Source organism: Sus scrofa, chromosome 1 (assembly GCF_054392235.1).
Source record: "Sus scrofa isolate SSC_HxYL_T2T_F1_AM1 chromosome 1, Sscrofa_HxYL_maternal_Yorkshire_Landrace_v2.0, whole genome shotgun sequence".
In the NCBI taxonomy this organism is placed as follows: Eukaryota; Metazoa; Chordata; class Mammalia; order Artiodactyla; family Suidae; genus Sus; species Sus scrofa.
The window spans coordinates 37,234,513-37,808,269 of record NC_139383.1 but is presented as its reverse complement, the minus strand read 5'-3'; the positions used below and the strand labels follow the sequence as shown (position 1 = coordinate 37,808,269).

Genomic DNA, 573,757 nt, shown 5'->3' with positions numbered 1-573,757 from the left:
TAAATGTAATAAAATTCATTGAGTCAAAAAAATTTAAAAAACAGTAAAGTAGTTAAGTATATTGTGGAATATTTATACCATGAATATTATAGAGCAATAACAATGGAAAGTAGTAATTTTTAAAATCTACAGAGCAATGAACAAAAATATGATTGAATCTCACATTGTTGAGCAAATGAAGCCAGATACAAAAGAGGATATACTTATATGATGATCAAAATAGACAAAACTATACAAGAATATTACACAGCCATCAAAAAGAATGAAATAGTGTCATTTGCAGCAACATGGCTGGAACTAGAGATTATCATACTAAGAAAAGTCAGAAAGAGAAAGAAAAATACCATATGATATCACTTTTATGTGGAATCTAGGATACAATACAAACCAGTTTATCTATGAAACAAGAACAGACTCACAAATACAGAGACTTGTGGTTGCCAAAGTGGAGGGGGGTAGGGAAGGGAAGGATTGGGAGTTTGGGATTAGCAGAGGCAAACTATTATATATAGGGTGGATAAACAGCAAGGTCCTACTGTATAGCTCAGGGAACTCTATTCCAATATCCGTGACAAACCATAATGAAAAAGAATAGGAATAGTGTATATGAATAAGTATATATAACTGAATCATTTTGCTGTATAGAAGAAATTAACATGGCAAATGAACCATACTTCAATAAAATTATTTAAAAACACAAAACAAATTTTTGTAAAATTATTACAAAACAATGTCATGTAATAGAAGTCACAACACTGGTTACTTTAGGGGTGGGATTTATTGACTAGGAAGGGATAATAAAAACATTATATTATTTCGTCTACGTGTTAGACAAAGTACTAGTAGGAACTTAATAGAAAATAATTAGATTATTAGAAATGAAACTTACAATAGGCCAGATTTTAATCCTCAGATCCCATTGAGGTAGGTTTGCAAAGAGGTTAAAACCACAGCTGGGTGGCTAGGCTGCTGTACTCAAATCCCAGCTCTGCCTCTTGCAGGCTGTGTAACCTCAGGCAAGTTACTTAACCTCTCTGTGGCTCAGTTTTCTCTTCTGTAATGGGGATAGGAGTACATGCCTGCAAATGAGCTGTGAGAGTTAACTGAGTTTCAAAACAAGTAAAGCACTTAAAACTGCCTTGCTCTTAACAAGCTTTCAATAAATGTTAGCTCTTCTTCTGTTAGTGATTGTTTCATTACGAACATGCTGGCCCATACAAAATAATTTATTGATATCAGTCACAAGTGCTAGAAGGTGCTAGCTTAGTATCATTCCTAGACATCGTTTTGCCAAAAGGCAAATTATTTTAATGGGTAATGCTTGACATGCACCTGCTACGTGTTCACATAGTATGTCCACACATGGTTCCATAGTGTAGCAGTTATCAAGTCTGCTTTACATATAGTATGTCCACATGTATTCTTTATAATCCTTACAACCACCCTGCGGTGTTGTATTATCCTCGTTTTACCCAAATAACAAAATTCCAGGATTTGTTTGAAGTCACCCTGCAAAGGTTTAATTCTAACTCAGGGCTGCTGCCTGCCAGTAGGAAGTTCCTTCCCCTGGGAAAATTCTTAAATCTTTTGAGAAGAAAGAAAGAAAGGAAGAAAAGGAGGGAGGAAAGGAAGAAGAAAGGGAAAGAAGGAAAGGAAAGGAAAGGAAGGGAAGGGAAGGGAAGGGAAGGGAAGGGAAGGGAAAGGAAAGGAAAGGAAAGGAAAGAAAAGGAAAGGAAAGGAAAGGAAAGGAAAGGAAAGGAAAGGAAAGGAAAGGAAAGGAAAAGAGAGGGCGGGAAGGAGGGAATGAAGGGAGAGAGGAAAGAAGAAAAGGAGATACGCTTTCGCAATTTCAACATCCTCCCCAGTGCTCGTCACAAACAAATCAAGATTGCCTTTGTCCACAGCACAGGAGGCATAGAGGGCATCTCTGAGCAGGTGCCTCCAAAGAGACCTGTACCGCGCACCCTCTACCAGCGCGCGCGGCGGGCGAGCCAGGCACACCCGATTGAGTGGGAGGGGCCCCAAGGCCACAATAGTCCTGAAATCCTGGAGTATCAAAGCTTTCCTTCCAGGGAGGCGGAGCCGGTGCTCGCCAACGTCTTGGTTCCCCGCGACCCGTACCAGGCCGCCCGCTGCCCTGATCACAGGCAGTCTGGCTGTGTGAGGGCGGCGACCGCCCTGCCGCTGGATGTTGGGCTGGGAGAGGGGTGGGGCGCTGCCCGCCGCCTCTGTCCCCCTTCCCCCGCCCACCTGCGCTGTTGCCCCCTGGCCTGGATAAGGGTCCTGGGGAAACCCGGGTCTCCTCCGCGTGCACACGAGGATCGACCCTCAGGCGGCGAAACCTGAGTGTTTAAGGAAGGAAGTCGTTGTATTTGTTTGTTTTTAAGTTGAGGAGGTGAATTATTTAAATTGAACTAATTTTATGCGGAGGCTAGAAGACAGCTGCCTGAAGTGTCCTGGTTGCATCTTCCATTTGCCAGATCACTTATAAAACTGGCTGAAACACTTTCTACATCTCTTTAAAAACGTTACCCAAAAGGAAAGGAACCTAAGGAGAACGGGATGAAAGGAAGAAGGGAAAGGAAATAGAAAAGAAAGGGAAATGTGAGAGCTAAAATAGGAAAGAGGAGCCAAGAATTACCAGGAAAAGCCTGAATCTGGATGGGGATGAAGTGAAGTCAGGACAGTGGATTTCAATCCCAAACACAATTTTCATTCCAATACATCAGCGTGTCCTGTTTTCCCCAAATCATCAGAATTACCATTGTTAAATTATTTGTTGGCATTGACTGAGTCTGAATAACTTACCCAGTCATACAGCCTGTCAGGGACAGAGCAGAGACCTGAGCCCAGGCTGGTACCCGTGAGCCCCAGCACCGAGTAGCTTTTCCATCTCCTCTTACTAACCCGGGGACCTGAGGTAAGTTACCCAAAGAATGAAAGAATACTTTCCCCTCTCCCCTATATGGAATTCTCTGGAAGAGTGGAACAGTTTCCAGCCATATCTAAGACAGAACCTTGGATACACCACAGAGCAATTTAGGGAGCACCCCCAGCTTCCACCGAAACCCCCCACACACACCCTCTGTTTCCTCAAATAACCTGCCTTTGAGATGCCTGGCAATTCTGCCTAAGATGCACCACCAGTGCAACAGGAACTGTTTTCCTTCTAGAAAATCTGTGATTAATCCTTACAGTACAAAAGAAGCAACATCTTCCATTAAAATTGGAAAGCCACCTAACCTTTCATGACCTGCTTCTTTGAGTGTTGCATTGAAATTAAAAACACCCCACACTTTGAAAATGATCCTTACTAATTTAAATGAATCTAAACAGTTGTTAAACTGTAAATAGGCAAGCCCCTTTTCATTAGGAAATCTTTGGCGTGGCACATTTATTTAGACCAGGGATCATATTTTTCTGCAATATGCAGTTTTGGATAATCAATTGAGAACAGTGAATACACTAAAAAGTGTATCACTTATGGATATAAATTTCTTTTCAGAAATAAAATTCATCATAAAAGAGAAGATGTTTTTTCTTTTGTTCCTCTCTCTCTCTCTCTCCTTTTTTTTTTTTTTTTTTTTTTTTTGTCTTTTGTCCTTTTAGGGCCACACCTGCGGCTTATGAAGATCCCCCGTCTAGGGGTCTAATTGGAGCTGTTGCTGCCGGCCTATGCCACAGCCACAGCAACACCAGATCCGAGTCACATCTGCAAACCACGCCACAGCTTGTGGCAATGCTGAATTTTTTTTTTTGTCTTTTTGCCATTTCTTGGGCCTCTCCCTCGGCATATGGAGGTTCCCAGGCTAGGGGTCCAATTGGAACTGTAGCCACCAGCCTACGCCAGGGCCACAGCTATGCAGGATCCAAGCCGCATCTGCGACCTACACCACAGCTCACGTCAATGCCGGATCCTTAACCCACTGAGCAAGGCCAGGGATCAAACCCTCAACCTCATGGTTCCTAGTCGGATTCGTTAACCACTGAGTCACAATGGGAGCTCCAGCAATGCTGAATTCTTAACCCACTGAGCAAGACCAGGGGTTGGCCCACCATGGGAACTCCTAGCTTGCATTCTTAAGCAAGAAACTTAGATCACATGAATAAGGAGGTCTAGGGGTTGAAAAGAGGCTGATTTGAGTCCAGAGGCCTGGCTTGTACTGCCTGCTCCTGGGTGCTGTGTCCCTGGAGCAGGTGTTCAATCTCAGTAGCCAAGTTTCTGTCCTTGAATTTGGGGGAAGCAGAATGCTAACAAACTAACATGTATTATATGAGCAGTGCTATGTAGTAAAATCAAACTACAACAATTAAAAACCTCTTTCACAAGTGTATAAAGTTAAATTTCGCTTTAACAACTATACAGTGGGAATAAATATACTGTAGATACTATTCCTACAGGAGGCTCAAAGTAGTATTCAATGAATGGAAACTCTCTTCTCTCTTCCCTCAAGTAAATCACTCTTGACCCAGAGAATGATCTTAACAATCACTAGGCTGGGATAGTGACACCAAATTAATATGCTCCTTATCCTGGTCATTAATTCAACATTGAATTACACATCTTGACTTGCCAAATTAGAATTTTGATTTACTAAGTCAGACATGATGGCACACTTATTTTTTCTTTTTTTTTTTTTCCCCCGGTCTTTTTAGGGCCGTACCCTCAGCATATGGAAGTTCCTAGGATAGAGGCTGAACTGGAGCTACAGCTGCCAGCCTATACTACAGCCACAGCAATGCCAGATCCCAGTGGCATATGCGACCTACACTGCAGCTCACGCAATGCCAGATCCTTAACCCATGAGTGCGGCCAGGGATCAAACTGCATCTTCATGAATACTAGTTGGGTTGTGTTTGTTACCACTGAGCCATGATGGGAACTCCGATTGCACACTTTAAGATAGCTTAAGACTTGTTTCTCTTCGCAGAGCTACTATTTAAATCGGGTGGAGGAAGGGCCCACAGGAGGACAGCCCAAGAAATCAGGCAGGCATTCAATGAGGGAGGTTGGATGATTTTCCCCTCAACCAACAGCACAGAGGCTCTTTCAACATCTAGAAATAGATCCCCCATGGAGCCTCCGTTTATCTCCTCTGACCATAAAAGCAGCTGGCCCTGCAGGAAAGACGGGCGGCTGCAATTAACGCCAGGAGGCCATAAGCCTGCATCCTGAGCTACATGAATAAAAGCTGCTAAAAAACTTTTGGAGTCGTGTTGCTACTCATTGCTAGACCCACTGGGTTCTCATAGGAGGAAATCAGTGAGCTAAATACCACATACCTCATTGCAACATTTCCTGCAACTACCAGAGACACTTAGAATCATTCCATGATTCTCAGAGTTGCTTCACAGTGATGATCAGATATCTACAATGTGGCTCAAGGCTTATGGGGTTTTTTAAATGAAAAGCATCCAGAAAAGGATTGATTGATCCAGTTGTTCTCATCTTCCGTGATTTTGTTTTCAAACTTTATTTGTGTTAGACTAACAGTATTTGTGAAAAAAAGAAAGCTGAATTAGATTTTTAAGGCCACAGGAGGCAATAAGAAGTTTGTACTGGAACACTCCACACGTCGTTGCTAAACAATTACCAGCTCATTAGGAAACAGCGTCAGACATCTCTCTTATCTTTGCTAAGAGCCCTTAAGAGCGCTATTCTTGTTGCTTATTTTCTATACAAGTGAATTAATAAAGGCCTGGAAAATTGCAATAACCTAATTCATTAGGCATGTGTCCAGGAGCAGAACTGGCAAGTAACAAGTGCAACCAAATGACCATCTGAAACTTATTTCAACTATGTGAATTTGGTACTATTACTAGTAAAAAGCTCCCCCCCCAAAAAAAAAATAGCTCCCAAGTCTTTATCCCCAAAATTTCTTTGGGGCTGAACAAATGTGTTTAAAGATTCAGGTAGACATTTTTTAATATTGTAAAATTCTAGCTCTTTGCTTTCATTTCAATTAAAATTTGTTTTATAAAACAAAAGCAAATGTTTCTGAGGAGTGCTGGGTCTGCAGTGATGGTGAGAATAACAAAAATAAAAAACAGCTACCTGAAAATGTTAGAATAAACACAACCAGGCAGGTCGTGGTGGGGAATCAAAATATGGAGAAACAACCCCCATGGTGGTGAGGGGCTCAGTTATTTCGCTCTGATATTTTGCCCCAAAGGCAGAGTGAAAGAGGACACAACTGCTAAAATTCCAATAGAACCCCCCTCTGCCATCTTTACCTGCCTTCAGAACCACTGAAAAAAGACTGAATGGGAGGAGAGATCTGAAGGGGAGAGATCAAAGGAGAAATGAAGGAAAAGAGGAAAACTCAGCAAAGAAATAGAAACTATTTTAAGAAGAATCACATGAAATTTTTAGAATTGAAAAATGCAAGGTCTGGAAAAATTCACTGGAGGAGTTCAAAAGTATAATGGAGAGAGCAGAGTAAAGAGTCTTGAACTTGAAGCTAGATCATTAAAAATTAATCTATCTGAAGAAAAAAAGAAAAAAGATTGAAGAAAAATAAATAGACTCTTAAGAATCAAACGTTCTCATGTGTGTGCACTTGGACTCCCAGATAGAGGGAAGGAAGAGATTAGGGGGTAGATTACAACTGGACATGAGAAAACTTTCTGGAAAATGTCCATTAACTTGATTTTGGTAAGGATTTATACATATGTGGAAACACATTCAGTTGTATACTTTAAATTTAAAAGAATAATGTCAATTTACTTCAGTGAAATTGTTTTAAAGATTTAAAATTACATGCACAGGCAAAAAAAGAAAAATCTCTTACACCCAAATAAGATTAGAGTGACTTTTGTTTTCTTTTATATTCTTTTTCATGTTTTCTAAATTTTCATTGCATACATGTCTTTCTTTTATGTTCCAGACCTCTGCTTTAAAATTGGGGAAAAGATAAAAATAAAATTGGGGACAATTAAAATTATTTGTATGTTAAATATAGTATTACTCATCTGTTTATGTATCTGGGTAGTTTAAAGTTTTAAAGAAGATTCAGATTTTATATTTGTCTAATCTATTGGATATATTGTGAGTTTAGAGTGTTTCTTGTTTTATTTTATTGGAATTAATCTGCTTCTGCATTAAGTTTTGAGAAGAAGAAAAATGCAAAAATGCATAAATAAAACATAGTTGTCTAACCACACTTAAAAGGTTTAAACCTAAGCCAAAAATCAGTCTATAACCCAGAACGCTTATGGGTAAAAACTACCTTCTGAGTTTATTAATTTTTTTTTAGTTACTAATATCATAATCAGCACAATAATCATATTTTGCTATTATAATATTATAACAATTGGAGTTCCCTTTGTGGGGCAGAAACGAATCCGACTAGGAACCATGAGGTTGTGGATTCAATCACTGACCTCGCTTAGTGGGTTAAGGATCCGGCATTGCCGTGAGCTGTGGTGTAGGTCGCAGACGCAGCTCAGATCCTGTGTTGCTGTGGCTCTGGAGTAGGTTCCCCTAGCCTGGGAACCTCCATATGCCAAGAGTTCTGCCCTAAAAAGAAAAAAATAACAGCAAAAATAATAATAATAAATATAATATTATGACAATTGATTCCATAACCATTTTAAATTCTGCACAAGAATTTTGTGTGTTAAACATATTACTTTTGGTATGTGACTATAAGAACTCCTATTTTGTGAATGTGGACAGGAGAAATAGAAGAAAAATACTGAGGAAATTATGTTTCTTTGTCTTTGATTGTTTGCTAGTATATAAACCTTAAGCAGAAGAAGTGCAAGGCCATTGATTTTATAAACTATTGCAAGTATTTTCTCTGTTTTATAGGGCCATTTAGATATTATCACATAGCTATCTTTTCCTTTATTAGAAGTTAGAAGTTTAATCTAACCTAAATGGTCATAATTTTCAGCTAAACTAAAGAGAAAAAAAAATAAGTGTTTTGTAGACAAAAATTTACCTAATTACCTATTCAGTGTTGCTGGTGGCGATTACGTTTCATCAACTCGCTATCATCATATAGCCTTAGCAGTAAGCCTAGAGTCTCAGGTCACACGCTCCAAAAAAGCAGAGCCCAAGATTAGATCTTGCTTGAAGGTAATAATTTATTTTGGGATGTGAATCCAGGAAACAGAAGTGAACGGCTAGAAGAATCGAATAGGAGAGGAGGGCAGACTTGTGTAAGGCTCTGTATTACCAAGCCACCATGGCTTATGTGAGCACCATGCCTCTAACAGTTCTATAGGACCCTCTGAAGAGTCATACAGAACCTGCCTCAGAATCTCCCACCCTCCAGACAGAAGAGGAGATGTTTATCCACCTGCTCTGATTCCTATCAGCTGAGGGTTGCTCATGGAACAATTCCTTCATCCTTCTGTGTACAGGAACCACGAGGGACCAGCAATCTCTGCAGGAGTCCAGTGATGTAGAGACAAAAGAACTCCCCAGATGGACATCTGAGGAAGGAGCTGCCAGGTTTCCATTGCCAGCAGCTGATGGCCTCTGTGTGGCTGACACAGAAGGATAAGCTGAGAAGACATGAGAATCTAAGAGGCATCAACACAGCATTGTAGGGATAAATACACAAGCAAAGAAGAAAAATAACTTATGAGGCATTTTAAACAAGAAAAATCACATTACCCTCTGATACACAAGCACACACACACAACACACACACACACACACACACACACACACACACACACACACACACACACACATATGCCTGTGTGCATGTCCTGATGCTGGCTTCTTTGACAGTCAGCTATGTTCATCTCTTTCAGACTCTATGTTCAGTAATATCAAGTTAGTAGGTTTCAAAGCAACAACGATGAGAGTGTTAACACTCCGAAAGTTGGTAGTCTCTATACACTAGAGTATTTTTGCTGGTTTGCTTGGTGGGAGTGGGGCAGAGAGCTGGTTTACTAGTACAGCATGGCTATGTGTATGTATAGATGTGTTTGTGCACATACGCAGACACACACAATAAAATTATTACTTATTTCAAATTGTATTTTGATGTGAAAATAAAAATAAATTTTAAAAATAGGACTATCTGGGTTCCAAAATAGTAACTCATAAGAGCCTTTCTGTGAAGGAAAAAAACTTGAAAGCATGAGTAAGATGTTGATACCACCACCTACCAACCCACAGATTTAATAGAGAAGAAATAAAGGACCCCAGCTGAGGCAACAGCCATATGACATCTGCTATGGCCTGACTATCAGACATTCAAGGATGCAGCCACATAGGGCAAGCAGCCCCCAGTCCATTCAGAGTTCTTGATTGAAAAGCAAGTGTGTTTTAAAAGTCAAACATAGCCATTTGAGCCCTAAATGCAAACTGCTGAACACATGATATTGCTTATAACTTCTGGCAGTTCGAAAGATCTACGTATAACTTAGAATCGACAAACTTCAATCACTTTAGAGCCCAATCTGGTGACCAAAAGTAGGAGGGCTTGTCAAAGAAGAGCATCAGTTCAAAGGGCCAAACCACATAATCTCTGAGCCAGACCACATAATCTCTATTACTATCTCCATTTTAAAGATGAGATTATTTCTGAACGTACGAAAGGGGAAAACCTCTGCCAAAGCCAATGCTTCTGCTATGATTATCTTTGCTGTCAGAAACCAGGACTATTCTATTTATGTTTTTAAGAGATGATTTATTAGTAAAGTAAATATTCTAATGTAAGACTACCACTGTATTTTAAAATTCTTTCATGATTTTCCAATTTAGAATAAAATTAAAATGGAAGCTTCGTATGGGGAATACTCCGGCTTTTCCTGAATTGCTGTTGGTAGCAGTAACATACATATTAACTGGACCAAGGCACGGTTATTAAAGCCATACTAATTATAGTGATTACCCTGGAATCTCTCTTTGGGTCCCTCTCTATCTCTTTTTTAATAGATCCTTCTCTTGGTCCTGATACAAAGGTGTCTAATCTTTGCATTTCTAAAATAACCCAGAGTCACAGAGCCAATCAAACCTAGCTTTAGGTTTGAGTTCCTTTTTGCCTTGTTGCCTGTCACTTTATTACATCATGAAATGCTCTAGTGTACAATGGTGAATTTATTTAAGTTACTCATTCTCTTCATTTTTTTCTAATAATTGTACATAAGAATATTATAATAACCTTCCAACACTTGTATCAACATTGTTATGGCTTGTGTGGTGATTGCTTTTAACAATCTAACTTAATATCCCACTGCTATAGGCCAGCTATGATGAATATGCTAAATGCTATGTATTTAATGCTCATGAAGCCAGAAGAGATGAAGGGAAAAGACGTGCTGTGAGACCCTTGAGAAGCTGTTTGACTTAGCGAAATTGGAGGCTTTAGCTTCGGACAGACTTGTCTCACCAAGAACTGCCTTACTAGGTAGTTTTGGGCAAATTAATTAATCACTCTAAGCCTCACTTTCTTCGTTTATAAACAAGAAATGCAATATAACATAACTCACCGTGTTCCTGTAAATTATACCTAAGCTGATCTGTATCAAAGACTCAGCACAGCGCATGGAACAATGTTAAATTCAAAAGATCAAAACAAAATGTTATTACCAGAAATAATTTCATCTTTAAAATGGAGATAATAATAGAGATTATCAAGGAATATTGTGAGGAATAAATGAGTTTATATATGTAAATTGCCCAGGAAAATGCTTAAAACTAAATAGATCATCAAGAAATGACAGCTATTATCATCACTGGATTTGTTGCCACTGAAATAAGGTCGTCTTTTACATGCTTATGTTTTAAAGTGCTTATGATTTGGAGCCATCTGGTGTTCATATTTGGCACTGTAATTTTGAATCAGTTGTTAAGTGTTTCGCCAACTTAGAATCAGTATTTCCTCAAAGTATCTTTAAATACCATTTTGCCAATCCAAAAGAGCTGTTTCTTATTTAATATTTTTATTTAAGCTGACCTGTCTCAAAGGTAAATCAATTTATTTGTAAACCCAGTTTTCTATCATTATAATAAATGGAAAACCATATGTTTTCAACATTTGTTAAAATAATCACATAGTTGTTCATACAGGAAATTGTAGTTTGGGTACCAACCAGAATTATATCTCATACACCTGAGAAAACTTATTTTATATCAATAGATTTTTATCATATGAAAGGTTGGGAGAGGCTTCAAAGAGGAAGCAATTTTTAAAAATTGGATCTTAAGGAATTATGAGACATCAATTTGATGGAAAACAGAACAAAGGACTTTCCCATCAGAGATGAAAGTACATGTAAATGCAGAGTTCTGGAAGCACATGCCTCATTGTGCAAACTACAGGAGATTTCAAGCGGGTGGGGCCCCAGAGTGAAAATGAGTAATTGGCTGGTACAGGAAGAGAGGTGGGCGTGGCCACATCAGGGAGGGCCTCCTGTGTCATGCGGAAGATCGTGGGCTAGTTTCATGTAAGGTCATCATTTTCGCAAGAATTGAGTGTCATGAGATTTTAGTAAATACTTCTCCTCACCACCCCTCAAAAATATGTGTGTATGTGTGCGTGGGTGGGGTGTGTGTGTCAAATTTGGGAAATGCTGAGTTAAACCGAGTTCCAGAGTTTTTTTTTTTTTTTTTAATTGCAGAAGTTGTCACAGCACTGTAAAACCCTAAGAGGAAACTATAATATGCAGATTTCCTAATATGTTTGATCTTGGAGTAGTTTACTTTTTAAAGTGTGTGTGTGTGTGTGTGTGTGTTCATGGCCATACCCACAGCATGCAGAACTTCCCCAGGCTAGGAACTGAATCCCGGCTGCAGCTGCTGCACTGCCCTGTCCTTTCACCACTGCACCAGGCCAGGGATCAAACCCCAGCTTCCACATTGAGATGCAAGCCACTGCAGTCAGATTCCTAATCCACTGCACCGTAGCAAGAACTCCAATTTTCTTAATGTTGTCTAACTTGTTTACATCTATAAACATAAACATATATATACATGTATATGGTAGAATAAATTTTGAGAAATGCCCTTGGGTTATGGAGAGTTCCTATTTATAAAAACAGTAATAACATGATTACATTTGTGTTTTAGAAAAATCATTGGTAACAGTATGGTGGCTGACGAAAGAAAAGAAACTAGAACCTGCCAAATGAGTTAGATTATGGCTGAATCACCCATAGTACCTGTAGAAAACATGCTATAATCGCTGTAAATGTCATGAGTTTTAAACTGTAAGAGCTAAAAATGGTTTTAGAGCAATACACATTTGAAAGCAATTTATGCCTTAAAAAAAGAGACATTACATAAAGTAACAGACCTTATTGGAAGGAATGACAGAACCTAAAAGTGCTAAAAAAAAAAAAAAAAAAAAAACTGACAGAAGACAGACTTGTTAGAATGATAAAGAAATATCCCATGCCAGGTAGAAATTAGTACAATAGCAAGAAAATCTGAGTAACAGAAAAGAGAGAATCATGATGAAAGAATAAAAGGTATAATAAATGCTCAACAATGACACATAAACTATAGAAAAATTATTTCCTTTTTATTCAAATAATTATACTGTGTCCTTCAAAAGTCTTTTGCTGCTTTTATTAGAAATGACAGGTGTAGGTGGAACACTTTAGCTTATGAAACAGTAGAAATCAATTGTGACTTTTATCGTTATGAGTTATTAGAACCAGAGTGTGTGTGAGTGTGTGTATGTTAGTGCAGGGTAATGTTTCAGCAAAAGTGAGTTGGGCATAAAGAGAGGTCGAATCTTTTAAAACATAACTCATAAGGTAGAAAGTAAAACTCCTTGAATATTTAAAAGGAGCAAAAAGGGAGGAAAATCTTTTTTTCCAGAGGATATTGAATTATTCAAACAGTTTGATGGATCTTGTTTGCTCTCAAATTGATTTTATTAACTAGCATTTAGAGTGGCTGTTCCACTCATTTGACATTTATGGGGAATAATTACACATTTTCCTTACTGAACTGGTTTGAAATGTCACTTTGCTTGAGAGTTCCTGCAGCTTGTCAGAGTGTGTTAATTCTCTTCATTTTTCTAGTGAATGTTTTAAATTGTAGACCCAGCTCATGAATAGAGCAGGCTTTTTCTTCCTCTTCTGAAAAAGACAGCTGATTGGTTAACAGATGTCATTGGCTATGCATAAAGCGAAACATCCTGGTACAGACCTAAGTCAATATCTTTAAGAAAAAGCCAACATATTTTTTCCTTCTTTCAAATTCTTCCATTGGTATTATGCAACATTTATTGAATGAAGTCAACCTAGTCAATTAAATTTGGTTATTACTTTATATTTTCACTAAATATTCCCTAATACTATTGCAGAATGAACTGTGGTTTTAATTTTTTTTTTAGCTGTTCCCAGGAATGGAGGGAAAGAAAATTATAAGTTGGGGGCAGTCTGGCATCTGTATGAACACTGGCTAAAGAATTTAATCTGGGTTCACAGTCCAGCTCCACTCTTATCAGCTGTCTGACCTAAGCTAGTTAAACAATCTAAGACTCAGTTTCTTTGTCTGTAAGATGGATAGAAATAATACCTCTATCCAAGGAGATCTGATGTGTGTGTATGATTTATTTCATTATTTTGGCCATCTAAAATCAAATTGTTAATGTTTACTTAAATCACTATTATTATTTTATGGTTTTTTTTTTTCAAAATAAAAATTTGAAGGAGTGTCCATCATGGATCAGTGGCAATGAATCCAACTAGGATCCATGAGGACCTGGGTTTGATCCCTGGCCTCACTCAGTGAGTTTAGGATCCGGTGTTGCCAGGAGCTGTGGTGTAGATCAAAGATGCGGCTCAGTTCTGATGTTGTTATGGCTATGGTGCAGGCTTGCAGCTGCAGCTCCAATTCAACCCCTAGCCTGGGAACTTCCATATGCCGTGGGTGCAGCCCTAAAAAGACAAAAAAGAAAAAAAAATTTGAATGTGACCCCTAATGGTATAGATATGAACCGTTTGGCATTCCAGATTTTCCTTGGGTTCCATTTCCTTATCCAACCTTATCTGTAGCTAACTCCCAGAATTAACCCTCCATTTCAATGCGACTGTTCTTACTGACGAGTCTTCCTCCACCTGTACTACCTTTACACCTGTGCCCATGCTTTTCTCCTCCCATCACCCCACCAACTACTTCACCACAGAGAGCGATTGTGCCAGTGATCTGCCTACTTGTCCTTGGATGCTGGCCTGACTTTGCTAGTAAACTTGACTGATTCTGAAATTTTCTGATCCCAATCATAATATATAACCTTTCTATATTTCTTGGCAAATACTACTACCATGTTGTAGATGATGAAAGATAGCTCAATAAGTTTGCTTTTAATATTCCTCCAGCATTTTTTGGAACAAGCTTTCTTGCTTTAGATAACTTCCACTTCCAGATTCCAGCTGGATCTTCACTTTGAGACGGCTTATCTTCCATTTCCCAGTCACAACTTGTCAAACACAGGTCCCTAATTCTCTTTTAAGGTATTTGTATATGTATATATGTATATGAATTAGTAGATTACCCATTTGTAAGAACATGTTTGCTTTTTTGTTTGGTTTTTGTTTTCGTGTGTGTGTGTGTGTGTCTTTTTTTTGCCTTTCCTAGGGCCACTCCCACAGCATGTGGAGGTTCCCAGGCTAGGGGTCGAATCGGAGCTGTAGCCACTGGCCTACGCCACAGTCACAGTAACGCAGGATCCGAGCCTCGTCTGCAGCCTACACCACAGCCAGGGCAACACCAGATCCTTAACCCACTGAGCAAGGCCAGGGATCGAACCCGCAACCTCATGGTTCCTAGTCTGATTCATTAACCACTGCACCACAACAGGAACTCCAGAACATGGTTGCTTTTTAATAACTGCTTTCAAGTTGTCTAGAAAACTGCCTCGTAGGAAATTTTTAAGCATGAAGATTCAGGAGTAATTTTTGGCAAAGAGCTGTGTTGACGACTCATAAAATTCTCCAGGTAGTTGCCTGTCCACTCTACCCATATATAAGTTGATCCTACCTCAATAGGATAACACTTAAATGTGAGGTCTATTGCTTCTTCAAAGATTAGCAAATAAGGAAAACTAGGAATGAGAAAAACTTGCTTTAATAAATTTACATTTGGCAAATGAAAACTTCAGCTCTCTCATTCTCATAATATGATAGACCAGAGAACCTGATACCATCTCGTTAGATAAAAATATAAGCACTCTTAATGTATATTGACAGTGGGAAATACATTTTAAAAATTGTAATTTTAAATACATTTTTAAACTTTGAGAACGAGGTAAAGCCTCTCTTAGTTCTTTTTTGGACAATGGCATCTGTTCAGGCAGCAGACAAGAAATGACTGATGACAACAGAAGGAGACAGGAAAATTCCAGAGCAGCTGTGCGTGCAAACGATGGGTAAGTACGTCTCCCTGGCCAGGCTCAGAGGGCCTCCCTGTTCCCTGGACCTCACTAGGCCACACAGGGCAAGCGTTTCTATTCATAAAGACCTTAGAGGAAGAGTTAATAGTCATGATTCTCATCTGGGGGAAACTTTGCTCTCCAGAAGACGTTTGGCAATGTCCGGAGACATTTTTGATTGCCACAGTTGAGGAGCTCCTGCTGGCGTCTAGTGAGAAAAGGCCAAGGATGCTTCTACACATCCTAAGGCACAGCAAAGAATCAGCAAGTGAGAAATGACAACAGTGCCAAGGTTGAGAAGCCCTGCTTTAAGACTTCAGAAGATTAATACATTTAAAATGTATTTTAGAAATTGCTATTGAAAAATGATTCTACTGAAAAAGAATGGATACATAGGTATATGTATGGCTGATTCACTTTTCTGTACAACTGAAATTAATACAACATTGTCAGTCACTTATACGCTAATAAAATTTATTTAAAAAGTGATTCTGTATCTGCTCTAAGATCTAGAGGAGTAAGCTTTAGTGTCTGTACATACCAGACCCTCAAGGTACAGTTAAATAATATATCTCTTTGTAACTGAAAAAAAAATCACCTTTTATCCTCTAAATTCTCTGAACATCCATGGATAATTTATGATCCAGAGAATAGGCCTAGAAATTTTGGAGGAACTTAGAAAAAACAAAATCTGTAGACTAAGAGTTTTTTTTGGTAAAACATCTTATATGGTAATTTATTGAGAAGTTTGGGGGATAAACATGAACTATTTGTATTTTTTCAATATCAGTTCCCCAACTGGCTGGAAAATGGCTTCCTTACAGGCAGCTGGTCCAGATTCATTAATTTTAGCATTTTTGGTTAGTAGAACAGCCTTATGTTGGTATATGATCAAATCTCTGCTTCAATCTCAAAGTGTAATCTCTCTTCTCCCCTCTCTTAGCACTGCTTAGAAAATCTCTCTTTCTCTCCCCCCACCCCCTGTGTTAGTTGGAGAGTTACAAAGAAAAAACTAGTCTGATTTTTTTGCCCCTCTCTCTTTGAGCTGCCTTCTTTTAGAAGGGCGTAGACTATGCTATGGGAATAAAACCGAATGACTCTGTATTTAACTGGATGAGGTTGTGAGATAACATCAGGCTCCCCTGGGCCCTGGTGGATCCCAGCTGATGGCCTCATGCTGCACTGCTCTGATGCTCACTCACCTCTTGGCTTTCTACTGCAGCAGTGCTGGCAGGACTTCCATCCACTAACCTCCCCTGGCCTCCACAGCCAACTCTCTGGCTGGTGGGCTTGAACAGGAGCCACGCTCCAGTCCTCCTGAGGACTGGAAGTTTTTAGAGATGGGCAAAGACAGTCCTGGCTCCTTCTCAGAGCAGGACCTCACCAAACGCTCCTCACTTCCTTCTTACTCTGCTCAGTGGTGAGATGCAGGTAACGCCAGCAAGCCCCTGGCTTCACAGGGGTCCCACAGAGACACTAACTGCCTCTCCCTTTGGATGAGCATTCTATGAGCAATTCTGCTGCACCCCTGCCCTCATGAGCAATTCTGCTGCACCCCTCATGAGCGATTCCACTGCACCTCTTCCTTCTCTTCTGGAGCCTCCTGGGAGCGTGGGCTCCCTAGCTGGTTCTCTCTCCCCTAACTTCCACACCTTACATGGGGCTCAAGGGTATGCCTAGATGTTTGCCTGCATCACCGGAAAGGGTGGAAGACTCAAGGTGACACTCATTCTGTCCTAACATTTCTCCAAACCACCTGGCCATCAACGCTCCCCATGGAGTTGTCAAGGCCAAGTCCTCTTTGCTCTGATGGGAGGAGGGAAAGGCAGGGTTAGACACTCAGACAGACCCATGTCTAAGCTCTCCTTGAAACCTCTCTTCCTTCTTCAACTCCCCTGGTAGAGGCAGAAAGTCCTTTCTTTGCCTGCTCACATTCTTTTTCATTTTTTTCTGTTTGGGTGGCAACTTTTTAATTCAAAAGCTGAAAACTTAGTAACTTTCATCTTTGCTGTGGATCATTTTTAAAACAGTCATTCTCAATGTTGGAAGCACATCAGTATTACCTAGTGAGGTTTCAAAGGTAGATCATCCAAATATCTGGAGAGTGGGGCCCAGGTGTCAGAAAGGTTTAAAAGTCCCCCGTGCGATGTGGATACACATGGGCTGGGAAATACTGCTCTAACCCCTTGAGACAGGAGGGAAAGAACACATTCATTAATAACTCACAGAGCATCCTGCCACAGAATGCAGAAACTTGGGCACAGAGAGGCAAAGAAACTTACCTTGGGTTACACAGCTAGTAATTTACAGAACAGGCATCAAATGGAGCCCCAAAGGCCATGTTCTCCTTCAGCATATTAAGTAAAGGTCATGGTCAGAGCAGCATATTTTACCTCTCCTTTTCTATTCCTTCCTCAAATTTCTGTGCCCTGTCCATCTCCCTAGGGAACTCTCAGCACCTAAAGTTACAAGAGACCCAGAACTGGAAGGATCAAGACAGTGGAAGATTAAGATATTGTGCTCACCTTCTCCCAAAAACACATCAAAAAACACAACTCTATGTAGAACGATTCACACGTAACATCTACTGAATGCTGGCAGAAGAACCTAAACCTCCAAAAAGGGCAAGAAACCCTCCACAGAACTGGGTTGAACAAAGAAAAACAAGAAATTCAGAACTGTTTTAGGCAAGAGAGCTGGATTCACCTTCCCTCTGGATATTTAAGATTTCCACTGCATCCCCACCTCTGCAGAAAGATCACACTGGAGGAGTGAACCAGGTTTTCATGGGCTTAACCAAACACCCACCCACTGATTTCCATATGGAGTATCTACAGAAACAAAGAAAAAGAGGGTGAAGAAGACTGTTTTCCTAAGCTTTGAAGAAGTGAGGTGATTCCCCATCCTAAGTGGTAAGGAAAAGAAAAGCCATAAGCAGAGTCACCCTGGGCTAAGCCCTGATTTGGAGACTAACCCAGCATACCTGGCTCATTGCTTCATCCTTTAAGACTCAGCATCCTCAGAGAAACCTTCCTTTATCTCCTTCCCCATTAGACTGAGATCTCCTTCATCACTCACATGCACACTCAGCTTAACCGTGGCACAGACTTATCATACCGAACTGCCTTCTGAAGCATCTACCTATCCCTCCTTCTCACCAGACCATGAGCTCCCTGGGGGAAAAGGACCTTGCTGCTACCTGTATCCTCAGCATCTAGCACAGACCCCAGAACATAAAAGATATTCAGGAGTTATTTATTCTGAACTATCAATATTTCATTATTTATAAGCAATGATAAAAGACATGAAGAAGGCAATACCATAGAATTTTATAAATCAGAAAAATGAGTCAGAGTTTAGAAGAAGTTTAGGTGACTCAATCTGGAAAGTCATTAACTATTTTTAGCTCCTTTTAACAGCTAGGAGTCAACTCTAACCTGGTGTTTCATTTCCAGGATGGAGAGAACTATGACAATGAAATAGACTCTAAAATTGATTTAATCGCTGATTCTGATTCCTCACTTGGCGCATCCGTGGTCACCATCACCAAGAGCCACTTAAAAGCCCTTTGTTTGATGTTCTGTAGAGCAATTTTAATAGCAATGGTTGCAAATCAGGAGCATGGTCTACAAATAACAAATGCTGGAGGGGGTGTGAAGAAAAGGGAACCCTCCTGCACTGTTGGTGGGAATGTAAGCTAGTATAACCACTATGGAGATCAGTGTGGAGATACCTTTGAAATCTATACATAGAACTATCATATGACCCAGCAATCCCACTCTTGGGCATGCATCAGGACAAAACTTTCCTTAAAAATGACACATGCACCCACATATTCATTGCTGCACTATTCACAATAGCCAAGACATGGAAACAACCCAAATGTCCATCAACAGACAATTGGATTAGGAAGATGTGGTATAAATACACAATGGAATACTACTCAGCCATAAAAAATAATGAAATAATGCCATTTGCAGTAACATGGATGGAACTAGAGACTCTCCTACTGAGTGAAGTAAGTCAGAAAGAGAAAGACAAATACCATATGATATCACTTATATCTGGAATCTAATATAAGGCACAAATGAACCTTTCCACAGAAAAGAAAACCATGGACTTGGAGAATAGACTTGAGGTTGCCAAGGGGGAGGGGGAGGGAGTGGGTGGTTGGGGAGCTTGGGGTTAATAGATACAACCTATTGCCTTTGGAATGGATTAGCACTGAGATCCTGCTGTGTAGCACTGGGAACTATGTTTAGTCACTTATGATGGAGCGTGATAATGTGCAAAAATAGAATGCATACATGTATGTGTAGCTGGGTCACCATGCTGTACAGTAGAAAAAAATTGTATTGGGGGAGTTCCCGTCGTGGCGCAGTGGTTAACGAATCCGACTAGGAACCATGAGGTTGCGGGTTCGGTCCCTGCCCTTGCTCAGTGGGTTAACAATCTGGTGTTGCCATGAGCTGTGGTGTAGGTTGCAGACACGGCTCGGATCCCGTGTTGCTGTGGCTCTGGCATAGGCCAGTGGCTACAGCTCCGATTCAACCCCTAGCCTGGGAACCTCCATATGCCGTGGGAGCGGCCCAAGAAATAGCAACAACAACAACAACAAAAAAAGACAAAAAAAAATTGTATTGGGGAAATAACTATGAAAAATAATGTAAAAAAATCAGGAACATCTTCAACATAATGAAAACCACTGCCATGTTTATACATGTGCCAGGAAATCATGAATGTTCCTTCTTTCAAGCAAAAATGTAAGACTCCATTAGTATTTGTTAGTCTGTACTCTGAGAATAACTGCACTTTGAGAGAGAAAATAGAACCTCGTGGTTAGTTAATTCTTTGTTCCATAAGTCTTTTTTGAGCTATGAATAGGGCTCTTTGGCAGGAAATATGGGATGTTCAACATAAGACCCCTACTCGACCCTGAGACTTGACCATCCAAGAAAGAAAGAAAGAAACCCTGAGAAATATAGCAAATCATTCAAGTCCAAGGTAAATAAATACCACGTTGTATTTTGCAGGTGAAGATTGTGTAGCTGGGAAGAAGAGGGGGAGATCTATGACAGCTAAAGACCTGAGAATGTGACACAGAAGCTGGTATTTCTTACTCCCTGCCATGTTTTCTAGTCACATTGCCAGGCCAGGAACAGAACTGTTAGTTTCTAGTCTCATCTCTGAAAATGTGACTGCTGCATCAACCTACAGGTTCGGCCCATGGGTTTCAAATTAGGAAATACATAGTTGATTCTTTTACTTGCAGATTCTATATTTGTCAGTTTGCCTCCCCGATAAAATTTATTTGTGACACCAAAATCAATATAGTGCTTTCATGGTCCCTCCCAGACATGGGCAGAGCCCTGAAAAGTTGGGTGGAGAGGCACTTACCTCCCAGCTAAGGTCAAAAACAGCTAAGCTCCAACTACTCGTTTCAACTCTCTTAGACTATAAATTAAGTGCCCTTCTCACAGACTACAAATAAACCATTTTTGTATGTTTCGGAAGGTGATTTTGCCATTTAAAATGGCCTCAAGCCTAGTGCTAAATGTTGTCTGGTATCCTCAGTGCCAGTAGGCAGTACCTGCCTTAGGAAGAAATGCATACATTAAATAAGCTTAATGATGCTGTTGATCCCCAGGAGCTTGACGTTAATGAATTAACAGCATGTATTAAATAACGTATCTTTAAACAGAAACACACATGAAACAAAGTTATGTACTGATCGGTGCACAATAATATTGGGTCCAGAGGGTCAGAGGAACCTGAAACTGTTATTTCTACCAGGAGCAATGATTATTAGCTATTGTAAATCCACCCTCCTTCCTCTCCCCCAGGGCACTGGCTCTCTCTGCAGCAGTGTATGAGTCTTGCCATTGGCCTAGCCAGATCATTCATTATAAACGTTCCCATTAAAAAGAAAAAGAAAACCACGAAACTTCCTCTCCAGGATTCCGACACCAGGTGTCAACTGTGGTACTTTCTTTGCCTAGGACGGTAATTCGTATTTGTTGATAATTGATACCCTTTCCCTTGATTTAAAGGTATGCATTACTTTTACTCCACATGCCCCAGTAGTCACAGATTCCAAAGCCACTGGACCACTTGAGTACATAAGTGCCACTGTTTAATGAAATATGTATACTCAGGGCTGTAAATCTAAATGTGTGACTTAGTGCTAGTTGCAGATGATTATGGCCGTTGAGTATCTACACGGATCATGGTGATATCCAAAGGAAAATTGCTTTTATACATTTGGATTACTTCATTGAATAATATAAAATGAATATCAATAAATATATTCTCAAAACAGAGAGACAGAGACAGAGAAGGCACAACCAACTTCAGGCCTGCTTCAGGCATCGTTGGGTGGAGCACGCGCCCTGAGGTCCCCAGCGGGCGCCCCTCGCCAGAGGCGTGGAGCGGCCGGCAGGTGGCGCGCAGCAGTGGGGCTCGGTCGCAGCGAGGTCCCGGCCAGGTGGACTGGAAGGGGCGGGGGAAACCAGAAGCGGCCAGCCGAGGCAGCCCCGCGGGCCCCACCCCCTCCACGCGGCGCTGCGACACGCGTGCGGGGAGAGGAGGCGCCAGCTGCATTCCGAGCTCGGGCACCGCTGCTGTTTCTCCGCCGAGCGTCCCAGTCTATCAATCCGAAGTCCGGCTACCATGGAGGCTCAGGCACGAGGTGAGTGGTGGCCAATCGCCCTGAGGGTCAGGCCCTAGGGCGCACAAAAGCCCTTGCCTTGCATCACCCAACTTTGCTCCCGGACAGAGCGGCTGGGTGACCTCTCCACAGGTCCGCAACTCCGCTTCTCCCTGCGCTTGCCAAATAATTCCTGCTCCCCAAACTCTGGATTTGCGGTGGGGTTGGGGACTGGTGAAGGAGACCTTAAGTGGAGGGGACCCTCCGCGGGAAACGCGCCCGCGGAATGCTCTCTTTGCCAGCTAGCCGCCCTCACGCTTGCCCATCCTCGCGGGCGCGCAAAGGACCTGGGGCAGGGTCCAGCGCCCGCGCTTCGTTCCCTTTTCCGCCGGGTGCAGGGAGGGTGCGCGGCTTCTCCTGCTCTGAGCGGTGGCTTTGCGTCCAGCAGCTCCCAAGTTCAGGGCTGAGGTGATGGCTCCACGGAGACCTGGGTCTCCCGGCTACGCTAGGGGTTTGCAGCGCGGAGATATGCCTTCCTAGGCCGCGAGAGCATTACCCGCCTGCTGGTCTCCAGCAGCGTGTGTCCCTGTTTCCCACGGTCAGGGAGCGACCTCTCCCTCCCCAGGCGCGTGGAGCCGCCGGCCGCTGTCTGGCCTGGCCGCCGCGCTCCCAGCTGCTGGGGTCGCCCACTGGAGGAGCCTGAGGCGGTTTCACCGAGCGCAGCCTCGTGTTTTAGGGTCACTCTCGGACTAGGGTTAGGGAATCCCGATGGAATCGTACAAGAAAGGAAGTAAATGGTCGGTGGAAAGAAGCAGAGGTGGGCGGATGTGGAGCAAAAGACTCGTAACATTGACTTTGGAGTCTCTCTTGGGAGCCACGCCAAGAAGGGATGGGACGCGGAGTTCAGCCTTTTTCAGCCTTTAAAGCAATCATTGCCACCCTTCTTCCACACTGCAGTAAATTCCATGATAGCTTTTAAAATAAATAAAAACCTGTTTTTTGGGGGGGAGGCGGGGGAACGACGGAGGAAGAAGAGGTTCATGACCCTGTGTGATCACCCTTTAGGGGCCCAAGTGTTCGGCCTGAGAGCTGCTTGGCGGGTGCCTGGGCCTCAAGCCACCCAACAGGTTTGCTGCCAGGATTACAATGGTCTGATCAGTACGAACCATCCTGGTTTGTTACCTCAGCCAAGATCCTGTCCACAAAGCTGCCATTTCCAGTACTTCCCTCCCACCCCATTTTCTAATTAGGAAAGGAGAATTCAACCAAGGATGGGGGATTGTTGGTCGGATTCAAAAGCAGAGGTCAGATGGGAGGCCTTCACTCTATGCTGAAGCAGGTGGGGACAACGCTGGAGCTTTCTAACCTTCTTTGCAGATTAGAATTATTAGAATTATTATTAGAATTATTTGCAGACCTTAAGTATTGGCTGATCTCAAACCAGTCAAATAGGAATCTCTGGGGCCTGAGCCTGGGCCTGGGTATATCGGAAAGCTTCCCAGGTGACTCTGTTACTCAGTGAGGTGGAAGAAAAACTACAGCAGACAGGAAACAGTCATCAGATTTCTAAAACTACCGATTGGACCCGCTGGTGTTATTGATTTGCTTTACTTGTGAAATTTACGTCACAAAGATTCCAGTGCTTTCCTTTGCCAAGCCCTGTGCTAGGAAGAACAAACACAGCCTTGATTTCTGCTTTGTGAAGTTTACAGTAGAGGAAGAGACACATATTCATTTGCTAGTTATTTGATAGGCCTTGAATGTAGGTGATAATCAAACTAGCGGAGTTGGTTTACTGTGTCCCTGTTTCCATTGTTAGTGCTTTGCATGTGTCAACTCGTTTCTTCTTCACAAGTCTTATGAGGTAGGTAGTGTGGTTCCCTCCATTCTCCAGAAAGGAAAGCAAAAGATGTAACGTGTTTGTGACATCAAGAGCGTAATGAGTAGCAGAGGTGATGCTGTGAGAGCCCGATCCCCATTCAAGGCTTCCCACTTTCAGAAGAAAGGTAAAACTTAAGTCCCCACCTATCTCTCTCTTGCCTCTTCTGCTCCTCCTCTCCCTCATAGGAAGCCATCCTCGGGAGACTTGCCTTAGGGTGATGGTTAGCCAGGAGGAGAGAAGTGAACAGATGTAAGAAAGACTCAGGAAGAAAAATCAGAATAACTTGATTGGCTATGAAGGGTTGGAAGGGGTATCAAGGATACCTCGACTTAAGACTTTTACAAGTGGATGGATGATGCCTCTTAAATTCTCACCTGCCCAGTACTTTAAATTCTTCACTTTCAGACTTTTTTGTCATTTAAGCAACAGACATATCAAGTTCTTTTAAGAGTAAAATTTATCACAAAATGTTTATAGTTTATATTAAAGGAAAAATTTTTCTGCTTGGCACAATTTTTCTGGCTAAAAGAATTGTCTCTCTTAGATTCTAAGCCAGTCCTGTGGTTTCCTAAGTGCAAGTTTCTGTCACTAGCCCAGTTTATTTTAGAATTATCTAGAGTGGGGATGGCATATCTTTCTGCCTCTTGATATGGAGAAAAGCAGAAATGAGTGAGGTTAAGTGGGCAGCTGCTGATAAGGTGCCCCCATGCACTTTACAGCCGCCTCCCCTGAATGCCGTGGACATGACTTGCACACATTGCTCAGTAAATGCAGCCTAGAAACTTTTCTGTAAGTAAAAGCTGTAGCTATATTCTTTGACTTTGTAAAAGAATGGATTATTTCCAGTAAAACAAGAAGATGTTCTGGGAAGTTGGTAGAAGGGAAAACACAAGTGGGATTAGGAGCAGAGTGATTCCATGAAGAGGGGCTGGAGAACAGTGTGCAGTGAGGGGCCCACAGGAGACCAACCCAGCTGGTTGTTTTTCTGGTACGAGAGGATTTTGCTTTAATAAAATTAATGTATTACAGAGAAACTCTTGTTTAGGAATGTAGCATTTTCCTGAAACATATGGCAGTCCTCTAAAATAAGATATTCTTGGAGTTCCCATTGTGGTTCAGTGGGTTAAGAACTTGGCATGATGTCCGAGGGATGCAGGTTCGATTCCTGGTCTCGCTCAGTGGGTTAAGGATTGGGTGTTGCCACAAGCTGTGGCATAGGTCACAGATGTGGCTTGGATCTGGCATTGCCGTGTTTGTGGCGTAGGCCTGCAGCTCTAGCTCCGATTTGACCCTTAGCTCGGGAACTTCCGTGTGCCACAGGTGTGGCCTTAAAAAGAAATAAAATAAGAAGTTCTTGAACTTTTTAAACTACCTTTCAGTATTTCACTACTCTAGGAAATAATTTTCTGTCTTTCTCAGTGTCTTTAACATTAAAAGGAAAAATTACTCTTAATGCATATCTATTCAGATTAATAATTGTATTAGTGTCCTATGATTGCCGTAACAGATTACTACAAATGTGGTGGCTTAAAACAACAGAAAGGCATTCCCTCACAGCTTTGGAGGCTGCAAGTCCAAAATCACTATCGCTGGACCAGAAGTAAGATGACGCCAAGGCTTCGACCCCTCTGGATGTCCTAGGAAATAATTTGTCCTTGCCTCGTACAGCTGCTATGGTGGCTGGTGGTGTTTGGCTGCATCTCTCCCATTTCTGCCTTTGTGGTCACACTGCCTTCTCTTCTGTCCATCAGATCTCCCTCTGTCTCTCCTATAAAAATGCTTGTGATTGCATTTCTAGCTTACCTGCATACTCTAAGATAACCTTCCCATCCCAGATCCTTCACTTTATCATATCCGTGAAGATTGTTTTCCCATATAAGGTAACATTTACAGATTCCAGGGATTAGGACCTGAGATCTTTGGAGGCTGTTATTTAGCCAATTACACTAACTATTTTTTATATTCAGACATTCTACCCAGGAGGATTCTCAGAAATCCATGCATGACATACAAGTAATAAATGTTGGATTAATCCTATTTGCAGATTCCATTAAAGAGAAAATGTCATATTTACCTTACTTTATACTTTGCTCCCAAGACATTTATTTGCACTCATCTTGTTCCAGGGAGAACTTAGGGCAGTTTATACAGCTAGATGAAACACAGCAAGATAATGGAAATTAGAAATAGATGAAAGAAAACAAATAAGGATTAGAATAGAAAATAAAGCAAGGAGTGAGCTCTAGAAAAATGAATACAGTTATATTCTTTTTATTAATATTCTATGAAAATAAATTCTTGCTTTGTGAACAAAGCTTTTTTTAATAAAACAGTAAAATAATCCCTTCTGCCCCAAATAGCAAGAGGTCAAGTCTTATATTGTAGGGATCAGATTACTCAAGGAAAAAATTGTTTTCCACATATCAGGCCATGTAATCATAAACTCAAACTATGGGAGCTAGGTGTATTATATATTTTGATTTATGATTTTTAAAAATATTGTGAAGAGCATTCTTACTGTCTTCAAAGCTACCTTATGTTTTCTTTCTAAATGAAAGTTTTAAAGTACATAGTGGTATATATATTATATATATGATAAGGTCAGTCATTTGTAACAAATCATGTATTATTGTTGCAATTAAAATTCCTATAAAATCAAGTTATACAAATCATAAATATTATAGCATATTAGAACCTATTTTGAATTCCCTCTTCTAATAAATACTTTGTTTTTTTTAATACTCTTGGGAGACAGAATCTGAGAAGTTGCTTCAACAAACTTTTAAGCAAAACAATCCATTTTTCTGGCCACTCGTAAGACTTGGTACTTAGGAAGTGACAGTAAATAATAAGTAAGTACTTCGGCAAATATTGTTTGTTAAATATTTCAACAAATATTTATTGTTTACTGTAGTGCTAGCAAATGTTCAGTGAACACTTACTATTGAGAGGCAGCGGGGATAGTCAAACTGCCTGGATTTTAATCCTGCTGTTGTCACTTGTCATTAACATGACCCTGAACAACTTATTTGATTTCTCTGGGCCTTGGTTTCCCCATATATAAAGTGAAGATAATAATAACACCTGTCACATAGGTTGTAATGAGGATTTAACCAGTTAATGTATGCAAAGTGCTTAAAATGGTGCCCAGCACTTGATGAGTGCTCTAGAAACGTTTGCTGTTGCTTTTAATAGCTTATGTCAAGACCTTGACATGCATGATCTTACTGAACCCTTTACCGACACCATGGAATAGATATTATTACTTTTAACTCATTTTACAGACAGGGAAAACTGAAGGTCTGAAGAATTCAGTGAGGAAGGCAGATTTCAACTCCAAGTCCATCTGAGTCCAGAGTCTGAGCTCCACCACTATACCACATGGCTTCTCAGTACGTGCTGGGCAGCATATGCCAACAGGAAACAGGATGTGTTTGACGTGGGTCGTTTTTCCAGGGAGGGCAACAAAGAGTCACCCCTATAGGTAAGGGCACCTTCAACTAGTTAGATGGTTTATTTCCATGTCACTGGGATATTTTTTTAAGTGTTAAAAAGTACTGATTAGAACTAATTCACAATGAAGGTGAGAAAAAAACAATAATATTTGAATAGATATTGTGTGTGTGTGTGTGTGTGTGTGTGTGTGTGTGTGTGCCAGATACCATGTTGTTATGCACTTAAATCCTGTTATTGGAGCTCCCGTCGTGGCTCAGTGGTTAACGAATCTGACTAGGAACCATGAGGTTGCAGGTTCGATCCCTGGCCTTGCTCAGTGGGTTAAAGATCTGGCATTGCTGTGAGCTGTGGTGTAGGTTGCAGACGTGGCTCGGATCCCCCATTGCTGTGGCTCTGGTGTAGGCCGGCGGCTGCAGCTCCACTTCGACCCCTAGCCTAGGAACCTCCATATGCCGCGGGAGCGGCCCTGAAAAGGCAAAAAAAAAGACAAAAAAAAAAATCCTGTTATTTAATAAATACAACAAAGTCACAAGGGAAGTTATGTTATTTGCATTTTACAGATGAAGAAACCGAGTGACAGAGTAGCTAGACAGCTTTCTTCAGTTCATAGATCTTGGATGTGTTAGAGCCCAGATTTGCAATCAGAGAGTCTGACTCTATACCTTGGGATTTTATTACTATTCTATACTATCTCTTTAAGTTGGTGTGTATAAGTAGTGCACAAAAGTAAAAGTAATGGCTCTGCATTACATTCTGTATCATCCTAGGGGGGTTAAAAGTGCAGAATTAAATCGCAGTGTCCAATATATGGGTGGCATCTAGGTCTGGGAATATGATCCAGTAGCTGAGGTCTAGAAGAATAAGCCCCATATTATAGCAGTTTGCTCGCGATGGGGGAGGGGGCTTATGGAACAATAGCTTGCTGTTTTAGTTCTGTTTTCAAGAGGGCAAATTCTAAGGAGTTCCCGTCGTGGCTCAGCGGAAACGAATCCGACTAGGAACCATGAGGTTGCGGTTTCGACCCCTGGCCTTGCTCAGTGGGTTAAGGATCTGGTGTTGCTGTGAGCTGTGGTGTAGGTTGCAGATGTGGTTCAGATCTGGTGTTGCTGTGGCATAGGCCGGTGGCTACAGCTCCTATTAGACCTCTAGCCTGGGAACCTCCATAGGTTCCTAAAAAAGGACAAAAGACCAAAAAAAAAAAAAAAAAAAAAAAAAAAGAAGAAGAAGAAAGAAAGAAAAAGAAAAAAAGAGGGGGCAACTTCTATAAAATCACACATGTAATTCTTAGACCCAGTATAGAATTTTATCAGTAGCTGCAAGGAAAAGCCAGCTAAAAAGTGGAATATGGTTCACATATGTTATTCTCGTTCATGTTCATCTATATTGCCTAATTTCAGGACTTTGAAATAAGTAAAAGGCATAGGATCTGCATGCTTGTTTCCAGAAGGTAAGACCTGGACTCTCTAGATGCTGGCTAAAAGGCCACTTCTCATTGAATACCCCCCAAAGAAAGATTTTTAGAATCTCATGTGTTTATAATTACTTGTTTGTATGGATATGTTTCACTTTAACCATATCCCAAGCATGTTAGTTCAATACCTACTGTCACTTTGCTGTACAGTAGAAAATTGACAAAACACTGTAAACCAGCTATAATGGAAAAAATAAAAATCATTTTTAAAAAATTCAAAAAAAGAAGGTTCCTAGTGGGAAAAAAACGGTCAGAGGATATGTGCTTAAGCTACTGTAGCAACCTCTGTGTTTCATTGTTGTGCTCTAAAATGGCTGTCGAAGAAGAGGGTGGCAGCCTTGGGCATCAGCCTGGCTTGCTCCCTGTGTATGCGGACCTTCCCCATTACTGCAGTTCTGGAATGTTACTGCAAAGACAGTTCTGGAACACTTTGAAACCACCTCTTGAACTTACTGAGTTAGGATGCTGTTAAGAACACATAAAGATGACCCCAAACTGTGGATATTCAAGCCTGTGGATATTCAAACCTGCCATTCTACATTTCATTGACTATTTAAGAAATGAAGTGTACTTTATTTAAAATATATGCATTAAATTAAGAATCACCATTAATGCACCAGAGAAGGCAGCAGAATATTTTAGTGAATTTGAGTTGGCTAAAAGAAAGCTTTAGGTCCTCAAGGAAAGATGAATTTTAAATAATTTCACACAGCGTGTCTCATTTATAAGTGTTGCATTTTGATGGGGAGGGAGTGAGAGTCCCAGAATAAAACCACAAATCTCCAAGAATACCTTTTCATCACTGACATACTGCTTCTTTTTCGAAAGACAAAGATCTGGCACTTTTCTATTTGTGCTGTAGCCAGATATTGTATCACACATGGAAAGAGTGTCTATATGTTACTCCCCATGGCTAGACTTATCCATGGTTGTTTGGACCTTATTACACAAATTACAAGCTAGAGACGTTGTATCTAAAATAGAGACTCCTCCAATTCTTTGAAAATCGAAAAATGTGCTTTTCTCATAATTAGACATTTCTGTCAATCAATAGCAAGAGCACCTTGTCAAGAATGCTGGAAGTAGAATTAATTCATTCAAAAGAAAAAGATAACTAGGGATTTGGGGGTGGGGTGTGGGAGGGAATATCTTCACATCTCTCAATTTATAATCTCTGGCTATTGGACATTTGTTTGTTTTTCCCTGATTTTTTTCTCCCTGCATATGAATAGTAGCAACAATGAGAGCTGGAAAGAAAATTGTGTAGAAATATTTCTAATGTTTTGGGTTTCAAAATGGATTCATTTCTACATGAAGACATCAAGGAAAGATGATTCCTTTACCTAAGAGGACAGGTCAGTAGGTCCTCATTATTCCTCTTTTGATACCCCAGGGCTCTATCTGGACATTTCAAGACATTCGGGCTTCCTGCAAAGTTTATTTCAAATGATTGGAAGGTTCTTATAAGCACTCGCCTCCTCCTATTTTCCCCAACCCATGAAAGACATTCCCTATGAGGAAAATATCTATTTCTTGTAGGCCTACTGTGTGCCAGGCATGTTTCCAGTTGCTTATGGGATGTTCCATCCGGTTCCCATTGCCCACTCTCCATGCCACTGTCCCTGAAAGAAGGAAGCATACTCTGAGAATTAGGACTTGCTTTTTTTTTTTTCACTGTGACAGTTGAGAGAAGGTGTAGAGGTAAGCACACATACAGAAATTTCTCGCTAGTTTGGTAGAATCTGCCTGTGCAGATGTGAGAGGGGTACCCACCAGCCAGAAGGTAGGAGCTTGCTTCATGGCAGTGCTGAACACGTGCTTTGCAGATTCTCTTACATGCAGGACAGGAACTGAGCTGGAGACCCTGACTCCTCCCTTCCAGGAATGATTTTGTCACCCACAGAGCAGAAAGGTCTTTGTATTTACAAATAAAACATCTAATACATTTTAAAAGCAAATCTTGTATTGGGAAAGAAAGGAAGGTGATTTTAATAAATGCAAACAGAGGTGAAACACACATCTGAAAAGAGATTCAGATGAACACTTGGAAAGAATTGGAATCCCAATTTCTCCTACCATACCCCCATTGACTTAAATTATTTAATTATGTATGTATGACTTCCTTCATGAAGAATGGGCAAATAATAATGGGTTTATCACTAACTTTTTATAGTTTACCATCCCAATTTTTACAGTTAGACAGAATTAGAGCCTCTCATGACCTTTGCTATTGGAAGGAGGAAAAACATTTATATTTAGCGTCATCCTACACGTTGTGTCCTGACAGGTAAATATGCTTGTTTGCAACTCACAACATGTAAAAAAGTATAGAAACTACTGCCAATGGGGATCGGATCTCAGGATGAAAAGAACTTGACGCCAGTGTTCTGTTTGGCCCTCCAGTCCCCAGTGATGCCCTGTGCCTGCCTCTGAAAAGCTGCCCTCCTCAGACTTTTGTCTGCTTTTCTTATCCTTTCCTTAAGGCTAAGGGAAAATAAATGTGTTGGATTTATGCAGTGGGACCTTTTATCTGTGGTGGAGTTATAATGGTCTCATGTAATAGCTTTGAATCTGGAGGAAAGAGAAAATTAGTTCTTTCTCTTTAAAAACAAAAATTTCCAGCAGGCAGGCCTCTGTCCTCATCTTAGTTGACCTACCAGCATCGCTTGGCACAGTTGCTCCCTCCCTCCTCCCTGGAGCACTTTGTTCTCTTGGTTTCCCAGATGCCAAGTACATTTCCCCATCTTTCTTCACAGGTCCCCCCCCGCCCCCCCCCACCCCCCCCCCGCCCCAGTCTCCTTTGCTTGCTATTTGCACACTCTTGCATGACTCCTGCTTTTATTTTATTTTATTTTATTTTATTTTTTGCTTGTTTGTTTTTGACTCCTGCTTTTAAATTCCATCCATATACCAACAACTCCCAAATGTGTTTTTCCAGCCTGGACCTGGCCCCTCAACGTCAGTCTGCTCACTGGCTATGTCTGCATGAAGGACTAATAAGCAGCTTGAACTTTACATGTCTAACACTGAATTTCTGATCTTCTTCCTCCAAAATAACTCTAGCATCCCACTATGTCCCAAAGCTCTCCCCATCTCAGTTAATGGAAGCTCCATTCCAAACACAGAAGCCCCAAACCTATCCCAGGAAAGATTGTTGCACGGAGGTTCCTCCTATCATAACCTGTTTCCAGTCCGTCGTACCAGTTCTGCTTGCAAGTTGTATCTAGAGTCGGACAGCTTCCCACCCTCTCTCCTGATAGTGCCTTGGTCCAGGCCACCATCATCTCTCACCTGAGTTTCTGTAGGAGTTTCCTAGCTGGTCTCCCTGGTTTGGCCCTGGCCTGTCTTCAGTCTGTTTTCAGCATAGTAGTGAGAATGCTCCTCTTGAAACCTGTAGCATTTTGCTACTCCGCCCTTCTGACTCTGCAGTAACTCCTCATTTCACTCAGAATAAAGGGTGGGGTCACTACTGTGGCCACAAGGGTGCTACACGATCTGTCCCCCTTCCCGTTACTTCCCTGACCTCATCGCCCTTTGCTGCTCCTCCGGAGCCTTTCAGTTTACTAATCCTTCTGCCTCAGAAACACGTCCTCAGCTACCTTCCTGGCTTGCGTCCTCATCCTCCATTCTGGGCCAGTGTCACCCTTAGTCCTGGCAATTGGACCCTGTTGTCACGGGACAGTTCTCTGTTGGTCTCTCAAGTTTCTGTGCAACTGGTCTTGTGAGCAAAGGCATTCACAGCTAATTTTCCCTTGACTGCCTTTTCAAGGAAAGCTTTGCATAGCAGGCAGCCTTGGAAGACCAAGACTGTCTCCCTTAGGGGCTGATAGATTTACTGTCTGAGATAATAAAGATCAGGTCTCCCTCTGGACCAGAGGTCTAGCAGATTTGCTAGCAGCCCCTGTATAAAAGCAGAGCATCCTAATCTCAGTGTTACTCTGGGAAACACATCCCTCTGTGTAAACAGACAGCACCTGGCCCTCAGCATGTCACCCTCGTGGAATTAGGGCTCAGGGCGATGCGATGATGTTACTATGGCTACGGCTATTGCTGTGATAATAAAATGTCTTTTTTCTGTGACCCGGGAGTCTTGTGTCTTCTGCCAGCATCTGTGCAACTGGCAGGCTAATTTGTTTGCTTGCAAGTGGAGCAAAATCCAACCACCCAACCCCTCAAAATTCTTGACACTTATCCTGAGCTATTAACTTTAGAGGGCCTCATTTCAGCTTTCTTTTGTCCGAGCCTTGTCCAGAATAAGTAGTCTGTGGGCCCACTTAGAACCTATGTCTCCTCTTCTAGACTATGCTCCGGGTACCTGGGACTCTAGTGTTCTCTGTCCCAACAGCCCCCGGTGGGTTACCAGGCTGGCATGTGCCTTCCACAGATGGACCTGCTGCCAGCATGAACATTCCTCATCCTGAGATGATGGAGCTGCCTGTCCCTGGAGGTGGCCATGGGCATAGCTTGGATGTATGGGCTGGGGTACTGGTTGTCAAAGTGTGATCCCGGGACCAGCATCATCGGCTTCACCTGGGAACTTGTTAGAAATGCACATTCTTAAGCCCCACTCTTAAACCCTACTAGAATCAGAGACTTTGGAGGCGAGCCATCTGTGTTTTAAAATGCCCTCCCAATGATTCTGATGCACACCAAGTCTGAGATGTAAACTCACGGGGCTAGGCTTCCCCACACACATGCACAGAACCCCTGTTTGTGCTTGTGGTGGACAGACTCCTAGGTGACCCCCCCCATGGTTAATGACTTTTGGTTTTCACACCCTTGTGTGATCCCTCCCCCTCAGTTTCAGGCAGGACCTGTGATTCGCTTCTAACTGAGAGCGTATGCCAGACATGGTGGGACGTTACTCCCTTGATTATGTTACTTTAATAAGACTCCTGTCTTAGCAGACTGGAGCCGAGACTCTCCTGGTGGGTTGATGAAGGAAGTAGCCGAGTTGGAGGAGCACGCGTGGCCAGGAACTCCGGGCAGCTTCTAGAAACTGTGGGTGTTTCCTGGGACTTGAGGGAAGCAGCAAAACCTGAGGCTGTTCTGTAGATGCCAGGAAATTGTTCTGTCGAGAACCTGAGTGAGCCATGGAGTGCATTCTCTCCAGCTGAACTTCTAGATGAGAATGCAGCCCGGCCGACACCTGGGTTACAGCTTACCGTTCTGTGAGACCCTGAAAGAGGACCCAGATCTCTGACCCACAGAAACTCAGAGATAATATGCATGTGTTGTTTGAAGCAGCAGAATTGTGGTAACATGCAGCGTGGCAGCTGGCAACTAACACGGTGCAGGATGTGTATGGGACGAGAGGACAGGCTGTGTGCCTCCTTGGAGCTCTTGCGAGGGCCTCTGTTAGTGATGATTGTGTCCTGGCAGCTCTACACAGCAGTTCACCGTACACACTCAACATACACACACACACACACACACACACACACACACTTAACTATTTCCCTTCCTTGCTTTCTTTCTTTCTAGTCTTTATCCCCCTCTCATATGTTATATCTTTTACCCAATGTATTTTTTCCCTTGGTTCTTCCCACCCCTCCTAAAAGTAAGTTCCATGAGGCCAAAATACTTTACTGTGTTGGTCGCTGCTCAGTCTTTAACACTTACAGCTTGACACATAGTAGGAGTTCAACTAATTTTTATTAAATGAATGAAGCAAGCTACTGTCTTTCTGAAAGTCTCCTGGCTCCCATTTAGTGCTCCACTGAAGTCACTTGGTTCTTTCTACTGACTTAGTTCACTATTGGATAGTTGCATGAAAGGTAAAAATAAATGTGAAGGAAATTGTTTGAAGCAGAGTAGCTAAATAAATGAAAACTGTTTTCCATTCCCCCCCGAGCCAGGGATCAGGCCCATTCCACAGCTGTGACCTGAGGCATAGCGGTGACAACACCAAATCCTTAATCTGCTGCACCAGCAGGGAACCCCCAGGGCTTGCCGTTTGTATAAGACCAGGGTCCATCTACCAGTATCCACATGAAAGGTAAGCCGTACTTTCTCTGAGCAGACCTCTCCTTATTCCAGGGCCGCTGGTGGCCATGCAGTCGGTGTGTAGATGTGAGTACAGGCTCACAGAAGGAATCCAGAAGGAAGAGAAAGTCTAACTTCCTCACTAGTCTGTACCCCATCCTCCTCTCTCTCTGCTTAATTATAAGGCTTTGCCCACTGGGTCATCTGCCCCAGACGACTCTCCATCTTGAGTCAGGCTCGTGGTTCAAGGGCATCTATACAGGGCTCTGGCTGTTCTGTCCAACGTGAAACGACGTTTGTCCCTGGGTAGATGCTTTCTGTTGTTTCTGTCATTTGTCTCTTGATCAAACTCTTCTGGGAGGCACCCTGATGTAGAGAGAGGACGCTGGCCTGGGAGCCCAGAGACCTGTGTCTGGTCTTGGCTTTGCCATCACTGTGTCATGCACCTCTCAGGTCTGTTCATTCACCTCTTACCTGAGAGGCTTGCATCAGATGCCCTTTGAGGTCATCACTAGCTAGTTCTTGAGAGGCGCATTCAAATTCCTTTATCACGTGTTGCTCTTTAAAAATAGAAAATGTGTATATATGTATGTGCATATATATACACACACATACATACAACTGTATATATATAAAAACATATATATATATATATATATATATATATATATATAAAGCTGTGGTTCCTGTATATATAAAGCAGCCACAATGGAACTGTGCTTGCTGCCATTCCTATATGGAAAGTTTGCAGCCAAATTAGATATTTTCATTTTTTAATGTAATTCCTATAATTTTATTCTGGGATGCTGGTTCTTCTCATTTAGAGAATGACTATATACCCACGTAAGCTATTTCTCCAGGCTGGGGAGTGGGGAGAAGTGAGGAAGAAGAAAAAAAAAAAAAAAAAGATACGGGTTTTCTCATATAAAGGGACCTTGGGCTAGTCATGGGGAGCAGAGACATTGTTACAAAGATTTGGATTCCTGTCCCAGTTCACTTACTTTTCGGCCTGGTGACCTTTAACTTACCCCACATCTCAGTTTGTTCATCTGCAAAATGGAGAGAGTTGTGGCCTTTGGTGACAACTGAGATGAGATGTATGAAGTCCTTAGGGTGGTGCTTGGGGACTAGTGCGGTCGTGAAAAGGAAGGGTGAGATTTATTTATTAATTTCTCATGAAATATGCATCTAGCACCCCCTGGCTGGGCTTCGCACAGGGTGTTAGGGAAACAGAGGTGAATGAACCAAAGTCCTTACTTGGTGAGCTTCCTACCCTATGTTTGTTGTAGCACTTAGGTGTCAAGCTACTATCTTTAATGCATTCTTTTATCAGAAAATTCTTGGATTTTGTACACCACCTACCACACAATTAAAAATAGCTTTCTGGCGCTAAGGAAAGATGAGTAGGTTGAAGATAGAAATAAATATATAAGTTGACGGAATCTGGACATCTGGCCTGCATGCAAAGTTCTTTTCTGAAGTGTAAATCTTACCTACTAAAGCACACTGAAATAGCTAACAAGAAGCTATTTTAAATGATTGCTCTTTTGGTCTTTCTTTATTTACTGGGATCAAAGCTTAGAGATATGCAGACATACAAAGCAGTGTTCATTGTTTGGACACATTTTGAGGATGAACAGGTTAAATTTTTTGTTTTCATTTCCATTGCTTCTCTCATTATAATTCAAAAAGTCTTTGGAGGGGAAGTGCTGGCAGTGCTTATCTTTTCAGTTGGCAGGCCTGATTTCTGGTCTTTTGTGGCTTGGATGTTGATTATTACAGCACAGCCTTGCTGCAGGAATGCAGAGCCAGTGGAGCAAGGTGTGTGTTCTGGATGGCAGGCCTTTGAAGATCCCTGTGTCTGTTGCTTAGCAGCATGTTTGAGAATTCTGAGTTTTCTGAAAAGCTCCTAATGACAAATGTAGATTTCTGCTCTTGCTATTTCAGATTCAAAAAATAAATAAGGCACCAATAACATATATATATATATGTTAACCCCATCATAATCTATTCTCTTTACTCTGCCTTGTTTTTCTTAAACACACTATGGCATTTCATATTATGCATAACTATTTGTTTTCATTTTCTCCCAACTAGCATTTATACTCCTTGAGGACAAGGCCTTTGTCGTCTTTATTGCCGTATCCCCAGTGTCTAGATCAATGACTGGTTAATGGAAAGCACGATGTGCTTACCTTTGGAGGAAACAATGAATGAATGAATGAATGGATAGTGCTGAGTGGATAACATTTTATATAACCCTGCAGGGTATAACAGGGGAATGAATGAACATTTCATCTTTTATCAGAAACGAATAGTTTAAACTTTTTAAATTATAACTTCTCATAAAAGCTCTCCAGATTAAAGGAGTGCTAGAGTCATAGTAAGAATTCTCAGTGCTCTTTCATTGTCAGGAAATGTTTCCAACATTGAAATGCTAAAGATGATATTAAGCTTATGAGCTGGAGAATGTGGACATAAAAATAGAAGCTGGGGTAGAACTAAGTTGCTTTCTTAAGAAAAGGAGAGTGAGAGGGTTGTGGAGAGGGTAAGGGAGAAATACGGGATGTGGGGAGGGAAAGACCCACACAGGGTGAGCCTTGGTGGGAGAAAAAGAAATATAGCGAGGAGTTCCTGTCGTGGCTCAGGGGAAACGAATCTGACTAGCATCCATGCGGACACAGGTTCCATCCCTGTCCTCACTCAGTGGGTTAAGGATCTGGCGTTGCCGTGAGCTGTGGTGTGGGTCACAGATGTGGTGACTCAGATCTGGCGTGGCTGTGGCTGTGGCATAGGCCAGCAGCTACAGCTCTGATTGGACCCCTAGCCTGGGAACCTCCATATGCTGCAGGTGTGGCCCTTAAAAAAAAAGGAAAAGAAAAAAGAAAAAGAAATACACTGGGAGAGGGAAAGAGATGCCTGGAGACTGAGGAGAGAAATTTAGGATAAAACAGGCTTCTCATGATACTTTCCCAGGAAATGCTATAAATCCCCTTCTAGTTTCCTCCTGTGATATCTTTATTTAATTTCACTTTTTTTTTGGAGTGGAGTTTTGGTTTTGAGACAGCTCAAAGGAAAAAAGATCACTGGACACCTGTTGTGTATTTCACAAAGAGATAGATATTCAGTTTCTCCTAATCCCCATTAAGTGAGTATCTCGCAAATACTTACGGACTTCAGTATGAGATGTGCAAATGAACTGCATGCTTTGGGTGCCCAGATTTTCCTGGCGGTGCTGGTGTGGAGGGTCCAACAGGACAGAGGTGGGATGATAAGGGGACTGGGCCCACTCCCGTGGGGATGCTTTGCCTGGCTAATGACTTTCAGTGCCATTGAGAAGCTTGGCTCGGCAACCCCTGTTCAAATGAAAGCCTCATTTATAGAAAAAAAAGCTACAATAACTTGGTAGCATTTTCTTTATGTACACGTGGCAAGCTCTACTTGTTTTATAGAAATTTATGAGGAAAAAAATCTATATTCTTGTGTTCTTAAACGTATTATTTTGCATGTTGCAAGAAGTTATTGAACTAAACTTGAAAAACATTTATTTCCTTCCCCTTCCTTGAATGTGCCACCTCCCCCAAGTCTTTGTTGATAGCCTGTGAGGGTTTGAAATATTGATGAATATGAATTCATTTATCTCCAGATTTCACTGACCTTTCACTGGGAAGTATTTTTAGCTTTGCTGAGAATTTAGAGCAGAGGAAATCTACAGAAATATCAGGTTATACGGCTCTTCTTTCAGTTTAATAGAACTCAAGATGAATTCTGTAAATTGAATACTTGAGTCGTGATTAGGCTTTATACTAACAAAGAAGCACTGTATAAGGTCATTTTACATTAAGCTCCCCAGAAATCACTGTGTAATGTGAAAACATATCCTGTTTGCAAAAATCTAATCTTAATACAAATAGATGTAATAATTTTGATAATCAAATGTTTGTTGAGGTCCTATGTAAATATTGTCATCATGCATTAAAATATCTCTGACATCCAAGCAGATGCGATACAGACAGCTACTAACACATGAACTTTTGTTGTTGTTGTTGTTGTTGTCTTTTTTGTCTTTTTAGGGCCACACTCGCAGCATGTGGAGGTTCCTAGGCTAGGAGTCCAGTCGGAGCTGCAGCTGCGGGCCTATGCCAGAGCCACAGCAATGCAGGATCTGAGCCACGTCTGTGACCTACATCACAGCTCACAGCAACACTGGATCCTTAACCCACCGAGCGATGCCGGGGAGCAAACCCGCAATGTCATGGTTCCTAGTCAGATTCGTTTCCGCTGCGCCACAACAGGAACTCCTCATAAAGTGCTTTCTTGAGCAGACTGGATGGCTAGCTCATCACTGGATATCTTCCTGTCTCTCCATTTTCCAAGCCTGCTTTCTACTTTCCCGTGTTAGAGCATTTGCTCAGGTGGTTTTGTCCACCTGGAATGCTGGTTCCTCTCATTTTGACTTGTCAGATCCCATCCAACCACTAATGAACTTCTAGTTTTCTCCCTGAAAGCAATCCACTTCTTTTGTCAACACCCGCGACATCTTGCATCTGTTTTACGGCCTGAAGGAGCAGCATCATAATTTAGGGTTGGGGAAGAGTAATAAGTGGTCTCATACAGTCTCCTCATTTTGTAGATGAAAGCACCCCCAGAGAACTGTGGTGGGGGGCTGACCCAGGCTGTTTTCTTATAAGCAGAGACACTTGAACAGAATGTGGGTTTTCTTCCTGCCTGGCAGTCCTGTGATCCTGTCATGTACCGCCTTCCACTTTCTGCAGCACATTGCAGTGATTTGTTCCTATGTCTTATTGAAAAGACTATGTATAGCTTATTTTTCATTTAAAAGTTAACATTTTATTCATTATGGTCAAATTCAGGAAACTTACACCCTTAAAATCAGCTTTCAGTTCTTACTCGATTTGTAAAAGTAGCAAATGCTAATACTTACTCTTAAAGGAACTTTGAATAGTATGATATTCAAATAGTATATTAACTGATATATAAATTTAGTTGATATAGTCAGTTTCACATTTGAGTGCTCTAATTTTCTAATTGGCTGTCCTTCCCAATTACTTACGTCTTCTAAATCTAAAAATTAAATATATAAAAAGAGTAAATCTGGAGTTCTCGTTGTGGCTCAGTAGTAACGAACTTGACTGGTATCCATGAAGATGTGGATTCAATCCTTGGCCTTGTTCAGTGGGTTAAGGGATCCAGTGTTGCCATGAGCTCTGGTGTAGGTCTCAGACGCGGCTTGGATCTGGCGTTGCTGTTACTGTGGCATTGGCTGGCAGCTACAGCTCTGATTCACCCGCTAGCCTGGGAACTTCTATATGCCACAGGTGTGGCCTCCAAAAAAGCAAAAAATAAAAAATAAAAATAAAAAAAATAGAGTAAACCTAAAATTCTCTTAAATATTCTAATATTACTTACTAATTTAGTAGGATTTTTGCTTAAAAGTTACATTTAAGTCAGTTACCTAATTAAACACTTAAAATTGTAATTTTACCCTATGTACTCTACCTAGTATTCTGTGTTAATCTGTAGGGGAAGATAATCTGAAAAAGAATGGATATGTGTACATGTATAACCGAATAACTTTGCTGTACAGCAGAAATTATCACAACAGGAATTCCCGTAGTGGCTCAGTGGTTAACGAATCCGACTGGGAACCATGAGGTTGCAGGTTCGAGCCCTGGCCTTGCTCAGTGGGTTAAGGATCCAGCGTGGCCATGAGCTGTGGTGTAGGTCCCAGACGAGGCTCGGATCCCATCCTGCATTGCTGTGGCTCTGGTGTAGGCTGGCGGCTACAGCTCCGATTCAACCCCTAGCCTGGGAACCTCCATATATGCCAAGGGAGTGGTCCTAGGAAAGGCAAAAAGACAAAAAAAGTAAATAAATAAAGAAAAGAAAAATAAATTATCTCAACATTGTCAATCAACTATACTTCAATAATACTTTAAAAAATGAAAAAAAAATGTAATTTTAGGATTTCTTGCTGTGGTGCAGCAGGTTAAGATGGAGAAGCAAATTTAATCATCTCTATACTACTCTTGATCTATGTTGGCATAATTTCTCAGTTTAGACTGTAACTCTTAACGTGACATAACATAACTTTCCTCTTCTGGAGAACAGTATTCCTGCAATGGTGGGGTAGGTTGCAGCTGTGACTCAGATTTGATCCCTGGCCTGAGAACTTCCATATACCACATGTGCGGCCAAAAAAAAAAAAAAAAAAAATTATAATTTTAAACCTGATAATCTCTCAGTAGACAAAATTCTCTCAAACATAATATAAAATCCAAATATTTAGATGCCTTCCCATCAGCACCCCAGTTCTGCTATTTGGGTTTCATTCATTTCTTTGTGCAATAATTATCTAAAATATCTGTGTGCCAAGGCGTTATTCTAGGCTCCAGAAAAACACAGGCAAACAAAATGAAAATTTCTGCCCTCAGGAAGTTCATATTCTAGGGAAGAGTCAAATTGTAAACAACATACATTAATTTAAGATGTAATTCACTAGATGTTGGTCAATGCTAAGGAAAACACTATACTGATGAAGGGGGGGATGTGGATTGGGGGTGGGGAGCAGTAGTTGTAGATGATCCTGTATCTCTGGGATTGATGCTCTGCACAGAGACTTTATGGGTTAACTGAGCTTACTTTCTTAAAGAGAGACGTGGCTTTCTGAGTACACTTGAGGTTGCACAAGGACCAGAGATTTGAGTTGGGGCGTTGCCTGCATTCTTTCTGGTGACCCTGGTAAATACTCTGAACTTAAAATTGCTGTGTCCACAACTTCATGATTTCTAAAGGAAAATCTGCAAACCATCCCCCGCCCCCATTACTTGACAGGGTTTTGTATTTCTTTGCCTCTTACAAAATATAATCACACTCTCCACCCAACTGTAAAGACCTGTGATGTATTCCTTCTTATTCTTCAGACCACTCAATCTTAACAGACATGTGTGACTGAATTCTGGGCATATCCCTCAATTTGGACACAACTTCCTCTGTCACTTTCCTGATCAACTTTTGTTCTCCAGGCAACAGTGAACTTCAAGAGGGAAACCGCTGTGCCTTAGCTTTGTTCTGTTTTCCCTTAATCATTGTGTTTTGTAGACCACAATGAATTACCCCAGTAGACCCTCAGGACGTGTTGTTTAAGACAGTAAGTATAGTGCTGCTGCTTCCCACTCATCTCCTGGTTGCAGGCAACCGCGCAGAGCCTGGACTCCCTCAAGTGTGACTAGGAATTATAATAATCCCCACATGCCTCAAAGCCCTTTGTTAATTCAGAAGCACTTACAGGAATGCTAGTTTTCCATAGTATTAGTAGTTGAATGTTTAGTTCAAAAATTGCCCAGAGCGTTTTACAAGCAAATCATCTTTTTTCCCTTTGATTTAGGCTTTAGGATAATGTGAGTTGTACTACTGCTTTGTTTTTACAATGCTGATAATTTTATTGTATCCAGTATGTATTTAAGGCACAAATTCTTTTCCAGAGGATAGCTTCAGTGTAACAAGATGATCTTCCATTTCTTCTCAGCGGTACTAACTTTTTTTTTCTGTTCCTTCAATTGACTTACTCTGAATGCCAGCCATCTTTTTACGAATGGAAATGCTGAGAAGGCAGCTCTTATTTGAAGTGAATCCCTTCTGCTCTCATGCATGATAGCATTGTTTAAGCATTCGAAGAAAAATTCAGAAATAGTTTTTAAACGGCTGTGTTGCTCTGGTTAAGGGAGAGCGTTTGAAAGCTGTTCCAACAATGAAAGTCTACTTCCCACCTGGATTTGGAGTGCACCTGAATCCACCATCAGTCAGAACTCTGATACCAACTGATGTTACCTTTTCATTGCCTCTGATCCATAGTTCTGATTTTTGCTGTTATTCTGTTGATCCTCTGTCATATGAGTAATTGTTCCACTTAGAGTCTTTGGGAATCATCAGATGTCTCAGTTTCCCTCTGTCTTTTAATAACTGCTGTACAAACCCTATTTTATTTTTATGTAATTCTTATTTCAGCATATGTGATGTTGTAAGCCAATTTGACTCTGTTATGGAGGGAAGGTGGAAGGGAGGGATGGGAAGAAAAGAAAGGCAGGTTTGTATTATTATGTTTTCAAAGACAGATTTATTTGAAAGTGAGCCTTTTCCCATAGTTACCAACCACCTGCTATGGTTAATTGGACAGTTAGTGCCAAGCATGGTTTATGACTTTTTTAAGTTGAGCAAAATTTCACCTTAATGTTGAAGGTCCTAAAATGACTGACAAGTAAGAATGTGCAAATTAAATGTGGTACATAATTTTAAATAAATAAATTCAGCATATATATTCATATGTGGGTATTCACACATACACGCATATATACATTCAGCTTTTCTTTATCAGGGAATGTGAAAGAGTGTTAATTACCCCATTCTGTAGAATTCAACTTATAATTGAAAACATGAGTGGGACTGTTTAACATCTATATAAAACATTTGTTTCCCAGTTTTTCTAATGATACATTCGGGTATCAAAAATGTTTTCTATTTACTTGCTCAAAGTTCTTTAAAATAAAGAAACAGAATCACACCGGCCTCCAGCTCTGCAGATCCACAGAATGGCAGCCAACTGACTTGCTATTACCATAGCCCTTTATACTTGCTGAATGCTATTCAATACGTTTCTGATGGTGTGAAGGAGGCTGGCATTGCTCTTTTGCAGATTACAAAGCTAGAACCAGAAGAGGGGGGAAAATGATGGCTTAGAGTAATCTTAGAAGTTGGGTTGAAGCCTGCAGTTTGTTTTTGAAAGGCGAAGAATCAGATGGCAGGGAACCAAGCAATGGCTCTGATATCTAATTAATTAATTAATTAATGTCCTGTCATGATTAACCTGATAATACCTGATCTAAATGGTTAGCATGAGTAATGATGCCAAGACCAAAATTCATAAAAACTAGGAGGTCCTATGTAAGATACTTCTTTAGGAGGATTTAGGAATAACCAAGAGAACCACATGATAAGCTTATTTAAGAGATGCAAGAAACATATTGGTCATAGTACAAAAAAAGAATGAAGGCTGTTGAGGAGTTAAGCAATAGCATTGAGGCCGACCAGTTATTTTACCTGATTATGTGCATGCTGGATATTTTCTAGAGAAAAAGGCAGAGTGAGGAAACCAAACTGAGATTTAACCAGCCTCATGGGATTTAAATATCCCACTATGAATAGCAATGGAATTGGGGTGTTTTACAGTAGCACTGAGATGGAACTAGATAGAAGTATATGTATTGTTTTATGATAACATATATTTCATGAACATCTTCTGCATGCTGAGCAATGTATGGATTCTGGGAATGTAGTGATGAACCAGAACAGATGCTAAAATGTGTCAGGCTCGACCCATTTACCTTGGTGTGGAGTGAGCCATAGATCACTGGACAAATTCTCTCTTCTCTTAGGTTGTCAAAGGCCAAGATTTTCCAGGAGAAACAGAGCAAGTCTGATATTGGATGGAGCACTGATTGCAGGACCTGAGGAATCTCTAGGATGTTAGAGTGATTCTGGTGCACTTGGCTTTCATTGGGGAGGTTGACTTCGGACTGCCCCTCTCCTGGTGGATCCCTTCTAGATCACCTATTCAAACAAGTTCTTATGGGCAAGGCTTCCTCTAGGACACTTCTGGCTTTAGGGAGGCACTGCTATGCTGCTCTGTGGTTGTGCTTTCTAGAAACCAGTTAAGCAGATAATGACCAAGAGTCCCTAGGAAGACAGGTAGGCATAGAGGTTGTGTCACGGCCGGGGGACCCTTATTAAACCAGTACTTGTAAATATGTGTTACTTGGTTGGGTATTGTACAGATCAGTTTAAACAGCAACTGTGCCTTCTCTAAGGCAGATGTGCAAACATCAAAAGCACATAGAGGCACTGGGAAGTGGGCAAACCCTGAACAAACACACATTGCTGTGTCATTTTTGACCACGTAGAGGCACAAGGTGTCTTTTTGGGATTCGTGAGCTGAAGTCGTGAGCAGCGCATTGTAGGAGTTGCATTTTTAGAGCATGAGGTGGAGAGCAGCGGCTGCCTCTGTGCTGACAGTCAGGGGAGGAGGGCTGAGGGGGTGGTTTTGAGAGTTGGGTGAGGGTAGGAAGGGAGGGAACCTACCATTGGGACAGATGATGACATTCCAGGCACTGGGTACAGCTTCTTAAAAGAGCCTTTGCTGGTAGAAGGTAGAAGACATTAAATTAATTTGTCTGAGAACAGCCTGGAGAGTCAGGATGTTAGGAGCGCTGGCTTGGCTGGCAGACGTATCACCCTTACCATTTCCTGACATTTCACCCTCCAGTGGATGCCTTTACCCATTTCTCCCTCCCCCTCCCTCTACCCCTCTGGTAACCGCTACTCTGTTCTCTGTATCTACGTGTTTGTTGTTGTCTGGTTTGGTTTATTCATTTGTTTTTTATATGTGAACTTTTTCTATAAAGGGACATATAGTAAATATTTTAGGTTTTGCTGGTCATATGGTCTCTGTGACTGTAGCACAAAAGGAACCATAGGTATTATGAAAACTGTGACTGTGATCCATTAAGACTTTATTTACAAAAATGGAAGTGGGCCAGATTTGGCCTGAAGCCATAGATTTCTGACTCTTGAACCAGACGAAGTAGCAAAATATAAACTACCAAAATTGATCCCAGGAAAATTGAAAACTTCAGTAGGTTAATTTATAATTGTATTTAGGGAGTTCCCATTGTGGCACAGCAGAAACGAATCTGACTAGTATCCATGAGGATGCAGGTTTGATCCCTGGCCTCACTCAGTGGGTTAAGGATCCGGCGTTGCCGTGAGCTGTGGTATAGGTCATAGATGCAACTCGGATCTGGTGTTGCTGTGGCTGTGGTGAAGGCCGGCAGCTGTAGCTCCAATTAGACCCCTAGCCTGGGAACCTCCATATGCTGCGGGTGTGGCCCTAAAAAAAAAGAAAGAAAGCACAGGTGGTAAAAAAGAAAAATAATAGATATTTTATCCTACATAAAACTTAAAAATGTTTGCATTGCAAAAAGTGTTATAAAATTCAATGAGCAAATAGTAGATGGGAGCAAAGATTTCATCACACGTAACAGTTAATGGATTAATGTAAATAAAGTATTAAAAATCAAATACTTTGATGTATCAATAGAAAACAAGCAAATTATTTGAATAGACAATTTGAAAAAAAGCAGTTGCAGTTGGCCAACAGCATACGAAAGGATGCTTAAATTAATTATGCTTGCTATGGATATTCAGATTTCAGTAATGATGTGATACTGTGTTATAGACCTGGGACAAGCAAAAAGTTAAAAGTATAACTCCAGTAACTGAGGAGAATGGAGAAAATGAATACTTTCTCATGTTGCTGGTTGAGGTGTGAATGGCTCCAGACTTTTGGAATATAATCGTGCAACATCTATTAAAGTTTAAATTCTTCTCTTAGAATTTTTTGAAGTTAAAACTACCTTATCTAATGATACATGCACAAGTTATTCATCACAGCACTGATTATAGTAGGCACTGCCCCATTCAGAGAAAAGATGTCCATCAAAGGGGCTATGTTTGAATACATGCAGTATTTGCTTATCATGAAATATTCCCCTGTCATTTAAAACAATGAATTATAACTGTACCATTTAGCATGTATATTCACTATGAATTGTTAAGAATAGCAAGCTATGAGGTGTATATAAATGTGGTGCTATTTTTGTCAAACAGTGGCCAAAAGTGCATTTGTAATTAGATACTTGTACACGCACACACGATGTACGCACATTGCCAAAGAATAAACAGTCTCGGAGTTCCTGTTGTGGCGCAGTGGTTAACGAATCCAACTAGAAACCATGAGGTTGTGGGTTCGATCCCTGCCCTTGCTCAGTGGGTTAAGGCTCTGGCGTTGCCGTGAGCTGTGGTGTAGGTCGCAGATGTGGCTTGGATCCCGCGTTGCTGTGGCTCTGGTGTAGGCTGGTGGCTACTGCTCTGATTGGACCCCTAGCCTGGGAACCTCCATATTCTGTGGGAGCGGCCCTAGAAAAGGCAAAAAGACCAAAAAAAAAAAAACACGGAATAAACAATCTCGAGTTATCTTAAATCCAGAAACTGTCAGATGCACTCTTATTTTTATACTTCCTCATCTACCAAGGTTTTTTATGTTATTGAAGCATAAAGGGTTTTAGCTGGCGTTCAGATGGAGGACTAAGGAAGGCATTTCACCTTGAAGAATAATTAATAGAGATCTTGTTTTGGAAGTTTCTATTGAGAAGGTGACCAGGTTTTACGATATTGCCTTTTGAATGAGATAACCCATAGTTACCCAAGCATATTGTACATTGCGCCAAAGCTTTCACAGCTGGTTAAGTTTCAGAACCAGTTACCATAGCTGAGGAAACTAATGACTCCAGTGGAAACTTTATAGTGCCTCTCTCTGCTGTTAAGATCTCCGCGTCATCAACTTGTTCTCTAAGTGGAAAGGCACTTTTTTATCCTTCAGTGGATCCGTCTTCTTCCTGTAATAAGTGTTGATTCTTCCTCCCACAGCTATGCTCTAAGTATAGCTAAAAGTGGCCTCACTCATCCTGGTTTACTCCCACCCTTACCTAGTTGGAAAGAGGGAATTTTATGGATAGTGTGTGAGAATTTAGATATTGTATCAAACAAAATTAAATATCCTTCTTAGATGTGTGTTTTGAACTTTTCTGACCTTGAGAAAGAGTAACAAATACATTTAGTGTTACATTATGTTATATTGGTGTGTGTGTTGCATGTATGTGTAGATGTCTGTGTATGTTTAAACCTATAGAAAATAATGTGTGTAACTGAAACAAACTTTCATGAAGTATTACCTGCCCTTACTATGTGCATTTCTAATACTTTCTACTCTAGTCTACTTTATTTTATTTTATTTTTAAAAAGCTGGTTACAGTCCATTAAATTGACTTGGTAATTCACTAAATGGAGGGGTGACCTGCAGTTTGAAAAAAAAATACCACATCAGAAGACTCCCATCAAGCTGTGTGCATAGTATTCCACAGTGAGAAGATTTAACCTGGGCTGGCAAAGCAGTTACTTAGTAAAGTCAAATCTAGGCATGCCTCGCTTCATTGAGTATACGTCAATAAGGCTAGCTTATGTGGAAAACATTCCGGCAGCAAGTTCTTTAAGATAGTTTTCAGTTTTAGGCAAAGCACTGGGATTCTTTTAGAGACTAGCTTAAACTGGGAGCAGACACCTTTTTACCACTGTGGTAGTTGCCTTAGGTAATGATTTTTCTCCAGCTGTTGGGCCTGTCATGAGAAGGTTGGTCATCTTGGTATAAATAGAAAGCATCTCAGTTGATTTCACTGCTGCCCTAAGCATTCTTGGATTAATCTTTCTTACTTCGACTTTGAAATTATAGGCTCAAAAGGGAAAGAAAAGAATTTCCATACAAAACTTAACAACCATTAAGTATGTTCTTTTAGTAATTATCCCAGTTGGGCAAACTGCTAAATTAATTCTTCTTAGACCAGTAGAGATCAATGGTGCCTTTTGTTCCAAATACAGGATTTGTATGTGCCGTAATCACTGAGGTGGCTAATGCAGGCATTTAAAGTGGGAGTGTTTAAAAACCTGACTCATACTTTAACCACAAAGGAAAATGATGTGTGCTATATCTAACTGGGTTAAGGACCAACAAATTTCAAAATGAAGATGGAAAATGGACTCTGCCCACGGCATCCTTTATGGTATATACCTAGTTTAAGCTGTGTAGGTTCAAATCCATTGTCAGTGAGAAAAATAAAAGATGTGTGTAACCAACATTTTTAGATATTCATTGGGAAAGAAAGATTGTTATATCCTGCCATCAGCTTATTTTTTTAATCTAATATGTTTTTCCTAGTGATTAATATTGATCCCTTTGATTTAGTGGGTGTTGCCAACAGATCATTCATTATATGGGGAAAGAGCAGAGATGGGAATCGGCAACCTTCTCTTCTTGGTACTTTTTTTTTTCTTTTTTTTTAGGGCTACACCCATGGCATATGGAAGTTCCAGCTCAGGGTCAAATTAGAGTGGCAGCTGCTGGCCGAGACCACAGCCACAGCCACGTGAGGTCTTCAACCTACATCACAGCTCACAGCGATACCAGATCCTTAACCCACTGAGTGAGGCCAGGGATCAAACCCAAGTCTTCATGGATACTCACTGGATTTGTTACTGCCGAGCCACAATGGGAACTCCCTTCTTGGTACTTTTCCATAAGATTTCTTTCAACAACCTTGTTGTTCTTCCATTTTCACTCTGAGGTAGTTCCATATCTAATATTGTAGGAACTTGACTTTGTTTCCTTATTACATATTTGGAATACATTGACCATTTTTGTTGTCAAGTTATTAGCAAGCATCATAGAAAGAAGTATCTAAAGTAAAAGTCATAGCAATAATCCTTACCGTTGACAAAACATAACAAAAAGGATATGTTGAGATAGTGCAAGTCAAATCATAGGTACTCCTAAAATGTCCCTTTCCATTTTCCTCCCCTTCTTAGAATTTTCTACCCACATTGAAGTATTAGAGGTTAGGATAGAAAGGAAGTATGGGTAGAGCTTGCTGCTCCTAAGTCATTGCCAACATCTTTCTGAAGATGAAGACAACCTCCAGTGCCAGGGTGGAAGTAGGTTTTGTGAACTATATTGGTCATAATTTGAACGATGTCTATGGCTGTGACTTAGTGACTGGCAAGAATTAATATTATTTTTTCGGTTCATAGGATTGTCAGAAAATGTTACTAATCTTGTGCCTGGTCCCAAGTGAAAAAGACTATTGTCCCTGGTGCTCCATTTTTCAGGATGAATCTTCTGAAAACAGTTCTGAAGGAGGTGGCTTTTGGGAGTCACTGCAAAAACCAAATTAATGATAGAAAATCAATGAGGCTGAATGCTCTCAGCATTACATCAGCATGCTTTAGAGTTCTTATGATGTACTCAATATATTCTCTTTTGCTATACCAGGGAAACAATACGGAGCCATTCACTTATACTTATCGATTACAGGGGTTTGTATTATATATCATATGATGGAATCATAACATGATTTTAAATTCACTTGTCCTCCAAAATACAACTAATGTTTTCTCTAAACTCAAATAATTCCTTGGTGATCTTGGGATTTTTGTTGTTGTTCTCAGTGTGTGTGTTTGGGTATTTTCAAATTATGTTTTCTCCACTCTTGGAGTTCCCATCGTGGCACAACAGAAACAAATCCGACTAGGAACCATGAGGTTTTGGGTTCAATCCCTGGCCTTGCTCAGTGGGTTAAGGACCCGGTGTTGCCATGAGTTGTGGTGTATGTCACAGACACAGCTCGGATCCCGCAGTGGCTGTTGCCGGCAGCAACAGCTCCAATTCGACCCCTAGCCTGGGAACCTCCATACATCGCGGGTGCAGCCCTAAAAAGACAAAAGACAAAAAATATATATATTTCTCCACTCTTTTATTCTCAATAATATTCCTAGGCTTATTTCCTAGTGGGTGATTTTACAGGAGAACAAGTTGTCCTTTGACACTCCTTTGACACTTGGATTTCACCCACTTGCTTTGATATGTGTCCATGGGCACAGGCATGTCTAAATGAAGAAAACAGAGACTAAATATCCTTTTCCATGTTCCATCAAAATATGCATTTAATTATTTTTCTTTAATTTCAGAAGGAAATGGTGAAGAGATAATGATGTATTCAAAATTGGGTGAATAGTATTATTTCTTCTAACTGAAACAGTATAGAGGAACCTACCCACTATGAAATATCACTGGTGCAGCACTGGCGATGCCCCCAAACAGCAGTATTTTCCATTTGGCTGGCTATTCTCACATGGGACTTGTCATAGAGATGCAGGGTGCAGATATGCTAAGTATAAAGCGAAACATGCTCTGAGCACGTCTCTCTCCTTGACATCTGAGGCGAGAGAGAGCTCTGAGCAAAGGAAGAAATAAATGACTGTGGGTCATCACGGTCTTCACTGGCCTTTAGATACTTGATTTTTCTCTCTCCTCCTTTTCACAGGACACCAACACATAGTGAGCCATTACTATTTTTTTTTTTAATCTTTTTGCCTTTTCTAGGGCCGCTCCCACGGCACATGGAGGTTCCCAGACTAGGGGTCTAATCGGAGCTGTAGCCACCGGCCTATACCAGCCACAGTAATGCAGGATCCGAGCCATGTCTGCGACCTACACTACTGCACACAGCAACGCCAGATCCTTAACCCACTGAGCAAGGGCAGGGATTGAACCGCAATCTCATGGTTCCTAGTCGGATTCGTTAACCACTGAGCCACGACAGGAACTCCAGTGAGCCATTACTAGTTTTTTAAACAAGGTAGGTTCAAGAAAAAAAATTAAAAACCAGTATTCACACATGTAATAACATATGGAACTGGTATTTTAAGGCACGATCAAAGTAGAATTATAAAAGATTTGGACAGAATTATGAGTGAAGGACCTGAAGTAGCTATTCTACAGCCACCAGGCTTTCCTGGTCCTGCTGTTGGGAAAAAACTGTCCTCCTTCAGGGCTTTGTTGTAGGATAATAGGAGGGGTTGAGGATAGCTTTGACTCCAAGTGGAAAGTTTTGTTTTCCTGATAAACCTGGCTAGTACTCAGGACACCAGACATTTAGTGCTGGGCAGATGGCTATCACCCAGCCATATGGACACCCTACCCTTAATGCCAAGAGTTTCAGAACCAGCATCATGAAGTTCTTTGGGGTTGATCCATAGCAATAAAAATTTAGAGGAAAAAATCTTCCCTTTCCTTAGTCGAAAGTGCCTCTGGAGAACCCAAAAATGTCCATCTTGGAACTTGAATCATAATCTACTAAGGGGAGGAGAGATGGACATGCAGATAGGACTCATGCACACTGTCCCTTTAATGGAAGATCACCTGCTATGACAGCGCCTGGCCACCAGGGGACATGATACTAGCAGCTCATGGGAAAGAATGTGTTGGGTTTGGGGATTTGTTTTGATGCTGTAGTGCAGCAGCATCTCACAGTGAGTCTTCCTCCTGCCCATCTTCAGATCTAAGGAAATAAGCATTTTTCCCCCTTTGTCCACTTGCCAGGTAGGGCTAAGTCCACTTTTCTGAGAGTTAATAAGAACTTGGATAGAAAAGAGAATGTTGGCCGTGTTTCCAAACACCAACTGAGTGTTTTGCCAAGGTGGTCTGCTTTGGGGAGCGACGGGCTGGGGCTGAGTCTGCAGTGACCCTTGTGGGACTTGCCTCCCCGTGCTCTGCCCGTGACTCGCACACATCTCTTACTGATAAAATCAGGCCCACGTGTGGCCACTCCAGTGAGAACAGGTTCTATCACAAGTGTCCCATCTGATTTTTTGCAAGATGTTATTAGCATTCTTGTCCTCTCTGGCAAGCATTTAACTATAGGGGCACTATGGTGTGGTTCACCTCTGCCTGGCTGGTTGTTTGTCACAATCGTTGCTAACATCTATTCATTATCTTTATGTGTTAGACATTGTACCCAAGAGTTTCTATAATTTAATCTCATTTAATCCTCCAAACAACTTTTTGAGATAGTTACTTTTATTTTCTCTATTTTACAGATGAGGACAGTGAAACTTAAAAGAAGCTAAGTGAGATGGCCAGGATTGCTCAGCTAATAATTGTGGTCCTAAAACTAGATTCAGGCCCATCTTATTCCAGAAGAGTTATTCTTAAGTTATACTGTGATTCTTAGTATAGAGGGCAGAACCCGGGGCGAGGTCCTGTCTGCAGTGGAGTAGGGCTAAAGGACCTAGGGAACATTTTTTCAAGCTGCTTATGTTGTATTCGCCTTTCCCATGGCCCTCCTTTTTCCTATTCTGATAATGCTGTCCTGGGTAGGCAGGGTGGGTAGGGCCTGTGCTCACCATTGATGCTCCCTGCGGCACCCTGTCACTGTTCCTGAAGGGTGTGCCACAGCCCTTAGGGGGCCATGATGGGAAGTAGCTGAGAACCAGTGGGCTGAAGGAAGGCTGACAAGTCCCCAGGCAATTGTTCTGTGACTTCCTGTGTGAGGTGTTCACTGTGTGCTGGCTTAGCTTCAGGGAGAACTCAAAGCAAGAGTGCTAAGGAAGGCTGGAAAACAGCCTCCGTGAACATGAGCAATGGATGTATATGAAAAGCAGGGGACATGTATTAAAATGCATATATACATGGAAAACATACATATGCAAAATATACATGAAAACATATGAGGAAAATATATGTAACATATATTTTATATGTGCATCTATATATCCATAGGTAGAGATGTGTATGTGTTAGACTGTGCTTGTGTTTCCTCCTCTCCCAATTCCAGCATTAACACTAGTAAAGGTGCAAAGCTATTATATGTTTATTATGTAGCAGTTCTCCTTTGAGACTCGCAGGGCTGAGCTGGGGAGGTGGTGGGGGTGAAGGCCATGCCTAGGCTTTCAAGAAGCTCACAACCCAAAGGACTTTTGTTTTTCTTGAGGATAATACTGACAGTTCAATTTAGAGATCACTTCTTTTTAGATCGCCATGATTTAGCGAGCCAGAGGGTTCTGGAGAAAAGTTTTCTGAAAGTAAGAAACAAAACAAACACACAAATGAAACGAATAAAAGGTCCCATGCCTTTTAGTTCCTAAGAGCTGACTGGGACTACTATCTTTGGAGTTCAAGTTTATTTACTCAATTATATGATTAGTATTGAGTGTGACTTTTTTGGTTTCCCTTGGCAATGTCTAGTTTACAATTAGAAATGGCAGTTGACAGCGGGTTATAATCTGCAGAAAGGACCAACCCTACGTTCTCAGCTTTTCTGAACGTTTTGTTTAAGGATGAGAGGGCCATTTATAACTCACCAGCCCCTGAGGCCATCCATGAATAATCCATGAAAATCCAACAACTTTCTTTCTTTCTTTCTTCCTTTCTTTCTTTCTTCCTTCCTTCCTTCCTTCCTTCCTTCCTTCCTTCCTTCCTTCCTTTCTTTCTTTCTCTCTTTCTCTCTTTCTTTCTCTCTTCCTTTCTCTCTTTCTTTCTCTCTTTCTGACCAACAACATTATTTCTGTGAGGACCTTCAAGATTAACTTTTGGTGTGAAACATTTCTTATTTGGGCTAATAGTACACTATTTAGACTTTGGTTAAAGAATTAATATAGTCTTTCTTGATTTATTGTTAGCTGGGTACACTGAAGATCTCTGTTCTTTGAGGGTAAGAAGCATAGCATGCATTTTTTAATGAGAGAAAGATTCTATATAACATGAGTAATTTTATACGTCATAGCATCAGGAAAGTCATGTTTTCTTCCTTAACCACATCTCCTATCCTGTCATCCCCCTGCTCAAAAACCTGTGCTTCTCTTTTCCATCTCCTGCCTCCAGTGTCCTTTCCTTCTTTTTTTTTCCAATTCAAGGTCCTCTATGATCTGGACCAAACATCCTTTTTGGTGTATTTCTCACCACCCTCCTCTAAAAGCCCAACTTCGCATAGTCAAGCAACTCTTCATTCTTGTACTATGCCTGAGCATTCTTGGTTCTGATACTTTGCCAGTACTCTTCCTACAAGACCTCCCTCCCCATCTCTGTGAAAATTCTATTTTGTAAGACTTGAATCAAACAACATTATTTCTCTCTCTCTCTCTTTTTTTTTTTTTTTGTCTTTTTGCCTTTTCTAGGGCTGCTTCCTGCGGCATATGGAGGTTCCCAGGCTAGGGGTCCAATCGGAGCAGCAGCTACCGGCCTACGCCAGAGCCACAGCAACACGGGATCTGAGCCGCGTCTGCAACCCACACCACAGCTCACAGCAACGCCGGATCCTTAGCCCACTGAGCAAGGGCAGGGACAGAACCCGCAACCTCATGGTTCCTAGTTGGATTCATTAACCACTGCGCCACGACGGGAACTCCCCAAACAACATTATTTCTATGAGGACCTTCAAGATTAACTTTTGGTGCGAAACATTTCTTATTTGTGCTGATAATACATTATTTAGACTTTGGTTAAAGTATTAATTAATATATTCTTTTCTTGACTTATAGTTAGCTGGGTACATTGAGGATCTCTGTTCTTTGAGGATAAGAAGCATGGCATACATTTTTTGTATCACCCTTTAATGAGAGAAAGATTTTGTATAATATGAGTAATTTTAAATTTTATCAGTAGGTAAAATTTAGATCTATGGAAAAGGGACTGATGTGAAATTCCCTGATAATACTGGACAAATCGGCATTGTCATTTGAGTTCCTCTGGTCAATACTTGCGTCTTTTGATTCTTAGACGTACTAAGCAGGTTTAAACCATAGGGCTTTTGAACTAGCTCTTACCTCTCCCTGGATATCTCTTTTCTTTTGAAACGGTAAACTTCAGCTCCTTCTTGGGACCAGCACAACTGAGTCATCTTAGAGGGGCTTCCTTTGACTTCTCAAACCATTATTGGTCGTATGTTGAGACAGAAATCCTGTCTCCAGTCGCTCTGTCACAGTGCCCGGTTGTACCACAGCACTACCACAACCAGGTGAGTTGTATTGTATCTGCTCATTGTGTTTCTCTTTCTCTCTCTTTTTTAAACAGGAAGTAGTTTTTTTGGAAACAGGAAGTTAATTATTGTGTTCCTCTTAAGCTTCATGAGAACAGAGGCTTTGTCTGCTCTGATAACCATTTTATTTCTAGGACCTGGACCAGGGCCAGTCTCACAGTGGCACCGCTTGGATCACCTTATATTATTTAAAATTAGTGGTTCTCAACATTGGCTGCCCATCTGTATCCCCTGCAGGGCTTAAAAAAATACAAGTGTGCAAGGTTAACCTCAAAGATTCCAATTCAGGTGGCCTGGAATGATGCCCTTAAATTTGGTTCTAAATGTATGAATCATCAAAGGCAGGAAGCAAGTAGAGATAAACTTTCCATAACTTCCAAAGTTGTGGTTGTTTTTAAGACTTTTTGTATTTTAAGTCATCTTCTCATATCCTTAATCCTTGTGACTGTCACAGAGAGGTAATAATCAAACATGAACTTACATTAGCCACAGAAATATCTGGGGCCAAAGTTTTAATTACTGGTTTAGTAATGGTAGAGCTTAATGATAGTTTGAAGGGTGAAACAAGTTTGGGTATGTTGCCCTACAAATAAAGGAAGTGTAAATAATTATCATCCAAGGCTTCTGTTTTAATGCAAGACCAACAGTCACCAAATGATTTTTAAGAAACATATATACGGCACAAAAGAACCTTTCCGCAGGAAAGAAATTCATGGACTTGGAGAATAGACTTGTGGTTGCCAAGGGGGAAGGGGAGGGAGGGGGACGGACTGGGAACTTGGGGTTAATAGACTGAAACTATAGCCTTTGGAATGGATAAGCAATGAGATCCTGCTGTGTAGCACTGGCAACTATATCTAGTTACTTATGAGAGAGCATGATAATGTGAGAAAAAAGAATGTATACATGTATGTGTGACTGGGTCACCTTGCTGTCCGGTAGAAAATTGACAGAACACTGTGAACCAGCTATAATGGAAAAATTAAAAATCATTATAAAAAAGAAAAAGAAAAAAAAAAACATGGTACATGTTCAATGGTTATTTTTCTGTTAGCTTTTAAAAAAATGCATGACATTGAGTAATGGACTTGAATCAATGTGTACTTTAGTATTTATCGATTTCATTAAAATCATACAACATATTTCAGTGGAAATAGAGCTTTCCCTTTTTTCTCACATTTGTGTTTTTGATGTCCGACTTTATTCTTAGCCGCTCCACCTCCCTCATCACCATAGTATCTAAACAGGTTTATGAGTATGACACACTGTCCCCTTACTTTACACATGAGGCACAGAGGTGAGTGAGGAAGATTCGTGCCCAGAGCCAGTTCCCCAGTGAGTGGCAGATCCAGCATCAAATTCCTCCCCCTTGGTAGCAAAGGTGTAGTCATACTCCTAAATCATGAGGCAGGAAAATAAAAACCACAGCCTTAAAACTGTTCCTTGGAAATATCTGGCCAAGCTGTGCTTTTAATCTGATCAGTCATGTGGCGACCTTCCCACCAAAGATTTCCAGAAAAGATTTCCCCAACCTTTTCTGGACCATGCAGAAGCTACATTTAATTTATAATCTGAAATATTTCCAAAAACAGACACTTGGTGAAATTGCATCTCCTCTTTCTTGTTCCTTGTTGAAAAAAAGAGCCTCTGCCCTTTTCCTTTTAACAGACCTTCCTGTATGAATAGTTTCTAGAGATTTCCTTGCTCCAGACAGAAATCTCTTTTTATGTGTTATCACTTTGACCTTCTCAACCTTGAATCATTTCACTTTTTCATCTTGGTCAGTCTCTTCTCTCTCCAATCCCTAATTAAATAGTTGTAAACAGCACATTACCTAGCACTCCGTCCAGTTCAATATAGAGAGATAGGAATCAAGTCCACATGCTCAGACATGCAGGAAATGTAACTTGCCTTATTTTTCTGTATTCTCATTTTCATGTCTCTTTTCGAGTTCTTTTTCTACCAAGGAGAATTTTAGAGAAATGTTTGTCCCCCAAATCAGGAGATATACCCCTCTTTCTCCTGACCAGGCCCCAAAGTAAAGATTTTTTGAGTGTAAGTGTACAATTCAGAACTCTAGGAGGCAGAATGGTTGAAAAGATTTTTTGAAGCAAAGTCTAATTTTCTACCCACAGTAAACTATAATGTTCTAATCAGATGTGCAAACTTGTTATTTCCAAAATAACGTATAATTTCATATTTTCTTAAAGTTAGGCCACACTTGGGAAACAAGAGTGGCTTTCCCAGTGATTACTTTCAACTGAGTTGTACTGCAAAAGATTATAATAACTTGCCAGGTTGCTTTGCCTTTCATTTTAGTGCTGAGGCTTCAGGTGGGTGGCAGGGACTAAGTAAGCAAAAGCGTACATAATTGGTCCCAAGAGAATCTAGTGGAAGAGTCCCAAGGGAACCTAAGCCCACTAAGCCTCCAAAGTGAGGGCTTGCACCATCCAATTTTCAAAGAGGATTCAAAAAATGTTTGTCCTTTACTGGAGAAAGAAGTCACTAGGGTCTCCTAAAAAGGAGAGGAAGGGATGTCACAACAGAGCGTGGCTAGTGGCAGTCACTCCTGGTGTCCACATGGGTGAGGCTGGCCAGCCTCTCTGCAGCTCTGGGTCAGCATGAACCCAGCCAAGGGATCAGGTAGCCTAGCGCCCTCTGAGTGAGTCTGTCGCTCCAGTTAAACAAGTAGGGACTGTGATCTGGGAAAGTCAGCACTGTCAAAGCCCTACCAGGAACTAGGATTGCGTCCAGGGCTTCAAGCCAAGACCCTGGCCCTCTGCCTGATCTGCATGTGATCTTGAACTCTGCTTCCCTATAGCAGGAGCTCAAGGTCTGTCTGCCTTTAGGGACAGAAGATCTGTGGTTGATTTCCCGCGGATCCTGATTACAGCAGAGCTTTCAGCCACTTTGAGGCTCTTACAGTACTTTCAACCGTTGAAGGCAGTTTGTGTAGTTTTTGAAATGGGTAATGGCCAGGTTGATAAGTAATTTTTCACTTAATCACTGAGAATGGAAAAATCACAACGTTTTTCTTTATTTTACCTCTCTACTCACTTGCAGTGGCTGCCCTAATGCTATCCCTGTACGCACATGCTTGGACGCATGGGGTAAGAAACATCTGTTTACAAACACATGGCCAGCTTCCAAAGCTGGGAACTGGAGGGACATGCTGAGATGACAAGTTGCCTGAATATAGAAAAAGCAAGGGAACTCAGCTCAGTCATTTTCTCTCTGTGAATACCAATTTTCTCATCTATAAGTAGGGATAGTGATTCCTAGCTGTACGAATTACTGAGCGTCAACCCCCAGGACCTGGTGCTTAAGACATTGAGAACACAGGTGTCAGCTCCATCCCAGCGTCATCATTGTGGCCCTGGGGCTGCCTCTGTTCCCCAACAGAGCTTCCTCCATGGTCCTCAACTGGTTGTGGCTCTGCCCTGCAGGGGACACTGGGCAGTGTCTGGAGATAGTTTTGATAGGCCCAGCTGGGTGAAAGGTACAACTACTGTCTGTCTGGCAGAGGCCATGTGCACTTTCTGAGCATCCTGCAGTGCACAGGATAGCCTCCCCCAGCAAAGAATCTTCAGGCCCAAAATGTCAAATAGTGCTGGGGTCGAGAAACCCATCCGGCTGAAAAGTCATAGCAAAAGAAGATGAGGGTGGCTTATTTCCCTTCATCTTTAGGAAAAAAGAACATGTTAAACTAACATTACGTTAATATAACATTACCGACCTCTTCTGGTACTTAAAGAGACAAAGAGCCTGTAGAATGTAGACATTGCTATAAAACTAACTCTAATTCTGGTGAAAGAAAACTTGTCCTTAAGAGTAAAGGTGTTTTTGTACCTCTGCTTCAATTTAAACAAGCAATCCTATCTACTCAACTTGTTTCTTGAATTATGGATTGAAGGATCTAAGGCTGGATTTTATTGATTTTGTTTGTTTGTTTTTGTGTTTTTAGGGCTGCACCGGTGAATAATGGAAGTTTCCAGGCTAAGGGTTGAATCTGAGCTGCAGCTGCCGGTCTGTGCTACAACCACAGCAATGCCAGATCTGAGCTGCATCTGCAGCCTACACCACAGCTCCTGGCAAGGCCAGATCCTTAACCCACAGAGGAACGCCAGGGATGGAACTTACATAGTCATGGGTACTAGTTGGATTCTTAACCCACTGAGCCACATCAGAAACTCCTGGATTTTATTGATTTTAACTTTTACCAATAATACAGACTAAAAAATGTTTTTGGATTTGTATGACTTACTAAATAATCATAAATATTTGCATGATACATAAAACCAAGAAAAAGTCAAGTGTTAAATTCTGTGTTTAGACACTTATTTTGAATTCAAATGAAACTCAAAAGGAAAAGAATTTTTTTTTAGCTTTCCTTAATATACAAGTAAAATGTGCTTGAATTGAGAGCTCATATCGCAAAATATTGGAAATCAAATGTTGATGAAAATTTTAAAATGACAGTGCACAAAAACACTTTGGAGTCACAGGGCAGTTTTTAAAGCTCAACTTTGCTCGTGTTTCTACATTGTTCCATTGCTAGACGCCGTCTCCTCAGTGAGTGATGACCACCTGATCACCTGGGTTGGGTTGCCTGGGCCACAAAGGACAGCCTGCAGTCACAGCCACGATTTAAGCTGCTAGTCTCTGTTGAGCTCCTGCAGTGGAACCTTTTAAAAAGAACATACATTTCAAAGCCACTGATTATCATTTAAACCCTTCTTTTTCACTTTAGTTGAAGACTAAAGACTAGGATGCTTCCTGCTTTTGTGTTTAGCAACTCCCAAATTCCATGATAAATTCTTAAGCAGGAGTTCCTGTCATGGCTCAGTGGTTATCAAACCCAATTGGCATCCATAGGGATGCGGGTTCAATCCCTGGCCTTGCTCAGTGGGTTGAGGATCCGGCGTTGCTGTGAGTTGTGATGTGTGTCACAGACACGGCTCAGCCCTAAGAAGACAAAAAAAAAAAAAAAAAAAAAAAAAAATCCTAAAGCAAGTTTGACCTTTAAAAAAAAAAATAGCTCTATATTTAGTCATTTGTTTAAAATGTGTGGAAAATTGATGACGTGTACACAATTTTACTAGCCATGAACAGATTTAAATACATTTGTTTATAAAGTTTGCATTCAGAATATTAGAAATGCTTTCACAAAATAGAGACAAATGATATACAGTTTCTCAATATTTCAACGTGACCTAATTTTTTTTTGTCTTTTTAGGGCTACACCCACAACATATGGAGGTTCCCAGGCTAGGGGTCAGTGGCAGGTATGGCTGCAGCCTACACCACAGCTACAGCAATGTGGGATCCCCGAGCTGCGTCTGTGACCTACACCACAGCTCAAGGCAATGCCGGATCCTTAAACCACTGAACAAGGCTAGGGATCGAACCTGCATATTCATAGATGGTGGTCAGATTCATTTCCACTGAGCCACAACCGGAACTCCACAACATGACCTAATTTTTAAATGTTCTTCAGGAGTCATTTATCCCCAGAGTAAGCAGAGCCTTGTGTGTCTGTTTCTGGTGACAGTCAACCAGCTTCTGGTGACTTCTGATTGCAGTGCAGATGAGAGCACTTCTGAAGGACACAGGGGATGGGTACTTTGGGACCATGTGTTCTCCCTGTCCCTCCCCTGCTGGTCTCCAAAGACACTGTCCCCTCAGCCACCTTGTAAAGTCTGAACCACTTGGCCTGAGTCTGTTTTGCTTGGGTTGCATAAGTTAGGATTTCTTCATGCATGTTCCTTCACCTCTGTATTTGAAATAAAATCACCATTCATAACTTAGAAGTGTGCATTGCTTCCCGTGATTCCAAAACTGTAAAGTGAAATGAATTATTTAATGGTTTATATATTGTCTTTTGGTGATAACATTGATGCATTTGAAAAGACTCATCTATTCTTTCTACTCTAACATATGTAAAAATCCATCTTCCCTAGGTATATATATTTTGGAGATTAAGCCCTTGGGTGTTGCATCATTTGCAACTACTTTTACCATTCCAGAGATTGTCTTTTCATTGTTTTTATGGCTTCCTTTGCTTGCAAAACCTTCTAAGTTTGATTAGGTCCGTTTTGTTTATTTTTGTTTTCAGTTCTATTGCCTTGGGAGACTGATTTAAGAAAACATTTGTATGGTTTAAGTCAGAGAATGTTTTCCCTATGTTCTTTTCTAGTAATTTTAAAGTGTCTCATCTTATGTTTAAGTCTTTAAGCCATTTTGAGTTTATTTTTGTGCATGGCGTGAGGGTGTGTTCTAGTTTCATCGATTTACATGCATCTGTCCAGTTTTCCCAGCACCAGTTGCTGAAGAGACTGTCTTTTTCTGATTTTATATTCTTGCCTCCTTTGTCAAAGATTAATTGACCATAGGTGTCTGGGTTTATTTCTGGATTCTCTCTTCTGTTCTATTGGTCTGTAGGTCTGTTTTTGTACCAGTACTACACCGCCTTGATTACTGTAGCTTTGTAGTATTGTTTGAAAGTCTTGGAGAATTATGCTTCCTGCTTTTTTTCCCCTCAGGATTGCTTTGGCAAGTCTCTGTGTTTCGTGGTTCCATATAATAGACATTTCTCCAAAGAAGACATACAGATGGCCAGTAGGCACATGAAAAGATGCTCAACATTGCTAATTATTAGAGAAATGCAAATCAAAACTACAGTAAGGTATCACTTCACACAAGTCAGAATGGCCATTATTAACATCTACCAAAAAAAACCAAATGCTGGAAAGGATGTAGAGAATCTGGAACCCTTCTTTACTGTTGATGGGAATGTAAATTGGTACAACCACTATGGGAAACAGTATGGAGTAATCTCAGAAAACTAAATATAGAACTACCATATCATCCAGCAATCCCATTCTTGAGCATATATCTGGACAAAACTATAATTCAAAAAGATACGTGCACCTGTATGTTCATTGCAGCACTATTCACAATAGCCAAGATGTGGAAACAACTTAAATGTCCATAGACGGATGATTGGACTAAGATGTGGTACATGTACACAATGGAATACTATTCAGCCATAAAAAGGAATGAAATAATGTCATCCACAGCAACATGGATGCAACCAGAGATTCTCATACTAAGTGAAGTAAATCATAAAGAGAAGGACAAATACCATATGATATCACTTATATGTGGAATCTAAAATATGGCACAAATGAACCTATCTACAAAACAGAGATAGACTCACAGACACAGAGAACAGATTTGTAGTTGCCAAGGGGGAGGAAAGAGGGAGTGGGATGAACTGGGATTTGGGGTTAGTAGATGCAAACTATTATATTTAGAACAGATAGAAAATAAGGTCCTACTGAATAGCACAGGGAACTATAGCCAGTCTCCTGGGGTAGATCACCATGGAAAATAATATTTAAAAAAACAATGTGGAGTTCCCATTGTGGATCAATAGTAATGAACCTGACCAGTATCCATGAGGACAGTGGTTTGATTCCTTGCCCCTCTTGGTGGGTTAAGGACCTGGCGTTGCTGTGAGCTGCAGTGTAGCTTGCAGATGCAGCTTGGACATGGTGTTAATGTGGCTGTGGCGCAGGCTGGCAGCTGTAGCTCTGATTTGGTCCCTAGCCTGCGAACTTCCATATGCTGCGGCCCTAAAAAGACAAAAACAAAAACAAAATAAAGAATGTGTATAATAACATATATATATATATGTAAAACACACATGCACACACATATATAATTGAGTCACTTTGCTATACAGCAGAAATCAGAACATGTAAATCAACTATACTTTTTTAAACTATAATGACTTCATTATTGTTATTGTTATAAATCAACTATACTTAAATAAAAGATAAAAAAAATATCTATCTTCCCCAAGTGTGGCTTTTAGAAAAAGGGTCTTAATTTAGATTTTTTTTTTTTTTTGTCTTTTTGTGTTTTTGAAGCCCACACCTGTGGCATATGGAGGTTCCCAGGCTAGGTCTAATCATCGGAGCTGTAGCTGCCGGCCTATGCCACAGCCACAGCAATGCCAGATCTGAGCCGTGTCTGCTACCTACACCACAGCTCATAGCAATTTTGATTTTTGATTGTAATTTTTAAGATGATTTCTCTTCCAAAAAGCTCTAGTTCAGAAAGAACTCCCTGGTCCAGTGATCCTTCTTGTTTTTTCTATTTTTCTTGGGGATTTTTGGCCAGAGGTTCCAATAATTCTATTATGTGCCACAACTGTGCTAAGTCCTGGAGATTCAGACGTGATGAAGACAGTGTCTCTATTCTTGAAGAGTTCATGGGTGAGGGTAAGAAGCCCTACATTCAATGTGATGAGCACTGGAACAGAACCAGTGAGGATGAGGAAGCAGTTAATTCAGAGAAAAACTTTACAGCGTTAAGTACTATTTGACCTGGGCTTTGAGGATGAAGCAGTGTTAGACACATGAAGATGGTAGGAAAGGGCAAAATTTTGCCAAAGAGTAGCGTGAGGTGCGGGATGGGAGTAGAGATTACCCACTGCTCTATGAATGCCTGGTGAGCTGGTGTGGAGAATAGGCTGCCTGATGGAGAAACGCTGAAGTGCCAGTGTAGAGGGCTCTATCCAGGCTTGATACTCTGCTAAGGGGGTTATATTTTATTGTGTATCCAGTAAAGAGCCATCAAAAGCTGTACTTCAGTGTTATAGATCAGCTTAGAAGTATAAATATACTTCTTATATAGATATAGAATATCTTATATAGATAAGTATATAGTATATCTTATATAGATATCTTTTATAGATATAAGACTACCTATCCTAGTCAATTCAGGTAAGAAAGATTGTACTTAAATCTTGGCTGTTTATTTTTAAAATATCCAGAAAATGAGACTTAGCTGGGGTAGGTATAATGTAGTGGTCCCAAGGAACCCAACTAGAAAGATCTATACTTTTTTCTTAACATGTATTTTTTTAAGAAAATTTTGAAGAATACAGGAAAGGGGAAGTAAATGAAAAAAAATCACCTATAAATCCACTTCCCAGTAAAATTCATTTTTAAGATTTTGTGGATTTCCTCCTGATATTTTCCTATGCATAAAAATAAAAATTTTATGTAATGTTTGATATAAAATTTAAAAATATAGTTTTATGTGTTTTAAAATTAACATGGTATGTTGAACTTTCAATATTATCACTAATTATTTTTCTGAAAAATGATTTTTTGTGATACAAAGTGTTCCTTTTTATGAATTTACCATAAAGTATATAAACTATCCTCCATTTTGGGGGCATTTAACATATTTCACCTTCTTTGTTGTTGTTAATCTTCAATATTCGTCTTTAAGATAGTTTGCTGGACATACCAGTTAATACTGTTAAAAATACCTCATCAGTGATACTGTGTATTTGTTCACTAATTCCATTGAAAAGGGATAATAATAAATAAATGTTGATTGTCCTGAATGGAAACGAAGCATTTGCTTTTCTGGTAGTGGGAGTAATTTGAGTTTGACATTAGGTGTATTTGGCAACCATGGCACTCCTGAACCTATAGTCTCATTTTTCTGGATATTTTAAAAATAAGCAGCCAAGAATTTAAGTACTATCTTTCCTATCTGAATTGACTAGGAGAGGTAATATCTTATATCTATCTTTATACCTCTGTAATCCTTTTAAATTTTACTTATATTTAAAATTGAATTTTTAAAGTACAAATTTTGAAAAAAAATTTCTAGCAGTTTATCAGTTATATGCTATATTGGTCCATTCAGGTTGCCATAGCACAAAAATACCATAGGTTGGGTGGCTTAAACAGTAGAAAATTATCACAGTTCTGGAGGCTGGGAGACCCAAGACCAAGGTGCCTACAAATTCTGTGTCTGGTGAACACCACTTTCTGGTTCATAGATGGCCATCTTTTTGCTCTGTCCTTACAGGGTGAAAAGGGCAAGAGAGCTCTCTGAGGTCTCTTTTAAAGGGCACTAATCCCATTTGCGAGGGCTCCACCCTCAAGACCTAATCACCTTCTACTGCCCCACCTACTAATATCATAAGATTGGATACTATGATTTTAGCATATTAATTTGGGGAGCCATAAACATTCAGTCCATTACACATGCTTATTGTAACCATCCAGGTTAATACAGAGGTGTGTAAAACAGAGTTAATCTTTTCCTTATCCAATCTTGCCCTTTTGCAATAGCCAGCATTAACAATTGGTATGAGCAGTCACCTTTCTGAGTGCTTTTACAAACACACAGACATTCATGGTCACATATAAAAGGTATTTTTGTGGAGCCAAGTACTCTCTGCTGGTTATTATTTCCAAGGATGCAGAACACTGTGTACCAATCCTAGAAGACTCTAAACACTTCTGTCCATTGTATCTTGAGATTGAATTTGCCAAGGAAAACACAACAATGCAGTCAAGCACTACATGGTTTACTTAGGAAAGAGAGAAAGATCCACTTCAACAGTATGCCTAGTCCCTCATGGCTTCAGGTACCCTCCCTCATCCAGCAGCTGACTCGGGCAACTGGCCTTACTTATCCTTCTCCTTTCTACCACCATCAGCCATGGGGAGGAATGATCCCAACCCCACCCCTATGGAGTCTGGAAGCTGGGATGTGCCTGATGGCCAATGACATACCAGCTTAAGCAGAGCAGAAGAGCTCCCAGCGAACTTGAGGTAGGAAAAGAGATGCCCTGACAAGGTGATACGCCCAGCACAGGCTGTGTGGGCTCAGTGTCTTTTTTTTTTTTTTTTTTTTTTTTGGTCTTTTTGCCTTTTCTAGGGCCACTCCCGCGGAGTATGGAGGTTCCCAGGCTAGGGGTCTAATCGGAGCTGTAGCTGCCGGCCTACACCACAGCCACAACAACTCGAGGATCCGAGCCGCATCTGCGGCCTACACCACAGCTCACGGCAAAGCCGGATCCTTTAACCCACTGAGCAAGGCCAGGGACCGAACCCGAAACCTCATGGTTCCTAGTCGGATTCGTTAACCACTGCGCCATGAGGGGAACTCCCGGGCTCAGTGTCTTTTAGTAAGGAAGTATTCCATGCCCAAGGCCCTGAATTCTCACTCAGCCAAATGAGGGTCTGCCAGCGTCCTGCTCCAGTTGGACCAGGGCCTCCTGAAGGATGAGCAGTGTCAGTGTAAGAATGGACACAGACCTAATGCTTCTGCAGGACTGCTCATTTATTGTTTGAATCAACCAAGCTTACATACAATTTTTATTTTCCTATGGCATACGTCATGCATCATACATCTGGTGATATTTTTTTAACTTTCCACTCCATCAAATGTTACCTTATGACCCGGAACATGACCAGGTACATTTGGGAACACAAACAAAGCTCTTTTTTGTACCTTCCACTTGACTTTTTAGAATTAAATGTACTCATGTTAATGATCTAATTTTGTGGGTAGCAAAAGCATGAACTTATTAACTTTATAATTAAAAATATTATATGTGTCCAAAACCTAAGGCCAAACTATATTCTGTTAGTAAAGGTTAATCATATATATCAAAGGTTATTTTAATTCTTATAGAACTAGAAATCATAGCATTGACACTCCTTAGGGTTGGGCCAATAGGCCTGGCATAGAAATATACAATTGACTGATAGTAGGTAATTTCCTGACCTGTATTCACTTATGTGGTGCAAACCGCACAAGTATTTCTATAACTAAGGCCTAATATCTACCCTATTCATCACCTAGTCCCTAACAAAGAAAAGAGCTACCTGCTGGAGCATGGAGAGACCTGTGCCTCAAGCCTCTCTTTTGTCTCCAGGGTTTTCCACAGGTTAAACAGTAACAGTCTAAATATGAAAGCATTCTATTAGGGTCTGTATAGAAAAGAGAGAGGAAACTCAAAAGTGGATGATGATCACAGAACAGGGGGATAGTAGGAATTTGTGGGTAAACACTAGGCCCTGATGTTTACCCCCCCTGGGGTCTTTTTTCGGGGAACTTTATTTATCAGCAATTTCCCAGCTCCCGTAGTTTTTATTAGCAGCATAAACAGGCAGAGAAGAAGCAGCAGGACCGTCACTTTCCCAGACATGCTGTGCGGTCTGGGGTCCTCAGTCTCCTGGACTTTGTCAGCAGGCAGACCTTCACGAATGGCTCCCAGCAAGAGTCCGAAGATGGCACGCTTGAGACTGCAAAGGGAATGGTTTTACTGTTCATCCTGAACTCACCTGAAGAATGGCCCAGCCCTTTACAAAACCCACAAGCGTTCAAGGAATGACCGAGGATGGGAATATCTCTTGTGCAGCAAAGCTGACCACATGCAAGCTTGTGTCTGTCTCACTCCCTCAGGGGTTGGAGTAGCTGAGAAACTGGTCCCAGGGTCCTCGGCTGTAGCTCAGGTATCTTGGGGGGGACTCACCAAATAAAGGAATGGAAAATCCAATTCTTGGTCTGTTTCTGATGGTATAAGAAGAAAGAGAGGAGAGGAAGGGAGAATAGAAGAAGGCATTTCTTTTTTAAAAAATTTGTTTAGAGTGTAGTTGATTTACAGTGTTGTATCAATTTCTGCTGTGCAGCATAGTGACCCAGATATGTATATATATACACATTTTTTTCTTATACCGTCTTCTGTCATGAGTGTTGCTTTTTGTTGATGAGTGTGAATCCAGGATGACTTATACCCTAGGCTTTTCTTATAGTATAATGAGATCATCTTCCTTCCTGCTCAAGGCAAAAATCTAGGGTCGTGTGTTAAATGTGGAGGGTTTATCTTTTGTCAGGTTTGGCTTCCTTTCTCAAGTTCCATGAGAGGTAAATTTGAAAATGTATATATAGGACTGGGGATTGTGAACAGAGGATGGGGATGCAGGAAAAAAAAGATGATTTAAAGGTTATTTTCAGTTTGTCTATACACATTTCCTCCTGCAATGGAGGAGTTTATTCAGAGAAGGAAGTTCCTAGAGTCTGTGCATCAGGAAGATGAGCTATTTTTTTGTTTTTCTGTGACTCTTTGTTTTTTTATTCATAAACTTGTGGCTGCTGTGTTTTTATGACTTTGTTTTTGGGTTGTTTTCTTCAGGGTTGCAGATTTACCCAGCATGCACCTATTTTGTGTGTATCAAACTTTGCCTTTTCAAGAGTAGCAAATAATGGTTTGAAATGGGAAGTATATCCAAAAGCCTCAATCTTGTACTTGAAATGTGGGCAAGTGGAGAAGCCGAGAAGATTCATGGTAAACATTTTACATCTTTTAATTGAAAATTGACGTCCCGTTTTCCTCTGTGGTCTTGAGTGTGCTCACCAGAAGGCTCGTAACCCACCGAAGCCATTGGTGTGGGTAAGGCCATGTGACCTCCTGTGAGGAATAAAAGCTTAGGTCTGAGCGGCTCACGCTTTGCTTGTGATTCCTGTTGGCCCCATGGGAGCGGAGTTCAGAAGCAGCTGCTGGAGGGACACGTCTATCGCACCAACTGTAAGGAACTTAAGTTTCTCTACTTCTGGCTTTCATTTCAGAACACCCAGAGTCTTCAATGCTTGTTCCCTGGATCCACTTTCAAACATGTCCTTTTTCGTTTTCTAAAACTCACCGTTAACTAAAATCTTCTTTTGTTGATTTATTCTAAACACCGTAAAAGAACATGGAAGCTGGAAAGCAGAGCATAACTATGTCATGGATGACATGAAGATGCCTTTCTACTGCAAATGGTCTCAGGGAAATGTCTGTTTTCAGCTCGTTGGGATGCTGTGTAAGATCCTGCTGTGGGTGCTTTCTCTCACCAAACAGAATTAACCCTCTAAGGGTCACCCGTCCTACCCTGAGGATCCTAACTCATCTCGATCTTTCTCACTTTATTTACTTGTATCTTTTTCAAAGAAGTAGAAGCTTAGACTTGTTTTATCTGGGAATATAAAGGTGTAAACTCAGGCAGAACATTGATAGAATAAAAGCCTCTGGCTTAATGTAGTTTCTTGGAGGAAGTAGATGCAGTAGCAAAAATGGAGTGATGGTACTTAGTTCAGCTGATATGTGTGCTGATTGCTGCTTCTCTGCCATGTAATTTAGTACTTCTGTCAGTGGCCATTGCATTGGTTGTAAGTCCTGGTTGTTTTGTCCTCAATCCTACAAAAGGGTAGATGCTCCCCTGACTGAACATCAGATCTAGCTTATAGGCATTTAAATAGTACATATGTAAGGTCATGATAACTAATTAAATGATTCCACAAATATTTATGAAACACCTAGTATTAAGAGTAAATAAAATGGAGTTCCTTTCGTTGCTCAGCGGTTAACGAACCTGACGAGGATCTGTGAGGATGCGGGTTCGATCTCTGGCCTCATTCAGTGGGTTAAAGATCCTGCATGGCTGTGAGCTGTGGTGTAGGTCGCAGATGTGGCTCAGATCCTGCATTGCTGTGGCTACAGCTCCGATTCAACCCCTAGCCTGAGAACTTCCATGTGCCGTGGGTATGGCCCTAAAAAGAAAACAAAAAGTGAACAAATTACACCATAATCTAAAAGAGGAGAAAGAAAATGAATCATGCAGTTAAAATATAGTATAAATGCTATAATCTCTTGAAGTCTTCTAATTCTCCTTATTCTTCCCAGTGCTTATCAAATAATCTTTTGCTGTTCATTTGGTTTCTTAAGTAGATTTTATTCTGAGAAAGTAAAGAGCACAGAATTTCCCATAAGAAATTTGATGTCTTTGGCAAATTAGTCTCCCAGAAGATTTGTTAGTAGAACTATCATCTAAGAAGCTGATTACCACAATGTGAAGTAGTGAAATGAAATATTTGGACCTAACAAACCACAGATGATAGCCTGGAATAGGACATCTCTCAAATATGCAGCCAGTCTGGGGATCTCAGCCTGAGTGACTGGCTGGTCTTACATAATAATTGAAGTTGTGTTGTAATACAATGATATTTTCTGTAGTTAGCCCAGTAAAATGATACCATGAAGCAAGCTACTCCCATGCCATGGGCAGTGCCACTGTAGCCATAGTGAGCGGGGCCTCTCCATCCTTCAATATCCCACAGCTTTCAATGCCTTCAGGAGCACCCTTAAAGGCATGGGTTGAGCATGGGACCAGGGAAGCCTTGGTTGGGTTAATGGGACCTGTTCAGGCCGTCTGGGATTCTATCCCTGGAGTGAGTAAGAGTCCTGGTCAGACCTTAGTTGCAGAGATGGTCATTTATGTTTATGTGCATCCCTGATGGATCTGAGCTCCTTGAAGATAGCCTGCCCTTCAGGGCCAGGCAGTACTTAACTATTGGGTGCCATATACTTTCTGCTAACTTTACTATTCTATTGCATTTTTGGTGACCTCATCAATACACTGTACACCTAAATTAAAAAAATTTTTTTACATTTTATTAAAGTATAGTTGATTTACAGGGTTGTGCCAATTTCTGCTGTGTAGCATGGTGACCCAGTCATACATATGTATATACATTCTTTTGCTCATACTATCTTCCATCATGTTATATCCCAAGAAACTGAATATAGTTCTCTGTGCCATATGGCAGGACCTCATTGCCTATCCATTCTAAATGTAACAGTTTGCACCTACCAACCCCAAACTCCCAGTTCATCCCACTCCCTCCCCCATCCCTCCCTGGCAGTCAAGTCTGTTCTGTATGTCTGTGAGTCTATTTCTGTTTTGTAGATAGGTTCGTTTGCACCATGATATCATATGGTAATTTATATCATAGGTATGCTCCTATAGTCAGAAGACAGTCACCTTGTACATGCGGATGAATGAGAAATGGAAGGAAATATTTCCATATATTTGTTGATCTTTATGGCTAATAGCAGGTCAATCCCACCTTTAGCCAAAGTTAAGTTTTAGTCAGTCACAGATTTGTCTTTAGAGATTAGACTCTGTTTTAACCAGCATCTAACTCTGTAGATTATCACCTAAACAGTGTATTTTTTTTAAGTGGAAAGATGGAGTATAAGAATTTAATTCCATCTTCTACAACCTCAGAAGCATTTTTAGATAAAATTAGTAAAAAGCATAAAGTCTTTCTTTATTTATTCAAATACTCTCAGACTGAGTATTACAGAGATGACATTTTAAAGCTACAGTATTAAATGACACCAAAGCTTCAGAAAACAATGCTATTAATGATGGTGACTCATGTGTTCTTCGTATTTCAAGAAGGACAGTAAATTTTTATACGACAGTGTCTGAAATATTTTCTCCATAAACTCATTTCACTATAACTATAGTCACAGATAGCATTATGTGTTTTAATGCAATTTATAATCCAAGTTGTAATGTAGCTTTTACTATATATAATATTTAGTAGTAGTATGTAGAGTGATATGTATTGTAATATAGAGAGAAACAAAAAATCCAAATTTTAGATCAGTTTAAGGCACACTACATGTTATTCTGGTGTCGTTGGCAACTTGGTAGAATTCCTAGAAGAGAAATTGAGGAGGAAGGGGAGAGAGGCTTTTGGGAAAGATGGAGTGGCATGAAAACACAAGAATGAATAGAGCATGATTGATGGACTGTGACAGCCTGGTGGTTTTGAGGCCTTGGTGGGCGGAAAAATCAGAGCAGACTAGTTGAAATCCTCACTTGTAGCCAGCCATGGAAGGTTTTGAATGCTAATATAAGAATTTTCTAATTTAGGCTAGAAGCAATTCCATTCATTTAATGTTTTTTAAACTGAGTTTTGACATTATGAAAGTAATGTCTTCAGAATATTAATGTGACTATTGTGTAGATTGGGCGGTGGAGAAAAAGACTGCAAACAAGGAGATAAAATTTAGCTAAGATTTAAATAGTCTGAGTCTATAGTTGTAAAAGCCTACATCACTGTCAGTGCAATGAAAATTGAAAGGGATAGACAGATACGATAGATAATGAAAGTACAGGAAAGGCATCGAGAAGGCTTGGTAGCTTGATTTTTTGTCCTAGGGGATTAACTCAATGAACACTAGTTGAGCAACTCCTATAGCAGAAGGTTTGGGAGATGAAAGCCCTTCCTGGGCTCTTGCAAGAGCTCAGCACCAGGGAGGCTGCATGTATTAGAACTTCAAGCTGCATACGTGGCAGGCGGAGTTTCTGTGTCGCCCACCCTCTCAAAAACTGGAAACAGGTCATCCCAGCCCTGGCAGAATGAGTTATAAAATCATTGGCATGTCTTGCATTAGGGTTCAAACCTTGATTTTAGGATGTGGGAGTGTAAAGGTCTCATTTTATTGTTCTTAGCATTTGGAGCCTCTGACAAAACTCCAGGATAATAGGAAACACATTTAAAGCCCTATCTCCTATATAAGTGATTCAGTAAAGGCTAGATACAAGTTATTGGTAAATGAATGAAAAGCAGTCCAATACAGGAGATGCATAAGAAATAATGTATGGGTTTTTTTGTGGTAAATTTAGTAAACATGCAAGAAGGAATTCTAAGAAATAACCTTGTTTTATAGCTTTAATTTCCACCCTCCTCAAAGTAACATGTGTTATTTTTTTTGTGCTCTTAGAGATAATCATAAATCCAGCAGTAATGAGATTAGCTCAATAGTTTTTCCCTTAGGGAATAAATGGAAATATTTTGACGTTTCATGTTAAAAGACTGCCTGAAGTTATTTTTACCAAACGTCATGAAGGAAATATAGTTAAGTAATAAATACTACAGTCTTAAATTTGTTACTTAAAACATGGTAAATTTTCATTGAAGCTACTTAATTGAATTCGTTTTTTTTTAATTATATTTTTTTCATGAGTCCTGGAATAACCTTGTATTCTTTTCAGAAACATACTCTTTTCTTCCTTCACTTGGTTACAGAGCCGGATTTATTAATTCCTGAATATGGTGCATGCACACATACATGCAAGATTATTTTGCTATTTAAAAGAAATTCTGAAACTTTTGTATATTTGTCAACAGTGCAAGCTATGGTCACTCTTTAGCAATCACAGTTCATAATCATTTTCACTTGTAGCTGTCTGTACTGTTTTAATCATGTACAAGAAGCCACGACCTAATCCACTGGAAGGCTTGGCAAGATGCATTACTAGTATGTTGATGCTACACACATTGTAAATTAACTATATATCTCAGTAACAATAATTTTCAAAGTATGTCGATGTCAATGGATGACTTCATTTCAAGGTTGGAGAGGAGGAAGTTTAATCCAAAGCTCACTTTTGATTTGTACTTAACAACCTCTTGTTTAGTAGTTTTAAAATGATTGTAAATTGAGGAAAGGCATCAGCTTTGGAGTCAGACTGTCGTAAGTTAGAGCCCAACAACTTGTGACTGAGCCAGACCCTGAACCTAGGTCCCACGAGTGAGGGTTCCCATTAGCAAAGTCTGGGACCCGCCCACTGTGACTTCTCTGTTGGATCTGGTTGAATTTGTTTTATCATTCAACCCCTCATGTGGGACTTAAATGAGTCATCACTGGCTGATTGTAGGTGTAGTGAAAGCAAGTATATGGTAGCATTGGACGAGTGCTTGAAGACATACCCGCTTCCTTAGGATGTCACCTGGCCAATGCATAAGCACAGTTCCTGCATTAGAGTCAGATCTGTGGCTATTTGTTAACCTTTATTAAAGCAAGTCTAGTTTTCTTCCATGTAAATGAAAGAAAAATGGCTGCCTTTTGGCTCAAAGTACTCCAACAGCAGGATTACAAAATTTATTCACATTTCATCTTGGTGTACATACATGTGCTCTATTTTGGTTTTTAAAATCTATACCAGAGCTATACCTATAGCCCTACTACCCTTAGGTTTTGGTTAGTAGAAAAGAAAAAAATAAGGTTAGTCCATTCAAATACAGTCATTTTAGGAGTTCCCTTCGTGGCTCAACAGTCAATGAACCTGACGAGGAACCATGAGGATGCAGGTTCGGTCCCTGGCCTCACTCAGTGGGTTAAGAATCTGGGGTTGCTGTGGCTGTGGTGGAGGTTACAGATGCAGCTTGGATCCCATGTTGCTGTGGCTGTGGTGTAGGTCTGCAGCTGTAGCTCCAATTCGAGCCCTAGCCTGGGAACTTCCATATGCTGCAGGTGTGGCCCTAAAAAGAAAAAAAAAAAAAATGCAGTCATTTTAAAACCCCTTTAAGTAGTACTCAGTTCCTCAGTAAAATTACCCTCTAGCTCAGATTTCTCCTTTTTCAACTCCTCTTTCCCTTGTCCCAGCCAAGGGGGTGTCTGGTGTAGGGAAGCAGGAAAGATCCGTGTAGTGCCTTGTATTCTTCCCTGGGTTTTTGAGCAGGGAAGTGCAGAATATCTCACTTCATAAAGTTTATGTACCTTCCGCTTGAAAAGTAGATACTACCTGATGGATACAGGAAGGTCTGTCCTTCCCTAAATTCACTGGAAGTTACCCAATTCATGTATCAATGAAAATGGACTTTGAACTTTTTTCCTTCCTAGAATAAAGGAAGATACTACAGATATTTGCTGTCCTGAAAAGTCTTAAGTGCCTGGAACTATTGTGTGTTCCCTGGCACACATCATCTCACACTGTCAGGAGAGGATAAGATGGAGAGTTTGGATTCTTGCTAGATTTGATCAGTATCGGTTCCTGGGCCGGACTAAGTTGGGGAGAAGACCAGAATATCTTAAGGTTCCTACTGTGGCTCTTCCCTAGCCCCCGGTCCAGGCAGGCAGCTTACCTTCTGGACCCATCTCTTAAAATTGTGCATAGAGTTGCTGCTGATTCCTTATCTAGACAGTTATCCTAGAACCTTGACCAAAGCTATATCAGCCACATGTAAACATGCATATTTACTCGTAGACATAAATGGCAGTGTTTAAAACCTTTTAAATGACCTACTTAACATGGTTGTACCAAGAATATAGAGATATTCTCATAAGTTGTTGATGTTTGCATAGATCTAGCACCACCTTTCTAGGTAATAATAAGGCAGGAAGTTTCAAAATGTCCATGGCCTTTGCCTCTGTGATCCAATGTATAGGAAATCATCAAGATTTTGCCTGGTGACTTGGCAAGGAGATGTTTGTTGCAGTTCCCCAATAAACAGGATAAATTGTCAGTCATACTTGAGACAAAATACTGTGAACCGTCAAAAATAAATATAGGTAGATATGGTTTTTTTTTGGCCATGCCATGGCATGTGGAAGTTCCCGGGCCAGGGATCAAATCCACGCCATAGCTGCAACCTGAGCCACAGCAGTGACAATGCTGGGTATTAGATATAAAGGATATTCATGTAATCCTGTTGAAAAGGTAAATCAAATTCCCAACAGTAAATGTATAAAAATATGTACAAGAAAAGGTCTATGTTTACATAGACGAACTACCCAAAAGGATGAACCAAAATGATAATTATTTCTGGATAGCGTATTAGTAATTTTAATGAAAAATAGATAATTTTATTATCTTCTACAATGAACAGGTATTACTTACGAAAAATAAAATGATTTGGCACTGAAACTGGTCTCCCCACTCCTCAGAGGAAGCTGAGATCCTGAATTTATCATAGCCTTCTTTTCTTTGTAATTTTATTACTAAAACAGTATTTTATTTAGTTGTATGTGCTTTAGGGCATCACATAAGTGGAATTATACTCTTTATTCTTCTGCAACTTGTGTTTTTCACACAGTATCTTGTTTCTGAGTTTCATCTATGTGGTGTATATGGCTGAATTCATTCATTTCACTGTTTTCAAGTCTTTCTGGTGTAAATGCACCACGATGTACTTATATATTTTCTTGTTGATGGACTTTTGCTGACTTACAGTTTTTTGCTACCATAAAAATCCTTATTAATGACGTCAAGTGCTCCTATATGAGTGTCTTAAGTATATCCATAAATGCGGAATACTGGATTGTAGGGTGTGAGAATGTTCAACTTTACTAGATAATGATAAATTATTTTTTCAAGTTATTTGTATCTATTTATGTTCTTTCCAATGGTGTGTGAAAGTTTCCATCCTCTACTTAGTCATCAACTTCCAGTAACTTCAGATTTTTAACTTTTTGCTAATCTGGTAGGTTTGAAATGATTTAGTTTGTATTTCCTGGAACATCAGTGAGACTGAGTATGTTATTCAGGGTTTATTAACCTTTCGTGATTTCTCCTGTAAAGAATGTCTTTGAGTCTTTTGGCCCATGTTCCTATTGAGTCTTTTTGACAGTGGCCATTCCAACATGAGTGAGGTGATAACTCATTCTTAATCTTAAGCATTCTTTCATGATTTGCCCTTTTTTGTGTCTTAAGAAATCTCTTCTTACTCAGAGGTTCGTAAAGCTCTCTCTTGTCTTCTAAAATGTTTATAATTTAATCTCTGTGAATGGTGTGAAGAGGTCCAGTTTTATTTTTTCTATGTGATAACTTTGTGTTCCAGGACAATTTATTAAAAGACCTTCCTTTCTCCAGAGACGTACACATGCCAGCCCTGTCATAACTTATGTTGTAAATGAAGCTTCCATACGTGTATGCACCTGTTTCCTGGGTTTTCCAGAGAACATGCATTTGAGTTGTCCAGACACTTCGATTTCTACTAGGGAACCTCTTTATTTATTTATTTATTTACTAATAAAGCATTTTTCTCACATGACAAGCCAGAAGCTCAGGGTCAATCTGCAGCACAATGGTGTCATCAAGAGCCCAGGTGCTCCCATGTCCCTCTGCCAGAGGCAGTGTGGCTGTGCTATTTCCTCATGGCTGCAGCTGCTCCAGGGTCCATAGCTGCATATTTCCACGTAGAAGTGGAAACTAGTTTTAATATCCTCTTATCTCAAGGTTCTTTTGGGAGAATCTGGGAGTTTGTGAATTTTCAGGGGAAGCACTTTTGGGCCTGGCCATTGTGTCAAGGCAGGCGATTTGCCTTGCCGATCCCTGTGGGGAGCAAAGGTATTTATTTCCAGTTCATCTTATTCTCTGGGTGCAGCCCTTTGAGGATGCAGATTTATGTAAGGGTCTCACCATAAATGCCCCTACTGGCATGGCCCTGGGCTTTGTCTTCTGCCCCCTGCACCCCATGGGACAGTGAAGATCGAGGTGGGATTCATCTGGGTGGCATATGTAGAACTAATGGAAACTTTTGTTTACATCTCTAACTTCTCACTTTCAGTTGGTTTTTGGGACTCTCAGTATTCTTGGCCACCCTCATGGCATATGGATGTTCCCGGGCCAAGGATCAGATCTGAGCCAGAGCTTCAGCCTGCACCAGAGCTGCAGCAATGCTGGATGCTTAACCCACTGTGCCCGGCTGGGGATCAAACCAGTGCCTCCACTCAGACAAGCCAATTGTTAATCCACTACACCACAGGGAAAACTCCAGATTCTTAGTATTCTTTATTTTTCTTGACAGCTCATCACACATTTAGAAACTTGTTTTTTTTTTTCTGGAATTTTTAGTTGTATTTTGGTGGGAGGGTTGGTCAGAGTATCTATTCCTCCAGACTGTGGAACTTCAAGTTGGCTGAATTCACTTTTAAAATCGCATTACGTTTTACCCATCTTGCCTAAAGGTTTGTTGGAGACGGAACCACTGCAAGGAAGAGATGAAGACACAGTAGCCAGTGCTGACTTCTCTAGCATGCTCTCTGAGGAGGAAAAAGAGGAGCTAAAGGCAGAACTAGTTCAGGTAGGTTTAGTAATCTTACTGTTGCTATGTCTATCTCCGGATCCTGACAGTTATTAGAAGTTTGATGTAAGTTCCATATTACAGTTATGTTGTCTTTGATTTAATAAAATGTAATAAGTAATGGAGGGCAAGGTGATTAATTTTTCCATGGAATTTTGCAATGCTAATAGGCTCTTTTCCATTGGTTGCCATAGGAAAGCAAATGGTTATGTTGCTTAGGCAACAATAATTGTTGTAAATATGCACCTCTTGTTCTTTTAGTATCACAAAGCTAGGGGGGACCATAAATCACTTACAAACCCAATGGAATTCCTTCAAGACCTTGGTACAGGTACAAGCTGCTTTTTTAAGAGCAGTTTTTGTTTTAGGTCAGCAACTCAGTTCAACAAATACTTTGAAATGAGTTATTCTTATAATGAAAAACTCAATCATAGAAGCAACTAATTTATGAAGTTGACGTGCTCTTTTTCAGAAGAACAAAGCTCTGGGGTAGAAGGGATGGCTATGATGACTGTAGGCTTCATTAGGTCTTGCGTAGTTGCCGTGGACCTAGAGATGAGGCGGGTGCCTGGCTCGTTGTGAAGACAATTCTTTGTTCAAGCCATTTGTTTTAGGAGCCATTCATCCTTAAATCCTTGGCTCAGGAGCATTTACATTGTAGGAAGAAAGGGCAAGAGAAAGGGAGCTTCTCAAGTTGAATAAGCAGTGGTGTAAGAGGGGAAGAATTTCTGGCTCAGAAGGCAGGAAGCTCCTGGTCCAGTTAGAAAGAAGCAAGGCTTTGGCCTCCCTGCTCTGGCCTCTTCTACAGGCTGGAAACACAGTTTTTTTTGGCTTTTTGCCTTTTCTAGGGCCACACCTGCGGCATATGGAGGTTCCTAGGCTAGGGGTCTAATCGGAGCTGTAGCCACCAGCCTACACCAGAGCCCCAGCAACTCAGGATCCGAGCCACATCTGCGATCTACACCACAGTGCACAGCAACGCCGGATCCTTAACCCACTGAGCAGGCCAGAGATCGAACGCACAACCTCATGGTTCCTAGTCGGATTTGTTAACCACTGAGCCACAACAGAAACTCCATGGAAACACAGCTTTAAATTAAGCTTCACTTGACCCTCACCCTGCTTTGTCCACTCCAGACTCTCCAAGCTCTAAGGTTTGGATAGTATCTTAATAATAGTAAAGACATTTCGGGTGCTTTCATAAGACACACTCTAAAATAACTTTCCTGATAAAATAAAAGAGCAGCTTGTTCTTCTAGACCAGCAGAAATTATTTTAATAAGGACAGTGCCTCAGATCAAAGAGTCTAGTTCTTTAGCTGGGTCTATCTGTGGCCAGTGATCCAGAACCATCTCATTTACTTCAGATTGGCCACCCCTGCCTCAGTGCACAGACCAAAATCAGCCTCAACTGAGAATGTGCTAGCTCCACATTTTCTTAAGGCCTGGAATCCTAGATCATGACTTGGTCATGTCAGTTGTGGTGTCCAAAGTTATGCTCTGCAGACTGGTGTCAGTAACTGATGCTAAATTGAAATTTAACTCCATCCCTGTTATTGTCCAAGTTGAAGTTCACATGCATCTCTGCAACAGACCAAGTTTTATAAAATGTCTTGATTTTTCTGGGTTCTGGGATTATTGTGCTCTCTCTCTCTCTATGTGTGTGTGTGTGTGTGTGTGTGTGCGCGCGCGCGTGTGTGCGTATAGATATGTATACATACATCCATGTTTTTTGTATGTGTGCAGTCTATATTTTCTAAATTTTCAACAAGGAGCTGTATTACTTTTATAATCAGGAAAACAGTAAGCCTTGGTTCTCAGTGGATGCCGCATGAATATTAAAAAGAAACAGTGTTTTCGGAAATTTTTGTCTCACTTGGCCACATTAATAATCATCCAGCATGTCTCATTCCTAAGGCTTTCTGAGCCAGACTTCTGAAAATAATGCCAAACTCCTTGTTGCTGTGTTTCACATTATAAGGATTGATGTTTTCATCCTTTAGGGTGCATTAGCCTCCATTCCTCCTACATCTTATTCCTCTACGATGAAGAGGCACCCTGTCTTGCCAAAGGTGACAGCATGACCTCCGGGGACACTGGGCTCAGCTGTGGGCCTCAGGCCCAGCGAAAAGCAAAGGAAGGGTATCCTAGCTACTTCCCCTCTTCACATTTCTTCTCCCTCCACCTCAGGCCACTTCTGCTTTATGCTCATTCTATTTTTAAATCCATTTTTTCTGTCCTTTTACAAGTGTGCACACTTGTGCACACGCATGCATATACACACATATCAAATCAGGTTCTTTCAGATCACATATGCATTCAGATCACCTCGGACGCTAGGGCTCTCTTGTATTGAGGGCACTCAGAGCCCCACCTCAGTGGTCCCTTAGTTGCCCTGTAAAGAACTGGGACATCTTGGGATAGCTCAGCCTCTCTGCCTCAGTTCTCCACAGATATTCTTCCTGAACCACTGGGCACAAGCAACCCCTCTCTGTTTGAGCGACAATCCTATAGGGTCTATTAGTTGCTTGGATCATAGGACACCTACCTCACAGGCCCGCCAATTAGATTGCTTCTGAGTCAGGCAGTCAGTTGTGGCCAAGATCCAAAGCAAAAGCTTTGTGTAGGAGGGCTTCTCACATCTGCCTGCTTTGCTTAAAGGGATCTTGGGGTGTGCCCTGCACCCGTTTCCTCTTCTGTACACCCTTCTCCCTGGTTTCCTCAGATTCCCCTATAGTCTGCTGGCTGTGCTGGATGTCCCCTCGACATCACTTTACCCTGCCCTGTTTTGTGGTTTACTCTTCCATGAGGATGCCCTTTGACTTCAGGAGAGCCTCTAACTCCATTCACCCACACAGCCAGCATGTTGTTGTGCTTACCAAGTACTAGCAGTAGGAAGACCTGTCCTTATGGAGAGAGAGAGAGACATAAAATAAGCCCATGTTTTCCAAGAGACTACATCTTAGACAATGTCTGCATTTTAACAAGGAATCTGTCATGAACACAGCTCAGTTTTGGGTTTGTTATTGCAGTCATGCAGCAGCAGTATGTGTATTTTGAAAAGTTTCATCCGCGCAAGGCCAGTCTCACTTCTGATCTGCTGCCGTGGTTTGTGCACAGAAAGTGTCCAGTTATGATTCAGAATTAACTTGAATCCCTTTATAGCGCCAGCAAATATTTATATTTGTAAATATCATAAGTAGAATATAGTTTTTTGTTTCATTTTATTTTAACAAGTCTTGTCAATATATAAAGAAATATTTTGTTTCAGATATTTGTTCTCATTGGTCTTATTACCAGCTGCTCCTAACATCTTTTCTGAGGTGTTTACACATAGATTCTGTCCGGGGGGGGGGGGGGTTCCACTCTCTCCCTTTTAATAGACTTACTGGGTGTTTCTATGTTACTAAATCCAACTCCCACTTTCATTTCGCTAAGCTGCATCTTATGCTTGGTATTCCATAAGGTGGCTTGTCTTTTGAAAAGGATGAAGTGTTTGCATTAGTGCGGCAAATGTACAATAATATAACCATCAAGTATGGCCAGTGTTCCCTAGACAAAGTGACTCAAGAGAGTGGCTATTAATAGGAGTAGGAAAAATAACAGGCAGAGTTGTCAAGCCTCTTTTGGCTATTCCCTCTTCTTTTGGTGTGTGGCTCCTCAAGAAAACAGAGTGCCCTCAGCCACCCGTCTCTGAGACTTACAAAGATGTGCCCTAGGCTCTTCCTTCTCCTCTCAGTTTTTTCCTTCAAGATTTCCTTTCTTTTTGCACTGAGCTTAGTGACCAACTAAAGCCTTCATAATGAGTAGGGTCTTATTGTAACATCCCTCCCTGTTAATCAGCGTCTCCAAAGAAACAGAACCAATGGGAAGTTTATAGGTAGCTAGAAAGAGGTTTACTACTAGGACTTGACTGATGTGATTCTGAAGTCTGGCAAGTCCCAAGAACCACAGTCACCAAGCTGGAGACTCTGGGGAGCCAGTGGCATAGCTCCAGTTTGAAGACCCAGCAAGAGCTGGTGTTGCAGTTTGAATCTGAAGGCAGGGGAGAAGAAGAAGAAAAAAAAAAAAAAAAAAAAAAAAGGCAATGTCCAAGCTCAAAAGAAAGCAGTCAGGCAGATAACTTTTACTTAAGGGAGGGGTAGCTTTTTTGTTCCGTTCAGGCCTTTGATTGATGGAATGAGGAGGCCCACCGCTTTGGGAGAGCAGTCTGCTTTACTCAGTCTGCCAATTAAATGGTCACCTCACACATAGTCACCCTCAAACACACATCCAGAAAAATGTTTGACCAAATGTCTGGACACCTCATGGCCTATCACACCCTCTTAGATATTATCTGCATTTTAATCTTAATTCTTCTGTACTCTTAGCCAAGACAGGCATAGCTGAGAGAAGAGACAAGACTTGAGGTAGTGTGTGCAAGAGACCATGCTCTTACTCTTAAACATCATAGTGATAATTAATAGTTCATAAAAGTATTTCTTTTTCTGCATTTAAGTTAGGTATTTTATGTAACAGAGCAGATTACATAGAAAAGTAAGTTTTTAGTCTTTCTAATATAAATTTCATATTGAAGCTAATTCATTAATTTACATATTTTTGCATTTTTATTGCGATAAATTGATATAAAATTGACTATTTTAAATTAAACCATTCCGTGGCATTTAGTACACTTACAGTGTTGTGTAACCACCGCCTCTATCTGGCTCCAAAACATTTCGCTAAGCAGTTGCTTCCCATTTTCTCTTCTTCTCTGCAGCCATCAGCCTGTATTCTCTCTCTGTGGATTTAGCTATTCTGGTTATTTCATATAAATGGAGTCTTGCAATAGGTGATCTTTTGTGTCTGGCTTCTTTCACTAAACCTGGTGTGTGAGGGTCATCTGTGTTATAGCATATATCACTACTTCATTCCTTTCGAGGACTGAAAAAGACTCCATTTTATGTATATATTGAGATTTGTTTATCTCTCCATGCTTTGATGAGAATTTGGGTTGCTTCTACCTTTTGGTTATTGTAAATTGTGCTGTTATGAACATGCACGTACGTGTATTTGTTTGAGCACCTGTTCTCAGTTCCCTGGGGAAGACACTAGGAATAAAAGTGTTGGGGCATATGGTAATTCCATGTTTAACTTTTTGAGAAACTGCCAGACTGTTTCCACAGTGGCTGAACTGTTTTTCACTCCCACCAGCGATGTACGAAGGATTCTATTTCTCCACATCTTCACCAACACTTATATTTCTGTTCATTCGTATTTAAGTAATTAAAGTTAAGTATCTAATCTTGTGCATAAATCTTTATCTTACAAGGAGATCTTCTAGGGGATCAAGAAACCAAAGAACCAGACTATTAGTTTCCAATGAAGACATGATTAATTTAAAATTAAAGGGGAAAGGAAATCTTAAATACTTTAAGTAATGATGTACCTGCACTTAATACTTTAATTAATGATTTACGTGCACTTCAGCTCATTCCAAAATGAATTTGATGTGGATTAGAGAGGTACTTACAATGTAGAATTTGGGTACTACCTGCATCCGACTATCTGGGGGTACTTGTTAAATATTTTGTGTAGATCGTCCTCACCAAATTTGAGACATCAGAATCTCAGGCCATTAAAAAGGGCCTCCTTCTGGAATCTGCATTTTAAATATGTTCTCTCAGTGACTTTTATATAAATTGAAGTTGAGAACCACTGGTGTAACTAGGACAAAAATTCTCATCAGTCAAATAAGACATTGAGTCTCACTAGCGTCGTCACATGAAGTGTTTGTGATTCAAGGCCTTTCTGCTGTGGCAGAATTCCCTGCTCTGCAGAAAGAGATGAGATTGGTCATTTTCTTTTCTTTTTTTTTTTTTTGTCTTTTGTCTTTTTGTCGTTGTTGTTGTTGTTGTTGCTATTTCTTGGGCCGCTCCCTCGGCATATGGAGGTTCCCAGGCTCGGGGTTGAATCAGAGCTGTAGCCGCTGGCCTACGCCAGAGCCACAGCAACACAGGATCCGAGCCGCGTCTGCAACCTACACCACAGCTCACGGCAACGCCGGATCATTAACCCACTGAGCAAGGGCAGGGACCGAACCCGCAACCTCATGGTTCCTAGTCGGATTCGTTAACCACTGCGCCACGACGGGAACTCCCTGAGATTGGTCATTTTCAACCATGCAAGTTAATGTAATTTAAGATTATCTGTTTTTTTCACCTTCTGGGATTTGCTTAATAGCTATTTTGGCCTATATTTAGATCACTGATAAATAAATGAAAGCTTTACGAACTAAGTCTTAAACATTTTATTGTAATGATGAGAGTTCCATCATAGAACGTGAGAATAGACCCAAATGAATAACTGAGTTCATGTTTCCATCATTACAAGTCTTTTCTCTACAAATGCCTTCTAATATGTGCTTCAATTTTTAAGTTATTAAGTGTAGGATTATATATTTCTTTAGGGTGATGCTTGGTAAATTGATCACTTTGATGTTTCCCTTTTTTTGGGATCATGGGATTCATTAGAAAACTATGAATTCTTTACCCGTTCCTCCCACTCCCAAATAACCAATGAATATCCTACTGTCCTCCCTAATTTTTTTTAGGCTACTTATGAAAGTTCTCAGGCTAGGGGTTGAATCAGAGCTACAAGCTGCAAGCCTACATCACAGCCATAGCAATGCTGGATCCGAGCCGCGTCTGCAACCTACACCACAGCTCATAGCAACGCTGGATCCTTAACCCACTGAGCAAGGGCAGGGATTGAACCTGCATCCTTATGGATACTAGTCAGGTTCCACTGAGCCACAAGAGGAACTCCCTGTTCCCCCAATTTTGAATAAATTTCTAAAGTTCCATAGATATGAGGTTGAGAATATCAAGATGTTTAAAACTTTACATCTTTATTTTCTTTTTGCAAGTTAAAATCCACCCCCCCCTTTTTTTCACACATTGGAAACTACAACAATACCTGATATATCCACAAAACCAGATTCCCAGTAATTTCAGTCACTCTAACACACTGTTTATCCAAAAGAAAGCAGAAAAAGTCATTTCTAATGTAGAATAAAAGGCTTGCATAAAGCCCAAATATTTTCTGTGGTAAGTGAGCTAGAGATACAACCTTAAGAAATCTTGGGCAGCAGATTAAATGCAGAACACATTGACAAAGATGAAAGAGTGGAATATAACATGAGAGGAAAGGGATAGAACAATTTGATTTTTAATGATGGTGTGCTCTCATTTGATGGAGAGACTAAAAACCTGGTCCCTGTTGATAACCCTTGAGTATACATTCCTTTTGCAGCAATGAGTGTATGTCTGCATACTGAAGACTCTTGCTCATCAAGAAAAGATAGCAGGAGTTCCCGTCGTGGCGCAGTGGTTAACGAATCCGACTAGGAACCATGAGGTTGCGGGTTCGGTCCCTGCCCTTGCTCAGTGGGTTAACGATCCGGCGTTGCCGTGAGCTGTGGTGTAGGTTGCAGACGCGGCTCGGATCCCGCGTTGCTGTGGCTCTGGTGTAGGCTGGTGGCTACAGCTCCGATTCAACCCCTAGCCTGGGAACCTCCATATGCCGCAGGAGCGGCGCAAGAAATAGCAACAATAATAACAACAACAACAACAACAAAAGAGACAAAAGACAAAAAAAAAAAAAAAAAAGAAAAGATAGCAATATAATGCTATTGATTATAGCATGTTTATGGAATGTGAGAGCCATCTTAGAAAGACTTTAGAAAGATTTCCATGAGCATACAAAAAGCCTCCATAACTGTAAAAAATGGATAATGTTAGATTGCTAGTACATTTTGATGATACTAAAAGCTCTGAGATGTTGTTGTTTTCTACTAGAATATTTTTCATTCAGTATTTCTGCCTGCTTTGCTTATTTGATTTTCTGTAAATATGAAGGTTTTCAGTGCTGTTCCTGTCTGTTCACCATTGAGGTAAAATCATCCTTGCACTAGTAAGAAAAGACTAATTTTTGCAAAAGTAGATGTTGAGATGTTTTTCTAGCAGCTATGTCTCTGGTGACCCAAGGAGTACATTTGCAAGATGATTGACAGGATTTATAATGTGATTTTGTGGTTAGAAGTAGTTAGAATGTAAATGAGACATAGATGCTCCCTAAAAAAAAAAGTAATCTAGGTAAGTGTCAGGCTTATTTTTTTTACCTCCATGCATGTGGACCAGTGATTATGTACTAATGATTCTCTTCTGGCTTCGGAAAGAAAGTCACAAATATTTCTTTTCAGAAAAGAAAGATGTAAATTTAAGCCATATTACCAGGGCAATATGTTAAAAATGTGACAATGGAATAAAATACGATAACTGGAATTAAACAGTTTGAGAAGGTTCAAAATTGTTTTCACAAAATATAACAACACTGTCTAAAGTCTGGGTATTTTATAGAACTCCTTTGTTAGAATTTAGATTCACAAGAGCAATTTTTTCATGACTTATTTATTTTTTAACTGGAAGTTTATACCTTTTGATCACCTTCACCTATTTCATTCACCTCCCACCCCTTGCCTCTGGCAACCACTAGTCTGTTCTCTTTATCTATGAGCTTGGTTGTTTTTTAAGATTCTACATACAAATGAGATTGTACCACCATATGGTATTTGTCTTTATCTGACTTCTTTTTAGCAAAACATCCTCAAGGCACCCATGTTGTAAATGGCAAGATTTGCTTCGTGGGGTTTTTTGGGTTTTTTTGTTTGTTTTTTTTTTTTGGTCTTTTTTTTAGGGCCACACCCACGGCACATGGATGTTCCCAGGCTAGGGGTCCAATCAGAGCTGTAGCCGCCGGCCTACACCACAGCCACAGCAACACTGGATCTGTGACCTACACCACAGCTCACAGGCAACACCAATCCTTAACCTACTGAGCGAGGCCAGGGATCGAGCCCGCAACCTCATGGGTCCTAGTCGGATTTGTTTCTGCTGAGCCACGACAGGAACTCCGAGATTTGCTTCATTTTAATGGCTAATATTCTTCTGTGGTGTGTGTGTGTAATATTTTCCTTATCCATTCGTCAATGAATGGACATTTAGGTTGCTTCTATATCTTGGCAATTGTTAATGCTGCAGTGAACATAGGGGTGCATGTATCTTTTTGAATTTGGGTTTTTATTTTCTTTGGCTAAATACTCAGAAGTGGAATTGCTGGGTCATATGATAGTTCTATTTTTAATTGTTAAAAGAATCTCCATACTGTTTTCCAAGAGCAGGTTTTTTTTGTGTTTTTTGTTTTTTTTTTCTTCAGGGCCGCACCTGTGGCATATGGACGTTCCTAGGCTAGGGGTTGAATCAGAGCTGCAGCTGTTGGTCTGTACCACAGCCACAGCAATGCAGGTTCTGATCAATGTCTGCAACCTGCACCACAGCTCATGGCAACACTGGGTCGCCAACCCACTGATCAAGGCCAAGGATCAAACCTGCACCCTCATGGATACGAGTCAGATTTATTTCTACTACACCACAACAATAACTTCTCAAGAGCAACTTTATAATGCTGAAGAGATTTGCTTTTCTGCTAACACAGGGGAAAGAAGAAATATGTCAGTACAAAGCCTTGTACATGAATGTTCATAACAGCTTTAGTTACATTAGCCAAACCCAAATGTCCTCGAATAGATGAATAGATAACAAACTGTGGTATATCCATGCAATGGAATACTACTCTGCGTAAAAAGGAAGAACTGTTTATGATGATGCAGCAACATGGATGAATCAAATCATTTCAGATTATTAGGTTGAGTCAACAAAGTCAGGCAAGAATGAATATATACTATGTAATTCAATTTATATAAAATTCCAGAAAGCACAAACTAAACTCTAGTGAAAGAAAAATCAGGAGTTCCCATCGTGGTGCAGCAGAAACGAATCCAACTAGGAACCCTGAGGTTGTGGGTTCTATCCCTGGCCTCACTCAGTGAGTTAAGGATCTGGCATTGCCGCGAGCTGTGTAGGCTGCAGACACAGCTCAGATCCTGCATCACTGTGGCTGTGGCGTAGGCCGGCAGCTACAGCTCCGATTTGACCCCTAGCCTGGGAACTTCTATATGCCAGGGGTGCGGTCCTAAAAAGACAAAATAAAAATGTTAAAAAGAAGAATCAGCACCAATCACTCACTTACACACATCCTCTTCTCCCTTGTTCATTCCCTCCTGAAGCACCAGCTTGGCAAAACCACAATGTGTGCTAGGCAAAAAATAAACACACACCCCTGACTAGTGACCCTTGAAAAGACATTGTTTATAAAATTAGGCATACAGTACAAAATTCATTTTTTGTTCAAAAATTAGACCTGTGTATAATTTTAGAAAAATGTTTGGAAGATGAAAAACCAACTAATTAAGCACTGGCTATTTCCTAGTAGATTCCACATGACTTTCCTTTCCTTTCCTTTCCTTTCCTTTCCTTTCCTTTCCTTTCCTTTCCTTTCCTTTCCTTTCCTTTTCTTGCTTTTTAAGGCCACACAGACAACATCTGGAGGTTCCCAGGCTAGGGGTCGAATCGGAGCTACAGCTGCCAGCCTACACCACAGCCACAGCAACTCGAGGATCCGAACTGCATCTGCGGCCTACACCAGAGCTCACGGCAATGCTGGATCCTTAATCCACTGAGCAGGGCTAGGGATCAAATCTGCAACCTCATGGTTACTAGTTGGATTTGTTTCCACTGTGCCACAACGGGAACTCCTCAGATTTTTATTTTCTTTGTGTTTTGCTATTTGAGTGAATTTTTTGCAAGGAGCAGTGATTACTTTTAGAATCATTAAAACTAAAAATACCTAAATATTAGACTATCTTCTCAAAAATACCTAAATGTTAGACTGTCTTCTCCACAGGATGTGTTTGCTAAGGCCATACACAGGCCTGTGTACATAAAAGGTGTCCTGAGGGCTTTAGCTGGTATGTATTTCAGCTCCTCTGACCTCTTTCCCCATGATTTTCCCTCCTACCTGTAGCTGGAAGACGAAATTACAACATTACGACAAGTTTTATCAGCTAAAGAAAGGCATCTGGTTGAGATAAAACAAAAACTCGGCATGAACCTGATGAATGAATTAAAACAGAACTTCAGCAGGAGCTGGCATGATGTGCAGACTACTACTGCGTAAGTATATGAGCCGATTTCTAAAGAATCACGCAGCCTGCTGTCTTGCCTCTTCTGTTTTTTTTCTACAAGGCTGATTTGGTACTGGTGACTAGGAAAAAAAATTTTCTCTAGAAGTAAAATAAATATGAATAATAATATGCTGCATGGTGCAGACTCTATAAAGTAACTGCATGAAATACAGCTTCGTTCACCAAAACCCGAGTTTTCACTCAGAGTACTTTTATGGAGTTGTATAGTTTAAAGTGCTTTCTCTTTATTATATATATATGTATATATATTTCTCTTCTCTCTATCTATCTATCTATATATATATATATATATTTCTGTGTGTGTATGTTAGGGCCACACCTGTGGCATATGGAGGTTCCCCAGCTAGGGGTCTACTCAGAGCTACAGCTACCAGCCAATGTCTCAGCCACAGCAACGCCAGATCTGAGTCTCGTCTGGGACCTACCCCACAGCTCATGGCAACACGGGATCATTAACCCACTGAGTGAGCCCAGGGATTGAACCAGCATCCTCATGGATCCTAGTCGGGTTCATTAACAACTGAGCCACGACGGGAACTCCATTATATATTTTTTAATATTGGTTAAATACATACTTTTTCCTTACGTTTTCTCGTAAATTTCTAAATTCCTCCAAATACTTGGCATTCACTATATATTGTGAGTTGCTACCAAAAATGGCTGACAGTTTTGGTACAGACTTGTTGGCCATTAGCATAAAAAGAAAAGCTTGTTCCTCTCATATTTGGGGGATGTGTTTTTTATCCCCACTACTCTAGAGAATATTAGAATGGGGTTAAAGCCATGTGATAGAATACAATAGAGACAGAGAAAGTGATAGAGCTAGAGAAAGCAATCTCTGACTCCAGTTCCTGGCGCAGAGCTCCTAAAACCTTTATAATTTCCTCAGTGATAAGAGCAGTAGGAGCATCTTTTGTTGTGATGTTTGCACTTTGACCCTGGTTCCTGATACAGAGTTCCAAAATCCCTTACAATTTCCTGAATGACAGCAGTATCCTTGCTTCTAATGTGGTAACTCTTGGTGAGTGGTTGGTTGGGGGTGGTCACCAGAAAGTCCAAGCTATGATTAAAAGCTTGGAACCATCAGCCCCACACTCCATTTTCCAGAGAGGAGAAAAATGCTGGAAATAGAGTTAGTGATCTATCACTCCTACATGATGAAGGAAAAAACAAAACAAAACAAAACAAAAAACCTCAGACATATGGGGTTTGGAGAATTTCTAGGTTGCTGAACCCATGGAGGTGCAGGAAGGATAGTGAACCAGGAGAGAGCATGGAATCTTGCATCCCTTCCCACATCTCTTGCCCTATGCATCTCTTCCATCTGGCTTGTTCATCTGAATATCTTTTTACAATAAATCGGTGCGCTAGCTAATAAGCTGTTTTCCTGAGTTCTGTGAGCTGCTCTAGCAAATGAAGTGAACTTAGGGAGGAGATTGTGGGAATCTCTGATTTATGGCCCAGGTCAGAAGCACTGGTGATAACCTAAACTTTCAATTGGCACCTGAAGTAGGGTGACTAGGGAGTGGTCTTAGCCTTAACTGAGCCCTTGACTGTGGGATTTCATGCTATCTCCAGGTAGATAGTATCAGAATTGAGATAAACTGTAGGACACCCAGCTGGTATTGTAGAAGTGTTTGGTGTGAGAAAACCCCGACTTACCCAGTCTCAGAAGTGTTGTGTGTGTGGTAGCAGTGTGAGTGTACAGGGGAAACACAGGAGAAGCAGATTCTTCCTACTCAGACCAGTGTTTTCAGCCTTGCCATTATCTTCTTGTCTGGTATCAGGCAAGGTACAGAATAACTTTGGGTATTTGATAATCATGCTTTTATAGGGTTACTTTTTAAATGATGTGAAATGAAATATCTGACCATCGTGGCACTTTTCTAATGATTGAAAATATTTTGCTTGCCAGGTGGTCTTGTACCAGAGAAAAGAAGATGCTCACATCATGATGTGATTTTTCTTGTTGTGTGTTGAGGGCTAGGGGTTGATGGAGAAATCACAGAGGCTTCCCATCCCAAGCCCTTGCTTTACCCTAGATCCCACCATCAAGAAATTTGTGTCTTTGTGTTATGCATTTTCTTCCCTAGTATTACCCCTTGGAAGGTAAATCTCTTGCATTCCTAATATCTAAATGGAAATTTTAAGGTACCCACGATGGACAGCAATCATTGCAGTTTGGATGGGGGCCAGCTTTGCCTCTGGCTCCTGAGAACTAGAATCAAAGGCCTTAATAATGATGCCCTTTGTATGAGTAGTTTGACCTATGAAGAGTCTGATGTCTCCCCTTAGATTCCATGTAAAGGAGAATATTCTCCCCACCAATAAGAGCCTAGCAGTTGTACCTGCTTCTGTGCTTATGCATTCCCAAGACTGACCCAGAGGTTAACCAACCTTCCCCAACCCGATGGTGGCAATCGCAGAAATAGATAAGAAAAACTTGGGTGTTTATCACTTTAAAATATATATTTGCAACACCATATGAACAATCTGTCGAAAACTCAGGAGAGATGATTTTAGGCACTAAATTAATGAGTTTATCTGTCAGTAGTTTTGGTGTTTGTCTTTGCACTTTGGTGACCTATACCAGTTAATGGCCCCGATAGCGTAAGGCTGAGCCACTTTTAATTCTTGGGATATGGGGACCTCTGTGTTTAATCTAAGTCTTGAGGCTTCTTATCACAATAATCTGAACTTCCTTCTGGGGTGTCAGAATCAGGCAGGACCTTTCTGCTTGCCTCCATAACCACACTGCAGGGATAAAAGAAACCAATGAAAGCAGAGCAATTCTGGCTCTTCTGCAACTGAAGGGAGCGAGGGGGAGAGCAGGAAATATCTGGGCAGAGGATGTGGCCAGCTTGCCCTGGGCCTGACAGGGCAGTGGGGAGGAGGGCAGTGAGGGGAATGATACATAGCCTTCATAGCTGTCCTAAGACATGGAATTGAAGTGGCAACTTCTCTTCACACATAAGAGAACGGGTAGTTTCCGGTTTTCCCATGTTTGAAAAAATAAATTGGTTTTATAGTCAAGCAGTATATTTCATACCAAGCTTTTTGTTGAATGAATAGAACAGATTTGTTTGTTTGTTTTGATTTGTTTTGTTTTGTTTTATGGCATATAGAAGTTCCCAGGCTAGGGGTCAAATCAGAGCTGCAGCTGCCAACCTACGCCAGAGCCACAGCAACTCAGGATCCGAGCCATGTCTGAAGCCTACACCACAGCTCACAGCAATGCCAGATCCTTAACCCACTGAGTAGGGCCAGGGATCAAACCTGTATCCTCATGGATACTAATTGGGTTTGTTACTGCTGAGCCACAATGGGAACTCCTCTGTTTTTTGTTTATTTGTTTGCTTCTTTTATAGTTGATTTACAGTGTTCTTCCAATTTCTGCTGTATAGCAAAGTGACCCATATATATATATTCTTTTTCTCACATTATCCTCCATCATGTTCCATCACATGTGGTTAGATATAGTTCCCAGGGCTGTACAGCAGGATCTCCTTGTTTATCCACTACAAATGTTTTGTTTTTGAATAAAAGACATTTATTCCTAGAGTTATCAAGTTTCAGATCTAATCAGGAAAACAGAGTTTTGTTTTTGTTTATTCTACAAGTTATTACGAAGAGCCAGTTAAGTGATCAGTGTGAAAAGTGGTGTGAAGGAAAACACAGGGAGTTGTAGGGTGTAAAGTAGAGGCTGGAACCTTGCCTGGGGTCTTAGGGAAGCTTTCCCAAGGAAGAGATGTTGAGGCAGAACTCTTAAGGAGGATTTGGAGTTTAATCAGCCTCATGGGGGAGGTGCAACCTCATTGAGGCTGGAGGAGGTTTCTTCTCTGAGAAAAAGCCGTTCAGTTACTTAGTGCTCTTGAGATGGTGGGGAGAAGGGGTAGGGGCTGGTGATGTCTTTATAACAGAGTTAATTCTTTATCCACAAGCACTCCAGGGGGTTGTGACAGTCCATTTACCCAACAAGTGTTAGGGAGTATCTGATTATTAGGCATTACTACCCAGAGGCTAAGCTAAGCCCTCAAGATATAGGATTCAACAAGACAGAACAAGTATTGAATCTCCTTGAGTGCCGAAAGGGAAAAGAGCAATGAGCAAGCAGCAGGAGTTCCCCTTGTGGCTCAGCAGATTAAGGACCTGATGTTGTCTCTGGGAAGATGTGGGTTCAATCCCTGGTCTTGCTCAGTGGGTTAAGAACCTAGTGTTGCCACAAGGTATGGCGTAGCCTCCAGCGGCAGCTCCAATTTGATCCCTAGCCCAGGAAGTTCCATATGCCACAGGTGTAGCCTAAGAAGAAAAAAGAAAGGAAGAAAGGAAGGGGGGAAGGAAGGAAATGAAGACCTGTCAGGAAGTGCTATGCTGAAAATGTCCTAGGGTGAGATCCTAAAGAATGACTTGGGACAGAGTGTAGAAGCTGCTTTGATGAAATCCTGTCCCAGGAGATTCCTTTGCGATGAGACTGAATGACAGAAAGATCTAGTCTTGTGATGATCAAGGAAAGAGCTTTCAGGCTGAGAAAGAAGTTACTGCAAAGACCCTGAGACAAGACCTAGTTCTGCAGGTGTCTGGAGGCTGAGGAGAGCGCTGTGTCTGGAGAGTAGTGTGAGGAGCTGAGGTCAGAGCCTCTGGTGCCTCCCAGCCCAAAAGGAGGAAGGAGGATTTTATTCCAGGACTTTTGGATGCCATTGGAGAATTTGCAGCAGGCAGTGACTTGTCCTGATTTGCCTTTTAGAAAGAACCTTCTGGTTAGTGTAATATAGATGGTGGAGAGGCAGGAATGGAAAGCAGAACATCATTTATGAGACTGTTGCAGTAGCCTAGGTGGGTGGTGATGGAGTCATGAACAGAGAGGGGTCAGGATCTGGACATTGAACCACTGGGGCTTCCCAGTGGTTTTGAGGTGGGAGTGAGGGAAATAAAGGGGTCGAATGTGACTCTTAGGTCTTTGACTTGAGCTACTGGGTGAGTATTGGGGCTGTTTACAGCAGTGAAGATACAGCATTTTGGTTAAGCCCATGGGCTATGGACTCCAATAGCTTGGTTAGAAATCTAGTCCCCTGCATCTGGGAAATGAGATAATATTAGCACCTATCATAGGTAGTGAGGATTGAATGAGTGCAAAACAGTGTCTGAGAATTTGTAGGCTCATTTGCTGTTCTAGGAGACAGGTCTGGTGGAGAGACCCAAGAATTCTGTTTTAGTCATGTGCAATCTGAGATGCCCAATGGACAAACAAGTTTATATAGTAAGAGGGCAACTCAGAGGAAAAGTCAGGGATGGAGATGGACATTTGGGAGTCATCTACATATTGATGCAATGAAAGCTACGGGACTGGGGCACTCCATTGTGGCTCAGTGGTTACAAATCCGACATAGTATCCATGAGGATGAGGGTTCAATCCCTGGCCTTGCAAAGTGGGTTAAGGTTCCGCCGTTGCTGCAAGTTGCAGTGTAGGTTACAGATGTGACTCTGATCTGGTGTTGCTGTGGCTGCGGCGGAGGCCTGCAGCTACAGTTCCAATTCCATCCCTAGTCTGAGAACTTATATATGCCTCAGGTGCAGCCATTAAAAAAATAATAATAATAAATAAATAAATAAATAAATAAAAGCTATAGGACTAGATGAGATTTCTTCAAAAATTATTTAATAAATACAGCTGATCACAGACTCACTAACCTTTAGAAGTGATGTGAACTTTCCTTTGTAAAGAAGAATAAATCTCGGAGTTTCCATTGTGGTTCAGCAGTAACAACCCAACTAGTATCCATGAAGACTTGACTTTGATCCCTGGCTTCGCTCATTGGGTTAGGGATCTGGTGTTGCTGTGAGTTCTGGTGTAGGTCACAGACATGGCTCAGATCTGGTGTTGCCATGGCTGCCGGCTTTTGGAACTTCCATATGCTGCAGGTGCAGCCCCAAAAAGCCAAAAAAAAAGAAGAAGAAGAAGAAATCTCTTTCTCTCAAGAGGGAGGTGTGCATCTATCAGCACCATAATTTCGGGAGAGCATCTTTCTTCCATTCTTTTTTCTTGGCTCCTGGGGGAAGGGGAAAAGTCTGAATCATATGATAATTGGGGGGTGAGGGAGTTGGACAGTGATAACAGAATCTATTTTCCCCCGAATATTTAAATCCCTGTTATTGGTGTCCATGTTGCCCATTCTAGAAAAAGATCTACACTTCATATGATGAAATTTTTGATGTGAGGGAATGATGAGCTGGGGTAGGACAGACTGGGATAGAATTAGATTTCAAAGTACTAAAAAAGAATTTGAGCTGTCAGAGTATTGCAGGTATCCCAGAGGCAATACTTTGCATACTGATTAAGCAATCATGACCTATTTAGTTTGATTTATAATGAAAAGAAAATCTGTGATATGTTAATGAAAGATCTTGGCATATTTTATTCTGTGGTAGGATTCAAATTGGAATAGGACCAGATGAGTAGGAATGACTGCACAGCAGACTAAAATTATCTCCTTTATAGAAAGATACTCATATAGTAGTAGGTCAAGAGATCATCTGTGTTCTGGGGTTTGGCATTGCTGTTGTTTTTGTCATCGTTTTTTATCTGCCTTGATTTCCAAGAATCCAAGAACATGCACAACACCCCCCCCCTTCTTTTTTCTTCTCTGCTGATTTTTAATGTTTCTAGGCTTCAGAGAGGCACAGGGAGGTGGGTGGCTTTGAGGTGAAGAGGTGAGAAGCAATTGAATCTCTTCTGTAGGTAGAAAGGAATAGGAATTTGGAAATGCACTGTTGAGGTGGGCTATTCAAACTGACTGCTTCATTGTAATAAGTGTTCAGCCTTTGCTAACCCATGAAATTGCCCCTCTGATGAGCCCCTGTGAGTTGTATCACACACCAAATGGCAGGTCTACAAAGGAGAGAAGTTCGTGGAATGGACTTTAAACCATTCCATCTTTTTGGAAAGCTTACTAACTTCATCCTATACACAGAGGAATAAAACTCTAACATTCAGCATTTAAAAAATGCAGTGCTTGAAAAGTGAAGCTTAGTTTATGATTTATTTACTCTTTGATTTTGTGCTTCTAAGCCTTCCAGCCCATTATGGTCCATAAAGATTATTATCTCTTTTTATGAGGAGCCTACTGTGGCACCATTTTGGGTTCAGAAGTGCCAGTGAACATTAAAGACCACGTAGCCAGTCTCTCACACGGCCATTCATTCTTCTTCCCTTTTGGCTTTCATCTCATCACACAAGACAAGAAGTAGGTTTTCCCTTTCTAGATTCACGTGGGAAATCTGTTGTGATACCGCTTTAGGGAAACTTTGAAAAGAAAGAAGTCTTGGGTGAAGTGCTGTATCTGCAACTGTTAAAGCAGTGTTCTCTTTTAAACCCTTTAATAGAAAATAGATTTGGGCTGTAAAATACCTTCTTGTAGAAAGGTTTTTTTGGGTTTTTTTTTTTGTCTTTTTAGGGCCACCCCCATGGCATATGGAGGTTCCCAGGCTAGGGGTTGAATTGGAGCTGTAGCTGCTGGCTCATGCTACAGTCACAGCAACACCAGATCCAAGCCATGTCTTCGACCTATATCATAGCTCATGGCAATGCCAGATCTTTAACCCACTGAGCAAGGCCAGGGATTGAACCTGCATCCTCACGGATACTAGCCAGATTCGTTTCCACTGAGCCCTGATGGAAACCACAGAGTGGGGGATGGGGGGGGGGGGAAAGATCCATTCTAGCCAAACTAAATCTCTGAAAAGCAAAGCCTCTTTTCCTGTTGACTTGTATTGGAAAATAGGAGGGGTGACCCTGAGGTGGGTGAGGCGAATTCGTTCCGATGTGCTCTGCCGCAATTCAGCAAATACCAGCTTTGGAGGAACCTATGCCTCCCAACAAGACGTGAATCTGGTCCAGACATGAATCTGATCCTTACTTTGGCAGAAGTTTAACTGTGATAAGCAAATAGCAGCTCACATTTATATGTGTTAATTCATTGAAGACTTCATACTGGGAGATTTTGTTTTGTTTTGAGTACAAGGAAACTTCCTATTTTCCAGTGCAAGTCAATAGAAAAAGAGGCTTTGCTTTTCAGAGATTTAGTTTGGCTGGAATGGATCTTTGCCCCCACCCCACAGACAGAAACTCGAGGCTGCAAAGCCCTGGCTCTGCACCTGTATCTGAAGCCTGTGAATCCAGCTGGACTCTGTCCTCCCTTTGGCTTCATGTGGCTCTTGCTCCAGTTCATTCAGACACTGGAGATACAGTGGTGATGAACAAGATCTCAGGAAGTTGAGGCAGGTCACAGAGAAAGATTCAAAAACCATAATCGCAGCGCAGGAATAGCTGGACAGAGCTGTGCAGAAGGGATTATGCGAGCACCATGGAGAGGCACACGGCACAGACTTCTCGAAGCAAGCACTCCCAGTTTTTCTGCCTCCAGGGGCACAACTGACAGCCACCTGAGGATATCTTTGCATTTCAACTTTTTATCTAAGGAAAATACATTATTCTCCTGCTTTATCAATTACGAACTCAGCGATGGTGCAATTTATATTTAGCTTAACATAACAGATGTTAGTAATCTAAAATGCTAAATACCATTTCCATTTAAATTACAACATTGTCAGGTCAATCAGAAGGTTAGTATTTAAAGTGTTTTTCATTATTTGAATGCCATGGAACATAATTTTATGTAACAGAGATGAAAAAGTTTTAAGTATAAGTTGTATAGACTATGTACAGAATTTCATGGCACAGTAAAGGAAGTAAAATGCAAATATACCAACTTCCTTGGGGTTATCAGTGGCCTGACAGAAAGGTCCTTTTTCAAGATGCAGGCTCCTAGCCTCTGGATGGGGACAATTTTAAGATCTTATTCAGTTTTAAGGTCAAGCCCAATTAGGATGCACCATAAGGTACAGGGACTGGCGTGCACAGGTCCAGAGGGACCCTTCACTTCGACTGTGATGGACTCCCTGCAGCTTTTAAATGCTCCAAGCCTGCTGGCCTGTCTCCCAAGGAGTCCCTGGCTACTTTGTCGTGGAGCTCAGTTCCTCACGTGTAACACTATCTCATTACCTAGCCCCTCGAAATCTCTTTTTATAGATTATTGGTCTCTGAGTAATGTATATCAAATGACTACTAATTGTTTTGAAGAAATGTGGTGGTTAGCCTCAGAAAGAGGTGTAAAAATGTGGGGAGAAAACATGCATTTTAAAATTCTTGAAATATAGTAGTATGATTTCTCTCCACAAAACCTGGAGCTATAGACAGCTGACCCAACTCGTCCTCAGATGTTTTTTGCCTCCTGGCAATAAGACATTCTGATGGAAGGCAGACACACTGCCCATTCCTAGCCCTACTTCTGTCATTAAAGAATCACTCAAAGTTTCTGGGCCTCGGTGCCATCATCTGTAGTCTTAAGGGATTGGGCCCTAGTCCCTTTCAGATTTAATATTATGTAATTCTCAGAAATAGAGAGTTAGCAGTCCTGAAAATCTTTAACATTCCATGGAGCTATCCATATGGCTGAATTTTAACTTTGAAATTTCACATAGAGAGATGCATCTTTCTTGGTGAGGACGTAAATGTCACTAATACCTCATTAAAGCAATCAGATGACTCTCTACACCCAGGTGACATTTTGATAAAGAAGTATGTTTATTATTGCTTATTATATGTATAGTCTGTCCTTGTTATCTGCAGGGGATTTGACCCAGGACCCATGCAGATACCAAAATCCATGGATGTTCAGATCCTTTATATAAAATGGTGTAGTATTTGCGTAAGACCTGTATGCATCCTTCCATATTCTTTAAATCATCTCTAGCTTACCTGGAATACCCAATACAATGTAAGTTGTAAATACAATGTAAATTTTATAGAAATAGTTGCCCATGCATGGCAAATTCAAGTTTAGCATTTTGGAACTTCCTAGGATATTTTTGCCAAATATTTTCCAATTTTGGTTGGTCAAATCCATAGTTATAGACTCTGTAGATGCAGCAGGCCAACTATGCTTTTCTACCTGGCTAGCTGTTTTTAATTGAGCCATCAAATTCATAATGTCTCAGGGTTCCTATTGCGTATCCATGAGGATGTGGGTTTGATCCCTGGCCGCACTCAGTGGGTCGGGGAACCCAGCGTTACTGTGAGCTGTGGTGTAGATTGCAGTCGTGGCTTGGATCCCACATTGCTGTGGCTGTGGTGTAGGCCAGCAGCTGCAGCTGTGATTCCACTTGGGAACTTCCATATGCAATATGCAGTGGGTGTGGTCCCCCGCCAAAAAAAAACCCCTAAAATCCTGTAGTAAAATATAAAAACAAAATTATAATTTGGATAACTTATTTTTGTGTGACTTGGCAGGGAACAAAATTAGGCAAACATCCTAAAGCCAGTCCTTCCTTTCATCGTTTCACCTCTCATATGCTACTTGACCCAAAGCTGTCTAGGGTCTGCCTTCCCCCTTCTACTACTCACACACATCTTCCCAGAGATACAGGTCCCCTCCTGTTCACCAGACTCTTCTTTGACCCTCTTCCTCTTGGTCTTCCCTCCCTAGGAAAGGTCTGTTGAGTAAATGAATATTCAGTTTGGTTTTATCACCTAGATAATACATGCTTTTTACAGTTCCTGAAAAACAGACATTGTGTAAGTAAATAACATATGGTGCTGATAATACTATAGACCCAGTGCTTCCTCCTCACAGAAGAAGAATAGGATACCGTATATATAAAGTGATTTCAGTCCTGAGGAGGACCCAGGGGCATGTGTTAAAGCATTTGCTTAGGGTCTGATTGTATACTTAGGACTGCATGACTTGTGGGAGACAGAAGGGGTGGAGGGATAAGGGAAGCTCCCATACATGGATTTCCTAGGAATAAAGTCTTCTCAGAGGCGCCATGCATATGCACGCAAGTGTTCTAGGCAAATTAAGCAGACAATCTGGGGGGAACTTACCCAGAAGCAGTATATATTGGAAGAAGATGGTATGTGCATTATAAGAATTAAATTTTTTTTTAATCTGTAGAAAAACCTTTCTGTTTTGGTTTGTTTCAGTTTTATTGGGATATAATTGACATGTAGCACAGAATCCGTTTAGAGCATAATGATATACAGATGTTGTGAAATGGTGCATAAAACTTTTTGCTTATTTCTTTTTATTCTTTCAGGTTAAGTGCCTTTTTCCCCCCATACTTTATTAATTCTTAGAAATTTCCCCGCCCAATACATATTCCAGCTGTCACCATGCTCAAAACTTTAAGCCCATCTTTTCATCTTGTTCTCTTGGTCACTTCTACCCTCCTGTCAAGTCTGTCCACTCTCTCTCTCTAATCCTTCTCATCTCTCTGTTCTTACTGCCACAATTCCCAGTTCAGAGCCACAGAGAAGCATCCTATTTGATCATCCATTCATTCATCTAGTATTTATTTAATTTCTCCTATATCCCTTTGCCAGATACTGGAGACACAAAGTAAATGACCGCCTTGCCTTTAGGGAGTCAACCTAGTGGGCACTTAGGCTTATGAACAGATCACTCCAGTACTATATTCCTAAAACTATTTTTAAATAAGTTACTATATTGTCTTAAAATTATGAGCCCTTCCTATTCCCAGCTCTAAGTATTAGAAAAATAAGTACTAGTTCTATGTTGTCTTTTAATGGTTACTTTGATCCAAGAAAACAAGAGCTTAAATTTCACTTTGAAATACGCATTTTCTAATTTGTATTAATTACCTTTGATGGCTAGAGCTTTCATCATCTCCTCATAGAGTTAATACACCTCTTTAAGAATAACTCTGTACTCAGAGTAGTTCTGCTATTTGTAATTAAAGATCTGCACATTCAGATCTGGACTTGTGTATATATATTTTTCCTGAATTCAGATTTAATGATCTGATTTTCTCCCTGAGCAGCTGCCAACCCATCCTCCCCAAGCAATGAATAGAAAAAATTACTTCCAGGGATGGTCTTCCCAAACCTGTTTCAGAAAGGGGATTTTCAAAGTCAGGAGAGAGAAGGAGGATGAGTGTTTAATGGGTGATCATGATATATCAACTGTGTTACTTTCTGTTTTATTTCCAGCTACAAGAAAACACAGGAAACCCTGAGTCACGCAGGGCAGAAGGCAACTGCAGCTTTCAGCAATGTGGGGACGGCCATCAGCAAGAAGTTTGGAGACATGAGGTACTGGGGGACAGAACCATAGGAATGCAGCTAAGCCCTGGCTTGTGAGAAAGGGGAGCAGTATCTCTGGCTGGTCTTCCTAACATATTCTTTTCTGTCGTTGGATTAGCATTTTATGTGGCTGACAGTATTGGTGAATGAGATACATTTTTACATTGGGACAGTTTCTCTGAAGGTCAGCTTAGTGGACCTGGTCCCAGAGATGCCTTTTCCACTAGGACCCAACCTAGTAAAAATAGAAGATAGAGGTGCCTCTCATCACCAGTAGTAAGGGGAGATTTCAGAAGAATGCAGTACACATTGAATTTTAATCATTGCAGTTTAACAATAAGTTAAAACATGCATTCAGTGGAATATGCTTCAATAAACTTTTCTTGGTTCCATTTTTGTATACATCCATCTAGTATATATATATATATTTTTCTATGCTAAATGCATAGATATTTATTCTTCTAAAAAGGTATCATACGATGTATGCTTCTGGTAGGTTTCTTTCTCCACTTTAGCAATATATTGTGAATATGTTAATAAATGTTTATCACCTCTTTATTATATTTTTTGGCCGCATCCTTGGCGTGTGGAAGTTCCTGGGCCAGAGACTGAACTTGAACCACAGCAGCAACCTGAGCCAATGCAGTGACAATGCTGGATCCTTAACCCACCATGCCACAAGGGAAGTCCTTTATTTTCATTTTTCATGGCTGTGCATTTTCCAGTGCATAGCTGTAGCAAAACTTTTAAACCAGTTCCACTTGCACATGTCAGTTTTTTTTATGTTTATTATATAAAATTAGGGTGAACATCAGGATTTTTAATTGAGAACCAAAAGACCTTGTTTTAGGCACCAGAGAAACAATGTACATAAACAAAAATAGTCATATTTTAATTTTTTATGTTATATTCTAGGAAGTTATGTCGAGCTGCTACTCTCATATTTTTTGCTTTTTTATATACCTATCATAGTTGATTTTGAATTTGGCTGATATATCAGCTTTGGATATTTTTCTTAATAAATCAGTTTCTCTCTAGAAATCAAATTCATCTTGTCAAGTACACTTTACATTTTTTCTTTAAAAAGATATGTGCAAATTGTTTCACTGGATTTGTGAACTATCGCTCTCTTTATTACCCTGCAGCCTTGATACCTAGAAGCAAATATTTATATCTTTAAGTTATTTTTTGACTTCAGAAATTGCTGGATTATGCCAAATATTCATAAATCATCTTAATAACTTGGTGTTCATGAGGCTAGAGTTAAGTAAGTACATGTGCATGAATTCGAGTACATTGTTTTATCTTCATTTTTGCTAATAAAGCAATAGCAATTAAAATTCTTCAGAGGCAATGTGTGATGAACAGGTAAAATATTCTGGATTATTAATTAACCCAAACTTTATTACAGATAAAATTTACAGTCATTTCAATGGCATTAAAACATTTATCTAAAGTAATTAAATTGTACCTTAAAACAGGAAAGACCTTATCACTAGTTATATCCAAGAAAACGTATTTTGCCATGTTTATAAAATTTTTTCTCCACATTCTGAGTTGAAACGTTTCATTTGAACACTGGGATCGCAGTATAACTAGAACAGTATTTCTCCAACTTTAGGGGACCTTACAGACACCTCTAAAACTTGTTTAAATGCATATGCCCAGATTCCACTTCTCTCTGAGGTTTCAACAAGCTTGGGAATTTGTTTGGAGCAAGCTCCCAGGTGATCTGACTTGAGGTGATCACATTATAAGGATGTCTAGTGTCGCTTAGCTCACCTCTGCCTGGGTGGTCTCAGTTATAGACCGGGATAAGAGTACCAGCCTCGTCAGGTTATTATACAAGTAGCAGAAGAGAGCCTGCCATGTATTAAACACCAATAAATGTTACTTTTACCTTTACTAGGTAGCTGTCTCTGTTACAAGGGTGCCTCACAGGACAGAAATTAGAGCGAGTCCATGAACAGGAGCACTCTGTGTTTCATCAAGGCTCTAAGTTGTAAAGAACGAAGACTGTGTTTCACACCTGCAGCATGTTGACACATACTTGTGTTCTTACAAGAACTGGGTGTAACATCGAGTTTGTGTTGACTGCCTTTCCTCCTGTTTCAGTGCGGCTCTGTTTTAGCATAATGAATAACCTATTTCTCAGGAGTTCCAAACTTCTCCTTAATTATTGCTCTGTATAGAGCATACACAACTTTCATTATAAACTGTGACAAAAAAATATTAGGGAATAATGGCCTTCATTACTAAAGATTCAAATGTGGTCCTGTAATATTTTGTAGACCTATGTTTTCGGACCTATGTTTTTCTCAAACTATAATATCTAACATTTCTAAGTAAGGATAAGTCCCTGTGAAAGCAACAAGTTTTACAAAGAATTTTTAGTTTTAATTATACTGTAACAAGTAATAGATGTGAAAGTCATATTTGAAAATTACTTAAGTTTAATATAATAATCTTTTTTGTTGTTGTTGTTCTTTTTGCCTTTTCTTGGGCCGCTCCTGCGGTGTATGGAGGTTCCCAGGCTAGGGGTCTAATCGGAGCCGTAGCTGCCAGCCTACACCAGAGCCACAGCAATGCGGGATCTGAGCTGCGTCTGCAACCTACACGACGGTTCACGGCAACGCCAGATCCCTAACCCACTGAGCAAGGCCAGGAATTGAACCCTCAACCTCATGGTTCCTAGTCGGATTCGTTAACCACTGTGCTACAATAGTAACTCCAGTATTCTTTTTCTTAAATAGGGCTCAGAAAACTGTGTAAGCTTTAGAGCTCATAAAGTAATTGTCCATTTTTATTTCTCATAATCTGCTTTTTTTTTTTTTCACTTTTGGACTTTGAGTTCTCTTTTTTTTTTTTAATTTTTCTTAAAGTACAGTCGATTTACAATATTTCTTCCATTTCCGCTGTATAATAAAGTGATCCATTCGCCCATGCCCCACCCTTTTTTTTTTCCATTTTCCATCAGGTTCTTACCCAAGAGACTGAATACAGTTCCCTGGAGGTTCCCAGGCTAGGGGTCGAATCAGAGCTGTAGCCACCGGCCTACGCCAGAGCCACAGCAACAAAGCGGAATCCGAGAAGCATCTGCAACCTACACCACAACTCATGGCAATGCTGGATCCTTAACCCACTGAGCAGGGCCAGGGATCAAACCCACAACCTCATGGTTCCTAGTCGGATTTGTTAACCACTGTGTCACGATGGAACTCCATAATATAATAATAATTCTTAAATGAGAAAAGTTAGTTTTAAATTTTTCATTTAAATTTATTTTCACACTATAAAATTTAAAAAGTTTATCACAGGCATTTTACTTTGAACCCCTTTTAATTTAAAAATGTCATATTATTTTATATTTTGTTAGTTATACCATAAAATTCTTTTATGAAGTCTGGGAACAAATTTCTGAATTTGTTCAAAAATATTGCCAACAAAATTTGGATACTTAAGAAAAACAGCACCCCTCAGTTTTTCTTTAAAATAATTATAGGTTAATATTTATTGATTTTAAAACCTAGAATTTGGGCTTTTTAATAACTGGGTGAAAAGCACTACATGAGGATTTAATTTAGATTTTTATAAAAATAAATAATATTTCCTGGGCTAAGGTTCTCATTTTATCCTGATAGCCGCTAAGTGAAGCTCCTTCAGCCCAGTCACAGAATTGCTCCGCCTCCTTCTCCTTCTGGCAGATAACACTGTTAAGAGCTACCAACTGAGTTGTGTTCTTGGAAGTTAGAATGAGGTCACATTTATGACAGTACTCTGAAGAAACACAAGCTATTAGAATCATTTTTATAATAATAGTGTTGCCATCTTCTTGGAACTTCTCGGTGAATTTGTTCAAACTGCCTGTGATCTAGTGGCGAGGAAACCTTTGGAGGAAGCATCTAACTTCATTAGACTGTCCAACCATCTATCTCTATGTATCCATGAGTAAAATAGTGAGAAGCACAATATATAGCGGGTTGCCAGAGTAATTGTGAAGACATTGAAAAGTCAGGGTACTTACCAGTAGAGAGCAGAGTGGCCTCATTTTTCCTTGGGGCTCTTGAAAGAGGGGACAGAGGGCGGTGCGGTCCTTTCTTGCATCCTGTTGTGCTAATCCCGTTCCTCTCTTCTCTCCTGTGCTGCCCTGGCTGGATAAAGGTCTCACTCCATTGGGTAAGCTCTGTCCCCAGGGCCCTGCTGGCTCCCTCAAAGCTCCCTTCCTCCACTGAGCCCATTGTTCCCTTCACACTGTGGCTGTGCCCCAGCCAAAGGACCACACCTCTTTTCCTAAGAGTGTTCACTGCTGGGGAGTTACAGAGTATGGGGCACTGAATGCATTTGAATCTATTTAAGCCCATGTTCCTCTCACTTCCGGATCATTTACACCACTTTCACTTGCCAAGCCATCCCTCGGGGGTCTTTTTCTGCATCACTCCTTCCTACATTGGCCGAAAGCCTTAGCATTGAAACAAGATAAAGAAAGTAGAAATTGAGAGTCGTGTATGTTTATGAAACTTTTCGAAAGTCAAGTTGTGAAATAAGAAAATTATTTTCTCTCAATTGTTGTGTTTTTCTGAACTTCCTGTAACTGTTACTTAAGCAGATGGTTCACCTTCAACTTTCTGTACCTTCTGAGCTTGAAGAGGAGAAGGGTCACTAGAGAGCTCAATTGTTGGCACCTGTGCAATTGTCAGCCCCAGGTCTCTGAATTAAGCCTCCTTTGAGTGGAATCTTATCATAACATTAATCTTTTTTCCCTAAGAGAACTGTATTTAAAGAGATGAAGAGATTGAACGTTGTTGATGAATTTCTTTTAGTAATTCTTAATGTAATTTATGAGGAAATATTTTGCCTGTATTTCCTTAAGGGAGTGTCTAGGGTAAGCCTGTAAGTATCCCCTGCATTTCTTCATCCTTTTCTGAGTTCTAGGAAAGCGCTGCTCCTGCTAATGACCTCAGTGGATATTGTCAGGAGAGGTGATGAGTTTGATCCCTTCCCTCTCAGCTTCTTGGGAGAAGGGAAGGCAGGGACAGTGTTGGGAAGTGGATGAGGGAATGCTAGCCTGGGAAATGGACCCCCATTTGCTCCCTTCCTCAGCCCAGCCTGATTTCTAAGTGGAGCTCACGGAGAACTAGCAGGCAGGCAGTCAGTGCGAAGGCGCATTAGCCGCTGTAGGAGTAACAGGGGGAGAAGGCTGATGCTCTGAGAGTTCTCAGAAGAGTGGATCTTTGGAGTTCCTGTTGTGATTCAGTGGAAACGAACCTGACTAATATCCATGAAGATGCAGTTTTGGTCCCTGGCCCCACTCAGTGCATTAAAGGATCCTGCATTGCTGTGAGCTGTGGTGTAGGTCACAGACACGGCTTGGGTCCTGCATTGCTGTGACTGTGTCTGTGGCTGGCAGCTGCAGCTCTGACCCCTGGCCTGGGAATCTCTAAATGTTGCACCTGTAGCCCTAAAAAAGAAAAAGAAAAGTGGATCTTTGTACCAGATGTCCTAGGATGGATGCACAAGTCCTTGCTCCCATGTCAGACTCTGTAACTTGGGTTTATGTGGCGTGCTTCCCTGACGGACTCATGTTAACTAGGTTCAGTCCTCGGGAGAGCTTCTCTTGAATGCAATGCTTAGCTCTGAGTTGCCTGGCTCTACTTGCTTGCCCCTTGCCCCTTGCTCTCTTCCTGAACAGAAGAGAGTTGGACCAGGAGAGCATGGCCATGGGTGACTGGGCAGACGCGGGGGAAACCACATAGTCTCATATTTCTTGACCTCAGGGGAACCTACAGAAAATAAAAAGAATATGCAGCCATGGACCTTCTGCTCTTCCTTCACACCCTTGGAAGTGACTGTGGACCCTCCTGCCCGATAAAAACAAATATCTTGGTGGGGAGGGCAATGAAGACTTGAGATAGTTGAAACTGCTGTTTTAAAACTGAATAGGAAGTTTCTCATGTACTTATATTGTTCTATCTTCTTTTTTCTTTCTTTTTCTTCCCCTTTAATCTGCTTTTGCCCTGAAGCTACTCCATCCGCCATTCCATAAGTATGCCTGCTATGAGGTAATGTGTGTAATTTATTTTACATAATATCAATATACAATGTGTATGAAGGGTCACTTTATTGATACTCTGTGGTTTGCTTTTCCTTTATATGAAAGAAAGCACTATGACCTGTCTTATTCTTTCCTGATGGCCCTCAGGAAAAAAGGCTGACAATCCTGCAGAAGTATTATAGGCATAATGAGCTTGGGGTGTTGAATAGACAGTGTTAATTCACCCTCTCCTGTTTTGTGTGACCTGAAACAAGTTATTTAAGCTATCTCCAGATCTAGAACCATTCTCTTATCCATATACTGGGAGAAATAAGACCTACCTCATATGGTTGTTGTGAGATGTATAACCTGTGTAAAGCACTTAGAACAGGGCCTGGAACATTCCAGGCACACATACAAAGGTAGAAATCCATTTATTTCCACAGAATTAAATGTAAGCCTGAGAGCAAGTTTAAATGAAGAGATAAAGAGATTACGAGGGCTACAGTTCTAGAAATGATACCATTAGGATTTTTTAAAGGGAAATACTAAGGTGAGGTGTCTGTTGAATAATAAAAATATTAAAATTACTGGTCAGATGAAAATTCCTGAGAAAGATGTTCCCTGCTGCCAGTTGGCATGACTTAGTGGTACAATCAGATGAAATCAAAGTATTATCAATAAGGTATAGAGGAATGAATGTTAGATTGGGATTCAGAAGATGCAGGTTGTAGTCTGGTTCTGCTGAGAATGAACTTGGCAGCCTGAGGAAGGTCACCTCAGTGACAATAATTTCATCATGTTTAAAATAAGAGACTAGAACTAGTTTTACTGCTCCTCCCACGGCGCCCGATAAAAACAGGAGTCCTTGCGATGTCTTGGGCTGCCTTGGTAGGGGGCTCAGTGCGAGGGGATTCAGCCTTCAGGACCCTCTTTCGCTGCTTCAGAATTGTGTCTCTTCTTCCTGCTTTATATGAATACATCTTAGAGGGAGTTTAGTCACTCTAAATAGTTTGAACCCACTGAAGCCGATTTTTTTCTAAGATCATTTGCAGTGCTATAAGTCTGTAATTTATGATACGATTAAATCTGAACAGTATCTGAACAGTTTCTCCCTGTTCTCCAGCACACACTCTAGTGTAATTTAATTAGAGAAGCTTCTGTTTTATTATATTTGATGACATCTCTTCCACACTGGGGTTGTTTGGTTACTTTGGAAATTTAACCACAGCATTTGATCTCCCTAATTTGGTGATACACAGAGAGTACAGATTTAAGATTGCTTCGTGCATATTTGAATGACTTGCTCCCCTTAGCATAAGAAAACTGAGCAGTGCAGTTTATGGCTCTGAGCTCCTTTACTAGTCAGATTTTTAAAGTCTAGGTGTCCAAAGAGAGCTTAAAAAAATTAATACGGTTCTCTTCTGTGAACCAGGAATCCATCTAGTGACCTGTCAGTCAAAGGCGTTCCTCATGACCTTGACTGAAATTAACTTTAAAAAAAATGATTTTACTCAACTAACATATAACCATGAACCACTAGGCTGAACTGTCTGCCCACTGTGGTCCTGTGTAGCTTGGCCAAATAAAACTTGCAGTGGAAGTAAGGTGCTCTAAGTATATACTTTTGAGGCATTCATGTGTAATTTCACTGATATTTCATCATGAGACAGGTACTGTAGAAGATGACCCCTAGGAGTTTGACTCATGTTTGAGTCATGTACAAGATGTAATGCCACGTGCTCGGGCCCTCTGAACTCACCATTGTTAGTTCCTATAGCCTGGATGCAAATGCATTTGACCATCTGGAGCATCAGAGTTTTAGGAGACAATCCCTAACAAAGCCAAATTCATTCAAAAACATAATCTCTGCATTAGTTTCCTTTTGATAGTATGAGAGCCATGCCACATCCCCTGCCATACAATGAAACCCATATTTTATAACCATTCTCTAAGAGAGAAATGTTTCTTTAGGCCATTCCTCTTATTTTATTTCTTCTGCACTTGAGAGAGAGTAGCAAGTGGCTTATCAAATATAGTGAATTATTTGACTTGAAAATGATGGCAGTCATGTTGCTGAAAGGTGACATGCATACAAGTTTTAAGATACATTTTGAATTCAGTTCCTTTTTCCTCCATTGGACTTGATGATATCATTTTTAATGGTAATGATGTCAATAAATCATAATGTCATGAGGCCAAATTCAGTATGGGAAACCAGAAAGCACCAAATGAAGGATCTAAATCTTAATATAACAAAATGATATGTAGATTATTTACCACAGTGAATGAACGAGTCACAAATAAAATGTTGATAGACTGCAAAGGTTCTGTCTGGTAAGAACAAATGAGTATATTTTCTTTGGAAGGAACTATAACATGTGCTAATAATACCATTTTGATCAAGTATTAGACAAGTAATGAATATATTTCAACTTAAAATAATGAACACATTGTCTTTCAGAAACACTACTTCCTGAACATTGACAGAATACTTTTAAAACTTTAAAGTTTAAAAACATATAAACTTTTTTTTTCCTTGAGCTATTTCTGTCTTGTCTCACATTCACTAAAATAAATGACTTTTAAAATTCCAAGTGGGAAAACTCGAACATGACATTCTTCAGAAGTGGGATTTTCCATAGCCTACAGAACAACTGAGTTGGGAAAAGGAATGTTGTGATAGAACCAGTTCATTAGTAAATGAAAAATTAAGCTATCCCTCCTTTAACTCATTGGAAATGATTTCTGGTACACCATAGGATAATTTACAGTTGTATCATTGCCAAATGCTATGTTAGTTATTCTTTAGTTGAATGTCTCTTTTACTTAGAACAATTCCATGTCACCTTATGGTTCCTGGATCCCACCTAGCAGAAGCAAAATGTATTTCAAACCTGGTTGGTGTAGGTAGCAAACCAACAACTAGCTCTGGGGCAGAGGTGATATTTGCATGTAAGAGCAGAAATCAGACAGCATGGTTGCTAAAACAGCTAGGTCTTTGGAGCTGACCTCTCTTTTTCTTGTTATTTTAGGAATTCTCCTACTTTCAAATCATTTGAGGAGAGGGTTGAAACAACTGTCACAAGCCTTAAGGTACAGACGAAGTGAATTGTGTGTCATTGGGATCATTGACTCAGGACAGCTTAGTCATTGCTGCTGCTGGTTCCAAAGGTGGGGCTACCAGCGTTTGGTGCAGCCAAGAAGGCAGCCTTGCACAGAGTCACTTTTCTTCACATATAAATCTATAAATAAAACCAGTATTGAATGGTATTACTATATCCTTACAGAGTTGTTCACATAAACCATTCAGAAGTGAATTATTCATTAAATGAATTGGGGTTTGTGTTCATCTCCTCAATGGTTAGAACTCAATGCAGATATGTGATAGATAATTATGAATAGGACGAAGGACATGTGAACTCTGCATTTGGAGTGTAAGTGAAAGTTTAGCAATAGCTCAGAGCTCCTCTGCTGTGGACCTGGACCAGTAAAAAAGAACTTGGCTCCATCCTGCCATCCTCCACCCGTCAACCATCTAGACTTGTTTATTCCATTCACATACTTAGCACAGCCCAGTTTTCATGGAGGGAAAATAAAGCTGAGTTACAAAATGCTTTATTTTCTATCAGCGTGTTTGTTCCCTTAGTATAAACTGAAAGTATGCCTGTTCTACAGTAGGTGCCAAAAAATTCATTGAATTTATTGTTTCAACATAGATCAGTTAATGTACAGAGGGAAAAGGAGAAAAAATATAATCAGTGTAGTCTTAAAATATATAGAACTTTTAAAACAGGGCATATCATTGATAGTACAAGATTTTTTTAAGATATCACCTGAACTTTATATCTTGCTATCATTATCACTATTTTGCATACAATCCTTTTTTTTTTTTTTTTTTGGTCTTTTTGCCTTTTCTAGGGTTGCTTCCATGGCATATGAGGTTTTCATGCTAGGGGGTCTAATCAGAGCTGTAGCCACCCGCCTACACCAGAGCCACAGCAATGCAGGATCTGAGCCACGTCTGCGACCTACACCACAGCTCACGGCAACACCAGATCCTTAAGCCACTGAGCAAGTCCAGGGATCGAACCCGCAACTTCATGGCTCCTAGTTGGATTCATTAACCACTGAGCCACTACAGGAACTCCTACAATCCATTTCTGTATTACCCTATTAGTGGGAAAATTAGGACTGTATGATCTTTAACCAGATCAGAAGCAGATATGGGCATGTGCTGGTTACCCAGCTGCTTCTGCATCATACCACCCTCACATGTGCTGCCTGATAAGAGTCTGTGAGGAGTAAGTTATTCCTTACTCGAGGTCTTAGATAGATGCTCTTACTGATTTTTGGCCCAGAGGGTCTTTCCCCTTAGAGGAGGGTTTTCACATAATCTTCTCTTTTCCAGGCATCTAATTAGGTGTTTAAGGCCCAAGAATGAAAATATTACTCAGCAGTCACCACACCTTTGTGGGTCTCATTTACTGGCAATTTCTAGTTGTGTATTTTTACTACTCTGTTTGTCAACATCATCATTTATTTAGTGGATAAGGACCAGGAGGAGGCATTACATTGCCCCTATTTGTAGGGAAAACTTTTTATAGGGAAGGACATGCAGTATCACAGACATTTCTCTTGCCACATGATCTAATTTCAAAACAAAAGATTCAAAAAAACTCTAGGAGCTAATCTCTCAGTGTTTGGTTCTGAGCCTTAGACGGTCCAAGGAGGTTGGATTCTATTGTTTGTTAGACAAGTTCTGATGTAGGAGAAGTTGTACTTTTTAGGTTTTCTTTAGAAGAAGGAGATATGAAGAAGCAAAAGAAGAATAAAGGACAACCTATTTTCATTTGCTTTTAGGAAACTCTGGTAAGCTCACACTCTCAGCTTCTCACTTTTCTTACCTCATCTGGTTGGAAGGTAGAGAGCCTGCCTCCTCCTTTAGACACTTACAAAACTAACTCAGCCAACCAGATACCAGCCTGTGTCGAGACTTCCTGAAAGCAGATTCTCTATTGCACAACTGTCCATGTGTCTCACAAGACTCACATTCCACCCACTTCCTGGGTCACGGTCAATGCCTAGCTTCTCTTATTCTGCCCACACAGGCAATGGAGAATAGCGAATAATCAAGCTTTGTGTTAGATCTCCCACTTAATAATTACAAATATCTTATTCCTTTTTTTACTTCAGACTAAACAATAGATGCTTAACCTTTCTTCGTAGAGTTTATTTTCTTCATAATTTACTTTTGTGTTCTCAATCTTCTCCAAAACTTCTCTAACTTTCTTCAACTATGGATCCCGAGGCTGTTTCCTGCTGAAGGAATGACTCATGAATCAGTAAGGATGAGTGAAATTCCTTGCAGGTCTGTGTGCTGTATTTCTGCTCCCACATACTGCTTTGAGCCTGATTTTTCAAACACCGCTTTAAGGGAGTCGTGTTCATATTTGTGTTCTATTAGAAATAATGTTCTGTGCAGTGAGGTCCTTTCCTGCCACCTTCTCACACAATCTGTCCCCCCATCTGGCATTTTCACCCAGTGGATGGTTCTTATACCCAATTGTGTAGATTGATTTTCTGTGAAAAACTTGCCAATTCATCATAATCATATAAAATGTAACGCCTTTCTGCCTACATCTTGACTGATGTCACCTGTACACTCAATGAGCACAATTTCTATTTCATCTAAAACAAGCAAATAGGAAACAGACCCAGAATTAGCTCACTCCCGTGAAAGCATATTTGGAATGTTCTGCCATGTTCCAATGAATCACGGGCAACTACCTCCCTTCCAGTCATTCTGCACCCATATCAAACAGGACATGGTTTCAATGCACCTACCTTTTTTTTTTTTTTTTTTTTTTTGTTTTTTTACCTTTTAGGGCCGCACCTGTGGCATATGGAGGTTCCCAGGCTAGGGGTCAAATCAGAACTACAGCTGCCGGGCTATGCCACAGGCACAGCAATTTGGGATCCAAGCTGTATCTGCAACCTAAACCACAAGTCACTGCAACGCCAAATCCTTAACCCACTGAACAAGGCCAGGGATTGAACCTGCATCCTCATGGATGCCAGTTGGGTTCGCTAACCGCTGAGCCACAACTGGAACAACACAGTGCACCTACTTTTTGATGAGTATATTGTGTGGCTTGAATTAAAACCTTAAAAAAAAGCAAGATGTTATACATATTGTTTCTTTGTGTCCTTTCAATCAGATATTTTATTCTGAGAGATTAGGAAGCCCAATTTAATAATCCAAATAAAACTTGTTTGCCAAGAACAATTATAATGTTGGGGACAAAGTGACAAATTCTAGGATGAAAAAACATTTTCAAGGGACAGATCCAGGACAGGCTTATTGTTCACATCTTTGCTCAAGCAGGTCCTTGGCTAAAGTATTGTAGAATCCAGTCATGAAACCCACATGGTTAGGAAACCCCTTTAGTCTACTCCTTTCTCTGTCAAATTTCTTTGTGGTTTCCTTCATCTTTACTTGTTCTATTTTGACTTAAGAAATCAAGAAATAGAAGAGAAGAATAAAACAAAGCCCAGAAAAAAACATCTATAATTGGTATTTGCCTGATTCAACACTGTGTGTGACCTTTATCACAAAAGAGAATGCAAATAAAGAAGATGTGACTATTAATAGTCAATTACATTGAATTAACATTCTCTCTCAGAAAAGAAATAAGCATAGCGAAACCAAGCATGCTTCTTCCCAGTGCTGAGATAACACAGAGTAGAGGAGGAATCCATGCTCTGTGCCTAAGCTCTACAAACTAAGGCTTATGGGCCAAATCCAGCTGGTTGCCTATTTTTAAAGAGTCTATACATTAATAGTGGTTTTCACTTTTTTTTTGATAGTGGGAAAAAAATCAAAGGAAAAATAATATTTTGTGATGTGAAAATTGAACTAAATGAAATTAACATCTCAGTGTCCAGATATACAGCCTTTATGGAACACAGCCATGCTCATTCACTTATGTGTTGTCTTGGCTGCTTTATACAATGGCTGATTTGGGTATTTGTGACAGAGACTAAAATATTTATAATCTGTCACTTTCCAGAATGAGTTTTCCAATCCCAAGCAGAGTGGAAAAATTCAACTTAGTAACTGAATTTACAGAGGCAGAGAAAGATTTTAGTGACAGTGTGAGAAAGGTGTGTTTGTGATTTGCGATGACTGAACTGCTTTTAAACCCTGCTTAAGGTTTTAAAAGGGCAAGTCAGGCAATAAACATACATTCTCCAGTGTGGCTTATGTTCCTTGTGTGTGATGATAAGTGACAGTGAGATGTAGACAGCATTTGGGGAATAGCAACATTATCTATTCTCTGCCTTTCTTTTCTTCAGAATGTTTTTCCCTTTTGTTAATTGTTGAAGGAAGGCCGATGTGACCATTAGTCAGACTTGCACTTAGCATTTTGGACCATTAAATATTCTTTTGAAAAACTTTAGTAAGGAATTTTTTCAAAATAGTAAATCATATTTCTTAATTATATTTTTTTCTTGATCATATTCTTATTAGCCAATAACAGGAACGCAAAAAGGGAGCCTCACACAGCTTCATAATTTTGCATTTTAAGGGATATTCCTCCAGTAAAGACAACTGCCTGGAAAGACGTGAGGCGTCCAGTGCTGAAGCCGTGATTGGTTTCCAACTCTCAAAGTGGAGACCAGAAATCATGTTCTGTTGAGCCACTCTGCCTTTCAGGAAACATTTGTCAGAAATCCGGATTGCCTTGCTAATGCTGAAGTCACTTGAAGGCATCCACGTATTTGTAAAATTGGGGGAGTTTAATATCCAGTTCCATTTGCATTCATTCGGTTCTCTGGGTGACTGAGTAGACGGTGCAGAGCCATAGATTTGGACATGCGCCTAAATGGACTGAGAATGCTAGATGTAGAAGACATAAAGCGAGCGTTGCTGAAGTGGTACAAAATTTAAGTTTCGAATCCAAACCCAGAACCCAAATATGAATGACATCCTAGCCCTCTGCCAAAGGAAACTAACTTCACAACCTTTACTTCCCTTTTGCCTCCCCTCTCAAAAAAGAGTTTCTGAATTTGAAAGTAATTCATCTTATAAAGAGATTACAGAAGTAACGAGCTAACTGCCTATTTGCGTCTCTGCCCATTGCAGACGAAAGTAGGCGGAACGAATCACGGTGGAGGCAGCTTTGAGGAGGTGCTCAGCTCCACCGCCCACGCCAGCGCGCAGAGCTCGGCCGGCGGCCCCCGGCGGGCGGAGGAGGAGGAGGAGCTGCAGTGCTAGAGCCGCCCGGACCCCCGGCAGCCTCTAGCCGCCTCCAGGACCCTTCCCTGCCGCCCCCTCCCCCGCTGCACCCCCAACCTCCCTGCGCATCCAGACCTGAAGACCAAAATCCCACCCACCCAGGCCTTGACCTTGTTCTTCAAATGGCTTCTCCTCAAAGTCTAATTAAGTAATTTCCATTGTATTTGTGTTGATGATGGACCACTTGACAGTCACACTTAAGTATTCATAGATCGTCATCTTTTTAAAATTGTCTTGATGTCAACGGGTACACAGCGGGTCATGGCCATTGTTTTGTGTAATTCAACATACTTTCCGAACAAGCTGCTATTAATTATTTGCTTTGATTTTTGCTTGGCCTCCTGTCCGAAGTGCATGTCTTTGAAAGCTGACTGAGCGCCCCCTTTCCGTTCTGTCCACTGGATGGGCTTTCTGACCATCTCCAGCAATGAATGGGATAACACCGCAAATTTCATGAAAATGCTTGTGATCTCCCTCATCTACTTTAATTCTATATGTTTATTTAAGCAATTAAAATAATTAATTTTAATGATGACTGAGTTCTTAATTTTTTTACATTTGTGTCAGATCTGTTGATGGCCTTAAAAGGTAGTAGCTATGATTCTGCAAATGCTATTTTAAATCAACTTCTACTGCTAATTTGGTGAAGGAGAGGATATGTAAGTCATTATAACCTCATCTTCCTTAGGATGCTAAAACAATCTCCTCTAAGATTCTCTCTAACCTACCTAGAGTAGTAGTGAACTCAGATAACTACTGAGAAGGCAGACAAGGGATAGCTGAAAAGGAATTGCTAGAAAATGGGAGAAGCAGTCTCCTTTCCAGTTTGCAAATTGCTTTCATGAATGACAACAGTGGCATATAAAACTAGCAGATTTCTGCATTAACTATTTACCTCCACATCATACACTTCTCTTTTCTTCTACAGGATGTATCTACGTTATTTAAATGCACACAGAATAGACCTTCTAGGAGTTCCCGTCGTGGCGCAGTGGTTAACGAATCCGACTAGGAACCATGAGGTTGCGGGTTCGATCCCTGCCCTTGCTCAGTGGGTTAACGATCCGGCGTTGCCGTGAGCTGTGGTGTAGGTTACAGACGCGGCTCGGATCCAGCGTTGCTGTGGCTCTGGCGTAGGCCGGTGGCTACAGCTCCGATTCAACCCCTAGCCTGGGAACCTCCATATGCCGTGGGAGCGGCCCAAGAAATAGCAACAATAACAACAACAACAACAACAAAGACAAAAGACAAAAAAAAAAGAATAGACCTTCCAACTAAAAAAATCACAATTTAAATGTATGTAGTAATAATACATATACTATATAACTATACATTTAAATGTATATAGTAATAATGCGTAGTGTATAATTATATATAAGTAATAATATACTATCTATACTATGTATAATATATATTGTTAGTATGTTCATTGTTCATATTTAACTAATTACATAGAAGCAGATATATGTGACATAATGAAATAAAGCCAACCTAAAAAATTCTATTCAAATTAGTGAAGCATCCACCTAATTGAAAATCAAACTGGTTCAGGGCCAGGTAATCACTGAGGTCTCAAATCTTAGGAGCATGGAGTTCCCGTCATGGCTCAGTGGTTAACAAATCCGACTAGAAACCATGAGGTTTCGGGTTCCATCCCTGGCCTTACTCAGTGGGTTAAGGATCCAGCGTTGCCATGATCTGTAGTGTAGGTCACAGACACGGCTCAGATCCCCCATTGCTGTGGCTCTGGAGTAGGCTGGCAGCTGTAGCTCCAATTCGACCACTAGCCTGAGAACCTCCATATGCTGCAGGAGCGGCCCTAGAAAAGGAAAAAAAAAAAAAAAAAAAAAAAAGAGCAAAAGGTATGGTGCTGTAAACTTGACCTGGAGTTCACAAGAGTGGACAAAGAAGCCCTGCCAGTGGGAGCATTGGCATGCTCCCTCACCTACACTTCTAGCCTGCTGGTTGAAGCCAAACCCCCTCCAGCTGGCTTGTGACTGCGTTGCTCACCCACTGCTGCTGTTTGTCCTCATGTCTCTGCCAATCTGCAGTTGCCTGGTCATCTTTTATAAACTCACTGCCACCTTTTTGACTGCATTCAGCACGCTGCATTGTATTAGAAAATGCAAAGAGTTCTCATTGTGGCTCAGTGGTTAATGACCCCAACTAGTATCCATGAGGACACAGGTTCGATCCCTGGCCTCGCTCAGTGAGTTAAGGATCCAGTGGCACCGGCCAGCAGCTGTAGCTCCTATTCGACCCCTAGCCTGTGGTCGAACCTCCATGTGCCATGGGTGTGGCCCTAAAAAGACAAAAAAAAAAAAAAAAAAAAAAGAGAGAGAGAGAGAAAAGAAAATGCAGTTATAGTGCTATAACCAATATCTTCATTCAGCAACCCATATCCACACATAATAATCTTAGCTTTACAATCTGAAAACAGTATTAAAACTGGATAGAAAAACAAAGTAAATTAGTGCTAATGCCTCAAAGCTAAAATAAAGATCTAGTTTACCTTTTTATTTTAAACTATTCTTCAAAAATTCTAATTTCTTCAGTTTGTTAAAACTATATTAATATCACTTTTTTTTTTTTTTGCCTTTTCTAGGGCCGCTCCCGCGGTGTATGGAGGTTCCCAGGCTAGGGGTCTAATTGGAGCTGTAGCCACTGGCCTACACCAGAGCCACAGCAACGCGGGATCTGAGCCGTGTCTGTGACCTACACCACAGCTCACAGCAACGCTGGATCCTTAACCCACTGAGTGAGGCCAGGGATCGAACCCACAACCTCATGGTTCCTAGTTGGATTCGTTAACCACTGAGCCACGATGGGAACTCCTCACATCACTTCTATTAATTGAAAGATTTTTTAAAATTATTCCCTGTGATCTGGGATTGATATAATAGTCATGACCTGAGTCGTCTTTTGTCATTTTGTTTTGAGATGGGTGCGAAGAAGCCACATCCTCAGTAAAATAATTAAATCAGTTGTTTGTAGGTCTCATCTTATTACTGAGGAGCTGCCATGTCTTCCTGACTGCATGGGCCAGTGTATCCCAACTTGACTGGCTGCTGAATTGCCCTATTTTTGTCCATCTGGGCTCAGTTCACATGCAGTAGTTTAAAGGTTCCACAAGTATTAAACAGTATTTGCATACAATAGACATAACCTTTTACTATCAAATCAAAATGACTTCAGGTCAGGTCAGCATCATGTGTACAAAATGATACCACAACATGTATGAGATCAAAAATGCTTCTCTATAACTGAAAATTCCAATGTGAATTGTGATTACAAAATAAACTAATATTTTTAAAAAGTAAGCCATTCTGTAATTTAACCATTATCATCCTTTTAAATCCTGTTGCTCTGATAAAATTTTTTTCATTTTATTGTTTTCACATATTTTTATTGAAGTATAGTTGATTTACAATGCCGTGCCAATTTCTGCTATATAGCAAAGTGACTTAGTCATATATGCGTGTGTGTGTGTGTGTATGTATCTATACATAGAATATATATATGTATCTATATATATATCCCCTTTCTTATACTATCTTCCATCATGTCTATCTCAGGAGATTCGTATAGTTCCCTGTGCTATGTCTTAAATTCCAGTCTCATAGACTGTGACTACTGTTAAGTCATGTCAGCAGAGCCATCTGTATCTTTCCCTAAATTATGCATTTACTTAATACATCTGCTCTTGAACCATATAAAACAGAACAAACTATTCCATAGTGTGCATGACTATGGATGGTCCTGAGAAGCCGTGCCAGACACAGTGGTCAACGTGAAGAAAACACTGGGAATCTAAGCAGCAATGCTGCCACTGTACTGTTCCAAAATTACCTGTCAGCTTGAACGATGTAGAACTTCACTGTAAAATGGTGTATATGCTTGTGAACCGTAACCTCAACCCTCCGCTCTCACTTTTTGTCAAAATGGAGTGTGGGTGGGTGCAATAAAGGAAGATGGTGATAAGGTTAAAGTGATTTAAATCTGAAATGAAAAAAGCACTTCTTCAAACCTGTTCTGGTGTTCAAATCTAATTTCAGACTATTATATTTGGCCAAATCGTATGGTTACTTTGATCATCTTATTTAAGAATTATAAAATTCTTCATTCTACCTTTCTACTTGACTTTCAGTTTATACCGTAGAGTGTCTATCAAAGCAGATCACAAAGAACATAACCTTAAGTCTCCCACAGAAATCATCCCTGATCTCACTTGACTATAAAGATTGGCAAATTACTTAAATAAAAATGCTGGGTCCAGTGGCTGCTTTTTCCCAAGGCACTTCGTCAGTCATTTATCCCAGAGCAGCTATTACAAGACTTTGAGATAAATAGGTTGGACATTCTGTTAGAATTAATATTTTTCAAATACAAGAGCACTGAGAATTATGTAACAGCTAGGGGAATGGCATCCCACAAACAAAGGTAAAACAAGGAATTGTTTTGGGGGGAGCCACCACCCTCCCCAGGTCAGCTCCAGGAACAGGCCAGAGAAAACCAGGCCTGAGGTGCCCCCTGCAGCCCTGCCTTCCACTACTTCTTCTTGATAGTGGAGTGGTCCCTTCCTCATTACAAGGTGACAAGGAATTCCTTTTTTACCTTGAGTTTGTGTTGGAGGAGGTCATTGAGAGGATGTGACCACCAGTTGACCAGAGAGCTGGGCCCAGGCAACTGTAGGCTTCTCACCCCCATCCGTCCTTGGAATGTCTGTTCCACCTGCCATTCTTGCACTAGTTGTTTCAGGAATGCAGTCCTGAGACAGTGATGGTTGAGACTGTTACCATCCAGGGTTCTTGGACTGCTTCACAGAAACTAAGGCCAGACAAGAAATTTAGGCATGGCTTTATTGGGATTCATGCTGCAGCAGGAGGGAGGAAAAACAAGTAACAGGTTCCTGGAGTTCTCTTGCAATAAGGATTTGGCATTGTCACTGCAGTGCAGGTTTGTTCCCTGGTCTGGGAACTTCCACATGCCATAGGTGTGGCAAAAAGAAAAAAAAGGAAAATCAAAAAACACACCCTAAACCCAAAACAAAAACAAGTAACAGTTTCCCTTGCTCACTTCCTGGGGTGAGGAGGGGAGGCAACCTTGTCCCTTAAGTGGGGTGTGGGTAGGGTGGATCCATGGGGTGGGCTAGAGGGGTAGCCTAAGTGGTCTGCCTACCTCCTCAGTGATGCTGTGTGCAGGGATCGTGCACATACCGTGCTTTTGCTCCAGCACCTCAGAACTGGCAGTTGGGTTTTTGGTCTTTTTGTATCTTGTCGTTCATAATTTGCCCCAGCTGTGCATGTACACAGTTATTCTTAGTCTCTTATAGTTCCTTTTGTGTTCTGCTGCTGGAGATTTGTCCAGTGTAAGCACTGCAGCCAAAGTCCAGGTCCCAGCCTGTCTCAAAACCATCCGGGCAGTACATATGATGGATTGAAGCCAGTTAAGGACTCCATATAAACTTAAGATTCTGGCAGGTGGATGCAGAAATCCTGATTTGTGGTAGCCCAAGATAAGCCTCATATGTGGAAGTTCCCTTGTTTATAAGCCTGCCACCTACCAATCTGGAGTGGTCGGCCTCTTCTTCAGTCTCTCCTTTGCCCTCTGTGTAGAGGAGCCAGTTTGTAAACCACAGTTCAACCCAAGAATAATTATTTACTTTGCATCATAGTTCTAGGGTGTGTTATTCAGAAGACCAATTCAGACAAGTAGCACAACTTTCTTACTAAAAAAAACCCCACTAAAGTGATAATGCTTAAACATGTGTAGACATTGGCTGATGAATAGCTATCTTCTTTTATCGATCTTCATTTTGTCCTTGTTAAAGGATATTTTATAATACCATGAAATTTTCTGTTTTAAAATATATTACCTCAATAAGGAAGGTCTAGGATTGAGTGTGAACCCTCGCTTGGTAGGTAACGTGAGACTGAGATAATGATTGTAACTAGTATTAACTCTGACCCAGTAAGGACTTCCAAAGTCTCTGAATGGCTTTATGAAAATTACAGCAGGCAAACATCCCAAATAAAACTGCAGGGCCACCAAAAATCTTCTGGTTATAAATACTTAAACTTTATCTGGGACTATTTTCTATGCATGTTTTCATGCTACGAAAAAAACAAAACTCCAAAATACTGATAGGATGTAGTTCTGTTTTCCTCCTAACCATGTCTTCAACAATAACCAGACTTTGACTGTCAGCCATTTATGATTTTCCCATACTGTTGCTATGATGCAACAGCATTTCGGTGCAGAGCAGCACTGCTCTTTTCAGTGCAGATCAGCTCAATGTACATGTGTGTGTTGCTGCTGAAGAGATCATGCACCTTGCTTCCGGCAGATTGGGTATCCATGGATACTGCAAAGTTTCCAAAGAAACGCTGCCTAGAATTCTCACCATGCCAGCCTGAAAGGCCTTCTTCAAATGCAAAGTGACATTTGAATTAAAGGGACAGGCATCATGCTCCCACCAAACTACAGAGCAGGTTTGCATGGGTGGCCTTCCTTTCCTCACCATTCAGTGGCTGGGCATCATTTAAAGGCAAGCAGGCAGATTACTTATCCTATGAAAGGGAAATGAGGGGAAGAACCAGGTTCGATGTATTCTCTCCATAAGGTGCAGTAGCCCAGTAAAAACTCTTATTAAACAGTTCTCACCTGGTGACAAATAGTCTTATAATCAAGGCCTGAAGGTTTTTTGTTTTGTTTTGTTTTTTCCCTAGGGCTGCATCCACAGCACATGGAGATTCCCAGGCTAGGGGTCTAATCGGAGCTGTAGCCACCGGCATACACCAGGGCCACAGCAACGCAGGATCCGAGCCGAGTTTGCAATGCCAGATCCTTAACCCACTGAGCAAGGCCAGGGGTCGAACCCGCAACCTCATGGTTCCTAGTCGGATTTGTTAACCACTGAGCCATGATGGGAACTCCATGGCCTGAAGGTATTCAATCAGCCATGGAAAAACAGAGGAAGACAAATGCCATTTGAAACTGCATGCCCAGATTTATATTCCCAAATGACAAAAAAGTTCGAGGAAAGGGGCAGAACCAGTTAGCAGGTTTACAAGTCTATGACCGGGGGCCTAAAGCAGATCAAAGGGATATTTAAAATCTGGCTACAGAATTTGAATAAGGCATCATTTCATCTAACAGGAGAATGCGTTTGTTTGTCCTGGCTCCTTATCACTAAGCCAGCTGAGGAATCTTCTTAAAAGCAATCATAATGAAATTTTCTATTGCTCAATGAATCTGGCCTTCAGGGACAGAGATTATTAACTCAGAATAAGATGACTTAAAATCTCCAATATATATTCCAAAGTTTAAGGGTTTTAAAATGTATTTATTTAGTTCATAAAAGCCCTCCACCCTCCAAGTCTTCATCCATGGGACTTTCATGCCCACATCCTGTTCTGTAGCTTTTTCTATTGCCCCAGTGGTATGTATAACATTTCTTGCTGGAGTCCAGGCAATTGAAAATAAACAGACGTACATCTGTGGAAATCAAGAGACCAACAGTGGCAAAACACAATACCATGAAACGGAAAAACTAAAACGTTTGTAACAGGAGCGCAGCAATGTAGAGAACATCTCAGGAGCTTGGTTTACTGGCAGCGGCGGAGGCAGCAGCAGCTATGTTAGCGTTTCGTTCTTCCTCAAGTTCAGAAACAAGCTGGACTATCTCTGGGTGACTGAATTTTCCTTCAAGACAAGAAGATGGAGGAAAGGATAATGACATCGATGTCTCCAGTCTGATCCTGGGGCTTGCCAGGGCTGGTTCTGTGATCTGACCCAAACTTCACTCTGACACAGAAGATACCACTGCAGGTCCTGGAAAGGGGACCACTTGGAGCTGATTCTTCATCACCCCACATGCTCCTGGGCATAAGGATGAGAATCAGGCAAAGGACAGCTATCCAGGCAGAGCTGGGGGAAACCTCACCAGGCAGCTTCTGAATAGCTCTACCAGGAACTCCAGGGAAACTCAGGGAGGACAGAGGCCAGAAAACTGAAAATAACCTCTGTCCATTCTGAATCTGCAGTTAATTGAGGGGAACAAAGCATCTACGTATAAAAGATGAGCAGGAAGAACAGGAGGTCTAGGCTCTCCCTGGTGCAAATGAGAATGGAAACATCTACACTGCACCCACTAATCTGTGCCCTCTTCCCTGCTCCTTGGCCCTCCCTGGATATCTGCCCAGGGCAACAACCAAGCCCAAAGCTCTCCTGCTGTGCTATATGCACACGGGAAGTGTGAAGCTCCCATCACTTCTTCTCTTGTCAGCTCCTTTTATTGCTTACTGTTCATTCCACATTTAACTCTACTCCATTGCTTGCGTGTGCCCAGTCTCTTCTCAGAAGTTTCCTTCATTTTCTAGCCCTGACACCTGGCTTGTCCTAAGGACACAGGCTTCCCTGCCGCCCTTCCCGCAGTGGCTGTTGTTCTCTCTCTCACAGCCCTTCCCACCCTGCCTGGGGCCTATCCTCCATGCTCCATGTTGCTTCCAGGCCACCCCCTGCCCCACTGTGTAAGATCACACAGTCAAACTATTACCACCATTCCACCAAACTGCTCTTCCTGAGGACACAGGTCAGCTCCATGGTGCTACATCTGATGGCTACTTCTGCCCTCTTGAAACACTTTCTTCCCTGGGCTGCTGGAGCCCCTGTTTTCTTCCCCCATCTTTCCTGTCTAGTGGACGGTCCAAAATTCTTGGACTCCTCTTATAACCCCCGCCCCCAAACCCTGTTGACCCCGTACTGAAAAGCACATCAGAATCTGACTACTTCTTACGTTTTCTACCATTACCACCCTGGTGCAAACCAGGGCGAGAAATGGTAAGAAACCATTTCTTCCATCAGTTACACATTGTTCATATTTAATATTTTTTTAATTACTTTTCTATTAAAGAATAAGTTGACTTACAATTTTGTGCCAGTTTCTGCTGTACAGCAAAGTAACTCAGTCAAACAACAAGGTCCTGCTGTATAGCACATGGAACTATATCCAAGCGCCCGGAATAGACCATGACGGAAATGAATATAAAAAAGAATGTACATATGTGTATATAGCTGTATTTAATGAGAAGCAGTGCACCAGAATGGAAAGGGCAAGTGAAAAATTTGTGTGGGCATGTCACCCTCTTTCTAGACTCAAGTTTCTTCCTCAATAAAGTGTGGATTTATACTAGACAACCTTTTCAACTCCCACATTTTTCCCTTCTACTAGTAGTCTCATGTTTCATTTTCTATTTTTCATTGTGAATGTATCAAAATAGAAGATAAAATGTTAAAATGCAAAGCACTGCATAAACATGACTTGTGTGTTTGTTACCTTACTGATGAAATGCGCTATCAGGGAACACAATCCTTTCTTACAAGACAGCGAGAAACCTTTTTTTTTTTCTCTTTTTTAAATTACAGTTGATTCATAACGTGCCAATTTCTGCTGTACAGCAAAGTGACCCATTCCCTTTCTCATACTATCTTCCGTCATGGTCTATCCCAAGAAACTGGGTATGGTTCCCTGTGCTACTTCAGCAGGACCTCAATACTTATCCATTCTAAATGTAAGAGTTAAAAGAGTCAGAAAATAACTATTTTAGCTTTCGTGAACTATTTGGTCTTTGTTACTATTTACCTCTGCTGCTATAGCATGAAAGCAGTATAGACAATACATAAAGAGTGTGACTGTTTCAATAAAACTGTACACAAATAAGCAACAGGCCAATTTGGTCCAAGGGCTATGGTTGGCTACCCTCTGGTTTAGGTTATTCTATTTAACCAAAGTCAAATACCATTACCACTCTGGCCCAAAAGAGGGCAAGAAATGGTAAGAACCATTTGAGCATCACTTATGTGAAGGACAGGTGAGACAAAGCTGGTCTTTGCCCTCAAATAGCTTATTATAGGGTGGAGGGAGCAAACAGGGGTGTGGAAAGAAACCCAACGAGGAACATCATTACGGAGATGCAAGTCGGACTATAACAACACCAAGGCAAGCTCTAGACCATGAGCAGACTGAACAAAAGAAGGCAATACTTGGTTCGGACAGGGAGGATTAGAAAGAAAACCAGAGTTGAGTGACCCTAGATTGCAAGCTGTTTAGACCACTTAAAAGGTGTCAAGATTTTATTTTTAAAGAAGAGGAAAGCCAGACATCTGAAAAACAAAGGTATGATGATCCCTACATATGCAAAGGAGGAAAACACTGAGACATGCGGGATGAACCGGTGAGCCTGGCAGATTAGATTAGGTGGTTATGACAAGAGTCCATTACAGAAATAATGATGGCCTTGTCTCAGGCAAAGGAAAAGAGAGAAGGAAAATCGAATCAACTTCATTACAATGCAAATCATATTTGAGAGCATATTATGGAGCTGGGACTTTCCTCCACCTGGTGAGGTCACATGAGGGTCCTGAGAGGTCCCCAAAAGGCCGCCTCTACCAGTACTCCTAGAGAAATGGAGGCTGAGCTGAGCCTGAAGAGCTCCCCAGGAAGAGAGGGAGCAACATGAATGTCTGCTGTCACAGTGCAGCACATGGGCTCCTCACCCGAGAAACTGTTTCAAAATGAAGGGGCCTAAGGCTTCATGCCAGCGCTCCCATATGTCCTCGAATAACCCTATAAAGTAGATCCTGTAATTATCCTTCATTTAAAAATAAGGAAACAAAGGCCCAGAGCCAGGTTAAGTAATTTATTGGAGGTTCTGTAATTTGTATGTGGCTGAGCCAGGATCCAAACCCAAGCAGTCTGACTGCAGGGCTGTGCTCTGAAGGGCTATAATGATGGGTGATGTGGCCACGCCTGACGCCTTTGGAAGTACTCAGGCCAGGGATTAAACCTGTGCCATAGCAGTGACCTGAGACACTGGTTAAGGATCCAGCAGTGACAACGCTGGATCCTTAACCCACTGAGCCACGGGAGAACTCTAAAGAGTTATCTCTTTTTAAATTTCTATTTCTACCTCTACCATATATGACCTCACAGGTATGAAGCACTTACAGATTATAATGCACCATGCGCTTTCCCATACGTATCTCTCTTGAATCTCAAAATCAACCAATGACTTAAGTAGGGAGTTATGACTTCCATTTTTCAGAGGACAGAGAAAGGCCAGGAGACTGCCCGGGGCGCACAGCTAGTATGTATGACATGAACCTGGCCCTCAGACTCCAGGGTGGTAATGCCCCCACGCCCTAGGTCGCCTCACACCATAAATCCCATGTTTTCCTCTTAGGTGCTCCATATGAAAAGGGTGGAAGAGTTAGCATCACTGACGTAATGCTAGTCATTTCACTGGGTGTGATTAAGCAAAACGAAAGTGACGCTGACTGAAAAGAGTACTGCGTACCTGTCGTGGAATCGTAGAAGTCCTGCAGTCGCCCGGGTTTGTTCTCAAGGTCTTCATATTCAGACGCCTGAAGAATCATCTCACATTGGTCCAGCTGCTTCACATATCTGGCTTCTGCACTAGATTGGGTCTCATATTCCTAAGTAAAGGGACAATTGAAGCAGCATGGTTAGGGCTGCATGACAGGTTATTCCAGGAAAATTCTGCTTCTGGTACCTGAAATTGGAGTCACAGTTAAAGGCACATTCTGTACTGGCCTCATTTCTCCACTGTATACAGCCAGCCCCGTCACAGACACTTCACTGGCAACTCCACAGCGCATACCTGCATTCCACGTGGGAAGGCCATGCTCCCAGGTCTGTGGGTTCCACCCACGCCTGCAAAGTCTCATTTGTTCACATGTATGCTGCCAAGCATTCTTCCTCCTTTTGTAACTTGTCTTCAGGATCATTCTTTTTTTTTTTTTTTTTTGCTTTTTATGGCTATACTTGTGGCATATGGAAGTTCCCAGGCTAGGGGTTGAATTGGAGCTGCAGCTTCCACCCTGCACCACAGCCACAGCAATGCAGGATTCGAGCCATGTCTGCAATCTACACCACAGCTCATGGCAACACCAGATCCTTAGCCCACTGAGCAGGGCCAGGAATCAAACCTGCACCCTCACAGATACTAGTCGGGTTCACAGATACTAGTGGCTGAGCCACAACGGGAACTCTAGGATCATTACTACTATTTAATCCCCCAAGTGGTGTCTGTCTTTTAAGCTTCAAGCTGACATTCCATCTTATGCTTCTCGAATTATCTCCCTCTCCATTAAATGTCCAGTTTCCTTTTCCTTTTGAAGTGAATTTCTAGCTTGCTCATTTAATTTTCGTTACCACTCTACACTGGGAATCTCTGTCCTTACTTTCCAAATAGAGAGAAGTAATCAAGTCCTCCTGGATTTTGACCCTTGAGGATACAGCCAGGGTCTGGGGATTCTTCACGCAACGTGTATGCACGTGTGCTGGTGGTGGGGAGGCGGCAAAGGTAGCGGACGGTAGATGGGGCAGCTTTTTTACCTTCTTCCCACTGGTCCCTCCCTCCTCAGTGCAGACCTAAAAGAGGAAGCTTTAGGCAGTCTGCTTCTTAGAGCATGACACCTGTCACAGAACCACAAGCCCCAATTAATACAATATACAGCCATTCTTCTATTAAGACTAAAGTGTTCCCAACTGATTTCCCTGCAAAGGCTCATTTGTAATTCCACCCCAGATGTGCTCTGATAATGAACTGTCATGCTTTCTCGGCAGGGTGATGTGACGTGAATCACTGAAGATTTCTTGGTTTTTATTAGATGCAGCTCAGACTAGGGTTTCCAGAGCAGCAGAGGGATAACGATTTCAAGCAGGAAAGAAACACAAGTTCTAGGTCTGAAGGGAAGAGAGAGGAGAAAACAGAGTCTGAAGGGAGGAGAGTAGAGAGGAGAGGAAGATTGAAGGTTTCCTCCCTCTCCCTCGGGGAAAGGTTGGCCCAGACTAAAGTGTTGACACATACGGAAAGTTTATCTTTTGCATGTTCCACTTTCCTACCTCCTAGTGACTCTCCCTCTGGGACCCAGGACCTTCATGTTGCATACATCAAATTCCCCACCAAAATATGCTCCTGTACTTCAAAGGAGAGAAGAGGGAGACATTTTTAAGGGGCACTTGTTAACCCAACTGTATCTTCAACTGTAGGTTGGGAAACAATCCAGGGCAGGCAGGTGTGCCAGGCATTTGGCAGGAGACAGGAGCAGCTGCTGCTCTGCCTTGGGATTCAAAGGGATATTTCCTTAAAGTGAAATGCAGGGGGTAGGATGGACATCCTCCTTTGAAAACTTGAGAAAAAAAAAAAAAATGAAAATGTTTTCTCCTGATTTGCTGAAATTAGGTTTCATACTTCTATGGCAAAAGATAAATTATAGTCAAGGGTATTTAATTGCTTTCACTAGACGTGACCCTCTGTGCTGAGAGCTATTTATAGTGGTGAATAGCAGTGATTAACATTTCAGAAACCAATCAACTGGCATTTTCTATGTAACTAGTATTATTCTGAGTTCCCTTGGTACAGAAGGACCCTATTTTCTTAAGTCAAAATCAGAACACATGGACTGGAGTCAGAAAAAAACAGAGCGTACTTTGTGTCAGACAATATTCTAACTGCTTTACATATATTAATTTAATTACCATTCAACCCTATAAAACAGGTATATTATTATTAACGCCATTTTATAGATGAGGCCATTGAGACACAGAGAGGTTCAGTAAGTTGCCCAAGACTACAAAGCTAGTAAACAGAGGAGCCAGTATTTGAACCCTGTAAATCAGAAGCCAATGTACTGATACGGAATTTAAAAAATGTTAAAGTTAACATGAGAGTCTGTGTCCTCTATTGAATAGTAGTGCCACAAAATTCATGTCTACCTGTAACCTATGAATGTAACCTTATTTGGAAATCGGATCTTTGCAGATGTAATCAAATTAAGACAAAGTCACAATGGATTAGGATGGACCCTAATCCAATGACTGGTATCCTTACAAGAGGGAAACCTGGGCACAGATACAGACGGAGGGAGAACACCAGCTGCCTATGGAGGCAGAGCCGGGAGCAACATGTCTATGAGGCAAGGATGTCAGGACTAGAAGAGGAATCCAGCAGAAGCTGGGAGAGGGAAGGAAAGGGCCTCCTGTAGAGCCTTCAGGGAGCATGGCCCTGCCAGCTCCTTGATCTGGACTTGTAGCCTCCAGAAAGTGTGAAACAACACATTTTCTGTTGTTTTAAGCCAGCCAGGCTAGCAGTGATTTGTTACTGCAGCCCCCAGAAATGAGGAGTCTCTTCCTACTACTAATCAGTAACTGACACAGTACCATGAACAGAACTATAAATGCTTGTTCAATTAATTAACATGGAGCATAATGACATAAAGAAAATGCTGAATGAAGAGGCAGGCTTGTGGCCTGGCTTTGTCACCCACTAGCTAAGAGACCTTGGGCAAGGCCAAGCTCTTTAGCCCGTAGTCTTAGCCATAAAATAAGGGAGTCAGAAATAGGTTTTCAGTTTTAACCATACAAAAAGGACAAAGAGCCAAAAAGACAGACTATAGAGACAATGAAAAAATATGTAAGACTATAATAAAGTAGTCACTGAATAGTATCAGAAAGCGAGGAAGAGACAGAGAATTAGGTTTCTAAGGCTAACATCAAAAGAAGCACAAACTGGTGGCTTAAGCGACAGAAATTTATTGCCCTCTAGTTCTGGAGGCTGGGAACTAGAAATCAAGGTGCTGGCAGGGTTGGTTCCTTCTGAGGGCTAAGAGGAAAGGAACTGCCCCGGGGCCTCTGACCTGGGCTCAAAGAAGGCCTTTTTCATGCTCATGGGGCATTCTTCCAATATATGTGTCTCTACATCCAAATTCCCCTTTTTATAAGGAGAGCAGTTATACTGGACTAGGACCCACCCTAATGACTCATTTGAACTCATTTCATTACCTCTGTAAAAATCCTACACCTGAACTTTAGGGGGACAAAACTCAACCCATATCAGAGAGAGAGAGAACATTATCTTCTTCTCAGACACCACCTAGAGCTGGGCTTTTTTGTCACAAGATTCTGTAGGCTGTGAAAAACATGTTTTGTGTATAGAGAGTGATACCCTAGCTCTTGAAAATAACAGGGTTGTTTCCCTCCAGTTTTACTGAGATATAATTGACAGACAGCACTGTATGAGTCTAAGGTGTGCAGCATAATGATTTCTCTGACATACATCATGAAACGATTACCGTAATAAGTTTAGTGAACATCATCCATACCAGATACAAATTTAAAGAAACAGAAAAAAGAATTTTTTTTCCTTGTGATGAAAAGATCCTCAGGATTTACTCTCTTAACAGCTTTCATATATAACATACAAGAGTGTTAATTATATTTGAAATAACAGGTTTTAGTAAGTATGGGATGGGGAGAAATGATCAAAGAAAGTAGGGACAATTCTAATGTCCAAAAACCCTCTTCACAAAATATTAGATGTTACAGATATACATTTTCTTTCTTTAGTTTAGTGATTCCCCCAATAAGCTTAAATGTACACACACCCATTAGTATATGTGCATGTGTGCACACACGCGCACACACACGCACACACACTTCTCTTGAGAATAAACATGGACATGAATCTGTGCTCAGTCTGCACCTTTGCAGTCCCTCCTCATCTCCCCCTATGGACCCAGAAGTAGCTACTTCACTCACAGGGGTGTGCAAACTGACTAAGGAGAGTTTAAAATCCATGGATAATATTTCTATGAACAAATTTCATAGTCCTGTCTGAAAAATGTATTGCTGCTTATTCATATGGTCCTCAATTTTCCCCTCTGACGCTTAATAGAAAAACAAAACGGAGTTCCTTGATCCTTTCACAGCATGCCATGATGAGGTTCATGCCAGAAGGTTAAAAAAGCTCATGATTTTTCTCCTCTACACCCGTCAGACACATCCCACAGTGCCAACGATCCAGCACATTAGCCCACTGCCCTCTTCTCTCAAGCTGCTGGTTGGCCTGGCAGGAACAATTCTAAAGGAGCACAGCCACACCCCAGGGTGGCCACTGTGTGCAGTGCTGAGATCTTCTTAAACAAGCTTAGAATTCAACCAGTGACTTTAACAAGATCATAAAACTGTTGTCTGCTTGGGATGTGTCAAGTCATTTCATGCCTGTGTTTTATATTTTTCTACATCCAAAGTCTTTCTAAGTGACTGTTGTGTTTTCATTTGGAAAATACCATAGTAATTAAAAGGAAACTGCAGTAAACTTTATCAGCCAGTTGTTAACGGGTAACTAAGAAAATAATTCAGTAGGTAAACTGCCACCATGTTTACATAAGCAGGAGGCACAGAGTACAAATTCTCATAAAATGTTTTCAAATTATAAGGGTCTTTCCTCCTTAGGAGGTAACACACGGGATTAGTGTTTTAAGTGCAGAGGACAGTTTTTTTCTTTTTTTTTTTCAAGCAAATGAATTTTAATGATTTTTTTTTTTTTTTTGGTCTTTTTGCCTTTTCTAGGGCCGCTCCCACGTCATATGGAGGTTCCCAGGCTAGGGATCGAATCGGAGCTGTTGCCACCAGCCTGTGCCAGAGCCATAGCAATGCAGGATCCGAACTGCGTCTGTGACCTACACCACAGCTCACCACAACGTCAGATTGTTAACCCACTGAGCAAGGCCAGGGATTAAACCCGCAACCTTATGGTTCCTAGTCAGATTCGTTAACCACTGTGCTACGACGGGAACTCCCAGTTTTTTTCTTTTTAAAACTGCAACCCAACCCACTCCCATTATTCCCCAATTCACAGTGTTCCAACACTTCACTGGCAAGTACAGACTTTGGAACCAGGGATTCTTTCCCCTGAAGAAACTCTGTTACATCCAATAACAGACACCACCTGGGCCAGGCTCTGCTTACACACCACACTTTGCCAGATTTAATTATCACCAATTATTTGACAAATATTAAAGGTCCACAATCTCTCATCTTATATCCTGAGCCGGAACCGTTACAGGTTTCAGCATTTTTTAGTTTTAGCTCTGAAGACAAGAGGGAGCAGGGCCTTGGAGGAAAGTGAAAAGTGAGAGTGGGAGGCAGGGCTAGTCCAGAGTAAGCAGTAGAGGAGCGAAGCAAGAGGACTCCGTTAGGTTCATCTGCTGCTGCTCTCCCTTCAGACATGGAAACCAGCACAAGAAGGCGGAGTGATGGGGGTGCCAGGGCTTTCCATGCTCTTTCAGCCCTTTCCCTGCAGCCACCCTGCCAGGCAGGCCTTGCTGCCAGCAGCACTGGGGAGGGGCCAGCACTGACAGGGCCCACCTCTATGCTGGGCTTCATGGCAGCACTTCCCCTGGACCACACTCAGCCCTAACAACCTTGAGCGGTTTCACAGACGGGCAACCAACTCAGGGAGGGGAATGAGCCCAAGGTCACTGGCAGGAAGTGGTGAGGTGGGAACCCAGTTCTGAACTACCAGGACCAGAGGCGGATAAGAGGGTGTGAGTGCAGCAGGGTGGGGGATGCGAGCAATGCATCAGGAAATCCAGGGACTGTGAGTCAGTATCTATACAGGCATCATGATGATGAGGGAAATGGGGATATTGGAGGGAAGAAAAATTTCTTATTAGCTCTGAGAAATTCCTACAGCAGCTGGAGAGTGAGAAACAGATACAGCCCAGAAGGCAAGTTAGAGACAGCTTGTTAAGACATCTAAATCAACTAAAACACTGACGAGCCATTTATATTCAGTTACGATAAAGAGCAAACCATCCAATATACTTACTTCCCAAAGTTCGTAGAGCTCCTTTCTCAGATCCTCTGGAAGGAGCTGGGTTAGCTGCTTCATAGCTTCCTGAAATATCAAATCATTCTTTTAATCATGTTCACAATGACCTAAGTTAACAACTCATCTAAAGATACCAAATAATGGATTCAAACTCTTACACATAACTCCCAAAGGGGCAGCAGAACATTGGAAAATATTTAGGCTTACAAGAAAGGCAGTGGTATACATCAAATAAATAAGTATATGTATTCATATGCACCTATTTTGTGACCTGCAGCACACCAGACACAAAAAAGGACAAGAGGAGGGTACGAGACCATGATAGAAACATTGGAAGTGAGGCCAAGGATTTTACATCTTGTGGATGAATTGCAAGATGGCCACGTGAATTTCAATGATAAGCATACTGGAGTTCAAAACAAACCTGAGTGGGGAGAATAGGAAAGTACACTGAATTGCACAGCTCAAGGACATTTTTTTGTATAGCATTTGTTCATTTTCTATTAATACGTTTTTACTGCAAAATGTAAAGCACTACACAAATGGGCAGCCATTGTCATTAACATAAAAGAAATTACAAGGTGGCATTCAGTCAGCTCGCAGATTCACAGGGCTGAAAAGAGGCATGATGAGCCAAACCACTCGTGTAGTATCCAAACCCTCCAGCAGCATCACTGAGCACTGCTTGTCCTCCTTCCACACGCACATCCTGTGGTGGGAACCTAGCACCTCAAGAGGCTGCCCACAGGGGTGTCGGGCACACGGATAGAAAGGACGTTGTTATATCAAGCTGAAAATCATCCCTGTGGTCCCTCCACTATACCGAACCCCACCTCTCCGGCCTTCCTCCCTCCCTCACAAAAACATAATGCCAAACAGGTGGGCATTGACCAGCTGGGCCAGAATCTCTGCAGCCAGCGACTGGTCTAAGGGATAGTCATGTAACTCAAAGCAGCCACTCGGGGACCCTCTGCATGATGAGCCCAGAGGAGGCTGAGTCAGAGGAGCCACAAATGGGGCCTACGAGAGCCAAGACCCACAGAAAAGCGGAGATGAGTGAGTAAAGGCATGGAGGAGGTTTGGTTCATATTTCTACTCTCCAAAGTTCCAGAAGCCCCTCTCATTTCCACCTCTTCCTTCATTTCGATGCTGCTTCGGTATCCTGAAATATCACATTTTGTGGGGTTGGGGTGTGCATGAGGTCTTCAACCTGCTCTCCAATGGCTTCCAATTCCTTCACCATCCTCATCCCATCCCTTTTAATCTGCTACAGTTCTTCTAACCAGAGCCTATGCTCCTTGAAAGTAATATGGTTTTAAGAATCACTTCGGCAAAGTGGTTATTTATATAAAAGTGGCAAAGGTCTTACATAAACTCAAATGGCAAGATGGGAAAAAGTAATAAAAATAAAAATGAATATTTGCATTTATAATTATTTATTACAGGGAGGAAAAAAAATGTAACAGGATACAACCACTTCCAGAGCAAACCATCCTGGCCAGGGTCAAAGATGTGCTTCCAGCATCAAACAACTCTTAGTGGAATGAGATTTAGGGTATTTTGTATCTGCGTTCTCCTTTGTTTCTTTTTCATAAATCTCAACAAAATACTTGAGAAAGTACGGTGCATTTTCAAGAATTAAAAATGTCTTTCTAGGAGTTCCCGTCGTGGCGCAGTGGTTAACGAATCCGACTAGGAACCATGAGGTTGCGGGTTCGATCCCTGCCCTTGCTCAGTGGGTTAACGATCCGGCGTTGCCGTGAGCTGTGGTGTAGGTTGCAGACACGGCTCGGATCCCGCGTTGCTGTGGCTCTGGAGTAGGCCGGTGGCTACAGCTCCGATTCAACCCCTAGCCTGGGAACCTCCATATGCCGCGGGAGCGGCCCAAGAAATAGCAACAATAACAACAACAACAACAAAAAAGACAAAAGACAAAAAAAATAAAAAAATAAAAAATAAAAAAAATAAAAATGTCTTTCTAAATACATCACTTTTCTCTATACTATTCCAGAAACACAAGTGTTCCCATTGCTTCTGTTTGAAAAGAATGAACTGAATAACATATGCAGGGAGACATGTCAAAATCTAAACTTTTAGAATACGAATATAAAAGTCCTGCTTTGACAAGGGATTACTTTATTTCCTTTAAAGCAATGCAGCCAGAACTGAATACAGCAATTGATGTGTGGTCTGACCCAGGCAGAACACAGTGGAATCAGAGCTTCCATCATACTAAATGTTCTACTTCTATAAATGCAGCTCAGGGCTGAAGTGTTTTTTGGAACCCACATATGAATACTGACTTATTAATAAGCTTCCTATTGATTAAAATCACCATGTCCTTTAAAAAAACAAAACATAACCAACAAACAAATGTTTTTGCTCCCCTCCTGAAACTGAGAATGATATTCTGGATCTAAACTCATTGATGTCATTTGTTATTATATAATGAGAACTGCATTTTGAGACCCCTTGGTTGTTATTCCTTGTCTGGCAGCATATGCCACAGAATGATGCCTACCTTTTTTAATGAGCCCTCTGAAATCGACTTTGCTAACATCTAGGATACATGGCTGAAGACGCTAAACTTTCCCTTCCTGATGGTCAGCCCTGTCCCTGTTCACACACAGCTTTAGAGTGGTAATTTCCTAGCCTCTTCCTGTTAGCAAAGCATGTCCAGAATGAGCCTGAAGTTCTGAGCAGAATGAAGCTTTCAGCAAATGTCAGTGTCAGTTTTGTGACAAGTGCCCAGAAAGCAGTCTTCATAATTCCCACATCATTGGTGAGGCTGGGCAGTGCGATAGTTGATGACAATATAGATTCAGATGGGATTTGAAACCCTCCTTACCATTTATTTACTGCTCTGGAACCTGAGTAAGTTACTTCACCTCTCTCTCCTTCAGTTTTTCATCTGTAAAATGGGCCTAAGTGGTACCTACCTGAAAGGCTTATCGTGAGGATTAAAGAGTTAACATATACAAAGTGCTCACAATCTGGCACAGAATAAGCACTTTATAAAATGTTCACTATATTTTTCACTTTCTCCATTTTACCATGTTCACCCCCTATAATAATCTCTTTCTTTTAACCTCTAGCTCTTTGGCAACTTCAACCCTCACATACCTATATATATATAAAATCAGACCACAAGTATTACTTTTGGCCCCTCAAAATTTGTTCTTGTACACCCAGATTCTCCCTTTCATCTTAGTACCTAGTCTCCTCCAAGACAATCAGCCTTCCAGGTTCAAGCATTTTCCCTCCCTCCCACTCCAGTTTAAAGCCTTCCAGATGCAGCTGGCTAGCCTTGGGGCAAATGATACTTCCTGGTTCTCATTATGTGCATTCCACCTCGAGGAGCCAAGAACCTCTCATTTAATTATCTTAAGGCATGGTTCAGACATCCAAATCTTGTGCAAAAACACCATCTGCATAAAGAAATGTTCACCTCCCAGATCTTTCTCTCTGTTCCTGAATCCCAACTAGCAGCAGGAAGAGGCAATGAAGGACCAGTGCTCCCCAACCTTTGGTTTCTTGTCCAAGAACTTGCGGTTCTTTATGTTTCCCCTGTCCCTTCTGAAGATGCTATTTATTCTCCTGTGGCTCAGGAGTGGGCAGCAGCCGGGAGGTTTAATAAGGCCGGGAAGGCTCTGCATTATTGACATATCCACAGGATAAGCTAAGAGTCCAAGAAGATGCAGCATTCTGAGTGTGGTTCCCTTCATGCTCCTCCAGGGGGCGTCACTAGCCAGGACTCAGTGTCTGTCACGACAGAGAAAGGAGATCCTTCCTATAGACCATCTTCCCTTCAGAAGGTTATGAACTGCTTCTCTCTGGGGTGGACCTCACATTCGTTGTGTGCCTGCATGGGGCTGTGTGTCTTCTTCCTCGGCGTGTCATCGATCACCCTCTGATACTTGGGTGTGTGATTTTTCCTCCACAATGTCTAGACTTACCCTTGAATGATACCATCATACGTTCTGAAATGTGCTCTGTAATTGAGGAGTCTTTTCCTCCTCTTTTCCCCTGTCAAATGTCATTAGTCAACACCCTCTGGTTCGGGGCTAATTCCTTTCTGCAGCTCAGTATCTTGAGCTAATTGGTTCCTTTTTGTATTAATAATGCCAGTCAACCTAGGGATTCTTTATTTACCACAATCCAGACTCCCATAGAGAAACGTTTCCTTAGCTCCTCCCTTTTTACAGACTGTCAGGATGCTCTCGTGTTCTGGACCTGCGCTTACAGGAAGAACACATTCCTTACGCTGTCTCCTCTGCTCCCATATTTAGGGTGTGTTGGTGCCTAGACTGACTCCTTGTGGATCTTCTTGCCTCTGGGGGAGCAAAAATGCTGTTGGCTGCTGAGCTCTAGCCCCAGCTCCGAGAATAGCTATTAATGCCTACCTACTCTGTTAAACCATCTTGCTGAAGGATCTGTTGATTTAAACATTTAGGAGCAATCTCTCTGGCCTACAATAAAAGCAGCTTGCAGCAACCCCTGAACCGGGAACCAGCCATTCAGCATTTAAAAAAAAAAAAAAAGCCTCCCTGGATTTTCCAGTCTCTGCTTCCAATACGTCTTCCTCTAAGTTTCTGGGCTCCGGGTTTAGACTCCACATCAACAACATTTTATTTATGTTATTTCTTAATAATAAAACTTTTTCTTTACTCTTAAGTACTAAATTAAAACTTAATTTAAAATTTACAACATTATTATAATAATGATTTTTTCTTGGGGTTTATAGAGCTTCTCTCTAAAAAGCTTAATTAGCATGGAGCAGTCCTTCGAGTTCCAGCTAGTTCCATTGTTCTAATGAAAGCCATACTATCAGTGTCCTGTGTTCAGGTCTCTCTTTGCCCCTCCATGAACTGAAGGCAACATAATGTCCTGATCCTATGTTCAACAAGGCTTAGAACAAGCAAAAGCCAATTCACTGCTTATTCCAAGAAATCCTTACTTCTGGAAGATAAGATTGTAAACCATCCAAAATAGAGTAAGCACTAACAGCTTACTCTTCAAGACCCTTGTTAGACCTTGCCTCACCAGCCCTAGCAACCCAAAGCTATTATGTCCTACGCTCTGTGCAATCCCATCTTGTAAGGCAGTATCCTTTCTTGTAAGATCCATCCAAACATCCTCCAGCCCAGGCCCTAAAAATCTATAAACACCCTCCCCTAACCTTCCCTCTGAGGCACCACTAAGACTCTGCCAAGGAGGTACTCTCCCTGACTACACTAAGTCTGATAAACTTAGTTTTGTTTCAGCAAAGGTTTTTTCTGGTGGTCTTTTGTGGAGTCAATAGTCAACACTGACCTCTTCTCGCCTATGTTTTTCTTCTTTGGGTATGTTATCTGCAGGTGCTATGTCCCCAACGATGCATTCTGCCATATCATGAACGAGGGCTAGGCGTACACATCTGACCAGGCAAGAAATAGTGAATAATTACACAGAATTATATTCACTACAGATTCCTTCTCTATACTATTTTGAAGTCACACAATACAGTTTTCTCTCTCCAGACTCACAGTATTTTCTAAAGTAATTATGTCAGCCTCCAACAGTTCTGAATCAAAACTGCTAGTTAATATTCAGCCAATTCATGAGAGCACAAGGGAAGTTGTTAGCATGAATTTTTTTTTTTAAGATAGGTGGCTTCTCAAACATCACTTTAAAAGGTTGAGAACTTTAGATTAAAAAGCCAGGAGGTGATCTGGTTATAGCATTTACTTACTGATACAAAATTCAAAAACAATCATTCTGCCAATTAGATGTCAAAATGAGGCCCTTGAGAAATGAGTTGAGTTGGACAGATCTGAGTTCAAATCCAGCAACCAACATCTATTAGCTGTGTGACTTTTGCCGAGTTAATTTTTTTAAATGCTAAGTTTTGCAGCCTTCGTTTTATCATCTGTAAAAAAAAGGTAATAGCACTTCTTAAGTTTGGTGTGAAAATTAAATTGGATAATTTATCTTCCTGGAAACATGTTGGTTATTCAACAAATGACTATATTTATTAGTGATAATGTTTAGTGATTAGGATCAACATCATCAAAATAATAAAAGCAGCTCAAGAGATAAATGCCCTGGAGGGCCACCGTTATGTCCCCCTATCTCCACGGGAGAACAAGGCCTCATACGTGCATACGTGGCCCTGTCTGCACTTGCTCTCTAATCTAGTTCAAATCTCAGATTATCCTTAAGTTCATCTGCACTTGACACCATGTTCATCTTGTACTATTTACAAAAAAAATCTTCTAAGTTCTACACCATCTATAGAATAACAGGACCCTGAAATGCCTCAGGAAACTTTGCTGCAACCAAATTGATTTACTTACCATTTTCAAAGTATACCTTTACTTTCCTACCATCAGAACTTTGGTTTCTACACCCTTCTCTTTAAATGCTGTGCCTTCTACTTCGCTACCTGATGAACCCTTTAGAGGTTACCTCAGATTCTGCCCCCTACCCCCACCAAGATCACCCAAGAAGAGGTGACCACTCCTGTTAGAGTAACTTTCTAACATACTTTATTGTGTGCTTTGTGTAGAAGCCACTTTGGGCCCGTATAAATCTGGGTTTTATTTACTATCTTATATTGTATTGCCAGGAAACTTTGACCAATGCTCAAAAAAGCATTTTAACCACGTGTTGACTGAATGAAGGGGAAGAGGCTATCTCTTTCTCAGCTCTTTCCTGTACATGCCACTCCAAAGTCACTTCACAAAGAAGTGCTACTATTCAAAAAGGGGCTGGATAAAAGTATATAGCGTATGGAGTTCCCATCGTGATGCAGCAGAAATGAATCTGACTAGGAACCATGAGGTTGCAGATTCAATCCCTTGACCTCGCTCAGTGGGTAAAGGATCCAGTGTTGCCATGAGCTGTGATGTAAGTCACAGATGCGGCTTGGATCCTGTGTGGCTATGCCTGTGGTGTAGGCCAGCAGCTGTAGCTCTGATTGGACCCCTAACCTGGGAACATCCATATGCCACGGGTATGGCCCTGAAAGAAAGAAAGAAAGAAAGAAAGAAAGAAAGAAAGAAAGAAAGAAAGAAAGGAAGAAAGGAAAAAAAAAAGTATATAGTGTACGAATACTCTTTTAGATATAAGACACTTACCTTCAAGGCCCAGGAAACCCTTATATCACACTTACATTTCCTTGAGACCAAGGCAGGCTCTTTCACTTGCCAAGAGAAAATACAGAGTGCAGTTTACAGCAAATGAAGCAATCAGCATAAAGCTCCCCTTCCTACATCTTGAAACTGTATCATTTGTGGTTTGACTCAAATAATTTTTTTTTTAAACATATAAACTAGCCTACAAGAACTGGACATTGGACACACAGGTCTTAGTCATGAAGAGTCATGCATACTCACAGACCCTAACAGCACCAAAGTTCACAGCTTACCGGTCTTTGTTAAGATGTTCATCTTTGGTCACCAGAGCCATAACTGCCATCCTGTACATGTGATCTGATACACTCTCTGGCTTCTGGACATTTCTGTATACCCAGCCAGTCCGTGGGACCCTCTGACAAAAACAGAAAGAAATGTATAAAAATCGGTATTTTAACCACCTGCCATGCTCTTCAGTAGAAGTCCAGGGACTAGGGCACAGAGGCAGGGTCATGCTTTCAGCACATATCAAAACATGCTTAACTGACCTAAATGATAACATCTGGAATTAAGCAAACCAGTGAGGTCACAGAATGATAAAGAGAGAGAGAAGAAAGAATAATTCACAAGTATAACACAGAAGTCCAACAGTCGAGCTATTTTGTGTTAGGGATGCACTGAAGTACAGAATATACACAAGTCCTTAGACATAAAAACAAAACTGTAAAGTATCTTATTTTTTCAAACTACAAGAATTGGTTAAGTTTTGCTTCAGACAACCATTGGACACAAGTAGAAAACACTGCGGTGAAAGCTCAGATTTTGAACAAGTGACAGACTTCCAAATTCTGAAGCAGAAAGAATAAGGTATTTCTAACTACTACCGCCAGTCATGACGCTTCCTTTCGCTCAGCTCCCAATATGATCCTGTGAGACTGTATTTTCTCCTCAGGAGTTTATATTTCTAAAGAATTTTGTAAGCTATAGTAATAGTAGCATGAAACAAAACGCTTTGAACTTGGAGAAGTTCGGCAAAATCATTAACTGGCTGTGGCGGGACGTGGCGGGTGGGGAGGACCCCTGTGATGTAACTCTAGTGTGTACTACTTAAAATCCTCTGCTTAAAAACAAACGAAAAAAAAAGCTCCTGTGGCGTGGGTTCGACCCCTGGCCGCGGGAACTTCCACGTGCCGGCAGGCGCCGGAAGGAAGAAGGAAGAAAGAGAGGGAGGGAGGGAGGAAGGAAGGAGGAAAAAGTCTTGTTATTTCTGTGGTTGTGTGACAGGTTTTAGGCATTCCACTTAAATTCTGCAAGACCAGTGGGTCCCGTTCTTCCCACTCGCCCAGTTGTGGGGTCGCTGAGCCCCAAACGTACTCGGGGCAAACAGGGGCCAGGACCGAGGTACCCGCACATCACCGCGCCGGCTCCCCTTCAGAAACCTCTCGAAAGGCCTCCTGGGCCGGCCCAGTCCGAGCACCAGGCCGACGCAGGGCACCAGGCCGACGCAGGGCACAGCGCGGTTCAAACTCGCCAGCCCGGGGTGGGCCCCAGCAACCCGGCCGCGCCAGCTCCTTGGACTCGCTTCCTTCGCCCCCCAACCAGACGCACGACCGCATCCAGCTCGAGGGGCTCCCTCTGCCGACTACCAGAGGCGGGGAAAACGGAGGAAAGTGGCAGGCGCCGCGCCAGGCGGGGAGGGTAGTCTGGTTGTCCCAAGGCCCGCCCCTGCCTCTCCCCGCACGGCTGCAATCCGAGCCCCAGACCGTCCTCCCGGCGTTCGCTCACCTTGAGCTGCCCCACCAGCCGCAGGAACTGCAACAGGTTCCGGGCCCCGCGGCCCGAAAGGGCCGCAGCGGAGGAAGCAGAAGCCATGCGGCCTCCTATCCGGACAGGTTGGAGCCGGCCGCGATGGTAGCCGCTTGAAGCTCCACCCACCGAAGCCCCTCCCTCTGAAGCTCCTCCCCGCCCCCGCCCCCGCCCCGCCCCCTTCCTTCTCTGCCTTTGCTTCCACCTTGCTTTCCTCCCTCTGGTTTTCCTTGACCCTTGTATCCAGTCCTCTCCGTTCCTGGCCTTGGGGGCTGCCGCTGGGCATTGCACCATCCATGGCAGACATTGTACGTGAGCATCTAGGTGTACTTTACTTGTTTCCTAGCTCTGCTCAACTCCATAAAACTTTTAAAGGGATTGCAGTTCTTTGGGGAGGGGCAGAGGGGATGGAGGAGTGTGGCGGGGGTGGGGGGGGAGGGAGCGTTATGCCAAAATGCACCAAAAGCTTGCCTTTTGGCAACTCCTTGTTTGACTGGGGTGAGAGATAAGGAACTCTGCTTCAAGGCATTTAATCTATAAACATTTTAAGAGTCACAGGAAAAGTACTTTGGGAGGAAAACATTAATTAGGCGTCACAAAAGTACTGGGAGGAGTTGGGGGCTCGCCACAGCCAGAGGTCTTTGGAGATAACCATAAATCGGATAGAGAGTGACACCAACCCCATGATGAACTCACAACCTCCCTAACACTTAAGTGCTGAAGAATCGCTACCCCAAAAGTTGGTCAGGGCCTGTCTCAACCATCCGTGTTAATTCCATCAACAACCAAGGGCACCAGCTTTTAAAGGCGCTTAGTGGGCCTGCGTACTGAAGGGCAGGGAGAGAGGGTAACACTGAAAAGGGATGATATAGGGAGGAAAGAAGTAGGGAAACACATTATGAGTCTATTAGAGGAATTCTTCGGGGAGATAATTTTGATTTGGTCCAGGGTGGTCTAGTGGTGGTGGTGAGATGTTGAACTGAGAGTATAATTTGAAGGTAGGACTAACAAGATTTGTGACAGATCGAACATGGGGTATAAGGGTAAGAGAAGAGTGAAGGATGACTCCACACATTTTGGCCTGACCAACTGAAAGGATGGAGTTGATATTTACTCAGCTGGGGAAAACTGCAGGAAGAATAGGTTGTGGGTAGGAATCAGAAGTTTAGTTTAGGCCATGTTGAGATACCTATTAGATATAAATGTGGAGGTCAAGGAAAATGTAACAATTTTGTGTCATCAGTGTATGAGATGGTTTGTAAAACCAAGAAACTGGATGAGACCACCTTGTGAGAAAGTGTGGATGAGGAAGAAGATGTCTGCAGCCTTAGCTGTCAGGCCAGACAACATTTAGAGTTTGGGAGACCAGGAAGAAGTAGCCAGTGATGTTGGTAGAGGACTAAGAGATAGTTGTGTCTCAAAGGCCAAGTGAAAATATTTCAAGAAAGGAGTGTGATCAACAAAGTCAATGTTATATAAGGACCAAGCAAATTCAGTGTCACTGCTGACCTTGATAAGAACAGATTCAGTCTGTTGGGCAAGCAGAATCCTACCTGGAGATGGTTGTAGAGAGAACAGGAGTAAATATTGCAATTCATTTAAAATGGATGGGACTAGTACAGGAGAGGTTGTTTGTTTGTTTTGTTGTTGGTGGTGGTCTTTTTAGGAAAGATATATGGAAGTTAAGGTCGAATTGGAGCTGCATCTGCTGGCCTATGCCACAGCCACAGCCACGTGGGATCTGAGCTGTGTCTGCAACCTACACCACAGCTCTGGGCAATGCCAGATCCTTAACCCACTGGCCAAGACCAGGGATTGAACCTGCATCCTCATGAATACTAGTTGGTTTCATTACCACTGAGCCACAACAGGAACTCTGAGGGGTTTTTATTTATTTATTTACTTTTTATTTTTGTCTTTTTGGCATTTCTAGTGCAACACTTGCCACATATGGAGTTTCCCAGGCTAGGGCTCTAATCGGAGCCGTAGCCACCAGCCTATACCAGAGCCACAGCAATGTGGGATCCAAGCCGCATCTGCAACCTACACCACAGCTCACAGCAACGCCGGATCCTTAATCCACTGAGCAAGGCCAGGGATGGAACCCGCAACCTCATGGTTTCTAGTCAGATTTGTTAACCACTGAGCCATGATGGGAACTCCTTTTTGTTTTTTGTTTTTTTTAAGGCAGGAGGTAATATAGTATTTTTATTTACTGACGGAGGTGAGCTAGTAGAGAGGGAAAAATTGATGATGTAAGAGACAAAGGAGAAAAATGCTGAAATGAAGAGGGTACAATCTAGGGACCAAGGTGAAAGATTGGCCTTAGCCATATGGAGCATTCATCTGTAACATAGGAGGAAGGGGGAATATATGATGACTAATTAATGGCCATATATAATATTATTTATGACCATATAAAGTTGTGTTCATGGGAGATTAAAGAGTTGTCTTCTAATTGCTTCTATTTTCTCACTGACGTAGGAAGCAAGGTCTAGACTGGGTTATGTTGTAATATCGTGCAACGTCTGTATCTGAGGGATTTAACACATCAAAGATTTATTTCTTTCTCATGCTAAGTATCTATTGTTGGTCAGCTCGACAATGCTATTCCAACCTCATCCAGGGAACTACTTGGCTCTCTGTGCGCCTCTGTTGCTGAGACTGAAAGCAGCAAGAGTGGCATCTTGCCTCTTAAAGCCTGTCCCTGAAGTTATATAAGACCCTTATTCTGCATATCATTTGCCACAGTAAGCAGCACTGCCACGTCTAACCTCAAAGGAGAAGGCCTGTGAAATGCGATCTTACCATCCTGAGAAGAGAGGGAGACCGGCATGTTTGTGAATGGAGGAGGAGGCATTGGAGGGTTAAGAAGAGAGAAGATGGCGTAAAATAGTTGTTTTGAAGAGTGGGACAGTATCAGGATTAAATACAACTAAGTACCAAATGGATGCCAAGGACCGTGAGGCATGTAATAAAAATGGTTAGGATGATGGACTGAGAGCTATTTTTATGGTGGCAGGTAGTGCTCAAGAAAGGGGGAAAAAAGACAAAGCAGCCAGATTCCCCGGAGGAAAGCAAAAGTAAACCAAGAAAAAGGTCCAGTAGAATAAGAAAAGTGAAGATGTTTGATTTGCAGAAAGATATAAAGAGGAACATTCTAAAGATGGGTGCGAAGTAATAGTATTGTAAGCTAGGGGGTGAATGCACAGTGCAATCTGTTAGGTTTCCTACTGAGTGACCTTGTCCGCCTCTTGTGCTAACAGTGCCCTGATTTCCTTTGAGCTCTTCATTACTCTCGCAGGTTGATTTAGCCTTCATGGGCATCCCTATTTGTATTTGCAACTTTCTTTACAAAATACATGTGTGTTCTCTTTACTTTGTGTAGTGAGCTATAAAGGATTTCTCCACGAGTTCCCATTGTAGCTCGACAGGTTAAGAACCCAACTAGTATCCATGAGGATGCGGGTTCAATCCTTGGTCTCACTCAGTGGGTTATCCAGCATTGCCATAGGTCTCAGATGTGTCTTGGATCCTATGTTACTGTGGCTGTGGCGTAGGCCAGCAGCTGCAGCTCTGATTTGACCACTAGCCTGGGAATTCCGTATGCTGCAGGTACAGCCCTAGAAAGAAAAGAAAAAAGAATTTCTCCTGTTGCCTAAGTTATCAGGATTTAGAAGACATTAAGTTGCTGGGAAATTAGGAGCTGAGCATATGTAGTTTTTGAGAATCCCTATTTTAAAGATGATACAGACTTAAAAAAAAATTACTGTTAAAGTACAGTTGATTTACAATGTTTCATCAAGTTCTGTTGTACAACAGAGTGACCCAATCACACACATTTCCCTGTGCTGTACTGTGGGATATATAGACTTTTTGAGGGGGTATTATTATCCCCAAATAAATTGTTATTATGACCATTCAAAAAATACTGCCAACTTGCTGCTTTTTTAAGCTGCAAATATTCATCAAGGCTTGTAACAGAGCATAGTCCTACTTTGCCATAAAAAATACCAAGAAGAAAGTGATTGTAGTAGGTAGAATAATGGCCTCTCAGGGATGTCCGTACACTAATCTTCAGAGTGTGTGAATATATGGCTAAAGGGAATGGTAGCATATGGAATTAAATTTGCTAATCACCAGAAGTTAAAGTAGGATTTTCTTGGATTATCCAGACAGGCCAAATGTAATCATTCGGATTCTTAAAGGTGGAAGAGGGAGACAGAAGCGTAAGTATCAGATTGATGCCATATGAGACTCCATTGGCAATTGCTGGCCTTGGAGATATCAGAGAGCCATGAGCCAAAGAACATCAGTGGTCTCTACAAGGTAGAAAAGGCAAGAAACTTAGATTAAGCCTCCAGAAAGGAATGTAGTCTGGCCAAACCTTGATTTTGAGTCTTGGCTTTCTGCCTTCCAGAACTGTGAGATAGTAAATTTGTGCTGGATTAAGCTACTAAGCTTGAGGTAATGTGTTACAGCAGCAATAGGAAACCAATAGATTGCCTAACCATATTGAGTGACTTTGATTCCTTTTCACTAACTACCCTTCCTTACCATTGTTTTTTTTTTTGTTTGTTTTTCCCCAAAGAAGAAAAATGGCCAGCCTGTTTGCACTCTACCAAACTATTGACTTAGTCCAAGGCCATGCTGGCCAGCCACTAGCATCAGGGGAATGGGAACCAATTTGGTACCACAGAAGGGGGTGCCAATGTAAAGCAATGGGCAAGGAAAATAATTTGTACCACTCACTGAGTCAACTGGAAGAAAAGGTGAAACTCGAAAGTTCTCCTTGGAAGGGTTCATCACTTGGGCTCAATATACATACACTTCAGGGGAATCTGTGATTATCCTGAAATTGTGTTGTGTTTGAGGATATTTCCATTCATCAGATCCTAGAAGTGGTCTGTGACTAGAATGGGGTCAAAATCTGCTGCTATTGACAAGGCCGCTTCAGCATGTAGTCCACAAAGCTCTGGTGTTCTAATCTTAAAAAAGGTATTGCTGATTGAGCCTCTGCTAGTGAGATGAATTGTTACACATCTCACCTCTTTATATATATGTCTTTTTAGGGCTGCACCTGCAGCATATGAAAGTTCCCAGGCTAGGGGTTAAATCTGAACTGCAGCTGCCGGCCTACACCACAGCCACAGCAACTTGGGATCTGTGCTGTGTCTATGATCTACACCACAGCTCATGGCAATGCTGGATCCTTAACCCACTGGGTGAGGCCAGGGATTGCACCTCCATTCTCATGGATACTAGTCAGTTTTGTTACCGCTGAGCTACAATGGGAACTTCACATCTTACCTCTTTTTAATTTGCCTAAAATTTCTTTAAAAAATGTTAATAATGCCATGTTTCAGTTGAGAAGACTGAGTAGCACAGAAGCTGAAGAACTGGCCTAAGATTTCCTAGCCAGTGAAGAATGCTGCCAGCATGGAATTTCTGGCCTGTCTTCCTCCAAATCTTTCTTTCTCTGACACCCTGCTGCTTCCCAGCCAACTGGCCATTAGTATTATGTCTTATCATTATGGAAATTAAACGATATTCTTTGTATAAGATAGATTTTTGTGTACTGTTATTTATGTAACTCATGGGCAAGAGAACAGATAGCAATGAATTGAGCTGAGAAAATTTGCCCAGAAAACATTCAGAAATCAGTTTAATAACTGACGAAAGAGCAGAGACCAAGTCTGACAAAATCCCAAGTTCTTTTTTTTTTTTCTCTTAAGACACCCAAGGAAGAAATAATGCTCCTACCTGCTATGTATTAAAATTGCACATTGATTAAAAAGTTAATATTGGAGTTTCCATCGTGGCTCAGCAATAACAAAACTGACTTGTATCCATGGTGACACGGGTTCGATCCCTGGCCTCACTCAGTGGGTTAAAGATCTGACGTTGCTGTGAGCTGTGGTGGATCCACTCGGCTTGGATCCCAGTATTGATTGCTGTGTCTGGGTGTAGGCTGTCAGCTGCCACTCCGATTCAACCCCTAGCCTGGGAACTTCTATATGCCACAAGTGCAGCCCTAAACTAAAAAGCCAAAAAAAAAAGGTTAATAGTTTGTCTGTGTCAGTGGTTTTCAGTCTCTGGGTGATTTTGCCCCAAAGGAACATTTGCTAATGTTTGGTTGTCACAAAGCAAGGTGGGGCATGTGCATTTAGTAGGCAAAGGTAAGGGCTGCTTACTAAACTTCCTACAAAGCACACCATGGCCACCTCTCACAGCAGAGAATTAACTGACACAAATGTCACTAATGCTAAGGTCAAGAGGCTACAATCCATGGGTCCAAAATGAAAATGCTTACAATTAAATTCCTTATATTGTCAATGAATTGTAATTGGCAGAAAATGAATGTTATGTTTATGTTAAAATGAGTAAGGAAATAAAATAAACAGACAATTTTCACATGTATCCCCCTTTTAAAGCAGTGTGGAAAGGCTCCGGAGCTTGGCAGCAGAGACTGTGCCAATTAGAGGAAGGCTTTGATCATTTATGTAACTAGGTGAAAGCAGAGCAGTTCAGCTCACAGAAGATAAATGTAGGATATTAAATCTGGGAGCAGGGGAATATTACAAAAGGAATACTTGTTCAAGGAAAAGGGATTGGACTTTGTTCTATTTGGCCCCTTTCTTGCCTGTTTGTGCAGTATTGCAGTGCAGCAAAAAAGTCAAGGTGTACGCCATTCCTGCCATTAACTAAAGAGCTAAGAGAGGGCTTTCTGCTCAAGTGAGCAGCAGTGGAGTGAACCCTGTCTGCAGTGGCTGAGGGTGATGGCCAGGGCATTGCCAAGAGAGATGAGCCTTCTTTCCAGTTACCCTTAAGCGGAGCAAGAACAAGCCAGTTGCCATTAATAGGGGTGGTAAAGTCACCCCTGGACACATCTGGATTACAGAGTGGACAGGTTCTGCTTGCGTAAAGACAATGTTATGTTATGTTATGTTTTGTTTCGGTTTTTGTTTTAAATTATCTGAGTAAATCATCCCTTACACCAGTTTTATGGCAAGCCCCCGGATTTTCTCCACAGATGATCGTCGTCAGTGAATAGCGGTTTTCATAATTGCACAAGAATCTTCAGCTAGTCTGTCACTCATCTTCATTATGTGGAACAGACTTGAACTTTTATCCCTCTAGAGTGACCAAAGCTCCAGCTGTCCCCTCTTCAGCAGCATGCATCATCCGGAATAGGGCAAGGTGCCAGGTGAATGTCACAGAGGACTTGGATGCCTGCCACTGTTTTGGTAACTGCTACATGGTGACCCATCAGGTGACTTAGACCTGGTGGCAGAGTCCTTCTCTAAACACAGGGAAGGAAATGAAATTATCACATGTACCCAGCAGTAGCATTTTCCTTTTAAGTAAAGAAAAATAGTTAACTTCTATAAAACAGCAGCCAAATAATATGTAGAATAAATTACAAGAGAACCAGGAATAAATTCTGATAATATGCGCTTCCAATAATTAGGATTTTTTTTTCTTTACCTCTAAAAGAAATGTTGTGGGAGTTCCCATCGTGGCTCAGTGATTACCAACCTGACTAGTATCCATGAGGATGCAAGTTTGATTCTTGGCCTTGCTCAGCAGATTAGGGATTTGGCATTGCCATGAGCTGTGGTTAGGTTGCAGACGAGGCTCGGATCCCACCTTGCTGTGGCTGTCATGTAGGCCAACAGTTGTAGCTCTGATCTGACCCCCAGCCTGGGAAGTTCCACCTGCTGCAGGTGCAGCCCTAAAAAGCTGGAAGAAAGAAAGAACGAAAGTGGAGTGGGGGGAGAAAAAGAAAGAAAGAAAGAAAGAAAGAGAGAGAGAGAGAGAGAGAGAAAGAGAGAGAAAGAAAGAAAGAAAGAAAGAAAGAAAGAAAGAAAGAAAGAAAGAAAGAAAGAAAGAAAGAAAGAAAGAAAGAAAGGGAAAAAAAGGAAAGAAAGAAGAAAGGAAAAAAGAAAAAAAAAAAAGAAAAGAAAAGAAAAGAAAAAAACGAAGAAAGGAAGAAATAAATAAATGTAGGCTGTTGTCCGAGCACATTCTTAACTAAGAAAACCTGTATGTTTTGTAGCAATACTTCCGTTATACTAGAGTCCAGGATTCCAATAATCTTATATTTCCAGAGTGGCGGGAACCTCAAAGATAAAAGGGGGAAACATTTCCAAGTGTGTATAACAGGGGAAAAAAAAAGCTGGCCCAGAGCATATTCAGCATTAAAGACATCAAACCAAATCCTAACCAGATTTGGCCCAAGATGGCATTTGACAATGGTCTTTTGGTTTGATGTTTAGGAGAAATAGAGACACTTCAGTGCCTTTTAAGAGTCATAACAGACAAACCACATCAATATTCAAGACAGGAAGTGTAGAAGAAGGTTGATGTAAGAGGGAAGAAAACAAGCAAGAGATTGGCAAACAAAAAAAGCAGCAAAGTGGTGAGATTGCAAGTGGTGGCAACAGACGTTGACTCTAGGAAAACAGACATGAGGCCAGATAGACGGCAGCATTTGGCCTCACTGAAAGCTCAGGACAGCTGGGCATTCTCGCAGGAGGTGGGGGTTTTGAGAGGGGATCAGGGAATGAGTATAAGGAGTGTTTAGATGGTTTCTTTAAAGAACACCTCATTTGTGCCTGACACTTTACTAGGCGCTCTACCATATTTTTCAAATTTGTACCATCCTTGGGAATTCCTGCTGTGGCATTAAAGGACCTGTAGCATTCAGTCTTTGGCCTGGTAACTTCCATATGCCTTGGGTGCAGCATTAAAAAAAATTTTTTGTACCATCCTTCAGAGTATAAATATCTCCTTTCTGCAGGTGAGGAAACAGGATCAGAAATGTTAAATAATTTTGGCAAGATCCTACACCTATTAACTTGCTGTCAGAATTGAAACTTTGTAGCACCATATCTCATGCATCTTTTAGTTCTCACACGGTCTCCTATGACTTTCTAGAATGACAGTGTTGGATTCTTGGCAATCATGGAGCTCTTCTATGTGGGGAGAGCATTTCACACAGAGAGAGGCTATGTCGGAATATGTCATAACTATGTAATACTGAGTAAATCTGAAGTGGCTATATTGCCAAGGAATCGTATTTTCAGAGCTTGGAAGGGGATATGGAGCAGAAAGGTTCTTCTACGTAAAGCGTATCTCAAGCTTTCTTTAGGGATAATTCTGGTTCTGCTTGCGTCTTTGTTTCAATGTAATTGAAATGGTGATATTTCGCTTGCAAGTTAGATGAAGTTTCCTTTCTGTTAGTTGCCCATGTCATTTCAAAGTGGGACTTGACGTCAGAAGGTGGGAAAATCAAATGGCAAACCATGAAGCAGCAGAAAGAATTCTTCAACTTTTTGGAAGTATTTCTCAGGCAGTTTTATCATGATGGAGATACTAGACAGAAAGATTCCTGGGGTAGACACGTGTCTGAGCCATCTTTTTTTTTTTTTTCTTTTCCCTTACAACCAGTCACACCTGTGGCATGTGGAAGTTCCCAGGCTAAGGGTCAAGTTGGAGCTGCAGCTGCTGGCCTATACCACGGCCTCAGCAACACCAGATCTGAGCTATATCTGGGACCAACATCACTGCTTGTGGTAACAGCAACACTGGATCCTTAACTCACTGAGTGAGGCCAGGGATTGAACCACATCCTCATGGAGACAGGGTCGGGTCCTTAACCCTATGAGCCACAAAAGGAATTCCTAATACATCTTTTATCCTTGGAACGTAGAACCTAGCATGACATTCCCCTAGACCTGGAGACAATAACATGGTGGCGGTAGTGGTGGGTGGTGGTAGATATGTAAAGAGGAGATGCATTTCAGAGGTGGAATCACCTTGCCCAAAGGCCCCAAAGCCATTGAGATATTTGTAGAGTAGCACAAATCAAGAGCTCAGAAGTGCTAATTTAGTGGGGGGGGGGGAGTCCGTATGAGAGATGTTTTCTAGCTTCTACCAGAAGAGATTCCATTGGTCCCAAGGCCATAGCATTTCTATAAAGCAAGGGAATCAGGATTGGGGCACACCTGTTCCCTAATTCTTCCCCACCCAGGTGAGTCTGGGTGGCAGGAAGAGGAGGTGTATCAAACTGCCAGGATGGTCCTTCCTGTCTCCAAGACCAGGGACTGTCTATTGCCAGAGCAACAGCAGCAGCAACATCTTTTCTGCTCCAACTTTCTGTTTCTTTCTGTTCCCTCTTCATCTGAGCTTTTAAACCATCTTTAAAACAGGAGCAGCAATGGGCTTGTATGTGCCTTCAGCTGTTTCTAATTCTCTCCCAGGCCTACTTTCTCCAAATAAATACCTTCTATAAAGAAGGTATTTTACAGCGTGACTTGTTAATAGATCCACACTGTTCTGTAATAGAACCTAACATGGCAATCAAGATTAAAAGACACAATTACAACAATGTGAGCCAGATAAACAGTGTCATCTGTAAAAGAAGGAGCTGGACCATCTAATTTTTAAAGTGCCTTCTAAGTCTAAGAGTCTAAACTCTAAAACAGGATTTTCTTACAGCTGAAGGATATACTACCTTATACTTGGGCTATTGGATTTTTCCTTTATTGTCATGCACAAGCCAGGCATCCCCACCTTCTCAGTAAAGCCAAGAGGGATTAACCACTTGACGTTGCTGCTTGTACTATTAGGAAATCACCACTAAGTGGCGCTATCTCACCAGCATTCTCTTTCATCAGCACGATGAAACCGGCTAGGCTTTCACCTTTGGGTGTTGGAATATAGTTATCCTCCTGTGTTTACTGATTTGGTTTAGCAAGTTTTCTGCTCTTATGTTTCCCTGGCTTTTTCTATCTTCTTCTGCTTTTCTTTAGTTCTTGGGAACCTGGGCCAATGATAGGCATAGAAATGGTGGCCATCGTGGTAATAAGATTATTTTATTATTATTATTATCAGACAACTTATACTAGACAAATACTGATCATGACCTTTTATTGTAGACTTATTATGTCTTAAGGGATTTCCAGGTATCACTTCCAAGACTCATGGGAACTCTGCAAGATTGCCTTCCTTTTATAAGCTAAGAAACTGAGGTTCAGAGAATTAAAGCAACTTTCCCAAGGATGCACAAGTAGATAAATAGAAGCACAAAATGAATCCAAGCTTATGTAATGTCAATGATCTTTGGATTGTTCATGAAACTTGGGTATAGTGAGAAAAAACAGGAAGAATCTAGACTTCACAGAGTTCATAATCTAACAGAGGAACTAGGGTAAATGAACCAAATTATTTGTAATATAATTTTTCTTAAAAAATGACTTATTTATAAGTTCCTAAAGTTTGTAAAGGGTCTAAGATCACTGGGGACACTTACTAGAAACAGTCAAGAAGACATCCTGAAATCCACTCTTGTTTTGGGATTGAATTTTTTCATAAGGGGCATAGTTCTGAAGATGAAAAGGGAGGGCAGAATAAAAAAAGGAGGGATTCTTGGGTTTATCCTTCAAACTCAGGAATCCTTACTGTTGACAATTTTATTTCACAACACTTTCATTTGCTCTCTGTCCTTTCAGGTGATTATCTCAGCTAGAACTCTATGCATAGGGGAGGGAGTGAGACTGAAATAAAATATTTTAAAGGCTAAGAGGCTCAATTTTCCTGGATTATTTATCCCACAGAAACATATGAACAGAAAGAGCCAGGAATCTCAGAGTACTAAAACAAAGTAATGTTTCTCAGCTGTGGGTTGGACATGCCACTTAACACCTTGCATGCATCACTGTACTCTATCTTTTATTTATTTATCTATTTATTGAAGTATAGTTGATTTAAAATGTTGTGTTAGTTTCAGATGTACAGCAAAGTGATTCAGTTATACATTTATATATGCATGTGTATTTATAACTGAATCAGTTTACTGTACACCAGAAACTAACATTGTAAATACATATATATTCTTTTTCATATTCTTTTCCATTGTGGCTTATTATAGGATATTGAATATAGTTTCCTGTGTTATACAGTAGGACTTTGTTGTTTGTATATTTTGTATATAGAAGTTTTTATCTGCTAATCCCAAACTCTTAATTTGTCCCTTCCCCACCCCTCCCCCCCTTTGGTAACCATAAGTTTGTGCTTTCATGTCTGTGAGTCTGTTTCTGTTTTGTAAATAAGTACATTTGTATCATATTTTATATTCTATGTATAAGAGATAACATGATATTTGTCTTTTTCTGACTTACTTCACATAGCATGATAATCTCTAGGTCTATCCATGTTGCAGCAAAGGGCATTATTTAATTCTTTCTTATGGCTGAGTAATATTCCATTGTATATATGTACTATATCTTCTTTATCCATTCATTTGTCAATGGGCATTTATGTTGCTTCCATGTCTTGGCAATTATAAACAGTGCTGCCATAAACACTGGGGTGCATGTATCTTTTTGAATTATAGCTTTCTCCAGATATGTGCCCGGTAGTGGGACTGCTATAACACCTATATTTTTAGTTTTTTGAGGAACCTCTATACTGTTTTCCATAGTGACTGCACTAATTTACATTCCCACCAATACTGTACTCTATCTTAACACAATTCAATAAGATGTGGTATTCCCTCAGGATGTCAAGATTAGGTAGGTTCAGTAACTCACCAGAGGGCACACAGCTAGTAAGCAGTGAAGCTGGGACTCCGTCCAAATTGACAGGTCAAAGAGCCCAGCTTTTAACCTCCTAAACACTTGACTTCCATTTAACATACAAATGGTTTGGTCATTATAATACTATCTTAAATTTGATTTTTGAGTGTCAAAGAATTTTCAAGTATATTATTGGACTTGATGCCATCAACATTCCAATGAGAAAGGCAGCATAGATTTTCTTACCACTCCTTCCCTTCCAGCCCCCGTCCCTGTGAGCAATATACACTTTCCACCAGGAGAGTTTAAGTGACTTGAATTAAATCATAGAATCACTAAGTGTCAGACATCGACTTGGACCCAAAGTTCTCAACCTTAGCTCATTTCCTTTCTCGTGGAGTAGCAACACCCCTTCATAATAAATCATATATTATAAGGCAAATTTCCCTCCATTGGCACTCAGCATATACTAGCTCCAAAAATCTCCATCAAAAGTCAGGCATGCTATTTAGGCAAAACTGTATTAATGTCATATAAATACATGCAGGTATATATTTTAAATCACAACTCCCTACAAAGGAAGAAGAACTTAAAATGTTTTTCAGAAATTTTATGTGAATGATTTTAGAGGCATAGGCAGTGATTCATATAATTCTATTTAGAATCAACATCTGTGTTTGTGTGTGTGTGTGTTACAAGTGGAGAGATTTGTACTTCATTAACACAAGCAGAATATAATAAAGATAAAAATGCAAATACAGCATTAAGATATCACAATTAGTTTCAACACAGTCCCAATCTTTCCAGGACCCCCTAAACTGAAAAATTCTGGGAACCCAAGTTGGGGGGAGAGTGACCCAAAGGACAGGGCCTGAGGGTATTAGTCAGCAGATGTGGGGCCAACAGGAGAGGTACGTGCCATCACTACCCTGCTCCAGACCCCACCTTCTACACCTGTAACAGGAGGAGCCTAGAAGACTTGTGAGATCCCCAAATGCTAAACAATAATTCTTTAAATTAAAAAAAAAAAAAAATTGGCTGTGCCCTCTGCATGCAAAAGTTCCCAGGCCAGGGATCAAACCCTTGTCACAGTGATGACTCAAGCCATAGCAGTGATCCTCAACCACTGGGCCACCAGGGAACTCCAGTAATTCTTAATCTGAATAAAGTCTGGAGACTTGTTTTAGTCACTAGAAAATCCAAAATTTTAAAGAATATTCCAGACTGAGAAATAGATGAAGAATTTTCTACTACTCTCTTTTAAAAGTAAATTCATAGATGGTGAAGAATAATTTTAGAGCCCAGAGTCACTTCCACTAAAACAGCCATGAAGTACAATTTCAGGTACTTTGCCATTGTTGGGAGGAAAGGTAGTTGAATGCTATGCAAAGAGAAAATGGTAGTGATCGCTGATTCCCTCTTCTGGCTGACGGTTCCTCGACTCTGGCCCACTGAACGGCCACCTTGGTTTGCTGATGAGAGGTGGCACTCTTCACCAAAGGATCATCACAGAAAATCTGGTGCTTGGGCAGGAGGCTTGCACACTTACCTTACTTCCCTTTACCAGCCACAGTTGTTCAGCATAAATCAGCTTGGAACGCATGGATATCAAAGAGGAGATTATCAAGGTTCCCTGTTGCCTTAGATGATACACTTCATTCAGAATTAAAAAAAGAGAGAGAAGAGGAAGGAGGAGAAGGACGAGGAGGAGGGGGAGAAGGGAGAAAAAATCTTCAAAGACTTTCAACGTTTCAAGAAATGTTGGAATTCTCTGGTGGGCCACTCTTAAGTTACTTTGGAAATTTGCGTTCCAAATGAGTGTGACAAAGAAATGGGTTTAGAGGCCTCTAGTGCTGCAAGACAAAGAAATTGGATTTTTAGGACCTAAGCCACAACTGGGTTAACATGTATCAGCATTCAAATGGTGCTCTAGAGAAGAACGTGTCCTTGGAGACCTTCAGAGGTACAGGTATTATTCTTAGTAAACAAACAAACAAACGAAAAACCCCTGAAGTATTATGAATAGAAATTAAAAACTTAGGATTTAATAAACTGGTTCGAATTTAACACAGAACTCCCAGAAAGCCCGGCACAAGGATTTGGCCCTGGGCTTAAACTGATGGGGGTGCAGGATGCATCTTTTTATATCCTTTGAATAATGAATCTCTTCATGGTCGTGAAGTAGAAAGTGTTGGAATTTTTCCTTGGCCTGGAGCTAAGTGGGTTGCCACTCTTTTAGCCTTAAACTGGGTCAACTCCCCAGCTTGTGTAACAGCACCCCCAGTTTATATTTGAACCTCTCCAAAAATGGAGTGCTCACTGTCTCATCCAACTTGGAGTGTCCTTCTAATTAGATCATTCCACTTTCATTAATGTGAAATCTGCTTCCCTGAAGTTTTCTTGTTTTGTTTTGCTTTTGTCTTTTTAGGGCCACACCCATGGCATATGGAAGTTCCCAGACTAGCGGTTGAATCAGAGTTGCACCTGCTGGCCTATACCACAGCTCACAGCAATGCTGGATCCTTAACCCACTGAGCAAGGCCAGGGAACAAACCCGCATCCTCATGGATACTGGTCAGGTTCTTAACCCACTGAGCCACAACGGGAACTCCAAGTTTTTTTTTTTAATACATCAACAAAACAATACTTCAAAAAGCATTTTTGAGCTTCTGCCACATGTCAGGCCCTGTTTGGGCTTTAGGAGTAAAGAGATGAAGAGATTACATATAGTTCAACTGATTTGGTGAAATTTATAGTTCAATCTGATACATCTCAGTTTTTTTCATACTAGCACTCCTAAGAAATAGGCCAAACTCTCAGTAGAAGCATTCTTTGCAGGCACATTGGCATCTCAGCAGAGATGTAATTTGAAGTCCCTAAGTGATTCTACTCACCATCACACCCCCACGTAAGAATCACTCCTGGGTGGCTCTTATGTCTATAGAAGTCCAATCTATGTCAACAGGATGGCAAGTTATATATCTGAAGGCAACTATCACCACCCTTCTCTCTACCCCAATCAATTCTTCTTTAGGCTAGACACGCCACAGAATTCATACTGTATTATTATCAGTTATAATTATTATCATTATTATCTTTTTGAAGTAAAGATTGTATCCAAAAAAAAAAAAAAGAGGTTGGTAGTAGCTGTGAATGCAACCATCTCTGTGGTAAGTGGAACTGAACCGTCAGGCCAAACGCATTAGCTGAACGTTGTGAGCTGCGTTGTGGATAAGGCTTTTCTAATAAAACATAGTCTACAGAGACCGGCCCAGAGGGAGAAGGACATGGAGTAGGGAATGGAGAGATGAATAATGCACTTATTCCCCCATCCTCTTGTCTTCCTTGGTTCTAAAGCACAACAGATTGTCCCTTGATGAGGATTAGAAAGGAGAAAGAGAAAGTATATTCTGTACTGATTGGCAAAACCTAAAATTTAAAGAGAGGGGAAAAGAAGAAGAAAAAACAAGCTAAGATAAAAATCATTCCTGCTTATATATCTGGAATGTTTATAATGTAAAGAGACAGCTGCATTAAAGGATTTAGCCCCACTGCCTGATTAACATCATTTGATCTTTTGCTATTGAAAAGACCCTGTGTATTTTCAAAGGCAATGAACTTCTTAAATAGAACCAGGAGTCTGGGTTAGCAGAAAGCTGTTAGGAAACCACTCATTTTTTGTGCAGTAATCGTTTTGTCCTACCTGCTTCATAATCTTCCGTTTCCTTCTCTATCATTGGGGGATGCATCTAAATCTGAAAATTGGGGCTCTGAGACATGCGACTTGTCAAAAGCTAACATAAAAATTATTATGACCTAAATTGGTCAGATTGGATTTTCCCTGTGAGTATCATCATAGTGGAGCTTCTTTTTGTTTTGTTCTGAGTTCATTTTTTTAATCCTTTACTCTCCATCCCCCCAAATCCCCATGCAATTTCAGTGGGAGAGATTAGCACATCATTACAGCATAGCATTTTCAGGATTTACTTTCTATCTTGTTTATCTACTTTCTTTTTGCAAGTTTCCAGCGAGATTGGTACCGCCACTGAATTAGATCACCAGGGAGCCAACATTTTCCATTCGCTGACTTGGTGCAGTGCTGATGGGAGGAAGAGGAACATCCCATGTCCACACTGTCAGCCCAGGGCGGCCAGGCCATAGAGTGGGGAGGGCCTCTGGTCTTTTGGGAGGACCCGGCAGTCGTCATAACTAGTTCAGTCTCTGTGGCCCATTCAGCTCTTGGTATCGCTGCCAAGCCGGCCAACAAAGGAGCATTGTAATCCTGACAGTTTCCCAGCATTGACTGGACAGACACAGACCACCAACCAGCTCCTTTGGCTTCTAACAGTTCACAAGTGAGACCATGAATAGAGAAAAGTCAGTGGCAAAAATCCCACATCCTGCTGAAGTTGGTGTGGTGATGCTTTTCTAGCCAGTGAGTCTCCCTTCAAGCTGGTCATCCTCATACCTGTTTACTTTTGCTTTTTTGTTTGTTTCCAAATGCAGTTAGCTTGAATGGTAAGGCATAATCCTCATCGACGCCACCAAGAAATAAGGCTTGAGTTTTGAAAAATAATCATACGGCATGCAGTACTTGGGAGAATGGAAAGTATAATAAAAATGAAAGTTCATGATAAGCTTCTAAGAAGCAATAATTCCAGCTAGTGCTAGAGGTCACTGTGATTCTTAAGTTGAATTTGGGGGTAATAGACAAGGGAGTTCAGGAAGAAAATGGAATTGTTTTAACTCATTGTGGTATTATTTATTTATTTATTTATTTATTTTGCTTTTTAGGGCTGCACCCATGGCATATGGAGGTTCCCAGGCTAGAGGTCAAATCAGAGCTACAGTTGCCGGCCTACACTACAGCAAGACCAGATCCAAGCCACATCTGCAACCTATGCCACAGCTCATGGCAAGGCTGGATCTTTGACCCACTGAGCGAGACCAAGGATAGAACTGCAACCTCATGGTTCCTGCTTGGATTAGTTTCCCCTGAGCCACAACAGGAACTCCTCCTTTCGGTTTTTAGGCATGCACCCCAAAGCCTGCCTTTTCTATAGACCAGGCCAAGGACACCTACAACTCTGATTTTAAGAGTAACAGTAAAGGAGTTCCGGTTGTGGTGCATCAGAAACAAATCCGACTAGTATCTATGAGGATGCGGGTTTGATCCCTGGCTTCCCTCAGTGGGTTAAAGATCCAGTGATGCCGTAAACTATGGTGTAGGTTGCAGATGCAGTTTGGATCCCTAGCTGCTGTGGCTATGGTGTAAGCTGGCAGCTGTAGCTCCGATTCGAACCCCAGCCTGGGAAGTTCCATATGCTGCAAGTGCAGCCCTTAAAAAGCAAAAGCAAAAAAAAAAAAAAAAAAGTGTAACAATAAAATATTTAAGAACAAAGTAAAAATTTCAGAGGTTTGGTTTGGTTTGGTTTAGTTTTTGTCTTTTGTCTTTTTAAGGCCTCACCCTCAGCATATGGAGGTTCCCAGCCTAAGGGCTAAATCAGAGCTGTCAGCCTATGCCACAGCCATAGCAATGTGGAATCCAAGCCTCGACTGAGAGATCTACACCACAGCTCACAGCAACCCTGGATCCTTAACCCACTGAGTGAGGCCAGGGATCAAACCCACGTTCTTATGGATGCTAGTCCGGTCTATTAACCACTGAGCCATGATGGGAACTCCATAAATTCAGAGATATTTATTATGACTTTATCACTTATTGAAAGTCAGGAAGTATTTTTGTCAATCAGATAAAATGACCTTTTAAAACATTTTAATAGTAAATTTGGTATAATTCTGTTTATTGAAATTTCTTTCTTTATAAGTACAAATTACAATAATGGGATGCCATATTTACTTACTAGTCATCAAATATTCAGACAAATGGTAGTGCGTCACACTGGTAGGAGAGGTGGGATAAGAACCAGGGTATAAACTGAATCCCTTGATCTAGCAGAACTTAAATAATAATTTGACCTTTGACCCAGTTACTCTACTTGTTCAAATGTATTTTGTGTTTAAATATTCGATAGATTCACACGTTATCATGTTAAAGCCAAAATAAGAAAATATGATATTATTCATCAAAACCAAAATAAAAGCTAAAACAAATAACAGGAAAAAATAAAGCTCCTAAATAACATGAGACTGACAGAGTTAATTAAGTAAATAGTTAACCCTAAATAAATCTATACGAGGGGATACTATATAGCTATTAAAATTAATGTATCTAAAGATTCTTAGTGATGTAGGAGAATGCTTGCTTAAACATTAAGTGAAAAGAGAAGCTGTAATTAAGTAACTGTTAATGATTTTGGATTGTAAAAGTGTAATAAAATACTAATGGCCATTGTTTGATCAGAGGGGATATGATTGATTTTTCATGGCATAGTTCTACATTTTCAAAATTATTCACCAAGAGTGTATGTTGGTTTTTTTGTAATCATAAGAGAAAAAATATATTTTCTAAAAAAACTTTTTCTTCTGTTGTATGGACTAATAAAGAATCTAAATCTCCACTTCCCTTACTCTTAGAGTTTTTTTAATGAAACAAATACAAATGAACAACACCTTAACCTGTTACCAGGAGGCTGTCCTGCGACAGTTTTGATGCTGATGAGATTGACTTTCCATTCCTTTATTTTCTTCTTGGTCTACCCCTAAAAGCATCACAAGGTTAAGCTACATAACCCAGCACTGCCTCTGGGCTGCTTAAGATGAATTGTCGTGTGCAGAATGCTGGGTCCTGAACTGTGGTGGAGCCTGTGCCCTGGGAAACGTGTCTTTCCTGACAGCTAAGCTGGCACGGCTGCCTCAAGGAGAACTGTGCAGATGTCACAGGCATGAAAACTGCTGATGACCAGAGCTTTTTGGTGCCTTCAGCCCAACATCTTTTTTTGTTTTTGTCCACAGGTAAAATACAAGTCTTTTTCTAATAAACTTCAAAAGGATAGGTCCCCATTCTCATGCAACCACTCCCCCAGGTAGCAATCCTTGAATACCAGTTGTGTCCTGTGAAGCCGTTTGCCCCAGGGTTAAGGGTATAAGCTGCGTTAGGCCTAGGTTGGTAGTACCAGCCTTAGACCAAGGCAGGAGGTGGAAAGGCCGCTGGGGCTCTGCATAGGTTTCACATCTTAGAAATAAATGCCTGTCCTGGAGTTCCTGTTGTGGCACAGCAGAAATGAATCTGATGAGGAACCATGAGGTTGCAGGTTCGATCCCTGGCCTCAGTCAGTGGGTTAGGGATCCGGCATTGCCATGAGCCATGGTGTAGGTCGCAGACGTGGCTCGGATCCAGCGTTGCTGTGGTTCTTGTGCAGGCCAGCGGCTACAGTTCTGATTAGACCCCTAGCCTGGGAACCTCCATATGCCACAGGTGCGGCCCTAAAAGGACAAAAGTCCAAAAAAAAAAAAAAAAAAAAAAAAAAAAAAGAAAGAAAAAAAAAGAAATGCCTGTCCTGGCCTCTGGGCATTGGATTGAGGAGGGTGCAGGTCAAGGGCGCCCCTACCCTGCCTCTTAGCCATCATCCGGAACCCTAGAATTTCCTCCTCAATGGCTCAAGCTGATTTCCAATCTGTTCAGTGGTCTCTTTCTGGGTCTATTTTTCTGAAAGTGCATTGCACCACTGGGGATCACCTGTAGGCTGAAGAGGGGGTCAAGGGACAGGCATTTTTGGGGGTTGTGGAGGGAAGTCAGTTGTACAGACCAGCACAGAGCAATGGAGAACACTGAGAACGTTTAGCACAGGGCCAGGCATGCAATGCAGCCTCTGCAAATGTTATTTGTGACATAGTCCTTTAGTACCTTTTTACATATTTCTCCTTTGACAGAGGAAAAAATAGCCACTAAAATATAAGCTTCTACAAGGAGACACTTTTTAATTTTTGGTGTCCAAAATGGAATTTTTTTTCATTAACTTGGCTATTGTCCTGGCCCAATTTCAATCTTCTGTATTCAAGCTAATTCCATTCCTCCCCCACTTGATAAATTATTCTTCACTTCCCCCATAAAAACCATCATGTTATACTTGTGAAACAAATGAGCTTCTGTGTTCGAGCGAACAAGCAAAAAAAAAAAAAAAAAGATTGTATTCAATACATAGTGTATTTCTCTGTGTGACTAACTTGAGGGCTGTGTTGGAATTTATGACAATGAGATGTGAGTTTAAGTCCCTGATGCTTCTGAATAATGATAGGTTTTCTGTCAAATGGAGCAATATCATAAGAGACATTCTACTGATGACTTAATATGAGACAAATTTTGAAAGTATTGTTGGGGTTGAGACTCAGCAGATGGGAGCTATTGCGCTTACCCCTAAATCACTGCATTCCCAAGCAAACCCCTTTACCTCATCACTTTGAATGGCCAGAAGCCTGAGCATTCATGAAACGGCTCCCCCAGTGTTCTGCATTCATCCTGAATAATGGAGAGATGGGCTATGAAGAGAAAACTGTTAAAACTAGAGGGAAAAATACTGAAGGTTGTTAAAAGTCACTCTCCTTTTTCTCTCCCTTTCTCTGAGTTCAGCATCACTGAGGTCTGACATCTCTTTTCCGGTGATCAATTTAGGGAAGCTGAGTTTCATCTCTTGAGATGACAGAGCATGGTATGGGTGGGAATGACCAGGAAAAAGTGGCATATTTTCATAAGGAAACAGCAGCTTAGGGCCCAAGGTGTGGCTGGGAGCACAGCCGGCACCCCTTTGAGGAATATGCCAAGAGATGTCATCCCTAGATATAAACTCTACTTCAAATGACTTCAAGTAAGAGACAACTCTTGCCAGGAGGGCTACCCTCCTGCACTGTACCTGTTTGGAAGAGACGTTGTTATTAGGAGTGGTTTGTGCTGCCGCTGTGTGCTGCTGTGCTGTCTTGCCCCTGTGCACCGGCTACGTGGAGAAGGCTGTCAGCAGACTCTCCTGAGCTGGAGACTTACTGAATTATTTTTCCGGTTCAGACTGAGGGAAGCCAGGTCTGTGACTTTTCCCTTCTGACATTACTTTCTAAACTTTCAGTCTAAAATATTTTCCTCATTCTAAGTCTTTGCCGCTAGAACAAAGGAGATAATTAAAATAATTACATGGGTTGTTCAGGCCCAAATAACTATTTGGGAAAGGAAGGACCTGACTCAGTGTAAAGTAGCTATTTTATCTGATTGATTCTGAAAAATAACTTCAATTATTTGTCTTCGGTTCGTATCTCTAGAAATATAGTTTTAATTTTTGGACATGCGTTTTTTCATTCATCCTTAAAAATATGTATTATTTAATTACGTATTTTTTATGTTTTAAATTTATTATTGGAATATGGTTGACTCACAGTGTCATATAAGTTTCAGGTGTACAGCAAAGTGAATCAGTCATACATATAAATACATCCATTTTTTTTCCCCCATAGGTTATTACAAACTATCGAGTAGATTTTCCTGTATTATATAGTAGGTTCTCATGAATTATTATTTTCTACAGGATTGTGTGTGTATATGTTATTGAAGCCTTGTTGACTTACTATAGTTTTAATTTTTTTTTTTTTTAAAGTTTTCCTCGGAGTTCCCGTCGTGGCTCAGTGGTTAACAAATCCGACTAGGAACCATGAGGTTGCGGGTTCGATCCCTGGCCTTGCTCAGTGGGTTAAGGATCCGGCATTGCCGTGAGCTGTGGTGTAGGTTGCAGACGCGTCTCGGATCCTGCGTTGCTGTGGCTCTGGCGTAGGCCGGGGGCTACAGCTCCGATTAGACCCCTAGCCTGGGAACCTCCATATGCCGCGGGAGTGTCCCTAGAAATGGCAAGAAGACAAAAAAAAAGTTGTTCCTCATAGTTATAGAGAACAGACTGGAGGTTGCCAGAGATGGAAGGGTAGGGGGTGAGAGAAATGGAGGAAGGGGGTCAAAATGTAAAAAGAAAAGAATTAAATACGGATGAGAAAAAAAAAAGTTATTGCCTTTTTACTGTCTCTTTTCAAGAACTGGCGGTAGGGTTTACATTAGATTATCATCCCAATTATTGTTGACTCTTTTGCATGCTGCCTGTAGCCTTTCTCTAAACTAGACTCAAAGGGTGACACCAGAATAGAATTCTGGACTAGAGCGAGGGTCTAACTGGCCTGCTGCTTTGTGATGTTCTGCATGGTTTTGGAATGCTGTACTTTAGTTCTCAAGGTGTGTCTCTCTGCCGATGGTTAACTATAGACATGGAAGGAAAGTCTGTTTTCAGTTTCCCCAGCAGGTTGATGTGCTTGGCACAAGGTAGACATTCATTTGACTTCATGCTTTAATAAATAAGGAAGGAATTAAGAGTGCTGACTAAACTGATTGATTAACAATTCAGTTAAATCACCAGTGAGTTGCGCTCTAGTCAAAAGAACACCTGTTAATTCAGTAGTCACCACCTGAGCAACACTTGTTGGTTGGAGAGATACTAGAAAAATGAAACCAGAGGCAATTTGAACACCATTTGTTACCTTAGATAAGCTGTTAAAGTCAGATCTAGGTTTACAGCATGAATTTGGCCACTTACTAGCCATGTGTCTTGGGACAAATTTCTAAACATTTTATTTTAAAAATTAAATTTTTATTTATTTATTTTATTTCATTTATTATTTATTTATTTATTTTGCTTTTTTAGGACTGCACCTGCAGCTCCCAAGCTAGGGGTCAAATCTGAGCTGCAGCTGCCAGCCTACGCCACAGCCACAGCCACAGCAACAGCAACGCACAATATGACCCTCGTCTGCAACTGAGGCCACAGCTTGCAGCAATGCAGGATCCTTAACTCACTGAGTAAGGCCAGAGATTGAACACGCATCCTCATGGATACTAGTCAGGTCATAATGGGAACTCCCTCTAAACATTTTAAACTCCTCAGTGCCTAAATTTCCTCATCAGCAAAATGAGAGGTGAGCATTATTCCTGTAATGTGTACAAAGTGGTTAGTGTAATGCTTGGAACAAAATCAGTACTCAAAAGATAGAAATATTATTTTTATTAAGAAATCATGATCATTTTCTGTTCTGCCTCATAAAAAGAAGTGTGAGAATCTTATATGTACACTCCCTTAAAAAGATGTGTGAGAATCCTATACGTACACTCCCTTAAAAGAAAACAAAATTCTTCAAATTAAAAACAAAAACCAAACACGAACATATAGGGCTTATGTATTGAATCACCAGCCTTTTCTGAAGCCTTCGAGATGGTGCAGCAGGAATGTGAAGTTTTGTGAATCACCAGCCTTTTCTGAAGCCTTCGAGATGGTGCAGCAGGAATGTGAAGTTTTGTGTAAGTTATGTGTGTTTGCTAGACTGTGATGCCTAAAAGGGGGGAAGAATCATAGTCTACACGGAGCAAGCATCTCTTTCTGGTCCTCGGAGTTCTCTCAGTACCATTATTCTCATTATTTTGGCTCAGAACTCTCATTGTTGATAGCTCCACTCTTTCAACCATTGTGATCTCTTGTTGAGTCCTTCCTTTCCGCTCCCATATCCACCACCATAATCGGTGTTAGATCATTACCCTCTGACTATTGCAGAGGTGGCTAGAAGCCCTTCTCTCTCCAACCCCTGTCCAACATGGGTAGCATGACCTGATCCCCAGGGCTGGGACTGTAGCAGAGGTGGGGTGTTGGGTCCATTTCAAAACATACTCTGGTCCCTCTTGATCTTGGAGACGCTTGCTCTCACCTCTGAGCTGCCTTTCTCAGTCTACTCCTGCCTTATTCACGATGAGAACGATAGGCTGAGAGAGTTGAATTATGAGACTTCTTGAATCTTTTTGGTCTAGGTTCTAGTCCTGCCTCCAGTTAGACAGAGTTATCCACACTATCTATCCATCTGGCTTCAAGTAAGAGATGTCATTTATTAGGAGTCAAGACTCCACAGTATTAAAGGACATGTTTTTGCTGGGCCTGGTCCTCCGTACACAGTTTCCCTTGGGAACCACTCAGTATTGTGGTCAAAAATAGTATTTGAGGATTTTGGCTCCTGGTTCAAAGTCATGTCTTTTAACCTCATCTATTCCTCCCTCCCCCAAAGTCTCCGAATAGATTTTTCTGTCTTCATTTAGTTCTTTCATCAACTTTCCAGCTCAATTTATTACTACCATTTCTCAGACATGATTTCCAGCTTATAACTTGCTTGCTCAAAAATGTTCAATACCTGCCACTGATTAGAGGATAAAGACCAGCACTTTTGCATGGCATTCAAGGCATTTTCAACTCTGGCCCCAATTTAGCCTTCTGACTAATCTCAAAAGTTTTCCTAGTGAATAGCTGGCATGACTCCAAACTTTCACACACCATCACTACTACTTCCACAACCATCTCTACCATAACCTCCACCACCTTCACCTCCACTACCATCACCACCACCACCACCACTACCTCCTCTGTCACCATCACCACTACCCCTATCACCACCATCACCTCCACCACCACCACCACCACCACTACCTCCTCTGTCACCATCACCACTACCCCTATCACCACCATCACCTCCACCACCATCACCACCACCACCACCACCACTACCTCCTCTGTCACCATCACCACTACCCCATCACCACCATCACCTCCACCACCATCACCACCACCACCACCACCACTACCTCCTCTGTCACCATCACCACTACCCCTATCACCACCATCACCTCCACCACCACCACCACCACCACTACCTCCTCTGTCACCATCACCACTACCCCTATCACCACCATCACCTCCACCACCACCACCACCACCACTACCTCCTCTGTCACCATCACCACTACCCCTATCACCACCATCACCTCCACTACCATCACCACCACCACCACTATCACCACTAACCCCCTCCACTACCATCACCACCACCACCACCATCACCACTAACCCCCTCCATCACCATCACCACCACCACCTCCACCTCTATGACCACCTTCACCACCATCACCACCACCAAAGAGTGGAACACTGCAAATGAAGAGTATGGACTCTAAAGGTAGGCTGCCTGGATTCAGATTCCCTCTCTGTCACCAGCTCGCTATGTAAACCTTAGACAAATTACTTGGCCTTAGGTTTCTCCCCTGTCAAATGGGGAAAATAGTGATGCCTCCCTCGTAAGGTTGTTTAGAGGATCAAACTAATTAATGAACATAAAATATTTTAGATAGCATGGTTGTGTATAAGAGCTCAGCAATTGTTAAGATATTACTCTATTACTCAACTTAAAACCTCACACCCTCACTGCAGGATAATTTCCCCCACCCCCCACCCCATGTCTATGTTCTTTATTAGGCACTTATTAGATGCTATCTTATAGTACTAGTCAATTTAATTGCTTTTAGTAAACAGTGAACACACTCAGAATAGAATATCTCCAGAACACATAAGGAGTATAAAGATGAACAATGAAATAAACATCTGTATCTCCATGACCAAGTTTTGTAGATAGACTATTACTCATTTCTAGGAAGGCCCTTGATTATTCCTTCCAAATCACATCTACTTTCGTCCTCTTCCCAAAGGCAGTCTCCATTCAGACATTTTTCTTTAAATCAATGGTAATTACCAGTGTTCAAAATGGTGATTCAAAATGTTGTTTCAAGTTTCTTTTTCTCCGGAAAGCATTCCTGAATTATAGATTTTTGTATAGTAGGAAAGGTAGGGGTCCAATTTCATTCTTTTGCAGTGTAAACATCCAATTATCCGAGCATCACTTATTGAAAAGCCTATTCTTTTCTCCATTGAATTGTCTTGGTACCTTATTATAGATTAATTGACTATGAGTAGGTTTATACCTGGGATTCTTTATTCTATTCTATTGATTGATATTATTACGATTCTATAGCGATTCTTATGCCATTACCACACTATCATGATAACTGTAACTTTAAGCTTCGAAAGCAGGAAATGTGAGTCTTCCATATTTGTTCTTCTTCAATATATGTATTTTTTGTCCATTCTGGTCTCCTTGAATTTCGTTATGGATTTTAGAATCAGCTTATCAATTTCTGCAATAAAGCCAGCTGAGATTTTGATTTACACATTCTTTCATTTCTTTGATCAATATTTGGTTGTTCTCAGAGTATGCAACTTGGACTTCTCTTGTTAAATTTATTCCCAAGAATATTATTCTTTTCATGCTATTGTAAATGGAGTTGTTTTCTTAATTTCATTTCCAAATTGTCCATTGCAAGTGTATACAAATGCAATTGTGGAGTTCCTGTTGTGGCTTAGCAGTATCAAATCCAACCAGTAATCATAAGGGTGAGGGTTCAATCCCTGGCCTCACTCAGAGGGTTAAGGATCCCGCATGGCTGTGAGCTGCGGTATAGTGCTGTGCGTTGCTGTGCTGCAGGTCCGATTGGACCTCTAGCCTGGGAACTTCCATATGCTGCATGTGTGGCCCTAAAAAAAGAAAAGAAAAGAAAAGAAAGAAATACAATTGATTTTTGTATATTGAGTTATAGCGTGCAAACTTACTCCACTCATTAGTTCTAATGGTTTTTAAACAAATTCCTTAGGATCTTCTGTATATAAGATCATATCAGGGGTTCCCTGGTGGCCTAGTGGGTTGAACATCTGGCATTGTCACTGCTGTGGCTTAGGTCACTGCTGTGGCTTAGGTCACTGCTGTGGCATGTGTTTGACTCCTGGCCCAGGAACCTCTTCATATTGCAAGGGTGGCAAAAAAAAAAAAAAAAAAAAAAAAAAAAAAAGGAAAAAGATCATCAGCAGCCATAAAAATAGCTTTACTTGATTTACCATCTAGATGCCTTTTAGTTCATTTTCCTGGCTAGCCCCTCCACTGCAGTGTTGAATAGAGGTGGTGGGAACAGATATTCTTGTCTTGTTTCTCATTTGAGAAAGAAAATCTTTCAGAATTTCACCATTAAATATGGTATTAGCTGTGAGTTTTTCATAGACACCCTAACCAAGTTGAGGAAATTCCCTTTATTGAGTCATCTAATTCTTGACAGGTATCTGTTATGTTTACTTGCTCTTGCGTTCCTTCTAGCTTAATCTCTGAATCATTTTTTTCTTTTACTTCTAATTATTTGGTAAGTTCTGTCACCTTTCTTTCCAAATTTTCCTTTTCTCCATTTCAAGTTTTTCCTAATCTTCTTTCTTATTCTTTATACATATTTATATTTGGTTTGTTCTAAATATTAGATTTTACATCTTGTTGTGGTCACAACTTTTGACACATATATCTATTGTTTGTAGAGATGTGGTCTTGCTCCTGTGGCTGTCTCTCTCGTTTTTAACAGCTTTATATGGGATTCTCCGGTGTTTTTCTGCTGCTGATTTTTACAGGAAATGAATTTTCTGGTCCTTTAGAGTGGTGGTTGTTTTAGACATCTTTCTAATTTGATGGCTCAGCTCTTGCACTCTTCCTTCTGTTGTTTTCATGGTGCTTATCTTCACCTTCTCCTTCTTTTGTTTCTGCTGCTCCTGCCTGCCCCAGTTGAATTCTAGTATAGCGATTTCTTCTCATTGCAGGGCTTTGTCTTGGGAGGGAGCTTTGATGAAACCCGCTGGCCTAACCAGACTCTCAGAGGGCTGTGAAGCATCCGGCAAGAGCTTGCTGGGCTTCTCCCGCTCTCAGGGCTGCCAGATGTCTGCTGGCTTCCTTCTGCTTCCTCCTGTGCTAAGCTTGACCACACACAGATCTTGTAGCTGTGGGTGCTCTGGCTCCGTGTATTTTGAGGTTTGTGGAGGATACTTTGTCACTTAGTTTGCTGCACATGTTGCCCGAGGGTTTGGTGGATTTGGGGGTTTTGGTATCATAGTTGCTCTGTCTGTTCTTTATGAGGGGATTCAAGGATATTTAAATACCATGCCTTCACCACTCCATTTTCCCAGAATCCTAGGCAGCCATTTACAATCCTTCCTTCTTTTCTTTCTCTTTCTTTCTTTCTTTCTTTCTTTCTTTCTTTCTTTCTTTCTTTCTTTCTTTCTTTCTTTCTCTCTTTCTTTCTTTCTTTCTTTCTTTCTTTCTTTCTTTCTTTCTTTCTTTCTTTCTTTCTTTCCTTCCTTCCTTCCTTCCTTCCTTCCTTCCTTCCTCTCTCCTCACCCGCAGTATGTGGAAGTTCTCAGGCCAAGGGTTGAATCCGAGCACAGCTGTGACCGATGCTGCATGCTGCAGCTTGGGCAACACCTGATCCTTAACCCACTGAGCCAGGCGGGGGGGATTGAATTGCACCTCCAAAGCAACCTAAGCTGCTGCAGTAAAAAGATACAATTTTTATTTTCAATGACTTTTGATTATTAAGATTATAGACACACAGTCAAATCTTATGATACAGTGGTTTATTATCACATGGATATAGCCAAAGGAGAATTTTATTTGACAAATTGATTTAAAAATTTAGGAAGTTTTTTTCTACCCCCAACATGAACATCCTGAGAGGGTTCCAAAAATATATGTGGGTCTGTCTTCAGGTCTTTCAAAATGAAGAGTTTAAATGTAATCTTGCAGATTTTCAACTTAATATTATAACATTCATTGCCCAGTTCTCTTGTCACATGATTTAATCACTGAGCTTTCAGTTCTATTTAGCAAACTAAACATTCAGCTCTATGGGCTTCTTTACCAAATGTGGTGAACCTACAGTGTTTTAGACTATGTTCGGTACTGCAGATGACCAATCTCTGGGTTTCCAGTGCAACTGCACACCTCTCCATCACAGCTCCTCTCACATTGTGCTGGAAATGTGGCTACCAATTTGCCTCTTGTCCCTTTGGAGCCAGTGACTAGTTTCTTCATTTCCATGTCTCTTATACCTAGGACTATTCCTGGCAGAGAGAAGATGCTCAATAAACATTTATCAAATAAACTCTAATTTATACTTCATGGGACATACTGGAACTCTTCTCAGTAATGACTTCTGTCCTCATGATTATATAAAATATGAAGTGTATTCGCTCTCTCCTGAAGAGTTGAAGGTGCTAAATTATAACCACAGATGGGAAAGAGCATTTCGTGGCTCTGGGTGGACACATTATTTGATGGTCTGTGTCCAGTTACTCTTTGCAAACTGACATGCAGCATTTTTCATTAGTGTGCATCTTGTGTATGGATAAGTCACTGTGATGGCATTAGGAATACGATAGGGCCAGAGGAATGACTCAATGATAAAACAGACATTGCTCTAGTGGGTATTTATTGAGTAACACAGAGAAAGTCACAATTGGGTGAAATGGTTGCTTTTCTCAGGCAGAGATTACAATGGTATAATAATATGCTAGACTTGGATTAGAGTATACTTTGTAGTCATAAAACAGGATGACCAAATTCACATCTTATCTTCTGGGTACTTTTTGTTAGGTTATATGTGATGGTATAGCTGAAATTTTTTTTTCTTTTATGCCTGTATTACTATCATTTTCATTGTGAAACCTGGCTGTAGACACTTGAAGAGTGAGAAATAATTTAAGTAACCACCTTCACAAGCACAGTTGCCCATGACTGTGATGGATTTGTTGTGTAATATGAATATGCACTCCTCAAACACTGACCAATGATCTGGTCATGAGTATGGAGAAACAGATTGGACTTTAAAGTTTTCTATTAATTAAATGTTAGTAATGCTTTACCAGTTCTATGCATTTTTTCTCTCTTCTTAGGAGTAACCAAAAAAAGGTGATATATGCTTTTTGACCCAGAAATTCCACCCTAGGGGATCCCTTCTACAGATATAAAGGTGCCTATGTATAAGGGCTCATGATTAAGGAAGTTACCTGGATCACTCACTGCTTGGCGTAGAAACAAACTGCAAATATTCCGACTGTCCCTCTGTAGGGCAATGTTTGAGTAAAATATGATACTTCTTTGCAACAAATCTATACATTCATAGATAAAATTTAAAATAAAAAAGCCATACTATATACTGTATCCTTATCCTTATTTTTTATTTAGGAATCTCTTAAGGTTAGTACATATAGCTGTTTCTTGTTCTTTAGTGTGGATATACCATATTTTATTCATTCATGAAGAGGATAGAGTTCATTATTTTTTTCCTTATAAGTATCTTTGACTTGTTATAGTAAATGTATACTACATTTGTTATTGAAAATATCTAATAAGGTTAAAAATATGATGGAAAATGTTTGTTTAAAGAGGCTGGCTTAAAGACAAGATATTTGGAACTAACTCTCTGAATATAATAAGTTTTCAAGAAAAATTTTTTTTTTTTGCCTTTTCTAGGGCCGCTTCCGCGGCATATGGAGGTTCCCAGGCTAGGGGTCTAATCGGAGCTGTGGCCACCGGCCTATACGTCACAGCCATAGCAACGCAGGATCCGAGCTGGCATCTGCGACCTACACCACAGCTCACGGCAATGCCGGATCCTTAACCCACTGAGCGAGGCCAGGGATCGAACCCACAACCTCGTGGTTCTTGGATTCATTAACCACTGCGCCACAATGGGAACTCCAGTTTTCAAGATAATTAGACAGTTTGAGGACATATTTAAGATGTGAATACAAAGTAATGAGTGCACTTTCTGCTTTTAGTTTTCACAAACTAAATTCAAAGGTGTTTCTAAAAGAACAGTTTCATGGACTTTTAGGTAAATACAGTTGAATTGGAATAACACTATGTTGCCGGGGTTAAGGAAAATAATAATTTGGATATTTAAGCTCTGACATTTTTTTAAAGTCAGTCTCAAAACTTTACGGTCAGATTTACTATGTATTTGTCTGTATGGATGGATGTAGAGAGTGGTCTTAGTAAACGTGAATTGAACATCAGAAAAGGGAGAATGAATCTAAGCTTGGAATATCAACCCATAACACCCATCACTAAACAGCTAAAATTTATTCTAACTTATATTTTTCTCTTCCCTTCTTTATTCATTTTGTTAATACCTCTTTTCACAGCCATTGTTTTTTTTATCACGTTAGCTAGATAGTCTTGTGATTTTTCACTGTTCAGATGTCATTTTAAAAATCATATTTACATATTTTCCCTTGTCATGCTGCCCTTGTGAGACAAGCATTTTAAGTGTTACAAGGAGGTGCTGTTACTGTTACAAAGGTTATTATAGGAAGGATAAAAGGACTTGGTTGGGAACAGTAGCCCCATACATGAGGGAAAAAATGTCACACGGTTCCAGAAGCATTGTAACAGGAGTGGAGGGTGCAGAAATGATCTCAGGTCACCAGATTAGTGCAGATAATAGCAGGGAGCATGTGAACCCAGCTCCTTCCCTGGATATAAACTGGAAAATACAGAGGAATCCACGCCATGGTGTGCTACGAGCAGACAGGGTGCAAACGTAGCCTGTGACCTGGTTATCTACAGAACACTGGGACCAGGTCCAGCTGCTTTGATCCTCTGGAGAAGCAGGACGGCTTCCTCGTGTAAAGCTAATTTGGTAGAGTTCATGGAGAGTCCAGGGTTGGGTCCTCAGGCAGGCGCCTGAGTGACCTCACTGCAGGGCACACAAGGGCTGGGGTGCCTGCCATTCTCCTAGTCAGAAATCCTTGATATCGCTCGCGTGCTGTTGTTTCTCCCCGACGTGCAGTTTGGTCACTCCCAGAACAATTCTAAGGCAAATAATATTAATAACACTAATAATACACTGTGTTCTGATAATTTAGGGGGTTCAGTTGCTGCCTCTGATTTCAGGATATAAGCAGTCGTCCTCGTTCAAACAGTAGTCCTCTGTCCCTCCCAGCAGATGGGACTGTGGTTGGAAATCTTTACGGCATTCCAGCGGAACTATTGTGCCTTTGATGCGTCACGATGCCAAGGCCCAGGAGCCATGGAACATATTACCTTACCAAGAAAGGCCTGCCTAAGCTGCCTTGGCACTTGCAAAAATGGTCTTCACGCTGAGAGTCCCAGAGTGTGCTTAACAAAGTAATAAATTACATTACTAACAACCGTTATGACCTCAGTGAGAGATTCCTGCAGCCAAGAGCAGCTACATGTTACTGTCAGTTAATTAGTGTTGGTATTCATTAAAAGTGGGAGTGAGAGCCCGGAAACGATCCATTACTCATTGTGAATGGAGTCATGGGACAGCATAAAACTCTCCAAGGAACCACCGAAAGCAAGAACCAGGAATCAGAAGAGAGACTGAACCAATTGGTTACTTGGTTACAGTTCTTTAGGAGAACTGCACACTTGCACAAAAACAGACACACTCCTACACTAAGCCCTCCCTTGCCCATTCATATGTGTATTTCCATCAGCTCCCGCAGTTCATGCTATGGCTTGAACTGTGTTCCCCCCAGAAAAAGATGCATTGAAATCTTAGCTTCCAATACTTGTGAATGTGAACCTATTTGGAAACAGCATCTTGGCAGATGTAATAAGTTAAAATGAGGTCACATTCAATTGAGTGAGTCTTGATCCAGTATGACTGGTGTCCTTATAAGAAAAGAAAACAGGAGTTTCTGTTGTGGCTCAGCAGTAATGAACTCGACTAGTATCCATGAGGATGGGGGTTTCCACTAGGATCCACTCTCTCAGTGTGTTAAGGATCCAGCACTGCTGTGAGCTGTAGTGTAGGTCATAGACATGGCTCGAATCCTGCATTGCTGTGGCTGTGGGGTGGGCCAGCAGCTGTAGCTCTGATGCCTGGGAACTTCCATATGACAGACGTGTGACCCTAAAAAGCAAAAAAAAAAAAAAAAAAAAAAAAAGAGAGAGAGAGAGAGAGAGAGAAAACAAAGACCCAGGGAGGAAAGTGTCATGAAGACACACAGACACACAGACACAGAGGGAAGAGGACCATGTGATGATGGAAGCAGAGACTGGAGTCAGGCTGCCACAAGCCAAGGAGTGCCTAGGGCAACAAGGGACAAGGAAGGAGGCTCCCCTGGAGGACTGGGAGGGGTCATGGCCCTGCCAACACCTTGATTTCAGACTTCTAGGGTCTGGGATTATGAGACACATTTCTGTTGTTTTAAGTCACCAGTTTGTGGTACTTTGTGATGATAACCCTAGGAAACTAGTATGGTTCACTTCTATAAAACAGACAGCCTCACACTTCTGACACTTCGTGTGTACTTCTTCTGGCACACGTTCACACTTACCTTATGTCTTGCTTAAAACAATTTAAACTGAAACACAATAAATTTAGGCACTCCACTCTGGTCAATTCACATCAAGCCATCCTATTTTGAATTAAATGAGAGATGAGCCAGAATTGCAAGGTGGGTAACTGATACTTTATGCCCTGCCTTGGAAGTAGGGAAAATATCCTTCTTTCTTTATATCACTCTGCAACCCAGAAAACAGTTGTGATATTATTACAGTAAAAATATTTATTTAGGATATATGGGTCCCATTACCAACCTAGTTTTGGAAGCCCAATAAACTTACCCAAGGGAAGTGGTCATTTGGGAAGTTTTTAGTGGGGTAATTGTTAATGAATTTGAAATTCTGGCAGAAAAATTTGTGAGTATTTACATTGAACTTAAAATATATGATTTTACTGTCATTCACTGTTTTTATTTACTATCTTAAGTGAAAAACTTTCCAAATGAACATTTATTTGGCTTCTTTAAAATAATCTGTGCAGCTTGCCTTCATACATACGTATTACTTTCAATGGTCACAGTAGCTTAGATTTGTGTATTAGATTCTATGGCAAGTATAAACAATGCAAAGTGGTCCTTGACAGCAGAGTGTTTGTAGGCTGTAACAGTGTTCCCCAATTTACACCCCCAGTGACCATACTTTTTCTTTGAGCTCCCTGACTGTCTACATCCACATCTGCACTTGCAGATCTTAAAGACATTCAGACTCAACATACAGAAAACCAAGTGTTTGCTTTTTTTTTTTTGTCACTCTAATTCCCTTTCTCAATAGATGGTGTCACCATCCATTCAAGTACGCATGCAAGTCAGAAACCTGAGCTTCAGGCCTAATGTCAGCATCTCTCCCCGCCCTCCATCACTCTACCTTTATTTAATTGAACAGCACTCTTCATTTATTTTACCTCCCAACTGTCTCTGGAGTCTGTCCCAACTTCTCATTTGTCTCCACTTCTTGTTTAGACTGTGCTCCCATGATTTTTCCTCGACATGACTGCAGCAGCACCCTGATGGCAGGAAGGATAAAGGCCATAAGCAAGGCCATACTGCCCGCACCCCAGCCTCTTCTTTACACTGCCAACCAAAGGATATTTTTGAAAGCAAGTCTTAAGATGTCATCTGCTTGCTTAAATGCACAATGGTTTCCCAAAGCCTTCCCAATAAAGGTGGGAATCCTTAACCTGGTCTGGGAGCCCTGCATGCCTCTCTCTGTCTCTGTTTACACATCTGCCTTGCACCCTGAACAGGGTCCCCTCTTAGGTGGTAACAAATGAACGGTGCTTCTCCCAACTCCAGGTACTTCTGTCTAGAATGCTTTTCTCACCTCTTCTGTACCCAAATTCTTCCTGCAGTTACCATTCATCATTCAGGATTCTGCTCAAACAGCACTTCTTCACAAAAGTCTTTCCTGACATCACAGAACAGATCAGGGCCCCTGATACTATGTTTATTGATTCTCTCATTTGTTCAATGGTTATCAAGCTTCAGGGCATGCCAGGCCCTCTTCTAGGTACACAGACTGTGTCACTGGACATGAGACAAGGCCTCTGTCCACAAGAGCTTATGGTACAGTTAGAGGAAGAGATACTATACAAATACACAAACAAGGGGCCACCCGACAGTGATAAGCTCAATGATAGAAATAATGAGTGCAGTGTTAGACCTCTCTGAGAAGGCAACCTTTAAATTTGGATGTGAGTGTCAAGAAGGAGCCCATGGTATGAAATTCCAGGGAAAAACATTTCCAGCAGAGGTTCTGTTGGGGGAAGGAAGGCTCTAGAGAAGAGAAAGATGGTGGAGTGCAGAAATGAAGGGGATTAGTTATTGTAGACGAGCTAACCAGGGACAGAATTTTGCAGGTCAGGGTATAAAGCGTCTGAATTTTTTTCAAAGCATAATGAACCGTATGTACTAGAGGCACTAAGGTGCTTGAAGCAAAGAAATGAATTGCTCTCATGTACCTATTGGAAAGAGTACTCTGGCGGCTGTGTGAGAAAGACGTTAGACATACGAGTGTCTAAGTACAGCTATCAGGTGGGGGCTACTGCAGTCGGCCAGGTGGCTTGGCCTAGGAGAGCAGCCATGGGGTTGGAGGAAGACACGAAAATAGAGGATATTAGTTGGAAGTCGAGATAAGGGCAATGGCTAGCAGGTTAGGTTGGATATGGGAGATAAAAGGAAGAGGAGACTCGGGGATGGTTTCCTGACTGAGCAACTAGGTGAATGCTGGTAGCAGTTATTAAGATGGGGAATGTTGAGTGAGAGCAGGTTTGGAGATGGGGAAAACAAGAGCTCTGTTTTAGGCATGTCCAATTGGAGATGTATATTAGATGGTCGTATATTAGGAAGGCTGTGGCTTCTAAGAATCTGGAATCCCAGTGACAGGTGGTGCCTGGAGTCACAAATTGGAAAGTCATCCGTATATGGATATTATTAATGCCGTAAGCCCAGAAGGAACAGTGAAGAGGGACTGAGCATTGGGATGTTTTGAGGGTGGAGCTGAGGACAAGGCACTAGAGGACAAGGGACTAGGAAAGAATGTGAAGAGGAGCAGCCAGTGAAAGAGGACAACCACAGGGTGTGCTGGCAAGATAGCCAAGAGGAAAAAGGATCCCATTAACTTAGTTCTACTTTGGGTGTTCTGTTACTCTTGCAAGTTTGGGAAAAAAAAAAAAATTTAACACCCTTTCTTAATATACATGACAAAAATATGAATCCTGCTTTGACTATCAAATTTATTTCTCCTCCTAACAGGAGAAAAACCACTCCCTTTGATTTGCAAATCCCATTCTCATCAGTAAATGGACATAGGAGTAGATTTTCCTCTGACTCCCAGCCTGAGTTCTGGTTAATTTCTTCCTCTTTTTCAGATTTCAAACACCTATCAGGTAAAAGATGACTATGAAACATCTAAAAATAAAAAATTTGTTTTTGAGGATCAAGGTCAAATATATTCCCAACAACATGTGGACACATCAAATGTTGAAAGCAGGAGGCAGGCTATTCAGTATGTAATTTTATACTTTTTCATTGAAAATATACAGATAGGTCTATAGTTTAAAAAGCCCAGGAATCTTGAAAAGTTTGAGCGAGCAAGAAGCAAGGGGGGATCGTTAAAAGATAAATATAAATACTTTGTGTTATCAAGGAGTTTTCAACCCTGGAGTGTGTGTTTGCATGAACTAGCGTGTGTGTCAAGCTCCAGCATGCTTACCTGGGGTAGCAGAGGTTTGCATCAAAACACTCATCAAAACACAGGCTGCATTCCATTTCCATAGCCCAATATCAAGAATGCCCAGAATTACATCTTTATGCCATTAGACATCTAATGCAAAGCCATCAAGGCTTTCAGCTCTCCCCAGGGACCCCTTGGGAGGAATTTCTGCCGAGAGCCGGCAACTCAGACCCGCTGCCTGTCAGGAATGAACCGTGGTACGAGCTTCAGGGAGGGCTTCCGTTGTCAAAACAATAATAGCTGTAATTTTCTCTCCCTCTATTTACAGGAAACAAACTCTTCCTTCCTGTCCTCTGCCTGTAGCAGAAAATAGACAAGCCTAGCAGATGTCCAGGGATGGCGGAGGAGTACGTCGGGCTGCAGCTTCCTTGGAGAGAAAACAAGTGCTCAAGGAAGCCTTTGGGGGTGGAGATGGGGGGTGGGGGGGTGGGGCCGAGTTGCATCCTGATTCCCCAAGCAGGCAGCACCCTTGCCTTCTTTCTCTCCCTCCCTCTCCTTATATCTCTTTCCATCTCTTTCCTACCGCTGTGAGACATGTGAACTAAATATGGCCAGGGAAATCTCCAGCAGTCTTCGTATTTCAATTTCCATTTAATTTTTTTTTTTTTTCAGTCACAGTATTTTTAAACTCCTGTGGCCTGTTTGCAGACTCATGTGACGGAGATGAACTGAATCCAGAGAGTTTCTCATGGGAATCCAAGATGATTTGCTGTAACTGCCGGCTAAGGTTGTCTGGGGTTTGGGCCCTTGTTAATACAGCCCTTGGGGTTTCACTTCACATCTTCCAAACTTGGGAAACAGCAGCCCTGTGGATGCACCAGGAATGCGCCAGGGAGGCTGTCTTCACAATGCCCGCAAGGATGGCCAGCCTGGGCTTCTGAGGACTTGCTGGCTGTGTGGGTGGATCCGCATAAGTCAAGCGCTGAACTGCTGGGCATCTTCAAATGCAAACCTGGGCACTAGCAAGAGAGATTTAGTTCTCACAATTTTTAAGGGCCCATTAATGTGGAGGCCCTTGTTGTTGTCGTGTTGTGTTCTGTTGTCCTTGTGTATTAGTCACCTCTAATCAAGATTTCTATTAATCTGTGCCCCACCCTTCCCCTTCAGCATTGCGGCTCCCCATAACTGTTGATTTCTCTCTCTCTTTTTTTTTTTTTTTTTTTGTCTTTTTGCTATTTCTTTGGGCCGCTCCCGCGGCATATGGAGGTTCCCAGGTTAGGGGTCTAATCGGAGCTGTAGCCCCCCGCCTACGCCAGAGCCACAGCAATGCAGGATCCGAGACGCGTCTGCAACCTACACCACAGCTCAGGGCAATGCCGGATCCTTAACCCACTGAGCAAGGCCAGGGATCGAACCCGCAACCTCATGGTTCCTAGTCGGATTTGTTAACCACTGCACCACGACGGGAACTCCTGATTTCTCTTTCTGATGCTCTTGCTGAGGGTCTTTCTCCACTGAAAAGATGTTCCAAAATGTCCTGAGAAAGAAAATATTTTTTATCTGAGAAATATCTTTATTTTCAAGCAATTTCTTTGGAAGAATTAAAGTATATTTGAGGTTAAAATGAAAATAGGGGAAACACATATTTACTGAGGATAATTACCTTTAAAACAGTAATAGAAAAATGAAATCATCACTGAGTGTAGTTTCTCACAGGAATGCTAAGTGTAGTTAGTTGTCTAAGTTGTGCCTTATGTAACTCTAGGTGTCACCATCCACACTTCAGATTTAATTTAATATGATGATTTCCTGGCAGCTGTCAATGACGTGTGTTGAAGAAGGGGTGTTGTTTATTTGTTTGTTTTGTAAAAAGGGACCATAATGGACCAACAGTATTCACTTTTTTTTTTCATATTACACTTTACCTATTTTAATCACTACTGTTTCCCAAAGGCTAGCAGACATTAGTATAAGTATTATGCTGGTAATTCAGCTCTTAAAAAAAAAAAAAAAAAAAAAAAAAACCCTGAATTGTAGTGTTTGTTCTTTTCTATGGTGTACATATTCCCTCCACATAGGTGAAACTACCAAAATTCTTGCAAGTGAATACGAAATCGAGATGAAATGATCACGACTAGCTTTCCTGAGCCAGTACAAGTCAGTTCCAGGAACCAGTGGTAATAAGTATTAACTGGTACCAACTGCTTTAAGTATTAAAGAATGTTCGTTACTCTATTGAGTGATACTGTTATTACTCACTCTCATACAGATAAAGAAAACGAGGCATGGGGAAGTTATGTTCCATTGCCAAAAGTGACAGAACTGGTAAACAGTAGAGCCAGCCTCTGAAGCCAGGGAGCCTAATACCAGAGCCCAAACACTTAATCCCTGTTCCACACTGCAGGCTGTAGTGCTGGTGTTCAGTAAATGTTTTCTGAATAGAGAAATATTGATTTCAAGAAATCTATACTCCTTTAGGTAATGTAGCAGTTAGAGTTTGACCAGAGAAAGAACCAGTACTCTGTGTGTACAGGCATACATTAAGAGATTTATTGCAAAGAATTGGCTTACGTGATAGTGAGGGTTGGAGAGGCAAGTCAGAAATCAGTAGGGCTGTCATCAGAAAGTGCAGGCTGGAAACTGTTCCACGTTCTTTTCTTTTCTTTTTTTTTCTTTTTTTTGTCTTTTTGCCATTTCTAGGGCTGCTCCCACAGCATATGGAGGTTCCCAGGCTAGGGGTCTAATCGGAGTTGTAGCTGCCAGCCTACGCCACAGCCACAGCAGCACGGGATCCGAGCCACGTCTGTGACCTACACCACAGCTCACGGCAATGCCAGATCCTTAACCCACTGAGCAAGGGCAGGGATCGAACCCGCAACCTCATGGTTCCTAGTCGGATTCGTTAACCACTGCGCCACGACGGGAACTCCCTCCAAGTTCTTTTTTTATTTGGCTGTGTCTGCAGCATGTGGAAGTTCCCCAACCAGGGATCGAACCCATATCACAGCACTGGCCCAAGGTGGTGTCATGACAACCCCAGATCCTTAACCCACTGCGCTTCAGGAGAACTTCGGGCTAGAAACTCTGCAGCAGGAGCTGACATTATAGTCCACAGATGGAATTTCTTCCTTGGAGAAACACCAACTCTGCTCTTAAGGTCTTGCAACTGGTTGAATCAGGACCACTCAGAGTATCCAGGAGAAATCTTCCTTACATAAAACAAAATGATTATAGACTTCAATCACACCAACAAAATACTTTCACAGTAAGGCCTATGCATTTGCTTGAATAACTGGTGACTAGAGCCTAGCTAAACTGACATATAAGATACTATGAATTGAATTGTGTTCCCCCCAAAGTAATGTTGAAGTCCTAACCCACGGTGTCTGCGAATGTGACCTTATTTGGAAATAGCATCTTTGCAGATGTGATGGAATTAAGATGAGCTCATACTAGAGTAGGGTGGCTGTTAATTGAATATGACTGGTGTCCTTATAAGAAGGGGATGGGAATTTGTACACAGACATGCAGGGAGAATGCCATATGACAATGGAGGCAGGGATTGGCGTGATGAATCGACAAGCCAGGGAACAGCAGGGTTTACTGGGAACCAGCAGAGTTTTGGAAGTAGCAAGGAAGGATCCTTTGTTAAAGCCACCAGCAAAAGTGTGGCCCTGCCAACACCTTGATTTTGGACTTATCACCTCCAGAACTGTGAGACAATGAATTTCTGTTGTTTTAAGCCAGTTGTGATTTTTTTTTTTTAATGGAAGCCCTAGGAAACTAAACAAAGAATCTTAAAAGTAACACTAAAAGATAATAAATTTAAATAATGTCTACTTCCCCAACATTTAAACTTCATTTCCATTTAAAAAGTAGTACAATTTTCCTGTGGTCTCCTCAGCATCTTTGTGTGTCCTTTCAAGTTTCGTTGTGTGTCTATAAACTAATGTGAATAGCATTTATTTAATTAAATACTGGCTAGAATTTATACACCTTGCTATCAAAACAATCACTTAAAATATTTTACTTAAACCAGGGCAATTTATATTGTAAAAGCATCTTTAGCAATGTGCTGAAGCAAATATTTATGGATGAATGAGTAATAAATTCATTCATTGCTTTCAGGGCCAGTTATTCTTTGTTTATATTTCTAATAGTGTTAACAATTCTTTTTAAGGCTAAATAGGATTTCAGAGAATAGTTACGGTCAGTGTCAGATGTGATGGGAAACTAAAATAAATGAGATTAATATTTGCCTGTAGCCTAACTGTCTCTCCAAACAGAAGAGCCAAGAATATTTTCAGCAATCAGAGTAGCATTAGAATAAATTTATAGAGATGGCTCACAAGGTGACAGCTTTGAAGGTCAGCTGTTCTTTTGATATATAAATTTGGCATAGACGTTTGTGGGGCTTTTTAAAAATTTTTCAATTTGTCCTGTGATTTTATAATCACTTTTGTAATGTCATTGCAGCAGGCCAAATAAATTACCAGACTATTTGATGTGATCCAGTTAAGGACATTTTACCTAGAAAGTTCTATGTGATGGTGCATGACTGAATTAGAATAATTCCAAAGCTCCAGGATTCATTCATACACAGATGTTAACTGTGACATTGAAATTCCATGGGTAGAGCAATTGGATTTCCATCCTACATACCTTGAAATACATATAATTACTATAGATAATCTTGTTTATTGATTATCATCCCCATTTAGTAGATTATGACAAAATAAGTATGGCTAGGTGAAGTAACTGCCCTGGATCACACATCTACTAAGTGGAAGATCTAGGATTTGATTCTAGGAAATCTGACTACAGAGCCTGTTTTTTTAACCTTCTTGGTATGTGAAGAGTATGTAAATCACATTCAGCAAAATTTAAAACAATTCATCTGTTTGTCTAAAATAGTTTTCAGTCGGAGTTCCCATCGTGGCATAGCAGAAACGAATCCACATAGGAACCATGAGGTTGTGGGTTTGATCCCTGGCCTCGCTCAGTGAGTTAAGGATCTGGCGTTACCATGAGCTGTGGTGTAGGTTGCAGACATGGCTCGGATCCTGAGTTGCTGTGGTGTAGGCCAGCAGCTGTAGCTCTGATTAGACCCCTAGCCTGGGAATGGCCCTAAAAAGCAAAAAAAAAAAAAAAAAAAAAAAAGTTTTCAGTCATTAGCATTAAACCAGTACTGGTTTATGGTGACATTAGTGAACATATGGTTTGAAAATAGTAGAAACAATTTCACATACCCTTCAATGTTTCATCTTCACTGAGTGCCTAGTAGGTGCTGTCTCCAGCTACAGTAACATGTTGGATCAAGGCCAAGTACAGCAGCAGATTGCTAGGCCATGTTCCTAGGAAGTCCTGCCTCCTAGTGAGGCTCCTGGATGGGATGACTTTGGGACCCTGGGCACTGCTTATAGACTACAGTGCAGGGCAGTGCAGGCTTAGTCTGTGTGGATGGTGAGCCAGATCCCCTTTCTCCAGCTAGGACTCCATGGGCTCAAGACTCATTTACTGTGTCTGGAGGGAAGTTAGGCTGCAGAACCACTCAAGAAATGGCTATTTTGTGGATTGAGATATGTTGAGGTCTCCAACATGATCCAATAACCATTTTTGTTTGTTATGTTTCTTTGATTCAGGAGACTAGGTCATCAAACATTTTATTTCAGAAAAGGAGGGATAAAAGAAAGCCATGGCAAAAATTTAGCAGTGGCCATTTTTAGGATATTAGACATTCAGTTGACTTCTCCATATTTGATTCCTTATTATCATACCACCCAGTGCAGGGATGATACTAGAAACACTTGGTCATATTTCAAATTGAATTATCGTCATTCCTTTTATTTGAATGCACCATGAGAAAACTGAGCTCCCAAATGCTCCTCTTGGGTATGCCTTGACAAAGAGCATTCTTGTTTCCCTGCAGCCAAGAGGACTGTGAGAAAGGGCAAGAAGCGCCTGCTCTATTTTCAGGAGGACTCCACTGCAGGAGTGGGTTTTCTCATGGCTGTCAGTTGACAAGGGAATTCCATGGGTCAAGCCTATAGTTAAATCAATTGCATGCCTATATGGGAAAAACTCCAGCTTATCAAACTTTCCAGTGTAAATGCAGAAGTCTGGACTCTTTCACATGCTGCAGGTATTCAAATTATTTGAAAATATATTTTAAGATCATGTCCACTAAATCTTTTGAGCCTGCTAAGAATAAATCAATAGCACGCTTTTCTAAGATACTAAAAAATTAGTTACCACCCAGACTGCATCTCTACTAGCTGTGGGCTCTGCCTTTCTGATCCAAGATGCTTCTTCCAGACATTACTTTTCGCTCCCATACTTAGAATGAATGCACCCAGACTGCTCCTGTGTGATATAATCCTGGGGTGTTGAAATGTCCTGTCTTGTGACCAGATGTCCATGTGGTCTTAGAATTATCAACTTGGAATTTAAAACTTATTTGAAAGAAGATAACTCCTTGGACTGAACCAACTTGCCTATTTGGTCCAGTCATCTTTTTGGATAATCTAGGGTAGATTTAATCCAGTCACTTACCCCCTCAAAAATTAACTGCTGAATAATCACATCTTAGTCTGATAAACTCCCATGTTTTTCTCTACTGGAGCCCATTACTGTAGATAAACCCTGTAATCGATGGGCATCAGGCATGATGCTGGTCATTCGGTCTCTGTGCTTTACCCAAATCTGTACTGCTGTTGGTCCCCCATTTCCCCCATGGAGTGAGTGAGTTAGAGAACCAACGGCTCCAACTCTCCAGCACTGAGGTGTGCCAACTTTTGTAAAGAAGTTTTATTTCAGGATGTGGGTAGATTAGGATTAAGTTCCGCTAATATCTGAGCACCATCTAGAATGAATTAAACAGATTAAGGGTCTATTATTTTACATTTAAAGAATCCAACAGTATGGGTACTTGGTGCGGGGCTGTTGTGGTTACTCTATAAATATATCCAGGGGCCAGACTCCTTCTCTTCTGCTCTTTTTCTATCCATTCTCAAGGTCATGAGACAGCTAATAGAGCTACAGACATTCAATTTACCTTCGAGGCACCAATAAGGAGAGAAGGGCTGCCCTCCCTTCTAAAAAGCCCTCTTTAAGTACTATGGAGACTTCTACCTCCATCTCATTACCCTGCACATGGCCACCAGGTCACACCAAGGAGGCTGGGAAATGCAGAATTTCAGCTGAACATGATTCTGTTATAAATGAAAAGAGAAAACAGACATTAGAGGCAAAGAGCCTGAGCCATTCCTGGCACAGTTAGTATTAAAACTGAGTTATAGAAGAAAATTTTCTCACGCATTCAAGATTCAGTAAGCCAGTATTTATTGATTAAATACTGACCTAGGCATTGAGGACCCAAAGACCAAAGTGATGCAGTTCCTGCTCTCAAGGATGCCATAGTCTGATGGAGTTATTCCTGTTCATGTCTATAGGTGACCACATGACAGAGTAGGCATAGCTTTCAATGAGAAAAACTAGGCTAAGCTGCCCACTCAGGCAAGGGGATGGGGAAGGGAGAAGGAAGTCATGAAAAAAAAAACAACTTTTGGAAAGGAAGAAGTCTTTAGTAACGCTATGTTGGGCCTAGTTCAAATAAGATAAAGACAGAAACTATGTTTATTAGGATTATTAATAAAGGAGGTCTTTAGTGAGCTTGGGGAATGCTGTTTCAGAGGAGTTGAGAGAAGAAAATCCAGGAGGGTAGGGAAGTGTTAATGATGAATAGGGAGAGAAAATATAGAAAACTCTTTAAGAAATTTAGCTATAAAGGGGGAAAAGAGAGAAAATGGCCAGGAAGTCTAAAGTATGAGGGTATATCAGTACTACCAAGAAAGTACAGAGAGAGAGAAGGGGGATTGGGGTAGAGAAATGGTGGAAAGTGAAATCTAGCCAAGGCAGGTGATATATAAGGAAAGGGGAGGAACATGAAAACATGTCTGGAGATGATCTTTATATTTTCTGTGGCACAGAGTTCACAGTGCTGAGATACAGGCTGACAGTCAAGAAGAGTGGTACCTTTTAAAATAACTATTATGAGCAATGAGAAAGACTGGAATGGGGGAAGGAAAGTGAAGGAGGAAGAGTGGGACGTGCAGAAGGACCTACTGTGAAGATCCCTTCTCCAACCCATCACAGCCATCCAGATCCCCACCACAGAGGCAAGTACTGCCATTCCTTTCCTAGGTACTTTTCCAGAATACTCTATACCAATATAAGCAAATACCCATATTTATCTCCCCCTTTTTACACTAAGGCATACCTATATGCAATATTCACCTTGCTTTGGATAATTTAAATATACATAGGTGTCCTACAATCCCCAAATCTTTGATCCATCATTCATTCTTCTTCATCTGCCTGCAAACAAGGTGACCGCATTTCAGAGATGATAACTGTCTTGCTCAAGATTCATAGCTCATAAGTAACAAAACAGAAAAAAAAATGTATTTCAGAATCCAATACAGATCTGGTATGAAATTTGCAACTCTTCTCCCAGCCAGAAATTAAACCCAAGAAAAAAATACACTTAGAACTTTAACATCAAAATGAGTAGCACGAATGTTCCAATCATCACAAAATGTCCTATTTCAATTTTGAAATTGTATCAAAGACCAATTGATAGATAGCACAACCAGAAGATTCCAGTTATGCATGGCTTTCAAAGCTACTTAGCTTTGTTCTTTAGGAAGGTAGCTTTCTTATGCTTCTTTCAGAATGTTTCCCTCCAGTTTAGTCTGAGGCACAATGGCCCTGCGTGCCCATTTTTGGTTACTCTCTCCCTCTAATTTATATTTTAACCTTACTTAATTACCTACTCAAGGACCAATGACCTTTGTCAATCAGCTCTAGGCTTTTCTGTACACATAGAACTGCTTGTAATCCTGTCTCACTTAAATTATTTCTTTATCTTTTTTTTTTTTTTTTTTGGTTTGTCTTTTCAGGGCACATCTGCGGCATATGGAAGTTGAGCTGCATTGTCCTAGGCAAGTTCCCTTTCTTTGTCTCTTCATTTCCATCTGTAAAATGGAGATAATTGTGGTACCTACTATATAATATTGACTGTGAGGATTATATGAAACGATTCATATAAAGAGTTTACAGCAACACCTGGGGCATAGTAGATGCCCAGTACCTATTACCTACCAGTATTGAATAAACCAGACTCCACCAGGCTAGGGGTCGAATCAGAGCTACAGCTGCCAGCCTGCACCTTGGCCACAGCAATGCAAGATACAAGCTACGTCTGTGACCTACACCACAGCTCACTGCAACACTGGATCCGCAATCCACCGAGTGAGGCCAGGGATCAAACCTGAGTCCTCATGGATAGTAGTTAGGTTTGTCATCGCTGAGCCACAATGGGAACTCCCCTTCTTTATCTTTTAAGACTCAGAGGTAAAACTCAGATTAATTCATTGGAGCACTTACGAGTACATACAAAGTGCCTGTTACAACACAGAAAGTATCAGCCCAGAAGATATGATGGAACACAAGATGGGCAAGGGGTCTGTCCTTGGGAATCTATAGTCTAGGGTAGAAAATAGATAGTAAATAAATATATTAACTCGGCATTGTTTTGAATTCTATGAAATAAATAACCTAGGTTCTGGAATGGACCATTACAAAAGCAACCTGTTTTAGACTGTTAGAGAAAGATGGTATTTATGTGGAAACCTCAGGGATAAGAAGGGGCCAATCCTGTGAAGAGCAAGGGAAGGAAAAGTAAATATTACATCCCTGCAGCAGGAAAGAGGCTAGGCCTTTCTGGGAACTGACGAAAGGCCATTGTTGGTGGTAGGTGATGAGCAAGGGGACAGGTAAGAAGCACAAAATGAAGATGATGTTTCCTGGACCTTGGAAGGCATTGTAGGCTGAGGTAACTGAACTCAATTCTAAGGATAATGAGGTATGAATTTAAAAGTTTATGCAGGGTAAAGGGAGATGTTTTAAAATGTTTGTTTAAGATGTTTATTTGTTGTTTTGACCACGCCTGCAGCATGCAGAAGTTCCTGGGCCAGGAATGCACCACAGCAGTGGCAACTCCAGATCTTTAACCACTAGGCCACTGGGGTACTCCTGATTTTGTTTTTGATCAATATATTTGGCTACCTTGTAAAGAATGCATCAAAAGAGACAAGTATGAAAAAAATGGGCAATCTGATTGAGGTTGGGGTTGTCTGCCTAATAGACGATGGTGGTGTGGATGGGGGTGGTGGCCATGGGCATGAGGAGGAATCAATAGGACTTGATGGTGAATTTGGCAGGTGTCATTCTTGGTTACTGGTTTTCTTTTTTGGTAACTGGGCAGATAGCAGGAACATAGTTCACCTACACGCATCCTTTGTAAGGGTAAAAATGATGCCTTTTGAGGCAGACACAACCCCTTGGTGCGCAGCTTATTCAACAGATACCACCTTGGATAAAGAAAGACAGCAGCCTCTTTCACCTAGGCAGATATAACCAGATGCATACAGTGTTTTAAGAAGAAGGTAGGGCTCAACTTTGTCAAATGCTGTGAAAAAGTTGAGTTAGATGAGGCCAAAATAGCATCCACTGGTTTTGACACCAGGGAGGTGACCAGTGACTTTTATCAGAGCAGATTCAGGAGGTTGGCTTAGGATAAAAGGCAGATAGAGGGAAGTGGAGAAATAAATAGGTGAGGAAAGGAGCTATCATGGATGAATTACTCTAGAAATTTTTCTCCCTCTGCAGATCAGAGAAATGGGTAGAAGCTGAAAGATGTGTAGAGCGAATGAGTGTGTTTCCTTCTAAAGATGAGAGTTAGGAGTTCCCGCTGTGGCACAATGGGTTAAGGATCTGAGTTGTCTCTGCAGCAGCTCAGGTTGCTGCTACAGCTTGGACTGATCCCTGGGAAATTCCATATGCCTGTGGGTATGGTGGAAAAAAAAAAAAGACAGGAGTTACCTCAGTAGTCTCCATATAGTGGGAGTTATCTCACACTCTTCCCCCCGGGGAAGGCTGACATGACCCTCTATGCCCAGGTAAAGCCCATGTTCTGGGTGCTCCAGATACAACTTGAGTGTACTTCTCTCTGGGACGTGCCACACTAGGCTGCGGTTGTTCTGAGTGTACCAGCATTCAAAGGCTTCTGATGATTATCTGGGAGCAGTCGTCTGCTAGGAGTAGACTATGCATCCTCACTTATTTCCTCCTGAGCTCCCACATTCCTAGAGCATCCATATATGATGCATCTTTAGAGAGACCTCTATATTTAAAGGATAAGAAGGTAAACAGCCATTTATTTAGAAATAGACTAACAGCCTCCCCATTCAGCTCTCCAAACACACTCCGTGCGATATTGGACTTGTTGTAAAAAAGAAAAACATCCTCTTGGAAATTGTTCTTCAAAATAGAAAACACTGCTCTGGCTGGAAGGTAACATTGTTGGCACACACCCTGCACTACATTCTACTGGAGGTTTTCAATGTGCACAGGATGTGGTTAAGAAGAGCCAGCCTGTCCCTGTATAGACTTGAACAAGTGTGTGTTTTTAACTTCAAGGACATCCAGAATTTTCACCTATTTCTTTACTGGGTTTATTCACTCTGAGAATGGGTCCATGTTCTGACTTCCCAGATGCTTGGTGCATTCCCCTTCCTCCCAGCAGCCGCAGAAGCAGCATCTCGGCAGGACTCTGTGAGGTTCTCCCTGCCAGGAAGCAAAGCACCCCCACAGTCCTAAGACAACATTCAGTAAGGACATAAGTCAAGTCCAGCTTCTGGCTAGGTGTGTATACTCAAGGTCAGCGGATCAAGGTGGCAGAGGAGTAAGATGTGGCGCTCACTTTCTCCCACAAACACATCAATAAAACAAAACAAAACAAAAAAAATGACCATCTACACTCAAGGTCAGAATATGCTGGTGGCCCAGGAGGGATCTCAGAGGGAAGGACTGCCGAAAAGGTCTGAGAAACTGGCATCAAACAAATACACTGCTCCTGGGCCTCTGGGTCAGCCCATTGTACTGAGTCACCACTCCAACAGCTAATTCTTTGGTCCTCTCTTACTAGAAGCAGGTAAGAGAATACATAGCCATAGAGGGGGGCTGCATGCTGACAAGGAAGGTGTGAGAGAGCTCCAAGTACCTTTCCATCCTCATGGCTTGAACTGAATGACTTCCTTCTCTGGGGCTACAGACAGGTCATGAGGGATAAAATTATCAACTCAGGAAGGAGAAGATGTTTATAGCTTCTGCTACTTTTACAAAAATAGATGAAGGGAAGGATTGTTTTTTCCACCTTTTGCATCCTGTAAACTTCCTTAGCACCATGCATGACTTGCTCCTTCTTCCAGAAATAGGGGAATCTAGTTGGAGGGTATGTGTTGAGGCCATTGTGCTTGATGCTTACAAGGGAAAGCTCTCCAACTTACAGGTTATTCCACTGCATGAGCTTCTTCCTTTTTTCCTTCCTTGCTCCCTCCCTCCACCTCTCCCTTCCTTCCTTTTTTCTTCCTTCTTTCCTTTTTCTTCCTTCCTTCCTTTTTCTTTCTTTATTCCTTCTTCCTTTCTTTCTTTCTTTCTTTTTCTTTCTTTCTCCTTCCTTCCTTCTCCTTCATGACTTATAACTTATATTCCATAATTATCCTACTTTAAGTATAATTTAAAATGCTTAGTTGTGCAACCAGAACTGCAATTGGATTTTAGAACATTTCCATCATCCCCCAAACAGCCCTCTTATTTATTAGCAACCACTCCCCATTCCCAGCCCCAGGCCACCACCACTAATCTTCTTTCTTTCTCATGGCTTTGCCTTTATTGAACATTTCATCTAAATAGAATCATACATACACTTTTGCTTTTGTTTGTGTCTTTCACTTAAGTATTCTTTTGAAAGTTTTATCTACATTGTAGCATATGTGAGTACTATTTATTTTCATTGTTGAATACTATTCCTTTGTACGGGCATACCACATTTTGTTTATCCACTCATCAATTAATCAATTGATATTTGGATTGATTCCACTCTAACTAATATGAATAGTGTTGCTATACACATTTGTGTACAAATATTTAGGTGGAAATATGTTTTCATTTTTCTGGAGTCCATATTTACTGGGAATTACTGGGTCATATGGTACATTTGTGTCTAGCATTTTAGAAAGTGCCAAGTAGTTGTTTGTGTTTGTCTGTGGCTCCAAGTAAATAGTTTGAAAACTCACTTTAAAAATGAAGCTTTCTCAACATTAGTTCATACATTCTTGAATACTTGTGTATCCTAGAATGATTTTTACTATTTTTAACCAAATTTCCCCAAGCTAATTGGCTTTAAAAAATTATAAATTTGTCTATGGCTATGGATGTTTTCTTTGCCTGTTTAGCTATTCTCTCAATTGTTTTTCAAATATACATATTTTAAATTTTTTATTCTTTTATTCATAAATGGAAAGTAAAACCTCTAATAGGGATGAAGACCTGAGCATGTTTATTGTGGTTCTTAATGAATATTACTGAAAACAGCATACAAATTGTAAATATTTTCCTAATGTTGAAAGAAAACAAAAGCTAAAAAGTACAGTCTTAATGTGCAATTAAATGAATTATGGTACATTCATGCAATAGAATGTCTTTCCATCATTTTTTTTTATAAGAGCAAAATTGTTCTGTGTAAACATATAAAATTGTCCCCAATATTTTAAAAGTATAAAAGCAAGTTACAGGGCAGTATGTGTAGCTTGCTTCTCTTTGCATGTGGATGGTGTATACATACGCGTCTTTGCTTACGCAGAGGAAGTATTTGGAAATATACCCACTCATTAATGGTAGCAACCATGGGGCACAGAATGAGTTATTTCATGCAAAACTGCTACTTTTTTGTAATTTATAGTTTTATTTTAAAATAAGCTTGAGGAGTTCCCATCGTGGCGCAGTGGTTAACGAATCCAACTAGGAACCATGAGGTTGCGGGTTCGGTCCCTGCCCTTGCTCAGTGGGTTAACAATCCGGCGTTGCCGTGAGCTGTGGTGTAGGTTGCAGACGCGGCTCGGATCCCACGTTGCTGTGGCTCTGGCGTAGGCCGGTGGCTACAGCTCTGATTCGACCCCTAGCCTGGGAACCTCCATATGCCGCGGGAGTGGCCCAAAGAAATAGCAAAAAAAAAAAAAAAAAAAAAAAAAAAAAAAAAAAAAAGCTTGATATTTCTGAAATTTATGCTGATGAAAGAAGACGTCAACAAATTCACTCACTGCTGTACATAAAGTTAAGTTTCTTAAACTAAATCTTTTTAGCATGAGATCAAATACAGTCTGCTCTTAGAAGGTCCCCAAATGCTATCTATTCTAACTCTTTAAAAGCCTGCTTCTGTTTCTTCAAGAAACGAAACACACCCAATATTGCGTAAAAGCACCATAGTGTCTGAAATGCAAAATAACCAGCTAGCTATTCTTCTCCACAGAATTAGCTGGGGCATCTATCACCTGTGTCTTAGATCGTCTATTTCTCTGTTTCCTTTTTTTCACTGACGGGACTGCCCAGAACCTCTATCTTGCCTTTTCCAGTTTCTGAATGAGGAAGTTTAATGTTACAGATAGTGATTTCACCCTCAGAGGAGGTGCTGTCATCTTTGTCCTCAGATGGTGAACTGTCCTCTGAACTGTCCTCTTTTGAGTCAGGCAGATTCATCTCAAAGGAGGCCACATCCATTTATTTAGCTTTTCCAAGAATCTCATCAGTATTTTCAATATTGAAACGACCAGGTGGTGGGTGCAGCTGCCATTTCTTTTCTCAGCTGTTCATGCCTGACTATCTGTGAGAGAAAGGTCTGTCCTTGGTCCAAGAAGGGACTCCTCTCCATCGGAAATGTTTAAAGAGTGGAATTCCTCCTGGAAGTAGTCTTGGAGTTGATGAGCAACCTGTCCCATTTCCCTCCTTGGCCGCTGCTCTCTGCCATCAGCAACTCCTTGGACACCAAGACCCCGGAGCAGTCCCCGGAAGATGATGAACTGGTGGGGCCAAACTGGGGCTCAGGCTGGACCTCCATGCTGCTTGCTGGTTGTCAGAGCCCAACACTGCTATTTGATTTTACTGAAATGGGAATGCTTTTCAATAATTGAAACTTCAAACAAAATCTCACATTTCAAAAGAACTAGGGCATCTGCTTAAACGTTGGCGTATCTGTTCGGTTCATATAACTCCATACACTTGTGTTAATGTGATTTTGTCTTTTCTCAAAAGGCTTATTAGCACTTATTGCTCAGTGAAATTAAAGATATCCATTCTAATGCTTTCCTTCGACTTGACTGCCTCATTTCTCTTACCTCTTCTTATACCCTGAGCCATACTCTCTTCTCTGGCAATGCGCACCTACTTCATGTGCCCTCTGAGCATACTTCTCTATTTCTTTGGTCAAAACTACTGCCTCCTCTCTTCTGCTGTCTTGCTCATAGCCACTTCTCTGTGGAGCATTTGCACAGCACTTGGTTCTGGGATCATGGTCATCACTGTGGCCCACTGGGCTGCCTTGGTTCCTTCTCTAACAGAGCATCACTCATCCTTGACCTTCTAGCTCATGCGGCCTAAAGGTACACTGACAGCCTAAACTTAGAAAGAACATTATTTAGGACCAGCAACGTTGTGACTTAGAAGAAATACATTTCGTCATTCTCATATATATTCGGTCTTTGTCCACAGTTCCTGGCTCACAGCTCCCCAATCTGTTGGAATTTCCTAAATGAGAACTTAAAGGTATTTCTTACATTATGTTAATAAGATGACTTTTGAAACCCATCTAAAGAGTGGTTGCTGGGAGAACAACCATGCGGTGAGAGAGTTTTTCAGTTCCATTCTTCTTCCTGGGAAGGAAGAGGAACTAGAGATTGAATCAACTGCCAATGGCCAATGATTTAACACACACCTATGTAATAAAGTCTCCACAAAAATCCAAACACTGATACAAAGAAGTGCTAGGTTTCTTGAGGAAGGATTTTTTTTTTTTCATCTGAAAAGTTGGGGAAGTACTTACAGTAAAAGGAATACTTGGCCTGGACTTTGAAGAGATGAGAGGTGTCTTGGATAGGGCACAGAGTACAGGGGCGGTGGGGGAAGAGGTATTTTTAGGGAATTTTTGATGGATTATTTTGACTGAAGTGAAGAGTTTGAATAGACGGGAAGAAAACAACGTTGGTAATTAAAGATCTTGAATGTCTCACAAGGAGTTGCCCATTTTGCTATAGCAAATAGAGTCATCATTGAGATGGTCAGTATATAACAATATGGCAGGTATTTATGCCCTGGAAGCAGGGTGGTGACAGGAGAACTGGAGAGTGAAAGATTACAAATCCAGGCAGAAGATACGGTCCAGGATAGGAAGAGAGATCATTGCCTGAGTTAGAACCATGTCCGTGAAAACACCAAGGAAAAGACTGATTATGAAAGATGGTGCAAAGGAAGAAGGAAAAGGATTTCATAGCTGGTAGGATGTGCCAGGTAGGGTAGAGGGCAGTCAAGAGGACTTCAGATCTGCAAACCTAAATGAGATGGCAATTTGTTTAATATAAAAATAAGTTGAGCAGAGAAATGAGCGACAGGAGAGAAAATAACCGAGGTCGGTTTTTGATATGTATTATCTTAAGGGACAGGAAGAGGAAATATCGGCCAGCATTTGGAAATGCATTATAAATGGATACAAATTAAGCATCCTCTTTTTTTTTAGGTTAATTAAATTTCCTTCGCTCAGCGCCCTTCCCTTCCTGCTCAGGAGAAGCGAGCATGAGTCACGCTCTGAAAGACTCCTGCCAGGAGGAAACTCTGCAGATTCCACTTTTGTGGGACCAACTGCTTCCTCGCAGTAGGAAAACGAGGACATTCAAAACTTCCAAAGGCAATGCAGTTGTCTTTGCCTCCACACGCCAGGTAGGAGGAAGAGGGCCAGGCGTGAAGCGGTGAAGTGTCTCCAGGGGTGGGGCGCTTGCTCGCTTTCCCACCCCAGCGCTTGTGGGTCCATCCCAAGGAACAGATACAAGACTTCGCCCTCGGGGCAATAAATATAAAAGCCTCCCACCCCAGCCCCCGCACGTATAGCCAGCTTCATTCATGCCGCCAACAGACACTCTTGCAGCAGGTGGTGGTAAAAGTTCGGGGAGCGCCAACCCCCGGGGCGGGAGAGGCTGTGCAGGGTGGGCGGGCTGAGATGCGCAGCGGCGCGCGGGCTGCAGGAAGAAGGGGGCGGGGGCCAGCCCGTCCAGCTGCCCGCCTCTCCCGCAGAACAATGCATCTGTCACCCAGTGAGTGATAGGGCAGCGGCGGCTGAAAGAGAGGCGCACGTCTGGCCAGTCTTCCCACCGGGCTGGCTTGTGCGCCTCCCACTGCTCTTGGGCAAAGAGCCAGCAACAGGGGCCTTGGAAGGTTCTTGACAAGGACGTACCCAGGCGAGGAGGACCCGCAGAAGGAAGAGGAACAGACAAGGCTGCTTTCTGCCCTGACTTGAGCACAGCTATTGCCTTCATCCTTCCAGGCTTTGTGGCTCCTGCCTGCCTCGAGCTGCCCACAGAACCGCTTTTTAGAGAGGATGGAGAGCTTGAGGATCAATAAACCCTCTAGCTGCTATCCGGGAAGACTGCCCCGGGGTCAAGATCCCGGATTAATCGTGCAGGAATCCTGCTACAGGCTATTCCTGGCTCTGGCCCTACCCCAGCTCCAGCCTCAGGCGGTCCAGTCGCTCTAGTTCCCCTTTTCATCAACACTCAGATGCTTTCTAGGACCCAAGCCAGAGCCGGTCAGCAAAATATCAGTGACTCCCACTACCTGGCAGAAGGCTCGTGTCCTGACTGATCAATTTTAAAGACCAAAATCCTGATCATTGCTTTCAAATGTGGATATGAGCACACATACCGTACACACATTCATGCTCTAATATGATTATTTCACAAATATATATATTTACTAACAAACTATAGCCAGTCCTTCAGGAGCTGATCAAATGAATAAAAAACAAGACAATTAAGTTGATCAGCAGCAATTCATTTAGTGATAGTCTTAAGATTATTTATGCTTTAAAACAAGGTCCCTCTAATCTTGTTTCCGCTTTTATTTTGTCTAAGAATCATCCCCAGTTGTACTTCATTTCTTTTGAACCCAGGTCAACACCACAAATCCTTTGTTACCGGGCTGGTGATTAGGTTACCCCGAAGAAGCTAACCTTTACCAAGGCCACAAAATTGAGTTAGGAACCCAACTGGAATGGTCCCCAGAGATCTGGATTTCCAATTAGTATTCTACTTAGGACATCTCTTGACTTATTCGTGACCTGATTCCACAACTAGATTATAATTTTCTAGAAGGCAAGACTATGCATTATGCCTCTACTTCTCAAAACTGAAAACTATGCCTGGCAAACAGTAAGTGCTACATAACCACAGTTACTGGGCTTTCTCTAAAATCTCAGAAAGAAAAGGAGATGAACAAAAAGAAATAAGGATCTAGTTAGTGTTACAAAGGGGGAAAGAACTTCTATTTCTCTATAAAATACAAATGGGGCTGGAGTTCCCTTCGTGGCTCAGTAGTTAACGAGCCTGACTGTGAGGATGCGGGTTCGATCCCTGGCCTCTTTCAGTGGGTTAAGGATCTGGCATTGCCATGAGCTGTGGCATAGGCAGAGGCTGCAGCTCCGATTAGACCTCTAGCCTGGGAACCTCCATATGCCTCGAGTGCGGCCTTAAAATGCAAAAAAAACCCAACACCCCCCCCAAAAAAAAACAAAAACAAAAACAAATGGGGCTGAAAAAAGACTCAGGGAACACCTACATATGGATAGTAAGTTGTACTCTCTGGTTGTACTGGCACCTGGTTTGATTCTGAAAGATGTGTCCATGGCCCGAAAAAAGAAGTCATGAGTGTGTACATAGGAGGTGAGTCTTAAGAGAAGGATGGTAGATGATGATTTGGGGGAAAAAAAATTCTGGAAAAGAAAAAGAACTCCTGGCTTGATTTTGCAGTACTATTATTATAAGCAGGTGACAGGAAAAAAAAAAAAAAAAAAAAGTCCCATGTCCAGAGTATCCAGAAATCAAATGGCTGCCAGAAGAGGTGAATGAAAAGTTGCAACCTTGTAAATCAGAAGAGTGAAACTCTTGATTGTTTTAGTCAGGAAAACATAACCGAAGGAAACGTGTATTAGAAGAAGCCAGAAGAGATATTTTGCCCAAGATCTTTTTTTGGAGGGGAGAGGGCAAATGTATCAAGTTTCTGCGGATGAGAAGGAAGCAAATATCTTGGTATAGGGTGAACAGTCACCAAAAAAATCCATCCTGTCTGGTCTGAGAGGACGGAGTCAGCATAAGGAACTAGGGAATGAAGAAGGGCGTTAAACGGAAGCCATGTTAAAGTGTCCCCCCAATGACCACTGGAGACACAAGAGGGAGAAACCTCAAAGTCAGTTACAGTGACGAGGGAGGGCAGGAAGAAACTGGCGCACTCACTGCACTCCCCTCGGCTGTCTGTCCCGAAGACGCTTCTGAACAGGGACTCCCCAAGCACAACCTCATAATCTGGAGAGACCGAAATTAGGGAGATATGAATACCCCTTTCCTTTGTCTTTTATTTTCACTAGAGAATAGATGGAATTGAGTGGGGATACTGAGTAGGGCTGAAGGAGGCGATTCTCATCTATTTTGAGCCTGAACTAATATGATGTTGCTGCAAAGCCCCCATGCGTGTGTCAGCCAGAATTGGGACAGTATAAAGCCTGCAGCCTTTCAGTGAGCCCAGATTGCTTAATTTTTGGAGTTGGGGCCTAAGGCAGCAATGTTAAGTGGCCATGGGCTGCTGAAGGGTCCTGTGCAAAACTACAGAATATGCAGAATTGTGGGGGTTTTTTTGGCCTCTTAAGGCCAAACCCACAGCGTATAGATGTTCCCAGGCTAGGGGTCAAATCAGAGCTACACATGCCAGCTATGCTGCAGCTACAGCAACACCAGATCCAAGCCATGTCTGCAGCCGACACCACAGCTCATGGCAATATCAGATCCTTAACCTACTGAGCGAGGCCAGGGAACAAACCCGCATCCTCATGGATACTAGGCAGGTTCTTTACCGCTGAGCCATGTTGAGAACTCTCAGAATTGGTTTTTGTGCCCCCTTCATCTCCTTTTTTGAATCTCTCTCCCATCTCATACTCCTTCCCTCATTTCCCAGATACTCAGCATCCCCTGCTGCATCTCTGAAACTAAGTCTTTAGCTCACCTCACAAAGCCGCACTAAGTCCATCCATGTAAATTAGTTCATTTGAGCCGCACAGTAAAAAGGAATTTAAAATGTATGCTATTAGCACTCCTATGTTACAAGAAGGTTAAGTTATTTGCTGTAAGTTCCTTCAGGAAGAGGTTGTCAGAGCTGAAACGTGAACGCAGTATTCCCTCGGATGCAGTTTGCATGGGGAATTCTCAATCTTACTTTACACTGCTCCCCACAGCCAAGGCCATCAGCTACTAAAGACAGATCAGCATGCCTGTGACATCCACTCTCCCCTGTCTGCTCATGTTGGCAAGATGCTCTCCATCCCTCCAGGGCTCAGTACAAGCACTCATTGGCTTCATGCCCCAAGAAGAGAGTGTGAGAAACTGTGAATTACAAATTGAACAGGGAGGATGTCCTGAAGTGAGGAAGACAGCCTGGCAGAGTGGAAAAGATAATGAAAAGCAGTGGTGCTGATTCCTTGGTGAGAAGGATTCTGCTTGAGGGTGAGTTCAAAGTCCTATCAAGCTTTGAAAGGGGGGGACAGTGAGATGAAATGCAGACTTCCTCAGCCCAGAACCTGGAGGAAAGAAGAGAGGAAGGCTGAGCTGAGGTGATGCATATGTGGATGGTGATTTCTGGACTTGAGAGGAGGAATGATTCCTTGTTCGGATCAGCAGCCTTGGTACCCAGCACATCATCAAATGCAGCAGATGCTGAGTAAACATTTGTGGACCAAACTTTAACACACTTCCCAAGCAAAAACTAATGCCTGGAGAAGAAATGAAATAAAGTGAAGAGGAATCTGTAATATGAGTTAGAGATGAATAGTTATAGACAAAAATATAATTGAGGCTGGTGGTAAAATTATTGCTATCAAAAGATCAACATGGGTGGTTTTACATCTGAGACTCTGAGAGGCAGAGGGAAGAGAGACCATTGAGAAACACCTGCTAATTTTATGAGGGAAGAAAGAGGTTAAGTATTCTTGCAAAGCATAAACAGCTGGTTTAGTAGCAAAGAAACGGCTTTACATCTGGGACTCCTTATTTAAAACTTGAACATGAACTGAGAAGCTAGCATCTTACTCTAGTCACAGAGTAAAGAGAGCTGTGACTTTTTTTTGGTAGCAGACCACATTGGATCTCCAGCTGTCACCTACTTTGTGACACTGGATGAGCCATGTAGCATTTGAACTTCTTGTATTATCTAGTGCTGGGAGGATGATAATACCTACTGTTAATCCATTCACATAAGTTGTTGGGAAAAACCTACGAGATAAGGATTGTATCAAATAATTTGGCAAGGTCAAGGCATTTTCAATATCTTTTAGTATATGGGCAAAAATGCCTCATTTATATAGTATAAGTTGCCTTAATTGTCATCCAAAATCTGTGTCAGAACATGGAGACATTTTTAAAGATATGATATTAAATCTCATGTGATAAAGAAAAGCTATGTGGTCTACATACATTTATGCTTTAAGAAAACCTCACTGAAGAAATATTCTGCCTGCCAACCACATGGCAAGTCTTGTTTATATGATATTTAAAATTTTCTTCATTTTTATATTTAAATTACTTCACATTTATCTATATATTTATAGTTATACATACTTTTTTTTTCTTTTTTTTAACAGCTGTACCTGTGGCACATGGAAGTTCCTGGGCCAGGGGTGGAATCAGAGCTGCAGCTGGGGCCTATGCCACAGCCACAGCCATACCAGATCCTTAACCTACTGAGCAAGGCCAGGGATTGAACCAACATCCTCACAGAGACAATATTGGGTGCTTAACCTGCTGATCCACAATGGGAACTCCAGTATACATACAAATTTATCTTTAAATAACTATGTGTGTGGCTTCTTAAGAATTTTATTGCCTTCTAGAATGATAGAGTAAATAAATTGTAAAGGGTCCTCGTGATTTTTTCTTCCAAGGGAAGCAAAAGACTAGGGATAATGATTTTAGAGCCTCCCTTTACAGTGACTTTTATTTTTTGTTGTTGCCACCATTTGAATAAGAGGGAAAGTACGCAGCGACAGGAAGTGTTTTAACCTTTCCACTCAAAGTCATGATGAGGAGTTGATTCTTCTGAAAGAGAAAGAAGTGAGAAAGGGGCAAGATAGTCAAATAACATCAATGGGTAATAAATAGATGGCAGTTGCATCCCCAAAGTGGGAAATAACTCCTGTAGCTACTTTGAGGGAAACTTCTGCAAATAAACTTGAATTCAAAAGAGAACAATGCAAACATATGTGGAGGAATCTTAAGATACAAATAGAGGAATCAATGGATGTACAGTTGGAAATGAGTGGTTAAGAGATAAGAAAAGAAAAAAGGTGATGGTTGTGGATTTGCTCTATTTTTTTGAAGGGAAAGAATGCCCAATGGTTACAAATAGAAGGATAAATCACAGGGACCCTGAGAATAGCAGAGCAATGTTAAGAGTTTGGAAGAGCAAAATATGAGGAATTCAGAAATGTCTGAATGGAATGGGTGAGGGAATAGGTTATATGACAGTGTAATGAAAAGGTGCTGTGCTAGAATGTCATTCTTAGAACACTATAAACAATGGAATCAAAACAATATTATTAAGAGAAAAGAGAAGACAGCCAATAAGTCATATGAATTAGAGAATGGAGGAATGAGAAAAGAAACTGTATAAGGAAAACCATCCATTATGGATTATTGTTTGGTTTCATTTGGTAGTATGTTTGCAGGTTGGACATTTCGTACATTGAAAAAAAAAAAAGTAGGTAGCTAATTACAACAAAGATGGGAGGAAATTACAATAATAAAGCCAAGTTTAATTTAAAGATTTACAAGAATTTTTTAAAATGGATTTAAAGAATCAAGAAGTTTTTACAAAACCTGTGGGGAGACTCTTCTTGTAACTCTACACACATCTGTGAAAAAAGGAGAGGGAAAGCCCACTTTGTATTATTAAGTACAGGCATTTTCCTAGTTTAAAACTATAAGGAAATTCAGATGACCACAAACTATTGGTTTTTTAAATGGCCAGGAGGAAAAGGGAGGAGTACAAAGCAACTTATGAGTGATGGTTTTAATATCTAATACTTTCCACATGGGAAGTGCATCTCTGTTGCAAGGAGTTTTAAAAATATTCAAATATTTTACATCATATAGAATTGTTCTTTTAAGATCTGTGTTTCTAGTTAAATATTTGTGTTTCTTTCAATATCAATATTTAAGCTATCAAATATTGACTTTTTGTATCACAGGAGAAGTGTCACAGGAAACTCAGAAAGTTGTTTTATGAAACTTTTCAGAGGTTTATTAAACTATCAAGGTAAATAATAATAAATTTTAAAAATTATGCCTGGTTTTCATTTGGGCTGAAAATCCTAGGTCAAAGTGGCAATTGATGCATTCCTGTCAGCTTATTTATTTTATAGATCAATGATGAAATTTATTTGAGTCTTGTTTTCCTAGAGTAACACGGATTTTTGGGGACATCCGGTGAGTATTAAGCCTACAGGTGTCCCCTCCCTGGTGCTCTGAAAAACGTGCCCCATTTCTCTGTGTGACAGGATCACACCACAGCTCGTAGCCACTCTGTGTAATAATCTGCAAGTGATAAAGACTTTACAAGGCCGGCCCTCATGTGTACTTGCAGAAAGGTCCCTGTCAGACACTGCAGGTGCCTGTGACATATCAGAGTGGTTTGCCAGACCTGACGTGTTCACTCAGGAAGCCAATTTATAGATGCAGAAGCAGGGCCCTCTGTGTGCGGCTTTGATGGGACAGTAGTCCTTGAAGCTTCCTCAAGCAAATGGCACTGAATAAAAAAGAAGGCAATTTACCCCCTGAAACTGCTACATGGCAGAGAAATGCCAAATATGGACTGTAATCCCCCATAACAGAAATTCCTGGGCAAGAAGCAAGCCATTTCAAAACCAGCAGTGAAAGCATCTCGAGACCACTGGGAAACCGTTCAGCTTGGAATAAAACAAAATGAACTTGGCAAATAAGGTTGGAGGGTGGGGTGTTAATGACTCTTCCTGAGCAGGGTTCTTAGAGCCTCATACACACGTGGTTAACCTCACAAACATGGAACAAGAGGAAAGGCGCTCTCTTAGCTGGAATAAATGGCACTAGTCTTTACAGAAGGAAGTTTTTTCAGCCTGAGACCTGATTTGGACAAAATCATTAAAGAAAATCTGTGATAAACCTAGCCCTGGGCCATTTATATGGGTAAATATTTTCTCACTTTAAACACTTTTAAATTTTAGTGTTGGATAAAGAGAGAATTTAAGGAGCAAACCTCAGAAAGGCTAAAGAACATAATCAAGAGACAACCTGAATCCAAATGCTGTGATTCCCAGGAAACTTGGGATTTCATAAATATACTTTCTTGATATTGTTATGTAAAAAGAGAGATAATATATGACATTCTATGTTTGATTAAAATGATATAAAACCAATAAGTTCACCTTTGTCTTTATATTTATATACCTATTAACATTTTGACTCTAAGGAGTTGCCCTTTTCAAATAAAAAGTATGAGCTCTTCAAGAAAACTAACTCCATTAATTGGGAGATTTATTTTAATCAAGCACAAAACTGAGGGCAGGGGAAGGGTTATGGGGTCTTTTTTGTGATTATTTGTATTTTGTATTGTTTTATAATACTTATACCTCAATTAATTTAAATTTCTTAATCATTAGTTGTGTTTCTAATAATTTGAGGCCTATGAAAAAAATCACAATAAAATTTGATTATCTATCACCATTAAGGACATTTAAATTGGAGGCTTTAGGAAAAGACAAGTGAGAAGGAAAAGAAAAAACAACAGGTGTTTCAGCAATAGAAACAACCTTGGTAGAAACGTGATATCAGAATTTCTTTATAGTTAAACCTTGTGACTATTCCCAAACCATATATGAATGGATACATGTATGGCTGCAAATAAGCTTAGAATCAAGAGATGCAATGAGTTCCCATCCTACGTGGTCTACATTTCCATCTGTCCCTTTTTAGTTGATCACGTTGCTTCCAATGTAGCTGGACTCCATCCCAAAGATAAGTTACTACTCAAGTTGAGGATAATATGAATAAGAACAATAGCTAATATTTATTGAGCACTTACTGCATTCTAATATGTGCTAACCATTTACATGCATTCATTCATTTAATCCTCATAATTCTACAGTTACATAGCTTTGCTGCATTTCAAAAATTCCAACAAGTACTCTCTCTACCTTCCCCAACATTCTAGTAACTCTGAAATTAGGATGCACCTTAGAAAGAAAAAATCCTTAATTGGGCTTTGTTAGTTGCATACTAATTATTAATAATAAAAATGGTGCATCTTATGATCGATGATATCTTAGAATCGAAGACACACAGTACTTTCCTAACTTAACAGAATTTAAGATTAAGGTTAGAGAAGTTGTGAAACTTATCCAGGGTCACATGACCAGAGGAGTATGTGCAGTCAGAAGCCATTCTTGTCTCCCAAGTTCTTTGTCTCTATCAGTTCGTGTGCCCACCTTTGGGGGATTTCACTCAGAAGCATAGTTCTCCCTCAGGAATGAGAAAGTTCATACATTCTGTATTTGAACTTACTTCTGATTTATATGAAAATCACTAACTATAAAAATCCAGGATTAGGAAAGACCAATTGAAACTAATTTTTTTTAAAGGAAGGAAAAAGGAAAAAAAAATCCTATAGTCAAAGAATCACTCCTGACTATAATTTCATCCTGATTCAAACTTTCAACTTGAAGGACTCAAATTTTAGACTAGAAAAGGTTTGCTAGGCAAAAAAAGGACATTTATTTTTTAAATCAAGCTCCAAATGCAAATCGATGTTGGACATTGCGCTGAATATTCAAAAGCAGAGGAGAATATGGATTATTTTTTCCTCCTTTTAACTGTAAATTTAAACTGATGATGAAGAATTTTCTGTGCCTTTGAGTTGAATTTAGAGTAATAACATTGAGAGCATGGTCACTACATTGGTAGAAACTTGATATCAGAATTTCTTTATAGTTAAACCTTGTGACCATTCCCAAACTCCTGGCATTTTCTCTGGGGCTTTTTTATCTTTACATTATTGTTAACCCACTTCATTAAGTAACTCAAATATTTTGTAAAGTGATATCGCTAACAAATAAATGCCAAAATTTTTACATTTTTACCTTTAGTATTTATGAAATTTAAATCAAAGAGCTCATTGAATGTACCACTTTTTTCCCCGCCAGTTCTTGTTAAAATCATTTGCAGGGTTTTATCTGTATATTTGTATTCTATAGTAAACTACTGCTATCTTCAATTTATTAATATCTTTGTTGACTGATCTGCCCTCACCGAGCTAGAGCTCCATGGGAAAGAAATTTAAAGCTTCTTAAAACAACAACAATTAAAGAAAAAAACCACACCACCGCCACCAACAAAAATGTGACATGTACAAACCCCAATAAAAATGACAATGTATTAATCATAACGTAAGAAAAAAGTTCAATCCTATATTCATGCTTTACAAAGCATTGGACTAAACACTACTGCCCATTTCCAGCTCCTCCAGAGGAAGGAGGGAAGTCTGGCAATCTTCTCACATTTATATTAGAACAAGTAATATATTCATTTGGTTTCAAAATTTCAAAAGGCACTAAAATTTTCAAACTATTAAGAAGGTACAAAAGTACATTCCCCAGCTTCCAGCTGCTATCCTGGGAGATGAGGCTTCTAGAGTAATTTTAAGCATATACCAGTAAATGTTATTCTTTCTCCACTCCCTCCTCTTTCCTTCCCTTCTTCCTTTTTCCCCTCCTTTCCCCTCCATTTCTCTCTTACTTCCCTTCTGTCCCCTTTTCTCCCTCTCTCTCGTCATTCCTCTCTTCCAAAATAAAACTATCTTCACTGTTATTGCCCTTGAATTTTTTTTCATTTGACAATATACTTTGGAGATCTTTCCATATCAATATATGATGAACACTGCCCTTTTTAACAGCCATATACTATTTCCTTGAATAGATGTTTCAGAATAGATTTACTAGTTCTAAATTGTGAGTAATCTTAAACATATGCCGTTTCACTAATGAAAAAATATAATTTAGGGACAGACTTTTAAAGTGAAAATACTGAGTTGAAGGCTACATCCGACTGGAACTATAACAGATATTTCCAAACAACCAAAGATTGTTTACTTGGATTGGCCATTAAAGAGTGCCTTGGGAATCCAGTTAAAATATCCAACAATGACAATACAGGGATGATTCGTATGGGAAGAGGAGCATCTGGTTTTTGGTTTTGTCATTTTCAAGTTGTTCACGTTTTGGTCTCTTCTCTGCAGACATGATCAAGGGTTATCTGCTGAGTACAAAGCAAACTGAAATTCAGAAATATAGGACGATCTCACAACAACAGTTTAATTTTAAAGATATATTATTTGTAGACAGAAATTTCTGATTGTATTCCACTTTTGTCTTCTCTCATCTCCTTGATCATTTTGGCCACTTGATGTTCAAAGCAAATCTGTCTTTAATATAGTTACTAAAGTCTTCAGGATTTGGATAATCTTTTTGCATGCTTTTATAAGCGGGAATTAGAGACAGCAACATAATTCAGTCTCTTGCTGAGGAAACCACAACCTTCTAAAGGGCATCCTGCCTGGACATCACTTCATAGAGCACAAACTTTGTCCCTTGGGCGCCTTGAAGACTGCCCGCACGACTTGTTGCATCATGTGACCTTTGGCAGTAAACTTAAATTTAAACCAGAGACAAAACAGGGCATTTTGCCTTTTAACAATTGAAATCCCTCCAGTTTTTGTGACAGTGCTCTTCCCATTATACTCATCGCCCTGGTTTATCATCTAAGCACCCCTAGTTTGAAAACCCATGTGAAAGGAGTCAAGTTATCCCAGAAGACCATTCAGTATGGGCCAAGTGGCCTGGAGAGTAACAATTTTTGCCTTAAAGAAGTTGGTGGAGGAATACTGGTCTCTCAAAATTTGACCTCATATTCAGGATCATGGGAATGACCTGTTTACCTTGTGGTGACTAATCAGTGAAGACCCCAAAGAAGATGGTTTTGTGGTGTTCTGTGTTGTGTGGTGAAAATGTTCCCCAGGAATTTCATGCCTTGAGGAAGTGGGGGAACGAGTGAATTTCTGAAGTAAATGGATCATCCTTCTTTCTCCAACATGGCAGTGCACTCAGTAACCCCTTGAGGAGAGACATTAACACGGGAATTTTCACCTTCCATCTTCCAGGACACCTCTGTGTTTCTTGACCAGCCAGGAAAGACCTCTTTCAGGGAGATAGCTAATCTGGAAATATTATGACAGCAAAACAGCTAAAAAACTCAAATCGTTTTAAATAATAGGAGGACACTGGATGATGGCACGTTGCTTAGTCAACATTTTATGAACTTGATCGTGCAGCCGCTTTGGCTTTGGGACCATGAGAGTAAGGGTCAACCTGGCCTTCAAGTGCCACTGGTGACAAAGGAGCCAAGGCTCCTTTGAATGGCCATTGGAGGGCTTTTGTTGGGGGGCCTAAGAAAGGTGGAGACCATTGTCTCCAATCAGCATGGACTATGCAGACAAAGAGGAAGGGTGAGTAATGACTGTGGTCATGAGAACCCCTGTACAGCACAGAGAAGCAGAACATCACTCAAAAGAACCATGGAAATGAAAATAGTGGGAAGACACAAAAAAGAAGGGGTGATGACTCTAAAACACTTTAACAGGAGAGAGAATTGAAGGAAGTGGCTACGATTTGGTCAGGTGCTGAGACTAACCATTAGCGATTCTTGAAAGTAGCTAAGGAGTTCCCGTTGTGGCTTAGCGGTAACAAATTGGACTAGTCTCCAGGAGGATAAAGTTCATCCCTTTAGTGGGTTAAAAGATCTGGAGGTGCCCTGAGATGTGGATGTGGTTTGGATACAGTGTTGCTCTGGGTAGGCGGGCAGCTCTGATTTGATCCCTAGGAAAGTCCTAGGCTACAGGTGTAAAAACCAGGGGGAAAAAAAAAGTAGCTCAAAGCGTAAGGGGGCCTGTTGAGATGAGCCTGAGACAGGACAATATTTATTTATTTAAGTTTTTAAAACAGATCAGTGTGCAGAGCGCTTTGGCACGCAGTCTTTAAAGAGTAAAAGAATAAATGGAATCACATTGGGCCTTACTGTAACCCAGACCTCAGTCTCTCCCATGCAGATGTTGTTCACTGTACTGTAAACTCTACAGCCTCTCTGGAAGCTCTGGCCATCAGTAGAGCCTCACAGCTGGTCAGGTTAAATGACAACAACAACTACAATCGGCAAACAATTGAGGAAGATGGACACACAATAGTTACCCTGGAGTAGAAATATTTTGCCATCCACACAACGTGGCTCTACGCTCTCCCTTCTTCTTGGGCAAGGCAGAGAGGGATCTGAGTTTTAACTCTTACTCTTCTTCTCCTGAGCAGTACATGGACGAGCGTCTCCATGGGCTGGCATCTCATGTGAGAGGCACTGACTCTGACTCATTAGAAAACCACATATGGTTTCACTTCCAATGACATCTGGAAAGCAAGGGGTCAAATTGCGTCTCGTAGAGAGATGTCCTGGTGAACACAGGGAAGGAGACAGCTCTGTTCTCTTTGGGAGATTAGTAGGGAGTGAAATAGTCAGGGCTTGATGTGGATGGAATTTTAGTGAGGAATTAGAATAATGTTTCTTTTCCTTTACACCCCTTCTCAAATTACCTCTAAGAGGAGAGGTAAGGGCAGAAGGGGGTGGGGGGAGGAAAGGAGGGTAGGAGGAGCTACTGGAGCAATCACAAGAATTCAAATAAAATCACAACCTTCTAAAAAGAACTGCGAGTTTTTTCAACACCACCCGCCTCGTGTCTTGGCACTAAGTGGATTGAATTCCTATTTATATTTAAAGAACTTAGAAATAATGTCTATACCTTCACAGCATTTTGTTTCTCAAGGCATAATAGTTTTCATTTAATTTTACATGGTCCTTATCACATTTACACAAATAAAAATCAAATCAGCAATAAAGAAAACATATTCTTGTTTTAATAGAAGTGCTCTACAGCTAATCCCTCCCCTCCCAGAATCGGCACTGGGAAATGTGATAGCACAATGGAAAGACAAGCCAAACACACACGCTCTCCTCCTCCCTAAACATATAACAAGTTCCCTCAAGTCTGATCCCCCCAGCAAGGGATCCCACATTTTTCATTAATATAATATGAAAACATATGGTTAAGAAAAGAAGAGGAACATAAAGAAATGAGTAGAAGAGCTACAGAATTCAAAGAAAACACATTCCCTAGTTCATACCCACATCTAACTGCCTAAGAAATTTCAATGAAAATCAGATGTGATTTTCAACATATATTCTGCCTAAATAAAATGTGAGGGAAATACAAGGAATTCTCTGTGTAGTGGTAAACAAAATTTTCTTTCCTGGTATTGAGTTATAATTGTATAGGGTTACTCTCAGGATTAAAATTAGATAACATTTGTAGACAGTTAAAGAACTATATAAATTTATATTCCCAAATATTGCAAATTAATTCTTACTCAGGAGACGTAGCTATGGTTACAGAAGAAAAGATAGATTTTTGTCCGAAATGTGTTGTTTTTAAGAGATTTTAAAAAGTCCTATCAGCCTTTTCTTTTCTTTTTAAAATTTGTTCTTTTTTCCCTAAAAGAAAATTCTAGAAAAAAATAATCCCATCCTCACTGCATGTGTGTGTGGGTGGGTGGGTGTGTGGGTGTGTGCGCGTGTGTTAGTGCATGCCACAATGGAATACGAGTGCAAAGAAATACAGTGGGAAGAAAAGCCTTGAAAGGAAGGAAGGAGATGGAGGGGAGGGGAGGGGAGGGAAGAAACAAAGGAGAGAAAGCCAAGGTAAGACCCAACAAGGAAACGAATCTCAGCTTATCAAGACTCACTTGCTCTTCTCCTGCTGTACACATTGCAGCCAGTGCCCCTATTTGGTTGTTAGCTCGTTCTCTAATCTGAGGCTTTGACTTCCTTTCATCTTTCAGAATCTGATCTAGTTTATCTTTAGAAGGTGCTTAAGGGACTGAAGACCGTGAAGGCTTACTCTAAAAAAGATTAAGATAAATAATAGGTTGGGGAAGGGTTTTTTTCTTTCCTTCAACTTCAGGCTTTTGAGAATGTCTTCATGTTTATTTCTGTTTAAAGCAAAATATAGTTTCTTCCCTGGAGTTAAAAGCTAGAGTCAATAATATCAGCAGGAAAGAACATCTATTCAATGTTCATCTACATGTGATGCAAGACAAGTAAGAGTAAGAATGCCAACAAACCCCTAACCCTCCTCTTTCGAAGCGACTGTTCTTTCAAGCAGTACACTTATTGAACCGCTATTCTATGCCATGCATTCACTTTCTCAGGCACTGGGGATACCGCAATGGACAAAACTCATAAAAAAACCTTGCTCTCAAGAAACTTAGCATCTTGGGGGTGGGAGGTTGGATAGCAAATCAGAAATGCCCTAAAACATCATTTCTTTATCAGAGATGATTTGCTTGAAATACTCTCAAATATATCTGTCCAGATTAAACCAAGAGTAAGATATAAAACTTGTTGAGATCCTAGAACCATGAAATGTTTTAAAAATCCTCAAACATTTGAGAAAACTGGAATATATACAAAACCTAAGTTTTAGCAGTTTTAAAACAACCCTCAGATTATTTTGTTAGTTTGTAGTCTGAAGACCAAAAATACATTATATGCAGTCTTTTTTTTCCAAAAATTTTAAATTTTTTATATTCAGTGATCAAAGGCTCAAGCGAAACATGAGTAAGAAAGAAAAATATTTTTTCAAACTATTTCACAAGAGAGTGGAGAAATGGAGGGAAAAGTTCTCAAAAATATCTTCCCCCAGCTTTTCTAGTTTCATTTTTATGTTCCTATAAATCCTAGCCCAGTGTCTTACATTTCATGGCTTTTCAGTGAATGTATGTATGTTGCATGATTATTTTGTGAGTCGAATAAGGCAACTTCTTGATTTACAGAGCACCTCAAACCCATTCTAGAAAAAAAAAAATTTTTTTTTGGATCTGAGTTGAAAAATAACAATTTTATTGTATGGCTTAAAATTAATTCTAACCTTTGAATCCTCAAGAACCCCCAATTTCCTTTAGAATGCTTATACCCTATTTTTTGTTCAACATTTGTTGGAAATAATGGCCCTGTTTTATTTTATAACCCATTAGAAAAAGATAGTCATTATAAAATTGTTTTATTATTTTATAACTCTGGAAATTCTGCATTATTAAATTACTTCCAACATGACTTGATTTTACTTAGCATAGTTTCAGGAATAAATGGTTTGCTTCATCCATAGGTATAGGATAGAGAGCTCTGAAGGCATGATGAAAGTCTGGACGGAGCCAAACCAAAGGGTAAACATAGTCTTGAAGAAGCTATGATCAGAAGATTGGGTTTATTTTGTGGTCCAGGAGGTGGAGTGTTAGGGGTGAGCCAAGGTTGATTGCTAGAAGCCAAGTGGGGGAAGTGCCAGAGGCATGGCTGGGAGATGGAGCAGAAAATCTGCAACTTGTCAGACTACACCAGAAACTGAGGGCAGGAACACAGAAAACCAAAGAAGTCAAATGGCTCTTCCTTAGGCTAGTAGTGTGTTTAAGGACCTTGCCCTGTCCTTCCAGGAATCATCTTCAAGGCACTGCTAAACACCAGATACTGGGACACTAGGATAGTTTGGGAAGGAATTAGACATTTCCCCAAAGAATTGCCAGGGGATTCAATGAGATTAGTGACTATGTTGGTATTAATTATCTGTTGTTATGTGACAAAGTATCCCCAAATTTAGCAGTTTAAAATAACAAACCTTTATTATCTCATCATTTCTGTGGGTCGGGAACTCAAGAATAGCTTAGCTGAGTGTCTCTGGCTCTGGGTCTTTCACAAGGTTGCAGTTAAGGAGTCAGCTGGAGCTGCAGTCGTCTCAAGGTGGGAAGAGGAAGGGATCCACTTTCAAGGTCAGACTCCTGGCTGTTGGCAGGCCTTTAGTTCTTGCTGGCTGGTGACTGAAGATTTTAGTTCCTTGCCCCATGGGCTTTTTTTTTTTTTGGTCCTTTTAGGGCTGCACTCATGGCATATGGAAGTTCCCAGGCTAGGGCTGAATTGGATTTATAGCTGCTAGCCTCACCACAGCCACAGCAATGCAGGATCTGTAACCCACTGAGGAAGGCCAGGGATGGAACCTGTGTCCTCATGGATACTAGTCAGGTTCATTTCTGCTGACCCACAATGGGAACTCCCCCCACAGGCCTTTTAATAAAGTAGCTGACAGCATGGTAGCCAGACTTCCCTTGGGACAAGTGAGCTAGAGAATGAAAGAAAGTAAGAGAGAGTGAGTGAGCAAGATGGCAGTGACAGTCTTTCTAACCTAATCTCAGAAGTGACATCACATCAGATTTGCACTATCCTATATGTCAAGCAGAGTCATTGCAGAGGATATGCAAAGGCACAAATGTTAGGAGGCAAGGATCCCTGGGGCTGTTTTCCACAGCATCTTGCTGAGAAATTTATATTAGTAGATATTTTAGAACAGAATAGACAACACTTGGTCATGCAAGGAACAAGCATTCACCTACCTGAATGTAGACACTGATGTTATCTCACACGTTCCTTTCACTCCTGTGATTATATTCTCTGTAATGAAATGGGTTCTTTCTGTTTTCTCAGACAATTCTATGGTACACTGTGGCAGTTCAACCATTAGCTTCTCTATTGTTACATGGCCAAAGTCTGGCTAAAATTTATCTAAGCAGTACCACACAATGGTTAAGAGACAGACTGCTAAGCTTTGAATCCCAGACCTTGACTTACTACCTGCTTAATGTTGTGACTCAGTTTTCTCATCTGAAAAATGGTGACAATAGTTCTATCTAGCTTGTAGCATTGTTGTAAGGATCAAATGAGTTAAGATCTTAGCACAGACTTGTATAGTGCTATATGATCAATAAATGTGAACTAATGAAAGATTTTAACCTGTCTTCTAACTATTGATAACTTTGGGAGGAAAAGGAAATTAATCTTTTTTCACATGATTTCCTATATATCAGCCACATAGATCCTTTCTCTTTCCCAACTTCATAAAGTGACTTCCCCAGACTAGGCCTACCTCTAATATTATGACTCAAACTCCTAAACACAGTGACAAGGTACTGTATTTGACTATAGTCCAGCCAAGGAGATGGGGACTTCTTCTATTGTCATATTCTAAGACTATTTCAAGCACGTCCCTTGTTTATAACAGAATTTATATTTCAGAAATCATTTCTCAGATAATCATCTTTTCAATTTCCATAAAACAGAATTAAATTTTTAAAAAATCCTTTGAGGCGTTCCTGCTGTGGCACAGAATCTGACTGCAGTGGCTCAGGTTGTTGTGGAGGCATGGGTTCAGTCCCCTGCCGGGCACAGTGGATTAAAGGATCCAGAGTTGCCACAGGTGCTCAGGGGTTGCAGCCACGGCTTGGATTCAATCACTGGCCAGGAAACTTCCATACGTTGTGGATGTGGCCATAAAAACAAAACAAAAAAAATTCTTTTGATGTCTTCTTAATTGATTATTTATAACCTTTGATATTTTTATTTTAAAAAATCATGTCTATTCTAGAAGAAAATAGAGACTAGAGATAAGTAAAAAATACAGAAATAGGAGTTCCTGTTGTGGCGCAGTGGAAACGAATCTGACTAGGAACCATGAGGTTGTGGGTTCCATCCCTGGCCTCGCTCAGTGGGTTAAGGATCCGACATTGCCGTGAGCTGTGATGTAGGACACAGATGTGGCTTGGATCATGTATGGCTGTGGCTGTGGCGTAGGCAGGCAGCTGCTGCTCTGATTTGACCCCTGGCCTGGGAACCTCCATGTGCCGAGTATGGCCCTAAAATGACAAAAAAGACAAAAAAAAAAAAAAAAAAAAAACCAGAAATAAAAATTTACAAAAAACAAATACACTGATAATCCCAATATTACTGATTTCTTCTTAGTTTATTTTTAGAGGTTTTGGGTTTAAATTTTTAAAAATTATGCTTATTTTAGAAAAATAAATCTGTCACTGATTTTCAAGCTGACTGGATCTCTTGAATCCAAGTTGAAGAGTGAGCTGTTCCAAGCATCTGCACTTTTTATAGGAAGTAAGAGTTAAATTCAGCATTTCCTGGGTAAAAAAAGAACACACTCTCTTTGCTTCTCTAAACTTCTTTTTCTCAGACTTATTATTTTCCCTGCCTCCCCATTCTCTCTTAATTGATTCACTTTCTTCATTTTCATGTTGTAGAAAAATTTTTTGTCTTATGTTTACTTCTTTTTGGAGAAATCAACTTGCTCACAATGTGCTTTTGAGTATAAAAAAAAAAAGGACAGATTACAAAAAAGACTGTATATTAATATTACTATTATTTTCTATACACATATATAGAAAAATGCCCAGAATAGATGCATATATGTTAGTCATTGTTCCTATGGATATAGGATTATCAGTGTGTTTTCTTTCCTTTTTCTTTTTTTAAAATTTTTGGCTATACCTGCAGCATGTGGAAATTGCCAGGCCAGGGATTGAATCTCCATCACAGCAGCAACCTGAGCCACAGCAGTGACAATGCCAGATCCTTAACCTGCTGAGCCACATGAGAACTCCTTAAAGACCTTCTTTATATACTTCTTGTAGTCCAGGTTTCCTGGCAATGAAATTGCTCAGAATTAGTTGGTCTAATAATTTCTTCACTTCAAATTCATTCGAATGATGCTTTATCTGTTTGTAGCACTCTAGGTTCACAGTCCTTTTTTCTTTTAGTAATTTAAAAAATGATGATTCTCAAATATGGGAGGCTGATCCAAACTCAGAAAAGAGTATGACAATTTACCAAAGCATAGAAAAATGCTCATGATGGACCTAGAGATTATCATACTCAGGGAAGTAAGTCAGAGAGAGAAAGACAAATATCATATGATACCACCTACATGTGGAATCTACTTTTTAAAAGGATAAAATGAACTTATTTACAAAACAGAATCAGACTCATAGATTTTGAAATCAAATTTATGGTTACCAAAGGAGAAAGGTGGAGTGGGGAGGGATAAATTAGGACTTTGGGATTAACATACATACTAATATATACAAAATATATAACTAACAAAGACCTACTGCATAGCAGAGGGAAATCTACTCAGTCTTCTGTAACAGCTTGTATGAGAAAAAAAATTATATATATAATATATCTGATACATCTGAAACTAACACAACATTATAAATCAACTACACTCCAATAAAATAAACATAAAATAAAAATGATGATCCATTTTCTTTTTTCCATTATAACTAATTAGGAGGCAACAAGCATTTTTATTATCATTCCCCTGAAGGTAATGTGCTGTTTTCTCTCTCTACTTTTAAGATTATGTATCTTAGAACAATTATGGAACACACTTTACTTTTCTTCCTTTCTTGGGGTTCAAATGTTCAAACGTTTGAAATAGTTATTTCATTTAATTTTCTTTCCAGCTGTAGAGTCATTTATGCCTTAGAGTGTTTAGTACTAGTCCCAACATCAGGGCTAGAAACAGCAGTTTGATAGGGTAGATTTTAAAAGCAAATAAGTAGTGAGCAACCTAGAAATGGTGAGTTCCCCAGGTTGAATTGTTCTTTTACTTAACACTCAATAGCTGTTGGTGATTTTGAAGCAGGGTTGTAACTTAGTGATATGATTTAGAAAGTTTTGGCTTACACTTGTAGCAAGACTATACTGAAATGAGGAAAAACAAAGAGAAGTCAGGTGAGCTAGGGGTTGAATTGGAGCTGCAGCCACTGGCCTACACCAGAGCCACAGCAACGCAGGATCCGAGCCACGTCTGTGACCTACACCACAGCTCACAGAAACATGGGATCCTTAACCCACTGAGCAAGGCCAGGGATCGAACCCGCAACCTCATGGTTCCTAGTTGGATTCGTTAACCACTGCGCATGATGGGAACTCCAGGTGACCTTTTAAGATGCTGTTTCAATTGTAAAGGAGAGACATAATAAAATTCTACACCAAAATTGAGGAATAGAGAAGGGATAATAAAAAGATAGATTTTATAGCTATAGATAAGGCGGAAGTAACCCAAGCTGGAGAAGCTGAAGGGTATGGATTCTAACCAAATAGGTAAGTGCATAGACATGAGAAGACTTACATCTTTTAGAAAAGAAGAAAGTAAAGGGGAGAGAGGAAGACTAAAAAAGCTCAGGGACAACTGAAAAATTTCATTTTGAATGACTTCTCACTAAATTAAACAATGGATCATTGGCCTGGAATAAAACAGGAAGTACAATAGGGATACAAGGAAAACAGGACTTATTTTTCTAATGGTTAATAGATGTCCTTTAATGGAAAACTGATTGTTGAGATTAAAAAAAAAAAAAAAGCAAAAGAGGCACCTTTACATAATCCTTATAGGATTAAAAAGGAACCTTTACATAATCCTTATAGGATTAAAGAGGCAGAAGTTCTCATCATAACTGGATCAGGAAAACCTCATTCATTGTTAGATCTTTACCAGTGATATGTAGCAACATCCTTCATGACGACTGGCATCTAAGCAACACAGTATCATGTCATTTGCAGCCTGCTTATTTTTCTGCTAAAACACTGTAGTTAGAAGTTTGGCTTTTATACTCCTATTCTTCCGAAATGATTTCTTTTTTGTTTTGTTTTGTTTTGTTTTGTTTTGTTTTGTTTTCTGAATACTTATTTGTTTGTTTGTTTGTTTGTTTGTTTTTTATTTTCCCACTGTACAGCAAGGGGGTCAGGTTATCCTTACATGTATACATTACAATTACAGTTTTTCCCCCACCCTTTCTTCTGTTGCAACATGAGTATCTAGACATAGTTCTCAATGCTATTCAGCAGGATCTCCTTGTAAATCTATTCTCAGTTGTGTCTGATAAGCCCAAGCTCCCGATCCCTCCCACTCCCTCCCCCTCCCATCAGGCAACCACAAGTCTCTTTTCCAAGTTCTTTTCTGAGGAGATGTTCATTTGTGCTGGACATTAGATTCCAGTTATAAGTGATATCATATGGTATTTGTCTTTGTCTTTCTGGCTCATTTCACTCAGTATGAGATTCTCTAGTTCCATCCATGTTGCTGCAAATGGCATTATGTCATCCTTTTTTATGGCTGAGTAGTATTCCATTGTGTATATATACCACCTCTTCCGAATCCAATCCTCTGTCGATGGACATTTGGATTGTTTCCATGTCCTGGCTATTGTGAATAGGGCTGCAATGAACATGCGGGTGCATGTGTCTCTTTTAAGTAGAGTTTTGTCCGGATAGATGCCCAAGAGTGGGATTGCAGGGTCATATGGAAGTTCTATGTATAGATTTCTAAGGTATCTCCAAACTGTTCTCCATAGTGGCTGTACCAGTTTACATTCCCACCAACAGTGCAGGAGGGTTCCCTTTTCTCCACAGCCCCTCCAGCACTTGTTGTTTGTGGATTTATTAATGATGGCCATTCTGACTGGTGTGAGGTGGTATCTCATGGTAGTTTTGATTTGCATTTCTCTTATAATCAGCGATGTTGAGCATTTTTTCATGTGTTTGTCAAAATGATTTCTAAAGAGTTTTTACAAACAAGGCAGTTTGTTAAAGAAATCAGTGTCTGGATGATAAAGAAAAACAAAGACCGTATTTTTCACAAATCTAGCTAAAATGCACAATTCTATTACCTGGTTCCAATATCCCTAAATTCCTAGTGGCAGTGTATATTAATTAATGAAATCTAAAGCTGGGAAGCACATTACCCATCTCATTCAAGTCCCTTATGATACAGATGAGAAAGTCACATGGCTTTTCTCTTCTCACAGATGTTAAGTGTGGTACAATGTCACATAATTTATTAGTGACAGAGCCATGCTTTAAAAAATCACATCATATATTATTATATTAAGCATATACTAAGCATATATTATTATATTAAGAATCCTGTACCCAGTATTATGCTTAGCATTTAGTGTCACATGAAACTCTGATGAGAAAACAGCGTCAGAGAGGTTAAGCAAATTGTCAAGATAACAAACTAATAAACGGCAGGGCCAGAATTTGATTCAAAGCCTGCTTGACTCCATAGTCTATGCTTTTATCCAGTACTTCAAAGTCTTCTGTTTTTCCCTCATTGGTAGTATGCTTTTTGTCATTTTCATTGGTAAAAATGAAAGCCCGAACTGATAGTCCTATAAAAACTTGACTGATAGATGTGTAGAAAAACAAATGGGTAAGACCAATGTAATAGACCACATGGTTGCACCCCAGCTTCTGCCTCCAGGAAATCTAATGCCAGCAAAAAAAAAAAAAAAAAAAAAAAAAAAAAAAAAAAGTAGGTTTTCCTCCTTGGTGGCCCTGCAACCCTATACTTCCTTTTTCTCAGGCCATTCTGCTTTAAAAAAATCATGCATCTGGGATACTCACAGGCTCAATGCACCAGATCTAAATCTTTTCCCACTCATAAGTGGGCTCCTGTAAGACCAGTGTTTTTCCAATGGAGGATTTTGACCCATTAGTGCACCATGAAATCAATTCAGTGGGTCATAACTAATATATTTTTTTAATTAAATAAGATGGAGTACATTCTCTCCTTTACCATTTGACCTCACTAATATATTAAGCTTGAAGGGAATTTTCTTTGATTCAAATTGGGTGGCCTTCGGTAGGGGTAGTTTCTTTTAATTTTGATTTTGCTTGAGTTAACATTCATTCCAAATGTCCTGAAATTAGCATAAACCCTGACCCCCCCCCCCAAAAAAAATCCTTTGCAGTGGGTCCTTAAAAGAAGAGGTCCTGTTTCCCTATGAACTATTTATATAATAATTAACTTAGGGTGCTCCAGTGGGCTTTCCAACTTTCTTTCTCCTTACTAGGGGGCCTGGAATCTATGGGCTTCTTGGGTTAATTGCACCCAATCTAATTCCTGCCTCCTCTGTGCAAGTCCGAGTCTTTGGAGCCTTGAGGGCTCTTTGAAGCATCAGCTGCCAAATAACATGGGGCTGAGAGGATGAGAATCAGCTGGAGTTCAAGTGTTAGTCCCACTCCCTCCCCAAATGAAAAACCACATTGAAATATTTGTCCTCTGTGCTTTGTTCCTAAAGCAAACAGTATTTAGCTAAGTATGGTGTAAAGGGTTACCATTTGCCACAACTGGTAAATAAACTGGTAACCACAATGATGAGGGAGAAGTGGGGGTATTTTGTGGTCTTGAGAGGAATTGAAAGCTCTCTTTCAGTGGAGACAGGCTATGAAAGACTAAAATCATCAAAACAAGGAAATCAGTCTTTTCCTTAGAACACAAGCTTTGTTGCCTGCAGTGGGTAAGTGTGTTTTTATTTTTAGATGACTGCTCATTAGCAGGTAGAAGAATTTGTAGCATTATTTTTCTGACAAAGAGATTAAGGGTACAGGTAAAGAGCAAATATCATTCTCTTTCTTTTTATTTAAAAATTTGGGGCCCTAGTAAAAACAGAAAAGTTGGATGACTAGATTTTCCTGATCAAAGCAAATTTAATAGAAACAAAACACAAAAACGCAGTACTAAATAAGTGGTACAATGGCTTTCGATAAATTTAAAGTTTAGTTGTGTGTAATTGTTCAGGTTAATCCAGAAGAACCCATTTTTCTATCTGTATATTGCAAGGCTTTTCTATTTATACAGGCTTTTTGATTTTACAGTGATTTGGTGAAATTTACTTTGTTTAGAAGTAGCAGGTGTGGGCAAGATATCTGAGTAGAAAGGCCCTGAGCTCACCTTCTCCCACAGGCACATCAAAATTACAACAATTTACAGGGCAACAATCCATGAGAATGACCTGAAGACTAGCAGAAAAGATTTTCCACAACTAAAGCTATAAAGAATGAACCACAATGAGATGGGTCGGAAGGGCAGAGACTGGCATAGTCAAGACCTACACTCCTGAGGTAAGCAACACACAAAGAGAGGATAATCATGATTGCAAAATTTTTTCCCCAAAGAGTAAGGGGTTCAAGCCCCACCTTGAGCTCCTCAGCCTGTGGGTCCTGCATCTGGAAGACAAGCCCACGGAACATCTGGCTATGAAGGCCAGTGGGGCTTGCATATGGGAGAGCTGTAGGAAACAGACTCTACACTTAAAGGACACACACCAAATCTCACATTCCAAGACCCAGCTCATAGGCAATAATTTGAAAGGAACCTGGGTCAGGTCTGATCTTGGAGAGCCTCCATGAGAGTCAGGAAGCAACTGGCACATCTCTGTGAATGGAGACATTGGCAGCAGCTATTTTGGGGAATTTGTTCTACTGCAATGACACTGGGACTGATGAGTGCTATTTTGGAGTCGTCCCTCCAGCCTCTCTCAACAACAGGGTACAGAGATAACATAATTTAGCATAGTAAGACTATATGACAAACTTATAGTCAACATCATACTAAATGATGAAAATCTGAAAGCATTTCCTTTATAATCAGAAATAAGATAAGAATGCTCACTCTGGCTCTTTTATTCAACATAGTATTGGAAGTACTAGCCAAGGTAAACAGAGAAGGAAAGGAAATCGAAGTCATCAAAGTTGGAAAGAAAAAAGTAGAATTATCACTGTTTGCAGATGACATGATAATATATAGAGAAAATCCCTATTGTACCACCCGAAATTATTTTAACTAATAAATTAGTTCAGTAAAGTTGCAGGATGTGAAATTAATGTAGAGAAATCTGGTGCATTTCTATACAGTAATAACAAACTACCACAAAGAGTAATTAAGAAAACAATCCCATTTACAACTGCATCCCCCCCCCCAAAAAAAAATACTAGGAATAAACCTAACCAAGCAGTAAAAGGTTTGTACTCAGCATACTGTTAAGACACAGATGAAAGAAAGTGAATACGACACAAATAGAAAGAAATACTATGCTTATGGATTAGAAGAATTAATGTTGTTAAAATGACAATAGTATACAAAGCAATCTACAGATTCCATGGAATCCCTATTAAAATACCAATGGCATTCTTTTCACGGAACTACAAAAAAAAAGAACCTTCAAAATATGTATGAAATGGCAGAAGATCCCAAATAGCCACAACAATCTAGAGAAAGAAGTACTAATCTAGAGTTACATAAGCCCCAATTTTAAACTATACTACTGAGAGACAGTCATCAAAACAGTATGGTCCTGGCACAAAAACAGAAACATAGATCCATGGAACAGACTAGAGAGCCCAGGAACAAACCCACACATATGTGATCAATTAATCTATCACAAGGGAGTAGAGTTTACAAGACTATACATTTGGGAAAAGATAGCCTCTTCAAATAGTGTTGGGAATATTGGATGGCTACATGCAGAGAATCCAACAGAACTACTTTCTCATACCACATAGAAAAATAAATTCAAAATGGATCAAAGTATTTAATGTAAGACTTGAAACCATCCTAGAAGAAAACATAGGCATTACACTCTCTGACATCAATCTTAGCAATATTTTTTTGGGATCTGTTTCCTCAGGCAAGGGAAACAAAAGCAAAAATAAACAAAAAAAATTGTATCAAACTAAAAAGCTTTGTGCAGTGAAGGAAATCATGAAGAAAACGAAAAGGCAGTCTACTGAATGGAAGAAATTATTTGCAAATGATATATCCTAATAAGGGATGAGTAAGCAATATATACAATGAACTTATACAACTCAACATCCAAAAAGCAAACAACACAATTAAAAAAATGAGTAGAGGACCCAATTAGTCATTTTTCCAAAGGAGACTTGTGAGTGGCCAATAGATACAAGGGAACTGCAAATCAAAACCACAATGAGATACCACCTTATACGTATCAGAAAGGCAATCATCAAAAAGACAACAAAACAAGTGTTGGCAAGGATGTGGAGAAAACAGAACATCCATGCACTATTGGTGGGATTGTAAATTGGTATAGTCACTTTGGAAAATAGTACCGAGCTTCCTCAAAAAATTAAAAATAGAATTGCTATGTGATCCTGCCATTTCACTTCTGGGTATTTGTTCTAAGGAAAAAAAAAACTAATTCAAAAAGATAATATGTACCCCAATATTCATAGCAGCATTATTTACAATATCCAAAATACAGAAGCAAAAATGGATAAAGACTATGTGGTATATATACAATGGAATATTATTCAGCCATAAAAAAGGAAATCTTGCCATTTGAGACAACATGGATGGGTTGTCTAGAGGGTATTATTCTTTTTTTAAAATTATTATTATTATTATTATTATTTGTCTTTGTGTCTTTTTAGGGCCTCACCTGTGGCATATGGAGGTTCCCAGGCTAGGGGTCGAATCGGAGCTGTAGCCACCAGCCTATGCCAGAGCCACAGCAGCATGGGATCCGAGCCGTGTCTGCGACCTACACCACAGCTCACGGCAATCCAGATCCTTAACCCACTGAGCAAGGCCAGGAATCGAACCCGCAACCTCATGGTTCCTAGTCAGATTCACTAACAACTGAGCCACGACGGGAACTCCTAGAGGGTATTATTCTAAATGAAATAAGTCAGACAGAGAAAGACAAATAATGTATGTTCTCAGTTATATATAGAATCTAAAAAATGAAACAAATGAAACAAAATGAAAGCAGGTTCATAGGCATAGTGAACAAATAAATAGTTGTTAAAAGGAAGAGGAGGTTGGGAGGTGGCACAAAATAAGTGAGGAGGAAAGAGGTACAAACTTCTAAATACATACTAAATAAGTCATGGAGATGTAATTTATTGCATAAGGAATATGGTCATTAACATAGTAATATTGTATAGGATTGTATAGGGATAGATAGCTACTAGACTTATAGCGGTGATCATTTTATAAAGCATACAAATGCCAAATCATTTTGCAGTACACCTGAAAGTAACCTAATATTGCACATTCACTATATTAAAAAATAACTAGAAACATACAAATTAATGCTAAAAAATTACACCAAATAATTTTCCATAGCATCTACTAATCAGAGGCATATCTAAATTTGCATTTAGTTGTCCAAAAACAAAAATATAATCTTGGCGATATTTTTAAATCTTATGTACATGTACTAGATGTGTTCAAAAAGAAAAATGAACTAGAAAGAAAAAGCTCTTAAAGTTCCACTTACATGAAAAACTTTTTGAGTTTTGAGTTTTTTCTGTAATTGAAATATAATTGTGACGTGTGATTGTAACAATATTGAGTGGCATGATTATCAAAAATGACTGGACATTACCTATAATGACACAATATCATAATTTAAAGTGGTCTTGAATTTTTTTTCTAGGTGTAAAATAGTTATCATTCAAAGAGGAAAAGTTAGTGTTCACTTTGTCCATATATGCCATTATTAATTTTATGGATTCACATAGTTGCTCCTTTGAGTCATTTTTAATTGATAGATTTAAATATCTCATATTTTTGTCCTTTTATAAAAATAAATATATAACATTACACATATATCCTTTCAGTCTTTTTATACACATACTATTTAGATATGAATTATATATATTTATGGTCATGCATGATTTAGAGTTTCTAAAATTAAATCATAATTTTTTACCCCTATCAGTGAAAATTATCAGCAATGTAATTTTAAGGGCTATATAATATTTCATATATGTACGTGCCTTAGTTTATTTAAACATCCGGCTGCATTAGAGGGCAATTAGTTGTTTCCACCTTCTTGTTATTTTAAATAATGTGTGAGGAATGTGTTTTTCATGAATTGTTGACTTTCTCTTATTAATTCCTTGGAATGAATTCCAGATGGTGAAAATACTGGGACAATGATATCTTCCCCATTGACTTAAGACGCTTCATTCATTGTATACTAGATTCTTATATACAATGGTCAGCATCAGGTCTATATATTCTGTTACATTGATCTATCCACTGATTTCATCAGTATATTAAATTTTTACATAATTGCACCTTAGCTACCCTTTCCATTTTTTTTTTTTTAACCCCCAGATATTCTTGGCTAAGTTTGTCTCTTTAGTCTTCCTAAAATGTTTAGAGTAGTTTTTTTTGTCTTTTTAGGGCTGCACCCAAGGCATATGGAGGTTACCAGGCTAGGGGTTGAATTGGAGCTTCAGCCTCTGGCCTACTCCACAGCCACAGCAATGTCAGATCTGAGCCGCATCTGTGACCTACACCACAGCTCATGGCAACATGGGATCCTTAACCTACTGAGAGAGGCTGGGGATTGAACTTGCGTCTTCACGGATACTAGTCAGATTCATTTGCACTGTGCCAAGATGGAAACTCCATAGAGTAGTTTTTAATGTCCCAAAACCACACAATTTTTTAGGCAGTGGATTTTTTTTATTCTAATCTTTATAAACATGTAAATTAATTTAGAATAATTAATATATTTGTCAGATTCCATCTTTCATGAAATATGGTATATTTCTTAGCAAAACTTTATTTACATCTTAGTACTGTATTTATGGTTTTCTTTCTTTCTTTTTTTTCCCTTTTTTTTGCTTATGTGTCATATGGAAGTTCCCAGACTAGGGGTTGAACTGGAGCTACAGCTGCTGGCCTACACTGTAGCCACTCGGGATTAGAACTGCGTCTGTGACCTATACCACAGCTCATGGCAACACTGAATCCTTAACCCACTGAGTGAGACCAGGGATCTAACCCTCATCCTCATGGATACTAGTCAGGTTTGTTACCCCCGAGCCACAACGGGAACTCCTATTTATGGTTTTCTTAAAATAAGTCTCACATTTCTTGATAAGGTAGTACTAGATTATTTTACTGTTAGACTATTAGATGTTTTGTTGTGCTTTATAAGTTTATTATGCTTTATAACTGCTTATTGACATAGTTTTATTAATTATTAGACTGATTACCTTGGGTTTTCTCAAAAGCAAGTCATATAATCTATAAATTATGATTTATTCACTCAATGACAAATGTTCATTAAGCATTTACTATATGCTAGCCAAATGTTCTAAGCACTGGGAACATGAAACTCCGAGGGTGGTGGTGAGGACTATGGTATATTTCTAGCCAAGAGAAGAAAAACAATACAAATTTTCACAAAAACAACATAAATTAGTATAGATAATGCTTAGAACAAAGGAAAAACAATTGAGCAAAGAGTCATATAAAGTGACCAGGGTGGGAGTTCCCATTGTGGTGCAGTGGAAATGAACCTGACTAGAAACCATGAGGTTGTGGGTTTGATCCCTGGCCTCGCTCAATGGGTTAAGGATCTGACATTGCCATGAGCTGTGGTGTAGGTTGCAGACGCGGCTCAGATTCTGCATTGCTGTGGAATAGCCCGGCAGCCGTAGTCCCATTTGACCCCTAGCCTGGGAACTTCCATGTGCCACGGGTGCAGTCCTTAAAAAAATAAAATAAAAAATAAATAAATAAATAAATAAAAAGTAACCCAGGGTGGATACTGAAATTTTAGATAGAGTAAAAAAGACCACACCCCTAAAGTATCTTCTGAGTAAAGAAGTTGGAGTAATTCAGGAAGATAGTAACGATATATGAGATTTTTAAAATATATAATGAAGGCCTAGATCATGGAAGACTTTGTGGGTCATAGTAAGACTTTGGAGGCTTTATTTGAAATGAGTTGGGAAAACAATAGAAGATTTTGAGCTTAAAAAAGGATTATGAACTGATTTAGACTTCTGGCATTCTGGTAGCTGTGTTAAGAACAGATTTAAGAGCATGGAAGCAAGAAGACCAGTTTGGAAGTAGAACAGAAGTTGTCCCTATAGCCTTGGTTTGCCCCCAACAGGCACCTATAGACAGTACTCATACATACTGACTGCTTCCTCTTTCTCAGCCTGAGGACAGCAGCAGGAGCAAAAGTGCCAAGAGCTACACCTAGAATGACTCTCAACAAGTGGGGAAGGGAGTTTGTGCATCAAGACTGCAATTTCTCTCAGTGGGATAATTGCTAGGTGTGTTCCTACAGTCTCTGGGAGGTTCCCCAGCAGAACTGAGCTCCTATGTTCCAAACAATACCTTGTTCATTTGTGCATCTTCAGCTTACTGAGTTTCATTCTCCATCTACCTCACCTTTCTTCCTGGGATCACCCTCTTAGACAGTTTCCAGAGGCTCCCAAAGTAAGGTAGGAGACTATGGTAGTAATCCAGGCCAGACAGGATAATAACGTGGGCCAAAGCATTGACTTAAAGTGAAGATAATTGATTTAATGCTGAATATGCTTTAAAGAGGAGCTGAAAGAATTTACTGATGCATTTAATGTGAAGTGTAAGAGAAACAGAGGAGTCAGGATATCTCCAAAATTTTTGATCTCAGCAACTGGAAAGAAAATGTCCATTTGCTGAAATGGGAAAGAGCCTTAAGTATATATACTTAAAAAAAAAAAAATCCAGTTGATCCAGCACCATTTACTGAAGACTCTTCTTCAGACACTGTAGGGCCCTGTGGCTTTGTCAAAAATCAAGTGACCATAAATGTGTGGGTATTTGTCTGTATTTTCTATTCTGTTTCATTTGCCTGTTTGTTTATTTTTATGCAAATACTCCACCTTCTTATTTTCTGTAAATTATAAAGTCATAATAATTGGCAGCGTAATTCCTTCAGCTCTGTTCTTCTTGGGAACCACTCCTTATAACATTATAATGAGTCTGGCAACTTCATAATAAATCTTAATATCCAGGATGCAATGCCTTTCTACTCTGTTCTTCCTGAAGCTAAAAGACTCTTACAATGCTACAATAAAATTTTAGTAATCAGCGGTGTAATTCCTCCAATTCTGTACTTTTTTCTTCAATGTTTTTCCAATTCTGTGCTTGTTGAGGTTACTCTTAGTCCTACTTAATTTTGTAAATATTTAGAAGCAGCTTATCGCTTCACACATACATACACACACAGAGCAAATATTTTTATTGGAATTACGTTGAATCTTTAAATCAATTTGAAGAGAATTAACATCTTTATAATTTTGAGCTTTCAAATAAAGAGAATGTTTTAATAGAGAAAATGACAGCATATTTCTGTACTCGTTAGAATAATAAACAGGAAACTATCATGATGCAATTGGGAAGAATTGCTGGAGCGATATTCTGGAGTGGGCAAGGGTAGGTGGCATCTAGGGCCCAAGTGGCAAGACTGACTGTAGTTAGGAACATGGCAGTTCATGAATAACAATAGTACACAAGAAAGAGTAAATAGTCACATGTGCAGGTAGGTGAGCAAACTGGTGGTGGGACCTTGTGGATATTCTTTTTTAATTGCTTTAACTCTGTGAAACAGTGGCTTGATAGGATGGTTAGGATGGTTATAATGCTGGTTTTTAATGAGAATGTCTCTGGTGGGGCATCATTAAAGATAAAGGTGGCTGCTGATTTAAGATAATTATTTTGTCACCTTTTAAAAGTTATCAGGAAAATGTGCCCTCTTCACCTATGTCTTTTGAGATTGATGTCCATTTATTTTAAATATTTTTACTTTCTCTTATCATGAAAAGCTCCTTCCATAGATAGAATTTTCTACCTTCCTTTGGGTCTCTTCTAGATCGTTATGTATCTTCTTAATTGAAATGTATCAATCAAGACAGCATACTCCAGTGTCAATTCGCCAGGTTTTATGCAGGGTTTTATTATGAAGGAGGTGATATTGTTTTATGTATCTCATTTACACCAAACAATGTTGTTTAGCCTTTTTGGTCATGGCAGGATGTTGGAGTATTTGGCAACGACTATTTTCTTTGGTAGTTCAAAGGCAATAATCATAAGTAACTTTTTGATTTTTTTTCCTCTAAAATGCATTACCTTACAATTATTCACACTGAAATTTATTTGCCACGTTTCTACTAATGACATACTTCTATGAATTTTTCTTGTGATTTTTTCCTCAAACGTGGACATTAATTTCCAAGAAGAATTTAATTTACCTACATGTTTTACTAGACTCCCCATTCTCTAACACATCATTAATAAAGGTCAAAAGAGTCTGAATACTGATTCCTAATGAATATATGTTTTGCGTACGTTATTCAGAAAATGCAACTATTTATGCCTATACTATCCTTCTGCTTATAATCCAATTCCAAATTCAAAAAATTTTTTTCTCCAATTCTGGTGAGAGAGATAAATAAAAGTTAAAATTTGAAGAGTTAAGTCCAGGCTGCCAGGGTCTTTATAAGTATCATTGTAGCAAGTGTTGGTAACTGGGTGGCTTAAGTAAAGCACTGCTGGGGTGTTAGGCTCACAAGCACTTAAGAGGCAAGAAAACTATTGTGTCAATCATTAGACAAAAGTGGGATGATTGTGGTGGGAATCACAGGTATGGATGGGGTAAAGGGAGTGAGGGATGAGAATCGATGCCAAAAAACTGGGAGTGGGAATGAGTAACTAGTTTAAACAGAGAAAAATGGGAAAAGAATGGGAAGCAGAGATGAATCCAGGAACCAGAGAATAGATGAGGGAATACTGAGAATGAAACTGATTTGTCAAATGAGAAGCATAACCAGTTAGATACAGGACCCATGAAAAATACTGGGGCCAAGTTTGTCAGAAGAATCATAGAGAAATGGAGATCTTCCTCATGCATTTATCTGAATCTTGGTCCATGAGGCTTGAGCCCTTTGGGGAATAAGCCTGACCTGCAAAGCTAGCCAGTCCTCATAAGGTTTATGAGAAGTTGGAATGATTCCGGTTTTATCAGTCATGAATATATCCAGATGTTTTCCTGCTTCTAACAGGTCACCAAAATACTGCTCAGTTTCCAGAGACTCTAAAGTTTTTCTTCCATGAAATAAACTCTTTCTCTTTAGGATGGTCCTTTCTCCAATCACAGGCCATCCAAACGAACGCATGCTGTTAGTTTACATTTTTCACCATATTATTCCTTGAAATATGAGGGAATATTTAGTGGGAAGTGAGAAAATTAAAGCTCCCTCATAGTCTACTCTTGGAATGTATTATTTTTATAAACAATGAGAACAATTTTCCCACCCTAACTGTAAGTATTTCAATAAGCAAATTTTTTTGCCTCTCATTTTTCAAAGTCTTTATAGTGCAGGCTGTGTTGTGTCATGGACCAGAAGCAGTTCTGAGCCAGACACTAGTTTGGCGCTCATAGTCTTCAGCTGTCAACTTGTCCACAAGGAGCTCGGGCACTGCTTGCTCCTATTCCAGTCTGGGTGCTACACTAGCTCCTTCCCCTTATTGGAGAGCAAGCTTGGATGAAGCATCAGTCCTAAACATCAGCCCTAAACTCAGTCACAGGAGATGTGGGATGAGTGGTTAGGTTGGACTCTCATTATAGCTTTCTCTCACCCAGCTCAAGACTTGAAGAATCCAGAGAGTAAATCCTACTTCAACATAGGCACATGTTGCATATGAGGCCACACACATATAAATTCCCAGGTACATGTGATGTTTCACATTCCTTAATTTGATAGAATACTTACAAAATAATTGTAAAAACTTGTTCTAAAAAGCAGTAATAATTAAGACATCAGTCTTGTTAAAGCCGTTGGAATTTAAAGGAAATAAATCACTCTTTTATCACTGTTCCTAAAAAGAATTGATTTTTTTAAACTTACACTATAGTTTTACTATTTCAACTGCATTAATGTGAAAGGTCTCATGGAAGTAAAATGTAATGTGGTGTTGATAGTAAAATTAATATGTCATGTGTTTGCCAGATAAACCTTCATACATTGTTGGGACAATTTACTATAAAAGAAGAGGAAGTTTGTAAGATACAACCAATTACTATATGAACTCAAATACAGTTCAGGTTATATCATATTTCTAAAAAAGAGCATCCTTGCCCAGTAGAAATCTGAAATAACACAATTTACCTGGGAAGTGGCTGTATTTCTGGCATTCATCACACCCATCAGTTGTGTGCTAAAGATCTTTCACTGCATTAGAACTAGCCATGACAGAGGCTGAACAGATGGTTGTCCATGAAATTTGTCCCAATAGCCTCTTCAAATTCCCATCTCCTCTAAGTCACCTCTCTATCATATACCAAGTACTGAAATTCTTACCCCTAGAATGTTTTGTATGCATGAAGGCATCATCTCCAGACTCTTAAAAAATTACAGAATGATGATAGCAGAAAGTATTGTCAAAACTGTGAAGGATCTCAGATTTTATCCTACCTGCATGCTAACAGGTGAGCAAGTCATATTTTCTTGGATGCTGGCAGAAGACAGGAGAGCATTGGACCATAGACAGGGAACAGCTCATTACTCACAGCCATAGTAGTAGCCAAAGTATCAGTATTTGCTCTGGCTCCCTGAGCCCTAATTCCCACATGGTATTGCAAAGACAGCCAGTTAATACCTGTGCCTGCAGTGGATGCATTTGTGAAAAGGAACCCTGAACTTAGGGAAGCCTAATGTTTTAGGATGGGAAATCACCTTGCCTGCCCTTTGCTTTGTTACTGATCAGTAAACAAGCCTACTCTCTTGCTCTGGAGAGCAAGAGAGTTGTATCTAACTTCCTAGTCTGATTTCTGTATAAACAAACTTGAAAAAGTAGTTCTGAATAAAAGCAAGCTGTAGCAACTGTGTTTTATAGTGTATGTAACAATGCTTTAACACTTCAAGATGGATGTCAGTTACCTTAAGTAAACAATTGGGGACCTGAGTTAACCATTTGGCCTCCTAATACTCTTCGCCCAGTAGGTGCATCACTTTTAACTGATCCCAGAGCATCCTTCCCTGCCTCACAGCCTCTTCCCTGTGGAAACCACAATAAAGTTGTTTGCCTATGTTCTACTCTTTTTTCCTCTCTGCCTATGACTGACCCTGGCATTTCTCCATGTGGCCCTGCATGGTCTGCTGAATTTTCCCCTGGGGAGCTATGAGTATTATAAATTTCCATGATTGCAAGGCCCATTTCTCTTTGACCTGTGTATGACCTCACCTTGCCTTAATTAAGATTAAATTATGAGGAGTTCCCCTTGTGGCTCATCAGTTAGCAAACCTAACTAGGATCCATGAAGATGCAGGTTCAATCCCTGGCCTCGCTCAGTGGGTTAAGGATGTAGCATTGCTGTGAGCTGTGGTATAGGTCGCAGATGTGGCTCAGATCCTGCATTGCTGTGGCTCTGGTGTAGGCTGGTGGCTACAGTTCTGATTGGTCCCCTAGCCTGGGAACCTCCATATGCCGCAGGTACAGCCCTGAAAGACAAAAAGACAGGAAAAAAAAGATTAAAGATTAAATTATGATTAAAACACAATCAGTAAGTCTGCTCATAAAACATGCAAATACATAAGAGATTCATGGAGAATTTTCTCTCAACAGATATGATCTCTTTTTTTGTTTGTTTTTTTTTTTGTCCTTTAGGGCCATGCCAGCACCATATGGAGGTTCCCAGGCTAGGGATCTAATTGGAACTGTTGCTGCCGGCCTATGCCAGAGCCACAGCAATCCAGAGCCACAGCAATCCAGAGCCACAGCAGCACGGGATCCTTCTGCGACCTACACCACACCTCACCGCCACGCCGGATCCTTAACCCACTGAGCAAGGCCAGGGATCAAACCCACAACCTCACAGTTCCTAGTCAGATTCATTTCTTCTGCGCCACGCTGAGAACTCCCCAACAGATATGATCTTAAAGGCCTTGGATTCAAATACCACTAAAACCTAAATCCTTTCCAAGAAGAAACTTCTTCTTCCTACAAAAAACTCAGTCTCTATATATGTTGCTCTGTTCTATGACTTGTCCTGAAGGAATGATATACAGAAGAATTTTATTAGAAAAAGAAATTCCAGAGAGCATTTAAACACTGGAGACAACTAGGCCAATTAGTGTCAACAGAAGGAAAGGCACCAGTAAGAGGAACTTGCCAAAGTGGAGAGAAGACATTGAGGAAGAACATACTGCATTTAATGTTTTTAATTCAAATCTAACCTATCTTTGAAGAACTACATCTTTATAACTATTTTCTAGCCACATTACTCTCTCTGAAAGAAACTCCCTACTACCATTTGCATCCTCAATCTGAATTAGTCTATTGTTTCTCTTGTGGGTGTCTTGTTTGGTACATAATCCTGAAAGGCAGGGACCATATTTAATTCTTTAGTATTTTGACTCCCTGTAGCTCCAGGACATAATTGGCTCATCCTAGGAACTCAATAATTTTGGAGTTAAAATTTTCAATTTTGAGGGAACTATAAAACAGAGAATTTTAAAGCTGAAAGGAATCTTGGATACTGAGAATTGGAAAGATTCAATGACCTGACTGCAATCACATAAGTCTCCATGCATTCATTCATAACAGTGATTCTCCATAGCCTCATTTCTAGGATTTTCTTTCTTGGATATCTAAAATTGCCCTAAAATCTCTGTATGGGCTGCTTACAAGGCAGCAAAGCCTATTATGAGTGTTTGGCTTTGTAGACTGGTTTACATATTAAGAAAGGTACACTTTGATCACCGAGTGCCTGATAATTCCTTCTAAGCCATGTGTAGGTTCTTACATAGACAGAGACATAAACAAATTCATCCCAGAGAGCCATTGGGAGTGTTTCTCAGATACTGGTATATATTTAGGACATGACGGTACATATTTAGAAGGGTCTCTTTCCTAATTCTTTTTATTAGCAATTGGGATAATGCCAGGAATCACAAACTGAAAGTCAGCATTTCATTAAAATAACCCAAAGAGCAAATCGCATTTTTCTATGGCCCCAGCAAGAACTAGCTGTGATATATTTATAAACAGAGTCAACCAGAAGGCACAGCTTCTTTGACGATAGTGCTGGTCTAAGCTTTCTAATATGACTCATGGAAATAACCAGCAATTGCGGCCATGGCTTCACCAGCTGGGCTGAAAAGGTCCCAAACCTTTTATACGTCAACCAGACTGCAATCTTTCCCTGTCTTGCTACTTAATGGTCATCCAGACCCAGTGCCTTCTGCATGCACACCTCAACTTGATTTATTTTAAAAATCATTCCTTATAAATCATTGGGATGTTTTTATTAGTTTATATATTTTTAGAAATTCTTGAGGGAACAGGAATATTATGACATTTATCCTTTGCCCATATCCCATTAGAAATTCTGGAAGTAAACTCTTGACTACCCTGTAATATGCCTTCTTTCTTTATGTTTAATATCCCAATTTTTAATTTGTATGAGGTATAAGACACAGAAGGTATACTTTTCCAGTCATTTTGTAATAGGGTGTAATGTAGAGAAAAATATTCAAAAGTCTCTGAACAGTTCTATTCTCTCATGAGAATCCCTGGAGAGAGTCTTTTTCTGGAATTTTTCCTATTTGTAAACTTAATATTTGCCATCTATCTTTCCAAGAGCTATGCAAACAAGAAGGTTTTTAAAATACATTTTAGGCTCTTTGGAGAAAATGATGCTGGACAAGTATGTCATTTTGGAATTGACTTTCCTCTCAAGAGGAAGGGAGAAGCCTAGCAGTTGCAAGTATTTAAAAAAAAAAAGTGGGGCAACTTATGTTTTCTCCTCAAGTTTTGCAAAAGAGCCAACTAAATCTTACTTAACATATAAGAAAACACCCAGGACCATGGGATGACCTTTTATATTCTAAGACAAAGCATGAAGCGCATCTTTTAAACCATATTATAAAACTCAGAAACTCTAAGTACATAATGACAATGAGATCGCTGGGGAATTAGTGAGTATCTAAAAAATAATACAATGGTTAACATTCATGAATTTATTTGAATGGATTAAAATAGAAAAATACCAGGAAAACATATCCGTTGAACCTGGTTAAATTTTTCTAAATCTTAGAAAATACTTTTTCATCTACTCTTAGGAGCTTTTTCAACTTTTATTTATGTAGTTTACTAATCTCTGAAGTGTTGCATTGTAAGCAAACCATTTAGCTTTTGGATAATTTCCATAATTTGGAATTCAATCCTTGGGGTCATTCATCCCTTGTTGACATGAAAGGTTGTCCTCGAGTGGTATATCAAAGGACAAAGCATGAAGGCTCCTCTACTCATCATCCAGAAACTAGGCTGCTTCTTTGCATGATAAGCAGAGTCAGTAACAATAGCAATGCAGAGAGGCAATCTCCACTGGCTTATAAATTCTACAGCCTTACACCAAGCCTGTCCTAACTGTTGACATAGCTTTGGCAACTCTGAATTCAATTATTAAATTCAACTATAAATATTTACCAATTCTAACTATCATTAAATATAATTCATACTTAGCTATTGTATTATTTTTCAGTTTATACATTTCTTTCATTTGCAAATTTAATTTGAACCCCACAAAATCTTTTTGAAGTGTATTAATTCACATGTACTAGTTTGTGTGAGTTGCCATAACAAAATACCAGACTGAGTTGCTTAAACAGAAATTAACTTTCTTACAGCTCTGGAGACTAGACATCAAAGGGCCAGCAGGGCTGGTTCCTCTTGAGAACTCTCCTCCTGGCATGCAGGTGGCTGCCTTCTCTCTGTGTTCTCACATATAGCCTTTGCTCAGAGTACATGTGAGAGAGATAGTACTCCACTGTCTCACTCTTCTTGTCAGCCCAATCAGATTAGGGCTCCAACATTATGACTTTAATTTTCCTTAATTACCTTCTTAAAGACCCTATTTCCAAATACAGTCACACTGGAATTAGGGCTTCAACATAGGAGTTTGGGGTGGGAAAAAAAATTCAAGTTTGTGAATTTGTTGTCGTATTTTGCAGATACAACAACAGATTAAAGGCTATAGCTGGAAGAAGAATTAAAGCATCAGAGTTGGTGCTCACTTTCAAAGTTTGGTCTTTGGTTTTGCTACAATTTGGCTTGTAGTGAAAAATAATAATTTTATGTATGTTTGTAAAGAGTTCATGGCTTGTCAGACCCTACAAAAATTCTCCATAAAAAACTAAAATCAACATGATGTAAAATAATATGTGAAAAAGAATGTAGGAGTTCCTATTGTGGAGTAGCAGAAACGAATCCAACTAGTATCCATGAAGATGCAGGTTCAATCCCTCGCCTCACTCAGTGAGTTAAGGATCTGGCATTGCTGTGCCTGTGGCATAGGCTGGCAGCTGCAGCTCCAATTAGACCTGTAGCCTGGGAACTTCCATATGCTGCAGCTATGGCCCTAAAAAACAAATACTGTATATATATGTATGACTGAGTCACTTTGCTGTATAGCAGAAATTGGTACAACATCTTAAATCAACTATAATTTAAAAATGAAAAAAAAGTAGAAAAAATAAAAACTAAGACCACAAAAACATGAAGTTAAAAAAATTATACTTAATATGATTTGATAATTTTAAAATTGTTATTTATAATATGTTATTTAATAATTATTATTATTTTTAATACTATACTGAGATGTAGTGGAAGTAATGCTGCACTGCTCTGAGCCTTGGTGTTTTCATTCCTCAGCAAGCATGCCAGCTCACCACAGATGCATAAATGAACCTATGGAGACCAGATGAACCATAGAGCTGAATCCAGCCCAAATTGCCAACCTACAGAATTGTGAACTAAAAAGTGGTTGTTATTCAAGCCCCAAGGTTTTGGGGTTGTTTGCTATACATTAATAGATAATTGATGCCCTAATTCATAAAACAGGGTTAAAAACAAAAGTACAAAGAAGTCAATGGCTGTCTTAATATTTTGGATCTCATTGTCTTTTCTAGCCTAATGCTCAGGAACTTGATAAATATTTATTTTATTTATTTTATTGTAAAATAAGAATTGTATATACCTAAGGTTTATAATATGACTCTTTAATATATATACATAGTAAAATGATTACAATAGTTAAAGCTAATTTTTTTCAAAATATGCAAATGCTTAGGTTTTTTAATTTGATTTCATTTTATGTTGGAGTATAATTGATTTATTTTAAAAACAAATGAATAATAGGATGAAAATTGGTAGCTTTGTCCTCAAAAACCTATATTCCTTAGCATGTAAATAAAACATCAATATTGTCAAAATGACTATACTACCCGGGGCAATCTATAGATTCAATGCAATCCCTTTCAAAATACCAGTGATATTCCTCATGGAACTAGAACAAAATATTTTAAAATTTGTATGGAAACAAATTAGCCAAAGCAATAGCCACAGCAATATTGAAAAAGAAAAATGAAATTAGAGGAATCAAGCTTCCTGACTTTAGACTATACTATAAAGCTACAGTAGTAATCAAAAAAGTATGCTACTGGCACAAAAACAGAAAGAAAGATCAGTGAAACAGGATAGAAAACCCAGAAATAAACCTAAGCACCTATGGTCAACTAGTCTATGACAAAGGAGGCAAGAACATACAGTGGAGGAAAGACAATGTCTTTAATAAGTGGTGCTGGGAAAACTGGACAGCTACATGTTAAAAAAATGAAATTAGAACACTCTCTACCACCATACACAAAAATTAACTCAAAATGGACTAAAGACCTAGACTAAGGCCAGATACTATAAAACTCCCAGAGGAAAACACAGGCAGAATGCTTTTTGACATAAATCACAGCAATGTCTTGTTTGATCCACCTCCTACAGTAATGACAATAAAAACAAAAATAAACCAATAAGACCTAATTATACTCAAAAGCTTTTGCACAGCAAAGGACACCATTAAAAACGAAGACAAAAACTAAAACTAAAAGATGACCCACGGAATGGGAGAAAATCTTTGCAGACTATGCTGCTGACAGGGACTTAATCTCCAAAATATACAAACAACTCATAAACTCAACAACGAAAAAACGAACAACCCAATAGAAAAATGGGCAGAAGACCAAAATAGACATTTCTCCAAAGAAGACATACAGATGGCCAACAGGTACATGAAAAGAAGCTCAACATCACTAATTATTAGTGAAATGCAAATCAAACTGCAATGAGGTACATTCTCACACCAGTCAGAATGGTCATCATTAATAAATCTACAAATAACAAATGTTAGAGAGGGTGTGGAGAAAAAGGAACACTCTTTCACTGCTGGTGGGAATGTAAGCTGGTACAACCAATATGGAAAAAAGTATGGAGGTTCCTCAGAAAACTAAATATAGAACTACCAGCAGTCCCACTCCTGGGTATATATCTGGACAAAACTGTAATTCAAAAATATACATGCACCCCTATAGTCATAGCAGCATTATTCACAATAGCCAAGACATGGAAACAACCTAAATGTCCATTGACAGAAGGATGGATTAAGAAGATTTGGTACAAATATACAATGGAATAATAAATACTCAGCCATAAAAAAAAGCAAAACAATGCCATTTGCAGCAACACAGATACAGCTAAAGATTTTCATACTGAGGTAAGCCAAAAAGACAGACAAATACCACATGATATCACTCACATGTGGAATCTAAAATATGGCACAAATGAACAGATCTGCAAAACAGAAGCAGACACACAGACATGGAGAATAGACTTGTGGTTACCAAGGGGAAGGAGTAGTGATACAGACTGGGAGTTTGGAGTTTGGGAGTTTAGGGCTAGTAGATGCAAAATATTACCTTTAGAATGGATAAGCAATGAGGTCCTACTATATAGCACAGATATTTAATCTCTTGTGATAGAACATGATGGATGATATTATGAGAAAAGGAATGTATATATATGTATGACTGGGTCACTTTGCTGTATAGCAGAAATTGGCACGACACTGTAAATCAACTATACTTTAATTAAAAAACAAAAACATAAACAAAAACAATATAAATCACAACTATGTTAACCGGACTCCTCTTTCACAGTCATATTAATAGCTACGGATATTCCTGAAACATTCTCATTATTCTTGAAAGGAATTATCTGAGATTGAAAATGTAGACAGCTTAGTCAGTAACATTTATTCAAAAATGGGAATCATAGGAGTTCCCATCGTGGCTCAGTGGTTAACGAATCCAACTAGGAACCATGAGGTTTCGGGTTCAATCCCTGGCCTCTCTCAGTGGGTTAAGGATCTGGTGTTGCCGTGAGGTGAGGTGTAGGTCACAGATGAGGCTCGGATCCCACATTGCTATGGCTCTGGCATAGGCTGGTGGCTACAGCTCTGATTAGACCCCTAGCCTGGGAACCTCCATATGCCACAGGAGCGACCCTAGAAAGGCAAAAAGACCCAAAAAAAAAAAAAAAAAAAAAAAAAGGGAATCATAGAGTAACCCAGGAGAGAAGGAAAGAAAATACTTTAGATATAAAGGTTGCCTTCAAAATTCTAAAGAGACAGTAGGAATATCTAAACCAACTCTGAAACACATATATGGATAGATGGTACATAGGAATATAACAATGTATAGCAAAATTAAAGTGTATGGAGTGATGTGCATGAGAGCCACCATGGGGAGAGGAGGTGTGATTAGAGGGACTGTATGTACTTATTTTCTGACCAAAGTAAAGTTCTGAATGAACCTCAGGGTGTGCCTACATTTAATGACATCTCCTCTACCTCTTCACCCCCATTTAATCATATTCCACTTGCCTTTTGGAGACCCAGATTTCTTGATTGAAAAAAATGTATTTCTACTAAGCAGAGAATTTTCCCACAAACAAAAAGATAATAAGGTATAATTCGTGTTTCCTCAGGCTACTTTTTTTTTCAGGCAAGGCTTTATTGGGGCCCCTTCTGTATCAGGGAGGGAGGTGAAAACAAGTAATACTTTTCCCTTCCTCTCTCCTCAAGGGGAGGGTGAGCTGGTTTCTTATATGGGATGAGAATAGGGGCTGCTCTGTGGTGTCAGGCCAGAGGGGTTGCTAAGGTGGTGTGCCCACCCCTTTGGTGGTGTGTGCAGGGGGCATGCGTAGTATCCTTTTGCTCCTGGCTCTTCAGTAGTGGCAGGTGGGGGTTTTTTGGTATTTTTTTCTTTCAGTTTTGGGTTTTATTTTATTTTTTTAATTTTAAAGTTAAAAGTATAATTGATTTACAACAGGCTATTATTTATATCTCGTTGAGCCTCCTGCCAGACTACTCTGTTCTACATCTAAGCAATGAGGATCAGACGTGAGTTTGTGTTCTTGGCTGCCAAATATGTCATTCTCCTCTGTGTCCTTTTTATAAGCCATCACATTTTCCCATAATGGTGGCCATTTTGGGCAAATAGGGCATGCTGAAGAGGAGATTACTATTGATTACAAACATGGCTTTTTTTTTTTTTTTGTCTTTTTTTGCTATTTCTTTGGCTGCTCCCGCAGCATATGGGGGTTCCCAGGCTAGGGGTCTAATCGGAGCTGTAGCCGCCAGCCTATGCCAGGGCCACAGCAACTCGGGGATCCGAGCTGTGTCTGCAACCTACACCATAGCTCACGGCAACACCGGATCGGCAACGCCGGATCGTTAACCCACTGAGCAAGGGCAGGGATCGAACCCGAAACCTCATGGTTCCTAGTCAGATTCGTTAACCACTGCGCCATGACGGGAACTCCCAAACATGGCATTTTGACTTTGTCCTAGAGGGGAAAAAAAAAAAAAAAAAGATGCAAGACGACTATGATAATTAGGTCCAGGCTAGATCTTAAGTTGCAAAAGATTTGATGGCTGCCCTTTTGGGAGGTGGTTGCTTTCAGAAGAAACTTCTGTGAGACCTATCAGATGATTTTATTCAGCACCATTAGCCTTTCTGTTGTTGTCACCGGCATCTCAGAGCCCTGAGGTGAAGCAGTTGTGGGAATAACGTGCTCACTAAGAAAGAATTTTTCCGGCAGAACACAAGACTTGTGTAGTCAACGACTACACAGGAGGAGTTGGTATTGTGACATTTCTATTCTGAACCTAGAGTTAGTGAACTTTCCCTGGGAAGAAGTTAGACTTTTGAAAATTTTACCATTTTTTAATCTTCCTTTTTCCCCACCCCCAATTTCCCACATATTTATACATTAAAAAAGATACCTCCAGAGTCAATCTGAACATCTCAAAATGTTGCAGTCTCTAAATTTTTTTGAGCTCATTCTGTTTTATGTATGTATATATGTATGTATGTGTGTGTATATATTTGTTCCTTTTTTGGTGGCACAGGGATCAGATCCAAGCCACAGTTGCTATCTATGCCAAATCTGCGGCAATGCCAGATCCTTAACCCACTGTGCCAGGCCAGGGAAGGAACCTGTGTCCCAGTGCTCCAGAGATGTCACTGATCCCATTGCAGCACAGCGAGCACTCCTACTTACTTATTATTAATTGAAGTATAGTTGATTTACAACGTTGTGTTAGTTTCTAGTGTGTAGCAAAATGATTCAGTTACACATATATATATATATATATATTCTTTCTCATATTCTTTTACCATATAAGTTATTACAGAATATTGAGTAGCGTTCCCTGTGCTATTCAATAGGGCATTGTTGGTTATATATTTATGTAGTAGTTTGTACCTGCTAATCCCAAACTCCTAATTTATAAACTTTCTTTTAAACACAAAAATGCGATGCTATATTCTGGAATAAACTTCAGAGAATGCTCATCAAACTAGAATTTCCCTTAGGATATAATTTCTTTATTCTTCTCTCAACAATTCCTTTATATTGAATTTTCTCACACATTTATCTTTTGATATGAAGTTGTTGTTTGCCATTAAGGTCTTCCCATAGCCTTTTCATCTATTCCCATCCTAGTCTATTTCTCTAGTTTCCTGCTTCTCTTCCCAGTTTATTTTTAAGAAAGAGATTTCTTCAGAACAGCTTAAATCAAAATTGTATTACTGATACTTGGGATAACTCCAAATCTTTGGATTAAGAAACTAGTCCATAAATTGGCAACGGTACTGCATCAACATAAATTAGACATCTAACTTGCATTGTTGAATGGCTCAGAAGTAAAATATAAAGAGACAAGAAAAAAACCCTACTTTTTATCTGTGAAAGTGGTTTACCTTTTTAACCTGAAAAACAAAGGCAAAGAAGTTGTTTTTTAAAACATGAGTTTGCTGGAAGGAATTCTAAGAGTTCTCTAATTTATTCTTTTTCAATTAAGACCTGGTCTTGATATCACTAAATAACAGGGAACTTTTTACCATTTCTTTTTTTTTTGTTTGTTGTTGCTGTTAATTTTATTCAGCAAAAAGATTGGGAGACATCGATTAAGCGGCAGGTATGCTACTAGAACTAAGGCTAACAAGAGGCAAACATCATGATCTCTCTCCCCCTTGAGGAGATCATTTAGTTAGAAAAGACTGACATGGGTACCCGAATTCCTTAACTGGTAGAGGTAGGAAAAAAGAGAGGATGTACAGGTTTGAAAGAGAAGGAAACAAGCTGTTTTAACAATATCGAGTTTGAAGTGCCCATGAAGGGGCCAGCAGGCAGCCGGGTATGTGGGTCTGGAGAAATTCTAATCTATGAGTATGGATGGATATTGGAGTCATTGTCATAGAGGTTATTGAAGCTGTGAGGATAGGAAAACCAGACAAGACCATGATAAGTGAAAACCAGGCTTAGGACAGATGCCAATTAAAAACCCAGCTAAACATTGTTACTGTTCTGATGGTCCTGGTTATCTACCATAATTAACAGCACTCTTCTAGTTTAAGAACCCTCTTATACAAACTTGAAGTAAAAACACAAATTTATAAGTTCATCATTTGAAAAGCCCAGGGTAGACAACCCAGAAACTTGGCTGGATCCACCATAGTCAGGACTTGGCTCCTTTGGATCTTTCTGTTCTGCTGTCCTCTATTCATTCCATTTCCTCTAAGTGCAAGAATGTAAGAATATAAGATGAATAAAAAATAGCCTGTGGGGAGTTCCCATTGTGGCTCAGGGGAAACAAACCCGACTAGTATCCATGCAGATGCAGGTTTGATCCCTGGCCTCAGCCAAGGGGTTAAGGATCTGGTGTTGCTTTGAGCTGCATTGTAGGTCACAGACAAGGCTTGGAGCCCACGTTGCTATGGCTGTGGTATGGACTGGCAGTTTCAGCTTCGATTGGACCCCAAGCCTGGGAACTTCCATATGCCACAGGTGCAGTCCTACAAAAAAAAAAAAAATAGCCTGTGGAAGTAAGAGAGGAAGATGGCTGATAAGACTGGGAGAAACTTGTGAGTACCCCAGGAAAAGTACCTGTAAAGTACGAGGGAGGGAAAGGCACAGTTACATGTATGCCCACTTCTCTTATATTTTGCAGTCTTTAGTGGAAGTAGTAAGCCACTCATATTTGTCTAATTTATTGTATTTAATACTCTTGGAGGCCCTCATTCACTCAGAGTTGTGGAGTTGTATTCTATAGGCCAAATAATCCCAACTGCTTTAATCTAATTTCCAGGTTCATTTTTTTTTAAATCATTTTAAACATTTCTAGACTCTACTCTGATTTGTCTCTAAAGTCCTTAGGTGTTTAAACTTTATATTCTAGAGCTAGAATTTTTGCTTTGGTAAAGCTATGACCAATAATAATAAATGCATTATTCGAATTGTACACCGTAGCCTTCTAAAAATGCTTTCAATAATAATTACCGTGCTGAATTGTACACTACTCAATCTGTTCTCCTCTTGCATACTCTTCTAGCTTATTTTCACACCTCTACTTTGGAAGTTAAAGGAGAAAAAAAATAAGAGGTAGCAATATCTCCTAGTATCCAGAAGATTGATTTTTTTTAACTAAACCTCTGCTGTGGTGAAATTACTTCTGGTTTACCTATTTTGGTTTTTAGTTTTGTACCTAATAGCTATTACAAAGTTTCAAAATAGGGAGTCGCTATTGTGGCTCAGCAAGTTAAGAACCCAGCATAGTCACTGTGGGGATTCAGGTGCGATCCGTGGCCCCACTCAGTGGGTTGAGGATCCAGAGTTGCCACAAGCAGCAGTGTAGGTTGCAGATGTGGCTCAGATCCAGTGTTGCTGTGGCTGTGTTATAGGTCGGCAGCTGCAGCTCCGATTTGACAGCTAGTCTGGGAACTTCCATATGCTGCAGGTGTGGTCATTTAAAAAAAAAAAAAAAAAGAAGAAGGGTTCAAAATATTTAAATTACTTAGTACATAAGTTAAAGACTATTGCTTGCTATGCAAACAGGCATCTCCCTGTAAATTCAGAACCTCTAGGAAAAAACTGTTTTTAAATGCTATGACTAACTGAAAATTTCAGTTGAATTTGAAACTATAACCTGAAACTTTGGAACTTGTCCTCCAGTCTGTATGTGCTACTGTTTTAGATATTTGAGCTGGATTTATCAGTGAACACAAAAACTGATTTAATAATTACAATGTATGGAGTAAACAGTGGAGTGCTGGACCAGGGGTCTGGAGATCAGCTTTGAGACCTAGCACTGCTGCCCAGGTGGCCTTGGAGAACTCAGTCACCCTCTCTGAAATTCACTCTGTCCTTCTGTAAAATGGAGTCTATGGCCATTACCTGGGATTGTGTCAGAAACCCAATGACAGAAAGGAAAAGATCTGGCCCATAGTATTGGCTCAGCCAAGGAGACTTTTCCTTTATACTTTCTAAAGGTATTGGGCCAAATGCAGAAGTATCAGAAAATATAATCCCTTTCCTCAAGCAATTTATTATCCAGTTAGAAAGATTGTATGTAAACTTTCAATGGTATTTTATAAGATTTTAGAAAGAGGGTTATCGGGAACAAACCTAACTGAAGAAGATTGCATGTAGAATATGGAATGTGAGATAGGCTGGAAGTGGGAAGGGTCTGAATCATCGGAGTAGAGGATGGAGCATCCTAGCCAAGTGAAATAAGTTAAAGGAAAGCAGAGGTGCAGAGAATCTTTAGCGGATAGCTTAATAAATAACAATAAAAATGGTCTTGCTATTTCCTTGCACAACAAGTCATAGTTCAGGAGGAACAAACTCATTTTCTCAAAAACCATTCTTTTCTTCTGTGATTCAGCAAAGGTGAATTATCAGAGAAGGCATTTCCCTTTGAAGCACAACGTGGAGAAATTTAGGTGGATGTCCTGAGCTCACGGTGGTAATGAGAGATTTTATGAGAGATCTTTGAAACATGGGGATCATCTAGTAAAAACTTACTAGTTTTTAGCTTGAGAAAAATGGTATTAGATATGGTGAGTGACTTTTCCAAAGCCTTAGATACTTAAATTCCTATGTCAGATACATAAGGACTTAAGGCAAAGACCTGGGTCTTCTTGGCTCCTGAATTTTCCGTTCAGGAAAACTGAACTATAATCCAGTAAAGGATTGATGTATATTCTTCCATTCATTCAATTAATCTTGTCATGTGCTATCCCTTATATGTGGAAGCTAGAAAAAGGATATAATGAATTTCTTCACAGAACAGAAACTGACTCATAGGCTTTGAAAAGCTTATGGTTACCAAAGGAGACAGGTTGCAGGGGGAGGGATGAGCTGAGGATTTGGGATGGAAATGTTGTAAAATTAGGTTGTGATGATGGTTGTATGAATATAAATATAACAAAATTCATTGAGTTAAAAAAAATAATCTTGAGTGCCTGCTATGTGCCAGACACTACCCTGAGGACAAGGTTATAGTGGGGAAATAAATGAAGACAATTCAAATGAGACCAAACAGGCCATTCATTCAGAGTTCACTCTAGCAAGGGAGTCAGCAAGCATTACTTATGTTTAGTAGACTCCAAGGCAGGCAGGGGAATGAGACGGCATTATAGTGAAAAGAGGGAAGGCTGTAGGCCTGGGGGAAGCTGGAGGTGGGCAGACTGGGAGTGGGGCATCATAGGTGATAGGTTTGGGGAGTAGATTTTTCTTTCCCTGGTTGGTCCTAATTTGGATATAGGGATGAAATTAGAGAAGCTTGTAGTCACCACCAAGCCCTGTCCATTCTCCTGATCATTCTGGACCAAGAGGTTGTAGTTTGACTTCCCGAACTGGTTGCTGCAGAGGCTGAAGGTAGGAATTCTACTGTCCTATGTGCTCTGGCCATTGGCCATGCATATATGTATTTCCTTCTGTAGAGAACCAGAGAAGCTGTGCCTCCTCTGTGAAACTTACAGGCTACTCAAGAAGGCAGATGGTAAATAATGATAATGGTTTAATCAGGCTTGGACATGCTAAAAAGGAAACCTTCTGGGTGTGGAAAGAGATCCCTACTAGAGGACTTGGCATATCTGGGGTGGGGAGGTGGGGGGGGGGGGCGGGTCAGAGAGTTAACATGAACCACTGATGTCAAGCTGGGCCCTGAATGTTAATTGGAAGAAGTTGTTCAGAGATAGGTGTCAAAATGTCTTTACTAGTAGTATTTCTGAAGCTTTGCAAACATATCAATAGTAGACTATATTCTCACCAGTGGGTCAGTTCCCTCTCCATCTCTGATGGAGACAAAAATATCAAAAGACCCAAGGCTTTTGCTATTTTTGTCTCTCACACCACAGCAACAAAATCAGAAGGTCCTCCTTGCCAGCACCTATTGTGTCTTAAAACAAAACAAAACAGAACCTGAAAGAGTAGCATTTAACATGAAAATAGCATTCTGACCCTCCTTGGACTAAACGTTGTTAATCAAGTTTAAATTTAGCTCCCACACAGTCTCAAAAGAACTGGAGACAGCCTGGCTCAGAGAGGAAAAACTTTGGAGGCCTCGGAGGCAAGGAAAACAAGCATCAAGTCTACACTGGCGGCCTGTAAAAACAAACGGTGCTGATGAGAAGGCGCGGCCACCAGAAGACTCATTAGCAATCAGACGCAGCCACCAGGCTGTCTCCCGGGGTCGGGTCCAGAGCCAGCGCCACCACCACCGAGCCAGTGACTCCGTGGCCCGCCTGCTGCCCCGCCCCTGAGAAGTGCCCTAGAGGGGCTTAGACAGGGAAGGGAAGGGCCAGGAAGCCAGCAAATGCGACCAACCGGCAGCGTGAAGAAAAGCCAGGCTAGTGTCCTTACTTACCCGCTGATAACCATGAAGAGGGATATGCAGAGGCCGCGACCAGAGGGAGCAAAGTCAACAGGATTAAAACCAGGACCAGAGCATTGAGGCCCCCCCTTTTGCTCCATCCCAAAGCTGAGCCCATTTTTTAGAAGTCGAAGGATCTCTTAATAGCAACCGATTTTGTGGCCTTTTACATAAGTGCGGTTGCATTTTATTTTTAAAATAAATTTAAAAATACGTTAAAGGCGACTTTGAATTTGGTAAACACTTTAAATGAATTTATATTTATTTTGCTCCAGGGCAGCTGCATACATGGGAAAACACTGGATGTAGTTTATAAATAGTGGCACAGCCCTCCCCCATTTCCCCGTCATCCTTGCAGGCTCCCAGAAGGGAAACACTGTGCCACACACTGGAAAAGGAGAGAGTGAAAAGGGGAAACTAACATTTATTGAGTACTGACCGCACACTGTTCTTGGGTAAGAGAGATGTTATTTATTTTCCTTCTTTTATAGAATAGAAAACAGCGAACTTGGAGAAATTAAGATACCGACCTCAGGTCCTACTCTTGAAGCCGGGGAGCGAGGACTGAACATGGCAGCCCTGGCCACCTCCCCATATTCCTGCTTGTTAAATTAATTAAGCAAAGAGCCCATTAGACATAAGAGGTTCTAAAGCTTTAGCAGCCTTTGTAAGCAAATAATACCTAAGCCCTAATGCCTCAAGATTAAGAAATTAAAACCTAATTGACAACCAATCACACACACCAACGAGTCTCTTTCAAATAAGGTAAATACTTAAGCTACAGCCAATCAAATCATCTCCTTTCCTGGCTTCCACCTTTTCTGTATAAAAGACTTTCCCCTAGCTCCTGTTAACACTTCCAAACAGCTCGGTTTGGTGCTGCTTGGTTTGAATGATTGTTGCTCAAATAAACTCTTCAAATTTTTGATATGCCCCATTTAATCTTTAATATACTTAAATCAGTCCAGCCTCACTGGGGGTATATTAGGAGCTGGTTGGTCATCTGTTATGCATATTGTGAAGAAGTCTTATGCCTGGTGGGACTTTATGTCCCAAATGCTATTGGTAGGATGCAGCAGTGATGAGTGATTGAAAGGGGATGGGGCTTCTTGGAGAGAGAAGTTTCAGAAGAGCTACGTGAACAGTAAATTGTAGGAACTTTGACTAAAAAGGCACATAGAGTATTAAAACTATAAAGAGTTTATATATAATTCATAACACCATCCAAACATCTTATAGGAGAAAAAAAAATGAGGAATTAACATTTGGGCTACCATCCCAAGTATTTTTTTTTTTAAATCTATTTTCTATCAGTATCTGAAGATTATCAAATATATTTACCCAAGGCACTAGTTTTTAAATGCCCTCAATACTTCCAAACCCTTCAGGGATCCCCTTGGAAAGCAATGGCCAATCTAAGAGTCCCATCCCAGACCTGAGACCCCTGTATCTGCTTTTTCAAAAAGTTGGTCTATTTTTCATATTGGATTGACTTGATGGTTTTTTTTGTTTTTGTTTTTGTTTTTTTTGAGAAAACTGTCTCTACCTTTAAAAAAAAGTTTAAAACCACTGTACTAAATACATTTAATGCCTGGCTAGTGATAAGCCTGCAAAAAAAAAACAAAACAAAACAAAAAAAACTTGTTGGCCAAGGATAGACTACTTAAACTACAAATAGTTCTTCTGGAAGAGTCGTATTTAATTCTTACTTAAAATAACAACATGAGATAGTATTAGAAACATTCCTGTATTTTCACAGAAGATGAACCATGACATTATTAATTTGGTTCAGGCTGGAAGATTAGGAAAACCACACTGCTGTTGCCTGACCTATAGTGGGATTAAGGAGATCTCCTAGGGGTCGGTGGGGTGTTTGAGTTGTCAGTCTACCAAAGATACCTACTCAACCCACATTTTCAACTTAGAGTTACTATTAAACTCGTGGAATTTTTTTCAACTGAGAACTAATGATTCTTGTGGTCCTTTATTCTGAGAACAGCAATGTTGTAAGGCCTCTGGGAAGCCACCTTTCCTGCACACCCATCCTCCACGAGTTCCCGTACCACACAGTGCTGCAGAAGTAGCTTTCTCAGGCTTGTTAGTTGACTGTGACACAATGAGATACAGGACAGGTGAGATACTCTATGGGAAGAATACGGCACTGATGAGCAAACAGTGATAAAGTGGGCAGTGTTTTTCTCATCTAAGAAAAAAATAGCAATAGCTTCCATTTATTGAACTCTCACTAAGATCCAAGCACTCTATGAAGTGAACTCACTCCCTACCACTTTACCAGGAGAAGTTGCAGTTTGCTTAAAATGTTCCAATGGCTCTCCATTCTAATTAGAAAAGAATCTGGGAGTTCCCATTGTGGCACAGCAGAAATGAATCTAACTAGTAACCATGAGGTTGCAGGGTTCGATCCCTAGCCTTGCTCACTGGGTTAAGGATCCGGCATTGCTGTGAGCTGTGGTGTAGGTCACAGATGCGGCTCGGATCTGACAATGCTGTGGCTGTGGTGTAGGCCAGCACTGTAGCTCCGATTTGACCCCTAGCTTGGGAACCTCCACATGCTGTGAGTGTGGCCCTGAAAAAAAAGAAAGAAAGAAAGAAAAGAATTTAAACATTTGACCTTGGTTTCAAGGCTCTAGGTAATCTGGTTCATCCTTCTCTTTGACCTGATCTTTCTCTTTCCACTCTCCCATTTGGTAGCCCTGCTCCTTTCTTAGTGATCTTCCCATCCTTTGGCTGTCCAAGCTTGTTTGGGGGCTTGCTGTCCATATATATATACATGTATGTTAATTACTTGCCCTGGGCGGGCACCTATTTCTCAGGGCTACTCAGTCTTTCAGAGCAGTGACAAGACAATCGTCTCTTGGGTTGGGATCAGAGCCCTTCATCTGTCATGTAGTCTCCTCTTTTATAACCTCTACCCTCTTGCCTTTGCTAATCAGAGATAAATGCGTTTACCTCTCTCTTCTGCAGATCAGCATGGAAACCTGTCCTCTTAGGACTAGGAATCTGGTTAATAGAAGAATAATTTCAATTCAGAGACTTTAAAGGCCTGAATGACCTTTCGGAAAAATTGTTATTCGAGATTCCTTTATTACAAACTTGAGACGATATAGGACCCTAATAAGCCAAATAAGAGACAAGCCATTTTTATTCCTTAGTAGACCAAATCAGAAGTCTGTGAACTCTGTAAATAATGACTGCATTTAAACTATCTAAAAGGAGTACCCTAAAGGCTTGCTTGGGTAACTTAATCCTGAGATCCTTTTGCCTTAAACTTTCTTAGCTTTGGATGAGTTACCTGATCTGTTTTGTTACTTTCAAGTTTAGTTTACAAACAATAACTAAGCAAAGCCCTTTTGTCTGTGGAGAATCATGGCCACCAACTGAAATGATCTGAAGAAAAGAACCTTTTTCTATGCAGCTCGATGCTTAGACTACAGAGTTGGAAAATCCTGTATCTGAATTCCTGTCAGTTGACCTCAATAACTTTCACTCTGAATGGACTCGAAACATTTATTTTTGCCTAACTTGAAACCAAGGGGGAAAAAGGAGTTTCACCTGAAACTTGGCCCAGAATTCTTTGTGGTTTATAAATCCTGTACACATACTTGGGTTGGGTTAGCATTTAGACCAAAAATCAGAAAAGGAAAACTTTTGCTCAGGTTTCCAAGAAACTTTACAGTCTTGCCCAGCCCACTATGTGTTATAGATATCAGAATGCACTCCTGGACGTTTGAGTGAATCGGAATATTTTAGGGCAGAAAACCAGATGGGAATTTTAGCTATCGCATTTGAATACACCAGATTTGTTTGAAGGGTTATGCTAGAGACCTTTTAAAGGAGTTTTTAAAATCCTCTACAGTGTACTTCACTATCCACTGTATAATATTACTGTCTCTCTGTGACTTCTCACTCTTTTTTTCCTTTTGTGGCCACCCCACGGCATATGGAGTTCTGGATCCTTAACCTACTGTGCCAGGCTGGGGATCGAACCTCCAACCCAGCATTCCAGAGATGCCACTGATCCCATTGCACCACAGCAGGCGCTCCCAATTTCTTACTTCTTGAAAGAGGTGATTACATCTTTACCACATCCCTTCCCGTGATAGTCTCCTGGTGATGTAGGACTAGTCCTTTGAATGATGCATTCATTAGGCTGTTTTGGATGGCAAGTACCAAAACCCAAACCAAGGTGACTTAAAAGTTCCAAGGCTTTGACATCTTCTCAGCTCTGCCCTCACATCCTCTTAGTTCTCACACCAGCTTTCCTCATGATGGAAAAATGTCTTCCCATGGTACCTGGAAAATGTGCTCCTCGACTTATATCCAGAGTCAATAATATATGAATATATAAATTGCTTCTCCCCTTGCTTTTTTCACCTAAAATCTCCTAATTTTACATTGAATGCTACCTTGCTCTTTTTTAAAAGACTGTCTGGTATTCCAATATATGGATATATTTTAATTTATGTAAACAGTACCTTAATGACGGACATTTAGACACTCTCTAATCTTTTGATACTGCAGCACTGCTGCAATGAATATTCACGTATGCATGCTGTTCAGCACAAATGCAAGTATATCTCCAAGACAAAATTCCTACAAATACAATTCTTAAGAGAAAAGGTACATGGATTTTAAGTTTTCTTACTCTGTCATTATGAAAAACTTCAAACACACAAAAATAGGGAGATTACAAAATTTAGAGAGTGACACCCCATGAACCCATCTTCCACCATTAACGGTTATCAGCACAATGCATTTCCATAGTGTAGTGGTTATCACGTTCGCCTAACAATTATCAGCACATGTCCAACCTTGTTTCATACTTACTCCTCCACTTTTAAAAATACAACCAAATAACATGATCAAATTAATCAAAAATAGTGACATTTCTCTGATAGTTTCATAATATTTGGTACAGTTGGTTTGTTCAAATCGGGATCAGGCAAGGTTCACACACTCATTTGGTTGATGTTTGGTAAGTTTCTCTTTTTTTTTTTTTTGTTATTTCTTGGGCCGCTCCAGCGGCATATGGAGGTTCCCAGGCTAGGGGTCTAATCGGAGTTGTAGCCACAGGCCTACGCCACAGCCACATCAACGCGGGATCCGAGCTGCGTCTGCAATCTACACCACAGCTCATGGCAACGCCAGATCCTTAACCCACTGAGCAAGGCCAGGGATCAAACCCGCAACCTCATGGTTCCTAGTCGGATTCGTTAACCACTGCGCCATGACGGGAACTCCTGGTAAGTTTCTCTTAGTCTATGAGTTCCTTCTCCCTTCCTTTTTAGTCCTTTGAAAACAGGTTGTGGAATCGTGCCCCTGTTATGTCATTTAACATGTTCTATTGTCTCCAGCATATCAGCAGATCTAATTGGTAGTTAGATTCAGAGGCTTAATCTGGTTCCAGTTTTATTTTTTTTTGACAAGGACATTTAATCGGTGATGCTTTGTCCTTCCTGTTACACCCTGTCAGAAGGCACATACTTTATGATTTTCTCTTTTGTTTAACATTGTAATTGACCCATAGATCGATGATTGATATTGTCAGCTTGATCCATCTATTATAAATTGTTCATCAACTTTCTACTTAACCATTTTAGCAGCCATGGATTATAATTGTCTAACTCATTAGCGTTTGCAAAATGGTAATATTCTAGTTCTGCCATTCTTTCTGTATTTATTCGTTGGCAAGTCTCATAAAGAAGAGTGTTCACTTACTTGAGCACAAATTGTTCATGAAAAGCAATATAGATGTTTGCTCCTTTTTCATCATTTCCCAGTTTTTAGAATAATGGATTGAGTTCCCTAATATTGTTAATGTTATTCTGAATTCTTCAAATCCATAGACTGTGATTTAAATACTATTTTAAATACTATTTTCCTCCTAAACAAATCAGGGCTCGAAGAAATGGCCTGGGGTAGGATGTACAAGATGAACCTGGAATATGCCATATTGAAAAGCATAAGAGTTTTTTGATACAGGAATTGTATCAAAAGGATGCAGGAGCTAACTTGAAAAAAATGCTACTGGCCAGTATGGTCAAGTTCTGGTGACAGCTGTCTTCCTGGCTTGCGGATGGCTGCCTTCTTTTGTGTCCTCACATGGTAAGAAGAGAGAGTGATCTCTGAAATCTCTTGCTCTTTTATAACAACACCCGTTCTATCAAATCAAAGCTTTACTCTTTAGTCCTTTTTTAACTTTAATTACCTCCTTAAAGGCCCTATCTTCAAATAGTCAATGTGAAGGATTAGGGCTTTAACATTTGCATTTGGGTGGGAATTGGGGGTGGGGTAGGGAAGACACAAACTATCATTTAAACCGTTTGTAACATCTTACCTGGTTCCCTCATTAATTAATGAGTTAAATCTTTGACATGTGTTTGTTTTATACGTGCATATGTCATAATGATATCTTTTTTAGAATTTATCTTTTAACAAGAAGAGTAGACTTCATTCTTAGATGGCAGCTCCTGAACTTACTGAAAAGAGAGGGAGATTTTAAAACCCCTTTATTCCCCAATACAATGGAGTCACTTTCCTTGGTTGAGAAAATTCACGCTGGCTTTCTTTTGATAGTTTATGGATCAATTATTAATTAAAAAGCAGCTGGATAAAAACATCAAGAAGTAGACACCCTTAGGCCTATTCACAGGTGGACTCCTACAAGTTAAACAATTTGGCTAAAGTCACCCAAATTCTTGGCCTCAGTTCCTCCATCAATATAATGAAGGAATTGGGGTAAATATTCTCTAATGTCCCTTCCAAATTTTAAAATATGTTGCTTCCATGATATGCACATATAACGAGTGGACTAGAGAGATGAAACTTTCCTACTCATCTGGAAGAAAAATATTTTAATAAAACATCCACATTTCAGTGATGTCTGCCCTCTCCACACCCTGCCAGGTAAGACTAGGTTTCAGAAGATTTTCTTTCTCTTCTCTTCCCCCATTCCTTTATACAGCTGCTTCCTGCCCCTTAAGAAGTCACCAGCTCCCTTTGTGTTCAGGTTTCTCCATCTGTGAAATGCGAGGCTGAGTGCCCATCGGCCTCCCAGGGGACTCCATCACAGAGCATTCACTATGCTGGGCATTATCTACAAGTGAAGTTTGGCATTTCCTTCCTTTCCTTTCTTGATCATAATTTGATCCTAACTTCCTTGGGAGCCTCTTGTCTTTACAATTTGTCAGTAGTTCTAATCCTGTTTTAACATAATTTAGAGCTATGGTGATGCTAATGATGTCATTGATAACGGGCTGGGGACTGGCAGAAAGCCTTTTAAAAAGTGTGTTCGAATAGCGAAGAAAAGAGACCAAAAACAAAAAAAAGAAACAAACAACAACAACAACAAAAAAAAAAACCCCACACAGTGGTAACATAGGAAAAAGGTTCAATCTAAATAAAATAATTTACACAAGACAGGCTTGCCAAATAAAATACAGCACACTCAGTTAAATTTGAATTTCAGATAAACAGAGAATAAATTTGTAGTGTCCCATGCAACGGATATATGCCTCATCCATAATAAAAACATTTTTTGTTGTTTGCCTGAAATTCAAACTTAACTGGGTGTCCTGTATTTTTATTTGTTAAATCTGGTAACCCTAGGACATTAAAAACAGAGCTTCTGTTCAGCAACTTCTGCCTGAGATAAACTGAGGTTCCAGTATGGGGCTGGGTTTTTTTTAGTTCTTCCAATGTTAAACATAGAAATATTCCAAAGTTGACAAGAGGAAGAGGTTGAAACTTCCCCATAGTTTTACTGTTAAAAACTATGTGGGAAAATTGTAGATATAATCACTATCAACTTTTAGAGCCCCTGATTATTTGGTTCTGGGGAAAAAAAAAAAACTTCGGCAATTCCTTGAGACATTGCTGTTCTCATATGTTTAGTAGAAACAAAGCTAAAGTTTTCTAATGGCTGTAAAAATGGTAGTGTTTGAGGGGTTCTGAGGGTTGTATTGATAAACAGTGAGAAGATGCAGGTATTTTCAGGAAGTTTTTGGTTTTAAAGCACTCAGTGTCAAGGATAAGACTGCACAATAGTGGGAGTTCCCGTCGTGGCTCAGTGGTTAAGGAATCCGACTAGGAACCATGAGGTTGCGGGTTTGATCCCTGGCCTTGCTCAGTGGGTTAAAGATCTGGCGTTGCCGTGAGCTGTGGTGGAGGTTGCAGAGGTGGCTTTGATCCTGCATTGCTGTCACTCTGGGGTAGGCCGGCGGCCACAGCTCTGATTGGACCCCTAGCCTGGGAACCTCCATATGCCGCGGGAGCGGCCCAAGAAATGGCAAAAAGACAAAAAAAAAAAAAAAAGACTGCACAATAGTGGACACTGACTCAGTGGTCACTCCGTGGAGGATCATGTAATAAATCCACAGCTAAAGGCTTGGACAGGCTCCACAGCACACAAGCACGCTGATGCTCCCCACATCTCAGAGGCCCATCATGACATCTGAACACTCTACAACCACTTGAACTATGAGGGACACTCCATTCACTAACCAATGTGACAATTAGAGAATCGGCTCCTTATTTGCTTTGCAAAGACAAAAAGGACTCTCTAATGTTCCTTGGGAAAGAAAATGACCAGGGAAAGATACAAAACAGATGAGAGGTGTGACTAGCTCTGTCATCCCATCCAGGGCTACTCAAAGTATGGTCAGCTCTCTAGGGCTCCTTTGTGAGCTGTCACTATTCAACACCAGGTAAACTGCAAACATTTCAAGTAAGCATTTAGAAGCATTTATAGTTAGCGTCAAGGCTGTTGAATCTAATAATGAAAACTTTGGGCTTGCAATTTGTATGTCTTTGGTAATTATTGCTGGCTTTATTTTTCTAGTAATTTGTTTTAATAGTATTTCACCAAAGTATAAGTCATTAGAGGAAGATCATATTGTAAAAGATGAAATGCACACTAAATTTGGCATCCTTTAGAACAAATATCTCTTACAATGGCGTCCATGAAAATCATTAAATTTATCCATTCAAACTTTCAACAAATTCTAATGACAAACCAGGTACTTTGCTAGATACTGTGAGTAAGGTGGTGAATAAGACAGGGGTTCCTGCCCTTGCAGAGTTCCTTTCAGGGAAAAAGACAGAATAAAATCATAACAAACACAGTGATACAGGAGCACACTATAAGGGGCCCTAAGCCAGTTGAAAATCATAAGAAACAGTCCTAGAGGAAATTACACGAGCTCTGTTAGACATGCTAGTGTGAAATTTAGAGAAGAGATCTGAGCCAGAGGTATCAATATAGAATAGCCCTCTGAAGATTTTTTTTCTATTGTCTTTTTTTAGGGCCACACTCGCGGTATATGGAGGTTCCCAAGCTAGGGGGTGAATCAAAGCAGTAGCAGCTGGCCTCTACCACAGCCACGGCAATGCCAGATCGGGGCCATGTCTGAAACCTACACCAGAGCTCATGGCAATGCTGGATCCTTAATTCACTGAGTGAGGCTAGGGATCAAAGCTGCCTCCTCATGGATACTAGTCAGATTCATTTCCGCTGAGCCATGTCGGGAACTCCTGAAGATGTTAATTTAGGGCTTTAGGAATGGATGAAAGTGCCTACGCAGAAGACATTCCATGAAAAGAGGGGAGAACTGCACCTTACAGGTCTAACAGTTGAAAAGAACCTCCAAAGAAGATGGAAATAGAGAAGCAAGAGAGGTGAGAGGAATTAAGGAGATTGTGGAGTGCCTGCAGCCAAACAAAGAGGGTTTGGAGAAACAGGGGATGATAAGGAATGTCAAACATTGTCGCAAGGTCATATAAGAACTGAAAACTACACACTGGATTCACAACATGAAAGTCATTGTTTTCGGCAGGAGAGGCTCCTGGGATCTAGTGGTGGAGGTGAGAAGTATTTCAGAAGCCAAGTTGCAGGGGGATGTAAAAAAAGGAATACAGTGCAACTCTTTCTAGAAGTTTTGCTAGGGAATGGAAGACAATGTAGGACTATATTTAGGGGGAAATACGCACAAAAGTATTTTTATTTTATTTTTAAGATGAGACAGCAAATATAAATGCTGATGTGGGGATACTATAAAAAGCAAGAGCTTGGAAATAAAGAAGTTGATAGGGGCTGGTCGATGGGAGTTTCCAGGAAGACAGGAAGAGAGAGAGAATCCCTGTGTGACCTAATATTCATCCTATTGGTGACAATGAATATGAATACCTGCTCTGTACTAGGCTCTCACCTCCTGAGGCAGGAGCCGTGTTTGTGTGGCTCATCACCCTCTCCTCCGCACCTGGACTAGTGCTAGACCATCAGGATGCTTAGGAAATAAGGAAGAGAACCGGACATCAGTAGAGGATGTATGTCTTTGACACATGGAACGGTACTTCTTCCTCCTTGATAAGAAGATGCGAAGAAAGAAAGACTTTGAGGAGGGAGAAATGTGAGAGATTTTTCAACTGATATGTTTTATTTTCTCTGTGAAATGAGAGCCAAGAAAGAATGCGGAATTGACAGGGTAGAAGACTTGCAGAGAATGATAAGGTTTTGACACTACTGCTGTGTAAGAAGATTTACAGATTGAGAACTATTGAAGAGAACTAGATGGGAACCCGCGATAAAGATGAAACTAAGTTGTGTCAAATGCTCATATGTGGCACACACTTCTTGGGGTCACAACTGTCAAGGAAGTCATGAAGGAGAAAAACTTCTGGTTGATCCTGAATTGTGTAGACTGAGAAGAAAAAGTTGCACTTTGGCATTGGGAAAGCAGCGTGGGCAGAGCCTCAATGACAGAATTTGGCCCTTTGGGATCTACAGGAATAGCAGCTAAACTGAGTTGAAGTTCCCCTCAGGTACTGAAAGGAAGGGCAGGGGCAGAAAAGGCAATAGAGGACCATGAGCACCCTTGGCCATTTCACAAAATGCCCACATTGTCTTAAGCTCTCCCAACCTCACGCTAACTCTGTGTTTTTGATTCTGCCATCATCCTTCTTGCCTCTTTCCTACCGTCCACCACTCTCCAATCATTCTCTCGTTTATTGAGGACTTTGGCTGTGGTTATCATTCCCATCCAGGGCCTAAATTTGCCCTGGTGACTTGTGTGCTGGAACCTAAATCACAATCAGACCTAGCTTCAAGGGCATCTGGGAAATGTCACTGTTTAGTTTTCAAGCCATTTTAGTACAGGAACAAAGAATAGAAGGAGATTGGAATAGATATTGAAGAAGAAAATATCCACCATTATATCCACCACAGTGGACAGAGAAAGTTATCTTAGAATGAGATTATGAGGCAAAAAAAAAATTACCAAAGTTTAAAAAAAAGTCTTCTGATATAATACTAAGTGACAAAGAATAATTTAAAGAACTCTATTGATATTATTATTGTAAATATGCAAAAATTGATGGACATATAGACAAGTAGTAGATGGTATCATAGACAGATTAGGTAACGTGAAATGGGGCAACTATTGTCTTGGATTTCAATTATGTTAATTGGTTTGCATTAAGGTAAGACTAACAATGTGGGATACTGAAATGTAAAAGTTCAGTTGGCAGGGCTAAAAGGTGTAAGAATTAGTATGGACCATCGAAGACAGGTGATGGTAAAAGTCCCTGGAGTTGAGGAGATCAAAGGACTCATTGGGTTTAGTTGGGTGAAGCTTGATTCAAAGTTGAGTTGGAAGAGAAGCAGGACAGTGGGCATCTGTTTTGCTGGTGCGCATTAAAACAAATAACATGATGGTTCTAGTAACTTCCAGAATCTCACAGTTTTTGTGCCTGAAGCAACTCCCTTGGCAGCTCAGTTCTGTTGTGACACTTGGAATTACTACTGGAAGTTTAGCCTAGAATCTGATTCTTTTGCCCTTCTAAACATTCTGCAAGTCATTTATACTTTGCCTGTTTTTTAAAATCCCTTCTTGCTTAACCTGGCCAGAGTGGATTTTATCCTCTGCGACTAAACCCTGATAGATACAGCTACAAAATCACACGGGTGTTTGTTGCTAAATATATGGTAAATTGGTTCATAATTATCTGTTACCTTAGTTCAGACCCTTGCCAAGTTGCCTGGGTTATGGCAGTGACCTTTTTTTTTTAATTGGAAGAACAAATCATATCCTCCTAAGTACTGCAATTTTTTCAAAGACACTTTATACATTGGGATTAAACCCCAGGGTCTTTATTATGGTGGGAAAATTCTTTATTTCTCAGTTCCTGTCCATCTGTCCAGTCTCATTTCCCACCAAGCTTCAAAACTCTTTTCATGCCCTAACCCTCAGGCTCCAAATACAACTTCTTGGGATGTGTCTGTATAATACCTCCTCTGTGTTCCAGCTTGCAGATACCTAAGTTGCCTTCAGGGTCCAACTCCAATGTTTCCTTTTGTGTTAACCCTTCCTTGACTCCTAACAGAGGTACTCCTTCTTGTCTGTGCACTGCACTCTTAGTTATCTGCTTCCATCTGTCTTCTTTAGGCTTCATTTAATTCAGGAACCATGTATATTCATCTATGTGTTCCAGTGCCCAACCAGGAACTAGTCCACATGTAGATATGCCCTCAATAAACATTTAAGCAATGAAAATGTCAGTCACAGGAAATGGAAGAAAGCAGGAGAGTACAAGTTTAGTCTTTACTATCAACCAATAATTATCAAGTGTCTACCAACTTAAATTCTAGGGATATGATGGTGGAAAAGACATTATGTTCTTAGAGCTTACAATCTAGGTGGGGAAACAGAAAAGAAATAAAGAAAACATAAATAAAATAATAACACTTGGTAATATGCACCCTGAAAGAAACAAACAACATAAAAAAGCTGAAGCCCCGGGTTTACTACAGAGAATTTCAGCCTAGAAGGGACAAAATTAAACTTGTATGTACCATGTTCCAAAGGGAAAGCTTACTGGAAATTAAATTCTTCATAGTTTCTTGCCTTATTCCTCCAATCCTAGATTCTCTGTCTTCACAGAGCATGTGCTTCCTCCAGAACATCATCCCTTTTTGAATCAAGTTCCTTCCCTGTTCCCTAAGCTTGAATTGCTCAGTCTAGAATCATGCCTTTTAGGCGTCTGTAGGCATACCTGCTTGAGGACATGGCCCTTTTGAGATCTGCATATCAGTGTAGACCAGTCATACTTGTGCCTCTTCACTTTCTGGTTGCTTAAGTGGATGCTGTTAGATGGCTCTCTCATCTCTCTTTATGTCATACAGATATATATACACACTCACACATACAAGGGTAAATATTAACTCTTAGAGTTTAAACCATAATAAGGAAAAAAATTGCTTCTCAATGTCCTACAATTTGCAAGATGGTCTCTCTCACAGCAGAGTTAATAGTTCCCATTGTTTCTGAGCATTTTCTCTCTCCCAGGTATGTGCTTCAGGCTGCGGATACAGAAGCAAGTATTGAATTGTCCCAATTTTCAAATACCAGGAGTCTCTTGCATCTCTAGCCTTTTCTCTCCATCTCCATTCCTTTGTCTGTCTTCATTGCTTACTATGGCTGCCCCAAGCTCATGGTTCTATCTCAACTTATGTTCTAGCATGAGTTACAACAGACCTTATTTGATTTTTAAAGTCTATTTCCCCATCTAGACCATAAACTCTTTGAGGGAAAGGATCCAGTTTTGCTCAATTTTCCATTACTAACACAACACTTAACAAAAAATACATGCTCAAAAAATATTTTTTGAATGAACTCTTTAGTTCAGAAAAGGCTGTCCAAGTGACATTGAGAGACTTTCCAAACTCCTGTTAAATACTTGAGACAGCTACAAGCCATCATTTTTTACTGGTGGGAAAACTGAAATTCTAAGATGGGAAGCATAGTAATCACTTGCTATTGTACAGTTCTTTTCCTTTCAAAGCTCTTTTGTGTATTTTTTTTTTTTTTTTACAAAAAGGAATTTTGCAAACAGTAAGGAATGATCTCTATGTAAATGACTATCATTAGTGTTATCCCTAAGACCTAGCTTCAAGAATAACATATGTTTTAAGTATCCCCATTTCACAATGCAGACGCTGAGATATACAGGGCAATAGAGAGTGATCTAGGACCTAACAGCCACTCGAGATCAAGGCTCAGTTTTTCAGATGCAAGCAAGCACTGAAAGAACATAGTATGTTGTTTTTAAATCACCAGTGATTCTCCCTAGGCTCCTTACCAATGGCTAAAAGAGCGAAGAGGAGAAGTCAAATGACTTGGGTTAAGATTTGACTCAACTTCTGACTGGCTCTGGGTCAGCTCCCAAAAGTCATGGTGCCTGCTTTGCCAGTTTCTGGATCAAGTGAAATATACAGGCCCAAGTGATATGGTCTGTAAGAACTCTGTATTTGGCATCATTTTTTCCCTAATGCCTTTTATATCACTGAAGATGATCACTGTATCTTCAGGATTTGTAACACTGAGTTGAAATGATAAATGTAGTGCAAAGCACCATATGAGTGCTAAATGCATACTATGTATGTGTGTGTCTATAAAATGAGGAGTTCCTGTCATGGCTCAGCTGAAACAAATCTGACTGCTATCCATGAGGATGCAGGTCCGATCCCTGGCCTCACTCAGTGGGTTAAGGATCCGGCATTGCCCTGAAGCTTTGATGTAGGTCTCAGATGTGGCTTAGATTTGGTGTTGCTGTGGCTGTGGGGTAGGCCAGTGGCTACAGCTCCAATTCGACCCCTATCCTTGGAACCTCCATACGCCTTGGGTGTGGCCCTAGAAAGACAAAAAATTAAAATAAATAAATAAATAAAATGAAAAAGTATTTGAAAGTAAAAATACACAAAAGTAGAGTCATCCATTCCAAATCTCCTAGTAGCAGAAAAAGAACTTAGCATTTTTTAAATAATGGAAGTATAACTTACTTACAATATTACATCAGTTTCAGTGATTGTGATAGTGATACAAACAGTGATTCAGTATTTTTGCAGATTACACTCCATTGTAGGTTATTACAAAACAATGGCTATAGTTCCCTGAGCTATACAGTATATCCTTATTGCCTATAAATTTTATATATAGTAGTATGTATTTGTTAATCCCATAACTCTCATTTGTGTCCCCCCGCCCTGCTTTGATAACCACAAGTTTGTTTTCTACATAAGAAACCAGCATGTTTTAAGCTGGTTTCCTCTTCATCACTACAAACATTAAATAAATATAGAGATCTAAACACATGGCTAAAGAAAGGCCATTAAAACTTGACTCAAGTACATTTGTACCAAAAATAACCAAACCTTTTGCCTTTCTGTTGTACCCAGGACAGTTAGTCCTTCCCTAAAACAAGAACTGGACATAAAGTTGATGACTTTGGTAGCTGGAGCTGATTCGGAATTTCATACCATTTCCTGTTATAATCCTTAATTATGTCTTAATAAACTAAAAACATCAGATTAATGCTTTCTTGGAGATTTGAGAAACCCCAGGCACTCCAGTCTTTAAGAAAAATCTCTTTAACCTGGTGTATCAATTCCCATCCAGTCAGTGATGTTGACAGTCTTGGCCTAACTCAGAACCTCTTCTCCGCAACTGTCCACGGAAGAGATTATACTGAGGATAAGTTTTTAGGCCAAATGCGACTGAATAGATTTGGGTAAAAACCCAAGGAACTTTGTCGAAAGGGTAGTTACACACTCTGCTCTCCCATTTGCTACCATGATCATGCATAACCCAGTGAGTTCCCCAAGCGTTAGGGCCAGCCAAGAGTCCCAGTGCCCTGACACACCACCAACTCAGGGCACGTCCCGAGGCAATGCTTGTGTCCTTTCAGGATGATAGCTTTATTTGTCTTCAGTTCCACAGACACCCCAGAGACAGAGCTGCTTTGACCACCCCCGACTCTCCCAGGGGGGTGTCACCTGTTGCCTCACCCAGGTCAAGGGAGGTCAGCTTCTCAAGGCGGATTTTCTAAAAGGAAGCAGGCATGGTCTGTCCATAAAAGGATCTCTTTGAGGTTGGTGAAAAAAAAAAAAAAAGAACTCTGCATTCTGTGTTCCAGTTAGAGCCTCTGGAAAGAGGCTGCTTGAGAACAGGCCTGTGAATGGTCCTTGTTGGAGGACAGCCAGCAGAGGCGGCCCAGATGATTTTCACAGGACCTCTCGCTGCCACTGCTCACCCAGAGCAGCCTAACTTGGAGTCAGGGCGGCCTGACTCCTGGCCCTACCCCGGGCGGCTGCCGAGCAGCACCCCGCCACTGAAGCAGCTGCCTTCTGACAGGATCAAGTCATTCAGGGTCAAGGCCAGGAAACCAGATTTACACAGACAGACCAGATGAAACACTGACATTTGCTGAGGACCAGATGGAGCTTCCACTCTTCTTTGCTTCCTTCCCTGGCAGTGAAAAAGTCAGGAAATCCAGCCACCACCATCCCCGCCCCTTTCCCACAATAGGACCCTCTAGCTCCATATACCTGCCAATGAGAATTCAGTCACATGGTGACATAAGTGGTGGCCGGCCGTGTACAGTTCCTGGGACTGTTGTTTACCTCCTTTTGCCTCCGTCCCTCCCCTCTGGAGACCTGAGGCACATTCCAGAGAACAGCCCAGTGTGCTGGGCTTGCACAGCGTGGGAAATCAGGGCCAAGGGCCAGGCGTGGGCAGCGCTGGCAGAAGCTGGGGCCAGAGCTGTGGGCACAGCAAGCTCTTTCCTGGAGCAGAAAGGCCAATGCTCCCCTCCTCCCTCCCTCAGCTCTGAACAGCCAACACCTGCCTTGCAACTGCTTTGGGTCCCCAGCACTTCCTCTCTGCTCTCTCTGGCCTCCTCCTACTCCATGATGACAATTTCACATTAAAAAAAAAAAAAAAATTTGAGAGAATCTGAGAGTTCAAAAACCCAAAGTGTAAGGAAATGTGAAATTATGAGGTTCCCATCATGGCTCAGCGGGTTAAGAGCCTGACTAGTATTCATGAGGAAATGGGTTCAATCCCTGGCCTTGCTCGGTGGGTTAAGGATCCTGTGTTGCTGTGAGCTGTGGTGTGGGTTGCAGACGTGGCTCAGATCTGGAGTTGCTGTGGCTGTGGTGTAGGCCGGGGGCTATGGCTCCAATTCTCCCCCTAACTAGGGTACTTCCATATGGTGTGGCCCGAAAGTAGGAAGGAAGGTAGGAAGGAAGGAAGAAAGAAAAGAAAGAAAGAAGAAAATGTGAAATGAGAAAGAGCTTTGGGCCAGACTTGTGGGACCGAACTGCTCCTCTTGTTCCCAAACAGCTAAACTTTCCCTTCCCTCCCAGTGTCGCCTGGAAAAGAATTTTCTTTACTGCACTGTTTGAAATTGGCCATTGAGTCTCCACTTTTATGAAAAAATAAAAGTTAATCCCTCTGGAAAACCTGAATACACAGCAGGGTTTCATGGCTCATGCCTTATCTCTGACTCCACAGGACAGCTGTGTCATCTTGCTTCTGTCCAGATCTAGCTGAAATATCTCCTTCCCTATGAGGCCTCCTGGATGCCCTCAGATGTTCACTCCCCTCCAAACTCTGTCTGCACAACTACTCCATACCCTGCATGACTAAATCCAACTGCATACAACTACTATTCAAATTTATGAAGTCCTTTGCTACTACCAGTGAAGCAATGATATTAAGGTTCTTCTCTTGGCACAGTGGCATGGAAAGTTCGTCAACGCCCTTAACCCAAAGCCCCTGTGGCCAATCCCAGGCCTTTGTGGGCAACTGGAGGAACTGAACCCAGTGATTCTGTGGGCTGGAGCTCACGCTTTGGCTCCATTGGAGCAGTACTTGAACAATCCCCTTACTTGTCTGGCTCTGGCTCTTAGCTACTGAGAGGCAGCATGCTCAAAGCTGAACCAACTCCCTGTAACGGGGGTTATAGATTTGGGACCTCGGCTTCCAGAGACAAACTGATACAAGAAAATCCAGGAGGAAAAGAACGCCAGCATCATCCACTAACACAGCCTCTTGAGGCACCAAGTCTTTATTAGATTTGGTGTGTGTTCTTTTGGAATCTGCACATATTCTCATTGTTGTTTGTTTAAGCCTGAAGCGGTCTTGTCTCTCAGCTCCCTCGCTCATCAGAGGCTGATGGATGCCAGTTACTGTTTAGTTGCTGGTACGATGCTATTTGAGGGAACCACATCTGAGGATGCTGGTGCTGGTAAAGCATCTTTTTTGTTGAATAATGCAAGACAGCACATTTGGGGAGGTGGAAGGCATGCGGTGGTAGTTCAGAAGGAAGACAAAGAGGAAACAGACCGCTGACTCTGGTGGGAACCAGGGTGGTATGTGGCATCCCTCACATGGAGACAAAGATCCCAGCAAATTACCACAATGCCAAACAGAGGGCCCTGACAGACATAATGGAACCACATCCCTCCTTTGTCCAACAATTAAGAGAAAAATCACAGTACATGCATTGGTTGTTTTCAGACAAGAGAATTAAAAGATTTCTTTGGTTTTCCGTTAAAAGGCACATCAAAAGCTCCTCAGGTGAAGAGATGGAGGATGCATACTTCCACTGAGCTGCAGCCATGATCTCAAGCTGCCAAACGATTTCTGGGGGGACTTAGTTATTTCCCATCACACACTTACTAGTTAATTCCTCCAGCTCCCAAAAGGCCACCTGGAAATCTCCAAGTTGCTCCTCCACCTCTTCCCCTTTAAATTTCAATTTTCCTCTCTGCAAACCTCTCTCTAGCACAAAAGGAACTCCATGCAGCCCTTTGGAGCTTGCCAACTCCGCTTCTGGATGGTTGCTAACGGGGCGAATTGCAGCCCTCCCTCTTCTGATTCACTGGGTCACACGTAGTTGCAGGACATCAGCAAAGGAAGTGAGCACTTTAGGTGCATGATTTTCTGCATATTTCCTTCTTTGTTGCTTTCTGTTCTAATGGAGAAATAGGGACAGAGGGTAAGGTATATCTGGATTTTTCTGTGCTGCAAAGTTCTCAGATACTTCACAAAACCACACTGCAGATGCTGAGGACATTTTAGGCTATTGACTAAACTGTAAGAATCTCCTGAGCATGTTCTAAGTCCCCCTGTCCTCTTCTCCTTGTGCTTCCTCAGTTCTGAACTTGAGATCAGGCTGAAGAAAGATCAGGAAGCTTCAAAGGTTACTTAGACAAAACATATACAAGGTGCTTAGGCTGTGCTGTAGGAAACAGAGTTCTTTTAAACTTGTCAAGACTTGTGAAATGTTTTATGAATGGAAGGATGTCTTTTATTATAATATCTTATAATAATGAGAAATCACCTTTGGAAAAATTCAAGTCATGGCTTTGACCATAAAGCACAATCCACAGGAGCGGGGAGGAAGCAGGAAGGTCCACATGGATCAGGGCTCCTCTCAAATGCTGGAGGTGGAAAACTACACAAGATTTCTCAAAACAAAGACTTGTGTTGTAAAAAACTCTGGGGTGGTCTTCCTCAAAACAGTCCCCCAAAGGCCCAGTATGACTTTGGGACACAGTAAAACCTAAAAGAAAGGAAACCAAATAAAATCTGCAGAATCATTACATGGTGGGAAGCCAGTTTAAGGCTGGGAATTTAAGAGCCATGACCTCTGGCCATCCCTGACTCTATCCTCTGCCCTCAAGGCTTGTTCTACATAACTGCCATTTCTGAGGTGCCAGGAAGAGACTCATTCATTCATTTATGCATTAAATTTATTCAACAACTATCTGCTTGGACACCGCTATTTGAGTGCACTTTGCATCACTGGATCTTCAAAGGATAATAGTCATAGTTGAGATTTATTGGTTTGCTACTGATCATTGTGGTGTTTTACATGCATTTCTTGCTTATTCCTTACAATCCCACCCTACAAAGTAGCTATCATCATTACTATTGTTGTTGTTGCTACTATTATTGTTTCAACTTATGGACGAAAATACTGAGACTCACATTGGCTGACTTGCCCAAGGATACACATCTACGAAGGATTTTGTTAGGGATACAAGTCCAAAGACCCCAGAGCCCACATTTTAATCACCACATAATACTAAACAGGGGCATAACTGTCCTTAGGAACTTATGCTCTAGTCGAGGAGATAAAACAGGTGTAGCTATGCTACAAGGCATTGTGCTGTTGGAAAAAAGAAGCTTATAACTGATTGAGTACAAAATAAATGTCAGCTAGTCCTATGATAACAATTCCAAAGCAATTAAAAATAGTCATATTTGTTGGAGATTATTTTAATACATAGTCTTGAACTATTTTTAACATTTAAACCATCTTTCTGAAAAAAATTAATTGTATTGGAAGAGTCCCTAGGAATTCATCCTGCTATTATTTGGTAACATCCACATTAATGGAGTAAGAGTTTTTGGGGGGGTTCAGGCAACTGGGCTCTGAGCGTGAAATCACCAGTGGCTGAGGGAACTGTAGGTAGCCTGAGACAGACGTGAGATTTGAGTTGTGCCTTCACAATAGGCAGGATTTTATAACTGTATCATTTCCTCAATCAGGTCTGAATAAAACGGAATAACTTATGAGTGCCCTGCTTGTCCTCATGTCCCAGTTGTGGAGTTTTTCAGCTCAATACTGCCCTTCACTAACTATTTGGCCAAAATATTTCAGAAGACTCCTTCATTCATCTTCTTGTCTGTTCCTACAACTGCCAAGTTGACACTTATCTGGAAAGCGACTATGCTAGAATGTGCCTCCTCCTCCCTCTCAGGACTAAGCCTGCTTCCAACCCAGGCCTGGGCTCCAAGGATTGGAGGCGTGCCTGCCAGGCCAATAGATATGAAGCCGTGTGATGTGACAAGCATGTATGTTATGAGCACACACTGTCACATGGGCCTCACCTGGATAAGCGAAGGAAATAAAAGTGGCAGTCTGGGTCATGGACTCTCAAGCCAGTATTTGGGGCCTAAGACGTATTCAGAGCAGAAAAAAGGACCCAGATAACACCTTCACATGACCGTATTATCACCCGAGCCAAAGCCTAGTCTATGGTGAAACGAGGGCTAGAGCCTCTGAGTGACACATGCTATAACTGGAATAGTCATTCTAAAGAGAGAGCTGCCACCCACAGCTTAGACAGCCCATTCCCAGAAATCTGGGTTTTAGAAAAAACTTGAAAATGATCAGAATTTAAACAAGAGGAAAGAAGTATTTTAAGGAAGAGATTAATATTTATTCCAGTGTTTTTCAGGATGATGTCTAAAGCATGACATCTAAAAAAGTGATAGAATGAGTTTAAGTGTTCAAGGGATTATACTCAAAAGTGAATCAATATCCTCCCCACAGGACTGCTTAGAAATACTATATGATAATGTGTCCAGTGGGGGAGAAATAGTATGCAATGCTTCTGTGCCTTGGAAACTAATGTTACATTAAATGTCCTGTTCCTGTTATATGTGATATATGGTAAATAATAACAATAACTAAAGTGTATATCACATTTAACATAAAGTCCAGAAGGAGAGACTGGGCTTTAGGACCAGTTGATTCAGGGACTCAACATTATTGTGGAAGACAGAGGCTCCTCCCATTTCCCCACTCTGGTGTCCACAGCATTGAGTCCAGCCTCCCTCATAAACTGACCATAAGCATCAACTGGGACCAATACTTCCCTGTCCATACCCAATAGAATGGAAAGAAATTTGGTTCTTTTGCCCATATGGCTCAAGTAAGCCTCATCTGTGTCTCACTGTCTAACTGGCTCAGATCTGCTCATGGCCACATTGATCACTGGCAAGGGAAGGGATAAGCAGACTTGGCCAGGCAACGTGCAATTCTCACACTTTGGAAAGAAAGACCTTCATTTATTCATTTCTTTCCATCTTTCATCTCTCCTTCCAAAATGTATTTACTGAGTACCAACTATAGTTCCCAGGTTATTAATCCCTTCCCTTAGGAAGCTCACCATCTGGCAAGAAAGGAAGATAACATGCATTGCAATTAGTGTGCAGAGGGCATCAGGGGACACAGACAAGGGGGTCTGTTGAGGACTTCATGGAAAGGGACCCTAACTCCACCTGGAAGAGAGAAGCAAATGGGAGAGTTTGCCAAGGAGAAGTCGTATTTTGGCAGTTGTGAAAGGTGATAAAAAGAGGAGACGTTAAGGCAGAATTCTACAGGAGTAGGAGTAAAAAGAAAATAATGTAGTGCTGAGCAGATAAAAAGGAAAATGTTTTAAGAAAGAAGTGCAGGGTCTAATATAGCAGAAAGGTAAATACAAACAAAGGCAATGACAACCTTTAAAATGTCTAGCACAGTACTTTTTAAACCTCTAAATGGATGAGGAAATGGAGATTCAGGAAACTTCTTCCAGGTTAGGGTTGGCTAACTACTAAGGACTATTAGGAATGGCATGCTTCAGCCATTAAAAAGAACGAAATACTAGCATTTTTTGCAACATGGATGGACCTAGAAACTATCATGCTAAGTGAAGTCAGCCATACAATGAGACACCAACATCAAATGCTTTCACTGACATGTGGAATCTGAAAAAAGGACAGACTGAACTTCTTTGCAGAATAGATGCTGACTCATAGACATTGAAAAACTTATGGTCTCTGGAGGAGACAGTTTGGGGGTGGGGGGATGTGCCTGGGCTGTGGGATGGAAATCCTACGAAATCAGATTGTTATGATCATTATACAACTACAGATGTGATAAATTCATTTGAGTAATTAAAAAAAATGGAAAAAAAAAGGAATGGCATGCTTGTGTCAAAGTGCATATCTTGAAATTTTAAAAATTCTTATGTTGACATAAGCTTGGGATATGGTAGGACTTGGGGGTGGGACCCTTGGGAAGTAATTAATTCATGAAGGTAGAGCCCTCGTGATGAGATAAACTCCCTTGTAAGAAGAGACAAATGTGAGAAAATGTACTTTCTTCCTCTCTGGTCTTCAGCATGTGAGGGTACAACAGGAAGCTGACCATCTGCAAACCAGTAAAATTGCCCTCCCCAGATCCCAACCCTGTTGGTACCCTGAACTCGAACTTTCCAGCCTCCAGAGCTGTGAGAAATTAACTTTTATTGTTGAATCCACCCAGTCTCTGGTGTCTTGTGATAGCAGCCCAGACTAAGACAGGAACTGAGTCAGGATTCGCACCTGGGGAAGGCTAGCTCCCAAACACCGGCTCTTTGAACATATTACCCAATCTTCCAGTAAAAATGGTGACTGGAGTTTGAAAACAAGAAATGCAGTGTCAGTGAAGAAGGAGGTGAAAGGCAGAGTGAGCGGTGAGGTGGGACGACCATAACTGCCAACCTCTGGGCCGAGGAACTAGACGCATGGTGACGCAGGTAATACGCACTCCCACGGCACCAGCTCTGTTGGTAGTCTAATATTCATCACCACTGTCTTTAAAATATCGTCGAGTTCCTGTCATAGCTCAGTGGTTAACGAATGTGACTAGGAACCATGAGGTTGAGGGTTTGATCCCTGGCCTTGCTCAGTGGGTTAGGGATCCGGCATTGCCGTGAGCTGTGGTGTAGGTCGCAGATGCGGCTTGGATCCCAGGTTGCTGTGGCTCTGGTGTGGGCCGGCGGCTACAACTCTGATTAGACCCCTAGCCTGGGAACCTCCATAAGCCACGGGTACGGCCCTAGAAAAGGCAAAAAGACAAAAAATAAAATATTGTCAGCAAACGTTTCTGAGGATCTTTCCTCTTTTACTGAGACAAGTTGCACACCTTTCCTGCAACTCCTCAGCTAATCTTGAGCTTGCTTATTGGTGCTTCTTTCTTCTTTAACCACACCCTCTTCAGACTAGCCATCTTGCTCCAACTCTAAGTATCCTCACACTCACACACCTACACATCATGCCTTTTGCTCCTTATTGTTTTATTCCATGGACTTTTGGAGACAGAGTCAACAATCTAGCAGGAGACATTTAATCACTGAGTTCAGAATCTGTGGCTTCTTGCCCAGTGGGTTATAACTCTGACTGCACATTTGAACCAGTGAGAAGTCTTTAAAAATTTTCACATTCCTGGTTCCCACCCCAAACCTACTGAATGGGAATCTCTGGAGATGGAGTCCAGATATTCCAATTTCTTAAAGTTGCCAAGGTAAACCCATGCAGCCAGCTTGGCCCCTGTCCAGGGCCAGCTACTGGGAACCATAGCTCTAATTTCTGAGTCTCTCTTCAATTATTTAGTCTCTGATGTTTTCTGAGTTTGGGAGCAAAGCATAATCACTCTTGACCATGGGTATTCTATTACTGTATCTCTCTTGTACCTCCCATAGCTTGAGGACATTGTGGGAAATTATCCTAGGTTGACCCTACATTTACTGCAATTTTAAAATAATATCATAATTATATCCTATCTGTCTCCTACACTTCCCTTGTCTGGAACCCAAATCTTTTTTCACTAAACTGTTTGCATCTTGTCCTAATCCAGAAAGGAGTCATTTAAGACTTGTAGTCATTTAAATCCAAAGTCATCTATCTTTGCCTTTATTCACTTAATCTTTACCATCCTTCTTGTATTCCAAATTCACATTCTTGACCCAACTAGCTGTCATAACCCACTGTTTATCTCTAAATTCGTATCTTTTCCTCATCTGAGCTATATCTCACCTCTACCAGGGATATATGCTGAGGGCCTACAGGGTGTGGGCATGAGAGTGAACATCAGGATAGGAGAAATCTGGTAGATGAGAATGGAAATCAGAATCACCACTTGACACTGGGAGCCTAGAACCTTTCATGACTTTCTAGTGAGAGTTTATAGTTCATGCAAATGATGCTTTGTGGGTGAGGGGTTGGACCTCTCCTGAGGATCTCTGGTGGGGATTTAGAGCCTGGGGTAGTTTTCTGGGGGCTAAACTGGAGCCCTGGGAGCCTCAGCATGATTGATGTTCCTGGGGAATGGAGATTGGACTGAATTCTGTGACTTCTGGGCCTCAAGGAAGGATCAATAAAACGATTAGAACAGGGAGTGCTGAGGAAGGAGGGAAGAGGCATTGGAGGGGACACTGTGCTCTGATAAAGGGATCCAGGTAAATATTTAGATGCCATTGGCACTTCTAGAAAACCCAAATCTCAATTTCCAGTGAATGTGGTACTGGAGGAGCTTAGCATTTGTGTAGCTCTTGTGTGTTGAGGGGATGTGATGGTGGGAAGGGACCAAAAGGAGGACAGTGACATCCTAGGGAAAAGCCTGCAGAGGGTCTTCGGTTTTCAACGTTATCACTCATCAGTTCTTAGTGTTTATGAAAATGACAGTTGATTAGACTCTGTTACTCTGCTACTAATCCCCAGTCAAGAATTTCTTTTTCAACAGTTGTGATCTCTGTCTGCCTTTTTGAATTTACAGAAGAATCTTATATGAACCCTTTTGGGTACGAAAACTATAGAACACTTACCTCTCCCATGTTTTCACGTTATATATTATCCCTTTATGGAAACTCCTTGGTGACCACTCCACACACAACAGATAAAATTTTATCATCATTTTCACATCCAGAATTATTTTCTCACTCCCCTTGATTTAGTATAATACTAATTTCAATGTACAAGATGTGCAATGTCATCCAACCAAAAGAATATTAATAAAGGGTGATGGTATTTGCTTGATAATGAGAAAAGATTATCATGTGCTAGATCAGAATTTATGCACAAATAAAATATCCTTTAAAATAAATTCACAAACTCCCACCTCCAAATTCATGAGACCGGACTCTAGAAAAGCTTCTTAGTTTTAGCACATCCAGTGGTCCTAAGATCAAATAAAATGTGATTGAAAAATTGAAAAGTTAAACATCTCAAATGAAAATGTTTCCCATTTCCCTTTTAAGAAAATACTTTATTTAATTCATTCAAATGGGACAGAGAATGGCTGTACTCAACCACCACAATGCTCCAAATTTGTTAAAGATGTTTTTCCTTATGATGGGGAATCATCAGATCCAAGAAAGTCAAAACTAACCTACGGCTTATTACAAAAATAAGAATTGCCCAACGATCTCCCCACTTCCTCTCCTTTTGGTTTCTTTATGAATGAACTCTTTGGGGAGGAATGTTACAATGATGCTCTCAGATCTGTTGATAATATGGAACCAAACCACAGAATTAAAGAATTCTCCAGTTCATCATAATTTTCCTCTTGGAATGGTAAAAGTTTAGATCAAAACAATGGATCTTTTGCACTCATTTAATAAAGGACAAAAAGTCTTAACAGTTTACAATTTACTATGAGAATTTCATTTTTATAAAGGATTTTTTTTTTTTTTTAGCTATGGCAAAAGTTAGTCATTTTCAATCAAGGAGAAAAATAGATTCAACACAACCTTATGCAGAGTTAGCAATTTGGGCAACTCAGTAGTTCAAACATAATGTAAATCAATGCAAATGAAGATGAAACTTTTCTGGGGGACCTCAGGGATAAAGTCAAGGTTCCCATCATCACAGACACAATTTCTGAAGAGAAGTATTTGTGTACATAAAATGAATTTTATGACATTCACTAAGCCCTCCTTCCCCTCTAGATAGTCAATTTCTAGCAAGCTTTCAAGTGGATATTAATAACCTGTATCAATAGCAAGGACCTCACAGCAGTGAATAATTACAGCAAATTTTTTGATCAACCACATATTCAGTCATTTGAATATAGGTGTTTTAATTAAATGATTAAATCAACACTAGTATAACAAGTAAATGGTTCTAGTATTATCAGTGGATGGTTTAATTACTATTGGTTCAGTTCCATTTAGTGTCTAAAAATATCAGATAAAACTGTTCTGTTTTGGGTCTCGTGAAAAAGAGGACATGAGCAAAGGATAAAAATACACCCATCTAGTCAGAAATATAAGCATTAATATGGCAAACTTCTTGTTGTTGATTTTTTTATGCCAATACGAAGATTTATGTTGAAAGAATTGGCTCTTGCTAATTAGCATTTCCTTCAGTTTCCTGCAGAAGTTCTTCAGTGTTGACATAAATTTATGCCTATTTGTTTCTGGGACAACAGTAATTTGATATTTAGGGACATATTTAACAGCAATGACTATACCACCCCTTACATATGCATGGTGACTTTCCCTTCTCCTGTAGCCTTCTTCAGCACTCTTCTTGTCTCATTACATTTCCATGAGATAAGCATCTATGCATATAATAGTATACTCTATCTTAGCATGCCGGTGAGAGTAACAAAAGATGTTACAGAGAATATTTCTAAAATGAAGCTGAAATTCCATTCCACTAGGTTAAGAACACACCACATGCCCAGCACTAATACGGCTGCTGAGGAAACTAGGAAGGATAATACAGAGCTCCTGACCTCAAGTGGTTCCCTGAATGGAAGTGCAGAGTCTTACAGAGCGGTGAGAGGTCTTAGTTTTATGAGAAGTTAATAGAAAAGACTGTTTGTTCCATTTATCAAGAGCATTAAGAGTATCCAGATAAGTTTCACAGAGGAAAGACATCTCTTTGCATCTGAATATTGAAAGCAAGGTCATCTGACATGGGGTGTCCATGGACCCAATTTCATAGAACCAAAATGTTTTCTTTAAAAAGCAGGAGACATACTTCAGGTTATCTTTTTTTTTTTTTTTCTTTTTTGACAAGAGTGGATATTAGAACAAATAATCAGGCAGCTGGCTAGGATCTGTTGTCACTATCTGCTTTCATTATCTATTGCTATATAACAGACTACCCCAAAACTTAATGGCTCACAACAATAGCTATTTATTTATTTATTTATTTGCTTATTTATTTATTTATTTATCTTTTTAGGGCTGCAGTCTCAGTATATGGATGTTCCCAGGCAAAGGGTCAAATTGGAGCTGTAGTTGCTGGCCTACACCACAGCCACAGCAATGTGAGATCTGAGCCACGTCTGTGACCTTACAACACAGCTCACAGTAACACAGGATCCTTAACCCACTGATGGAGGCCAGGATCGAATTTGCAACCTCATGGATTTGTTTCTGCTGAGCCATGATGGGAACTCCAACAACAGCAATTTATTATTTCTCACAATTTGGTAAGTTGTCTGAGAATGTGTGCCTCACATGGTTTCAGCTGGGATGGCTGGAAAAGCAGTCTCACTCACATGTCGGCTTTGCAATTAGCTGGGGCTGTCAGGTAAGGGCTTGGCTTCTCTTCCACATGGACCTTTCCACCTGGTTACTCGGGTTTCCTCACTAGATAGTAGCTGAGTTCCAAGAAGAAGCATTCTATGAAATGAGAGTAAAAGCTACAAATCTCTTAAATCCAAGTCTCAGAATTAAACAGCATCACTTGTGCTGTGTTCCGTTACTGACTGTAAGTCATGGGGCCAGTCCAGATTCAAGGGGAGGGAAAATAGATTCCACCTTTCGATGGAAGAGTGACAAAATCACACTGCAAAAGGTCATGTGGAAAGGGCCAATATTGCTGTGGCCATGTTTGGAGATACTATTCACCACCCCTCATTTAAAGAAATAGGACATTTTGACACTGATATATTTAGAAGGACAAAATCTCAGACTAAAGGATGACCATTTAAATAAAAAATCTAGCTTAATGAAAAACCTACCACATTGCTTATATTTTCCCTTATTCACTAAATACCAGAGATAACTTTATCAAGAACTAACATTCTTGACCAACATTAACATTCTTGATTCAAAGACCAGCCAAGGTTTGGAGACCAATTATTTAGGTCAGCAGCTTTCCTACCTACTTAATAACTCACAGGAAATGCATTTGCACAATCCAATGAGCACAAATCAAAATTCCACATATGCTGTGCCTCAGATAATTTCTTTTCTACTTTTTTAATTTAATTTTTTAAATTATACTGTTAATATCCTATTAAATTAATTTCAACATCTAATAATTGGGAAATACTCATGGTTTGGGAAAAAAAAACATTCCCTCCACATTCTCTCTTTTGAACACCTTTTTTTTCTTTGCCTTTTTTTAGGGCCACATCTGTGGCATATGGGAGTTCCCAGGCTAAGGGACATAATTATCACTGATCAAAATCAGGAAGTTTAACATCAATACCATGTACTAACTAACTGTAGTTACTTTTTTTCTTTTCTGGTTTTTTTTTTTTTTTTTTTTTTTTTCTTTTTAGGGCCACACCCACATATGGAAATTCCCGGGCTAGGGGCTGAATCAAAGCTAGAGCTGCTGGCCTATGCCACAGCCACAGAAACACTGCCAGATCCAAGCTGTGTCTGCAATCTACACCACAGCTCATGGCAACACTGGATCCCTAACCCACTGAACGAGGCCAGAGGTCAAACCTTCATCCTCATGGATGGATACTAGTGGGGTTTGTAACCCACTGAGCCACAACGGGAACTCTAGCATGAGCAGTTCTTTTTGTTAGAAAATCATTCTTTTAATTTAGGTAAAACTTGCCTCCCTTTCTTCTTTGGGCCCAAGTTTAACCCTTACATCTGAGAGACCTTCCAGTATCTGGGGACAGCTATCATATCTCTCAAGTCAGCTGGTCCTTGAGCCAGTTTACTCCTTGTTATTTCATCTTATCTTCAAAGAACAGCATCCTAAGTTCCACAGGGAAGTAGATGAGAGAGTGGGCTTTCAGTCAGTCCACCTAGATTTTAATCTTGGCTTCATATTTTACTAGTTGTGTGGCTTTGTGTACATTACTCAACTTTCCAGAGGCTTGATCTCCTCATATGTAAACTGAAGGACAGTTATAATGCCCAGATCCTAAGTGACTAGGAAGGTTAAATGAAACAATATAAGTAAAATGCTTAGCATACTTGGCATGCATTAAATATTCAAAGATTATTAGATTATTTTTTATATTTATTACTCTTTCATTTGTCTATTCCATTCAAGGTGAGGCATTCAAAATAGAATACCATAGAGAGTTCCCGTCATGGCTCAGTGGTTAACAAATCCAACTAGGAACCATGAGGTTGCGGGTTCGATCCCTGGCCTTGCTCAGTGGGTTAAGGATCTGGCGATGCCATGAGCTGTGGTGTAGGTTGCAGATACAGCTTGGAGCCCGCATTGCTATGGCTCTGGTGTAGGCTGGCAGCTATAGCTCCGATTAGACCCCTAGCCTGGGAACCTCCATATGCTGTGGGAGCAGCCTTAGAAATGGCAAAAAGACAAAAAAAAAAAAAAAAAAGAGCACCATATACCATTATACCATGCATTTACATTATATATCCTATATATATATGAAATATATAATGGATACATAGAATTCACTGCTTCCAGCATCATCTGTTAAATGCACCATGAAAAAAAGAATATCCCTTTCCTGAATAAGCATACTATGCTTCTGTAAGAGCAAATTAAAGCAGCATAACTTTTAAGGTAGCCACTTTTTGTTTTCACTCAAATTGAATCAGTTGGTGTCTATAGTCCCTTAATTGTTTTTCACACATATTTCTACTAAGGTTCCACCCTCCTATATTTGAACATTTGTCTTTTGAGGCCCTGTACAAGTTTATCTTGTTAGATTCAGACTACTTCTGACATTTGTTAAATCATATTCTAACCCTGCTGCCCAGTGAATTTCAAAACTTTTTGTCTCCCTGTCATTAGTGGAGATTGTGAGGTTATCCTCTGCATTGACCACCAAGACATGGATAACTATGTTAAGAGGATCGGGATCCATCCAGAGGTCCCACACCATGGCACCAGAAACACCCATCAAAATACAAATCATCAGTCAGGATTCTTTATATCCAGTATTTTGACCATTTGCTGACTTCTAAATGACCAGGCAATCAAACCACATATCACTTTTTCTCCCATTGTATAGGCTCTAATGATAAGATTTTGTTACATGCAAAGTTTTAGAGCTCAGCTATACTACATCTTCCACATTTCCCTGAAATAACTGTCTGGTAATAACCCCATCAACAACAACAACAAAAAAATAGAAGCATCTATGGTATGGTTAGATGGTGTGATTCTGTCATCTCCTGGCTTGACACTTTGGGCAAAGTCCAATAGAGTGCCCTTTTTTTTCAATGACTGTTCATCGAGCACCTAACACTGTATCTAAATGCCAGCTTGACACTTCCACATTTATGTCAAAGGGGTATCTCGATGTTTTTATTTTTGTATTAGTTAGGTTAATTCCAGGTGGAAGAGGAATAGTAGAAGAGAAGAATAAGAAGAAACCCAAAACATAAGTGATTTAACACAATAGAATTTTATGACTGATTCAAGTAACCATTCCTGGATTGTTGGGGAGCTTTCTTCCTTGTGGTGATTCAGGGAACCAAGTTCATTACTCCTTGTGGCTCAGTATTCTCTGCATCCAACTGAGAAAATGGAAAGAGAGATGGAGAAGGCATATCTATTCCTTTCTTAAAAGCTTTAGCCAATAAGAGAGACAATCGTTTCTACTTGCATGGTATTGGTGAGATTGGTCACGTGGCTATATTGAGATGCACAGGGGACTGTAAAAACTGGACTCTGGCTGGGTAGCTGCTTTCCTAATACAACTCTACTCTATGGAAGGAGGACAGATTTTGTGGACAACAAGCTGTCTCTGCCCCAGTGTTAAAGCAGACAGTTATGCCGCTCAAACCTACTCTTTCTCCATTGTTCTCATCTCAGTAAATGGTACCTCCATTTCACCCAGTTGTTCTGGAAAAATCCCTTGGAAATATCCTTGATGCCATGCTCCCTCTCACTCTGAAGATAAAATCTATCATCAAATCCTGCCGACCATATCCTTAAACCCAGAACCTGAGCACCTTTCACTCTGTCGTTAAACTCCTACTCTCAACTCATATGGACACATTAGTAATTAAGCTCCCTACTTTATTTGCATTTTGTTAATTTTCACCGAATGCTATTTTTCTGTTCAGGAATCCCAACCATAAGACCACATTACCTTTAGTCATTATGCTTCTTTAAGTGCTCCCGAACTGTGACAATTTCTCAGACTCTCCTTGCTTGTAAGACCTTGATAGTCTGAGGAGCACTGGTCATGTATTTTGAGGAATATCCCTCAACTGAGATTTGTCAGGTGTTTTTCTCATGATTAGACTGGGGTTATTGATTTTGGAGAAAGACCAGAGAGGGAAGATGCCATTCTCCATAAATCATCTTAAGAACTCATGCTATCAACATGACTTAACACTGACGATGCTAATCTTGATAACCTGGCTAAAGTGGCATTTACCAGGTTTCTCTTTACAGTAATCTTTAGAACCAAGTCACTAAGTATAGGCCATGTTTAAAAAAATATATGCGACCATGTGTACACACATTTCTATAATGATTTATTTCTATACAGATGCATCTGTATTTATATTAAGCCAACCTTGAGTTCATAATCATGTCTCCAACTTTAATCCAGTACCTCACAGTTCATTCAAGCCTTAAATGTTCTTTGTTTCATGTGTCATGTTCTTTGTTTTCCCTGAGAACAAGGGGAAAGACTTCAATTGTAACAAAAAGATTTAGATTTTGGCATATCTAGTGATAAGGGATGCTAAATGTTGGTGCACTTTACTAAAGAGAAGTATTTTTAAACTTTCAACTGTTATAACTGTGTGAGATTGTTTGTTAAGAGAAAAACTAGAGGCTAGTTATGGGCCTCACATGCCCAGGTGAGGGACTTTGGAGTAGTATTTTGAGCAATCTCTGGAGATGCAATGAAGGGAGTTGATGAAAAAACAGGGTGGCTTACTGACTGCATTTAGCATGGCAGTGGCAGACATTCAATGCCCACTGTATGCACTGGCATTAAGCAAAGAACTAGGATAGATCCAATATTAAAGACCTTCCCTTCCCTCTCACATGTATTGAACAAATACCTGTTGACAGCCCACTATGGAGCTGGGACAGAACTGTGCTGTGGGCACACAATGGTGAACAAAACAGACATGTTCCTTGCCCTCAGGGTACTAGACCATAAATGAGGACAGAGAGAGACAGTAAACAAATAAGTATATGTATAAGCATGTGGTTGCAAACTATGCTGTGGGCTATGAAGGAAGAGAATATGAGTGAGATTAAAGGAGGAACCTAATGTGGACCTGCAATCTGGTTTCGTGTTCTTTGTTTCCCCTGAGAACGGGGGAGAAAGGCTTCAGTTTCAACAAAGAGATTTAGATGGCCATTTCTAATGATGAAGGATGCTAAATGTTGGCCTGCTTTCCTAAAGTGAAGTAGGATACTCTCCTTTCCGAGGAGGGCTAATTGGCAGAGATGTGCTCCTCCATTAATCCTTGTACTAAAAGTCCTTTTCAGCTCTGCATTTCTAGGATGGGGGAGGGTCCCAGATGCCACTCTGGTGCCTGGGTTCTTCATGTGGTTTGTCTCAAGGAAACAGGAAAACAAGTTCTTTATCCCCAGCGTTTACAGGAATCTCAAAATGGGTTACATAAAAGGATCGAGTTATTTACACGCAGCAACACAGGAATAGAAATGGCAGTCCTATTTGCTGACAGGAAAACTTTGCCTAATGTCACTTATTACAAACAAAATGCCTTTTGTAAACTCCCCAACACAGTTATTAAATATATATCTCTGTGTTTTGAGAAAGACTGGGAAGTGGTTTGGTAATTACAGCCCAGAGCTAAGAGAGTTTACCCCTGCCTCCTCAGTTCTAGTTTTCAGATTCCCACTGCTTTGCTGGGACCCCTGAGGACCCTCCTGACCACATCTTTGCCTTCATGATACTTATCTTTCCAACCTGGCAATTATCAACCAAATCTCCACTGCCACCATAGTGGTCAGAACCTTCTGGCCTTAAGGACTTGCCAGGACTCAGCATTAAAGAGCCCCTGGTTCCTCTTACCCTGCTGCTGACAGCTGTGTCCTCCACATTAGGACTGTGCCAACCATATTCCAAAGAATGCTCTCTCCCAAGCTGTATGCAGCATGTACTTATTCATAGTTTATTTAATTATCCTGTCCTCTGTATTGCCCTTTTCTTTTCTTCCTTGTCCTACATCAAACTCCTAATCTTGGACTCACTTTGCCTTTCCAAAGCATGTTCTCTGGAGTTCCCGTAGTGGCGCAATGGTTAACGAATCCGACTAGGAACCATGAGGTTGCGGGTTCGGTCCCTGCCCTTGCTCAGTGTGTTAACGATCCGGCGTTGCCGTGAGCTGTGGTGTGGGTTGCAGACGCGGCTCGGATCCTGCATTGCTGTGGCTCTGGTGTAGGCCAGTGGGTGCAGCTCTGATTCGACCCCTAGCCTGGGAACCTCCATATGCCTTGGGAATGGCCCAAGGAAATAGCAAAAAAAAAAAAAAAAAAAAAAAAAAAAAAAAAAGCCAAAGCATGTTCTCTGCACTGTTTCTAAGCACTTTATTAATTTTTTGGTGATCAGATTTGGGACGCCATTCCCTCCCTTGCCTGTGCTGGATCTCAATTCTCAGAGTTATTCCTTCTCTTATTTTGCTGGGAGACAGTTTGGTGTAGCAGTTAAGGGCATGAGTTTTGGTTGCAGACTTCCTTAGATGGAATCCTGACCTGCACTTAGCAGCTGTGAAACCTGGGCAAGCTTTACTTTTTCTGAGCCTCAGTGTTCTTTCCTGTGGAATGGCAATAACAACAGTACCTACTTCAAGGTCATAGTAAGAATCTGATAAGTTAATATATGTAAAGTGCTTAGAACAATATTAGGCATATAGTAACCTCTATAGAGATGTTAGCAATGACGCACTTCTTAGGAACAATGCTAAGAAAGCTCATTCTTTTTTTTTTTTTTGTCTTTTTGCCACTCCCACAGCATATGGAGGTTCCCAGGCTAGGGGTCCAATCGGAGCTGTAGTCACTGGCCTACCCCAGAGCCACAGCAACGCGGGATCCAAGCCTCATCTGCAACCTACACCACAGCTCATGGCAACCCCGGATCCTTAACCCACTGAGCAAGGCCAGGGATTGAACACACAACCTCATGGTTCCTTAACCACTGTGCCACAACGGGAACTCCAGAAAGCTCATTCTTAATCAGACTTCCTGGACTTGAATTCCAGTATCATCAATCCACTGGGCATTTTCATCTCTCTCTGAGCTTCTGTTATCCTTCTCTGAAAATACAGGTACTAACAGTCCTTTCCTCATAGGGTATTCATGAGGGTTCAAATGAAATAATGAATATAAGGCACATAGCATAGAGCATAACACATGGTTAAAAAAAAAGATTCAAATGAAAATTCTACAAGTGAACAATAAAAACTAAGAACTCACTGGACAGGTTCAACAGAAGATTAGATACAGAAGAAAAGAAGTTTTTTTGAGCTGGAGTGTGAGTCTTTAGAATATATCCAGATTGGAACACACTGAGAAAGAAGGATGGTACATCTAGAAAAGAGAATTAAAGGCAGATGGGACATAGAGAAAAGATCAAATATACATGCCATTAGACTCTAACTTGGGGGGAAAGAAGATAAGGCAGATGTAATATACATAATATCTTGCATATTTAAATATTCATCACTTCCAAAAACTGATAAAAGGCCTTTATCCAGAACTTCCAAGAAAGGTAAATCCTAAGAAATCCATACCTGGGCATCAGAGTTAAACCGTGTAACATCAAAGAGAAAGAGAGAGAGAAATTCCAGTGAGTATTCAGAAAAACAGACACATTCCCTCTAAAGCAGTAAAAGTAAAATTTCTGCTTGCCTTTTCAACAGAAATTATAAAAGCCAAGAGAAAGTCATTGCATTTTTAGAATGAAATGCCAACCCAGTGTTCTATATTTGGAAAAATACTTATCAAAATTGAAGAGAAAATAAAGTTGTTTACAGAGAATTTGTTACCAGCATACCTACACCAAACATACAGTAATGGGAATTCTTCAGGTAGAAAGAAAGTTATCCCACATAGGAAATTCAAGATAGACGATATGAAGATTTATTTTAAAGTTACAGTAACACATGGAGTTCCCATCGTGGCTCAGTGGTTAACAAATTCAACTAGGAACCGTTAGATTGCAGGTTCAATCCCTGGCCTTGCTCATTGGGTTAAGGATCCTACGTTGCCGTGAGCTGTGGTGGAGGTTGCAGATGTGGCTCGGATCCCGCGTTGCTGTGGTGTAGGCTGGCGGCTACAGCTCTGATTAGACCCCTAACCTGGGAACCTCCATATGCCATGGGACCGGCCTTAGAAAAGTCAGAGACAAAAAATTAAAATAAACATAAAAAATAAAGTTACAGTAATACAGACACTGTAGTTATGATATAAGCATGGACTAATAGTCCCATGGACAAAATATAGAAAGCCCAGGAAATAAATAGAAAGTCCTAAACAGGCACATATATTTACAGCCACTTGATTTATGACAAAAATTCCTGTTTTGGGTTGAATTATGTCTTCCCCTTGCCACCCCACCCCATCAAAGCCCTAACTCCTGGTACCTCAGAGTGTGATCTGATTTGGAAAGGGGGAGATGGTAGATGTAATTAGTTAGGATGAAGGCTTATAGGAGTCAGATGGGCCCTTAATCTAGTATTACTGGTGTCCTTATAAGAAGAGGGACATTTGAGCACAGACATGAACACTTGGTAGGAGAGAACTGTGCATTGATGAGGCAAAGATGAACACTGAGGAATATCAAAGATTGTCAGCTACCACCAGAATCTAGAAAGAGGCAGAGAAATATTCTCAACTACAGGTTTCAGAAGGAATGTGGCCCTGCTGACAACTTGATTTTGCACTTGCAGTCTCCAGAACTGTGAGACAATAAACTTCTGTTATAAGCCACGTAGATATGGTACTTTGTTAGGACAGGCCTAGCAAACATGCAAGATCACTGCAATGAAGTAGGAATAATGATTTTTCAACAAATCATGCTAGGTATATTGAATACCCATATTTTAAAAAATATATCTTAGTATCACTTTAAAGAGGATAAAAATATATCGATATTTTATGAATGAAAACATTCGTTTCAATAAATAGGAAAAAGTACTTAACATCATTAATTTTTCAAAAAATATAGACTAAACTGCAATGAGATGCTATTGTATTCCCTTGAGATTGGCTAAAATTCAAAATAAACTTGGGAATATCATGCATGGATAAGGATAAGTAGTGTTTCAAACATTCGTACACTGCTGGCAGCATTGTAATTGGTACATCCACCTTGGAAAATAATTAGGTAGTGTCTGCTAGGGCTGAGCAAATACATACCCATTGATCTACAAATTCCTCTCCCATTGAAATCCAAAATATATGTATCAAAAGACATGCATAAGGATATTCATAGCAGCATTACTTCTAATAAGCAGTAATAAAATAAAATAAAAAACAAAACCCAACTGCCCATCAAAAGTAGAAAGGATTTTTAAAAGTTATGATATATGGCAATAAACATAAATACTGTTACCTGAAGCAAAGGATGACTATCAAAAAACATAATGATTAGAGGCGGGAAAAAGGCAGATACAAAAAAGTATATAATAATGCTTAATTCCAAACAAGCATAAAACCTAAGAAGAGGCAAATTAACCTATAATGATAGAAATCAAAACAATGATTATCTTAGGAAAGGGTACAGAGGGTACAGAGAGGCTTTTTTGGGACACTGGCAATGTTCTATTTTATTATTTGGATGATAATTATATGTGTGTTCCCTATATAAAAATTCATTGACCTGTGCCCTAATGATTTGTGTACTTTTCTATATATGTTCAAAGATAGTATTTACAAAAATAATGCATGTATAATAGTTATCAATTGCACTGTAAGAAATTATCTCAAAACAACTGCTTAAGATACATTTATTATCTCACAGTTTCTATGAGTCAAGAATCCAGGTAGGGCATCGCTGGGTCTTTGGTCTCTCTCTGGGTCCCTCACAAGGCTACCGTCATCTCAAGGTTCAACTAGGAAGCATCTGTATCTAGGTCACTCCTGGAGTTGGTGGCAGGATTCAGGTCCCTGCAGGTTATTGGCTGGAGTCCATGCCTTCGGAGCTACTGGCCGGAAGTCTCCGTTCATTCTTTACCCCAGAGGCCTCTCCATAGAGCATCTCACAGCCTAACAACATGAGAGAATTCTGGCAAGATGGGATTCACAGCCCTTTGTAACCTGATCATGGAAGGGATATCCCATTACTTTGCCCATGTCTGTTCATTAGGAGCCAGTCATTTGGTTCAGCTCACACGCAAGGGGAGGGAATTCCCCAAGGGCATGAATTCAAGGAGGCAGGGATCACTGGAGCCTTTTCAGGAGTGCGACTGCCACAGCCTGGTACTAGTTGCGGCAAACAACAACAAAATATATACAATCATTTATGCCGCAACATGTCCCTATGCATTTCTTAGTACCCAGGATAAGGTCAACCTAACAGAGCTCTGGGTTAAATGGAAAGTCTCCATCCCTGTCTCACTTTGGTTGTGGGGATGGAATGATTGTGACTTTTAACTGACCACTGGTCTTCTCCCTAAAGAAATTAAATTAAATTTTATAGAGAAAAAAAAAATCCCCACAAAAGGGAAAGGCAGAATACTTTGTTTTAATAAGTTTTGAAGAGACTCTGCCCCAGTAACAAATGTTCTTAGTTATCCCACCACCCACTTGAAAAGCAACCGGCATTAGAGGGAAGAGCAGAGTTGCCTGGCCGATTGCAGGAAAACTCATTTTATTGGAATGCAAGAATTACTGCAAAAGAAGGGAGAAGGGAAAGAAAATGGGAAAATGGGTTCAACAACTGCTTTTAATGGAAATGGCATGATGGCCCCTCACCCTCATCTTCATGGTTTTAAGTCAATGATCCCCAGAGAACATATCTGAGGCTGCAAATGAAAAGATTTCATTTGAGAAAGTCTGTATGCAAGTTCTCTCTTCTTTGATGCCCCAGTGAGAGGGAATGTTTCCATTGTGTGTGGGTTTTTGATATGTAGCTTTGAAAAGAATACTAAATCCTTCCATGAAAAGGTTGAATATTGTGCTCTTCGCTGAGTAAAGGGAGTTGTTGTTTTTGAGTAAGACTGAAATCCCACTCAAAGTTGCCCTTGTCATGATCTGCTGTTTTCTCAGGAGGCACATCAATGTACCTTTTCTTTTATTTATTTACTTTTCCTTTTCGATGGAGGATGCAGCCTTTCTATTCTTCTTTGAAAATTGAAGTATACTTGATTTACAATGTTGTATTAGTTTCAGGTGTACAGCAAAGTGATTCAGTCAGATATATAATATATATGTATTATTTATCAGATTCTTTTCCATTATACACTATTATCAGATACTAAATATAGTTCCCTCTGCTATACAGTAGGCCCTTGTTTATTTGTTTTATATGCAGTGGTATGTATCTGTTAATCCCTCATTCCTAATGTATCCCTTCTCACCCCCTTCTATTCTTAATGCAAAGAGAAATATCAAACTGAAAAAGGAAAAAAATCATGAAAAGGCAGGTCACTTTTTTTGAAGGTTGAGAAAAAAAGATGAGGCAGCATTGTGCCCTCTCACTAGACTATGATACGCTGAAGCTATAGATGCTAGAGGCTGGACACTGCAAAGACAAATACACTCCGAGGGGGAAAAAATCCAGTGGAAAGTTCAGAACCACGTTAACACACGGAAATCCAGTTAACTGGACTTTCCAAATAAGTGCAACATTTTTCTGCTCAACCGGCTAGGAAAATAATAAGAAAGCAAATGAGAGCTGGAGTTTTTTAAAACATCACACTGCATACCACCCCAGGCAGTGGACACTATGGTTTTGTGCATCCCTAAGTTAGCTTAAAATCAAAATTACCCTGCAAGCTCTTTCCCACCTAGATTTCTATAGCCTCATCCAAGTCTACTAAATCAGAATCTTTAGAGGTAAGGTATGAGCATCTTTATGAAAAAAGACACTCAGGTGAGAGGAGTTTGGACCAAGATTTTGTTTTGTTTTGTTTTTTCAGTACAAACATACTGTCATATGGTTCTATTTACCCATGTAAGCAAACAGAGACTTATAGATTTTGGTGATGGTCTAGGTTCAGAAATCTTCTACCTGAGAACTCCAGGAATAGAGGTGAAGTAGAAAATTTCAATTGTACAGGTAATTGCCTAAATCCTTCATTAATTGTACGTGGGCAAGGTCCAGAGAAAATAGGTTCCTCCTCATTACCAATCTTTTGCTAGTAATTTCTTTGAAAAAAAACTTTTTTTTCCTTTTACGGCTGTACCTATGGCACATGGAAGTCCAGGGGTAGAATTGGGGAGCTGCAGCCATGACCTACGCCACAGTTTATGGCAATGCTGGATCCTTAACCCACTGAGAGAGGGCAGGGATTGAACCCACATCCTCACAGAGACAACGTCAGGTCCTTAACATACCAAGCCACAAAGGGAACTCCTGAAAAATATTTCTATGACAATGAATGATATACTGTTATGTTAAAAGCTCCCTGTTTTCTATTTTTTACAGAATATATGTTAGTTTTTGAACTGTCAATTGTAGGGAAAATTAAACTCTGCCTAATTATAGTTTCCATGCCTTTGTCCTCTCTCATACTCCCATTTTCCACATGAAGCCAATCTGTCTCTCTCAGCTGTCTTCATGTGCCAGGCAACTGGAAACAGGGGAAATCTTAACTTTCCCAGAAACACTGATTTTTTAGCCTTTAGACTTCAGTCTCCAGTCCTCCCAGTAATAATACTTGGCTGTATCCAGGCTACTATCTGTGGGCTGAGCTGGAGGACACTCACTCCTTTTCTCCTCTCTCTCAGGGGGTTGGAGAGCTACAGTTACTCTAGGAAACCTATCCAGGAGGTCCTCTTTAATACACCTCAGAAAGATCTTCCTTCTCTAACCAAGACCACGACTGCATTAAGGAAAACACATCTCCTCTGGATCCACCAAATGATGCTTTTGCTCAAGAAGTGCGCACAAATGATGTAAACATTATACAGCAGTGTTGCACCTGTTGATACAGAAACTTCCTCAAAGTCCTCATCCATATTCACTCACTGCCAGATTTCTTTCTACCAGCAGAATGTATCCTTCAATCAGTCTGAACAAAGTCATGTTCTAAGTCACTCCTAATCCAAACACAGTGATTTCACACATCAGGCATGGATGTAGAAGATGCTGCCACACCAAGCACACCCTACAAATTCCAGGTCAGTTTCTCTTGAATTCAGCAGCTGTGCCAACCCAAAAGTTACTGGTTACTTTGGTACAGCTGTTCAACTATGGGAAACAAAGAGAGTGTGTTAAGTAATGAGCTACATTCTGACTATGCATTTAGTGTCCATGCATGTGGTGGGATGGGAAAAGGCTAAGAACTGGGAGTTTCTCAGATGCATCTGAGGTCCTCCTCACGTGCCACCTTCTTGCCCTGTGACCAAGTGAAGTAACTTTATCTCGCTAAACGTTGTGTTCCTCGTTTTAAAAAATGAGGACAATGCACCCAACTGATTTCTGGTGTTATTGTGAGGATATGCTTAGAAGATGAATGTGAAAAGCTATGTAATCTGCCAGGGGTTAACAAGGTGGAAGTGTAATTGGCCACCTGCTTGATCTCCAAACCATGCTATTCTACATCTAGAGCTGGTAAATGTCTTGCTTCATGTGGTATACATACTTTTCACGATTTCCTTGCAGATTTTTCATGGATTGAGTGATAGAGTGAAGATCCAGACTTACGGAAGTGAAAAATCATCTACCATTTTTCTACATATTTCTTTATTTTACATTATGTGCTTATTCTGAATCTGCCCTTGATTGATTATATTCATTCAACAAATATTGAACTTGTACTACATACCAGGCACTGCCCTAATTCATGGGAAGGGTCAATAATTTTTTTCAGATATATGTATTATGTGGTATATGGTGATAAATGCAAATAAAAATGAGAGAGTGTCCAGTGTTATTTCACACGGTGCAGTTATAGAAGTCCTCTTTGATAATGTGGTATTTGAGCAGAACACAGAAGAAAGTTGCTTGTGAAAGAACCACAAAACTATCAGCAAAAAGAGTGTTTAGAGTAGAGGGAAGAGAGAAATGCAAATGTCTGAGGCAGAAATGTGCTTGGGATGTTTGAAGAACAGCAAAGATGCCCAAAGCTGGAGCACAGTGAGTGAGGAAGAGCAGTGTGTGGGGGGGCGGGGGTAGGGGGAATGTTGAATAAGTAGGTGAGGTCAAACTGTGTGGCACCAAATAGGACTTTGTTGTTTTTTTCTTTTTCTTTTTTTTCTTCTGATGAGATAAGAAGCCACTAGAGGATTTTGAACAGAGTTGTGGTATGATTCGACTTGACTGGTTGTGAAAACAATCTGGTTGCTGTGTGGAGAATGTTTGGAAGCTAGACGGTTAATTAGGAGCCCCTGTGGTAATCTGGGCAAAAGATGATCGTGGCTGAGGGTGGGGTAGCAGTGGAGGAGGTAATGAGAAGGTATCTGGATGTCTTTTGAAGAATATACAGCATTAGCTGACTGTTAATATGCATGTAAGAGAAAGAGAAGAGTCAAGGATAACACTGTTATCTTTAGCCTGAGAACAAAAGGTTTGAATCTACAATTGTACTAAGATGGGAAGACCGTGAGGAGGTATATAAGGAGGAAGGAAATCAGGAGTTCCAGTTTGGACATGTTTAGTGAGAGATGTCTATCTATGTTTCTATCACGTGGAACAGGCAGTTGGATATATAAATAACAGACTCAGAAGAGGGCTCTGGGTTGATATAGGAATGTGGGGTCTTGTGCATTTGGATGGTAGGAGTTAAATTCCTGGGGAGTGAGCCTAGAGAAAGATGTCCAGGCATTTTTCCATTTCTAAAATTCTGTTTAATTTTTAATCCAAAACCTGGAGTTCCCATTATGGCCCAATGGTAATGAACCTGAATAGTATCCATGAGGATATGGGTTCAATCGCTGGCCTCACTCAGTGGGTTAAGGATCTGGTGTTGCTGCGGCTATGGTGTAGGCCGGCAGCTACAGCTCTAATTCAACCCCTGGCCTAAGAACTTTCATATGCTGCAGATGCAGCCCTGACAAGGAAAAAGAAAACAAACAAACAAAAACCCTTTAGGGCACCCTTATCATGTACTTGGAGACTCTTCCTACCAAAGTAAGACTATCATTACATTGGCGCATCCCAAGTTCCCAACATTACAAGTCTCCTTCCTTGCTAGAGTCTGCTCCAAAGGACTATCTCCATCTTACCCCACACTTTCTTGCCTCTGAAAAGAAGACACCTTTGCTTGTCTTATTTTTACCACCATGACTGGCCACCCACATATCTTCCTCTTGAGATACCACCATTCTCCCAAGGCCTGGTTCAAACCCTATGTCCACCATTGATGGAGCAATTCCCATCATCCCACAATTGAGTCTGACCACTTATTCTTTCCTTGAAACCACTGTGTTCATTTGGACCCATGGCAGATATGGCAGATTAGATCATGTGGCACTGATCTTAGCCCTCGTGGACTGCATTTTTATCTGAAGAAGCTGGAAAACTAAAGAGCTATTGACCCCAGACTCCTTCCCAGCTAAGGCTTTTCTCTATGATCTAAGTTCCCCAAGTAAATGATTGGGTTCCCATGATTCTTGGGAGGCAGAAGTCATTAATGTAAGGAAACTGCTGCACTCAGGGAGGTATTTCATTCTTCTGAGGTAGGCGTATAGAGTCTCCAAGGGTCAAAAAGTGCTGAGTAGAAGATAGCAAAGGCCACATCAATGAGATCTACTTAAACAATTTTGGAGAATGGTTGAACAATTCTCTTGGCTGTGTAGCATCTAACTTTGCTTCCTTGACCTTTCTAGAAATTCCATGCACAACCTAATACTCTTTAATAATCCCTTTGTACTCAAAGTATGTTGGATGGATTCTGTTCTCTGCAATTAAACATCTTTAAAAAAAAAAAAATTGGCCATAAAATTTAAGAAAAAAATTCCATATGCCCTCACAGCATATGGAAGTTCCCGGCCAGGGATTGAATCCGAGCTGCAACTTCCAGCAATGCAGGATCCTTTAACCCATTGCTCTGGGTGGGGAATTGAATCTGTAAACTCTTCAGCAACCTGAGCCACTGCAGTTGTATTCTTAACCCACACTGCTGTGGTGGAAACTCTTGCAAGTAAACATCTTAACCGATAAAATATCTTTCTTACTGTAACATAAAATGTCTTTCCTACTGTAAACAGTAGCTTTGCCCTACAACACATTTACTTTTATTTTTTTTTCTCTGCTAGATTGTTTAGATAGATGTAATCCTGTCAAACTCCTTCTTGTGCATAGTACAGCACCCAGTAGTGCTGTGAGGAGCTCCTGGGTGCCTTGTTAGCAAACTCACAAGGGGCGAGGCAAGGTATTTTCATACGGTGACATGTTCATGTTGGTCACTGAGTAACCCACTACTATCAAGTTGTTTGAATACTTCTACTTATTAAATGCGGAGGTTTTTTTTTTTAACATCTTTAAAAAAAGTTGCAAAGACACTAAGGAGATCGTGAACCACGACAGTTCAATAACCTCTGCACTAGGTACTGAATAGAAATGGATATCGTGTCTCATCTGTGTTTGGACAAGACTTTTTCAATTCAGGAAGGAAAGGAAATCTTGTCTGTATGGGAACCAGTCAAGTAGGGGGGATGGAAAAATAGGACTTAGGTCGCATCTCAACTACAGTTCTTTAGTTTTGATTGAAAATTGTGGGAAACTCAAATTGACAGAACAATGTAAATCAACTATAATAAACAATTTTTAAAAAAAGAAAATTTGGGAAAATACTCCAACGTTTACAGCAAGCAGAGAACCCACTGCTAATCTGTGCATCACTGAGGCTATTACGGGAGCTCTCCTGGAGTCCCCTCGTCAGCTCGCTCTTCATCTCTAGCGCTGTAGTGCTCTTGATGTCTATGATGCAGTAGCATGCTTACTGGCCAAAATGAAGCCTAAGAGCCCAGGAAGGAGGTCAAATATAGGCAGACAGCCTAGCTGAGACCATGATGAGATGAAAGGCTGTATTTTCATTGTTGGCATGCTGGCTCATATCTTTTGCCAAATGATATTTATACAGCTGAGAGAAGTATGTTCATTTCATGTTCCTTTTGCACAGGAGTCAGAGCCATTCTCAAGAGAAGGGTCTTAAATGGAATGCACATGTTTTACAACATCCAAATGAGCTTCCCACCCTCAGATCTCTGAGTCCCTAAATACCACTACTTTGGCTAAGCTGGTAGGCTCCTTTCTGGCCAGAGCTCTGAAAAGAACCTAAACTTTAGATGATTATACTCCAGAAGCAGAACTGAACGAGGTTAGGGTTTTGCAGTGTGTGAATTCAATTCATTATGGTTACTGAGGTTTAGGATTCATCTGAAGAAGCTGGTATTAGTGTAAGGAGATATTTTATCAGACCGTTTTCAACTCAGCCAGATTTTCCTGAGAGCTCAGAAACTGTGGTCCAAAGCTGGGATCTCAGCCACCCAAAGCAGAACTAAGTGGCTGAAAGGCAACCCACCAAGTCCACTTGGATGTGCCTAATGGAAATGTGAGTCAGCATTCTCCAGGAAGCAGTAGCCAGGCCTGTGAGCCAAGGAGTATGTAGACTGAGGATGTACAGCATTGACAAGCGTCTTCTATGTTATGGAAAGAAATAAAATTACAAGGAAGCCATTCCCCTCTTTAGGGGACCGTAAAGGTAAGAATATGGCAACTCTTAAATCAATCATTATAGGACCTCCTCCCCCCCGCCTCTATGTATAATATCTTAACATTTTTCAACACGTAATGTAACATCCATTTAAAATTGAGACTAGTGCCTGGAAATAGAGCCACAGAGAAGATACGAGGATGGGGAACACTGGAAACAGATTCTTAGTTATTTGGAAAGAAATATACTCTTTCCGATATCTGAACGCTGCTCCCTGTCTTCATCAACTATGGAGCATGGAAGAGTGAGGATGGCTGAAAACACCGTAGAGGTTGGTAAAACAAATGCTGGCTTTTTTCTCCCCTTTGAGAACCAAACTGGGGGTTGCTCTTGGAGAAAGAAAATATTCTACTTAATGTCTATGCTTGTCTGCAGGAGAGGAGAAACATTGGTGACTCTTGATACTCTCTTTATCAGTTCTTTTCAGCTAAGAATGTGACCAGGACAGAATCCCAAAACAAAGCAGAACCAAAACATGTAAATATTTACTTGGCATTTTTTTGTTGTTGTTGCCAAGATGGACATAGCATTTGTAGTGGTGATAGCTGCTACTTCACCAGTGTGTTTCTCCTTACCTTGAAACACTGTGAGAAGCCTGACCTAAAATCATAAATTAAAAATTGGATGTACCCCTCCAAGACCTTTGAAAGGTCAATGATGTCACTAACTTAAACGATTTGGCACTTATTTTAATTTGGGGTCTTTTTTCAGGCCTTTATTTTCTCTCCTGGGGGATCACCCACGTGTTAGAGCAGGTTGTTTGAGGATGAAGAGAATTCTAGATGAGGTGTCATTAGGCAGGTGGCCTCTCTGGTTCTGTCATTCATCAGGCTGTGCCCATGGGCAGCTCATTCAACTCTCTGGGGCACAGTTTACTCATCAGCAATGGAACAGGGCAGAATGAAAATGTTTTCTAAGATCTTTTCCAACATGAGCAACTTCTAATTTTAAGAATTCAGTCTGTTGGCCTTTATGCCAGATTCTTTCCATCTATCTTCCCACCTTTTAGCATCGTTCCCTCAATGCACAGCCTCTCCGTGCAGACAGCTTACATCTGAGTGCAAGGGGCGGAAGAGGAGGCCATGGGGGGGGGGGGGGCAGGTGTGCATCTCCATTGCTGTTTAGCAACTGTATTTAGCAGCTTTATAAGCTTGTGGAAGTTTTACAGCATCACCTAGCTGCAGTTTCTTCACCTCTAAGACAAAGATGATATTACATAACTTACAAAGCTACTTAAATGAAATGATGTGTATCAAGTACCTGGCACAGTGCCATTTCCTTTCTCACTCTTATCTTCCACCAGGCTAAGAGCTCCTTGTCCAGCAACCCTGGCAAGTAGGTATGGACCTTAGGAACTTTTAGGAAAATTTCTGTCAGTGTAGGAGAGCTCATTCAAAGAGAAACTGCCAGATAAAGCTTAACCCCCCCCGCCCCCCCCAAAAAGACAAAAAATAGCCTTCATTTGGATTCAACATAGCAGTTTTAAAAATGTTAGGATAAATAGATGTCTGTAATCATAAACAAACAAACAAAACCCTTCAGTTCAGCAGTTCATCTCATTTCAACCATGAAAATTTAGAAAAAAATGTATATTTAAAATATACATAAAATATGTATAAATTTAGAAAAAAATATACAAAACAGACATTCTTCTCTTTTATATCTATGGGATCTGTCAATCAACATACTTCCAGAAACAAAGAACTCGGTACTTTCCAATAAAGCTCTTCCACATTTAGAGAGCCTTAGTCAAGATCAACACTCAAGTCTTGCTCATTTCTAATCTCCCCTTGATGTCTTAACTCTTCTCTTTGGAGCAATTTAGAATGCTTATCCCTTAACCACATGCAGCCCATCACATACTTGAAGAAGAATGTCAAGGCTTCCAGAACCCATTCTTTCCCCAAATAAAAATTACCTTAACTCTCCTTATAGACACTGAAATCTACCCTTTCCTGGGAGAGTGGAGAGTCTTTGAGTAAATGTGACAGATTTGTGTAAAGGGAAAAGTGGCTCCTGGGAGAAGTTCAACATATGTTACAGTAGGCTCATTTGCCTTTAAAAACATTCAGGTTTAACTAAAAATAAATAAAACAGTTCAATCGTTTCTTAATTTATTCATCCAAATCTGACGATAGATTTTCACACATACCTTTAATCTTGTGGTGCACACATACTTAATCAAGTATTGGAAACTGATTTGGAGCCCTTTTACTAGAGACAAAAATCTTGAACTCTTTCAGACCAAAACAGTAACATGCAATCAAATGTCCACTGCACTCATTTCTCTGGCAGCAGATTTTAAGTCGCACTCAAAGATCAATTATAAAGAAGAGAAAACATCTCTTAGCAAAGTGTTATCAAGATAGAGGGCCCTAGATACAAATAATTGCACAAATTTGTAAATGCTGCAGGTTGGCTGAAAGCCTTTCAGAAGATACTCGGCCTAAAACCTAAAGTCCAGATGTATTTGCCTTACACATAGTGACACTGGGGTGATCGGTAAGGAGAGATGGGACAGCTATTCTGAATGCCACCACCCCCCACCCCCAGCAGGAAAGCAGGGCCTGTCTGGTCAGCGGGTGTCTGACTCTAGAGCTTGCTTGCTGTCTGGCATTTTATCTAGAGACAAAGCAGCAAACTTGCAGATTCCCCAGATACCCTTGGAAACACCCTTGAGGGAATGAGGAGCAGCAATGCCACTGGTCAGGGGAGGGAGCCCCTCAGTGTTCCCACCATTCCAGCACAGGGTCTCCATTCTGCCCCATCCCAGCCTGTCCTCTTCACCTCTGCAGAAACACCCCCCTGGCAGTTTTTATTCTGAGTGCATGCCATTTTGTGGCCACATTCACTGATGCTCAATTTTTTTGCTTTTATTAAAGTACAGTTTCAAAAACAGAGTGACGGTTCACTTCAAAAAAAACTAAAAAAAAAAAAAAAAAAAAAAATCCAGTGTAATTTGCATCTTGGAATACACAGTTCTTGATGCTGACACCATTGTGTTGAAATCTCCTCCTTCTGCCCTCTCACCCATCTAAGAATCTGACGAAAGGCTTTCTAAGAGAGCAAAGCCTCCAAGTCACCATCTAAGAAGAGCCACCCACAATTACAAAGTATAATCAGGGGTGTTCCCGTTGTGGCGCAGTGGTAACAAATCTGACTAGTATCCATGAGGTTGCAGGTTCAATCCCTGGCCTTACTCAGTGGGTTAAGGATCGGGCATTTCCGAGAGCTGTGGTGAATGTCACAGCAAAGGCTTGGATCCCAAGTTGCTGTGGCTGTGGCATAGGCCAGCATCTGTAGCCTCCAATTTGACCCGTAGCCTGGGACTCTCCATATGCCGTGGGTGCAGACCTAAAAATCAAAAACAAAATAAAACGAACAAACAAAACCAAATTGTAGTCAGGAAACATAATCTCTTCCCTCTCCCTTTTTCCTCCCACCCTCAGATCATAATAAATTTCCAAAGTCTCCGCCTGAAAATAATGTTCTGAATGTCAGCCAAAAGAAAAATCATGCTTCTTCTCCTCCAGAAAGTAGTGATTTAAAATATCCAATAGTCTATAAAAGTTGATTGTGATGATTGTTGTACAACTATAAATGTAATAAAATTCATTGAGTAATTAAAAAAAAACCAAAAAACAAAACTCTTAGTAAACAGAAAATATATATATATATATATATATATATATATATAATAAAATATCCAATAATAATTCCGCAAATATTTACTGAGCATCTCTTAGGTGCCAAGCATGGCTCTAAGTGCTAAGGATATAGCAGTGAAGAGTGGGATGGTCCGTACTGAGGAAGAAAGGGATGGGGGGTATGAAGTGCCGATGGAGGGTGAAACTTAATCAGGGAATCTGCACCAAGAAGATAGCTTTGGAAGAAAGATCTGAAGGGTGTGAGTGATCTACCCAAGAGGGCAAGAGATCTGAAGCACAGGAACAGCAAGTGTAAAGGGTTTGCGGCAGCCATGTACCTAGAGGCCAGAGGAATGGAGAGGGGAAGGCTGTTACAGCAGGAGTAGAGTAAGCCAGGAAGGTGGGCAGAAATGTGGTCCAAGGGGGCCAGATGATGCGGGGCTTGGGGCTCATAGGCAAGATTTTGGCTTTTACTCTGAATGAGATGCATCACGTCGGAGGGTTGTAAGCAGGGGAGCAACGGGAGCTGACGTGTTTTAACAAGATTACTCTGGGTACTGTGTCAAAAACACACTGAAGCTGGGCAGTTACGGGACTCTGGATAGAAGGCAAATGGAATGACCCAGCCGAGATAGGGTGGTGGCTTGGAGCAAAGAAGGTAGCTGTAGGGTGGGAGGGAAGCGACTGGATCCCAAATAGGGGATCCGAAGATGACAGCAAGGATTTTGACCTGAGTGATTAATAGAATAGAGTTGCCATTAACTGAGGCAGGGAAAAGGGCAAGAGGTTTGGCACTGAAAGGTACTAGGATTTCAGTTTGGGACATGTTATCAGTTCACTAAATCTATAACTTTTTCCCTTGCTCTCTGACATGTAAGATAAGCTCCCTTTCTTAACACACACACACACACAGACACCACACACACAGACACACGGACATACACACACACAGACACATGCTATTTTCTACCACCCAGGCTCCAACCTTTAATTCCTGAAAAAATTACACCCCGGTTGAATGGATCAATTCCAGAAGGTTCAATTGTAGTAGTACCGTTGTCCTCGAGCATGGAGATTTTTAGAAAGTCTCAAGCCCAAGTAAGAATGAGCTGAGATTTCTTTAATGCTTTGCAGAAACATTTCCTAGTTGCTTTTTTTTTTTTTTTCTTTTACTTACTAGTGGGCAAAGAACTCTGGTGTCAAACCACAGAAAGCCCTGGAGATAATGATAAATTTCTGACCATCAATTCGGGGCTGTTTGTGATTCCCTAAAACCTGCAGCAGTATCACAAATGGAAGGGTTGGAGACAGTCTAGGAAATAGCTATTGATGACAGTTACTGGCAGGGAATCATCACCTATTATTGTAAGTGAACATCATTTTTAATCCCCTTCTGCCTTTACTCACCTAATCAACCATTTAGTCAACATACACCTTTGGAGAACTACCTAAGTGCCCGGTGCTGGGATACAAAATGAATACTGTGGCTGGATCTTTCTTTCAAGGAGCTTAAGCGAGTTGGGAAGATAGGATGCAACATAACTGCGAGGTGTGGTCCGAGAAGGATGTGAAACAATGATGGCGATAGAGAGGCAAGAAGGACAGCTCTGCCTGGACTGAGAGAGGAAGCGATGTTTGAACTGAGTTGTAAAGAAAGAGTGGAGGGTCCCTGGGCAGACAGAGGGGAGAGGAAGCAAGGGCCAGTGTGGTTCAGGTGGAAAGCCTTGAACGAAGAGTGAAGCTACGGGCACATTCACAAGTCTACAAGCTAATCCACAGGAATGTGGCATAGGGGGCAACAAGGAAAATGGGGGGTTATGAGGCAGTTCTCAAAGGTGCAAACTGGCTGCACATCATTTGGATTTATTCTATATGCAAAGAGGGACCATTAAGTAGGGAAATGGCATGATTAGATTTGCCATTTAGAAAAATCACTCTGGGGGAGGGACAGGAAAATGCATAGGAAACTTGAACATGTGCAAGACCTCCAGAACTTTTGGAAGAATTCCACAGATGTTAAAGTAAAAACAATTTCAAAAGGTGTTATTTTTTATAATATTACTTATAAGTGGAATCTAAAATATGACACACATCAACACATCTATGAAAGAGAAACAGATTCACAGACATAGAGAACAGACCTGTGGTTGTCAAGGAGGAGGGAAGGTGGGGAAAGGAAGGGTTGGGGGTTGGGATTAGCAGATTAGCACAAGGGCCTACTGTATAGCACAGGGAACTCTATGCAATACCCTGTGATAAACCATAATGGAAAAGAATATGAAAAAGAATATGAATATGTATAAGTGAGTCACTGCTGTACAGTAGAAATTAACACACCATTATAAATCAACTATACTTCAATAACATTTTTTAAAAGTTTTGTTTATGTGTAGTAAATATACTGTAGGTTAATTAAGATAGTTCTCCTTAGCTAATTGACCCATGTGGACATTTACATGGTTGCATTTGCATTTGCCTAAGGGGACTTGGTTGTGGTTTGCTTTCTCTGTCACTGTGCCAAACTTGAATGAAAAATGTTTACATGTTGTCTATCCTCTAAGTAAAATGAATATGAAAGGCAAAGAAATATTTTATAAGTCCAGTCTCTCAGAACACTTCTTTGATTCTAGAAGCGATTCAATATAACTCATCTACTCCCACCATGCCTAAATTCATTTCAGGGAATTTATATTTAGAAAAGGCTTATATTATTAATGAAAACAAAAATGAAATCCACATTCTCATTAATGTCACATGTATATTTGAGATGCAGAAAAGTCATTAAGAAGCCTCTGTGTTAGAATAACTGTTGTGGAAAAGTACCAGGCAAATGTACAGTACAACATTGCAGAGAAATGGGGGGGAAGAAAGCAATTCACTTATCCTAAAGGTCATTGAAAGATTTTATAGGAGTTCCCTGATGACTCAGCAGGTTAAGGATCCATCATCATCACTGCTGTGGCATGGGTTCGATCCCTGGCCAGGGAACTTCCACATGCCACCAGCACAGTCAAAAAAAAAAAGAAAAGATTTTATATGTGTCAGAAATTTTGATAAAAAATAGTAATAAACTTTACTATAAGAGTATTATAACATAAATAAATAAATAAATAAGTAAAGCTATTTTGATGCAGGATATCTTCCAGAGTCTCTGAATTAATGGCTTTCTCACAAATAAAAGCACCAAGCCCGCAAAGGCGTTTGTGGTGCTGGGCTCTGCCCTCCATTGGTCCCATCAGCTACCGGTAGTGGGATTTAAGTAACTGTGAGAAAGTTGCCTCAGTGGAAAAATGAGAAAACTAATCCAGCCATCAGGCATCATCGCTTTTTAATGGGTGAGCACTGAATCCAACTTGTTCTCCCAACTGGTAAATCCTAAACCTTTTGAAACAAGCTCCCCAACCCCTCCTTACCAACACAGAAATGCTCATGAAATCCTCAGGCATCTTACAGACCTTTTCCACAACTCCCTATTAAACAAACACTCATGACAAAGCTGCTGCAGCCTTGTACAGTGTCTGCTCTGACATACTGCTCATTTGCATTTTGACACTGTTGGCCGGAGAGTGAGTTTCAAGCCCCACATCTTATCTCTATCCAGCAAGTTGCCTCCACAGTGTCATCATTCCCACTTGTACAAAAATTTCGAGACAGCGTGTGGGCAAAGTTGGACTAGAAAAGGAGAGAAGGACTCCTGGCAGGAAGACTTCAATTGTTTGCTTTGTTTTGTTTTATTTTTTAATCTTTTTCACTGAATCGGAGACATATGAAAGTTCCTGGGCCAGGGATCAAATATGAGCTGCAGCTGTAACTGACACCATAACTGCAGCAACATTGGATCCTTAACCCATTGCACCACAGCAGGAACTCCAAGGTTTCAATTCTGAGTGTCACTGTGAACCATGATGTGCAAGGGAGAGGCTATCATGGCTCCCACTTCCTGCCTCTCTAATACCCTGCTCACACAAATCACATCTGAGGAGAGATGCAGGGGGGTGAGGAAGCAGAGAAAAAGTTCTCTCATCTGTATTCCACCTAGCTCATGTGAATTACATTTTTTACTTTTTTTTTTTTGCCTTGCCCATGGCATGTGGAAGTTTCCAGGCCAGGGATTGAACCTGAGCCACAGCAGTGACCCAAGTCACAGTAGTGACAATTTTTGATCCTTAACTACTGGGCCACCAGGGAACTCCTGAAATCTCCTAAGGAAAATGTACAGATCATTCAGACAAAACACTGGGAAGAAAGAGTTTGGGGAGTAAAGTATACATATAGTCGGGATTATAGGGAAAAAGAAAGGAAGTATGTTTGAAGCACCTTTTTAGAAAGCAAGTTAAAATAGTAATATTAGTTAATGTTTTGAATATTTATATCATTTGTTCAACACACACATTAAGTGCTTTGTTTACAGTATCTCAGTGAATCCTCACTATTGATTTGGGAGAAGACATGCACAGGCTGAAGGGTGAAGGACTTGTCCAGGAACATAAAGTTTTTACGTGGCAAATTGGGATTCAAATGTAGGTCTTTCTGCATTTGATGTAATATATGGCCTCCTGACTCTAATGGTAATATTGTAGGTCTCACTGAACAAATATTGTTAATACTTTATAAATGATTCATATCATTATACATTCTTGAAAGTGATACAACTGTTCTCATTTTTAGATGAATGCAATCTGGCATTTTCACCCCTTCAGCCTATTCTATTTAATTATTTAGAATCTGTATGACTCTACCATAAAATTCACATGTGCTAGCCAAAACCCAGAAAGAAAAATAAATGAATTCCTTACAAGCAGTCCAAAAATTAGTATTATCTTGTTTTGCTTTAAATTGTATTCCATTGGTTCTAATAGTCAAATGGGATTCAATTGCCTAGATACACACAGTGCAGCTTAAAACATTTCAACAGGAAGCAAAGTAGACAGGGTTCCTGCTCCCTGGAAGTTTAAAATCAAAAATTCAACATGGTCATACCACAACGTGAGGTATGCAACCACACACTCTATGGTGCAAGGAGCAGGTGCATAGGACCATCCATACAGCAGCATGAACCCAAGTGATCCCTAAGTTTAACATCTTCTCTCAGGTTTTCATTGCCAGGAACAGCAAGCCCAAAAAGAGAGAGCAGTTATCAATCAGATCAGGGAGGAGCTAAGGAAAGACGTTTCCCAATAGAGAGACGGCGGGATGAAACCTGGGAATGGCTTAGATGAAAGAGTGGGGTCTGTTCGGTCAAACAAGATGAAGTGAATGCTGAGGAGATAGGTTTGGGCAAAGTGACGGGAGCATGAGGAAGGGAAGAGATTCATTACAGACCCCAGGGACCAGATAAAGAGCCCCATAAAAGGGCCCCGAGCAGCCCGGCCTATATAGAGGGAACAAAGGAAAGTGCAGCAGATTTCAAAGGGTGAGGTAACTTGGTGCAAGAGATGAAGGCACTGGCCTCACTCCATCATCTGGATCGCCTGGGCCCAGAGGTGGAGGTAAGTGGGCCAGTGAGAAGGAAGTGGCCACCGTCAAGTCTGGAAGCTGGTTACTCGGAAAATAAATCCCTTTATCCACATAACACCACTTCTTCAGATAAAAAGGACAGAATCCAAGTCTACACTAAAAGCCCATTCCCATTTCTTTCAGGTTTTCAGGCAATAACTCAGCACAGAATAGGGCAAAATAGGGAGGGGGAAGGGCAGCATGGTTAGGGAGGAAGATAGATTAAAAAGGGACAAGGTTTAGTGGTAGAAACTCCATAAAATATACAGTCCTAGTCCCTCAGCGTCCTTGGGGGATTGGTTCCAGGATACATAGGGGATACCCAAATCCCCACATACTCACATCCCATAGTCAGCCCTCTGCATTGTGGTTCTGCATTCAGGGATTCAATCAACCACCCATCATGCATTACGTTGTAATCCTTGATTGGCTGAATTTTCAGATGCAGACCTGCATGGATACAGAGCACCAACTGTATATTTTGATAAAAATCCACTTATGAGTGGACCCATGCCATTCAAACCCCTGTTGTTTAAGGATTGACGTACGCACCACTATATTCCAGTCTCCACACTGTGTTCTTTGGTAAGATTTTATGTTCATTATGATAAATGAAAAATATTCAAATTTCATCCCCAAAGCATCATTATTAACAAACTCTCTTTCTTTATTCTGTGTCTCCATAAAAGCTCACGGAGTCGTCTGTACCACATTTGCCCTTGTTTCCATATTTTTTGGTAGAGAGTTTTAACATCTCTTGCAGTGGCTAGGAGTTAAGGATGTGGGGCTAGGCATACTTCAGTTCAAATTCCAGCTCTGCTATTTCCTAGCTATGGGATGCTGGGAAGGTCTTTTATGTCCCTAAGTCTCAACTGCAATAATGATAACATTTACCTATATGGTTGTTTTAAGGATTAACTAAATGCATGTAAAACACTTAATACAGTGCTGGAAAACAGCAAATGCTCAAAGACTATTAAACATTATAGTTATTTTCTGTGTTCTTTCCAGAAAATTTTCCCATTTTTTAGAAGTTCAAAATTTAGGTTACATCAGATCGAAATACTAAGGCCTGTCTTCCACAAATAAAGGTGGAGAAAAAAATACATTAAGCCTGTGACTATAAGTATACATCCCAACAATATCCAGGTTGAAAGTGGAAAATTCTGGTCATTTTCCATACAAACACCTAGCTTTTTTTTCTCTCTAGGGCCCCACCGAAGGCATATGGAAGTTCCCTGGCTAGGGGTCAAATGGGAGCTACAGCTGCTGGCCTACCCCACACCATATCAAAGCCATGTCTGTGACCTCCACCACCGCTGAGGGCAAGGCTGGATCCCTAACCCTCTGAGCAAGGCCAGGGATCGAACCCATGTCCTCATTGATACTAGTCGGATTCCTTACCGCTAAGCCACGATGGACACTCCCCCCAGGTACATTTCTGACTGAATGGGTTGTTGGCTTCTGAAAGAAGAGATATAGAAACAGCTAGGAATGAAAACGTCTACAGAAACAGTGTCTCTGAAACTCTGCTGAGGTGTGGTGTCTGATGTTTAGTTATCCAGCACGGAGGGTCTTTCCTTCTTCCTGCCCTTCACGGTAGCAACAGTCTGTTTTACCATCTGAGGGCATGACCTGCTGATAAATTGCAGCATTTTCATCTCAACATATTCAATTTTTAACGACAGTGTCCTCTTTTGAATATATATCCTCGGAATCTCACTCCTGGCACATAATGAACCCCTCTCTGTGTCCGGCTCCGGATTCTATTACATCTTTGTGAGCCTCACCACAATGGTTGGTTCAGTATCCCTCCACCATGGAATACATTAACACCAAGACAAAACGTTGTCATACATGGAAGAGGTCATAAAATCCAGCCTGTGAAAAACAGTCGGCGATCTGTCCAAATCACGTCCTGGACTTTTTGTTTTACAGACTTTCCCAGAATATTGGCTCAAGGTTAACAGAGAAACTGTACATAAGACTCACAAGGGAAGGGTTCGGTTGGTCTATGGGAGACAAGGCCCTAGAACGCTGCCCACACCTCTGCGAAACACCCAGCCTTCTAAATCTGCTTTTGTCAGCTAGCGATGGCTGATAAAAAATCACAGGACTCTAAAGTATGCATACTCAGCCCTTTGGGGTTATTTCTAAATAGGCCTATAAAGGTACTTTTTTGCTTTTTCTATGAACTACGAATGCAAGGGCACCAGAAAACGGTTATTTGCAAACACGTATTATTTTTCTCTCAGTCCATGCATTTTTTTGAAACGAGAATGTCAGAATTTGATGTTCTGTGTAAGAATAGTTATCCTCATTTGCCCTGCTTTTTTTAAGAGATAATTTTTTTCATATTCAGTGTTATCAAATAAATTTTTGATGGAAATGATATAGGTTTAGAACTAAAAAATTCTTAATAAAGAAAAGTGATACTCAGAGAATTTGAATTATTCTGCTTCAAGTCTCACAGCCAGGGAGAGGTGGTTCTGGGATTAGGGCCCTGGTCTCCCATTTCCAAATACACTGTTTCCACCCTGCCAAGCAGCCCGACTTCAAAGAGCAGACGAATTAGAATTTCCCACATGCTCTGGCCTCTCAGATACCCCAAACCTGGAAAAACTCCCCTTGCCCTTCTTTTAAGTATTTCCTACCTTTGGTCTGAACACCTAAGATTTTACGGTAATCAGATAGAATTCAAGCATTGTCAGCACATTTCATCAATAAGCTAAAAACAGGACTTCTACACAACTGCAGTCTAAAAACACAGATCTCCTAAAGGCAAAAAATATTCACAATATGTCATGTCATGATGGTCACGAGTCCCACTCGCCAGCTCAGGCCCAAGCCAGAAGCAAGAGATGAGCAGCAGGTATAAGGGAAAGCCCCGCAGTGATGCTGTGGCGAGGGCCATGCAGGTGGAGACACAGGCGCCATAGAAAGCTTGTGCAATAGAGGACGCTAATCTAGAGGATGAGTGAGAGTTTGGCTGGGCTGGGGGAGACACCCTGTCACAATAACCAGATTTGATTTTGATTCTACCACGAACAAGCTATAAGCCCTTGGCAAGTTATACAATCCCCTGAGCTTTAATGTCCTTATCAGAAAACGACATATCCATCCATAGTGTCTACCCACAAAGTGCTGTCAGGTTTAAATGAACACAGATGTGTAGTATTCTTAGGAAAGCATCAGGCACATAGTAGAGGCTCCATAAAGGTTAGCTATGATGTTGATGATGATGGAACAGTATGTTCAAAGAATCGGAGGTAAAAAAATTACATAGCATATTCCTGAATGTTCCAGGAAAAGCAAATAGTTCAAACTGGTGGGAGCATAGAGGATAAATGTAATTAAAATGAACTGTGCTCACTTCTTCCAGCTGCCGTGTAGGCCAGGAATTGTACATCACACCAAACTATGTAATACAGTAGACTACCCATTAAAACTGGTTTGCCTTCCAAAGGGTTGATGGTGGGTGTTTATGGCATTAGAAGGCACTATGAATTTAGAGTAGTCAACCTTATCAGAGGGAAAAGATTTAAGTGCTAGGAGAAAGGTAAGGTGGAGCCCAGGAAGTGGCAGGGATGAGCAGTCAGGGCTGGATTTAAGATAACTGGCCCCGTAGCTGGGAGTCCTATAGTAGGTCTGTGGTCCCCAAAGTTCCAGGAGCACTGATGCACAGAACTTCCTCCAGGGCACCATTTAAATGATCTAAAGTTGCAGGGTCAGAAAACTCACTGCATCCTTTGGCCTGGGGATGACCCTCCTGGATCGACTGTCCACCAAGTGAATGAAACTTTTAGTCTTGCCTGTGTCTCAGGACTGGGAGAGTCATGCTATGTGTGGGATCTTTGGTCCAGGGGGGATTCAAGTCTAGGAATGCCAGTAAAGGGACAATAAAATGGAACTGATAATAATTACCTGTGGCACAGGTCTATTAACACAGTTTATTAACAAGAGCTGGTTTTGCTTCTAACACAGAGAAGTTGTTTCTTTCTTTCTTTCTTTCTTTCTTTCTTTCTTTCTTTTTTTTTTTTTTTGTCTTTTTGCCTTTTCTAGGGTCGCTTCCTACGGCATATGGAGGTTCCCAGGCTAGGGGTCTAATCAGAGCTATAGCCGATGGCCTACACCACAGCCACAGCAACACCAGATCCTTAACCCACTGAGCAAGGCCAGGGATCGAACCCGTGACCTCATGGTTCCTAGTTGGATTCATTAACCACTGCACCACAATAGGAACTCCCGAGAAGTAGTTTCTTAATGAAGGTAAAATGACTTTTTCCAGGTGTCAGGGCAGAGACCTCAGGCAGAATTCAGCTGGAAGGCAAACATTTTTACCCTCAAAGCTCTCAGAGTCATGAGGATTATCCTTTGGCAAGAGAGAATGGCCAATCCATATTACCTACGTAAGCATCTTCTCTTTTCAAATCAGCAAGATTCCTAAATTTTGAAAAAGCTACCTACTAGACACTGAATGGTGTGTCTCCCTCCCCAAAATTCATATGCTGGAACCTAATCCCGGATGTGATGGTATTTGGACATTAGTCTTTGGGGAGGTGATTCGGTTATGAGGGTGAGGCCCTCAGGAATCTGCTTTGTACCCCTATAAAAGAGACCTCAGAGAGCTTTCTTACCCTTTTCAGCCATGGGAGGATACAGGGAGAAGAGGGCCATCTGTAAAGCAGGAAGCAGGCTCTCATCAAACACCAAATCTGCTTCATTCTTGAACTTGGACCTCTCAGCCTCGAGAACTGTGAGAAATAAACATTTGCTGTTTAAGCTACTTCAGTATATAGTATTTTTGGTACAGTGACCCGAACCGATTAAAACACTGTGTTAGAAACAACCAAATAAAATGTGACTGGATTGCTCTTGCATCCTTTCTGAATGCATCTGAGCTGCTCAGGAATCTGACGGGTGGCGGGCAGAGCACCTCCACTGAGCCCTACCTCTGCTCTCAGTCCAGGCAGATGGGAACTGAAAAGCACCCTTCCCTCTTCTGCTCATCCCTCATCCCTTCCACAGCTCACATAAAGTTGTCTGTACTTTCCGATCTTGCTTTCACTTAAATCTTGCTTTAGACTCCCCACCTCTGCTTACCCCTGTAGAAGAATTCTGTGCTCACTGGCCTATAGGTATTGCATTGAGCCATTTTCATTTAACGAGCAGGATGTGTTCACAAAGTGATCCAGTGCATTATATAAAAGCTTGTATTAATCATTCTATGGTGCCATAAAATGACAGGCATTTGGTTCCCAAAAGCAAATGCTGCAAACCAAGAACCTTAATATAGAGGTGGATTTAAATTATAATAGCCAAGTGGCAAGTCCGCGGTGCATTTAGAGGATCACAAGAGGATAAAAAGAGCTTCTGGTGCCTCTCTAATTGTTTTTAAATTTTTATTTATGGTCATATTAAGCAGTTCTCTGAGAGCTTGAGCCATTTAAATTATGGTGATTCTTTCTGAAGGCTTTTAACTGTAAGGAAATTGGGAATTAGTCCCTTTTCTGAGGAGACACAGGTGCCTGAGTATTTCTTAACAACGTTCTTTCAAACTTGCTGAGTGGATGAGTTTTCTGTGCCTCCAAACCTTCAGAATTTCCTGACGAACTTAATAAATTCAGATTGCTTGCTGAGCCCCAATCCTAGCATCCCTGATTCAGTAGGTCCAGGGCGGGGCCTGGATATCTGCATTTCTAACATGTTGCCAGGCAATGCTGTAGCCTTGGGGACCAGCGTTTGAGAACCACTGATATAAAACAGACTTTGAGCTAAATGTACTGAGCCATCTGTATTTGTTGGGCAGGGTTTAAAAGGACATGGTCTTACAACAAGCATCCTGTCCCTCCATTTTCTTGATCCCAGTAAGAAGGGACCACTCCAGTTCTCACACTATGCAGTTCCAATTGCCTATATATTAGGTACTGTTTACGGTTAAAGAAAAAATATATTGAGTGTCCATTCCCATAGTCATTTCTATGGAGAAATATACCACATACATGGGGCTGGGCCAAGTAATTGCACGATGTGAATCCAGCAGTATTTTTCCTAGGTCACTCAGGAAAGTTAGAAAGTAATTACATTTAATTTTCAAGCATATCTAGTGACTATTTTGTCCAGTAAGTCAACACCTCAGTATATTTTATTTTAGAATGGGTAAGGAAAAACCATATATAATTTCAGCAGTGAAGTTGCAAAAGCTCTGACACCTCTTGATTTCATTTCAGCTTATTTTTCTTTATCAGTAGATTGTGATTCTTCCCCAAATAATTTTTTTATTAAGTCTGAGCGTTTTTAATTTATCGCCTTAGAGTGTTCTCCCAGGATAATTTCTACTACACTTGTTAATTCTTAGTTTTAGGTAAATGATTTAAGTTAATTTCCTATGTCATTTGTACTGAAATGTATTAATTTTTTAATCTTTTCTTTTGAAATAATTTCAAACATACAAAAAAGTTGCAAGAATGGTACAAAGAACTCCTATGTAACCTACAGGCAGATTGGCCAGCTGTTCACATTTTATCACATTTTTTCTCTCTCTTGCTCTCTCTATATATACATGTATATCATATGTCACATTTAAATAAAATATGTACACTTATATCTAATATCACACTAATTATTCTACATAATATAGATAATTTTTCTGAACTATTCAAGAGTAAGTAGCATACATAATGTTCCATTACCCCTCATGATTTTTATAATAATACCGTTATCAATTGAGGATCTAATCTAGGATTACTTTTTGTGTTTAGCTGCTAAGTCTCTCTAGTTCTTTAACTTAGAAAAATTCTTCAATCTTTCCTTGGGTTTTATGTATTTCATATACTTTTTTCTTTCTTTTTTGGCCACCCTGCGGCACATAAAGTTCCCAGGCCAGGGATCAGATCCAAGCCGCATCCATGACCCACACTGAGGCTTGAAGCAACACTGGATCCTTAACCCACTGAGCAAGGCCAGGGATTGAACCCAAATCCTCAAGGAGCTTATGTCAGGTTCTTAACCTGCTGAGCCACAACGGGAAATCCATACTTGATGTTTTTAAGAATATAGGAACATTTGGGGCAGTGTTCTTCAACCTGAAGATTTTGATTTTTCCTCATGGTCAGATTCAGGGTATGCTTTATGACAGGAATATCACAGCAGCGATGCTGTGTTTTTGGAGTGTCACATGAGGAAGCACATTGATGTCCATTTGTCCGTGATGGACACTATCAACTTTTATCACATGGCTACATTGATACCTGCCAGGTTTTGGTCCTGTTTATTAATAAGTGGTAAACAAATATTTTGGTAAGATATATATTAACACTGTGAATATCTTGATGCTCATCAAATTATCACTAGCTAGTTTGGCATCCAGCAATGATTTTTTTTTTTTTTTTGCCTGAATTGATTAGTATAATTGTACTTTCTGAGTGGTAATTTTCTAATTCTATCATTCTTTCTGCTTTAAGGTAAAGTTCTCCCTCTGGTCTTTTTATCTACCTATTATCTATCTATCTACAGAGATATAAATAGAAGATGGTTTTCTATTTTATTCAGTGAATTAAAATCCATTATTTTTGTTACTTATTTTAATACTTAAATTATCCCATATTTGGCAAGTGGAAGAGCATTCCAACTGTCTTTATATCATCATTTGAACACTTTCTTACTATCTGACTCAGTAAGATATTCTAGACACATGTCAAATTTTATTTGTCCTACCCCTAGAATCAGCCATTTCTCTAAGGAGTCCTGATTCTTTTTAGTGAACCAGGATTTGGATTCTGGGTATGTTTATTGATAAATACATATATATTGATGTTAAGGCTGAACTCTGTGTCCACCCCCAAATTCCTATGTTAAACCCAATCTCCCTTTGCAGCCATATTTGGAGATAGGGCTTAGAAGGAGATAATAAAGGCTAAATTAGGTTATAAGGGTGATACCTTGACCCAACAGGATTAGTGTCCTTACAAAAAGAGATATCAGAGGAGTTCCCATCATGGCACAGTGGTAATGAACCCAACTAGTATCCATGAGGATGTGGGTTCGATCCCTGGCCTTGCTCAGTGGGTTAAGGATCTGGCATTGCTGTGAGTTGTGGTGTAGGTTGCAGACATAGCTTGGATCTGGTGTGGCTGTGGCTGTGGCATATGCTGGCAGCTGCAGCTCCAGTTTGACCCCTAGCCTGGGAACTTTCACATGCCACAGATGAGGCCATAAAAAAGCAAGCACAGAGGAAAGGCCATGTGAGGATATATGAAGAGGCAGTTGTTTACAAGCCAGGAAGAGAGCTCTCTCCCCTGAATCTGACCATTGATGGCACCCTGAGCTTGGACTTCCAGCCTTCAGAACTATAAGAAAATAAGTTTATGTTGTTTAAGCTACTCAGTTTGTGGTATTTTGTTATGGTAGCCCAAGCAGACTAATGTAATTGTATCTCACCTAGGTCTATGTCCGTACTTCTAGCTATACCTATATCTATATCTGCTTCTATTTATATCAAAGAAAACAACTCATGAGTTTCCACTGATACTGCAGATTCCAATCCAGGGTTTATTCTGGCCTTCCCCCGTTCCATATTTGTAACTTCAGTCTCCAACAGTGAGAAGCCTGGCTCTCATTATGCTCCATATATTTAGTTACTTATTCAGGCCCCTGTGCATAACCAATCCCCTAACCACATGGGCTAAATCCTCAGTGCTTGGCTCTTCCAACCGCAGTGAAGGAGCTTACCTCCTTGTCCCTGGGCTAGCCAACAATGCTAGCTGAGTTCTCAGTCCCAGAAGGAGTCCTCATTAAAGATTTAAAAATTTAAAGAATTTAAAGAATTTGGCTAGTTTTGTATTTTAAGTTAATTAAAAATTTTTTCTAATCCTCCCAATTTAGTATAGTACAACAATTTCAGTAGTCATGTTTTTTTGTCCAATATGAAATAATTCATCACTGTTTTTCATTGTGAGAACTTATGCTAAAAGATCAGTTTGAGGAAATCACAGTGACGATGGGAACTACATTGGAAATATTTTAAATCTTTTGTAAAATATCTACATTTAATAATTTTAGTCTGACATTGAACATTTACTTTTAAAAACAGAGTAAATTTGAATATATGAAGACAGGAACATACCTATAGTCAGAAGAAATGGCAAATGGTGAAAGAAACGGGGGATCAAATGATAAAAAAATAACAATACTTTCTTTCAAGGCAATTAGCGAAACTCTCTTCCTGTGCACAGAAAAATTAGGCTTTCTTGTTAAGAGTGGTGCAATTGTGAAATCTTGTAAAATCTCACTCTGAACAAGTGGCATATTAGGTCAACAGGGATGTAAAAAACCCATTTCACACGGCACATGATATAATTAGTTTATTCTATGAACCTGGGAATATATAGTATAAAACAACGTGAATTTAAATTGCACATGTTGGAACATATTGGATTTTTCCTAATGGTCATTTTGTCCATCTCCAAGGTTTTCTATTCCATATATGTAATTAAATATATAAGTGCCATTATATATACTGCCCCATTTAGACTTGGTCCCAAGATCCAAAATACATAATAATATAAATATACATTTTACAGTTCAGTTTGACATTCTTTTTTTTTTTTTTTTGTCTTTTTAGTTATTTCTTGGGCCGATCCCACGGCATATGGAGGTTCCCAGGCTAGGGGTCAAATCGGAGCTTTAGCCTCCGGCCTACTCCAGGCGTACACACACACACGACGCCAGAGCCACAGCAACGCGGAATCTGAGCCGCGTCTGCGACCTACACCACAGCTCATGGCAACGCCGGATCGTTAACCCACTGAGCAAGGGCAGGGACCGAACCCGCAACCTCATGGTTCCTAATCGGATTCGTTAACCACTGCGCCATGACGGGAACTCCCCAGTTTGACATTCTGAGCAAACTTCAGTTTCTTTTTTAATATTTGCTCCCATATAGACTGTTACTTAATTAACCACTACAAATATATTTTAAAAAATACTTTTTCATCTTAGAGAACCAAGATATTCTCGGAAAAACATAATTTGAAAATGTGTGGGTATGACAATTCATTTAAATAAAATCCATGAATTTTATGGAAAATAAGAGCTAGAAAATGAATCTAAAACAATGATCAGCACAGTTCCTGTGTGGCTCAGTGGATTAAGAACCTAACTATTATCCATGAGGATGCAAGTTCAATCCCTGGCCCCACTCAGTAGGTTGAGGATCCGGTGTTGCTATGAGCTGCTACATAGGTCACAGACAGGGCTCAGATCTGGCATTGCTGTGGCTGTGGCACAGGCCAGCAGCTGCAGCTTCAATTTGACCCCTAACCTGGGAATTTCCATATGCTGCAGGTAAGGCCCTAAAAAGAAAAAAACAAAACCAAAAAAAACCTGATTGACCCTTGAGTTTATAGTCTATTGGGAAAGCAAGAAATAGATATGAAGTAGAAAATGAACCGTATGATAAAGTATCAGGCTGGTGGTGAACTGAAGCCCTATACCTGTTGAGAGAAGTGTGACTTGGGGTACTTTGGATTTCAAGCTAGCTGAAACATGAGGAAGATTTAGACTTGGAAAGCTGGGGCAACAGAATTAAACCCACTCACCTACAGTCAACCAATCTATGACAAAGGAAGCAAGAATATACAATGGAGAAAAGACAGCCCGTTCAATAAGTGGTGCTAGGAAAACTGGACAGCCACATGCAAAAGAATGAAATTAGGAGTTCCCGTCATGGTGCAGTGATTAACGAATCCAACTAGGAACCATGAGGTTGCGGGTTCGGTCCCTGCCCTTGCTCAGTGGGTTAACGATCCGGCGTTGCCATGAGCTGTGGTGTAGGTTGCAGACGTGGCTCGGATCCAGCGTTGCTGTGGCTCTGGCCCAGGCCGGTGGCTACAGCTCCGATTGGACCCCTAGCCTGGGAACTTCCATATGCCGCGGGAGCGGCTCAAGAAATAGCAAAAAAAAGACCAAAAAAAAAAAAAAAAAAAAAAGAAATTAGATCACTTCCCCACACCATACACAAAAATACTAAAAATGGATTAAAGTCCTCAATATAAGACCAGATACTATAAAACTCTTAGAGGAAAGCATAGGCCAAACACTCTCTGACATAAACAACAGCAACATCTTCTCAGATCCACCTCTTAGAGTAATGACAATAAAAACAAAAATAAACAAATGGGACTTAATTAAACTTAAAGGTTTCAGCACAGCAAAGGAAACCCTAAAAAGACAACCCACAGAATGGGAGAAGACATTTGCAAAGGAACCGACTGACAAGGGGTTCATCTCCAAAATTTATAAACACCTCCTACCACTCAATACCAAAAAAACAAACAACCCCATCGAAAAATGGACAGAAGATCTAAACAGACAAGTCTCCGAAGAAGACATATGGATAGCCAAAAAACCCATGAAAAGATGTTCAGTATCACTCATCATTGGAGAAATGCAAATCAGAACATCTATGAGGTACCAGCTTACACCAGCCAGAATGGCCATCATCAAAAAGCCTACAAACAGTAAGTGCTGGAGAGGGTGTGGAGAAAAAGGAACCCTCTTGCACTGTTGGTGGCAATGTAAATTTGTGCAACCACTGTGGAAAACAGTATGGAGATTCCTCAGAAAACTGAAAATAGAATTACCATTTGACCCAGCAATCCCACTCTTGGGCATCTATCCAGAGAAAACCATGACTTGAAAAGACACATGTATTCCAGTGTTCATTGCAGCACTATATACAATAGCCAAGACATGGAAACAACCTAAATGTCCAGACAATGAGACATCAACATCAAATGCTATCACTTGCATGTGGAATCTAAAAGGACACAATGAACTTCTTTGCAGAAGAGACACTGACTCACAGAATTTGAAAAACTTACAGTTTCCAAATGAGACAGGTTGGGGGTGGAAGGATGCACTGAGGGTATGGGATGGAAATGCTACAAAATTTGGTTGTGATGATTGTTGTACAACTATAAATGTAATAAAATTCATTGAGTAATTGAAAAAAAAAGAGAGAGAGGGAGAAAGGCTGGGGCAAAAACCAAGCACTATCAGGGCAGAGGTTTTTGTTAGGGAGTCAAAATTTAGAAAATTGAAAATCCATTTCACATATTTTTTAAGAACATGTGCTTTTGACAGGTGATTAAAATCAAATAGGAAAGAGTGTTGGAAAATTTTAAGTCCTACAATCATTTTTAATCTTTTAATAATCAAGAATCCACTTTATCATCTCTTTTGCAAATTTCCTTAATGTTATGGCTGACCATAACTTCTCATCTGCATGAAAACTAATATTATTATTCTAAAGTGATTTTTTAAAATCCTGACAACGAAAAGAATTTTGACAGTTTAGTATGTCCGAGCACCTTTATCATAATACAAAATCTGATTTTATTGATCTTTTTGAAACATTAAAAGCAGTTTGAGAATTCTCACTACTCATGGGCTCTTAGAAGTTGGAAACACCTGATGTACTTTAATAATTGCATTTCATGGCTAAGGAAATGAGAGGCTCTGAGAGGTTAAGTAATTTGCCCAAGGTCATATAGTCCATCCCAGAGCTAGACCACAGTCTTGACATTAATCCAGAATCCCTTTATCTTTCTTCTTAGTTGAGGGCTTTATTATATTCTAACTTGTATTATTTTTTGGCATCAACCCTTACCTTCAAATGATTATAAATCTTTGAGAAAAGGGAATGCCCTCTTTTTTTGAATAACAATAATAACAGCTGCAATATGTGTGAATTATCCCTCACCAACAGACTCAGCAAGCTTTGCAGACTGTGCTCATTTAATCCTTCCAACAACTCTGTGAGACAGATATTATCAGTCTCACTGTATAGATATGGAATCTGAGCCTGATTAAGTTTAAGTGATTTGCCTAAAATCACATAGCTCATAAAGAACAGAACATTGGTTCAACCCCAGGTCTGTTTTTCTCCAAAACCTTTGTTCTGTCCAGCCGGCAAAGCTGCCTCTGAGGGCAGTCACTAAACAATTTCTATATTCCCTAACTTAGCCAGAGAGCTGAGTCCAGTGATTTTTTTTTTTTTTTTTTTTTTTTTTTTTTTTTTTTTTTTTAGGTTTCTTACTATTCTCAGGTTTTAAAAAAGACATGATAAATGAAAAAAGCATGGGCATTTATTTTTTCAAATCAATGAGGTACTACTAGATATAGTAAATTCATCAAGAGAACCCATGGAAATCTTCTCTTTATTTTTACAAGAAAGTTGCAAATATATTAAATCAGAATTTTCACACTTCCTACAATGTTCAATATTCATTTTATTACTTTTTCGTAATGATTTTGTCCTTTATGGGGAATATTTCCAGCAGGAATAATATCCCTACTCACTTGGAATGTTTCTGTTCATCTGCAGAACCTGAGGGGTAATCCAGGACATTTTTAATAAACACAACTTCTCCTGAGGTTTTGAATGGTCACCAGTCAGGAGCAAGGGGCCCAGGGCTGAGACCTGGGAGACCACAGGGAGAGTAGAAAATCTCGAAGAGATGCCTGACCCTCACTACTAGGCAGCTTTGTAACCTTAGTTGTCACCAAAGATTGTACTTGACAGGAGGAATGACGCCAAAGCCATTAGCAAATGCAGGATTGTTTGGCCAGAGGAACACCCATTGAGAAATTAACAGAACCCACAGGTATTTAATTGAATGCAGGAAATTTAGTCCCGAGACATCTTGAGTCAGAGCTCACTCTCCTGTCTCCTGCAGCATTTGGCAGTGCCTTGTTCTATTACTGAGATGTGCCCTGGGAAGGGAGTATTTCAGGGTAAGGGGCACTTGAGCCCTCATGTTCAGAAATTGCCATGAGCAAGATAGAGGTTGGACCACCTGATTCCAAAAGACTTTCTAACAGTTACTGATGCATCTTCCAAGGCAGGCTTTTTCCTTTTTCCCCTTTCCTTTCTATTGTTTACTTTTGTTTTGTTTTTAACATTTGCTTTAGATATGCTACACTGTGTAGTGGTTTTAACCCTAGTCATGCATTAAAATCACTCTTCAGCATTGTTGGACTTTTTAACCACATGAATTTATTAGTTAAAAAAAAATTACTCCAGGGCCCAGAAAAATTTTAGTTTCATTGGTCAGGAATGGGATCTGGGCAACAGTATTTTTAATCTCCCTCATTGGTCCAATGTGCGATGTAATGTAATTCTCAGCCTGGGACCTGCAGCCATCCATAGGAGCTACTTTGAATATTTAAAATAGCCTAAGGCCAGTCATATATTTCACTCATGATAAACTTCCTCAGGGTTCACACAGAGTATCTTTGCTCTTGGCTGGAAATAAATCGACACTTTATGGTAACAGCTTATCATTTTCTGTGGAGAAACTCTGATAAGCAAAGTTTCTAAAATAAAATAAAAATGAAAAATTAAATACTAGTTTATAAATACCATTTTAAAATAGATAAAATCTTTTAAAACCTAGTTGATCAGGTGAAAAATTGGGAAGCAATATAAGGTTATCTTTCAAGCTGGTATGAAATCAGCCTTCAAACACACAACAACAAATGAATGGAAGGCATACCAGACAGGTGCTTGGTGGCAGGCAGAAGCCAGTTAGGGGATTTTATTTTGTCCTGGATAATGTGCATTCAGATACATGCTAGGGATGACTTGAGTGATTTTGCCCCTGAATTCTCTTGTATTCTCTGGCTGTAGACAGTAGCATGGCATCTCCCCATCACCCCATCTTGCATCTATCAATCCCATTAGGACCAGACCCTTCAAGACCTGTCGGAGAAGAATCACAGAGGGAAGTACTAGAGATTATTTCTATTGTCTGCCAAGTTGGTCTCTTGCTATCATCCGGAAATGTTTAACATAAGTGAATCTTTAATTAACTTCAAAAAGTGCCTCTACTTGGTCTCAGGTATGTAAACATGGCAGGACAAAAGTCACTAATGTTTGGCAAGGGGAGTTTGCAAAACATCAATTAGAAAGAGTTGGTATGCCCGATGAACACCCACCTCGACAGCAGAAAAGAAATTAGTGCTAATTATCAGTATCTCTCTTACTTCACCAAGCATTTGTTCATGACTATACACCAGGGAGGTCAAACCAAGCACACTTTTTTTTTTTCTGCTGTATTTTATTTATTTATACACCCAATAAACGTTTCAAGGGACTATACTACATGCCAAAGACTGCTCTAGGCACTAGAAATAGAGAAGCGAGCAAAATAACTAAAATTTATGATCCCAACGAAGCTTAGGTTCTAAAAGAACTGTAGAGCTTGGAAGTCACTGCTAGGCAAAGAAAGTACATGGCAAAACAGCTGTCACTTGAAACTGTATTAAGACATTTGTAGTTCAAACTGCTAAAATAAACATGTCTCCTTTGAATATAGAACACTAAGGGACTTCTCTCAACCCTTCCAAAGAATGTTTTTAACTCACAGCTTCCCAGTCTCTGAATTGATTAAATCCAAACCTAATTAAAAGAGGGAAACATAGTTTTACAGTCTGTGTTCTCCATCCTCAAAGGCTTACAATTCAGCATTTGCTAGCTAGGAACTTGGGTCATTCAGGTAGAATGTACTTCTTTAGAGAGGATAAGCAAGACAATGCATGGTGTTTATGGACTTAGGGGTGTGAGGAGAACAAAAAGCAATCTTGGGAAATCTGAAAAGGAGTTTGGAGACCAATAAGGTACTTTACAGGACATTGGCATTCAAATCAGATAGTTCCATGTAATAAATATTTGCTGAATATTTCGTTGGGCAGCTAGATTCCATAGATATGGTGACATTGTGCTCTTAAGACGTTAGTACTTTGTACGTACAATTGTACTGTATAGGATACATTTCAGCTCTCATTTCCAATTGGTAACCCCTTGAAAAAAATCGTATAATGTGTCTGTGGGTGAGTGTAAAATTATCTCAGGTAGAGCTTCTGTGAGAGTATTGAAGCAAATGCTAATTGTGCCACCTTCTTGGCTTGAGTGTTTTTTAAGGAACAGTTACAAAGCCTTTAAAGCAGAGAAAGTGGCTAAGAGTCACAAAGTATTCTAGCAGCTGAAACCCTACTCTTGAGATAAGAGGCGGCTTACCTAAAATTCAGTGAATGGCAGCCTTGGGACAAAGAATTAATGTGAAGACGTGCCATCAACACATCTTCTGAAAACCCTATGCCATTGCCACATTGTTCTGAGTATTTACAAAAAGTAGTTCTCCAGGAGTATGAACATTTCAAGGAAAGTTAAGTGTTTACCTGATAGTGGAGGTTCTGTGAAGAATTATTAAGGAATTGAAAACACTTTTTCTTAAACAAGACTCCCTCCATTTAAAATTTTAGGATTTTTTTTCTGTTTCTTTCTTTATGTTTAAATTTTACTGGAGGTATTCCAGTGGTAGTTCAGTGGGATAAGAACACACCGTAGGATGTGGGTTCAATCCCTGGCTCACTCAGTGGGTTAAGGATCCAGCATTGCCACAAACTGCAGCACAGATCACAGATGTGGCTCGGATCCAGTGTTGCTGTAGCTGTGGCGTAGGCCTCAGCTGAAACTCTGATTCAGCCCCTAGCCCGGGAACTTCCATATGCCACAGATGTAGCCATAAAAATTTAAAGGAATAAATAAATACATTTTATGGAGTATAATTGACTTACAGTGCTGTATTAGTTTCAGATGTACAGCAAAGTGAATCAGTTATGCATATAATACATACATACATTCTTTTTCAGATTCTTTCCCCCACAGCTTATTACAGAATATCACATAGATTTCCCTGTGCTGTACAGTAGGTCCTTGTTAGTTATCTATTTTATATATAGGAGTGTAATATTTTATGTTAAAGTGAAGAAAAATATATGTTTTGATGATTTAGGAACCGATGATTAATTAACAAAGTTTTCCAGTCAAATAATAATAAAGGCTTACACATTAGGTTGAAAAAGATAGAGGGAGAGAGAGAAAAATACCTTTTCTTTTAAGTGTTTACCCTCAGAAATGTCTGTCACGTGTATCAATAAATTTTACCTGGATACTTAAAAATACTTAATCTCACTGCTAACATGTCAGTTCAATAAACACTTAATATAGGTGTCCTGAAGAATAACAAATACATAATATATAATCCCTTACTGGACAAAAAAGTACCATTGGTCATATTACAGCACAAAGGATAGGATTGCCAGAGAAAATACACAACACCAAATAGTGTGTGGGACATACTAAATGGTTTTTTTGTTTGTTTGTTTGTTGTTTATCTGAAATTCAAATGCATCTGGACATTCTGGATTTTTATTTGCTAAATCTAGCAGCCCTAAAGGGCACATCCAAATTCAAAATAAAATCAGTAAAACCTTTAAATTTTTTAACCACTTGAAGAAAATATTCAACTAGACTCTCTCCTAATATTCTGTGGACTGAATTGGGTCCCCTACCCTCAAATTCATGTATTGATGCCCTAACCCCCAATGTGACTGTATTTGAATATAAGCTTTTTAGGAGATAACTAAGGTTAGATGAGGTCATGATGGTGGGGTCCTAACCCAATAGAATTGGTGGCCTTGTAGTAGGAGGAAGAGAGGGAGATGTCTTTCTTTTTTCTTTTTTGTTTTTGTTTTTTTGTTTTGTTTTTTTTTTTTACTTTTAGGCCTGCACCCACAGCATATGGAGGTTCCCAGGCTAGGGGTCAAATCAGAGCTATAGCCGCCAGCCTATGCCACAGCCACAGCAACCCTAGATCCGAGCCAAATCTGCAACCTACACCACAGCTAAAGGTAATGCCGGATCCTTAACCCACTGAGCAAGGCCAGGAATCAAACCTGTGTCCTCATTAATACTAGTTGGGTTCATTAACTGCTGAGCCACGATGGGAACTCCGGGAGATGTCTTTCTTTAAGCATGTGTACCAAGGCACAGATGAGACATAACTTCTCAATAAGAAGGGATCGCCTGCAAGCCATAAAGAAATCACTCACCAGAACCGACCATACTGGCATCCTGATGTTGGACTCCCAGCCTCTAGACTGAGAAAATAATGTTGTTTAAGCCACCTAGTCTAAGCTATTTTGTTATGACAGCTGAGCTAACACACAATACCCATTGCACGCTCCCTCTGTAATAGTCATCACACTTGTAACTGCAATTACTTCAGGATTTTCTTTCCTGGCAGATCAAAATCTTCATGATGGCAGAAAGGGCAGAGAGTGGACTGGCTTGTCTTTTGCTGTATGCTTAATTGGTTGCACTGTGCCTTTGACTTGTAATAGAGACTAATTAAGTATCTTTTGACTAAATGAATACTGAATAAATGAAGTGACTAGGACAGTAGACCAAAAACTGTTCACTATGGTACTATTGATAATAACACTATAATATTAACAAAAATCTAGATGTCCAAAACTGGGGAACTTTTAAATAAATTAATAATAGTACAATCGTATGACAATGTATAGTATAGTCATTTAAGAGGGTCTTATGGAGTTCCTGTCATGGCTCAGTGGTTAGTGAATCCAACTAGGAACCATGAGGTTGCAGGTTCAATCCCCAGCCTTGCTCAATGGGTTAAGGATCCGGTGTTGCTGTGAGCTATGGTGTAGATTGCAGACATGGCTCCGATGCCACGTTGCTGTGGCCCTGGCGTAGGCCGGCGTCTACAGCTCCGATTGGACCCCTAGCCTGGGAATCTCCATATGCCACGAGAGCGGCCCTAGAAATGGCAAAAAAAAAAAAAAAGAAGTCTTACAAATATTATTTTTAATGGCATGATAAAATTCAAAAAATAATGTTAAGTAAAAAATAAGATATATATATATATATATATATATATATATATATATATGCACACACACACAGGGGAATGATTGGAAGTCAGTGCAATTATTAATATTGGTTGTCTTCAGGTAGTATAGTTCAATTATTTTTCCTTTATGTTTTTCTTTACTTTTCAAATTTGCTACAAGAATCATGGATGCTTTTTAACCAGAAAGAAAATTAACAGTCATTTGTCATGAGCTGTATGAATTGGAAAGATAATCTTTGCAAAAGTTGTATAGCAAGGAAAACAAAGTTGATCAAAGCCATGATTAGCACAGGGCTCAGGGAAAACATACAGACTCCATTACGAAAGCACTTCAGTGTTGAGATTAAACCTACACCATAAAAGAAGCCTTGAGTATACAGAATAATTTCCTTTTCTGAAGTTTCAAGTTTCCCAAAGTCTTTCTGTCAGTATCACACATACACATTAGGACCTACTTTGTCTTTGGGTTTACCTGGGTGGCTGGATCACCACCCCCTCACTCTTCCACCAAGCGATACTCTCCTATTTCATGTGTCTTTCAAAAGAATAATTTACAGAATCTGTGGCTTGAGGGGGACTTGTTCAAGGATTAAACCCTGAATGTACCCTAGAGCTTACAGAATTGCTGATTTTACTTTCAGAATGTTAATACCTTTGAGAAACTTGGAAAGAATCGAGAGATGTTAGAACCATTGATGAATTTCTATCATATTAAAACTTTTATTTGGAGGATATCATTTGATAAGAGTCTTAGAATTGTACTTATATTTATTAGAGTGAAAGGATTTGTAATTATGTAAAAATTACTTTCTCCAATAGCAAATAGCTTTGCACCTTAATTTCATGTGCAGTTTGCTTTCTTTTTTTGTTTGGGGAATTGTCACTGTTTTGTAGGGATTGTATTGTCTTTCAGCCCCCAAAAGATAAAGTAATCTACACATACATATATTCTTACCTCACTCATTATTGTATTGCTATATTATTATTGGTGACAGTTCAAATCAACAAGTATTTATTGAATACCTACTACCTAAAAGACATTATCCTAAGTTTGGAGGATAGAAAGATAAATAGAGATGAACGTCTTTAGTTGATTTGAAAAGATCTTTGCCCTAGTGAGGGATACAGTCATGTAAACAAATAATATCACTATGTTAAAGACTAAGATAAAGCCACATAGCAGGGATCTGAGGCAGGAAGGAAAGACCTGGTAGTGGATGCTGTTGCTTTGCCCTGTCAAGTGTCCCTTTTTCAGCCTGGTAGAGAAAGAGCTATTACAGTAGGAAGACACCAACCGAATAAACCTGAGACTTCCAAGATACTGTATCTAAAATAATATCACATCCCAGAGGGAAGTGGAGAGATTGGTACCACAAACTTAAACGATGGCTGGATCATGATTTCCCTCAGCGCCACTGAATTCCCTAGTCATGAAACGACTGTGGACACAATGACTCAGCCAGTTGATGTTGGTCAACTAGACACCACCCCATTGGCTAACCAGGTCTTGGAAAATATGTTCCTGAATGGAGAGAATTTCATTTGAGAAACCACCGGATATGAGTGGCACAAGGAATAGCGTGTCATAGATGCTGCTGGTGCCTTGCCAAGATCCCTTTTTCCCAGACCACTGCACTTATCCGGTAGCTACAGTTTGTCTGCTAATGACTCAGAGATGCTCTCTTATCCGGAAAATTGCACTTGATCAAATGGGAATACCTCTCCTGAGAGGTAATATAGGCCTCCCCCTAACCAGAGCAACCTGCAGTCAATGACTGGCGTGATGTATTCAAGTATAAATCTGACCCAAGTACACGGTGTAATGCTCCAGAGCTCCCCATGGGATGAGGCTGAAGATAGCTCCAACTGAGCTTACCTTCCTGTTTAGCCCCTTCCCTGCCCTATCTGGCTTCCCTCACTCCCTTTCTCCTGAGAGGACTCTCAATAAATCACATGCATCAACATTCTTGTCTCAGGCTCTGCTGCCAGTGAACATAGCCCAAGATAGACCCTTCTCTAGTTCTGGTGGTCAAGAACTTTTTGGAGGAAACAGTGGCTGATATGAGACTAGAAGTATTAAAGAGTAAATTAATAGTCAGCAATGGTCATTACTGAATATCTTGGTTTTAATATTTTTGGCTTAAGCTTCTTCCAATGAGTAAGAGACTTTACATACATGATAAAGTTTCAGTTGGTACTCGTAATAATGTGGAATTTACTTTTCAGTTAATTGCAGCAAAATCCATTTTGTTGAGTCATCTCTCAGCATGCAAAAAAAAAGGTTACTTTTTTTTTTGGCTTCACCAGTGGCATTTGGAAGATCCCAGGCCAGGGATCAAACCCTTACCACAACAGCGACCCAAGACCCTGCAGTGACAATGCTGGATCCTTAACTAGCTACACCTCAAGAGAACTCCAAATGGTTACCTCTTATGGTCTTTTTCAGAGTTTACACTCTGGGTCGTATTTGAGTCTCCTTCAGTTTGTCTAGAAAGACGACAGCAGGATTTTCTTCTGCACAGAGAAGTGAGGGAGGAGGATAGGGGTAGTTTTCCCAAGTACGGGCAACAAGAGGATGCACTGTCTCCAGAGAACTTAAAACAATGACAAAAATCAACTAAAAGTCAGCGTGTTTTTTATTATCACCGTGTGCTGGCAATCCTAAAAACAAATTGGTAGTATTAATGTTCCCTTCGCCCCTACCCCCACGTGTCACTGAAGAGATTTCCAATATTATCCCTTTGGGAAATCTCTGGATAAACAGTCCTTCTGGAAAGCTTGGGGTCACAGCACTTCCATCACCACTTAAGAAGTGATTGGAAGGAGGGGTTTAGAGCAACTTGTTCTAAAATAACCTTAGACGTCTCCATCCCTGAGTGTCCCCAGCAAAACTTGGGCAGTTAGTTATGCTCAAACGCTTGCTTTTGTGTGGGGCTGGAGCAGATGTGGCAGGTGAATTGGGCCAACACACAATGGATTTGCCTTCTTATAAGCTTGTATGTTTTACACAGAATGAAAATGCTTGGGGGAAAGTAGAAGGAAATGAATGAAAAGGAGGACAAAATCAAACACTTTTTACAAGTCAGGAGTCTGGCTTCTATGGGCACTGAGAGAAAAGTTGATCTCTTAACCTGTGCTGGCAAAGATTTAAAGTCACTGATTCTGGCAGAGAAAGTCAAAAGAGCAACTGTTCATTCCTAAAGATTTGGCGGTAGTAAGTAGCTTGCTTAGATTTTGTCAGTGAAAAGAGATAATTAAGGTTGCTAAACAACTACAGACCTCTTCCTATTCAACAAGCTTACAAAACAAAGCTATGAGTTTTAAAACTTTGCAATTTACCTGAAGAATGAAAATTCTCCCATCTTCATTAGTCAGTAGAATGGGATAGAAAATGAAGAATGAATAAATGCATTACTTGTCAAGTCTTAAGTTTTATTATGCTCTACTTTGGAACAGTACTGTACTTGATTGAGAGATACTGAAACAATATGGATTATACTTTATGTTTTAGGTTAATTTTTTCTTTCTTTCTTTTTGTGTCTTTTTGCTATTTCTTGGGCCGCTCCCGCGGCATATGGAGGTTTTCAGGCTAGGGGTTGAATCGGAGCTGTAGCCACTGGCCCAGGCCAGAGCCACAGCAACGTGGGATCCGAGCCGCGTCTGCAACCTACACCACAGCTCACGGCAATGCCGGATCGTCAACCCACTGAGCAAGGGCAGGGACCGAACCCTCAACCTCATGGTTCCTAGTCGGATTCGTTAACCACTGCGCCATGACGGGAATGTGAAACTTTTCTTCAGGAGCTTAGGAGTAAGAACAAAGGGAAATGAAAAAAAAGCTGCTTGGCAGAACCTAGTATTTTTTTACTTGAAGCATAGTTGATTTACAGTAGTATATTGTCTTAGGTATATAACATAGTGTTTCAGTAATTTTACAGATTATACTCAATTAAAAGTTATTACAAAAGAATGGCTATAATTCCCTGTGCTATTATACAATATATCCTTGTTGCTTATATATTTTAATACATAGTAGTTTTTATCTCTTAATCTCATACCCTTAACTTGCCCCTCTTCCCTTCCCTTTCCCCTCTGGTAACTACCAGTTTGTTTTCTATATCTGTAAGTCTGTTTCTAATGTGCATATACATTTCTTTGTATCATTTTTAGATTCTATATGTAAGTGAGATCATATAGTATCTCTTTCTAATTTATTTCACTAAGCATAATATTCTCTAAGTTCACCCACATTGCTGCAAATAGCAGAAATTCATTCTTTTTTACAGCTGAGTAATATTTTGTTGTATAAATATATCACATCTTCTTTATCCATTCATCTGTTCATGAACACTTAGGTTGCTTTTATATCATGATATTATAAATAGTGCTGCTATGAACATTGAGGTGTATGTATCTTTTTGAATTAATATTTTCATTTTTTCTGGATATATGCCCAGAAGTGGAATTTCCGGATCATATGGTAGTTCTATTTTTAGTTTCTTAAGGAACCTCCATACTATTTTCCTCATGGGCTGCACCAATTTACATTTCCAACAATTGTGTACAAAAGTCCCCTTTTCTTCATATCCTCACCAACATTTGTTATTTGTAGAAATTTTGATGATAGCCACTGTGACAGTTATGAGATGATACCTCATTGTTATTTTGATTTGCATTTCTCTAGTAATTAGTGATACTGAGCATCTTTTCATGTATTTATTACTCATATGCATATCTTCTTTGGCAAAATGTCTATTCAGGTCTTCTGCACATTTTTTGATGGGGTTATTTGGGGTTTTTTTGATATTGAGTAGTATGAGCTATTGATGTATTTTGAATATTAACCATTTGTTAGTCATATAATTTCAAAATATTTTCTCCCATTTTATAGGTTGTCTTTTCATTTTGTCAGTGGTTTATTTTGCTGTGGAAAATCTTTTAAGTTTAATTAGGTCCCCTTTGTTTATTTTTGCTTTCATTTCTTTTGCCTTAGGAGATAGACCAAAATATATATATATATATATATTGCTATGAGTTATGTCAGCATGTACTGCCTATGTTCTCTCCTAAGACTTTTATGATTTCAGGTCTTTAAATCTTTAATCCACTTTGAGTTTATTTTTTGTATGTGGTATGAGTAATTCTAATCTCATTATTTACATGTAGCTGTCCAGTTTTCCAAGCACCACTTGTTGAAGAGACTATGTTTTTTTTCATTGTATATTCTTGCCTTCTTTGTTGTCCGTTAATAGACCATGTGTGCTTGGGTTTATTTCTAGGTTCTACTCTCCTCCATGAATCCATGTGTCTGTTTTTGTGCCAGTACCATGCTACTTTGATTAATGCAGCTTTGTAGTATAGTCTAAAGCCTGGGAGCATGATACCTCCAGCTTTGTTCTTTTTTCTCAAGATCACTTTAGCAGTTTGGGGTTTTCTGTGGTTCCACAGAAATTTTAGATTCTAATTCTGTGAAAAATGCACTTTGTATTTTGATAGGGATTGTATTAAATCTGTAGATTGCTTTGAGTAGTGTGAGCATTTTAACAATTTTAATTCTTCCAATCTGAGAGCATAGATAGCTTTCCATTTCTTTGAATCATCTTTGATTTCCATCATCAATGTTTTATATTTTTCAGAGTATATGGCTTATTTAAGCAGATGATCCTCAGTCCTTATTCTATGTATATTATTCACACACACACACACACACACACATTTTCTTTTTTTTTTTTTTTTTGGCCACACTCGTAGCTTATGGAAGTTTCCAGGCCAGAGATTGAATCCAAGCCACAGCTGCCAACTTATTCTACAGTTGCAGCAAATGCCTGATCCTTAACCCACTGCACCAGGCCAGGGATTGAACCCATGCCACCACAGAGACAATACTGGATCCTTAACCCACTGCACCACAGCAGGAACTTCCATATATTTGCCTTTCCTAGTGGGATTTTCTTTTGCCTATAGCTTCTTACTTCTTTTTCACTTCGAGAAAGACTCTTCAGTATTTCTTCTAGGATAGGTTTAGTACTGATGAATTCATTTAGTTTTCATTTGTCTGTTCTTTATCTCCCCTATTCTAAATGATAAGCTTGCTGGATAGATTATCTTAGATTTTAGGTTTCTCCCTTTCAGTACTTTGAATATATCATGTCACTCCTTTCTGGCCTGCAAAATTTCTACAGAGAAATCAGTTGATAGTCTTATGGGGATTCCTTTGTATATGACTCTTTGTTTTTCTTTTATTGCCTTTAGAATTCTCTCTTTATCTTTTGCCATTTTAATTATGATATTTCTTTGTGTGAGTTCCTCTTGTTTGGGAACTTCAGGGCTACCCGTATCTGGAAATCTATTTCTTTATCAGATTTGGGAAGTTTTTAGCCATAATTTCCTTATTTCCTTCCTTCCTTCTTCTTTGCCTTCTCCTTTTTTTTTTTTTTTTTTTTTTTTTTTTTTTTTTGCTTTTCAGAGCTGCACATGTGGCATATGGAAGTGCCCAGGCTATGGGTCAAATTAGAGCTGCAGCTGCCAGCCTACACCACAGCTATAGCAATGTGGGTTCCAAGCCACATCTGCAATCTACACCAGAGCCCACAGCAATGCCTGATACTTTACCCCCCCCAAATGAGGCTAAGGATCAAACCCACATCCTCATGGATACAAGTCAGGTTCATTACCCCTGAGTCACAATGGGAACTCCTCAAAAACATTTTCAATCTCCTTCTCTCTCTTCTTATTCTGAGACCCCTATAATACAAATATTAGTATGCTTAATGTTATCCTTGAGATCTCTTAAATTGTTTTCATTTTTAAAATTTGGGTTTTTTTTTGCTGCTCTGACTGGGTGATTTCCATTATTCCATCTTCCAAATCACTTATGCATTCTTTTGTATCACTTTGTTTGCTATTAATTCCTTCAAGTGTGTTTTTAATTTTCAGCTATTGATTTATTCATTTCTGATATGATCTTTTTTATATTTTCTAGTTTCTTATTAAAATGTTCTCTGTTTACATCAATTCTTTTCCCCAATTTAGTTAATATTTTTATCACCAATGTTTTGAATTATTTTATCTGGTAAATCATTTATTTCTGTGTAGTTATTTTTTTCAGAGTTTTGCTCTTTAAGTTGAGACTAGTTACTCTGCCTTTTTATTTTGCTTAACTTTCTCTGCTTCTATGAATTTAAGTCAAACAGTTACTTATGAGGTCTAGATGGGGTGATCTCATGTGGGAGCATCCCTCTATACTCTGTGTGTGGCCAGTGTCTTTGGTGGGAGGGTTGGATTTGACATGAATGCAAGTCCTGTCTTTCTTCAGGGTGTGCTGATAGCTGTCACCTTGGGGGGTTGAGTAAGTGCCAACAATGGCTGCCACTACCCCACCCAGGCTCCACCTCAGGACTAGGTCACCTATGGATCCCATGGTTGAGTCTTTTCCTTGGCGATGAGCAGCCCAGATCCAGTGCTGCACTATGGCATGGAGTGTGTGGGGCTAGTGTGTTTGTTCAGCTCTGGCTGGGACACAGGCAAGGCCATGGCAAGACATCTGCAGCAGATGTCTCTCCACTCTGCCTTGAGGGCAAGTCTCTCACAGCTGATCACTATCCCCAGCCTCTGCAGCTCCCACCCTGCTGTGGAACCACTCTGAGGGGCAGGTGGGGCCTGCATGTTCTCCCTACAGGTATGGGGGTAGGGGTGAGCTGTGGTGGAGGGGCAGCTGTCAAAGATCCTGATGACTTCTGGGGTGCTACCTGAGTAGGCTTTTATTATGCAGCGTAATTCCCTGGAAATCCATCAAGTTGTTGATGTATCAATAGTTCGGGGTTTGTTTGTTTTAATCCTTGAGTAATATTCCACTGTATAGATGTCTTAGTCCCTTCTGGCTGCTGTACTAGCATGCTATAGATTGGGGTCTTATAGAAAACAGAAATTTATTTCTCATAGGAACTCTCAGTTACTAGATCCTTGTTCCTGCCCAGGCCATGATGAAGATACATCTCACTGTTCTTCTGGTCACCGAGGAAGAAACCTTGTTGATTCCTTCCCTTGTCCATCCTTTAGTTTGTGGATGAAAGGGAGAGAACCCAGAAGCATATCAAATTATAGGGATCTAGTACAGAACCAAAGGAAATTCATAGCCCCAGGCTATAGGGGAAGAGATAAACTTTAGGCAGGAAGCTAAAACCAGAGATCTGAGAAGTAGAGAAAGAGGTAACTAGAAGGCAGAGGAGAGGGTGGATTAATGAAGTGAATGCTGAGACACTAGTAAGTGTGGAAGCAGTTAGGGACTAGTTTCACAAGGTAAAGCTCCTTTCTAGAGACTTTCTGGATGCAGACATTGAGGGGTACAAATACTTGGGGGGCAAAAACTGCTTTCTTCAGAGCAATCCAGATTCCCAGAACTACAGTTTTCCATTCCTAGTATACAACTCAGAAAAAATTTTCTGAAACAGGAGTTCCCATTGTGACTCAGTGGTTAACGAATCCAACTAGGAACCATGAGTTTGCGGGGTTGATCCCAGGCCTTGCTCAGTGGGTTAAGGACCCAGCATTGCCATGAGCTGTGGTGTAGGTTGCAGACACTGCTCGGATCCCACGTTGTTGTGGCTGTGGCGTAGGCCTGTGGCTACAACTCCGATTAGACCCCTAGCCTGGGAACCTCCATATGCCGAGGGAGTAGGCCTAGAGATGGCAAAAAGACAAAAAGACACACACACACAAAAAATTCTGAAACAAAACAGGGTTTTATTTTCATATATTTTATGCAAGAATTTCTCTAAAATCCTCAAATTTCATCTCTCCACCCTAATCATTAGGGCACAAGGGACACACCGAACATTACACTCTAAATGTGTACATTTCCACTACCAACATCATATTTAACATAGAGTTCAATCTAATTATTCAAAAAAACCCACACACAAAAAAAACAGATTTTCAATCCATATACGATTTAGGAAAAGGGAATATGGCCTCACAGAATAAAAGACACATTAGGCCAAGATGAAAACTAATAGTATTATTTTAGTGTGCTTGTTACCAAGTCATAATAAGAAAACTAACCATGGTTTTGAGGATCAACAGAGTTTTTTTTCTTCAAATGGTACCAGGGTACGGGATAAGGAGTTAGACTGAGAGTTGTATGAAACCAGGTAGGAATTCTTGTTCTATCATTTAGTAGTTCCATTACCCTAAAAAAAGAACTTAGCTCTCAGCTTCAACAAAATGGAAGCCATCATAATATCTATCTTGTAAAGTCATTATTTGGATGAGATGAGATAGTGCACGTTAGGTGCTCAGCATGTTGCCAGCCACAAACTTGGCCCACACTGCAGGTCGCCTTTCTTTCTTTTCCCCTCTAACCTGTGATACCATCACTTCTGTGGGACCTCCTCCACCCATTCTGCTGTCCTTCATCCATGCTGCCGGCCAGGTGCACTCTTCTCTTCTGGGCTCCCTCTCCTCCGACCTAAAACACGGTTACTACAATCACCATGTGTTCTGTAACTGGGCTTGTTTCTATTAATTAAAATGATGTATTTACACAAAATGCCCACTGAAACAATGGATCGGGTTCATCACCAGCTTTCAACTATTGTAGTTTCCTCATTTGTCCATTAGGTTCACCAGTGAATGATTGATTCCAATTTACTTTATTGGACTCAGCGTTCATGTTTATTTCACAGTGTTTATCTTTATTCCCAATTATTCTAACCCACAGAAAGAAAGCAAGGCCCTTAATAAAATGGAGCATGAAGTTTCAATTTTCACATGAGTCACACTTGCGAATAGTGTGTTCTTTTGTCTTGGGCTCAGCGCATGCCACACATCAGAAAAGGATGGGAAGAGCTGTGTGCCTGTACACAGCTGGAGTATACTGTTAAGCTGATGGTATGGAAGAATCTCAAGACTTTTTTTTTTTGGTCTGTGTAAGGGATCAAACTAGGAAGAATCAAGAATCATTTTACACCCATGGGAAGGATTTACTGGTTTATAAATATGATAAACCTTTCTTAATACTGGTGCTTTGAACTTGCTGAGTGCCTTTCAGCAGTGGATTCCAAAGCACTTCACTAACAGTAAACCCCAGGACCCTCGGGATGGAGGCATTATTTCCACTTCATGGTTTAGGGAAATAGATGCAAGGAGTGACTTGCTAGAGGACACAGAATAAGTCCCAATCAAGCTTATATCTCAAAGACTCAGACCAAAGCTAACCTCTAGGCTACTCTTGCCCCCACACATTTATTGTAAAAAGGAAAACAATGATTTTAAATGTATACCCCACTAAGCATAAGGATATATCCCTTCCCACCTGTTTTAACACGTTTTTGAAGTTTTGCCTGTTTTTACATTGGCAGGATTTTCAGATGATTAGCTCTGAGTGTCTTTTGTTTAAAGCGTCTCGTGTAGGGGATGAGAGAGATCGGATGATCAAGAATCTTTCCACTGCCTAGTCACGGTTCCTGTTCAGTCTAGTTGGGTGGTGATCCCAGGGACTCTTCCAATCCTGAGAGCCTTAAACGTACTGATCATCTTAACCTGGCCTTGGGGTGGGGAGAGCAGTTCCCAAATGAAAAAATGGCAGAATTTAGGTCAGGTCATTTGGGTTCTATGCAAGAGAATTCCATAAATACCTCTGAACAATGGCAGAAGAGTACAGAAGAGAATAATCATAGAAAGAGAAAATAATGTTCCTTTCAGAAAAACAAACAAAATATAGGGCAAGTCCACAAGAAGAAGGGGCAAGAGAGGAAGGGAGAGACTGAGAAATAAAAAGATGCTAATGCTAATTTGCAAACAGATTTCAGGAGTGGTATGTAACCTCTCTGGACCAGGAGGATCAAAGGGAAAAGGCAACCAGGTGATGAAAGCAATTTTGTTGCACCAATGTTCTAGAGAAGAAGGTAAAATAAAATATATTCTAGCTTATAAATGGAAATTTGCATCTATTTAATTGCCTAGTACAGGAGCCACAGATCAAAAAGTAACTGTAAATCATCACCAATATAAAGGCCAACATTTAAACTCTCAAGACTATACATGGAGTAATGAACGAACACCGCTACTCACACAGGGCACTGCATTAATAAAGGGTCTTCTAACACGTCTCCCCCACCCCACCCCCAAATGCACAAACACTTTTGAGACAATTCATGGCTTCCAACCGATCTTCATCATCTAAGGGAAGCATGAGCTTCAGACGCCGACAGGTGGTTCCCTATTTCTTCTTTCCTTCCTTGCAGTTTTTAAGATCTGGGAACAGGAAGCGGTATTTAGAACAGTGATGATGTACTCAACTCTAAATGTTGACCACAGCAAGGGCAAACATTCCCACAGGGACACTGACAAAGCAGTACTTTTGTTTTTAAACATCTAAATGATTTTACTTGTGATCTTTAAAGAATCAGGGATAAACCGGTGTGTGGGTTAAAGGAGAAATAAGCCCCACAGAACCAGAAGCGTCCACAAGACCCTTATCCAGATACACACAGGGTATTGAGCTTGAAGGAAGGCGGCGGGGGGGGGGGGGGGGACAATTTGATAATGCTTTTACAAAAGGACCCTCATGCATAAAATGAGGAAAACATGATTGTATCAAGATGATCTCACTCACAATTCTATATGACATCTAGTTGTGTTGTAAAACGCCCATGCTGCTGTTACTATACAACCTACATGTTTGGAGTTTAAGTTTCCATTTTATCCAGAAGAAAGGAAAACAGCCCTGTCTTAGAGCTTCTGTAACAGGTTAGCTGCTCTCTTCCACACAACCCTCCTTTTAGAGAAAGTCATACATGGAGCCACGGTTTATATGCTTACTGAATAGCACTTTATGCCCCAGGATATAAGCAGACAAAACATTATTTTATTAGTGTACTTCTTTTATATAATTAATTTATAATATTGAGTTACCATGAAATAAATTATAGGGCACAACCAGTATTTTGGTTTAGAAAATAATTTGAACTTGGCCCCAGCGACTTCTTCTTTGCTGTATTGGTTTCACTTGCAATTCCTAATCCAACCCTACATGTCTTTACAAATGATGAAACTTGTGCATGGCTTCTCTTGCCACATTAACATATTCCTCAAGAAAAATGAAGAGCATTTCATTTTAAAAACTGAATCATCAACAATATGAAATAACTCTTCATTCCTTCTCATAAATATAAAAGTCAGAAGAGAAGCATCCAATATTTACAGTAGGTGTTTGCATTGTGGCTCAGTAAGGTTAAGAACCCAACAATATCCATGAAGATGCAGGTTCTATCCCTGGCCTCACTCAGTGGGTTAAGGATCCATCCGGCATGGCTGCAAGCTGGTCGGATCTGGTGTTGCCGGGGCTGTGGTGTAGGCCAGCAGCTGCAGCTCCCTTTCGACCCCTAGTCTGGGAACATCCATATGCTGTGGATGCAGCCATAAAAAGAAAAAAAAAATAGAGAGAGAGTCTCAAATTGTATCGAACAAAATAGTCTTATTTTTGCACAATTGTGCAGTTATCCTGGAAACAGCACGTTCTGAGCAGATAGCCAGGCCTGACTTATAATTTAATTCAGCCCAACATTCATATAACACTGTCAATTACTTTTACAGTTTTACATGAGTACTCTTGAGCAAGCCTGACATTTTAAAGGAATATTTAAGCTCGTAATTCCTGATCAATGGCACATTTAGGAAAAGGAAAACTATTTTCAGAGAAGTCAGGAGAAGCTGTATTTTGTTTTTTGTTTTGTTTTTTAAAATGAGCAATTATACATGCTTTATTATACACTATATCATTAATGACCAGAAATGAGTTTATAATGGGATTATGATACACAGATACTATTATACAAACATGAATATTCAGCTGAACCTGAAGAGCAACTGCTCTAAAATTAGAGATGTAATTATTCTTTTATTCCATAAAAAGAATCTAGTGTTTCATCAACTTCATGAATCTTTTTGCATGAGAATCCTTTACTGAAAGCCTAATTTACCGTCAAACCATTGTAATTAGATGAAGTATGCTACATAATGTTTGGGGACCAACCTCCCTTTTTTTATTGGGGTATAGTTGATTTACAATGTTGCATTAGCTTCAGGTTTATAGCAAAGTGAAAGAGCTTTGCATATACATATATCCATTCTTTTTTCCCATATAGGTTATTGCAGAACATTGAGTAGACTTCCCTGTGCTAACAGTAGGTCCTTGTTAGTTATCTATTTCATATATACTAGTGTATACATCTTATTATATGTGGGATCTAATAAAAAATGATACAAAGGAACTTATTTATAAAAAAGAAACAGATTTTGAAATCAAATTTAGGGCTACAAAAGGGGAAACTGTGAGAGGGGAGGGAGAAGCTGTATTTTGAATCGACACAAAAATGAGTTAACCTGAGGACACAAGTTAAGGCAGCAGTGATGTCGAGAGTTAAAATTTAGTGTATAGCATATTGAAATACAGGCCATTTCTATTCTTTTTCAAATCATTAAAATATGTGCATAGAATAAAATTCAAAACAAACGTTTGCGGCTCCTTGAAGCATACTTCAAAATCTCTCTGGTACCTGGCACAATGCCTGGCATAGAACTGGCAGTACATATTTGTTGACTGGATAATGGATGCTAGTTTGACAATTCAGTGGCTTAATGTAGCAAAGGCGTCTCAAAACTCCCTCTGCCTCTCAAGGGGACGTGGAATAGAAAGCGAAGTCATTCCAAAGTTATCTACCTTTTGGTACATAACCACCTTTAAAGCTTATTTTTTATGATGACTTTACAATGGAAGTTTTTATAAGTGTAACTGTAAATCCATAAGGGAGATATTCTTATCCCATTATTATAGCTCAAAAATCAAAATAATACTTATTAGGGTCTATTAATGAGTAGGGTGTGGAATTAAGATACAGAACATGGACCATGAAGCCCCCAAGCCCCATGCTTTTCTTCCTCCATCTCTCTGTCTCTGGCACTCTCCACCTCTCATGCCATCCCCTACATCCCCCACAACCTGAATGCATTACACATAATTTAAAACATATTTGGACTTGAGGGTTAGTCAGAAAAAAACCATCATGTCTAGAACATGCCCTTGTTCACATACAAAAGAATTAAAATCATGATGTATATTATACAGTAATATACACTATATAATAAAAATACAGATATATAATATTTTATCTACACCTCGTGTATAGAATAAGTTTCTTAAGGCTTGACATAAAGTTTATTTCTTATCACATCAGAGCATTTCACAAAGAGAGGACTTCCCTATGCGGAAGTGAACGTTATAATTTTCCCCCTGTAAATTTTGTTTAAAGAAAGTTGCTTGAAGGTTTGCTTTCCCTAGAAAATAGAGAATGTGCTAAGCAAATAAACACAGAGTATTAAAACCGCCTGCTGATAACTTTGCTAAACCTCTGAAAAATCATCTCTGTTGCATAAGCAGGAGGGAGACAATAGGCAAGGATCAGGGTTTCTCAGCACACAAAGTGGGCTTTGTCTAGTGGATGTTTTCTTTGGTTTTTTTTACCTCCTCGATAGAGTGGTAACAAAAGTATAGCTTTCCCACTTTGTCCCGGAGATGGGGGTTTGAAGTCTATTGAGGGCAAATTTGTGCCTTATCTAAGCCTCTCACGATGGGTCACTGAGGAGGGAAAGCCCCGCTTCATTGGTCCCTGGACAGGAAAGAGGGGGCCACCGTGAGGACAAGGAGCAGTTCCCTGCTTAAAGGGATCTGGCGGCTTTGCATAAAGGAAGATGTTTATCCCTGTTTATGGCATATCCCTTCTGCCTTTATAATTCCCATGGCTGATGTTACTTTTTATAGCACGTCTGACTGTCTGGGAAGGAGCCATGCTGCTCCGCGCCTTAGAAAGCAAAAGGGAAAGACGAGAAACTTTTAGTAATATCATCTACAGAAGGGTTTCTGGCTTTCAGAATGTATAAAGCAGATACACTCTGTGTGTATATATGAGTGTGTGTCCACTCAAACACATATATGCAGTATATAGGATGCACAAATTTTTCAAATGGATAATATAATGGAAAGAATCCAAAGTTTTTCCTTTATCTACTCCCTAACTTCTCTGATCTATGGGGTACATTGCCAAATGAATATTTATTGTTAATAATCAGTTGATTCAAAATTATATTCTAATGCCATTTTTGTGGTATAATTAATGGGTAGGATCCCACTGTCTTTGAGTTTAAAAAATACCTATAGAAAACCAAGATTCCTATGATCTACTTTTATTTTTAATCATTGAGACTATGATTGTAGTAAGAAAAGAAAGCAACTTCCAAGCAGAGTTTAATATTAAAGAGGATGCAGGGTATCTTTTAGAAAGATTTTCTTAATCATGTGGATTAATCCTGACTTTCAACTCTAGATAAGAAATAGGATATCCCATAAGGAGGATTTGCAGCACGCAGGGAACTTTTTTGCCAACCAGGAAAGGCTCCCAGGGTCTAAGTTATTAAAGTTAAATTTATTGGTGATTATGTCTATTTCCTGTATAAAATGAAACTTCAAAACAAACACTCGAAAAAGCCAAGAGAAGTCAACTCAATGGCATGGTCTTTATAAATGTAAAAGAAATGACCATTTTCAAAGGACCTCTTTGCTTAGCAGATTGAATAAAATGAATGTGAGAGCTTAAGGTTAACCCCTGACGAATGCTGACACAGTTGTACACACACACACACACACACACACACACACATACACACAGAGACACTGTTCACAAGAAATAATAGACAAACTGCCTGGAGATACACAGCTTTAATCCCATCAAGGGCTCTTGTGACATTGTAAACCAAGTAACTAGAGTTTGAGTAGTTGAGGCTGTCCCTAGGCCTTCTGGATGGGATTAATTCCATGTAATTCTCTACAGCCCTTTCTAATTGGTTAAGATGTGTGAGACGCCATGCATAACGGAATCACTTAGCCATCTGCATCTCACAGGCCATTTCAATGGAAAAAAAAAAAATCTCTTAAAAGAAGCCAGCAATCAGCTCCACCTTGCAGGAGTATATTACTTACCCCTCCTCCAGACACTGTGACAAATCAAAACAGTGAACGTCAACACTGCTACATCAGCAATCCCACCTCCAGCCTAAAAGGCCATTTTACTGTAAATAAACCAGGATATGGTGAAGCTGGGCACCTCAATCCGTATGTGGAGTTTAAAGTTTTTGTAAAAGTAAGTACCAAGCCTCATGCAAGTGCACCCACACGACTTACAAAATCGATCTTTATGAAGATAAGCTGTAACAAAAATAACGTGCGCCAGATGGAATACTTAATACAAATCTGTACCTGCAAGCAACCAAAAGACTTACTCGTTCTGTTAAAGTTAGAAATCGTTGGTGTGACAAGAAGGTAGGTAGCATCATCAGCCAGTCTGCTAAATTTTTTTCACTTTTAAATTTGTTTGTCATGGTGCTATATAAACACAATTTGAAACCCAAATCATTACAATAGCAAAATTCAAACAAAAGGATGCCCATGGTACACACTTAATGCTCTTTTATTCAAATGAATGAACACTAGGCACCGACAAGCAACTGAGATCAGGCGTGTATCCTCTCATATCAAATCAGTGAACTTGCACATGTTGGTAGCACTCAGAGACTGCGGCACAATCCTGGCAGCTTAGGGGACATAGTCACAGAAGTTTATGTTTCTGAGGAATCTAAGTAAATTTAATGATCTGGGTGCTTGGGGGTGTTGCTTGTTTGTTTGCTTAATGTAATGATTGGAAAATGTATTTCTTGGTAAATAGGCTTGGAGATCACACACACAAAAATATAGGAACACGTAATAAGACAGATGCAGGGTGATAAAGTCAGCTGACTTTTTTATTTTATTTTATTTTATTTTATTTTATTTTATTTTATTTTATTTCATTTTTAGTTCGTTATAAGAGAGCCATGTTATAAAAATTAAGACCCCTGGAATGAATGTATTTGAGAGCAGTGTTGTTTTCAAGTATGTTCCTTTCAGAACCTTCATCTGAATCCTCTAGTGTCCTTATTAAAAATGATCCCCACCCTCAAAGCATTTTCCGTCCTCCATCCTTCTTGCCTGATTGACTCCAAGAATCCTTGGAGCAATCCTTGTCTGTTACATGCTAAGGTTTCTTCTAAACTCAGAACTGCTTTAACATAGGGACTGTACTTCATTGACATTTCCAGAACTTAGCAGGGACTAGCCAACCTTCATGTTGAATGAATTAATGCTGATTTAAGAAAGTAGAATTTCAAATGATTTCACAACTATTTCTGAAATAGTTACTATTGTGTGTTCATATGTCAGGTGGGGCTGAGAACAGAGTATGGCTCTATAGTCACAGCACCTGAGCTTAGGCCTGTTCATAGATAAGGGAGGGGGGATCCACAGGCATCAGGTAAGGCACTCTGTGCTATTAATGATAATGGTGCCTCACAGAGTGTCTCATTTAAGCCTCCCAGTACCACTGGAAGGAAGAAACTGCTACCCATTATTGAGCCATAGTAGACGCTCAAGGAAGTTGTTACCTACCCAATTTCTCAGACCTAAGAAGTAGCTGAAGAAAGATGCATTACACCTTAAAAAGAGGTCTTCCCAGTATGAGCACATTTAAAGCAGTGTCATTACAAGAAACAAAAAACAAAACAAAACAAAAAGAAGAGAAGGAAAGAATGGAAAGAATAAAGTTCTGATATTCCTTTAAAATTACAATTTTCTCTTATTTTATGAAACTGAGATAAAAATATTTTTAAAAGGCTGATACTAGCTGTAAGAGGAATCACTCTCAACCTTAATTGATATTGACAATGGCTCTTGAATTAGGTCTAAATTTTTCTTAAAAAATAAGGATTAGTTTAGCCCTCAGGAAATGAGTACACCCATGGTTCAACTTTCTCATTTTCAGGAGCACATCATATACCACTCTTCCTTTATCACACATGCTTTTTTGGACTCTTCTAACTATATTTACATAGGTTTGGGAAAGCAACAGGCAATTGTAGGGCAGGGAGAAATATACCAAACTTTGCAGTGTTTCAAATTTCTTTGGCAATTTCACTTGCCAAAGAAAACTCTGACATTCATGAATCCTTTACTGATGGGTGGCTGGCTCTCAAGCAGGCAAGAGAGATGTCATCAGCCTTTATACCTCAAAGGAGAAACCTTTTTTGGATTCATGAGGAGCTGACTTATAGGAAGGGCCTTTCCCACCCCCAACATTCAACACCCTTTTAAAATTTCATAGTCTCCTTCCAAATCCACCTTCAGTGTCACGGAAGGATTCTAAACCACGTTTTCCTAATCCAAGACTACCCACCCACATCAGGGCCTATGAAGGTATTTTGGGTAAAGCGTGTTTGCCTCCATCCTAAGAAGGTTCTGAGTGTTTTGTTTAGAGGAACACAAAATTATTCTCAGAAACTGAGGTATCTTAGCCAATTTTTCTATTTAACACAGGTTCACTGTGGGAATTATCAACATTTCACTAGCCAATAGCATACAGGGTAAAGTCTCTTAATAACCTGGTGAAATAACAGACACCACACCAATGAGCGATTAATGGCACTACCATTTCAGGCAGGGAGAGATGAAAGAATCAAGCCCAAATTGAATTTGAGGTGTACCTTTAGATAAGTTGAGGAAAACAAAAGCCCCTTTTGCTAGAACACGTTGCTAGGGAACGAGGGTACTGGACTGGCAGGATGACCTTCCTACAGTCAGGGTTTGGCTTTCGCCACGGCCAGTCAAAGAATAGCCTTTAACAAGGCAGGAGCTGATGTCCCAAGGTCTTCCAAGAGGTATTTAGATCAGCAAAGGGTGCCCATTCCCAGACTGAACATTCTCCAAGAGTCCTCACAAACTCTGGGTATTTGTAAACTGGTCCCAGGGCCACAGTTACTTCTTTCTATGTCCTTATTGATAAGCTTCAGCAGCTGACTATGGAGTTCTTATCAGCAGCCACAGAGGTGCATGATGACATCCTGACACACAATCTCACTTTAGTATCAAAAGAATAACTTCACTCTGAAAACCACTTTCCTCTTAAAAACAACTTCATTTTTCTCGCAAACAAGTGGATCTGAAATCCTACCAAACCACTATACACTAAGCAACATAGGCTTGGTCACCACGGGGCAAAGTTCCCAAAGGCAGTGTGATCATTTCCAGGTCAAGTACATGACATGGCCTTTGCCTCACCTGTCTCCTCACGTCTGGAGGGGTGATGCGTGTATCTAAGGGAATTTGGCAAGGTCCCTCTTGCTTACAGCGGCAATAGAATGAATCAAGATCCTTTGCCTGGAATGCTTTTCCCTCACTTCAGTCATGTTGCTGCCCAAATATCACTCTGTTACCAGAGAGGCCTCCCTGACCACCCTACATAAACTAACCCACCAACACCATCTCTAATGTCTTACCTGCTGTTCTTCTTCCTCATAACCCTGACTTGCTACATCTGTTTGTTGGCTGCTTATCTCTAGTTAGAATGTCAACTCCTTGGGGGGTAGGATTTTGTATTTCTCGGCTGGAACCATGCCAGGACATTATTCAATTGTAAATTTTGAAATTAAAAATTTTAATCCAGTTATGCATTATACATTATGCTTTAATTATAAACTATGAGTTAAAATAGGACACCTCTGAGAGATTTGTTTTTTTGGAATCACTGAATGGTAAGAGGCCTCTGTCTAGGATTTCTGAAAAGGCTTAGGTCATTTATTGAACTTTTTATGGTGTGTGGCCCTCAGATTTTGTGTGTGGCCCAGAGGCAAGGCATTATACCGCAGGGTCTGGGGGACTTCCTTCAGGCCGTGGGAACGTCTAGGGTTGGTACATGATGGATAAGAGGATAAAACTCCCACTCACTGTGGCCTGATCCCAGGTTCACAGTTCTTAGTCTGCCTCTGAAACACTCCAGAGAATGGCTCCACTCTTACTTGCCAGCCTTCTCTCTCCTGGGGTAAAGCTATACATTCTAAGCCAAAGGGAGCTATTTTCTACTAGTGTGCTCCCCCTAGCCGTGATGCTCTATTTATGATATTTCGTTTGCCCCTCCCCCCCCACCCCAAGTGTTCTTTCTTCCCATTCTTCCTGGCACCCCTTGTCCATCCCCACCTCCTCATCCTTCATGGCTTCTCCAGGAGTCGCCCTTCCATGAAGCTCTTCTTCCCAAGCCCACCATTACAATCACCACCACCACCCTGGCTGGAAGGGACCTCTCCTCTTCCTTCTCACTGCTTAAGATCTCCTCGCAAGAACACTCTTTACTGTGTATTTGGAGGTTTGAGTTGTTTGTTTGGGTTCTTATGGTTTATTTGCTTTTGTATAAACTTTAACTTCTCTATTAGACCCAGCAGCAGTTTCCATTGTTTTTACTAATCAGCTTCCATCCAGTTCACATGCCCAGAGCGTTCCTAGTTCACAGTGATTCGCAACTGAAGGGCACACATCCCAAGGTGGGAAGGGGTGAGAATGGGGGTGGGGAATGTCTGAGTCTATGGTGGGGAAGAATGTATATAGGCTGAAAGGGTACCCCATCCCAGAGTTCCTGTTGTGGCGCAGTGTAACAACCCAACCAGTATCCATGAGGTTGGGGCCAAGGGGACCTCTGGTCCTGCTTGGTGGGTTAAGCATCTGGCATTGCTGTGAGCTGTGGTGTAGGTCACAGACGCAACTCGGATCCAGCATTGCTCTGGCTGTGGTGTAGGCCAGCAGCTGCAGCTCTGATTTAATCCCTAGCCTAGAAACTTCCATATGCCACAGGTGAGGCCCTTAAAAAAAAAAAAAAAAAAAAAAAGAGTACCTCATCTCTTGCTACCCAACCCTCCAATTTCTGACATCCCAAATAGCCTTCGCATGCTTAAGATTTTCCATATTAGACTAGAAACAGCGTGTCTATTATTCACCATTGCATCCCCTACAATGTCTAGCATAGAGCCTTGAACTTACTGGGTGTAAAAAAAAAAATGTTTGATGAATGAATGAATGTATCCATGGCAAACCTTTCTGTGCCCTTGCACCTAAAGTACCTCCCTGATCCCAGATTTGAAATACACATCCTTAAGGCAGGCTGTAAGCCACCTTCATCATGAACCCTTATCCCCTTCCATAGCCACCCACACCCTCTGACCAGGCATTTATCTCAGGGCACAAAATGCCACTTGCCTGCTGATCAAAGGCTGTGGGAATGGGCGGCAGGAGCAGAATGGCAGCTGCACTCAGATCCTGCCCACACCCTTCCTGTTTGCAGCAGCCCACCCCAGGAGCTATTATGTTTTCAGCAGGCTAAGCAGAGCCCCTCCTCCACCACCTCCTTCCCTGGTCCTTGCAGACACTCTACTATGGTCTGAAGTGGCAGCCCCTCGCCCTTGGAGCCGGCTTTCAGCGATTCATTGTCCCCAGGCAAGGCGCAGATAGCAGGCCAGACGCTCCTTTCCCCTTTCCTGGGACACTGATAAGGCAATGAAAATAGTTCTCTATTTTCCTGCACAAAAGCTGACTTAGAAGAATGGGGTGGAGCCTAAGTGATAACCAGCCAGAATTTGTTGCTTTTTGAAACAAAATGCGGTGGGAAGGGGGTGAGGGAAGACTGAAAGCTTTTGAGTTTTTGCTAGGGGTTGTAAAAGTCAGCAATGTCCCAATGACAATGCCCCCTTTCCAGCCCTGGGGCCACATTTCACTTCTGTAATGGAAAACGCTGCCCTCAGTCAGCAGGGCCCCAATGTCTCCTCCCTAGGTTGACTGGGCCACCTGGGAGCCGCTTGGGTGACCCACTTAACCAGACTGAAGAGTACTGGTCAAAATTCAGGGAGAGGCAAAGACAGGAAGGCCCTCCTTGCCTTTAACCCATTCTGATCAGGTTTCTTACCCTTCTGAACCCCTCAAATGTTCAGTTTGTTTTCAAGATGCATGTCCGTTAACATGGGGAACTTGTTTTATCCAAAATGTCCCTGGTCAGAGACCCTTTATCTTTTATTTTATTTATTTTCATGGCCGCACCCATAGCATGAGGAAGTTCCCAGGCCAGACCAGGGATCAAACCTAAGCCACAGTAGTGACCTGAGTCTGGATCCTTAATTTGCTGAGCCACCAGGGAACTCCAGGGGCCCTTTAAATAAGCAAAACTGTCTGGAGTTTCTAAGTTATTTGCAAGAGGAATTCTTCAAAGATGCTGCTGGTGTTTGGTGACTGCAGAGGTGACAAAATGGGGTGACAAAAATGGAGGATCAACATTTCTACTTGGAACTAGAAAAATGAGATAGAAGAGAAAAATAGGACTTTAAAAAAAGTGTTTTCTAGTGGGATCATCCTACCCCGAGGCTAGCAGTGTTGTCCCCACTCTGCCACCACTTACTCTGGAAACTGCTGCATTAACAGAACCTGCAGGCCTTTTTTTTTTTTTTTTTTTTTTTTTGTCAGAAAAAAACAGATGATTCCATGAAGCCAAATCAAGGACAAAGGAATTAATCTTTTGGGGTGACAGCGCACTATAGGTATTGTTTTTTAAAGCAAACAAAATGGTTCTAATGTATAGTCAAGGTGAAGAATCAGTGAGTAAGATAATCTCTAAGACAGCTGGTTCTAAGATCTTAATGTTTAGTAGTTTAGGATCCCATTTTCTTTTTTTAAATTTAGATCTATCCGACATATAACAGAATATTAGTTTTGGGCGTGTGACATGATGATTTGCTCTTTGAATGTATTGCAAAATCATCACCACAAGAAGTCTAGTTAACATCCATCACCACCAAGTTTCTCAGTTAATCCTTCTCTCATTTACCTAAAGACTTGATTCACAGCTCCTTACTGCCCCCACATCTTTCCAAAATGGTAGAAAAAGAAATCCAGCAACTGGCCACTGCTGCTGATTCTCCCACTCTGAGACAGAAAAGCAAGTGGTTGAGTATCTGCTCAATTACCCAGGGACACAATTTCATAAGACCTGTATCCTTGGAGAGCTCTGGGAGAATAAAAGCAGGGCCATATACAGGAACTGAACCAACCCAAGAAAAACAGAGAACTTCACTGAAATAGCAGCAGGGAGAAGACATTGCAGTGATAGAACAACCCTATTAGGCAGTTAGGACCCCAATACATTTTTTTTGTTATGAACAAGGCTGCACTGAATAAATACAACTCTGCTGGTCACCAGCTGAGATGTGCTTCCTCTACTTACCTTGAGAAAAACCTCGATAATCTCTACAAATCTCACTATCTTAGTTTTTGGCGTCTGAATAGGAATCTAAATCATCTCTCTGTTCCCTTTCTGCCTTCCTGCATCCAGCTCCCTACACCAACTTTCTAGAGTCCTAGTTCCATTATTCTGGACTTGCTCATCTTCCCCTTGGGAGCTCTTCCACTGGAGAATAGTCTTGGGAGGCACTCTTTGTGACAACTGCCTAAGGCATAACCAACAATTCTCAAGTGGTTTTAAAATCAAGTATGCATATAACTGAATCACTTTGCTATACACCTGAAAATGATACAACATTGCAAATCAGCTATACTTTAGTATAAAATAAAAATTACATTAAATTGAAAAAAATTATAAATTTGAGTATGCAGCTGTGATTAAAAAACTTCCAACAAACAAAAGTCCAGGACCAGATGGCTTCACAGGTGAATTCTATTAAACATTTAGAGAAGAGCTAACACCTATCCTTCTGAAACTATTCCCAAAAATCACAGAGGATGGGACACTCCCAAACTCATTCTATGAAGCCACCATCACCCTTATACCAAAACCAGACAAAGATACCACAAAAAAAAAAAGAAAAGTACAGGTCAATTTCACTGATGAACATAGATGCAAAAATCCTCAACAGAATACTAGCAAACTGTATCCAACAATACATTAAAAGGGCTGTACATCATGACCAGGTGGGATTTATCCCAGGGATACAAGGTTCTTTAATATCCACAAATCCGTCAATGTGATATACCACATTAACAAACTGAAGAATAAAAACCATATGATCCCCTCAATAGATGCAGAAAAAGCCTTTGACAAAATCCAACACCCATTTCTGATAAAAACCCTTCAGAAAGTGGGAGTAGAGGGAAGCTTCCTCAACATAATAAAGGCCATATATGACAAACCCAGAGCTAACATAATTCACAATGGGGAAAAGCTGAAAAAATTCCCAATGAGATCAGGAACAAGACAAGCATGTCTGCTCTCCCCACTACCATTCAACATAGTTTTGGAAGTCCTAGCCGCAGCAATCAGAGAAGATAAAGAAATAAAAGGAATCCAAATTGGAAAGGAAGAGGAAAATTATCACTATTTGCAGATGACATGATACTATACCTAGAGAATCCTAACGACTCTACCAGAAAACTGTTAGAGCTCATCCATGAATTTGGCAAAGTCACAGGATACAAAATTAATACACAGAAATCAACTGCATTTCTCTATACTAACAATGAAAGATCAGAAAGAGAAATTAGGGAAGCAATCCTATTTACCATTGCATCCAAAAGAATAAAATACCTAGGAGTAAATCTACCAAAAGAGACAAAAGACCTGTACTCTGAAAACTATAAGACACTGATGAAAGAAATCAAAGATGACACAAATAGATGGAAAGACACACCATGCTCTTGGATTGGAAGAGTCAATATTATCAAAATGACTATTCCACCCAAGGCAGTCTACAGATTCAAGGCAATCCCTATCAAATTACCAAGGACATTTGTCACAGAACTCAAACAAACATAGTTTAAAGTTTATTTGGAAGAAAAAAAGACCCCACATAGCCAAAGATATCCTGAAAAAGAAAAATGGAGCTGAAGGAATCAGGCTCCCTGACTTCAGACTATACCACAAAGCAACAGTCATCAAAACCATGTGGTACTGGCACAAAGATAGACATATAGATCAGTGGAACAGGATAGAAAGCCCAGAATTAAACCCACGCTCCTACAGTCAACTCATCTATGATAAAGGAGGCAAGAATATACAATGGAGAAAAGACAGCCTAAAAGCTGGACAGCCACATGTAAAAGAATGAAATTAGAACACTCCCTAACACCATACACAAAAATAAACTCAAAATGGATGAAAGACCCAGATATAAGACCAGATACTACAAAACTCTTAGAGGAAAACATAGACCAAACACTCTCCAACATAAACAACAGCAACATCTTCTCAGATCCACCTCTTAGAGTAATGACAATAAAAACAAAAATAAACAAATGGGACTTAATTAAACTTAAAGGTTTCAGCACAGCAAAGGAAACCCTAAACAAAATGAAAAGACAACCCACAGAATGGGAGAAGACATTTGCAAAGGAACCGACTGAAAAGGGGTTCATCTCCAAAATTTATAAACACCTCCTACCACTCAATACCAAAAAAACAAACAACCCCATCGAAAAATGGACAGAAGATCTAAACAGACAAGTCTCCGAAGAAGACATATGGATAGCCAAAAAACCCATGAAAAGATGTTCAGTATCACTCATTATTGGAGAAATGCAAATCAGAACTTCTATGAGGTACCAGCTTACACCAGCCAGAATGGCCATCATCAAAAAGCCTACAAACAGTAAGTGCTAGAGAGGGTGTGGAGAAAAAGGAACCTTATTGCACTGTTGGTGGGAATGTAAATTTGTGCAACCACTGTGGAAAACAGTATGGAGATTCCTCAGAAAACTGAAAATAGAATTACCATTTGACCCAGCAATCCCACTCTTGGGCATCTATCCAGAGAAAACCATGACTTGAAAAGACACATGTATTCCAGTGTTCATTGCAGCACTCTTTTCAATAGCCAAGACACGTAAACAACCTAAATGTCCATCAATGGAGGAGTGGATCAAGAAGACATGGTACAGGAGTTCCCATCGTGGCACAGGGGTTAACGAATCCAACTAGGAACCATGAGGTTGCAGGTTCGATCCCTGCCCTTGCTCAGTGGGTTAAGTATCCGGCATTGCTGTGAGCTGTGGTGTAGGTTGCAGACACGGCTTGGATCCCTTGTTGCTGTGGCTCCGGCATAGGCCAGTGGCTACAGCTCCGATTAGACCCCTGGCCTGGTAACCTCCATATGCCATGGGAGCAGCCCTAGAAAAGGCAAAAAAAAAAAAAAAAAAAAAAAAAAAAAAAGATGTGGTATATATATATATATACACACACACATATATATGTATATATATATACATACACAATGGAATATTACTCAGCCATTAAAAGGAATGAAATACTGGCATTTTTAGCAACATGGATGGACCTAGAAATTATTATGCTACATGAAGTCAGTCAGACAATTGAGACACTATCCTCAAATGCTATCACTGACATGTGGAGTCTGAAAAAAGGACACAGTGAACTTAGCAGAACAGATACCGACTGACAGACTTTGAAAAACTTATGGTTTCCAAAGGAGACAGTTCAGGGGTTGGGGGATGTGCTGGGGTTGTGAAGTCGTATAAAATTGGATTATGATGCTCATTGTACAACTATAAATGTAATAAATTCATTGAATAATAAAAAGAAGTATGCAGTTGTATAAATAGAAAAAGAACCGGCAGCGTAAAATTAAGTAAAATGCCAAATATCTCATAAAATTGGAACAGGTAGACAATAAGAGTGAAAAATAAATGTGACAATGTTAATTTGGATCTATAGAACAACATCCCAGGAATTGGCAATGATTCTAGTCACCATATCCCAAAGGAAGTTCTCTTCAGCTTCCAAACCATACAGCCATCCAGGAGTTGACTAAACATCCAAGGATGGCATTCACTCTCTCAGAGGGCATCTCAACTCAGTTCTGATCTATTTTAATTAAAATGCAATCGAAGTCAAATGCCAAATTAGAAGCTTGAGTAATAGTGCAGCCCCAAAGAAACATCAGCCCTGACGCAAGAAGAGGAAAAGCACAAATTGGAGAAGTTTATAAAATGGCTAATAGTGGTCTGAGATTTTTATAAGTTTCCCTTAGAATCACTTTTTTTCTCTTTTTTTATTTTTTGGCTGCACCCACAGCATATGGACATTCCCAATCCAAGCCTCAGCTGCAACCTTCACCACAGCTGAGGCAATGCTGAATTTTTTAACCCACTGCATGAGGGACGAAACCCGCACCACTGCAGCAACCCGAGCTGCTGCAGTAGGATTCTTAACCCACTGCACCATGGCGGGAACTCCTAGAATCACCTTTAAAACTACACATTCACATGGTCTTTGCATGTCTCCACTTAAAGAACAAATATTCCTACTCACCAGCTTGTGTACTTAGATTAAAAAATTGATGCAAACCTCTTCCAAAAGTGAGATTTAAAATAAATAAATAAATAAGGAACTTATTCTTTGAAGCTCCAATTACTTGGCAAAGATTACCTCACCTTTGTGTTCCCAGTTATTTAAATGGTACAGAAAAGCTAGGAGTATTGTGATTATCCATACTCCCCCGAAATTCTGGACTTGTAGGAACACTTACAGAAATACATACCCTATTATACCCAAACCATTGGAGTCATAGAATATCATTTTAAATCTGATCCTTCAGAACAAAGATTTCACCCAAGATACTTTAGGTAAATAATACAGACAAAGAAATATAAGAACTTACTGAGGGATGAAATAAAAGGAATTTGCTCTCTGGAATTAATTCCAATTCTTTTTATGGCAGCACCTGGGGCATATAGAAGTTCCCTAGGCTAGGGGTTGAATTGGACCTGCAGCTGCTGGCCTGTGCCACAGCCATGAAGGATTCAAGCCACATTTGTGACCTACATTGCAGCATACCTAATCCACTGACCCACTGAGCAAGGCCAGGGATTGAACTTGCATCTTCAAGGACAATATGTCGGTTCTTAACTTGCTGAGCCACAACAGGAACTCCTAATTCCAATTCTAATGCATGCATTTTATTCCTTCAGCATGAAAATATTGCTTTTGAACATGTTGTGGCAGTCAAAATAAAGATATTCCATGCACATACTGACTTTTCAGTATAAACCAAGATAGGTTTATTTTTGAGTATAATTGGTAGTGCTCTGAACCGACTATATTTTTCAGGATGGGAAAGAAAGGAATAGCAAATATTTATTGAGCAGCCACAATAGGCCTGAGACTACACTAAGAGCTTTACATATATTATCTTATTTAAAGAAATAGGCTTGATTAGCTTTATCTGAAACCCCTTCGCAGGTACTGAAAAATAGAATCATGCCCCACCTAAATTTTCAGAGGCATTACATAAACGTGGCGCTTTAAATCTCTTTGAGTTCTTCCATATCTATAATCTCTTTAAGATATGTGGTAGATAAGGCATATACTGATAAAACCAAGATGTTAGGGTGGAATTGTCAGAGGACAACCAAATAAGGAGTAGCAGAGCTAAAAATAGAAGTTAAGTCCCACTCTGTCTTCTCTTTTTATTTATAAAATGAGGAAACCTGCAGGTTCTTTTCAGATTTCTTTCTGGTTTCAAAATCCACACCCTATATGTCTTTGCCCAAGACTTAGAGATAATCAACTTTCTCATTTCCCACCATTTAGAAAATAGTGTTGTGTTTATTATCTCACAGTCAGATCTAGTAAGCTCATCTCCTCACCACCTTCACAGGAATGGAGATGGGTCCAAATTTTAGAAATGCACTTTATTTTTTTATTTATTTTTTTATTACTCAAATGAATTTATCACATCTGTAGTTATATAATGATCATAACAATCCAATTTCACAGGATTTCCATCCTATAACCCAAGAATCTCCCCCCACCCCCCCAAACTGTCTCCTCCGGAGATCGTAAGTTTTTCAATGTCTGTGAGTCAGCATCTATCTGTTCTGCAAAGAAGTTCAGTCTGTCCTTTTTTCAGATTCCACATGTCAGTGAAAGCATTTGATGTTGGTGTCTCATTGCATGCCTGACTTCACTTAGCATGATAGTTTCTAGGTCCAACCATGTTGCTAAAAATGCTGGTATTTCGTTCAGAACGAAATAGAAATGCACTTTAATCCAACCCACCTGGCACAGGTGTCCATGCCTCAGGAGTTTGTGAGAGAAAGGAGCTCAAGTTCCTGAGAATCCTAATTGACCTTTAGAAAGATAAAGGAGGAGTTCCCGTCCTGGTGCAGTGGTTAAAGAACCCGACTAGGAACCAAGAGGTTGCGGGTTCGGTCCCTGCCCTTGCTCAGTGGGTTGACGATCTGGCGTTGCCGTGAGCTGTGGTGTAGGTTGCAGACGCAGCTCGGATCCCGAGTTGCTGTGGCTCTGGCGTAGGCCGGTGGCTACAGCTCCGATTGGACCCCTAGTCTGGGAACCTCCATATGCCATGGGAGCAGCCCTAGAAAAGGAAAAAAAGAAAAATGAAGGAGTGAGATAATTCCAACTGGGAGAAACAGGGAAGTCATCGACAAATCCAGTAAATAGGAGCCACATATGCAGGGGCTGGTTTCCAGCAGGATAAAGACAAGTAATTTTTGCCGGGCTGAAATCTATGGGCAAGCTCTATGAGTCTGGGGACTCCTAGCAGAGAAGCACATCCTAGTGGGGCAATTTCATTTATTTGTTTGCTCTACACTATTCTTAGTGTCTCTCTAGTGTTCAACCCAGAGATGAAAGTCAATGTGCTTTTGTGGGGTTTTTTGTTTGTTTCTTTGTTATTTTTTAATTTTTATTTCTGGCTGCCCAGTGGCATGCAAAACATCCCAGGCCAGGGACTGAACCTTCACTACAGCTGTAACCAGAGCCACAGCAGTGACAATGCCAAATCCTTAACACTAGGCCACCAGGGAACTCCATGATTTTGTGGGGTTTTTTTTAAAATGATTAAATGAACAAGTAAATAAGAAACTATTAAGTTGGTAGTGTAATAAATGTATCTATTCACCTGCTCAACAAATATTTATTGAATGTGACCCTGGAAATAGTCACTACCCAGATAGAATTTATAATTTAATGAAAGGGGCTTGTAATTTAATACATTAAAGAGCTATTCACACATTTAACTTGTGATTCCAGTGGTGGTTTTTTTCCATCCACCCTGGCATCAGCTTCCTCTCTCTCACACCTGCTTACAAAGCATCCAGTTGTCCATTTCTCCTTGAGCTGAAGGCTCCTTCCTGTGCCACCATGGGCCACCTGGCTGATGCTACTTATCCAGGACTCTGCGAAATTCTGCTTCCTCCTCAAGGGCAGGAGAAGAAAGGTCTCACTTCCATTTGCTGGCCCATCTCTTCCTTCCTCCAGAACCTCACCACACAAAGGTGTATGGACATGTAAATGTCACTGAACAGGAGTGCAAAATTAAGGGGAATCACAAAATATGAAGGAGGAAATGTCAAACTGTACACTAGGAAGTTCCTGTCGTGGCCTGATTAGTATCCATGAGGATGCGGGCTAGCTTTGCTCAATGGGTTAAGGATCCAGAGTAGCCTTGAGCTGTGGTGTAGGTTACAGACGCGGCTTGGATCCCACATTGCTGTGTCTGTGGTGTAGGCCAGCAGCTGCAGCTGCAATTCAACCCCCAGCCTGGGAACTTCATATGCTGCACATGCAGCCCTAAAAAGCAAAAACAAACAACCGGCCCCCCCCCCCCACAAATAACCAAAAAAGAACCCCGTATGCTAAATATGACATCAGAGCTTAAGGCGAGATTACCCCCAGAATGAAACTCTCTGTAAGGGAGTAAATTTGTTCTGAACAACATCCTCTGGGCTCAGAGAGTCTTCCGTTTCACTTTGAAAGCCCCTTCTTTAAGTTTCCAGCTGCCTTTTGGAAACTCCAGCTTAGATTGGTAAAATGCTTTTTATTAATATCACACTTAAAAACAGCAATAGTCACCCGCCCCCATCCCCCCACCCCTAGCCGGCCTTGGATCTGCCCCAGGATGTATCATTTCCTCTGGGGTGGGGGAGAGGGAAAACCTTTCAAGACTAATTCCGCGGAGGAATATTAGAGATGGCAGGAATGTCTAGATAGTAGTCTTACCGGTTAGCAGGCTACCCTCAAAGTAGGGAGTGGGCAGAAGGATTTCCTATGGCCCCGTTATGAAAGAAAAGGTAAGTGAATGTTACAATTGGCCAAGAGGGGTCACCAGGGAGCCATGAGGGGTCACCAGGGAGGGGCTAGCCTCAGAAACCCAAGGTTCTACTTTGGAAGCAAGAGTGAAGGCAGCAAGTTCAATGAACTTCATGTCAGCAAGCCTTCCCTGAGCACCTACTAAGTGCAGCCCTGTGCTGAGGTCCTGGATTCCAGAGGGGAGTGAGCAAGAAGCAATGACAAGAGGGCATGCAGGCTCTGAGAGAATTTATGGGAATGCAGATATAGGAGCAACTGAGGCAGGGCTCCATCCCAGGGAAACCAGCAAGGATGGAGCAATGGTGCAGCATCAATTAGAGAGGCTAGAAACGCCAGCTTTTGCAAGAAGAGAATTATCATGCAGGCAGTTCCAGAGGTCTGTCCCAACCATGGCCCAGAGGTCTGTTCAAACCATGGCGCAGGAGCTGTGCAAGACAGTGCTTATGCCCTGCTGCTACATGGGGAGGCAGGAGGGGCGGCAGCTTGCCCCTAGCTCCCTCAGGGGTGGAGTGAGCCCTTCACAGAGGCTCCGGACCCTGGGGATAAGTATGTTCTTAGGTTTCCTGCTTGACCTCTCAGCTGCCTCAGATCTCAGGAGCCCCTGAAGGCTTGGTCACTGAAGTGCCACAGGCGCCGGGTCCCTGGCTCCACTGCTTGGGGGACCCTGGCCTTGACCACATTCTCCCCGGGGCTCTGTTGCTGCTTTCTCTAGCTTTACCTTTGTTTTCCTAGTCTGATTCCTCCTGGGCTTGTTTGTGTAAGAAAACCTCTCTCCCTGTTTCCTGTGTCTCTGTCATTTCCTCTCATTGCCATTCTACACTGCGGCACTGAGGGCCATTGTTTTTCTTTCTAACCATATTCTGGTCTCTGGGAATTGGCCAGTAGGTGCACGACAATGTGGAGGAAGGCAGGTCTGCCGGCGCTATTTCAGAACCACTCTCAAGCACCAGAATATCACAGTAACCCGGGGGGAGTGGTGTTTGCTTGTCAGCTAGGGAAGGAAGAAACTCAATATCAGGAGACAGCTTCTTGCCAATTAATCGTCAGACACTATCTACACGAAGGCTTGTTCCCAGGAGTGAAGACTGGAGATGTCTGATAGTGCTGATAACCATCTTTGGGAAAGGAAGCTGTGACTGTCCCATTTGCTTTCTGGTTTTTCAACATGCTCTCACTGCTTTTAAATTAACTAAACAAATCAACTGAGCTGAATTTAAAGGGAGCTCAACAGAGATCTGAAACCAAGCACAGGACGCAGGGATACCGAGTGAAACCCGCTTAGGAATGGATTTCCTTGTGGTTCTATTCAGAGCTCCAGCCTGTTATCCTTTTTGATCAGCCTGCTATTCAGCCAACCTGTATTGTAGTGTAAGGTAAACCACTTCATGTTTTCCTGGCAGAGTTTGAATCAGGCAGGTTCTCACAGGCGCTCAAATCCTGGGTTGTTTTCTTGAGCCCGAGGAGAGGGAAATGGGAAAGTAGCTGGCCCAGGGAAAGAGAAATGTGATGCTTTTTTATTTACCATGGAAATGTCGACGCCAGGTTTATGTGTTGATTTCCAAAAATAAGTGGGAGGAACACTGTGGTCCATATGACATTGAAGGACTAAGCCACACAATGGCTAACTTTTGTAATCCAAGGCATTTTTTTTTTTTTAAAGCATGATTCCAATAAAGTGAACCGAGCGAGAGCTGACAAAGGACTTCAGCTTGGTGTCCCTAAGTGATGTATCGAAAATCACACTTATTTCGTTGACTGTCACCCAGCAGAGGTACATGGCTCTATTTTGGTAGCATTTGTTCCATAAAATTTTTATGGTTTTTTCAAGCTCCTTTCATTACTCTTTTCCCACCAGTTATGACACTAAGGGTCACTCATCAAAGAGATTTTGTTTATTTCAAGTTTTAAAGGGCAATGTGGCTGCTAGGGACGTTTAAACTTCCAGGTTTCTGTTAGTAGAGTAGAAAGTTTTAAAGGACAAATGTAATAGAAACATATCAAATTCCCCTATTTCAAATAAAGTTGTGTTTTTCATTAAAGGATTAAGGCATGGCCTGTGCCACCCCCATGCTATAAAGCTGCTGATCTTGGTACACATTTTAAGTATGGAACCAGTCTCTGTTTAGAAGTCAAGAAAACAGTGGTCCCTACCACTTAGGACCAGGAGCAAACTTAAGTTGTACAAGCCTTTTCAGGGACCCTTCCCCATCCCCACAAAAATAAGATTAATAAAAGTCATTTTAGAGGAGACATTCTGTTAAACATAGAGGGCCATTTCTCTTTCAAAAGAGGATTTTTTTTTTCACAGATTCTTTTATAGCTGGGGTAAAGTCATTGTTCTATATTTGGATTTAAAAAACCTCTAAAATATTCTGAAATATTTAAGGATTAAATGAAATGACTTTTGAGCTGTGCTTCAACATAAAGAGAGGTGCGTTATGGAGGTTTATATGAAACAAGACTGATGATGAGCTACTGATGTCTGGGGGTGTGGTGGGTAAAGAAGTGTTCCTTATAGTAATCTGCCGACTTGTCATGTTTCAACCAATCTATAATAATGTATAAAATCAAAAAGAGCAATGAAGGCAAAGAGACATATTTTCCAGTATAGGAAATTAACTAGTATTATCTCTTTATTTAGTTTCTCTAATTAAGTAAACTTTACTAGCATGTCACTCTGATGCTGTTGCCTCAAAGAGGTCAGACATGTTAGAACTGCTAGAAATCCAGACAGCCGAGCAGGTACATCGTTTTTCAGCTGTCCAATGAAAGAAATGCAAATTGCATAATTGCTTGCAAATGACTTGACATCATTAACTCAGTTAATAATAATTTTCAGTCTGAACAATTTCTTTCTTTTTTTTTCCTTCAGTCTAAACAATTTCCAATTCCGAGCCTCTGCTTGCTCCTTCTCAGGTCTGAGATGGCCAATTCCTTCCAAAGTATTCCTTGGAGGTCTCTGGTGACGCTATGTGAATCACCATATTAATAAGGAGTCAATTATTTTCATTACTTGACATATTTCTAGATTGAATGAGATTTATAAGGAAACTTTGGGAAAAATCAGTATGAGTAAATAAATCTGAGCAATGGGTTTTTCCATCTCTGGCTCTTGAACAAGTAAATACACTGAAGCTTAGCTAGAAGTATTCCAGAATTAGCTTCATTGGGAAGAGGGAGTCATCATGAAAAGAGAAAGCTTCCTCAGCATGTGAAAGAGAAAGAGCCGTTTTACTTCCACTGATAATAATTCTTTTTTTTTCCCCTTTATACTTATATCCATCTTTTTCTAGATTCTTTTCCTGTATAATTATTTCACAATACTGAGTAGAGTTCCCTGGCTATACAGTAAGTCCTTCTTGATTGCCTATGTTATATATAGTAGTGTGTCAATAACAGTTCTTGATCCATGTAAATCCATGTTCTCTAGGACCACATCTTACACTCATGTCCTTGCTCCTTCTCTGGACTTCTCAGGATGGAGTCAGTCTCCTGTATCAGGATTTTTCCATGACAGTTTTGCCACTCAGTTATTACAACATCTCCTTCCTGAGATATTTCATTTTTCTCAGGTTATCTATTTTATCCAAATTACAATTTTAGACACATATGCAATGAAAGCATTAAATAATGAGTCACTGAGATAATTTTTTCATTGTCGAAGTGTCCTATGATGAGGTCCTCCGCAGCCAGCGAATAGGCTACACATGAAAGGAAGGTAGGATTCTGGCCCAGAGGCAGTTAATTCATTTCATTATGTGGCCCAGATGAGGAGCAGATAACAGAGCCCAGTATTTTTGTAACCAAACATTTATGGTATTTAGAGGAGATTCAAAAACCAGCCTTCGGCATTACATGGGGAAATACCTCGCTTTGGTGTGCAGAGTATTTATATTTCAGGCCATGAAAGAGCTGGGCTGTCCGCTAAACTGAGCCAAAATAGAAAAGAATCCCTACCTCTTCTACATCTACATGAGTTAAATAAAGATCACAAGTTACAATCCTCGGCCTCAAAGCACTGAATGGACCTCTCCCCAGACACTCCTTCTACTTATCTGGGGTCTTAATCCCAGTCTGCACCTTTTGATCAGGCAGCCTCCAGACCACGGACGACTTATCAAAGGGGCTGGAATTTGCACGGTGCCCCATGCACCCCATCTTACTGGCCACTTGTAGGCTGGATTATGGGACTAACACTTCAACACTCACAAGTGGAGGCCTGGGGGTGGTTCATGGTGTCCATCACAGGCAAGGTGCCACAGTCAAGTGGGAGGTCAAGCAGAACATGCCAGAAGGCCTCCCACAGCCTCGGTGGCTTTTCCCAGCTCTCCGTGCTAACAGAAACATCCTTCCTCACTCCACAGCAGCAGGCTTCATTTTCCTTTTGAATGTAGGCTCAAAACCCAGGTCCTGAGTCTTCCTTCCCTTCTGCACATCCTTTCCTTTTCAGGGTGGTCTCGTCCTGCTGTCTCACTGGCTTCCCATTTCACCCCAGGAGGCGGCTCCCACCTGTGTGACCAGCCGGCAGAATCTTTCTAATCTTCCCGTCTGCCTCATTTCTGTTATCAGCCTCCAGGCCTGCTGTCTCCCAGGGCCTGATTTTAGGGATGGCAATAGCCTCAAGATCTTCAGCTCATTTCCAAGGTAAACTGGATGATAACTAAGATTAACTGGTACTCTGCTCCCAATCAAATTTCTCCATCCCATGTGCCCCGAACTCTAATTCAGAGCCAGCCTTGGCTAAGAATTAAAAAACAAGGAGGTACATACCCCTTGGTGGCCCCTCTCCCCACCCTGGAACTAACTCTTAGATTAGCAGAAGTCATTCACTGCAATCCCCCACCTTATCCTGACATTCTTGCATAGTTTCTCCCCCAAAACTTTCTTTTCCACCTTCCAGAGTATCATAATTTAGTTCCTTTGCATTGCATTTTCCCTTTACCATTCCCGGGAATTGTCTTCTGGAGAACAAGTTAATTAGTATTAATTACCACAAAGATGTTAACAAACAGGGCTGCATTGTGACATTTTCTGAAAATATTTTAAACATGACAAACAAAAGAAACGTTTTCAGTGCCAGAATTTTCAAGTACCCAGGGTGATGACTGGCCCAAGAAATATTTATTTAAGGCGAAAGGGTCGTTGCTTATCTTTTCTCGTAAAACACCGCAGCCCTTCTCTATAAGGTTGATCGTGATTCATTTCCTATCGACTTTCCCCAAGCTGGGACTCACTCTTCCAGATCTAGATGGCTGTCCTTAATGCTGCTGCTCATCACTCAGGGTGACAGATGTAAGGGAAAGAGCCTCAGCTTTGGAATCAGACAGACTTGGCTTCTAGGCCAGATTCACTACCTGCTAGGCTAGTGACCTTAACAAATTATTAACTACTTTGAGTCCTCAGTTTCCGCATCCATAAAATGGGAATTTGTCACCTACTTCCAAGTTGCTGCACAAGCTGAATGAGACAACAAGTGTAGTTGTTTAATGCAGTAAATTGTCTTTAAAGCTCGTTATCGGTAGTTCTTTGAATCATGGTTTTTGAACATAAATGCAATCCAACTGCAGTAAATATGCATTAATTTCCTCATGATTTAATTTCTAATTTTTCACTAACAACTATTTCATTAAATCCTATGGAACTAGCATAACAGCTTACCTGCTGACTTTCAATGCTAGAAAACTCCGGAAGATATTAAGATCATTTGAAATCCATTTTTTGGCTAATTCTAGACTACTTAGTGACATATCATGGGGAACTTTAAAAAAAGAACAAGATGTGGAAAGTGAAAAAATATTGAATGTCTAAATTCTTCCTGCTGAGGACAGGAATTGCCTTCACATTCAAATTTTGAATATAAAGGCTAGTAGAGCTTCTAAATGATATAAACATTGGACTTTGCAATTTTATCGAGAATCGTCACCATAAAATAAGACTCACAGTGAAAAAGTCTTCTCAAATAACAAACCTAAAATCTCCATGCTTCTTAACAATTCCAGAGGATCTTAGAATATCTATAAAAGCTTGATCTAATAAAATATCCTATTTCTATATAAAAAGTTACCTAAGCACATATTAGAAAAAGATAACATTTATTGATTCTTTAACTCACTCAAGACATCAAGCAACACTTCCTTTCAAAGATTTTCACAACTCACTTCTTCATTTCTATTCCTGCTACCTTCACCCTGGTCCTGTGTTTCACAGTTTCATATCTGAGTTCTTGCAACAAGCTCTGAACTGCTTCTCTAGTTTTCAGAAGCCCTCTACCACCACCTCCAACACAGAGATAAACTCATGAACACACTGCTAGTCTACTTCCTATGGCCTTTCCAGACTTCTGAGCTTAAAGTCCTGTTGACGTGGTGGAAAGACCTGGTTCTACTACTGGGTCTACAACTGACCATTCGTCGACTTTGGCTGAGTTATAGACAAGTTTGATTTGAAAGGCTGAACTAGATTAAGTGGTAAATCAAACAAAGCAGGGGTCCAAGGTTCCTATTGGAATGGCCCAATCTGCTATTTACTTTCCTTTAGCTCCACTACCTCAGTCCATTCTCGGCCCAGCTCTGCGTCCCTGGAGGCTGACCCCCATGCATGGTATCATTGTTGTGAGCCACGACGGAAGTCAGACGTGTGGCATCATTGGATTCCCCTCGAGATGTCTTCCTCTTGGCCGATGGGAGGTAGGAAGAGATGGGAGCAAGGGAGGAGACAGAAACTGGTGTATTTATTTCCTGCTGTCATCCTCTGTCAGGCAGAGTCTCCTTTGAGACTCCCGTGCTCGCTGGACTCCAGTTCCATGATTTTCTTCCCTTGCTTGTTCAGACCTAAGGGAGCACTAATTCTTAGAGAGACGCAGTTCTCCCATGTGGTCCCCAGACTGGCCACATCAGCATCACCTGGGAACTTGTGAGATATGCTCATTTATGGGCTCCAACCCAGTGAGAAATTCAGAGGATGGGCCTAAGCATCTGTGATTTTAACAAACTCTCCAATGATTTTGATACTGGATAAAGTTTGAGAGCCACGGCCTTAGAGGAGATCACTGGGCCTGACCCGAAGAGTCTCCAATTGGGTAGGTCAGGGGGTGTGGTCCAAAAATGTGCATTTCTAACATTTACCGGGTGAGGCCCTAACTGCTGGACCCAAAGCTACAATTTGAGAACCACAGTTCTAGATCTACTACAAAGTAGCCACCCCTCCAGCTAAGTAAAAGCAAGCCTTCCCTCACTTTCAGTGAGTTCATCTGGAGCAGATGTTGCCTAAGGTGATACCCATGCTTCTCGAGACCTAGTTCTATCCCCACAAAGACCCTGCACACCACACATGCACACATACACACCACACACACAGCCTACAACCTTATGAGGAGAGTTAAATGTCAGTGTGGTTTAGAAGAATAATTGCATTAATAAAAATAATTTTTTTTTAAAAAGAGCCTGCTGTATAACACTGGGAACCATAGCTAGTCACTTATGATGAAGCATGATAATGTGAGAAAAAAGAATGTATATATGTATGTGTGACTGGGTCACCTGGCTGTATAGTAGAAAACTGACAGAACACTGTAAACCAGCTATAATGGAAAAAAATAAAAATCATTAAAATTAAAAAAAAGAGCAACATGAGGGATCCCTATGGTGATGGAAATATTTTTACATTGACTGCATCAAGGTCAATGTCCTCATTGTGATATGGTACAGTAGTTTTGCAAGATTCTGTCATTGGAGGAAACTAGGTAAAGGGTAAATGAGATCACTCTGTATTATTTCTTACAACTACATGTGAATACAATTATCTCAAAATAAATTTCAATTAAAAAAAAAAGAATAAGAAGAATTGCAAGGTTTGCTCCTGAGGAGACCCAGCTTGTTCACTAAAGGAGTTATGAGATCATGCAAATACTTATTAACAGTGTATTCCTTTGCTATGGCTACCATAACAAATACCACAGAGTCGTGGCTTAAACAAGAGAATTTTTTTTTTTTTTCTCACAGTGCTGGAGGCTACAAATCTGAGGTCAAGGTGTGGGCAGAGTTGATTACATTCTGAGGTACCTAAGGGTTAGGACTTCAATATATGAATTTAGGATTGACACAATTCAGCCTTTAATAAGTAGGATCTTGGGAAATGTGGATATAAATAGATTGGACCAAGGAACAGAAAACAAAAAGTTGGGTGGAACTGAATGTATTGACCTGGGTATGCTCACCTAAGCCTATCACAGTGGTTCTCAACCTTGGTAGCACACTCTACTGAAAAATACTAATGATGCTTGGGTCCATCCCCAGAGATCCTGATTGAATTTTCTGGGATATAGCCTGTGCACCAGCAATTTTCAAGCTGCCCCAGATATTCCTAACAGGCATAAGGTTGAGAACCTCTGCAGAACGATTTCCTTAGCTGGTTAATTTTGAACCAGTAAATGAGGCTGAAATATCACAATTGCCCTTGGAAGAACCAGGACGCCAATGTTTAGAGAGCTGGGATTATTGAAGTAGATCTATTATATGCAATCTGCCCAAATCTCACTCCCACTTCTGTCCTGCCTCACTCTCACTTTGGAGAAACCCATATGATGTTATATGTACAATAAGTTTTAAAAAGCAAAATGACATTTTGGAATCAAGTGTGAATCAATTTAGACTCCAAAATACAAAAGTTCTATAATAATATGAGCAAAAAAATAACAAACTGATGCTACTCCTAGATCCATCATATGCTAGATTTTACTCAGTTAAAATAAATTCAATAAATTTACTTAAGTATATATGTCCCAGATATTAGGGAATCAAATATGTATGAGAGGTCCAGTCTCTGTGCTCAAATAGTTCAAACTGAGTCATCTAAATAAATAGAAGCAGACATCTAAATAAATAAGTACAACAAAGATGTTTTAGGAACAATGTATTTTGTCTATTTGCTTATATTCCCTAAACATCAAGCTCCTAGAGGTCAGGGACCCTGCCTTTTTTGCATTCTCAGAACTAATCACAGAATCTGGAATAGAGTAGATTCTCCATAAATACTTAGAAAATAAATAAATTAATGAATTCATGAAAAAAAAAGATAAGTGTAATGGAAACAGTTGAAAAAGAATATTTTGATTTCTATAATAAGAAAAGGTAGATTTTGGCCAATGGTAGGAAGGATTTTTTAAGAATCCGTGAAAGTAACTTAAATGCAGGCTGGAGTTTGCTGCGTATGTGAGCATTCTTTGTCCTGCTCATGACTGGAAAGGCCTGAGCATAATCAGCAAAAAATTCTTTGTCCTGTAAAGAGTACTTTTCCACTGTTATGTTGAAACAAACAGTTTCTGTTCCAATGGATATTCCAAAAAGTAGACTTAGTTTAGTTTCTTTAAGAACTTCTTTTTTAAAAATTTTTATTTTTTTTATTGTTACTAGAGACTCTCATACTGAGTGAAGTAAGTCAGAAAGAGAAAGACAAATACCTTATGATATCATTCATATCTGGTACCTGATATACAGCACAAATGAATCTTTCCACAGAAAAAAAAATCATGGACTTGGAGAATAGACTTGTGATTGCTCCGGGGGGAGGGGGAGGGAGTGGGAGGGATTGGGAGTTTGGGGTTAACAGATGCAAACTATTGCTTTTGGAATGGACTAACAATGAGATCCTGCTGTGTAGCACTGAGAACTTTGTCTAGATACTTACAACGAAGTAAGACCTTCTTCTACTCTCCTCACAACTGCTGTGTTGGCCCCCCACCGCCACCCATACATACATGGCATGTGGAAGTTCCTGGGCTAGGGATCAAACTTGCACCACAGCAGCAACCCAAGTTGCTGCAGTGACAACACTGAATCCTGAACCCACTGGGTCACAGAGAAACTCCACAACTGCTGCATTTAAATCTAAACTCACTCCAACCATTTTTACAGTCTTAATTTTCACCATGTATCATTTTGTACCATGTAAACTGTCCATCCAGGACATTGTTTTATTACTGTCTTTCTCATGTAATGTACATTTACTCATTTATTCAATAATCTACTAAACACAGAGCCATCTACTGGGTTCATTCTGGGATTCTGGGATGTACATTCCTTCAACTCAAATGTGAAAACCTCCATCACTTCTCCCTAAGCTCATTCCTGCCCCCTGGAACCAACACATTGTTCATCAGACATTCAGCAAAATGTTGGCCATATGACAAACTCAACTGAAAGCATCTCCTCACCCAGAAGATGTTAGAATGAGGAAAACTGTTGTCTTGGCTCAAGTCTAACATGGACCCCAAATAATACATCCAGTCTAACGCACTTCAGGTGTCAAAGGGACAAAATCCAGGGAACTTACATGATGAATGAGAATCATTTGAAATACTGTCAGATCAAGAGTTGGAAAAAAGAATTCTTGAAATACCTGGATCTGGAAAGCTTAGGGGTCCTGCCTATGGGACCCAAAAAGATGCCACACAAAATTAGGCTGCCATTTTGGACCCACTTTGAAGGAAAGCATTTTTGATGGCTAATTCAAATGTTTGTCTTCCATTTACAGTTTGTAATTGATCCTAGCCCTAAATCTATATCCCAAATTGCAAACAAAGCTATTAAAATACCCAGGATGGCCACGGTGGGGTAGTCTTCAGAAACAGCTCCAAAGGTACATGTACAAGCAAAGTGGTCCATGGCCACCTTACAAAACCTTTAAAGTATCCACATCGACTGGAAACATATGGCATCTCAGCATAAGAAAAGAAGTCTTTCACTTCCTGGAGAGATGCTAGTCTTCTATCGGTAATACTGGAGAGGCAGATGGGAAAGATGCAGTGGATAGTGTGAAATACCCTGGTAGTCTGTCTCTTTTTCCATTGTTTCATGTATCAATGGTGCAAACTGGCCCTTCAGTTGTCATGAGCTGGTATTTTACATTGCCTAAAGAAACTTGGAATGCTTTATTCTCATCATTCAGATGTAGACTTTCTCATGTGGGAGACTGTTTGGGGTGAAGTCAGATCCACTAATTAAAAAATTATTAATATAAATGTAATTCCTTAAGTGAATAAAACTGCAGCCACAAGATTGTAAGCCCCAGATATCCATAAAGATGAGAGAACACAGTGTTCTATTAATTGGATCTTCCACTTACAGTTGTGTAGATCTCATACATAGGCCATTAATTTCAAAAAATTAGAGGACAATATGCTCACCTCATATGAAAACCATAGTGAGTAAAACCAGTCTTGATTCAGAGCGGCTCAGAATGCAATGAGCCTCAGGGTCACCATTAAACATGTCATTTTTAAGAGTAGTGGAAGAATAAATCCACTCCCCACAGACCTACCCTGGGATGTGCAGTTTTAAACCAATTCTTCACATTAATTAGTTACTTTTGATTTGTTTCTTTCTCATAAAATGGAGCTCAGCATATGAAAAAAAAAAGGAAATTATATTGGTTCAAATGTGGGAATCTGGATGTAGGAATGCAGATTCCCACGTCCAGATATAACCAGCTTTTTTCTGTACATATTTTTACATAGTTGAGGTTACACTGCATAGAAAAATTAAATTCTTTTCCCATTTAACAATCCCTCTATCATGAGCATCTTTACATGTCATTGAAATCCTTTATTAACAAATAACAATTGCAATATCATATTATCTCAAATAAATCAGTTGTAATATACTACTTTCCAGTTTGGGACATTTGTTTAAATTACCTATGATTTAGTTATTATAAATACTGTGATAACTTTAATGTGTTAAACTTTATCTGACCACTTGCTTAAAATAATTCCCTAGAAGTGAAATTATATCAAAGTGTTTGGTACTTGAGTGTTAATTAAACTTACCTTAGTAGTTATATATATATATATATCAAGACATTATGTTGTACTCTTTAAACTTACATAGTAAGATACATCAATTAGATCTCAATAAAACTGGCAAAAAATCAATGTTTGGTTCTTGGTGTATGTATCTATATCTATATATCTATCTACCTATCTATAGACTTTGATATATATAATCTCCCCTGATTTATTCTCTATATTCATTATATATAATATATCATATAAATAAATATATGGCTTGCATAAATAATTTATATATAAATAAATGTACATTAAAGATATACATAAAAAATTTCTCCACAGGTTTACCAACTTATTCTCCATTAGCAGGATTTTTCAGTACCTATTTTATCACCATTAACAGCACTGATGAATCATTTTAATTGGCTTTTATTTTATTTTATGTTGTAGTCATTCCCATCACATGTCTCTCCTGGTAGGTTGTCTTATCCAATCACTCATATGGTTGCCCAGCAAGTTCAAAGCAAACATTTTTTTAAAAGCATGTTGTAAATCTACAACATATTCCAAGCTTACTCTGTCCTCCTGCAATAAACTGGGCTACTCTTATAATTCTATATGATTAGGGAAAGAGGTTGTCACATAGATAGAACACAAAACCTTTCAGCTATTCTCTGATAAGTTTAACATGACAAGCAGAGGCTCACATTTCAGTATTTTCTACAGAGGGATGTATCTGGGTTTTCATGATGCTTAGCAAGTTTACCTGAAAATCCACATTCCTTTTCAAGTTACTAATATTCAAATATTATAAGACAGAAAGAGGACATGAAAAGCCTGAGAAAAGAAACTAAAGCACTTATGTTTTCTCGTTGTATTTGAATAGGCATTTCAAGAAAAGTCTCTCTCCACCAGAAAAGAACATGGCTCTGAATCTGTTTTGCTCCCTTCTCAATCACCAGGCTCCCCTAAAATGGGGCAGGACTGGCTCAAAATGCAGTGGAAGAAAAGTTCTGGAGATGAGTGATAGTGATGACTGCACAACAATGCGAATGTACTTAATATAGAACGATTCACTTAAAAGTGGTTAAAATGGTAAATTTCATGCTGTGTATATTTTACCCACTCTCCCCACCCACCCACCCCAAAAAAGCGGGGGAAGCTCCTTTGCTCTTTTCTTCGTCTCTGTGAGCCTGCTGCTGTCTATGAATCTGCCACAGTCCCCTAGCTGCTGCCAGGAGCTTCAAATCATCCAAGAAAGCTAATTGACTCAGAAACACTTTCCCAGCCCTTCTTCCAAATTAGCATCAATGTGAAAACACCTATAAACATAATATATTTGTAAAAAGAATACTGGAAGGGTAGCAGCTGCTGCTTCCCTACTGCTTGGTGACTGAAGGACAAAGTTCAGGACTGTTATCAGAGACCCTGACTACAGGAACGTCATTTATAAGGCTGCCTTGCATTCCATAACGGACAGGTTTCTGGAAACACAGTGTGTAAACTGAAATGAATTAAATGAATCATTTTACACAGAGATGAAAATGGTAACTATATTACAGTTATATGAATAAAGCAAATGGTGCGAAAGAGCCTAAAATAGTGCATCCAACTTTTTAGAAATATCTTTTTTTTTTTTTTTTTTTTTTTTTTGTCTTTTTGCCATTTCTTGGGCCACTCCCGTGGCATATGGAGGTTCCCAGGCTAGGGATTGAATGGGAGCTGTAGCCATTGGCCTACGCCAGAGCCACAGCAACGTGGGATCCAAGCCGCATCTGCAACCTACACCACAGCTCACAGCAACGCCGGATCGTTAACCCACTGAGCAAGGGCAGGGCTCGAACCCGCAACCTCATGGTTCCTAGTCGGATTCGTTAACCACTGCGCCACGACGGGAACTCCAGAAATATCTTTTAAACATAAAATTTTCTTTTGTTTATGCAATGAATGTTTCTAAGAAGCCCATAAAATTTACCTCTCGGCAGAAATTAAGTGAAAACACAAGCAAGTGTAAATAAAATGTTATAACAACTGTAAGAATATGTCAAAGAATTAGAGAAACCATTTTAAATGGTATAAAGAATTAAAATAGTAAAAAAAAAAAAAATATTGTTGTTGTTGCTTAAGATCCAAGAGCACCTAAAACATATGGAGCACCTACTCTGAGCCAGGCACTGTTCCAAGTTCTTAACCCTTCATTCTTCCAATGACCCCACTAGCTAGAGTACTACTACTGTCCCATTTTGCAGGTAAGGAAACCAAGAACCCGAGCATTCAGCAACTTGCCCAAGGCTTGCAATTAGCAGCAATGCTCTTTACCTATATCCAGTATGGCTCTTCCAGATTGTAATTGTACCTAGAAGCTTAGCCTGTGTATTAGGTGGCCACAACTGGAAAGAATAAAAAAGCTGAAAACAAAAGCATCTACTGGTTTTTGTAAGCCCTACAAGCACCTCTTTGAAAATATGATCATAACTCATTTCGAAAGAACAACTAGTTATCTTCTCCTGACTCACATTTAGGCAGTTAATTAAACTACTGCTAAGCCTTCAGATTTTCCTCATGATTCAAATAGTTTCCTAGAGGCATCAGTTAGGGCCTGATGGAGGACTAGTGGAGGAGAGCATACTTGTTGAAAGGTCCAGAATGGCATCTTGCCCTGCACGCTGGAATTTTTTTTCTTTTTAGGGCACCTGCAGCATACAGAAGTTTCCCAGCTAGGAGTTGAATTGGAGGCACCACAGCACCTGATCCGAGCTACATCTGAGACCTACACCCCAGCTTGCAGCAACGCCCACTCTTGAACCCACTGAGCAAGGCCAGGGATCAAACCAGCATCCTCACAGATACTATATTAGGTTCTTAACCCCTTGAGCCACAACAGGAACTCCATTGCACACTGGTATCTTGACACAGTTACTTTCCCTCACAGCAGTCTGCTGCTGGGATGATAGTGGGGATTAGCGTTGCCCAAACAGAAACTCTTGCTCTTCAGACTCTGCTCATTAAGTAGTCCAGAGCCCTTTACAGGGCTTTCCTGTCTTAAAAGCCTTTGCTACTTGCTCCTACCCAACCCCTAACTCCCACAAGCAGCCCAGCCCCAGGTTCCCTGCCCCAATATGGATCTAGAGCGGAATCAGTGAAGTCTTAAAACTTCTACCTACTGAATTCAACAATGGTAACCCAGTATTTGAGGCAGGAGAAAAACTTCAAACTGGACCTATCTGAAATGGTGTGGAGGTTCTTATTACATCTGGCTGGGGGTGGGGAAGTGGAGGGTTGGGTGTTGATAACTAATCAGCACTCTTGGCTGCTCAATAAACCAGTGAGCACCCTCTGGGAGAGTAGCCTAAATTGACTCACCTCGCTTGGGCAGAAAGGCACAGTCAAATCCATCCTCCACAAAACTGGTGACTCAAGGGTTTCCGTTAGCGACCAACATATTCACTTACTTCCTGAGTTTTCATCTTTAGGATGACTTCCATATTCATAACACAAAGAGTCATTATGCTATATTTACTTTCAAGAAAGTGTTCCAGTGCTACCATGGAAATTATGACTACAGCAGAGGATGGAGTATGGCCATCTACTTTGGATTCAGGTTGTTTCTAAGAAGGAGAAGCATTAGCACCAGAAAGAGCATGGGAGACTTTCACATTATATGATTCACTTAGAAATGGATCACATAATGCTTAATGATGCCATGTATTATTATTTGTCTCTCTGTTTTAATGTTATTTCGTACACTCTAATATATATCTCATCTCTCCAGCTAGGCTATAAATTGCTTCAGGACTATTTAAAGAACTTGCTGTGCATGTTTAAAGAGACGATATATATCAAGGACCTAGATGTGTAGCCTTGGCCAAATTACATCATTCTGTCAACTCGAAATGAGAATGATGATACCTGTTCCAGCATTGTGATAAGAATTAAAGGAACCAGCGTATGTGAATAACTGACACAGAATCAAATGATATTAGTTACTCTTTTTTGAAGAGTCCAGAAATTTTGGGTTCTAGGACTGAGTATAGGAAAAAGATTTAATGAGTCCATAGAAAGAGAGAAATGAGAGCTAGGTCTGAAAATCTCCAGTCTGCCAACCCAACCTTCACACTTTGAGAATTAGTAAAATAGAGAGCATATTTATGAATTCGTTCCATGCATACATTTTTCTGGAAAAAAATTTGAAATTCTAGAAATGTATTTTAGTTGTTGAAAACATGCCTTTCTGGTTTAGACTAAGATTGGATTAGCAGCCATCAGTGAAATGCAAGTCAAGACCATGGTAAAATACCACTGCATACACACTGGGAAGACTGTGACCAAAAAGACAAAGACAACAACAAATGTTGGTGAGAATACAGAGGAAATTTTAGAACACTTGTACACCATGGCTGGGAACGTAAAAGGGAGCGGGCACATTGGAAAAGAGACTAGCAGGTCCTCAAAGTTGTGAGAGTTACCATTAGAGTTAGCATCAAAGTTACCATGTAACCCAGCAATTCTACTATTAGAAATACACCCAAAAGAAATAAAAACATATGTTCACATAACAATTTGCACACTGATGTTCATGGCAGCAGGATTAACAATAGCTGAAAAGTGGAAACAACTCCAACATCTATCAACTGATGAGCGGCTAAACAAAATGTGATATATCTACACAGTAATTATTCTATAGTGAAAAGGAATGAAGTACTGATGAAATGCTACAGCATGGGTGAATCTTGAAATATTATGCCAGATGAAAGAAGCCAGTCACAAAAGGGCACATACGACATGATTCCATTTATAAGAAATGTTCAGAATGGATAAATTCTAAGGCAGAAAGTAAGTTATTGCCGAGGCCTAGATAGAATGAGGGGAAACGGGGAGAGATTATTAATAGGTACAGGTTCCTTTTGGAGTGATGAAAATGTTTCAAAATTGATTGTGGCGGTGGTGGCCCAACTCTGTGAATATACTTAAACCACTGAATTGTACACTTTATTATTATTATTATTATTATTATTATTATTATTATTATTATTTTTGGCCATGACCTTGGAATGCAGAAGTTCCCAGGCCAGGGATCGAACCCAGAGCCATAGCAGTAACAACGCTGAATTGTTAACCACTAGACCACCAGGGAACTCTGAATTGCACACATTAAATGGATGAATTGCATGGTTTTTGAATTATTTCTCAATAACATCGTTAATTTTAAAAGATTGAATTAGTGCTATATTAACTACAAAGAGCTCATTAGCTCACAGAAAGTAAAAAAAAAAAAAAAAAAAAAGCAAACCAAAAAACAAAAACAGGATGTCCGATTGTGGCGCAGTGGTAATGAATCTGACTAGCATCCATGAGGATGCAAGTTTGATCCCTAGCCTGGTATTTGAGGATCCAGTGTTGCCATGTACCTTGCAGATGCAGCTCAGATCCTGAGTTGCTGTGGCTGTGGCTGTGGCTGGCAGCTGCAGCTCCAATTCAACCCCTAGCCTGGGAACTTGTATATGCTGGAGTGCAGTCCTAAAAAAGCAAAAAAAATAAAAAATAAAAATAAACCAATCCTACTTAAAAACAAAACACTAACAAAACAGTAAAGATTATTTAAAGGGTTTTTAAAATATATAACTATATCACTAAAATGTAATTATGTTTGACAGTTGAATTTTTAAATGTGCTAAAATATACTCAAACCACTTTAAATGAAAGGTAATTAATTTATATTGCATTTTGTTTCCAATTCTTAGTTTAGGTTGTCCCTGACATAAATATTTAGTTAACATAAATATTTGTATTTATAGAATTTTAGACTTTTCTAATCAATCAATAGAAATTGTATAAAAATAATGGCAAATAAAGGGCTCCTAATACATGTAGTTAAGAAACCAAAAAGATAAAGCATGTATGCCAACTATAACTTGTTACATGATATGTTCAACGAATTGCAATTGGCTATTCAGTAATGAAGTGATCAGGGCGTCTTTTTAATTTAGGGTTGAAAATACTAGCGACTTTATGAAATTTCATTTCAGAAGGGGATTCTAACACATGCTTTCATTAATTATGTATTGGCAATTATATTCAGGCTTCATAGCATCAATATTTGACATTTTGGTTTGCGAATGGTTTTCCTTCTTAAGCTACCTTAAAGAATCCTGTATTTCACAATTAAACATTTACAAATAGATAAAATATTATTTCTCAGAATACATTCATTCAGTAAACATACTTATTATGCAAACAAAATATTTTCCTATGATTTCTAAAGTGCCAGATTCTATTTTTATTTTTTCCTTATTTTTTTTAGGGCTGCACCTACAGCATATGGAAGTTCCCAGGTTAGGTGTCCAATCTGAGTTGCAGCTGCCAGCCTACAGCACAGTCACAGCAATGTAGGATCCCAGCCACATCTGCGACCTATACTACAGTTTGTGGCAAAGCTGGATCCTAACCCACTGAGCAAGGCCAGGGATCGAACCCACAGCCTCATGGATACTAGTCGGATTCTTAACCTGCTGAGCCACAATGGGAACTCTCTAAAGTGCAAAATTTTAGAAAATTATTTTGCAAAACAAATAGATGTTAATAGATAATGCTGTTTAATTCTAATGTAAAAATAACTTAACTTGCCGTAATTTAAAATTTTCAGAAAGGTGTATCTGTAGGTCTTTGCTTAAGAGAAACTAATGTATAATTAACGAAGTATAGTTGACATATGATATTAAATTAGTTTCAAGTATACAACATAGTGATTTGACAATCAAATATATTACAAAACAATAACCTCAGTATGTCTAGCCTATCACTATGCAAAATTATTGTGGTATTATTAACAATATCCTTATGCTGAATATTCCATCACTGTCATTTATTTATTTATGTATTGCTTTTTAGGGTTGCACCTGTGGGATACGGAAGTTCCCAGGATATGGGGTCAAATCGGAGCTACAGCTGCTGGCCTGTACCACAGCCACCGCAACACCAGATCCTTAACCCACTGAGCAAGGCCAGGGATCAAACCAGCTTCTTCATGGATACTAGTTGGGCTCATTTCTGCTGAGCCACAATGGGAATTCCTGACATCTATTTTATACCTGAAAATTTATCCCTCTTAATCCCCTTCACCTTTTTCACTCAGCCTCTCCTCCTCCCCTCTGGCAACCACCAATTTGTTCTCAGTATCTGTGAGTCTGTTTCTGTTTTGTTTTGTTTGTTCATTTGTTTTATTTTTTACACTCCACATAAAGATAAGATCATACATATGGTATGAACTTTTTTCTAAGTTCATTTAGATAATATTCTCCAGGCCCATCCACAGTGTGCCAATTGGCAGGATGTCATTTTTTTTTAATGATGGAATATTCCACTATATATACCTCACCTTCTTTATTCATCTATCAGTGGATACTATGTTGCTACCTTATCTTGGCTCTTGTAAATAATGCTGCAATGAACATAGGATGCATATATCTTTTTGAATTAGTGCTTTTGTTTTCTTCAAGTAAATATCCAGAAGTAGAATTGCTTGATTTTATGGTAGTTCTATTTTTATGTTTTTGAAGAACCTTCAAAGTTTTCCAGGTTTGAAGGTTCCAAAGCCTTTCAGGTTTTTCACAGTGGCTGTAGCAATTTACATTCCCACCAATAGTACACAAGGATCTCCTTTTCTCCATATCCTCATCAGCATTTATTCTCTCTTGTCTTTTTGATGATAGCCATTCTAACAAGCATGAGGTGGTGATATTTCATCATGGTGTTGATTTGCATTACCCTGATGATTAGTGATGTTGAGCATCTTTTCATGTGTCTATTGGCCATTCGTATGTCTTCTTTGGAGAAATGTCTATTCAGGTCCTCTGTCCATTTTTTATTTAGATTGTTTGGGTTTTTATATTGAGTCATATGATTTTTTTATATAATTTTGATTTTAATCCCTTCTTGGAGATATCATTTAAAAATGTCCTCTTTCAATCAGTAGGTTGCCTTTTTGTTTGGTGGATGTTGCCCTTCACTGTGCAAAAGCTTTTGGTTTGGTGTTGTCCCATTTGTTTATTTTTGCTTCTGTTGCCCTTGCCTGAGAAGACAGAGTCCTCCAAAATATTGCTAAGATGATGTCTCTATGTGTTCTACGAGGAGTTTTAGGGTTTCAGGTATATTTAAGCCTTTAATCCATTTTGAATTTATTTTTGTATATGATGCAAGAAAAACACTCATTTGATTATTTTGTGTGTAACTGTTGTATTCTCAACACTAATTACTAAGGATGCTATCTTTCCCCATCATATATTCATGCCTCCTTTGTTGTAGATTAATTAACCATATAAGCATGGGTTTATTTCTGGATGGATGGATACATAGATAGATAGATAGATATCATATATAAAGTTGATCTGGTTTGATGTGTCCTTTATTACCAGTGTTTCCTTATTGATTTTCTGTCTGGATGATCTATTCATTGATGTAATAGGAAAGCTCCCTACTATTATTGTTTTACTGTCAATTCCTCCCTTTACATCTATTAATATTTGCTCTATGTATTTATGTACTCTGACACTGAGTACCTATATATTTACAAGTATTTTTGTTTGTATTACTTTCTCTTTATTTTTTGTGTATCTAGTAGCAGTTTTTGGCTTATGATTACCAGAAACATGTATATTTTAATTGCTATTAAAATCTCTTCCAGATTAATTTTATTTAACTCACAGTGCCCTTGTTTAATTTTTTTCTCGCTTAAATTTATATTTGTCATCACTACCTTATCTTTATAAACATGACTAGAAAGTACTTTGCAGCAGTTGAAACTACATCTAAACTACATTTCACTGTACAGCACAGGGAACTGGGTCCAGCCTCTTGGGTTAGAACATGATGGAAGACAGTATGAAAAAAAAGTACACATGTATACTGGGTCACTTCATTGTACAACAGAAATTGTAAGTCAACTATACTTTAATAAAAAATTAAAAAAAAATAAAGTTGAAGGCAGATTTAAGATCAAAATAGTATGTCAATCGTACTGCAATAAAGTGTTTTTTATTTATTTTTTTTGTCTTTTTTTTAGGGCTGCACCTGTGGCATATGGAAGTTAGCAGGCTAGGGGTCGAATAAGAACTATAGCTGCTGGCCTACATCACAACCACAGTAACTCGAGATCCTTAACCCACTGAGTGAGGCCAGAGATCAAACCCATGTCCTCATAGACACTAGTCGGGTTCGTTAACTGCTGAGCCACAACAGGAATTCCCAATAAAGTGGGGTTTTTTAAATTTTTTTATTACTCAATGAATTATTACATTTATAGTTGTACAGTGAAATCCTATAAAATTGGATTGTGATGATCATTGTACAACCAATAAAGTGTTTTTTAAAAATAAAATTAAAATAATTGAATTAAAATAATTTTATTTATTTATTTTATTATTTATTTATTTATTTATTTGTCTTTTGAGGGCTGTACTAGAGGCATATGGAGGTTCCCAGGCTAGCGGTCTAATCGGAGCTGTAGCTGCCGGCCTACGCCAGAGCCACAGCAGCGCCAGATCTGAGCCGCGAATGTAACCTACATCACACTCACAGCAAGGCCGGATCCTTAACCCACTGAAAGATACCAGGGATCGGACCCGAAACCTCATGGTTCCTGGTCGGATTCATTTCCACTGCGCCAAGGCGGGAACTATAAAATAATTCTAAAAACATGTTATTACAATGTCTTTACAATAAAGAAAGGACACTTCAAATTTAAAACTTTTACTGTAATGCAATATTTGTTTCAATGACTCCAAATTAATTTTATTTCAAATTGCTTCAGATTTCTTCCACCATTCTGGTGTTTAAAAAACAAATTAGGAGTTCCCGTCGTGGTGCAGTGGTTAACGAATCCGACTAGGAACCATGTGGTTGCGGGTTCGGTCCCTGCCCTTGCTCAGTGGGTTAACGATCCGGCGTTGCCGTGAGCTGTGGTGTAGGTTGCAGACGCGGCTCGGATCCCATGTTGCTGTGGCTCTGGCGTAGGCCGGTGGCTACAGCTCCGATTCGACCCCTAGCCTGGAAACCTCCATACGCCGTGGCAGCGGCCCAAGAAATAGCAAAAAAGACCAAAAAAAAAAAAAAAAAAAAAAACAAATTAGAGAAAATACACAATTCAAGCATAGAGTCACACAATTAATATTAGGTACTATATGTCTCTTATTCTATAACTTCATGAAAAATAAAGGATTCTATTTTAAAGATTGCCTAAGAATTGTATGAATTGAACAATGCTTATGCATTAATTGTGTATTATTTTCTCACCTTATTTAGAAAGTTGGGTTGGTAAAGGGAAAATTCACATTTATATAGGAGGAATTCTCCTAACACACTTTTCTGATTAAAGACCATAGACCACAGTGAATAAGCTAACATGGATTTACACATTAGCTTTAGAAAATAACTTGACTTTTAAAAAAGTAATACTTTCTTAGATGAATCATAAAGAAAGCCTTTAAAAGTCAATAAAAAGATAGAAATTTCAAATATTTTCCCACCACAATAATTTGACATATTTAAAGTATTTTCATAGTCAGAGTACTATAGCAATCTGGAAGTAATTCTAATTTTAAAAGGCAACATTTTCAGCAGCTTAAAGTTTCCTTTAAAGTGAAAATTAAAAGCCATGTTTAATGTCTCATTTTAGTTGGATCTGTTACCCTGAACACCAATAAGGCAATTATAATGGGAAGTAACAAAACACATACTAGATATAACTTAATTTCAGCTTACTGAATATGCATTGCATATAATAAAGATGCATTAAATATATGCAACATATTTAAAAATTAATGCTATCCACACATTTTTCAAAGGCAGAAAACCAACTTTTCAAAAATCTAGCTGACACCTTCTTTTATACATGTTATTAAGAAAAACCTAATTGGAGTTCTCAAATTATTTAAATAAACTGATTTATAATTGCCCAATGGAAATAAATGAGTTTAGATGAATTTATTTTAAAGGTGTAGAAAAACCCCATGTGTGTGCACGTGTGTGTGTGTGCGCGCGCGTGTGTGTGTGTGTGTGTGTGTGTTTGTGTGTGGGTGTGCATTACTAGCAATAAATCTAGGCCAAGCAATGTCACTGGAATGAATTCCTTTAACAGATGTAAAGGTCTCGATGACAGTTATTTTCCAGGTCTAGCATCCCACAATCACATCTCCGAAAGACTTTCTACATGAAGTGTTTGAAGAAGTGGTGGACGTGTTGCTGATCTCTGAGGTCCATTCTGGGTCTCCTTTAAGGTGGAGGTGGGGCAAAGAGGAGAGAAAAAAAAAGGTAATGCTGATAAGGGAATCTGAACCAAATGTTGTCGCATGCTAGAAATGATTAGATGCCCTTGTCAAGGAGCTGTTACAGAGGTCCAGGGTGAAAGAGGGGGACAAGAGGTCAAGTGTGGGCACATGAGCAAAAAAAAGTTTGTGCTGTATGGTGGATGGAAAATGAATCCTTAATCTACTCCTAAATCTTCTCTCCTTTTCCTTTCTAAATGTTCTAAGGTCCTGGGATGGAAAGAATGGAGGTGTATCTTGTTGCTATGTATTAACACATATCAGGTTTAGCTGCTCAATATGTTTGTAATTAAAATAAAAGCTTTAGCAAGAATATTTTGTTCCCTTCCTCTGAGGTTCCCAGAGCATTGGCTTGGGGCACTGCTACTGAACTGACATTCATTATGCAATGCCTATTTTTAAATGTTGAGGTCTTATCACTGCAGTTACTTTTTGGCGGGAGACAGGCCTTGCACATTCATTCAATAACTTTGCATTGAGGACCTGCTAGAGACCAGACCCTCTTCCAGACAATGAACAAACTCACCAAAGTCCTTTCTTTCATGGAGTTTACACAATAGTATGCTTTTTTTCCCCCTTTCTTTTTTTTTAGGACCACACTTGTGGCATATGGAAGTTCCCAGGCTAAGGGTTGAATCAGAGCCACAGCTGCTGGCCTTTGCCACAGCCACAGCAATGATGGATCCAAGCCACGGCATGTGGCAATGCTGGATCCTTAACCCTGTGAGCGAGGCCAGACATCAAACCCACATCCTCATGGATATTCGTTGGGTCTTAACCAACCGAGCCACAGTGGGAACTCCAATAGTATGCATTTTAAAATGATAGTGAGTCATATTTTATTTGGTGATTTTTTTTCTTTATGGTGGGCTATAAAATAATAATACAAAACTGTAGGGGTAGCATTTAGGGTTCAACAAAATACAGTAACTATTAGAGAGTAATAAATACTTTCAGGGAATAGAGAGTAAGAGAGTTCCTATTGTGGCTCTGTGGGTTAAGAACCTGAGTATCCATGAGGATGCGGGTTCAATCCCTGGCCTCACTCAGTGGGTTAAGGATCTGGCATTTCCTCAAGCTGTGGCATAGGTTGCAGATGCAGCTCAGATTCCACATTACTGTGGTTCTTGCATAGGCCGGCTGTGGCTCCGATTCGATCCTTAGCCTGTGAACTTCTATTTGCTGTGGGTGCATCCCTAAAAATACCAAAAAAAAAAAAAAAAAAAGGACAGAGTGAAGTATTATAAATTTTAATAATGTGGTCAGGGACAAACAGTTTTACTAAGAAGGTACCACTGGAGACTTAAAAAAGATGAGGGAACAAGCCACATGGAGCATTCTAGGCAGAGGAAACTACAGACACCAATACCCTGAGACAGGAAGGCGCCCAGTCATGCTTTGGGGATTCAAGGCCAATGGAGCTGGAACAGGATGAAGGTGAGGACAACAGTAGTAAAAGGTGAAATCAGAGAAGAAATAAGGACCTCAGACTGTGAAGGGCCTTACACACCATTGTAAGGACTTCTACGCTTCATGAGATGGGGACCCACAGAAGAGTTTGGAGCAGATAATATGAATTATGCATAAAAGTTAAAAAAAATATCCTTAGTTATTGCGTTGAGAATGGTGAGAATGGCTGGACCAAAAGAGAGCAGATTTTCCCAAAGGGGAACAAAGAGACCACTTAGGAAACTATTGCATTATTCCAAGTAAAAGACGATAGTGGCTGTTGCCAGAGTGTTAGCAGCAAAGGCGATGAGAGGTGGTCAGATTCTGAATAGATCTGGAAGGTAAAACCAACAAGATTTGTTAATTTTGGATGTGGGATTTGAGAGAGAGTTAAATCATGGATGACCCCAAGGTTTTTGGCCTGAAAAACTGCAACTAAGGGGTTCCTATTAATTATTCTGATTGTAAACCAGAGATTCTTCATACCAAATCAAGTTTCTAACAGAATGGGAACTTAGGTTTTCAATACAGAAAATTTCAAGTAGTAATGACCATAAGAGTTCTAGACGATAACACACAAGTGCTGTTCAATCAAGGGAGGGGAAGATGGAAAAAAGGCAAGGGAGAAGGAGAATTAACTTTATTGTACCAAGTAGCTCTGGCACATTGTCTCATTTAATCCCAAAGACCACCACACAGGGTCAATATCACTCTCCCCATTTTATGAGTAAGGAGTTTGGCCTTTGGTTGGTTAGGTAACTTACCAAGGTCACACAGCTATGGTTGTCCTTAAGAACCAGTTGCAGTCCTTTAACTAAGCTTTCAAATCAGGTGTTCCACTCACAGTTTTCTTACCTTTTCCATCTCTGTTTTACTTACTTCCTCCAAACAATATGAGGAAATTTATTTTTCTGCTTATCAATGCAAGAATATTTCAGTAGGTACCACACAGTGTTAATTCTAAAATGCATCTTTTGGCCAATGTGCTTTAGTGTTCCAGAAGTGTCTTATATTTTTAATCAGCAGAACTCCCTGCCCACCCAAGGTACCAGCCTTTATCTAATACTCAACTTTCCTTTACAAACCCCTTCACGTCTTTTTCTAAGCCTCTTCATCCTGGGAGTCAAACCTCAGAACCTATAGATTGTCTAACTACCTTTGCTCACATTATCATCAGAGCCTCACACCTACATGATACCATGTTCCCTGGAACAGTGGTTTCACAAGAGAAACACATGCGATGATGTTTTGCCCTTCAATGGTGAGCCTTCACCAAACAGATTTACAGAGTCTAGTGCAACATGAAGAGTGAGGGCTTTCTTTTCTTTTCTTTATCTTTCTTTCTTTCTTTTCTTCCTTCCTTCCTTCCTTCCTTCCTTCTTTCCTTCCTTTCTGCCTTTTCTTGAGCCGCTCCCAGCATATGGAGGTTCCCAGGCTAGGGGTTGAATCGGAGCTATAGACGCCGGCCTAGGCCACAGCCACAGCAACACCGGATCCAAGCTGCGTCTTCGACCCACACCACAGCTCACGGCAATGCCGGATCGTTAACCCACTGAGCAAGGCCAGGGATCCAACCACAACCTCATGGTTCCTAGTCGGATTCATTAACCACTGCATCACGATGGGAACTCCAGAGTGAGGGTTTTCGTACCAGCTAAAACTTGGTTCAGATCTGAGTTTCTGACACTTTCCGCCTCCATGACCTGTGACGAGATACCCAACCTTTTGAGCTTCAACGTCTTCTATCATAAAAAGCAGAAAATGTAAATATGTTGTGAGAGTTGATTCTCTGGTCTCTCTCACTGTTGTTTTACATGTGATATGACAGTGTTCGCAGAGCTCCCAGTGTAAGGTTTGATGCTAGCAAATGCTTCCTAAATATACACTATCACTATTTCCCGGTTCCTGTCCCAAGTAATGCAATAATGGAGGGTGGACACCATGCCCCTGGGAGCTCCTGAGTTGTGATGGGAGCTTTGCATTCAGAATCTCACATTAATTCTTCTAATACTGCTTTTTCTCCTAAAAAGTCAAGGCTGCATGGTGTTCACTATATTATATGGCCGCTCAGCCCAGCTGGTGAACTAAAACAAAGATGAGGAGGCAGAATCAGGAATGAGCAAAACAGCAGGCAGTGTCAGAGAAACTGTTACTGCTGGAAAATAGAAGAAAAGCCCACACAGGGGCTGTCCACACAACCTCTTCTTTGTTGTCAGTCCTTTAACTCATGGCTTGGAAGAAATTTTTGAGAAGTGACAGTAAGACTCTCTGTTGCTTCCAAAAACTATCACCAGTAACATGAGCATCTACATTGTTGTTAGATTTAAAAAAAAAAAATTGATTCTCTGGTCTCTCTCAATGTTGTTTTACATGTGATTGATACATTGTTGTTGATGTTGTTGCATGAAAGTGTCATTTTTGGAGTCATTTCTTTTATTCCCTGCTTCCTGGGTAATTGGTACTAAACTAAGGTCATGTATGGGAGTCCTCCTCTCTGTTGAGTCTGTGTTGGCCCCCAGAATGAGCAGTAATTACCATCTCTTTCTGCTGGAGGTCTTAGTTAACACGTTGGTCTCAACTTGTCTAAAACAAACATCCCTCTTATGCCAGCCTGCTCCTACTCCAGTGTTGCTAGCATCAGTTGGAAATATGCTCTTACCAGAACCCTACGCCATCACCACAACAAATCAGTCTCTGAATCTTGTGGATTCCCATGATTCTCTCTCTGAAGTATCCCTCCAAACTACTCTTGTCTTCACTGCCTAACTACCTCTCATCTGGAATATTGTAAAGGCCTGGTCCAAGTCTCCCCAGGTCCAACCACCCCAGTGACACAGGAATTATGATTCTATCTCTGATTTAAGCCTGAAATTTCAACATCCATCACTCCACTAAGATCTGTTATACTGTAGAACTGTGCTATTCAATATGGCAGCCACTAATTGATATGACTATCAAGCAATTGAAACATGACTAGTCCAAACCAAGATGCCCTAGAAGTATAAAAGACACATTGGATTTCAAAGACTTGGTATGAAAAACAAGAATATAGACTATTTTATTAACTTTTTGTGTGGATCACATGTTAAAATGATAATATCTGTAGATATTTGAGGTTAAATAGAATGTATGTCTCATTAATATTAACCTCATTTTGGAATTCCCCAGTGACCTAGTGGTTAAGGATCCAGCATTGTTACTGCTGTGGCATGGCTTCCAATCCCTGGGCCCAGAAATTCCACATGCTCTGTGTGTGGCCCCTCCCCCCAAAATAAGATTAACTTCATTTGTTCCCTTTTACTTTTTTATTGTGACTACTAGAAAATTTTACATTATATGGTATGTTGCTTGTATCTTAGTTCTATTTGACAATGTTGCTCTGATGCCAAGCCCTTCCTAATTCATGATCTTTGCAGCAACTATTCTTTCCTTCTCCCTGAAACATCCTCCGAGAAGTCAACTGCAAATGACACAATATATACCGAAATAGCGTTTTCTCTATGAAGACTTCTCTACTCTTCCCTTTGTACACATTTTAAATATTTAGAAATGTATTTAATTATTATCTAACTCTTAGACTGTAAATTCCACAAAGCAAGAGATCCAACTTTGTCTTTATTCCTTACTGATCTTATGCATCTTCTTTAATCTCTGGGAAACATAATAAATGTTCAATAAATTCTACTTAAATAAATGAATGAATGGGACATACAATTTCTTGCCAGAAAGTATTGGTTGGGCTGAGTCATAAGCTAATCTCTCATTCACTACCTGGCACCAACGAGTCAGAATGAAAAAGTGCAAAGTAAGTCTGATCCATACTCTGGTTCCTCATTTCCCGCTCCATCAGTAGGATTCAGTGAAGAGTTGATCTCCACCCCCAATCACCACCAAGGAGGTGGTAAGAGTTGTCAGGAGGCACTGGAGCAGAGGATGCAGGGGTAGCAAGAAGGAGGAAGTAGAATCCAAGCAGAATCCTTCCCCAACCCCCACGCCTACATCTTTTTCTCCAGTGTCAACAGGGCCCAGGAGAGATGAGTTTATATCTAGACTCAGAAACAATAAGGCCACTAAGAAAAGTATACGAAGCTATTTACTCCACAAGGCTATAAATCAGTCAAGATGGAATGAGGGAATGAATGAATGGAAATTGGTTCTTAGGAATAGCTAATTTTTTTAAATCTTGCTTTCAACAAAAAAATTATTGCATATAATTTTTTAAACAACCACATTTATATGTGACCATGATAAAAGATTTTTATGAAGTATTGAATTAAGTAATTAAAATGTTTAATCATGAAAAAGGATAAAATCAGTGTAAATGAAAGATGCAATTGGCTTAACTATGGCAAAAGCAGAAAGTGTGGTCATTTCATCCTTAAAATCATGTCCTGATCCCATCATTTCATTGATGTTACTTTTGTCTTTTAATTTACTGCTTCTAACTTGATCCAAAGCAGCTGTTTTCCCACAAAAGAATCTTATCTTTTTCAGCATGGAGAATAAAATAGGGTTAAAAATGCAACCAGACACAGCCCCATTCCTATGAAGCTTCAGAAGCCCATAAAGTTGGTTTGAAGGTGGGATTATCTTGTTCAAGACAGAAGTCATTAGAACAAGGCAGAGGGCTGAGGATCCCAGACAACTCCACAGCCAGCAAACACCAGACCCCTTTCCTTGTCCTTGGCTGCAGTGAACTCTTCAAAGAGGGAGACATGTGGGCCCTGGGGCCGAGGTCAGCTCTGTGGCTCCTCACCCAGTGACCTCTGGCCCAAGTGGACAGAGAAAGACACACTGCCTTTTGGGAGATCAAAGTCCTGGATTTCCTCACTGCTCCCCTTGACGCTCCTCTGAGGAGGCTGAAGGGCAGTTAATGAAGGAGGGGGTGGGAGAAAAAGGAAGGCCATTTTGGTACAATGTAAATCATTGCTGGGTCCACAAGAAACACTTTGTGGATGCATCACTGGCCAGGTGATTGAAAATGTAACCGTAACCAATCAATCTGTTGCCTCTGTCACAGCTGCTTTTAGAGACACCAACAGCTGAGGGGTGCCACAAGGAATGAGATGAGCAGAAATGAAGTCTGGAGCATGGCTCTGATAGACAGAACTGCTCTAAGGTCTCTCCTTCCAGCAGAAGCCTCCGATTTACTCATCCCAGCTGCCAAAGCCTCCGACTTACTCATCACGGGTCAGACGGAGAAGAGGAACCTCAGGGCCAATCCACCTTTCCTCAGAGTTTTTTTTTGCCTTCTCCTGAATTGGCATTGGGCAACAGTGACTTCCAAGATTCCAGGATGGGGATGTTGGTCACACAGGCACTTTGTTCCGTTCTAAGGTGACCAACCATCCCAGTTTACCCGGATGCTCCTTCCTCTGGTTTAGCGCTGAAAGCTCCGCTGCCAGGAAGTTTCGTTTGGGGAAAACCAGGACAGTGGGTCAGCCTCACGAGTCTGCGCAGCTGACTGTACTGTTTGTGGAAAGGTGATTTTAGTGGGTTGGATGGTGTCCTCCCTGGAAGCTATGTCCACACCCTAAGCCCCCCAACCTATGAATGTGACCTTATCTGGAAAAAAAGGTCTTTGCAGATGTAAATGAAGATCTTGAGATCATCCTGGGTTTAGGGTGGGCCCTGAATGCAGTGTCAGCCACCACAGAAGAGGAGAGGACACAGAGACACATTGGACAAGTGATATAAGAGCAGAGGCAAGAGTTCCATTGCGGCTCAGAGGGTTAAGAACCCAACATAGTCTCCGTAAGGATTCAGGTTCAATCCCTGGCCTGATCAGTGGGTTAAAGATCTGGCATTGCTGCAAGCTGCAGCATAGGTCACAAATGCAGCTCAGATCCCATGTAGCTGCGGCTGTGGTGTGGGCTGGCAGCTACAGCTTTAATTCAGCCCCTGACCTGGGAACTTCCATATGCCACAGGTGCAGCCCTAAAAAGAAAGAAAAATAAAAAAACAAAACAAGAGGTACAGATTGGAGTGATGGTAATACTCACCAGAAGCTGAGAGACAAAAGGAACAGAATCTACCCAGGAGCCTCTGGAGGGAGCACAGCCCTGCCAACACCTTGACTTTCAGACTTCTGGTCTCCAGAACTATGGGAATAAATTGCTGTTGTCTTCAGCCACCCAGTTTGCAGTAATCTGTTATGGCAACCGAGGAAACTAATACAGAGAGCCTAGTGCTTGGGTGTCCCCCCTGAGGCTACAACAAATTAAGACTTTTCTGTGAAGACACTGGATGGCCACAGATAGAATAGAGAAAAGTATGCCGTCACTTAGACCAAGAAAGAGCTTTAAAAAGAATCCTGAGGAATAACCAATGAGTTTAGCAGATTGACTTTTTTCATTAACAATGGTTACACACAAATGTGCCTCGGAGAAAAAAAATACTGACCTCCCTCAGATATGTATATATATCTACCCTCAGAACAGCAACACAACCACAGGTTTTCCTATTTTTGCCAGGTATAGCTATAGATTGACTTTTCATTTTTAAATGTTCACTCATGAATTCAATTTCCTGAGATAATCTCCCCAAATTAGAAATTCTTTTTGTGTCTGTTATGAGAAGATTACAGCCTTCTAATAAGGCGGAACTTTTTTTTTTATTACTCAATGAATTTATTACATTTATAGTTCTACAATGATCATCACAATCCAATTTTATAAGATTTCCATCCCACAACCCAAGCACATCCCCCCACCCCCCGAACTATCTCCTTTGGAAGCCATAAGTTTTTCAAAGTCTGTGAATCAGCATCTCTTCTGCAAAGAAGTTTGTTGTGTCCTTTTTCCAGATTCCACATGTCAGTGATAGCATGTGAGGTTGGTGTCTCATTGACTGACTTCACTTAGCATGATAACTTCTAGGTCCATCCATGTTGCTAAAAATGCCGGTACTGCGTTCATTTTAATGGCTAATATTCCATTGTGTGTGTGTGTGTATATATATATACCACATTTTTTGATCCACTTCTCTGTCAATGGACATTTAGGTTGTTTCCATGTCTTGGCTATTGTATATAGTGCTGCAATGAACACTGGAATACATGTGTCTTTTCAAGTCATGGTTTTCTCTGGATAGATGCCCAAGAGTGGGATTGCTGGGTCAAATGGTAATTCTATTTTCAGTTTTCTGAGGAATCTCCATACTGTTTTCCACAGTGGCTGCACCAATTTACATTCCCACCAACAGTGCAAGAGGGTTCCTTTTTCTCCACACCCTCTCTAGCACTTATTGTTTGTAGACTTTTTGATGATGGCCATTCTGGCTGGTGTAAGCTGGTACCTCATAGAAGTTCTGATTTGCATTTCTCCAATAATGAGTGATACTGAACATCTTTTCATGGGTTTTTTGGCTATCCATATGTCTTCTTCGGAGACTTGTCTGTTTAGATCTTCTGTCCGTTTTTCGATGGGGTTGTTTGTTTTTTTGGTATTGAGTGGTAGGAGGTGTTTATAAATTTTGGAGATGAACCCCTTGTCAGTCGGTTCCTTTGCAAATGTCTTCTCCCATTCTGTGGGTTGTCTTTTCATTTTGTTTAGGGTTTCCTTTGCTGTGCAGAAACCTTTAAGTTTAATTAAGTCCCATTTGTTCATTTTTGTTTTTATTGTCATTACTTTAAGAGGTGGATCTAGAAGATGTTGCTGTTGTTTATGTTGGAGAGTGCTTGGCCTATGTTTTCCTCTAAGAGTTTTGTAGTATCTGGTCTTATATCTGGGTCTTTCATCCATTTTGAGTTTATTTTTGTGTATGGTGTTAGGGAGTGTTCTAATTTCATTCTTTTACATGTGGCTGTCCAGCTTTTAGGCTGTCTTTTCTCCATTGTATATTCTTGCCTCCTTTATCATGGATGAGTTGACTGTAGGAGCGTGGGTTTAATTCTGGGCTTTCTATCCTGTTCCACTGATCTATATGTCTATCTTTGTGCCAGTACCACATGGTTTTGATGACTGTTGCTTTGTGGTATAGTCTGAAGTCAGGGAACCTGATTCCTCCAGCTCCATTTTTCTTTTTCAGGATGTCTTTGGCTATGTGGGGTATTTTTTTCTTCCAAATAAACTTTAAACTATTTTGTTTGAGTCCTGTGACAAATGTCCTTGGTAATTTGATAGGGATTGCATTGAATCTGTAGATTGCCTTGAATCTGTAGATTGCCTTGGGTAGTATAGTCATTTGGATAATATTGACTCTTCCAATCCAAGAGCATGGTATGTCTTTCCATCTATTTGTATCATCTTTGATTTCTTTCATCAGTGTCATAGTTTTCAGAGTACAGGTCTTTTGTCTCTAGGTAATTTAGAAATTGCTTCCCTAATTTCTCTTTCTGATCTTTCATTGTTAGTGTAGAGAAATGCAGTTGATTTCTGTGTATTAATTTTGTATCCTGTGACTTTGCCAAATTCGTGGATGAGCTCTAACAATTTTCTTCTGGTAGAGTCTTTAGGATTCTCTAGGTATAGCATCATGTCACCTGCAAATAGTGATAGTTTTACTTCTTCCTTTCCAGTTTGGATTCCTTTTATTTCTTTATCTTCTCTGATTGCTGTGGCTAGGACTTCCGAACTATGTTGAATAATAGTGGGGAGAGAGGACATCCATGTCTTGTTCCTGATCTCAGTGGGAATTCTTTCAACTTTTCACCATTGAGCATGTTGTTAGCTCTGGGTTTGTCATATATGGCCTTTATTATGTTGAGGTAGGTTCCCTCTATTCCCACTTTCTGAAGGGTTTTTATCAGAAATGGGTGTTGGATTTTGTCAAAGGCTTTTTCTGCATCTATTGAGGGGATCATATGGTTTTTATTCTTCAGTTTGTTAATGTGGTATATCACACTGATTGATTTGCGGATATTGAAGAAACTTGTGTCCCTGGGATAAATCCCACGTGATCATGATGTACAATCTTTTTAATGCATTGTTGAAAGTGGTTTACTAGTATTTTGTTGAGGATATTTGCATCTATGTTCATCAGTAAAATTAGCCTGTAGTTTTCTTTTTTTGTGGTATCTTTGTCTGGTTTTGGTATAAGGGTGATGGTGGCTTCATAGAATGAGTTTGGGAGTGTCCCTTCCTCTGCAATTTTTGGGAATAGTTTCAGAAGGATAGGTGTTAGCTCTTCTCTAAATGTTTGATAGACTTACCATGTGAAGCCATCTGGTCCTGGACTTTTTTGTTTGTTGAAGTTTTTTAATCACAGTTTCAATTTCAGTTCTGTGATTGGTCTGTTCATCTTTTCTATTTTCTTGGTTTAGTCTTGGAAGATTGTATTTTTCTAAGAATTTGTCCATTTCTTCTAGGTTTTCCATTTTGTTGGCATACAGTTGCATAGAGTAGTTTCTTATGATCCTTTGTATTTCTGTGGTGTTCGTTGTTACTTCTCCTTTTTCATTTCTAATTTTATTGATTTGAGTCCTCTCTTTTTTTCTTGATAAGTCTGGCTAAGGGTTTATCAATTTTGTTGATCTTTTCAAAGAATCAGTTTTTCATTTCATTGATCTTTTCTATGGTTTTCTTCATTTCTATTTCATTGATTTCTGCTCTGATCTTTATGATTTCTTTCCTTCTACTAACCTTAGGTATTGTCTGTTATTCTCTCTCGAGCTGCTTTAGATGTAAAGTTAGCTTGTTTATTTGAGCTTTTTCTTGTTTCCTGAGGTGGGCTTATATTGCTATAAACTTTCCTCTTAGAACAGCTTTTATTGCATCCCATATGTTTTGGAGTGCCATATCTTTGTTATCATTTGCTTCTAGGTATTTTTTAATGTCCTCTTTGACTTCTTCAGTGATCCATTTGCTGTTTAGTAGCATATTTTTGAGTCTCCACGTGTTTGTGTTTTTTTCAGTTTTTTTCTTGTTGTTGATTTCCAGTCATGTAGCATTGTGGTCAGAAAAGATGCTTGATATGATTTCAATTTTCTTAAAGTTACCGAGGTTGGATTTGTAGCCCAGGATGTGATCAATCTTAGAGAATGTTCCATGTGCACTTGAGAAGAATGTGTATTCTGTTGCTTTGGGATGGAATGTCCTATGAATATGTATTAAGTCCATCTGGTCTAATGCTTCATTCAGGGCCTGTTTTTCTTTACTGATTTTCTTTCTGGGTGATCTGTCCATTGCTGCAAGTGGGATGTTAAAGTCCCCCACTATTATTGTGTTATTGTCGATTTGTCCTTTTAAGGTTGTTAGCAGTTGCCTTATATATTGTGGTGAACCTATGTTGGGTGCGTAGATACTTAAAATTGTTTTATCTTCTTCTTGGATTGATCCTTTGATCATTAGGTAGTGACCTTCCTTGTCCCTTAAAATATTCTTCATTTTAAAGTCTATTTTGTCTGATATGAGTATTGCTACTCCAGCTTTCTTTTGATTCCTGTTCACATGGAATATTTTCTACCATTCTCTCGCTTTCAATTTGTATGTGTCCCTAGAAGTGAAGTGGGTCTCTTGAAGACAGCATATATATGGGTCTTGTTTTTGTATCCATTCAGCCAGTTTTGTCTTTTGGTTGGGGCGTTTAGTCCATTAACATGTAAGATAATTATTGGTATGTATGTTCTTACTGCTATTTTATTAATTGCTTTGGATTTGTGTTTGTTGCTCTTTTTTCTTCCCTTCTCTTCTTCTCTTGTTTTCTTCCCTTCTCTTGTTCTCTCTTCTTTTGGTTTGATGACTATCTTTAGTGTTGTATTTGATTTTTCGTATTTGTTTGTATATCAATTGTAGATTTTTGGTTTGCATTTATTCTGAAGTTTTTATAGAAGAGTCTATATATATATAAGAGATTGTTTTAAGTTGTTGGTGTCTTAATTGCAAGTGCAACTCCAGTGTCCTGCATTTGTACCCACCTCTTCTCATGATTTCTGATTTTGGTGGCATAATTGTGCATGGATGATTTCATATCTTTACTGTAGATATACCTTTACTGGTGAGCCTTGTCATTTGTGATATTTTTGTTTCTTGTTGCGGCTTTTTCTTTTCTGCCTAGGGAAGTTCCTTTAGTATTTGCTGTAAGGCTGGTTTAGTGTTGGCTGAACTCTCTTTAGCTTTTGCTTATCTGTGAAGCTTTTGATTTCTCCTTCAAATCTGAATGAGAGCCTTGCTGGGTAAAGTAGTCTTGGTTGGAGGTTTTTTCCTTTCATCATGTTAAGTATATCATGCCACTTACTTCTGGCCTGCAGAGTTTCTGCTGAGAAATATGCTGATAACCTTATTGGGGTTCCCTTGTATGTTATTTATTTCTTTTCCCTAGGTGCTTTCAATATTTTCTCTTTGTCTTTAATTTTGGTCAGTTTGATTAATATGTGTCTTGGGGTGTTCCTCCTTGGGTTTATTTTGTATGGTACTCGTTGCACTTCCTGGATTTGAGTGAGTTGTTCCTTTCCCATGTTAGGGGAAGTTTTCAGCTATCTCTTCAAATATTTTTTCTGTTCCCTTCTCCCTCTCTTCTCCTTCTGGCACCCCTATAATATGGATGGTGGTGTGTTTAACGTTGTCCCAGAGTTCTCTGAGACTCTCTTCGTTTGTTTTCAATCTTTTTTCTCTTTTCTGTTCTGCATTTGTAGTCTCCACTAATCTGTCCTCCACCTCGCTTATTCGTTCTTTTGCCTCCTGTATTCTGCTGTTGGCTGCTTCTAATGAATTTTTTATTGCAGTTATCGTATTTTGCATCTCTTCTTAAGTTTTATGTCTTGTATCTCTGCTCAGTGTTTCCTGTAAATTATCCATCTTTGCCTCCAGTTTATTTCCAATGTCTTGCATCATCTTCAGCATCAACAATCTAAAGTCTTTTTCCTGGAGGCTGAGAATCTCCTGATCACTTAGATGTTTTTCTGGGTTTTTTTTTTTTTTTTCTCCCTCATCTGAGTTATAGTCCTCTGTCTTTTCATTTTTATAGGTTTTTGGCGTGGTGACCTTTTTACAGATTATAATAGAGTTATAGCCTCTCTTACTTCTGGTGTCTGCCCCCCTTGTGGCTGAAGTTTGTATGGGGGGCTTGTTGTAGGCTTTTGATGGGAGGGACTGATCTCTGCCCACTGGTAGGTGGAGCTGATTCTTATCCCTCTGGTGGGTGGGGATTTGTCTCTGGGTGAGATTAGAGGTGGCTATGTGCCTGGGGGGTCTTTAGGCAGCCTGTTTACTGATGGATGGGGCTGGATTTTCCCAAAACAGCTGCCTCCAGACAAAGGCCCACTGATGAATATTCCTGAGAGCTTTGTTTCCAATGTCCTTCCCCCACAACAAGCCACATTCACCCCATTTTCCCAGGAGGTCCTCCAAGAACTGCAGTCAGGTTTGACCCAGATTCCTATGGAGACTGCTTTGCCCTGGGACCCAGTGCATGTGAAAGTCTGTGTGTGTCTTTTAAGAATGGGGTCTCTGCTTCCCCCAGTCCTGTGGAGCTCCTGTGCACAAGCCCCCCTGGCCTTCAATGCCAGATGCTCCAGGGGCACTTTCTCCCAGTGCCAGATCCCCACATGTGGGAGTTTGATGTGGGGCTCAGAACTCTCACTCCTGTAGGTGAGTCTCTGTGAAACAATTACTTTCCAGTCTGTGGGGCTTCCCACCCGTGAGGTATGGGGTTGCTTATATCGTGTAATCGCCCCTCCTACCTCTTGATGTGGCCTCCTCTTTATCTTCTTGAGTAGGATATCTTTTTGAGGGTTTACGGTCCCTTTGGTTGAAGATTGCTCAGCCTCAAATCATTCATGAGGTTCTTCAAGGGCCTGCTTAAATATGTATATAGTTGTTCTCTTCTCTTGAGAACACTGAGAGATGAATGATGAGTGTCTTCAGAAAAGTATTTTTCAACAAGGGGGATTAAGGACTCAGAATAGATACCTCTACTCGGAAATTTCTAAACTCAACACTATTGATATTTGGGGGCCGGATAATTTTTCATTGTGCAGATCTGTCCTCTGCTGTAGAATGTTTAGCATCATCTCTGGCCTCGAACCACTCAATGTCAATGCCAGTAGTGACCTCCAAGAGTAACAATGGAAAATGACCTTGAATATTGTCAAATGTCCCATGGGGGGCAAAACCATCCCAGGTTGAGAATCCCTACTCTCATCTTTTCTCATTAACACATTGGAGAAGGAGAAAAAATAGTTTATGAATGTATTGTCACGTTAAAAGTTACCAAGAGCCCTCTCTGAAGTGAGTAGGTTTCAGTGAGACCAAGGTGAGCGAAAGATACATACCAGGTCAAAAACCCCAAGTGTTTCTCAAGTTCAGCTAGGTCCACCCTCCCAGCATGTCTCCCATCTCCCCCCCCCTCCACGCACACACCACCCAACCCATGTTCCCCCACCCCCATTCCCAGCTTCCAGGATGCAATGCAGCAGGGCAGAACTGACCGGCCCACCTCCATGGTCTGAGTTTCCTCTGATGGGACAGAGTTTTCTGCCACATCAAAGTGATGTTTCCAACAGAAATAGCATGTTATGTGAGTGGTAAGGTTTATTCCCAGCCCGAGTTGGTTCATTTTCCATTCTGGATGCCCAACTACAGATTCTCAGTAGTGGCAACTACCTTATATAAAGGAAACAATCCCAAATTAGATTGTGAAGCATTCTCAATACACCATTATAAACCCACTGCTCCCACCAAACTGTATTTATTTGAAATAACAGACAATAGATCATTGAACTCCACAACTAAAAGTAAAATCTAACTTTAGTCCTAAATTCCAGCACTGTCTCCTACTACCATTAACCAGAGCAATAAGCAAACACAACATGCAACTGCTTTTCCTTTTATCATTTTTCTTCCTATGTGCCTTATTCTGATAATTGCCAGAGTTCATCTATGAAAGGGAAAAACACAAGTAGATAAATAAAAACTTAAAAGGAAATAGAAGATGAGGAAGAAGACAAAGTAGCTGGATAATTTACAAAGTAATTAGTCCCTGAATAATCAAGATCTAAAGCTGCAGAAAGCACGATAATGATGATGGAAGGAGGAAAAATGAGCCAGTCACAGTGGAACTGCAGAGGCCAACAGGTCCTCTGTAGGGGACCTTCTCAGAGCCTCAGAGTACCTGCCCTGGTTTGATGCCTACTGTGTGTCGTGGGGTCTGAGAAACAAAGTTCACATAAAGTAAGCAAATGGAGGACCAAGAAAAAGTCCTTTCCTCAGGTAACTGGCTATCCACAATTACAGACATCACTAAAGAGTGGAAATAAAACTGAAAAGTACCACATAAGTTGCCAAAACCCCAGCCAGAAGAAAACAACGTCAGATGGCATGGAAGTCTTACATGCCTGAATGAAAAATGACTAAATAAAAGCAAATTTTGTCCCACAAGAAAAATGGGTAAAACTTTTACCCAATTAGGGAAACACCAACATGATCAAATACGAGCCACATAATTATTACATGGAACAGTAAACATTTTAATTACATAATTAGATACAAATGCAAGGTTTTTTGTTTTCTTCTTTTGTGTGCTTGTGTTTTTCTGCTTTCATGGTCAGCAGCCTAATGTAGTGATTTAATTACCTCAGAGTCAGTCAGTTAAGCTCGCTGTCTGAAAACTGCCTTTTCACAATGCCCTGAACTGACCTGAAGTGAAACTCAAACTCACCCTTTGTGTCCAGGGCTTTCCTGACAACAAAAGAGGTATTGGTTCTCCTTTCCCCAGATACCAGCCCTGGGCTCACTTCCCAGTCCCTTCTCCTCCTCCCCAGGTCTCCTTCCTCTCCCGCTCCTTGCCCTCACTCCACCCTCCAGCTCATTCCCCACCCTCAAGCCCCAACAATGAAAGGAATGCTCCATCTGCCATCTTGTTTCTCTGGGTTATCACAGAAACAAGACAGTAGGGATTGTCCTGTGTTCTAGACACATAAAATCCCTCAGACCCTAGCAGCTCTGACCTTGGGTACCACATCCATGCAAGTATTTCGGGAGAAGATTCACATTTTGGAGTCACATATAAGAAGAAGTCTCAGAAACACCGCCTGGTAAGATAAGCTGGGCTATCACATGGCTGTGAGAAGAGCCAGAATTAAGCCAGAAACCCTTCTGATTCTACTCTTCTGATTCAGATCCTACTAAACCAAGGAGAAATATCCTGTAGAAAAGAGCGCCAGTGGATAGAGGTGGATGCTTTCCCGTGTCTTCATTAGTTTTTTCCTCTGCAAACCACAACGCATATGACACACCAAGATTAGAGCACATTTGAGAGATGCCTGGTCCTTTGAGGGTGAGAATAATGCTCAGGATCTCCTGCCTCCGTTTTCCACACAAGACACATCCCCTTGCTCTTGCCTTTCTCTCAATCACTACACTGGTACATTCAAATCTCTATTAGGAGTTCTGGGTACAAATCTTGGGTCATTATCCTAATCAAAAGTAGCCTTATATCATAATACTGAAAAACTAGTGAGAATGAGTACCACGGGGCTCTGGTATAGGATGGGGGAAAGACAGCATCAAGACTTGCTCTTGCATTATTCAAGTGTGCTACCAGATATGGGTTATTCCTCCGAATGCTTTTTTTCAATTCAATATATTTTCCATTCCTATTGCCTAGAGTCTAAGGAAATATCTAATGTAAAGGGACTCTTGATCCTTCCACATTAAAAAATGAATAAACTACAGAGTGGTTTAAGGGTATCATTTGAGAACCCTGAAACATGACCCCACAAATAGAAGCTTTACTACAAATAATATCCTGGGAACAAATTCTTTAGCAAGTAGGCCCTGTGGTAGGTTTTTAACTTCATTAATTACTTAAAGTATAGTTGATTTACAGCATTGTGTCTATTTCTGCTGTATAGCATAGTGACCCAGTCATACATATATATACATTTTTTTTCTCATACTTTCTTCCATCATGTTCTATCCTAAGAGATTGGATACAGTTCCCTGTGCTGTACAGTAGGACATCTTTGTTTATACATCCTAAGTTTAACAGTTTGAATTTACTAACCCCAAACTCCCCACCCATCCCAGTCCCTCTTCCCTCCTTCTTGGCAACCACAAGTCTGTTCTCTATGTCCAGGAATCTATTTCAATTTTGTACATAGGTTCATTTGTGCCATATTTTAGATTCCACATCTGGTTAATAGCATATGATATTTATCTTTGTCTTTCTGACTTGACTTGGTATTAGAATCTCTAGTTGAATCCATGTTGCTGCAAATGGCATTATTTTGTTCTTTTTAATGGCTGAGTAGTATTCCATTTTGTATGTGTACCCTATCTTCTTTTTTTTTTTTTTTTTTTTTTTATTTTCCCGCTGTACAGCAAGGGGTCAGGTTATCCTTAGATGTATACATTGGAGTTACAGTTTTTTCCCCCACCCTTTCTTCTGTTGCGACATGAGTATCTAGACATAGTTCTCAATGCTATTCAGCAGGATCTCCTTGTAAATCTATTCTAGGTTGTGTCTGATAAGCCCAAGCTCCCAATCCCTCCCACTCCCTCCCCCTCCCATCAGACAACCACAAGTCTCTTCTCCAAGTCCATGATTTTCTTTTCTGAGGAGATGTTCATTTGTACTGGATATTAGATTCCAGTTATAAGTGATGTCATATGGTATTTGTCTTTGTCTTTCTGGCTCATTTCACTCAGTATGAGATTCTCTAGTTCCATCCATGTTGCTGCAAATGGCATTATGTCATCCTTTTTTATGGCTGAGTAGTATTCCATTGAGTATATATACCACCTCTTCCGAATCCAATCATCTGTCGATGGACATTTGGATTGTTTCCATGTCCTGGCTATTGTGAATAGTGCTGCAATGAACATGCGGGTACATGTGTCTCTTTTAAGTAGAGCTTTGTCCGGATAGATGCCCAAGAGTGGGATTGGGGGTCATATGGAAGTTCTATGTATAGATTTCTAAGGTATCTTCAAACTGTTCTCCATAGTGGCTGTACCAGTTTACATTCCCACCAGCAGTGCAGGAGGGTTCCCTTTTCTCCACAGCCCCTCCAGCACTTGCCATTTGTGGATTTATTAATGATGGCCATTCTGACTGGTGTGAGGTGGTATCTCATGGTAGTTTTGATTTGCATTTCTCTTATAATCAGCGATGTTGAGCATTTTTTCATGCGTTTGTTGGCCATCTGTATATCTTCTTTGGAGAAATGTCTATTCAGGTCTTTTGCCCATTTTTCCATTGATTGATTGGTTTTTTTGCTGTTGAGTTGTATCAGTTGCTTATATATTCTAGAGATTAAGCCCTTGTCCGTTGCATCATTTGAAACTATTTTCTCCCATTCTGTAAGTTGTCTTTTTGTTTTCTTTTTGGTTTCCTTTGCTGTGCAAAAGCTTTTCAGTTTGATGAGGTCCCATGGGTTTATTTTTGCTCTTATTTCTATTGCTTTGGGAGACTGACCTGAGAAAATATTCATGATGTTGATGTCAGAGAGTGTTTTGCCTATGTTTTCTTCTAGGAGTTTGATGGTGTCCTGTCGTATATTTAAGTCTTTCAGCCATTTTGAGTTTATTTTTGTGCATGGTGTGAGGGTGTGTTCTAGTTTCATTGCTTTGCATACAGCTGTCCAGGTTTCCCAGCAATGCTTGCTGAATAGACTTTCCTTTTCCCATTTTATGTTCTTGCCTCCCTTGTCAAAGATTAATTGACCATAGGTGTCAGGGTTTATTTCCAGGTTCTCTATTCTGTTCCATTGGTCTGTCTGTCTGTTTTGATACCAGTACCACACTGTTTTGATGACTATGGCTTTGTAGTATTTCTTGAAGTCTGGGAGAGTTATGCCTCCTGCTTGGTTTTTGTTTCTCAGGATTGCTTTGGCAATTCTGGGTCTTTTGTGGTTCCATATAAATGTTTGGATTGTTTGTTCTAGTTCTGTGAAAAATGTCATGGGTAATTTGATAGGGATTGCATTGAATCTGTAGATTGCTTTGGGTAGTATGGCCATTTTCACAATATTGATTTTCCCAATCCAGGAACATGGAATATCTTTCCATTTCTTTACATCTTCTTTGATTTCTTTGATTAAAGTTTTATAGTTCTCGGCATATAGGTCCTTTACCTCCTTGGTCAGGTGTATTCCGAGGTATTTGATTTTGTGAGGTACAATTTAAAAGGTATCATATTTTTGTATTCCTTTTCTAATGTTTCATTGCTGGTATAAAGAAATGCAACTGACTTCTGAATGTTAATCTTATATCCTGCCACTTTGCTGAATTTATTAATCAGTTCAAGGAGTTTTGGGGTTGAGTCCTTAGGGTTTTCTAGGTATAGTATCATATCATCTGCATACAGTGACAGTTTGATCTCTTCTCTTCCTATATGGATGCCTTTTATTTCTTTGGTTTGTCTAATTGCTGTGGCTAGGACTTCCAAAACGATGTTGAAGAGCAGTGGTGAGAGTGGGCATCCCTGTCTTGTTCCAGATTTGAGTGAGAAGGCTTTCAGTTTTTCCCCATTGAGGATTATATTTGCTGTGGGTTTATCATAAATGGCTTTGATTATATTCAGGAATGTTCCCTCTATACTCACTTTGGCGAGGGTCTTGATCATGAATGGATGTTGAACTTTGTCAAATGCTTTTTCTGCGTCTATTGAGATGATCATATGATTTTTGACCTTTTTTTTGTTAATGTGGTGTATGATGCTGATTGATTTGCGTATGTTGAACCATCCTTGTGAACCTGGGATGAACCCAACCTGGTCATGGTGTATAATTTTTTTGATATGTTGTTGGATTCGGTTGGCTAAGATTTTGTTGAGAATTTTTGCATCTATATTCATCAATGATATTGGCCGATAGTTTTCTTTTTTGGTGGTATCTCTGTCTGGTTTTGGAATGAGGGTGATGGTGGCCTCATAGAATGTCTTTGGGAGTATTCCTTCTTCTTCAACCTTTTGAAAGAGTTTAAGGAGGATGGGCACCAATTCCTCTTTATATGTTTGATAGAATTCACCTGTGAAGCCATCTGGTCCTGGACTTTTATTTGTAGGGAGTGATTTTATGACCTCTTCAATTTCATTTCTAGTGATCGGTCTGTTCAGTTGGTCTGTTTCTGCTTGATTCAGTTTTGGCAGGCTGTAAGATTCTAGAAAATTGTCCATTTCTTCCAGATTGTCAAACTTGTTGCCATACAGTTGTTCATAGTATTGTACCCTATCTTCTTAATCCATTCATCTGTCAATGGACATTTATGTTGTTTCCATGTCTTGGCTATTTTGAAAAGTGCTGCAATGAAAATAGAGGTGCATGTGTTTCTTTGAATTAGTTTTTGTCCACATATATGCCCAGGAGTGGGATTACTGGATTATATGGTAGTTCTATATTTAGTTTTCTGAAGAACCTCCATACTGTTTTCCATAGTGGTTGTTCCAATTTACATTCCCGCCAACAGTGAAGGAGGGTTCCCTTTTCTCCATTTCCTCTCCAGCGTTTGTTATTTGTAGACTTGTTAATGATGTCCATTCTTTCTAGTTTGTCAGTTGTATAATCTATTTCTCTGTGCTTTTTAATGGATTCTTACTCCATTAATGTGGATGTTACCAAATAATAGCAGGATGAATTCTTAGGGATTCTTCCAACACAATTCTTTTTTTCAAAAAGATGGTTTAAATGTTAAAAATAGTTCAAGGCTATGTATTAAAATAATCTCAAACAAATATGATTGTTTCCAATTGCTTTGGAATTGTTATTGCAGTACTAGAGAACACTTAATTTGTATGCAATTGGTCATAAGATGCTGTTTAACTGCTTTATTGGTTATTCGAGGCCATGCAGTGTGGCTCTCTGATAAGAACTTATTTGTACACACTTGCTAGCTCCAAATATTCAAATATATGGCAAGCCTTTTCTATCAAAAGCTGCTCAGCTTTCATTTGTTGTCTACTATATCAGTTAAAGGAGGTGTTACAAGGATTTCTATGGCCAGTACATGATGGATATACTTCTGTGTTAAACCAACTGAAGTCAGGCACTGCAGTGGCCTAAGGAAATGAATAGGACAGTGAATTTTAACCTTTTGGTCTTTAGCTACTTCTACCTTACAAAAAAAATATGCTTAAAAGAGATACGGATTTTTACAACTAGCATGCACTCTTCTGTAAAAATCAAGGAATAAGAAATAAATGTGGAAACAATAAATTCAAGTAGTACTGAAATGATCAGCAAGCAGACTCTACTGGTTCATCTACCTTTCCATTTCACTTCCTTCTCTTCCACCTACACATACCCTCCCAACCATTCTGGTCTTGCTGGCCTTCCCAGGTCACCCCAGGTACCTCAAACCTGCTGGACATTGCTCACCTGACCCCTCTGCCTAGAAGCCTGTCTCATCCTTTTCCCAATGAAGTTACATTCATCCTCCAACACCCAGCTTAGCATCATGTTCTCTATAAAGGTGCCCTTGCCCTTTCCTGCAGCCAGCCAACCTAAGACCATTAAGACACATCACCTCTATCTTGTGCCCCCAGCTTCTGGGATTCAGTTTCTTTTATACTGTTCTTACCATGCCAGATTCCTTAAAGCTAAGTCCATTTCTCATTTTGATCTGTTTTCCAGGAGCTCCCTAGAGGCTAGGACATGAGAGATCTCAAAAATATGGTTGAGATGACTACAGTTAATACTGCTTTGTGATACATAGGAAAGTTGTTAAGACAGTGTATCCAAAGAGTTCGCATCACAAGGAGATGTTTCCCCTTTTTTCCCCCTTCTTTCTTTTCATTGTATCTATATGAGAAGATGGGTAGCTGAAGCTATTGTAATAATTTCACAATATATGTAAATTAAACCATTATTCAGTATGCTTTAAATATATATTTATTATTATTTTATTTATTTTAAATATATATTTAGATATAGTTGTTTATTTTTATTTGTTCATTTATTTTTATTTCTATATATATTATATACATGTGATAAAAAGCAGCTAGCTTTCCTTTTTTAGTCATTACCCAGAAAAATATTGTTTTTCACTTTGTGGCCATAACAATCAAAGCATTACTGCTGTTACTAAAATTTTTATGTTCTCTAATAATTAGAAATGCCATAAGTAAATAGTTGAGTAGTAAACACAATTCTTTGATAACATTGGAAATAAAAACAAACACAACTTTGAAAAAAACAAAATACAGAAACAAGAATGAGCAGTTAAACTGGCCTGTAAGAAGTAAATAAAAATTTCACCCTTTAGGTCAAGCTGGCTAGACCATGATATCCTGAAGTTTGATCAAATACCAATCTAGATGTCCCTATGAAGATTTTTTAGACGAGATTAACATCTAAATGTCTAGACTTTGGATAAAGCAGATTGCCCTCTACAATGTGGGTGGGCCTCACCCAATCAGCTGAAGACCTTAAGGGCTAAAATGTAACTTCCAAGGAAAAGGGAATCCTGCCTTCCAATGGCCCCCAGACTTGAGCTGTAACATCAGCTCTTTCCTGGCTTTCCATCCTGCTTGCCTGCCCTTCAGGTTTTGAACTTGCCAACCATTACAATTGTGTGACCCAATTCTTTAATAAAAGCCAATAAATTAATCTCTCTCCCTCGCTCTCTCTCTCTCACACACACACAAACACACACACACACACATACACACGAAAGAGTGTATGTGTGCGTGTGTATATATATATTTTTTCTATTTGTCTCGAGACCTTGACCCTGACTAATACACCTTAAAAACTCTACATTTTTATTTTTTTACTAAGCTAGTCTTAATATCTGGCATTATAATTATGGGTGTGACCAATAGTGCTTGCATGCGGTGGATTCTCAAATATGCAAGTTAAGTTGAATTTAGTAGAATGGAAATAAGTCATATAGATTTGGTCATTTGATAACCTGATATTTCTGTTTTATTGTATCCTCAGGGGTACAAACACAATAAAATAAACTCGGCATTCAGACTGATGCTATGGAAATCTCTAATATCTGTGGTCTTCAAATATTTCTCTTTAAAATGAAAGCATTGGAATAGATTAATGGTTCTCAATCTGTGCATAACTAGAATGGCCCTTACAGAGGGAAGATAATTAGAGCCTGACCCAATCTTTCCAGACCCCTTGCTGCTAGGGTATTCTTATTTTAATGTTGTTCTTATACAGTATCTTTTTGCCTTAATAAAACATAGACTCACAAGCTTTGTTATTTTAATCCTACAAATCTTCCTTAACAATTGAACAGTGACTATCACTACTATGACACTTGGGGACCAAATTTTAATAGGAATTGAATCCAAAGATGGAAAATAAACTGTAGAACCATCTGAAACCATGTCATGTAATTTGAGAACTGAAAGAAGTAAAGACGTATCATTTGGAAAAAAAATGAGCTGAGGAATTTTTATATATAATAGAATTTTGTCTTTATCTCTCCCAACCAGAGGATTGCGTTATTAATTTTTCACATGTTTCTAGAAGGCAAAACAAAACAGCAGAATGGAATTACTTGGAGGCATTTAAACATGAGGATGAATTATCCAACACCGTTGGGGCTGTTTTAACTGGAGTGGGCTTTTTAGTAAGATTCAAAGTTCCTTGTCTCCAGATGGTTTAAGAGACTGGATAAGACCATTTCAAGTATGTATAGATGGTACTATCACCTTTCATTTTGCGATTACACATGATAATTTCTGCATTCCCTCTCAATGCTAATACCTTAAAATGCCAAGATTTTTGTGAGTATGGACAAGAAGGGTCCCTATTACAACGGCATCAAGATTCATTAACTTTATTCATGGTCCCTTTAAAAAACCTTCCTCTTCCATATATCTGAATCCGTTATACACTGTGTATGCTACACATCCCTTCCCACTTCTCAGCAAAAGCGAGTGCCTAAGTTTCAACTTCAAGTTTTAAAAGAAAATCAAAGCCTTATTTGCTGACAGATTTCCCTGTGGCTAAAAAAAGAAAGCAAAAAGGGAAACCATAGCTAAGAACTAGCACTACCTCTGAGCTGGCCATCAATAACTGGAATGATGCATCCAGGAAACAAACGTTAACTGAAGAGTATTGGGCACATGCCAGGGGCATAAGGAGAGACACTAAGGTGGTTGCCAGAAAAACTCATCTCTGTACTTCAAGCATCCAGGGCCCCAGGGCAACAGCTCGATTCTGTGAGGAGCACATCAGGAGGAGGTAGCCCCTTGGCACAGACAGAGGTTCAAAAGCAGACAACTGTGCTGCAGTGAGTAAGCGAACCTCCTCCCCAGCGCCACGGTCTGAGCTGCTGTTGCTGGGGCGGCAGGGGCAGGAGACCAGTCTGAGAACAGCCAGCAGTTGGAGGATCCAGAGCTTTCCAGGATGGTGGGTGGAGAAGCAAACAGCAACCAGAGTCTGAGTCACCTGGAACTGGGAACATTTTGAAATGTTGATTCCGAAGGAGAGGCCAGAGGGGAGGATAGGACCTAACCTAAGGTCAGGTTGGAAAGGGTAAAGCCACCTTTTTACTGCAGCTCCCCCGGGGCCAGTGGCCACGGGAGGGAGGGCAGGCAGGACCCAGCAGCCAATGCCCCTGTTCCCACTCCCATGGCAATACAGGACAAAGTCTTGGGCTTTTCTCCTCAAAACAACTTCTGCATAAAATACAATCTGTCCAATAGGTTTCCATTTCATCCCAAAAGGTAGCCTCTTGTTTAGGCAAGTATTTGAAAAGCCTCTCTGCCTAAGCCTCCTGTGCAGGTACTTTGTCTTTAAAGGAAGCCTGGGAAGAAACCTGCATTCCCCCCACCCCTTGGCTCAGGCCTCACAATCCGTCGTGGTTTAACACTTAATAAATTACCCAAAAGGAACACTTTCCTCATCTCATTTAAAGCAGTGAGGTGTATATAGCTTTAACAGATCCAGGACACTTATCTCAAGCTGAGAGTGTAATTTCATGGTAATAATTTGTTTAATGTGTCGCTGATTGCTTCCTATTTCTCCCCTGTTAATGACTTTTGCACCTTTCCACTGTTTCTTTTATATGGGCTGCTATGGCAATTACTCCCCAGGAGGCTGTTTGGACAACACAGGCCTGTCAACAGGCTGCTGGGACACTCCCAAAATCTGAAAGTCTCTTTCATAGAGATTCTTCATTTTTTGGAAGAAAAATATTTTTTCCTTCTGTCAATCCCTTGGTCCCTCACGATGCCTGCTACTCTGGTAGTGTACAGATATTCAGGAGGCAACTGAGCAAGGCGCATTTGCTGTTCATAAATTTCCTGGTGACTGAAACCAGCTTGAGAAAGGTGGAGTGCAGCGGCTCGATTTGGATGTAAAACAAATCTTGGTTAGGCTGCAAGGCCAATGCAGAATATCTTGGAAATTGTGTTAGTGGTCCGAGGGTCATTTGAGAGTCTTTTAATCATTACATTTTTAAAGCAGCCTGCTGGAAGACTTTGGCAAAGGATTTTCTTCCCTATTGGCAAAGGTTTCCAAGCTGAATGATGAAGTAGCTTTTTCCCTGTTTTGTGGGAAAAAATAAAATAGCGTGGTTCTTGTGTCACCAGGGAGCATAATGTGTGAAAATGCCAGGAAGGCAGGGGCACACGCAGAAAATGAACAACTCTGCGCTCCCCCACCTCTCAGCCGGCCTTCTCCTCTCCCAGTTTCAATGCATCTGTTCTTTCCATTTATTCGCCTCCTTCCAGCCACTGCTTTTCCCTGTTCCCTGCCCTTCCCACCGCACTTTAATTCTGGCAGAGGCAGACCAGTCCTGGGATCAGAGGACAGACAGCAAAAAATCCCGGCCACGCAGGTTCAGGCATTTTGTTCCACTGACCAAGTTCACCGTTTGAGCCCACAGGTGAGTGTGAATGAGGAAGGGAATAGAAATCCCAGATACTGCACATGTGTCAGCATCCCTGGGACAGCCCAGGCTCTGCACCACATGAAGCTTTAATCCCTCAATGGCAAACCCACCTAAGGGAAGGGATACCTGAAACCAGACCAGGAAATATTTGCGCAGGAGGCAGGGAACTCGATCCACACCACTTTTCTCAGTCACTCAGATTCTAATTAAAAATAAGGACAAGTCCTAACTCCAAAAACAGAGCGTTCTCCACCCCCAAGTCAATCCTCCTGAAACATAACACGGGAAGAGTTTACCAGGCCTGTCATTTCAAGATTCCTTTCTTTACTTTTTGGTTCACTTTCAGGAAAGTCTTCTCCTCAGGGTCCAATTCTTTCCTGCCACCACATCCCTCTTGTTAAGAAAGTGCCTTCTGCAGCCTCAGTCTTCAGAGAGGTTGATCACCCAAGTCTGTTTCATAGGCATCAAAGAATCAACCTCATCATGTACAGATGTCATTCATTCTTCCAGCAAACATACATAAAATGCTTACTATGTGCTATACATTGTTCTAGGTGCTCAAGGTACATCAATGGTTCCTGCCTCCATGGGGCTTCTATTCTAGTACTAAGTGGGAGGGACAAGAAACACAGTAAGTGAATTACCTCATATGCTTGAAGGCAATAAGTTTTATCAAACAATTAAACAATTAAAATGGATGGGGACGTGGCAATAAAAATGGGGTTTTCTTAGAGGACCTTACTGAAGAGGAGACATTGGAGTAAGTCTTGAGGAAAAAAAAAAAGTTATCCAAGCAGACATCAAAGAGAAAGTATTAAGGAGCAAATAGCATATAACAAGAGCATAATGTGATCCTGGAGCAACAAGGCAGTCCCTGGGGCAGGATCTGAGTAAGAAGAAGAAAGGAATAGATAGTGAGGTCAGAAAGGTAACAAGAGCTTTACAGGCCCCTGTATGGGCTTGGGATTTTATTCACAGCAAAGTGAAGAGTCATCTGAAAGTTTCTGAACAGAGAACTTGAACGACCTGGCTTCCAATTTAAAAGAATCTCTCTGGCTGCCCTGTGGAGACGACTCTGTGTGTGTGTGCGTGTGAGTGTGTGTGTGTTGGAGGGTGGGTGGGATACTAAGGGCGAGGAATCAGGAGGTCACTTCATCCAAGCAAGAGATGCTGGCGGCTCCACCAGAGTAGTAGGAGTGGAGGTGGGGCAAAGGAATCAGATTATGGACCAATTCTGAAAGTAGAACTGGCAGGATTTCCTAATGGACTGGATGTGAGATGAGAATGAAAGCAGAGTTAAGGACAACAGAATTTTTTTTTTTTTCTTTTGTAAGGCTGTACCATGGCATATAGAAATTCAGGTCTAACAGGAGCTACAGCTGCCGGCCTACACCACAGCCACAGCAACGTGGGATCGGAGCCGTGTCTGTGACCTACACCACAGCTTGTGGCAATGCCAGATCCTTAACCCACTGAGCGAGACTAGGGATCAAACCCACGTCCTCATGGATACTAGTTGGGATCGTTACCACTGAGCCACAATGGGAATTCCAGATGACAGAATTTTTTGACCTAAGCAACCATAAAGATGAAATTATCATTACCAGAGATGGGGAGACAACAGGTAGGAGAAGTCAGATCACAGAGATCAGAAATTTAGTTTAAAATACATTAAGTTTAATAGATTTCTACCAGTAAATAGTGATTGGGAAATAGTACCATAGTATTATAGGCTAGCTTATTATTTGACAGATTGTGAACATTGAGATTTGCACTTTGTGTATGTCTAAAAGAGCTCCAAAGTCACAGGAAGAATACAACCGAAAGGCAGCCTAGGTCTGCAGACAGTGATTCTGTGTACTAATCTTATCTTTAAGTTAAGAAAGTACACTATCTTTTTTGGAGGAAACCACTGGATGTTAGACAAACTCCTTACTTGAGGAAACTGACCAGCTTGTTCTGATGAATGCGATCTCTTCATTCCCTCTGTCCCCCTGCCAGCCTTACACAGGATTTCCTGTGCCCAGAGCATGGCACAGATAATGACACAGGGCCATGGCTCACAGCTGTGGCTGTTTGGGAAAACCTACAGAAGCTTCCAAATCCAGAACACAGATCAGAGAAATAGGGGTTTTCCCCTAAAACTCATAGTTTCCATACCAAAATGGACATGCTTGTGCTCGAAGTGGTAGGAGCAAAGTCTTCATGGTCGGATGACACAGACTTTCTCATGGTAAACATATGGGAAGTTTTGGGAGTTCCCATTGTGGCTTAACAGTAAAGAGTCCAACTAGTATCCATGATGACGTGGGTTCCATCCCTGGCCTTGCTCAGTGGGTTAAGGATCCAGCATTGCTGTGAGCTAGGGTGTAGACTGGCAGCTCCAGCTTGGATTCGATCCCTAGTCTGGGAATTCCCATATGTCGCAGGTACGTCCCTTAACCAAAACAACAACAATGACAAAACTCTCTCATTTAAACTGATGTTTTAAAAAATCATAGTAGAACACATAATATAAAATTCACCATCTTAGCCATTTTTATTGTATTTATTTGTTTATTTGTTTTGCTTTTTAGGGTAGCATCTGCAGCATATGGAAGTTCCCAGGCTAGGGGTTGAATCCAAGCTGGAGCTGCCGGCCTGTACCACAGCTCACAGCAATGCCGGATCCTTAACCCACTGAGTGAGGCCAGGGATCGAACCCTCATGGATACTAGTCGGGTTGGTTACCACTGAGCCACAGCGAGAACTCCTCTTAGCCATTTTTAAATGTACCATTCAGTAGTGTGAAATATAATCACATTGGGCAGAATTCTTTATCTTGCAGAATTGAAACTCCATACTCATGAAACAACTTTGCATTCTCCTTCCCCAGACCCTGCCAGTCACCTTTCTACTCTCTATCTCTGTGAACCAGACTATTCTCTGTGCCCCACCTGAGTAATCATACGGTCTTTGTCCTTTTGTGACTGGCTTATTTCACTGAGAATAATGTCCTCAAGATTCATCCATGTTGTATCATGGGTCAGAATTTCCTTCCTTTTTAAGACTGAGCAATATCCCATTGTGTGTATACCACATTTGGTTTTATCCATTCATTTGTCAATCCGTGCTAGCATCGCTACCACTTTCGGCTACTGCGAATAATGTTGCTATGACCACGGACATAAAAATATCTCTTGGAGGCCTTGATTTCAACTCTTTTGGGTATACAACCAGAAATAGAATTGCTGGTCACATGATAATTCTATTTTTAATTTTTTGAGAAACTTCCAATCCTGTCTTCCATAGCATTACATTTTACATTCCCACCAAGAGTTCACAAGGGTTCCAATTTCTCCCCATCATCACCAATGCTTGTTGTTATTTCTGGTTTTGTTGATAGGAGCTACCCTAATGAGTGTGAAATAGTATCTCGCTGTAGTTTTTATTTACATTTCCCTAGTGATTAATGAGGTTTAAGATTCTTCTCATGTGCTTGTTGGCCATTTGCATATCTTCTTCAAAGAAATGTCTGCTCAAGACCTTTGTCCATTTCTAAATCAGATTGCTTGAGTTTCTTCTGTTGTTGAGTCATAGTTCTTTGTATATTTCTGATTCAAACTTATCAGATATATGGTTTGCAAATATTTTCTCCCACTCTGTGGATTGCCTTTCCACTCTGTTGATTGTGTCCTTTAATTCAAAGAGTTTTTAATTTTGATGTAGTTCAGTTTATCTATTTTCTTCTTTTGTTGCATGAGCTTTTAGTGGCATACCCATGTATAAACTGATATTTTGTGCATCGGACTAATAAGGCAAGAATCACTATCTCTTTACAGACTTTCTGGGAATCCAAACCCTTTGGTTCAAATACTCCTAAGGGAGCCTTGTGAGTATATAAACAGAGCAAATTCTACTGCAGAAACACCACTGAGGCTACTAGGTTCAATAAAATTGGAACCCCTTGTTTGTTTATTCAGCAGCCTGTGTGTGGAAGCCAGAGGGCACTGAGATGCCAGGCTCGTGCTTGAGAAGCCTGCTGTTCAGCCCTGCCTGCTGTCACAAGAGAGACAGGCAGTGTGGAGGGTCATGTGTCAGTGAGTAATCACTAAGAAAAGCAACGCTCTGAAGGGCCGATCAACACATCAGGGTCAGGACGCATCACGTGGACCTGTGGATGCCTTTGCGTGCGTGTGCACATTTTAAGTACCTATTGAGACCTGTCAAACATGATCAAATGTCTTTAATTAAGTGCCTGGGCCAGTCTGTATGCATACACATGCAACTCTCCATGTTTATCCACTGTTAACTTGATAAACATTTTCTATGGAATTTCACATTAACTGATTTACCTAAGCAAGTAAATGCAATACACACTGAAAGAATTTTGACTCTTTTGCCCACTCTTGGTTTTCCGGTAAACATCTTTATATTTCATACACACAAGAACTTCTCCAACTAGGTTTGCAGCCAAAACATGATTTAGAATCTATACGTGGGTGCACAGGCGCTTCATTTTCAAATATCTCTAGTGAATTTTGTTTCAAGTGTTCTGGCTAGCATTTGAAACAGTGCAATGTGTCTAGCACTACTTCTCAATTTTTAATCTGGGTGTATTTCAAGGAGAATTTAATCCATCTGGTTCTGATTCACTTACTCTTAACTCATCAAAGTGGTACTTGGTAATTGATGTTTGATGTGCAGAACGACTTGTGGGGTTTTAGGTCATTATCACAATTCCCCCACCCCCAGCCTATCTGCCCCTCCACAGCACTGGCCATAATCAAGAAGTTGTGTTTTTATTTACCTGCCGTACTTTCAAATGACCAAATGTCAGAGCTTTCAGCCCTCCATTGTCATGATTTTGGAGTGGGATAAAATACAAGGCCTGGGGCGGCAGGTTGCTGGGGGCTATGCATGCTCCAAGGGCCTCAACTGCTCAGGAGGCATGACCACACACTCTGCACTGTCCCCTCGCCTGAGGTCTGTGTCCACAGTGGATGTCCCTAGGCGCTGGGAGCAGAGCTCTGAAACTTCTTTCATCTAGCATTCACACATGACACCACAGCCACTCCCATGCCTGTAGCACAAGCAGACATAAACGGGCCCCCAGACCAGCGTTCTCATCATGCATGCAGTCTCTTTATGATTCCTTCCAAACAAGCTCTCAATTCGGTAAGCCCCATGTATCAGGACAGTGACACCATCCACTGCTCAGGCCCTTGCAAATCCTACCAGTAGAGAACTTTCTACCATCTTCTCAAGTCCTTCAAAAGAAGATCTCAGAATGCTTACTTAAATATCCACAATGAGAAGAAAATTCAGTCTATTATTTCCAAAAAAAAAGCATTTCAGATTTAGCACTGGAATTGGTCTTGAAGATCATGTAATCTCGACTCCCCTTACATCTGCAAGTGTAAACTGTTTTATTTCTGTATTTGTTCTTTCTTTGTAATGTTAGTGACATATGGCCTTAGTCGGCTTCTCCACTCATCAGTCTCTCAGTAAACTTTGCTGATCATCTTGCTTGTGTCAGACACCCTGCTAGACCCTGGGGCTTTCAAAGGCAAGCCTGTCCTTGCAAGAGCTACACATGTATTCCCTGCCCACTGAAAGCTGACAGCTCAGGGTCCTCTCACTACTGGCACTGTGCCCTTGTGAAACAACAAATGATGTCAATGGCAAATAAGCAGAGCTGCAGAGGTCAACAGATTGCAAAGTCACAGATGACTTTGGGGAACCCAGTTTCATCCCCAAGGCATCTATCAATAAATTTTGCTGACGGCCCTCTTGTTTTGATTTGTGGACTGTAGTTCTGTTAGTTTTCCTATTGACCTTTGGATGGCATTTTGGAATTCAGAGGAGACAAAGAAAACTTATACTGATCTATGTCTGTCAATGAACTCTGTTTAGTTAATAAAAGAGCATCTGCCAGCTAGCACAGAGCCCCACCCTGCAGAGAACTGCAGAGAAACATCCTGGAGAGATGGAGGAGGGTGATGAGAGGTCAACATTAAAAGAGGTCAACTAACCAGAAAAATTCTTTTTTTTTTTTTTTTGTCATTTTGCCTTTTCTAGGGCCACTCCCTTGGCATATGGAAGTTCCCAGGCTAGGGGTCTGATCGGAGCTGAAGCCGCCGGCCTATGCCAGAGCCACAGCAATGCAGGATCCGAGCTGTGTCTGTGACCTACATACACCACAGCTCACAGCAACGCCAGATCCTTAACCCTCTGAGCAAGGCCAGGGACTGAACCCGCAACCTCATCGTTCCTAGTCGGATTCTTTAACCACTGTGCCACGACAGGAACTCCCTTCTTTTTTTTTTTTTAAGGGTTCTATATTTAAGCTTCTGAAAACTTCAATGCTAACATACCAAAAAAAAAAAAAAAAAAAAAAAATGCACATGGAGGCAAAGCAGAGAGGAGGTAAAGGGCTCCCCAAGCCTGAGTCACAAGTACTTCTTGCTTTTTCTTAAAAACGTTTCCTCAGCTTAAAATCATTCCTCTTTGCAACATCGAAGATCAAATGTATGACCATTTATATAAACTCTAGTACTGCAAGTATCACAGTGAAGAATTACCTCACAACGTTCTGCATGTTGAATATTTTACTGATGCTTTTAGGTCTTAATGTGAGAAGGTAGTAATCCATTTCTGGCAACTTCGCCTTTGTGATATTTACTTTTATCAGCTGATAGAAAGAGAAAGCTTCCTTTCTTACTTTTGCTAGCTTTTCCATGTCTCTTTAACAACTGCATTTTACTATCATACCTTAAAGGAAACGTTTTCAGGCTACCGAGACCTATGGCAATGAGGTCATCTGAAGTTTTAGGACCTAAAGTAGGAATCGTACTCTGAATAGAATGAGCCTAGCTCATACCAGACGAGCTGAGAGCTTATCTTACCAGGACATAGGCTCCCCGTGGGTGGAGGAGATGGCGATTGCTGCCTTTCTTTCCTTCTCCGTTAGAGTTAAGCAGATGTGGTCAATCACCACGTCAGAGAGCGTGTGGAAATGTATTTGAGTTCATGTGTGGTTTCCAAGTCTAAATCGGCCAGGCCATCATTTCTCTGGGAGCCTAATGTAGGCAGTAAATTTTGCACTCACCCACTAAATGGGTACACTTGCCCCTTAATCTGTCTTCCTGCAGGAGGGTGGCCCTGGCATCATCCAGCCTAAACTTGGGGCCAGCCTTTCCCTGGAGTCCTGTCCCATGAGTTACAGCCTGCAGTACGGGGGCTGAATAGAAATCAGCCTCCAGAAACTCAACTGGAAGGGCTGACCGGAATTCAACCCAATGTGGAGAATGGCAGGAAAGCTTCTATTATTCTACTTCTTTCTATCTGCTGTGAGGCAGCACGGCGCCTGGAGTCTGACTGAGCTTAACTCATTTCCCTGGATTTCCGAGTCACAGCCACAATGCCTACTAAAGCCAAATATCTCACTCCTGAGGCTCACTACACTTCCTGATATAGGATGCACTTGCCTGTCTCCTGGTGACCTTCAACACTAATAAAGGAGTCATAATATGACCTAGACAAGACTTGGAAGCCAACCAAAATGCAAATGATTGACGGGAGTGCTTTCTGTTATCTACTGTTTGTCCTGACATTTTGGTGTGGTTCTTTTTATTATGGTTGTGGGAGTAGGAAGCTTAAAAATACATTACAGGCCTTGCTCTCAGCACTGGGGAAGGTTAATCCTAAAGCAGGGCAAAAGAAACTTTGTTATAGACTGGAAACCCACAGGCCCCACCTACAATTTTTGTTCTCTCTTCCCCTGGCTTGCTGGAAGGATGGCAATGGCACTTTGGAAACAATTTTTAATGAGAAATCTCTCCAGTTCTGGGTACAGGGTTAAAGGAGCAAATTCTCGAGCTGACTTTTTGTGTTGCTGATTATCTCTCATTATCTCGGCTTGCTCTTTCTCAAATGTTATTCAAGTGATTAGCATTTCTGCAGAAAGATCATGAATTTGCTGTCCCATCCTTTCTTTTTTAAATCTTTTTTTTTTTCTTCCAAAATAAGATAGATGTTTGGTCTGATGCATAATGCAGATCCAAAAATATCTACTTGAATGACAAATCAGAACTGGGGAAATTATTGGAGTCATCTCTTAGGTTTGCTAGTTTTCATGTTTTCAGTGTCTTTAAGTTCAAATACTTTTTTTTTTTTTTTGAGGCAGGCTTTTTGTATTTCTACTATTCCTGTCCCTTCTACTTAATACATTTAGATTCAGAAGGTCAGTTTATATCCAGCTGGACAGAGAGGCAGGCTGCCCAAATGTTAGTTGCCCTTTTGTATTGGGAAAGTATCCACTCAGTTGCTAATGTGCAAGGAGTTCTTGGGAAACCCACCCTGGAAGTTCATTCTGCCATCCTCAGAGACCAATGGCCTCAGGTGATCTATCAAGCCATGACTAGGAATGCTCATAGTTCCTATATGAGCAAAAACAAATGAACTCGGATTCCTCCATGCTATGCACCAGACTGGACGGGCGCATTAGTCTCCATGATAACAGCCCCCAGCAGGTGAGAGTATGCTATGAGCATTATTTCTAAAACATTCCTTTTAATACTTGTATTTCTGTGTTGAGGAACCCCTCTATTTCTTTTTAATCTGTTTATTAGATTTAGATTTAACTAATACTTTTGAGTTCCTACTATGTGCTGGGCATTGTGTTAGATTCCTTCTTAAATGATAACAACAACAACAAAAATACCCAATATTTATTATGAGCTTACTGAATGCAAGGCAATCCTGAAATACTTTACATGAATTAACTCATTTAATTCTTGCAGCAATCCTATCAGAAGCTTTATTTCATTAGCCAAGAATAACATCACAGATTTATATGGTGATTCTTATGACACAGATGATAATTCTAAGATACAGAGAATTTTAAACACCTTGCCCAAGGCCAAGGGCCAGGAACCAAGATTCACTCTTAGACCCTTACATACATACAGCATCCTCCATCCATCTTGGCTGTATTGCATAAAACTAATTTTTTTTTTTTTTTTGTCTTTTTGCCATTTTCTTGGGCCGCTCTCGCGGCATGTGGAGGTTCCCAGGCTAGGGGTCGAATCGGAGCTGTAGCCACCGGCCTACGCCAGAGCCACAGCCACGCGGGATCCGAGCCGCGTCTGCAACCTACACCACAGCTCACGGCAACGCCGGATCGTTAACCCACTGAGCAAGGGCAGGGATCGAACCCGCAACCTCATGGTTCCTAGTCGGGTTCGTTAACCACTGCACCACAACGGGAACTCCCGCATAAAACTAATTTTAATTCTATTGGATACTTGCTTCATCAAACTAATTCTTAGAGCTGAGCTGTTTCTCAACATGTCATAAAGATTTTTTGGAAAGTAAATTTCTGAATTATTCTTCTACTGGTCTGTTGTAGATCAGTACTAACACATAGAGAAGTTAACCCGACAGAGTATCTGAACATAACATACCTGTAGAAGAGCAGACCCAACAATCAAACAGATACCGTAGTATAAACATACTTTAACTACAAGGTTGCAAATTCCACATTCTACACAAATAACTAATACACAACCATAGTTAGTACCTCTGGAACTAACTTTAATTCATTTTCTGTGTTTGGTTACTCACACTTTGGTTATGGAAATATTGTAACACATTAGTGATCTTCTATTGAATAGAAATTCTCCATGAAATAATCTGGACCAAAAAGCTAAATGAGTTCTTTAAAATTATTTAAATACGTTCATGTTCAAAGGGCTTTTCCTTTCATTTTCCTTTAAATTCATGCCCATTCCTTAATCCTTTCTTCCAAAGATTTATTTTCCATCCTTTAAATCACCTTTGAAGACCCTCCAAGTTTTATTTCTCTCAAGTTGTGAAGCCCAGAAATAGTCGCAATGTGCCCACACTAAGACATGAAGACTATTTAAAGACTCTTACCTTCCCTTCTTATATTCTAAATTCCACATACTGCACGCAAAAAAAGCACATACTCTAACACATTGCCTTTTTAGCACAGAAGATAATCTCAAGATTTTTATTTATGTATTTATTTTTTTGCATACCCAGATTATAATTTAGAAATGCATGGTCTGTTTTTCTTGAATTGACCACTTTGTCTCTCCCTCTTAATCTCAGACCTGGGTGGGCTTTGTTTTTGCCTGTCCCTCACTTTGGAGGCATCTGCATCCTTTGCATTTGCTCTGTTCCCCTGCCCGAAGCTTTGAACATGATTCCAGGATCACAACCTGTAGAATAAAATATTTCCCTAGGATACCACAGTGACCTGAAAATAATGCTGGAGCCCAGTCCCCAAGTGTAGCTGGTGCAAAATTTCATATAAAAATATCATCTATAAAGTGCTAGGCCAGTTGTTTTTTAAATCAAGCTCCTGACATAAATTTGATGTCATTTGCAGATGAGAAAACTGAGCTGGATGAAATTAATTGCTTCAGTGACGGAACCAGCCTTGCCTCAATGCTGCTCTATCTAGAGGGAGGAAAGCAGAGATTCCATAAACACACAAGATTCCCACAACTTGAAAGTGTGGAGCCAGAGCCTAGGGCCCTGGGTTTTAAGCAGGGCTGCTGTCCACTGCAGCATCAGGGATGCTCACCCTTGAATCTCCCAGAGCTGTCTTCTTCCAAGAGGCCGATTCAGACCCAGAGTCTACAGTCTTGTTTATTTTTTCTTTTTAAAAAATACGCATCAGAAAGAAAGCCCTAAGGTCTCTTGTAAAAATGTCACTGAATGTTTTCTAATGATTCCTCAGCAGCTATTTTTCCCTGAAAGCGATTTTTTCCACTAGCATTTTACCAGATATTAATGGAATGCTAAACTAGGTTTTTAGCTATTCTTACATGCATTGATAACTAGTAAACTGACTTCCACTTTCAACTTTATAAATCTATATATTTCTGGTCTTGGTTATATGAATTATAGTGATAAGGGACTATCAAACCATGATAAAGTACAATTTTTTTTTCAATTTTGGCATAAAGGTTACTCCAAGGATGGAAATTCTTACAAATAAAAAAATTTTTTTAGGACCCCACCTGCAGCATATGCAGGTTCCCAGGCTAGGGGTCCAATCAGAGTTGTAGCTGCCAGCCTACACCACAGCCACAGCAATGCTGGATCCAAGTTGTGTTTACAACCTACACCACAGCTCACGGCAACACCAGATTCTTAACCCACTGACTGAGGCCAGGGATCAAGCCTGCGTCCTCATGGATGCTAGTCAGATTTGTTTCTGCTGAGCCATGACGGGAACTCCTCTTATGAGTTTTTAACCATTTATACCTAATGAAATAAAAATATCCTTTTTGATTTTCAAATTAAGCCAAAACTGGATCTGCCATTTCTAGTTTTTGCACATGCTAGATTTTTTTTTGTATCTGTTTCAGACGTGGTTCATGAAAAGGGTCAAGTTTTTTTCAAGCCGAGAGGGGATATGATTACATTTATTTCCTCCAAAGCTTATTAGTCCGGGGAATAAGAATTTAATATTTTCCCAGAAAAATCTAAGATGTTTGACCTAAAAGAAGTTTTAGAGATTACTGATATCAGTATTGCTCAGAGGAGCCAAAGGAGTTCCTCAGACATATCTGAAGAGAGGGGCAAGGAAAAAAGTCAGTGCAGACTGAGATGGGGGAAGGTGGAGAGATGGCTAGTGGAGCCCCCAGATGCTCAACCAGAGGAGCTCCACCTCTTTTTTTTTTAGGGCCTCACCTGTGGCTTGGAAGTTCCCAGGCTAGAGGTCAAATTAGAGCTTCAGCTGCCAGCCTGCACCACAGCCACAGCAGTGTGGGATCCAAGCCTCATTTGTGACCTATGCTGCAGCTCATGGCAACGCTGGATCCTTAACCCACTGAGCGAGGCCAGGGATCAAACCCACATCCTCATGAATACTAGTCAAGTTCATAAGCTGCTGAGCCACAATGACAACTCCTGAGAAGCTCCACTTTTGACCTGTTTTACATACTGGACTTTTGTGTAAGGTTTCATTTGAGAAGGTGTCATGTGATACTGGGAATGTTAATAATATTGCTAACAATTAAAAAAAAAAAAAAAAAACCTTGAAATCTAATAGTCAAAGGCCTAACTTTTATAGGTGAGGAAAATGAAGTTCAGAGAGAATAAATGATTTGCTCAAAGCAATGCAGCTGGTAAAAAGATGGATGACTTAATTCCTAAAAATTAAAAGGCTATGTTCAACTTAATCAACATGTATCAAAAGCCTCCTCAGTGTAAGGTACTATGCTAGGCCTCTAAGGAGTAAGAAAACAGCATACAGCCTTGGTATAGAAACCTAACATAAAATGCTAAAAAAAAAAAAATACTTAATATTTCATCTAACCTATTTGTTTTAGATTCGGTAGCTTTCTCAAAGCCACACTTCAAGAGAATGGCAGAATCAGGCCATGAATCTACCTTTTTAAACCCTAATTATGGAGTTCCCACTGTGGTGCGTGGGTTAAGGATCTAGTGTTGCCACTGCTGTGGTAAGGTCGCAGCTGCGGCTTGAATTTGATCCCTAGCCCAGGAACTTCCATATGCTGTGAGTGCAGCCATAAATTAAAAAAAAAATTATAATGCACGTTCCATCATACGATCATGCTCCCAAATCTGGTTCATGAATACCTGGCCTCTCAGGATGATCTTCCACTTGAAAAATTCAACCCAACAACTGCATTTTAAAGGTTCTGCAGAGTCCTATGGTAATGAACTGTGCTTAGACTACAGTTCCAAATCCTACGCCATAGAACACTATTTATATGTATTTATATCCCAAAGAACACAATTGAGAGATTCTGCACTGTATTTTTCCTCCTCTAGATTTTACTATATACAAAACTGAATTCTAGTAGATTCTTCTTTTAATAACCACATTTCTGGAGTTCCTGTTCCGGCTCAGGGGTAACCAATCTGACTAGTAACCACGAGGATGCAGGTTGGAACCGTGGCCTCACTCAGTGGGTTTAGAGTCCAGTGTTGCCCCTGTAGAGTAAGTAGCAAATGTGGCTCGGATCCTGTGTTGCTGTGTCTGTGGTGTGGGCCAGCAGCTGTAGCTCTGATTGGACCCCTAGCCTAGGAATTTCCATATGCTACAGGTGCAGCTCTAAAAAATAAATAAATAGAAGCAAAAAAATAAATAAAAACCACATTTCTACAGTTTACTTACAAATGAGCATTGGGAAATGCACTCTCAGTGATGTGTTAGACTGGATGTGCTCTTTACATACACATATTGTATTTAAATGTTACAGAGGATATTATGTACATATGTCCAAAAAGTGTGAATTAAATGCAATATAAAAATGCTAACAATGTGTGGTTTTAGCCTTAATATCAACTCACATCTGTTCATATCCACCATGAGAAGCTCAGTGTTATTTATTTTCTTCCTAAATATAATGTGCGTGTTACAATTTACCAGAGATGTGGAATTAACTTTAATAAGAATTGGCAAGGGAGTTTCCATTGTGGCTCAGCGGAAACGAATCCGACTAGTATCCATGAGGATGTGGGTTCAATCCCTGGCCTCGCTTTGTGGGTCAGGATCCAAATTGGTCTGAGCTGTGGTGTAGGTTACAGACGTGGGCTCAGATCCCGAGTTGCTATGGCCATGGTACAGTCTGGCGGCTACAGCTCGGATGCAACCCTTAGCCTGGGAACTTCATATGCCATGGGTGCACCCCTAAAAAACAAAAACAAAACAAACAAAAAAGAATTGGTGAATAGCTTCTTGCTCAATTTTGAGAGATAAAATTATTCTTTTGCTAAGTAAAAATCAATCTGTTTTTCTTATAAAACACATATATCTTGGTGCATTTTGTTTTGGTCAGAATACTAAATATAGAAAGGAATAAATACCAAAATTTCTCCAAAAAATACCATGTAAGGTACACCAAACCAAAATAATACTGTAAGCCTTGAGAGGGAACCTGTTCTTGCAAGATTTGCTGACCAATTTTTCAAGATCAAAAGTGTTTATATAAGCTCACAAAACCTTGGATCTCTTCCCAGACTAAACCTCCATCACTTCTGAGGTTGGCCCATCACTAATATTTACAATATTTTGACATTTCATAGGATGGACTCCTAGGCCTTTGTGATAGGCAGGCTTCCTACTAGGATGGAGCGCTGGAACAGTTTGCTGTGTATGCAAGGCAGTCAGACGGCACTGGCATTTTGCAACAGGAAGGAAATGATTTGTAGGTACCACAAGCCTGTTGTATCTTGTCAGCTTTGTTAGTTGTGAAACACCACTGGGGACCCATTAGTATATAAAGAGCCATGCTGCCCACCTGACAGACACTCCCTGACAAGCAATTTGAGGCCTGTGTTTAGGTGATGTTCCTTCCTGTAGTATTACATTTTCATACAGAAAATTTTTAGAAACAGGTCCTCAAGTGTGCTGATTCTCTTAACCCTTTTATTTAGCTATTTATTTGGCTGCACCCATGGCATGTGGAAGTGCCCGGGCCAGGGACCAAACCTGCAATACCACAGCAAGCTGAGCCGCAGAGGTGACAATGCTGGATCCTCAGCCCACTGAGCCACCAGGAAACTCCTGGGGTTCTCTTCTTCTAATTGGTGACTGTGTCTATCAATGCACTTGATAATTTACAACTTGCAGTCCTGTAACATGGGCTTAGTCTATTTGCAAGTCAGCTGCCAGGCAACCTGGGGGCAGTCCTCAGCAGTGAAACATTTAAGGTGGCCAGCAAAAGTGCCTGTGTGGGAATCTAGCCCTAGTAGAATTTATCCTATGAGGCAAGGCTGCCAGTGGAAGGGAATAATTTCAAGAAACTGTCTAACTGCCATGGCAATAGAAACTTAACCCAACTGTTTTTCAGGTAACTGCCAGCCCTGGGCCTGGCTCCCTTCCATGGGCCCCCTAGCACATCAGCCCTGTGTGAAGTGGGTGTTTTACAGCAAGTTATAGCAACACAGCTGTTTGCACTAGAACTTAACCTAGGTATGCCAGACAGCTGTGCCAAAGCACGTCCTACTGTTTCATTAATTCAAAAGCAACCCACATAAAAAAAAAAAAAAGCTATTTGACCCTGACTGCTGGTTTCAGTTCTTTGTCAAGAACTGGTTATTTAATTCAATTAATAAAACATTTTTGGGGAGTTCCCTTTGCGGCTCATTGAGTTATGAACCTGACTTGTATCTATAAAGCTGTGGGTTTGATCCCTGGTCTGGCTTAGTGGGTTAAGGATCTGGCATTGTAAGTCACAGATGCAGCTCAGATCCCATGTTGCTGGGCTGTGGCATAGGCTGGCAGCTGCAGCTCTGATTTGACCCCTAACCTGGGAACTTCCATATGCTGCAGGTGTGGCCCTAAAAGCAAAAAAATAAAAGTGAAGATAAAACATTTTTGTGTACCAAATATGTGTTTGACACCTGGAAATTAAGAAGGCACATGCCCTGATCCAAAGACAAAAACATCACCCTAACTGGTAAGCAACATCCTACCTAGCAGGAACACATACACACATTAATTCAACAATAGGTGCAAAAAAGGAAATAAATATGAACTACATCGTGAAACAGAAAAAAGAAGTTACCTCTGATTACTCCTGGTAGTGAGGAATGGCTTCCCCAAAATTTGAACTGGAATTTGTAGGATAAATAAAAACTCTCTAGGCAGAAAAGAGAGGGGAAAGGCCTAACAGAGGGAATATAATGCACCAAAATATGAAGTGCAAAATGCAGTGGGAGAAAAATGTGTAGATTAGATTTATTGAGGTTAATTCTTGAACAAATGCATCTGGGTGAGCAGTTACTATTTACAGAGCCCTGAGTGTCATGCTTGGCATTGTAACCCATACAGCACACATGGGAGCCTTTAAAGGGTGTCATGCAGGGTGTGATGTGACAAGGTTTGTTTCTAAAAGCTCATTCTGGCAGCCCCAGATAGGTAGGAGGAAGAGATTCAAGGCAGCTGAGAGACTATTGCAACAGTCCAGGCATGAGAAAGTGAGGGATTGGAGTGAGATGTTCACTGTGATGACACCGAAGAAAGGAAAATTCTGCTGGATGGGCTCAGAGAAACTGCATTCCTTCTATGGCTGGACTTGGTGTGTAACAAGTACCATCATGGTTGGAAAGAAGTATTAGTGGAAGAATACTAAAATGATAGGATTTTAGAAATTAAAATTGAAAACTATCCAAAGAGGTCTATTCCAACTCCTTCATTTACCTATAACTTAGTTAACAAATTAATGGGAAATTTCAGCCTGGCAGCCAGGTCCCCAGCCAGTGAGAAAGCAGATTATTTTCTGAGGAATTATTATGGGTTGAACTAGGTACCCCTAAAAGAGATACTGAAAAAGTCTTAACCCCTGGTCACTATGAATGTGACCTTATTTGGAAATTGCATCTTTGCAGATGGAATCATGATAACATCAATAGAGTGGGCCTTAATCCAGCAGGATTGGTGTCCCTATAGGAAGAGATAGTCATGTGAAGACACAGCGACACAGGAGAACAACACGTGAAGATGGAAGCAGAGATAGGAGTTACTCAGCTGCAAGCCAATGAAGGCCAAGGATCACGGCCACCACCAGAAGCTAGGAAGAAGCAAGGAAGATTCCACCAAGAATCCCAGAGGGAGCATGCCTTGACAACACCTTGACTTTAGACTTTTAGCCTTAACAACTATGAGAGCATAAATTTCTGTTGTTTTAAGCTACCTGTTTGTAGTCACTTAAAACAGCCCTAGGAAACTAGGCAGCCTTAGGAAAAGGATACTATTAAGGTTTAAATGGGGTGTGTGTGTGTGTGTGTGTGTGTGTGTGTAAGCTTAAATAGCCTCAAAAATAATGCCTAATGCAAAGCTGCATTTAAAAAAATAAGACTATAAATTTTACATACTATAAACCAATTTGGTTCAACAGTAAATCTCATTTTCACAGTTTTCACACAACGAAAAGATTTTAGCAACTAATATTTGAGTATACTTTATAAGGCATTTTTATCCATTATCTCATACAACCCTCACACCAGTTCTGGGAGGTGGGAATCATGAGAAGAGTGTTGATTGTCCCAAAGTTACCCAGTGATAGAGTAAAAGTCAAATCAGAGACTTCCGACTCTAAATCCTGCACTGTTGCCTGCATTCCGCCCCATTGGTAACTCTAACAGCTCATGTCTGCTGAGACGCATTCAGGATAAATTGAGGTTATAGATGAGAACGATCTCTGCACTGAAATTGCTTATGTGTGTGCTCAAGAAAAATGGATGTGAGCTATTAGTGCAAGTGCCAGCAAGTAGTTCTACTTCCAGGAAAGAAATATTAGTGATATAATGCGTAATGTAAACAGTCTAATTCATTCCAACAAATATTTATATTCAGAGATTTGGGGAGTAGAAAAAAAGAGCCTATAAAATGATATGCTGTTGCATCTCCTCCTGAGCTGTCTCCCGAGTCTGAAAAAATAAGCTTTCTTTGAAAAAAGGGATATTTACAGCCTTGGAAACCAGAACCAACTCAGCTTCTCTTAAACAAGCTGGGTCTCCTCTTACCTCACGCACCATCCTATATTTTACTATCTCAATTCTTATTGTGGGATTTTTATGGTTGGTAAGAAAAATCATGCCTCAGGCAAGTGACACAATTCAGTTTTTGTTGTTTTTGGTTTGGAGTGTTTGTTTTTGTCTTTTTTTTTTTTTTCCTGAAGCACTGTAAAGCTCATGTAGGTAGTTGCAGGGAGACAAATAGCTGAGCAACAAGCAGAAGAATAGGAATCAACTTCTTGAAATAATGTGGTATATGGTCAAAAATGCCATTTATCAAAAATCAGCTAATGTCATAATTTTAATTACAACTGTACCATGCTTCTAGCCTGTGTGGAAAAAGTGGAGTGAGGGGGTGGTTGGGAAGGAGGAAGAGGAAGAAAGGCTCTCCACTTGTACAGATCAACAGACAATGGGGGTTTCCTACTAGCAAGCTTACGGATCTTTTTGGGGGGGGGGGCATGTCTGTGGCATATGGAAGTTCCCAGGCTAGGGGTTGAATTAGAGCTGTAGCTGCCAGCCTATACCACATCCACAACAATGCCAAATCCAAGCCGTATCTGCAACCTACACTACAGCTTGCAGCAACACTGGATCCCTAACCCACTGAGCGAGGCCAGGGATCAAACCCACATCATCATAGATGGCAGTCAGGTACTTAACCCATTGAGCCACAACAGGAACTCCCCATATGAATCTTTATTAAAGTGGCAGGAGTTCCCTGGTGACTCAGCAGGTTAAGGATCCAGTATTGTCACTGCTGTGGCACAGGTTCAACCCTTGAAAGTGGAACTTATGCATGCCGTGGTACAGCCAAAAGAGGTAAATAAATAAAGCAGCAGGAGAGTAATATCCAGTCTCAACCAGGAAGAGTCAGTCCTTGGCACAGAAGCAGTGAAGTACTGTGTTTCTAAGAACTAACAAAGCTTAGGGTTATTTGCTATCAGCTTCATCTCCTAAAAGTCCTTAAAAGTCAAGGATAGTGACTCAAAGAGGAACCTCAGCCTTTCATCTTTCTGACTGGGCTGAAGGCAAATTCATGACCAATCCTCCATCCAGACCATAAATGCATGTCATATTTGGTCTCAGGACAGACACCAGAAACACGGCAGATCATGTCTGTCTCCACATCTGCATTAAAGACCTTCTCCATTAGAGCTGTGACTCTGAGCATGTGGGCGAGTTCTCCAGACCCATGACATTTGTGCAGCTGAGGAAGAGTTTGAGTTATTGCTTTGAATGTACTGACACACGCTCAACGTAGTCCTGAGCACCCATCAGCCGCCCATACCCTTAAATAAAAAATCAGTTATGTTACAATATAATCCAGAGGCACATCCAGATTTTTCACTGGAATGTCATATATCCTCCATTATTTTAAATGTCATGAGTTGTGTGTTGGAATTTTTTTCTTTCTTTCTTTTTTATTCAGATTTGGGGAAAGGTAACATCTTTTATTTTAATATTTATTGTAAAAGGACTTGGATTTGCCCCACCCTATAGTTTTTGAAGTAAAAATGGCCACCTTCTCCCAATATCCCCACATACTTGCAAATGTTTACAAAGATTTTATTCAAAAGTTCCAAAAAAGGTTGAGAATCATTTCCTATGGATAATTGCGACCCAACAGATTTAATGCAGATAGATTTTTGTGGTTTTAAGAATTAAAACACCAGGATCCCTACTCACCTCTCTACATCTGTCCCCACATTGAGAAATGAGCTCCCAGCCAATCCGAGGCTGCGAAGGGCCATCCTGCAATAGGAGCCCATAGCCAGTCAACCTGGGGCACCACACACAGCTTTTGACTTTTTGCCTGTTAGTTAGTTACTCTGCCCAGATTTCCAGGAGAAGGACAAGCCTGCCCTCTCCCCCACTGCCCCAGAGCTGTGAGTGACCTCCCAGAAGCACAAAGGAGGTGGTGGGGCAGTTGCTGTGAGGTCTGGGGCTCCCCCAGCACTGAAGCAGTTAACTTGTAGGAAGACCCAGAGAAAGAAAAACAGACTAAGAACTGCCCTGTGCTGGGAGGAGGGCTAGAAAACGAGGCTGTTGCTGTTGTTTTCATTGTGTGCGCTCTAATCAGGGAGAGTAAGAACAATGATGCATGTAATGCTGATTTTGGAACGTGTCCATGCAGCTTTTCCCAGGCTAGACAGCCTTGGGAACCACTGATAGAGTGGCACACCAGGAGCACAGCCTCAATCACCAAGCCCAGGGCAGGGCAGCCTTTTCTGTGGATAAAATATGTGAGGGATGACAAGAATCTTCTCAGCATGGGAAGTGGCAGTAACAAAAAATACACAACAGGGGAAAACTGTGAGGGCTCTGCATCTCCCAGCCCGGCCACGGGGGATGTGATATTTGAAAGATAGGAGGCTTCTCCCTCTCCCCACCCATCCCATTTTTCTTTTTTGTTTGTTTGTTTCCCTCTTTGCATTCAACTTGCCCTCCCTTTCTTCCCCACTCCCATCCCCCAAACTCCCTCCACCGCCGCACTTTGAAGCCCAGATGAAAGCCCTGTGTTGTGGCTGCTGGCACCAAGCAAGCAGGGGGACCACTGAAGTGTGCTTTAGTTTAAGATGCTGTACTTTTCTCCCAAGGAAAAGGGGGGAAAAATCAGCTTGAAACAATACATCGCATTTTGCTGGAGAGCATACTTTATGAATCTGCGACTCAAACATGGTCCTAATTTTTCAAAGCTTTTGTCTCCAAGAAAAAGGAGAGAGCTTAAAACGTGGAGTCCTCCCTCAAAGCGAATGCTTGCAACTGCGAGGGTTTGGGAGTGCAATTGTTTAATGAAATAAAACAAGAAAGAGGCAAAAATGAGGCACATGAGCTTTTTGGTATTGACACAGCAGCAGATCAGAACTTTCTCAAGTGTTGTGAGACAGCTCCCTTATTTTGAAAGAGCACATTCAAGCTATGAGGTACTAAATGATTCTGAAAGAATGACTGACTGAATTATTACTTAATTACTTGGTTACCAGGTTTAGCAAATAAAAATTCAGAATGCCCAGTTAAATCTGGATTTCAGCCAAACAGTAATAAATCTTTTGTATAAGTATGTGCCACGCAATATTTGGGATAAACTTATGCTTAACATTTATTGGCTATTTGTCTGAAATTCCAAATTTAACTAGATGCCCTATAATATGTCTGGCAACTGTGCTAGTTAAGATAGTTTTTAAATCAACTTATCTTTTAAAAAAATTATGTTAAAACATTTTTAAAGCCTTGTTATAACATGAACTTATTTGAGATTTGTCAAATTTGAATGTAGGAATATTCAACATATTGTTCTTACAACAACACAGACTGCCTTTAGTAAGGCCTCTCTGGGGGCCTGGCAACCCATCCCTTAAACATACACATATAGATACAGCACCCTACACTACCCCACCTCCAGCCCCCCATCTCCCCAGCACTCATATCCCATAGGGGTTTTGAAAGGATTCTATGTATGTATTTTTTCCATCAAAGAAGGGGCTGGCTAATGTGTTGCTTTGAGCAATATGTCAATATTTATAATCAACTCCTACCATGGAAAGTGGATATATAGCTCCCACTTGGCCATTTCTTAAAACTGCAGTTGCTTTGTCAAATAGCAATAGCTCATGAGATCTAAATGAAGCATAATTATTCTGGGTTAAAAAATTTTCCCCAATTTATCTACTTAATGCCCTAAAACCTAGTTTTATTATTTTACATTTGCTTTTTAAAAAAATTAAAAAAAAAAAAACCGTGCACTTATACACACAAAATCAATCCAAAGAATTACTTGGAAAGCTTAGCTGATTTGGTTCTGGATGCTGCAAACCTCTCATGTCCACTCTCATTCATGGGATCTTGTGTTCACTTGAACTTGGACAAAGGTGAAGGCCTGGTATTTTTGCCCCTCACAGCTGCCAATCATGAGGACTGAAGAAAGAGGACTAAAAGAAAAACTAAGAATGGAGGAGGAGATTTCCAAGAAGTTTTGAAGTCTCAATGTAGGTGGAATTCAGATGATGCTTAGATAAGTAGTGATAGGGTTACTTAAACTTGTAGCTGGGGAGTTCCCATTGTGGCTTAGCAGTAACAAACCTGACAAGTATCCTTGAGGACTCAGGCTTGATCCCTGGTCTCACTCAGTGGGTTAAGGATCCAGCGTTTCCACGAGCTGTGGCATAGGTCACAGACGTGGCTCAGATTCCACGTTGCTGTGGCTATGGTATAGGCTGGCAGCTGCAGCTCAGATTCAACCCCTAGCCTGGGAACCTCCATATGCCACAGTGTGGCCCTAAAAAAAAAGCAATAAATAAATAAATAAACAAATAAACAAACAAACAAATAAACTTGAACCTGGAAGACTGTTGAGTGTCATCTCAAGAGTCATGTCTCCCTTGGACTACCATTTTCCTCACTTGTAATATTATTTCTTTTGATGAAGCAAAAGATGACCATGTTAGAAAAGTGGCTCTTATTAATCAAATAATCAGTATAAGTTCACTCTGCTGCTTTTTTAATCTGTACCAGAAAAGGAATTATTAGAAAGTTTCTTGAACATCAGTATACTTTTCAGGAAAACTAACAGCATTTCAACTTGAGGATAGATTTGAACCTAGATGGATTTTACACAAGCTTAGATAATGTTACATCATCTTAAATCATCTAATTTTCCTATAGTCAAGACAACCTCCTTAAGTGAGTTCAAAAATTTATTTATTTGTAAAAAGCAGATGGAAGAAATATAATTATTTACCCTCTTGTGCAACTACTCAAACACTCACCTATACTCATCTCCATCTCCATGTGTCTGCTTATACAGAAGGACAGCATGTTTACCTAATAAATTAATGTATGTGTTCAGCTGGTGAAGGAGCATGATGACTGAGTCTGGAGAGTTTGGTCCATTTTCAACTCAGATGCTAATAACTATATAAATTTGGACAAGTCTATTTTTCATTCCTAGCCCATAGGGTGAGCACTAACAAAATACTTCAATTCTTTGAAAAATGAAGAATGCATGACCAGATGCTCAAAAATTCTTTCTCCTTCTGAAATTCTGATTCTACATCAATTTCTATCAGTAGGTCTTCTTCCTACTCTAAGTATCAAAAAGCAATACTGTATCAATTAATTTCACTTAATTAAACATTTTTTATGGTAATGGCTTATTTGGGGGGAAACTTACACCCAAAGAGAATTACAAAGAAGTACACATAGAAGGGTGAAACTGTCAACTTACTGGGTTTATAAATCCTCTCCTTAGGGAAATTAGAATTTGTAAATATTGCATGTTGGCCATGAATTTTCAAAGGAGAACTCATGGATGTAAATGAGTATCTATTCGTTCAGATAGTGTGCCCATTGTGGGCATCACAAATTCAAGGATCTTAGCTGCACTGGAATACAGACAGACACCTGAGGAAAACAGACAATTTTTTTAAGAGAGCAAAAGACACTATCATAGCTTTCAGCAGTATAATCAAATATAAAAGGACTTGGATCAATTATAGGATTGATATGGCATATGGCAAATGCTGTTCTTTTAGGAAAAAATGCAAAATATGGAGACTGGGAACCAGGAACCAATCAAGGGAATGTCTCAAAAATGAAACAAGCATCTAGTTTGCTGATCAGAACCAGAACCCGAGGATTATTGCGGAGAAATCATTGAACTCATCAATTGGGTCTAGGGAGAGTAAAAATGACAACCTGGATAAAGGGATAGAGGGAGAAACTCCACAACAAAAGTATCATGAGGGAGCTGTTAGAGTCCAGAAGTCCTTTCTTCAGAACTACAAGCCTCTGGGGTCAGCTTTCTGTGCAGCTCCCTGGCAAATGGAATAAGCCAGGTTCCATTCACTCGTCCCAGATTCAGACTTCAGCAATCTGGAGGCAGAGTATGCTCCAAAGAAGGAATTCATTGCTTTCTCTGTTCTTGTAGAGCTCCTCTTTTCTTTGTCATGTCATCCCAAAGGCCTTTTAATAATGAGATCACTTAAAAGAGAAATCACATATCAAGTTATAATGTATGCCTTTACTGCTGCTACAACTTCATTGTGACTAAAGCTTTTACCTACCTATGTATTTTTATTTTCTTTTTTTCTTATCCTCTTTAGGGCCACACCTGTGGCATATGGAAGTTTCCGGGCTAGTGGTCAAATCAGAGCTGCAGTTCAGACCTACCCCACAGCCACAGCAACACTGGATCCGAGCAGCATCTTTGACCTACGCTGCAGCTTGTGGCAATACTGGATATTTAACCCACTGAACGAGGCCGGGGATCAAACCCACATTCTCACAGATACTAGTTGGATTCTTAACCCACTGAGCCACAAGGGGAACTCCAATGCCTATGTATTTAGGAGAAAAAAAACAGGGTTTTTCTATAGCTCGTGTGGTTTATTTTACGTTTGTTTCATTATTTTGTTCATTATTCTAAGAATTAATCATGTCTTTTAAAATAGAAATACAAACCAACATAAACAGTGTCTCTCTACAACACAAAGTTTTCTATATTGAAAGCAAAGGCTTATTTTCTCATATCCTTCTTTAATTAGGCTGAAATCTATTCAAGTTGAATTCTTGTTGCCAACCACTGTCCCTCAATATATGCGCTCAATATTTCACCAATATGGCTACAAAAAGTCCATATGTAGAGTCCACTTCCATACTGATTTCTATGCTCAACCTAGAACTCTGTCTCCTTTTTTTTTTTTAGGGCTGCATCCACAGCACATAGAAGTTCCCAGGCCAGGGGTCGAATCAGAGCTGCAGCTGCTGGCCACAGCAACAGCAACACGGGATCCAAGCTGTGTCTGCGACCTACACCACAGCTCATGTCAATGCCAGATCCTTAACCCACTAAGCAAGGCCAGGTATCGAACCCACGTCCTCGTGGATACTAGTCTTAACCACTGAGCCATAACAGGAGCTCCTGTTTCCTCTCTTTTAAAGGAAGTGAAAAGGGGGATCCTTAACAGCTTGCCCAGCACTGACCTTAGCTGGACAGGAGGACAGCAGAAGAGAGGTGGCCCCACAGGACTTTATGAGGGGAGTCCTGTCTCTCCTAAAAAGGGTACTGAACACCCTGGGCCTGGGACATTGACCCCCACACAGATGAGAAAGTTCCCCTTTTCTCCAAGGGACTGAAAGTCACTTTTCTTCACTCTGACCACAATATGGATATTCCTGATGCTCTAACCCACCCTCCTTCCACTTGCTGGCAAGAATTGAAAGGGATGTGGAGCTGCTTGGGGGCACACAAGCCACCAGCATGTCCTCATCCCCTTTTGGGAGGCCGAGAGTTATAGAGGTGTCCTGTCGGCTAGCCTCCTTCTCAAACTATAGTCCCAGGAGAAAAGGGATTTGCCCCTCATTTAACAGTTATTTAACAAGTAGTATGTGAATGAGCAGAGGTGATGTGCCAGAAACCATGTCAGGCAGATACAATGATAAGCAAAATAAATGTGGTTCAGGCCATCAAGAAGCTCGAAGTCCAGTGAGAAAGCTGATCCTTGGTTGACTGATCTCAAATAACTGAATAACTTTAGTATTGTGTAAGTATTGTGAAGAGGAGTTATAGTATGTCATGAGGACATAAGGATTTCTAAATGCATCTCTCAGAAGTGCCCTTATATGGAGCCATAGCACTGATTTCGGGGGTAGGGGGCTGGGGATGGTGGAGGAGGGCATAACTTGAAGGGTTAATGTACATCAAAGAGTTGAATAAAGCTTCCCCAAAACTGTGCCCGTCTTGAATTTAGTAACACTTATATACTCAGTTCATAAACTTCAATCACAACTCAATAACATGATATTAATTCCCTTCATTTCTTCATATAAGAAATATATGATAAGTTTTGTAAGTTATCAGTTTCTAACGAATCTGACCTTGCCAGCTCCTGCAAACAACATCCACCTTATAACAGCTTTGTTCCCAACTTCTGAATATACTTCACTAGAAGGTTACCTTCTGCTTTAAAAATCTGCCCTCTTTATTTGTATCTAAAGTGAATGATAAATGTTCTAAGTGGCCATTTTCCAAGACCTCTACCTGAAATAACATACACTTGTGAAATGTGCAAAATAGCAAATTTTTTAAAAATTAATTTTAAAACATAAAAGAATTTTATTTTCAACCCCCCAAATAAAAGATCCAAAATAACAAACTTTGTATACCTGTGTATGTAAATAAGCAAACCTTTTCTTTCTTTACCAAGTGGAAAAATTGGTGATAATAGATGTCAAAATGCTTGATTCTTTGAGATTTGTAGAGGTTTTCAGGAGCCTTAAAGCCCTTAATTTCCATTTCATGTCTTTGAAATCATGCAAATGATTTCAGTTACAACCATCTTCTCCAGTGTATGATAAACTTTTTTCAAAACGTATTAATAATGATAGCAGTGCTTTCACCATTATTTTTTCCAAATTCTAGGACAAAACTTTAACAACCCCCCCAAAAAAAAGACTGCTGCTACTGGTAATAAAAATAATAAACTTTGCCACTTGTTGTCTGTATAATCTGGGGCAAGTAATTTATTTTTCTCATCTGAAAAATCAGTGGCTTATGATCTATCTTATGAAATTATTGTCAAGATTAGCGATAACATGTGAAAAGTGTCTGGGACTTACAAACACTTTATGAATTTTCATGGGATGGTGGTGATTATTTTAAGATTCTAGTTTAATTCAGCCTCCAAATAATAGAAAGCAAGCCTATAGCTTCATATATAAATAATATTATGAAAATAAGAAAGTTTCGACAAACTAATTCCTTTTCATAAAGTAGGTTGAGTATTCAATCATGTAGCTGGCAAATTAGCAAGTCCCTACATGATGCTATGCTGTGCAGGCAGAATGAAATAGCTGGACTCTGAGAATGAGATTTAAAAAAAAGACCTAAACTTGCAACCAGAAAGATTTCTGGTTATAAGACATCAGAGTCAGAGGATAAAACAAAACTGGCATCCCCTTGGGTGGTTCAGTGAGTGGAAATTCTGGGTTTGGTTAGCCGACAGCACACCAGAAGAGTGAGGAAGAACCAGGAAATCCATCAAGGTGACAATGTCCGACTGGAAATTGTTCATTATGCCTAAAAATGAAATCAAACTCAAATTATAAGGACCGGTGTTGTATGCCACAATGTGGCATGGGGCATCATTGATCTAATAGAATAATTTTTTCTCACAGCTTATGGAGATTGCTGCTACCAACCTGTACATGACTGAGTCAATTGGAGAAGAAGGCAGAGCTGTTACACCCAGTTTAATACACTATTCTTACTCACTTTTCAAATGGCATTTATCCCAAACGACTTTATGCTCTGTAAGAGAGTTCAGTTTGGGTTGCCAATGGTCTGAACTTCTTAAAGTTATTTTCAGAAACCATGATTCTACCCTTTGGCAATACAACCAAGTAGCACATTCTACATTTGGTAAACAGACACTAGTTCCTGTAAAATTGTTTATTTATTACTTAAAATTATCTACAAAGACAGTCTACTGGAAATATTAAACTAGGACTCCAAGTAGATTGCTAATAATTTAGAAGCAAATGCTTCCTAATTTAACCACTTGGGGGAAACTACCAAATTTTCATTCTCTAAAAATTAAAAGTACTTCTGCTGCAATTGGTATAACATGCTATGCGTACAGAGTTTTTTAAATTGGATTAGACTAATCTTCAGTCTTAATGTTCAAAAGTGTTTGACTGTGTAGCATGGCCTCCAAATGCGTGAGAGAGACATGCGGAATGGTCCTCACCACCATGAAATGCTTAGGAAGAATCCATCAAGCCCTTAAATCTCAACTGGATGCCATGAATTTACATATTATAATGCGTTTTCTGTTCTTAAGGAACTCTCTTGCTGGAGGGAATTTACAAGTTGGCAAGAAGATATAAAAACTCAAATGCGTGTGTGTGTGTGTGTGTATGCGTAAAATGTATATGTACACAGAAGGTATAAACATCTATGCATGTCTGTCTCAAAACTCAAAATTAAGAAAACAAACAACCCAATTTAAAGAGTGGGAAAAAGACGGGAACAGACCCTTCACCAAAAATTAAGAGTAGCAAATAAGCACGTGAAAAGATGTTTAACATCACTAGCTATTAGGGAAATGTGAGTTAAAACCACTGTGAGATACCACTACACACCTATTAGAAGGGCTAAAATCGCAGAAACTGGCCATTCCAAGTGTTGGTGAGAACCTGCAGGAAGGGAAACTCACATGCATCAGTGCTGGTGATTATGGCAAATGGTACAACCACTTTGGAAAACAGTATCTCTTGATAAATCTATAATAATGAGGCTGGGGGGCATACTAAAGGCTATGGTTACAAAACAGTGCACAGCAAACTTCCAGGAAGCACTACTTACATCCTAGCCTAAGTGTAGACTTTACCCTCCAAAATAAAAAGTATAATTTGGGCGGCCTTATGTGGCAAATCTTACTAAAGAAGTTGGTTTGGGGGAAGGAATAGGATGTGGCTGGGGGGTGGGGGGGTCGAGCAAGACAATATATCTGAAAGCTGAAAAAGGAAAGCCATTCTTGAAGGCAAGGAATCAGTTTTATCTGCTGACTGTTGTATAAAATTACTTGAAATGAAAAGGAGGGCATATGTGATTCAGTAGGCAGGTCCCAGTGATATGGGTTCCCAAAGCTGGTGATATGGAATAGAAAAACTCACTCCATGCAAACCAATATTGGGTTTTAGAGGAAAACAAGGTCAATTAAGTGAAAGATTTTCTATTAAGCGACACTGACTTTCAGAAGAAACCAAGAGCCATGTAAGAAAACGGCAAAAAATTGCATAGGTTTGGGATCAGGGTTGGTGCGCATGGAGAGATATTGTTTCAAGTTTCTTAAAGAGAACTCAGGCCAGGAGGAGGACTAGGAAAAAGTAAGATTGTTGGGCATCTGTCTGCTGTATGTTGACTTACTGCAGTGGGAAAACTAAGAACTAATAAAGAGTAATAATAGCTGCTACTTCTTGATACTTCATTAAATGCAACGCTCCTTACTCAGTGTTAAACACTCTTTATTCATAATCTGGTTTAATCTTCATAACAACCAAATGAGATAATTGTTATTGTCCCCATTTTCAGGCAAAGATATCAAAGACTAGAGATTTAGGGAAACTACTCACTGACCATACAGCATGGAAGAGGAAAAGTGGGGACAGAAACTCGGGTTTTATGTAATCTTTCACTTATCCAAAACTAAGACCAAGAATATAAAACTCCATTCTAAAGAAATAGTAAATAATATGATAACAGAAGCTTCTGCCTAGTAATTAATGTCACTAGTTAACAGAGAGAGACAAAGGGAAGAGGAAAAATTGGGGGACACTTTGTTAGCAGTCACCACTTCATGACTCGTTCCACCTGCAAGTTCTCCAGGGTCACACTAAGACAGCAGGGTGAATTATGACCTGTTTGAATCTGCCCTCCAAAAAGATTTGCAGTTCTTTCTAAATATGAAGGCAGTTTGTTTTCTTTTTAAACAAACTGCATTTCTAAAATGAAGTTTGATGTTCCTAGAAATCCTGGAAATTTAGTGTGGACAAGGAGGGATAACAAACATATATTTTTACTTTACAAAAAAAAAAAAAAAAGTGTTTACTTTCCAGTGCTTCTTGACTTGGGTCTCACGTTAGAATCCCCTAAGATCCCAATGCCCAGGGTTTCACCTCAGATCTGTGAACTCAGAATGTCTGTGGGGTAGGCCTGGGCAACACCATAGTCTTCTAATCAACTCCTCCATCAGGTATTTCTAACATGACAAGTTTGAGAGTTTGGAAACTTCCTGGTCACAGCTAGTTCATTTAGCTCGTATCCTGCAAGTCACATGACTTTAAAAGCTTTGTATTTGAACTTGGAACTGCCTCATCCTCTGTGCCTTGGGGTCTCACTCAAGAGGACATAAAACTCTCCCGTTCTTTTACAACCTGAAGGTGAGATGAGGCCCTGGATTCCAGTTCAAGTTCCCCATCTTGGGCAGAGGTCACAGGGGTTTGGGGAAGTCGTGAGAGTGGGTAGGCTCTGCCAAGAGCAGGCCGAGGGACAATTTCTCAGCTGTCTGGTTTTTCCATCAGTGATTTCTGGAAAAGCTTGGGAAGGAAACACACATGTGTAATATCTACACCAAAATAATATCCAGAAAATTTCAACTTTCCAGAGGTAAAATCAAAGCACCGTAAGGTCCTTCCACTTAGAGTTTATCAAAAAGGAAAAAATATATATCAGAAAATTCCTGCTATCACACAACTGTGGAATGATTTGAGGCTTTGTTTTCTCCATATCTCGCACCCCCAAGTACCCACATTGTGTGTGCTTCGAAGGCAATGTCTAGGTACAAGGGGATTAGACAGCAATAAGAAAACTTGGGATCAACTCCAGGCTCAACCCATTTTATATGGAAGCCCTATATATATAAATTGCTTTCATTATTTTTTCATTTGCATTACATGAGTTTTAGCATCCTGCCTCAAGGCAAGAATGAAACTAAACCTCTTGCTAACCTCTGACTAATTGGAACCAACATTTGACAGCTTCCCATTGGGCTGCTTCCATGTGCTTGGAGTCCTCAGACTTGCATCCTCAGACCTCAGGCCAGTGGAATGGCTAAAATAAAGTGTGGGTGATTTTGTCTTCCGCTTGGTACACGGGACTGACTCAGCATTTGCAATTATTGGGAAGCATCCCGTCCTTGATGACGGGGGCTCCCAACTCATTGTATTTATCAAAATCATAACCATAAACTATTTTTAAAAGAACTATTGCTTCTCCCTTGCATTCTGCAGGCAAGCATTCACAACGCTTGCATACCCATACCCTCAGCACTGTTTGCAGGCCCCTTCATTATTATTCACATTGTTAAGCTCTTGAGGAGTGTATTTCTACCTACTGGACAAAAATGGGAGAATTCAGACGATAACAGAGAGAAATCCACACTTTCTCCAGAATTAATGAGATCACTAGTTAAATGAGCTGACAAAAGCAGCCCATCTTCTGTGCTATCAACATGGTAACTACTACCCACATGTGGATACTGAGCATTTGAAAAGTGGCCAGAGCACATTGAGATCCACTGTATAACAGATTTCTAAGAGCTAGTTTCAAAAAGGACAACCAAATGGCTCAATAATTTTTTATTGATTACCTACTGAAATGGTAATATTTTGGATTATCAGAGTAAATGAAATAATTATTAAAATGAATTTCACCATTTTCTTTTTACTTTTTTTGAGTGTGCCTACTAGAAATTTTTAAATGATTTATGTGGCTTGCATTGTCTTCCTACTGTACAGAACTGACCTAGATTCTTTTTTTTAATAGTTTTTTATGAATAGTTTCATATTTTTATGAATAGTTTTCTTGTTGTCTCTATAATGTCCACCTGGATAGAGGTGACACTCTTAAGGACACAGCCATAAAGAATACAAGTAAATAGGGAAATGCACATTAAGTAGTCTCCGTGGTGGGAGGGAGGGCTGGGGGGCAAGTAGGACCAGGAAGAAAAGTTTGCCTCAACCATCCTTGGTAGCTCAAAATAAAAGCTACTCAACTTCCACAGCAGTAGAGTGGGATCACCAGCAGCAGCAGCAGCATCTGGTAACATGTTAGCAATGCCAAGTCTGCAGACCCACCCCAGACCTTAATGAAGCAGAAACTGGGTGAGGGAGGTGGAAGACAAGGGCTTTGACGAGGCCTCTAGAGCTTCCAATGCATGCTGCAGTTAGAGAACCACTGTCCTAGACAGACTGAGGCTAGGGACAAGGATTTCACAAATCCGCATGCTTAATGTTTCCAAAGCACACCGGCTTTTTCTAATGTTGGACATTGACAGCAGCCCAGACAGACCAACTGATAACTTCAAATGAGATCATTAACTTTTATCAGTTTAGCAAATGATAGTCATGTTGCTACTAAGTAGAGAGGTCATGGGGGAGAGATCAATTAAAATCATATCTTACACATAATAGAGATTCACGATTTGATCATTTATTGACTTTCAGAATTTTCAGATACTTCACAGTAGAATTGTATTCCAGATAGAAGGAAGATGATATTGGTGACTCTCCCAGGTCCCCTTTACCAGCCGGTGCACCCACTGCCCCAGCTGCTGCCAGTGCTGCACTAAAGGCTTACACCTGTTACATTTTCCAGAGACTTGTCTTGGGCTGACTGGAACCACTTCATGGGGATGGGGCTGAGGTGGGGCTTAGGAGTTTACACCACAACCACCATCCCCACTATCACATGTGTACCCGACTCCCCACCCCCAGCAGGTGGCCAATGAGTGATGGGAAGATACAAAGCCTGACCCCTTAGGATCAAGGTGGAGCAGCTTTGCAGTGAGATTTAAACTTCCCACAATCAGATCAAGGATCACACCCTTGCCCTGCTCCTTCTCCTTTCTTATCTTCCTTCCCTGCCTCCCTTACCGGGGTTTCCTGAGAAATGCCCATCGATGAAGTCACACACAACTGAAACCTTGTCTGAGGATCGCCTTTGGGCAACCTCACTAAGACAACTGTATTAGAGTTACCTGCTTTATGTCCTGTCTACAGAACATTTTAAAATAGAGTTTTCACCTTACTACCCCACATGCAAAATGCTTCTCCCTGTTATCTAGCTACTGATTAGAAAGGAATGCCAAATAATTTAATACATCTCAAACAAAACATACATCACAGGGTAAATCTGCACATAGTCAGCATTCCTCAAACAGTTGTCAGTGTTAGGTAAGTAGCCAGAGAGAAGGGGCTAACATCAAATCTTCCAAAGAACCGGAAGAGAGGTATGTCCATCCACTGAGGTTAGAACAATGGCTCTTAATCACTTGGAATCCTTGACGCTTTTAGGAATTTGATGAAACTTAGGGATCCTCTCGCTGAAATAGGCACAAAACTCATATGTACAATATTTTGCATGAATTTTAAGAAATTTTGTTAGATGCTGAAGTAAATTCTAGATCCCAAGTAAAGAATTTCTGGCTTAGGAGTTCCCATCTGGCCCAGTGGTTAACGAATCCAACTAGGAACCATGAGGTTGCGGGTTCCATCCCTGGCCTTGCTCAGTGGGTTGAGGATCCGGCGTTGCCCTGAGCTGTGGTGTAGGTTGCAGACATGTCTCTGATCCCACGTTGTTGTGGCTCTGGCGTAGGCTGGTGTCTACAGCTCTGATTAGATCCCTAGCCTGGGAACCTCCATGTGCCATGGGAGCAGCCCTAGAAAATACAAAAAGACAAAAAAAAAGAAAAAAAAGAAAAAAATGAATTTCTGGCTTATACTAATATAACCCACCATTCAAAGGATTGAAAATCACTTGTATTTAGTGTTGCTAAGTTAGGGCTAAGAGAGAGTTCCCATTGTGGCTCAGCAGTAACAAACCCGACTAGTATCCATGAGGACGCAGGTTAGATCCCTGGCCTTGCTCAGTGGGTTAAGGATGGTGCATTACCATGAGCTGTGGGGTAGGTCGCAGATGCAGCTCAGATCTGGCATGGCTGTGGCTGTGGCGTAGGCTGGAAGCCGTAGCTCCAATTCAACCCACAGCCTGGGAACTTCCACATGCTGCAGGTACAGCCCTAAAAAGACAAAAAAAAAAAAAAAAAAAAAAAAAAGAGAGAAAGTTAGCGCTAACAATATTTTTAATTCTTGTCATCCTCCATATTTAATATGTGGAGCAAAATCTACTAACACTTTACCCAAATGCAGGTTTCTCCATCCCTCCAGGCATTGTGGGCCCACCTTTCCCCTGTCCTTGAAGCTGCAAGGTTGATGCCAGGAAGCTACAATCTCTTGTTTACAGCCATTCAGCTCACCCTAGCCTGGAACAAGGCTGACTCAAAAGCAAGGGAGGCCCAGATTTAATCCCATGTAGAATTAGTAGCATCCCCTCCCTGTCATGGCTTGTTACCACCTAAAATGTAACACCCTCCAGAAGTCTCTTCTCCTCAAACTCTCCTCTCTGTGCTGTTCTGCTTCCCCTCCTCTCCTCCACCTTCTCTCCGAACTTCTAAACCTTTCCACTTTTCCCTCTAGATCCTCCATGCAAAGCTAAACAAAAATCTCCATACCCTCTACCTCTTTATTGCATGTTCATTTCCTTCACTCCTTTGCCTTAATTATAACTGGGCTTTTCCTCCAGATGCAGCTGCAGCAGAGGCTTCTATTCAGTCTTCCATGTTCCATGGGCCAGGAAAAAGCATTGAAAAGAGAATTGGAATACTGGAACATTTTGTTTGCCTAGATCGGCACCACCCTCATCTGCTGGCATACTCCTCCCCCACCAGACCCCCAAACTTATTGTTCAAAAATGGCTTTATCTTCCTTGTTTGTTTTAGGTAATTTTAATATGTACCAATTTATGGAGGAGAAGACTTTATTTAAAGATTATCAGCAAATCATACATACAAAAAAACAGGTAACTTTAATAGAGATGTATCAAGTTGGATGTTCTGGAAGCAGATCCTGAATAGGGACTCAGTTATACTGAATTTATTGTGGGGACATTCTCAGAAACTCTTGCAAGGGAGGGAGGGAAGCAGGACAGGGAAGAGGGTGAAGCTGGACAAGGATGTGGTCCTTGCCTGACTGCAGGCAGAGGGGCTCTACAGTCTATATGACTGACGTTCTTCCACCTTGAGGCAGAGGGGGCCAGGCACCATCCAAAGTGCTGAACATACAGCACTACACCAAACAGACAACACCCCTACTCCCATGGGGCTGCCCTTCTCTTGGGGGAGACAAGATCAATGAATATACAATATGTCAGGAGGTAACCAATATTATGAGGAAACAGGCAGGGGAGGCTAGAGATTAGACAGTTGGTAGTGTTGCTTGGAACAGAGCAGTAAGAGAAGATCTCTCTGGGAGGGGACCTGTGGGTAGAGCCCTGAACGAAGTAAAGAACTGAATCACACAGGCATCTTGAGGGAAAGCATTTCTGTGGAACAGCAGAGGCAGAAATCCTGATCCACAAGCACATGTGATGCATTCAAGGAAGGGCAGGGAGAACTGTATGGCAGGAATGTGGAGGTAGTGGAAGAGCTGGCAGGGAATCTGATGGGACATGGCATGGCCTATAAGACATGGTAAGACCTTGAACTTTTATTCTGAAAACAGTTCTACAGATCTTGCCTCCCTAAGCACCGTGATTGGTCTACAGTCGGAATCTTTTTTCTTTTCTTTTCTTTTTTTTTTAAGGGCCACACCCAGGGTATATGGAGGTTCCCAGACTAGAGGTCAAATCAGAGCCATAGCTGCCAGCCTATGCCACAGCCACAGCAACACCAGATCTGAGCCAGCAGTCTGTGACCTACACCACAGGTCAGGGCAACACTGGATCCTTAACCCACTGAGCGGGGCCAGGGATGAAACCCACATCCTCGTGGATACTAGTCAGGATCGTTACTGCTGAGCCACAGTGGGAACTCCTACAGCTGGACTCTTGATCCTAACTGGACGAATCATAGCCTCCCCACATAACTGGCCACAGTATTAGACCCAACAACAGGCACCTAACTGGGCTATGCCTGTTTTCTCACTCCCCAAATTTTCACACTAGAGCTAAAAGAAGAGGGAAAGTTCTTGTGTAGCAAAGCTGGAAAATATGAACATAGAAGCCAAAAGGAGAAGAGATGCAAAAAGAGTGGTAGAGAAAGATAGTGCCATTGGTGGGGGCATTCTTGATTCTGATCACCCAGGAGCAACTCCATCTATTCACACCCTCTCAGCTGGGCCACATTTATCCATAAATTCTCCTTAATCTAAATGAATTAGACTTGGATTTCTATCACTCGGAAGTCAGCATTCTCTAACTCCTACTGCTCCTTCAAACATGATCCTTTTTCCTTTTTGGAAGAAAAAACCACCCACTTGTGCCATCTGTTTATGGCATGTACCATTCTTTCTTGTTACGGTCATCTAGCAATTTCTCAGTCACTCCTTTTCATTCATAGAAAATTGGCATGTATTTCAAAGCGGTCCTTCTTACCCCAACTCCACTGTCATTCTGAATGTGTCCTTGGGAGAAATGCTGACCCTAACCTTGTACTTCCTCAGCTCACACTACTTCTACCTCTACTTTACTTGAAATAACTCTTTGCAAGGCCAGACTCTGCAATATGTCACCCTGAATAGTGTTCCATATCGCAAATCTTACCTCTAGCATCTCAAACTCAATCTTATCCTTCCAAGTAGAGTGAAAGTCTGGATCTGCTGCTACCACAAAGGATCACCTGCTTTACCATTAGGAAAACTCAGAGCCTGAAAATTCCTGTGGACACTGTTTGATGTCTAATCATGTAGGCCAATATATATTCGTTTCTGTTTTTATTTTAAGACTTGGTTTACTTTTTCATCACAGCAGAAAGACACTGCAAATGGCTAATTCAAGGCCTTTTGCCTGTGCTGGGTCAGTTGTCTATTATTTCCTTGAGCAAATATTCCATATATGTTTTACTCATATCAATATATATTTACTGCTCACGATTCTCAAGCTTTCTCATATTTCAAGCGTGTTCATATTTATAGTTGTTGACCAACCACATTGTCTACCACTTCTTGAGAAAATTAAACGCCTCAACACTCATACGTACATATGCATCTATCTTAAAATTCTTCTTCTCTCTCATCTTCTTCCCTCCAGTCTCAGAGGATGTGCTCTCTCTCGAACAGGGCAAGACTCCACCTAGTCTAGACCCACACTGTTTCTATCATTTTTCCCTGAGAAATCCCACTTCAACCCTAACTCTTCAGACTCTCCATTCTCTCAGCAGGTTCCGTTTCCTCGGCTTAAAAACATGCATATATTTCCATCACCCAGAAAAGCCCCTTTTCTTTATGCCATGTCCTCCCCCATCCCTCCTCTATCTCCTCAATTGCAGACTTGGTCTGCTAATCTTCACAGGTAAGCTCATCCACCTCTCACCTACGACTACCCAGCTATAAGCTGGTAACTGACAAATTTCTATCTAGCCCAGATCTCCCCTCATAGCTTCAGAATCCTGAGTCTAATACCTCATTACATTTCAGTATTTCAGTGTACATGTCTGTAATGGAGTTGGCCATCTCTCTCTCATCCTAAACCCACTCCTCTTCCTATATTCCTCACCTCACTTATCACTGCCACCCACCTACTCACCCAAGCTAACCCATCATTCTCCAGTCCTGGCAACTGACTTTCTAAATATCCCTGGAATCTCTGCCTGTCTTTCCACTTCATCACCTCATCACCTAGACCACTGCATCTAAATCAGGCAGCCCTCAGATCCATCCTCTACTGCTGGAACAACTTCCTACCAAAATGCAAACATGACCGTGCCACTCTCTGCCAAAAAGCTGTCATTATTTTATGGGTCTAACTGAAAGTAAACAAATGTTTCTGGGAATGAGAAGTTTCATCATTTAATAGAGATACTAGTTATTCTCAAACCAAATGAATTTTTTTTTTCCTTTTGGTCAATTTGAATTATCCATGGATCCTTTATTCATAATTAGAATATTATTATGTTCAGCTTTTGTCCATCAAGTTTCAATTATTTGCCCCTCTCTCCATAACGTTTAACAGGTGACATCGATTTAGAAATAAAGAAATGGGTTGGCCAAGTAATTTAGCTCATATGAATATAAGATATGGGATTTAGCTCAATATGAAATATTTGGAGGGTAAGCAGTTTCAGTATCCAGTACATTTGGTCTTAGCCAAACACAGCTTCCTAGGAAAACTCCCAAAATGCTTGAAAAGTTTCCATAAGATGGATTGAAAAGGCTCTGCAGACTTCAAAGAGCTGTTTAAAATGTTTTGATGAGTTACGTGTAAATGAACATGCAGATTAAATTTCCATCTAAGTCCACATGCTCTTAAAACATTGAGGGAAAGTGCTTTGCCAGACATGCTTTGCGTTGTTCTGAACTCAAAGCAGTTTGCAATACAGAATGAACCTAAATATGGCAGGGCTCACCCATCTCTTCATCAGTCTCCTTTCTACTTCAAAGCATAGTCACTAACCAGTAAGTGTCAATAAGAAAGGAAAAATGCAGATGATTAAGCTAAATGGAAACTGATTTTCTGCTCACCTAAAGGAGAGGATGACAATCTTTGAGCTATGACAGCTAATTTCTTTCTCCAGATTTTATTTGTTCAAAATCTGATTTAATCAATAAGTGTGTGTTTGAGCACCTGCTACCCGCCAGGAACCATAAGGGAATCAAAGAGTTATATGAATCTTCCCTTGACTTTCCTGGGAGATAGAAAATTTCTTTGCTTTGCTAACCTAAATGCATCACTACTACCTGGAAGACAGTGTCCAAGGGCACATAAGCCATGGGAAAGATGAAGTAGCAGGTGTATAAAATGTTCACATACATACATCCTCCAGTCTTTAGAATTAAAAAAAAAATGGTCACGATGTGGTTTGTATGTATAGTCCTGAGATAGCTGAAGGGCTGGAAACCATATCCTGAACCTCATGCGCTACTCAGCACCGATATGTTTTGGATATTAGTACCCTAGCTTCCTCCCTGGAGCATCCAGCTTGTCTCTGGAGTTGTGGAAAGTCCAGATTGCTAAACATTGTTGACTGCTCCAAACGGAGAACATCTACTTTAGAAATCCACTTTGTCAGCATACAGCCTGGTGACAAAACCAAAGGATGCTTCATTTGGGTGTTTTGGGTTTTTTTTTTTAAGCTTAAAAAAAGTTACCAGCTCCCCCCCTTGTTGACCAAGCTGGCCAAAATTCCTTGTTATCCAAGCTCTCAGTCCCAAGGTTGTAGGAATGAGATTCTGCCTGACTCAAACATGGCTACTGCTAATTAATATCTTTAAACTTTCTGAGTTATTCCACAGCTTCCTGATGAAAAATAAAATGTGATCATCTTACTGTGATAAAGGAGGAAGATAGTTGAGTGACATTCCTTAAATTTTTCAAATCAGAAAGGAAAAAGATTATAGGATATGGACCCCTTTGGTTACAGGCATTCTCTGAGAAGGGACCTCACTTTTTTTTTTTTTTTTTTCATGCTTCCATAGAATGTCTAACTCAAAAACACCACCCATTAACTAACAACGACAACAACAAAAGCCCAACACTAAAATCAAGGCTAAAAGACGGAAGGGCAGGGTTGTAGAAAAGATTACAGGAGAAGGGATCCCAGAGAGACGACTTCCTGGTGACAAACTACAACCTTTTCATCTTCTCCAGGCATGTGCTTTGTCATCTTTGGCGAGGTAAGAAATGAGAACATTTGCCACCTAAGTGACGACACACGCCTAACTCCAAATCTCTAAGATTCCCTGGACACACTGAAAACAAACAAGACAAGAGAATAACTGAAAGGAAAGGGCCCATACTCCAGAATTAAAAGAGGGTTTTGGTGTGAGTCATTGCTATGTTTTTTCTTCAGCAACTGTCACACAGTGATTTGAGTTGCATTAGATACTGTGGGAATGAATTGTCATGCTGGCAGCAGCCTCTCGTCAGAGAAACTCTTCCCTAGAGCAAGGGTTGCAAAATTGAGCAAGAAAAATGCATGCCCCCCGCCGCCCCCAAAAAAGATCTCTTCCAGAATGTGGAGGATTTATTATTTTCATTTTGAGTGGTGCTGCATCCTTGCCACAAATTCCAAGGTCATGTTGTGAATTCTCAATTTTGACCTGTTTCTGAGTGACACAAAACAAAGACTCACCAAATCAGATTTTTCCCAGTACATAAATTACATTCAGGGAGTAAATCAGGCACCTCTGGAAGCAGCATTGACTTTTTTAGGCCACCAGGACAACTATAACTGAATTACTGCTTCTGTGAAATAAGTAGACCCTTGTTTTGATCTGAAAGAGCTAATTCAGTTTCTTAAAGGGCCAAATCTAGTAAGTTGTATATATGTGGGAAGACTGTGGGTTCAACAGCATGGGTCAAAGTGCTAGACCTAGGATTACATAGGTTCACATCGGATCAAAGCTGGGTAGTCTGGTAGTCATGGAATGTGAGAAAGACCTATGGCGGAGAGTAAATAGCTTCATTGATGGATATATTCCTGAAAGATTAGTCCTGTCTCTCTCCTCATGGCCATTTACTTGTCTCTTAAACACAGTGGTCCTGGATGGGACAAGAGGAGGACAAGTCAGCTGGCAGTGGCCCCAAACCTCCAGCCATTACATAGTAAGGCCACTACCTGTGGTAAGAATGGCACAAGGAGACTGCTAATCTCTGAGCCCAGGGCTAAGAGCTGTACCTTCCTGTCATAGCCCCACCTTGATCACAGATATGTTGTATGGTTAACTTCTTGGTGAATTAAGATTGCTAAATACGGGAGTTCCCATTGTGGCTCAGTGGGTTAAGACCCAAACTAGTATCCATGAGGATTTGAGTTTGATCCCTGATCTCACTCAGTTGGTTGAGGATCCAGCATTGCTGCAAGCTGCAGCATGTAGGTCAGCTTGGATCTGGCATTGCGTGCATGGCTGTGGTGTAGGCCAGCAGCTGCAGCTCCTATTTGACCCCTAGCCTGGGACCTGCCATGTGCCAAACGTGCGGCCATTAAAAAAAAAAAAAAAAAAAAAAAAAAAAGATTGCTAAATAGTATACATGTGCTCAGCCAAATACTAAATAAATCAAGAAAGAAATGATTTATATAAGTTACATTTAAGTATTAAATAGCTAGAGTAGTTAGAGAAAAGTTTCAGTTTCACTAATGCTCTTAAATTAATGAACATCTTCAAACATCATCATAATGAAAAAGAACATGAGAAGCAAAAGGATACACTAAATGATACAATTAACTTTGGGGCTAAGACTTACATGTTACAAATGCTTAAACTTTTCCAGGAATTATTTTAAGCACTTTATATTTTAAAATTTTTATTTGTTCCTCATATGGAAATGCATATTCTCAGAAAAATAAAACTTACAAAAGTATCTAGAAAATATTTAATCTGATCCCTTTATTGTTACCAGCTGGCTTCATATTATACTATATTTGTAAATTTTTTTACTTGAAAATATGAAAAACTAAAAAGATATTCATAATTTCACAACTCAATCACTATCACGAAAAACTTTATACAGTAAGTTATTAAAGCATGCTGCCTCTCCCACTCCACTGCTCACAAGCAGCTTGGAGCCTTCTCTTTCTTTTTCCTCTGTTGAGATATCTCTATATTGAGAGAGAGAGAAGAAAGGAGAGGAAGCATGGAAGCATTTTTTTTTAATCCTCTTCCACCTTTTGATTTAGGAAGTAGGTTTTTTTGTTTTGTTTTGTTTTGTTTGTTTGTTTGTTTTGCTGCACCCATGGCATTTGAAAGTTCTGGGGCCAGGGATTTAACTTGTACCACAGCAGTGACAATGCCAGAACCTTAACCCACTGAGCCACCAGGAAACTCCTAGAAAGTGTTTTTTCAATTTCAATAAACTATTGACAATATTAGAGATAAGCACAATAATAAGCATAATAATGAGAGACTTCTTTTTTTAAAGGTTGCATGGTATTTTTTTTTCCTTTTTTTTTTAGGGCTGCACCCACGGCAGGTTGCATGGTATTTTATTTTATTAGGGACCTTAACCTAATTCACCCTTCCTGTGTTGATGGACAGTTAAATTCTTTTCAACTTTTTTCTACTATAACCTGAGCTAAAATGAAGAATCATACACACACACACACATATATATACATATATTTAATTTTTCTAGGCTGTGGGTGGGATGTTAAAAGGGGAAATGCTAGATCAAAGTCTTCCTATTTTGCTCACAAAGGAACCGATGCCCCAGCACAGGCCATGGAGGTTAGCTTGATATAAACCGGAGGGCTCAGCACCCACAGAAATGGCAAAAGAAAAGTGAACAGAGATCATCAAGGGAAGAATTAGAACTTCAGGACTCCTGGGAGTTCCCATTGTGGCTCAGTGGTAACAAACCCAAATAGTACCCGTGAGGAGATGGGTTTGATCCCTGGCCTTGCTCAGTGGGTTAAGGATTCGGTGTTGCCTCAAGCTGTGGTGTAGGCTGCAGACACAGCTTGGTTCCTGTGTTGCTGTGGCTGTGGTGCAGGCCAGCAGTTGCAACTCCAATTCAACCCCTAGCCTGGGAACTTCCATATGCCGTGGGTGAGGCCCTAAAAAGCAAACAAAAAAACAAAAGACAAAAAACAAAACACTCAAAGGACTCCTGTTTCACCCTGAGATTGAGGAACCTGCTTGGGGCAACATGGTAACAAATGAGGGTATCAGAGCCTCATTACAAGAGGGACTTTGGCAGAGCGAAGGGGCGAATCGGAGAGCCCTAATCCAAAAGAAGCCTGGCCACAGCGGAACCAGAGAACCTGGGCCTGCGGTTTGACAGCAGCCCCCGAGGATAGAGGGAGGAGGGACTGCAATTGGAACCAGGAACAGAAAGAAGAAGAGAATATGCCAAGAGGTCAGAGAAGAGGAGGCCCAGCCCCACAGCCACTGGTGAAGACTGGAGGCAAGAACACGCTCTGAGAAGCTTCAAGCCATCGCCTGTTCTGTGATCACTCTTGTTTGTCCCCAGGCCTTCACTGAAAGCTGCTTTACACCAAAGCCTTGGAGTAGCAGTACCTTGGGGAACAAAGCAAGAGCAAGACTGTCTGAAGTTCCAGGAGTGGCAGAGGCAGCAGAGGCTGGGGTTACATGGGGAGATGGACACAACAGCAGAGAAGAAAGCTGGTGCCCGGCCTAACTCAGCAGAAGACACCAGACTTTTATGCAATTGTCTGAGGGAGAAGGTGGCCTGGGAGGGGGAGGCAGACTCCAGATCCTTCTGTTTTACTAAGAAAGCATCTGTTCCTACAGCAGACACAAGGGCCACAAACGTACAGCCCTGTAACCTTAAACCTTTTTCATTTCAGCAACTGTACCAGAAACACACATTCGCCTCAAATCCAACAGAAGCTTCAAGAGGATTTTTCAGTGTCTCATTCCTTGTCATACAGACCTTAAACTATAGCTGCCAAATCTCTGTGCTAGATCCAACAATTTTCCTCCAGTCCTTCCAACCTCTGCCAGCCCCTCACCCATGCTCAGTGCCCATCTGCCATGCAGCCCACCACCCGCTGGCCCCAAGCCACAGCTCTCTTACTGCTGTCACTGACTGTGACCGTCTGTCTGCCAAATGCTCCTGGGGGCAGCACAGACCTATTGGGCATGAGAGGGAGAAGGCAAGGACTTATTTTTCCCTTCACTCAGTCTCTTTTGCTCTCCTCAGCCCTTCCCAGCCTTTCCCTCGCCTCCACTGCTCTCTTTCTCGTTTCTCTGCTCTTGTCTCTCTGTTTCTCTCTGTGGTTCCCCACCTGCTACAAGTCACGAACCAAAACACATTCCTTGGGAGTTCCCGTCATGGCGCAGTGGAAACAAATTTGACTAGGAACCATAAGGTTGCAGGTTCGATCCCTGGCCTTGCTCCATTGCCGTGAGCTGTGGTGTGGGTCATAGACGCAGCTTGGATCTGGAGTGACTGTGGCTGTGGCATAGGCCAGCAGCAACAGCTCCAATTGGACCCTTAGTCTGGGAACCTCCATATGCCACAGGTGTGGCCCTAAAAAGACAAAAAGACAAAACAAAAAACAAACCACAACCCATTTCTCTCTAGATCCTCCAATAGCTATCCAGATATGTATTACTCAGGGGAATATGGCCCATCAGACTTTGATGTAATGAAAAAACAGAGAAAGAAACTGCGGTGAGTCCTATAGGGAAGACCACGTCCAAAACTAAGATTCTTGCAGTTAATCCTTCCATATGCCCTTGCTAACAAATATTGCAAGAAGTAATTATACCATTCCTGCTAAGCCAAATAACCCAGAGAGTATTCACTCCACCCGCATCTGCCCCCCAGCACCACCAAAAAAAGTTTGACTTTCTGTCACCAGGATTGTTTTTATTAGAGTTTGAGTTTAGAAGAACAGCTCACTCTCTGGATTTTTTTTTTTTTTTGGTCTTTTTAAATTTTATAATGATTTTTATTTTTTCCAGTATAGCTGGTTTACAGCATTCTGTTGATTTTCTACTGTACAGCAAGGTGACCCAGTTACACATACATGTATACATTCTTTTTTCTCACATTATCATGCTCCATCATAAGTGACTAGATATAGTTCCCAGTGCTATACAGCAGGATCTCATTGCTTATCCATTCCGAAGGCAATAGTTTGCATCTATTAACCCCAAATTCCCAGTCCATCCCAGTCCTTTCCCCTCCCCCTTGGCAACCACAAGTCTGTTCTCCATATCCATGGTTTTCTTTTCTGTGCAAAGGTTCATTTGTGCCATATATTAGATTCCAGATATAAGTGAAATCATATGGTATTTGTCTTTCTCTTTCTGACTTACTTCACTTAGTATGAGAGTCTCTAGTTCCATCCATGTTGCTGCAAATGACATTATGCTATTCTTTTTTATGGCTGAGTAGTATTCCATTGTGTATATATACCACATCTTCTTGATCTATTCATCTGTCGATTGACATTTAGGTTGTTCCCATGTCTTGGCTATTGTGAATAGTGCTGCAATGAACATTATACCTTGAGAGTTCAGATTTAGGGTGCAATACTGTACACCTCCTCTTTCAGATCACTATGCACTACAGCCCAGAAAATCTGAACTGCTTGCTGTAAGGAGTGATTTACTGGGTAATGACCTGCTGCCAAGAAAACACAATTACTTGTGAAATGAGAGGGCTTTGTGGAAGCAATATGGCATTCTAGAAAGTGGACAGATTCCATGTGAGAAGAATCATACCCACCTCAGAAGATTAAAGAGGTGATGTATACAACCTGAGTAGTAAAATACCTGACCCAGGAAGGGTGCTCAGGACTAGGGCTGTTCTTTGCTTTGGCTATAAGGCTCTCGGATTTGTGACAATTACATTCTCATCCTTCTCTCTTACCAGGATCCATTATATGATGACTATTGGACAAATGTTTATGAGATTGCAGACTGGGGCTGTGGTTTCAAGTAAGAAATAAGTATAGAGGAAGAGATGAGTCTGACACTGGATGTCTCCCATGTCCCAGCACAGTGTTGTGAGCTTTATATATTAACTCCACTTGGGTTCCTTGGTAATAGACCTTGAGATGGAGAACAGCATACGAAAAACTTATTGGACAGTATTCTTGGGAGATACACCTGTAAGGAAGAAGGGAGGCTTGGATCATGCAGAGAGAGAAGCTGATCCACAATGAAGTAACAGCCAAGACTTCAGTTTATCCCATAGGAAGCTTTGGGGCTGAAAAGTCTTCACAGTTATGCCAAATCGAGGTGAGGAACTGGATTTTGAATGTTGATAGAAGACAGTCATTGACCAGAGACCACCCCGTGGGAGAAAATATAACCTTGAGTGAGACAGTTCCATGCTACCAGGTCAGCTTCTATAAGGGCACGGATGTGAGCCCTCAGCAGCCAACAGACCCAGCATTGGGTGGGGTGGGGTGGGAGGGGGCAGAGATGTATCAGTCCTAAAGAGGAATCAGGGCAGAAAGCCAGAACTTCCACTAAGCCCATGCTTTGCACCATTCTGATCCACTTGCATCTCCTATCTGGGAACAGTTTCTCCAGACTCTGGCTGATCTTGTTTCCTGGGGACATTTTAGAAAGGACATGGGATAAATCAAGCCACTGCTGCTGCAGCTGATCTCAAGGCCATTACTGATAGTCATCATTCCTCCTCTATCTTCCATTCTAGATTCTTCTCATGCTCAACTGATATCTCTGCCAGTCTAGACAACTTGCCTGGCATGATGACCCAGATGTTTATTCCTGGTCACCAGGCATTTCCTCGGCCAAGACCGATTTACTTGTCCGTATACCATTGCAAACAGGTGTGGAAACACTGAAAATATCCTTCCCAGTGCTGTCTAGCAGCAGTGCTACCTTCTCTTGACAATCAAGTTCAATCTCTCCTGCCAGTATGGTGACTCTTTCCTGTTGGCCTCTTTGCAAAAGGAACCTGGAGTGATGTCAACTATATTTCAGGTTTGTGGCACTCCTACTGTTCCCTCACGGAAACATTCTTCCTTTGGGAGCTGGGACCTATAGACCCACAGGGCCTAAAGCTGAGATTACAGGCTGCATTTTGTAGGATGGTGCCCCATCCTCAGACAGTATCATCTCCAAGCTGGCACCTCACTTATGTATTTAAAAGGCCCTGACACCACTCTCTCAGGTCAGCAGCTTCTATGTGTGATGGGACCAATGGATCCATAATCATGGGTCCAAAGATGTACATCCTTTGCTGTGAAATGGGACTTTTGGTCCAATGCAATATTATGCAGTATTCCATGTTGATGAATCAAACCCTCTGTAAGTGCTCAGAAGGTGGCACCGGGCAGTTTCTTTGGGCAGGAAAGCCAAACTCATATCCCAGAATATGTGATGATTCCAGTAAAAATGAACTGCTGCCTTTTCCGGGGGGAAAGAGATTCAGAGTAATCAACTTCTTACTATTATAGAACCTATATTAACACAGCATAATCACCAAAGTCCATAGTTTAACTTAGGATTTACCCTTGGTATTGTACATTCTGTGGTTTTGGAGGAAAGTATAATGACATGTAACCATCATTACAGTCGCATACAGAGTATTTTTCCTGCCCTAAAAATCTTCTGTGACCTGCCTATTCATTCCAAACACCCCCACCTACCAATCCTTGGTACCTGGTCAACAATGATCTTTTTATTGTCCCCACAGTTTTGCCTTTTCCAGAATGTCATATAATTGGAATCATATAGGGATGTGGCCTTTATAGATTGGCTTCTTTCAATTAGTGACATGCATTTACGGTTCCTCCATGTCTTTTTATGGCTTGATAGCTCATTTCTTTTTAGCGCTGAATAACCGTCCATTGTCTGAATATAACATCATTTATTTATCCACGCATCTACTGTAGGACATCTTGGTTTCTTCCAAGTTTGGCAATTATGAACAAACTTTCTACAAACATCCACATACAAGTTTTTGTGGTGGCGTCAGTTTTCAACTTCTTTGGGTAAAATACCAAGGAACATGATGGATGGTTTGTGTGGTGAGATTTGACTGTTGTCATTTGTTTGATCTCAGGAAGGGAAAGAAAGGGTAGATACTGAGAGAAGGAGAGCAAGCATTTCCCTCATTTCTGAGTCGTTTGCATGACCTTCAAGCAAAGTAAAGCCACTATCTTCTAATATGGGAAGATGAATCGTTTCTGCAAGCCCAGAAGATTCAATATAATCAGACAAAATTCACAGCCACACTTGCCCAGATATCCTCTGCCCAAGTCTTAGGAGTCCACTCCTCTCCTAGTTAGGCCCTGACACTGGCTCAGGAGAACTGCCAGGATATGAGTTCAGCCTTTTCTGAAGCGCCAGTACTCTTATGATTAAGTCCTCAACTTGGTCCTCCACTTTGTCTGCCCTCCCGCTGCAAAAGATTAGGATTTCCCTAAATACTGCCAATGAGGTCCTCTAATTTTCACATTCTGCCTTGAATTGCTAATTAATCACCCTAAGCTTGTCATTATACCTCTTTGATGAATCAGTTGTGCTAAGCTGCAGCCATCCAATTCCAAAGTTCCTATAGTTACAATTTCCATCATACTTCTCAATACCAGCCAATATACTGTGCGAGCCAATATCTCTCCTTCTACCAACCTCTCAATCCATCTTACCACGAGTGAAAGTTTTAACAGTTACACCAGGACAACATGGCAGGGACTGTATATATTCTACCTGCAAGTATTAAGGGGTCCTGGTTGCCATTCAACCTTCAGTTGAAGGATTCGAGCTATGTACCAGAAGTGATAGCATTTGGAGTCCAAAAATCTTATGAAGCTCATTGTCATAGCATCAATAGACCAGCTATAGCACAATTTCTCAGACATTGGGAGAAAGGCTTCTGTTTGCTTTTAAGGAGAAACAGCTCAGGCCAAGCTAGTTTATGTCATTAAAGGGTCTCCACTGATCTCTGTCTAGAACGCTCCACTGCCCATCTTCTGAGAGTATCATGTTGCCTTGTGGCCTGCAGGGCACCAAGAGAGACTGCCAAGTATCTAGCAATCTCTAGTCTCAGACTCCATCTTGATTCCTCCTCATCTTCTCAGCACTGGGGGGAAACATGGTCACTCTCCAAGTCAGTGACATCAGCCAGTTCTTACTCTAGGAAAATGTGTTTGCAGCATTACTTCATTCTTCACTATTGTTGGGTGAGACGTTCTTGGGAGAAGATCCACACAGATTGCCACAGCTACTACCAGATATTCCTTCAACGCATATAAAATTATGAATTAATCCCAAAGTTTTCCAGGGATCAAATTTCAAGGACCAGGCTCCACTCCCAAATCATTGTTGTCAACTCACATAGTTGGTACTCAGGAACCTGAGAACCACTGATTTGGTTATAAAAGTGCATCTTGTCTCTGACCACCACATCCCCAAACCCAGGCAGCTTGGTCCCAGATACAGACTGGGTTATAAAGGAACAGCCTGGGCATGTGAATGGACCACAAGGGACGATCGCAGTCCAAAAGATCACACTGCTGATAGCAGGCTGATGATCTTAACCTCCTCGGGGAAATAAAATCACCGTGAGGGACTATGAGTGCTGCATAATTATTTGTGAAATTAATGGGCAAACTCTTTAAAGGGAGTAATTGTTCTCTGCATTTTCCACGTCTGCCCATGGCTTGCCTGTTTCCGTGTAGAACCAGAAATTAATGCTGAGCAGAGCTTTCTCTCCACCTCATCCACAGGCAGAAAGCATATCATGTCTCAGCACACCAGGGGATACCCGGTGACCTGCTGGGGAGCGTGAGCTGGAGCCGTTCCTATGACAGCATGTGCCACTTTGCCTTAATAAAAATTACCAAACTGAAAACAGATGACAGACGCAGATGTTGAGAAGCTAAAATGTATAAACAGTCTCCTTTCCTTGCTATAGATTTTTCTCATTTGATCAGGTTTCTTTTTTGACCAGTTGGTGTGTGTGTTGGTGTGTGTGTGTGTGTCCCATGTGTTAATGAAGTGTGGGAGGCTCTTGGCCCAGGGCTGTGGACCAGGCTGTAGCCTGAAGAAAAGGCTCCCTGGGACACTGACCAGACTTGATGAAATGGCAGGGTGGTCCACTCTAGAAGAATCCACTTCACACAGGGAGTCTCCTTTCATTATTTCTACTTTTGTCATCAGAAAGAATACAGTCTATTTTCCTGAACCTTCCTGTGTTGTACCAGTTCCCCTTGTCTTGCATTCTCTTTCCCCTTTAGGTCATCTTATCAGTCAACAATATTTATTAAAACCCTGTGGTATGCAGAGCAGCAGCATTAGACTCCATGAAATATAGAGAGATAAGCAAAATAACCCTTGCTTTTGAGGAGCACAGACTAATACAGGAACATCATGACATTTTTGTGAAAGCAACGGCTTATCACGGTGTAAATGTCATTATAAATTGGAAAGCAATAAAGCACAAGCAAAAATGGAGAGAAGCAACATGTAAACAGACCTCCTAGAAGAGGTAACCTGTGAACAAAATCATCGATAATACCTCTATATACTTATATCCCAATTGCCCAATAATTCTAATTATCAAGTTCCTTTGAATCTATCTTCACCTTTCCTTTTGAGCTATTTTTCAAAATTGCTTTTCTTACTACCACCACCAGGCCCCTAAAGCATTTTGCTCCAATAACTATTTTCTGACCTTCCTGTGTCCAGCCTCTCTTCCATTCCAAATCTTTAATGTACAATTGTCAGATTTTCTTTGTAAAATGTGGTGACTTCCAGCAAGTAATTGGTCTGCTTAAAACCAATAATGGGCCCACATATCTACATATAATTCAGCATGTAAAGCTAAACAGTATGAAGTAGTATTATTAAATTATTATTATTATTTAGGTAAATGTCTAGTAAATTGCAGGTACTTTTTTTTTTTTTTTGTCTTTTTGTCATTTCTAGGGCCACTCCTACAGCATATGGAGGGTCCCAGGCTAGAGGTCTAATCAGAGCTGTAGCCTCCGGCCTACGCCAGAGCCATAGCAACACGGGATCTAAGCCATGTCTCCAACCTACACCACAGCTCATAGCAACGCCAGATCCTTAACCCACTGAGCAAGGCCAGGGATCAAACCCACAACCTCATGGTTCCTAGTCAGATTTGTTAACCACTGAGCCACGGCAGGAAGTCCCTGTAGGTACTTCTTTTCATAGAGTTGGTTTCATCATCCACAGAGAACGAAGTCCTGAATTAAGAGAATCTCTTAAAGCCTTAAACCTAAATCGAATAGAAGTAAACAAAATTTAGAATCATTTACCCAATGTCCAGAGTGGACAAAAAAAAAAAGGAAAGATATACTGTTCCAATCTAGATGTACCATCCTTTGTGGAGATACTCATTACCTAGATAGTAAATTGATGAGGCAACAAGCAAGAAAGGTCTCAGGCTAAAAAGGGCTAATATTTAAATTAATATTATATTCCATATTATATTCTCCAGCAAAGCAAGTGACAAGATTAGACCTCACCCTGGAAAGCTTTTCTCTCTTGACTTTTTTCAGAGATAGAAGTGAATACTCCCAAGAAATTCTAGGGTTAAATGAATTAATCAAGTTAAGAAAAGTGGATAAAGAAGAGTTGAAAATTTTTTTTTGAAAATTATAATACATAAGAAAAATATAATAATTAAAAGAATATGGAACCAGTTCCTTCCACATAGGTACCATATGATTCCTACCATATTTATAATAGACAATCAGTTAATGAAACAAAATGCATGAAGTCAAAAAATAGATTGTAATTACCAATGAGAAATTAGTTTATATGATTTTTTTAACCAATGATGAAAAACCAGTGCCCAGATGAATAGGTAGCCACTTTTAGGAAAAAAGTTTACTTTTTTCCTAATTCACCTCTGATCTCACAACAAAATTCAAGATAAATATAAGGTTTAAATATATTTTTAAAAGAAATAATGAGTCCAAGAAGAAAATGTGACCAAATTATTTTATAAAACATGGAATAGCTGTTTTGGAAAACAGTTTGTTAGTTCCTTAAAAAGTTAAACATAGATACCATACGACCCAGCAATTCCACTCCTAGAGATGTAATCCAAGAGAATTAAAAATATATATTTATACAAAGACATTCGTGTATGTGACTGTTCATTGCAGCATTATTCATAATAGGCAAAGGATGGAGATAATGCCAATGTCCTTCAACTGTTGACTGAATAAACAAAATGTGGTATATCCAAACAATAGAATATTACACAGTCATAAAAAGTAATGGAGTACATGCTACAAACAAATAAACCTTAAAAACAATATGCTAAATGAAAGGAGCCAGACACAAAATGCCACACACATCCTGTATGATTCTGTTTGTAGGAACCCTCCAGAATAGGCAAATCCATAGAGACAGAAGGTAGACTAGTGGAAGCAAGGGGCTGGAAGGAGGAAGGAGGAATGACTGATAATGAGTCGGGGTTTCTTTTCCCAATGATGAAAATAGTCACAGGTTAAACCATGATGATGGCTGCATAACATTGTGAATATACTGAAAATCTCTGAACTGTACATTTTTTAAAAAATGAACAGGGACAGACCAAACTGGACATGTCAAAGGAAACTTTAAAAATGCATTCAACTGAAAATAAAGATGCAACAGATCAAAATTTGTGGGACACATTTAAAACAGTGCTGTGAAGGACATTGATAGCTTTAAATGGTTACATTAGAAAAGAGGAAAAGTCTCAAGTCAAATATCTAAGCTCCCATCTAAAGAATCTATACAAAGAGGACAAAATAAACCCAAAGCAATCAGAAGGAAAGAAATAATAAAGGTAAGGGCAAAAATCAGTGAAATTTAGGCAGAAAAATTAGCCAAAGAAAAAGCTAGGTTTTGGAAAAGAGCAATAAATTTGACCAAACACTAGCAAGACTGACAATGAAAAACAGAGGAGGTAAAAATTACCAATGTCAGGAGTGAAAGAGCATATTACTATAGACCCTACAGACATCAAAAATACATGATGGCCAAAACACACATGAGAAGATGTTCAACATCACTCATTATTAGAGAAATGCAAAACAAAACCTCTATGAGGTACCACCTTACACCAGCCAGAATGGCCATCATCAACAAAGTCTACAAACAGTAAGTGCTGGAGAGGGTGTGGAGAAAAAGGAACCCTGTTACACTGCTCGTGGGATTGTAAATTGGTGCAACCACTGTGGAAAACAGTATGGAGATTCCTCAGAAAACTAAAAGTAGAACTACCATTTGACCCAGCAATCCCACTCCTGGGCATCTCTCCCGAGAAAACCATGACTGGCAAAGACACATGTACTCCAATGTTCATTGCAGCACTCTTTTCAATAGCCAAGACATGAAAACAACCTAAATGTCCATTGACAGAGGAGTGGATCAAGAAGAGGTGGTACATATACACAATGGAATATTACTCAGCCATTAAAAGGAACAAAATACCAGCATTTTTAGCAACATGGATGGACCTAGAAATTATCATGCTGAGTGAAATCTGCCATACAGTGAGACACCAACATCAAATGCTTTCACTGACATGTGGAATCTGAAAAAAAGGACAGACTGAACTTCTTTGCAGAACAGATGCTGACTCACAGACATTGAAAAATTTATGGTCTCTGGAGGAGACAGTTTGGGGGGTGGGGGATGTGCAGGGGTTGTGGGATGGAAATCCTGTGAAATTGGATTGTTATGATCATTATATAACTACAGATGTGATAAATTCATTTGAGTAATAAAAAAAATAATTTTAAAAAATACATCTGTATTTTTGAGGAGGGAGGTAGTTCCTATTGTGGGTCAGTGGGTTAAGAACCCGACTAGTATCCATGAGAATGCAGGTTCGATCCCTGGCCTTGCTCAATAGGTTAAGGATCAGGTGTTGCTGCAAGCTTCAGTGTAGGTCACAGGTGCCACTCAGATCTGGCATTGCTGTGGCTGTGGAGTAGGCTGGCAGCTACAGCTCCGATTTGACTCCTGGCCTGAGAACTTCTATATGCCACAAGTGAGGCCATGAAAAGAAAAAGAAAAAAAAAATAGATAAGAGGATACTCTGAACAACTCTACATACATAAAACTGGCAACTTAGATGAACTGAACCTATTCCCTGAAAAGCACAAACTTCTATTACTTGCTTGAAAATGAGTTTGTAATTTTAAGATGCTCAATAAAGAAATCTCCAGGCCCACATGATTTCACTGGACATTCTACCAAATAGTTGAAGAATTAATACCAATTCTGCACAATCTCTTCCAGAAAATAGAAGAGGAGAAAACACTTTCCAATTAATTTTATGAAGCTGGTATTACCTTGAAATCCAAACCAGGTAAAGACAGTATTATAAAAAAAAGAAAACAATAAGACACTATCTCCCAAGATCTTAAAAAAAAAGTCCTAAAACTAATAAGGATGTAAGATAAACATACAAAATTAATTAATTTCTGTATACTAGCAATGAACTTCTGGACACTGAAATTAAAATTATAATACCATCTGTAATCACTCAGAAAAAAAGACATTTAAGTGAAAAATCTAAAAAAAAAAAGCATGTATAGAACATGTATGCTGAAAGCTAAATACAAAGTCAATGAAAGAAACCAAAGATCTTAATAAAAAGAAAGACATACATATTATATGTTCATGGATTGGAAGACTCAAGGCAGTAAAGATGTCAATTTTCCCCAAATTAATCCAAAAGTTTAATACAGTTTCTATCAAAAGCCCAGCAAGATTTTTTGTAAGTATAGATAAGATTATTCCACAATTTATATGGAAAGGCAAAAAAATAATTTTGAAAAAGAAAACTAAGTGTGAGGAATCAGTCTGCCCAATTTAAGGATGATTAGCTACTCAAAACGGTGTGGTCTAGGGGAGTAGACCACACATAGATCAATGGAACAGAACAGACAACCTAGAAATAGACCCACACAAATATATTCAACTAATTTCTTACAAAGACACAAAAGTAATGCAGCAGATGAAAGATTGCTTTTACAACAAACGATGTTTGAGCAACTGGACACCCACAGGTGAAAACAAAAACCTCAACCCAGGAGTTCCCATCATGATGCAGTGGTTAACGAATCCAACTAGGAACCGTGAGGTTGCGGGTTCGGTCCCTGCCCCTGCTCAGTGGGTTGACGATCCGGCGTTGCCGCCGTGAGCTGTGGTTTAGGTTGCAGACGCGGCTCGGATCCCGCGTTGCTGTGGCTCTGGTGTAGGCCAGTGGCTACAGCTCCGATTGGACCCCTAGCCTGGGAACCTCCATATGCCACGGGAGCGGCCCAAAGAAATAGCAAAAAGACAAAAAAAAAAAAAAAAAACCTCAACCCAAATCTCACAGCTCACACAAAAATATACTCAAAATGGATCACGGACTTAAATTTAAAACTTAAAACTTTTATTAAAAAAAAAAGAAGAAAAAACAGGAGAAATTCTTTTGTATCTAGAACTAGGTAAAGAGTCCTGAAACTTGACATCAAAAGCAAAAGCCTTAAAAGTAAAAATTGATCAATTAAATTTTATCAAAATTAAAAAGCTTTTGCTCTGTGAAATATTCCTTTAAGAGGGTGAATCTATTTCTTCTTTGACATTAATATAGTTGATATTTCTATTCTCCATTACATGGAAACATAGTCTACCTGTGATAGTAAGATTTAAAGGATGATACACACTATTTAAAGAAAGCTTTCAAGAAACACAGAAATCCTTTATTCTTTCATTGTTCTCAATTACTGCTTAGTCATTCTGCCTTATGCTACAAATGTGAAATAATATTATTCGCCATACATTTCCTTTAGTTTTGCCTTGGGCTGGTCAAGTCTCTGCTACAGCTCAAGGACCCCCTAGCACATTTTTCAGGTACTGAAACCTCTGATATTTTGTCCTATCATGATCCTAATGGCCCTGGAAAAATGACCATATATGCATTTGCTTTCTGTCTATTCTAAGAAAAGCTTTATGTCTTTCCAATACACTTAGCACCCACCTAAATAATCAGTTTTTCCTCAGTTTTCCCTTTTATAATCAGAAGCCTCCAAAGAAAGAACACAACTAGTTTTATTTAGTATTTTCCAGGTAATCCACCTATGTCAGCCCTTTCCCCATAGGGCAAGGGCACACATTTCTTCCCATCTCTGCTTTTCTAGCACCCTGAGCTCTGATCCTTAGAACAGCTTCTCATGAGCCTGTGGAATCTCCCTGGGCAGTACAGCCCATTTTTATGTACATATTAAAGAGATCTGTTGTTTCTAAAACTCCTGCGAATATCAGAATGTTGTTTTTTATTTTATTTTATTTTGTCACGGCATATGGAAGTTCTCAGGCTAGGGGTCGAATCAGAGCTATAGCTGCCAGCCTAAGCCACAGCCACAGAACTGCAGGATCCAAGCTATGTCTGTGACCTACAACACAGCTCACAGCAGATCCTCAACCCACTGAGTGAGGCCAGGGATTGAACCCACATCCTCAGGGTTACTAGTCGGGTTCTTAATTTGCCAAGCCACAACAGGTACTCCAGAATGTTGTTATTTTTTGGTTAACCAGAACATAATAAACTTTTAAAATGGAAATATGGAAAAACAGATTTATAAACTTAAATCTCAAAAGAAATTAGAAATTATCTATCATTTTAAAGGGAGAAATCTAGCTTGGTCTAGGTCATTCAGAAAGTTTGCAGCAGGATCAAAAGAAAAAATTTTCCTGTGCACTATTTCCTGTAGCAAGCTACTAAACATTTTACATTTTAACCATGTACATTCATTTGGCATAAGAGAAATATCAGGCAAGTCTTCACAAGATAAAGAGTAAATATCTTTCACATATGAGTTGAATCTCAAAGATTTTGAATCTCTTGGATTTTGAGAAATATGCTGAGTATATTTTTTATTTCTCAATTTGTTTTAATGAATGTCATTAACTTCTGTTTTGAATTATATGATTTTATAAGTATGATATCCTAAGTTAAAGTTATTTTTATTATAAAATGAAACCAGGAGTTCCCATCATGGCTCAGTGGCTAGCAAATCCAACTAGCATCCATGAGGACACAGGTTCCATCCTTGGCCTCGCTCAGTGGGTTAAGGATTCAGCATTGCTGTGAGCTGTGATATAAGTCACAGACGCGGCTCAGATCCAAAAAGACCAAAAAAAAAAAAAAAGAAAGAAAGAAACCAAAGTTGTATATATAGTCATGTTTATCCTATATTGGTAGTATCTGTGGGTTTCTGCTATCTTTAGGATCTAAAGTAATCCACAGGAAAATGTGATTTATATTGAAATTCATTTTATGGTCAACTCTTCAGGAACCTAAAAGAGGCAAAGGGAGAAATACCTATAAATGAAAACAAATCTACAATATTTGTGAACCACTGATTTTTTTTTAAAAAAATCTCCATAAATTCTACACAAATCTATGTAAAGGATTCAATGGAAGATCAAAGAACCAGATTATATTGTATTATAGTCCATAGTCCCTTAGCTGAAATCCAGGTGGCCATATGGATTTCAAACTTCAGAAGTGGGGGATTTTACAAAGGTAATACAGCACATCTGCCCCCAGTTACATAACAAATCAGCCAAGTCTGGCACTATTTCCTGTAATCAAACACATTAATATTTTTTGCAGCAAAAAGCACAAATATTCACACTAACCGAAGTAAATAAGACTATAAATAGACTCACATTGGTTCAAGTCAGGTTTTCTACCAAATTTGTTCAGGCCAGCTCAAGTTCGCCACCAAAGAAAATTGGGGAAAAAAAAAAAAAAACCTATTTTTCCAAGGCTTTTGGATTTCAGAATTGTATCTAAGGGATTATGGACCTAATATATTGCCATTTGAAAATAGCCTTGTCTTTAGACTATCCATAAAATTAATTTACTAAGCAATTCTTTAGTTTAGCATTTCTGAGTTTTGAAGGGGTTCTTTTTTGATGTCTGGGGTTTTTTGTTTGCTCCATTTGGGGATTCTTCAAAGAAAGATTACTTATACTTCACTTTAAATGTAAATGTGTTTGACAATCAAATTACATGTTCTATTTGCCTACAAGGCTGGCTGTGTAAAGTAACCTTGTCAAAGAAATGATCATTCCAGAAGTGATGTGTTTTGTAAGTAGGAACTTTCACAGATCAGAATTTCTTAAAGTGGGCCTATCCGTATTATGAAAATCAGCAAAGAGCAGACCAAAGTTTGTAATCTGTAACACTGAGGAGTAACTATGAAACTCTGAAGTAACAGGCATGATTTATCAGTTCTCTCTTTGGTTTTAGGGGAGGAGCAATTGCACACACACACACACACACACACACACACACACACACACACACCAGTCTAAAGTTCTCAGAATGTCACTACTGTAATTATTGCTACTGCTTATGGGGGCTTCTAACTCCTCTGACCTATCTGAACTTCTAAATTCCCTTCTTTTCGCTAGGATTGTGATAACATGCACTTCGCTTTATTTGTGTTAGCATTATATGAATAGCTTGTTCAATCACTGTAGATATGCCTTATAAATATTTCATATTCTGGCATTTAAAAAGCAATGTTTTCAAATAGAATGACTCAGGGTTTGAATGCCGGCATGAGCTAAAAATATGAATCCAAAAGTGTTTCTCATCTTCTAGAGTGAAGATTACTAAAAACTTTAGGAGACTGACCTTTTTAACTTTAAAAAAAATCTCAGAAACAATTCCTTATATTGTATAAGACTAGTAGATTTTGAAAAAGTATCTCTCTATATTGCTAACAATATCTTCACTATTTGAGAAACCAAAGTTTGTAATGCTATTATTGAACGTACAATTTAGAGTTAGAAGGGAATTTGATCAACTCCTCAAGGCACAAATAAGAGAACTGCAGATGGTGGTGAACTTTCCTGAAGTCACAGTTAATCAGGGACCAAGCTGAGACCACCAACTCCTGGACTAGTGCTCTTCAACCCACCAATTTGGTCTTTGTTGCCTTATGTGTGTTCATCTTGTAGTCCCATTAGAATTATAGGCAGTCTGACCAGAGAAATCAGACATTAGTCTTCCCTTTCATTTCTCCTATATTTCATACAATAGATTTTTATTTCATATGTGTGGAGATATCATTATTCTAATAACTGCTTGAAATTACCATTAACCAGGAGTTCCCTGGTGGCCTAGTAGTTAGGACTCAGTGCTTTCACCACTGAGGCCTGGATTTAATCCCTGGGAACAGAAATCCCGTATCAAGCCACTGCACACTGTGAAGAAGAAAAATTACTGCTAATCAATCTTTCAGTGTGATTTTAGCTTGCAACATCCAGGACTCTGCTGTAATTTTTCCGGCCATTTGCGTGTATTTTCAAAGAATTCCAACCCTGATGCACACTCATGCACAGTGACATTAAAATAAGAGTTGAATATAAGCAACAGGAAGCAATGCTTAGCTCAAGGGAAAATTGTTGGTTTTACTCTCAGTGTATCTCCCCAAAGGTGAGAAGACTAGGTAATAGACCATTTGAGGAAGCCCTCTTGATCTAAAGCCTCAAAAGTCTGAAATTTGCACAAGAAGCTTTGCTGTTAGAAAAACTGGCAAAGGATAAAGCAGCCCCTTTGCCTCTGCCCAGCACAACATCATAATGGACTTAAAGTGAAGGATATGGCTTGTTGCATCTAGAGTTGTTACCATAACATTGTGTTCCATGAGAGTAAACGGGCTCCAGTGATTCAGTTAAGCTTTTTAACTCTATGATCTGTAAAATGAGGACAATCCTTGTAACCGGTTTACGATAATCATGATGTCACCATTACTGCATCCTTTTTCCAAGGTCCACTCCCAATTTAAGCTTAATATTGAATGCCAGAGTATACTAGTGTTAATAGGCATTTCCCTTGCCTGTGGATAGAGAACAACCTTAACAGTGACCATGGATGAGGGAGGGGCGGTGGGGAGGGAAAACCTTCTAGATTGAAACATAACACCAAAAAATGGCTCACATTTTAAGTAAAAAGTTCTATGGTTACCTTTTAGAACTTTTTACTTTGATCTGATTTTAAATATACATAAAAGCTGTAAGAATTAGTAAGGCAAGGAGCCTCCATATACCCTTTACCCAGATAACAAATTGTTTATATTTCTTCCCATTCTTTGTCTCTCTCAACCATTTGAGAGTAAATTGAAGACATCATGTCCTTTTACCCCCACACACTTCAGTGTGTATCTCCTAGACACAGGAGCAAGGACATAATTATCACTTACCAAAATCAGGAAATTTAACCTTGATACTATGTACTAATGATAGTTACTTTTTTCTTTTTTTTAATTGAAGTATAGTTGATGTAAGTTACATCTGTTATCTAAGTTGCATATGCACAATACAATAATTCACAGTTTTTAAAAGAGATACTCCATTTGTAGTTATAAACTACTGGCTACAATATACAATATATTTTTGTAGCTTCTTTTATACATAGCAGTTTGTACTTCTTAATCTTATACGCCTATCTTGCCCCTTCCCACTTACTTCTCTCTCCCCACTGGCAACCACTAGTTTGTTCTCTTTATCTGTGAGTTTGTTTCTTTTGTTGTTGTTATATTTACTAGTTGTATTTTTTAGATTCCACGTATAAGCAATATCATACAGTATTTGTCTCCCTCTGACGTATTTCACTTAGGATAATACACTTCAAGTCCATCCATTTTGTTGCAATTGGCAATTTTTTTTTTAATGGCTGAGTAGCATTCCATTGTGTATATACATATATATACCAATCCTCTTTATCCTTTCATATTTTGATGGGCACTTAGATTTCTTCCATATCTTGGCAATTGTAAATAATGCTGCTACGAACACTGGGCTGTAAGTATCCTACAGCTAGTATCTGTTTTTAAGTGTATACCTCATATTAGTGGGAAGAGTTGCATGATAATACGTGGGTCAAATCTTATTAACTCCCTAGAGAGCTGTTGCTATGATGTCACACCTGACCCCTGATCACATTTTTAAAAGTTGGCAAAATTGGGAGTTCCTGCTATGGTGCAGCAGGTAAAGGATCCAGCATTGTCTCTACAGTGGCTTGGGTTGCTGCTGAGGCATAGGTTTGATCTCCAGCCTGGTTCAGTGGGTTAAGGATCTGGTGCAGCCATGGTGCAGGTCGCAGCTGCAGCTCGGATTCAATTCCAGGCATGGGAACTTCCATATGAAGTGGTACAGCCCCAAAATAAATAATAAAATAAAAATTGGCAAAATGAAATGTGTGGACTATACGAAAACAGTGATTTATATCAGAGAGAGAGGAGTACCAACCAATTAATAGATAAATTTCAATTTAGAAACTAAACAATTCTCTTTCTCAGATTTCAGCATTCATTGACTCCATATTTTGGTTCTTAACCACCCTACCTTGACCACATTTAAAAACATAATCATTCTTTAATATCTGTTCAGTATTTAAATTCACAATGGTCTCTTGAATTTCATCCATTTTTAAAAAACAGTTTGTTTGTATAAGAAACCAGATAAGGTCCACATGTTAACACAGTACTGTGTTTTTTAGTTTTCAATTATACAATTACCTGGGGTGCTCCATTATCAAATATTTTACTCATCAAATATTACTTAAAAATGCCTAAAATTAGACATGAACATAATCTCAGAAGCAATATTTTTATTTCTATCCAACCGTATCAAAAATACAGTATTTCAGGAGTTCCCATCGTGGCGCAGTGGTTAATGAATCCGACTAGGAACCATGAGGTTGCGGGTTCAATCCCTGGCCTTGCTCAGTGGGTTAAGGATCCGGCGTTGTCGTGAGCTGTGGTGTAGGTTACAGACACGGCTTGGATCCCGAGTTGCTGTAGCTCTGGTGTAGGCCAGTGGCTGCAGCTCCACTTCGACCCCTAGCCTGGGAACCTCCATATGCTGCGGGAGCGGCCCAAGAAATAGCTAAAAAGAAAAAAAAAAAACAAAAAAACAAAAATACAGTATTTCAAAATTTATGAATGCTTAAATACAAAAAATACAAGAAAAGATAAACTTTAAAATTATTGAATTAAAAAATAAATGTGACAAAGTTATGAGATAACCAAAGTGAGTTAGGAAACCAGTTGAAGCTTCCTTCCCAGCTTAGCACTTAGCATGTAGCAGGTACTCAATAATTATTGATTTATAATAAAAGCAAAAATCTAAAGAGTGTTTTTTATGTGCTATAACCAGTCTCTAAGGGCAATAAAAGCACATATACCATGGAGGTGAATTCTATTATTATCCCCATTGTACGGATGCTTACACTGAGCTTCAAAGAAGCTAAATTGTTGATAAGTGGCGAAGCTGGACTTCAAGCCCAGACAGCCCAATTCTTGGAATTTTAACCACTGCATCATGCAGCTTACAATATTAATTCTCTAGAACCCCTGCTCATGAAAAATTTGGTAGAAAACAAAGAAGTCCATCTCAGTATCACCTCAGCTCTATCAAATGAATGAAAAAATAAATGAATGTGGTACACCACACATTTTGTCCTAAGCTTCCTAACATCCAAAACAAAAAGGGCAACAAATTAACTCCATGATTCAATGTCTTTCAGAAAAAAATAAAAAATTCTCGGGAAAAGCACAAAGAGAAACTTATGTTTTCTCATGCAAACAAGATCAGAAGACAAAATGGAAAAGCCTAGCAGTGGAAACACCAAGTGTATACAGAAATATAATCAATCATATATATATATTTAATTATGGCACATTTCAAACAAGTATAAAAATAGGATAACATAATGAACCCACCACACAACTCAACTATTATCAACTCGCAGCAAATCTTGCTTTTTCTGTATCTGCCCTATCTCCTCACTTTCTACTCCCACTATATGATTGAAAGAGATCTCTTAAAAATAACGTCTACATTTTTCTCAATTTAACCACACTACCTTGACCACATTTTAAAACATAATCATTCTTTAATATCTGTTCAGTATTTAAATTCACAATGGTCTCTTGAATTTCATCCATTTTTAAAAAGCAGTTTGTTTGTGTAAGAAACCAGATAAGGTCCACATGTTAAAATTTATAACCACTTCTCAACACAGAGAAATGAGTTGATTTCCCTGCAATTTATAATGGAAAGAGTATTAGTCACAGAGCTGTGCATTCAGGTCCAGTTTCATCTGCTTGGCCTTGACTAACTCATGCTCCTCTGTCTGTATGATGAAGGGGGTGGTAAAACAATTTTCAGAGTTTCCATCAATACAGTAATGACGGGTCAGACCATTCTATTTTATGAATGAGAAACTCAAGCTCAAAGAGTTAAGTGGATTACAGACTTAAATTTACATTAGAAAAATTAAATCCCTTGTTAAAATGCATCAACTCATTCATACATAATATCTCAAAAATATTCAAGCAATATCCCTCAAGTTCTTTGGAGTCCTCCAGTTTGCTTTTCTTCATGACTAATTTCACCCACAGGTGAAAGCCCATTCTGTACCACCTTGATTGTGATCAGAAACAAGTCTAAAGAATTCATACTTTGATTATCCAATATACAAATAGTGTTTAGCTTTAGCCATACAATCAAGCTCTTTCCTCGAAGTTAACCTATCTAGCTAGTAAAGATGGAAGGGAGAGGGAAGGTAAGCAAAATATTAATTGAGCCCCTATTATGTGCCAGGCACTTTTTCAAAGTTGTCTAGTTAAATGCCTAGAGAGGTTAGATGAGATGGCAGAACAGGAATCTGAACCCAACATCGTTCCTCCGAAACCCATGCTCTGTTCTTGTTTGGAAAAGAGAAGCATTAGTTTTAACTCCAGAACAATGTTCTGAGGATTAAATGGGAAAAATACATCTTTTAAAAAGAGCCTTGTATTATCTTTCATCACGGTCTGTCCCAAGAGACTAGATGATAATAGAAGAAAAAGAATGTATGTATATGTATGACTGGGTCACTACGCTGTTCAGCAGAAATTGACACAACACTGTAAATCACCTATACCTTTATGTGTGTGTGTGTGTGTGTGTGTGTGTGTGTGTGTCTTATAAACCATAAGGCACTATGCCCACTTAGAGCAAAGTGTAAGGTCTTCTAAAGAATATTTTACTTGCAACCTTTAAGATATCCAGACTCAACATTATCATACAGAACATAACTGGTTGCTTCTGTGGACTCCAAAATAGAGTCCTAAAAAATATATTGGAGCATCTTCAAATTCCATATCTTTCTCCCTTCCACACACATCTCCATCCACAAGCAACTGTCCTGAACCAAATCTTTCTTGTCTCTACTTGCCCCAGGACTGCCCAGTGCTGTAGAGAAAGAGAGGCCACATCTATTGTTTCAACCAGCTGAGCCTATAGCATAAGACATCCAGGAAGTACTTTTGAAGGCATTTCATTGCATTAAAATCATCACCCTTCTATTTCCCTATAAATTGAATTCTCTACACAAACAGCAAGCAAGCAGCCATAAAATCTTAGATTCCATCTGGCAAGCCCAGCCTTACATTAATTTCTATACCCTAAGTGAAGGGTTTTGTCAGATTTGAACCTTCCCCAGAGAAACTGGGACACCAAGCACAATTGGAGACAGGAGCCGCACATGCCGACCTGCGGTGTTCATTCTAAATGGATGACACATGAACTTCAAAGAGCATTTTACAATGCACTGCATAAAAGAACTCAAGTCAGGGGTGGCTGGAATTGAAAGACAAAACAAACATTTCCATTTGCTAGGTAGGGAGTGAACCGATTGCAGTGAGCCCCCCTCATTAAAGTCAGGGCCTGGAGTAAAAACTGTAGTGAACATGCAGAGCTCATTATTGTGCTTCCCAGTAAAGTGGACAAAAAGCATATTTCTGAAATGATGTTTATTACTGTATCGTGTATTCTCTTAAGAGGCTGAACAGCTGCTGTCTAACCACTGTCTTAATGGAAAGCAAATTTAGGACTTTGGAAGCTTTTGGTGGTGTTGGGGATTGAGGGGCTGGCAAGGAGCAAGGTTCCCTTTCTTCTTTTTCTTTCTTTCCTTTTTTTTTTTTCCTTCCTTCCTTTCCTTCTTTCTCTCTCTCTTCCTTCCTTCCTTCCTTCCTTCCTTCCTTTCTTTCTTTCTTTCTTTCTTTCTTTCTTTCTTTCTTTCTTTCTTTCTTTCTTTCTGCCTTCCTTCCCTCCATCCCTTCCTTTCTTCCCCATTCTTTCTTTCTTTCTGTAACTTTGCAAAGACTTTAATACTAAATTATTGATTGGGTTATTTAACTAAATCAGTGTGAAAGTCTCAGGTACACCGAGAATTTTAAAAGCTAGACTTTTTGCAGAGATGTGGAGTTTTACTTTGCCTAAATAACTAAATCACTAATTGCTCCAATGATTGTCCTCGAGAGGAATGATGTTATCCTAACAGAAAGGAAGGGGAACACTGAACACTGAGCTTACAGGATAGCTTTGTAAACTCACTGGAACTTAGGATCATCACTAAGTAAAACTTTACAGTTTATTTTCTCATCTCATTCAAGACACAAAGATGTCTGACACAGCCATCTGCCAAATTCTCGACACTATCCGAAAACAACCTGCTCAGAGATTCAGCAAGCCAAGCCAAAAATACCCCCAAAAGGTCCAATAATGTCACAACACATGACAGACGAATGGTGGGGAGCCCAGTGTGGTAGCCAAGTGATGCTGGACTGCCTTAGAGAAATAGCGCAAAGTCTCTGAAAGGATGACAAGCACAAGTGTGGGCAGTAAAGTGCCCCCGACTCCTTTCTGTGATGTGATGCCACAGGGTCAAAACAGGGGAAAGCGGCTGCCCAGGAACCCCAAAATGTTACTTAAAATACAGAATTTCAATTATGTCTCAATAAAGCTGGAAACAACTCTTTCTAATTTTGAAGAAATATTAGTTTACCAACACACACACAAATTTTTATTTAAAAAAAAAAAAAACACAAAATTTCATCCTCCACTTCCAGGATTAAACTTGCAGTTTTTAAGCATTGAATCTATAAACCTATAATTAAGATGAAAAGGCAGAGAAACAGAGAAGGGATATATGAACTTTACTACCCAAAGAAGGCTTTCAAGGAAAACCAGCGCCTTAACCCAGAATAGTTCTTCGTATTACTACAGATGATTGTGGTGGCTACCATCAAAGTGAGAATGTGTTTGAGACTAATTGCATGTTCTTAAATGCTTTGGGGAATTGTGCCATAGAACTTTCAGATTCACCCCATTTCCTGCTTTCTGACGATTGGTTCTCATCATCCAACTATAAAGATTTGGACCATCCCGACTACATTTTGTAGTTACAAGGGGCTGAGCACATCTGTAGCACAGCAGTGAGCACTGTAGACCTCAAAGGAAAGTCATCCACATGAGATCCAGAATGTGTGTTTCCAATGTCAAATGCAATTAACTTTTCAATGGATACTTGGGTTTTAGGAGCTTTCACCCAAGCCTTTCACTGGCGACTGCCTGAGTGATGATTTCAGTCCTGCTCAGGGGCAGCTGTCCCTTCTATCCACACTCCTGGAACAACCTGACACCCATCCCAATGTGCTCAGCCCAGATGGATGAGGGCATCAAGGCTATGCTTGCTCATGATCATCTCCCACAATACCCCATCACTAGGAGGCAGACTCAAGGTTCGTGAGAAACATTCTCCACTACTTTACACCATGATTAATTTTTTTAATTCCCCCTGGGAAATATCTGTTATGTATAACAGATATCAGAGCATGGTGTTTAGACATCTCTATTTTCTATATAAATGTTCATATACTGTAACAATATGTGGCATTTCATTGAGGTTTTTATTAAGCAGGAATGTCATGTCTATGAAACGCAGAATTGTTCACTCTCTACTATTATTATTCCATCGTCTTGAAATTCAAACATAGTTTCATTTCTTTCATTCTTCTGCCCCAGAGGGGTATGATTTCATTCCCATGTGAATGTTTTTAAATCACTGATATTACAATTAAGTGGTTTTCCCTAACATATTTATAAATAATTTGTCAACCACTTGGGACCATGTAGTCAAGATCAGAACTTGAGTCTAAGTGGGATTCAGATATAGTTGGGTATGTGTGGCCAAGTGGCGGGGAAAGACTCTGATGTTCTGTAGAGGGTCTGCCTTATACCTGACTGATTCGAGATGCTTATCAGTGAAATAGGTAAAGAAAAAATATGCTACTTAAAGTCATCTGATTTTGAAGGTTAGAATTCAGGATTAAGATTCAAAACAATCATAGGAGTTTAGCAATGATCCCACTATATTTAACTGGAACTTAGTGTTACTATACGGTGAGTGGGTAGACCGGTTATAGGTTTTTAGAGTGCTCTGTAGAAAAAGACAGATGGATAAATGAAATTATGAATGAATTAATTATGAAGCAGGACTGCGTTCCACGTGAACTTATGGTAAGTTTCTGGTTCTTCAAGGTGTTTAAGGTTCACCCTGCAATTTATCTATTGGTTCTCAAGCCCCTACCTTCAAGAGTATTGGACAAGCCTACAGTTTCAAGAGTGGCTTCCAGGACCAGGCTGCCTCAAGCTATGAAAGAGAAAGAGCAGTTCCAGACAGGGAGCAATTCTGTCTGAAATCCCTGGCCTGAAATTAAGCACCTTAGGTGTGTGACTGAGGCTAAATCTCAAAGACAAATTTAAAACAGTAAAATAATAATAAAAAAATTGCCAAAAGGAAAAAGCATAGGATTTAGAATTTATTTACCAAAAGAAAAAACTAATCTGATGGATTAAATAAATCTTCAAGTATTATATATAAACGATGATCTTATGAGAAGAGAGTAGATCAGCTGATATTCAATTCCACTGCTTCTAGAATGAAAGAATCTAATTCAGTTTAACATGTGCCATGTAAAAGTCTCACATTTACCTTAGCCTGTGACAGCTCACATTTATGTTATTTATGTTGTACAAAAAGAAGAGATTTCTGTGCATGTATGTTATTAGTGAAACGTTCTGGTTATGAGAAAAAAAATAATTATGGAATATCTTTGGTGATTTTAAGGATAAATATCCACCTGTCTATAGAATGAATCTACTTGAAAAGAGGGGACTCTACCATATTAGCTCTCATCTAAACCATTATCTTTTTAAATTAAAAATTTTTGTTTGGAATAAATTATGATAAATATAAATTATATTTTATATTATAGCAATCTATAAATTATAATTATAGCCATCTAAAACTTTAGATTTGCAGAAAATATATGGTGTTCTATGATCACCTCCATCCTTTCAGCAAAGAAAGAAAAGCAGATTCTAGAGTGAAAGAGCTCTCTTGCTGCAGAGAGTAATAGAAAGAGAACTAGACTTGGTGGCAGAGGGCCTGAATTCGCATTCTGGCTCTGCCATTTACCAGCCAGATGACTGTAAGCAAATTTCATGTGTGTGTGAGTACATGTGTGCATGTACATAGAGAGAGAGATGTGATATATAATTACACAACTTTCCAAGTCTCATTTTCTTCACATGTAAAATGTAGGCATTGAAAATAACTGTCTTTCAAGAGATTATTCTGAAGATTAACTAGCTCCTGGAATATAAGCTTCCAGCACCTAGATATGCTTGGCCTATGTGTTTAATAAATATTAATTATTGAAGAAATGAATATATATATATATACACATGGCCATAATCACTAGGAAAAAATGGAAAGACATAACCTTCTTGGTCCCACTGCCCCTCTGTAGACATGAGATTTTTCTCCAGGAGCTTCTAAGAATGTCTACTAGGAGAGCTTCCTACTGGAGCTGTAATCATGATGACTCATGACTCTTGTTATTCCCATCACAGGTAGAATTTGTTGAGATTTGCTAAGCACCAGGCACTGTGCTAAGTGCATCACAAGCTTATCTTCTGTGACCCTCACAATAACACTGGAGGCAAGAAGATTATTTCCTGATTTTACAGGTGGGGAGACCAAAGCTAAAAGAGGCTAAGCAAATTTTGTGAAGTCTCACAGCTTGTTAGTGGTGGAGCTCAGAAGGAAAATGCAGACTCTGAGTTCAGAGTCCTGGCTCATGGGAAAGAGCAAGAACTTCGAGCAAAGAAGCCTAGATTTGAGGACCTGCACAGCCCTTCCAAATGTGAAAACACCAACATAAACAACTTCTCCCAGCCTAAATAATCACACCTGAGAAAAAAATAAATCCTACTTCACAGGGTTATTTTGAGGACCAAATAAATTACTGCAGTTTACTTCTCTATGAATTTTGTGAGAGTAGGACCATGTTCTACTAATATTTAGACCTTAGAAAATTATAGTAGCATATAGTAGAGCTTAGGAAATTCTGTTAGATAAACAGAATTTGAGTAATTTAACTTGAGGAAATTCTGTTGTATAAAGAGAATTTCCATTGGATAAATTAATATTCACGACTTGCTTTGTAACTATACATCACTATAAATTCCAATTACCATCATAATCGACAACTTTACCATGTATTGACCGAGAGCCTCCATATAATATAATCTAAGTGATTCCCCGACTCTCCCAATGAACCAATACTCTGCTACAATACAAAGGTGATTCTGAATGCCTCTGCCCATGAAATCATGTTCTAGGCCTTGTAACAGAAGACGCGTAGTTTGGTCATCCTAATTACCAACAGATGATTCCAGAAATGAAACTGTTTTTTTCACGGAAGTAGTTGAAAAATCATTAGAAAAACATTCAAAATGTGGTCAACAGCAGGGACCCAGCATGAGGCTTGAAGCAAACAGTGGAATCTTTAGAAGCCTACTTTGTGTTCCCGAGGTCACGGGAGCAGACACAAAGCATATTGCAGCTCTTAGCCGCTGCGGGAGCCAGCAGCACTCCATCAGCCATTTTGAATTGGCAGGAAAAAAGGATTATAATAAAAAAACAAGAAAAGTGATATTACTCATAATATAAATATCATGACCATGGGCCATATCAGATATGGCGTCTCAGCTACTCAAAATAACCATTTTCAGGAGTTCCCGAAGTGGCTCAGGGGTAACAAACCTGACTAGTATCTATGAGGACATGGGTTCGCTCAGTGGGTTAAGGATCCAGGGTTGCCATGAGTCACGTGTAGGTCGAAGATGAGGCTTGGATCCCAAATAGCTGTGGCTGTGGCAGAGGCCAACAGCTGGAGCTTTGAATCGATCCCTAGCCTGGGAACTTCCATCTGCTGTGCCGAGGGTGCAGCCCTAAAAAAGCAAAAAGCAAAAAAAAAAATTTTTTTTAAACACTTGCAAAACATAACTTGTCAAATGTCTCCTATTCTGAGATGAGGAAATGAAACTATAGCTAATTGTAGCCCAGAGCAGGGTCCAGTAAAAGTGCAGGTCACCTACTTGATGCTCCAATAAGTGCATCTATCACTGGACTTTCATTTCTTTGAGCACGCAGCAGCTACTCTGAGGGACTGGCAAATCCTATAAAAGACCTAGCTCCTGACCATTCTGCTTTATTCTGTGAATAAAGACACCAAACAAGACAAAGGCTGAAAAAAACATCAGAAGGAGTTCCAATTATGTTCATGAGGCATAATTTGACATATGGTTTTATTTGTAAATCCATCAGTATCAGTCAATTTTTTCACTCAAAAATATCTTTTATGATATGACTATGAACACAAAATAGAGTAGACTGAGGGAGGATGGGGGAAGCTTTATCAGGTCAAAAAATTTGACCTGAACATGAAATATTACTAGAAGAACAACAACAACCAAAAAAAAAAAAAAAAAAAGGAACAATAGCACTGTATTTACTTCTGAATTTTTTGCTTCATGGAAATAATTAGAGTACATGTCAGACGATGTGTGCCAATGGTGGTAAAGAGATTACCAGTGCAGGAATCAGGAGCCTGACGTCTGTTCCTGTCTCTAAGTCAGCCTCTTTCAGTGTCTTCATTTAAGACTGCCATCCCACTATTCCAAACTGGACTGCATCACGTTCCATGGACTCCCAAATATGTTACATTACTTTATCCCCTCACTATCATTCCCACATTGTAGACAAAAAAAAAAAAAAAAAAGATTTGCAAGAAGCCAACTGCTGGATGCAGAGAAAAGAGCATGGATGTGAGACGAGAAGACAGGTTGGATTCACTGTCCTCCCACCCAGCTATCCAGTCCCAAGTTTAACTTTTCCATGAAGTACATCCTGGCGCACCCCATAACCAGGCACTCTTGCTTCCTTCTGTCCTCATACTCAAGGATGTGAGACTCCCACGTGTCAAGGCTAGAGTTCAAATTTAGATCTGCTGATTTAAAAGTCAATAAATATACACTTTGTTTTTTCTGCAGAAGGTGACTCAGAGCGTCCCAAGAAAGAGAGCAGAGAGAGCTCAGAGGCCAGGAACCAGTAAGACTGAGGCCTGCACAGGGCCTACCTCCAAGGAGTCACAGAATAACAGCCTGCAAGATGCTACTGATAAAGCACATCATCTTTCACGTCTCCTTTTTGCTGATTATAAAAAAGCACATCTAGATGCTGAATATAAAGCAGCAGGGCTTTTCAGAGGCTTAGACTAGGGAGATTTATCACTCTAAAATATATACATATATAAACATAAATTATATATGTTCTTGCACAGAGACCATATGTCCCCAGATTATGAAACATCCCATCTCTGGAAATAGCAAAATAAAACTAATACCTGCTAATAACAGAAAAAAGTATTAGCCATAGTTACATCATTCTTAAAGATCCACTGTTAACACTTTGATTCATTTACATCCAATCTTTTGTGATGTATATATATTGTATATTTCCATATATATATGTGTGTGTATATATATGAAACTGTACATCTTTGCACTCTGCTCTTCTAAATTAACATAAATTATTAATGAAATTTTCCAGACTTCAATCCTCCATTACTAGATATGTTGATTATTTCCATTTTTTTTTCTTCTTTATTATGGCCGCACCTGTAGCATGTGGAAGTCTCTGGGCCACGGGTGGAATTGGAGCTGCAGCTGTGGCCTACACCACAGCCATGGCAACACTGGATCCGAGCCACATCTGTGACCTATGTCGAAGCCTGCTACAATGCCGGATCCTTAACCCACTGAGCAAGGCTAGGGATCGAAACTGCATTCTTGCAGAGACAACATTGGGTCCTTAATCTGCTGAGCTACAATGGGAACTCCTCCAATTTTTTTTCAGCTGTTATAAACAATGCTACAAGAACTTCCTTTTACATAATTTGGCAAAGCCTTTTTTAACTTTCCGAAAGATGTTCCCGGGAAACTCAGAGCATGTTATGAGTGTTTACTAGGTGCCAAACACTGTGCTTTTGTTTGCAAACATTACTTCAATCCCTGCCAAAAGCTTATGAGATAATCTCCATTAATAGTTCCTTTTACAGATTAGAAAAATTTAGTGAAAGGTAGATTTTTTTGCCCAAGTTCACACAGAAGTAACAGAGCCAGGATTCAAACACATTCAGTCTGTCCCTGAGAGCCAAGACTTTTTTTTTTTTTTTTTTTTTTTTTTGGCTTTTTGCCATTTCTTGGGCCACTCCCACGGCATATGGAGGTTCCCAGGCTAGGGGTCCAATCAGAGGTGTAGCCACCAGCCTACACCAGAGCCACAGCAACGCAGGATCCAAGCCACATCTGCGACCTACACCACAGCTCACGGCAACGCCGGATCCTTAACCCACTGAGCAAGGCCAGGGATCGAACCCGCAACCTCATGGTTCCTAGTCGGATTTGTTAACCACTGCGCCACGACGGGAACTCCAAGACTTTTTAAAAATAAGAACGGTGACAGACTTGCCATGTCTTCTAAGATTCTCCCTTCTTAAAAGGGGATTTCTCTCCCCGTGAGATGAGGTTAAGAACCTGTCTGATTAGACAGTCCACCTGGAACAGCCTGGAAAGACTCAGAAATCTGAGTGCCCTTGGTCTTCAGGGCTCAGGGTGCCATTCACATGCAACCACCAAGCCTGTGAGGTAGTGGCACTAAACAGCCCCTGAGACCATTTGCTGATGACAAAAGTGCACTTACTGGAGTTCCCATCGTGGCACAGTGGTTAATGAATCTGACTAGGAACCATGAGGTTGAGGGTTCGATCCCTGGCCTTGCTCAGTGGGTTAAGGATTTGGCATTGCCGTGAGCTGTGGTGTAGGTTGCAGGCACGGCTCGGGTTCCACATTGCTGTGGCTGTGGTGTAGGCCAGTGGCTACAGCTCTGATTAGACCCCTAGCCTGGGAACCTCCATATGCCACAGGAGCAGCCCTAGAAAAGGCAAAAAAAGACAAAAAAAAAAAAAAAAAAGTGCGCTTACTTCAAGACCCCTGACAACACACAATCTAACAAAGTCACACTGCGGATGATTCTGCAGGCTCTTCCCCTGAGATTGACTTTTCATCTTGTTGCTTAAGAACATTTGTCTTTCTTTTCCAAATGTACCTCTACAAACATGAATTTGTCATCATCAAGTGTATCACAAAGCTGACTTGTTAAGAGTAAGCCTATGTGGCAACATGCAAGAGATTTATAGCTAGTTTTTAGGGGCAATAGGAATTAGAATTCCTAACGTTACAAAAATAAGTTTTTAATAGCATCCCACTTTATTAAGAAAACTAGACTTCTGTTCCTTGCTCACACATGAGGAAAGACAAAAAAGAAAACAAAACATAACAAAACAAAAAACACGGTATAAGGAATCCCAGAATGCGACTTGGATGTCTCCACAACTGAGGGCAGGATGTGGAAAGGAGAGTGAATGACATAAAGGCTTGAATCTGTGTAGGGGTGAAGGGGGGAAACAGCAGGTAGCCACCCAGAGTGAGGCTTAGTACAAAGGCAATACCTGGCAGTAAGGGGACCCGGTTGAAGAAGGGAAAATTCACTGGAGATGAGTATCAGAAAAGACTTCCTGGCAGTGTGAACTGCTGGATTAGAGAATGGTCTCCCCAGGGGAAGGGCAGGAGGCTTCCTCATGCAGGACACCAGAAACCAGACAGCACAACAGTAACCAAGACGCTGAAGGAGGAAACCCTGCACTAACAGAGGATGAACCAGATAACCTGCAAGGCCTTCGCTATCTGGAGTTACTCTGATTACAGCAATACAATCCTTCTGGGATGTAGGAGAGGTGGTAGGGGTGGGGCGATTTACATTTTTGAGTGAACGTAATTCTGATGGAAGGTGCTGGACTGACATCCTAAGAGACAAAAGCTCTCTATTCGTCCCAATGACATTGACAGGGATAGTTTCCCCCTTGGGCTTCACCAAATGTGTCCCCAGCCCAGCAATCAAGGAGAAGGAGGTCTGTGTCCCTTCACCCCTTGACTCCTGGCTGCTCCTCATAGCTTCACAACAAAGGGTTGTTAGCATTTAATACTGAATCCCCTGCTTCCCCCCACCCCTCCCCAACAATCAACATGCTATGTTTTGAACGGACCATGTAGAATCTTTTAAAGCATCCATCTGGGAAGCATTAAAATAAGCAAACTACTTTCAGAGGATGGTGTGGGGCAGCAAGCCTTGGTTTCTGCTATTCTCTTTCCTACACAGACAGATGAAAGGATGGATGAGTAGATGGACTGGGGTATGATTCCTACACACCCCCTCTGCTTCTGGGTCTTGAACAGAAGCTTTCAATGGAGCTTCCTGATCCTTTCTATTCTCCTTTATCTTCTGTCTCCTTCCACACTTTTCCTTCCATAGAATAATTTCTATCCTTTCTTAAATTTGTTTGGAACATGCCAGAATGTGGGATCTCAGTCATAGGAACTTAGGGTTTAGCTCTTCACCCACCAGATACTGTGCCTCTCATGTGTCTCTCCTGGGTTGCTAGTTTCTTCTTTTCTTTCCTTAAATTTCTGCAGAAGTAACCTCAAAGTGCTGGCAAAGTTTTGCACATCAACCGAACAGTAATATTCATCTCAGACACAGTTCTTCGAGCGCCCCTGCAAAGTATGTGTAAATTTGGGTGTTTTGTTTTCTATGTCTCTCTTCTGCCCAAGACATCACTGGCATCATTGGCATGTTCATGTAGTTATCCTCTCCCAATTGTATGAAGCCTTGGTTTACACCCCAACGCACATACTTTCTCTGCTTTTTTAGAAGGTGTATAAGCAGAATGCATGCTGCCTTTTCATTGTACGTTGGGCTGTGTAGACCTGGGAAGCCATGTCTTCCATTCATGTGGCTTGAAACCTCAGCGAGATAAACTCTTCCATTCAGGTGGCAGTGCAGGAGGTGTGACAGAGCTTGCCCTGGGTGCCCGGACTGATCTCAGGGATATTAGGCATAAAGAGAAAATCCCATTTTGACCACCCTTCCCCCCTCCATCTCGTGCAGTGATTGTTAACAAAATCTCCTGCATGTTCTGACAATGAACATATTCAATTACTAATTTCCTATAGAAAGTTTCTCTTACACTTCAATGGACTTGGATAAAAACAAGGGCTGACATGTGGCCTCACAAGGGCTCAGATAGCGTCCTGGCCGAAGCTTGCCCGCGGAGGTTGGAACTTGTTTTTCCCCTCTATGTTTAAGTAATCAAACGAACATCTACTCCATGACAGAGAGAGCTGAATTGGTCAGGAAGCAGTTGCTGCCTCTGATTTCCTGCTCCTTCATTGCAGACAAAAGGCTGCTATATAGTTACCTCCAAGTGGCGTATGGTGTACATTGCAGACCACAATGTAGGTGAGTAATGAATCCTGTGAGAATCTTAGTGACCTGACCCAAGACTCCACTCACAAGTGGACAGACAACCTGGAACCTGTAAACACAGTTTTTAAGTTACTCAAAAGCAATTTTTAAAAAAATTAAAATCACAGAAACATAGACCACAATGACTCTCCAATGAAGTGTGAACATTTGCATGGCTAATGTGAAGAAAGTGATTCAACACACACAATATCCAAGGGTAAAGCATGGTCAAATATAAGAAATGCACCTCAGTGAATAATTATTGCCTCAAAGTCTCCTTCTTCAGGACTGGTGTATCTCCATGGCTAGCCCAGCAGCTAGAAAATGTTTCCTTGAGGAAGTACCTGCCATAATCTTGTAATATAGAAGCGCTCTGATAACCTCTCCACGAACCCTGGAATGAACGTATCTCTCTATCTGCAGACACTCAGTACACTGACTCCCTTGTACTTCTAACAGTGCATCCGAATTATCGCTTGATTAGTCCTTCAATCCTTAAACAGAAGTACAATTTGCCAAGAGAGCCTCTCCTCAACTGCAGGACCATATCCTTCCCGTGGTACACAGTCTGTGTGCTGTCAGTTGATGAGTCCAACCTATGGAACGGGGGCCCTTGGCCTCTCATGTCTGTATCCAATATTCTGGCCACGGCAAGGGTGAGATAGCATCCTGAGTCTTCTCCAAACCAAGTTTTTGGTCAAAAGGATCTGATGCCTTTCCTTATATGCAACCATTTTTCACATGGTTTTTATTTTCATTTTAACTCCCTCATAAGGAGACCTCCCAATTCAGCTGGGTCTCCTACATAATAAAGGAGCTCTTATTCTGAATACATAAAGTCAAGTCACAGGCTTATCAAGAGTGTGCCTTTTACCCCAGAGCCCCTTTGCATCCTTATACTCAACCCACATCAATATAACCCCATTCCTGCATAACTTGGAATGCCAGGGCCAATTCTGGATGTGAAGGAGCTAGGTTCTCTCAAAGCTTTCTTGATTTGAACTGACTCAGGAATCCATGAAAACTTATACATAAACCTCCCAAGACACCACCAGCCTCATGCCTTAATTTAAAAGTTCTTCCTATGGAAGCCCAGGCATAACCAGATGCTCATGGTTAAAATGTCTGTAGCTGGCTACATGTCCTCTCCCATTAGCACTCAACTCAACCATCTCCTCTCTCCCACCCATAGTTTTTCTACATCATTTCACAGAAATGGCATTTAAAGCTTGTTTTATTTTATAGAAATAGCTTTCAAACTTTTTTTCTAGGACACGGGAAGCATACACACACACACAAACACACACAGAGTCTTCCTTTTAAGGCCACTTAATGACTTAAAACCACTATATTTTGCTCCTAATTTTGTGGGGAGAGCTTAGCTGTGTAGTTCTCTAATCCCTGGCAGCTGGAGATTAAGACCCCTCTTCTACAGTGATTCTTCATCAAACATCTGGTGCCTCAGTGCTCCTTGGACTCTCTGCACACATTGTCACTAAGCCCTCTCCACGTGGCTTGGACTTTTCATGAATGATGGTCATGAGATGTGCTTCTTACATGGATGTGTAGAGTGGAGAAGGAAGGTCATTCCAATAGATCCAAAAGGAAGATGTAGGTTTCTTAGGACTCAATCTCAGAAATCCCTGAATATCACTTCTGCTACATACTATTAATCAAACAAGTCACTAGAGCCAGTCCAGTTTCAAAGTGAGGTGGGGAGGTAGGAGAAAGAAAGAGATAGATGGTGGCCATCTGGGATATAATAGAAAAAAATGCCATACTTCCTGCACCAGGTAACATTTTCTCCACAAATGTGTAAAAGCAGTGTTGTTTGTGCCTTACTCTCTTACAATTAAATAAATATATACACACACACACACACACATACCTTTTTTCACACATAGCTCCACTTATTCACAGACCTCAGATGTAAATCCATAAGACGTTGGATTTAGATATCTATGAGTGACAAACACTCTGCTTTACTTACAAACTCCTCTCTGCTAAAATATGTGTTTTAGAACCAAGCTGACTGTTGAGCTTGTTTTTCCCTTGAGATAAATTCTCTTCCCAGAGACGTCTCGGTTCCTCCAAACTTCTAGAAAGTCCATTTTACCAGGCCACCAAACACACCTAGCCACTGCCTACTCCAAATGGTGACCATTGCCTGGGCTCAAGCTGAGATTTGTGTCACACAAGTTAGCCCAGTACAGATTCTGGCACACGGGAGATGCCCAGCAAGCATTAGTTTTCATTGCCTTCCTTCCTCTACTATGTACTAACATGTATTTTAAATATTGGATTATGATTCCCACTTATGGATGATAAAACTGAGGCTCAGAAAAGCTAAGCTATCTGCCCAAGTCCATAGAACCAGGATGTAATGGAGTTGAAACTTGAGCTTAGAGTTGTCTCACTTCTACCAAGGTTTCTCAGAGTACATTTGCTCCCTGAATTCAAAGGTATAAAATACAGAATAGAGTCTTCAATGGAAAGGAATACAGCACTAAGAAAAATGGAGCAGCAGGGTTGGTGGAGACAGGCATTCCAATAGAAGTAGTGTACTATAAAAATTATATCACCTACTCATCAGTTTTGCCTCGAGCCAACCTTATCATATTCCCCAGAAGAAGAGGATTTATTCCTGCAAATACACACAAAGGGTGCTTTTTATAAAGTTTTCAAGAGAAAATATCACTGATTCTAGTAGATAATGTTTAGCCTTGTGCTGCCCACTCCAACTCCCTTTTAATCCCTCACATCCTGCTTACAGTTAATGGAATGCAGAATTCCTTCTAGCCCTGTTCTGCAGATTTCCCAGCAGGAGGTCACTTCTGTGTATCAGTTACTAGGTGTGGGTTTCCTTTTGCACCAGCTTGTCTGCCTTCCCAGGGATGAAATGAAGATTTCCCCAAGGAGAGAACCCAACATCAGTGCCTCTTGCCTGGTCAGCTTCCCTGGAACACCAGTGGCAGCCTTTGCTTCCAGCAACAACACGCTTCGTATCCATAACAAAGGCGACAGGAGGCTGTGATCTTCAACTCTGTCATTTAGCCAAGATGGCTCTGAGCCTTGCCCTAAAGCCCAAAGCCTCTGGTCATTGGTGGCCCTACCACCTGGTATACGTACACTAACAGGTCAGCAGACAAGATTCACTCCTCCTTGACTCACCAGATCCCTGTGATTATGCTGAATAAAGGTTAGTCCTTTACTCAGATAGCCAGAGGACATCTGCCCAGAGGGCGAGTGACCTTAAGCCACAACCATATGTATCACTTTGAAAGGCAAAATGCATAAATGCTGGCCAGAATCACAGCATTATCATGCTATCCTGAAGCAAGAGATAAACAAATGCTTTAAATTCTGTAAACACTTCATTTTAAATTATAAGTTACAATATATTCTTGAAAGTATACTGGGCTTATTAAAATATACATGTTGAAATTCTGGAAAGAAGTATGAGAATTTTGTCCTTGAATTAATTTAACCATTCCGTCCTAGGGAAATATGCCCAGTAGGATCTGGCATAATAATAAAAGTAGCTCCAACTCTGCAGATGAAGTATTTAACATAACCATCACCAAAGCTAGGAGGGGTAAGAGGAGAACACACACAGTGTTCACCTATTTAAAATAGACTGTAAAACATCAGTGGCATCCAATCCATTTTATTAACTTTTAAAAATATGTAAGTTAAATGCAGTTTGATAGGGATGGAGTAGACACAGGTATTTTTAGAAGTGCAAATAAAGGACCACAGATAACAGGGAAACTCAGGGGACACTGGGAGATCACTGTAAGTAAATAATTGCTCAAAAAAGCCATCAGAACAAGGCTTGCTACATTAGTGGAGCCTTGAGAATTGCCTCAGGTCCTTGGGTGGGGGATGGGATGAGGCCTGCATTCATATTCAGACCAAGGGCGAGAGTTTGAGAACCACCCTTCTGCGAATTTGGGATTTGAATACATACCGCACCTAATGCTAGGGAGCTACTACTTCCAGAAAGGAAGAGGCGGGCTTTTCCAACCCTCACTCCCCTTGGAAGATAAAACTGTAGCCCACCGATCCTTGATCCTGGGGCAGAGCTTCGGTGCCTGCCTGCTTGCATCTCTCACAAGCATCCTATCCTAATAAATCTATTTCTTGCCTATCGCTTTGTCTCTCACTGAATTCCTTCTGCACTGAGACATGAAGAACCTGAACCTCAGTGAGTCCAGACACAGGGTGAGTGATTCTAATTTAAAACCGTGGATTTAAGTCCCAATCTGGGTTTTGGCCAGGTTCGAGTCTCGGCACATGGGTTCAAGTCCCAATCTGTGTTCTGGATAGGTTCAAGCCATTAATACTGTCAGTTTCACAGTCATTATAAAAATTAAGAAAAATAAGCAAATAAAAAAGGGAAAAATAAAAAAAATCACCTAGAGTCACACAACCTTGATATAACCACAGTAAATGACTTGGGATTTATATCCTCCTAGACCATTCCGTGTGTGTGTGTGTGTGTGTGTGTGTGTGTGTGTGTGTGTGTGTGTGAAGTCTTTTTAACAAACCTGAGATCCTTGCAGTTTGTAATTTTTTATCTATAGAGCATGAACATCATTCCATATTGATAAACATAGATCTGCACTTCAAAATCTCAGTCCACAGTTTATTGAAAATGTGCCTTTAAATAAAGGCACTTACCAGTCAAGCCAGGCTTTGTCAATGATGCAATTGCCTCATACTATGTGCTTCCGGACATAATGTAGTAGGAGGTTTTGCCTGAAATGTATGACCTGAATTTAACCATGAAAAAAATTAATTGATCCAGAATGTGAGGCATTCCGTATGAAAGCTGGTCTGGACTTTTACACAGGGTTTGATGTCTTGCAAACACAGAGGGACAGTGTTTCAGATCGAGGGGAACGGAAAAGATGTAACAGCCAATGCCATGAATGAAACTTCATTGGAATTTGGATCAGAAAAAAAGAATAATAAAGAAATTCTTCAGGAAAATTTAAATATGTTTGTGAACAGTGTTATTGAATTAATGATGATTTTCCTAGGTGTGGTAACAGTGTTGTGGAAGAGAAAATACTCTTACTCTTGGGAGAGGTGTGATGAAGCTCTAAGAGGTACACCGTCATGATATTGGTAGCCTGCGCTCAGTAGAGTGAGCAAAAGGAAAGAATGTGCATCTACAGAGAGAGACGGGGAGAGAAAAAGAATGCATGGCAAGTTATTAACAGATCTGAGTGCACTCTTCTTTCAACTTTTCTGTGTGTTTGAAATGTTTCAAAGTAATATATATATATTTACATTTATGTATAAATATAAGATATATTTCAATCTCATATTTAATGACTAAACCTGATTATATTACATGGATTTACAACAACCTATTTAACAAATTCCTGTCTTTCAATATTTTATTTATTCCAATTTTTAACTGACAAGAAGTTTCAAAGACAATTCTTTTTTTCTTTGTAAATTTGTTTCATTTTTTTTTAAGTTTTTTGAAGTAGAGTTACAAGGTTGTGATCATTCCTGCTGTACAACTAAGTGATTCAGTTATACATGTACCCACATCAATTCTCTTTCAGATTCAAAGACAATTCTTAGAGTTAATTACACATATTTTTAACAATTTATTTAGGATAAATTCCTAGAAACAATTGCTCAATCAAGTTCACGACATTTTTAAAGTTTTTGATACTATAATCTACAACACAATTTTTTGGTCCAGCTCTGAAAATTTTCTGTGGCCCTCAATTTCCAGGACCTAATCATTCTCTTTAAAATGACTGTCAAATGCTGGTATTTTATTTCCTGGGTTATTTAGTAAAGTTGGTGCTCTTAATTCTTAACAATATCTAGTAATTTTATATGCATAACCATGGACATTTCAATCTCTACCAAGAATGCTTTCGTTGTAAACTCAAGTCCCTCTGTAGAACTTAGAAACTGTCAATTGCCCTTCCTGTGCTGTCCATCTGCTCTAAAAATGTCTACCTTGGAGTTCCCATCGTGGTGCAGTGGTTAACGAATCCGACTAGGAACCATGAGGTTGCAGGTTCGATCCCTGGCCTTGCTCAGCAAGTTAAGTATCCGGCGTTGCCGTGAGCTGTGGTATAGGCTGCAGACACAGCTTGGATCCTGTGTTGCTGTGGCTCTGGTGTAGGCCGGAGGCTACATCTCCGATTCGACCCCTAGCCTGGGAACCTCCATATGCCATAGGAGCGCCCCAAGAAATGGCAAAAAGACCAAAAAAATAAAATAAAATAAAATAAAAATAAAAAGGTCTACCTTAATTACTGACGGCAACATATCTTTGGTCATTGTCCCCAATATATATGGCATGGCCCTGCATGTGCCATGGCCATTGGTACTGTGTGAGACAACCTCTCTGAAGAAGACAGAGCCTGATTCCTGCCAGAGCAGTATCACAGCCTGGATCAGTATTTCCATCCTTATCCATCTCCCAACATTCACCACGTGATACACACATTACTAAAACAGCACTTAGTAGGCAGCCCAAACCAAACCTCAGCCAGTCTCAAAGCTGTTCCTAACAGGTTTGGTCTATTGAACAAGCCATGCTTCCTGCTATAATACATCCAGCTGTACCTAATTCACTTGTCCTCTCCCTCTCTCCCTCCCTTCCTCCCTCTCTCCCTCCCTTCCTCCCTCTCTCGCACTCTCTCCCTCTCTCTCTCACACACACACACATACATACACACACATTTTCTCCACACGTGAGCATGTGGAGAATATTTTCCAAGAACTCACTTTGGCTAAGTGACCAAAGAGGAAAAGAAAGTTTAAAAAAATTAGACATAGTCTTTTTATGTTGTATGTTTTCTGCCACTAGAAGTGAAATTGTTGACCCAAGAATCCAAGCAAATGCTGTTTTAGCTGGATCCCTTTCAAATAATAATTAAGAAATCTTTAAGTAACTAGAATCCATTTATGGAAGCCTGTTTCATGCTTCTCACAGTATTGCAGGATCAGTATTTTCTGTTTACTGGTTCTAATGTAGTACCCAAGCCCAATCACGTTGACTAAAAACAGAGTTCATCCAAAGAAAATAGATAAGGAGTTCTTTTGAAACTCTTAATGCCTTCCCAGAGAAATTGTTTTTCTTAAGAGCTCATGAGAGATCAGAGTCGCAATGCGTCTTTGCAGAGGTTTTGGCTGCACCCCTTGCATTGAAAATACACTGGCCCTGGTTCTTCCATTGACTCACGTAGTACAACACGTGACTTCCTAGATATAGCGGAGCCATGAAGGAATGTTTCTTAGGGTGAGGCAGGGTATAAGGAGCACATGGGATATTCATATCCCAAAAAGGGAAAGGCAGACTTGGATCACCTGCTTGGACGATATAACCTCAGACAAATCTCAGAACCTCTCAGAACCATAGATTCCACATTTATGCTCTGGCTATAGTTACTCAAACTCACAAAGCTTCTGTGTGGAGTATGTAGAAAACTCTAAACTACAAAAGCCCAATGTTTTATATGTTTGCTGTTTATTATGATGTACCTTAACTCACAGGAGAGCAGTACAAACATTGTGATGGATTTCTGGCTTATTTTAAATAAAAGATAAACATGAGACCAAAAGAAAAGTATTATTTGAAGTTCTATTAGACCATAAGTTAACAAAATTGTAAAAGAAAATTTTAGTGGCAAAGAAAATTGTTCAAAAATTTTATCAATAAAAATAAATTTTAATAAAGTATGTGCTATTACTTTTACATAAAACCAAAAGATACGCATATCAGATAATTTTTAAAAATCTCAGAGTTTTTTGGGAGTTCCCGTCATGGCTCAGTGGTTAACAAATCCGACTAGGAACCATGAGGTTGCGGGTTCGATCCCTGCCCATGCTCAGTGGGTTAAGGATCCGGCGTTGCCATGGGCTGTGGTGTAGGTCACAGACGCAGCTCGGATCCTGCATTGCTGTGGCTCTGGCGTAGGCCAGTGGCTAAAGCTCCAATTGGACCCCTAGCCTGGGAACCTCCATATGCCGCGGGAGTGGCCCTAGAAAAGGCAAAAAGACAAAAAAAAAAAAAAAACTCGGAGATTTTTACTTCTTAGTTTAGTTGCTTCTTAAGTCAGTGCTCAAATGGGAGACCACACTCTGTCCTCTTCTGCCAGGGGTGATGTATTAATCTGGCTGTGACCATGGGGCTGGAATTCAGCAGCAATAGGGACAGCCCCCAGCTATTCTGCTTAGAAGCTGTGTAACATGGGGCATTTACTTTACCTTTATTTTTCCTATATCTGCCCAATAGGGATAAAAATCTTTTCTTTGTGCATTCTGTGACCAGGTTTTATTCAGAAGCGATGCCCTCACCCCAATTTGGAATAACTCTCAAGGACTACTCCAGCTTTATAGCTCCCAGTAGGAATAGCCAAGACTTTTATTGCAAGAGCATTATAATTCAGCTTCTTCTCTGCCTAATCCTGCTTTCCTTGCGCCTCAACAGTACAGTTGCCAAGAGCACTTCCCAACGCATTTACCGTACGTAAATCTCAGAGGCTGTTTTTGGAGAACCCAAATTATGACGCACCTCTTCCATAAACATGGAGGAAATATCTGTGTCATAGAGGTTTGTGATGCTAAGTATACCTTCCAGAATTCATCAAAACCAGAATAAATAACCAGAAAACCCTGGTGATCTGGTTCCTAGCTCCTTCGGAACCTTTTGCTATGAAATTTAGAGTAGCAAATTAAGGAAACATGACAGGGTCTGCTATCAATTGGTGGTCCTCACTCCCAGAAGCAACTTCAGTGTTGACTTGTTTCTCTAGATTTGCCTCTCTTTCCCATATCAATTATTCCTTCTTTATCTTCCAAATATGCAGACCATGCATATGGTGGGATCTTGGTACCTCCAAATGGACACACTGTCATTCTTCTAAAATTACACACTTGGTTCTGGCAAAACTTGTTATTTTATTTCTCACTCCAAACTCTGTATGCCATAATCAAGCCGATTCATTACTGTATCCTAAACCAAAGTCCAGAGAGCTAACCAAAACAGAAAATGAAGTCTCCAAGGCTGATTTCAATTGGGTCAAGGAACAAGTGCCTCAGAACACTGAGAATGAGTTCATTTTTCAAAAGAATGCCAAAGAACTCCCAAGTGGCATATAAAACCCTCCATCTAGAAATGGGGCCTTTCAGACTGTATTCAGCCCAGGACGTTATCGCCACCCATTTTACTGCTAGTTTATGTCTACTCTCTCTGGAATTTGCTTCTAGCAGCTAATGAAGAAAATCATGGAAATATCCCAAAGGTGTTGCTAATATCCACCTTCACTCTGCTTCTACATTCCTAAAGATTCCATGTACTTTGGTCAATTAGGTGACAGCAGATGGTGGCCATCTAGCCACCTTCTGCCCCAGGTGCTGACTATGTTGTGGCTTTTCCTGAGGAGGTAAAAATCAAGAATGAAGATGAATGTGCTCACCTTGGCAGAATAGGGTCTTAAATGCCGTGGTGTGGCCAACTGAACTCTCAGATTGTGGGGTTCAACACAGCACAGACAAAACACTTGTAGATTCAACATATTTTTAAAAGGGCTCAGAATATATACATTTTAAATAAATACCTCTATAGTATGATCTTCATTTGTGAAATGCCTTTGTGAACACTGGCTTATTTTCCCTTCTTCTTGCCTTGCCAAAGGGAGTTGTCCTGCCGAACTCACTTCGTGACTGAGTCAGATCCATCCAAGAAGCAATGTTTTGAATAATGGAGTGGTGGTTATAAATGTCTTATTGTGTGTTTTCCTTCACAGCTTTAAACAAAGAAATTCCAACGTTTCTAGCTTGTTTTTCTTCCTTCCTTTCTTTTTTTAAATTTGAATTAGTGTCTCTTAATTTGCCAGTGTTACATGATATTGTCATCAAGCATAAAACAATTGCTTGAATGTAGTTTGAATAGGACTAAGGAGCCATTATTACTGTGTTCAAAATCACCTCATGATCAAGACTCAAAACTGGCATATGATTCATTGAGCTAAAAAAAGGTTTAACGAGATGAATTTTTATCAGTGATGGTTAGAAACTGTATCTGGCTCTCCTAAATTTAGGTAGAACCTAACTGAAAATGAACATTTCTGAATGTTTCAAATATATTTTGCTTCTAGTTTGGCTTGAAATGAGTACTTTTCCTTGATTCCTCTTCAAATCTTCTGTATGTAATTTACAGAATATTCAAAATTAAATAAGCATATATAGTCCTGACTCTGATAAATGTGGATTTATTGCATTTACAAGATTTGCATTTCCTATTCTGACTAACATCTTTTAATGTTACATTAATATTTTTTAATAACAAACAATGTGTTGTTGATATGGGATTTTGTGCCCTTAGAAAGAAACAAGAGGGGAAAAAAGTTTGAAATAATCTTTATCCTCCCAACCACTCCTATAATTGCATGTTTATAATTATAGGAAAATATTCTTAGAAACCAACTCCAGTAAATCTTGGGGAGTTCTATAAACCTTTCACAACTTTTTGAAATGGAAACAGTAATTAATTTACAGTAAATGTTTGTTTCTTCATGCCTGTGTTTAAAGTATTTCTCTGAGGGCTGAGCTATAGGAGAAAAGAAAAAAAGAAAGGGGGGGATAAGATAGTTTAAAATAGCTCATAGAGGTAATTTTAAAACCTTTTTAAAAATATTACCTGTAGCCAGAATTCAGTGTTATTTAATTTTGCATCTAGGAAATAAGTTGCCATGCTGGTGCCTAAGGGATGTAATGTGTTATATTAGGAAGAGCAATAAAACAGGAGTCAGGGACGTGCGGGTATGACAAGGGACCCTGCCATGAACAAGGTATGAAAGCTGGCTAAGTCCTCTGGGCCTTGGTTTCCCATCATTAGCAAGGGCTCCTCCTCCTGCTTCAATTCTGCAATTCCTTATTCATTTGTGGACTTCACCAAGAACCTATTCAAAGCAAAATACATTGCCCTTATCTAATATGGTGCCAAGGCCGAATATCACAATACTTCATTTTTCACACGATTTCCTTGAATCCTCAGAATAGCCCTATTCCAAGAGATAGACAAGCATCACCAAGCTCCTTTTCGAATGAGTAAACTGAGTCGCGAAACAACTAAGTGGTTTGTCCAGCACCAGCTAGATAGTAACAGAATTAGTTCGAGAATTCAGGTCTCCCGAGTCCAACAAAATAATCTACTTGGGCACTCTTTGCACAAAGAAAGTACCTGGCTGTATTACCGCCCTTTTGTTTCTTTCCCATAAGAATATCTTGCATCATCTGTCCACAAGTTTTAAGGTTGCTGCTGAAAGTTATTTGTACAAACTTTAAGATCAGGGCTCTGGCTTGGTCCCAATTTCTCCTCCAAGATCCTGGGTGGCCTTGGGCTAGTTATACACCCACAGAAATAAGATCTACACACATGAGGATACCCTTGGTATTAGGCTATGTTATTGCTTGGGTATGCTGTGAGAAAAAATGTCTATGGAGTTCTTGAACTTACTAGGGAAGGTGGATAAAAGAAATAAGCTTTATTAATAGGCTTCTACCCAAGTTTCTTTCAAATGAAAAAGTGGGATTTCAGATCTGTGCTTTATCAAAGCTATTTCTAACTAGCATCTCTTGGTGGTCAAGGATATAATAAGGTCTTGAAGATCATTATCATGCTTCTTTCCATATTATTTTCCCAAATGGCAAAGCTGGTGTCAGATTCCTGGAGATGTGGGGAGGGGATTGATAGGAGACTTGCAAATGTTTATGGAGGCACTAAAACATTCTGTATGCTTTTCATATACTGAAAATTTCAAAAAATCAAACTTTTTCTGTAGCAAAAGACTCCAACAGGGAAATTCTCTAGAATCTAAATGCAACCTAAGATTTATTCCCCAGAACTCAACTGGTACTTTCAGTGTAGTTCAATCATATTCTTTTTATGCCCCCTTCTTCAACCCCAAGTGGGGAAACTAATCAAACACATTCTCCATATACCGCAGAGCCCACAGATTAAGCCTCCCAGCTGCAGCACTAGCCTCACAAGTTCAGAGACCATCTCCAGTTTCCAAAAGTGCAGTGGCTTTCTTGACTAGAGGAATACCCCAGATACACCCACTGTTCTCAGTTTGCCTGACTTCTGCATCTGTCTTATTATTACCAATACCATTTCTCTGTCCAATCAGACTTTTGGATAAAAAGGATTTCTCTTTCATATTAATAGGAAGAACTTTGCTTTAGTACTCTTCCACTTCCTTCCCCACATAACAATTTCATCTTCAGGAGTTCCTATCGTGGCTCAGTGGTTAATGAATCCGACTAGGAACCATGAGGTTGCGGGTTCGATCCCTGCCCTTGCTCAGTGGGTTAAGGATCCGGCGTTGCCGTGAGCTGTGGTGTAGGTTGCAGATGCGGCTCGGATCCCACGTTGCTATGGCACTGGCATAGGCTGGCAGCTACAGCTCCGATTAGACCCCTAGCCTGGGAACCTCCATATGCCACGGGAGCAGCCCAAGAAATGGCAAAAAGACAAAAAAAAAAAAATTTATCTTCATATTCAGTACTGCATTGCAACAGTTGCCTGGCTCCTCTGTCAAGATCCTGACAGTGATGAGGTGCCAGGATATCATCAGGTTTTCAGTTGGGAAAAAAAGTGGCTTTATGTAGTCTGTATATGAAGAGTCTGGCAGATGAAAATTCAGAAGTGCTGCCAATGAGGCAAATGTTTAATCTTGGAGAAGGCCCTTCACACGAATGTGGTTGACGTAGAGGAAAGGAAACCACAAAAACAACAGGGCAATAACATTAAAGACTGGTTTACACACAGCAAAAGGAAAGGAAATTCAGAGCTGATTTCCACATCCCTTCTTATAATTCATCACAACAGGATGAAATATGTAGATGGTGTTTCCTCTATAAACTGGAAAAAGAGCACAAATTTCAAAATCAGATGAACATAAATGTAGTAAAATGTCTGGTTATTATTTCAACTTGGATAGCTATCTTCCATGTGAGCTTCTCCTAACACTTTGCAACAATTAGTCTCCCCTTATTAGAGCTGAGGAAAGTGAGATCCAGACCAGTAAAGCAATCCCTTCAAACACATGGAAAACCAGAGCCACAAACTGAGTTGCAACTTTTTTTTCACACCTGCTATAAAAGTTACTTTCTTGGTAGTATACTTTTCTCAAAAGAAATTAGCTTTTATTTAAAAGCATTCAATCAGTCAAATAAATTTACTATCAAATAGATTATAACAGTACTCTGAATAATACGTTTTAGACCAAATTTTAATTCATTTGCAACAATTTGAAAATTATTATTATTATTATTATTAGGGCCACACTGTGGCATATGGAGGTTCCCAGGCTAGGGGTCAAATCAAAGCTACAGCTGCCAGCCTATGCCACAGTCACAAGAATGCCAGATCCAAGCCACATTTGTGACCTACACCACAGCTTATAGCAACGCCGGATCCTTAACCCACTGAACGAGGCCAGGGATCAAACCTACAACCTCATGGTTCCTAGTAGGATTCATTTCCACTGTGCCACAATGAGAACTCCAATGTGAAAATTATTTGATGATGTGTCTTTCCCTTTACCAACTCACCTTCTAGTTACAATGATTCAATAAATTTGCAAGGTATAATCATAGCTAATTATTCTAAGAAAAAATTTTTGCTTGTTTATAGTGAGACTTAAAAATTATGAAACATTGCCCTAAACCCCTAATACAGGAAAATAGCCTAAACATTACTGATAAGGTGTTTCCATCATGGCTCAATGGTTAGCAAACCTGACTAGCATCCATGAGGATGTGAGTTTGATCCCTGGCCTCGCTCAGTGGATTAAGGATCTGGCGTTGCCATGAGCTGTGGTGTAGGTCACAGACTTGGCTCAGATCCAATGTTGCTGTGGCTCTGGCGTAGGCTGATGGCTACAGCTCCAATTAGACCCCTAGTCTGGGAACCTCCATATGCCGCCGGTGCATCCCTAAAAAGACAAAAAGACAAATTCCAGGTAAAATTTATATCCACTGAAATAAGGTTGTATATATGTGTTGGGATTTCATTTTTTTTCTAAGTAATGTTTACATTTCTACCTTGATAAATTGCAAAGGAATTTCTCCTAACCACCCCAAGATCCTCTCTACCCTTTTTAAATTAAATGTATCATCAACCAGAATCTGAATTTTTAAACCAACCTACCAAAAGTTATACCTATAGAAACTGTACTTGAATCTTAGCCTCCAGGATCTAAGCCTGGAGAGATGTATCCAGAGTGGCTAGATGCAGAAGAGCTGGAAGCGAACTTATGTAACAATCAAGGAGGGAGTCGAGAGCTTTGCCAAGAAACTGTGTCAAGCGTGTTCTGAAGGAACAGAGCAAGACCACCAAAAAGGAGAATGTGAGGTGAGGTCAAAAGGTAAGGGGAAGAGAAAGACAGGAAAGTCTAAAAGATCAGGAGGTAAACCCTCCATATGGAACAGGGCAAGCCAGGAAAGAAGGAGGATGGGAATGATGAAAAGATGCCAAAGTTCCCATTTCAGTAGAGCCAGATGGCTGAATGTGGCACAAAAGAGCCAGTCACGCAGGGCCAAATTGGTTCAAACAAATAACACTGGAAAAAAGAAAGTCAGGTGAAGGTCAATAAATGTTTACAAGAAAAAAATTTTTTTAAATATGGCTGATTCTCAGTGCAGAATAAAGATAAAATGAAGACATTTTTACAATAGGAAAAAGAACTCCAAAAGCACTGACCATTAGCAGACATGCACCAAAGAAATTCTGAAGAGTGATCTCAGACAAAAAGGAAACGGTCCCAGATAGAAAAATAAAGATATAAGAAGGAATAGAGAGCATCAAGAAATTGTATATTGGTTAAACTAAATGATTATGAAAGAATATAAAATGGTAGAGTGAAGCTCAAATCTCAAAAAACACAGGATAAAACTGAAGGAACCTCAAGAAAGTCAGTGAAGGGAGATACCAGGATGAGAGCTATACTGGAAGGAGAAAGAAATTAGTTAAGATTGGAACAATGTCATACAAGAGTCACTTTGCTGTACAGCAGAAAATTGACAAAACATTGTAAATGAACTACAGCAATTTAAAAAATGATACAGGTCCACACTGAAGACTCTACGATCATGTCTCCTTTTCATCAAGAGTTGAGAATGCGGAGTTCCCGTCGTGGCGCAGTGGTTAACGAATCCGACTAGGAACCATGAGGTTGCGGGTTCGGTCCCTGCCCTTGCTCAGGGGGTTAACGGTCCGGCGTTGCCGTGAGCTGTGGTGTAGGTTGCAGACGTGGCTCGGATCCCGCGTTGCTGTGGCTCTGGCGTAGGCCGGTGGCTACAGCTCCGATTCAACCCCTAGCCTGGGAACCTCCATATGCCGAGGGAGCGGCCCAAGAAATAGCAACAACAGCAACAACAACAACAACAACAACAACAACAACAACAAAAAAAAAAAAAAAAGAGTTGAGAATGCCTTGGTGAGGCAGTCTGAACTTTAATTATACTTGGCTTCTCCCAACTACGTGCTGAGTAAGTTACGACTCCCTACTCCATGCCCTGCAGCCTAGATCAGCTGAAGATACTCAATTCACTCCATAGAAGTGTTCTGCTTCAACCTGCTCCTGAGAACTGAAGGTAAGCTCCAACGCTTAGCAGCAGTGCTCAGCTTAGAAGCCAAAAATAAAGAGCCACTTACCCCCCTCTCATTTTCCTGCTAAACATCTAGAACCTAGCTCCCAATAAAGTCCTGCTTGCTGACCCAGCTCCAGTAAGGCAGCCCAATGCTTCCCAAGATACACTCAAGACCACACCCAAAGACTGCACCAGGTGAGGGACCTTGGAAGCTTTCAGAAAGGCTGAAGTCCCATTGTGATCACACAGTTCTGGTCACTCATCTTCTGCCAGAAGCCTCTGTCTCATAGTGGCGGTATTTTCCTTTCTCTGCACAGCTAGGTTTGTGCTTGTCATAGAATTTATATATATATACCTAATTGGCAAATCTATAAAGAAGCATAAAAGAATGATCAAAACAAGGCAGGACAACGGTTAGTCTGGGAGGTGGTGGGGGGGAGATAAGGAAGGAGATCACAGAGGGTTTTATGGTATTGGCAATATTTTTCTTTCTTAATCTGGTCAAGTATGACTGACTAAATGAACACATGAATAGTCACGTGTCATTTTACTGTAAATCTTTACATCATTCCCGTAAATTCTATAAACAAACAAAACTAAAAGTAAGAAAAGTCCCTTGGCTGCTTTACATGTCCATTTCCCTCTCACCAATCCAAACTAACAGTACTTAGTATTTACCCGCTGGAACTTCTCCTTCTACCATTATGGTCAAAACCAGTACCATTCCAGTTGCCTGGAATAATAGTTTCCTTATTTGTCTCTCTGCTTCTATCCCGCCACATTGTGTTTTCTGGAAAGAAAAAAAAAAAAAAAGTGTGATCCTTTTAAAGCCTAAATTAGATCTTGTCACTGATCTGCTCAAAATCTCCAAGGCTCTTACCCAACTCAAAGAAAACTGGGAGTTCTTACCATGTGTGGCAAGGCCCTAAATGACCTGGTTCTGTTACCTCTCTGCTTTCATCTGCTGGTTCCCCTCTTCCATCTCCAGCCACACTGGCCTCTGTGTTGCTCCTTGAATTCACCCAGACAACTCCTACCTCAAAGACTTGTTTTTTCATCCTATGGCCATACAGCTCACTTTTCACTTTATTCAGATTTCAGATCAATGACTTATCAGAAAGGCCTTCCCTAAACATACATTCTGTTTAAATATTATTCCCCTGACCTGCTTTATTTTTCTTTTTAGAACTTATTAACACCAGTCCCATGTATTTATTTGTTTATTTCTTTATTATCTTTTCCCCATAACTACAACATAAGCTCCATAAGGCCAGAAACTGTCAGTTTTGCTAACACTTGAATGATGGGGAGCAACATGTAATATTTGTTGAATAAACGAAAGGTAATCCTTTATTTACACACCTTCAATCTCAGCCAAATTTCCCCCAAAGTCCTAAGTTTACTGGGCTTTCTCATTGTCCATTTGGGTTCTTACAAATGATCACCAAAGGAGAATGCCAGTATAGCAAACAAATCACTTTGGGAAAATAATTGCTAGTGTACAAAAGCAAGGGAATATAGAAATATTGGTGAACTCTGGCAAATTCAAATCTGAATTATGTGCCTAAGATTAAAAAAAAAGTATAGGAGTTCCCATCGTGGCGCAGTGGTTAACAAATCCGACTAGGAACCATGAGGTTGCGGGTTTGGTCCCTGCCCTTGCTCAGTGGGTTAAGGATCCGGCGTTGCCGTGAGCTGTGGTGTAGGTTGCAGATGCGGCTCGGATCCCGCGTTGCTGTGGCTCTGGCGTAAGCCTGTGGCTACAGCTCCAATTCGACCCCTAGCCTGGGAGCCTCCATATGCCGCGGAAGCGGCCCAAAGAAATAGCAAAAAAAAAAGACAAAAAAAATTTTTAAAAAGTATAAAAAATATAGTTTAAGAAAAGAAATACAACTGTGAGCCATGCATGAAACGTAACGACTTTAGTTTAAATCCACACCTCTAGGAAAAAAGGCTATTTAACTTACGGAATAAAAAAAGACACACCCTAAGTTACATCAGGCCAATAACTATACTTAAGTGGCTATGAAAATAAACAGAGAAAAGGATACAAAAAGTATTTGACATTTAAATCACTACCAATTTTAATGTATTTAATTGAAATCATAGACTGTTGAAAACAAAATGAACTTTAAGAGAAAGATTCACAGACACATTGGGAAATAAATCAAAGTTAATGCTACTTCGAAACTTCTTCTTCTTCAAAACATTTGTTTTATATATTTTTGTCTTTTTTCTTTCCTAGTAGAAAAATTCATCCCTAATCTAGAGTTAATTGGCTTTTGCTAGCCCAAAGATCTTAAGTTCTGCTGAAAACAAACAAGCAACCAAAAAAGAAGCCACTAATGCAAATCAATAGTTGACAATAATTTTATTATTTATTTATTTATTTATTTATTTATTTATCTGTCTTTTGTCTTTTTAGGGCCACACCCACAGCATATAGAGGTTCCCAGGATGGGGATCTAATCGGAGCTGTTGCCCCCAACCTACACCACAGCAATGTCAGACCCGACCCACGTCTCTGACCTACACCTCAGCTCACGGCAATGCCAGATCCTTAACTCACTGAGAGAGGCCAGGGATCGAGCCCGCAACACCATGGTTCCTAGTCGGATTCATTTCCACTGTGCCACAATGGGAACTCCAACAATAATTTTAAACTTTTTTTTTTTTTGAGGTTAAAATCTTTCTTGACGTAACATGTCTGGATTGCAAGAACTATTTAATACCTTGATTACTTTTCCATTACATTTCATTATTTTGACACAGGTTAGTCTGAATTTTGCCTTTTATCTAGTATTTTAAAAATTCAGGTTTTCCATCAGAAACATAAAATCCATTATTATCATTTAGCCACATTCTTTCCCCATGTAGTGCCTGTTTAAGATTTTTGAATATTGACTCTATAAAATTCTCCATTAGGAAAACTGGACAAATAGCTTTTCATCTGTCTCTTAACACTGAAAAAGATCATTGTCTAGGGTTAGTAATAAGGTAATGTATGTATACTTTTCAAAAAATAGCTCTTGGCTGCTATTGGGCATTAGTTGAGATGAGTGTCTATGAGTCAGAAGACCTTAATTCTAACCCTGCCTCTAGCAATGACTGGTATCTCTATCACTTTGGAAATTCATTTAAGTTTTGTGTATCCCAGTTTTTTCTCATCTGTAACAGTGCTAGATAAAGACCAAGGTGGGCTCCAGCTCTGAAACTGAGTCTGCATACAGTTGCTTTGCCTGACATGACTTGACACATTCCTAATCTGAATCTGTACTGTTATAAATACATGTGCCAGAACAACCGAGCTCCAAAATACCTCAGCAAAACTATCAGAACTGAAAAGATAAATTCAACTTCCATACTCCACTTTAAAAAATGAATAGAGCAACTAGACAGAAGATTAGCAAGGAAATAGAAAGTTTGAACGACACTACAGACCGACTCAACCTAACATATCTATTGAACACTTCATTTAACAATAGAAGAATATCCATTCTTTTCAAGTGCAGATGGAATATTCTCCAGGATAGATCATATATATAGGCCATAAAACAAGACTCAATAAATGTAAAAGGATTGAAATCAACACATGTATGGCCACAATGGAAGTAAATTAGAAATCAACTTCCTTTTGTCACACCTCAAACAACCAATGAGTCAAAGAAGAAATCACAAAGGAGATGGAAAACATTTTGAGATAAAACACAACACACACACACACACACACTCAAAACACAACATACCCCCACACACACTACAGCATAACATACCAAAATGTATGGGATGCAATGAAAGTAGTGCTCAGAATAAAATTTATAACTGTAAATGCTTAACTCAAAAATGAAGAAAAATCCCTAGTCAGTAACCTACACTTTTACCGTAAGAGACTAGAAAAGAAAGATTAAATTAAACCCAGAGTGAGAAAAATGAAGGAAATAATAAATATTAGCATAGAAATGAGTAAAATAGATAATTTAAAAATAGACAAAATCAACAGAACCAAAAGTCAGTTCTTTGAAAATATCAACAAAGTCAACAAACCTCTAGGTGAAGTGACTAATAAAAAAGAGAAAATACTCGGAGTTCCCGTTGTGGCTCAGTGGTTAACAAATTCAACTAGGAACCATGAGGTTGAGGGTTCAATCCCTGGCCTTGCTCAGTGGGTTAAGGATCCAGCATTGCCGTGAGCTGTGGTGTAGGTTGCAGATGCAGCTCGGATCCCATGTTGCTGTGGCTCTGACATAGGCCAGCGGCTGCAGCTCCAATTCAACCCCTAGCCTTGGAACCTCCATATGCCACAGGAGCCTCCCAAGAAATGGCAAAAAGACCAAAAAAAAAAAAAAAAAAAAAAAGAGAGAGAGAGAGAGAAAGAGAGAAAATGCTCGAATTGCTGAATCAGGAGTGAAAAGGGGGACATTATTTAGTCTTACAGAAATAAAAAAGATTTTAAGGAAATCCTATGAACAATTACATGCTGACAAATTGATAACTAGGTGAAATGGATAAACTCCTAAAAAGACACAGTCTAAGTAAACTGAGTCAAGAAGAAATAGAAAATCTGAACATAGGACAAATCAAAAAATTGAATTATAATCAAAACATTTCCCACAAAGAAAAGCCCAGAACAAAATGGCTTCACAAGTAAATTTTACCAAATGTTTAAAGAAGAAAATTAACACAAATCCCTCACAAATTCTTCCCAAAAATAGGAAGAGGGGAACACTACGAGAATTATTCTAAAACCAGACAAAGATAGCACAAGAAAACTATAGACTAATATTACATTCGAAAATATAAATGCAAAAATTCTCAATGAAATATTAGCAAGCTGCATTCAACATATAAAAATGATTATACACCATGACAAAGTGATGTATCTGAGAAATGTAAAACTGATTCAGGAATTCCCGTCATGGCACAGCAGAAATGAATCCGACTAGGAACCATGAGGTTGTGGGTTTGATCCCTGGCCTTGCTCAGTGGGTTAAGGATCTGGCGTTGCCATGAGCTATGGTGCAGGTCAGACGCGGCTGGGATCTGGCATTGTTGTGGCTCTGGCATAGGCTGGCAGCTACTGCTCCAATTAGACCCCTAGCCTGGGAACCTCCATATGCCACGGGTGTAGCCCTAAGATAACAAAAAGACAAAAAAAAAAAAAAATTTGATTCAATATATCAACAGATCAATGTATTACACTGTATTAATAGAATAAAGGACAATTTTTTTAATGCTCATTCAATAGACATAGAAAAGCATTTGACAAAATCCAACACCCTTTTGTCACTAAAAGCAAAACAAAAAACAAACAAACCAAAAAACTCAACAAGGAAAGGAAATTCCTCAACCCAATAAAAGGCATCTATGAAAAACCCACAGTTAATCATATAGTCAATGGTAAAAGACTGAAAGATTTTCCCCTTAAGTCAAAATGTCCACTTTGGCCTCTTGTGTTATTCACGATTCTAACTGGGGCAAGCAGACCAGAAAAAAGATATGATGCTTTCAGATTGAAAAGGAAGAATTAAAATTACATGTATTTCAGATTACACTCTTGAGTATATTAAATCCTAAGAAATACACACACACAAACTTTTTAGAGCTAATAAATGAGTTCAGCAAGGTTGCGGGGTACAAGATTAATTCACAAAAAGAAATTGTATTTCTCTATACTTCCAATAAATGGAAAATAAAATTTTTAAAATTTCATTTATAAAATCTCAAAAGAGGGAGTTCCCGTCGTGGCGCAGTGGTTAACGAATCTGACTAGGAACCATGAGGTTGCGGGTTCGATCCCTGGCCTTTCTCAGTGGGTTGAGGTTCCGGCGTTGCCGTGCGCTGTGGTGTAGGTCGCAGATGCGGCTCGGATCCTGCGTTGCTGTGGCTCTGGCGTAGGCTGGCAGCTACAGCTCCGATTCCACCCCTAGCCCGGGAACCTCCATATGCCGCAGGAGCGGCCCAAGAAATGGCAAAAAGACAAAAAAATAAAATAAAATAAAATAAAATAAAAATAAATAAAAAAAATAAAATAAAATAAAATAAAATAAAATCTCAAAAGAGTATAATACTTAAGAATAAACTTAACAAAAGAAGTGTAAAATATACACTTTGAAAAATACAAAATATTTAAAAGTAAAGAATACCTAAATAAATGGAAAGATATTGTGTTCATGGATTGGAAGAATTAATAAATACTATTAATGGAGCTCCTGTCATGGCTCAGTGGTTAACGAATGCCACTAGGAACCATGAGGTTGAGGGTTCGATCCCTGGCCTTGCTCAGTGGATTAAGGATCTGGCGTTGCCATGAGCTGTGATGCAGGTTGCAGACGCAGCTCCGATCCTGCAACACTGTGGCTGTGGCATTGGCAGGCAGCTACAGCTCTGATTGAACCCCTAGCCTGGGAACTTCCATATGCTGCAGGAGCAGCCCAAGAAATGGCAAAAAGACAAAAATAAATAAATAAATAAATACTATTAAGATAGCAATACTCTCCAAATTAATTCAGCACAATCCTTATAAAAATCTCAGCTACCTTTTTTGCAGAAACTAAAAGCTGATCCCAAAAGTCATATGGAAATACAGAAGACTCATACTAACAAAAAAAATCTTGAAAAATTACAGCAAAGTTGGAGGACTTATTTCTCTCAATTTCAAAGCTACAGTACTTGACACAAAGCTATAGTAGTGACTTTTGCGTGGTACTGGCATAAGGACAAACAAATAGATTAGTAGAACAGAATAATGAGTCCAGAAATAAACCTAAGCAATTATGATCAGTTGATTTTGACAAGAATGCCAATCATTCATGGGGGAAAGAATAGACTTTTCAACAAATGGTGCTGGGACAACAGAATATCCACATTTAAAGAATGAAGTTGTACCTCTATCTCATACTACATACAAAAATTAGCCCAAAATGAATCAAAGACCTAAATGTAACAGCTAAATTATCAAACTCTAGAAGATAACACAGGACTAAATCTTCATGACCATGGATTAATTCATGGTTTCCTAGCTATGACACCAGAAGCACAAGCAACTAAAGAAAAAATGTATAAGCAGAATTTCATCAAAATTAAAATATTTTACATCAAAGGACACTATTAAAAGTGAAAAGATAAAGCATAAGATAGAAGAAAATATTTATATTTCATGTCTGAAAAGGATTTGGTTTCCAAAATACATAATGAAAGACAATCCAATTAATACACGAGCAAAGAATTCGAATGGGCATTTCTCTAAATAACATATATAAATAGCCAATAAACACATGAAAAGATGCTCAATCTCCTTAGTCATTAGAGAGATGCAAATCAAAGCCATGAAATACTACTTTATAACAAGTAGATGGTTATATAAAAAAATAAAATAACAGTGTTGCTGAGGATGTGGAGAAACTGGAACATTCATCCAGTGCTGGTGGGAGTTTAAAATGTTGCAGCCACTTTAGAAAATAATTTGGCATTTCTTCAAAAAATTAAACATAGAGTTACCACATGACCCTGCAATTGCACTTTTAGGTCGATATAGCCAAGAGAACTGAAAATACATGTCACATAAAAACCGGTACATAAATGTTTATAACAGCATTATTTATAATAGCTAAAAAGTAGAAACAACACAAATGTCTGTCAATGAAAGGTTAAATAAATGGACTATTACTCAGTCTTTAAAAGGAATGAAGTACTGGTACATTCTACAACCTTGAAAGAAGACAGTCTCAAAAGGTCACGGATCATAATAATTCCACTTACATGAAATGTCCAGGATAAGCAAACTCATAATGACAGAAAGTAAATGAGTGGTTACTTGGAGAGAGAAGGGGAAGTGGGGAGTAACTGCTAATGGGTCCAGGGTTTCTTTTTGGGTTAATGAAAATGTCCTGGTATAAGTGAGGATAATTGGACTGAATATATTAAAAACACCGAATTGTATACCTTAAAAGGATGATTTTCATGATGTGAATTAAACCCCAATTTTTAAAAATCTGAATCTAGAGAGTAACAAGTTGTGTAAAATGGACTGTATCTTCAGTGATACATGCATGCAGTCCAGGTAAAGTAGAAGAAGACAGGTGGAGGTCTATCACTTTAAAAATGAACAAAATCAGTATTTTTCCCCCTTCTGACAGAAAAATTCTTATACACCCATGACAAGGAGGTTAGTGACTATTTCCAGAACTGATGCAGACTGTGAAAAATGAAGTGCCTAGTGCCTAGTGCCATTTGTGGTTTTAAGACCAAGAAATGCAAGGTGTTTCAATTCCTAGATCACACTGTTTTATTAAGCAAACAAAAGTCAAGGCATAGTTATGTTTAATTTTAAATCTGCACCCCTCCCTAATCAGGCCCTCTAGCCAAAGACGTGCTGTGACATTTTTCCCCTGTCCTAGTTAGCACAATCTTTTGAGGTGAGAAAAAGCATGTCACTGAAAAAAAAAAAAAAAAAACCAGAGAGAGAGAAAAAGTTAAAAAAAAAAAAAGGTTTTGTATTTAAAAGACTCTACTTTGATTAAAAAAAAAAAAAAACTTTGAATAGTTTTGCACTTTTACTATGGAGAAAATAAATACTATTTCAGGATATCAGTTACCTCCAGAGAGGACGGGAGGGGGAAGTAAAGGGGAGGCTTCTCTCTTTAACATTATGTTTTTATAAGCATATATAGAGAGCCAAAGCATTTACATTTGTTTAATTCTAGTGATAGATAAATGGGCATCTGTTAGTTTCTGAACTTTTCAAAGTGTCTGAAATATTTCAAAATTTTAAAACTATCTTAAAATTACTTGATATTAAAAATATGATAGATTTGTCACTGGAATAATATTTTCTCAACATGAACACATTTTATGCTTTATTTTATTTTTTCTACTGCTGTCAGCTGGCAGAAAGTCCTTAAAAATACCCTCGGTCAGTCATCAAACATTTATTCAGGACCTACCATGGTACCAAGTGCCAAGTGCTAGAAAAGTTGCTCAGCGAGACAAAGATAATAAGACACAGTCTCTATCCTCAAAAAGCTCTCATCTTAGTGGATAATTCAGACAGAGGAACACACGATCCCAATACAATTTAGTAAGTGCTATGAGAGATATACGCACAGGAGACATGGACTCCGAGAAGGGAGTGAAAAAACAAAATCAGTCACATACACTCATGATTCTCCCTAATGAGTTAACAAACACCAGATACATCAACCCTGGGGGAGGTGGGGGTGGTGTGGAGAGACAACAAAAAAGTATTTATTTTATCTAGCGTAATGACACAACCCACTGAATGGAGGCCACAAAACTATAATTTTTCCCCCTGTAATTTTTTAAAGCTTCAATTTTATATGTTTATTTTAATCAAATGCATTTAGCCAGCTATGAAATTTCTGCATACTTATTCTAAGGAAACTTTTGTGGCTAGTATGTATTTTTTTTACTACACGGAAGTCATCGTGCATGAATCATTTCATTAAATCTTCATAAAGTCTCTGGGAGATAGGTGCTATCAGTATTCCCATTTTACAGAGGAGAAGACTGAGCCTCAGTGTAACTAGAAAACATGTTCAAGTTTGTAGTTCCAGTTAAACAGAGCTCTTAATGATTTGTCCATGCTACATCATGTCAGTTATATAAGGGAAAAATAAAGATACATAGAACCCTCTATTAGCACAGAGAATATTTTCATCGTGATGCTTAGAATTCCATCCAATTTTAAAAATGAAAAAAGCCCTTGAAATTACTTGGCTTATTATATCGTAGTAACAGAGTGTTTATATATTTAATCTTAGCTCTGTAAAGTATGCAAAGGGAAGTCAATCTAAAAGCATTCATTTTCCATGATGAACAAGTGGATTTGGTTCTGGTCAATTAAAATGGTCTGTCAAGGCCTCTCAACAGGATGGTGACTGATGTTAAGAAAGAGTCCTTATTGAAACCTACAGACTGCTTTATAAAGAAAATGCACAAGGATATCATTCCCCCGTGGTATTTGGATTAGGGGGACCTGGTGCCATTGGCAACCAGCAGGGTATTAGAAACAAAAAAAGAAAAGGCATGTATTGTTTGGGAGAGATTTGCCACTGAAGAGACCCTTATCGGAACCACTTTGTTCCCAAGGCTGGGAGGATTTGCCGCAGACTCACCAAATAAGAACACAAGCACATCATCCAAAAGAAAAACATATCAGAAACTACCCAGGAGCCCAGGAGGCCAGGGAAATCGCCACCTCAGAGTGAGAGTGCAGACGATGATGGTCTGAACCACTCTAACTTTGTGAGATGCCAGACTCCTTGGACCACAGGGGCCAAAGCTTCAGGGCTGCCAAGAAACACAGAACTGTTGACATTTAGATGAAGCCTGAAAGAAAGGGGCAGAGCTGCTATATTTTTATTGTTTTAATGGGTTTTAGTGCTGGTCTGGGCTAAGTGGGCTCCTGTGATTCTCGGTGACCCAGCCACCTAATGGACTACATAGCCACGAGAACCCTTCCTATCCCATCAAGTGTGAGAACAAATTTGGTTGATTCTTCTCCAAAGAGATCTTGGCAATCACACAGCAGGTTGTGCCTCTCCCACAAAGGCATCTCCTTGTATTCAGTGACCTTTGTTTCACCCTTTGCTTCCCACCTCTGCATGCCTCCCTTGGATGCTGTGCTACATACGACATTGCTTTGTGGGCTCTCAAGACTTCTTCCATTCTTTGTTATTCGACTGAGGCTATGGGTCATAATGACAGTGATCAGCCACAAAGAGGTCAGGCCAAGGGTGAAGGTGCATCCAACTCACTGGTAATTCACTTCATTGGAGACAATGCAAAAAGCAGGAATTTTAACTGGATGTCCTGGATTTGAAACTTACTTAGCTTCCCTCTTTTCCCTTTTTTTAGAACACGAATTAAACAGAAGGCTAAATTTTGCTAGAGTTTCAGAAAGCAATCCTCAAACAGTGAATTACCTAAACACAGTGACCTATTTATTCATAGGGAAATCTATAGAACTCTAAAAAGCATAAAAGCACTATATGTGAAAATGCTACAGCATTGTGAGTTAAAAATTGAACTGAATATATAATTTACATTCCCTGTTTAAAATTCTGAAGCCTACCAGGGATAATTAAGGTCAGAATCTGATGGTTCTTAGTTTGTCCAATAAGGACACAATTCAGAAAATGATGATTTGCATGTTCGACAATCTCAGCGGAAATAGGGCCCCCAAGTTTAGAGTTTCTGAGAGAGCTCTTCAGTCATGGCTTAAGATTCCATGTGGTTGGAGTTCCCGTCGTGGCGCAGTGGCTAACGAATCTAACTAGTATCGATGAGGACATGGGTTAGATCCATGGCCTTGCTCAGTGGGTTAAGGATCCGGTGTTGCCGTGAGCTGTGGTGTAGGTCACAGATGCGGCTCGGATCCCGAGCTGCTGTGGCTGTGGTGTAGGCCGGCAGATAAAGCTCCGATTCGACCCCTAGCCTGGGAACCTCCATATGCCATGGGGGCGACCCAAGAAATAGCAAAAAGACCAAAAAAAAAAAAAAATTTCATATGGTTGTGATAATTCCAAAATGGAGGAATAAATCAATCCGGATGAAATTTTGAAAGATGCCACCAAGTCTCAATGTTTCAAAGCCAACACTTCCACTGCTAAATCATTCCTTCTGTTTTAAAGGAGTGATTATTTGATTGGCAGTGGGGGTGGAGAGAAATGTTTCACCAGTAATGCACATGGGCACCTCATATCCATGATTATATATAAAAGAGGATGGGATCTGGGAAAAACCTCCAGATGCATTCAGACACACAAATCATCCAGAGGAGGGGCTTACCCCATTTTCTCTTGAACTCTAGTAGGAAATTTCCCATGCCATAATTGTATTTGTTAGAGTGCAATGATCAAAGTCCATAAATTCCTCCATCCATCCCCATTCAGGGAAACCATATGGCTTTACTAGGAGAGTCACTGGTGTGTCGTATGCATGATTAAATACCCATTCGGGAAAGGAACACTGGGGAGAGCAAAGGCATTTTTAAAAAGAGACTAAAAGCATGAATTCCAAGAGACATGTGGATATATGGTCTACTCCTGTGAGATCTAAACATGTAGGTCAAGACAGAAAACATACTGCGGTATGATCATGAAGGGAAAAGAGGAGAGATTCCTGGAAATGAAGGTGATTTCTCTCAGCAGCTGTGTGCACAGAGCCACTTAGGTCTTCATCAAAAATTCTGAAAAGCAAACACGGTCATTCTGAAGTCTATCAATTATCAGACACGCCTATGATCTTGTGCTGTGTTTGGTTGTGAGGAAAATGACATTGGTAAAAAACAAGAAAGTAGCATTTTCCCCCTTTCTGACTGGTGAAGATTAGAAAGTTTGATAATTCCCAGAGTTTGTGCAAATGAGAGGAAATAGAGTTGGAATGGGTAAGTAAGATATTGGAAATGCTTATTCATCAAATTTTTTAATTTGCATAAAAATTTTCAATTTGCATTAAAAATGACCCCACAATTACATGACTAGGCACAAGAGACAAAAACATATACATACCTATGAGTATCTATTGTAGCATTTTTTTAATCTAACAAAACATGGAAGAAATCTAAATATTTAACAGTAGAGGAATGACTAAATGAATCTGAATAATCCATTCAGTAGAAGGATATGCAGCCAGTAAGAAGAGGGAATAAAGTAAATCCACCCATTTCTGTATTCAAAAAAACATGAGTAAATATGAGTCTACTCGTAAAAACAAAGAGAGAGGAAAGAAGGAAAGAAGGGAAGGGAAGGGAAGGAAGGAAAGAGAGAGAGAAAGAAAGAAAGGAAGGGAAAGGAAAGAAAAGAAGAAAGAGAAAACATTAAAGCATAAGGTACATATGATAAATGATTGTTTCTAACAAACAGTAGAAATAACAGAAAATTTCTGAAAATTTCCATAAGAAATTGTTTTTAGTAAAAAAAATCCCCAAGAAGTGAGAATTTGAGGAGGAAATGATTTTTACTTTTCATTTTATACCCTTTTGTTCTGTTTGATTTTTTCCTTTAAATAAGCAATGTAAACATGAAATTTTAAAAAGCTAACTTGTAATATAGCATCATCTATAGCTCAAAGTTTCTGTTTTTCCTAAATAACTTTTATTGAAGTAAAATTTGTATATAATAACATTCACTGCTTCTAAGTAGCAATTTGAATTATGACAAATGTATACAGTCATGTAACTACCATCATAATAATGACATAGAATATCTCCATCACCTCTGAAATTTGCTCCTGCCCCTTTACTACCAATCCCACAACATTATCCCTGGGTCCTAGAAACCACTGATTTGCTTTATTTCACTAGTTTTGCTTTTTCTAGAATTTCATTTAATGTAATCATATAAAATTAAATTTTGCTTCTTTTTTTGATTAGCATAATAGTATTAAGATTCACCTATATCGTTATCTGTATCTGTAGTTTAATCCATTTCACTGATGAGTAATATTCTATTGTATGCATATACCATTGTTAACCCAGTTACCAACTGATAGACATTTGGGATCATTCCAACTGTTAACTATTATAAACAAAGCTGCTACTCTAAGTTCAAGTATAAATTTTCCTGTAGATGTATATTTTCATTTTTCCTCAGTAAGTACCTAGGAGTGGAGTTATAGTGAAACATGTTAACATGCTACATTGATTTTTCTCTATTTTCTTTCATTGATTTCTGCTCTAATCTTTATTATTTCCTTCCTGCGCTTACTTTGTATTTAATTTTCTCTCATTTTTTTTTAATTTCTTAAGGTAGAAACTCAAGTCATGGATTTGAGAATTGTCTTGTGTATTTAATAGAAATTAATGCTTTAAATTTTCATCTAAACACTGTTTTCATTGCATCCTACATATTTTGGCATATTGTGTTTTAATTTGTTTTCAGTTCAAAATAATTTCTAATTTTCTCTGTGATTTCTTTCTTCATCCCACAGGTTTTAAAAAATTGAGTTCATTTTCAAATATTTGAAGATTCCTCAAATAGATACCTACCTATTATTACATTCTCACTTAAAATCATTGCGATTAGATGATGATTTTTAATTTTATTAAATTTGGTTTATGGCCCAGAATATGATATACCTTGGTGAATATTCCATGTGTATATGAAGGGAATATTTATTCTGCTGTTGTTGAATAAATGGTTCCATAAATGTAATTAGGTCAATTTTGCTGATCGTGTTGGTCTCCTTTTCATCAATGACTTTCCTACTTATTCTATCAATAAAGAAGACTATTAAAATCTCCAACTATAATTGTGGTTTATCTAATTCTCTTTACATTTTTATCAGATTCATTTCATATATTTCGAAGCTCTTTTATTATGTACATGAACATTTATGCTTATTATTAAGTCTCATGATGAATTTACCACTTCGTTCTTATGAAATATCTCTGCTTATTCCTGGTATATTTCTTATTCTAAAATTTACTTCAATATTAATATAGTGACTCCAAATTTTTTTTTGCTGAGGGTCGAATTGAATATATTCTTATATTCTTTATAACATCTGTATCTTTACATTAATTTGTATTTCTTATAGATGATATATAGTGATATATATCTTAGTTTTCTTAAATCTGACAATATTTGACTTTTTTTTTTTCACTTTTTAGGGCCACACCCACCACATATGGAGGTTCCCAGGCCAGGAGTCAAATCAGAGCTACAGCTGCCAGCCTACACCACAGCTCACAGCAACGCCAGATCCACTGAGCAAGGCCAGGGATTGAACCCGCAACATGCACAGGGTTTCATGTGGGCTTATGTGTTCAGCTTCTTTGGGTGAACACCAAGGAGCATGATTGCTGGATCATATGGTAAGTATATGCTTAGTTTTATAAGAAACAGCCAAACTGTCTTCCAAAGTGGCTATTCTACTCTGAACTCCCATCAGCAATAAATGAGAGTTTCTGTTGCTCCACGTCCTTGCTAGCATTTGGTGTTGTCAGTGTTCCAGATTTTGCTCACTCCAGTAGGTATATAGTGGCATCTCATTGTTGTAATGTGCATTTCTCTGATGACATAGGTAGTGGAGCATCTTTCCATAGGCCTGTTTGTCATCTGTATAGCCATATATAGGCTTCTTTAGTGAGATGTCTGCTAAGATCTTTGGCCCATTTTTTACCTGGGTTGTTCATTTTCTTATTATTGAGGTTTTTTTAAGATTCTTATTTTTTCTATTGTAGTTGCTTTACAATGTTCTGTCAATTTCTACTGTACAGCAAAGTGACCCAGTGAATGAATATGTACATATTCTTTTTCTCACATTTTCCTCCATCATGTTCCAACATAAGTGACTAGATATAGTTCCAAGTGCTATACAGCAAGATCCTTATTGCTTATCCACTCCAAATGTAATAGTTTGCATCTACTAACCCCAAACTCCCAGTCCATTCCACTCCCTCCCCGCCCCCCGCCCTTGGCAACCACAAGTCAGTTCTCCAAGTCCATGAGTTTGTTTCCTTTCTGTAGATAGGTTCATTTGTGCCATAGATTCCAGATATAAGTGATAACATATGGTATTTGTCTTTCTCTTTCTGATGTACTTCACTCAGTATGAGAGTCTAGTTGCATCCATGTTGCTGCAACTGGCATTATTTTGTTCTTTTTATGACTGAGTACTATTCCATTGTGTATATATACCACATCTTCTTAATTCATTCCTCTGCAGATGGACATTTAGGTGGTTTCCATGTCTTGGCTATTGTGAATAGTGCTGTGATGAACATAGGGATGCATGTATATTTTTCAATGAAAGTTTTGTCTTGATATATGTCCAGGAGTAGGATTGCTGGGTCATATAGTAGTTCTATATTTAGTTTCCTGAGGTACCTCCATAATGTTTTCCATAGTGGTTGTACCATTTACACTCCTATCAGCAAAGAAGGAGGGTACCTTTCCTTCACACCCTCTCTAACACTTGCTTTTTGTTGACTTGTTAATGATGGCCATTCTGACTAGTGTGAGGTGGTACCTCATTGTAGTTTTGATTTTCATTTCTCTAGTAATTAGTGATGTTGAGCATTATTGAGTTTTACAAGTGCTTTGTATATTTTGGAAAACAATCCTTCATCAAATGTGTCTTTTGCAAATATTTTCCCCCAGTGTGTGGCTTGTCTTCTCATTCGCTTCACATTGTCTATCACAGAGCAGAAATTTTTAATTTTAATGAAGTCCAGTTTATTGATTATTTTTATTTTTTTGTGGATTGTACCTTTGGCATTAGATCTAAAAAGTCATCACCATATCCAAGATTATCTAAGTTTTCTCCTATGTTATCTTCTAGGATAGTTTTGTATTTTACATTTAGGTCTATGGTCCACTTTGAGTTTTTTGTGAAGTATATAAGGTCTGTGTCCAGTTTCATTTTACTGTAGCTTTATAATAAGACTTGAAGTTGGGTAGCATCAATCCTTCAACTTTTGTTCTTCTCCTTTCATATGATGTTGGCTACTCTGGGTATTTTTGCCTCTCCATATAAAAGTTAGATGCAAGGACACTACAAAATGCTCATCTATAGGGATTTAGGTAATTTTAAATATTTTCCTAATCCATCTGTTTACAAAATTTTCTGATCCGATATGCACTACTCAATTAATAAAATACCTTTTAAAAATATATCATTGAAAATATATTTTCATTGATAATATACTATCAAAAATACACTATTGAGTTTATTCCATTGGTTTTTATCTGTGCAAAGTTTACTTTCTACATTGTTGTGTTGTAGTTTTTCTGAGTGATAACGAGCTCTGGGATAGATATTTGCATATTTGTCTCTGTAGTCATAAAAGTTCATTATCTTTTAAAAGGATTTAAATAAAATGAAAACATTTTTTTTAACCCACAAAGTGTGATTTCCAGAGCTCTTCTTTCCTTTGTGCAGATCCAGATTCCTATACGGTATCATTTTTCTTCTACCTGAAGGAAGTTTAAATTTCCTTTAATATTTCCTGTAATGTAGATATGCTGTTAAAATTTTTTTCTCAGCATCTGTATGTCTGAAAAAGGCTTTATTCCTCCTTTGATTTCAAATGATCTTTTCACTGTGCAAAGAATCCTAGTCTGACAAGTTTTTTTCTTTCAAACAAGTTAAAAATGTTGCTCCACTGACTCTTGACTTGCATTGTTTTCAATGACAAATCAACTGGTACCTTTATCTTTGTTCCTCTGTATTTAAGAGGTCTTTTTCCCACTACCTGCTTCCAAAAATGTCTCTTTAATGCCAGTTTTGAGTGATTTTAATGTTATTATAATCTGCCTTGGTGTAGTTTTCTTAATATTTCTTCTGCTTGTCATGGAGACTCTTGGATCTATGGATATACAGTTTTCATCAAATTTAGAAATTTTTCATTGATTATTATTTTAATATTTTCTTGCCCTTCCCTTTTTACATCTACATTAGATGACTTGATATTTTCTCACATTATGTCCCACATGTGATGAATGTTTTGTTCACTTTTTCTTAGTCATTTTTTCTTTCTGTATTTCCATTTGGATACTCTATCATCATGTCTTTGAATTCACTTGTCTTTTTTAATTTTTGTTTTTATTTATTTTTTTGGTCTTTTTGCCTTTTCTAGGGCCGCTCCCGTGGCATATGGAGGTTCCCAGGCTTGGGGGTCTAATCGGAGCTGTAGCCGCCAGCCTACGCCAGAGACACGGCAACGCGGGATCTGAGCCACGTCTGTGACCACCACAGCTCACAGCAATGCAACGCCAGATCCTTAACCCACTAAGCAAGGCCAGGGATTGAACGTGCAACCTCACAGTTCTTAGTCAGATTCATTAACCACTGTGCCATGATGGGAACTCCTGAATTCACTTGTCTTTTCTTTTGCAGTATCTAACATGGTGTTAATTACTTCCATTGTATTTTTTATTTCAGACTTGTATTTTTCAACTCTAGAAAATTCACTTTTGTCTTTTTTATATCTTATATCTCCACTACTCATTGCCTTCATGTTGTTTTTTATCTTTTTCAATTTATAATTGCTGAGGGGGGGTTATGGCCACATCTGTGGCATATGGAAGTTCCCAGGGTGGGGTCAAACTGAAGCTGCAGCTACAGGCCTATGCATAGCCATGGCAATGCTGGATCTTAGCCATCTGTGACTGTATGCCACAGCTTGCAGGAATGCCGGATACTTAACCCACTGAGCAAGGGCAGGGATCGAGCCCACATCCTCATGGATGGCAACTCCCTAAAAATTGTTGTTTTGGAGTCATATTTTCCTGTTTCTTTGAATGTTTGATTTTTTTTTTTGCTTTTTTAGGGCTGCACCCATGGCATGTGTTAAGTTCCCAGGCTAGGGGTCGAATCGAAGCTACAGCTGCTGGCCTATGCCACAGCCACAGCAATGCGGGATCTGACCCATATCTGTGACTTATACCATGGATCACAGCAACACTGGATGCTGACCCACTGAGCCAGGCCAGGGATTGATCCCTCATCCTCATGGATACTAGTTGGATTCATTTCCACTGTACCACAATGGGAACTCCTCTGATTATCTTTTTATTTGTATGACAGACCTAGCATATATTATGCTTTTAGATGATGAATTTTGTTGTAGTCTTTTAATATTACACAGTTTTTCTGGGGCACAGTTTGAAATCATTTTGATTCTATTGGTGCTTACTTTTAAAATGGTTTGGGTATGGAGTTCCTGTCGTGGTGCAGTGGTTAATGAATCTGACTAGGAATCATGAGGTTGCAGGTTTGATTCCTGGCCTTGCTCAGTGGGTTAAGGATCTGGTGTTGCTGTGAGCCGTGGTGTAGGTCGCAGACGCGGCTCGGATCCCACGTTGCTGTGGCTCTGGCATAGGCCAGCGGCTACAGCTCCGATTAGACCCCAAGCCTGGGAACCTCCATATGCCACGGGAGCAGCCCTAGAAAAGGCAAAAAGACAAAAAATAAATAAACAAATAAAATGTATCAGGCTAAGTCCAGAGTAGTCTTTAGTCTACAACTAATTTGGTCCTTCTAAAGAATTCTACATAATGCCCCAGGCATTGGGAGGTCTTTCTACTCCCACTGATGGAAACCTGAACAATTCCTAGTCGGTCTAAACTCCAAAGAATATTCTACCTACTCCTTTACAATGGTTCTTTTCCCAGCCTGAATAGTTTTTTATATGCATGTTCATAAAAGTATTCAGTTAAAGGCTCGAGGGAACCCCTCCGTAAATCTCTTTGAATTCTTTCTCATTTTGTAGTTCCCTCCTTTCTGGCATATTTCTCTGCAAATCCTAGCTATGTTGACATTCCTGAACTGCAACTTTATCTTCTTAATTCAGAAAATTATGCAGGCTCTCCTTGGATTCCGTGCCATAGTTTGCAGCCTAGAATCTCTCCCAAGCATTAAACTGTGGAAATCGTGTTCTACTAATTGCGCCCCTTCTCTCAGGGATCACTCTCCTGAGCTGCCTTTGACTATGACTAAAAACCATTGCTTCATATATTTTCTCTGGTTTTTTAGGATGTACATCCAGTCCCTTACTCTATAATGACCTACATAAAGATTTATAAAATTTGTAAACAATAGGAATACAAAACACAGATAACATCCAAAACTATCTGACTAAAACTTTACTTTTTATGAGACTTCAAAACTGTAGAGTGTCCTTTTGGTCATATTTCTAAGAAGCAGTTATCATACATTAGAATTCTGCAGAATAAGGAGTTCCCATTGTGGCTCAGTGGTTAATGAATCCAAGTAGGAACCATGAGGTTGCTGGTTCGATCCCTGGCCTCGCTCAGTGGGTTAAGGATCCAGCGTTGCCTTGAGCTGTGGTGTAGGTCACAGACGCGGCTCGGATCTGGCATTGCTGTGACTCTGGTGTAGGCCAGTGGCTACAACTCCGATTCGACCCCTAGCCTGGGAACCTCCATATACCTCGGGAGCAGCCCTAGAAAAGACAAAAAAAAAAAAAAAAAAAAAGAATTCTGCAGAATAAAATTGAATGTATATAAGCTTCTGAGAGAGACTATTACATCTTTTCTCCACCCCCTCCCCATTTCACTATCATCCTTGGTGAAACCAATATCTACAGAAAATTGCTGCAATTCTCTATTTTCACAATACTTCAAAGTGTTGATTATTTTTTACAAGCTTGTCAGATCCATCCTCTGAGTTTCTCTGTTTCTTCCTACCTTCTGTTTAGATTTAATTAAAGGGGTCCTGGAAGGAGATCCAAGAGTAGAAGGACTCCTTGATCTCATCTTCATACATCCTTTTCTAGCCAAAGTTTTGCCAGTAGCTGCATTCCATCTAGTTATGGCCAAAGAACAATACCTCTGCCATGGCTAAGTAACAGCTAAGATTCAATAACACCACTCCCTCTGCTTGGTTCCTCAGGCCTAGGGATGAAAATAGCTTGGCTTTCTGTCATTCCTGAATGTATCACCATCCCTTTTTGGGTACCTGCTCACACCTTTAAACAATCCCTTTATTAAAATCTTTCCAAGTTATCCTTATGCTTATGTGGGTCATTTTTTTTCCTGCTAGGACCTCCACAGCCCCAGGCCAAACCATTATTGCTTAATCTTTGAAATAAACGCAATACCCCAATCTTTGACCACAGCTTCCTACCCTTTCAGTTTTCTACTTCTATGACTCTTAATCTATCTTTCTCCATTTCTGTGCCGGATCCCTCCCTCTCCTGCTTTTCCCCACATTTCAGCCTTTTTCTGATTTCTTTTCTCCCCAATCCAGCCTAGATTCAATAGTCTTTCACTTCATCCATCTTTATGTTCTCCCTTTTATAAAAGTTCTCTCCATTTCTAAGAGTTCTGACTCCTCAGTCTGGTGTTCAAGTTTCTTAAATACCCTGGGCCTTTCTTTGTCTACAAAATGAAGAGTTGGATAACCTAATCTCTAACTAGGAGAGTCATTGCCCCTAACCAGGTTGCTTTTGAAGGTAAAAACAAGGAGCTGTTGACTCTCGCACTAAGATAACAGGACAGTCCCAGTGAAATTGGGCATGTAACCATCTATCTCTGTAGCCTCTTCTATTTCTAAAACATATTACACACATTAAAACCAGAAAATAGATCTCAGTTTTTTCTGGAGTCATGAGCTTGCTGTTTATGATATTCTGTTTAGTAAATATTTTTTAATTGGAAAAATCAAAGATAAGAATATGAAATCAGAGGCATAGAGGTAAGGATTGTGAAGTGTGAAGACAATGCAAGAAATGATTCAAAAATACATGTTTCCTTGCAAATCTCAGGCTTATCAGACAGTTGCCCTCAAGGAAAGGCCCTGTTTTTTCTAATAAGCAAAGAGAAGTGAACCCACAGAATAATCTACCCATTTGGGTATAAATCTAATGCCCTCTTGCCTCTTGTCTCTTTTCTTCCATTTTCAGTTTTCAATTTCAAACCCCACAGAAGCTGATGCTCTGCCCGGTGCTACTTCCTATCCCACAACAAAAAGGCTCTTCCGACTGAATAGACATGGTCGCCATGGTAGCTGGGGGTCATAAACTCCTGAGCTGTGGGTCTTGGCACAATTCCATGCATTATCTGCATCCTGGTGCAAATCAGTCCCTTTATCTAATTAGTAGCCTTACAAATAGCCACCTGCCCCAGAGCTTAACCATTAAAGATGCAATATTGCTGAATAGCTTGAGACAAGGGGTGAGGATAACAGAAAACTGAAAGCTGATCCTAGAGAGGCCCTTCTCTCCTGGCTACAGACACCTGCAAGCCCTGGCCCACCCACATAGCAGAAGTTCAAAAGGAGACCGGCCAAGAACAAATTGCTTCTGTCTTTTTTTTACTGCTTACCTTGAGTGTCTCCTGATCTACTAGCCTCCCAGAAGGTGGGCCTGTTGACTTATGGCTATAGGATTCTGCTTGACCATTCCTGCTCAAGTACCAAGCTCTTCTGTGCCTTAGAGCTTCCTACCTAAAATGCCCAGCCCTGTTTCTATTTCTAGAACTTTGACCAAATGCCCTGGCCTGATGCAGTCCACACCCTGGTCTGCATATTTTAGAACAATCTCCTGATTCTCCTGAAATACTGGATCCTTTCTAACTTGTTTAAATGTTAAAATTTCCTTGTACTAATGAAACATATTCCAGACGTATCCAATATTTGTCATCTTTTTTTTCTTCCAGTTAAAAAAAAAATATATATATATATATATTTTTTTATTCATTTACTATATAGAAGCAAATATCTTCCTACATTCATTCTATAAACAATAATAAATACAAACTGTTAAAAGGTTGAAAACAATGCATTCTGAAGGTGTACAATGCAGTGAATCTGACTTCTGCATCCTGGGTTAAATTTCAAAAATGATACCAAGTGCTTGGGATGGATAGGGGTAGAAGGATGACAGGGGACCCCCAGCTACTATTTTACTATGGTGCCACATTTGTGTGTTTCTATCTGTTATGAAAGCAAAAGAAGACTCTAATACAGTATATCCACCATGCGCTTCTAGAATTAAAACAGACTGAAAACTCACCCAATAGCTCTTTTTTTCTGGGTGATATTTATTCCATATGTGCAGAGCAAATACATGCCTTACTGTAATTTTATTGTCATGTAATGATTTCAAAATTTCTTGTTCTTTATTATTGTGCCATGTGTTTATGAGCATATACATCTAATAAAAGCCTATTAAACTAGGAAATGATTATCTTTACTGTGCTGGCAAGGGTCAAACACAAAAACTACAGCAAAAAACGTAGAAGTAGAAAAGCTTTACTCTTTTCATCTATTCTTTTGCTGATGCAAGCTATGATCTCTTTTGTTTTACTATCCGATTAGTTACTCTAGTTTGAAATGATAGTGAGCAACAGGGTTTCTCATACTTCCCGAGACAAGCTCTTCCAGAGGCTGGCAGATCTGACTGATATAGCCTTCTTGATATTCAGATACAGTCTCTTTTCTTGAGGTTCCCATTGTTCCTATTTATTAATTTATTTTTTAAATAAAATAGCTTCAGGGTCTCTGAAAAGAAGTCAGTGTTTTGAATCTGTGCAAGTAAAGATGAAGCCAGGCCAACATTCCCTCCCTGCCCACTGTGACTCCCCAGGCCATTCCAGGAACAACCAGATTAAAGAGTTATGCTCTGAAACGAAGCCTAAAGGTCATTACCAAGGTTTCCTTTGAGAAAGGGAGAAACTACAAACTTAAAAACAAGAGTTCGCTTTATGAAAAATTTTCACTTTTCTTCTCCAACCCTCTTAAGTAAATGTTGCCGAGCAATCACCACAGTATTCCACATAGATGGAAATATTCTTAGGTGCATTTATCTCTTTGGTCATTTCTAATCATTCTTACTCGGTGTTCAATTGTAATCTTATTAAACAACATTCAGTACTTACAGAGATGATCTCTTCCTGGCACATGATTGCCTGCTCAATGTCCAATTTCTCTCCAGACTTTAAATTTCATGACGACAGGGACAATTCATTCCTTAGTCCCCATTCCATCCCTGTGACAAGATGTTTATAATAAGAAGAAAGTGTGCCATGACCTCTTTACTGGGAAAAAGAGTAAGGTAAAACTCTATGGCTTTTGACAACTATAAAGTAGCATTGATATTCTTAGCAACCTCAATAATATAAACCAGTTCATTATCAATTAATGAGCAAAAGTAGTGCCTGGGCTTTGAAACACAATGGGAAAGATATGTTTGCTGAACCTATGACCCCAAAAGTTAAAGAAAAGAATTTCCCAAACAACCATTATTTCGAAAGGATACCCCATTTGAAACCTGCTGAGTTATTCAGAGGAAGTTGTAGAAACCTAAATTGCATCGTTCAGAAACACCTGAGACAGCCTGAGATTTCTCACTTACATGGTCTTTGGTATCTACCTTTTGACTTAAACTTCCCAACTTGACAAATTTATCATTACGATTAATACAAAAAAAAAATTTTTTTTTCCTCCAAATAGTCTCATCCTCCTCTACAAACCCCACAGAAGATACAGTAGAGAGGGCAGGAATGCAAAGTAGGTCTGTGGTTTGGACCTGGCCCAAGCCAAACTGAATTTTTCTGAATATACGTAAAACTGTCAGCAAAGAGCACCACAACCTAGAACTCGAACAAAGAGAAAACTCCATAGCCCTCTGAAGTCACTGGTTCCATGAGTTGTTTTAGGGAGAGGGCACACAACCACCTGTTTAAAATGTGTCCATCCAAGCTCCAGCAAAACCTCTTCATGAGCACAAAACTGGAATGATTTCCCTTTCTTTATCGCAGGTGAAGTATGCATTCTTCTGAGCTGCTCAGTTTTGAGAGAGCACTTGTTGGACTTATTGATTCTCATATCTGCTCTGAGTCTTGCAGTATAGGGCCCTACCCTCATCTTAAAAGAAGGTCTCAGGAGGAGAGTCGTGGTATAGTGGAAATGAATCCGACTAGGTTTGAGGTTGCCAGTTCAATCCCTGGCCTCACTCAGTGGGTTAAGAATCCGGTGTTGCTGTGAGCTGTGGCATAGGTTGAAGACATGGCTCAGATCTGATGTTGCTGTGGCTATGGTGTAGGACAGCAGCTGTAGCTCCAATTGGACCCCTAGAGCCTGGGAACTTCCATATGCTGTGGGTGTGGCCCTAAAAAGCAAAAAAAAAAAAAAAAAAAAAAAAAAAAGAAGGTCTCAGGAAATTGCTATCTAAGACCTGGGATTATAGGATGATCAGAACCTGAGATTAGCAAAGAATCCTAATTCTTCCCGAAGCATCACTTGACAGAGATAGCCTAACTAGTGGTATGGGGTCCCTGGCAGAGGTGTATGTAAAGGGGAAAAGGGAGGGAGGATGGAGACAAAGACAGCTCCCAGCTCAAGACTGCCCATCTCCTCTCACTCTGGGATAACTAACTGGGAAAACATAAGATAAGTGAGGACTTCTCCCCTCACGTGTTTATTAAGGTCTTAAAGAGTAATTCTCCACTGACTATACTGATTCATTTATTTATACCTTAGGAACATAAATTTAAGATGACATTAAGGGCACAGGAAATAAAAAACAGACAGGGAGCACAGATGTAAACAACTTTAAACATCAGAGTCCTCGTGTCTGCTTAACTAGTTGTGTGAATATGAGCAACTTAATTAACTTATCTAGAAACTATTTCCCCATCTTCTAAATGTGACAGATGAAGCCAAAAGTTTTTCAGATTTCTTCTGGCTTTATAACTATATGATTCTCTGTCCTTGGTAATGAACTTTGTGAATGCTGTAGGTAAGCCAAGTAGAAAACATATGCAGTAAGATATAGTTGATAATAGTAAAAAGGGAATCATGAAGGATATGTGTCAGAGAGAATTTGCTGCTCTTTTCCAGTCACCCTGGAGAAATTTATGAAAAAATAGGATGTCTTAATGTGTAAGAATGCCTACTGAGCTAAAGGGTGCAAACTTCCTAGAAATGAGTTTTAGCTGAGGAGATAAAACTTAAGGATGGAATAGAAGCATTAAGGAATTTTTTGCTCAGAAAGGAGCAAATAAAAGCAGCAGGGGTGGGGAAAATGGACAGAAGTAAACTCATAAGAATCAGAGTGCCAAAGAGCTTTGAAATAGGAGGAGAGGACCCAGATATATTTGAAAGGATATGTCATGGTCAAAATAAAGGATGGAAAAAACAACTCAAGCCCACCATGGTGGGTTTATAGAGAAGGCTGATGGTGGTGGCCATGAATCCAATAAGGATCAAGAGGATAGTAATAATAGCTACTATTTGTTGAGTACTTACTAAGTATTAGAACACTTTTGTAAGAAATTGTTCCATTTTTAAAACACTCTCTAAAGGATATTGTGATATTCATCACATAGATTTAAAAAAAAAGAGAGACTCAGGAAAAGTGACTTCTCCAAGGACAAACCCAGGTCTATCTGTGCTATTTTCAATACACCGTTACTGTTTGCTCATGAATAGGAAAGCCCCTTATCTAGGGCTTTGGGCAATCAAAAATCACGAAGGAAAAAAGCAGTCAGAGGTAACCATTGATAGATCATGTGGAACTATTTCTCCTTGAGCAAAGGGATTATCTACTTACTCCTTGCATTTAGCCCAGGGTCTGGAACCTGTAGGAGACACACCAGTGTACCTTCAAGGAAAGTCTTGCTGCCCAGCTGCCGGATCGTGGTCAGCCTTCAGCTGCCACTTCCAACAAGGTTAGCCTCAGCTGTAGATTAAAAATTGCCTCACATGATATCACGCCCTGTTCCAAAAGCCTGCATCCAGTAACAGAGCAAAGAGAGGAGAGTGGCGCTGAAGGATAAAGGCCTGAGGCTGATGTGAGTCAGCTCTGATGGGCAGTCTGACTTCAGAGTTCCCTGCCAAACGGGCCAAGATCTTGTCAGTTCTGCTTTGCAATTTGACTTCTCTCTTGGCCCAATTCTGCTGCTGCCCTCTTCTTTTCACAGGTGTTGGTCCCTAGTAAACATCTTGGACTCCAGATGCTTCCAGAGAACACAGCCTGCAACAAACCCATTATGTACCCAATAAATCCTTGAGAAATGAATGGATGGATAAAGTGGTATAAGTTAAGGAGCATTTTTAAAGATTCTTTTCCCCTCAAACATGTTCCATTAGCTAGCGACTGAGATTCTCCAACTAGAGGTTTACTCCTTGATCTTAGTACTTCTGCTCTTAGAAATGCTCAGGCGGGAAACAGCATGTCAAACTTAGTGGACCCATATACTGTAATGTAAAGAAAGTCCTGAAAGCACATTGTGATAGGAGGAGAGGGAGAAAAAGTATGAGAGCAATAAAAGGACACCAAGAACTCATCTTCTACAGCTCAAACTTTCAGGAGTTGAGCAAAGTGAAACCAACACAGAAGGATAAGGGAACCATGGAGGTCACTTTAAAGGGAATATTATTTCCTTATTTATGCAATCTTGGTGCTGCTTGCACTCTGAGACTTTTTTCACTCCTGTAGTGATAGAAAGATTCCATCATACCTGTAAAAAAACAGCCCGGGCTTTCCAGGGAGTTTCTTTCTTATTACTATCGTCATCATCATCACCATCATCATTGCTACAACAGGCAAACATATAGTCACCGATATCATTCTCCAGGTTTATTTCTCCTTTGTATAGCTTTATTTTGAATATTTTTTTAAGACAAAAGGAAAATGGCATGTCCAGTTTTATAATGATTTCCAAACTTACCCTCTCCCTGGTCAACTGAAGGAAAACATCCTCCACAATTGAAGAGCTAAATAACATGAAGCAGCTTCAAGTCACTTTCAATCTCTTATAAAACCTTAACCTCTAGAAGATTCTCACTTCTCCCTTAATGTCTCTCTCCAAGGATGGCCTTAAAATCTGGAATAGCTTTCCAAAAGGCAGTGAATTTGTTTCTATTCAGAAAATGTTAAAGGTTCATTTTATCCAAAGTAGTTTTTTAAATATACGTTTTTACAAAGCAGTTGGGATTGGAAGAAGGAGGTTGGGATTAGACTAAGGACTTTGTGCGTCCCCATAACTGCTTTGTTCTCCCTGTTGGAATAGTGGCCAGTGATGCTTTTGTCATCCTATTCATCCTAAAATCCTGTCCAACCCTCTGAATCCAGTCCCTACCACAACCACGCTACCACCCCCCTGCCATTCCCTATCCACTCAGTATTCCTTTCCACCAATGGACATTTTTTGCTCCTCCTTCTAATACTGGGTTTTGAAAGAAAAAAAAATTATTTTTTTCCTAACTCTGTACTCTCATTTAAAATCTCTCCCCTCTTCCCCTTGTTCTCACCCACTTACCACATCTCCAGCTCACCTCTGACCCCTATACCTCCCCAGCCATTTCATCACTCACTTGGCTTGAGTCAGGGGAATGATTCATGGAATCATAAAACTCAGGGTGGACGAGACCTTAAAGGTCAGCTAATTCAACCACTCGACTAAGTGGAAAAACCAGCTCTTATTTTCATTCTTTCTTCCTGACTTCTCACACTCAATTGCAAACATCGGTACAATGTCTCTAGTTGTTACAGAACTTCCTGCTTTGGATACTCTTTAAACCCAAGTGGATTCTCCTCACTCTGAGATACTTAGAGTAGACAGCAGACTATAGATGAGGAAACCTACAATCCTCTGAACATAGAGTTGGTCTCTCTCTCAAAAAAGGTTTCAAGAGGAACACATTTATTTCACTTACTCCAGTTATTCCATAGGACAACTAAATATTGTCCCCAGAAACTATAAGTAGATGATTCATCAAAAAGATATACAAATGGCCCATAAACATATTAAACTACAATAAAACTCACTCGTAGTAAGATAAATATAAATTAAAATTACAATAAAATATTTCTCATCTATCATATGACAAAAGTTTAAAACAGGCACTCTCATACATGGCTAATCAGGGTGTACAAAGCCTTTATGGACAGGGATTTGCAATATCTAACAAAACTACATATGTGTCTACCATTTAACTCCTCAATACCACTACTAGGAATTTTACCCTGAAAATACACCTCCAAAAAAAAAAAAAAATATATATATATATATATATATACACACAATATTATTCAAATTATTCATTGCAGTATTGCTTATAATTTTTAAATATAGGAAACAGCCAGAATGCCCACTTATAGGAAAGCAGTTGAATAAACAATTGTGTAGGCACACAGTGGAGTACTAGGCAGCTGTAAAAAAGAATGAGTAAGATATCTATGGAACCAATATGGAGTGCTCTCTAGGATATATTGTTAAATGAAAAAAGAAAAGCATATCTAGTTATTTTTGTGTAAGAAAGAAGAGAAATTTAGAAAAGATGCATACATCTACTCATCTACACGTAAAGAAACATAGGATAAAATAGAAACTAATGATACCAGTGAAAGGAATAAAAGGAATGGTAGGAAATTATATCACTTTTTGTATAATCCTGACTGGTGGAATCATTTGAATGATTCATGTACTCAAGAAAACAAGGATGGGAAAAAACTAAAACAGAATGCAAACATGAACAAATGAGCCACACTGGGGGATGGGGAGAAAACTAATTCAAGTAATTTTTAAGTGAAATAGCTGGAGTACATACCTTTGGGCTAAAAGCAAAAAGCATTAACAATTACTGAACTCTAATCGACAGGGTTTCTTTTTCTCACTGACATGTAGACATGAAACTATTTTCTGTATATTCTAGGATTAAGCAAATGAGTACATATATGGTGGTCAGGGGAGCCTGATTTCTCACTGACAAAGAAGAGTTACAAAAGTTGAAAAGAGGGAAGGTCTAAATGATCCCTGGGGTTTTTCCCAGCTCTGTCAGCTGAGAAGGCTTAGAAGCAGTGACACCCATTCTCCACTCACAAAACAAAACAAGTCTGGGGTGTGGAAAGGACAACTTTGGTCTGGAAAATCTTTTTGCGGCAGAAAATAAGGAATTGCTCAAAGAAATGATGGGGACATACCAAAAGGGCAAAGAAGCTAACTTAAAGAGTTTCCCACAAGTCAAACCTTGGAAATTTAAGTACCAAAATAATAACAACAGTATAGGAAAGTTCCCTTTTCTCCACATCCTCTCCAGCATTTGCTAATTTATTAGTGATGGCCATTATGACTGGTGTGATGTGGTACTTCACCGTAGTTTTGATTTACATTTCTCTAATAATTAGTAATGTTGGGCATCTTTTCATGAGTTCTCTGGCCATCTGTATGTCTTCTCTGGAGAAATGTCTAGATCGTCCTCTCATTTTTCAGTTGGGTTGTTTGTTTTTTGTTGTTGAGTTGCATGAGTTGTTTGTATATTTTGGATATTAAACACTTGTCAGATGCATCATTTACAACTATTTTCTCCCATTCTGTAGGTTGTCTTTTCATTTTGTTTATGGTTTCCTTTGCTACGCAAAAGCTTGTAAGTTGACTAGGTCCCGTATGTTTATTTATGTTTGTATTTCTATTGCTTTGGGAGACTGACTTAAGAAAAACATTTGCACAGTTAATGTCAGAGAATGTTTTCCTATGTTCTCTTCTAGGAGTTTTATGGTGTCTTATCTTATGTTTAACGCTTTAAGCCATTATGAGTTTGTGCATGACGTGAGGGTGAGTTCTAGTTTTATTGATTTACATGGGGCGATCCAGTTTTGCCAGCACCACTTGCTGAGGCGACTAGAACCCTCCTACACTGTTGGTACAACCACTATGGAAAACAGTATGGAGGTTCCTCAGAAAACTAAATATAGAATGATTCAGAAATCCCACTCCTGGACACATAGCCAGACAAAACTACAATTCAAAAAGATAACATGCAACCATATGTTCATTACAGCACTATTCACAATAGCCAAGACATGGAAACCACCTAAATGTCCATCAACAGATGAATGGATTAAGACGGTGTGGTATATGTACACAATGGAATACTACTCAGCCATAAAAAATAACCAAAAATAATGCCATTTTCAGCAACATGGATGCAAACAGAGATTCTCATACTAAGCAAAGTAAGTCAGAAAGAGAAATACAAACACCATATCATATCACTTATATGTGGCATCAAAGATGTGGCACAAATGAACCTATCTACAATACAGAAACAGACTCGTAGACATGGAGAACAGATTTATGGTTGCCACAGAGTACGGGAGGAAATGCAAGGAACTGGGAGTTTAGGATTTAGTAGATGCAAATTATTACATTTAGAATGGATAAGCAATGAAATCCTGCTGTATAGCACAGGGAACTATATCCAATCTCTTATGATAGAACATGATGGAAGATAATACGAGAAAAATAATGTATACATATGTGTAGCTGGGTCACTTTGCTATACAACAGAAACTGGCACAACATTGTAAATCAACTACACTTTAACTTTAAAAAAAATAATAGGGAGTTCCCGTCGTGGCGCAGTGGTTAACGAATCCGATTAGGAACCATGAGGTTGCGGGTTCGGTCCCTGCCCTTGCTCAGTGGGTTAACGATCCGGCGTTGCCATGAGCTGTGGTGTAGGTTGCAGACGCGGCTCAGATCCCGCGTTGCTGTGGCCCTGGCGTAGGCCGGTGGCTACAGCTCCAATTGGACCCCTAGCCTGGGAACCTCCATATGCTGCGGGAGCGGCCCAAGAAATAGCAAAAAGACAAAAAAATAAAAATAAAAAAATAATAATAACAGTAACTTATTATAACCCATTGAATAAAATAAGAATATGGGAGTTCCCATTGTGGTGCAGCAGAGACAAATCCAATTAGTATCCATGAGGATGCAGGTTCAATCCCTGGCCTCGTTCAGTGAGCTGGGGATCCACCATTGCCATGAGCTGTGGTATAGGTCACAGACCGGCTCAGATATGGTGTTGCTGTGGCTGTGGTGTAGGCCAGCAGCTATAGCTCCAATTCAACCCCTAACCCAGGAACTTCACATGCTGTGGGTGTGGCTGTAAAAAAAAAAAAAAAAGAATCCATGAGTCCACAGTATTATTCATACATATATACATATAAAGAGAAAGTTCTTCCTCATAGTATGAAACGAATTAATAAATATAGAAAAAATGATGGACTTAGAAAGCCACCAATAGCAACCATCATTGAAACAATTGATTCAGGCAAGAATCATTAATGGGTGCTAAACTAGTATATGTGAATTTGATGAGTAATAGAGTATTTACATAGTCTTTAAAAGTTTCTTCCATAAAAGATTTATTAACTACAATGAATAAAATAGTAACTTTTCATTGGAGAAAACTGGCAGACACCTCCTTAATCAAATAACCAAACATTATCAGTAATGGTGCATCAACATCACATGCCTAATGATATGATGCCCTGAGAAGGACATAGCATCACTCCTAGGAGATTCCTGCTGAAAATGTATACACTGAATCTAATCATGAGGAAACATCAAATTCAAATTAAAGAACATTCCAAAACATAATTGGCCACACACTTCAAAAATGTCAGTATCATAAAATACAAAGCAATACTGAAGAATTGTTTCAAGTTAAAGGAGACTAAACTGAATGCAATGTGAGATTCTGCAGGGGTTTTTGGGGGGGTTTGTTTTTGGGTTTTTGGCTGGTGTTGTGTTTTTGCTTTTTTGTTTGGACAATCTGAAAAATCTGTCTGTATATTAGGTAATAGTGAGATATCAGTGTTAAATTTCCAGATTTTGATAATTACGCTTAGTTATGTAAGAGAATGTCCTCGATTTTAGTATACACACTTGAAATAAGTAGGGGTAAGTGGTATCATGTCTGCCAGTTTCAATTTCTACCTTTTTGAGACTCTAGGTAAAGAGTATAAGTAAATTCTCTGCAATTGTCTGGCAACTTTTCTGAAATTTGAAATTAGGTCAAAATAAAAACACAGAGGAGAAAATACTATTATCCTCTTGGGGATGATATCGCCATTGCGTACTAAGCATTTATCGTAGGCTCTATACTCTACTCTACTCCATCTGTGTTGCATTCTATGGGATCTTCCGCCTACACATCCTGGTAACAAAATTGAAAGTTTGGGTGGAGTGGGCAGCCTTTAATTCTCCTTACTCTTAGATGTAAAAAGCAGACATATTTCCATTTTTATTTAACATGTAGCAAATCCATCCTTCGCACACAGTAGTAGTTGTTATAGGTACATATGCTGCTCTCATTATGTCATCTACCAAAGGTGGCTGCAGGAATATGATGTGAGACATTTGGGCCAATTCCAATCCTTTTCTATAAATCTACTCTAAAGCAGGAACTCTTAGACACCTACATAGTCCATCTAAAGATGACTAAGGAAGGCTAAAATAGGACCATTTGTACTTTTTAAAAAATATCTACGTATTTGGAGAAGGGCTTGTCTACAGTATACTAAAGCACTGCGCAAATGTGTATGACTCATTCATTCATTCTTTCATTCACAAGGTCTTCATGGAAAAACTAGTACTCATCAAGTTTTATGGTTAAGTTCTGCAGATTTTAGGGCTAAAGGAAATGTTCCTCTTCTGGAACAGTATTTTTGGTGAAGAACAATGTGGTAAGTGCAGTAATTGAATTATATACTAAGTATTATAGAAACACAAAGGACAGCATGATTAACCTCACAGCAGTTGATACTCACTCACAGAGGCAAGAGTCAAAAAAGTTATAAAAGACACCTGATTTCCATCCCTCTTCCAGACTAACATCCAAAGCCTTGTCTGCGGTATTTCTGCGAACACGGAAAGGGATTAGGTATCATTCTTATACCTTCGAACTGACTCAGAGGCGGGGGCAGGGAAAAGGTGAGGCCCTGGGGAGGGGAGCAAATTGATCAAAGCAGCAGATCTCCTGGCTTTGTACCTCCACCCATACAGAGCGCCTCCACTTCACTGCACTAAGATACAGACACCACAAAATAGCAGTTCATTTGATAAAAAGATCGGTGCTAAAAAAAAAAAAAAAAAAAATTAAACCAAACATGATTTTTCAAGAGAAAAATGTGTGTCTGTGTATGTCTGTGTGTGTGTGTGTGTGTGTGTGTGTGTGTGTGTGCGCGTTTTCAGTTGGGATGTAGTTCTCTCAATACCTTGCATCTAGGTACACAAAAAGATTATTCAAAGGCTGTGCTAACAAGAGTTGGTTTATGTAAAAAGATAAATATTGCTGTAACATTCATAAGAGTGAAACACTGATACAACTTAAACATCCAGGGAATGGTTAGGTAAATGCTACCCCAAGCCAAATTATGAAGGGAATTTTTTTAAGGAAGTTGATTAATATGTGCCCATCAAAAAGATTACTGTCTAATATACCTACAATTTTATTAGCATTACAAGACTAACAAAGTGTGAATCTCAATTTACAAATTCAGATGTACAAGAAATGTAACTTCCTAAAAACAACGAACTTATTTTCTGTTATAACCTTATTTTTATGTGATAATAGAAAGTTAATTACTGATATTGCAGTTGTGTCCCGGGAAAGATGGTCTACGGTCAAGATGTGGGTGAAGAGACATCTGGTCTTGGATTTTCTCCTCGCTCAGTACTAGGTCCTAGGTACATTTCACCCTGTCTGGTCACACATCTTAGGATCACGCTAGTCATTTCTGCATCCTCTCCTCCCTGAGTGTGGCTCTCCCAGCTACTGCCATGTTGTTCCCAAGAGTCATTCCATTCTTGCTAGGCTATAGGAAATTCCCAGAGACTGTCTAAAGTCCCATGGGTCTAGACAAACCCCAGTGGCATTTCCTGGGATCTTGACACCTTGCCCGAAGGTCTACCATGCAAGTGGGCACAACCACTCCACCTTCAGATTTGATTCAATAAATTGGTTTGAGTCCTGTCTCTACACCACCATGTTCACCTGAACTGGGGACCCTTAAGAAAGGATGTCACATACAGTCGTGTGGTTTGAATAATGCACAAAGGTATTGCTTGAGTATGAGTGGGGAGAAAATCTAGAAAGCCGAGGCTGTTGGAAGGAGGACGGGCTTTTGTACAAATGTATACAAAGGTGTTGTCAGCCACTTAAGCTACTATCCTTGAGAAGGATCCACTCAACAAGGCACTTTATGGTAATTCATACACCAAAATATGGCATTTTTCTAATTTTCAGAATGAAGCTGCATAAGCCACTAGAGGTTCTTTCTTCCTCTCTAAAATCTCTTTCTTCTCACAAGAATTGTTCTCTTTTTTTTATCTAGACTTGAAAGTGTTAAGGCGTCTTCTGACTTTCCCTATCTTCTTCAAAAATGCTTTTTATCCCCTGGGTCTTTTTCTATTCCCACAAGGGCTCAAAATGTTGAGTCTCAAAAGTTGACGACTTCCTTTTTTAAGTGCATTCAGTTGGGTCATCTTTTCCCTGAGGCAAGTGATGGAATGGGTGAAAGGCCAGGACCACCAGGAAATACAGTGGGGGAAAAAACCCTCAATTAACATTTCAAAATGTCATCTTACCACTCTGTGGGCACAGACTAGCACTGGAAGGCTATACTTGTCTGAACTGTTAGCAGTAATTCTCAGGAGTGGATTTTGGAGATGAGACCTTTCTTTTTTGCTATATAAATTTCTGCATTGGAACTGTTTTTATAAGGAGCTTGTGTGACTTTCGCAATTTTTTGAAAGACAGACTTTTTTAAAACTGGGGGGAAAAAATGCTCCAGTATACTTTTAATGATAGTATCCAGAAAGATAACTTGTTTGTTCTCCCTTCTTATTAGTGCTTTGTGCTATAGCTATCTTGCTATGGTCAAGTCAGACCATGTTTAAGTTCTTGCTCATTGTTTAAATGATAACATTAATGTGAGCTATAGAAACGGCAGTATTAACTGATGGAAACAATAAAGATTAAAACATACATAATGGGGGAGATCCCATTGTGGTTCAGCGGAAGGAAACCTGACTAGTATCTATGAGAATGCAGGTTCAATCCCTGGCCCCAGTCAGTGGATTCAAGATAAGGCATTGCTGCGAGCTGTGGCAGTAGGTCACAGATGCAGCTCGGATCTGGCTTTGCTATAGCTGTTGTGTAGACTAGCAGCTGCAGCTTCAATTTGACACCTTGCCTGGGAACTTCTATATACCACAGGTGTGGCCCCAGGGAAAAAAAAAAAAAAAGTACATAATTGCCATGATTTAATTTGATTTACCTTCCAGGGAGGGCCACAAAGGGTCCCATGACTAGAATTCTGATTTCTCACTTCCTTTTGCAATTGAGGAAGAGCCAACACTTAACAGATTACAACAGTAAATCCCAGATGGTGGCCCAAAGGAACAGAGCTGGGAGAGCTGGGACAAAGCTCACATCCTCCAGGCTCTAGATCAGTGTCCTTTCTCTCACAGAACAAGCTTTCTCAGTTTGGGCTATTTCTCTCCTTTAGTGAATATAGAGAGAATGCGAGCAGAGGTGAATTTAAGTGAATGAAGTTTAAGCTTCAAGGGCCTAATTTGCATGGGCTCTTTCTAAGGTCCTTAGAGAGCCACAGCATTGGGTTCACATGGGCACCTGAATTTGCAAAATGTGCAAAGTAATATTTTTTTTAACAGAAATTGGTTAAAGCCACTATCTCTTTGCACTCCCTTCCTACTCGGTGGCACTGGATGGCCATGTGCCTTTTGGAGATATGATTAAGGGGCGGTTCATTCAGTTGGAGATACATACAGTTTCAGTACATTGTCATATATGGACATGGTTCACAGATAGCCCCATGAAAGTCATCACCAGCTATCCCTAGGCAGGTATAGGTTCTAAGAATCCCCTTACCTCCCTGATCTCCTGACATAGAGGTGCAGGACTAGAGGCTGACTCCTTCATAGCTCAGTTCTAATAGCATGTGACTGTGGAGAAATGAGCTTGAAATGTATGGAGCCAGAAGCTAATTTGTACAAAATTTTTTCAATCACCAAATGTATAAAATTTTAACAGAGAATTTGGTTCTCATCAAGATCTAATCAAAACGGATGTTATCTTGTCAGGAATATATTTTTAAAAGCAGTAACTACAATTATAAAAGGTCCATATTTCTCTCAGTTTGTGATAATTGTGTGAGACAGAATTTATTAGAATTTCTAGATTTGAAGGGAACAAACCATTAACTATATTAAAAATAGAGAGCAGATCTATCACTGTTCAATAGCATGGCAAAAGGTTTTCCCAATTTTACAACAGCTGTACAATGTTATGACATTACTAACAATGATAATGCTAAAATTTTTACTTTTTAAAAATGTTCCATCAAGACTAAAACATCTTTCTAGTCTAAAACATAAAATTGACATTTAGTAAAAAGCGAAGAATATACAGCCAAGACAGTATTTTTTTAAAAGCAGTATAGGGAGTTCCTATTGTGCCTCAACAGGTTAAGAACCTGACTAGTATCCATGAGGATGCAGGTTCAATCCCTGGCCTCACTCAGTGGGTTAAGGATCCAGCGTTGCATCAAGCTGCAGTATTAGGTTGCAGAGGCAGCTCGAACCTGGTGTTGCTGTGGCTGTGGCTGTATCATAGGCTGGCGGCTGCACGTTTGATTCATCCTCTAGCCTGGGGATTTCCATATGCCTCAGGTGAAACTCTAAAAAAAAAAAAAAAAAAAAAAAAAAAGCAGTATAGAGGTGTGCCATACTATTAATTTAAAAATTACTCTTTCTAGATTTTCATTTTGGTTTTCGTGGCTTTATAAGCTTTCATATATTTGTAATTTGCATGTGTACATGTACCTAATTTTGTATTCTTTTTTTGAAAGAAAGTCCCTCAAATTGTATATGCTTCAGGAAGCCATTAAACTCAGATGCACCCTGACAGGGAGCATAGTTTTAGATTTTCTTTTGATGCTTGCCTCTAGCAGCTTCATTAATCCTGACTTCTCATCCCATTTTCCCCTACCTCTTCAATCTCTCTTCCTTGAAGGTAAATACACAGAAATCTTCCCAAGATACCTAGTCAGAATTAATCGCCTTTTTTTTTTTTGCAATTTTCACAGCAGCCAGTACTTGCCTCTGACATTATATTTATCAGAATCTTCCCTGGATTAATTTATATGTCATATGTATATTGAGGATCAATTATATGCTGAGTTCTGTGTGGGGTCTGTACCCCCCTTGGCCCAGGCCTTGCTCATTTTTATTATTTTTTTTAATATTTTATAACTTTATTTAATTATCATTTTATTCCTTTTTGGCTGGATTGTGGCAATCCCAGGCCAGGGATAGAATATGAGCCACAGCCATACCAATGCTGGATCCTTAACCCACTGCTGGGGATTGAACCCATGCCACCATAGAGACAACACTGGATCCTAACCCACTGTGCCATAGCCGGAACTCTTTTTTTTTTTTTTTTGCCTTTTCTAGGGCCGCTCCTGCAGCATATGGACATTCCTAGGCTAGGGGTCTAATCGGAGCTGTAGCTGCCGGCCTACACCAGAGCCACAGCAACACAGGATCTGAGCTGCATCTGCAACCTACATCACAGCTCACGGCAATGCCAGATCCTTAACCCACTGAGCAAGGCCAGGGATTGAACCAGCAACCTCATGGTTCCTAGTCGGATTCTTTAACCACTGCGCCACAACGGGAACTCCCAGGCCGCTGAATTTTAAAAGGCCCTCCAATGCGGGTTCGATCCCTAGCCTTGCTCAGTGGGTTACTGATCCGGCATTGCCGTGAGCTGTGGTGTAGGTCGCAGACAGGGCTCAGATCCCACGTTGCTGTGGCTCTGGTGTAGGCCGGCGGCTGCAGCTCCAATTGGACCCCTAGCCTGGGAACCTCCATATGCCGCAGGAGCGGCCCTAGAAAAGGCAAAAAGACCAAAAATAAAATAAAATAAAATAAAATAAAATAAAATAAAATAAAATAAAATAAAATAAAATAAAATAAAATAAAATAAAATAAAATTAAAAAATAAAAGGCTCTCCAGCCACATCCTTCCAAACAGGCTGGAGGTCTGTGGGCACAATGGGGCACACACTCATCCAGAGCCCTGGTTTCCTTTCCTAGATCACATACCTGGGACTCCAGAATTCCTTGCTTAAATGCATACCAATCTGCTTCTTCATGGGCTTCTTACCCTGGTCCTTCCTCTAGAGAGCTGATTTGTCACTGGTATGCTCACCCCTAAGACCAAGAAGAAGCTGTTATTACAATGGGGTAGAGAAGGTACAGAACCTGGCAATTAAGCGAGAGCTCTTAGGCTGTAATGCCCCAGACCTTACAAATGTCAGTATGAACCTGCTAATACTGTAGCTGGATGTCCACGCATTGTTTTTAACCCAGAGGTTCCTAAACTTTCTCTACCTCTGTAATTTTTTAGTGTCTTTGTATGGCATGGAATAACTAGGACACAAGAAATACCTAACAGTTCCATTTATTAAGTAAATCCAAACTACTTAATAGTAGTAATTCACACGGTATCTGACAGATGTCACATTGTTTCCCTCAGAAATGTAAAGTATCTGGCAGCTACCTTGTATATTTGCCAGAGATCTGGGATAACTCAGCGTACAATTTGAGAACTGTGGTTCTACATAATAGAGTACCAATTTCTTTGGAAAATATACTGTGTCCCATTCATCATTGGCAAATTATATTCTCCAAAAATTACCACATTCCAGCCCCACATACTTTTCTAGAAACTTACCACTCTCTCCATGAGATACAAAGTCTAATTCCCTTCCCCTTGAATTTGAATGGACTGTTGACTCATTTGTAATCAAAGGAATGCAGTGGCAATGACACTGCATGACTTTCAAGTCGGGGGTCATAACAGGTGATGGACCACACACCTTGTTACCTGGAACCCTTGCTCTGAGCTGCCATGTAAAAAATCCAACAGCCTTGATGTCACCATGCTGTAAGGAAGTCCAGACTAGCCCACTCAAAGAGACTATATTAACGGGTTCTGAAGCTACTTGAAGGAAAACAGAGTCCTCAGCTCCTCTAGCTCTTGCTGTTCCAACTCCAACCACTGAGTGCAACCCAATGCTATAACCACTCATCTGAGTAAGCCCTTCCTCAATTCCTGTCTCATAGAACCCGTGCTCATAAGAAAGTGACTGCTATTATCTTAAGCCATTAGTTTTAGAGTGATTTCTTGGACAATAATAGTAACTGGAAAACTCTTTTTTTTTTGACAGTTAGCATAGTATTTTGAATATTTTGGAAGGCTAATAAATGCTCATCAAATTGAATGAAAAAAATGGGAAATCTCAAAGTCCTAGTAATTAATCTAAATTTCAATAATGATTGAAAAGAACAAAGTTACCTATGTCTATGTTGAAAATATGGAAACTTAGGTTAGATGTATTCTGATTTCATAACAAATCTTACATACCAGGGTTTGATTTTTTTTTTAAGAATTTTAATAAATCCCTTACATGAGTCAATTTCCTTGCCTTTTGTTTTCATGTCCATGTGACAAAGGGCAGAAAAATAATTCTAAGTACTCATTAGCAAGCTCACTACATCACGAGGTCACTGTAGGGGTCATGTATGCTGAATTATTAATTCCAGTTAATTGAGTATTTTAATTAGTCAATTCAGATTAAGCAAAGTACTACTATAATTGGTGGATTCCAAAGGCAGCCATCTGTTCCCTTTGTGAGTATTAATATTATATCCTATAGAGTCTAGCAAGAAGAATCTGTCAAGTAGAAATTTTCTTAACATTAGCAAGAGGTGAAGGCATAGGGGAAAAAAAAGAAGGGCTAAGGAGCAAATAGACTAAGGACAGGAAAAAAAAGAAAAAAGAAACCCTAGGAAGAAAGGAAACAGTGCAATTATTTCCTATGTTAAGACAATAAAACTGAATTTAACTTTAGACATCTGTTGTTTGAGCCTGGTGTTTTTTTCATTGGAGAGGAGGGAGATAATTAAAATGCCATGTAGCTGCTTGCCTTGTATGCATTTCTAAGCATAATTCAAACTCTTATGAATCTGCCCTCTCAAAGAAATAGCTGATTATAGAAACAGAACAAAACCTCTTTGATCCCTCTTGTGATACAACTAGGTCATAAGAAGCAGAATGCCAAATATATTGTTTTGGTTGATTCTTCATGGAAAGTCTGACCTGGGGAGGTTTTAAAATGAACAATGATGGAAACCAAAGCAGAATATAAAGCCAAAGACTTGTTGACATGAAAAAACACCAACTCCATGAAGTTTACCTAAATGGACTTTTTGTTGACATGACTATTTCTTTTTCCTAACTTCCTTCACAATGAGGTTACCCCCATGAATAGTGTGTAAAATGTACAATGATAAATATCTGGTGTATGCAATGACAGATGAATGACCGTGCCATGCAAAAGCCCTTAACACCTTAGGTACTTGTGGAAAAAAAAAAAAATGATGAGTTTCTCATAAGTTTCAACCTGCGTTTCTGGTGGTTTTGTTATCTGAAATACGTAAATGTATTTTTGTCTTCTAGTCAGAGAGAAGCTATTGTACTTTTGAAATTAATTGTGCCTCTCTCTAAAAACAAATCTTGAAATATTTTGTGGAAAATCTAGTATTTTTAAATATTTACCTATAAAATGATACAATTAAGATAAGGCTATATACCAATTAGGGTGGGTTTTATCCCCCTTACAAAAGATTGGTAATCCCTTACAAAATAGTTTAAAAACCAAAAGTGATTCACATAACTATTATGACTTAGGACTCGTTTCAGAAATAGCTCAATCAGGAACATGTCTCTGTTTTTCTATGATTTCCTTGGTTTTGCCCTTCTCCATAATGTCACCTTCAGGCACCCCTCATGATTGCAAAACAAGTCTCCCAGGAAGGTGGGTTTCACATGTTCTCGCTCATATCCCTCAATCAGCTCACTGACTGAACTTCCCAGGCATGATCTCAGTGGCTAGGACTGCTGCACATGCGTACACAAGCCTATAGGAAGCCAAACACAAGCATGTCCTGATTGGTCTAGACCAATTCAAACCCCACCCCTGGACTGAAAGCAGTTCAATCCCACCCCACTCCACAAAGAAGAGGGGTGGCTGTCCTGAGGAAAATCTAAGTACTGCAAGGAAGAAAGGAAAAGGGGTATTGGCTACTGGGAAGATAACTGATGTTCACTACAAGTAGCTCATATGAATTGTCACAGCAGCTCATATCTTCTGGGCAAGTATAACTATGGGAAAGTATAAGATTTTCACCAGAAAAAAAAAAACCTTATGTTATAAATTATGTTTTTAAAAATACAGAAATAATGAATTTATCTGAAACAAATCAAAGAATCAAATTAGCAAGTATTTAAGCTACAGAAAATGGTGTATGGCCATAGTTCTGATTCATTTAGCAAATATTATTTGAGTATTTAAATATACCAGAGTGCTTACATATACCAGGTGCTATGCTAGGTTCTGGACAGTAAGGATCTCTTTATTATTTTTCTTCACTAATTCTACATTGCAAAAAAATATTACCTACCAAACTACAAAGCCACTAACTTGTTTTCTTAAAGATTAATCAGACACATAAGCTAAAAGAAATCCTAAAAGATAAAAAATGATATAAATTTTAAGAAATCCAAAAAGGTAAAAAATGACCAGTGCTGAAACTTTGAAGACAGGTGACATTTTTATTAGTCTATTCAGTATCATTTTGATATAAATAAATTGATAACATAATTTCTAGTAGCCTAAAAAGCAAAAGTATTTTTTAAAGTTTAACTTAATAGTGTCTGTATGTATGTGTATGTGTATATATATATATATATATATAAAACATCTCTTAGGCTTTTAGAAATAATGGCTCTCCTCCCCACAAAAAATACTGACTACTGTTGTGAATCACTAGTGACATGAGGGCCTCAAATTAGGAACAATGATCAAAATAAAACAAAAAGTATAGACACAAATATAAATACATATATCATATAAATCTTATACATTATTGCTATTAACTTTAAAGCTCAATCCTCCACTAAATCACTTTCCAGCAAGAAGACATACTCTGATAAAGGGCTTCCAAATTTCTTATTTGTCATTTAATTCCCTACAGGAATCAGACTGAGCCTCCCTGACTCAATCTGAGCTCAACCTGGGGTTGTTTCTTCATCATATGACACAGGGCAATCAATCCCAAACCTCAGGGTGCCACTGGATATATGCAGAATTAACCTTAAGAATTAATATCTTTAGCATTTAAGTAGCTCATACCATTTGCACATTTCTCTACAAAAAAACAGCCTGAATTGTATATATTAGTCAAAAACCTAGCAGAAGTGTACACAGGACCAGTCAAGCGTGCAGCTGGTATCTGCTGAATGTGTGCACCTTCTTCACACGTTCTAAATTTCTATCCTGCTAGAAATAGCCAACCTCTGTTCAGATGATCATTTTTACTAAACACTTCACCTCCCACAAAGCAATAGTGTGTAAGATTTATATAATTAGTGTTTGTAAGGGACTGCTAGAGCCTGGTCTGAAAGATGCCTTTGAAGAGGAAAAGATTGTTGATACTATGACGTCCTGGATGTCTTATCCTTATCAAGTCCGCTTCTATGAGGAAAAGCTACAGAAATGATAGATGGGACCACTTTTATTCAGCCCAGTTACAGGTGGCAAAACACTGCTGTAGGACTCAGGCAAGAATATGTCCCTAGGCGACATCAACTGTATAAACTTATATCCTGTCAATCACTAAGAATGCCGGTACGATACTTTATAGACCAGGGATAATGTTAATTCCATCCTGCTTACAGTATGCTTTGTACTGGAAAAGTTCAAGGCACTTTGCAAGCATCATAATTTAGCGAAGCATGAAATGAAAGCTACACATAGGAAAGTTGAAGCATTTTGAAAAATTAAGAGATAATCTTTATTCAGTCATTAACCAAGGGTTGACATTCAGTACCACAAATGCTTTTCCTCATGCAGACTATGTTTGTTGTTATTTAGGGAATGAAGGAAAAGGAAATTGATCTTCACCAACTGTATACAATGGACTACATATTGCTAGGAGGTCTCATATTATTTTATTTGATCTTTAAAACAACTCAGTGAGGTATATTTTATAGTTGAGGAAACTAAGGTTTAGTGGAAACATTAATTTGGTTGAGTTAACATGGGCTACCAAGGGACAGAGCCGAGAACTTAAGCCAAGATTGCATGATTCTAGAGCCATTGCCCTTTCCACTACGTGTACAACAGTGCACTAATAGCACCACCAGTCTAGTAGTTTCTTTCTTCTAGGAGCTTGTCCTTACTTTTGCAAAGAACAGAATAAAACATATCTTTTTCAAATAAATTATTCTTGGTTTTGTTGTTGATTTCAAATAAATTATTCTTGAAATATTCATGAAGCCATCTCACACCATGCCAGCCCTCATTTCTCTTTTCTATCCATGAATTGTGGACCAGAATACACAGTTTAGCATTTGATTATTTACAGGAAGCCTCTATTTTAAAACAGTACCTAATTTACACCTACCTACCGCCAATCAGACACACAAACTACCTCCAATGCTTCCACCATCACTGGGGTCAATAATGCCATTACTACGGTAGGAATTCCAAAAGGAAAGAAAGTGAATGGGTTCCTCAGTGTAAACAAAGACAATAACTGACAAAATGGGAATGCCTTAAGATACCATGATGGACAGGCAGACTCAAAAAGCTGACTCTCAACTCAAAATTAAGTTGTCCTCCTGTAAATTGAACTTTTTAAAGATACACTGTTATGCTCTTGGAATTTGGGAAAAAAAGCCAAATCATTTAGTTCACACTCTTTTCCTAAAATATACATTCCACCAAGAGGCATCTTACTTTCACAACTTAGGGATAATTAAGATTTTTTTCCCAATACTTCTAGGAAATCAATTGCACTGAAGAACTGACCAATTTTTTAGAAGAATGAAGATGGAGGTAGCTAATTCTGAAACATGGGGCAGCTTGCAGAAAGTTCAAGAATCAAGGTACAAGGCGAGGCTCAGACCAGTGTGAAGGTATTCAGGACAAATAACCAGGAGAGCTAGGGTTAGTAGAAAGAAAGATAGATAGAAAGGAAAATGAGAGGATGCTAAGAAGACATTAGAGGATTTGGGGGAGATATTTGACAAAATGATTCTGAAGTTCTTCAGGAAGTATATACACAAGGGATACCACTGACAGGTGAATGGATACCCAAAATGCGGTATTACTTACAATGGAATATTACTCAGCCATAGAAAGGAATTAGGTTCTGACACATGCTACAACATGGATGAACCTAAAAAACATAACGCTAAGTGAAATAAGCCAGGCATAAAAGGATAAATACTCTATGATTCCACTTATATAAAATATCTAGAATAGGCATATTTATTGAGAGAGAGAAAGCAGATTAGAGGTTACCAGGGACTGGGGCAAAAGGGCTGTAAGAAGTTATTGCTTAATGGACACAGAGTTTCTGTTTGAGGTGATGATAAATTTTGGAAAAAGATAGTTGTGATGGCTGTAGAATGTTGTAAACATAATTAATGCCACTGAATTGTAGACTTTAAAATGGTTAAAATGGAATATTTTATGTTGTGCATATCATGTCACGATTTTAAAATAGTAATAAAAAAAATAGAAAGAACAAGTCAAGAAAACAACTAAAGAAAAAAGCAAGAGAAATGAAACTAGTCCAAGCCTTGCTATTTATTAAAATATACTATTTTAAAATTATGATCACTAAAATAGTGAGATACTGACACAGAAACAAAGAAACAAATTAATTGTATCAAATAGAAAGCCTATGGGCAGACCTGATTATATACATGTTTTTGGTATGTAATGAAGGAGTAATTTAAGTCAATGAAAGAAAAGTAATGTATGACTATCAATTAATGAGCCACTTGAAAGAGGAGTTGCCTCCTGAGGGCAGGATTCTGCCTGCCTTGTATCCCTCAAGCAATTATCCATCAAGCAAAAGTATATGACACCTGGTACATTGTAAGCATGTAGTTAATGTTTGTTGAATGAACTAAAATTCATCCCTATATAATAAAACATACCAGAATGAATTCTATATTGAATAAAATTTTAAAAAAAATCTGGATTGAATAAAGTTTTTTTTTAACTGGGAAAAAAATGTCAAGTACTGAGCAATGAAAAAGTAAAAACCTCTATATATGCACACTAAATTTTGCATAAATAAGATTTAAAAGAAGAGAAGCTGAAAAAAATATATATGCAATATATAAGATAAACATTAGGTGCTTTGATTTATAATTAGCACTTGTAATGCAATAATAAAAGGACAACTCCCTCGAAAGAGAAATAAAGTGTATCAACACTCATGAAAAACTACAAATGGCCAGTAAGACCATGAAAAAATCCCTACATCATCAATAATCAAAAAAATCCTAAAACTGGAGGTCCCATCATGGCTCAGTGGTTAATGAACCCGACTAGTATCCATGAGGACCCAAGATCCATCTCTGGCATTGCTCAGTGGGTTAAGAATCTGGCATTGCCATGAATTGTGGTGTAAGTTGCAGATGCAGCTCAGATCCTGCAGTGCAGGATTCAGTGTAGGCCAGCAGCTACAGCTCAGATTTGACCCCTAGCCTGGGAACCTCTATATGCCGCAGGTACAGCTCTAAAAAGATTAAAAAAAAAAAAAAAAAAAAAAACCTAAAATCAAAATGATAGATACTGTTTCACCTATCAGGTTGGCAACCATCAAACTATCTAGTGTTGGTGATTATTTAGAGAAATGAGGGTTCTAACACTGCCGGAAGGGATATAAATTGTTCCAACTGTTATGAAAGGTAATTTGGCAGGAAATGCCAAAAATGTTTAATATGTGAATACCATTTGGTCATCTGATTCTATTTTTAATAATTTAGACTAAAAACAATTAATAAAATGTATATGCTTTTTACTTACAAGATTTTTTTAGCATTGTTTATAATAGAAAGATTTAAAAACATTTAAATGCCCAGTAATACGAGTTCCCACTGTGGCACACTGCATTAAGGATCCAGCATTGACTCTGTGGAGGCTTGGGTTGCTGCTGAGGCACAGATTCAATATCCAGTCCAGCAGAGTGGATTAAGAATCTGGTGTTGCTGCAGCTGTGGTGAGGTTGTAGCTGAGGCTCAGATTCAGTCCCTGGCCTGAGAACTTGCATATGCCTCAGGTGATGCCAAACAAACAAACAAAATAAGAAGAAGAAATGGTTAAGTAAATTTAAGGTACATCCATACCAAAGATTACTACTGTATCAGAAAAAAAAGTTACAGGTATTTTTAGCGAAATGAGGGAAATGTTCATTACACACATTTAGGTCTAAAAACAGATTATCAAATATTACTAGGCAAAATTATTCCATGTTTTGTGAATAGGAAAAAACACAAAAACTGAAAGAATAATTATCAAAGCTCTAATAATGATCCTCTCTGATTGTCAGGTTAAATTGCAATTTAAATATTATTGCTAACACAATCTACTAATTTTTCTGCAATGAGCATGTATTGCTACTACAATATAAAAGCAATACAAGATGGCTTTAAATTTCTTAAGGAAAGAAAGTAACAAGGAAGTTGGTCCCCTGTTCTTAGGACCCATGATTGTAATATCTCTTTTTCCCTGAGTCAAGCACATTACGAAGGACTTGACATCCCCTATTTTATTTGATCCTTATCCTTCATTAGGTATCATTAAGCCCATGAATGAGGTCCTGGTTTCAGAAAAAAGAGCATGTTCAAGGCCATGGAACTAGAGGCAAACCTAGGAATGCCCACCCTACCCCACCCCCCACCCCGGCCAGTGTCTGATGCTAAAGCTTATATTCTTAACCACAAACTTTCCTGGGTCTGTTATGGAGTAACACGGCCTTTTGAGGATAGACTCAGAAAAGTAACCACCAGGTATGACAGATTCTATGAGAAAATGTTTTTGGATTTCAAACAACACACCTACAAATGGTCTTTGGGAAACAAATTTTTCTTATACTGTGCATCACTTCTATCAATTTTCAGTCTGTGTCGGTGTCACATAAATTCTTCTCAGAGGCAATATCCAGCAATGGGTAAGAGCACTAGCCCAGAATTAGATTCCCTAGGTCAAACTTTACATATCCCTTAATACCCATAAAACCCCAGGCAGGTACTTAACATCAGTGGGTCTGATTCCTCACCAGTAAGATAAAAGATAATGAAACTTCCAGTTATAATAAAAACAGGGACTAAGGATGTAATGTACAATATGTTAAAATGAACACTCCTATATGTTATACACAAAAGTTGTTAAGAAAGTAATTCCTAACAGTTTTTACCACAAGGAAAAATTTTTCCTATTCCTTTAATTTCGTAACTATGTGATATGATGGCTGTTCACTACACTCATTGTATCAATAAGTTCATGATGTATGTAAGTTGAATCATTACACTGAATACTTTGTCAATTATATCTCAATAAAACCAGAAAAAAAATTTTTATAAATAAATCTAAACTCACATACATCATACATACTTACAATGATTGTCCGACCTCAAGGAGTTCTGGTGAGGATAAAATGAACTAATCCACATAGTGCTCTCTTAGCTAAGTGCCTGACACATAGCAAGTACTTGATAAATGGCAGTTACTCAAATGTTTTCTCTGGATAGTAAACTCTCCAAAGGCAAAAAATCACATGTTATGTTGCTTTTCAATTCCCTGATGAGCGCACTAGATGATTGATCAGAGGATGAAGCTGGATGTGAAAGGCTGTCTGATGGGAAGTCTCTGCACTGCAAGATCTCTGCTCTGATTCAACTTCAACTAGAACCCTATCTGGCTAACCTTGGTTCACTAATTGTAGCCTTGTTTTATTCTCATCTCCAGTGCAGTGACTAAAAGAAAATCATGATTTTAACCTGTCTTGCATTTCCTAATTAAACATTATTGCTGTTCACCCATTGAATATCCAATATTTACATGCAAATTACTGCCATTTCGACAAGGCCTTTCAGGAAAGGATGTATAACTTTACTGGTCTAAAAATAGTTTTAAAATACATAAGTAAAAAATAAAAAGTTAAGTAACACTTGAACAGTAACATCCATGAATATTTATCTATAGCACCCTGCAGAAAAGTAACTGTAACCTATTTCTCTCTTTCACAAGAAAGCAGCAGGAAAGAATCCCAGCTCAATCCCTCACTTAAAGTATTCAATCTGGATAAATCTGAAATAGCTAGCAGCCTTCCCATTCTATGTGTTACTTTGAAGTTGATGAAGGTGAAAACCTCACTTTAGAAAGTTCTCTTAATCCTTGAGAGTATAACAGTGTGCTGATTTTAATTGTGACAAGACAGATTGTGAAACAAATCTATAAATATCGGTGTGCAAGTCCTGATAAGTCTGTGAATACTCTACAAAACAGGTAGTGAACATGTTTTTTCATCATATTATAAACCCCAGGAACCCAATTAAAAGCAATGAGTTGCCCAAGAGCTGAGTTAACAGTCCTACTTAACAATATTCTTCTAGTGGCTAAATGACTTGCACTGAGAAAAAAAGATTAAGAATTTCATTTATAAATTGTCCTGGAATTCTTTTTCGACTATAATACTTTCAAGTCAAATTAGTGACAACATGAGTTCTCTTAGGGGGCAGTGGGTTAAGAATCCAGGGTTGTCATTGCAGTGGCTTAGGTTGCTGCTGTGGCATGGGTTTGAACCCTGGCCTGGGAATTTTTATACGCTGCAGGCACAGCCAAAAAAAAAAAAAAAAAATGAAAAATAAGTTAGTGATGGAGTTCCCATCCTGGCTCAGTGGCTAATGAACTCAACTAGGAACCATAGGGTTGCGGGTTCGATCCCTGCCCTTGCTCAGTGGGTTAACTATCCGGCGTTGCCGTGAGCTGTGGTGTAGGTTGCAGATGCAGCTCGGATCTGGTGTTGCTGTGGCTCTGGTGTAGGCCAGTGGCTACAACTCTGATTCAACCCCTAGCCTAGGAGCCTCCATATGCCGAGGGAAGCAGCCCAAGAAATGGCAGAAAGACAAAAAAGAAAAACAAAAAACAAGTTAGTGACAACAACTAAAACAAGGAAGAAACTTGACTGGAGCAGTCTAATGAATTATAGCTCTAAACACATCACTTCTCTTAGAAACCTCCAGTGACTCTCAAATGACTTCAAAACACCCGGTGGGCACGAAATCTCCACCAAGATCTAGCTACAGCCTAAACTCTCTCCCTTCTACCTACATTTCCCCCATATCTTCCATTGCAACAAAGAATCACCCATCTTGCCCTAAGAATCACTTGCATTTTTCAGCCTCCATGTGTCTTTGCAAATGCTGGTCCCTCTCACAGACACCATGTCAAGACTGTAGTTATAATAGATTTACAAGGAGATCCTGCTGAATAGCATTGAGAACTATGTCTAGATACTCATGTTGCAACAGAAGAAAGGGTGGGGGAAAAACTGTAACTGCAATGTATACATGTAAGGATAACCTGACCCCCTTGCTATACAGTGGGAAAATTAAAAAAAAATAAAAATTAAAAAAAAAAAAGATAATAAAGTTTAGAAAAAAAAAAAGAAAAAAAAGACTGTAGTTATGGTGGACATCCTTCAAGGCTCTGCTCAAACTCACTTCTTCCCTTAATCCCATGATTGCACCAAAGGATAGATAAGGGATTAGAAACCTCCCCTTCTCATGTTAAACAGCAATACAAAGATATCTCAATAAACATACTACCTAAATAAAAACAGCATGATTGTCATATAAAAAGAATTTGAAAACAAAAATCCCTGGGTCACTCCTACCCTTCCAACAGGATTGCTACCTCTAATCTTACATAAAAATTTAAGAGCTGTCATGGATGAAATATCTCATTTAAAATGAATCTTCTTTCTCTTTGTGCCCATAGCACGCAGTTTACTTTTAACTTCGGCCTTGAATACATCCCATCTTGGTAACAGTTGTTTTTGTTTAGGCTAATACATTATTTCCACTATTTCATGAGAACAGGAATTGAGGCTTCTTCATCAGGTATCAACCAAGCTGCCTAACAGAGAGCATTGTTCAAAGTAGGTGTTCAGTACTTCGTGGCCTGAATATGAGACCAGACAAATGAAGAGAGGCACAATCTGATGAATTGGGCCATGATTAATAAGGTAGCCTTATTACTTTCAAGTACCCACACTAATAGTTCTGCCAGTGATCACTGTCTATAATCTCTTCAGCTTTAGTTTCAGATCATTTCCTCCCACAGTTCTGTTCATTTCGTCCCCACTGTGATGCTCCTAACCACCCTATTAGTTCTCAAACTACATTTTTGAATGAGAAAAAAATGCTTCACTGTTAATATTAAAGTACAGACATTTTTTCCCAATACACACACACACAAATTTATGGCTAGAATGTTTTCATTTTACATATGGGAAAAGAATCTGAGAAAGAATGGATGTGTGCATATGTATAAGTAAATCACTTTGTCATATACAGCCAGAAATTATCACAACATGGTAAATCAACTATACTTCAATAAAACTTTAAAAAATGAAAAGAGTGCTTTTGGAGTTCCTGTCATGGCGCAGTGGTTAACGTATCTGACTAGGAACCATGAGGTTGCAGGTTCAATCCCTGCCCTTGCTCAGTGGGTTAAGGATCTGGCGTTGCCGTGAGCTGTGGTGTAGGTTGCAGACGCAGCTCAGATCCCGCGTTGCTGTGGCTCTGGTGTAGGCTGGCAGCTACAGCTCCGATGAGAACCCAAGCCTGGGAGCCTCCATATGCCGAGGGAAGCAGCCCAAGAAATGGCAAAAAGACAAAAAAAAAAAAAAAAAAGAAAGAAAAGAGTGCTTTCATCTAAAATTTTGCTCAAATCTTTATCTCAACTAGAAGCCATACATGCAGTATATCATTAACTTATCAATATTTCATGGGTTCATGTAAAAAGAACATGATATTTCAGTTGTTCACCTGAACACCAGCAAGACCACACTCCCCAACTTTTAACCTAACAAAAGCCTTTAATATAACATTGCATCAAGGGGGTCAACTCTAAAGTCTGCTTTTCTAAGGATCTACATTTTTTTAAATTGCATAAGGAAACTAATTTAAAATGTAGACAATGGAACAGATAAAAGATAATATATTTTAGTATCTAAAATAATATAAATGGAATAAGTGAATGCAATTTTAAAGTAGAGAAAATATACACAAAAATACACACTTTGTAAATATCACATTACAAATGGTGGTTTAATTACCAAATACAGACTTTTCCTCTGTGATGTGAGCTACTGGTCAGTGCCAGATATTATAATTGACTTTAACATGTTAACAATTAGGTCATGTCAATTAAAAAAAAAAACCTTTATTTTGTGCCTTTTATAGCTATCTAAGCAGAAATAACTTCTATCCATTTGTAGGTAGGTGGATACATACATACATATATAAATACCCACCTAAATCATTTTTATTTGTTTTATGTTTTCTATTCCTAACTTGGTCTTCTATTTTCAGACTTCATTCATGTTCCTGTTGAGACTGTTAGTCTAGCAAAATCCTGATAGCCAGCCTTAACAAGTGAATCCTGCAATGCTGTGTTTTGATTCATGATTCAATACTGCCCTAGGATTCTCAGATTAAAAGTGCTATGGAAATGTATGGTCAGTGCACCTTTCCCACATATTCAAGGCATAGTACACAGCCCTTCTCCATGCTTCAGCTGATCATCATCACTAAGCACCATGACATTTCGTTTCCAAGCAGATTGCAGTGCCCTAATGAATACTGCAGTTCCTCACAGAACAGTTTTCCCTATTCATTTCCTAGAAATGGAATGACCTATTACTTAAGACCCACTACTTAATCTGTCACTTAAAAATTTTAGTCACATGTTCCCAGTACATTCTGACATTATTAAATTATTCTGAAAGTTAAAGTTGGGCTGTCCCTTTAACCAATAGATGCCAAGCTTGTTAGTTTTCTGTTTCTTATAAAGTATTACTTCAATAGGTTTACAAAGCATGAAGTTCCAAAAATAGCATGTATTTTTCCATGATAAGTAAAATTAGCAACTTCTTATTTCTAACCTATGAGGGTTTTTTCCCCCATAAAGTCTCTGTCAATTTAAAACTAAGCATATAAGGGCATAAATGTGCACACATCTAATAAAAGTATTCTAATAAAAGTGCTAAGAAAAGATATAAATGTTCATTTGCATTCTAGTGGGAAATACTTTTAATCTTAAATTTTTCCATAACACTTAATGTTTCAGAAAGCTGTACAGCCTTTTCTTTCACTTTCATCTAGAAATGCCAACCAGCAAGATTCAGGACTATTTGATTTTTTTTTTTTCTAAAACTGAAAGCAGAAACTTCCCTATAAAGAATCAATTTTTGTAACTCTGTGAGGCACTGGTCCTATTAATGTCAACTAATCTTGAGAGCATAGGGAATGACTTATTCAGCTATTAGGAGATAAACTACTGTCTTTATTTACACATAATAGGAGTGTTATTGTTCATGTTCATGAAATAATGTAGATACTTGGGGAAGAATTTTAGACAAAGAAAATATTTGTCTTAAAAATTTATAATCTGTGAACAGGGCAATCATATAGTTCTTTTAGAATTCAGTAGCTGGATAGTTTTTCTTTTTTGGAAAAATAATGTGCTTCCTCTTTCCTGAAATTGGAAATTAGAAATAAGAAAACTCACTCTGCTTTTCTTTCTGACTTGGCTGCCAGGAAGCTCAGGGCTGAACTAAGAGCACATTTACAGTAAATGCTTTCCTGCTAACATTAAGTATATTCTCTTCATTTTTCATAATTTTTTAAATTTCATGGTTGTTTATTTCATTATTCCAATTTATCCAAGTTTTATATATAGGGAAAGAAGCAGAGCACACTAATTTCAGTAAGAAATTCATTCCAGGCCATTTATTATGACCATTATGTGTCAAGTACTATTCTATTCTAGAGGATGAGGATACAGTTGGTTAAAGATGATTTTCATAAGAGAAGTGAATATACCTGACTGTATTCTTAAGTGTGGGGGGGTGGGGGGGAATCTGCTGATCAAACTAACTTCGAGAAAATTAAAATTTTGAAGAACTTCCTTAAAAGCAAAGCCTGCTCACATCAATTTCAGCCTCTCAAGGAGGAAGTTAACATGGTAAGTATAGTTATCTTTTGACTGTTGCTTAGGAGGTTATGGAAAACTGGTTACTTGACTATACAACCCCGTCTTCTCAAGGGTCCTAGAATAAAACCAGCCTTCATCCTTGGGCATGTGCTAAGTTTTAATAACATCACTCATGAAAGAAAACTTTTACATAAATTACCCCTTAATAACAGAGATCAATTTAAACATTCTATCTTCCAAGAAGGGGGCCTTTGGGTCTTAGATTTCCTACCTTGGAGCTTCTGATGTGATAAGTAACACCTATTGAGGAAGGCCAAGAAATACATTTCGCTTTGTGTCGCTAACCAGGCAAGGATAATTGTTAACTGGTAAAGCAGTTCCCATTTATGGATGACTTCAAGGTTGGTGGGCCTAAATTTGCCCTTGCTTCCAGCTTTGTTTTGCATTACTGGTTTGCAAATATGTGTTACACAGTGACCCTACTCTGGCCTGCCTGCTGCCTGCCCGATGTTGAGAAAAGTATTGAAATTTATAAGGATCTTGCCCTTGGCCTCTACTCAGGGTGCAGCATTCTCACACACTTAAAAGCATTGCCAATTCACAATAGCCTTGTAGTCAAGGAAGCCAGCCCAACAAGGCCGCCCACAGATGCACGTGCATGTCACCTGCCCCAGCAATTGTAAATAAGATCAGCTTGTCTGGGATGATCCCCTTGCCTTCCTTTTGCAAGAAAAGCTGTGTAAATACTTATATTTCAGAAAGGGCAAAATTGATTTCTCAATTTGAACTATGTGCATTTAGCCTTCTCAAACTAACATAAAGCATTTAAACAACAGAGCTGCCTGTATTTCACTGAGAAGCTAAGTTAAAACATTTTTAAAAACTGGTGTCATGCCTTGGTGACTTTCTAAGGAACCCAAAGACTCAAGTCGCCAACACTTTTTAAGTAACTGTAAGCAGCGTCTCAAAGGATTCAGAGAAGCAACAAATAACAAAGTGTGACCGTTAATCCTGAAAAATCAGTGCTCTAATGAGGAAAAAGCAGACAAGAATTTAAAAAAAAAAAAAAAATCCCGGTTCCTTCCAAAAATGCCACAAGGAGAGGTTTAAAATGCTGCAAAGTAATCATGTCATTCATTTATGCAACAAAACTCAAATTTCATGGGACAAGATACGACCGGGTCAAGATGGTCAAGATGGCCAGATACACAGGTGCAAAAACTGTAACTTTACATTAAATGGGTGCAGGAAGAGTTGGGGAGGAGGATGGGCACCACTCAGTTTGATGTTTCCAGATCTCGACATTTGACATGTCACTCTCATGTCAAAAGTGAGTTAAATCGCACGAGGACAAAACGGGGATGAGAGGACCAGATTCAGGAAGGCATCTGTCTTCCTTCCTCCATTTCCTTTAGATCTTTCTGGACTTCCTTCCTAATGGCAGTTCAGGAAAATGGTTTGCAGGAAAGTTCTCCGTATCTTTTGGTCTAAGTATCTCTTACAAATCTTTGAAAAGGAAAGAATTGTGGTTTGCTCTGCACGCGGACGTCTTTTCTTCTGCCTGGGCTCTTACTAAGCCTCCAACCAACTTTCGATGAAAAGAACGTCTGGGGGGCGAGGAAACTTGAAATCCCGCGGTTTTCTCATTCTCTTTTCTTTTTCTCCGCAGAAGCCAACCCTACACCTCGCTCCCCTACCCCTGACAATCAACCACTGTTTTTAGGTATGCTGGGACATTTTACAGAGTTTCCTCCGTTTCTCCCTCCCGAGAAGCACTTTCAGTCTTAGATAAGTCGCCTGACTAGGGGATAGATAAATGGGATATTTGAGCGGAATTAAAGACCTATTAAAAAACCCCATGCTGCCTAATTGCGATTAAGTATTTTGGAGATAAGTGAGCATATTATTGTTTTGGCAGTGTTCAAAACGCCGAGGTCTTTTGCCTTTTGCATTCTTGTCCAACAGACGTATATAGCACTTGCCACGTACCACTGTTCTAAACACTTTAAAAACATATTCTCTAAGCTATATTAAATCCGTGTGTGCTTTTCGGACGTCCCTGCCATCTTTTTCTTTATTACATGGTACGGTGGTTAAGTCTTAAAAGACAAATATGGAAAATTTTTAACCAGTTGCTACTTTATTGCAAGCAAACCATTTCCCTCTTCGCAATTTTTTCCCGCAAGTATTGAATTAAATACACTAGTACAGTGAGAAAGAACTCGACTTTTTTTTTTTTTTTTTTTTTTTTTTTTTCCTTTCCGGTGAAGATCTTAGAATTTACCCCAGGCGTCTGGAATCGCCAGTGGCCAAGGTTAACTGCACCTGTAGGCATTCAGAAAAATGCGCCGCCTTTGAGGAAACTTTTTGAGGAAAGTTACGAAAGCTGAGCTCGCGCCAGGCCTGAAGCGACGTGTCCCCCGTGGCCCGAGGGGACTAGCCTCCTGCGCATCCTCCGCAGAGGTGGGACCCGCAATTTGCGCGCGTCGGGCACATCCCTCTCCGGGCTATGAACCGGGAGCCGATCGGCGCCGGGGGATGTCGCAGCCGATGTGGCGCGAACCCGCTCAGCTCTGCGCAGCAGGCTCTGGTAGCCCGGGCTGCAGTGAGGCAAAGGCCTGGAGACCTGCTCGGGCCGGACACCTGCCCCAAGGCCCGCGGCAGAGCTGGGGGGTCACCTCCCCCCGCAGCCCGGAGCTGACCCAGTCCAGTCCCACTAGGCCCCGCCCGGCCCCGCCGACTGTGTGCTTGGCCCGGTGTTAAGTTTCAGAAGTCAGGATGAAACGGTTCGGGTTTCTGTTCACACTGTTATTGCAGGCGCCGCGGTGGGAACAACACAAAAGAGGCGAGGGCGTGTGGGGAAGGGGTTTTGTGGTTTAACAAGGGCTTAACACGCGGGCTACAGGTCCTTCCCGCTCTCCCCTGGCCCACCCCCGCCCGGACCGGTGTATTTAAGTCCTTCCTCTTCTCTCCGCCCTGCGCCGCTCTTGTCCGGGGAGAGAATGTAATGTCAGAAGGACGCCCTAAGCAGATCCCCAATAAAATAAGAATCGTCTGTGGCGTGGGGTCGTGGTGAATATTGATAGACGCCTCTCTCTGACGGTTTTCCGCACTAAGCACAGAGCTGTCCCAGGGCAAAGAGTGGAGTCTCGGGCTCGACCGCGACCAAGCCGGTGAGCGCAGACCGCTACCGCGGCGCCCGGGCTGGCAAACCGACCCGGGCTGCCCTCACAGAGATACAGCGGCGTAGGCGGTTCAAAACAAAAACAAAAACCCCCAAAACTCAGCATGGAGAGAAAGAACAGCTTAAAAACATGTTTTAAAAGCACATCTAGAGTTTTATACAACGCACACTGTCCAATGCACTAAAAACTGGACACGAATTTTTCAAGCGCGATTTTTTTTTCACTCCGGGATTCTAATTAACTCTACCGCTGCGACTACACAAACCCAGGGGTGTGGAGAACTACAATTATCTGGATAATCCAAGCCCGGAAGACTCGAACTTGAAGAACTACTAAAACTGTCCTGAAATACCCGCATCACTGCTCTAGTCCTTTCTGCCTCCAGAGTAGACAAAACTCCAGCCCACAGTCTACTCAGCGGGATTCATCCACAGCCCCAGTGGTTAAATGGAAAGAACTGATTCAGAGCAAATCGAAAATCGCCTGGTGGCCGGTCTCTCAGACCCTCCGACCGCCAGCGGTTAAGTACCTGGTCGGGAAAACTCACGTCCTTATCAGTTCACAGCCCAGAGGCCGCGGAAGTAGCCTTGGGAGTTGCCAGGGAGAAAAGTAACTTTGATTTAAGGTTTTCAAAAACCCCAGAGGGCAAATGTGACCGCCAGGGTCAGTCAGCAGTTTTGGTCCAGACAAGGGACAGCCGAGTGTGGCGGTTCAGTTAATCCACGACGCCTCCCGACGTCCCACACGCTCGCTCACACTCAGCCACGCGCCGGGGGTTATTAGCATACGCCTGAAACTTCGGCCGCAGAGAGCCCGGTGCGAAGGAGCGCCAAAACCTGCGGTCCAGAGCCCGCCCCACCCGGCCCGCCCCCTTCCCTCCGCGCCCGCGCCCGCGCCCACGTCCGCGCGCTTCCCTATCTGGAGTTAGCAACTTGGCGCTCACGCCCGCCGCGGCCTCTCCCAGCCCGCGCTCAGCTCTCTGGGCCCAGATGCGCGAACGCGTTCCCACGCCTCCGTCCCAGGTCCGAGGCGGGCATTGGCGAGCGCGGCCCCGCCCCTCCGCTCAAGCCAATCGCGGGCCACGCCGACCCTCAAGGAGGCGGTGCCAGACCCGGCCACGGGGGCCTGCGCGCGGAGGCGGGAGAGGGGCCCCCGCCCGCGCGGGGAGGCGTGGCTGGCGCCGGCTCTTGCGGCCGCGCTGGGCTGCGGCGTGGGAAAGAGCGGCGAGGAGCCGAGCGCGCCGCCGCGGGACCGCGCTGTCGCCGGTTCCAGGGAGGAGGCAGGCAGACCGGGAGGACGCTGCATCCACCTCGGCGTCCCTAGTTTTGGCCGGGCTGCGCTCCGCGTGGTCTGGGCCGCAATGAAGCGCCCTTGCGAGGAGACCACCTCTGAGAGCGACATGGACGAGACTATCGACGTGGGGAGCGAAAACAATTACTCGGGGTGAGCGCGGGCTCGGCGGAGCTGTCTGGAGCCCAAGGCGTCCGGGAGTTTCATGTACGAGCGGCTCCTTGGAAATCCCGAGGTTCCTCTCCGCCCAGTCCTAGCCGAGGGGGGAAGCTTTTGCCGGAAAGACTGAGTGGTGGGCGCTCGCGGAGCGCGCGTTGGGGTGGGGCGAGGCATTTGGGTTTTCACTGTAGGGGTGGGGCGGAGAGGACTCTGGACGCGGCCGAAAGAGTGCAGGAGTTGGCGAAGGAGGGTCCTCGGCTGTCAGCGTTGGGCGCGCGGACTGGCACGTCCGGGAGACACCGAAATTGTCTTTAGAAACATTTTCAAAATAAGCCAGACGAAGATTTTTAAAATTGATTTTTTTAAAAAAAGGGACCGAAAGATGGCTTGCTTTTTGGAGAAATTAAAGCAAGTTGCTATGTTAAGGATAAGTAGGTTGAGATTTCCAGGTTGATCCTCTGTGACTTGGCTGACGGGAGAGTGGGTGACAGATGGAAGGATCGTTTCGGGCATCATCTTTGCTTGTTCTTAAGTCTGGAAAAAGATCGGGGTCGTGATCAGGAAAGCCAGACCTCCACTTTCCAGTGACAGAGGTTACGGAGGCGTTTTAGTGCGGAGGCGGGTCAGATGATAATTGCTTCTAATTGGCATCCCCAGAAGCACCTTAATTATTTATCTGCAGCTGTCACTCAAAGAGCAAAATTCTTTCCACCTTTGGAAAACTAGTTTTCTTTCAATATTATTATTTTAATATGTACAAACTTTAGTCTGGAATCAGCAGAAGCAAAGACACTTACATGAAACGTTGTTTGCAAAGTATCTTCTAATCATTAAAGTGTTGTGTCATCTTAAAAAATGAGATCTGAAAAACAAAAGATGTCATGTGAAAGGTGACACCAGTTGAGAAGGGGTGGGAATGAAGGGAACAGTTAATTCAGAAATAAGATCCAGAAGTGAGAAGGTGAGGTAATAAGAACCTGGTGTGTGCAACATTTCTAAAATGAAAGAGAATAACAGGAACCTGGAGAATTTGAGAACATGAAGAAGCAGTATCCATGAATTATGAAGAGAAGCAGATACAAGCTAGAAAGGATTGTAAAAATTAAAAGTGACAAGGTAGTGATTTGATTGAACTTGCAATATAAAATATTTTTCATTAGCACGCTCAAGATGGACTACAACTCTGAAAGGTTTAAGCTTAGATTGAAGGCTGAGAAATACTCAGAGTTTTATTTTCAAAGTAAAACTTTCACCTAGTAGTTCATCTAATTTACTTTTTCTATCAGTGGCGTATTTAATTTGGGGGCATTCTTTTGAAAGATTAGTATAGAAAACATTGAATTTGTCATTTTTTCCCCCTGTATGACTAATTGAAGTTTTGAAATAGTAGGGTAACTTCTGTTTATTTTAAAGATTGCATCTAGGGACAACACATTGACATGGGATGACTGTGTATCTGTTTGATAGTGGTGCTGAACATGGCCTTTATTTTAAAATAGCTTTGCTTTGTTCAGTGGGTCTGCCCAGATGGAGGAGGAGGGATGCTATTAGAGATTATTTGACTTTTAAGAAACATTTATGAGGGAAACTAGAAAGTGCTAATGCCTAATTTCTCACCCCGACTGCCACTAATTATTTCACTGGGAGACTTAATAAAAGTTTAGGGACATTGTTGCCAGTGGATTTGGCATCTGGATTACTCATTAAAATTGAAAGGAAAAAAGGCATGATTCCTACCTGAAAAGAGATAAAAGGGTTGAAAGCAAAGTCTGTTAAGAGCAAGAATGAAGAATAAAAAAACACTGACCAAGAATAAAAAAGAAACTGACCTAAACTAATCTGAATGTTTAATGCATGCCATCAAGCCCCCAAAAGAAACAACTGTCAACGCAGCACCTGACAGACTTTTCTTATTTCATAGGCAAAGTACTAGCTCTGTGATTAGATCGAATTCTCCAACAACGACATCTCAGATTATGGCAAGAAAGAAAAGGAGAGGGGTATGTGATTTTTTTTTTATTTCATTTAATCTAGCCTAATGTGTAGCAGTTGTATTTTTCCATTATGAGTAATTTTATCACATGTGTATTCACAAAGTTTTGTTGTTGTTTTGCTTTTTGGGGAATAGATAATAGAGAAAAGGCGTCGAGATCGGATAAATAACAGTTTATCTGAGTTGAGACGACTGGTGCCAACCGCTTTTGAAAAACAAGTAAGCTGCCCCCACCCCTGACCACCCCACCAAAGAGCTGAAAAAATCTGATTCTCTCATCTGGGAATGTGGGTTCTTGTTAAAGCTCATTAAAATAATGGTGTATGTGCCCTGATCTGGCACAGAGCAGCTATTTCAATAAAATGCTTTGTTGTGGCAAAACTATTAAAAACATAATCCATCATGAAGTTGAAAAACATTTCCATTCTCTAGCTTATTTCCCCCTTAAGGGTAACATGTTCATGCTTTCTCTGTTCTTTCTATGAATACCAGTAGTGGTTTTGTTTAAAAAACCGAGCTGTATGTAGTACTTATTTAAAAAAAAAAAAAAAAAAAAAGATATCATATGTGAAGTTTCATTTTTGTCTCAAACTGTTAAAAGAAAAAGTAAGCTTTTTGTCTAAAAAAAAAAACCAAAGCCAACGAAGTGATATCTCTATCTCTATTTTCTAAGTAATAATACTAACAAAATTTGTTTACTGAACTACTTAGTTTCGTTTTTAATCCTTGGGTTAATAGAATGATGTTTGATTTGAGGCAGCTTTGTGCAAATTTTGTAAAAATCAAGCTAGCTATACATTTCCCTTTTCAGAATTCAAGTATGTCTTTACAAAAAAAAGAAAAAGAAAGAAAGATTTTGCACACTTAGGTAGGAAGCCAGATGTTTAAATCTTCCTTTATCATTTTGGAAAAATTGTGTTTTTCCTCCTGCCTCAAGGGCTGATGGTCAGATTTCTAAGAGCATCTTTCAAAGACTGTGACATCATACCCTTTTGAAAATGCTTTCAATTAAATTCAAATAGGGTATACGACAGCAGTTTGTTTGTTTATTCCAATTTGTTGTTTACTTCATGAACCGCAAACACTATAAAGCAAACCCTACAAAGCCCTTGGAAATTATCCAGAAACTGCAGTTTTATTATTACTCACTTTTGCTGAAACTACTGTACATCTTCATGGAAAAACTGAACATTGAGGCAAGTACAGGATGCCATATGCTATCGATTTCGAAGGGAGAAAAGGCACCCCTTCTATATACTGAAATTGTCTTTGATAAGCTAAATGTAACATGCAAATTGCGGTTTTGATTACTAGCATTTCTCATGACAACAGACTAAAGATAAAAATATCAGTAATCAATGATATTTTTACTTTGAGTACTGAAGCATCAACAGTTGTGAGAAACAGTTTGGTGATTTTTTTTTTTCCTTGGTTTGTTAGATTTTTTTTTTTCTCTTAAAATGTCAACTTAAAACAAACCTTAAAAGCAAACCTCAGTTGTTTGGCAGTTTGTTACCATAAACACAGGCTTTCCCATTTGCTGAGCTTGGCGACCAACCCTAGCGAGCTGGCCCTGTCACAATATGATTAGAAGACTGTTCTTTCGAGCACTTTAAATAACTCTGGCACCCTCACCAGGTACTGGGTGCTGGAAATTTTCACAAAAAAAGGAAAGCATAGGAACCTGAAATAAACTTCAGTTTCCTTTTCAAAAAAAAAAAAAAAATTAAAAAACTGATTTAATTACTTAACTCTTCCAAGAAATTAGAAGCCATCCATATCCACAGTTTGAGGTGGCACATTTGTGTTTCAGTTGGTTTCCAGAGGTAGCCTTCTTCTAAAATGGAGGGAGGGGCATAAAATATATTTCCAAGACAATTTTGTTAAGAACTATGTTAAAGAGTTCCAATATTCTTAAGCATTCTTGATGTTTATTAGATAAGAGGAAGATTATGCTTTCTTTTTTATGAACTTGGAATTTACAGTGACACCTGCTGGTAATTATCGAGAAGGAAAAAAAACCTTGAAAGTCTTTGCACTTTTGGTTCTACTTACCAGTGGTATAGTATGAATCACCTTAAAGACATATTAGAACATATTATAACAATAATTTGTTGCAATCATATCTCCTTTTCCTCCAGAGTTAAACTCACCTGATCTAGACTTCAGGGTTACATAAGACTATTGTATGTCCCCTAGTAAAATAAAGTATGTTATTAACCAGGGCAGAAATTGGATGCAAAGTTTGAGATTTTTGCAGTAGTAAAATATCTGTAAAATGTCAAATATCTGTCATTAAGTGGGACATAATTAGTGTTTTCGTGGAAAGGCTGGAAAAACTTCAGATTTTTCCTATGAAAAAAATGAACATAATTTTCTAGTGAGAGGGCAAATTAAAAATTCAGGGTAAATTGTTCCATTTTTTCCTATGGAACTTATAAGAGTTTATTTGTTTATACAGGGATCTGCAAAGTTAGAAAAGGCCGAAATATTGCAAATGACAGTGGATCATTTAAAAATGCTCCAGGCAACCGGGGGTAAAGGTAAGTAGGTGACTTCATTTTTTTCCCCCTCTCCACCTTTTTCTTTTCATTTTTTTCTCCCTAAGATTGTAAGGAAGTCATAGTTGAACAGTTCTTTAACAAGCTGAGATAGGAGGTCCCAGATTAAAGCCATGGAAATCAATGCTAATGGCAGGATTGAACTCGTGGGAAAGAACTTCTGGAACAAAAGAAGCACTTGACCCTGGGCTTGTGTTTGCTTTCATAATACTGTGGGAGTAAAGCTTCATTCACAGCAGCCTGGTCAGAGATTTGTTTGGGACTTTCAGAAGCGCATGCTGGAATTTGTACAGAAAGACAAAACAAACACACAAACATCCAAACATAAACAGGAGGTTAGAGGCAATCTTTTTCTCTTCTTCTTTCCCTTCCCCTAACCCCCACCCTGCACCTCATTAAATCAGGGATAGGACTCAGTGTAATGCAGCTATCCCAAAGGAAGTGAATTTTCATTGTCGTTTTCAGAGTTTGGTTGGTCTTGGATTTAAACTACACAGAGCTTTTGAAGTGCCAGGTGGTGAATCTCTGCCTTGAAAACCGCTGATGGAGCAGGCATACCTGTGGAGAGCAGACAGGAGCAGATGCCCTGAGCCTGGTGCCCTGGAGAGATGTCTTCTGTATTGGGTAGTGATTTAGGGAAGAATCATCCAGAGAGTCAGGGACCTTCATTCACTTCATACTAAGAATGAACTTGAGATCCTGAAAGCTGACTGTTCATTCAGATTTCATTATCCCACTTCTCACACATACCTCAGACTTGATTTTGCCCTCTTCTGTCTTTTTCCACCCTTCAAGCAGGCCTTTGGTAATCATCTTGGCCCAGGGTCCTGTTCCTCCTTGATAACTGAGTAAGGAGAGGGGCTAAGTGCTGCAGGTGCACCCTGCAGGCCTCTCTCTGCTCAGCATTAGCCTTGTAGCTATGTAGTATCATAGCCTGCTCTCAATTGGGGCCTGGATAGGGCATTGGAGGGAAGCTACTGCTTCCATTCCAGTTGGTGTGGAAGTGTTTCAGTATTTAACTCCAGTATGGCCATGCTGCTGAGGATCTGTGGAGCATCAGCCCTGACCTTCACCATCTTTTACTCATGTCAGGTAGGAGGCGATCATTATAAAGGAGAAGCTCTCACACATGGTGTGACTCAGCCTCTGTGGTATCTTCTCAAGGAACCATCTTGAATGAAAAGCATCCCGAGTGGGTAGAGAATTGTGATTTCTACTCATTCAAATGTAACCCTCAGCACAGGATACAAATATTCTTACATAATAGAGAAGAGAACTGGATGAAATCTTACAAGCCAGTGATCCAGCCCAGCTTGGTCACTGCCTCCCCTTTAAGCTGGGACAAAAGTGCTGAGCTGCACTGTGAGGCCTGCCCTAGCACTCAGACCTCTCCAGGCCCCTCCAGCCCCGTGATTCTGTCTCTCACCTACAACCATAGGATCTTAGCAGACAGATCAAGTGAGTGATGGTACAGGAAAAGTTGTTTGACTGCATTACCTCCCTTGGCATTGCTGGCTACAAGGCTAAGAATTTTTATCGGTGTTTCAAATATTTGGCAGGAATTATACTTCTAAAGAGTAATATTGTTCTTATGCCTTATTATAAAAACTAAGTTCCATCTTGGTTGCTATTCTTGGCTACCTGAACAGTCCTAAAATACGTCCCAAAATAGTTTGTGAACCGACATTTCCGAGCAAGCTGCACACGAGTCTCCTGACTGCCAGGTCATTAGAGAGGTCATCTCTCAGGAGAATGTGTGGGCCCTGAACAAGGGGGGCTGGCAGCGTGGGCTCAAATTGTTGGACTCACAACTGCTACTGGGGCCTCCAAATGTCCGGGTGAGGGGCAGAGACTCTGCAGTTGGGTTGCTTGGTTTCAAATCCTGACTCTGCCATGTTTTTTTAAGCTCTGTGACCCTGTCAAAATGACTAACCTTCTCTGAGCCCCAGTTTCTTCATCTGCAAAATGAGACCAGTGATAGTGTTCACTTCACAAGGTTGTTGAATTTATTCGCTTAAACCCAGTAGGGCAGGGATGGAAGTTAGACCTGTGTGCTATTATTATTGGCCCAAGAGCCATTCATAGGAAGCAGCTGTTTATCATCATTTCCTTCTGCTGTCAGCAACAGAATAGGAATTCCACACCTATATTCCTTAAGATGCAACAGAGGACTCAGCCATACACAACAGCATATAGCTGGCAAGTCACAAGTTTGTGTCTTGGAAGGTTCTGGGGTTCAGTTTTGTTGGTCCATTCTTCAGTCTGTATTGGTATTGCGATAGTTTCTAGAGAGAATTTAGTAGAGTAGCCTAAATTTCTGGATCCCTCTGGGTTTCTGGACTCTGTCTACTCTGGTGATTACCTCCCCTCCCTTCTTCTCTCATAGACGTCAGTAATCTGCAGAGCTTTACAGAAAACCCTGAGGACTCATGTGAAGTCTTTGGCGGCATCTTCTTTAGGAAGAGTTTCTCTCCTAATGCCGGAGCTTTATGGCTAACTATGCTCATGTCCTGGGGTGATAACTGTTTTTATTGCTGACCTTCCATGTTTCATGATATTCTCTTATATCAGCTTTGTGCTGTTGTTGTTACTGTCTTAATGGTATATATTTTTGCCCCAAATTTCTTTTTGGGATTTCCAAATTTCTGTTGGTATTCTAGCTCTTAGACTTTATAATATTGTGACTACTCTTTTCCAAAGTGCTTTGATGGCACAATAACTAAGTTACAATTACTAAGTTTAATTGTTAATTGATGACAAATGGAACAGGTAATACTTTGATCTCTAGAAACACAAAAAAGAGAATGTAATCAATGCCTTAGATGAAAATAATCTTGTTTAGATGTGATATTTCTCCTTTATGTATACACACATCCCAAAAGTGAGTAGTAGACTAAATTTTACTTTGAAAATTGCTTTAAAAAAAAAGGTGTAGGTGTTCCCATCGTGGCTCAGTGGTTAAAGAATCTGACTAGGAACCGTGAGGTTGCGGGTATGATCCCTGGCCTTGCTCAGTGGGTTAAGGATCCGGCGTTGCCATGGGCTGTGGTGTAGGTCGCAGACTCGGCTCAGATCTGGCATAGCCGTGGCTGTGGTGTAGGCCAGCGGCTACAACTCCGATTCGACCCCTAGCCTGGGAACCTCCATATGCCATGGGAGTGGCCCTAGAGATGGCAAAAAGACAAAAAAAAAAAAAAAAAAAAAAAAAAAGTTGCAAATGAGAAAAAAATCTAAAAGGGCTACATTTATACATATTAGAGGTCATTAATTCAAAGTGGTGACATGTCCCCAAATGTCTTATTATTATCAGTACCCTAAATTGGCACTGATTCTAATCATACATTACTATTTTCTATTCTAATGTATTATCTTTGGATAAAAAGGAATTCTCATAAATGTGACCAGCTCTAGCCATTTTTATGGTAATAAACTTAGGTGTGAAGGTCCATGCATACACACTGACACAAGTAATATACATTTTTTTCTTGGGTGGATGCCAGGAAAAAGTGAGCTAGCCAGTGAAAGAAATATATATTTATTTGAACTTCAGGAAAACTGAGTTTTAGGAATCTCATATCAGTAAAGGAGCCTTGTATTGCCTGATTGAAAAATAAGATCTTCAAATTAGTAACCAAATTTTTTATTTTATTTATTTATTTATTTATTTATTTATTTTGTCTTTTTGCTATTTCTTTGGGCCACTCCCGCAGCATATGGAGGTTCCCAGTCTAGGGATCCAATCGGAGCTGTAGCCACCAGCCTACACCAGAGCCACAGCAACATGGGATCCGAGCTGCGTGTGCAACCTACACCACAGCTCACGGCAACACTGGATCCTTAACCCACTGAGCAAGGGCAGGGACCGAACCCGCAACCTCATGGTTCCTTGTCGGATTCGTTAACCACTGCGCCACGACGGGAACTCCCCCAAATTTTTTAAAAATCATTTTACTTAGTTTAAATTTTTTTGTACAAAGAAATGACGTTTTCATTTTGTTGATTAAACAACACTACAAGTCAAGAAGCATTTATGAATTTATAAAGAGATTCTAGCATATTTCTGAAAAAGCCCTCAAACTGCTCCTATGCATTTCACATCTCTGTTATAAATGCGGGGAGAGTGAGGAGGTTTCAGATAAACCCTTTAATCTCCAACTCATGTGACAGAGACAGAGAGACTGGTACTCTGTATTACCGTGAAAAAGTTTACTAGAGAATTTCACTGTCCCACAATACAAAAGAAGAGGCACCGGTTTTTTTTTTTTTCCCGAAAGTGTTTGAAACACAGATGTTCTCAATTTTTTTCCCCCACAGTGATATTTGGTTGCAAGAACAACTGTAGTGTATAGCATTGCCAGAGTTGTCACACATGTGAATTGCAAAGTACACTTTCTTAACTTCTGCACAAATTACAACCATAAATAGCTGGCAACTTTTCAGAAAGGATAGTGCTCTGCTTAAATCTCTGCAGGACAGAGTGGAAGGTAGATAGTTGGTGGTTACCCTTTGTAACTGTACATTCTCTCTCTTGCTCTCTCTCCTGGCCCCCACTCTGCCCCCACCTGGTTTCAGGCTACTTTGACGCACATGCTCTCGCCATGGACTTCATGAGCATTGGATTCCGAGAGTGCTTAACAGAAGTGGCAAGGTACTTGAGCTCCGTGGAAGGCCTGGACTCCTCCGACCCACTGCGGGTGCGCCTGGTCTCTCATCTCAGCACCTGTGCCTCGCAGCGAGAGGCGGCGGCAATGACTTCCTCTCTGGCCCATCACCACCACCCCCTGCATCCGCACCACTGGGCGGCCGCGTTCCACCATCTCCCGGCAGCCCTGCTCCAACCCAGTGGACTCCACACCTCCGAGTCCACGCCTTGTCGCCTCTCCACCGCTTCAGAAGTGCCTCCTGCCCACGGCTCCGCCCTCCTCACGGCCACGTTTGCCCACGCAGATTCTGCCCTTCGGATGCCATCGACGGGCAGCGTGGCCCCCTGCGTGCCACCTCTTTCCACTTCTCTCTTGTCCCTGTCAGCCACTGTCCATGCGGCCGCCGCCGCAGCCACGGCAGCTGCACACAGCTTCCCTCTGTCCTTCGCTGGGGCATTCCCCATGCTCCCCCCAAATGCAGCTGCGGCAGTGGCAGCCGCGACCGCCATCAGCCCCCCCTTGTCAGTATCAGCCACGTCCAGCCCTCAGCAGACAAGCAGTGGAACAAACAGTAAACCTTACCGACCCTGGGGGACAGAAGTGGGAGCTTTTTAAGTTTTCACTGAACTTCTTGCAACAGTAACTGAATGTCCTTAATTTCAGAGTCAGCTCAAAACTTCTACACCCTGAAAGTAGCCATACAGATTCTGCCTGCAGATCCACAAAGGAACACTAAAGCTAAATTTGAGACACAAACCTCACATGTGGAGATGTGGTATTATCTTTTTTCTCTTTTTTGACTTAAGGCAGTTTGGTAACTGACATCAGCAACTTTCACACTCGTTTCCATTTAGAAGTTTCCTGGAAAATACATGAACTATATTATCCAGCAGTGCATCAGGATGCCTGAATTGGGGAGGAAAAGTGCCCTGACTGAATTCTCTTGAAGCTAGATGGAAAACAATATTCATGTTTCATAAGTGCCTAAGCTAGTAAAGTTTTGTTTTGAACATAATAACATTGCACAAATAAAGAGAGATTAGATTGAGAAAGGAAAGGGAGAGAAGTCTTGCATTTGGCTGCAGACATTTTAATACAGTATCAGAGAGGAGCACTCTGTTGAAACCAACAGGTTTTTATTGGCCAAAAGAATTGCTGAAAATAATTTTCAAGTTGAAAGACCTAGTTTTATCTTAGTTTGCTTTCTTTGTACAGACTTGCCAAGTGGTGACATTTAGCAATGCATTAGTATAAGCAATTATTACATCAGTGCTCAGATTAACAAGCATTTCTGCCCTGCCTGCAAACCCCCAGGCACTTTTTTTCATGGCTCAAAATATGGTGCATCTTTATATAAACCATATGTTTATAGAGTGCACCTAGAAGCAGTTGCCTACTGTGTGCCCATCAGCCGCTCTTTGATTCATGCCAACTTGAAAACTCTCCAGTTTGTAAAAGTTCAGATTAATTTATTCAGCTTCATTTGGACTATTTTTTTCATACTTATCGTCTTCATTTCATCCCGATACCGCATAATATCTATTCTTGTCACCTTTTGGGGAGCAGTTGCATTTCTGGAGGTGATGAGACAGGGAAAGAATATTGGGAAGCGCAAAGCCACGATTTTTAAATGTTCTTTGTCAAGCTTGTGATTGTGTTTGATCCCAAATCAAGATGAATGTATGCAAATGGGATGTACATAAATTATTTTTGTCCATGCCTAGACTAGTACTACATAATGGTGTTTTGGGTTTTTTTTGTTTTTATTTCGTTTATTGACAAAATAATCTCTTAATACTTTGAAATTAAGCACGTGAGATTTTATGTTTGAGAAATAAAGACACAGCATGTATTATGCACTTCATTTCTCTGCTGTGTGGAGAAAGCAATAAACATTATGAGAATGTTAAACATTATGCAAAATTATACCTTAAAATATTTGTTTTAAAATTACTGTACCTAGTCTCTTTTTTTTTTTTTTTTGCATTACTTTGTAACCTTTTTCTATGCAAAAGTCTACATACCACTAATTAAATGAAGTCCTTTTTGACCATTTTTATGTGGATGAGTTGCTTTGCAGAATCAAAGGTTGACATGAATTTCAAGCAAGGCCTTCTTTCACCAACTAGTTAAGCCATGGCTTTTCTCTTTCTCTTTCAAAGTCATTTGATACAACTCATAGCTTGCTTGAAAATAGCATTTTTCCGAGCTTGTAAATCAGTTAAGTATAGGCAACTATGACATTATTTGGAGGAAGGAAATGATCTTTTTCTTCCATCTTTTATTCTTAACCGTGGTTCTTGGAAAAGTGAAACTACCAGAACTCCAAATAATAGTATACTGAACGTAGGGTAATAAACTTGAACATGCCATAGATTTTGTAACTTAGAAGTGTTTGTAGAATGTTTATAAAACATCACACGCATACATAGTGGGTATATATATGCTGCCTGATGATAAACCCTCCGCACCTACCTCAAGATTGCTTTGATGCATTGGGAGTTATGCAGCTATCCCCCCTTCTTCCAAGAAGCCTAAAATATACTGTTTCAGTGTTCCTGAAGCTGTTGCACCAAACATGTGAAGAAAAAGAATGTTTTTATTAAGTTTATCAATTATACTTAAAGGAAAAAGTGAGAGACCTCTTACATTATTTTCGTTCCAAAAAATCAGGCATGTACTTTATCTAATTTTTTTTGTCTGTGTAAGTGGGTTAAAAAAAAATGAACAAAAACAAATCATCTCATTCCTCTTGTCCAAAAGCTCCATGGTTATTATATCTTCAGTTGGGATTAGGTAACAAATAAGAAAATGGATTTAGAGGTATTTGGAGTTTGCTTTTTAATCATGATTTATGGACAAGAGGCATAGAAATATTTCTAGTTAGGAACTCATAGCTGATTCTGTGCCTACTATAATATCAGCATTCAAATAGCCATTTTTCCTGTTTTTGGAATGTAAACTGTTTTATCGATCAGGAATTTCTTTTAAAATTGGATTAAGTATTTTAAGATTAACACCCTTCTTTCCTCCCTTTCTCTTCCTTTTTTTTTTTTTCTTTTTTTCCTTCCAGTTACATGTGGGTTATTATTTTTCAGTTTAATTGATTAAAATATTGGCCAACCAACTTGCTAAATAGTTCCTAAGGGTTATCGGTGTCCTTAAATACACTGTCAGTCATTGCATTTGTTTAAAGTTAATTGGTTCTTGATCACTGTTTCACATCATCAGTTTTTAACATCATATTTCACTCTATTAACATTACTATTGAGTTTTCCATCTCTGATCCAGTGTTTTGTGAGAGTAGTGTTCTGCGTTTCCATATATTAATTTTCATGTTTGCTACCAAAATATGAAAAAGTTTATTTTCTGCAGTTTAAGGGAAAAAGAACTTTTGGGGTTTGATTTATTGGTGGCTTTCGTTTGTGTAAAAGTTAGTCCCAAACTTAACTCAAAGGATTTTTGGTGTGGAAAAAGGAAAGGAGAAAAAAGGAATAAGAGGACATTTTTAGAAATTTGGTTTTCCCAAATGATAGAAGCTATATGATACCTAATTAGAACAGTTTGATGTTTTACATCAGTGAGCTAGAATGTACTTATTGAATAACCACTTTGTGCCCAGCACTGTGCTGTGTATCAGCCTTCTGATGGTATGTAGTAGCATTGAAAGGTGTGATCCTGCAGCCTGACAGTGATAGAGGTGTGGCTGCCACTGTGGCTGTTTATAGGGACCCTCAAAAGAAGGAGGGGCCCAGAGAATGAGGAAAGGGGTTTCTAGGAACTGGTCAAGGAGGCTTTTCCTCTCCTTGGGGTCTTTTGTAATTACAAACATGTTGTTTCATATCATATTTGGACAAATCTGAGGGACTTTTAAAATAGTTCAAATATTAGCTAGAGTGATGACTCTGATCTATATTTACATATGTATCATCAATCTTAATGAAGCCTTTTTAACTACCATCCTTATGTATTCAACTTGTCCCTTTTGCCAATAATTAATACAGACTAGGAGTAATATTACCTTAGGTAACATCATCACAAAGCAAGATGATTTTAGAATTTCATATTTCCATAAGTCTGTCCGTTGCAAGATGTAGTGTTGGTTTAAGGTCAGTTTTTTAAGGAAAACACAGCATAACTCTACCCATCCCAATTTCCACAGTAAAACTTCTTTAAAAAGTGCATCTTGGGAGTTCCCCTCATGGCGCAGTGGTTAACAAATCCTACTAGGAACCATGAGGTTGCCGGTTCGATCCCTGGCCTTGCTCAGTGGGTTAAGGATCCGGCGTTGCCGTGAGCTGTGGTGTAGGTTGCAGGCGCAGCTCGGATCCCACGTTGCTGTGGCTCTGGTGTAGGCCAGTGGCTAGAGAGCCGATGAGACCCCTAGCCTGGGAATGTCCATATGCCGCGGGAGCGGCCCAAGAAATAGCAAAAAGACAAAAAAAAAAAAGTGCGTCTTGTATTTGAGGCACTACTATAATATTACACTCAAATGCAATTTAAAAACTCATGGCTAGAAATGTATATAGATTAAAATGTAAGTGATTTAGCTTACTTAAAAACATCTCATCAGCTTAGGGTCTTAGTCAAATCAAAGAATCTGGGTTGACTTTGTAATGGCTTAATGATCTAAAGATGTATTTTTAAAGTGTTTCATGTTTTTATGGCCCAATGGGACTATTCATAGTTCTGTGTTTTCCTGAAGAATGGAGTTAGGCTTCCCCTTGTAATTCTTTTAAGATCTAAGCAATAACTGAGGTTGTGAATATTTCAGTAACTACAACAAAGCTTTGCAGCAAAGATGACATCATAAACTATGGCTATAGTTCATATTCTTTGGAAGGAAGGATAAGTCTTTGAATTTGGATGAGAGATCTTTAAAAGAAGAGAAATCTTTTAGCTTCCATAGACAATATTTTACGAGAGTCCAAAGGCAGATGAGAAATGGCTCCTTAGGTACTAGGTGGCACTTTCTCCCTCCTAACTTCACAGGGATGGGGTTGATCAGAGAATCAGGTCCTCTGTTATAACTGATAGAATCAATCCCCACTCTAAGTCATAGGTCTAAACATGAATATAAAATGTAATATTAACTGTTGAGTTCTCTGTGCTAAGCTCCATGCTAAGTGTTTGGAATCTGTTAGCTCATTTAAGCCTGGCTAACTGTCCTATAGATTATCACCTTTACATATTAGGAATGGGAGAATAAAAGGTTGATTTTCCGAGGTCACACCTGGTAGGTTGAGTTATGACTCAGCCCAGGCCTGTCTGATTCTTAAGCCTGTACCTTTGACCTCTAGGCTGTGGCTTTTGGCCCTTCTTCTGGACTCACTCATTCAGACTTTCAGCATTTCATCCTGCCTGAAATCACTTTGAGCTGAAGACAACAGTAAATGTCTATAGTATTAGCATAAAAATCTCCACCATCTCACCCTTTTAATATACGAAAGATTTTTAAGAAAAGAAAAAGAACTCTGCCTTATTCTATAGTACAACATAAAGGGAAATTATTTTGACAGTTCACTAGTTTTAACTTTCACCTGTCAAGCAGTTGAGAGTTAAGGTTTTAAACTGCCTGTCTTTATCAGTAAAGTTACCCTCTATAAACACTACCAAAGAGGATTCTATATGATCTCGGTCAAGGTGGTTGACAACAGTGAGGCAAAATAGTGACTAGATAACTGAGTAAATTGGGTTTGAGGGAAAAAAAAAATTCTCAGTCTTCCATTAGATGTAAAAGATAGATTTTTGTGAGGGAAAATGCTGGATTATTCTGAATGTTTATACATTCCAGGTCCCTCATGTCATAAAACAACATTCTTCATTTGGCCCGCTCAGTAATCCATTCACTTTAATGAGTTTTGTTATCAGGAAGGGCTTTTTAACTAACCTAAACTCCGGCCTGCAGTTAAGCATGCTTTCTATAGCAGTTAACAGTTTATATGTATATAACTTTTCAAAAATCTCATATCCAGAGACATTTTTATATGCCTCTAAATTCTCAGTCTTCCGAGAACTGTATATTCCATTTCCTTGACCTCTGTTGCCATTCTATTAGTCTGTGGGAATGAAGAGGTTTATGCATATGAAATGGAATATGCATGTAATAGGATGCCTTATAAGCTTATTTTCTAAGGAGTAGAAAGAGGCAAGTTAACTCTAAAGTTTCTTGCGTTAAGTGTGCATTGTGATAGTTTTATATTTTCATTGCAATGAAAACAAAGTCAGCTTTTCTCATGCGGAAGAAAAACAGTTTTGCAAAGAATGGCTATTATTCGTAATGTTTCGCTTGTGTAAGTGGGGTGATAAATTTTATATTGCTCATAAAGTCCTAAAACAACTGAGAATCTTGAGTTAACCCCTCCTTTCCTGATCATAAATTACCAAGTTGAATATTATTTACGGTACTATAAAAGTATAAAGCTCTGCTTCCTAGATCACTCATTGCTGCTTCTCTTCTTTTCTTTTCTTTTCTTTTTTTTTTTTTTTAACCTTTGTCATTAATTGCAGAGACCCTAAAGACTTTCTTTTTTCTTCACCAAAAACAACAGGCACCAGAGCTTTGTGTAACTCTGTTTGTGTAGCCTTTCTCCTGGGCCAGCCATAGCTGGCCTCTTCCCACATCCTAGCCAGTCTGTCTCAGCACAGCGGCTTTAAATAGGCTTCTCTTGGGGTCTGGCAAGATGATGGAGGCGTGTTCGCTGTCAGGAGGGCAAAACATAGAGGCACACAGACCACATTTTATTGTCATCATAACACATTTCTCTGTCACAGTCGCCAGCCACCTCCTAAACAGGAACTATGCCAGTCACTTTTTTGTCTCACAAGCAGCCACTGTTAAATTTATTTTGTTATTTTGACATATTTCTGACGGCAGAAAGATAAGCATAGCATAGTGCAAATGGTCAAGTGTGGTGACATCAAAACCCACATACAGCCTGGTGACCCTCAGACAAGGGTACAGTCAAGCTCAGTGGGCAAGTGTTGCCTATGGTGACAAACATCCTTTTTACTGCTAGTACAAGGAGGCTGGAGGGGTTGTTGTGTCCCCTTTCAAGGTTCAGAAAGCCCCCCAAAAGATATCCATGAGTCCACGACTGCTGAACCATTAGGCAGGCTCAAGGCATATGTGTTACACCAAGAGAACAGGCTTAAACACCAAGTACCATCTGACCATGACTATCATGGGAAGAGGTCTTAGCAATAAACCTATGAATTATCTGGCCCACACTTAACCAGTTCTCACAGCACAGCTACCCCTTTGATGTAACTGTCAAACCCCAAGCATGCCCAACAGTAGGAGCCACAGACAAAACAACACAGGAGCAGTGAATGACTCAATGTAAATGCATTTAGCCACTTCTCCAGACACCAAAGTCCAGCAGGCAGTGTACTTGCTTTGGGTATTAGGAGCCTGAGACAGAAGGAGAAACAAAGTTCACCATTGTTTTTTTTCAGGACAGGAGGAGTGAGAGAAGTGTAAAAGTTATTTAATTGCTCCTTTTAAATGTGTGGCTTAGGAGTCAAAGTCTGTAGGTATATCCACGGCTGACACAGGAGAGACATATGAACAAGGAGGTGGTTTGCTGAACAATTGTGCCACTTTATAGTCCTATCCAGGACACTGCATATTTAACTAGTTAAATCAGGTCTATTAAGCAGTTTTGTTTAAGATGTGGCAGCCTATTAAAAATTTTGGTCCTTATTCAGATCATTTATAAATAATTTGAAATCTCTATTTATAATTCTAGTGAATTTCTCTCTAGTCTATCAATATTGATAAGTCATTTTAAAATCCTAACTCTTCAGTGAGTAAAATACATAGTATAGTGACTAAAAGGACAAGTTCTGAAATCAGATGGACCTGGATACATCTTGAGCTATAGTAACTGGGTGATGTTGGACAAATAACTGTATCTGCGAAAGCTTTGTTTTTCTCATCAGTAAAGTAGGATTTAAAAAGCAACACCTGGAGTTCCCATTGTGGCTCAGTGGAAACAAATCTGACTAGTATCCATGAGGAAGCAGGTTGGATTCCTGGCCTCAGTGGGTTAAGGATCTGGCATTGCCATGAGCTGTGGTGTAGGTCACAGATGTGGCTCAGATCCCGCATTGCTGTGGCTGTGGCTGTGGCTGTGGCTATGGCCGGCAGCTCCAGCTCCGATTCTACCCCTAGCCTGGGAACCTCCATGTGCCATGGGTGCGGCCCTCAAAAGATGAAAGAAGAAAGAAAGAAAGAAAGAAAGAAAGAAAGAAAGAAAGAAAGAAAGAAAGAAAGAAAGAAAGAAAGAAAGAAAGAAAGGAGGGAGGGAAGGGTGGGAGGGAGGAAGGAAGGAAGGGAGGAAGGAAGAGAAAAATCTTAAATAGAATAAATATGGCTGCGGTTGAAATTCTGCTACTGTTTTTAAATGATGTCCTTCACTATCAAAAAGCTAATCACACCTAGGCGAACAGAGTCATGCACTTAAGGCAGAATCCTTCACATCCACTGATAAAGCTACTGAGTTACTAGTGACTAGACAGGGACTTTGAGCTGTTTCCACCCTCCTTTCTGTGGTTCCATAGTGCTCTTAGTATGAAGACAAAATTCTCAACCTCAGGCTTAAGGCCAGGCTAGATCTTTTCCTTGCCCCCTTCTTAGGCCTCTCCTCACCCATCTCTGCTGCCTCTGACTTGCCACCCCAGTCATCCTCCTTTTTTTCCCACCTTCTTTTCATTGCTTTCTCCTGCTGCAAGGCCCTGCTCATGTTCTTTCTATTCAAAATGTTCTTTTTACTTAGGTTACTCGTCTTCATTTTTCAGATCTCAACAGATGGGTCATTCCTTCGACATCTCCTATTGGTTCAAAACCATGTTGTGGAATCTTGTGAACCACATAGTTCTCCTACACAGAATTCATCTGTTGCAATTTAAATTTGTGATGATATGACTAATTTGTCTCCACCACTACACAGAAAGTAAATGATAGCGACTACGTTTTTGTTCAACATTAAGTTTCCAGGGCCTTTTTGCCCTGTGTCTGGTATAGAAGAGAAGCTCAAAAATATGTGTGGACGTTAAATGACCGAGTATATGAATGCATGACTGATGGATTGAGTGAGTAAGGAATGAATGAATAAATGTCATATGCTGGACCTGCATACTTATTTCATTGTTTATCTAAATTGCTTTCCCACAAACTTTTATCTGATAGCACAATATATATGCAAATAAAATCAAGCATAATTAATTGATAAAATGAAAAGAAAGAAGCTAAAAGAAAAAAATCCTCCGTTGCTTCCTATGAATACAATCAACTCTAGATTTTAACTATATTCAGCATATCTAAGGTTAAGCATCAGTTACTTGGATTAAATGTGTCTGAGACACATGAGGCTAGGACGCCACCTTGTGGTTTATATTCATATTTATCATTTTCAACCTGCCCGGAATTTGGCTATTTTAGAAATAAAAAACACCATTAAAAATGAAAAGCAGTAGAAAGGATTTTTTGCTCAGCTAGATACTACCTGCATTGTCATTATCACAAAGGCTGTATTCAAACATTATCATTCATTCCTTTTTATTTTAAATATTAAATTAGTAGAGAAAAACAGTGTTGATATATGTGTTACAATGAAAAGAGAATTAACACCTGCGTACCCACACCCAGCTTAGCACTACCAGTATTTTGAAAGACACTTGTGTACATGCTGAATCTTTTGTTTGTTTGTTTGTTTTGGTTTGTTTTTTTTTGTTTTTGTTTGTTTTTTTTTTTTTGTCTTATTCTAGGGCCACTCCTGCGGCATATGGAGATTCCCAGGCTAGGGGTCTAATCGGAGTTGTAGCCACTAGCCTACGCCAGAGAAACAGCAACGAGGGATCCGAGCCGAGTCTGCAACCCACACCACAGCTCATGGCAATGCCAGATCCTTAACCCACTGAGCGAGGCCAAGGATTGAACCCTCCACCTCATGGTTCCTAGTCGGATTTGCTAACCGCTGAGCTGGGACAGGAACTCTATGCTGAATCTTTTTTTTTTTTTTTTTTTTTTTTTTTGTCTTTTTGCCTTTTCTAGGGCCGCACTGGCGGCATGTGGAGGTTCCTGAGCTAGGGGTTGAATCAGAGCTGTAGCCACCGGCCTACACCACAGCCACAGCAACGCCAGATCCGAGCCGCGTCTGAGACCTACACCACAGCTCACGGCAACGCCAGATCCTTAACCCACTGAGCAAGGCCAGGGATCGAACCCGCAACCTCATGGTTTCTAGTCGGATTTGTTAACCACTGTGCCACGATGGGAACTCCATGCTGAATCTTTTTTACATCTCCATTAACCAGGCATACCCACTACTTTGCTTTTATTTATAGTTTACCATCCATGTACCTATCAATAAGTAATAGTTTTAATTTGGCATTGTAAAGCTTTATATGAAATGAGATCACTGTATTTAATTTGCTTTTCTATTCTTCTTTCAGCCACGCCCACAGTATTTGGAAGTTCCCTGGCCAAAGACCAAACTTGTGCCACAGCAGTGGCCCAAGGAGCAGTAGTGACAATACCAGGTCCCTAACCCACTGAGCCACAGAGGAACTCCCTGCTTTTTATTTATTTTATTTTTTTTTTATTTTTTTTGTCTTTTTGCCATTTCTTGGGCTGCTCCCGCGGCATACGGAGGTTCCCAGGCTAGGGGTCCAGTTGGAGCTGTAGCCACCAGCCTATGCCAGAGCCACAGCAACACAGGATCCGAGCCGAATCTGCAACCTACACCACAGCTCAAGGCAATGCCGGATCCTTAACCCACTGAGCAAGGCTAGGGATCCAACCTGCAACCTCATGATTCCTAGTCGGATTCGTTAACCACTGAGCCACAACAGGAACTCCCCCTGCTTTTTAAATTAAATAGTATTTTCCTGTGATTCATCATGTTAATAAGAGCAGCTGTGATCCGTTTGTTTTCACTGCTCCATAGTATTTCACTGTATGACTATACTACAGTATGTTTAACTATTCTACTCTTTTTTGCTTTTTTTTTTTTTTTTCCTTTTTAGGGCCACACCTGTGGCATCTGGAAATTCCCAGGCTAGGGGTCAAATCAGAGCTGCAGCTGCCGGTCTATGCAACAGCAATGCTGGTTCCAAGCCAGAGACAGTTCACAGCAATGCGGGATCCTTAACCCACTGAACAAGGCCAGGGATCGAAACCCTAATCTTCATGGATACTAGTCGGGTTCTCAACTCACAGCATCATTATGGGAACTCCTAGCTATTCTACTCTTGATGGACATTTAGGTTGCTTCCAGTTTGGGTCTATTATGATAGTGCTAGGGTGAACATTCTTGTATATATCTTCTGGTACTGGCATGCAGGCTTTCTCCCAGGAATTGAATTGCTGGGCATCAGAATCTCCACTTTGCTAGATAATATCTAATTGTTTTTCTTTCTTTTTTTTCTTAATGATTTTTTTTCCATTATACTTGGTTTACAGTGTTGTGTCAATTTCTATTGCACAGCAAAGTGACCTAGTCACTCATATGTATACATTCTTTTTCTCACATTATCCTCCATCATGTTCCATTGTAAGTGACTACATATTGTTCCCTGTGCTATATAGCAGGATCTTATTGCTTATTCACTCCAGCAACATGGATGGAACTAGAGACTCAAATTGTTTTTCAAAGTTACCTTATTGCTCCAATTTATACTCCCACCATTAGTGTATAGGAGTTTCAGTTCTAAATCGTTATCAACAGTTGATATTGTTATATTTTTTCCATTTTGCTACTTTGTGGCTGTAAAAAGAAACATTTTAATTTGCTTTTCTTGACTACACAAGAAAGCAGTCCTCTTTTCAAAGGTTTATTGGTGACCCATGTTTCTCCTGAACACTGCCAGTTACAGTTTTTTGTCTCATTCTTCCATTTATCCACTCAAGAGTCATTTGAATTGCTGCTACATGCCAAATACTGTCATTGTCCAGAGGAAACAAAGATGAATATGACATAGACCCTTTTTTTTTTTTTTTTTTTTTTTTTTTTTTTTTTTTTTTTGTCTTTTTGCCATTTCTTGGGCTGCTCCAGTGGCATATGGAGGTTCCCAGGCTAGGGGTCGAATCAGGGCTGTAGCCTCCGGCCTACGCCACAGCCACAGCAATGGGGGATCTGAGCCTCGTCTTCAACCTACACCACAGCTCACTGCAACGCTGGATCCTTAACCCACTGAGCAAGGCCAGGGATCAAACCCACAACCTCATGGTTCCTAGTCAGATTTTTTAACCACTGAACCACGACGGGAACTCCATAGACCCTTTTTTTTGAAACTCTTGGCTTACCATCACTTTATTACCTTCAGGGATCATACTAATTATCAAGAAAAAAAAAAAACCAAAAATTTTGCGCACAAATTATATGATTATCCCTTTGTAAGACAGAAGTATATTTTATGAACTCTGACCTCAAGGAATTTATAAAACCATAACTTACACACAACAATAGCAAAGTATTATATATTATGTTATATAATTATAGAAAATCAGAGGAGGTAATAAACAAAAAGCAATAATTGATCAAGTGTGTCCATGGTTTACATTTAAATCACTTTTTTTTTTTTTTTTTTTTTGTCTTTTTGCCATTTCTTGGGCCGCTCCCGCGGCATATGGACGTTCCCAGGCTAGGGGTCTCATCGGAGCTGTAGCTACTGGCCTACACCAGAGCCACAGCAACGCGGGATCCGAGCCGCGTCTGTGACCTACACCACAGGTCATGGCAACGCCGGATCGTTAACCCACTGAGCAAGGCCAGGGATCGAACCCACAACCTCATGGTTCCTAGTCCGATTGGTTAACCACTGCGCCACGACGGGAACTCCTAAATCACTTTTATATAACTAATATAAAAACTTTTTTTTTTCTATAGCCTACTCATTAAAGGAGCAAAATGGGGGGAAAAAGAACCATTTTTATTTATGTCAATAAAATAATAGTGATCAACATGGAGATGTGGTAAAGATTAGTTTTGATTAACTAAAAGTGATACTGAAGAAAGAAACACTTTTACACATCAACATGCTTATCCAATTAATGTAAGTACACAGTGTTTGCTATTAAAACTTTTTTTTTTTTTTTTTGTCTTTTTGCTGTTTCTTGGGCCGCTCCCGTGGCGTATGGAGATTCCCAGGCTAGGGGTCGAATCAGAGCTGTAGCCCCTGGCCTACGCCAGAGCCACAGCAACGCGTGATCCGAGCCGCGTCTGCAACCTGCACCACAGCTCACGGCAACGTCGGATCGACCCTGCACCACAGCTCACGGCAACGTCGGATCGTCAACCCACTGAGCAAGGGCAGGGATAGAACCTGCAACCTCATGGTTCCTAGTCGGATTCGTTAACCACTGTGCCACGACGGGAACTCCTAAAACCTATTTCTTAACTGAAAGTTTTCCCCAACTTTCTGGGAATCTGATAACCACCAATAAGCAGCTACTAGGATTGACTCTCACCAAGTTGTAATGCACAGAGTTCAAGTACACACTTGAAAGAGAACATGAAATAGCATCTAAAACTTTTTCCTTCTATGCAACACTCCCCATGAACCACCCTATTTGTAAAGACTACTCTAAAGAACACTCTGTAGTGCCACTCAAAAATTTCTTGTACTATAAGGAGTCTTAAAGAATACAGGATTTAGGTTGGGCCCTTCCAGGTTGAAATTTTGGTTCTTACACACACTTACGTGACTTTAAGTTATAAACTTTCTAAGTTTCCTAAGCTACAAAGCAAAGATACTTGTAAGAATTGATTCTAATATTGTCAATAAAGTGTTCAGTTCAAGTTCAAAAAGCATAACATACACAAAACAATAGCAAATTATGAAAAATACTATATGTTATGTTGTACATATTATAGAAATTTGTAGAAATAATTTAGAAATGTATCTAAAAGAACACAATAAGAGGTAGACATTATTCAGGATGATTCAATTTAATTCTATTTTCACGTTCTCCTGTCAGTGGAAATATAGTATGATTCATAAAAATTATTATGAGGGGTGCACTTTCAAGTGAAGACCTAGCAATCTACTTCTTGGCTTGACTGATTATTTAATTTGTTCATTAAGCACCAGCCATATATCAAGCACTGTATTAGATGCTGTTGAAAGTCCTTCCCATCCTTTCTCCCCACCCTTGGTTACTCTCAGACATCCTTATAATTCTAGCATTTGTCAGCCCAAGTCAAGATCCACTGCAGTAGCCCAACCCTAGATGAATAACAATTTTGTATTTAAATAAAGTAATTTGACAAGTCCAGGAAACTATTTTTGGTATGCAGCTACTAACCTTTGCTCTATTTTGTGCAGGTTAGATCATTTGTATTCCTTTACCTTTAAGGAACCTATTCATATGAGTATTTCTGCAAACAGCCCTTCAGCATTTCCCATTCTTCAAAAGCACAGAATGGAGCACTATATTCTGGCTCTACAATGCAGCAATTTTGTGCTATGTGTAGCTTGTATGACATATTTCTATGTCTAAATGACAATATCATGTAGAAAAATGTACTTCTCTGACTAAAAATTACGATAGAATAGGTAAAGTTCAATTAAAATGATTCTAACCGTAATCAAATAAAACTCCACTAAATAAATAAATCAGGAGTTCTCATTGTGGTTCAATGGGTCAAGAACCTGACATAGTGTCCATGAGGACTTGGGTTCAATCCCTGGCCTCACTCAGTGGGTTAAGGATCCAGCATTGCTGTAAGCTATGATGTAGGTCCCAGATGCAGCTTGGATCCAGCATTGCTGTGGCTGTGGCATAGGCTCCAGGGGCAGCTCTGATTCAGCCCCTAGTCTGGGAACTTCCATATGCCACAGGTGCTGCCATTAAGAAGAAGAAAAAAAAAGAAAAGAAAAGAAATATGCTCTTGCTATTAATGGCTGTGCTGCAATCTCCAGACTCATTCTTCCCTGACGTCTTTGTCCCTGATTTGCTCTGACTCTGCTCAGAAGACTTTCCTTGTTTGTCCTCCTCTAGCCAGTCAGCCTGCAAACCTCAGCCTTTTTTTTTTTTTTTTTTTTTTTGCTGCACTCAATCTCTTGGCCAGCATTTCCCCTCTTGAGGTTTCAGTTCTCACTTCAAAGCTGAATCTCCTCCAAATCTATCATCATTAGTCAAAAATATCAACCCATGTACAGGACAGTTTCACTTGGATGACCTCTTTTTAGTCCAAACCTCAATGCAACTGGACTTCCTGCTCTGCATCACTCTGAATCAATACTCTTTCCAAATCAATAGACCATAATCAAAACTTTCATCATTTTCTCCTTTGATTCCTACTCAACTGTGATGGACAGTCTTATGCCACTTCTTACCTATGCCTACAACAGTGACTGGCATAGAGTAAAAATTCCGTGTTTGCTGAATCAGTGAATAAATGAATGAATGAATGAATGACAATAACTCTGTGAAGTGTGCATGGGAGCTATTAGCATCTCCACTGTACAGGTAAAGATCCAGAGGCTCAGAGAAGCTGAGTCATTTACTCAAGGTAACTCAGCTGCTATTAACAGGATTAATTCAGTCTCTGACTCCTGTACAAGAGTATTTTCTTTGCTTTCTGAAAACCTCTTTTTCTTCTCCACATTTGCTCTTCTGCAATATCTAGTTATTGAGAGGTTTGCTGTCTCTTTTTCACACTAGTTCAGACCCTGAGCACCTGGAGTCCTGTTTATAGCTCTGGCCTCCTGGACAGACTTGCTTACTATGGTCTGGATTGCACTGGTCTTTTCTGCACCCAACAGCTATATCTCACCACCCATGTTTGCTTAATCTCCTTCATCTTCTCCTCGATATTTTATAATATCCTGTTCTCTTCACTGCTACTTCCTTCCTGAATTTCTCTGATCTGGTTATAAACTCTCTTACTTCTTCTTTGCTCTTTCCTTTACAGGTATTCTACTTCTTCCCATTCTCTTATATTCTCACCTTGGTTTATTCCTTTGTCTTCTGTCCTTTAGAGATTTTATTTATGTATGTATTTATTTGTTTATTATTAAAGGATAGTTGGTTTACGATATTGTGACAATTTCTGCTGTAGAGCAAAGTAACCTAGTTATGTGTGTGTGTGTGTGTGTATTCCTTTTTTTATATAGTCTTCCATCATAGTCTATCCCAAGAGATTGGATATAGTTCCATCTGCTATACAGTAGGACCTCATTGCTTACCCATTCTAAATGTAATAGTTTGCATATACAGTGTCTTTTTGATAGAGCCCAAATTGTCTCAAACTTCTAAGCTAATAGCTCCCAAATCCTTACCTTCTTAAGTTCCAACCTGTATTGCCAATCACCATTTGGCTGTGCTGCCTCTGTCAGGATCCAACTCTACCTTCTCTCCCTAGTCTGTTTCCCCACCACAACCTTCCTACTAATAGCCATGCCATTCCAACTTGACTAACCACATAGAACCCAGCTCATAGAGTCACTACTGATTCTTCCCAGTCATTCTCAGCTTTTCTATCCTATCAAACATCAAGGCTTCTTCCATTCCCTTTGTAACTCTTTAGCTTGTCTAGGGTCCTCCATGATCTGGCAATAGGAACCTGACTGACCTGGAGCTGCAGTGTTCCTAGAACAGGTCCCCATCTATAGCCAGCCTGATATAGCCTCCCTCCGTGCAGAGGCCAGGCCATTCAGGTCATCCTGGATCCCCTAATATTGAAGGCCCATTCTCCTGTAAACAGACTGTCCACATCCTACCAGCCTTTAGGTTATTCAGAGAACCAGTTTTCCCATTTTGTTTTCATTCTCATATCCAGCTCTTTCTCCCTCCACTCACCACGTATTTTAATTAAAGTACCTATCACACAGCAGTGGATTAGTGTTTCCTATTGTTTTTGTTAATGGTGATAATAACAAATATATTTGTCTCAATTCCCCAATGAGAGACTCCTAAAACACTTCTCCTTTTTAAGCCCCTTGGACCATTAATAAATACTCCTCATTTTCCTCTTCCAAACTAGTCTCAGCACAGCTGAAATGAAAGGAAGACAAATCCATATTAGCTGTAATCAAGCCCTTTGTCTATTTCTTAAGAA

The 573,757-nt window shown here is 40.1% G+C and overlaps 3 protein-coding genes, 2 long non-coding RNA genes and 1 pseudogene across 31 annotated transcripts; 2 read left to right on the top strand and 4 right to left on the bottom strand.

Annotated features, from left to right (window-relative positions):
• The first annotated feature begins 21,931 nt into the window (after nt 1-21,931).
• On the top strand, nt 21,932-116,030 carry TPD52L1 (TPD52 like 1). Of its 12 annotated transcripts, XM_085016123.1 has the most exons (9): nt 68,381-68,516; nt 77,754-77,869; nt 88,831-88,979; nt 101,076-101,177; nt 105,330-105,344; nt 107,189-107,227; nt 110,235-110,295; nt 111,990-112,071; nt 115,349-115,482. In XM_085016123.1, the coding sequence occupies exons 1-8, from the start codon at nt 68,444-68,446 to the stop codon at nt 112,032-112,034; spliced, it is 600 nt and encodes a 199-aa protein (XP_084872249.1). In that variant the 5' UTR covers nt 68,381-68,443; the 3' UTR covers nt 112,035-112,071; nt 115,349-115,482. The 12 variants fall into 12 exon arrangements, 10 of the variants coding, with proteins under 10 accessions (XP_020944377.1, XP_020944359.1, XP_020944366.1 ...); XM_021088718.2 differs by lacking the exons at nt 68,381-68,516; nt 105,330-105,344 and adding an exon at nt 21,932-22,038 and having other exon boundaries at nt 115,349-116,030; XM_021088700.2 differs by lacking the exons at nt 68,381-68,516; nt 111,990-112,071 and adding an exon at nt 21,932-22,038 and having other exon boundaries at nt 115,349-115,771.
• Nucleotides 114,966-142,251, bottom strand: HDDC2 (HD domain containing 2). Of its 5 annotated transcripts, none has more exons than XM_085016144.1 (6): nt 142,101-142,251; nt 140,609-140,730; nt 138,514-138,616; nt 133,198-133,266; nt 126,859-126,997; nt 114,966-115,102 (listed from the first exon to the last, which is right to left on the bottom strand). In XM_085016144.1, the coding sequence occupies exons 1-6, from the start codon at nt 142,185-142,187 to the stop codon at nt 115,026-115,028; spliced, it is 597 nt and encodes a 198-aa protein (XP_084872270.1). In that variant the 5' UTR covers nt 142,188-142,251; the 3' UTR covers nt 114,966-115,025. The 5 variants fall into 5 exon arrangements, with proteins under 5 accessions (XP_084872270.1, XP_003121268.2, XP_084872273.1 ...); XM_003121220.7 differs by lacking the exon at nt 114,966-115,102 and adding an exon at nt 122,826-123,205; XM_021088683.2 differs by lacking the exon at nt 114,966-115,102 and adding an exon at nt 123,133-123,382.
• Nucleotides 142,252-171,822: 29,571 nt separating this feature from the next.
• Nucleotides 171,823-182,274, bottom strand: LOC146406035 (uncharacterized). 2 transcript variants are annotated; one of them, XR_014839643.1, is made up of 3 exons: nt 178,940-179,345; nt 176,631-176,732; nt 171,823-174,225 (listed from the first exon to the last, which is right to left on the bottom strand). It is a non-coding gene; the product is annotated as an uncharacterized LOC146406035 (long non-coding RNA). The 2 variants fall into 2 exon arrangements; XR_014839644.1 differs by lacking the exon at nt 171,823-174,225 and adding an exon at nt 181,472-182,274 and having other exon boundaries at nt 175,289-176,732; nt 178,940-180,437.
• Nucleotides 182,275-193,343: 11,069 nt separating this feature from the next.
• Nucleotides 193,344-194,049, bottom strand: LOC110256951 (NOP protein chaperone 1 pseudogene; annotated as a pseudogene).
• A 16,814-nt stretch (nt 194,050-210,863) lies between these two features.
• Nucleotides 210,864-546,842, bottom strand: LOC110260189 (uncharacterized). Of its 9 annotated transcripts, none has more exons than XR_014839663.1 (6): nt 546,572-546,842; nt 527,811-527,918; nt 515,590-515,860; nt 512,763-512,872; nt 490,075-490,186; nt 327,999-330,529 (listed from the first exon to the last, which is right to left on the bottom strand). It is a non-coding gene; the product is annotated as an uncharacterized LOC110260189 (long non-coding RNA). The 9 variants fall into 9 exon arrangements; XR_014839649.1 differs by lacking the exon at nt 327,999-330,529 and adding an exon at nt 421,792-423,089; XR_014839654.1 differs by lacking the exons at nt 327,999-330,529; nt 490,075-490,186; nt 515,590-515,860 and adding exons at nt 210,864-212,781; nt 305,132-305,248.
• A 414-nt stretch (nt 546,843-547,256) lies between these two features.
• Nucleotides 547,257-558,743, top strand: HEY2 (hes related family bHLH transcription factor with YRPW motif 2). Of its 3 annotated transcripts, none has more exons than XM_013992576.3 (5): nt 547,257-547,539; nt 549,413-549,491; nt 549,620-549,703; nt 551,946-552,027; nt 556,618-558,743. In XM_013992576.3, coding segments are annotated over exons 1-5 (933 nt in total). In that variant the 5' UTR covers nt 547,257-547,537; the 3' UTR covers nt 557,304-558,743.
• The last annotated feature ends 15,014 nt before the right edge of the window (nt 558,744-573,757 follow it).

What these genes read in the sequence shown, in the direction of transcription:
- HEY2 (XM_013992576.3), top strand. An exon ending in CAACCGCTTTTGAAAAACAA is followed by an intron (nt 549,704 to 551,945) that starts GTAAGCTGCCCC and finishes TTGTTTATACAG; the next exon opens with GGATCTGCAAAGTTAGAAAA. An exon ending in CCAGGCAACCGGGGGTAAAG is followed by an intron (nt 552,028 to 556,617) that starts GTAAGTAGGTGA and finishes ACCTGGTTTCAG; the next exon opens with GCTACTTTGACGCACATGCT.
- HDDC2 (XM_003121220.7), bottom strand. Translation starts at nt 142,187, where the DNA reads ATGGCTTCTGCTTCCTCCGCTGCGGCCCTTTCGGGCCGCGGGGCCCGG. An exon ending in GAACATCTTAACAAAGACCG is followed by an intron (nt 138,617 to 140,608) that starts GTAAGCTGTGAA and finishes TTGCCTGGTCAG; the next exon opens with ATGTGTACGCCTAGCCCTCG. An exon ending in AGCTCTACGAACTTTGGGAA is followed by an intron (nt 126,998 to 133,197) that starts GTAAGTATATTG and finishes CCCTTTACTTAG; the next exon opens with GAATATGAGACCCAATCTAG.
- TPD52L1 (XM_085016113.1), top strand. Translation starts at nt 68,444, where the DNA reads ATGGGAAGTATATCCAAAAGCCTCAATCTTGTACTTGAAATGTGGGCA. An exon ending in AGAAGCCGAGAAGATTCATG is followed by an intron (nt 68,517 to 77,753) that starts GTAAACATTTTA and finishes TCTTGCCTAAAG; the next exon opens with GTTTGTTGGAGACGGAACCA. An exon ending in CAACTGTCACAAGCCTTAAG is followed by an intron (nt 110,296 to 115,348) that starts GTACAGACGAAG and finishes TGCCCATTGCAG; the next exon opens with ACGAAAGTAGGCGGAACGAA.